Consider the following 572,893-nt stretch of genomic DNA (forward strand, 5'->3'; position numbering starts at 1 on the left):
CGATCAACTCGTCATGATCGCGACAGTGCTCCTCGAGAATATCGGCCGACTTTCCTCAAACTCGTTCGTTTCCCCGATTTCCTTCGATTCTAAATTGCTCTCCTCGATGCAATTTCGACCGATCGAAAAGAATCGAACAGAATCTTTACTATTTCGGATCGAAGGGAAACGTTCAGGACAGATTTCGATCCTGAGATCCACGATCGAGAGAATATATCGCGCGCGCGAAAGTTGGCCAATGCGCTTTACGTTAGACGCAATGATGCTCTTTGACCGAGCGTGATGAAGCGCGCAAGCATATTTAACCGGCCGCCACGAACATCTCCATTTCAAACGAACGGCCGTCCTCTTCTCCTCTCGCTGCCATCGTTCGGTTATCCACGAATTAATGTCGAAGGCGAGGGGAAAGAATGGCATAGAATCGGCCATAATTCGAGATCCGATCCGACGTGGTCGTCGCGTCTCAATCACGGACCAGCGTGTCTCGGCCCACGGGCCTTTTACTGATTAATGACTTTCACGTATTAATTAACGGTGCGTATACGATGCGTGGGCGGGGTGTTCGATTCCTCCCTTCTCCTCGTCCCTTTCCAATTTTTTCCCTCCGGGTCGAGCCGCAACTCGACGAGAATGCGCGTCGAGGGTACTTTTTTCTTCCTTTCCTTCCTTCCTCGAACGCGCGTTTTTCCAGCGCGCGGTGGAAGAGCTACGCGAGTCAGAGCGAGATTGTTATCCGGGAGAAGAAAGAAGGAGGAGGCAGGTGGTTGCATCGCGTCCTCGCGGATATTAAGCGGTCCGTTTAGAGGAACATTTAGATTAAAATCGGATCTCTGCGGATCGATTATTAATCTTGGATGAATCACCGTCCCGACAACCGGCATTTATTGCGGCATCATCAATAATTGGTGGCGCATTAACCGCTGTTACTGCGTCGGGCGTCGATTAATTTTCTTTTCGGACGATGTAATTAATTACCGCGAACCGGGTTCCCCGTGTAATACCTTTATCGCCGTGTACACGGACCGAGCCGAATTATTGTTCTCCGATGCGCGATCGATCGATCAACCTGCGCGCGCCTCTCGTGCGGTGCTCTCGTTTCGATCGGGTAGCAGCTGCTTCATCATCGTCGTCGCCGGAGAATAAAGTTGAAAGGAAACGAGGGACGAGGGAAGAAACGAGACGAGAAAGAGAGAGAGAGACGAATCGGTTTTATCAATTTTATAATTAGCCTTTTTGCTTGCAAATTATACACCGATAATGCGATTCGTATAATTTTGTCTTTTGCTCTCTCTCTCTCTCGCTTCCCTCCTCTTCCTTCTTTTCCCTTCCTCGTTCTTTTCAGCGACACGCGCATACATTCGGATCGAGAGAATTTTTCAAAGCAGTAGACGCCGCGATACACGTGTTTCGTAATGCGCATCGACACGGACGGCCGTCAATTAAGCGGAGAAAAGCAGCGAGAAAGGAAGCGTTCCGGTGGAAGCGTGGCGTACGATAATCGTCGCAGCTGTTGCCGAGGACGAGGAGAGTCATCGGCGAGATCATAACGATAAGGATCGAGCCGAGCGAGTACGTGCGTGAATTCGATATATTTATTACGCGGACGACGTATCACACAGGTGTAAACGGCGGTAAAGAGTCGCGTGCACGCCGATCCAGCGCGCAGAGAGAGAGAGAGAGAGCGCATTTTGTCTCCTCGCTCGATAAAATCTTTCGATGGAATCGACGAGAAGAGTTCCTCTCGATGATGCCGTTCTTGACGAAGTCAAGCATAAACCAATCGTTGAATCCACCATGGTGGATTCTTCGCGATACATTTTTAACGAAATCGTTACGAGATAGAGAGGTAAGGCGGAGGTAAAGTTGGCCGAATATTGTTCGCGGTGGCGAAGAGAATATCGAAAGCGCAACAACGATGGTATATCCTTGGGCGATGGTGGCCCTTTAAAGTAGCGCGCAGTTGGAAGGTGGAATTTTGGCCGAATACGTTGGCGAGGAAAGAGAGAAGAGAGGGAAGAAGGTTTCGTTTCGTGGCTCGCGTGCGCATGATTGCACCCTCGAGCCCGGCCGAGTCAGGTGGCTGTCTACTCGGCCCTCGAGGAGTCAGAATTCAAAGACCTAAGATGAAGCGTTACCTCCGAGTCCACGACATGGCAGTAGGTTGCCTCCCAGCCATCTTCCTCCGCCTTCCTCTCGTGTTTCGTTCGTTCGTTCCGCAAAACTGCCCGTAGGATTCGGTAGGTGATTCTCCCCTTCCCCCTCGAGGTGGACGGCCGCGATTCTTCCACCATTATTCCCCGTGTAAAACCCCTGGTAATTTCGTTGTTAAACCACGCTCCGACTTTCTTCCATCCATCCATCCCTCCCTCCCTCCAGCGATCCCTTTCAGAAGACTTTGCTTCGTCTTTGCTTCCTCGCAAAACGATTCCATCCACTCGTTAAATAACGAAACGAAACGAAACGACGTACGTGAAGAAAAATTATTTCGTCGAATCGATGATAATCGAGGCAGCAATAAGAATTCTCCCCCCCCCCCAAAAAAAAAAGAAAAAAGAAGGAACGAAGTATTTCTCGCGGCATCTTATTAACTCTCTCACTCGCGATGAAAGTTCCGTCCTGTCTAGGACGGAAGGACGGAAGAAGGGTCGCGCGATGATGGATGCGCGTTAGCGCGGGAGTGCGCCGAGACAAAGATCCTACGGATTCCCTCCCGGCGCGCGCAACGTGCATTAGTTCGTGTCGCTCCTGCTGCGCGCAAATTAGACCTTGGGGAGCGACGCGCCGTGCAGCTCGCGTCCGAGAGGAGGACAAAGGCGCGGCGAGAGAGAGAGAGAGAGAGGAGGCGAAGCCGCGATGAACGACCGCAATCAACGCAACACCGCCCCGCGAAAATTGCCTGGAATACACCCGGAATATATTATCCACACGGGTGTTCCTGCGGGCGGCGTCCAGCTCTCTGGGTCGAGAGGTCGCAGCCCCGGGGAAGAGAAGCGTGCCCGCGAAGGAAGCCGCGGTTTTCGCCGGGACCACCCCGAATTGTGCGCACATAAAACGAAGGGAAAAAATCGATCCTCCTCCGCTTGAACCGCTTTCACGACACCCGATTATTTATTAATCGCCGGCTCGTAGGTGAACGGCCGCGTGGATTGGTTCCGCGTAGCGAAAACGTCCGTTTTCTCGTATCGAATCACGGAATTAACCTCGCTCGTAAAGTGGAAAGGATGTTAAAGTTGGTAGAATTCTGACGGCCGGTCAAAAGGCGTGGCGTATAATTTCCCAATACGGGGCGAGGACGGATTTTTCTGCTGCTCGTCCTCGTGCTTTTTCCACGATTTTTCCAACTGGCTCGAAGCCAGTTGTATCGCATCGTCTTCGCTCACGTCGTCGTGGCTCGCCTCCGAGTAGCTCGACAATATCCCAAAGGTTTTGCTCATTTTCATCCGTTCGATTCGCGCGTCGACTCTTCCTCCTATTTGGATAACTTTATTTAGCGATTAAATGGCCATTACGCGTAAATGCATATCACGCTTTCTTTTTCACGCGGCTGAATTATAAATAGAGATGCTGCTCCTAATAGAAATCGCGGCATCGAGTGAGAGTAACTTGGATCTTTGAATTGTTGAGAAACAGTGGTGGAGAAATTGCAGAAAAGAATTCGTTTACGCGTATATAAGATCGAAAGATAAAGATGCGTAATAATTTCCCGGAAATTCGAGCAAGGATCGGTATTTTCGTGCGAATTAATGACGGCGACGACGAGGTCAGGGCTAACGCGTAGCATGGAAGAGAAAGGGAAGAGAAAGAAATTGGAAACAAAGAGGAGAAAGAGAGGAGAACATGGGCGGAACTAATGGTGATTTTTGCGTTGAAACTCACGAATTCACGGTCCACGGGGGGGCGTCTGCCCTTCGCACCTGCGCCTCAACTTTACCGATTTATTAGGTTCGCCGACCGACTCGTTTAACCCACCCGCGCGTTCTACGAAAGCTCGATGCCCTTTTATGGGCAAATAATTACATATAAATTCGATGGACGTTATAATATCCTTCTAACTCGACCACCACGTATCTCATCGATTTTCCACTTGGATCGAATCCTTTGTTATATACACCATTTCGAAATCAATTTCACCGTGAGAAACTTTCAACCAGCTATCATCCTATGCTATGAGAGAAACAGATCAGCTGTGCGCGATCGACGCGTGGGCGATCTCTTTGGAAATAGGACGCATCACAGGTGCGTCCCATTTCGTTCAAAGGAACGAACAGAAACGGGAACGGAAGTTGTCGAGTTACTTGTATACTCTTCTTCAAACGCAGCAAGTATCCTTTCCTGCGAGGGGATTCTATCCGAATTCCATCGACGTTGCGCAAAATGTGTTCGCGCCAAGTGCATTATTCCGATCGATAAGTCGGCTCGAGGAACTAGCGGAGAGGTCAGCCTCTGTCAACTGATGATCGACGCGCGCTCAAGGAATTCGCAAAACGTTGGCGATATGATTAATCGATCGACACGCTGCTGAGAATCTCGCGATCGTTTCACGCGTGCTGGATCGAACGAGGGGAGGGGAAGAAATTAATTTTCTCGGATCAATCGCGTGCAATGAATTAATTTGTTGCCTCGACGAACGATTTATCCTCTTCCCCGCGCCTCCTCGAGTAAGCACGACTCGGAAGGCTCGTAACGAGCCCGTCCATCCACAAGTGTAAAGTCGTGGATCGGTATCGCATCCATTTTTATTATCCTCGTCTCTCTCTTTCGCATCGATTTCTTTCTTCTTCTATCCGCGCGCACTCCCATAAAATCTCTTCGAATCGAATAACCCACTAACGGATCGTTTCGCGGCTCGAGAAAGAGAGAGAGAGAGGGAAATTTATCCCGGTAATATTTTTCCACTCTATCGTTCGCCGCTTTAATATCCGGCTCGCTTAATGTCCCCCAACGTCCGTGGATACACCGTCATACGTTATTCCCGAGTATACGTATTCACTGCTCTTCTAATATCTGTCCAACCTGCCCGCTTGTATCGCTCGATGTATTTACGAGTATCAGATAAACTACCAAACGATCTCTTATTCCGTGCACACGATACCCGTCCGACCGCGATGTCCTCCCCGATTAAAATTAAAGAGATTCTTCCCTCCCGTACACCGCGAGGAATATACAATTGTGCCGACTCGAGCAGACAGATTCTTCCCTCCCGTGGAATATCCCCGCTTTCGATCCAAGAGCAGATTCGCGGCAATATCGCCAACAAACGTATATACACGTTTTCTTTCCCCGTCCCCGAAGGAGATGTTATGTCAGGCAGAAATTTCAAATTAACAGTTTTCACGCGGAGAACAATATTCCTCGATTCTCCACGAGTTCTCTTACTTCGCTTCACCACGTTTCTCAGGCGATAAAACTTAAAGGTGCAACGAAGGCCAATCGAACTCGAGGAATATATATATATATATACGTATACACAGCAATATTTATAGCGCGGCCGACGCTCTATGACGCGTTAATTAAGCTCGCGTGAAACGGCACGCGTATAAAATTCGAGCGGGCAAACGGTTGGCTGTCGACCATTTTTTTTTCGAAAGAGGAGGAAACTCGTCCACGCTCGCTTTATCGCCACACTTGTACGTATACGGTACGTAAACGGTGCTTTCCTCCTGTTAATTCGCCGGTGTGCAAAGCCGGGTCACGCGACGATCGGCCGGTTGAAACGTCCGAGTTCGCCACGGTGAAATATCGGGCGGGCCTGTTCTTTTTTTCTTGAAATAAAAATGGGAAGCGGAAGAGAGGAGGACGGGAAAATGGGGGGAATCGAGGAGACGAGAGATTCGAAAAGCGAGAGCGCGTTTCCCATTTCCGCGAAACGAGCGAGGGGGAGCGAATTCCGCGTTTAATTATAATACAGGCCCTGTTTACGCGGCTGCGCGAAATGTATATAAGCGTATAATCATTCATCGTTACGGCTCGATTAATTGAGGCGTCCGAATGTTGTTGAGCGACTTGGACCGCTCGTTAACCAACCAACCAACCAAACCAACCTACCTCCTCCCTCCTTCCCATCGGCGAACGATGCAATTTTTTTTCGTTTAATGCACCGTTACACGCGTACGCCCCGTGTGCCGCTCGTGTGCCGCCGCTGCAACAAGTGAAACAGCTCGATTAATTCGCGGCCGTGTACAGGATTCCCCTCACCCCCTCCTCCTCCTCCCCCCTCACCCCTCCTCCTCCTCCTCCCTCTCCCTCCGCCCCGGATAACGTCGTCGTTAAACGCGGTAGAGAGTAAACGAGATCGCCGCTTCGATCACGCTCTACATTATAATATCGAAGCGTGGAGGAACGTTGACGTCGTAACAAAGTGGTAAGAGTGGGCGAGAGATAGACAGAGAGAGAGAGAGAGAGAGAGGAAGGAGCGGTTGGCAGATGTTCCCGAAACGGGAGCAGGTGAATCCTGCTACCGTTGTTGTTTCGCGAACGGGGACGGGGGGGAGGAGGGGGAGGGGAGAGGGATCGGCGACAGTCGCCTAATCGGCATCGTCGCGCCCCTAATGACGCGCAACCCCTTCGCCGAAAGAGATAGCTCCGGCCGAGAAATACCGCTTAATTGGCCGCGCGATTCGTTATTTATCGCGTGGCCCTACCTACGTGTCGATACAACTAACCGACCCTCCCCGAGGATCTTCCTTATCGACCCAAATCCGTCCTCCTCTCTTCCTCCCCCTCCTCCCTCGATCTTTACCCGATTCGAGGCCGAAAGTTGAAAGTTTCGTCACGATATCATTCCGATCCGGCCAATTAAACGGTCTCGATCTATCCGAACGATTAAGAAACGCCACCTCCTCTTGAGAAAAGTTCCATGTTCGCGGAGGTTCTCCTCGCGCTTCGTAAGGTAGATGGCCGCGCGAGATACGGGTTACAGATATCGTGGCCGGGGCCCCGTGATAAATAGGAACGCGATCGAACCAAAGTATAAATTCACGGGACGGACGGACGGACGGACGGACGAGAATCCGGACGGTTGCTTCGTGTCCATTTATTTATATATATATATATACACGTGTACATACGTGTACATGGATATATGTTTGATGGTCGGTTCTGGCTGTGAAGCGCTACAGAAACGCGGCTCGGAATCTGGTTATCAGGGATCGCGAGCGAGCGGGAGGCTGATACAGCCTCGCCTTTTCATCGAGAATCGCCGAGATTCAGGGACAAGGCGCCACGACGGAAAGCTGGGAGGGGAGGGGAGGGAGAGGGATAGAGAGAGAGAGAGACGGCGGGCAAGAGTCGGTTTAAGGTACATCAAAGGGTGCCGGCAATAATTATAGAAATATGCGCGTTGATGCGTGCCGCTTTGTCGGGTAATCCCCGAAAGGGGTTGCTGCGATCCTTCTCTCCTGCTACCTTGGGTGTTATCTGTCCTCCTCGATCGGTAATACAGTTATTTATTCGCCACCCGGTATCGTGGCGTGATCTATAAACAAGCTTCTCTCTCTCTCTCTCTCTCTCTCTCTCTTTTATTCCTTTCTCTTCTTCTTCTCCCTCTCCCCTCTCCAGTTGCAACAAGGAGCGGAAACATCGCTACGCTACCGCTGCGCGTGTACAAGCATCGCCCCGAGCCGGCCTCTTCTTTCTCGTCTCGATAAATTCGAACGATCTCTCGGTATTTATCCTCTCGGGAGGGGAGGGGATCTCTAGAAACCGAGTAATCTCGAATCTCTTTTGCTCTCTTACTTTAGCTATTAAAAAAACATCGAAGAGAATTGTTTTATCCGCGTCGATTCCATCGATCGATGAAGGAGGGACGAGGGAGAGGCTGGGTAGAGGAGAAGCGAAAGAATTTTCCCCGAAAGGGACAGCTCGACGTCTCGTCGCGTACCAACGGCTCGATAAAAGGGTAAAAGTGCTTCATTGTTTCGGATCACGCTATCTCGAATCTTCTTTTTCTTCTTCTCCTCCTCCTCCTCCTTCTCCTCCTTCCTCTCTCGGTTCAGCCGGGCGGACAATGAGCGGCGTGCATTCGTAGGGCACAGGTGCGTATTTGGAGCGGAGGGGCGTTAAGGCCCCCGTTTCCTCCTAATTGGCAACATTTTTCTTGTTTCTCAGGCGGCGGCACACTTCGCGTCGGACAATTGCATCAGCCAGCACCAGCAACAACAGCATCGAAAAGAATTCGTATCCAATTGCCATTCCAGGCTGCTGCTGCTGTCGTCGTCATTGAAAAAAAGAACGCATAGATCGTTCTACGATTATTTCGCGCGGCGATCGAGCAAGCGGCGCAGCCGTCGCATATTTCTCCGGCTGTCCACCGGCCAACGAAACGCCTTAAATCTTATCCTCCATTGAGCGTGGCCGGGGTGGTTCGACGAGTTCGCCGCTCTTGCGCTCCTCTCTCTCTCTCTTTCTCTTTCTCTCAGCTTCTGGATTATTAACTTATCCCCGGAATACGTTACGCGACAATACCGGTCCCCCAATCATAGTAATGGCACCCACGACTCGAACAGGTTGAACGTTATTCGACACGACGAAGACAACCTAAACCGGATTCTGTCGATTTCGTCTTGCGGAAAATTCGTAGCGTGGAGGAAATCCGTATCGATCGATCTCTCGGGTATGTTCGATAATAAACGGTGGCGGATTAAATTATCTCGACAATGGTCTTTCGTAACATTTTTAAACGAATTAGAATTATCGTTCGCACGATATCGCGTGAAATAATATATCTTGATCCGGTCTTGTCTTGTTATATTAACACGCGTCGCCGTAAAATATTTTATTCGATTTTTCCCCAAATGAACGTTATATCACGCTCGTCGAATACCAGGAAGCGGGATGGATTCTCGTTCGGTGGTGAAATGTTGATTAAGAAACGTTATCTACCGATGAGACATTCATCGAGGGGAGACCGATTAATAAAATTGTTCGTTCGATCGACGAAACTGGCGGGTTCATTAAGCGATTTCTTTTTCTCCTTATCCTTTCCTTTATCTTTTTTTCCTTCGGAGTTTCGAGCCGATCACCACGACAATTTGCAATGATATCCGGTCGAAATTATCGGTTGCGTTACATTTGGATAATTTCGAATGGTAAATTTAATCGGAAACGAAGGAGAGCGTTTGACGAAACGGCGGTAATCTTTGCGATTGCTTCATTAGCATTAGTGCCGACCAATTTCCGAAACGATTATCTCCTCGTGAAATATGGTTTATCGCGTATAAAAAAAGAAGATTGAAATGCTTTTACCGTGAAATTCTGCATCTTTATCGCAAAAAAAAAAAAAAAAGATCAATTACATTCCCCTTCAAACGAACCGATACCGATAAAAAGAAAAGAAAAACGAATACTCGAAGGGATCCGAATAATATTTTAGAAACAATTACGAATAATATTCTCGAATCGTCTCGTATCGTCGAACGATCTCACGAACGAAACTCTGATCGCGATGGAGGAAACGAAGGCCTCGGGCCGTGGCCCCGACTATCGCTCGATTCCACGCGTTAATCCCGCCAACGTATGTCCGGTAATTACCGGTTAGACCATTCGTTAGAGCTGTCGCGCCTTCGGGACGATTCTTAATGCGCGGCGGAAACCACGGCTCTCGTCGCCGAACTCTTCTCCTCCTCGCGTTTAACCTCGATCCACGAATCCGCGACTCGGGATGGACCCCCTTCTTTATTACAGGATACATATGTTTCTGGGCTGGATGCTGGTAGCGTGTAATCACGCCGCGCGATTCGAAAGGGAAATTGCCGATTAGTTTGCTCTCGCGCAAAGTTTCTTAATCGTCGCCGACATTACGTAGAACGATTTCACGCCGTTTCGAGTACCAAAGTGCTTGCCTGTTTTTCTCTCTCTCTCTCTCTCTCTTTTTTCTTTCTTCCTTCCTCCTCGTCGAATCGTACAAACGGAAGTTATCCCGACGAATTCACGGGGGAATCGTATTAATACGTAATTTTTCGTTGAGCGAAAAGTTTTCGAGCGGAGTCATTTCGTACGGTCGTTGAAAAATAGCGGACGATTTGCCAACGAAATTACCATCCCATCCTCTCGTTTCGCCATTAACGAGTTTCGAAACGAGCGCTCCCAGTATTTTCGCTGCGTGCAACGAATTACGTGCTCTCGAAACGAAAATCTCCGTCGTGGGTGCTGCTGCGCGTGTCCCGTAAGAGGATCACCTTTTGGACGAAACGAATTCGTAATTGAACGTTCGTGAAAAGGGAGAAGTAGAATTCCAGTCCAGATTCCTGGAAATAGATGAAGAGGGGATAAGAGGAAGATCGAGACGAGACATCTCGCTTTCGATTCGAAGGAGGAGCTACGACGTCATAAAGTCGGGTCGTAAATTATAAATCGACGACCGAATGATTCATCGTTCGTATTCAAGCCGATTGTCACCTCGTTGATTCATATTGTCCTCCTATAATAAAATCTATCGAAATCTACCGATACGCGCTCCTTTCCTTCCTTTTTCCCCTCTCCCCCTTAACAACCGAGAAAATTATCAAACGACCGAGTTTTCCACGGAAAAGAATCGTGAATCGAACCAACGATGATTTCAAATCGAACGGAGGAGTTTGAGATCAGCACGCGTCATTCCTGTTGCTGCGTATTCGTTTCCACGAAATCCTACCATTTCGTTTCGCCCGAACGAGACCGACCCATTTCGCCGATACTAAAATTTCTAAAATTTGTAATTGAAATTTTTTGGGATTATCTCTGATACGTCGATCGAGAGAGGCGTCCCGAAGGAAACGTTACTTCCGCGATATTATTATTTGTCCCCGCGGTGGTATCGGCGCGCGACAGGAGAAACGGTCCGTGCGCGCCAACAAAGTCTCTCCCTGACGAGTGTACAAATCGATTGCCGCGGCGAGACGCGGCTCCCCTCCGCGCGCTCGTCGAGGTCGTCAAACCTGCGGAGGTTACGTAAAACCTCGTAGCATGCATCCTGGTACCTACGCACGCCAGATATACGGCCTGCGCGCCGATAATACGCGTGGCAATCGATCACCGGCCCTTTAAAATGTGGAACGTTCCACCGTTTTCCCGCCCGTTCTATCTGCCTGCCAATCGTGTCCAACGTCTTCCACCGACCGACTATATATATATATACACGTAATCGGTATCGTCGTAATTTCCCCGAAATTCGCTGCGCATCGATTATCGGAATTCGAGTGGTCTTAAAAACTAAGTGGTGACTCGTCTATATATATCGCGCGATATCCACACGTCGACACACGCGCGGTTCATTATCCCCCTTTTATTCGCGAAGAAGAGAGCGAACAATGGGGAAGGCGAGTAGGCGTTTGTCATCGACGCGTAGGGATTTTACAATTCAAACGTCTCTTCCGCGTTCGGCTGTCGGCGAAAGGAAAACACGTACCGTGTCGAACGCGGTTTCCTCAAGCGGATAATTCCGCTTATTACACGACAAAGCTCCAACGCCGCGACTCGTGGGGGCATACTTTGCTCTTACACACACACACGCGCGCGCGCACACACGTGTATATATACATAAGCATCGCGTATATTACACGCTTATTGGTAAACGGTATCACGAACGAGAGAGAGAGAGAAGAAGATGAAATCGACGCGAATCAGGTGGTCGGTTCGATCCATTCGTACATTCATACCGTATCCCGTGAGCGCGATAAATCTCGACGGAGAGTCAGGTGGACGATGGTGATCAGCTAGTCTCCGCGTGTAAGAGGGACTACTCCGCGTACGGTACCGGGCTTAAGCCTGTTCTCATGAGGCCTAGCGACGACCCCCGACCCTGCCCGCCACAACTCACCGTGTCGTACACCCGCGATCCCCCACGCTGCTGCATTCCTGACCCGGACCGGGCCAGGAATACGCGATACGAGCAACGTGGCGCATCCACGCCTCTGCTCGGTCGCATGAAAAACATTTTTATCCCTGTATTTGAGCATAACCGAGGCGCGAAACGAACGGAATTTATAATATTCGTACGATCGAAGGCGATCATCGGTGACGATACGTGAACACCAGTCTGACTCGTGGTGAAGATTTCGGCCCAAACTTGAATAGCACGAGTGGGGCTCGTAGGTACGCCACGAGAAAATTGTTGTAATCTACGTTGCGAAATGGCTTGATTTCGTCGAGCTAATTTACGCACGGGAAGGGAATAGTGTGCATCTAGGAAGAGCTAAAGGCAGACGCGAATAACGGTCGGCAGCAAATTGCCAAAGTTGGAGAGGAAAGGAGGACGAAAAAGGAAGGCGTGTTATTTCTCTCGATCAAAAAGACAAATATACCCCCGTAAGAAGCCGCAAGTAGCCAAGATAAACATTCCTCGATTTAATAGAATCGCGGGTGATGGATGACGGTGAATCTCATTTGCGTCGAGGAGGGCAGATTCCATGGTTTCGCCGTGAAAAACCCTGGACAAAAGTCGCGAATTAAGGAAATCATCCTTCACGCTGCTGATTCTCTCCAGTCCCACGATCGGCTCGACTCGACCTCGCCGTGATCATAATTATTATCCGCCGGTTTCGTTGAACTTGAACTTGAATACTCGACCGCGTACATTTCTCGGATTATTAACGGATCGGATTGTTTCGCGAGGACGATACGCGTGGACGATAAGCGTGGACGAGATCTCTACGCGGATCGCAACGGGGCACGTACTCACCATCGATCACTCTCCGCCTGTTTCGAAACTTTTCCCCCGGTTCTTCAAAAGAACCGCTGCGAAAGAAATCCTTCAGATTCGCGAAATAGATAAAAGATCCACGTTCGATGCAAGATAATTCAAATCCGTTTAAGTTAAATCCGCTCGAGAAAGCAGATATCGTTTGTCGATTAATCGCGGCCTTAATGAACAGGCCCACTGGCGGGTCGTGGAACGAAACAACCGATGCGTTTCCCTCTTGTTGTGTATTTCGAACAGCTGTTACCGTTATACAGTGTTGTATAACACGATCGTTTCTCTGACCGTGTTATAAAACGGAGATTTTCTTATCCTCTTATAAGAAGGATCGATTCCTCGCAGAGCTCTCTGTAAGATCGTGTGGTTGGCGGTAATGGGGGAGAGGGATCGTTGTGAAAATATCCCGTCATTAGTCGCGGCGAGGAGAGAAGAAACAACGCGGTTATCGCGCTCCCTCGTTACCCTCTTCTTCCTTCCTTCCTTTTTTTCCCGCGGCTTTTACGATGCTTTAACGCAGATGAGCAGCCGTTTCCTCCGCGACGGTCAATTTTCCAAAAAAGAAAAAGAACACCATCACCGGCACCGTGACCGTCGCTTTTTGCGCGACCAACATTTCCGCGAAAACTGTGGCGCAGCTGATAGGAGGAGGACGGTGGTGGCGCGCGTGTACCCGGGGGATCATTTAGATGTCGTTAGAGGCGCCAACGTTGGAGAACGAAGATTTCTCGAACGATGAACGATTTTCTTGGAAAAACTGTTGATTATACCTTCGTTTCGATAAATAATTTATTTTTCGAATATAGTTTGAAACAAGAATCGCGGAATCTCGTTAATCGATTCATCGTGTGAAATCGTGGTTGGTCTAGATGCGATTTGCTAATAGATTGTCGTACTCCGTTATATTCAATCTTCGTTCGAAAACGATTCAATAATAATCCAGTTTTGTCGTCTCGAACATCCATTTCCAACATATATTAGTTATATATATATATATATTCTACGTACAATTTCATATCCCGTTTCTTCGCTCGTAAACGTATCCGGTAATTAAAGTCCAGTTTACGTCTCAATCTGTCAGAGGCGGACGGATAACTTTTCGATTCCCTAGCGTGAAAGATTCCAAAGTTCTCTGGATGGGAAAAAGGGAGGAGAGAGAGAGCGGGATAATTCGTCTCGATCGTGGCCCGTTCCGTTCCTTTCTCGGAATCGGCTTCACAGGTGGGTCGTTCATATTTATAGTCGGGGACTAACGTACAAACATTATGTTAATATTTGTTCAATATTTGTACGGCCTTACGTGGGCGTTTAGTGTCGCCTACGCGCGCGCGCGCCTTAAAGCGTGTGTGCTTGGTCGAAAAGAGAGGCCGCGTAGAACCGATTACGCTCAACTGTGCTGTGCCCCGCAGCTACGGGGAAAACGAAAATATTGTTCCGTGGACACGTGTAACACTCGAGCGAAAAATCACCGATTCGATGAACGAGTGATCGATCGAGATATCTCGGAGGAAATTATCGAATCGTGTCTATCGGTGAAAGTTGCCATTAAGCGAACGAGGGACCGATAATGCCCCATTGTCGCCGGTTTTTATTGTTTCAATGGCGAGTTTCGTCGCGGTTTCGCGTGCGAAACACGTGGGTGTTTCGTGATTTAAACGGTCTCGTCACACGCGGTTCCTGGATCGCCCCCCCCCCTCCCTCCTTCTTCCCGTGCTGCGGATCCCTCGACACGATTCCTCCCCTCTCGACACTTATCAATCAACTTATCAAACTTGTCGATCGGTTAACGATTTGCGTGCGAGAAGAACGAACGAGAGACGCGCGTCGATCCCGCGAATATGAGATTCTTTATTCCAAATCCAATGTACAATTACGATTTACAGCATTGCCGTTTCAAACGTCGAACGTTTCGACTTTAATTAACGCCAATTATACGCGCATAAGTAATGGTTCGTTGGCTGGCATTCAACACGAAATTGCCAACGACAGGTGTACCCCGTTCGTTCGCCTCCATACCGTCTCCGCGCCGTCATCCGAACGTGGAAAGTCGAAGCTCCTCTCCCTGCTACAATTTCCACGATGCCAACGCGACTATTATCTGTCCGATACGGGCTGATTGTTCGCAAACATAGACGGATCTTTGTTCTGATCCGAGATTTCGATCGTTGGTTCGATTAAAAGTAGCTTAAGCCAAGGCTCTACCATCAGATATCGCTACTATGTAAAAATCGCGTTCGACGAGTTAAACTCCGCGCCCCTAATATAAATACTATCCTATTGTTGCGTGCACCCTGACCCGTGATTTGTGGCAATTAACGCGTGACTCGCTTGCTCCTCGATCGACGTTTCGAGGCCAGTCGTCAACAACCGACGTTTACGTTACGCAACATTGCGCTCGATTCTTCTTTTTTTTTTCTTTTTTTTTCATCCTTTCTTGTTCGATCGAGTCGAAACCATCGATTATCCTCCCGTGGATAATGAAACGAAAGCGCGACCTCTCCTCGATCGCGTGTTTACGCCGAAGGACGTTTACGGTCGCGCGCGAACAGAGGAATCTTGTCAGTCGTCGACAACGTCCGCCACCGTTCGCATCTACGGCGCGCCTATATATCCCTGGAAGGTAAACAGGAAAACGTAATTACGCGTATTACGCGATATCGCGTATCGTTTGATCGCGATCAAAAGTGGAAGTTCACTTCGTATCGACGAGTAAAATAAATTGGTGGGATGGGAAGACACGAAGGGATTTCGAGTGGGTCGCATGACGATCGATGATTATTCAAATCGCGTCCAGGGGATCGATATCCTTGGATTTCGAGGGCAAACACCGGGCTGCCCGCGGCCAATTTCGTACGAGATAAAATATACGCATCCGATCCAATTAATCACCGTTAATTACGGGCGCGGGGGCAGCGGCGTGGCGAACGAGGACGATTAATGAGTAATTGATTTCGATCACGCCACTCGCCGACCAAACGAGCCGATCGTAAATTTTCCTCTTCCGGATAATTGCGGATATCGCGCAACGACCAAATTGTTCCGCCTCGAATCCGGTCATTTTCTCTCCTCTTTCCCTAAATCGATGCTCGAACTGGGATTTAAGCACACCGATTCGATACGATGGGCACACAGTTCGAAAGAAGCGTGTGAGAGAGAGGAGAGAGAGAGAGGAGGAGGAGGAGGAGGATGTTCGTAAAAGTGGCCGACGACTCGACGATTCCCGCTTGCTCATCGCGCGAATCTATGACGAAGAACGGTAAATTGCCCATTTGTGGAACGACAGATTCGATTCGACGGCTTTCGAAGACTATTTGACGACGGGAAAAATGTGGCCGAATGGCCGATAGAAGCAATTATATTCTCGGATGTCATCCAATAGGAAACGATACGTACATAACTCGTAATTTCGACTCGTTCCGCGACTCGTAAACACAAGCCCATAAATTACTACATTACCAGGCTCTGTCGTCGCCAACAAAACAAAGAATCTCTGGTTTTGTTCCCCCTTCTTCCGTCACGTTCGAATCCCGTTTCGCGATAACGATCGGTAGTATTATTGGCCATTAACGATCGTTGTCGCGGCATCATCGCTACCAGATGGACTAATCTCGGGTCAACCAACTCCCCGGAGGCTCGATTAACGGCCACCTCACTCGCGATAATTCAAATTCGAAAGAGGTCGAAGCCCTGTGCGCGCGCGCGTGCGTATTTCCATTTCGCGCTTCCTTCCTTCCTTCCTTCCTTCCTTCTTCTTTCCACTCGTGGAAAAAAAGATCGGAAAATTATTGATTTCGCGCCGTTCCACTTCGAACGAATTCGAGGTAAGGGCGATCGTGTCGACGTTGGAAACCTCCACCGGTTCCCACGACCCGATCGGCGGATTTCACAAAAGCGGTTAATTAATTAACGCGGGGAATTGACGGCCTGTGAATCTAAACCGTCGATCAATCCGATCGATGAATCGGAGAGAGAGCGTCGCGGAAAGCGCTGAGTCGCGATCGCATTGTTTGGATTGTGAATAGAGCCGTCCGTACCGATCCAATCGACGTTACCTTACCTTCTCTTCCTCCCCCTCCCCCGTGTATTCTTCGCCCGCCTCTCGTTACGTTTCCACCGTTGTTGGTTAACGCTTTATACAAATACAAGGCTGGCAACGGTTCCGTGCGGATGATTGCCGGTTACCGGAAGGCGAAGCCGCCCGATGTTTTCCATTTTTAAAATCGCGTTGAGTTATCGACGCGTATCGCGGCTCTTGCTAAGCAGCTCCCTTTATATCGCGCGAATCGGAGAAAGAGGAGCACGCTTCGATCGAATAACAAACTCGTCGCTGTTGCCTTTTTCTTTGCTTTCTCCCCCTCTCTTTCCATCATACCCTCGCTATAACGTATCTAATTAAACGTCTAATTAACCGGCTCGCGGCTGGTTATCGCCACGGTGATCGCGCGGATATTCTATCGAGCGCGTGACTGAATTAATTCGAAGCGAGACCGTGAAAAAACCCGCCTTAACAGTACACAATCTCGAGATTGGAACAACGTCGTCGAGTACGCCCGTTTCTTCTTCGCGTCTCCAAGAATATTTGCGTACACTTACTATCGCTCGCGATAGTGGAATCGATAGAAAAAGAAAGGAAAAAGAAATCGGTCAGCCATCGGTTCGTATCGTTCTTCAAATACGATTGGCGCGAGAAAGGAGGGAGGGAAGGGGGGAAGAGCGAGAGGACGCCCACACTTGGAAATACCGCTCGTTACATTAGCTGCAGGTGTAGCCGTCCTCCTTCCCTTCGATTCTTTCTGCCGATCGCGCGGCGGTAATTTTATCTCGGGGACTCCGGGTTGGAACGGAGTTAATTAGGCCTCCAGATAAATAATTATCGATAGGGCTTCCGGTGAGCGCACGACATCTGGGGGTGGTGCCAGCTGCCGACACGTATCTCTCTTTCTCTCTCTCTCGCTGTCGTTCGCCCCGTGGAATCCATATCGCGCGGCCAATTTCGATACGACGAGGAAAATGCGAGCGCGAAAAATGTGGACGACGAGGCGAGCGTGGAAATTTGTTTGGAGCGTGGCAGCGACAGGTAGTCGAAGAGAGTCTTATCGCCACCGATCTGAAGCGCGCGCGCGTTTCGACCGCTTTTTCAACAGGGCCCGGTATCGATGGTGGCAATAATAAGGGCATTTTACGCGTCCTCCCTCGTTTGCATTTTGATAGAGAACATTGGGTCGATCGTATCCGAACGATTTACTAATTCGTCATAAATCGTGCGCCGCGATATCATCCGATGGCCGCGCGAATGCGGGCGAGGCAAGTTCCTCGATAGAAAGTTATTCGATTCGAAAAATCGATTATCGGCTATGGATAATCTTCTCGATCGAAATTAACTCGCGCGAACACATTTAAAAGCGAATAATCGATCGAAAGTGAATAAAATTTTCGCTCGAAAAATGATTAATACCGCGAATATTGGATTTAAAAAGGAGCTCGGCCGAGGCTGTGCACAAAGGTGAAGGATGATCGATCGCTCCTCTCCTTCCTCCCAGCCAAAGCGAATCTGAGGGAATCCCGATTATCGGGTGGAAACGACTTTCGAGATAAAGAAAATTCGCTGGATGGAAACGTGACGGGCCCCTGTTTACAAATCTCGTCTCTTTGTAATGGCCTCTCCCGCGAGCAAGATAAAGCTCGAGCGAGGCTCGATAATCGTAAGAAGCTCGCACTCTCCCTGGACCATTATCGGTAAACACGCTATTAACGCCGCTGTCGTAGCCTCTGCCCAATCTCTGGTAATAACGAACGCGCTATCCATCAGCCGGGACAAAACAGTTAAGCGGTTGCTGCGATCTCTCCTCGGGCTGTAACGAACGTCGGATCGGCGAAAAAGGCGGCGCGGAACACCAAAGCGTTGAATCTTCTCCACCTCTCGTGGATGGAATCTGAGGAGCGATCGTTCTCGCTCCTCTCTCAGGAGGATTGGAAGTTTAGACGCGTGGGCGATCGTTGTTTCGGGTTTTCAGATACGCTCGAGGAGGACGTGAAGAGGTTGGATCGGTATTCGAGGAATCCGTTACGAGACGTAAGGAAAGGAAAGGCGAGCAGGGCCAAAGAAATCGTAATCGTTGGACGCATCTGCGCCGCAATTAAGCGCGGTCACCTTTCGAGGTGGCGCGTCGTGTGCGAGATTCTTCTCTTAAATAAATACCGCGAGAGAGAGAGAGAGAGAGAGAGGAGCGGTTGGATATCATGGAGCGAGGAGATAGCCACCTGGTGATTTCGTGTCGTCCGGTCTAATTCTAGCTGGGCAGCGCAGTTCAACGGGTTATCATAAGCGTTGGATCGCTCGAATTAAAGAATCTCGCATGTGGTCTCGGTCTGTAATAGCCGTAAAGGTGGCGGCTAATTAAATTCCGTTGGGCTCAACAACGATATACGTTTACGGGTTAATTGACCCCGGGTATACGAATCTGTCCAAGCATACGAAAAAGAGCTTTGCTTTCTCGCCGGAATCGTTGATCCTTCGACGAGTTTTTCGGTTCGGTCGAGTTGATATAAATATAAAGCGGGAAGTGTAACATAAATCGCTCGCATAACTCGAGTTTCAAATTTATCAAGAAGCGTTTAAATTTCAATTGTTAACGATTTGTCAATGATTTTTTCATACACTTTCCTTATTGTCGTATTTGATTCGAAACTGTGCTAAAATTAATCTTAACGACCACGTAGAGGCACGAGCTCGTCACAAAACTCGAGCTTTCTCGACTCTCGAGAGGGGAATATCAAGTTGAAAGAAAGAACGCGAGAAGGACGTCCTTCGTTTCGAACATCTTGCCTCGAATAGCGCTCGCCGGCAATTCGGTCGAATGCGCGTATATTCGTAGAATATAACGGGCGAGGGATGCGCGTCCGTTTACGCGCGACATAAATCCAGCTTAATGATATCGCGCGTAATGTCAGAGTGGCTCGGTGATCTCGGCAAGTGGGTACACGTGAGAAGGTAAGAACAAGGCTGACACCTCGATCCACCGTTTCGCGCGGCGAAAGATCGTATCGCCGAGATTTTCTGCCTGCGACCCTACCCTGCAACATTCGTTTCGTCGTTTAGAAGAGAGAGAGAGAGAGAGCTCGCGATGACCCGAGACCACGAAATCTCCGACCTTTTTCACTCGGATCCAGCGATTCGCCTTCAGATAGCTCGGAGACTCGTCACCCGCGCTTCGTCCAACCGTTTTCTTTTTTTCACACCGATCTTTCTTCTTGCCTCGAGGATAGCATCTCTCGCTTTCGCCACGCCTTTCGCGATTTATTCCTCTCTCTCTCTCTCTCTCTTGGCGATTCTATTCCCCTTTGAAATTTAATCGAATGTATTTGTAGGATCGTTCGAAAGTCATCGGTTCGGACAGAGGAGGCAATTGGTTGGGTGCGAAAATGCCGGCAGGTGTTGGAAGGAAGGCGAAAAAGAAAAAAAAAAAAAAAAGGAAAAAGCGAAACTTTTGGAGGCTGGCCATGCCGCTTCCCGGAGACGGTGTTCCCGCCAACTAATTGCTTGATGGAGGCGGCGAGGAAGGGAGGCGGCCGGGATACGGGACGATAACGGGGCTTTCAGCGTGGAACTCGTAAATTTGTCGGTGACGAGTTGGATTTTTAGGCCGCCTTCCTCCTGCAAATTATCCCTTTTCCCCTCCCCTCAATTTGTCCCCCCGGTCTTATCGGCGAACGGAGGCGAAACACTTCGTTAAACAGCGTAAAGAAATAAGGCGTAACGAAAACCCTCTCCTCTTCTCTCCTCTCCTCGCTTTTATCTTATCGGTGTAACCTGGTGGCTCGACCTCTGACCAGAAGATCGGAGTTCGTTCCGCTGAGGGTGGCGTCGAGATCCCAATCGATCGTCACTTTTCCAACATTACGTTAAGAATCGTTCGAAAAAGATGATCGTCTCGCGGCTGGAAATTGACGAAGAGAATGAAAGTTTTCAACTAGATCGACCTCTCTCGTCGTACCTCTTACGAAATAACAAGCCGTTCCGCTTACAATGGGCTCTGAAACTAACGGGGCCGAATTAAACCGATCTCGTTCGTGATAGGAGCGAGTAGGACAAGGGATAAACCAGCTCACCGCTGTCCTTTTCCTCGATTAATTTTCAAAAACAAGTTCGAATGGAATCGCGGATCGAGACGATCATCCGTTTAAGCATCCGTGGAATAGCTTATCGATGTATCGGGATAAGTTTAGAAAAGTTTAACGAAATACGGTTCGTAGGGAACGAGGTGGAAAAGATTGGAAGGTTATTAATACGGAGAATGGGGAGCAGTTAGATGACGGTATTGTGACGCGTACGCGGATCCCTGCGGGACGTCGGGAATCGGCAGGCTCTCTCTCTCTCTCTCTCTCAGTGGGGATCGGTAAATACCACTAATCGATGCTTTCTAACCCGCCTCGACTCGACTCCAAGAGTTATCGCCGTTGCCTTCATTCAGACCGCCTAGGTCAAGGCTTCTTCTTCTTCTTCTTCTTCTTCTTCTTCCATCCGTTCGTGCGTTCGCGAATGATTTGAGAAAATTTGGATATAAAATAGAAAACTGGACATTACCCAATTTATTATATATCTCAATTATTACATGATCGTTGAAAATCACATTCATCACTCGATAAACCACTCGATAAAAATGATACGAATTTTATTTTCGACGGAACAGAGAGGGGGCTATACGATTTAAAAGAGAAGAGAGTGAAAGGAAAGGAAAGAGAAAAAGGAAAGAAAGAAAGAAAGAAAGGAAAGAAAGAAAGAAAGGAAAAGAAGAAACAAAAGCGACGAACGACAGATGATGATATACTCCGAGACGCGAACGGTTTCACTGGGCACCGATCGTTCCACGGGGAGGGGAGGAGGTGTGCAACGGTCTGTGCAACGCGTTGACAACGCGCCGGGGAGGGACGGTAGCCGGCTCGATACGATGCAACACGGTTGCTCGATCGATTAATCCTCCTCGATCGTGGCGCGTCGATTATTGGCCCCGTCCTCCCGATCGCTGTTGGCCGACGATCGGCTCCGGCTCATGCTTCGATCGCGGCTCTTGCTGTGCCTCGACCGCGTCTCCATGTTGCTCTCCTTCTCGCACGTGCACATCCCGTTCTCCTCCTGTGTCAGTTGCTCCACCGGATTACTATTCAGCCCGACTATGTCCCCCCTGGTCCTCTTGTTGCACCTGCATCTCGTGCACGCCATCCGCCTCCCTCTCATCGTGCCCCTCCTCCTCCTCCTCGTCGAACGCCGACGACGACGGCTGCTCCTGCGTCTTCTGCGCCCTCTCCTTCTGCTTCTCCTTCTGCGCCCCCTTCGACGACCTCTTCTCCGCCGACCTCTGCTCCGTCTTCTCCGCCCCCTCCTTCTCGCCTGCTCGGTCGGCATCATGCTCGACGTCAGCTGGGAATCCGGGTCCGTGTTGAGAAAATAGTGCCCGTTGGCCTTCTTCAGGATACCGTAGTCCAAACCGCGTTTCAACGCTGCGTGCATCTGGGGGAGGGAGGGGGGATAGGGGTAAAAGTAGGAGTATACATATAATATATATATATATCTTTGTCCTTGATCCAACCGTTCGAAAGAATCGGATCGATGGAAAAAATTTTTTTTCGTTTTCAATTCTTTCCGGATTCGGATCGGATGTTTTTAAAATTTGTTTTTTTTTTTTTTTTTTCTCCACAAAGAAAAGAGAAGAGAAGAGGCAAAGAAGCTACACTGTTACCTGTCTGTTCACGGTCGACTCGTGAAAATTGCACTGCGACATGATATAATTCATAATCTCCTTCGACGTGGACCCGTGAGCCTCTCTCAGATTTCTGATGGCGTTAACCACCCTGGACGACATTTTCGGTGTTTGCTTCCCCATTTTTTCAATCGCGTCTCCCGCTTTTTTTTCGTTTTTTTCCAAAAAAAGTTTCGTCACGATCCCTTGGAATCGGTGAACCGAGAAAGCTTTCAGCTTCCAACTTGTTAATGATAATGTGCATTTGAGCTTTACGTGTAATTTAGACGTACGCCTAATTTAAACGATACGCTTGGATTAGAATTATCACGAGAAAATTTGAAGAAATTATGCCAAAATCATCGTGATCGATTTGCGTCTCGGGAACGATCCGGGTGCCAATTAAACGATTTTGTTTACCGTGGTTTCCGCGTTTCGATTTTTTTTTCTTTTTCTTCAACGCCAACCCCTCCGCTCGAAAATTCTACTCTACGCTACGAAATTGACCCATTCCCCCTCCCGGGAAACGGACATCGTCGAAGGCGTCCCGATATCGACGTCGACTTTTTCCTTTTTCTTTCTCTCTCTCTCTCTCCCCCCTCTCTCTCTCTCTCTCTCCGAGGAAGAGGAAAGAAAGAGAAACAGGACTCGTCGTTCCTCGGTTCCACAGTAGTTTACAGCTGAACGGGTACAGCCGCGGAGGATTATCTTGCCGCGAACGACGGGTTTATCCGTTTAATAGGAAAAATCGAGTCCGTGGAAGCGTGACGATATCAAGATTTTCAAAGTACATCGCCGTTATACCGAATTACACGGGTGAAATAATAAGGAAGGAGAAATGGAAACAGTAAAGATAGCGAAGGAACGACGAGCGTGTTGATGTTACCGATCCTGCTTTCACTCGATTTTATATATATATTCTTTCGTCATTCCTTGACTTTTCTCCCCAATACATATCTAAAAAAAAAAAAAAAAAAAAAAGAAAAAGAAAAAATGTCGATTCGATTCGTGCATTACCACGAAACGACGAGCATTCGAAACAATCTCAAGTTTATCTATCTTCTCGATATTAGATCTCGATCAGGCGAATTATTCAGGATTTCTCGTAGAAATTTCTCAACACGAATTGATGAACCGTGGAGAAAAGGTGCGCGTATACATACAAGGTGTATATATATATATATATATATATAATGAAAAAATGAAGCGGATCGTCGTAACCCGTCGGCAATATCGACTAGGTTGTTGCAAATATTATATAATTGGAAACTCGGAACGTTTCACGGGATACTGACAAACGACCGGTTTTAAACGGGATTATCGAATCGGCCAATTTTCATCGATCGATCGAACCTTGTCACTCGCCTCGGTCTCTCCTCGATCAATGGCAGCCGAGAGGAGGAGCGGTGGCCGCGACGCGAAGCGGAACGACGGTTAAACGATACTTGTTAAATTTGGCGATGTTGGCAACGAAGGGTGTTTGCAGCCGGTGCCACGCCAAATTTACCGATTAATTTTTTTCCCCCCGGTGTGCTCGTTAGCCGCCCTTAATGGTGTCGGCGGCGTTAAAAAAAGCCGCGATTCCGCGTGTATCCCGCTCGGTCAGACATCTTGCCACCTCGTCCTGCGTGTAATTGGATGCCGCGGTTTACAAGAATAACGCGGCAATTTAGCCGACCATTTAGCCTTATACCTTAGACCAGAACCCGATTCCCCGATTCGTTAATCAGCACCAGGTGTCGCCGTTCCCCCCGAACCTTGCACACCTGCGCGCCATGTAGATGCTCGCTCGCGTCTACGCGCCAATGATTATTTATCAACGTCGCGGTTAGAGGAACGCCGCTCCTTCCTCTTCGTCCTCCGTTTCGCGGAATATTTTACGCCATTTCCACGCCGATAGCGTGGAACGTTTGAATCGATCGTTTTTTCGTCGTTTCATCCAGGATACGAAGAAGATTCGTGCGTTATATTACGAGGCGCGCTTCGAGCCGTCCGCGGATAATTTTCCCGCGGAATTCGTTGGCGAGTTCCTTCTCGAACTCCTTCTCGATTTATCGGTTTATCCTTCAAGTATCGTCGAAGCCCCGATGACGATATTATCGGGTGGCTGAGCGAAAAGGAAGGAACGCGCGGTCGGCGACCAATCAACGCCACTGCACCGCCGTGGCGCGGCGATCGTTGCAATTGGCCGATTAACAGGCTTCCGAATGGGAAAACGGTAGGCGCGCGACAGTGGATTGTATGCGTTTTGCATACTCGATTGCATTAGCCGTGGCCGCGCCTGTGTCGCCTGTCCGTCCATTAACCGCCGCGTTTTTGCCTCGCCCCGCCATTTTGCTTATATTATCGCGGCAAATTATCGATCGCTCGCCTCTTGTAAATATTCGTGGCGCAATTAATATTCCGCGAATCAGCCGAGATAAATCGGCCCGTGTTTGTATTCGTTGGAAATTATCGTCGAATCGATCGCCTTTTTCTCGCTTCGCCTCGGAAAACGGAATAATTTGTCGCGCAACGATTCGAATCTCGGATGGTTCGGAGAGAAGTGTTCCAGAGAAACCTGTTCTCCACGAATCCCTTTTGTCCTTTGATCATTGGTTGTCGCACACCGGGCGCCGCGACAAGCAAGAGCAAGAAGGGAGCGAGAGGATTTTCGGTGGATCGCCGCAAAGGGTGAATTAATGCCGATGAGAGCGGGCGCAGTTAATAAACCGGACTTATTAAACGATTACATTAACGCATCCGTCGCCCGAGATTAATGCACTCGGGTCTGGAACGTCTCACTCGTTGGCGGGCGGCGTATAACGCGTATTATATATATATACATATATACGAAGAAAGGCAGAAGCCGACAAGAAATATGATCTACACAGTGTGGTGGGCGCCGTATCGCGGTAGCCTTCGAGATAATTACGGCCACGGTCGGCGATAACTTTTGCGTATCGAAGGGCCCGATAAAAAACCGTCGTGTTAACGCGCTTCCTCCTCCTCTCTTTTTCTTCTCCGATGTTCTTCTCGAGGTGTAATCGCGAGTATGGCCGGAATCGAAATCGTGGACATACTTTTTTTTCACGATTTTGCAACAGTGCGCGCGACGAGGATATCCAGGAATATAACGACCACGTGTATCGCACGCAGGCAGGGAAAGGCGACAGGGTAGCGGCAATAAGTAACGAAAGGACAATCTCGTCTATCCTGCAGCTAAGCGTCGGTCACGCGTCGAGGTGGCATTTCAACTTTCATGACTCTATCTTCTACTTCCCGTCTTTTACGACAATCTTGTAATTACGTCTTGGAGCACGTTCCTCGTAATGACACGTCGTTGCGTAATTTGCGAAAACTATCGTACGGCATTAGCTTCCTTAAACGTTTTAACTCATCGTCGTGAAACAAGAATAGCGCACGGAATCCTTCCCAACAACGGCTTCGATACAATTTACGCGTCCTTCGTATTTTTTTACGAGAGTTACGAGAAGTTGCTTCTTGTTAAAAAAAAAAAAAAAAAAAAAAAAATCAATCGAAGGAAGGAATTCAACTTTACAACTTTCCTTGGCCGAGACTTGGAACGTAATTTGGTTTCGAGCGAAGGAAGAGTCGGGGAAAATATAATTGCGCGGAAAGGGAGATTAATAAGAGGAGAGAAAATACGGAATAAGAGGCCGGGATTTGAGCAGGTGGACGCGAGAGAAGAGGCGAGAACACGAAACTCTGTCGGCCCACCCGCGCCAAACCACTCGTCCCGATGTCACGTGTTTATAAATAGTGCATCAACGTAATGCCCGCCGGCTGTAACCGTGGCGAAAGATTTACGCGCATCGCGGCCGCCATACGCGGCTCGCCAACGCGGAAAGGAATTCCGCGATGTATAATAACGAGGGTGTCCCATCACGTGCCTGCCAGTTACCCGATCATACCCCTCTTTCCTAAAATCCATCATTTCCCGCCGTATTTCCGTTCCAACTTGTGGATTTCGTTTCCCATTCCCATTTTAGATTTCTTTTCTCCAAACGTTTAAACGTTTCTTCCTTCCAAAGCGTGTAAGTTTCATCCCTAAAAATCCTGAAAATCTTAAAATCCACTCTCTTCCATCAAGTATAGGCTTCCAAGTGTACTTTGTAACGAAATTTATGACGCGGACGTAGGTGATATTGAAACACCGCCTTTCCTCAAACCGCAGTCTCTCGCAACATAATTTAAGACAGGCATCACGCGGGCGGACAAGCGAAATGCGTCTCGGAAATCGTGGCTTACCGAGTCGAGACGTTAACGCGCATGCGACGATGAATAATCCTGTCGCGTGTCACGATTACCCAACGTCTGCCCGCGTCGCCGAAAACAATCCATTTTTCACGTTAATCCACCGTTTAATAATTCTCCACCACGTGGAATTCTCCATATCGAAATTTTATATATATATATATTCTTTCCATCGATTTGTTTCGTCGCCACGTTTCGACGAACGAATTCTTCTAATTAAATCGAAGAGGGAAAAGCTAGGATTCTCGTAACACGGAAAACGCGTTAACAAATGACGCGGTGGAAATTTTCCGAGTTTCGTGCCGGCACACTTTATCAACGTAGCGGCATATTTCACGGGCCGTGGCTCTCGCTCGTGGCGGCGCTATTTCTGCGAGAGATGTCAGGTCGTTCTCCCGCGCTAATGTCACGCTACTTCGTGTAACGAGAGGACGTGTAACGTTGGGGGAAATTGTTATCGCGTCCCTCGTCCTTCCCCCCCCCCGTCGAATTTATCGTCGAGCGTGTTGCCTGGCAATCGAATGAACGAACCTGCCGTAGTACCACCCACCCACCGGTCAAATTAGTCAACGTAATTAAACATCAAGAGGTGGCTGGGTGACGGGAATGCAGATCGAGACGATCAAAGGAGCGAACGGAGGACTGGTTGATGAATAGCGGATGGAAAAATGTTTCTCTAAATGTTCTCGCTCGTGAATTTGTGATACGTTCGGGGGGTTTCGTTGAAAGGAGTACAAAGCGTGGAAACGAGGGAATAAAATAACGCTCGATATTTATTACCCGAATGTTGGCGAATTTCTAATTCTGTATTATCGTGGATAGAATCGATAAAATCGGTAAGATCGTTGATATGAGATATTTAATAATTGTATTTCTGCCGATTTTTCCATTCGATTTTTGTTACGTATACGAGATTACGTATACGTAAATTCTGGACTGGAGATTTTACGCGACAATGGGAGACGCGTGAAACGGTTGGCTCGGTGATTTCATTGAACCGTTACGGGTACGCGAAAGTTTGACTCGTCGAGTGTTGTGAAAGCGGTGTCGTTGCACGCATGACGAGTTTATCCGTCGCGACATTTTAATACTCGTACTCGATCAAATTATTAAGATAAGTTCCGTCCGTCCGTCCGTCCGCCTCTTGCCTCCTCGACCATAATATTTTCGTTTCTCGTGCCTCTTCGAATGTGTGATACCATCGGTTAAATTATTCCAAACGTGTATCTCTCTCTCTCTCTCTCTCTCTCTCTCTCTCTCTCTCTTTATCCCTCTCTAAAAGATGTTCCAAACATATCTTTCATTCTCTCTCACGTGTAATCAAAAGGGGAAAAAGACAAAGTTTCGAGGAAGTGATAGCTAGACGTACGAATATAATAGGAATAGACCTCTTTTCTCTTTCATTATTTCGTTTCCATTATTTTAATTTTTCCCTTTCGCCCTTTTTGCTGGCTGTTGCACCCAATCTTGTTGGCCGATACGAGAGAAGAGAGAAGCGTTTGAACTTGATGTACGGCAGACGCAACAATCGGCCTGTTAGACGAAACAATCGAGGAGGATCCTTCTGTGAGAAATGCCCTCGAGGAATGGACACCGACGCTCCGAGGATTCCGTATGAGATTATGTACGTTTGTCAGCTTAATGGAATCCACCGGGTGTGCTACAAGGACGGAAATAATGGAGCTGGTTGAAACGTTGAACGAAAGGGACGACGACCGTTTCGAGAGCAACAGAAGGACCTCCTGCTCGTAAATTAAACGACGTTCAGAAACAAACGTTCAAAAACACCACTCGAATCGCGGAAAACGAAAATCGTCGGAAAATGAAAATTTTATTTTTACATCGAACGATCGATGCGACGTTAACGATCAAATTGCCGTTGCTTCACTTTTCTTCCACGACCTGTAAATCGGCCGATTCCAGGCAGAGGAGCGTGTTTATAAATGTATCTCCCACGCCCTCCACTGTCTGGGCCGGATTCCTCTCTTTGCTTCTCCGCTGCTTTGCCTTCTGCGTCGTCGTTATATTATTACGTGCGAACGTTTGAGGTAAATCAGAGTTTGCCACTTTCTTCTCGTTCTCCTCTCTTTGCCGCTCGATTTAGAAGAACGCGGGGAAAAAATGCGTTTTCGAGACCCTTGCACTGCCCCTTTTAATGCCTAGTAGGAGAGGAACGATGGAGTCGAAAATAGGGAACGAATATTTACTTACGTAAAATTCGCATAATTCTTCGTTTTTCGAAGACCTAACACCTTTAAAATTAAAACATTCAGGATGAAAGGTGGCGCGAGTTTGTCAATGAAACGGTAATTAAAATGTTAGAAGAGATACAATTAAAGGTACTCCCTCTCTCTCTCTCTCTCTACAATTAATTATCACGTTTATTAAATAATTACGGAATACGTTTGTCAAACTTCAGGCTCGCGATTACCGGTTGATGAATGATCTTCGCACGCGCATACATTGTGCGGTAAACGTGTCGTGTAATTTCTCGAGAAATTTAGCCTAGGCTTGAAAAATTTGAAATTTCTCTAGCCTTTTGATGAATTTCGAGTAGCACTATTTTATAAAGTTATAATAAATTTCACCATTGGACAAGCTGCATCGAATATTGTATCGAGAAGAATGCATCGAAATCCGTCCGAAAAATCCTTCTTGGTTGATTTTAATTGCCGCGGGAAGCTGGCCACAAAGAGGGGCTACGAGGCGGTGTTTCGGCGACGCTCGCGTGAAAATAGACGGTGAACGGATGGATGGTCGCGCAACTCGCCACGCTTCGCTGTTATGACCAGCTATAATAACAGTGGCCGAGTAGCCGCGACGAGGGGCCTCTCATTAATGGAACACCCGCGTGACTATGAATCGCCATGGCGAGCCGTTAGTGAACGAGCCACCGACACTGCTCTCTTAAACGCGGATGAATGTAGCGGAGAGCTGACTTCTCGTCTCGCTCCTCTTGCAAACCCGGATGACAATAATAGACGGGACCGGTGGTCTACGACCGCGTCCAACCGACCACCGGTTTGGATCGGTTCTGGAGACGCGCTCGAAAATCGGGTCTAATTGGCCCGCGACTTTCATTTTCCAATCCCCCCTGTTTTTCATCTCTTCGCAGTGTTTGAAAGTTTCGACCGACCGTCAGATTCTTGGATCGTATGGATAGTCGATAATTAAGGATACGTTTTTTTCTTTTTTTTTTTTCTTGTTCTTGAGTTGTAAAATGGTTGTTTGAAACGATTTGGTAAAACGCGTGTATATAGGATCTTCCGGATTAATTAGAGGGTAGATCGCGATATTGGTTAAAAGGTTCGTGGTGGATGAACAACGCGTTTGAGAAGAGGTTTATTTAAATGTATACAGTACGTGGCAAAAAGCGTCGACGAAATTTATAGCTCTGTTAATGGTCGTAAACGTCAGAAGGCGGTTCAGCGGGCCTACGTTCTGGAAGGCTGAGCCTAAAAAATAGCACCAATTTAGACGTAATCTTCGTACAAACGGGACAAACTCGGATTCCTCACGATATTCCCCGTATACCTATATATTATTTACCAACTACTCTTTTCCCTCTTCTTTCCTCCTCCAACTCGTTTTCTCAAATAGCGAAACTCGCTGATTAAATTTAAATTTCGAAGTAAAGTAAGAAAATCGAACTGGAAAATATTTCTTTCGTTTGATCGTAATTGGAGAGTTTGGGAAAATGCGGTACACTCGTAATAGCGGTGCGCGTTTAGAAAGAGGAAAATTGAAATCGATGCCTCGTTAGCGGTGCGATTTCGCGAGATGATTTACGCCTGCTACGATTCCCCGCCCTTCCCCAGCTAAGGACAGAAGGGGAACCAGTCGCGCACCGTGTCTCGTCGCTTTTCCTTTTCCCCATTCCTTCCTTCCCTTCCTCCCCACACCTTCCCACGCCTATCGATATATGAAATTTTCGACGCAGAAGCGACGCACAAGTCGAGAACGGTTTGATTTACGACCAAACGTTATATCGGCTTTCACAGTGGCGACCCAACCAATTAACTTCGCATCAGCACCGATAAAAACTCACATCGCTCCTCCCTTCGGGGAAAGAGCGGGCGCTGTTTCGAAGAACGAGAGAGACGATTTTTTCCCAAAATCGAGAATAATTTTCAAAAAAAAAAAAAAAATTATACTCGTTCCTCTCTCTCGGGTTGGTTTTCCTGTTGGTTTGTTTCGGTTGGGAAAAGTTGGGACAGTCGTGGATGTCGTGCGGAGAAACTCGATCGACAAACGAGACCACCGAAAGTTATTTCACGCGACTCTTTCTGCCAACGCTTGTACTGCCACGACGATTCGAGCGAGGGCGTGCTGACGTGAGACGCCATGACGCTGAGTGCGTTCCAAAAATACGACCGCACTTTGGCACGGCGCACCGCGCCCGGTGAGTTTAGCGCTTGTTTACATCGATGAAGAAGCTGTTGCGAGTGCCATTAATGCCCCCTTTCCACCCTTCTTCCTTCCCTCCACCCTTTTTCACCGGTTGTTGCTCACGATCGATCTTTCTCGAGATTCTCTTGCGCTCCCTATTCTCTCTCCCCCTCCCTTATTTTTTTTTTCTTTCCTTCTCCGTTCTCGAAACGAGTTATTCCAAGTTATTCCGAGTTAATTTCTTTTCTCCGTCGGGGACGCGCTTATTTAATTGATTTCCATTCCCGTTCGACTATTATTATTATTATTATTATTATCACATCGTGTGATTCTAAAGAGAGAGAGAGAGAGAGAGAGAGAGAATTTCATTTCGGGAATTTTATTCGTTTAGAATTTATAGAAAATTTAAATTTATCGGTAGCCGTGAAAATAGCTAGGAACGGCGCGCACTCGCTTCGTTCCGCTTTCTCGAACGAAACGGTGGCTAATCGACGCGTTTGCCGCGGCGGTTATACATCGTGGTAAGCGAAATATACGGTTGGCCGTTTCCATTCATTAGGGGCGACCAGCCGGGAAAATTAGATGACGCGGATAACGTAATAACAATAACATAATTCAAACGAACGGGCCACGGAGCGCATATTTCTTTGCGGCCACCGATGCTCGGTGCGGGTGTTTTCGCCTCCCGAAACGAGGTGTTAATTCGCCCGCGCGAAAACTTGTTACGAGCCGCGCCGCTAAATTATTATCAATGCCCGCCCGTCCTCGCTCTGTAACACGTACATCTCCCCTTTTCCATCGAGCCGATTCTCAAGTAATAAAATCCGGCGCGTGAAACGAAAAGGAAAACGGGATCCTCGAAAAAGAGAAAGAGAAATTGGGATCGGTAATTACCAGCGGTCGTTACATCGTCGAGACGAGAGAGGACGGAAAGCGGAGAACCGTGAAATCTGTTTATCGATTAAAACGTTGCTCGCGATATCGCTCGTACGCGTGGAAGCGTGTGGACGTCGGCGTTGGGAATTAACGCTGTGTCATTATAATCCCATTATACGTGGCGTTGATCCCTCGCCACGACTTAATTACGGTATGTCGAATCGTCTCAACCGATCCGACGCTTTCCACCGATCGGCCGTTCTCCTCCCCTCTTCCTCTCTCTCTCTCTCTCTCTCTCTCCCCTCCCCTATTGGCTATTGGGAATCGTTCACGGAACTCGCGGTCATAATCGGGGACGGGGGACAAAGCGCGCGCCATTTTGGCACAGTTTTATTAGCGTCTTAGGAGCTGGCGCGCTCGACCGGCCAATTTGCGGCGGCCGGACGGTAATCGAGTTGAAGCGGCGTTTAAAACCGGGCGGCCGTTCTCTAGTTTTTTGTATCACCGCCGCTCGGCTAAATCTTCTTTTAAGCGTTATCCATAACTCATAGAAGAGCGCCGAGATTACGAGAGATCGCGCCGTTTATTTCGACGTACGTTTTTTCTTTTTTTTTCTTTTTTTTTTTTTTCTCCTTCTTATTCAATAACGCGGAGAGAACCCGTGTTTACGAACGAGATTAAATATCGATACCGGACGCGTATATATAATATCGCGTTTTCATAGGCGAAGTGTTTTCTCCACTCGCTCGTTGACTCGAATTGTCCACCGATTGAAATATTCTCTCTGAATAAGTTGGAGAAAAATCGTACCGCAATTCGAGCGCATCTCTGCTGCGGTATGCGTGGGCGTTGTTGGCCCACGGTAAATCTCGGCGCGTCGCACGCCTGTGTCACGCGTTGCACACGTTCACAATGGGAGTGACAGCGCGGCGGCAGGCGTGGATACAAGAGCGTGGCAAGACGGAGGTTAATGCGGCCAACGACAGGCTAAAATCGAGAAACGCGACGGCACCCGCGGCGGGATATCAAGCGTTGACAATGTACGAACCGCGGAATACCTCCTCGATGATGTGGAAAAGAATCTCGGACAAATGTTACCCGATGTCTTCGCCTACCCAACCTTCAAACGAGACGTCGCGCCTCTTTGTACTCTCTCTTTCGCGTCTTGACACTCCTGTCCCCCTTTGCTCCTAACTCACGCTCTCCTTTTCTCGCGGGTAAAGTGTTTCAACCCTCGTATCGAGAATATTAATTCGAGATAGATAGATAGATAGATAATCGATTCGCGAATATTTTTATTCACGGGGGGGGGGGGGATGGATTCTTGCGAGGAGTTATAGTAACGCGTCTCAACGTTTCCGCGACACATAAGATTTTAGGAGAATAATTTAATAACGATTGATTTCGATAACGATTGCATCAACGAAGGATGGAAAAGTAGCGTTGCTATTACGCTTTACACCTGTGTCGTCGCGCGTGTAAATCCCCCTTTCGCGAATGCGAATATTAATGCGGGGCTCGTCTCCCCTCGAATAAGGAGGGAGAAGCCAGGCCTATAAAGTCCCTCGTAACGAGCATTAAAAATACGGAACACGCTTCTTTTTCTCCTTCCTTCTTCCCCTTCACCTTCTCCCTCTTCCTACGCCAAATTCCCCGTCCAAATTCCGAATGGGAGGGAGGGGACCTCGTAGAATTCTCCTCCCGCCCTCCTCCTCCTCCCCCCCCCCTCGGGCGAAACTCAGACTAAACACTTTATCCCGTGGCAAAAACGGAGCGCGTGTGTCACCCGCGTTTTCGCGATGCGTGCGAACAATATCACGAGCACGAAAAAGGAGGAGGGAAGGAAGGAACGGAAGGCGAGAGGACGGGGAGGAGTCTGTCTGGATTCTCCACCGTGGGTTAAACGTGGTCCTACGAGACAACAGATGTTCCACCCCTCCCCTCCTCTTTTTTTTCCCTCACCGCTGTTTCTGCGCACGCCACGCGAAAAAATTCTTCCTCTCACGACGCTGTCAAAATCGAACCGGGGGGGGAAGGGATCTTATTTATCGAGGAGGAGGGATCTCTTCTTTTTCCATCGCCGCCCCTCTCCCTCCCCCAGAGGGGGAGATATCGACGAGATATCCATCCTCAAATAAAATTCCTCCTTGATGAACTCTCGTCCCGTGGATTTATATTTAGCGCGTGCGCGGTCATCGGGCTCGACATTTGTTTTCGTTGCAAAGGTCCGTGTCAAAAGAGAGAGAGAGAGAGAGAGAGGATCTCGGACGGACGTTCGAAGCGACGTTTCGTTGGATACAAAGGACGGATACGAGCGGTGTTGTAGTTTGTTGTAGGTATTTGGAATATCGAGTGACGCGTTGTTGGCTGGCGCGCAAACGTTATATAATCCGACGCCATCTCGACGTCTGACGTCTTCTTACGGAGAGAATACCGTTCTTCCTTTATCGAGGGAGACAAAATTGACGCGAAAGTGCACTTGCGCCGCGTACTCGAGACAGAATGCCTGAAAAGTGAATCGAAGTGAAGTTATGAAGCATTTGATTGTCGCTTACTTTATTTAACTTTTTGCGAACGTAGGGCGATCTCTTCGAGAAAAGAGAGAGAGAGAGAGAGAGAGAGAGAGAGAGAGAGAGAACGTTGGATGAACACGGGATTAACGAAGCGTTGGAGATCGGGACGATTTGGTGGCGAAGTTCATCCGTTACTTTCGCATTCTTTCGTTGTTAGATCGGGAGGGAGTTTGGCTCGGGACGCGCGGTCTAAGTTTGCCACAAAGCCGGACAACTCTGATATATTAGTTTCATGCGTGGTTACATAACCGCGAAGAGTTGTTCGCCATCGCATACCCCACGTCAGCCCCGTCGTCGCGGATGAAAAGTCGTTGTTGTCGTGTTCGTCGTGCGCGAGACCCGGCCCCGTGTCGGCGTCGCCGCGTCTCGCTCGACGCGAAACCTTCTCCTCCTCCTCCTCCTCTTTCCATCTTCCTCTCTTTTCATCTCGATCGCTTTTTTCCGAATTTTCCTCCACATTTCCGACGCGAGATTTTCGCGAAGAAGAGGAGAAAAGATAGAGCGGTGGGGAGGAGTAGGGCGGGTTACAGTTTCCATGTAAATTAGCGGATGGTGGAGGAGAAGAAGAAGGAGAAGAGGAGGAGAGGACGTTAGCCCGCGGCGATGTTTTACGCCGTGAAACGACGACGTATCGGCGTATGGTCGCTCGTAAAATTGTCAATGATGATGATTACCGTCCAATTACCAGTTGGCGTTGCGAGGGAAATAAAGGAGGCGGAGGAAGAAAAAGGAAGGTGAAAGAAAAAAGTTTTCTCCCTCCGCGGCCTTAAACGATAATCGTCCCCCAATTTGGGGGACTCGATCGAAAAATAAAAAATTCCCTACCCCGTTTAAAAACCCGATCGAACGAAGCCGCTATCGATGCAGCGAGACGATATGATGCCCTCTCCCGGCGTCGGATATCGGAATCGCGAACCCGTTCGATCCGGCTCGATGATTGGCTCGGCCGGGAGAACGATGGAATGGAACGAGAGAACTCTCGGACCGCACGTCGCGTTTTCTATCGGCCATCGATTATATCCGCAACACGGATCTTATCTCCTCCGCCAGTTTTTCACCACGGTTACGGTTACACAGCGGTGGTAACACCGGTGTGTACCGCTTTCGAAAACGCTTTCGAGATACGTACGGTGTGTAGTACGAGTATGCTCGAAACGAGTTCATTATACCCGTGAAAAAGCGCGATCCATCATCGTGCTCGTCAGATTAGATCAAACGCGGGAGAAAGAAAGAACGCGAGGCGACGCGCATGCGTGCGTGCATGCGCGCGCGTGTGCGCGTGAGGCGAGCCAGCGTGGGGAAGAAGGAGGCAGCACAGTCGTGGTGAACGCAGGCCAAACTCCGTTGTTCCGCTAGAAACGACATGACAGTTTGGCATGATTGGTACACGTGTACCATTGTTCGTTCGTCCCGGGGCCACCCACCCGTGGCCCACCGTACAAAGGAACACCACCAGTGGTCTACACCGTGTGTACAGACAGATGTAGATCATTTCGCCGGATACGCGATAAATAAAACCGAGAGAGAGAGAGAGAGAGAGAGAGAGAGAGAGAAGAGCGTTTCTACCGACGAACGTCCTATTAGCCTCGCTTTGCTCGCGAACGGATAGCACCGCTCTCTTATCTCAGATAGACCACCACCACCACCACCACCACCACCATCATCATCATCATCACGATCCGTGTCGTCTCGCGAGCGATCCATTTCAACCAACGACGAGGAGATGGTGTACAGAGAAGAAGTTTAATGTTCTCCGAGTCGTGGAGAAATTGGAGAAAAACTGGGTTCGAGTTTCGAAGAAATGCTACGTTTTTTTTTTTTTTTCTTTTTTTTTTTCCCCCCTCCACGTTTTAAATTTCGATTCGCGCGGAGGATTTTTTTTCTTCCTGGCGCGAGGAAAGATTTGGAAATCGCGAGATCGAATTTTCGGGATAAATTTCTCTCGAGGTGTTAAAATTATTACATCGTATCGCTGTACTCGTCTCGATTCCCGAGAGGAGGGGGGGTTTGGAGAGAGCGTGGCAGGCTCTCTCTTATTAATAATCGTAGAACGTCAGGGGAAGGCGAGGCGAGTTTCCATCTTCGAGCTGGTAGAAAAAGATGACACGGGAAGCGAGAGCAAAGGGGTTTCCAAAAGGAAGGCGAGTTTCGAAACCTGTCCGTCGCAGTGTCCGTCAAGGCGCGCGGGGGAGGAGGGTGGCGAAGGCGTAATAATAGCGACGATAATACACGGGGCCGACGGGCGCTGAATCTCGCGCGCAAACGAACGCCGCCCCGGCTCGCTTGTCTCCCTTCATTTCGTACCGTGCCTCGCCGACCTATCTACTTCATCTTCTCTCTCCTCCTCCCTCGCTGCGCGTGTAACCGCGTCGCCTCTGAGGTGGGTGGCCACGGATTCGACGAACAATAGTACACGTGTACCCGTCGTGCCAAACTGTTTCGGACGAAACGGACGTCGCCTTCGCCTCTCCGATCTTGCGCCCCACCTCTGACTCCTTCCACATTTTCCTCGTCTCGTTTCTTATCATCGTCGTTATTGGACGAGATTCGATTCAAAAATAATATTCGACGATTCACGGTTATAAGAAGAAGAAGAAGAAGAAGAAGAAGAGAGATTTCTTCGATCCCTTCTTGGAAGAAGATGCCGTCTAAAATTTTCATTTTTTCCCAACTCCCAACAGGCTGTCGTTTCATCGTCCTCTTCTTCTTGTCAGCCTTTTCCCGTCCTTCTCTTCGGCTGAAGAATCGTCAGCGCTCGCTTTAGTCTTGCATTCCTCTGGCAAGAGACGTTAAGCGTAATTCCGCGAGCCGGTGCTCCGTAACGCCTGCTACGAGCTAAGGCGGCGTCGATGACGGCGTTATTGCCACCCTGCTGCACGCCGCCGCTTAACGCGATCGCTGACTGAGACCGGCCGTTATCTGAGAATAGGCGGAGAGGTTGCGGTAAAATTGGTTGGAAAATTATGTGTACGCGTGCACCTTCGTTTTTCGTTTCAAGGAACGTTCTTCCCCCCGTTTCGCTCGTCTCCTCGGATCGAAACATTTTTATTACACGTATACACAAAGCGACATTTATTTTCTCATCAACAGACAGGAAGTACTCGCAGAGAAGAATTCGAAACTTACCAAACGATTTCCCGAGAATCGCGTTCCTCCTCCTCTCTCGAGATAAGCAATCGAATAAATAAAATTTCGTAGCGTGGACGAAAATAATCGTTGTAATCGCCGCCGAGTAACGACTATTATTACATACGTATACAAGTAGAAGACCATTAGAGAACCACTCGTTACACGCGCGAGTTAATCCACTTTCCTTCCTCCCGTTCGATGCCTGAACGATGGCCTAGATCGTGCCTCTTTTCTCGCGGAGAATCTCGCTGGATATTTCGCGGCTTGTAGAAGGAAAGTTTACCACGGATGGAAGAAGGAAGGAAGGAAGGAAGGAAGGAAGGAAGGAAGGGGTCTCGCGTCGGAAAGCCAGACGTCGCCGGCAATAACTTGTTGCACCCAACCACTTGTTGCACGCCTCTCAAAATTCTTCACGCCTCGCCGAGCAATTTTACCGTAAATTGCCTGTTCGGGAAAAAATCTTCGCTTGGCGTATCTCATTGGCGCGAGGCCGGGTACCGGTCGCGGGAGAGAGAGAGAGAGAGAGAGTCGCTCGTAAGATTGCGACCAAAGGAAAGACCAAAAAAAAAAAAAAAGGAAGCCGATAGACGGACGCGGCAACAAATTGAGAGATTTTACTACGATGCCGGTTCCCCAGAGACGCGACGCGTCCGCCTATTATCCGCTCGCCAACGCCGCCTCGCCGTTATTAATTGCGCCGTTACATCCGCGAATTATTTATTTATTATCGGGATCGTTAAGCGTTTAATTTAGGGGAATATCCCGAAATAGACGCGTATTTCCTTTTTCTTTCCTTCTATCTTTCCTCCATCGGATACCGTTACGTAATTTCGATTGAGTTGATTTACCGATCTGGTCCTATTTGGAAAATCGATAAATATCTCTCGCCTCGTTTTTGTTTTTATTTTTTTTATTTATTTTTTTTTTTTTTTATTTACTTAATCGCGTCACGAGAAATAAGTTTAGTCGAGTCGGTGTCGTGTTTCTGGAAAAGATTCTGTCAGGGATTGGAATTTGTTGCAGCTAATTTTATCCGGTGGTTACAAATTGCTTATACTTGTTTCTCGTTGGACATTATGTAATTTTGATGTGAATCGATTTACGCGAGTTCCAGTAATACATTTTTATTATTCCCTGATTTCGTTTCGTGTTCCGGTGTGTCTATTAATTACGTGACGCGTTACCCCGAGAGGGAAACTCGCGCTCATTTATCTATTTTTAAATTACGAAAGAAAGAATGTTGCGAAAGGGAATTGGAATTTTTATTAAATACGAATCTTGAGAGAGAGAGAGAGAGAGAGAGAGAGAGAGGGAAAAAAGGAAACAGAAAAAAAAGGAAAAACTCGGTGACTGTGGAAATTGTACCGTCGTGCACGAGACATTACGTAATTTTAACATCGATCCGTGCCGAGCAGTTCCCCCAATGATTTATATTATCTCGCGTGTATAATAAATAAGAAAAGCGCGTGCCTGGAAATTAAACGAAATGGGATATTCAATGATAATATTTTCACATTGGAAGCTGTGTGTAAATAATATGTCGTTCGAGAACAAGTTCCATCGGCCGAGTTTGATCGAGCTTTAACGCGAGATAAATCGGAATTGATATTTGGAGTTTAGGGATAACTATCATCTAGGGATAACTGGTGAAAACCGAGGAACTGGAACGTCCTCGTTGCACGTTCCAGGCGCGAGAGCATTAAATTCTGGTAGTTTAGCTTCGTTCGTTTCGCGAGAGGAGGAGGAGGAGGAGGAGGGGGGGAGGAGGGAAAAAAAGGAAAAAAAAACGTTTCCATTAAAATCCACCGGCCAAGTGATCTACGAGCCGAGAATATTAATTTCAGTTGCTCGCAGAGGTCGTCTTGATAAATTAGCTTTGCAAATGACCATGAATATGCCAGCGTTATCCAAGGGAGAAGAGAAGAAGGCGAAACGATTAGATTGTCATAAGGAAGTGGGAAGTTTTTTTTCTTTCTTCTTTCTTGTAAACGCGATGCGAGCCTTCTTTCCTTCATAAATATAAATAATAACCGTATTCGAGCGGTATTCCTATTTCGATTATCGCGATTAACCGCGAAATTAATATCGCCATCATCGTCGTTCGAACGAGATTTCGAGAGAGAGATTTTCGAGAGAGAACGACATTTTCAACGACCGTGTACTTTCAAAATCACCCCCTTTTCCCCCCGATCAAATTTTTCTGATGATTCGCGGGCCGGCGTATCAGAAAATGGCAATTAAAAGTAATAGATACGAGTTACGGTATTATTAATTTCGAATCGGAATTATCGTACAATGAAAAAGAGGAGGGGGGGGGGAATTTATATCTCCCATAACGACGTGCATTTATCTATATAATAATAGGCATTATCGAGCTACGTTACACGGGAAACACGCAATAAATCGGTGATATACAGCGATAAATATATAATTAATGATAAGATTACCCGTGTTCCCTAACAACTACTAGTTTCACTAGAATATTTCACATTTTTTTTTTTTTTTTTTTTCCGACAACGCGTTTCGCTTCGTACATTTTATTGGAACAATGTTTCTATTATTCGTTCGAAGCTTGCCGTAAATTCGTTCCACGAGTATATTCATGGACGAACGAAAAAGATTAACAACCGGAATAGAATCTCGATCTTCACAGGGTTCACTTTCGAACAATCGATCGGCCTCTCGTTGGACTCCTCTCGTTTTTCGACAACCCGGCCTTTTGAAAGATGAGCGGCCACGTATGGACCGATGAGCGCATCAAAGGGAATATTATTAGGACGAGCTCGCGAAAATAGCAACACTCCCGCACAGTGGCGCGATCGAGGCGAAATCACGGATTCATCGATCCGAGACTATCGTTTCCGTATTTATTATTAATATTTTCAACACACTCGTCAAACTCGAAAGAGATGAATAGTCGCAATTGCCGGTCGACGTTCCCTATATATACATGCACGCACGTAATTTACACGTCTCGTTTCCAATTACATCACGGCGCGATCATGCAAAACGCGATGTCAACGTGTGAGTCGCGAATCCACCGATAACGATCTCGGTTCACGCTCGGCCGACGACGTTCACCGGATCGATCCATCCTCCTCGATCCGCTTTCCATCACCGGAGATATCTTATTCGACAAACTCGCTCGAGGCGACCTCCTCCTCCTCTCTCTCTCTCTCTCTAATACGCGATACGAAAAATCGTCTTCACGCATGGAAATCAGCGACTCGGCGTTGATCAGCATCAACGTCGTCGCCTCGATGGCTCGAGCAGCACGCTTGTACGCGCGCTTACACGCGCGCCGCTAATCACCAACGATCGCGCACGATTTTTCCGACCCGTGGACGTCCGCGGTGGCGCGATCTCTCCCGATAATCGTCGATCGATTATTATTCGATCTACGAGAGAGAGGAAGAGAGAGAGGCAATTAATCGAGAGGACGTTGAACGTTGAGTCAATTGGTCGAATTCGTCGAGGCGAAACGAACCCGCTAGCTTTTTTTCTCCAGCTAGCTTCGATACAGCTTGGAGTCAGTTTGTGCGCTCGATCGATCGACGCGACACTCGCGATTAGCATCGACGAATCGGAGAAATATCATTGGATTAAGTCTCTTTTCAAACCGCGAGGTTCACCCGTCATCACCGATCGATATGCCGAAAATCGGTGTCGAAATCGGTTCGATTTTCGCGGCTACGATGATAAATAATATTTCGTAAAAAGTTTCTCTGGAAAGGCGAGGCGAAATCGCGCGCAGCTGTGAAAAACCGCTGCTTCCATAGTAGAATCGGCGCCGTCACTTCCGTTCCTCTTCCCGGCCTCGCCATCGTTGATCGGTCGACTCGTGACGCGGCACTCGCTCGCCTCTCCACTCGACTCGACTCGCCTCGCCTCGCCTCGCCTCGCCTCGGACGGGCGCGAGAAAAAGGGGAGAAAAAAAAAAGTGCGGCGAGGAGGAAAAGTATTCGCAGATATATCAATCGGATGAATCCCGCCGACAGGTTTAAGCCCTCGGACTGGGCTCTGGACAGGTGCGATTCCTGTGAAAGTGTTGTTGCGCGCGTTAGTTGGACGCGTCGTCGTCGGGATCGTCGATTTTTTTTTTTTTTTTGTCTTCGCCACCATCGACAACCGGATGGATGGTAACGAAACGAGTAAATGGAAGAGGAGGAAGAATCGGATTGGATTCGTTCCGATGATTCGAGAGATTCGAGTTAGAACAAAATTTTTCTTCCCGAGCGACTTTGGTGATTCTGAAATTTGTATTCCTCGCCGATCGATCGATCGATCTTTGCAAGGAGTCGTGAAATAAAAGAAAAGGAGTCGGGGAGAATAAGATAAATTTACTCCGAATTGCTCGATTGTGAGGGTATGGCGTAAAGTGTGTAACAATTTTTTATTAGTTGAACGGCGCGCATACAATGATCGAGATATCAAGATTAATGGGATCGTTTGACGCGTAATAAATCGATATACGGTATGCGCAGGTATACGTACACAGTTTTTATCGGTAAGATTTTATTCCTTCCAGTTCACGCCGAGGTTTTAATTACACGAATCTGACAGAATGGATGTCGGCCGATGACGGAGTGAAAGCCTTTCCGTCAATGCGGACGCCAATTAGCACGTGTTAACCAGTTTGAAAAGGTGAAAAAAGTTTGCGCCGGTTGAAGCGCGATCTCTTTCACGTCAATCATCACGCGCAAGAACAGAAATTCGAAACGCACAAATTACCAACCACCGAGCCGCGATTACACGTTTGCTAATTGGAGCGAAGAGAATACGTTATGTCAAATTGCATGGATTAACGTCTCCGCGATTCCCTTCTTCTCATCGAGAGAAAAATTCTCTCTCTCTTTCGAGATTTCAATTTCCTTGGAAATAGGAAATTTTCAATTCGGCAACACGAAGAAAATGGCCGCGGGAGGAGACGTTAGGGGAAAAAAGGGGGCAGAGCTCGCCCCGTCTTCCTCGCGCCGCGATGACGTACGATAAAAAATCTCATTTTCGTTGCACCTTGCGCGCGGCGAGCCACGCCCGCTAAATTACGTTTTTCCCAAATTGCCCCCAGTCACGCCCACCCGTGCGCTCTCGACATCGAGAAGGGTTGACGGTCGTTAAACCAACGTTCGACTTTTAATCCCCCTCGAGAACCGCTCGTTTCGTATTATACATTTGGTAGCAGCATCTCGCCCGGCCAAATCGTTGCTCGCGCGATCGCGTTTAAACGGTGGACGGAGATGCGCGCCTCCATCAAGGTTGATCGTGTTTGCCGTTTGATATCTCGCGTCACGGCAGGAAAAGGGTGGCGAGAAAGGTGTGTCGATTACGCGTAATCGAGCTGGAACGAGATACTTTTTCTTTTACTCGGGGATAATTATCGCACGGACGAGATCGCGAAATTTCGCAGGAAGAAAGTGGATCGCGTGTTGCGCGCGTATCATCTGCGGATACGTATCGCGCGTAAAGTAATTTATAGGACGGTGTAAACGTAATGACAGCGCGAGACCGCCGATTACCGAAATACCGGTAGCCCGGTGGAAAATTACGACTTAATGTTACAGTTTTCGAAACTGTGCGGGGAGCGATGGTCGAGTCGTGGCCTCGTTCGTTCGATATATATTTGATTCGGGGCGGGAAATAATGGAATTTGGAAAGGGCGCGAATATTCCATCGAGGTGGAGCGAAGCGAAACTGACAATTTGTTGGGGATAACGGGAACGCTATGCCAACGTCTATTCTTAACGTCCATTATACTCCGGGACCGACGATAAATCTATTATCGCGGCTAAAAGCCTGCTCGTCTCGTCGTGTCGCCAAGTGAATTATAACGAGAATATGGATTCGCCCGCTCGTGTTTTTATCCCGCCTATTCAGCCTAAACCCTTCGAAATGGCGGGCCAAATGGGTTCGACGAGGCGATCGGTCGAGCGAGACCTCGTTTCGTCGATGCGATGCGATATGCCCGCGACGTTTCGTTTCGTTGAGCGCGGTTAAGGGAAAGCGTGCGCCATATGGACACGCGCTCTCTTAGAAACGGATTTATGAACGAGCGTGCCGATCGGGGAGAAGAGTTCATCGCGGGTTAATCCTGAAATACGACGATCGCGTCGCGGCGGAGAAAACGGTTAAGCCGTGTTAAATAAACGCGGGTCGTCGTTATTTATCCTCGAATCTTTACGAAGATATCGAGCATTTTTGTTTCCACGCGCGGCAACATTTGTCCGTGTTGTTTCACGGACGGAGAGAAAACGTCGAACGCCTCTCCTCTCTACTTCGTTCGTCGTAAACAAACATGTTCCAGCGTATACGCATAAGTGCGGTGTCTGGCCAGGGGTCTAGATGAATGGAAATCGCGTGAATGACCGAGGGAACGCCCTGGGTGATCGGGCGACGTGCGTGATCGAGGATGATCGACCGACCGTCCGGGGGGATCGTTGGATCCCTCGCGCGCGCGCGCGCGCTTCGAGAAATCGTCGCTCGTCGGCAATAATGGTCCTGGAGGCATGCGCGTGATCCAGCACACGTGTGCGAAAACGAAGCAGAGGAGAGGGCGCGGAGAGAGAGAGAGAGAGAGAGAGAGAGAGAGAGAGAGAGAGAGAGAGAGAAGTGGAAAGTGGCAGGCCACCGTTATTGGCCGGGCCGAAAACGCGCCGCCTCGAGGCGCAATATGCAAACGACGACTTTAAAACGGGATATTTGCGCTCTCTCCTCTCTCGAAGAGCCACGCATACGCGTACGAGAGGGGCAACGATCCGGCTGTTGCGGGTAACCGCGCTCTTACCGTTCTTACTCTTCGCGTCCGGGGCCCACGCATCTCCTCCCCCGACGAAACAAGAAGAAAAATCAGCCCCGTCTGTAATCAGCATCAGAAATCGGCACGCGATGATTACGATTTAATCGAGATCGCGCCGCCTTCGAAGGGGAGTCGCTTCCAGCCAGCTTCTTCAGCCCTCAAAATCGATTAATCGATTTGTAATGTAATAGTTTTGCCTCGCGTGCATTGCTTCGTGGAAACGCATTTCTTCGATGTAAAAAAATACGATGGGAAGAAGAAGCGCGGTTCCGTTATCGAGTCGGGTTAACGCGGTTCGGCGTTTCTCGAAACGTTGGCGGTTCCTCGAGGGAGAAGAGAAGAGAAGAAGAGAGTAACGCGACGCCGTGGAGGGGGGGGGGGACGGAGATGGTGGTTGCTCCACATATAAAAGAGCCGTAGCCCGAGGCGCGACTCGGCTACCGACGCGTCCCTCCGCTGCAACAACGGCAGCAGAAACGGCAGCGGGCGAGGACCCGAGACGAGGAGGAAAGAGGCAAAAAGGGGGAGGGGGAAGAACGTCCATCTCATCCATTCTCCTACCGTCCCCTCATTCTTGCTTCTCCTAATGATAGCGTGCACGCTCGATGCACACCGCGTCCACTGCATCAGCTACAACGGCTACAGCGGCAGCAGCAACAACAACAACGCTCTCCATCGCTTTCGACCAAATATATATATATATATATATATATATATATATATATATATATATATATATAGGGAGAGAGGACGGCGAAGGCGAAGGCGAAGCTAACTACGCCAGAGCACGCCTCCGCCTCCGTGCGCTAAAACATTACCACGCCGCCAGCGTCGGCTGCCGTTCCTGCTACCTTGTAGGGTATCATCCGAGCCACGTATATAGGGGACCTAAGTGCTATTCCCGAACCAGAGCCACCCCTCCCTCTATCGTGGCCGAGAGGGAGAGACGGGTAATCGAGCGAGACCCGTGATTACCCGTTGAGGGTGGAATTCATTATAGCGAAATCCACCTCGATACGCTCTTCTCCATCCTCGTCCTTCGCTCCCTCTCCTCTCCTCGTCGTTTTCCCCGCTTCCGATTTCTTTCTTTTTTTTTTTTCCTTTTCTCTTCAGCTTCGCTTCTCCTCTCCTCCTTTTTCTTTTTCGACCCTCTTTACGCGTCGATTCACCTCGTGCTTCTTTTTCGCGCTTTTTCGTCCTCCTTCCAACCGATGGACCAATTAATTTCACCGTGGCCGTGATTTAAGACCGTTGTAACTCGTTGGCGCGATTCGAGCTTCTTCGATCCGTGCCGCGCTACCACCTTCTTCTTCTTCTTCTTCTTTCGTTTTATCGTCTCGTCATACTTTATTTATCTCATCTTTTCGCTCGTCGCGAACTTTTTTTTCGATCGGGAAGAAAGAACGATCGATTCGAACGAGAAAGGTGGAAGCGAATTCTCCTCCCATCAACGATCCCTTGACAATCGGTTTCGAGGCAGCTGACCTATGCACGCGATCGCGCGGCCTATCGAACGAACCAATTGGTCTCCGTGGACGACGTTACGTCGGAATCCCTGTTTAACGGGACAGCGATAATCCCCCCCCCCCCCCCCTCGCCACTTCCTTTCCTTCTCCTTTCTCTCCGCGAGCCATGACGGATCTCCGGATGGAATCTTTCCATTGCGTTCGTTAATTCGCAATTTCACGGGAAACTCGTGGAAGAAAACGAGAAAGAAATAAAAAAGAAATAAAAAAAAAAAAAAAGGGAAAGGAAAGAGAAGAGAAAGAAAAGGAGACTGCGGCGAGGAGAGGGGGGGGGAGGGAGAGAGGTGGATCGGTCGTTCCGTGTTTCCGTCCGCGAAACGTGTATCGAATGCGTCCGATAGAGAGAACAGGATTAAACACACATCGGATTCGAAACGCGAGGAGACGCGAGTCGAATCGGTAACCCGCGCCGGAAACACCAGGAATCTAATATTCGAAAGCGGACGGTGGAGCGGCCGTGCAAACGCGCAATCCCGCGGGTAAAATTAGTCGAGTCGAATGCTCGAATCAAACCGAGGAAGCGGCTGTAAATCGACCGAGAAAAGAAGGGGGAGAGACGGAGAAGAAGAAGGAGAGAGGATGGAAACGAAATGTTCTCGAATCCAATTTAATTCCCCCCGATTCGACGAAATCTACGACGAATCTAGGAGAATTGAACCCGAACCATTTCTTTTCCATCGCGAGAAGGAAGGAATTGGAGCGGAGACGGGCTCGCGTTGGAGAATCGCGTGGTTTCCATCGGTGGCTCTCGTCTCTCGTTCGTTTCCTCGGGTCGCGGCCGGTCCCTTCCTTCCTTCTCGCTTTTTGCGCGTCGCCACTCTCTGCCCGGCTGGGTTTTTGCGGCGGGCCAAGCTCGTTTCTCTACGGCCAAGCTCGCCGTAGAGAAACGACTCCGGGAGAGGGAGCGAGTACGTGACAACGATAATCAGCGGGCTTAAGTGGGGTTTAATTTCCTTTGGCGCGGGCGGTGGAGAAAGGCGAAGGTGGCGGTGGAGCGGGGTGTGTCGTCGGGCAGCGTGGAGCCGGTTGGGATGGGGCGAGGAAAGGGAAATGCGTGTATACACCTGCCGAGAAACATGCGGCCTCGTACACGGCATAGGCGGACCTTGCCAGGCCTCGAGGAGAGGAGAGGAGAGGAGCGCGATCGAGCGAGCGACGAAGAGAGAGAGAGAGAGAGAGAGAGAGAGAGGAGGAGGAGAGCCTTGGACAGGGACACGAGAACGTCCCGAGCACGCCCGCGCCACCTGTAATTGGGTCCAATCATCGTGGTTCTCATGCCGCCCGATTATTTCGATCGCGATCCGCTGTTGGATAAAGATCGAATTCGATTTAGGCCGCGATCGAATCAAATTCCCCCACTTTTTTCCATATATATATATATATATATAGATAGATAGATAGATAGATAGATGTAGCGAGTTCTCGAGTTTTCGGGAGAGTAGGTGGAATAAGTGGAGAGATTCTCGTCAAAATTGACGAGAGATGTTTCGAGTGAAATTTTCCGTTCCGTTGGAATTCGATCGAGCGCAGGGACGAGATGAGAAGTGTTTCTCGTAAGAAATTTTTATCCGAGTTCGGAGGACGCGTCGAATGAGAGTTGCTGGTTCGACCGCGCGTACAGGAGCCACGTCGCATCTCCGGAGGCAGCTGCCTTCGAGTCCTTTGCCTTGCCTATACGAACTGCATCTATCCTGGACGCAGCGATGGATCGGAACGATCTTCGTGCAAAATTCAAATACTACGACTCTCTCTCTCAATGATTCTTCGGTTCACAATCGCCGAGACGCCGAGTTTCGAGAACGAAAATGTAAAAATTGATGGTAAAGTCGCGGCATCGTGGATAATTTTTAACATTCAACGTAAGACAAGGTCGTGATAATTCGTTTACGAACAATAAGCTATCGTGCGTAACAGGATCGATGATGTAACGTCATCGCAACGAACGAATACATAAATTATGCGTTCGAAATATATTCGATCGAAACGAAATTAGCAGAAAGGGGAGAACTCCTCCCCTTTGTTCGCGCGAAGAAATCGGCGCATAACGTGGAGGAGGAAGCGGGCGATCGGAAAAATCCACATACCGGCGATCCTTCTCCCGCTCGATAAAGATTATCTCAATTATGAACGCGTATAAAAGAAGCAGACTCATGCCGGCGGTGCTCGGTCATCGTCGTCCTCGTCGTCATCCTCGTCGTCGTCGTCGTCGTCGTCGTCGTCGTCGTGGTCGTCGTGAGAGCGCAATCGCATCGCCTCCCTATATCCGTGCGGTTCGCAAACCGCTTCTCCGCTTTTTCCATTCCTCTCCCCTCCCCTCCCGCCCTTTTTTCTTCCCGCGCGAACACGTACATATATACGCCTCCACCTGCTGCCACTCGGCGATGAACCGCCGCCTATAAAACCCCGGCGAGGGGAACGACTTCCAGCGACTTCGTATCTTCTTCGTTCTTCCTTTTCCGCGGGAGGGAAGCTTCACCTCGGTAAAAATCGGGGAGCCAACATCACACCTGGATCGTCGGATCGCGTCTTTTCTACGATTGTTGTCGATCGATCCGCTTCTCGTACAATCATCGACTCGAATCAAAGAAAAAAAACGTTTATTCGTAACTTTCGTAACTTTTGCTTGCTGAACATCGAGCCGATAAGAGAGAGAGAGAGAGAGAGAGAAAAGAAGGTGGCGAGGGCACGATTATTTTTCTCGCGAATACTTTCGATCGGCGAAGGAACCGCTTTTCGGTGCCCGCGCTACCGGCTCGCGATATCAGCGGGCATAATCGGTCGGCATTCTCGACGATGGCACACCGGCCAAAGAAACGAGCGAACGGCGCGCAACTTATGGCGGCGCCGTGCAATGACATCAGTAAGCTGGAACGGGTCCGTACGTCATCGTCGCGTACGCGAAATTCCATAGATGAACGCTCGATACGCGCTTATTAATGCAACGCCTGGGATCGCCGAGACGGCGAACAGAAAGAAAGAAGGGGAGAGAAGGAAAAAAAGAAAGGTGAGATGAGAGAGAGAGAGAGAGAGAGAGAATGGAGGGGAAGGAGCGGGTCGAGTTGGATGACTTCTTTCCGGCGGTGGCGAGGCGTCGATAAAGTTTCACCTCGCGGTGCAATCGGTGGGCAGGATCGCCGGTTGTCGCGATAGGTTACTTCTTATTCGGGCGCGCGGGGGCGAGCTTATCTCTGACACCCTTCCCCCTCTCCTTCTTCCCTTCTTTCCGCTTTTTATCCCCTTCCGGCGTATCTTCCATCTCGCCAGAAGCTTGCCCGCTTTCTCGGAAACGATTAATTCGCCGAGCTTCTCGATCACGACGATTAGCTAGCGGCCGTGGATATATACGGACGTGGAGACTCGTTTTCGCTCCCGAAAATTCCCATCTTTCTTTTGTTTCGTTTCGCGTAAAAAGTATCCGCCTGGAACCAGCATTTCCCCTCTTACCAAACGATTTTCCAGTTATTAACGTATAAAACTTTTTTATATTTTAATATCTCGTGTATCTTCACGCCGAAAACGCCGAAAACTTGGTTCGATCACGATCCAATCTCCTGAAAGTCCAACCATATTCGACGATATGTATTATTCCACAAGATTACACGCAAAGCGAAACGATGTTTAAAAAAAAACGAAACGTAAGTAAATATATGGTCGCCTCTCTCGTCTGAGGTGATCGAGAATCACCTTGCGTTGGAGCGCAAAGGGTTAAAACGCGTCCTCTCTCCACTCGCGCATTCCCCGATAGTTTTTCACCCGCGTTAAAAAATAATAGCTCGGAGGTGGAAAGCATACGGCGCCGCCACCCGCGTATATAATAATAATAATTAAAGCCGCTTAATTATCCGGCACGTTGGATCGGGGGATGGGGGAGGCGATAATTCAGCTCGGAAGAATCCGGCAGGGTTGACGCGAGCGGGGCGCGGTTGTCGATGTCGGGGAGGAAAGGGGATAGGGCGCAGGAGCGGCAAGCAGTTAATATTGTCCTCGGAGGGCATATTTTACCGGAGATACGATCTTCGGGATGCCTCGCTAAAAGCTACACGTGTTTATCAGCGTAACTCCCCTCTTCCCGTCCCTCCCCCCCCTCTCGCCCGCTTCTCCGCCTCCTCGGTCCAGTCGCCTGTTTTTCGGCTAACGTACTTCCCTCCCCTCCTCCTTCCCTTTATCCAATCTTCATCTCGAAAATTGTCCCTTGAACCCGCGACATCGAATTTGCACCCGTACGCGGGGACGGTTACACGTCCGCCTCACCCTCCGTCACTTTGAAGATAATAAGCGAAAGATACGCTCTCGTACGTGGGATAATACACGCAGCGTATTTCGATATTCGAAGCGATCGGTTTCTCCGTCTCTCGAGAAATAAATTCTGTCGGGGCACTCGGCGCGGGATGGGATCTTACTTCGATAGAATTTTCGTGGCGAGTCTCTGATCGATTTTATGTGTTTTCCACGATAAAGCTTCTCTCGTTGGGAGGAGGGGAGGAGGGGGGGGGGTTTGGATGGTCGTCGATAACGAGTCGTTTCGATTATTATCGCGCGATGCCGCTCGTTTTAACCGCGTGACGGATCTCTGTCATCGACGATCTTTACCCTTTCGCTCGATTCTTCGCCTCGATTATATTACGGGTAATGACAAAGGCGTCTTGTTATTAAATCTGGTAGGCGAAGATGTGCCGATATTAAATTTCCTTTCCGATATATCGAATTTTTTGGATTAAGAAAAGGGAAGGCAGGGGAGGACAGATTGGACGGTGTTCGAGTTGGTTTCGCGCGTGCGAGAAGGGAAGAAATCGTTTAATCGAAACTGGTGGAAAACCGGGGGATTAACCGACAAAGCGAGGCTCGCCCAGTTCGAGCGCAGAGCGAACGAACGAACGTGAAATTACACGGGGGAATCACTGTGATTAAGCAATGTAATTCATTATACGTTCGATCCCCCGAAATAATTTTATTCAAATAACGCGCACGGGGAGGGAGGGAGGGAGGGGGGGGGATCGTAAGTACACGCGTGCAGGGTTGGTAATGATACGTCGTGCGAAATACGATGCGCATCTATCATTGGTCGCCGGGGTGGTGGTAGCCAAGCCCCCTCGACGACCACCGGCTCTGCTGAAAATCGAACGACCGGTAGCCAAATTTTACGTGCTTTTATCCCTGCGCGTTCGTGCGCGTAGAAATCGAGCTAATTGTTTATAATCTGCTTACCTTAATTTCAACGGTGAAGATTGCACGGTGGCAGGCACGGTCGACGTGCGCTTTTTAATGCGGACGAAAATTATCCGAGAAACCTGAAATTTCGATGCGCGCGCATCTGGGGTGTTGCGTTCGTTCTCTTCCCGCAGTCTCGCCTGCACTTTTGTTTCCCCTGAGAAACTCGCGTCCCTTGATGATACGGTTGCGGAAACCCCCCTCTTATATATCGACGTCTCTTTCGAAGAAACTGCCGATATCTCCTCTGTGATCTTTTTCCATCTTTCTTTTTTCTCTTCCTTTCCTCTCCTTCCGTTCGAAAGATATTTTCGGGGGGAGAAGGAATTTTCCTCGGCCATCTTTAATTTTTCAAACGAGATTTATCCTCCCCTCCACTCCAGTTTACTAATGCGTCGCGCGACAAATAAGTAGCGGTCGTTGGCAGCAATTTGCTTGCCAGGATTTTTGCGAAAGGAGGGACGTACCGCGACGTAAATTGGAAGAAAGCGTGGCGTAAACAACTCCTCGACGAACAATTTTCACAATCATGGGCACAATTATCCGACATAAACCAACTGTATATAAAATATAACTCTCTCGGCTCAATCGATTTCGCGAGGGAAACCGCTTAATAACACCCGATCGAACCTCGTCTCGATCTCGTTGAGCAACCGATCTCGATCGTTTCGTGAATGAATTATCGCCGCAAACGAGGGCCGTTAGAACGCGCGAAAGACATCCGCGGAGAGAGAGGGGGAAAAAAAAGAAAGAAAGAAAGAAAGAAAGGAAAAAAACGATCGTTGGCGCGTGGAGAGAAAAAAAGGACACGGTTTAACGGTCGGTTCATTAAGGTCGCCGCTAGCGGACCTCGTTGAGCGGCGTGTACGAACGATAAAATGGAAAAATGGTAATGCGAGCGACGAGAGAAAATGGCGCGAGAGAGATAAGATACGAGCCGTGTACGAACCGATCACGAAGGAGTGGAAGGAGGCGGCGAAATAAAATCAAAGATCGCGGTTGCTCGACGGGTGAACGAGGAGGATCGTCGTCGGTTCGCCTCTTCATTTGCATATTCACCGCTCGCCGCGTTACAACAATAAAATGCCGGTAAACACGTGTTTCGCGGTACATTACGGCCCGACTTTCGACAGTCGAGCCTCGGTCGGTCGCTCTCTCTCCCTTCTTCCATCGTTCTCGCCAACTCTTGCCGCCGCGACCGCAAATTATTCCACGATTTCTTCTCTCCCACGCTCTTCCATATTTCTCCCTATCTCTGCTCTTTATTCTCCCTCAAAGATTCTAGATCAACAGAGATTTAAATGCGTTTCCACATAATTTTTTACTATTGTTATTATTGATACTATTATCGTTTCTTCCATTTTTTCAAAATCGGACGAGCAAAACGAAGGACCACCACGTGCCAGCCACGTGGATGTGGCTCGAGATTTAAAAGTTTAGAATCGATGTGAAAGAGACACGTGATTTCCCGACTGTTTGGAACGCAACAAACAACTCGGCGAATAGGAAAATCGTAAGCCCGCGTATAAATCCTGGCTCTCGTAAGAACTAGATCCCAAGCAGTAGCCCCCTAGTCACGATATTCGAACCTGCTTCCTAGAAACCGTCCGCTAAATCAACATTACACCCTCGTAAGTCGCGCGGAGCGACGTGATCCCGGATAAACGTCCAATTATCAAAATCGTGGCCGGCGCGCCACCGGCAGGATAAATATGCCGGTGACACGAACCGATGTGCGCGCCTCGCCTCGCTTATAGGCGTGTTTTGCCTCGCGTGGGCGAGCAGCAGCCGATTGTCTGCCCTCTCAGCCGTCTCCCTTTTTTGCGCCTAGATAGCTCGCGGCAAAAATGGGAGAGAATAGGCTCGGTTCTCCGCTACCGCCGCAGCAGTACTCTCTCTCTCTCTTTCTCTCTCGTACGCGAAAGGATAGGTGATCCGCCTGAATTCCTGCGAGGAACACTCGCTCGAAACCAATTTTTCATTTTCCCTTCGGCGACGATGAAAATGGCCCGCCGAATCGGACGCAAGAAACCGCACCGTTTTTCGTCGTAAACTCCTTGGTCGAGCGCGTAATTTTAGAGCGCGTATTGTTCGAGATTTCGTACGCGTACGACGAAACCGGTGCTCGAGATCCCGGAGCACTCCTACGCGAATTTCGCTCCGAATCCATCTCTTCGCGCGGCACGCGCGACCACGAAGATACGACGTCGAGTACGCGTCTCCTCTCGAAAGATACGAGGGCCCGATAACTCGGGCACGAGGAGGGGAGGGAGGGGGGGAGGAGAGGGGCAATTTCTGGCCGTTTTTGCGGTGTTTGGGAAAGCCGGAGGGAGGGAAGGGGGGTGTTGTTAAAGTACACACACCGAGAGTATCGTGTTATTAGGGTGGCGCGCGGACGATAATAATTACAGAGCATAAAGTACGTTCCCTCGCGCCGATGGAAAAAGTATGTTCCGCCCGAATCTTTCCTCGATCCCGATTTCCTGCGCCTGAATTCTGAAATTTTTCCGAATTATTTTTTTAAAGAGATCCATTTCTCGAATAACATGAACTCGAATAAAAATGGAACGAAACGAGGAGAATTTTTTTACAGACGAGCCGATGATCTATCCAAGGATAAAAACACTCCTCCTCCTCTCTCTCTTCTTCTTCTTCTTCTTCTTCTTCCTCTTCTTCCCTCTCGCTCGCACGGACGCATTACCACCTTGCCACGGCCGCCGTCGTTTTAATTCCCATCAAGCTTTTCGGTTCTGATACTAATCTGGCAGTCGGTCGATTGCCATACGATCGCGATCGCTCTTCTTCTTCTTCTTCTTCTTCTTCCTCTCCTCTATCTTTGTATACTTTATACCTCGTTTTATACACTTTATGCCACTTCTTTCTACGCCGCACGTTTCCCTCCTTCGAAATCGAAACGTGTTAATCCGACGTACAAATGAACGCCAGGGTGGTTTCTTCGCTTTTTTGGCCCCGCCTACGTATTTCACGTCTCCTCGAATCGGACCACCCTTTACGCTCACCCTCGAATCTCGTTTCGTTCGTTAAACGTGGATCGAGAACGATCCCCGGCTTAGACGCGCGATTCGGAAAGATGATACGCGACAACTTTTTGGCATTTTTCGTGTGCACTCGTCGCTTCGAATTTGTAAGCGATCGCGACAAGATTTTTCTTCGCGCGGTATCAAGATTAAGCGTATCGAGATTTATATTATTCGACGAGTTCGTCTTTTTTTTGGTCTTTGTTTGCAATCGACCCTTTCCTTTACTTCATTACTTTATTACTCTATTCAATTTTACTTTTCTTTTTTTTTTCCACGCGTTTATTATCGATTTCGTCGGATCGGAACGAACTTTTCCTTTCGAAACCGAAATTTGGAAACCGAGGAGAATATTTTTAAACAGAACTTGATGTTTCGTGGAAGGAAAAAAATGTCAAGTTCTGCCAGGCTTGGAAATAACGATTAATAATGGATCCGCGCGATTTTCAGGTTCCCACATCTCGCGCGCTCGAAACGGTATCGCGGATTGATACGCGTGGGAAGGTAAAGGTTGAAGATAAGCCGGGAGTTTGAATCGAGGCCCAGTAGGTGACGGTATACAGGGTCTATTGTGCCCGTTTCGATAATCGACGGGTGAATGAAAGAGTCGATAGACGGGTTAATCCACGTGCAAGCAGAGAGGTGCAAATAAGGGGGATTTTTTTCCGTCGGCGGCACCGAGTCGCTTCCCTCCACGCCTTCCTTCCCTTCCAAACTGCGAATACGCGCCCTGGCTCGATATATCAGAACGATATTGTTGTGTTCCCGGATATTGTATCTGTGTTTGTTCAGCAATGCCGATAAATTGCCGGTTAAAAATTCCTGGGAATATATTTTCTTCTTTCTTCTTCTTCTTCTTCTTTTTTTTTTTTTTAGTCTCTTTAGCTGCTGTGAGAGATTCTTTTCCAACATTTTTCGCTTCTTTCCCCCCCCCCAAAACTCCATTCCAATACGCGCAGGTGTATCGTTCGAGTGAAATAGGCAAAGTAACGCGACTCTGCCAACATTTTCGCGTGAATTGATGGATGGACGGACGGACGGACGGAGGATCCATCCTCGAAAGGATCGCTGTCCATCGCTGTTTCACAGGCATACTCTCGCCGCGATTAGCGGGAACACACGATGCGTGATAACGACGAGAGGATAATGGATACGACTGACTGTTTAAGGAAATGGGAAGAAAGAGGAAGCCGAGAAAGCGAGAAATTTCCAAATGGAGAGAAACGCCAGTTACCACGGAGGAGGATAATCTTTCTTTCTTTCTTTCTTTCTTGTTCGGTCATCTCGATGACCCCTCGATAGAAAAGCGGTGAATCGGAAAATGGTTAAAATTTCTCTTTTCGAGAGAAGGATTTCGCGTAAATTGAAAATCGAAATTGAAATCGAAAAGAAAAAAAAGAAAGAAAGAGAGAAAGAGCACGCACGCGTAATGAAGTTTATAATAGTATTATTTGCCATGGATTTCGCGAGAGAGAACCTTCGAACCAAGGGACGCGGCGGTCGAACGCGGTGAAAATTGAAAACGCGTTGAAAAACAACGCGTTTCCGTCGTTAAATTCTTTAACAATCGGCAACAAATCAACTAACTCGTACAATTATATCTACCAATAGGAAAGACGGAGTAAGAGTGGCCAACTGGACGACCCCTCGCCAACTCTCGTTCGTCCGACTCTATCCGTGAAATTAGTTTCCTGTCTTCTTGTAACAATCTTATTTATTACACCGAAAACACGTAGACGCGGTAGAAAACGCTCGTTTCCCCCCCTCGTCACGAACCATCACCCAACGAAACGAAACGTCGCCTCGGTTGGCCGGCGACACGCTGCTGTTGCACGTCGTCGTCGTGCCAGAGAAACCAGGGTAGGGAGGAGGAAAGGATCGCGGGGTGTCGATCGCCTCCAGGATCTTTCCTCCCGGCCGCGCCGTTTTTCCAAAACGCGCTTTTACGAGCGCGCAATTTCGCGAGAGGGGAATTGGAGGTTGCAAACGTTGTATCTTTCTCTCCCTCGCGTACACGCGCGAGAAAGGTGACCAAAACTTTTCACCTCCGCCTCGAACGGGATAATTAACCATCTCCTCGGTTAACGGTAAAAACGGTAATATTTCAGCCGGCAAAGGGTACCGTACGCGAGGATTTCCTTCGAAATCACGCCCCCTCCGCGCCTTGTAATTTCGCCCAATTAAAATATTGCCGCCCTAGAGAGGCAGAGAGGGGAGAGGTCCTAGAGCAGGACAACCGTTCTTATTAGAGCTCTATATATATATATATATATATACATATGATTGGCCGCGAGCAGAGAAGAAGAATGGACATCGCGTACACCTGTAATCACGCGTCGTTTAACCTTAATGCCGCGCCTCGAGCCGTGGATTAACCGTGGCAAGGGGTCGCGTACCACTTCTCTGGTGGCGTATCGATTACGTTTCTTTCGATTCGAGCGAATTTTTAATCATTCGACAGGGATAGAGAGCAAATATGTGTGTTGCACGTGGTCGCGACGGGTTAAAGGAGGCAGTGGCTTTACGTGTACGACACGCGACGGGAAAAATGTATCGTACCCGATCATCTTCGACTATCAAAGATACGCGCTCTCCTTTCGTTCGAGAGGAAACGATAAATTACCATGTGTAATAACGATGATCCGAGCGCAGAACAGTCCTGCCAACCTTCTAATATCGAACGATACAGAGAGAAAGAGCAGAGCTGGGTTATTACCGCGAATGTGGCGTCGTAATACGCCGCGAAGAAGCCGGCCGTTTCGAATTGATTTATCTTCGAAGAAAGTCGATCGAGCGCCGATCGTTCGAATCACGAAGGAATTCCTCGGTCGCTGTTGCAATAAAATTCAGTAGTCGAAGCAGCTGTAGTCAATTACGTCAGCCCCGGGACATAATTGCGACAGTAGGAGCGATTCTCCGTGGTGAGCGATTGGCGCGGCCGATGAGCACGGAGTTGGGGCGAAAATTATCGTGCCTCCACGCCGCCTATGTACTCGCGGCGGTGCACCTGCGCCGCCCGTTCATTATGCTATCTCGAAAACGCGGCCGATAAGAATATACGTCCAATTTATACGATCGTTTCATAATTCCGGTATCGATGCATCGGTAACCGGAGAATTTAATTTCCACTTAACTCCGGGCCGGGGTTAAAGTTGCGTGTTTGCCGACCGATCCTCCTCGTTTCAACGAGGTTGGTCCAACCTAGTGGTACAGTCGTGATACGTACGCTCGATCGATAAGAATAATGGAGAAGGAGGAGGACGAGGAGGATCCCGTTCGCGCTCCTCCAATACGGAAGAATTGTAACACGTGTGTGGCCTCACTATTATTCTCCTTTCGTATCCTCCGTTTCGTCGACAAGGACGCGAGGATCGGGTTTTTACACCCGACTGTACGCTCGAGGAAAATGTTCGATCCAACGCTTTGACGATTACGAGTCGTAGAGATAACTTTGTTGTTGTTGGGTGGATAGTCGTAGCGAACGGGCGTAATGTAAAGGGAGGCCGATCCAGATGAGATAGCCTTGGAAAGCGATTTTGAAGATAAGCGGCCGATCTCGATCATTGACGAGAGTCGAATGGTGTTTCGAGTAAACGCAGTAATCGCGTGTTCCTCGAACGCGTTCGAAACGAAGGCGGCGAGGAGAGAGACAGAGTTGGAGCGCGGCAGTGTACGGTGAGCGCACGTAGCGCTCATTAATAACGCGATTATTAGGCGCGGCGCCAGCTCCGTTACGCTATTCGGATCCTAACCTAATTGGCATGGACAATCGGCCACGCCATGAGCCGTTTCGTGCACCGATGAATTTATCTTCTTCCCCGCGGGCCGCGATGCGACCCATAATTCTTCGCCGCTCCCGACCAATAAATTTTTCCCCGTCTGGATAGGCGCCGCTCACCTCACGCCCACGCCCACCGACCTTACCTTATCAAACCGACCTCCCCTTCCGAAATATTGTCGCGAGTTTTACTCCTTTCCTTTTTTTTTTTTTCGCCATTCCAAAATTTATTTATTTATTCGTCGCGAGACGATCCGTTGAGGCGAATTATCGAATTGTTGCAAGACGTGAATCGAGAGTCGGCGGCGGAAACGGAAGGAATGTCGACGGGTGCGAGAACAAGGGAGAGCGCGACGCGTTTTTCCGCCGCGATTATCTCCGGCCGGCGGCCTGTTGCCCATTAATTCCACCGGTTTAATCGGTATCGTTATCATCGGAAATGTATACGGTTCTAACAAGACAGCTCCGTGATAACCGGCTCCCGATGCTTACCGCGCATACCCATGCAATACCACGAGAAAACCGTACCAGTTTGTAATTACAAGGAACGAGCCGAGAATCGACCGGAAGCTCGTTACCGAGGCTAGATCGAATCTCGCCGCGAGAAGATAGAATTCTCTCTTAACCACCCTTTCTCCGTCCCGGAAACCTCCGTCCACCTTTCTCCTCCTTTGCTATCGATCGTCGACGATGAAAGAAGAAGAAGAAGGAGGAGGAGGAGGAGGGAAAAATTGCGAGATATCCGGCCGCTATGTATAGAGAGAAAATATCGGCGAGAGGGTGTGCAGCGCGGACAGGATAGAGCCGAGATTTCTGGCCGCCATTCAATTTTTCACGAGGGGAGGGAGGGGGGAAAGTTTGGAGGAAGCGAACCACGCCGATTGGCCGCGATCCAATTACGTTCAATGAAATCTCTCTCGAGGGATTTATGCCCTCTCCCGTCCATCTCCGCAAAAACAATGATCCATGGATCCCTTTTCCGGCATGCGAGAAACCCCGACGATTTTTCCCCACCACCGACGAGAAAACGAGGAGGAACGCCGACGTACGTCTCTCTTCCCCGCGAGATCTCGAGTATCATCTGTTTGATCGATTCGACGAAATCCTTATTGTACGACAAATCCTTGACCTCGACCAACCTCGAGGAGGGATGGAAAGAAAATCTGCTCGATTTTCCGCGGACATCGGTCGTCCAATAATCGGGGGATCGCGAATCGGGGGCGGCGATTTGCATACAATCGGGCGTCGTTCGACGACGTATCGTTTCGCGCGTTTCCAACGCTTCTTTTCTCTGCCGACGCACGCCGACCACCTCACGTCCCACGAACCTCCGGATATAATACGCGTTGGGCTGGCTGGCAGCCGGTTATTTTTTATCGGCCTGGTGAAAAGCTCTCGACGCCTTCGACGCGAGCTCGCGTTTATTATTTACGGTTTATTTATTCGATCGAGTGGTAAATCAATCACGCGCGATTTTGCTTTCGCCTTTTTCGCTTTTTCTTTCGTCACTTCATCGGATTATTGTATATATATACGGGGTGATATGGGGCGATGGGATACCTGTTGCACAAGGGAACGATCCGCACGTGTGAATTTTCCTTCAAAGTATTTCGAGTACTTTCGAAGACTCGTTGCTTTTATTAATCGAAATGAAACCGTTCTGCATCTACACGTACATTCTCACCTTCCTCTTTTTTTCCACGATCGTAACTTTTCGCCGAATTCGAAACAAGCGTTTTTCCGTTCTTAAGAAGAGTTTCCAATCCTATGCGATCATTTCGAGCGATATTACTGCTTACTTTTTGCGTTCCAGCTTATTAGGAAATCGAAGCTGCTGAACCTACTTAAGCAAATAAAATCTCGAATTTGAAGGGAAGGAATAAAAGGGAGAAAGAACTTATTTGCACGCCCAATATAAATCACATTCATATCCGTCTTGTTGTTCAGGATGCGAGCGATCGATCATTCGATACTATCGTACGCGTCGATCGTATTTTTCGTTATTCGAAAAAATCAAAATCTTATGACTTCTGGATGCTTTAAAAAAAAAAAAAAAAAAAAAAGAAAGAAAGAAAGAAAAAGAAATTATTCCGTTTGGATCGTTATCGAGCGTATTGGCCCCAGGGCTGTTTGTACACGATGCATCCGTATCGATCTTGATCCCGCGTATCGATCGTTTATCGGGGCGAGATAACGAGGGCGTTTAACACGATGCCGTTCGGCGCGGTTTCCGTCGTCATCCTCGCTGCTGGAAGCGCGGATTCGTGTCGATGTCTATCTGAATGGCACCCGGCTGGCTGTCTTCGAGTGCTCCAATTTGTTCTCTGCCGCGCACCTCCCGCCTGCCGCGTTCGCTACTTAAGTCGCGTTCAAAACTCTTAAATCGCGATACATCGACAACCCTCTCTGCTCCCTCGATATTCAAATGGCTCCCTGTCGAGTCGACACGCTTCTCAACGCAATATGGATCGCTTCGATCTTCGACTCTTTTCCAGCGGAAAACGTTCAAATTCCCGTCCACTCAAAAAGTAACCTACGAAAATCTAAAGCAAAGATTCGGGGCTTTTCGCTAATTAAAAATTACTCGAAAATACAAAGGTAGAGATTCCTAATTATCTCGTGCCTCGATAACACGATAAAGATAAACGACAGATCAGAACGTGGATCGAACCGAAACGAGAATCCACTCGTTTATCTCCGATGGGAACAAGATATTATGCATTAGAAAATAGCGAGCGTTATGAATACACCTTTACACGGGGGGACCCTGCCAACTCCGCGGGATGCCCTGCCCCGAGTCGAGCATTCCTGACACCCTGAAGTGGCTGTCGGAACCAGAAATGGAAAAAGAGAGAGAAAGAGAGACGGGGACTCGTCACGCGAAACACTTTCTCCTTTCCGTGTCTGAAACTTCGTCCGAGATCTGTAAAATCTGTAAATTCGCGGGGTGGGAAAATGGTATAAAAGAAGAACGGCAAGTTCTTCTCGTTACCCGGTTAGTTTTGGAGAAGAAAGGGGAGTAAAGTAACGCGATTGAAAGATAGCGTGTTTGGTTATACGCGGCGTGCCACTTTACGAATCGTTGTTGCTCGCGCACCACCCCGACGCGGATCGAGCGAGGAGAAGACGACGAAGGTGGAGGGGAGGACGAATCTCATGGGAACGCAATGCGGAAATTTCAGCCTCCTTGGACCTCCTCTCTCCAACTCATACTCGGCTTAGCGTGCACCGGCCAAATTGCTATCGATGATACTTTTCTCCGCCACTTTCTTCATCGCTAGATTTCTTCCTTCCAAGATCGAACGATGAGACGAGCGAAAGATTGGAGGAAGAAGGGGGAGAAGAAAGAGGATCTCCGTCTATTAATAACGTGAAAAAAAAAAAAAAAAGAAAAAGAAAAGAAAAGAAAAAAAAAGAGAAAAAACGGAGAGATCGGCGGAGGGTGGAGGAGAAATAATAGGCAGACGACAGACGGAGTCTTGTTGCGCGATATTTTAAGAGATATCGAGTTATTAATATCGAGCGTTAGGTGTCCCGCGCCTAAATATACGTTTTTTGGCGCGGGCCCAACGGATCGCTGGCCGCTTTTATCGGAGTAGGGAGGGGGGGGAGGGGGGGAGGGGGAGGATAATGTTTTACCCGATAATTAGAAACCGTAGATCTCGGTAGGCGGGGTCCCCCCCCCCCCCACCCCGACTCGATAACTTTTAATTGGGACCGGGGCGAGTGTACATAATACGTCTCTCCTTGACTGTGCGTGGCCGCGTACTTTCAGCATTCCTCACGGAACGGCCGCGAGCAAGCGGATATCTTAACAAATCGGCCCCCCCCCCCTCTCCCCGTCCCCCTCCTTTCGTTCCACTCTTTTTCTCTTCTCCCTTTCGTTCCCGGGATCCGAAAGACCGGGAACCGAGTCGATCTGTTCGCCTCTCTAGACCGGGAACTCATTAGTGCCGCTGTGCACTCCCTCTTCCGCTCGGATCTCGTCCGAGATCCTGCATCCTCCATTAGAGACAATGTTTATTAGCGAGCGTTTGCATAAAGATATTTATTGGCCTTCCCGAACGATTCAACCAATTCTCGTCCGATTCTTCTACGCGATGCGAAGAATCTATTATCTCATCTTATTTCAACGAGCGTGTCCACGAGTAGTTTTTTTTTTTTTTTTTCGCGTTGTTATTATTACTTAGCGTCCTCGGTTGGAATAAATAAAATCGAGGATAAAAGAATGCGAAAGAAGAGAGGGAAGGGGGGTCGAGGTCCTTGGAAAAAAGAGGTTCCGCGTGCGAATCGTTCCCCCCCTTTCCTCTTTATCTCGGCCATCCCTTCTTCGAGCTCGGCCCGTTACCGGACCCACGATCTCGACGACTCATTAGTGCTGTCAAGCTGTTGAGCAGAAATCGAAGCTAACTAGGGTGCTCGATCACTCAGCCTTGCGTATTAACGTGTATTTGCATAAAGGAACGCTCTTTTATCGGTATTAGAAATTCCTTTCCATCGGAGAGGGAAGGAAGAAAGGAAGGAAGGAAGGAAGGAAGGAAGGGGTCGCGCGTCTAATTTCGAATGTCGTCCGATTAACTCGGTTTCTTTCATCCGCGTACGAGTCCCGATTACGTCGAGGTCGAGGAGGAGGAAAAGGGAGGGAAAAGGGAGAAGAGGCTGGGAGGAGGAAGGCGCACCACGTAGTAGGCCCTTTCGAGTAGACGAAGGTTAATGGTCTAGCGAAAGATGCTCGAGGAAGAAGAGGTTGCTGTGACAGGTCCGATAGAAAGAACACGGAGAAAGGAAGAGAGAGAGAGAGAGAGAGATGGTAGTCGGTAACCGAAGAAGCGTCTGTTAACGCCCGGTATTCACATGTAAATCAACGCACCAGCCGGAGAAATGTATTTTAAAGCGAATGAAAAAAAAGAAGGAAAAAGAAGAAAATAAAAGAAAAGCGAAGGAAGAAGGAAGAAAGGAAACGATGTTAAGTGTCCGTTGTGATGGACGCATAGGTGCGTCTCGAGCCGCCGAATCGATACGCGCCACGACTTTTCTCAGGCCTGTGGCTCAAGAAAAGGAACAGTGACAGCCATCGAGAGCACGCCTCGCTTTGAAATCTGATGAACGAGTTCGAAGAGCGAAGTGCTCGCAAGAGATCGCAAAAGGGTCGGGAATTGGCGCCCCCCCCCCCCCCTCCTCTTCTCCCCTCCTTCCGATCTCTGATCAGCCTCGATTCGAAATGCATTTTTGCGCGGGCAGACGGGTCATTTCGACGAACGTTGCTTTCGATTGGACCGCGATCGAACGCAAGGGTTGACGAGTGATTTTCGAGTTCGATCTTCTGCATTCGAGGCATGATACAAAGAATATATAAATCGTGGAAATGGAAGAAGATACATACTCGCGAATGATTTTTATCGTAATTTAGATTTAGGTTACGCAAACGTGCGCGGAGAGGCTGGGAACAGAGCCAATTTCATATTTTCTCTTATTAACTCGATGTCGTTATCGGTAGGCGCCGCAAAAACGGGCATTAAAAGGCGAGAGGCGTGTATAATTTCAGATGCACGCGCCTCGTTACCAACGATTTATTTGTTGATCGCGCGGAAGCTTGATTTCGAACTTTTACTTTCGATTCGATTCGGACGCCTGTATTTAAAAGATTTCCCAACCAAGTGCGAATACCTCTTCTTTCATCGGGAACGTATAATTACACAAAATACTGCCAACTCTTTTGCGACATTGTCGCAAAGAGACGTATTACGCCGAACGATTGGAACGAAAGAAAAATTAAACACGAAGAAATGTATAAAACGGGAAGAGAAGATTTCGATCGACGTAATAACACATCTCTCTTGGAATCCTAGGAAAGAAAGAATATCCAAGAGAAAAACACTATTTACTTGTTACTAAAATAAAAAAAAGACGAAATTATTTTCTTCGTTTCATCGCCGTTTCGCCATCCTTCGGCATCGACGCAACGCAGCTCGTGAATCGCCTCTCTTCGCGGACGGTTTATCCACACTGGAACCTATCAATATCGTCGGCTTAAAGCACGATCGACAATTTCAATTATCGATCGATATTCCAAACATCGGTCACGAGCTTTTTGCTCGGCCGGTGTAACCCGATAACGAGCACGCGTGATCAACGGCGTGTCGAAATGGAAGGGTATAATAAGGGGAGGGTTGTTGAGCGGGCGTAAGAGGGAAACGCCGCTGATGCAGGGTGGCGCGAGAGAGAGAGAGAGAGAGTGTGTGTGTGTGTGTGTGTGTGTGCACGCGCCGTTACGTGCATTACGTGCACCGCTTTCGTGCCGCGCCGCGTCGAGATAAGTGGTGTATGATTTGGCGATGATTGATGGGGTCGTGGGTCAAAGTGATCAGCGGCGCTCCGGGCGCCTCGGCTCACCTGACCGGCCTCGAATACCGGAGGCCTCTCTCTCTCTCTCTCTCTCTCTTCGACCTTCCCCTCGCTGTTCTTCATTCTTTATTCTTGCCCAGGCGCGCGCCTCTTTCCGGAAACTCCATCATTTTTTTTTTTTTTTGTTTTCCATCGAATTTTGATGAGGATTTAACACGGTTGATCGTCGATATTTTTTTTTTTTTTTTTTTTTTTTTTTTTAAAGAGAGGATGATCGAATTTATGACGTTCGAAATTTTGAACGGAGCGCTATCGAGATGCGTGTTTATTTTCGAGAAAAGATGTTTTTCGCGGTGTGTCAGAAAGGTGACTTAGGAACAAGTTGAGGTTTAAGAAGTAAGAAATATCGTTTCGGATAGATATTTAGACGGAATCTAATCCGGTTAGGATCACGAGAGGATTAACTCGCTCGAAAATATAATAACCAGAAGCAGTTTGCTTGGATCGGCCTATTTCTAATTTCGGTCTCGAGATTTCTCCTCGGCCATCGCGATCTCGAACAATTAACGTTAGAATTACGAGGCGAAGCCTTCGCGTACAGTGGGTGTGTACCCACTAATTCAACGTGAATCATCGCCGAGATCTTGCGGATCTTTCCGACGTGTCCAACCAGTTTCCAAGAAGCTTCGCCTCTGTCCACGACAAATTGCTTGTATCCACCCGCCTCCCCCTCCCCAACCCCTTTCTCCCTCCCTTCTTGCCTGCCCACCCCCTCCTCTCTGTCTCTCTCTCTCTCTGCTCTCTGCACCCTGACGCGGCTCGATGAATATAAACCGCGCCATTAGTCAAGCTTCTGACTAATTCGGGCAATTAAGATCGGAACGAGGAGCGAAGTCACGAGCCAGAATCCGGCCGAGATCTGGAGAAAGCGTTGTGGGCTAAGGTTGATGAGCGGGATGAATTTTCACCGACCGCAGCGATAATTAGCCGTGATACGGGAGATACAAACAGGAAGTTGTTGGTATTAATCTTCTCGCCGCCTTCTTCCATCCATGACTTTGGCCCGCGAGGAGGAGCACGAGGCGGAAATTGGACGGAAATGCCTGTTTCGTCGAAGTTATCGAGTATCATTCTTCGGAGACGTCGATATTTTGTTTCTCAATTTTTTGTTGGCTGGTTACGCAGTGGTGAATAAGAAATATACGGATTTGGCTGAATGGATTGATATTTTGGTTATACGTGAGCGCACGTGCTTGGCTACGGAACAACGACTGAAGATCGCGTATCGAGGATACCAATTGTGGTAACACTGCTAACAACGTTCAATAATAAAATTATACATAAAATTTCAGTGAACATTTCTATAACATTTTTCTTTTCAATTGCGAGGCTCCCGATCTTTCTCGAGCACCGTGTACGTCGCTCGAGAAAATTTCTTCCCTCGTTAAAAAAAAATTGCGAATCGTTTCGATTCGTTATGGAGATATAACGAATGCATCAAATTTTCCGCGAACGAATCTAAACGCGTAGGACGATAATTGCCCGTGAACTCGATAAATCTTTCGAGCCGAGCCGTATCGAACCTCTCGAATATCCCGTCGTTGAATCCCGCGAGTCTAGATTTCGAGTATCGGCCGCAATCCATCACTCGGAATGATTTTTCTCGGCGCGTGGGCGAGTCGGGTGGCCACCGATCCCGATAGGTGGAGCAGAGAACACGCGCGTTCTCGTCGTCGTAGACTCGCTCAGCCATAACTAATTAACCCGTTGCGCGTTTTGTCTTGGCGCACGTCGGTATATCGGCGATAACGCGCGCGAATTTACGCCCGTAACGATAATTGCGCCGATCGACAATCGCTCTTTTCTTCGCTCTCCATTTTCATCCCCGTGGAATGAAACGAGCAACGACAATCCAGAAACATCGAGATCATCGTGGAGAGTCGTCGAGATTACGGCAACAATAATACACCTTTCGCTCTCTCTCTCTCTCTCTCCCCCCCCCCCCCGTCTATTTTACTGCGGGTTCAATAAAATACACGCCCACTATCTTTTTCGTTCTTTATTGTTTATCGAGTCCGCGGCTTGTCACGAAGCGGTCGATCCCCGTTTTAATGGTCGATCGTTGTAAGCTGTCGCTTTTGAAGTATGTCCCGTTCCACGCGTTTGTCGATATTACTCGAACGTTCGATATTGCTTGCTTCTAGATAAATCGTTGTTCTTTTTCTTTTTTTTCTTTTTTCTTTTTTTTTTTTTTTTCCTTTTTTGTTCTTGCAAATGAGCGATCAGTCATAGCACTAGGCGATAGTTTATCGGGTTAACGATGGTCGATATAAATTTACCACTCCTACGCGCGATACAAATTTAATATCTCGAGCCATGTTTTATCTTCGCCGTCTCTTTTTCCTTTTTTCTTTTCGAATGTCGGAATATCGAAACAAATTTGACGACGCTTAACCGACATCGTCGATAATCAATTTTTTCGTCGTACGTACCCGATACTTATACACGATCGTAGTACTCGATGGAGCGTAAATGATTTCAGGGTAAAAAAAGAAGAAAAAAAAAATAAAAAGAAAAAAGGATGACCCATCATCCCCGAGCGTTTCTCTTCTTGGGCCGAGACCCGAGTGGTGGTAATCCGGGCTAATCAATTTGGGCCTAATTGGAGATTACAGCGATCCTCGCCTCGGCCTCTCCCCTTATCGGCCCCTCTCTCCCCTCCGTGCCCCGCGTGTGCGTGGACGGGCGCGGCGCTAATAGATTAATTTATTACGCGAAAGCCTTCAAAGACACCGGCCGACATCGCGGCTCGGGGACATATTAGTATCGTGTCACGTTAAATAGAGAGTGGAGACCGGGGCTGCTCTTCTCCTCTCTGTGGCGGCGGAATGTTAATTCCATCGAGAGATTGGCGCGAGCGATCGCGGATGGAATGTTAACGGAGGCGGCGTGGGTGAAACCTTTACCGAACCTTTTTCTCGCGGCTTTCTTTCTCTCCCCCTCCTTCTAAACATTCCTCTCCGCGACCGAATCTTTTTTCTCGAGACAGAATTTGTACGAGATCGCTTAAGGTATGTAGATAGACGTCCCCTTGGATTTGTCGAACGAGGGAGTGAAAGTGAAGAGCAAAGAAGAAGAAAAAAGGGTGGAAATATTGTACCGGTCGAGGTATCGACAAGACGGTTGTTGTTCGGCAGGTCTCTCGTTGAGTCTCGCGTATGTTGAAGAAAAAGAAGAAGAAGAAGAAGAAGAGGGAAGCAAGAAAGAAGAAGGATAGATCGCGTATATATCTCGTTGAAGAAGAAGAAGAAGAAGAAGGGGGAAGCAAGAAAGAAGAAGGATAGATCGGAGCGTTCGTTGGTCCGTCTGAAAGTCTAGGAATCGATCAATGACCGTCTTTCCGTGGAATTGATCGCGATCCCTCTCTCCTTCCCTTTTCCATTCCCGTTTCCGATCCCAAGGTTTCTCCGCTTTCCGTGGAACACGCTACCCCCACCCCCCGCAGAGTTTTTTTGCGAGCCGAGCAGTTGAGCCAGAATCTGGCAATCTGGTCGGCTAATCGCTTCATTTTGCGCGACATCGGGGATAATGGGCGCACATGACGGTAACGAGAACCAGCCATCGACAGTCCTTTCTTGGTATTCCACCGTTTTTCGAACCTTGGAATCTTGCTTACTTTGATTGGCCATCTGTTCTCGATCGCGATCGAGAAAAACCGTGGTGTCGAAAATGCGGATCGATGCGTATCGATTTATCTTTATTTTCGATTCCACGAGACGCCCAATTCTCTCTCTACCTCGAAACGTATTTAATTTCGCATTGAATAATTCAACCGAACTTGCGTTACGCTTGGAAATAGTTATTTCGCTCGTACCGGTGAATAAAATCGAACGAAAGACGATTAAAATCGATTTTCCTTTTTTCGAATATATTTTATTGTCGTATATGCGGTCTTTTTTTTTTTTTTTTTTTTTTTTTTTTTGAAAAAAAAGGACAAACAAGAGATTGAAAGCACTGGCCGATTTTCCACGTAATACGCGGGCTGGCCTAAAAAAAAGGTTGGAAGAGAAAATGGTGGCTCGGCCGCGAAAAGAGAAAATACGCGCGGAAGATGCAAAGAGGGCCGCTCCTTTATCTCTGGCAACGGTGTCTTTCACTTTTCCCGCAGCCTTAGATCCACTCCGTCCCTCCTTCCTCCGCGCACCTTTCATCCTCTCCCGTTTATAAAACGGAACTCCAGTTCCCGCAGAGATAAGAGGGCAAGATGTTTACAAGCGCGGCAACGAGCATCGCCGATAGCGAGCTTCCAATCCAAACCGTCCCCTTTCTCCGGCAAAATTTCGTGGATTATTTTTCAAAGAAACGCGCAAAGAAGGCCGCGTTTCGCTCTCGATCGATACTCTAACGCGAAAAGGCGAAAACGAGGGTGTAAAATTGGAATAGAAAAGAAAATGCAAATGATCATCTGTTGGACGTAGTAAAACGGGAAAGGATAAAATTTGGGGCAACGCATTTTTCTCGAATCTCGCGGCGAAATCTGTTCCTCGATTTACGGGTGTGTCTCGGCCGGGTGTGAGTGGAGAGGCGAGAAATTCGCGCGGCCTTTAAATTCTCGACACCATAAATCGAGGGCTCGCGGCACGTCATTAGCACGGAATAACGAGGTCGATGCGTTATGGCCTTCTCCCATAGGAGTCCCCCGAAATAACGACACCCGCGGGGTGCGGGTCACATTCTCGGAGATCCGAAAATAAGCAACTCGCCTTCTCTCGTACGCGGCCGAACGAATTCCTTGGAAAATCGGATCGAAACGGCGTCGAATTCGAAGGAAATATTGCTTCTCCGCGAAAGCAGCAGCTCGGGCAACAGCGATGCTCGTTGGTCTGCAGCGCGCCAGGGGCGTTCGGTCGCGGCAATCACGCGGTGGAATTTTTAAGCGGGACAATTGCGCTCGAGTCGTCGTAGGATACCTAATCTTCTCGCTCCGTTATTACGGAGGTAATCGGGGCCCGTGCTCCATATTTTCGCCCTCCCCCGCCGTTAAGCAGAGCCCTCCTCGGTGTACACACCGAAATCGGTGGTGCAATTACCCGGTCATAAACGAGCGACGCGAAAGGAAGTTATGCGGCCGGCCAATAAAACCGGCGTCAATGACACACGCACGGCCGCGAGCAAAAAGCGTTAATGGCCGGCGCGGCGTACCGTACCGCCACGAGCACAATGTGTATACCCCGTGTATACAGCCCGTGTCATTTTCAACGGGCCACGCTCCGGCATGGTCGATGGATGGGACTCGATCAATGTACTTATTATCGCGCCTATCTTTTCCTTTCCCCCCCCCCCCCCCTTCTTCTCCCTACTCTTTTCACTCTTCGTACACTTGCTTTCTTCGTTCACGCTACGAATCGACGAATTTTTGAATTTTAAGAGGATTTTGGGAGGAGGAGAGAGATTTGCGCGTGAAAAATTTCCGCGGAATAAATGGATGGACATGGTCGATTGGAAGAAGGAAGGAGAGAGAGAGAGAGAGAGAAAGATGTGTCGAATTCGAAACGTACTCTACGACGCGAACCGCCCTATACAACCGAGCGGTTGAACCTTATCCAAAGACGATACTTCGTGTGCTGCCCATAAAAGCTTTTCAACCGGACTACTCGGATAATACCTTACATTAATAATTTATAACTCGGCCGTTAACAGTTTTTTCTCTCTCTCTCTCCATCTCATTGCGCCTCGCGTTTTGTTTGTAGCCTCTTCGAAGCCGATAGAAAGAACTTGGCTTCTTGGGATCTTTGCGCGATAAAAGATCCCCGTCAACGAGGGGATCATCCGCGCAGATATTTATTCGTGGCTAATCGACCGTAACGATCGATCAATTATTGTTAGCAGCAAATCACGCTCTTCCTTCCTTTCCTTCTTTCTTCTTTTCTTTCTTTTTTTTTTTAATTCGCTTCGAAGAAAAAAGAGTTTTATCCTATCTCGTTGTAATCTGAAAATTAAATATACGCGTAACTCGCGTAGGAACGATGAAAACAATTGCGAATGGAATAGCAAAACGTTACATGACGCGCATCGATCGTGTTTCCACGGAATTCTAAGTCTGAGGGATACGTCGAACGTTTTTGACGATTTTTGAAAGATACGATGAGGTATCGGTGATCGATCATTCTTGAAGAAGCTTGGTTCGGGTCGCGGATATGATCGAGGAGAAAGTAAAAAAAGAGGAGGGTATACATCGTCCGCTCGTTTTATTCTCAGATAAATCAGAACGGAATACCCGATACGAAGGGTAATAAATTTATTTTACGTTCGGGTGATCCGTGCCCCTTTTTCTTCCTTTCTCTCCCCTCGTATACTGTTAAATGTTTTCGGGGAAAAGGATCGATATAACGATGAAGATTTCTCGCGACTCGATTTCGTAGTAATATCTTGTTTTTATCGAGACCGATGGGGGGGGGAAGGAGGAGGAGGAGGAGGAGGAGGAGGAGGGACATTTACATTTGTGATTAAGGCGACCGATATCGGGGGAAAGGATTTAATGCCCTTCCCCTGATCGAAGCGACGGTATATAAAACACGCGATGGGAAACTTAACTTTTAAATTCTTTTTATACCTATGATCGTATCATCGATGCGCATTTTTATTGAACTTTTATTATACCTCATCGTCTCCGATTTATATTTCCTTGTATATCTCGGTGTATATATATATATATATACTCGAATTGAATGAACATCTCTCGTGAGAAAGATGGATCCAAATTAATTGGCGTTTCTTACTTTTTTCCAATTTCTCCAATCAGCTTGCCGCCGACGTATCTTATTAAACTTGCGAAACAATTACAGCACGTATTCGGTGTGAAGGGAACTTTAAGATACGAGGCAACGCGCTAGCAGGTCAACAAAGGCATATTTCGCATTTGCTTGGGCATAAGGAGCATTAACTCCAAGAATAGCGCGCGTGGGCAGATCTCCCACATGCTACGCGTCACACGCTTCGAGCCGCAGGTAGGAAACAGCAGTCCCCCCTTTTTTCTCGAAATCGCGCTAACGATTTTCCCTAGTTTCGTGAATAGGCATACACGAATACGTGCAGATATTTTTACGTTATAATTTAATTTTCCGCTACTCGTTCGCAATTGGACGTTGCCGATCGATCGCGCGACAGGTCGAGGCACGTTGGCGGATCGATTCGCAGCGACCGGTTGATTGTTTCTCGCGTGCGTTCCTCACGGCAGAGAATTGACCACGCGTCGCGCAATTGGTCCATCGAAGGCGGCCGACGACCGAGTTTGCCTACGTTGGCCGCGACGTTGTGGGTGTCGTGTGCATTTTTCGCGATGACGAAGTCGGCGGCACGAAGCCGCCACGTGAATTCCGTGATACATTGGCGAGTGCCTCTATATACAATGAAATTCCAACCGATTGTTCGGATAACGCAACAATCGGTTGTAAACTTCGATTCTTTATTTATCCGCGAATAAGAATATATCATCATTGTATCACATTCGCAAACGGGGATATAACCACCGTTTTTATGGGCCAATGACGATGAAATTAGTTCGTTAGTCTCTGTTATAAACGTTATCGTCCACCTAACAACACTCTGTTATCGAAATAAAATCGTTAATAAATATCGTGTATTTATAATTACGTAACATAAACGTTGTTAGCCGGGATAAGAACGAAATTAGGAGGATTAGTAAAATATCGATTTTTTTGAGTTGAGCGCGATGTGTAATAAGGGATACGCATCCTCTTGGGTTTGGAGGAATAAACGAGAAAGGAGTAGGTGAAGAAGAGGAAGCGAGGAAGGAAGGTTTCCTGCGAATCTCTTTCCAGCTCATCTGCCGCGGTGAACAGCGGTCGACCTCGATCAGAGCGACGGAATAAATTTGTGCAGAGTGTGGGAGCGAGGCGGTTGGGGTCCGCGTCTCCAATTGACCCCACTTTGCCGCGAAACTCGGACGACTCCGCGGGCAGATTTGTTCCACGGCCGTGGCTAGATTTTCGCAGATTACGCTCAGGTGAACGAACCACCTGGTGGCGCGCACGAGAGACGCGTCCACCAACTGTTCGCACCTCGAATTTTCTCTCGTTGGCTCGTTTCCCGCTCTCCTGGTTATTTCGCGTCGTAAAATATGGCCTAATCAGGATAATAAATTCCACCGTTTGCGGCGCTCAAAAGAAAACGCCTCACGTATCCGTCCAATTCCATTCCACGATATTACTCTCCGTTTGATCCGAAATGGGATGAGAATATTCGCGCGCGTAATTACCCAATTCGGAACGACTTGGAGCGGAAATTTTGGGATAATTAGGAAAGAGGGGGGGGGGGGGGGTTCGAGCGGACGGTTGTTCGAGAAGAAGAGAAGAGGAGGAAAGAGTGCGAGACGGCCGTGGCAGGTTGATTTACGTACAACCATCCCCGATCTGGAATCGCGGCTACGGGCGAGCATTATTACGGGCGCAGCGGCGGTATGAATCAAGATCGGTATCGTCGCTGGCTCTTATAAGATAACAAGCGCGACTCTTGTTACGAACAAACACGGCGTGTCGAGAGGCGTAGTGGGTGGTGGTTCCGTGTGGACGAGTCTTTAAGCGTTAATTGAGACGAGAGCCGCGCGTTGGTGGTCTAAATTCTTCGCTATTCCGGGAAGGCTATTTTCAGTTGTATCTACGACAATTCACGCCAAGCCCAAAGAAATGGAGGGTGGATGATGACGTTCGCGGATATATAAATTCTCTTCTTTCACCGCCCCGACACACTTTCTCTCTCTCTCTCTCTCTCTCTCTCTCTTCTGCTTTTCGACTGCCATCGAGGCAGTTGATCAAACAACTTCGACTGGACGAAACGAAACGAGGTCGTTCTTCTTCGATCTCCCGTCTGGGATGGAACGAAGAAAGAGGAGGGGGGGAGGGGGAGGGGGAGGAAAATTCTCGATCGAATCGAAACTTTGTTTCTCTCGAAGTTGTAACAAAATAAATAAATTTGAGAACGACGCCTCGAGTATTGCTCGAGTAGGTACACACAGCGTGGAAGTGGCGACGAGTTATATATTTCATCGTGTGATAAATAAAGATGGTGAATCGTGTCGTGTAATTACGATCCCTCTTCCCGGTTGTAATTCCTCGATAAGCGAGCACGTGGGACAAGTAACGCTTCTCTCTCTCTCTCTCTCTTTATTTTCGATCGAACCGCGTGGGAGGTTGGGTGGTGGGGTGGTGTAACGACACAATGTCGGATACGAAGGAACGCACCCGATCGAGCGGTGAATCAAGCACCGGTTGCTTAGTATTTCACGGTTTACGGGCACAAGGATTATTGTTACTATTATCGTCGGGACCACCTGCGTGGCCGCTTTCACGCGCGTAAGGCCGCAATAAGGAAGGGATTTTATTTTCGTTCGTTGAAAAGCCGCGTTTCATCACCTGCCACCACGGGGGTGAGGTGTGTATGAGGTCGAAGGAAACGATTAATTATCGGGATAACGAGTGTTAACGCGTACGTTGGTATGGGATAATGATAAAAAAAAAAATTTATATAATTTGTTATTATATTTTGTGTAGATAGATATGGAGTGGAAACGGATCGTGGAGTTGAATCAACGGTCGATTGGAACGACCTCCACGACGACAACGTATAGGCAAATTTGTGCAGGGTGGATCGGCGTGGTTCGATGTCGTTCTTGATCCAATATCGTTTAGATTAACTGGAAATTGTCGTGGCGAGCGAGGCGGCGTACGCCCACACGCGAAACGCCGTCGCATCCTTAAGTGGTCCCAATGAAAAAACGCCAGCCAGTCGTGGCCCAAGCCGGTTGCATTATAATTACTACAAATTGAATCGTTTAGCCGCTTTTAAGGTCGTGAGATAGTGTCCGGGAATGCGACGCTCGAATAAATCAATTCACGTCTCCTCCCTCTCTCTCTCTCTCTCTCTAAAAACGCGGCTACTACGAGATACGTTCTGCAAGTAATTCAAAAATGGTTCAACGACGATCGAAATACGCTCGAACGACACCTGCACAAATTGAATCGATTCTAATTCTATAAAAGAGAATTCTTCCCTCGATCGGTCACGCGCCTTTTGTTTCGACGATTCTCGTTTTCGATCTCTCTCTCTCTCTCTCTCTCTCTCTCTTCGAGACGAGCGGATATTTCGCGGGCAGGGTCATCGCCTATAAACGTCGCGATGGCCAGGAGATGGTTAATTTACGGCCGGTGCCGTGGAAAACGAGGGGCCGCCGATTATCGGTCTAATTGTAATTAACGTCTCCGAGCAACCGAGGCCAGCGGCCCGATCGTTTATCGCCCCGCGCATATTTATGAGTGTTGGCGAATCACTTGTCGCTCCGATACGCTTCGGCCAGATACATCTGTTTACGGCCACGCACGCACGCATGCAGGCAGGCAGGCAGGCAGGCACGTTGGATTCGCGGCGGAGGGAAGCGGCGCGGCGTTTATTATCGACGAGAGCGAAGGGTGGGCTGGCGAGTGTGGGCGGTTTCGGGAGGATGGGATCGGGATTGGCGAACGAAAGTGATTGAAAGCGATCGCCTTCGGAGATATTCGGCCGAGGGTGAACCGGGAGGAGTGTAATTACGGTCGTATTAAGGCTTCTTGGAGCTGTTTCGAAAGGCTCCACCGATGTACACGGTGTCCCGAAAAAAAAAAGAAAATTCCGAGAAAACGAGTATTATTCGGATTCGTTGTTACGCGGGATATTTAATATATTTTATATTTCGGGGAAAATTCATTTCGGCAGAGTTGATTGTTTAAAATTGTTGTCGGTCGGGAAGAATGATGGGAATTCGCGATATATATATATATATGTGATAAACGGCGATAGATAGATATCTGTTCTAAATACCATGGTATTACGAACCGTCGCTCGAAATCCTTTTGATTATACGTGACGTATCGTTGCGCGCGTATCACGATACGTTGCTTCAATTAACATTCCATTCAATTCTTATATCGTAGATATGATCGAAACGCGGCAGTTAGCAATTGCTCAGGGGTGTGGATACTGGGCGGGGAAAAATTTGCGATTTAATTGTATCTAAATTGATTTTCCAGATTCGTGCTCCGATGAATCCGTCCGTTATCCCGATATTAAAATTGGTATCTGGTGTCCCACTTGTAACTTTATCACTTGGAATATCTCTGGTTTGTTATTGGAAATATCAAAATCTGATATTAAAATAAATTGTTGGAAAAATGGCAGTTTTTATAGCAAAAGGTAAGTGCATTAACCTAGAAATTAAGAAAACTGTTGAAAAAACGATAAAAAATATAAAAAAAAAGTAGTAGCTGCAAAAGGTAAAGTATTTCACAGGTAAGTATTTCACAGGTGAGTACATTAACCTAGAATTAAGAAAACTGTCGAAAAAACGATAAAAAATATAAAAAAAAGTAGTAGCTGCAAAAGGTAAGTATTTCACAGGTAAGTACATTAACCTAGAATTAAGAAAACTGTTGAAAAAACGATAAAAAATAAAAAAAAAGTAGTAGCTGCAAAAGGTAAGTATTTCACAGGTAAGTATTTCCACCTCCTCACTTATTATATTCTCCCAATATAAAATCGAAATTTTGAGAAAAATTTTATTCGTTCGAAAATTTTGATAATTCCAGGAATTTGACGTCATTTCCAAGAATTTCGAAAATTCCGGGAATTTGACGTCATTTCCAAGAATTTCGAAAATTCCGGGAATTTGACGTCATTTCCAAGAACTGTCGAAATTCTCGGAAAAATTTCTCGATCGACCTCCTGTCAACTTATGTTCTCCTGATACAAAATCGCAAAATTGGCCAAAAATTTTATTCGTTCGAAAATTTTGGTAATTCCAGGAATTTGACGTCATTTCCAAGAATTTCGAAAATTCCGGGAATTTGACGTCATTTCCAAGAACTGTCGAAATTCTCGGAAAAATTTCTCGATCGACCTTCTGTCAACTTATGTTCTCCTGATACAAAATCGCAAAATTGGCCAAAAATTTTATTCGTTCGAAAATTTTGGTGATTCCAGGAATTTGACGTCATTTCCAAGAATTTCGAAAATTCCAAGAATTTGACGTCATTTCCAAGAATTGCCGAAATTCTTGGAAGAAGCGACCTCCTCGCTCCTTATGTTCTCCTAATACGAAGTCGAAATTTTGGCAAAAATTTTCTAATCGAATTTTTGATTTTATAACAGGAGAATATAATCGTAAAGGAAGTGGCATCTGAAATTTTTATAAAATTCAACGTATTCGAATACTTACCTTTCATACTTACCTTTTATACTTACCTTTCATTTACTTACCTTTTTGACCATATTATCAGGAACTAAACATTTTTTCATCATTTTACTTATTTCTAATTATAAATTTTTTTATTTTTTATTATTATGCTTACCTGTTTTATACTCACCTGATAATACTTCTTGAACTACCACATTGCCAGTGTACAGAGTAATGTTTCATGTAATATTAATTTCCTTTTTATCTTATTATTCTCAAAATTGGCAAATTCAATTTTCCTTCTTCAAATGAAATCATATTTCTTAATGAACGAATCGATGCATCTTGGTATTCTCTACAAAAAGAAAAAAAAAAATGTTGGATCATACGGCTCAAAAAATTATTATTTCGAAAGGTAGATTTGAACTAACCTTCAACTTTTGTCGGAAATATTTTTCAACTCGTTCCAACATGTTTCACGCGAGACACCCGGTATAATCATATTTTAATAGAAATACGTATAATGTATTCGAGGGAAAAATTTGAATCGCATTTAAATTTAAAATAAGTATAAAATTTAAGACGTAAGAACGTATCGCGCGTGTTGGTAAAGCGATTGTGACCAGTGGGTATATTAAGCGTGCTTTCTTTTTCTTTATTTAAGACCAATGTACATTGAACTTGATCCCATCGCTAGTAATCACTTTCCTTCGGGCCTTTCTCGCCGCTTCGTCCCCGATGAATATTCATGTCGGTAATGACGCGAATAATTGCGCGATCCTTTAAAGAATCTCGGGGGACCGACGAGGATCGGGCCCTTCGGCAAATACACGTAACACGGTGGATCGTTCGGTTTCATAACTGAAAAGCGCGCAGGATTGCGTCGTGCAACACCCATATAATATAACGAGACGATGATTAATCTGCGAACAAAATTTATTACGTGGAGTATAACTGGACAAATAACGTAATACAAGGAGATGCACGTTGTTATACCCCCGCTCGATCGTATCGAATCGAAACATTCTCAAACAATCACCATTTTTTTGAAATCTTCCGCATTAAGACATCTGTTCGCAGCGTTCGCCAAACGCGGAGCAAAGTGAAACGTTCGCGCGGCACCCACGCGGCCACCGGTCTAGATGAGCCGTGTTTGTTGCTGCGTTTCAGTGAATTATTGCCGGTCCTGGCCCCTCGCTACGAGGCCGCCGTATATTAGCAGCTGAAAGCCAGCAAATGAGATCCGGGAAACATTACAATTACCATCGCAAACAATATTCCCTCGTACGCGAAGCGAGGCTGTGAAAACGTATTATTTACAACCCATTATATTCGCGATACGAAGGGTGAGCCAAGTCCCTCGCTTCATAGATCCCCGGTGGGACGATCCTTAAACTCGAGTTAATTTCGATTATCGAGACGATTTTCTCGAAAAATACCGTAGAATTTTTTCAAACCGAGGGATAATTTACGAGTGTCGTGGGTGTTGTTTATTCTACGCCACAAACTCTCACCGTCCCAAACCCGTATCGCAATACTCCCTGTCGATAACTCGTGAATAATCGTGATCAATCGATAAATAAGTACATTTTCAAAAGAATATCATATAGATATCTCTCGGAATTTCGCGTTGCAGAAATTCGCCCCGGAAGATACATCGATGTATCCAAAGCAAAACGAGAGAGAGAGAGAGAGAGAGAGGGTGGGACTGGCGCGAGGAAAAGTCAACGTCCGGCATTAGACGCATTCAAAGCATTCCCTAATGTTTCGCGCGACGATTTATAACATATTTAGCGAGCGGTTGCGCGATACATCGTCCGATAACGTACGCACAGCGCGCGCACACACAGCGCCCGTTGTTCGGAGATTTATGCACGGCGTACATGGAACGCGCCGTTGTCGCCATTGTGCCAGCATTAGGTAACCCGGCTGCCACTCCATCATCGCTGTGTACGTATAATAAGGCTGCGGGAAAAAGGGGGTGCGCTTTGGAATACCTACTCCCCTCGTTCTTCTAGCGATCTTGTCGCGATCTGTACGTGAGATATACGACGTCGAATTTTGAATGGAGATACGAAGAAGTCGAGCGTTTCAATTACGGTGTTTCCCCTCGTTTGGAAAATTGGAAAAGATTCTTCGTTCGTTTTTTCTAAAGAACGTGTCGCATAAAATATTAATGAGAGAGAATGGGAAGAAACGAGAGGAAAAACGTATATATTTCTTATCCAATGGGCATTTATCGATCGCTCATTGACCAATCGAGAACGTTAATCCGTAACAGAGTCAACGTTCCGTAAACAGAAGGCGAGCACCGGTTCGATCAAGATTTGAAACCAGATCAAAAGTACGAGTCCTTGCTCGAGAAACGTGAGGCACGCGCGTGGCGAACAATGAAAAGGCGTACAATGGTCGATCGATGACGTTAAAACGAGAGACACGAAAGAGGAGTGGGATCCGGCCCGTGAGGCAATGTCACGAAAACGCGTGAAAAGCGGTCCAGCGACGACAGAGGCGCTGAACAATCGCTTTCTAATAAACGCTTCTCGGGGTAGCTGGTCGGCCTTGCTAGGACTATCGCTGGTCGAATTGAAACGGGACTACTCGACAACCTGTTGCTCCCGACTTAAACCTATCGCCGCGTGTACGTGGCGGATACAAAAGGAAATATTATTAATTCTTTTGCGAAATGTTGGAGAGACGCGCGTTATCTTATAGCAATTCGTTTCTGAATGAACGTTATTTTACGCAAATTTCTTGAATATCGTAACAGCGAAGAGACACGTTCCGAAAGTTTCGTGTCGGAAGGAATCGGCTGTTAAACGCGATTTTGATAGATCGCATAATTTGATAGATTCATGGAGGTTTGATTAATTATTATTCAAACTTTGTACACCGAAAACTTTGTCCGGGGAATAGCTTCATTCGCGCTTTATGATCGCGAATGCAAATGCGAAACAGCTGGAAGATGACTGGTGATCCGAGATCGGGTTCCACTGGTTTCGAGGGCCGCTTAATTGAATTTAAGAGGTCTGCCCGCGTGACTCTGCGTAAACAGAGCAACAACTCGACCAAACATTGTGCGTGTAGCAGATTAGACGTTACATCTCCGTGTAAAATTATTTTCAAACGAAGAATTGTTTCTTCGTTTAAACCGTTGCACCTTCTTCCTTCTCAATTATTCTCGATTAATTTTAAAAATCAATTCGTAATCTCCAAGCGTTAACGTCTAGAATCGATCTAGGATCAAGAATCTTAGCTAAAACTTCTTTTTCCCCGGTGTGTCTGAGGGGGATAAAAGAACAACTTGCTCCGCATTCTGGTCGTCGAACAAAACAAGCTGCTCAGAGAAACCAGAATCCGACACTTGTAACAAGTGGCACGAGTTAGTTGAAAAGTATGACTACTTTGTTGCAATTCTCTCGTTACGAAATTCCTTCAACTCCAAGAATGATGGATCAGGATGTATCTGATGAATTTGGTACATCCTTTTTACGTTGCGTCGCTTCTTTTGTCTGCCACGGTTTCGTTTTTTACGCCTTCGAACGGCGTGCCCACGTTTAATCCGTGTAAATGTCCATGGAAGACTCGCATGCGATCGATACACGATTGTAAATAATCACGGAGTGAATATGTCGACAAGCTGGTTTTCAAAATGCCGATGGAAATAAGGATATTCGTAATAGGCACCCTATACTGGAGACAGGATGCTTTATAACGTGCTACCTCTGTAACTCTTTATTGCTCCTTTCCAACCAGCGTTTCTCAAATTTCTCTTCTTCTGTTCTTCCTCTTTTTCTTCTTCTTCTTCTTTCTTTTTTACGTTTAAATTTAGTAGAAGCAAAAAAAAAAAAAAAAATAAGAAGAGGAAGATGAAAATAAAATTTCCGTATAATCAATCGATTGATGTTTGAAACAAGTACTTTAAACATACTTTAATCGATAGCCGATTTTAAGAAGAAGTTGTATTAGATTTAATCGACGATAAGATGCCTTCTACGCATCGCATCACACGATATTGATAAACTTTTAATTTCGATCGATATTTTTCTAAAATCATAGATAGATACTCGTAACATATATTAGAGTTAATACTGGCAATAATCGACTCGAGAAACGGTTCGTTAGATTTAATCGATGATGCGCCTTGTGATGGCGCCTTCCGAGGATCGCGTCGATAAATATTCGATAATGTTTCATACGAAAATTAAAAACCGATACGATTAATCGGTTTGATTTCTCATTTTTTTTTTTAAATGGTCCGTAATATATTTTCAATCTGATCTTAAAAATTAATAGAATCGATAGAATGCCGATTTGAGAGACGCTGTACTACAGAGTACGAGAGTAATCGACGAGAGAAGGCGTGGCCTTTTTCCACTGGCATATTCAGAAAATGAAAGGGGAAAAAAGATTTCCGCGATAATTTGATATTTCGCCCAACGAGAGACGTCTTGGATTGCTCGGCATGGGCTGTTTTTTTCTCCCCTCTCCCCCTTTTCCCGGTAACACACCGAGTTTTTTTCACAATCTCCAACATCCAGAACGAAATCTAAATCTCGTTCCTTGACGACCAGTTTTTCGATCCTCGTTAATAACGCGAGTCATCCTTTTCATAAATTATCCACTCATTTTTCTCCCATCCTCGAGATTGACACAATTGATAGATTTAACACCGGGTTAAATTGTTTTTTTTCCTCTCTCTCTCTCTCTCTCGAACGTTGAAAAAAAAATGCCCCGAGGTCGTCGAAGCTTTTTAGACACCTTAGTATCACATTTGAATTTTAATTATCGACAATGAGTTAAGGGAATAGAAGGTGGAACTGGGACCCTTCTTAAGATTCTTTATGGGGGATCGATTAATTGCACGGCTGACCACACAAGCCGCTGGACGAAAATAATCCCGCAATTATGCTAAAACATTGGTCGATGGCAATGAGTCGAGACTACCTATCATCGTATTTTGCCGTTCGGCACCCATACCCATCGTCGCGGCTCTGAATTTTCTGCCATCTCACGTTACAAATTTCACTTTGTCATGCTCCCCGTGCTTCTCTCTTTCGTTTCTTTTTTTTTTTTTTTTCGCGTCAGCGAATTTTTTTCCCCTCCTCTGGCGACGTGTTTTGTCAATTAAAAAAAGCATTCTCGTAAAAACGCGTTACGATAGCACAACAATAATATATATATATATATTTATATCAGAGATCGAAATTATTGAAATTGAAATTAGCATTGATTAGAATCTTCCTTTAGGGAAGATAAATATTCTTTGCTTATTTTTTTTTTCTTTTTTTCAAAATTCCCGTTTATTTCTATTCCTCTCCTCCTCGGTTCGATCTCTCCTTGGATTATACGACACCTGTTGCGCTCGTTTTCGAGCCGCTGCCGCTACGCGGTACCACCGATCAACAACAACCATTCGAAACAGCGCGCATAGGAGCGTGGCGGGACACGGGAGTTTTACACGTTTCGAAATAAATGTGAATGGAATAAATAAAGATTCTTTCCTGGATAACGAATTATCATAAATATTGATGGAAACGAGGAAAGAATCTCATCCGTGATTCGACGTTTCCAACCATTTAGAAACAAATTACTCCCTATCGGTTCTATTATCTTGTATCTTTTAAGAGAAGAGGAATCTTTTTTTTTTATTTACCAAATAAAGAATCGGATCCTTAATCGTCTGATCTCGGTTAATTAATCTCTGGCTCGTCGAGTTTACGTTTTACGTTATCGGCCGATTAAACTGTATAAAAAAAAACAAGAAAGAAATTCGAAAACATCGAAATGTCAATACGGAACGCGTTATCACAACTCCGTGTAAATATCGTTTTACAATTTATCCCTTGAATATATATATAACGCTACTGAAAATAATCGAGAGTATCGGATAAAATATCCGCGACATATGTAAACGAGGGATGCAACATCTTTGCGATTCCGCAATGGCGAATAATATTGTCTCCCTGTTCGGTAGCTTTGCATTTGCATGACTCATCCGCGTCGCGTGTTAAACGATGAAAGCCAGATGCCAATCATTCCTGAATACAAATGAAGAAGAAGAAGAAGAAGAAAAAAAGACGAAACATGTCTTGGGTCAGGCTCTTTCACCTAATTACGCGCCATCCCGATTTTATACCCGTTTATATCCGTATGGCTTGATATATATATATATCTCCATGTGATGGCGAAAAGAAGAGGCGCTCGTCGTAAAATGGCGCGCCGTTTCCCCTCCTGCTCGTGTCTCCGTTCACCGGTGGAATTTATAGGTTTATTAGACGAGGCGATAACGCGAGTTTCCTCGCCACCTCTCGGTCGCGGCTAGAATTAGAATTTATTGGGAACAAAACGGCCCGTTTCCCGCTCGCGCACAGCTGCGACACCGCCGTTTCGTGAAGCTCGAGAGGGAGGAGAGAGGAGGGTTGGGAGGAAAAAAAGGAAGCGAGGCGCTTCGGTTAAAGCGCGCCTGGCACCTGTCATTAATTACCGACCGAGCGAGCGACCGGTCCACGCGCCCGTCGCTTTCTTCAACTTTTCCCCTCGTTCCTCCCCACCCCCCCTCCCCAATTTATTCCATCCAACGATTTGTTTCTCGATTATTCAATTTTTTAACACGCGCGACGACTCCAGTTTACGGATAGTCGAGATTAATAGATTAGCGAGTATTTATATATATATATATAGAGTTAACAGGTTGTTGCAACGATATCGCCGATTATTACCAGCAGCGACGAAAAGATTTTGTGAATCGATCGTAGAAACGATTCTTATCTCGAACTTCTTCTCGTGTCCACCATCGATATTCTTGTCGATAAAAAAAAAGAAAGAAAAAAAAAGGAAGGAAAAAGAGAGAATTTTCCTCGAATATTTATATAAAAGTGATACGTACTTTGCGTTATATCGTATCTAATTTCGCATCGACTCGATTACAACCCGATAAATAAGTCTTGCCCGACATTTACCGTATATCAACGTTCTTCATTGCCCCTAAAAACGTCCAACGCGTTTAGCGGATACCACGTTGTGTAAGCGAGCGAACCGACCCTTCTCTCTCACCCACAATCCGAGAGAGAGAAAAAAAAAGAAATAAGTTTTTATCCATCTCGCATCGATGCTCACCAGCTTTTAACCATTCGAGCCGATCCCTCCGCCACGAGTAACGAAATGGATCCGAGACGCGACGTGTTCACGACGGGTTTAATTGACAGTAGCCGCGTCCAAGGGGGGTATATACGTTCACCGACCACTACCTAGTCCTTATTATCGTTAATTTTAATTAGAGGTTACTACACCGGTCCACGCCGAGAGATACTCGAAGAGAGAGAGAGAGAGAGAGAAGAGCAGCGGGGGGTTGAGGAGGTTCCCAAGCCGCGGGAAGAGACGCGAAAAAGGACACGCCGACCGATCCTGATTATAAACGAGTAAGGTCCCCATCGTGGTGCCCCGCCGCGAGGGAACAGATTCCGACCCCCCCTGCGTCGTATCTGATCCTGGGATCGAGGGGAATAGCTCCCGGATTTCTACAAACCGAGTCTAATTTTCCTAAGGTATCGAGCCTCGCCTCAATTTTTCTTCTTTCTCGAAAAAATTCGAGAATAGACATCGTTGTTGTCCCTCGCGTAGAACCGCGTCGCCGATAATTAAATCTTTTCTAATCGTTGCCCGGCGATTAATTGGAGCGAATTAGCGATCCCGTCCGATCTCCTTTGATTTGATCGTTTTCGGTCGTCCAAATAACAACTGAGAGATGAAGCAACGGGGACGGGTGGAAAGGAAATGGAGAGAGAAATAGGGGAGCGTGTAAAAAAAGAAGGGATTCGAGAACGGAGGGCGAACACTTAGCCGAGGAATACGTGATTATTGGCCGTGATAATGATCGAGTCGCTTCGAGTTGTCTATGGCGTGATTGTAGGTCGCGGCGGTGATCCTTAGGCCATCTGCGAGGGTGGTTATTAACATCGACCGGTTCCAACACCAATGACCCGTCTCTCCGGCTTAGAGACGGGGCCTATACCCTCTTGCATACCAGTTTAACCGTAGCTAGATCGTGTAGCCGAATAGTTACACGCTTCGCTTTTATTATCTTTCCGATCGTACACACTTTGTATCGTGTTGTATTTTTCGAATAAATTTCTTCTCTCGTTCCTCTTCTCTCTCTCTCTCTCTCTCTCTCTCGTAGCTAAGCGAATCCTTGGATAATACGAATTTCGGATTCGATCGAATTAATTATTATTACCGAAATAGAGTCGGTACGAAGCGGAGCATAAATTTCATTAATAACATCGCAACGGGTTTGACAAGGGCAGGTAGTAACGACTCGCTAATCCCCGACAGAGAGGAGGCGGCGCGACTCTCGCAGCCGGTGTTTACACGCTGATGATTTCCGAGGGCACGAATTCTTTCCCTTCCTCCCCCTGACGGGGGAGTATTTAGTCCAACGGGCGTATTTACCCTCGAGAGACAAGGTAATGGGCCGGCAATTAGACGGGGAACGATTAAAACCGACCCTTAATTGGCCACGATAGACCGCGCAGGATTCACACTCGCGCCCACTTCTTCATCCCTCGATGCCCGCTTCTCTCCTCCTTCCCTCTTCAGCCGGTCGATCCTTTTCTCGCCGCCTCCGCCTCGCTAACCCCCCGCGGCGATAAATCACGCGAGCACTGCTTGCAAGTAGTAACTATAGTAACCGATTCGTTCGCGTTTTCTACGACTCCTGTGAGATATTAGCTATTGCCAAGACTTATGGCGCGGTCCCACCCTCGCCCCGCGGCCCCCACGGGAATCACCATGATCGACCTTGATTAATCGCGACGCAAAGATTGCGAGTTTGCAAGCGACGAGTCTTTTAGAAACGAGTCTTTCGAACGAATCGGGAGAAGCTGTACAAAAGCTTGTACTTTATACGAGTACAAGTAAATAAATAAAATAAATTTCCCTCCTCGACAACTCGTCTAAAACGAGTTTATCTTTATCCGATTATATTACTCGCTCGTTACGCTCTTTAATTATTTATTTTAACAATATATGCTTTTTCTTAATTGAATAATAATTTTTAGTTATCGCTTCGTATTTTTTTTTTCCACGTGGTATAATTAATTCTTACACGTTCGTAACGTCAGTCGTTTACAGCTGTTACTGTTTTAACTCTTTTTTTTTTTTGTCGATCCTCTCATTCGTGACGATGATGCGAGGAGCGAAGGTTAAATTAACAACCGAGATGGCCATTCGTCGTAAATTCATGCAAATACTTTTGGAAAAATACCTATAATAATCTCGACCCATAATCACCCCTCCTCTTTCTTATCCATTAAATCTGCGCGTCTCGTCTTTCGGCCGCTCGCCTTTCTTTTCATCGTTCTTTGTCACGCGATGTTTTTACTCTCGCGCTCTTAATCACCGTGTTTAAAGACAAAGAAATTCCGTGTTTCGCGGAAACGTTGGCGCGTGGTGATTCGAATAGGTGCGACCAACGAGCCATCACGCGAAATTATACGTGTTTCCCCGTATTTTAATCCCGATAATTACATTCTTTCACCGGTGATTTCGCCTTTCCCCCCCCCCCTTTTTTTTTCGGCCCTCCGTTAACAACGTTAATAATTCGTTTAAAAAGAAAGTTGAATTTCTAATACGCCTGAGAAGCGTAAAAAAAATATATACCCCTCTTAAATCGCAAGATTACTTTAAATCATGACAATCTACGTCTCATTTGTCACTTTTTTCGACAACCAACCGATTCAATTAAACGTGCCCCGCTTTTGTCATCTCTTTGTCACGATATATTTATCAAAAATATCGATCATCATTTATTATCCAACAATACCTTCGTTATCGATGTAGGCTTTTCGTTATTCATGCAAAACGAAATCGAAAAAAGCAGGCGAAAAAAAAAAAAGAAATCGCTGTTGCGCTCATTGAAATCTCTCCGTCCGTTCGTCTATGTCGGACGCGTTTCATTCTCGCCAGATGACTCCAGTTGTCTCTGGACAATTGCCTCTGGCCTCGACCCCCGATCATTACGAATTTCTGGTTTCGTCGTTTAGGCGGCCGTTTACCGACAGAGAGAGAAAGAGAGAGGGAAAGGAGGACGAGATGGAACGATGACGGAATCATCTTAAGCGGCAAATTACACGTATGCTAAGTGGGCACGATTCAAATTATTATTATCGTCATGATGCCCTGGCCCCAAAGGACTCGGCTCTTCCGAGAATGATCACACACGCTTCTTTTCGTTTCTTTCCCTCGGTTTTCTTTTTTTTTTTTTTCTCCTTTTTTTTTTCGAGATCCCCTTCTCGTTTTCCTTTCCTCCCTTTCCTCATTTGAATGCGATCTTCAGAGGTGCGCACACCTCTCCCTTCCGTTCCTCGTCGAGGAAAGAAGATATCGATCGGAACGATCGTGCCCGATTATCGAACCTCCTCTCTCCTCTTTGACGGCCCTCGTCAAATTCTTTTCGATCGATAATTTAAAAAAGGATAAACGAAATTGAAAATGGGCGGGAAATGAAGAGAAATTCATTGCCTGGACGAAAACGAATCTAGCTCCTCGAGCTCTTATAATATATTATACGTTGTTAAAAAAGCGAGATGGAGAACCACTGATGAAGAAATGATAGAGTATACACACAAAGCAATCCCTGCAGTCGAGCCATTCCCCGTGATACGTTATTAATTTGAATACCCGATGAATTATTTAACGGTGCGATTAGCCTAATGCATCGCGACTCCTCTTCCATTAAAACACGGTGAAACGATACGCTCGAAGAATCATCCGTGATTTCGACTTCCCCCCCTTCTCCTCCCTCCCTCCTTTGATTCTTTTAATTGCGCAGTTTCTTCTATTAGCGGAACCGAAACGCGCGACCAATCTTCTTCCCGGATCGTTCGATGATTATTATTATTATTACGAATATCGAACGCGTTTCCCTCGAAAATTCCCTGCGCGCCGGCACGTGCCAATTACTCTAATCCCCCTCTAATTATTCTCTCTCTTACAATTTCGATCCTTTCTTCCTGTCGCCCCTTTAATGAAAGATAATTTACGGGCGACGATTCTTAAATTCTTAAATTTGCGCGCTTCCCTTCCCTAGGCATATTAGGAGGCCAGCGCTAGTTGTTATATATATATATATATATACACACACCTTTTCACTCTTTCTCTGTCATCTTTACATCTTATTTCGCACTACGTGATTAGTCGAAAGTGAGTTGTCGTGAAGGCTAGGTCTGCAAAAAAAAAAAAAAAAAAGAAAAAAAATTATAGAGACAAAATCCTGGTAAAATAGAAGATAGAAGAGGAGTTTGAAAAACTTGGTTTCGGATTTTTATTTTTTTTTTTTTTGGCTTCCTCGATGGTAGATCGTGTTCGAATCGCACAGCCCGGGGTAGCAGTGTCTCCTCCCGTCTAAAAAAAAACGTAACATTACCAGGGAACGATGCCAGCTCGGGGGGCATTCCTCGAGTCTGTGCAACGTGGCGGATACGTCCAGCCAGAGGATAGGGAATCGTAGGTGGTGCTGGAACAACAGAAGGGAAACGCGTATATCCATTGGCGCCCCATCAATTAGGGTGCCTGGCCCGCGGTCACGGATATTTCCAAGGATATTTTTGCGAACCGACAGAGAGACCGGGTTTCGACGAATCCCCCGAGAGATTTCGCCTCGTCTCTCTGCAGCGAGAAACGTTTTCCAACGCTCGACTCGTATTATCTTTGTAACGCTTGTCACTCGGACGAAAGAAATCTTGTTAAAAGAATTCCTTTCCAATTTTCTCCAAGGGTATACGGAAAGGACGTGAAACGAAACCTCCTCCGTCCATTTGAAATTTCGTAAACTGGAGCGGCACCGGTTTCCGTGGAATTCCGTGGCATAATTACGGCAAACTCATTGTGGGCCTGGCCCGCAACAATGCGTAAAGCGCGCGGGTGGAAGATTACATGATTGCCCGGTTATTATGGGAAATTTTCGAAAAATCGACGATCCAGGTATCCGACCAGAGGAAGGTAATCGGTTAATTCTCTATCGTCTTATATATATATATATTAAAAATCATGGATCTTATTAACTTCCTCCTCGCTTCGATCGCGTCGATCGAAGAATTAATTCACCACCGATGTATTTTAAACGGTGCGCGTTTTTTTTTTTTTTCAAGTTTTTTCGAGATCCATAACGATTTTCGGTGATAAAAATAACATCGTTTAATAACGTAAATTTTATTGTTTATTAAATTAGACGTGACAATATTATGTCGTATCTACAGGAAAAGTACAAAGTTATAAGTTATGCTATATGTATATCATATGTATATATATTTATATTATAATACGGTAATTATCGTACGAGATAGCGAAGAGATTTTTTTCCTTTACTTCAGCGTTTTTACGAGAACTCGACGGGGTGAAGGATAATATATTTAGAATCGTCGAATTGTCTCGATTCTTAATATCTGAAACCGGTAAGGGTAGAGAGAGAGAGAGAGAGAGAGGATTGATGGAAACGGATGAGGAAGAGGAGGAGGAGGAGGAGGAGGAGGATGCGAAAAATATAAAAATAAGTGTGAATCGCCGAAAGCAGTCACGACAGAAGGCACGACAAATTGCTACACGAAAGCAGATGCTCGCGGACATTTTCGTTTTCGTTTTCTTTATCCGACCATCATCTCGATCACGATCGATCGCGAAGAATAATACGTTCTTACACATTTCGTTCGGATGAAACGAAAATTTCGATTCGATCTTAAGGCAACATCGTGCACGAAATCACTTCTGCCATCGCTCAAATCATTCGATTTCACTTTCTTCCCTTCGACCGTTCACGCAATCGGATCGATCAAACGTTTTGCGTCTCCGTGTTATATTCTTTTTATCGCTGCTTCTCCCTTCCACATCTCTCTTCGTATATCGGGCGTATATGCGTGCATAGAAAGAGGCTTTTAAGGTGCTAGATTCGATGGATGAGCGGTAGAAGGACGAGCGATACTCGTCGTCGTCGTCGTCGTCGTTTCGAATGGAGAGAACAAAAGATGGAGAGACACGATTAACGCTCGCTCCGATCATGCGAATAGCTCGAAGAAACGTGCGTTTGTGTATGTACAAGGAAAAAAATGCGATTCGTTCGCTCGCGTATCAGCGCGACACTTTCTCCCCCTTTCCCCTTATTTTCCAGGGATTTTTCAAACGGCTTTGGCGATTGCGGCAAGCGACAACGTAAAAACCTTTGTATAAACCTTTCCTCGTGGTGTGTGAACGCTTGTCGCGTTGGTTTCGCGACGTTTTCGCGATACGTCAACGAACATCCCTTCCCTTCCCTTATCTTTCTTCGACGCTCGCTCAGAGAGAATCTCGTCTTATCCTCTTGGTAAAAAATAGCGATTAATAATATGAGCGTACGTATATGTTGTTCCTCTTAATATGAGATAGATATTTATATTATATTATAATATGCGTAATATGCGAATATTTGGCGTAACTTCGGGGGATCGATAAGACAGGGACGACGATTTGGTGGGAAGAAACGCTTCGAAACGATTTAAATTAAGGGGGGGGGGGGGGCACAAAAAAAGAGAAAAACAGAAAAAGATACTTAAATAAGAAAAAAAAGAAGAACGATAATCGTTACGACTAATACGTAAAGATGAAATAGAAAAAAAAAAAAACATACACTCACACACTCGCGGATGGAATCACCAATCAAAATGGTTAAGTAAAATTTACAAGTATTTCTTTTACGAATAATTCTAAAAAAAAAAAAAAAAAAAAAAAAAATATTTGCAACGTAAAGTAAATAAAGTATCGAGTAAAAGGAAGAGAGCGTTCAGAATCTAAAAATTACAAACGGTGATTACGTTATTATAGGGAATATTTTTTTTTTCCTTTTTTTTTTTTTTTTTGGCTTCCCGTGATTATCGTGTTTTAACTCTATGCTAAATGTACAGCGAGTAAGAAAAAGTTATTCGCGACGATTATTACAATTAAAACGTTATACAATTATATTTATCGATATCGATATTTGTAAAAAAAAATACTTCTTATATATATATATATTTTCCAAGATAATGCAAAATAAATTGAATAATCTGTATCTGTGCGATCTGTGTTACGTTCAATTTATCGATAATTTTGATTGATTGAAATATAACGAATAAAAGAAAACAACAAATATCGATTTGGAAGAAATATTTATATGTTTCGTTTAAATACTTTAAAAAGAATATAATTGTATAAACTGTTTTAATTATAATATAAGTCAAATGCGTGAATTACTTTTCATACTTACTGAAGGTACACCGGGACAAAACACGCGACCGGGAGAAAGAAATTCTATACAAAAAACAAGAGAAGAGGACAAATGCTACGCGGTAAATCATCGCGATAAAGAATTACGCCTCGCGATGACAGTTTGCTCTCGAAATAAAATAACAGCTAGGATGTCTCTCGTTTCTCGTATACACGCACGTCTCATCATCGCGACGTCGTATAAATACTTGCAACGACGAAGTTCCCTTGTCGGTTGTTCCGCAGTCTTATGATTCCTACTAGAAAACGATGACTGGTCGTCGATAAATGGTTAACGCCTAGAACGCTCGATGCTACATCGTCTCTACGCGAAAATGCACTTTCACTCCTTCTCATCCGAGGCTCTCGAAGCGTGTAACGTTTACTTAATAACACCGTTAACAATGTTCCTTTGCGCGGTTTTTAATCCTTTTCTCACACGCGCAGCATTCTGATTCAACGTGTTTCAGGAAATGTTTAATTGGTCATGGTTGAATTATTAGCGTGAAAAAGAAAAACTTTTCTTCCTGATTTTTAATACGCTTCGCTCGATACGATTCACGATCGTTCGTTCCCCCCCTCTCCCCTCCGATTTTCCATATTTTCTCGCCCGGATTTCTCTCTCTCGAATTAAAAATGAAAGGCAAGAAAAGAAAGAAAAAAAGAAAGAAAGAATGAAAAGAAAGATTCGCAAATCGCTTCGTTCCATTTGTCAAAATTATAATATGTATTAATATTACGATATATTAGGATCGATTGTTACGAGGGAGAAAGAGGAGACGAACGATCGTGATCGAACGGTGTACAAGTGCGATTGTTGCTGAAAAAAGTGTTACGAATGAGAAACAAACGCGTGCCATCGACGTTTGTCCGTCTAAACAGGTGGCAGAGCCCACAGAGTTGCTGTCTTGTCAGCGGAAGTACTGAGGAACGAGAATTCCGTCGGGTGCCATCGACCGGATATCACTTTGTCCTGATGTTGCGCGACCACCACGCTCGGCAAGGGCATCGTTAAATCACCTACGAAATAAATTCAAAACGAATTAATCAAGTTCACTCCCTTTCCTTATTATAAAAAAAATAGATTATTCGTTAACGTTGAAAAATCATGGAGAGAACATAAGTAACGTGAAATTTACCTTGCAAATCGGTTAGAACGAGCTTGTTATCGTAACCGCCTGTGAGCAAGTAGTAAGCCGAGGGGGAGAAACGTATGCTTCGGATATCAGCGGCGTGTGGCTTGAAGCATTGCACGGTTCTACCGCCTCGAATGTCGAAGAGGACGCAGCTGCTGTCCTCGTGGCCGGACACCAGAAGACGCCCCGATGGATCGACGCAGAGCGCCGCTACCGGGCTTCCGACCTGCAACGGGATCAAATGCTGATCAGACACGCGATACTGATTCCGTTCCTTCCTTCTTTTCGAGTACGTCCGATAAAAGTTCGATCCTTGGATGAAAAAGTAGAGCGATGCGAACTAGAAAGAGGGAAAGAAAGAGACGTGACGTTCGTGTGAGGGAGGTCAAACGATGATCGGTGCGATTCGAAAAACGTGGGTCGAAAATTTTATCGGACGTAGAACTGAAAAACGAAACTTAAACAACGTAAAAAGTCGATGCATGTCGTCGTCGATGCATGCTGGATAGATACTGGATACTATTGTGAATTTGAACAGAAACCCTTTCCTTCGCATCGATTTATTTTATTTATCGATCTTATTTATATATATATGTATATTTTTTTTTTATTTTTAATCGTGTATACATTGGATTGGAAAGAATTCCTTCGATCAGGGCCGATGACAGGAAGAAACGCTACTCGAGAATCTGAAGAAACGCTAGGTCGATGGATCTGAAGTCGAGCGGAATAGCGATCGATAAATCTTTATTGGGATATAATTATCGCGATAGAGATCGAAAGCTTTTTCAATTGCTACGTTTCCTCTGACATTTCAGATCCTTCATTTTGCATTCTAGAAGAAAGGCACGACCATCTTTAAAAAGGAACTGAACTAACCCTGCTGCCAGGTACCGTCGCCGGCGTGACCATGTTCACGCACCCCCTCGTTCTAAGATCCCAAAATCTGACCGTTTTATCCTGCGATCCGCTCACGAACATCGCCCCTCCCCAATTGTAAAGGGTGAGCACGTGTCCGCTGTGACCGCTCAACGCCTGGAAGGGCGTGCCGGTGGCGCAATCGGTTACGTAGATCTTGCAATCACCGGCACCGCCGCTGATCAACAAACTCGACTTGTTCGAGGTATCCTCCAGGAAGCACAGGTCGCGAACCGTGCCGTCGTGCATCGTAAGCTCCACTTCTTGACCTGAAACGGAATGATGTATTAAAAAGGAAGAAGATTTTTTCTTTCTTTTTTTTTTTTTCGAAGAGTTACGTCACGCAAGAATTATACAGGTAAAGAGACGGAGTGACAAGTAGTAGTAATAGTAGTAGGAAGTTGAAAGTATAAATGACGGTCATTTCGAGAGCAGATATATGGCAGATCGACACGATGAAATTATACTCGTCGTTGTTAGTGGGTGAAAAATGTTGGAAGAGAAAGAAGGAAATGTGAAATCTTTTAAATCTCTCTCTCTCTCTCTCTGGATGGATAGATTTACCTTCGAGATTTGATGTGTCGGCGTTGAAGCGCATCAATTTGACAGTTTTGTCGTTGCTTCCGGTCGCCATCAACTGGCCATCCGGGGTCCACGCGAGGCAATATATCGAGCCCTTGTGATGCTTCGTTCTCTTGAAGAGAACTGTGGGCTGATACGTCTGGTGATCCTCCCTGGAAACGAAATCATCGAGTTTAACGTGTTTCACCACCACCCATTTTTCCACGTTTCTTTTGCATTCGTTTGTGTCTCGATCGAGCAATCGTAACGAACGCTTGTCCGTTCCATTTCACCGCTCAAGTATCACCGGCAAAACAAGTAAATAAATCACGCGGATTGCGAATCGTTTCACTCTTGTTCGTCCATCCAGCTTTCCATTTCGAAGCAAGAAAATTCGAGGCGTCGATCATCGAGATATCGATCGTTAAATTGAGATTCGATAAAAAAATTTTCTTTCAAAGAAACGTTGTAGAAAACGTACACGTGCATTTAAATTATTTTGTCGCCAATTTCTAGGAGAAAATGTTCTATTCCGCCCATCGTATCGTTTATTCACCTCGAGCCGCAAAATGAAAGAAGAAACTCGATCGACAACGATCCAGGAACTCGCGAGGAAACAGTTCTCGCCCTCCCTAGTTCTCATGCGTCACTTTCCTTCAACCTCGTTTCCTTTCTTCGTTCCCACACGATTGCGCGTCGTCCTTAATTGAACGAGCCACATCAACGTTTTGGCCGTGGAAACGAGGGAGAGGACGACATCGTCGATACGATTGTCGAAACAGGTAGCTTTCACACCGCCCTCTCCCCCTCCTTTTCTCCTCTCTTTTCGCGATTTTAATTAACTCGTTGGAGGTTTTCTCTCGACCGATATCGCGTATTTTTCTTCTTTTTTTCGAGGTTGTTGGCCCGTTCGAAAATCTATCTCGAACTGCTCGCGTCTCGTTTCTCCCCTCGCTTTTCTTCACTTTCTTCTTCCGTGGATAAGAGCACGCGAGGAAGAAGATCGCGTGTTCGAAATGATCGGCGGGCCAACAACCAATCTCGGCTTCGAAGCGATGGATGGACGGACAGGGGGGAGAGGGATTTTCAATTGGTCCATTAGAATCGTAACGCGTGTTACTTTCTCTCCAAAGATTGGAGCCACGTCGAAGGAAACTGTCGGCTCGGTCGAAGGCGTTCACGGTGAATCCGATGGAACAACAACATGCAAAATTGCGGCCTATCTCCGGTGAAACTGCAATTATGATAAACTGGAATTGCCGGGGATGGATGTTTTGCGACTTGTTTTTTCGAGGAGCGTAACGCGACGGATGATTTTTTTCAACTCTCTTTTCTGAAAGTGTTTCCAGAATATTTTTAAGCCTCCTAATCCGAACGAGAGGAAAGGATGATCCACTTTTCACAACAATTTTAACAAAAGCAAAAACTTACGAAAGGGAAAAGATGACAACAAATTGCGAAGAGTAAAATTTCTAATGAAAGTTAATTACAGTTTCAATTTCTTCTTTATTAAATAAGAGAAAATAACGGATAATAATCTCTTTTTAAAATGTTAAATTTTTAAACTATATTTCTTCTACACGCATAAGTGAAATTTAGATGGAAAAATTTCAATTTAAATTCATCTGATTCTGAAAAAAAAAAAAAAAATAAAAAAAAGGCTTATTATTTTTTCTAGAACCAGAGGTAGCTCTTCTTGCTCTTTTTCTATATCTTCAAAAAAAAAAAAAAAAAAATGAGATCGATGGGATAACAGCAGCGGGAAACTACATCAAATTGGCTGTTTTTGATTGATGAAAAACGCTTCACGACAAACGAAGAGGTATACCTTTATCGGTCAATCGAGTCTCGAGTTTATCACGTTCCAATTTACACTAAGGGAGGACAGTGTGTGAAACGATTGTCGTTGCGGACAAGTGTCGAGTGAACGGCGCGGAAAAACGATAGATTTTCCCACTGACACTTTTTCTCTCTCTCTCTTTCTCTCTCTCGCTCATTATAATTTGCACGGATGGATGGAAAAATTTTCTAGTGGACACTCTGTGATTATAGAGATGGAAGAAAGCGGCTGAGTAATCGAGGAATTTGTGTTTCGAGGGAAGTTCCGGGCTAGATCGAAATGATTCGACGAGGAAAACAGTAGTTGAGAAAGCCTCGGACGCTTTGTCGAGTATTTAAGACTGGACTGGTTTGTTTAACGGATAATAAGGAAGAAATTTTATAATTTAAAATGTCGCGAAATTTACAAGGAGTTCAAAAGAAGACTGTATTTTCTATCTTATTACCATGGGAGAAATCATTTTGATTAAAAATTAAGAACACGTATCGATCGTTATACAATTAAAATTCGAAAAAAATTGATCGATAATCTAAATGATTCCTCTGATGATAGACGATAATCGAGCGATCAGAGACGACTTTCTAACGACCAATTTTTCCTCGTCTTCGATGTAACCTAGCATTACCAGTTGTAAAAAAGATTTTCTTCGCAATTCAAATCACGAGTTTAAAATTAAACTGTCGCGAACAACTATCCGCTGTGGATTCATCGAGAATCACAGGGAAGAATGATTTTTAAACGAGACTCCCATTTGTGTTTTTCTCTTTCAAAAGTTGGAAGAGAAGTTTATTAGTAGAATTCACGTACGTAAAAGAGGCATTCTCCCGACGAAAATTTTCTTAATTTACAATTCGTTCATCCAACCTCCCTTTGTCTACCGTAACTCAACGCTTTGTACTTTCACCTCGTTGTAAATATTAATTTTAACGCATAACGTAACACGTAGACTCATCGTGGAGAATCATCGTCGTTTCGTTCTTTTGCCGGGCGTAAACTTTGTGAGAATTACCCTAACGACTATCGTCTCTCCAAAGACAAGATCTAAAGAGTCGCTATTCTTTACGACGTTGTTGAAATATACTCTAGACACGGTATTTCACTTTGCTTTCAACACCACGATCCTTGATTTGACGATATTTTTATGCAGCAATATATGAAATTAACACCGTAGACCAATATATAAATATGTATAAAAATTTGTAAGTTCAATGCCGGATACAATTATGTCAATTAAAGATTATCCATTTATGGAACAAAAGTGTGTTTCGTGTTTTGGTATAAAAAAAAAGTAGAAATAGAACGAAGAAGATTAAAAAAAAAAACAGAACTAATTCTAAACTTTCATTTCAACTCGAATAGAAAATTTGATGAGATAAGTAAAACTAATACAGCGAGCAACGCTTTTATCTCTAATCCGATCTGCTGTTATTATACGAATAAAATAAATAGAACGTCTTTTTTTTTTTTTTTAACGATTCGTACGAGAAAACTAATTTATTTCGTCATTTCCATTACTCTTGGTCTCTATATTAAGAGAATCAAGATAACGCGATATTTTCTAATTTTTTGTCAAATTGCGAAATATCAGTATCACGATCGGTGATAGAATATTGAAATGAAAAAAAAAAAACAAGTGTTGAGAATTCTGTTTCTGGAACTTTTTCATAAAAGAAAAAAATAACAATTTCAATTAAATATAATTGTCAATCAATTACAGAATTAAAAATCCGAGAGATGGTTATTATTTACAATGTATGTAACGCGATGATTTCACGGTTCTGGTTAAGAATTTTAAATGAAATTCGTTCAGAGCGAAGAGAACGGAAAGGATGGAAGCACGGGGTAGGGGGGGAAGAATAAGAGAAAGAGAGATCGAGATCGAATCGGGATCGCGGACAATAAGAGAATCGCGCGAAGGAATGGAGGAATGCTCCGTTTGGTATGAAGGCCTTCGTCGTTCGTTAAGCCAGCACGCTTGCGTAAAATTAGTCCGCTCGGCGCGAATTTAAACGCGGCTCGAAGATGACGACGATTCGCGTACGATCGAAATAGCGGTTGTAAATAGCGCGCGAATGATACCACGTCGATTTCTATTTTCCTCTTTTGCAACGGAATCTCCCGCCTATCTCTTCTCCCGTACTTGAAATGCACACATACACACATATATATATATATATATACACTGCAAGTATTGTATTCAGTCATGCAAGGAAATATAATTCAAATTATTACTGGTAAAATAATAAAATGGAATGAATGTACGTCGTAAATGCCTGCTACTCGGTAATAAACGGCAAATAAATTTATATACGATATAAAAATAAATCATCTATAACACAAATTTTAATCTTGTAAATCATCGATGTGAATTTCGAAAGTTTTCTCCTCTCGCCTCGTTTATGCGAATCCAATTTGATTGATCGTTCAGAAAACGATATGAAAATGAAAAAAGAAGAAAAAAAAAACAGCTTGATTCTACGCGTTTACAATTTTTTCAAAATTGCTTTCCGGATTTTAAATCGGAGATAATGTAAATATACGAGACCAAAGAAAGTGGATCGTTGATTCGTCGAACGTATATAAAATCGCGAATGAATGATGACAGAAAGAGAATCGAAGAGAAAGGTAACGCGTACAATTTAAAGAGAGATTAAGTTCAACGGCGAGAAAAGTGAAAATCGCGCGAAGAGAAGATGATGAATCGATCGCAATTAGATCGAAGAAAGAAACAAAATTCTCGAACGAGAAGTAAAATTCTTCTTCTTCTTCTTCTTCTTCTTACCTGACATCGTGAAGCTTTGGATACGAGCATATTCTCAGCGTCTTCGAGTTCGAGCCCACAGCGTACAATTTTCCATGGGGGTGGAATTCCGCGCATCGCACCGCTTGGACGTCCTCGAGCGCCGTCACAGGGACGAATCTCGGTCTTCCGCCGTTGCTGCTTCCGTTGCTGGCGTCGAGCTCCGGCCTCGGTTCTTGCTGCGAACGAGATCGAAATCGAATTCGTTGTGAATCGTGCTTCTCTCCCTTTTTACGACGCAAGCAAAAATGATTTTATCGATACAAATAAATAAAAAACAAACAATAATGGTAATGATGATGATGATGATGATGATGATGATGATAAAGAGCGTTTAAGATTCAAGAAATTAATAATTATTAAGAATACAGATATCTAGATTCAAGATCTTGAACACGGTGTTACTTCATATGACTCGAAAATTTCAACCGGTTCACGTGAAATTATTTATTCGATCCGCAAACATACTTTAAATAACACTTGCTCTACTCGTACTTCGAAACTACATATTTTCGAGATTTTTCACCTATGACTTCTGGACTATCTTACTTACATTGGTTCCGTTAAAAAGAATTTTATCGGACCGATAAAATATATTCCTATTACTTCGTTCAACAACTTTCAAAGCTTACCGAAACGTCGTATATGATAAAAATGAAGAATTTCATCTCACAGTTCGTTGCAGTCGGTATTCGTAGAAAAACCAATTGAAACCACTTCTCGTTAAAGTGTTGAAAAGTGGACTATTTTGATTACTACTTCGCGTCAGAAAAGCGACTTGTTCGGGAATTACTTTTCCGTTTTGAACCAGTTCGTTCCCTGAAAGAAAGAACGAACGAACGAGTACCTTGGGATCGGGGAAGCGAGCGACGAAAACTCGAGGAGAATTAGAAAGTCAGACCTTGAAAGGATTTCTAACGCCTCTCTTTTCTGCACACAATCACTCTTGTGTTTACTTGTATGCTAATTCGAGGTTCCCTGCTCGAGGCGGTTTATCATGAGCAAATTCTCTCGTCGATAATTATTATCATTATTATTATTATTCGAAGATTGATAATAGAAGAATCGAAGCAGGTAGAAGTTGACATTTCCGAAGACAGATCGTTAGGTTTATTTGAACGGCTCGATGAATTAACGACGAGAATAATATGATAAAAAAACGATTCGATATCCGCATAACCGTGAACAATCTTCCAAGTATCGTGTCGTAACCCAGTTTTGCAGTTATCTGTTCCAGGGCGGCTCGTTAAATCCTTGTGTTCCTTCTCTCAACAGATCGTTCCTTCGATCTCCTATAACGTCATACGAGAGCCGATTAGCCGTAGTTGACGTAGGCAACGATTGCGAAAAACTTGGCAAGAACGAACGTTCGATGGGGAGATAAAAAATCCGTGATAAATTTTCAATTTTTCCTCGCACGTTTTTTTTTTTTTTTCATTGAACGAAACCCGAGCCAATCCGGATGGTTTTGCGACTCTTTCTTGCACAATCATTTGCATGCCTCGTCTTATCCTTTTACTTTCGACCACGAGTTCTTCTCGTTCCGCGATTATCTCCGGATAAGGAGGTAATTAAAACGAATCGAGGAGCTGACTCTCTTATCTTCTCTGTTCGTCGGTCTCTTTTTAACGAATCTTTTACGAAAAAATAGAAGAAGAAAAACGAGATCGAATCGAAAACATTTATTCTTTATTTTACCTTTATTTTACCGGTCTGGAAACTGCTCAAGAAGAATACTTTCCAACACGAAGATAATATTCTTAACAGAAAACAAATATTCGCTCGAACATTTCGTACAATTAATCGCGATAAGAAGGAAAAAATAACGAATACGTTAATTTTCTTGCCCTCTCCTGGAAATATCACGAATGGATTAAAATCGATATTGAAACGAGTTAGCCTTCGAAGACAAAAAAGGAAAAAGATTTATCGTTCGTTGAACACTTCGCTGTGAAAGCAAACAATGGCGAAGGAAAGGGAAATTTTGATTCGCGCCGAGGTTGTTCAAGAATCACCGGATCGGGACGACACGATATGATTGATGCAACGACGATTATTTTCTCGAGCGTTGTATCCATTAACTTTACACGCAGCCAATAATTTTCGTTGCACAACGAGATGTACGTTTGATTTCCTCCGCGATAACCCCGCAATTCGAACGTTCCGTTCGATTTACGCCATTCGAAACCTTTCTAAAGATTCTCCCCTTGTTTCGAGCGATTTCTAAAAATTCGCTTTAATTTCATTCTCAAAATATTTTTCCCTTCTATCTCTCCTTTTTTTTCTTTTTTTTTTTTTTTTTGCGTGTCTTCTACGCTGTTTATCTCGACGAGAAAATCGAGGCGGGATAATCAGTCGGTTCGAGCAAGTAGCAAGTTTCGATGTTTGCAAAGTGGAGGGCCTGCTCTGGAGGTGAAAAAAAATTGGAAAGATCTAGGACGAGACAGGTGGAGAACGGGAACGTTTCGAGGAACATCGCGAATCAGTAACGCTTGCTGCTTAGTCACGAACACCGTTTCTCCATCAGTGTTCACCATATTGTGTTGCTCGTCCAGGGAATAGTAATATAAGCGAGCCGCTAATACGGTACGTAACAGCGCGTTAAGCGAAAAATAATTAATACGAAAAATAATATGAACGCACAATTATGATCTAATCTTTGAGTCCCCTTTTACGACCTATTGTCGAACGCTTATATTATCGTCAATAAACTCTTACACCAAGCAATTTCCGTTTTGCGATATTGATTTATTCCGTTCTATCCTTTTCGAGCAGAATAATCGATGAAATTTTCCTAAAATAATACGAGACAGAGAGAGGACCTCTCGTTCCTCCGCGCGCGAAAAATTTCATCGATGATTCCGGCTTTCTTTCGGACAAAGTTTAATGTTCCGGAAACGCGAGTAAATCATCCGAGAACCAATTTCAACGGATTTGAAATCAGAAGCCTAGTTTCGCCGGTGGATCACGAAAATCAAGGGATTGTGCGCCAAATTAATTCAATATTGTACAATCTTTAGCATCGTTGAGTAAGCAAAACTGCTCGTTACAAGATGCCAAAATAATATCGAATTTCCATCTCGATCATCCGTTGCATCTGACGCAATCAGAAATCGAAGAGTAATCGTTCGAGAAAAATTTTCACGAATAATTCAATACTCGTGCAAAGTTGTCAAGCAACGAACGAAGCTTTTTTTTCCACCAGTTTCCAACTTTCGATAATAAAACGAATTGATTCCGTTCCATCACTTCGAACGATACTATTAAAAACTACTAAATGCTACGAGATTTATAATCGATACCGTGAAAACGGATTGCGAAATATTTGCTACAAAGGATGCAACCACGAGTGAGAGAGAGAGAGAGAAACACGTTAATTCACGAAGGAAACAGCGAAGGCCTTCGATCAAGCATCCATCCTCGAGGACTATCCGTGTCTCGATGAGAATCGTTTTCAAGAATTACAAGAATGTTGGCGCGATCGTTAGAAAGCATCGAACAATCATTGGAAAGACACTTTGGAAAAATTAATTCCTTCCTTTACCCGAAATTTTATTAACGCGAGTGAAAAATCGAGATGACGTGTACGAGGCTGTTTGCCTATTTTTTTCCATAAAAGATTCGAAAAAGGAGGATTTTCGGGATGGATAAACAAAGTTGGGAACAAAGTGGTGGAAGAAAATGTTTTCACTCTTGACGAGGAACCGGTCGGGCCGGAAGTCGTGTCCTTTCTCCGGGGCCTGGCAGATGGGTCATCGAGGATAATCGTTGATCTTTGTCAGAATGCAGGGGATATGCGGCGAATTCCGGTGAAACCAGTCCCAAGCGTCGCGGATCTGGGTTGCGACATACTTTTTCAACGCGAGGCTGTTTCAGGATATCGAAGATACGAGACGAGGCTTATAATAGTATCGTGGACAGTCTCGCGGGGTTTCTTTAGCAGGAATGGACTTTCGAAACACGTGTAACCGAATTTCACCGCTCGAAATTGCACTATCATTCGCTACGCCGATTTTGCGAGGAAGCTTAACAAGGAGGCGGCGAAAAATCGTGCGGAATCGAGTGATGAAAATTTTAAAAAACGTGCAAACTTTTTGAAAGAAGCCACGCGAGGATCCACGAGTGATCGATAATAATGTTCTTATTTATGTATGTATATGTGTGAAATATTCCAACGATTGGATTGGATACGAGGATTGCGTACAAAACTGTCGCGTATATATTCAAAGAGGGAAACAGGTATTTCATAATTCACAAATTGGCCGGAAAAACAATTATTGGATAACGTGTGATTAATACGTGCGAAGGATTTGAGGAACTAGTTTGCCCGCAAATCGTAGGGGGAAAAAAAAAAGAAAGAAACGAAACTGGAACGCAGAAAGAACGCCAATTTAATAAGTCACTTGCATCCAACGAGTTGTTATCGAACTCGCCGTGCACAACCGGTATCGGAGCGAGTACTTTTTCCAAACCAGAGGCCTTTCCACCGATAGATCGCGTAATAGTTCAAACGATGCTCCCCCTCGGGCGTTAACAAGTTTACTATGTAACTCGCGCGGATTGGTCACGGTTTAACCATTCTCCTCTTCCTGCTCGTGGACAAATCTGAAAGTCCAGCGGCCCGAGATGCGTTAAATTTTTAATATTTATAATATTTATTTGCATCGTGCAAAAACACTGATGCAGAATTAATAACGATATCTAACGATCATTTTCTCGCTAAAATTTCATTTAAAGGGTTTACGAGTTTGAAATAGAATGCATTATGTAAGCAACAGAAAAACTCGAGAAGTTTGTGAAACAATAATCCGTAAAATATTGGTGATTAAAAACGTAAAGTATGGAATCATATAAGCAAGTAAATTGGCTCAATCAAAAATTGGCAAACGTTGCAAAATTTTACTTAGATAAAATTATTACTAACATAACTAACAATACGTGACAATCTATTGCTCGAATTGAAATCATTTCGATCCATCCAGTATGATAGATGGGAACGACACTTTGCAAGAAAGAAAAAAGAAAAGCAAGGATAATAATTAGCAATCGTGGCCTTTTGCAATCGAGCAACGCACGAACGCAACGATAATTATAAACTCGAAACTCGACTACTTTTCCATAAGCTACTTTTCCACTTTCGATGTATAATCCCATAGGTCGTAAACAAAAATATGGAAAGACCGTGTTCTAAACGGAAGCCGCGTCTCGTCCTCATTCGCGCCTTCTGGGATTGCACAACTGGCGGATTCACTTTCACCAGAAAAATGCTTTTTCGAAAGTGTCCGTGTTTTAATTGTCCTCGAGTAATCTTGTTGAATGACCGATGAAAACGGATTCAAAATCATCGAATCCATCCAGGTTACAATTTGTCCAATCTCTCTCCGATTCGTCCGATTTCCGACTATTATCGTGTTATTTCAAGCGCAGATGAATTCCTCGAATTCGGACGGTCTATTAATCACCCAACAATTTTAAAAAACTATTACCGATTTACGACCACTTTGTCCCTCGAGTTGATTAAATTTCTAAATATTTAAAAGGAAGATCGGTCAGCCAGCGATGCCTGAAACGAGAGATTCAAGCGGACGAATTTCGATTCCCGATCCATCGAACGTGAAACGATCGAAGATGGAACGGAAGCGATCTATGAACATTGTTCTCGATGGAATCGATTTCTTTCTCTCTCTCTCTCTCTCTCTCTTTCTCTTCTCTTTAATGAACGAGTAACGGTGCATTAACTCGAGGTCACCAATCGGGAACACTTTCTATCCACGGTCAAGTAAAATTACGACGCTTCGTTATTGTTATTTTAATAAGGATCGATCGGTGTAAAGAAGTCGAAACGATTAAAAAAAAAAAATTTCCTTCGAAAAATTTAGCAACGATACGATTTTGCTGAAGGGAAGAGGATCCGATCGAAGACCAAGAATAAGTTTTCCATGGTCCGTTTGCGTATTACGTTGCATCGTAACTGCCTTCCAATTCGATAATCGAAGTAATTGTAACGTAATACCCGATTACGTTGCAAAGTACGTTGCAAGCGAGATCGAAGATAAATCGATAGAATTATTCTCTCCTTTTTTTTTTTTTTTCGATCGATAGGAGCAAGTGTCGGTACAAAGTGATATCATTCCGCTACGATTTCGTTCGCCGAGCGTAATTTATTCGCGAGCGTATTCGTGGACTTCCGGAACCGGGCGTTGAAACCATTAGAAACTGGAGCGATAACTGGACTCGTGAAACACTTTCCATTAAAACGTTAAACATCCGTTTATCCGCGTACAAGAACGCGATAAAGGTGTGTAACCGATTCGTGAAGCGGAGTAAATCGAAGCCAAGTTTCCAGTAAAAGTAGTTTTGCTGGGACCGTTTGCACTAGAGCGAAACTACCTTAAAATAGACGAAATCGCGAAGGGGTCGATCGAAAATTACGTTCAACAAAAGTGTAAACGAGATCCCGCGCGAAGAACCGACCTGACAACGAGTGCAACTTTTTATACACCCGATATAATCAACTCACGCTCCATAAAATCTATCCAACCAACAAACCATGTAACTGCCGCGTCTTCTTCCCGGCCTCTCGTTCCTCCCCTCGTCCGGTCTCCTGCAACCACGTCCCGCGACCCTCGAGTCGAACGTGTTCAACTCGCCGTTCGCCGTTTCCACGTCCAGAAGATTCTCCATCGACCGCCTCCCCTGCCTGCACATAGCCGCCCCGCCGCCCTTCGGGCTCTTCCTCTGCAGATGATTCCCGTTCTCGTCCTGGCAATCCTCCCACTCGCTCGCCTCGCTCCTCACGTCCTCCAACGACCTCGTCCTTCCCATCGAGCAGGTGCAGGCGGCCGCCGCGTTGCTCCTCGTTCTACCCCTCGCGTCCATCATCATCATCCTGGCCGAGACGGCGACGGACGGAAGCTGGAGCGGCGACATGGGCTGGGGGGGTGGGATCGCGTTCCTGTACAACGGCGCCAAGTAGTAGTAATCGCGGCCCTTGCTCGAGTTGGCCGCGCTCATCCTCGCCGGCACGTAATTGTAGTCGGCCACGTGGGGCGGGATCCATTGGGGGCCCATCGCGTCGAGGGGCACGGGACGGTAGCAGAACGAGGGCCCCGGGTGGCTGCGGTACATCGGGGGCCAGGGTCGAGATTGTTTCGCGTCGAAACGGGGATCCATCCTCGGATCCAGCACTCGGATGTCGCCCATGTCGCGACCGAGTTTCTCCTTCCAGAGTGTGCGCGTATCGAGGTTGAAAGTGGCGTCAATGAACCACGCTTGCCCGGGCCTTCATCTTGTTGGTGTGGCTACCTGCCACTAACTGTCCTCCATGATCTTCGCTCGTGGTGGAACGCGTTTCAAAGATCTATCCTCGAAGAAAAGCGGGAGGAGGACCACTTTCCACGCGGCACGTTTATGCCGATGTCTCCTCTCGTTCACTTTTCCTTCCCTTCTGCTGCCCACACTTTTTTCACTTCGTCCTCCTCTTCGTTCTTTTCTTCTTCTTCGGGCAAAAGGGAAACGACGACCGTCGTTTCTCTTCGCTCGTGAAATTCGCCCTCCCCGAAACGAACCCTGTGGCTGATTCCGTAGGAATTCTCTTCTCTTCTTTTTTTCACGAAGAATGGGGGGAGGAGAGGGAGAGAGAGAGGTTCGTGGATCGTGGATCGCGGATCGGAGACGACTGTGCTCAACTGAGTACAGCGAACGAGTGCGTACTCGACGCGTTCTCGTCGAGCGACTTCGCCTCTCGTTGAGAAACGACCCACTTCTACTCGCGGGATTGAAACTTCATCTCCCTACCACTCGCCTCTTCTACGACTCGTCCCTACGTATATACGTCCGCGAGAACCGGCGCTCATCGACGACATCGCGACGTACGTAATTATCCTAATGCGATCGTGTTTACGCGATAATCGATAATTTACGGAGCGAATTTTCTCTACGAGATTATTTAACAACAACCGAGGCAATTTCCGAGAAAATTCTCTGGAAAAGTCTTCTCTGCAAACATTTGTTCTCTCGATTTACACGAGATTTCAACTGTTTTCAAATTCTTCTCCTCTCCATTCAACTTGGTAGTTCTCTATTTCAAGATCACGATGAAACGTAGAAACTTTTAAACTTTAACAATCGATAATTTTCTGTACGATTATTTAACAACTTCTCTGCAATCGGTAAAAATTTGTTCTCTCGATTTCCACGAGATTCGAACTGTTTCGAATCTTCTTGTCCTCTCCAATTAAAATTATCGATCACACGGTTTCGGTGTGTTAAGACGTACAAAAAGTTCACAGGAGAAATTAATTTAAATCTCATTATCGTGATGATAGGAGAGGATGATAATTTCGATGAAACGATCTGGTATAGAAAATCGTACCCCTCGAGGGTACGTGCGAGAGAGTCTTGGATAACGACCAGCAACAGGAGGATTAAAAGGGTACCAACCAAATTCCTTTTCTACGGGTCTCCCTCCCGCTTTCACTACGACCACCATCCTTTCAAGCTCGTTTTAATTCACTCAGGGAAATCATCGCCCATTACACGCAGGAAGTAAGAAGCAAGTGGGTGTAAAGAACCGATTCAACACGAGCGATGTTGAAAAGAATGCGAAATAACTTTCCACGCGGTCATGATTTTCCATTTTTTTTTTCAAACATTCACGCTACTTTTATCGATCGACAACGATTCTCGAATTCTCTCCGTCGATCTATAAATTCACCGAGTAATTAAACTTGTTCGCGCGTCGAATCGATCTTTAATTCTCGCGATCCTCTTTTTGTCGCGAGCGACGAATCATCCATGGACAGAGTTTTTCTCCACTCGAGAAAAGGGAATCCTAAACGGGCTCAATTTTCCATCCCAGCTTTCTCCGCGATACGCTCCGTTAACAATTCGCGGCAATCCTCTCCTCTTTCTTTTATTAGCGGGAAACTATCGCGTGTCGTGGCCCACGCAACATTTCCTTTCGCTCGAAACGGAGCTTGCACGGCCGTCCAACGATCGTGGACGATTCGATGTGCGGGGAGAAAACCGCACACCGATAATTCGAACGAAATTGCTCGGTAAACTAGCCGCGGATTTATAATGGTCAACGCGATCAATGATCGGCGATAATTGAACAGGTTGCAACGATTGCTCGGATGACTCCCGTTATCCCGATCGAGTCACTTTCCCGAGTTAAACGGTCTCTCTGTTCTAGTCTTAGTTGTACGCTCTGACGCGTAATCGATCGATCGATCGTCGGAGGAATCCGATCGATTCGTTCGAGTAAAAGTTGATTTCGATCAACTCACGGTTCGGAACATTCCCCCCCCCCCTCCCCCCCCGAAAAAATGGATGTCAAAATCGGGAGAGAAAACGAGGGAACGAATGCAGAGATCGGCGAGAAGGGTATTATCTCTATGCGGATTTCAGAGAAAGTTCCCAAGCGCGACACGAAAAGTAAATCGACGTGATCCGGTCGTCCGCTTTTATGCCGATCATATCTGATTGGCACCGTGCCAAAACGAGGAAAACGTTTTTTTCCTCGCGTTATCCGCTCGACTATGAGTCCATTCGTTTCGACGACACGCGAGTGATAAACGTCTTCCTCCCTCCCTTTTTTGCCTCTATACAGAGGTTGTTAATTGGTTCGGACGAAACGATGACAAAAAAAAAGTTTCAATTTTAATTTTACGTCCGCTCGCTTACTTCGTCCATTCGACGATAAAACATTTTTTACTCTCGTATTCTTTCTCGTATGTCGATGTATCGCCGTCTCTCGTATATCTTGGAAACTATGCGTGGGCATTCTTAAGACATTTTAAGCGTGCACGGGTGAAAGTAGAGGATATGATTTTTTTTTCTTTTTTAGTCACGAACGATAGAAGGAAGTGGAAATACAGAAGAATCCCTAGGGACAAGGAAATTATTAGCGTGGATGTATCGTGAAAGGCTCGAAAATTGAATCGATGAATTATGACGGTATTGCGTTGCGTGTATGAATATAAATTTTTCTGCTTCGATAATTTTGCTAATTTTCCGGAGATTGTAAAGTATGATAATAAAAGATAAAACGAGGTACTTCCTAAAAATAAAGCGATGAACCGTGTCTCTCTCGACAATTTGTGTTGACTTTCTAATGTTAATAATTACGCCATTGTTCCAAGTTTCACCGACGTTGAAACGACGAAATGTCACGAAATAAAATGAAAACTCGTACTTGACTTCTTTTTTTTTTTTCCTTTCATTCCTCTTCCTTATTTACATTCGACGCAATTTTATTCCGTTTTCCACGTTGCAAGAGCAAGAAGCAATAATACCAATGTTTTCCAATCTGTTTATAATTGCCCAATAACCTTAAAAACCTTCCTATTTTTCCATTCAAAAATTCACCGCTACGGTTGATCGTAAAACACAGCAATGAAACTGTGTTTAAATCCGATCGCGGTTAAAAATAAAACGTCACGGCGATTCTCTATTTCCTGTTTTTACCTGTGTTTACGAATAACTTACTTAATACGAATTATATTTACGATCGAGAGAAGAAGAAGGAGGAGGATTCAGGAATCCTCTCTACTAAAATTAAACTTTCCGTGTCGATTTATCGCTTCTTAACCGTAATCTTGCTTTCCTTGTCGCTTTCTATCAATTTAAATTCGCTTTAAATCGAAATATTTACATCCGAGATGGAAGGAATCTCACGTTCGCGTGAGAGATCGCGTGCCCGCTATCGTGGCCGTAATATTTTCGCTGCGAATATTTAATAGATCCTCGATGTATGGTATAGGAACGCGCGTGTGTTCGAGAACGCTCGCCACGATTCTCTGCATCCATCTTGGCGATTGGCTGGCGTGACGCATTGAAAATTAAATTGAACAATGATATCGAGAAGTCTTACTCACCGAATCGAATCGAAGGTCGAGCTCGAAATTAAAGCAAAATCCATTCCAATTTTTCCCTCGTATGCCTCGAGATATCGATCTTTTCGCTTCGGGAGGCAAGAAACCGCGACGAGAGCAACGGTTCCGATTAAACGGTCGGCCGTATTCGATCGTGATGTCGTAATTCAACCACTCGCGACAAAATTGAGATCTCCCAATCGGACGAGGAGCGTGTATTGCGCAACGACATCCTACATGCCGTTTTTTCCTTCTTTTTCCCCTCTCTCTTTCATCCGGTGAAAAATGCAGGGATCGGGTATCGAGCTCGAAGAAAAATCTTAATAACGAGATAACACGAGCCGAGTATTTCGCTTTACCTGCACGCCACTATCGCAATTATCTTTCGTCCGGTCGCGGATACGCGGACCATGACTCTGGCCGAAAAACTCTGTATGTGGAAATTCGAAGGTGCGGGGCTTCGCACGCTCCCGCATCGCAATTATCTCGGTTGGAAATTCTCGATAAGAAGTCTCTCAGCCCAAGGATGAACGAAATACAGGCGCGGGTTGCGCAATTGCAACCTTCCGCCTCGATCCTCGCCCGCCTCTTGGTCAATGAGTCATCGTTTCGAACGCGTGAACCTGCGCGTTCTCGTTTTCACCGTGATCGTTCTGCAATCGAAAGATATCGCTCGTTTCGTCGGATGGTGTTACTGCATGTACACCTAAGCGTAGTATATACTAGGAGACGTTCGGTGGAACGGATGAGTCGAATTTTCTGGATCGTTTGGTTCTAGAGGATGTAGAACGTTGATAACGTTGAGATGTCGTTACTTTACGAAGTTGGTCAGTAATGGTAATATATGCGTACGGAGCGGAATGGAACGCAATATTCGGAACGACGTAAACTCGATTATACGGGAGCCTCGAATCGCAGCATGGATACGCGCTGATCTGTAACATATTTACGAGCTGACGGTTGTTGTAGAAATACGAGACGTTAGCGGAATGATCGGGAGAAAAGAGTGTGCTCGTGAAAATCACAAAGAATTTATAAGAAAGTTGATGACTATTAGATCCGCCTGGTCGGATTCGTATCCGTTCGTGCAACGAACTTGTCCTACATTTCCTTCAATATTCGTTAATACTTGGGATAATATTGTTTTATTCCGATATATGAATTTATTTTCGACGGATAATGGAGAATAAGAATGGTATCGCGAGGGAAAGCGCGATCTTGTTTCCTAACGAAATCGAAAGTCGCGGTATGCTTAGCGGGTAACGTAGAGTAGATTTTAAACGATTTTGCTCATGGTTGGTAAAACATGGTAAAACAGTAGTCTCGAATGACTCGTAGAAACTGAAATACCGACATTTACGAATAGCAAATTTTTCGCCCTTCGAAATTCAAAAACGCAAAAACATATTTTCATAATTATTTCATGCAACAATTATAGAAATAATCGTTAATAAATTTAGAAAACATTTATAACGTTTCTATCTCTAATTACGGATTTCGCATTTGAACTTTAAATAAAATATCGCTCTATTTCATTACGTTAATTACCACTATAAATCATTTTATACCTTATCTTAATAAGATTTGGTATAATTATTAGCGCAAGTCTTAGATACTTGAATTTCTTTCAATCTCTCTCTAATTCTTTCAAATTAATTTATATCTTATAATTAAAGAAACTCTTTTTAAAAACTTTTTAGATTTAAAAAAAAAAAAAAAAGAAAAAAACTTAATACCTTTACATTCTTTCTTTCTACGGCACAACATATTCGCGGCATTAAATCCTTGTATAAATTCTATACGCTAGTTAATCGTTCCGATTCATTAGAGATTCGACCACAATTCGACGTCAACGAAGCTTATCATCGATAAAAAGACTAGAATTAATAGCAAATCGGTGAAATGAATCGTACAATAAAGAAAAGATATGATTTCACTGAATTATAAACATTTAATCCTTGCGTTCAAGCGCAAGACTTTCACCTAATTAACAAGCCATGAGGATAGGCCCAATTTCCATTTCTCTTAATTCGAGCATTAAACTGATCTCTTAAAATAAATCGATACCGATATATATACTTGGTAATCGTCGGACACGTTTCACTCAACTTAATGAATCTATCATGTTCATGATGCTTCGATTATATTAAATGGTATCCGTTTTATCGATATTCTACGATGGTACTTACTTATTCCGCGGTAACGAGCCATTCGATATAATTCACGACGCGATGCTTAAAATTCTAAACAGAACGAGCGTTCAATGTGGACGCATCGAAATTCAATAAATATAAAGTAATTACAAGCGATGTCGCGTGAATTGCTATCAGACGGAGATGTAGAGAGAGAGAGAGAGAGAGAAAAAAAAGAAATGCGATCGAAAGGAAATCGATCGATCTAGAAAAATTTTCTTCCCAAGTTTTAGTGCATTCCGTAATGCGCGATAACGCGATTTAATCAGCTCGTTAATAGTTAAAGAAGTAGAAGTAGAATTGTTCGGCGAGAAATGTCAAGGTTCACTAGCCCTCGTTTCCTAGATATACGCCGCGTGAATCACCAATTCCCTTGCCAATCTTCGAACTTGACCTTATTTTCCCTATTTACGCTCCCCATCTTTCCATTTTTATTTCTCACGATTTATTGTTTCCACCCACCCCCCCTCCTCCCCCTCGTCGAGTTGCATGCGGCTTATCGAAGCGAAGGAGGAAAACGGTTCATCAAAGTTTCCAAAGTTTCGATAGATCGGCCAACGATTCTCTCTTTTTTCTTCTTTTTCTTCAGAAGAGAATATTAACCTCGAGGTAACAATAGAAGATCACTGGAATATAATAAGCGGAGTTGATACGTTCGTTTTTTATTTCCTACACCTATATAGAACGATCATATTAAACGAATTCTCATCATATAATACACGCTTTTCCCGTTTGTGACCGGGCAAATGGTTGAAACTCGCGCAAAATGTAAAAGCGGAGGCGGGGAGGAGCGGGGTTTAGCGCGTCAATTTTCGTGGTAACGGTACCGATCTGTTTCGGTCAATCATCTTGGATTGTCGTGGCGCGCGAGGCAAAACGGTGATTCGAAACGACACGAACGCGAAATCGGTGCGCGCATCGCGTGCGCGCACGTATCCCGGAAGTTAAGCGAGCGTCACGTGCCGTTTCAAAACGTAAATCGCGATTTCAGGAATTAGGCCCGATTTGCGGATCGTCCGGCGGAAAATGACTCGTCGTGCAACTTGTCGATTCATCCATCAGCCGTGTTCGCGTTTCGCGAAATCGCGCTACCGTGTTCCTTCGGTCGACGCCGCCGGGTCGATGGCCGAGATTGAAAGGAATCGACGTTCATTTCTCTTTTCCTTCGATTCGTATACTGTTACCATGTAAATATATCCATCCATGGAGGAATTTTTAACGAGCATCTAATTAGGGGATCTAATTAGAGATTACGGGAATGATTAACGCGAACGAACGCCTTGCTAGTTCTTTTTTTTTTTTTTAGTTTTCGTGGTAATTACTACACTGATTGTAATACTAATTACTGATTACAATATGAAATATGGCAAAATGTAAAATGTTAAATAATTTAGGGTAGATAAGGTAGTCAAGGTTGAGTAAAGAAATTCCGATAAATGGATTGGAATTAGCCGTTTCAGGAAATAATGTGTATAAACAATGATCTGTTAGGATAAGTATGTTATTATACGAGATATCTTGGAGGAAATGTTAATTGACACACGAATCAAGCGTGCGTGGAAATGGAAAGAAAAGGAGAAATGCGAGCACGAAGTAAATTTTTTTTAAGAATCAATTAATTTTCGCGTTTCGTTTTTTTTTTTTTTTTTTTTTTTGCTTCTTTGTCCTCCATGAACGAACAAAAACATAGGAGATTTCGTGTCGTTAAAACGTGTCAGGAAGCGCTTTGGAGTTGTGCAATTTGTTCCATCACCACGGTTCGATAGTGACTTTAATTGGATACGAATTCGGTGTTAATTAAACCCGCATTTTACATTCGATCAATCTCTATTTTTTTCGCAATATGTTTACTAAAATCTAGTTCTCGACTATATATATATATATATATATCCTTTCAATTTTTGATGAGCCACGTTACGTAAAAAAAAAACTTTCCTTTTGATCATAAATCAAATCAATCGCTCGAGTTATATAAAACAAACTTCTTCCTTCAAATGCAGAATAAACGTTACGTCAAAATTAACACGTCAAACGCTATTTCTATTTCAATTCCTCCTTTCGCATATTCACCTCAACAACTGTCTCTCTTATCCTTAACAACAAGTACAAATTTTTTTATCAAATTTCGATTAATTACAATACATTATGAACGATACCCATAATTCAGGTTTTCCGCTTTTACAGGCTTTCTTAAAAATCCTTATTTTCACCGATACGATACTTTCAAACTCTCATATATCAGAAAGACAGAAATCACCGCGTCGACCATGAAACGATCGTTCGAATTCATAAGCGTATTTCGTAACGCGAGTCTTCAGATTTTGCAAAAATCTCCGTCGTAAATCTCCATAAAAGACCAAGGATCGCGACATTACGCGCAAAACGCCGATGGATCGATCGGCTCTCCGCCTAATGACGCGGACGCTACTTTTAAATCGTTCCGCCGGTGTGGCCATATCGAGGGCCCGCGGCGTAGGTCGTCACCGTTTACATAAAGGATACACGCGGACGAACGGCAGAGAGAGAGAGAGAGAGGGAGGGGGGAGAGAAAAAGCGAGAGCGATACATGAAAAAAAACAAGCGGTGCGCAGATGAGTGGGCAGCTCATGGCCAAACCACGCGTAGGCCTCACCTGCCTGACAATCTCGTTTGAGGAAATGCGCCGTATCGCGTTGCACCATCAAGTGCAAATCCACGGAAATTCGATGAAAATCGCGAAATCATTTAGATCGTACAACGATCGATGGACGATCGCGTTCGGAACATCGAAATTAAGAATAATTTAAGAAACGATTCAACGACACTTGTATATAACATTTGCGAATTCCTCGCGCGGAGAACGAAGATGAAAAGACGAATGGTTTCTTAAACGGTTCGAATTAAAGGTAAGTTGTATCTGAAATTCCAGCTCACAATAGCTTTAGAAATTAAACGATTTGTTTCATTTAATGGACGATGTGGAAGAATAACGATTATCGTCCGTGTATATTACGCGATGCGAGGAACGCTTGTATGTACGAGAGACGCGCGGTGAATAACAATAACTTCTCTCTTAGAGATTCTTAAATAAGCGTTACACAGTGCTAACGTTCGTGTGTGTTATATATATATATATACTCGACGTTTAGAACAAACGTCTCGGCGTACGAATGACGATTTTACCCGTGCGAACAAAAAAAATTACACAGGCGAATGAATTTAACCGGTATTGAACAGGTGAAATGCATTCGAGAGTCGTCTGTTACGAGGCAGGAATACAAATATTTGTTAATCGACGCCGTTCGCTTGTAAATAATCGTGGTGACGTCTTTCCTCGGAAACGCATCGCTTTCGATCGAAATTTATCGCTTCGAAAGCGACAATAGAAGAATGCGAATATCTTTATACACGTAATCTTAATTCTTCGATCGCTCGAATTACGATCGAAATGCACGAGAAACGAACGAGACTTTAAGGAGAGAAGATCGAGCCGCGTGATCGAGCCGATGAGGTGTGGACGCTTTCATAATATCATGGTCGATGACTAACAGCGTGTCCATACCGTGCGAGGCATGCCGATGACGTAAGTACAAACACTTAGCATGCGACGGCGCCACATGAAAAATACCTTGATGCTTGTGCACGGTTGCACGGTAAATCAACGCTTTCGCGAAATTTCGCGTTTCTAACGACAGATGAAAGTTTCGTAAAGTGTGACGAGGGGACACGAGGATGATGGACGTTTCGTCGCGCGATTTCGAGGAAAGGAGAAAATCGCATCCGATCGGAATAATTCGTTCGACAACGGAAAACGGACGCCTGGCAGGTTGGCGCGAATGGCAATTTCCCACGGCCGGCCGAGCGCAATCCAACGAGGAACGATAAATTCTATCCGCGCGTGCAACCACGATCAAGCCGCGCATTTTCTTACGTTTCACCATGTATGCGCATCTCTTGGAGAGATGATTTCTCTTGTCCCCTGGCGGGAAAGAGAGACAATGAGAGAGGACGTTGTCGCTCGACTTTCTTCAACCGTTGTTAATATCACGGAGAGAATTTTTGAGCGAAACAAATCGTTCGTCCGATTCTTTGCTGTAAAGGCAAACACGGCCTTCGAATCGTACGCGTTTCCTTCCACGATTCCAATATTTTACCTGGTCGGCGTCGAACGTTCCCTCCTCCCAAATAGGATCGTCCCATCCTCCGGACGATCCGGAAGAGCCCCTGCGACCCGGATCCCACGAGTTTCTCTTCGTATTATCCAACGAATCCGTGGAGAGCCTTCTCCTGTCGTAGGAACCTCTTCGGTTAGAAAGCGGCGCTATCGATTTCCCATCCTTTTTCGCACTCCCGTTCGAAAGATCGGCGCTCAGCGTAACGTTCAAGTTGTTTCTTAAATTCCCGCTGGACCCGGCCAGACAACTCTTCAAGTTGGCCGGGCTTCTCGCCTTCGGATCGTTGTTCGGGCAACCGGCGAACAGGCTGGACAAATTATTACCGTCCCGCCGCGGTATCGGCCTCTGGCCGAGGCTCGTCATCGATTTCGCCACGTAATCCCGCCTAAGCGGAGAATTGTAGCTCGACGCGGTGTCCTTCTTCAGACACCCCATCGACCGACCAATGGCATCCCGTCGTAGCGGCGAACCCGCGGCCGGGTAAAAGTCTTTCCTCGTGTGATTGATCGCGCCCATGGACGAGCCGAGCGGATTCTTCCTCAATGTGTTGGGGAAACACGAAGGGTGAAGCTCTTTCTTCGGCGGTGACGTCGGCAGCCCGAGGGAGCCCCTTCTGCCCGGAGATGATCCCGGATAACCAGGACGCCCGAGAGTCTCTCCCCTCCCGTATTGATACGCGGTCCCGATGGATCCCCTGCGATTCCAACAATTCTCCTTCGCGTGTTTCCCGTGAATGTCGCAACAACTCGAGTCTATCTCCACCTTGACCATGTCCGGGTGATGCTGCTCCAACTTCACGTCCCTGAACAACGCCTCCAAACGACGTATCGCCGCTTGTTGATGCGCGGACGTCGACATGTTCCCAGGTTTAATTCAATTATACTTCGTTTCGTTGCAAAGATTCGACAACGGCTAGTCCTGTTCGCCGCGGCACGTACACTGAACCTCGACCACGCTCAGCCGCATAGCTCAGCTTTCCATCCGAACCGATCTTCCCGTCACCTGTTTCCGTCGCTCGGCCAGGACTCGAGGATTTTCACAACGCGTGCACAACGTTCACCGCGAAGGAGGGATTCATCGAGAAATTTTTGTTTTGTTAAATTTCGATCGAAACGCGCGATGCGAAAAGCGGACAATTATTATCGAATATACGATTGTCTTTCTTTAATTCTCGATACGATAATAACCGTGTAATCGAGATCGAAACGCCGTCACGAAATTCACTCTGGCCAGGCTGCGTTTAAGTCGTCGTTCCACTCGGAAATGCAGTGGTTAGGTTACATGGAAACGCGTGTGCGGCGTAACACACGTCCGATGAGGTACTGGGGAACTCCGTGAGGAGAGAGACCCGAAGGCCTGACAGGAGCTCTCCATACGGATCCCCACCAGCCCGATAGCATTCGTAAACTCCGACTCTCCATATTAGGTCAAACCTTATGGGTTTGTCGCGCAAAACTGAGGGAGAACACCGAACGAGACCGCGGCCACGACCCTGGCTTAGTGGTAATCGGGTCGAGCGTCAATTCAACTTTCCCGTTCCGAGCTTTACTTTCCTCGGCCTATCCTCTTCCACCTCCTCCTGTCCCGCGATTTACTCTGTCTACACTCGTGCTCGCGTCCAAACGCCGATTGATCGCCGATTTCTCGAAGAAACGTTACGATAAAGCTGACTCGCAATCTCATTTCGATTATCTCTGTTTATCTCCAAGCTATGTCTTTCGGTTTTTTTTTTTTTTTTTTTTCTTATGAAGTTCATCCGACGTCCTTGACGATCGATTATCGATTTTATCTTTTACTTTTTTATTCTTTTTTTTTAACTCGTCGAAACGAAATAAAAGAACGACTTAAAACTCGGATTAAATATTAGCTAGATATTCTCTATCTAGTAATGCATAAGAATCAAGTCGTATAGATTTTCTTTTCGAGGAAAGTTCTATTTTTAGCGGATAGAATTAAGAAAGGAAAAATAATGTTTACTGGTCATTCGTTACCGGGAACGAAAAAATTGGTGATTTAATGTTTGATATGAATGAATATAACTTTATGTAATTATATTTTAATGATTCTTTTTTTTTTTTTTTTTTTTTTTAAGAAAATGTTATTTACGCAATAAATAGTTGGTATCAGAACACGTTGACGATACGATAACGAAATCGTTTCGTATACAATGCTTTATATTGATATCGAGTGTATAATTATATAGTTACTCGAATGCTCGGAGATAAACGCGAGATTATTTAATCGTGCACAACAATTATTATCTGCACAACAAAAATAGAAAATCGTAAAAAAAGAAATCAAAGTTTTCGTTAATGGAAAACGGACGTGCTAGGCACGTCGATAAACTCGTTCAGTGCAGTGATATTTTCAATTAATTCCTGCATCACCAACAAAGAGGGAATAATAGAGTACTGACACTCGCGGAAACAGATTTTCACGTATGCAACGAGATGGAGCTGCAATTCTATTCCAGATTCCACGTACTCTCTCCGCACATATGTATCTATGATATAATACGACGAATAATATCAAACAATCGATAAACGAATCGAATTACACAAACACCAATAATTCAATCCAAAACTATACTTTATATTCATTTTTTTTTTTTTTTATCTTTTCGTTTTGCGCGTTAATTTTAATCATAGGTATAAAAAAAGCAATTCCGTCAAGGCGTATCCAATCGCAAATGTTACATTATTAAAAACGACGAACAAATTACTTCCTGTTTTCTCCGACAAATTGTCGCAACAGCGATATCGAGGGTCGAAATGTTTAAAAATTCTATCCTTAAGTTGAACTTAACTCGTAAACAAACGTTGCACATTAATACCAACGAGCACGTGCCATTATTGAGTTACTAGACTTCTCCACACCCACATGACTGTCGATTCCAGCTCACCTTGACGGTCGAAGCTACGTATCACGCTTTTAATTCGAGTAGGAAAAGGTGTACCCTTTCGGAAAAGTGACACGCTGGCAAGTGTCCAGTTTCACGGAGCGAGACATGTGTTTATCAACCGACCACCGTCGCCTTTTATTTTCCCTCGAAACGAAACGTTCTCACACGTTCTCGAGCCGGGCCACAGCCGCCACAAATTTCCCAACAATTCCATTTTATCACGGTTAAACGGGCCATAAACGTCACGCCGCATAAACATTGAATCACGGCTACGATACGTTTGATTAATCGCCACTTCCTCTCGTTACATTCCCCCCTCCCCCCTTACGGTTACGTCACGCGTTCCATCTCGCGCATCGAAATTGGAGATTCTCGTCGCATAGTCATCGCCGAGGTTGCGAAAATCTCGGAAAAACCGCGGCCGCCCACGCGGAACAACCATTTTCGATCGTCTTCCAATGTGAGGATGCGTCGACTGCGCCCAGATTCGCGTCCTCTAATCCTCTGCGTCATTCAACGAGCATTAGAATTTCGAGTGTAGGCGCGTGCTTGGACCTTGTCGGGTATCGCGTAACTTTGCGGATTGAATTTTACTTCACTTCGAATTTACTACGCAGAAAGAAGAAATATTCTTTGCTTTGCTTATCGTGTCTTTTTTCCTTTTTCCAACGAGAAACAAAGTAGTGGAATTTAGTTTAACGGTAGTAGCGTTGCTTTCGGCTCCCACACGACGCGATTTATTTTCCGTTAAAACGCGCGCCTCTACACAGATGTCGTAAGATTTCTATAAAGCGTTATCTCCAATGCCGCGGATCGATGAACCGGTTTCGTCCGCGATACTGGAGAGAGAGAAAGAAAAAAAAAAAAACAAAACACAGGCCGTGACCCTATTTTACAGCGCGGCCAAACAGAGACACCCGCTGCCAACAGCTGTTGGCGATCGAGGCGATCACGTATTCGCAGCATAAAGTCGAATCATAGACTCGCGTTCTCGGAATCGCACCTGGTTACAGCACCTGGAATCGACATCGTTCGCGATATACAAATCGCGGTGCACAATCTCGAGTTGTAATTTTAAGCGAGATCGTGATTAATCACAGCGACGCGTTGAGAAAATAGAAAACTTAAAAAAATTTGAAGAGACGGTGAACGAACGGATCATCTTCGATTATTTCGTCCACATTCTATAAAAGATACCAACCAAGGTTAACGTACCGAGCGACGTAACGTAAGCTCACGCCGAATATTAATATAAATTTTACGATTTAATTCGTCGCGGAAGCAATGCCTTCCTGTTGTTACGATGACGTAACAGGTGAACAGATGCTCGAATAATTATTACGAATTATTATTATTACGAGTGGAATGGTTTAACGAGTATCCCTCCTCCATTGTTCCCGTTTTCAATACTATTTTCGAGGAGCAGCAACACATTGAAATGTAAACACGCGTTATCCGTATGGATCTTTTAACAACGGAAACGGGCTATATAATGGTGGAAATTATTCCACGCGCTCGGCAATAACTCGTCGGTCGTTACATCACTGGCGAACTTTCCGGAAAAGGATTCGACATAGTTAAACGCAGATGACGGGGGAAGGGGAAGTTATGCGATCGAACGGCTAATTGCGCCGATTAAAACCTCTAATTGGCAATTCCTCGATTGATCAATCGATTACGAGAATCGAGTAGTCCTCGATTTCGAGCTGGAAATGTCTCGAGAGGTTTAGCGCCCAACTTTAATTCCTCGAACTTTGTTTCCCAACACTTTCACCGGTTTAATTCAATTAACTGGATTTAATTATCCGGAGCGAGACTGGAATTACATAGGTGTAAATGGGTCGATAAAACGAAGCGACGAAATGTTCAAACCGCGAGGACTGAATTTTATCCGTCGAAATGTGTATTTATAGAACGTATTTTTTAACGTTACTTGTTTTTTTTTTTTTTTTTTTTTTTAATTAGAGGGAAACTAAGTTAATAAGAGTGGTTTACGATTTACGTGGAAATTGCCAGTTAATCCAGTTTCTCCGGCGGATTACGAGTAGAACTCGTCTAAACGGGTCACGGGTTTATACGAGCATTTATGGCAATAAGAAAAGATAAAAATGGAAAAGTTGGACGTTAATTCGATTCTTTTCCCGATTGTTATCGGGACGGGGTAATTTTATGCCGCGATAAACGTAGAAAGAAACACCTGTTTCGTAAAATCGTGAATATGTGTATATTTTCTATTTTATGATATCGCGTTTCCTTAAGAATTCTGCCGATCGATTAAAAGTAGCTATTGGAAATTTTAAACTGGCGTAAAAATATCGCTAGTGTTTCGAACGGCGGTGGATACATTCGTTCGCGATTTTACGAGGTTATAACAAATTTTATTGATCTCGCATTCTTATCAACAATTCGCGTTTCTTCCAATCCAATACTGATAAGCGCGGAACGCATTCGATATAAAGAATGATTAAACGAGAAACACGATGAGGCAACAAAAGGTTAAATTCTCACAGGAACAAAGGAACACATTTAAACACGGCTCGTTAATTCCCTATTAAATTACATCCGAGCATCGTTGTACAAGAATTTTATCTCGATATTAAGCGAGATAAATTAATCGTATCATTACGAGATTCGAAACGGCGACATACGACCACCGTATTTTCCTATTTCTCATAAATTTTCTCCCAAACGATCGTGATATCGCGTTCGCTTACCTTTATCGGCTTCACCACGTCGTAATGACTCTCTTGTACTCTGGGATCGTAAGTGTTACCTAGCGCCGAGTTCTGTCTTCTGCGAACATTTTCAACAAATTATAAATTAAATACGCTAACGTTGATAAATTCACCCTCGTGAGAAATCGTCAATTAACAACACCCTTTCCTATTTATACTTGTCGAATTTATCGCGTCGTTCAATTAGAAAAATTGGCGAGAACACTTACACCACAGGCTCGGATCCATTGATCGTAGGCTTCGGTGACTGGATACCGGATCGAGCGGGCGTACTCGTGTGTACGGGTGAAGGTCCTTTGCTTCCCAAAGGCTGTTTTATACTGTAAATCGCACAAGAAAACGGACGCGGTTAGATTCCTTCGGGAAAAAAGCATTTCCAAAATCTCTTCGTTGATAAATTAATCGCGCGATTATTTGGCACCGTTGTTGGCAAACGTTTAAAGGATCATCCGCAATCGAGGATTAGATCGTTTTCGCTGAGAAACCACTTTTGAACCACGTTAAAACTATATAGTTGACGAGAAAACGAAAATCGTTGACAATTCTCGATTTCTTCGATACAAAAATTCTAAAAATTCTGTTAGATTCGTGAAGGAAAAGAAAAGAATAGAATATACCGATTGATACAAGGCGGAGTGGAAGCGGCGCTTCTGAAGCTGCACGTGCTATTCTGGCTGTTCTGTTTCGAATAAATCGGTCGATTGCTCGGGGAAGCGAGGCTGACACGCTCGGCAATCCGGAATCGCGGTATCGTCGGTTTGTGGTAGATCATTTTCGTTCCGAATCGTTCACAAACTCGACCTCCTCCCTCGACTCGAAACTCTGGAGAACTCTCTCAGACCTGCATCGAGAACGTTGTCCAGAACCGATCTCTTTCCGTCGCACACACCGACACGCAACACCACGAATCGAAACGATCGATCCGCAACTTGATTTGACCGCGTCGGAAGTCACGGAATCCCTCGCGTCTTATTTAGGGAGCGTGATTAAGGAGCGAATGGAACGTCGTAACAGTGGTAGTACGTGCACAACGATGCTGCTGCGAAGGAAGCCCGACGTGGAATATCGAGGGAGCCAAGCGGTGGCTACGATTTCGCCCGCCACAGCCATTAGACTCGACTGCCCGTCCACGGGCCGCGCTCGCTAATAACAAACCGTATCGCGACCTATCGGAGAGCCTTACTTTGTTTCTGCTCTCCACACTTTGTACACACGATCGTACGTACGCGACATCCAAACACGCCTTCCAGCATTCCAAGAATCGTAATTCGTCGTTTGTATATAAGTGTATAAGTGTAAAGAAAATGCGATGATCGATTCGACGCTGTTGGAGAAATATTTAATATCCTTTTTATCCGCTGAAATTTACAATGTTGGACAAGATAAGATTCGAGGTAAAAGTTGCAGGTATCCGTATCGGTGTAAAGATTACTAATGATATCGATTACTCGATTCGAAAGAAGGAGAAGTAAGGAAAGATGAGGCAAAGCAATGGGGATAAGATAGTTTCGTCGTGTTTCCACCTGACGCGAGACACGTAGCAACGTTTCACAATTATTTTCCGCCGTAGCAGACACCAACGTGCGAATCTTTCTAAATACTTTTCTATACGCTAATTTCTTGCGAGAGGAAATTTAATATTCGATGTTAAACGATATCAAAAAAGCGAGATCCAAGACGATGAGACGAGCGTTATGAACCAATATTGAATTCCATTGTCCACGGCGTCATGGCGCGGTAAACAATTTCGTAACGAGACGTAATTGGAAACAAACTATTGCGAAAGAATGGGACACCCATCCTCGATTGCGATCGGTTCACCTTGAACTAACCTACTCCCAATGTACTTTTCCACGTTTACAACACCTGCTATTCTTCCATGCTAACGAGCCGATTATTCGATTCGAGATGGACGCTTGTTTCGCTATCCTCTCCCCTGTTTCAATCCAGTCCCCGAACAAAGCCGCGTTTGTGAGAAGCCGATCTCGGCCAGTCACGCGTGCCAATTACGTCTCGAAGGAAAGCTCTCTCTCTCTCTCTTTCTCTCTCTCTGGCGAATATCGGGAATAAACGGCGATGTATCGAGCCAAGAAAAATGTTCGAAACGACCGGCGGAGAGAGCAGGTTGACAATCCTTTGGTCATCAGTGAATCGCGCGAGATATTCGAGAATTTCGTCTTTCCGCTAAATCCGTCTTTCCGACGCGTTTCACTCGATGCCGCGCGCCATTCATTCGCCGACTCTGCCCGCCACACTTATTTAACCCGGCTATTTCAACTTGTCGCGCATAATTTGTAGAATTCGGGGGAGATTAATGTAAACTGTATCACGATTCGTATCCGTCGTGTAAAACAATAACACGTGTCGTACACGTACGTAACGGATCATACACTCGTAAGCAAAGGAAATTTTCTTCAATATCTCTTTTGAAAATTTCTCTATCGTCTTCTCTCATCGGGCAAAAATGAATTGGATCTGATATTCCTGTATCTAGAAACACATTAACCCTTAATTTGATAAAGTAACTGATTGAGAAACGTCGAAAAAGTTACTTTGAGTTTATGTTTTCAACGATAAATTATTAAGGTAATTTATGGATACAATTTTACTCGTAACTTCGACTTTTCCCCGTCGCTGCTTACATATCTAAATTTTAATCAAGGGATAGGATAGTGAGACAATTTCGGGGAACGTGAGTAAGCTGGAATTTCTTCTAACTTTAAATTGTGATAGCGCGTGGCCATTTAAAGGGATTTTAGTGGAAGAAGTGAAGCGCGGTGAATCATTATGAATGGCCTCGTTTGTCGAATCGGTTGAAGGATCAAGGACTCTCGCCTCTTGTTTCAACGACCGAGAAATTTCTCTCTCTTAAAATAAACTCGTATTTCGCGGTTAACAAAGTATCAAATAATCCATACTTTTTCTTTGGCCCGTACCAATTCCTAGATTTATATTACAAAAGTGATCGCCACCACGAATGTATATAAAAAAAATTACATACATCTGTATACACGGGCTTTATTTGTTTCTCGTTTGAAATAATCCTCTTAATTGCGAGATGATTATTTTTTTTTTTTTTACAAGTAATCGATCATCTCAACGATTGAGTCATTCGAAGAGTTCGCGAAAAAAAAAAAATAACGTATATCGTTCAATCCTTTTCAATCGAACAATTACGCGATACTCCAAGATAAGAAGAGCTTTGTCAGCATTACGATAAGTCTCTTCATCAAGAGCAGACGTAGGAAAGAACAATGTAAATAATTGTATTTAACAAACGTATCTTATTATCTTTTTTTAATTTAAAAAAAAAAAAAAATAGTTATCTTTAAAATTTCCAAGTCTTTCGCATTGTTTTTTTTCTTTTTTTTTTTTTTTCATAATGATCCGAGATACTATTATTAAATTGATCGATCGAAATGGATATTCACGATATGCATCCTTCGTTGTTTATATAACTCGAATGTCCATGCCGACGTAATCCAACACCCGTTTGCACACGTACGCGAGAAGTTGAGATTGATTACCTCGAGTTCGCGATGTTGCAATGTCATCACTTTTGAAATAAGTTAAACTTTTCTCTCCACCTTCACGTGATCATTGAGATTTTTCGTAACGAGGATCCATCCTCGGATTAATTTCGACTTAGAAACGAATTCTCGAATTCGAGAGGCGAAACGAGTTTCATTTAGAAGCGAACCTTCGAATTGAAGAAAAGAAAAGAAGAAAAAAAGAGAAAAACGATGCGTCTAGACGATGCGCCGCATACCAGAAATTTGCACATTCATATTCCCCGTTTTATGAGAACCATTACGGTACATAAGAACGAGACAATGAAACTATAAATATGCAGGACGGGCCCAGCCAATGACGAAGGATTACGATTTCCCTGTGACAACGCGCACGCACTCTATTCTCATACATCCGGTATCCGAACTCGGAACAATGTCAACGATCGATGCCAACGAACCACCGGCTTTCAATTCCACTTTCGTTTCTTTCACGCACCTTCTTCCCGCATCGATCTCTTTCTCGTCGTTCACGATTATTTAGGTTGCGAGACGACCAAGTAAATATTTGGAGAGAGAGAGAGAGAGAGAGAGGGGCGAAGATAAGAAAGGAGCACGCGTTGTTTCAACATAGGTAAAAACAGGTGTGTCGATAAGGAACAACCGTTTAAACGCAGCATTTTAGTTATCACCGGATGCGACCGATACGCCCTCGGAGAAAAGATACATTGCACTTGACATCTCGGAACGATGGTAATTTTAGCTGGTTACAAGACATTTATTACGAGGATACAGCCGGGACCGTTTATTCGTTCGAGGAAAGGAATGCGTGCATGACACTCACGAGGGATGACTTCCCGCCGTTACTGATTTGTCTACCGTCTATGCGAGAATCGCTACGGTCGGTAACTTTTAAAAAGAAATCGTCCTCTGCCCCGAATTCCGCTCTAATGGAAGCACAAGTATTAATCGATTGTAGAAAAAAGAAAAAAAAGAAAGTAAAACAAACATTCTTTAAAACATTTTTCTCGACGATACGACGCATTTTAAATGGAATTAACGTGCGTAATTCACGAAATTCTAACCTTCGCTTTCTCTTCATTCGATAAAAGAAATTCGATCGGCAAAGAGAGCAAAGAGGGAGCAGGACGGGTCATTGTCAAGGCGTCAAAATAATCCCTCTTTCTTTCGACAACGTTTCTGTTGTCGAGAATTGCTATTTCGATCGGCGCCACACGTTAGTGTCTAGACCGTACGAGTTATTCTCGGCTCACGCTTTGGTACCGTAATAAGCGCGACAAAGACATTCCTTTGCTGCCATCTGTTAGAGAATGCAGCCAACTACTCCGTTTGATTGACCGTGCTCCGCGAGACCATCGCACGGGAAACAACAGTATTTGTCCGGATTACGTCGCGCGAATAACTCGTTGGGAAACGAGCCAACATTTAATTCGAACCATCCTACGAACCCCTCTTTTCCGTGATTGCTCGCTACTGATAATCGTCGCCATTCCACCCGTTGAATACCAACTCACCGAAACGCGACCAACAATACGCTTTTGTCTCACCGTTTCCTGATCGTTTACCGATATGCTTCTCCGCGACAAGAAAAAAGAAAAAAAGTATCGAGTTACATCGAAAATTACACTGAAAATTTGCTCGAGTCGCTTCGACGGATAGTAAAAGAGAAAGAAAAAAAAAAAAAAAAAAAGGAAAACTGTTCACTCACCCATCTCCCTGAAGTCTGTTATCGACCACTTGAGGAGGTAACGGAGCTGACAATTGCCTGAGCAAATCATCCCATTCCCTCTCCTTCTGTTGAACTTTTTCCTGCAACCTTTGCTTTTGCTTTTGATATTCTTTGAACAGATCACCGTTGTAACTCTGCTCCAGATGATCCCCGCCCAGGGAAGCTCGGACAGGGATCGCGTTCGTTGGCTCCGTGATCTTTGCAGCGACTCCGGTCGGTTTCTCCGCCAAAGAATCTCTTCTCGAGCTTCTGGCGGTTGACGGAGCCGGTGATTCTCTGCCGGCAACTCTACGCTCCGGCGTGGACGCCGCAGAGGGATCGGCTTTGATAGCTGAAACGAAAAGAGGGAAAGACGAATCGTTGGAGACAAACATCAACCCTTTCGCTACCATAGTCCCTCTGCGTATGTGATATCGTATGTGATATGACGAGCGATCGATATTTCGTCGAATCAACTCGTAGTAGAAGCAACTCGACGAATTGTGTTCGATCTTTCTCGAAAGGGTTAAAAAACGATTGACTCACCCTCTGGACTCTTGGAGTGGCCTCTCGTTCTTGGCGGAGCTTTCGGCTGATTGTTGGTCGTGGTCTCCTGTATGGAAGGCAGTTGTTGGAACTCGGCGTAGCTCGAGCTAAGGAAAACGTCGCCCTCGTTCTCGAACAGTCTGTCCACGCTCGTGTTCATCAATTTGTTGTTCTTGAAACCGGTTAGATGAAAGCTGGCGAAGGAGGATCTCGACATCGGGTTTATATCGCCGGTGGACAGAGCCATTAGCGCCGCGGATGGTATCGTGGTATTTTTAGGGCCGGGACTCCTTGGTCCGAGGCCAGCTTCCAAAGCCGGGACTAAACTGCGAGACATCATGTCGGCGGCGGATCGTGGCCTTGTGAACGGCATCGCGCTGTGCGGGAAAGTCTTGGGCTTTATGGGGGTGATCAGCATGTGCTCGGTCCAGGAGGTCTCCAACGAGGGCCTCTCCAATCGTTCCACGTCCACGTTCAACGTGCGCTGCGCGAAAGGCACGGCGAACGTCTCCGGTGGTATACTTTGCAACCAAGAGAGCAGGCTCAAGTCGGAATCGCTGAAACCGACCGAGCCGTCCAACAGTCTGGAGAAATTCATCTCCACCTGTGGAAAAGTAAAAAAAAAAAGAAAAAAAAAAAAAAAGGATTGGCAAAGATCGACTCGACTGCGTTTGTTTTAAAGTAAACATACACGATACCTGCTCGCTCTCCTTGGATCCGGTAGCTTTGGCCTGGCAGTAATTCACGCACGACTCGTACAAAATTCCCTTGATTATCAACTGTATAAGCCGATCGTTTTTCGCCGAGGTGACCGGATGAGCCGGATCGGTGCTCTTCCTGTCCCCGGGCAGAAACTTCTCCACCAACGGGTGCACCTCTCGAAAGCACTGCACTCTCGCATTGCTGGGGTTCCAATCCTTGTACTGGAGGTGGTCGGTGAGCCGCGGGAGCGTCAACAGAAGGCACAAGCTGCTGTACTCCTCTTTCGACGGCGCCACCTTCTCGAGATCGCTCAAAACCTTGACCACCTCCTCGACCGCGTTGTCCACGCTACCGTTCGTCCCGGCAGCGATGAAGTTCGCCTCGGACTTGATGCAGAGCAGCTCCACGTACTTGTGCCTGAGAATCGAGTAGGTGAACTTTCTCATATCGAAATCCGGGAGCGCCTCCAACGGCTGGATGAACTCCAGCACGTCGTCCCATTGCCCGTCGAGGATCAGCTGGCGAAGGAACAGGACATCGTCGCTGTACTGCCCGTTTATCACCCCGGTTTCTCGCTCCAACGAGAGCTGCGAGATGTGAAGGTCTCGGCTGTGGAGGAACTCCAAGGTTAATCGTACCACATCCTCCTCGCGCAGCGTCAGGTGCGCCGCTGGCATCACGTATCGAATACGCAACCTGGACAATTCACGGAATAACAGAGGAAAAAATTAGAGCTTGTCCGTGTGCGAATGAGAAATCGGGATCATACGTGAATATTGCTACGAACATGCGTGTTTAAAATTCCGCCAATATCGTATCATTTTTTGCTCATCACACATCATTGCTGTACACCATGTTTCATCCATTGTCGTTCGACTTTCATTTTTTTCCTTTTTTTTCTCTTTAAATTATGAAAAATTATATCTCGAACATATGTACATATGTACTACACACATGTATATAGATGCGGTATAGAATGGTAAGAGCGTTAGTAGGTCGATGTCGAAACTGCTCGATTCGTAATTTAATACCGGTCGATAAATAATAAGTAACAATCGTAAGGTTCAACGCATCACGATCTGATTCACCGGAATTGCTGTTCGAACGATGCGTGGTATTGCAAAACTGAATAATGGGGCGCTCGCAAGGAATGTGCGAAATCCTTCCTTTTACAAGTTCGTTGCACTTCGAGGCCACCGGCCCTGCTGACATGCCCTGATTGCCTCGTACGAACTGGGTGGATAGATTCGGACGTTGATCACCTATCGCTGTTAAACCGTTCCTCCGTTTCCTCCGTGAATATTTCAATTATAAATCTCCCGAGTTTCCAATCGTTTCGAGAGTCGAGAATGAAATTCTCGAAAACGAAGAACAAACAAAATTGGAACAACGATTGGAATATAGATTTATGCGAACGATATGTTCTCGGTCCAAAATCGTGGAAAGAAGAAACTTGATATTTTTCCCCGAAAAATTCGCGGAAAAATCCGCTACTTTATACTCCCGTTCGGAAAATCTGTTCCTCTCCAACGAACAGGGTGCGAACGTTGTTGGGGGATGGGGAGGGGGGGGTTGGAGGAAGATTATCGATCATATCCCGCTCCATGTGGCGTGAAAAGTTCTTCTTCGGATATCACGATCAGAGAGCGCGAATCACGAATCCTTCCGCGTTTCGCAACAAATTCGCGTGGTTAAAAATATTTTCTTTTTTTTTTTGCCGGATGGACGAAGTTACGAGGGTTTCATAAACGAGTGACCCGTAAAAACGTTTCCACGAATTTGACGAATTCGTGCAAGTAAACGCAACGTTGACTTGGCAAAAGTGCGTGGCACGCGAATATACGTATCATGGCATCAGCAACTTGGTGCATTAATTTACGCGTTCCGTAGCCGAGCGCAGTGCAGTTTCGATCAAACCTTTAAACGATCAACACCGAGAAGAAGAATAATAATAATAACAATGGCACAATTGGCGACGGTAAAAATTTCGTCAACGATTCCTCTCAATTTATAATTTCATTTATATTTTAAACGCTTCGCAAACTCTCGTACCAGAAATTATAATTGTATTATTTTATTATTCCAGTTCGCGATGGCTGTTTTCTTAATCAGCCATGTTGCAGCCGACATCATAGTGCAGCCTGGATACGAGCAACAACACGTAGCCACGCAACCCCCCGAAACCCTTCGGCATTCGGTTCAACAGGATAATCAACGAGATGAGCAACAAGATCGTCAACAACGAGAGGAATACGTTGATCCTGGTTATCATTTGGAGCTTCATCCGGTGTATGGAAATTCGTATCATATTCCCAGCTACGCGGTGCTGCCGATGTATCGACAGCCAGGAACGATACCATCGATGTCGAAGGCTGCTTACAAACGATTGCTCTCCTCGATGGGCGAAGGTGCCGAAGTACCTTCGATCGTCCCGCCTCAATACTACCAATACCTTCCTCAGGTGAGCACAAGTGATCACAATTTCCCTCTTTTCTCGAATCGACCGGATATTTTTCTCAGGCAGTACACAGTAGACGCAAAAGGTCCAACGGCGAGAAGCTCGATGGTGCAGGACAGGGGAGTGAACATGATGAAAATGATGTGGCCGCGAAGCCGTCCCTAAACGACGACGCGATGTCGGTGGTCGATTTGCAAAATCAAGACGGTAAGATACCGATTTTATAAGAAACGCGTTAGAAAAACGCGTTACACAGATACGATTGTTGCGTGAACAGAGAAGCGCGTGAAAGCTCGTCACAGCGTGACTCTGCTGGGATTGAAGCCGTCCAACATGCGCCCCGTGCACCAGCAGTACCGCACCTACGATCCCCAGCAAATGACGGCGAGTCAACAAACGTTGTCCCAAGTGAATCCTCAAGAAACGGCGCAGCAGCAACAACAAGCCATCCCCTCGCAAACCGCGAATCCTGATACCGAGAACGTTCAACGCTCGATATTTTTGCAAGATCACGTCTCCTCCCAGCAACCGCAACAATTTAGGCTCGAGCAGAGAAAGTTGCCCGATCTGAGGCCGCTCTCTGCCGTCGGTCAATCGTCCCCAATCGTGGCGAAATCGGACGCGGCCCGAACCTCCATGGTGAGAATATCTTACATTTACTTATCTCTTCTTCTTTACGAGGAAAAAGATTTTATTCAACCCGTGAAGAGTACTCGCGAACTGGAGCTTTTCGTTTTCAGATACCGAAACACGCGGCGGGTAAGAACGAGGAGATAGTGGGCACGAAATTGGGGGATATCTACAAGATAAAAGTGGTGCAGAACCTGCATCAACACGGGCGTGGAAGAACGACGGAGAGTGCGGCGAAGGAAGATGCGAACGTGAATTTCATTAATCCGGGAAACCATAAGGGAGTTAATGGTAATTTAGCAACGGTGGAAAGTGGTGTGGAGCAACCCGTGCAAACTGGCGCGGAGCAACTCGTGCAAGTTTATCAACTTCCGGACGAGGTCGGGACAAACTATTTACAAAATCCTCAATACATCGTTCTGCCTCAAACTTATCCCCTTAACTACGTGGCTAATTACGTGGACAATTACGCGTCGACCGTGTATCCGTACACGCCTCTCTATTCGCCGTACAAAATTTGTTTCGAAAGTCCCGATAACCTGCAGCCTATCGCGTATCAGTTAGTTTAAGTCAGCCGTGTCTCGATTTTGCAAATCGAATCATCGTTGATAGTTCAATCGATTGTATTTACTAATGCGGACAAAGAGTTCGTAAAATTTGTTTTTTCTTCTTTGACAATTGTCTCGTCGTTGAAACACACGTTACGAACTTTTCGTCGTAACGGTAGTATTCTATAAGATAGTATTTTATATTTTTCTACAAATATCGTATCTGTAATAAGAATAGATATTATTTAATAAAACCTCGTGTGTTTATTACTACATAAAATTCCATATAAATTGTTTCTATCTTCTTTCAAGCAAGTAGACGCACAATCGTTTTTAATCAGGCAATTTTAATCAAATTTCAGCATGGCTCGATCGAAAACGAAAAAACTTTTCATCGAGAATTTATTTTTCGCAATCGTTTGTGGCGGTCGAGTTTTTTTTACGAATTTTCACAAACACCTCCGACTTTTCATTTTCACCTCTGTCTCTCGGTAAAGATTTCCCTCCGCATCAAGTCGACCTCCTTAATTAGTATATTAACGCCAAAGGCGACAAAGTTTCGCGGAGAAAGCGAGCTGCGGCCAAGCGACTGAACGAAAATTCAATTTCGGACAATTTGCCGGGAGCGTTAATTGACCCGAGCGGAGAGAGTGCGCGAGGAGAATCGCAACCGGAAAAGGAGGGCAAACACTGTCGATCGAGCAATTTCTGATCCCTCTTTCTCGTATCGTCCGTCCCCTTCCAAATCGAATGCAATTTCTTCGAAATTTCGAAAGCGAAATTTGAAGGGGGAGCGGGCCTCGTTATCCGTTCCTCGAAAGCGCAAACAACGAGGATAAGGAAATTAGGCCCAAGTTGGATACATTTTTGGATAGCATTTCGAAATTTAATTGGATCCAACAAAGAAAATTGGAGAAATTTGTTAATCCGAGAATAACATCCCAGAGATGGCACACGTGCGATTACGCGATCCGTATATGGGGTGAGAGAGACGAGAACGGGGGGATAAAGTCTGCATTCACGGAACGCGCGTTGCGTTTAAGGGAGGGGAGAAATTTTCGGTGAGAGAACATTCCACCCTGGAGATTAATTCTCGCGGAGAGGGATACGCGTCTACTCACTTTTTTCCTAACCGGCCGAATTTAATTTCCTTTCAAACTGTGCAAGATTGGATATAAAATGGAGGGATACGGAGAGCGATGTATTCGCCTCGTCCGAGAGATGAAGCCGGCCGATTTGAAGGGAATCGAAATGTTTTACGTTTGTCCATGCGATTCAGAGTGATTTAATAGTCGATTCGATGTTTCACAGAGGAGACGGATTTTCGTGGATCATCATCGTATCGATGTTCACGATAATTTTCGATTTCGAGCTTCGAAAGAATCTTCGAAGAGGTTCAATGAGAACGTCGATAGAAGAAGATCGAAAATATTTTGGACAAGTAGCCTTATATAACTTCGAATAAATCTTATATTTATTAAGTAGCACAGTGTGAGTAAAAGTAATAGTTGGGTGAATTGTTTCAACTGTTAATTATTCTTTCCGTTTGAATCGTAGTTTTCTTTTTAATTTCCTTTTTAAATCGGGTATAATAAGCCGTTTTATCGTTCGTTACAAAGCGTAATAAAAAGATAATAAGAGAGGATAAAAGGTGTTAATGATGGCTCGGAAGGAAGATATTAGTTAGAGATAAGCGATAAAATTACTTAATTAATAAGATCGAATAATAATCGACTCTTATATTTACTTTTTACGAGAGTCGTAAACTCGTGTCGGCAATGTGGTAGCGATAAAGAAAAAAAAAAAAAAGAAAAGACGTTTAAAATACGTTGTAAAACGAACCGTAAAAGATAATGTTATAAGCCAGTAGCGAGTAATTATCGACACTTCTTGCTGTATAATCGAAACTAAATTTCATAGCAAACGAAACGGAACGAAACCAACGTTTTCCGTTTTGTGTCCGCCACCGCGACGCGTTTACTCGACTTTCATTGCCCGCCAAACAATTGCCCGCGTTTTAATTTCACCGCCGATCCTTGTATTTCGATCTGAAACGGCACGTTTGCCAATTCTGCCCTCCACGATTCGATAGCGTTTCGTTTGCTTTTCAAACGATGCGGTTTTTTTCAGAAGCCAGAAAAAACTGAAACGTCGATGTTCCTTCTTTTTTTCTTTTTGCGGTAATTGTTACTTTTTTCGATGGTTTACACAAAAGCTTGAATTTTTATTTACCGAGTTTGTTCACAGACCGAACTTTCTATTCTACATCGTGTATAAACGTCGAATAGAAGTTTTTTTTGAAATTGGAATTACGACGTCTCTTTTTTCTTTCTTTCTTTTTAATTGCACAACGAGAGAAAATATAATTGAAGAGAATCGTCGGAAAGAAAAAAAAAAAAAAAAAAAATGCGTAGTCAAACGAACAAAACGGTGAATGTATCGAAATATAACGTTGTGGACTGGACTGAATGGTCAGACGCCATTATCAATAATGGGTAAATGGAACGAAAGTTTCACCGATGAAAGTTTTTTTTTTTTTTTTTATAGCTTCGACTTTTTCAACGCGCGTAACGTTTCGCCATACAAATTAAACAGTTATTCGCACGAAGCGTTGCTCGACTACTTATTAAAAAAAAAAAAAAAAAAATGGCTAATTGATACGAAATCGAAGCGGGGGAAGCGGCTTTTATCGAGCGGAAATTGCGAATCATCCGCAAATTGTTCCACCACATTTACCATCCTACAACGGCCGATACAGGCTCACCGTTATTCTCGTAACAAGTGGCTCCGAACGACTATAATTAGATGCTAGTTAAGGAGGGGGTAGATATTTGCCAAACAAACTATCGATCGATATTTTGTTATCACTTGCGAGTTATTGCGTATGAAAGAATAATGAGAACGATAAATTTCTATCCTGTTCAATTATTATTGTTATTATTATTATTATTATTATTATTACGCACGAAACGATGCATCATTTCCAACCATTTTTCTTCGAACGATTGCTTTGAAAAAAAAAAAAAAATGTCACGAGTTCGTTCCCTTTGCGAATCCAATTTTTCCAATGTTTTTCATGAAAGCGTAACAACGCAAGAAAGAAGATTCGAACGATGTTCAACCTAACTTGTGTTTTCGAAGTTAAAAACGCAAGTTGGAAAAAAAAAAAAAAGAAAAAGAAGAGCTCGATTCTCGACGAAACATCGCGTTGGTCCAACCTCCTCGCGAGGAGCAAAGGAGCGCAAAGAGCGAAGTTGGAAAAATCTCCAATTGGTCGGCTGCTTTCAAAAGCAGTTTCTCCATCTTTTCGACGCTGGCTGCTGGCTTTTAATGCCAGACGCCAGATCCTTTACCATCGCTGTTTCTCTTTCGCTTCTCGCCGTGTTCGCAATTCTTTCAAACGTCTACCATCGCGACAGTGCGCGCGATTCAAATGGCCGGTCAATTTATTCGATGGTCCCCCCATACGGAATCAATATCCCCATTTATTCTCTATTAATAACAAGTCGGAATGAGAGAGACGTTTGCTTTTTCCTCTACTTATACGTCGGCGACGATCGCGAGAAGTTGTCCTCGTTCAAGCGAACGAAAATAGACGTTACGAGTTTCACCTTGTAACGTAATCCGAACGTAAACGCGTATTCGATAATCGTAGTAAGAGCATTTTGTCGTCGTTTCATCGGTTTCATCCGTACAACGCTTTTCGCGCAACTCGAAACTTTAACCGTAACGGAAGAATCGGCTCACGCATGAATCTGCAAATACCTTTGCGAATATATACTCGCCGGAGAGCGAGAGAGAGAGATTATCGTTAAACTCGATGGTTGACTCGGTTCTTTTTTAAATTTCCACGATACTTTGATCCGTATCGTCGTAATAAAACATTTCTTACACGTCCCCCAAAAATGTTCGTCATTGTTGGTCGATAACAAAGTTGAGGAGATATCGCCTGCACGTATATATATGCATATGTATGCGCGTAGCCGAGGCTTATCTGCAGCCACGATTTACACCCGGAAGTCTGGAAGAGTCCAAGCTTTCCCGTATCCAACACCGAAACCAGATACTCGTAAAACTCCTCGTTGAAATAATTAGCCTTCTCCTCGCTCACATGTCACGGAATACGTTAGGCGGTTTGCCTCGAGTCACGGAATATTTTGCAACGATGCGGGCCATCGTCCTCCACGGGTGGCGATTCGCTACGTTTACTCGGTCGCGATTCATAAAAGGGTATCCCGTCCGCTCTCGTCGCCGTTCAAAACCGCGGCGGTGGTTTTTCTTGCGAGCGATGCTCCTCGCCACGAGTAAAGGAGCCATTACCCGGCCTGTAATGGAGGTATTCAACCGGCTCACCTTTGACCCGAAAGCTCGTGGTACCGGTACGCGTTTACTCAACGAGATAGCCACCGGTCGTCGCCACTTTTTCCTTCTTTTTCAAGCGACACGAATTCCTTCCTCCGCATGCACGCGTCGCCTCCGCGAAACTCTCGTTTCAGCCAACCATTCAGCAACCGTGTCCAGTGCGCGTCCAACTTCGATATCTTTGGTTTTAGTAGTTAAAAGTAATTACAAAAAAGCTTGGATAGGATAATGCTCGAAACGAATGAAGAAACGGCACGGTTTTAAACGTATTAAATTTTTAATAGGATGTTTATCACGGGGATGAACCGTGTTGTTCGCGAGGCGCTTCGTTTTCTTGGAAATCGCGACTCGTTCGCGATAACGGTTGCTTGAATAAACGCGTGGCAACTAGAAATTGTACGCGATGCGTACAACTTGTGGTATGATTAATTCCTTATTCTATCAATTTCCCGCGTCTGTCGGGGAATTTAATTTTCTTCTTTTCTTCAACGGGAGAAAATTGGAAAATTTTTGAAGAAAATCGACCCGCGTCGAGCTTCGAGATTCTCTTAGAACGGTCTTAGAGCTGGATGAAAAATAGGTTAATCACTTTGGAGAGAGACTGAGAACGAGCCAAATCGATATGTTTTCTGGAAAGTCGTGATTCGATGATGATATTTTCGATGATATCCTCGAACGAGTTCTAATTTGGCAAGTATTCAAAGTGGAATGATCGTGAACGAAGAGATTTAGAGTTTTCGAGAATACAATTCTTCGAAAGTCGTGAATGAAAATCGTGGCGATATTGTGGTTAGGTTGGTAGAATCGTCGAAGCTGTGATCAAGCGATTCGAAGGAGGCTAACAGTTGCAGAGGAGGCAGGGTCGAACGTGTGGGAAGCGTTCGATCGTGGGAAGCAGAAAAATGGCAAGCACATTGTCGAGTTGTTTCCTAATCGTTCAGACGGAAAACCAATAGGAGCAAAAAACTCTGCAAAAATACTCGTCGTTTTTTACAATTTCACAAAGTGGTTATATATATAAAATCTGTACTGATGTTGTTCCATTAAAGGTCAAAAGAAGAAAGTAATAAAAAATTCCGTCCATAAATCTTATAATTACTCTATCATACGATTCCAATATGATTATCCTCGTTCGATAAAAATGATCAAAGAGTAATTTTAGTTATCTCAGTTTTAAATCTTTAAAAGTCGAATTATATCTCGCAACCAACCTTCGAAATCAAGCCAAGAATCAACTATCATCGTTCTTCCATAGAAAGAAGAATGACAATATAATTCGTCAGCACGATGGCATGTACATGAAGTATCCATTCTAGTGCAATCGACGATGCTCTTTTGTGTGCAGGGGAGATCCTCGAAATTTTTCATTGCAAGCGAGAACCGAACCTGAATTATCCGAAAAGAGTTTGTCCACGGGTTAATCCATCGGATTAACTCCACTCGTAATGTAGTCTCAATTTTTACGCAAGTACACAAAATTTTCAACAAACTTTTTTCTTAAACTTTTTCTATCCGAGTTAATTATCTATCCAAGTTAACGATTAAGAATTATTATCCCATTCAGCTTTCCACATTGCCGTCTCTACCTCGTAGTCATCGGCGGCGACTTAGTTTTCTTCGATGGAAACTGAAAAGGGGGGTTTTAAACGTGGCCTTGCTCTTGGGGTAGATCGAGGCCCACTCGAATACGGCCGTGCAGCGCCCCTACTTTCTAACGAGTCCTCGTCGCCCTCATCCATTGTCTCGCTTACGCGAATCAGCCCCGCCGACGTGGTCGATAAAGCGCGAAAGTAGCTCGCCGCGATTTATCAAACCGTCGCCAGTCCCTATATACCAGCCAGACGAAGGAATCGAACGAGGCTGGGATCAAGTTGAACTCGAAGGAAGGAGATCCTTGGATAAATCTTGGTAAATTAATCGCAGTGTTGAAAAAGCAAACACCTTAACGTTCCAACGTCCTATCAAAAAAAAAAAAAAAAAAAAGAAAAGAACTGTAACTGTAAATACATTTTGAAATTATTACAAACACTCTTACACGATGACGTTGAGCGTGATATTTTCACTAACCTCGTAACCACTGGTCGATACGAGCTAATTTAATTCTACGAAGTTATGACATTGACACCGGATCTCTGGGGCGGGAAAAATCGTGGTGGAATATCGCGCAGAAAAATGTATCGGGCGAATTTACACATGTTGAAACATTATTGTACGCTGGGGAGGGGCGACGCGTTGGGGGACGCATGTATCACCCGCAGAAACCGCGACGCTTGCAAATCTGTCTATCCGCGTCCCCCGTGCAATCTTTCCATCGTTTCACGGCTGAATCGTCCCCTAATATCGTGCGATAATAGGCAACGTCGAAAACAGTTGATCGTGCGTGCAAAACGCGTGACTTGTACAAGCGGATTGAGAATTATGCGGGGATGGAGAACGGATTTCATCGTGTAAAACGTTCGTTTATTCGAACGGATGAGAAAAAAGAATCGTTACGGGAAATTCGCCTCGACGGAGGAAAAAGGGGAGACGAATTAACGTATAATACTTGTTATGTGGAGTAGAACGATTCACGCGGTGTCTCGCAAGCAAGCCAGGTCTTCATTAAAACAAATTAACCTTGCATCGTCTTGTCTAAACGGGGAATGGAAGGTCTCGTGATACTTCGTAGTTTCGTAGTACGGAAGTCGTATATACAACGACTCCTGACTGAACCGAAATAGAAACGTATTGGGCTTGTGATACCGTATGACTACCGTTCCTGTTATTTGCAACCATGATTACGATCGGAGATATATCCGAGTGATTAATCCTCGTTTATTCCTAGTCGATTAATATTTAAATAGATATACGTATATTATAAATGTTTCTCTATAGAAATTGACGAGTCACCTCTTCCTAATTTAAATTTTAACGATATTGCGAGAGATTAACGTATTATATATTTCGTGTATTCCAATCGATACTATAAATTCTACGTAAAATTGAATTTGAATCGAGCAACTACGGAAACGATCGGTTAAAGAAAATACGTATTTACTTCCTCTTGATCGTCTGCTTGCACGCCGTGGACATTCACGTAACACGTAAAGAGGTCGAACGACTCACTGGAACAGACATCACATACACACACGCGCGCACACAAAGTGGATCTTGGGGCAAACGGAAAGCACGGTACCGGAAGCACGTGGCCGAACTGTACGAGCGACGTCGCACGATACACTGACTGGACGCCTAGAGTCCAATCTCTTCTGCGACGGCGCCCGTCTCCACGCAGCCGTCGCACGCGTCCAAATGCCAGCCGAAGATGAATGCTATCTCGAAACTGCTGAATCGCTTACCAACGCTTTGTGTACTGTTCGAACGTCTCGACACAATGTTTCCAACGAACTTCAAGCGTCCTACCGGCGACGAGCGTATTTACTTTACACGTTCGAAAACGATACGAAGCGAATTTCTAAAAATATTTTATAAGTTCATCTAGTCGATCATTTTGAAAGAGCGTGAAATAAAAATTTCAATAATTTTTATCTCTCATTTTCATTTTAATTCTATCGTTCATTTGTACGTGTTAATATTATAATATGTCGATTGATTTGGCGAGTATTTTTTTCTACCGTAAAATCACGATTCCCCGATTAAATCAAGGAATAAACGATCGACATTTTTGCGTTAAATTTTAAATAAAAATAGAGCCCACGTAACGTGGTACAAGTATAGGTGTGTACATACATACGCTGCGTGGAAAATGGTAGAACGGAAGAGAATCGATCTCCAGAGAGTCTGGCTATCGGTGTAGGTGAAGGATAAAAAATATCTCGATTACGTCACTGGAGAATTCTTGAAATACGAATCCACAGTGGACGTGGATTGTAAAAAAATGTGTAATTAATGCTGGAGAGTAATTTGATGAAAGATGAATTTATATATCGAATATAGTTTAGTAAATGATTAAAAAATTATTCTTGTCTGACATAAATTAAAATTTAATTAAAAATATTTCAAAATATATATCTGAAATGAATAACTCATAATAAATAAGCTGTAATGATTATATATATATAGCTTTTATACACCATATTATTAACAATTAAAAAAGAAATAATCTCAACGTTTCGTACTTTTCAGACACGTATATTCTTCCATCTCTATTTTAATTAATGTTAATTTATCTTGTAAATTAAATTTCTACAACTTTGAGTGATATATAAAAAAATATACATTTGTACATTTTGATTAATCCGATCAAAATCGTATAATAAACTCGTAATCATTTATTATCTTGCAATTCTTCCGAAAAGGAAAAATTAATTTAACAGAGTATTTCTTATATTAAATTCTAGCTCCAATTAATACTACTAAAGAAAATATAAATGTTACTATCATCATCGTAAAATTTATCGAAACCTTGAGAAATATCTTCGAAAGAAACCGTCCTTTCTCCTTTCATTGTGTTGTCTCGCAATAACTCGTGCCTCTATTGATTCTATTGTCCGAGCAACGAGAAGAATTATCGAAGTTTACCCGTTTACCCTCAAAGGAAAGAGATTCGATTAAATGCCTACCCCTTTTGAGCGCTACTCCATCTAATCAACTACTCGTCGGCCGGAAGTGCTCGACACGCACAGTTCTTTAACACTTCGATTAGCATACAGTTATTGAAATAAGCGATATTACATCCTTCCGTTTCTTTCAGCGATCACTGAAACAATCGTTTCATCCAACAATGTTTTTTTTTTTTTTCTTTTGCCGTTTTCACGATTCACCCATCATAAATAGAAAGTCTAAATGTGGAATAAAATGTAAGATAACTATCTGGTGAAAGGAAAAAGACAAAAAAAAAATTAATCGACAAGTAAGAAAATCAATCAACTTACGTATATATTCGTTTCGAGCGAAACAATCGATTTTGATCGAACATTAATCGTAAACGCGTTAAACTGGAATATATCCACAGGGAGTTATGAATCAATTTCTTTCAACTTTTTACTGTGAACAATAGAGTCACGCGGTGTGACGTATGACGAGATATCGTCGTATGCTAATTCGAGTACATATTCAAGACGTAGCCCTGCAAGTTTTCGCTCTAAAAGAGGATTAAAATGGTGATCATCTTGCCGTCCCGTACGTACGATCTCACATTCTTGCGATACGCGAACGCGACTCACTGTGAAGGAATTGCAGCCTCATTCGATACGAACGTCGGCTCTCTCTCTCTCTCTCTCTCTCTCTCTCTGAGGGGAATATCGAAATTCCACGAGTGCAAAATTACACTGTCAAAAGAAAATTATGAACAGAAATAAGGAATAACGTTGATCCAAACGCATTACAACTCGTACACAATTCACGATCGATGACACCATTCGCGTTTTCATTCATCGTGCGATGGTGAAATATGAAATAACAAATTTTAATAACGAATCGTCATCGATTTGCCTGCCTGTTATTTTAATCCTATATGATAAAACGGGGAAGAAAGTCCGGCGTTACAATCAATGGCTTTCCAAGGTCTTTCTAAAGAAGAAAAAGCGGGAAGAAGCCGGATAATCTCGCATAAACGAAGACATGAAGCGGTAGGCGCACGCTCGTGTTGCCAAGAAGTTCCACATCTGGTTTAGAAAATCAGATTACTTCGTGTATAAAATACGTGCCCCGAAAAACCTATCGACTTCCTCTCGCTCCCCACTCCTTTGTTTCCAAGTGACGAGCATGTTTTATTCATGTCCGCCATTTATGGTGGTGGTGGAACGTCGAGAGAGAGAGAGAGAGAGAGAGAAATTACTATCGCAGACGTTCATTTTGACACGGATTTTAATTTTTCGCGCGTCGCTCGTTCTTCGCGAGAAAAACGGAAGCGGAAACAGATATCATTAATAGATTACGTAAGAGCAGAAATTTCATCGGGTGAAAACGAAATCGAAATCTGAAATGCCATGTCCAAAAAGATGGTAAAAGTAACTTTCTTATTTACTCGATATAACGGTATCATCAACTTAAATAATTCACGAACAGAGATCACGACGAGACTTTTTCTTGACGAAATCTAGGACAAAAAGTAGAAAAAAAATTCTTCGCGTATCTTAACACGTAATAAATTGAAAACACGATTTATTACTTATTTCACTTCCTTTAAAAATTGTCTCCACGATCAAGTAATATTCTTCGTCGTGAGAGGCTATTATTCTATCCACTCGAATAATTTAGGATATTATACGGTATTTGTTGCTCGAAAGTGTTGTTGTTTGAACCTTAATTGTCTTCCATAAATAGGTAGGATTCGGAAAAAGCAAAGTTACCAAAACTCGACAAATTTGCCGTTGCAATTTCCTCTCTCTCTCAAATCCCTCGGCGTTTCACACTGCGAAAGATCAAACAGATTCGAACAAATTTGCCAAAACTATTAACTATCTACATAATTCGCGTATAATTTTCATCGTGTTATTAATCGTGTTGCAAAATTAAGGAATAAACGCAATCTAACATTCAACCAACCTCGTGAAATTATGCATTGTAGTTCTTCACGTGGCCATCTCTTACAGTTAATTAATGTAACTTATGGTCTGTGGTTTTCCTATAATTCTTTAGAGAACCGGCACGATGAAGCATGGGACATTTCTCATGTTGTGTACCGGTCCACGTAACCTTTCCTTGACCTTGACTTACACGTTACAAAACACTCGAAACGAAGTTGCACACGTAAGAAACATATTGACTTGCAGGCCGAAATATTTTTACCTCAACGAAACGATTCTTCAAACATTTATAAAGTAAAATAAACGAGTAAACACGAATTACAAGTATCACTTACGATCTCTTTGTAATCCAAGTCTTTAAACGACATTCGTTTATGGATGCACGATAATACGAGGAATTATTTACGGGCAGCTATCGATGACAGGTTTACGATGTGAAAGTAAGACGCGGTAAAAAACAAATTAATAAAAGAAGTTCGAGCAAACGACAAATTTCGATAATTTAAAACGAGGAAGAAAGACGTGTGCAAGATTTAACAATGATTACATGAAATTACGGGGAGAAAATCTGGACAAAAAAAATCACTGGTTCCGAAATATTTGCACCGTACAATGGGGAAACTCGATTGGAAATATTAATTAACGAGAAGAGAGAATTCATTTACAATCGAATCTGTGGAAAAATTGAGCGATATTAACAATGAAAACAGAGAAATAAGATGGAAGTTTCGGCGTTGATTTAAAATGGAACAAAACCCAGGAACGAGAAGTTAAAAGAAGTTAATTATCGGGATTGAAACAACGCTTTTTAAAACTCTTATCGAATAATTATGCGTAGATAATTTTATGCTCGAACTTTGAAACATTTCGCCTCTAATTTCAGCTAATTTTCCATTATTATTTGATAGATTAAACGAGATTAAAACGAAAGACTGTGTACATATATATATATATGCACGATTTTACGCGATATATCCACGAACAACGATGCTTCGTAGAGCAACGTCCGTTCCGGACTGCGTGTTTCCTTTAATTGACCGTGTGCTTTTCCTGTCTCCCTTCAACCATCACGCTCACTCTTTCCCCCATCTTCGATGTTTTCCTCTTTCCTCAACGTCGAAGCAAGCAGCGCAAGCGGTAAGCGGTGCTTTTTGATTACAAATCCATCTTCTTCTTTAATATGATTAATAGCGATCGACGATGAAATTTAACGGATGTCGCGAGCTTAAAGATATAAAATTCTGAACAAACATCAGATTCATCATCAACCTACACGTCGTGTTTATAAATCGACGTTTCGAAAGCCGATACATCAAGTGTTATACGGTGAAATTTAATTTTCTCCAAATTTGGGTAAACGTAAAAATGTTTGTGCTCTCGCCATCGTTGTTTATATTAACTCGAAAAGAGAAGAAGGAAAGAGAAGAGAAAATGAATACCTCGAAGGATTCTTCGCGATTTAGAAAAGTTTCGTCCGCGTAGGAAGTTGGCCAAGCTACTACCGCAACTTCTCGCATCTTCAAAGCTTATTAGAACTTCGCCAAACTTCTCCGACAAAGCCTCATAACAATGAACGAAGCGTCTGAAAGTTCTTCTCGACCTTCCTTCCCGAGATAGAAGTCATGGTGAATCAACAGTTAACATCCAGTTGGCGCGCTTCTCAACTGAGACTAATAAATAAGAAGGCGAATCAAAGTCAAGCTCTCTATTCATACGAATAAATGACTTTTCATCAACTGGAATTTCCTACTTTCGCGATTGATGTTATTTAAATCGTCCGTGCTAAAAGCAGAGCGAAGGAAATTATGATGTAAAACGTTGACGGCAACCGAGAAATTATCGAGCACAATTGTGCCATTAACCGGACTCCTGGCGTGCGTAATCGTCAAATAAGTCCGCGTTTTATCAATGATTCATGGTCTCGGAGTTTCGTCACATCCGTCGTATCGAACGAATATCTTAACATCTCTCTCCATCTCTCTCTCTATCTCTCTTTCTCTCGCCGTTAGCAACCGACACTTCGCTACAACCCGTCGAGATAAGCAATACTGAGAAATTCCCGCGTTCCGAATAGCTTCCCATCAACAAATGACGCATTTAATGCAATAAACTCTCGCCGAGAGTAATCGAGCTCGACAAAGAAATACCTCGATGGTTTATTCTTTCGTATCCACCGTTACTCGACTTCGCGAAATGATTAAACGAGCGTCGCATTTCGAGAGTTGAATCGTTCGCTATCGATACCGAAAGCTTCTTCGACGAACGGACAGAGACAAAGGTTAAACACCGGTTAAAACGAAAGGAGAGAAGGAAACAAAGAAACGATTTCGAACGAGGCCAAGTTCGTGAGATTTCAGAAGACGAGATCGTGACTACGAATCGCGATCGAACATATTGTATTTTCGATCGTTGTACGACACGCGGTGGTTTATCCACTAACGGAGAAACGGCTCGATGAATTTCACCGACCTAAAAAAGATCCATATGTGTGTGTGTCTGTGTAGCTTCCTTTTTCGTCGTCGTTTTTTTTTTCTTTTTTTTGAATTTCGCGACGATAAAAACGCGATTTCGCGCGAAACGAAATTCCATCGTGAACTTCTTCGTTTTTACCTTCGATAAGTTTAAACTGGTTACAGAGCGAAGCTCCGTTCGAAAGAAATTGTTGTGCAGCGACACGGTAACAATACCGTGAAATAATGTCGTTTCTTGTGGCGCATCTCTGGATAATCCAGCATCCCCGTGCAACGTTAAGCGCGGCTTTTTATGCGTCCATTCCGATCATCGTGCCCGTTAGATTCGGTGCGCCTCGAGTGTAAGAGACGTTAGTGTAATTTCGCATAACTCGAGCGAGACTTTAACCCTTAACTGAAAACATTCGTGCGTTACGGTTCTATGGTAACGATTATGTTGGCTACGCTGATGTTCATAACAGTATCGAGTATTTTTCTTGCAATTTTTCAAAGATTGAGCAAAAAAAAAAGAAAAAAAAGAATCATATCTTCGAGTACACTCCGTATTGATAATATTAATTTAAACCGTGTCGTACCTTCCCAAGGTGTCTTTTGAAAAATCCTCAATCACGGTAATCGCCGATGAAGCCACGACGACCATGGTAAAGCTCCACTCCCATATCTTGCCACGGTCGAATCGAATGTTTCTATTTCGAAAATTTCTTGCTCCTCTCGATTGATAAACACTGATAAAACGGTATACACGTTCACTATCACTCGAGAAAGACTCTACCTCGTAGACTAATGAGAAACATCTCAAAAAGAAAAAAGAAGAAACGTTCGAACATTCAAAGTATCTGTCCACTTTTCAATTCGCTGTAAATTATAACGCGATTTATAACACTGAATATATCAAAGCGTTCGAAAGCGTTATCAATCATTCTCAAGGCACGTTTACACGGAAGTTTAAGTACTCGTTCAATGTTCAAAGGCAAAGGGTTAACTTAGGCATTAATTAACAGCGAGCGAAAGGCACTAGTCAAGTGGCGATACACGCGAGTGAAGAGCCGACATTCGTGATCGTTCCGACGAATCGATTCGAATCGCTCGATACACATCGAGTGATTCCTTCGGATCAGTTCCCAAATATTTCCCCACGAAACGACTCGAGACAATCGTTCCACGCGAGAAACAACTTAGCCGACGTTACCTTAGGCCCGCTCGTATCGAGTTGGACGAGGTCGAACTATGAAGTCATTCCATCGACATGAAAATTCGCGCGTTACCGTCTCGCATACACATCGCATTTTGCGGGCATTTTTCGAGTCGCGCGCAAGCACTTCGCCTCTACAAAAAAGCCTCCACTCTTCTAAATATAAAACGGTCGAAGCTGAATCACGCCGTTCACGGATCGCTTCGCCACGTGTCGTCCCTTTTTCATCGTACCTTCGACTAGATCGGGTCGACTAAATAGGAGCGTTCGATCAAAAAAGGGTTGTCCGTGAAGCGGCCAACGTCCGCTGAGAGAATGAGGCACGCGAGTGCGGCGATGCACCGTCTACAGTGTTGATGGGAAGAGGAAGAAGATACGACTGAAGGTGCTCCGCGATGTTGAAGGCGCATTCACCTTGCTTCCACGCACCTGTGTACACGCGTGAGCGAATCTGCGCTCTCTCTCTCTCTCTCTCCCTCCCTCCCTCTCTCTCTCTCTCTCTCTGCCTACGACGCGTAGACGCTTGCAACCATTCCATTGGATTCGTGTCCATGCAAATTCTACGCTTATCCCGAGAATGACCACCCGAGTTTCACCGCGAGCGGAATCCACGGCCTTGATCTTCGCGGGTCACGATCGCGACTCGAGCGATGTCGTTTGTTCCTCGCAACCGGTTCCAAGTGGTAGAAAACGTAAAAATGCACCGACATTCGTCGGTGCCCTCGCTGGTATTCGAAACTCGGGAATTTTTAACATTCGAAGGACCGTGAATGATCGGTCCCCTTCCCATTCCTGCGCTTTGGACAATTTTTAAAGACATTTTTCTAAAGACTAGGGTATATCTAAATATTACTAATATTAAGAGTGATTTACAAGGGGATAAAATGAGATAAGACATTTTCTTGAAATGTAGGTATTTTTTGAAATGTTAGTTATTCGATATCACCTTGATAACGATAATTACAAAAACACGATCTAAAAATAATATGATGAAATGTATTTATTAGAATCGGCGCCATTTGTTATCTTGCGTATTTACGATCCTACGATATATATATATATATATATTTTTTTTTCTAAGAATTCAACTCAATTTAATCTAAATTTTTAACGCAAACACAATAAAATATTTTATTTACGAGGGTTTATTGATATTATTGATATTCTAAACATCACTTTAAAAAACGGGATTTTTATTGGTGCTTATTTAGATAATTTTGAGTTAAATAAATCATCGTTACAAATGGCAGATAACATCGAATCTTGCTTCGAGTTCGAAAAGTGGTACTGAGAAATGGTTGAGAAATAGTTTTGTTATACTCGTTTTAAATTGCTGGAAATCACGCATGCTTATGATTAAAATTTCAACGATTTCCCGCAACTACACATCGCGAACATCTCGGAACATAGAAATCTTGCACGCACGTCATTTGAATAGGAGAAAAGGAGAGAGCGTGTGCAGAAAAGGACAATTAAGCTCATCGGGAGAGAAGACTAAACGCAACGACGGACGCAACTTTAAATAACTCCAAACGCAATTAAAACGCCGTTAATCTCTGTAATGAGAGCGCACGCGTTGACGGAGCTTTAATGCAATTACAATATACCGTGGGCTGTTACAGTCTGAATACCATGAAACTTGAGATTTAAATACACATCTCGACTGGATATGTCTTCGATTCGTGTCCAATGTAAGTACAAAGTTTGAATTTCTCTTTGATGAAGCGAAAATGGGATTAAGTCGACATCGAAAGTCATTTCACCGAACTCGTTTCTCATTAAAATTCAATCTTCGTTTCTTTTGTTCCAAATTTTTCCTCTTTTTTTTTTTTTTCTACACTAGAATAAAAATATTCTCATTTACGAAAGTACTAGACGTCGCGACAAAATCATTTATCTCGAGTCATTTATCGCCGTGGGCGACATACGTCCAATTAATGCGCTCAAAGTGGTCACCGATGCGTTAATGATGCCTTTTCAACTTTTTAACATGATGCAATAAAGGATAAGTTACATATTTTTGAAAATTTCGAGAAAAAAATCGACGATTTTCGAATACGTGTCCTCTATCGATGAATTTTCATAGTCGTTAATCAGCATCATAATTAGATCGAAGCAGATAATTGGAGCTTTGAAATAATCCAACAAATAAAGATTATTCAATCGCGAGAATACATGAATTTACTTATATGCGAATATTTTTCTTGAAACATATTTTGAGGCAAGAAACAAATTTATTTCGAAGAAACAAACAATAAAAAAACTACACGATATTTATAATCATAAATATAATAGTCATAAATTGTAATCGTTACCGAAAAAAAAAAAAACGTAAATTTTAGATTATTTAATGCAGCAATTTTGCTGCTACCAGAAAATTAATCCTAAACTGATTGATATTAATAATATACTCGTGTTTGTAAATATTGTAACGAGTAGTTTATAATGAGAAAATATTTCAGAAAAAATTGTGTTGATAAAAGTGTAATTTAGCTTTTAATTTTAGAAAAATAAAATTTTTAATCAAGAATAGGTTATTCAAAACTTATAAGCGAATTTTCGATTAGCGTAGTTGATGTACCTAACCTCTACGTTATTCAACTGACAACTGCGTATGTGTGCATGACATGGTTAAATATACAGGGTTAAACAGGCTCATAGATCTAAATTGTTAAAGATTTGAAAAAGTATAGGAAGTGTTTAACTAAGTTGTACTTTAATCTTGAAGGTGGTAACGATATATGTGAAACGTTATATGCGAAGAGAATATTCTCGTAGAAGCAGACTAATTTTAGAATCTAGGATTCAATTTAAGAAAACAACATGATATATAGTTATATGTGAGTTTGCTGATATAAATTATACGAATAATTAAGAATTCTTGTTCTTTTTTTTTAAATATTATATAAGAAGCATTTAAATATTTTTAAATCAAAAAAATTTTAAAAATACAAAATTTTATTGCAAATAAAATTACGAGAATGAAAATATTCAATGAATATTAATTAATATTCGTTTACATTTCATATCATCATATACCTCAAAGAAACCTATATACATGATGTTTAATAACATATTTGAATTTAATATCGATCGTAATTGGTTTCAATCGAAAACGAAGAAAGTTTCATATAAGTCTTTAACGCATCGTGAAAGTATCATCCGCGACATATAGCACTGGTGCAATGCATACGATTCCATAAAAATAACGGGACAAGATGATCTCTCACAGAAACTGGTTTTCCGGGATACCGGTAATGTTAACATCAACGATGGGGTTCCAAACTGTGCAGTAATCATAGAAATTACTGTCACATTGTTACAAACATTACACTTCTATTCGAATTTCACCAAATACAGGTTATCGGATTAATTGAGCATAAATAAACGCAATATTTCTGAATAATGTTTTCATTCCTATAATAAAAATTCCTAATTATCCATAAGAAATAATTGAGTTATACAAAAGTTATGCTAAAGAAAAAATTAGAGGAATATATACATTAAATGAGATAAAATAATCTGGCAAGGTTATTTCTCGCTCGTGATATTATTTCTCGCATATGATTCGCTCAACAGTACGAATAATACCATATCCAGAGAAAACGGAAGCAGACAAGAGCGAATCATTCATTGTTGTCGACAAAATCGGATGATAATGTGCGTAAAACGACTCACTGTGAACGACAAGCGCGTGCTCGATGGTCGAATGCGTGAGATGCGTGAAATGCATTAGACCGCGTGGTACGCACGTGTTTAAAACCAGTTTCACGTGAATCTAATGGCTCCCGCGAAGCATAATTCCCATTGGAATGTCACGATCGCAACTAGTCTCAGTCAATCGTTACGATGTCCTGCTAATTTGTTACGAATATATTAGATCGTATAAATAAACATGAGCGCATTGAAATTGCGAAAAGTAATATGTCGAATTTTTCAAATACTTTTATCGATAGTTGGGTTGCATGCGAAATAAAACGTGATCTGCGACTTTCTCGTTACTCACCTCACGAAACAACAATTTAATACAAGAATAATCAGTTGCGCATAGCATCGATTTTCAACATGATTCACGAAACACAGTTGTTAATATTAAAATTTTATGCACACCGATTGATTCTATAAGTTTCTTGATATCGTTATGGAACAAACTGGAATATTTTTTTGGATAATTTAAATAAATATTCGTTAAATACAAATTTCCGGGTAAAGTTCTATTGTTTTTATTGCTGGACAATGAAATGGAAAAACATTGTATTCTATAGACGAGATCGACTATACGAATTCAAGGACCACTTAGCCTCGAAAGCGTCTGTAACTTGACAGTACTTCGAGTTAAGTGAACAAAGTGAGGTTAAGTATCGATACAGCAGACGACAACTTGGCAAGAATTCTATACCTTGACGACCTAACTTTGAAGAAATATTCGGGGAACATGAGTCAAAGAAGAAATCTACACGCATAAGAACATAGTTCATATGTCTATTGCTTTTTATAATGCTTTCCATTGGTAAAGAATCGATCGGTACACGTAAATTGTAAATCTTGACTGGAAGATTCTCCTTTAATGGAAGAAATTGTCTAATTTTGTTCAATTAAGCTATTTCCCGGCTTGTAATTGGCTTCAATTTGTGGTAAAAATAAACAGAGCGAGTTGACAGCAGTGTTAGCAGGGTGGCACGAACGTGCGTAGGAGATCATCTCCAACCAAGCGGTTACACGATCGTTTCCTTCTAGAAAAGCCATATTTCCCGCCAAAGGCCACTCAACGAACGAATATACATAACTCACGCGGCTCTGGAATTATATAACTATTGTTGCACGAGTCGTAAATAAAGGCTACTTACCGCTGATCAAGGCGAAAAACGTCAGGACCGCGCGCACACACACACGTTACACTTCGCACTGCTTAAGACAAACTGCCGTGTCGTGGCGCTGATGCAGATCGCCATCTTGGATCGATCAGTCGGCAGTAGCAGTCGAAAAGTGCGCTGATTTTGATTCTCGAATTCTTGCCACATTCGAATGACAGATGCAATGTCCGTTATAAAATTAGAGGTAAATAACAGAATAACATTTTCCATTGCGATCATTATTTTTCATTTAATCTGCACTAGATAAATTGAAACACAAATAATAACAATCGACTTCGCTCGATTCGCAGTTATCGTACATTCATACATTGCATTCGTTTATGAATATACACAATGATTCTATCATTTCACAAGCAACGCGCATAATACAATACATTATGCTGATAAATAAATAACGTTAAAAGTGTAATAGTACTCTCTATTCCTTTGGAAAAGTATAAAAACATAAGAGGTTGATAAGATAATAAATGCAAAGTTTATGAGTTTATGCCGAGCAACAATACTAATAATAATTCATTCCGTATATTATCAATCACGTAATTTTTCATACACAATTTTTATTTTTAAATTTATATTCACCACAATTTAATTCATATTTTTTTAAATAACACACTTCTTTCACATACATAATCTTCCTACATATATAATTTATTAAGATCATTGCCAATAATAATTAAATATTTCTTATAGTATTAAATATTTCTTATATCATGTTATATATATATATATATATGCATATATACGTATATATACACACACACACACACACACACACATATATATATATAGATAGATATATATATTTTTTTAAACATTAAATACTAATTTATATCTAAGATATTTTATCAAAGAATCACTACAATATATATGATTTATGCATGTGCAAGCTTCTTTTTTTTTGCTTTGTATGGAAGTTTAATATATGCACAAGATTCTTTCGTCTTTTCTATGCGTTTCAGTAATTTCTAAAATTACCAATAAAAACGACTTATGTAATACTTAACAAATATTATAGTTTCACGCATCATCAAATTCTCACTTATAATTGCAGCTATTCAGTTGTGTCTATATGTTTCCTTTTGTAAGTATATTGCATCAATTCCACTTTTGCGATCACTATAGGAATTCTTAAAAATCGATATACACATAGCACTTAGAGACACGTATTTTTTAAATTATGAGAATACTTATATCGAACTATATTCGTTTATATACTGCATTCGTAAGTAATCTAATAGTTTTAAGAGCAACTTTTATCGTGTCAAATATAAATTATGAAAGAGTTTCGTCCCATAGTCAAGTTGTTTTAGAATCTTAAAAAGTATGCGCATTACGGCAAATGCCACAACCAAGCGCAAATTCTTCGCCAGTTGGTGGATGTTTAACATGTAAAGGACATTCGTCCCCTTCGAGTTGTTTTGCTTTAGGTCCTATTTAAACAAAATCACAGTTATGTATAAATATAGAACTGTAATATATATATAGATATAGAATCATGTAATATATATCATAATAAAATTTATAAAAAAGACAAGAAAAGAATACCTGCAGGACACGAAGGTAATTCACCCTTTGGAATGGTGGTGACTCGTTGGAAGTCGTCGTGGCAGGGGTTACAGAAATGTGTAGTTCCAAAGCAAAAGAAGACTGCCACCGAGCAACAATAACGACACTTATACTCTAGGAAGTCTGCTCCATGCTTCGGACACATCTGAGCCCTTGCCACGTCGCTACAACCTCCACAAACTAATTCTGTAGGATCGAACGTTTCTCCACCTACTTGTGCGTCGCATCGTGCTTCACCACCATAATAGGCTTTCTGACATTTGTAGCAAACATAATACGCATAGCGTTCCATTGCGTATGCAGCAGGATCTTCATGATATCTTCCTCCTGGTCCAAATGTTGATTCCGCTCTGTAAAAGTTAGTAATCGTGTAAAAAAATGTAATCTTAATTATGTTTCTTAATATCTTGTGTATAAACTTTTGTTTACTTGTGCAATCCTTCATATTCTAACCGCATTAAGGCCTTTCTTCTCACATCTTCGTAAAGCTCCTTTATATTAGCTAATAGATCCGTCAAAGTAGGATGTTCCATTGGAACTTTACAAATTGGACAAAGAGAAAATCCAAAAGTTATTCTAGGTCCTACCCATCTTTTCATTAAAACGTGCCTACAGCAATGCAAGTGGAAAACGTGTCCACATTGTAATTGAATCGCAGGTGCAGCAGATAGAGCTTCCGTAAAGCAAATCATGCACATATCATCAGCATCTTGCTTCAAATCACTTCCCGGTAAACATCTATGTAGACAAGGTAGACAATTCTTCTCGTTTCGTACTCCTCCACAAATATGTCCACATACGTGTACTTTGCTGCACGCGTTTTTACTATGCTCTTGACAATCCTGATCTGCGCAAATATTTCCTACAGCTAGCAAACCTGTATTTCCAGTAGTGCCGCAAAATCTGCAAATTCCAGATGTAGCACCAACGGGTTTTCTTGGCGAACCATCACGAAATTCCACCAATGCTTTTAACGTTCTACTATCGGCAAGCGCCAAAATCCAAAACAATTTTGTTCGGCCACATCCCTCATGAAGATCTACCCGTATCGCTTCTTCCTCCTCCTTGCAAACTTGTCTTATATGCATACGTGTTCTTCTATGTAAATGCAAAATTCTATCGCATTCCGAGCATAAATTTCCACAAACGTTACATTGTATAATTGCCGTTGTCTCGCCATCGTCATGATTACTACACGTTGGCTAAATATACAAAATGTAGAAAATATATTGAATGTATATAAAAATGCGTATATAATAATAAAAATTGTTATATTTTCAAATGATTAATTCTCACTCTAGGCGGCGGCGGTTGTCCCTCGGTACCGCTCCATTGACCCGAAGACAACCTCTCGACATGATCGGAATCTAATACACACAAGGAAGAAAGGGCAAGCCATAAAGTTGGGGTTTTAAGACACTCAGTTGGATCACGGCTTCTTTCGTCCAATCTGGTAAGATTTAAAATATTTTCCGCAATAGCTGCTTTAGTCACCGATGCCCATGCTTCTGATAATTTTCCCTAATAATAAATATAAAAGATATAAACAATACACGATCGATTAAATATTTCAATTTCAAATTATTCATTTAATCATACATACCGATGCCATATCTTTCAAAAGTTGTATTATCACTTCGGCTAATTTTCGAGTCATACATCCTCTTAACCACCATCTTGTTCCAACTTGACTTTTTGGATGAATACTAGTAGCTAATGATACACTTTGCAAGGCTTTTCCATTGTTTTCTTTTCCTTTTACCTTAACTTGAACCGTGAGCGCCTTAGCAATACAACTTAAGAAAACGTCAAGAATTCCCGCGGAATGCTCATCAAATTCGCTACTATGAGAAAGACCATTATTTGCGGATATAATACTAAAATCTGTCGGTGGTAATCGTTTGACACTAATGACATTAGCTAACACTTCTGGTTTAATTTCTGGTAAAATTCTTTTCAACAAAGATGTTACCTAATAAATAATTGAAAATGTTATATGAAAATTCGCGATTTAAATTTACGAATATAAAATTTTAGTGAAATGCATACTTGACGTTGCACTCTTGCCGATCCAGTATGTAACAAACTCAACAAATCTTTCAATAATCCATATTGATGCGACAGGTAATACTGTCCTACTGAACTACCACTTAAGGCTAGTACCATGGATAACATTTCAAAGCAATATGCATCTGCTGCTTTAGGCAAATCGCTATTATCACTTAACAGACTATTAGCAGGAGTCGGAGAACATAATAGAGCCTCCCATTCTTCTCTTAGACGAATGGTTTCTTTTTGAATAGCTTGAACAATGTGGGTACAAACTTGTTTTTGTAAATGGGTTAAATTGTTTCTACTGAATAAAATTCCAACCATGTGCTCGCGGAGATCATTACTATCCTCCAAGTCTTCGTTAGTTCCTTCCGTAGTATCCATTTGTTGTTGTTGTTGTTCACCTTGTATAAGTTTTCCAAATACCTGTCAAATAGAAATACTTGTTATATTTGTTTTATAAATACATAAATTATAATCGAGGGATGTAACATGTAATTAACGTGCTTGAGAAGTAATTAAACGGAACACTTTTAGCGTTTCCGTTTCACAATTTCTTTGTTGAATCGTTTGGGCGTTCAACTGTTTTCCAATTTTCAAAGATTCCCCTTCAATTTCACCTAAAATTCGTATCTGTCGTACTCGCAAAGAATTATCTGGACCTTTCAATTTTAGACCGACGATAACATGACGTGGATCTACAAGAAATATAACAATAATAGTTCGTAATAGTTTCATATTGTAATCAAAAAATATATTATATGCGATTTTACCAGTGACTGGACAGTTAATCCATCCGGCGGAACGGCTTTCGACTTCTACAGTTCTCAATTTGATCATTTCATCCACGTTATTACCCGATTGAAACGTAACACTAGATACTTTGTGCTGTAACATAAGTATAAAATGAGTATAAAGACATGGTAAATGAATTAAGATTCGTTATAAAACATACCGTCAGATCACGACAGTTATCGATATGAATGTACACCATTCGAGGAAGAGAATGAGCACCACAAATGATAGTTATCGTCTTTGTTTTGTTCCGATCTTCGTCACCGGATTCCCAAAAAGTTTCCGTTGAATTATCGGTCAAGCTACCTATCATAGCTTGCCTGCTCGATGCTTTAATTTCCACTCCGCATGTTAAATCCTTCAAAACTTCCACGCAACTATTAATTTGTTGAGAATGAATTGATTGATGACTTTCATGCATGCTCATCGTAATATCTTCCTCTTCTTCCGATCTTGAGAGTATTTTACTAATATTACTAAAAACATGACTTCTGTGGAGGAACATATGATCCGCAGGTGTGAATTTAATGCCCCAACATCGAATGGCAGCTTGTTGCAAAGGAGAACCTAATAAAAATTAAAGTTTGCCATTTTTGTCTGTTTTGTAAAAATAATATTGTGAATAATGCGAAAAACATACCAGGAGGTGGCAAAAGCATCAAGTCTGCTATAGTTTGTAATAAAGTATGAAAAACCGTTGGTAATGGATTAACAGATTCACCTGCTATGACAAGATCGCTTAGAGGATGTTCGCATACGCCAATCATTTCCTAAAAAATATAATATTTTATTGACAATATACTGAAAAATGAATGGAATGATAAGAAAATTCATTTCATGATTCGTGAAACGAATCAAAGAAGAAAGATTTTAAGAAGACACGAAATATACTTACGTGATCATCCTTTTTATCAGTTTTATTGTCTTCGTCATTTGTGTCTGGAATATCAGGTGGTACAGTAGGTGTTAGGGATGCGATGAACCACCACAATAAATCATGAAGACAAATAGGTTGCGTCACACTTCTTAGCAACCAGTTTAACGCTTGCATCGCGTAAACTCTACAAGCAGCGCGTCTCAATGCTTGCTTCATCGCAAGTTGTAGATGTTGCAGATTATGTTGTTGTAGGACGAAAAGCATCACGGGCCTCATGAGAATTTCTATTCTATCGTTAGTGGTGACTTCTTCTTCTTGATTCGTCGAGACAATCGCCGATTGATTCATCGATGGTACTAATTTTTGTAGGGCTGCAGACGGGTAACACAGAAGGGAAGATCCGGCATCTACGATGAGAAAGAACGACGAAATATTTCTTCTTTTATTCCTAAGTTTAAAAACGTTATCGCGTAATTAATATTCAATATTCAATTACGAACCAGTGTTCATTTCGCTGCTACTGTTGTTCCGTTTTCTCATCATGACAACTCTACCATCGTTCGAATTCCTAGTCCATGGGGCACCGGTGGACATCGATACCGATCGATGAAATATCCCACGACCTTTACCACCTTCCCCGTCGCTATCGCTCATAGGGCATTCCGACAAAGGCTGGACGAAGGAAAAACTTACTCGGTGATGAATGAATCCGAGGAGCATAAAATTTCTTCTTACCCTTCCGTTCGTAGTGTTGGCCATCACGTTGCCTTCGTACGCATTTTGATGCCCGTTTTGACGTCTCAACGTCTCCTCGTAATATCTCTCGTCGTGACTTTGCGAGTGATGAACCCCTAAAGCTTGCAAACACTGAAACGGCCCAGTCGGTGGGAACGGTCCAGCTGCCTCCGGTGGGCTGTAATTTTCCGCGACGGACGACAGTGTTTGGGAAGGGCGCCTCTGCTGCTTCGGAATATTCAATCCGGACGCGCTAGCCAAGTCTAAGAGAAACATAGCATTGTTCTTCATAATTATGTGCGTTTCGTTTCCGCTAGGGCTACTAACTGGTGACACAACTTTGGCACAGGCATTCTTCTTCTTCGTCATTCCTGTCAAGAATTTTTTCGCGAGCTTCAACTTTCGGGCTCGCAAATACTTGTCGCGACACGTGTCGCAGATCAGGTACCACGAACTTCCGCCGATACCACCATCGCCGCAATTCCCCGCCCAACCTATGCAATAGTTGCCCCCGCTGTTATACCCTTTCCCCCCCGCATGCCATCCGCAACCAGGATGCATCATTTTCATATGATATGTCACTGGATGCGGGAACATCATACCGCACAACTCGCAAACCGTTTCACGCTCAATCCCTCCCAACACCTCGCTCCCGTTTCCCCTACCGACCGGTTTCCACTCCTTCTTCTTCCTGCTGTTCTTCTTCTCCCGTTCCTTCGCCTTGTCTTCCCGCGGCCGTTTCTCCGGCCGCTTCCCCAATTTCATCGTCTGTATCTGCGAGATCGGGCTCGGCAACACCGATCGTTGCTCTATCGTTTGAAGGCAATTCGTGCTCAGTTCCTCCCACAAGAACACCAGACTCTTGAGGGCAGGTGGCAATACAGCGACCGTTTGAAATTCCGGCAACGAGTCCAATTTCGCGTTTTCTTGAACCTCCTCCTTTATCACCGTTTTCTGCTTCTTCCGATTCCTGTTCGCGTTCGCGTTCGCCGCGGAACGGGTCAACGCCTCGACCGTGCTCGGTTGTATGTACAGGTAATTGCCAGCGTTGATCACCTCGACCGAGTGCCTTTGCCGCGCTTTCTGCTCCTGCTTTTGCTTGTCCGCCGATTGTATCACCGCCTGCCTGGTCACAACGAGGGCGCCCTGCTTCGGCAAACTGGGATGAAACTTGAGGAAGCTGGCGCAAGCCATCGCATCGTGCACGATCCCCTCGTGCCAGAGGAACGCGGCGAACACGGCTCTCAAACACTCGGCCACCGACGGACTGATGGCCTCCTTCACCTTGTCCTTGTTCAGGTTCAACGTACGATTCGTGTTCGCGTTTTGCTGGGCATTGGTCGGAGACATGGTGCGTTTCGTTCTCGTCTTCGCTATCTTCGCGTGATCCCTTCTCGCCAACTTGGCCCCGTCTTTCGGCCCGGTCGAGCCGATGTTGAAGTGTCCTTTCATCGCCGTGGTCGCGCTGTCCGGACTCGTCTGCGTTTGCGCCTGCGACACTCTTTTCGGACTTTCTTGCGAATCCTTCACTCCCCGAAATCAAACCAATCATTCGTTACTTCGATAGATAAGGCGAAGAGGGAACGGACGTTTCACTTACCCCGACTTCTTGCCTCGGTGTATCGGGCGGACTAGCTATGCTACCCTCGGATCTCATGTGTAAAGAGCTACAACTTGGACTTGGAGAGAGGTCGCGGGTATTGGCAGTTGTGCTGACAGCACTTGGAGATTGCGAAGGATCCCTAGTTAGACTACTGACCAAGGCACTTGTATCGCTTTGCGTCGATCCCCGTCGCTGCGACCTCTCGCTGTCTATCATTCCGCCAGACACTTGAAAGAGAAAGATCTCTTAAGATGAGCTATTTAAGAATTTTCGACATTGAATCGTTCGATCGATTTTCTCTAGCGTAACGACAATCTCTCAATTTTATTTCACCATATTGCTTTTCCACGAACATTGTGGATATATATATATATATATATATAAAGAAAGAAACGTAGATGTATAAACGTACGTAACATTCGCATAACGTAACTTCGTGCAACGTAACTTCGTGCGAGTTTGTCGTGAACGAGTGAAAAATTGGCTCGAGTTGCAAAAGTGGATTCGAGTCGAACAACGTACGAATTCGAAAAGATTAATCGTTCCGATTCGGCAACAGTTTTCTTTGTCAGTGTAAAAATTAACGAGTATTTTATTACGTGTGTTGTTATCCTTACCTAATGGGGAGAGGCCGACACTTCGGGGGGAGCCACAGAGCACTGGGCTGCTGCTGATACTATCTCCCCCTCCTATCAAACTTCTCCCACCTGATAATTTTTGGATCAATTGTAGAATTTATATGTAATCGTGTTACGATTTATATAACTAAACTAGGCTCACTCTGCATATACTCATGTGCACTATATATACGACTTTCTATCTTTCTATCGGATGGAGGTGGATAAACGTTGCAATTGTACGTGCAAATCACAACTCTGATTATTATTCATTGTCATTGTGTTTATAAAATAATATATAGTGTCATCATCCGCATGCATTCGAATCTTTGAATGGTAGTCACACATCAACAAGGGGGATAAGGTGCTATTGTACGTTTCTTCAAAAACATCGTAATAAAGATCAAGTGTCGTAGTCGAAGTGAATGGCGAACAACATTAAACACTATATATATATATGTATATACACACACACTAGATATATATATATATACACGTATCGTTAACGGTACAGAATGAGGGTTATGTCGAGTAGGAAAGGAACGAGTACCTGGTGCATGAGCAGCAGGAGGGAAGAGGCAATTACCAGAACCAACTGGCTGCCGACTGGACCCAGCTAAGAGCAACATTACTATTCTGTTATAACTAATCCGACAATCAAAAAAAAATCTTATATTTAAGATATCCTAAGGTTCGTTCGTCGACTAATTAATAATAATAATATAATAATAATAATAATAATAATAATAATAATAATAATAATAATAAATTGGAAAGTGTGTGACTTATTCAAACTTAATGGTTCGTTCTAATAAGACATATATATATATATATATATATATGTATGTAATCCGTTTCGCGAAGTGAAGAATAAAAATATCTGTTGGACGCTATATATATATAATCTTACGAGTAATCGTTATCGGGTCTCTCAGCTTCTGAAACGATTCCCTCCTCGGACCAGTGTTACGATGCCAAAAGTGTGAAGTAAGACACACGCATGAATGAATGAGATTAAGAATGAGATCACACGAGTTGAAGAAAAAAAAAAAAAAGAAAGAAAGAAAGAAAGAAAAGAAAAAAATAAACGATAATAGACGATAAAGATCTGTCCGTAGAGTACGTAACAACGATTTGAGAATATACGTGGTATACGTACCGGGTATCGGAACCGGGCTAGAGGACGGGCTGTGAAATCTTGGTGACCCACCTTGGGGATTCTTGGGCGACGAACTTCTCGACAATCTTCTCGGTGTCTCGGGTGGCGTGGGCCCGTTACCGTTCGCTCGACTCTCCCCTATCGCCTTCACCAATTCCTTCACCGACACACCGACGAATTCCGAGAAATCTCTACAAATGGCAAAACTATATAACGAAACTAATCTCGCTGCGCGATCGTTTCCCCCGCTCCCCAACTCACTTGCCAGGGGAACTTCTTTTCTCTCCGTGACACTTGTCGTCGCCCCTCAACCACTTTTGCAGAACGCTCAATTTCCCACCGCCCCCTTCTCTCTCCCTCTCCTTCGCCACCCTCTCCTTCGAATGGGCCTTGGAGAACTTGGACGAGACGTCCGCCTTCTCCGGCGTGAATCTCTCGCTTCCTGAAGGGTGAGCGATCAAAGATAAATAATATACATGTAGATAGAGATGTAGGTAAAGGGAAATCTGCATCATGCTTTTACGCAATGATACCTGGTGAATCGTGTTGGTTGTACGAACCAAAAACGAATGGATTTGTATTACTACCCTCTCCACAGTCTGCTGTACCTGGTGTTAAATTTTGAGCGGTGAAATTGAAGCCCTCGTGACTCACGGAAGGCACGGAAAAATCGAAACCTTTGTGATTAGGCGAGTCGGACGGGTCGGACGCCGCGGCCGCTCTCTTTTCCATCGGATCGTTCTCGAACTCTTGCTCGATCTTCATGTAAGTAACGCCGTGCTTGCTCACCGCCAGGGACCAAGCTTCGCCCTCTGCCACCCGACCCTTCCGGAAACAGTATTTCGCCATCGATTCGTCGTCCATGCGTACCCAAGTACCCTCGCCGTTCACGAACTGTCGCCGATATAATAACCGCGAATGTAATACTCGATTGAAAATCAATTGTTCGTCGACTTTGTCGAATGGAACACTCACGTATTCTTGAATGGTCACCATGTTCCCAAGAGCTAATTTCCCAACCGGTGCCGCGTTCAATCCCGGCCTACTTCTGATATTGTGACCGGAAGCGCCGCACTTCACGACCACCATGTTTCTACCACCGTCGAACGTAACCGTCTTCCTTTTGCTAAAACGATACACGCAATACAGAAGTCGTTACGAAGTCGTTGCGAAACGTTCGATCAACAAAGTTTTCCATTTCCCATACTCGTCAACTATTTCCGGCCTTTTCCGCAATATCGTCTCCTTGATCACTTGGTCCAAGATCGATTTAGGCTCCTCGACGGGAAGAAGCAACGTCTTCCCCAAATGTTGATTGTATTGCAAACACCAAGCTTCCAGATGGCTGCTGCTGCAATACTCCTTGATCGTTTCCGCGTTCAATCGTAGCCAAACACCGTCGTCGTTGTGAATCTAGAAAGAGAAGCAGGAAAGGAGAATAAGGGGAATAATCCTTCTCGAGAAAGATAGATGCACGAAGAGAACGAATCGTTGCGCTGATACCTCGTCTATGAAGGCTATGGTATCGTTCACCGAAACGATGCCAATTTGCTCGCTTTGAAGGGACGGATGCGCCCTTATCCTCAGCCCAGCGCTGTTCTTCGCCACGAATTTTCTAAGCCTGCTCGGTTGATGTTGCGGTTTCTTCACGACGTTTTGCGTGGGCGGTTGCATACCTTGCGGCGATTCCTTCACCTCGACCTTGTATTTCTGCGAAAAATCGAGATTCTCGATCAACGATTTACATCGAGAGGAGAAGAGGTAAGAGATCGAAGGACAAATATTTACATCTTCCATGTCGTATCCGTCTATGGTGATCATAAGGGAGTACCATCCGACGGATGACGGTGTCCAGGCCGCGCTGTAGCTTCCATCGTCGTTCGGTCTAACCAGCATGCTTTCGCTCGTTCTTTTTATAGCCGGCGACATAAACCTCAACTCCTCGAACGAATAGTTTTGATAAGCCTTCATGATCGTAATCGCGTAGAAGCACGTCTTGTTGTTGATGGTCACCTCGTACGGCACGTCCAAGGGTGGCTGAGGATGACCGCCGAACGTCAACGGATCGGGTTGAGAAACTCGTTCCGAATCTCCCAAGTCTTTTTTCTCTATAGGAACTGCCTTCACCTCCACCTGAAACGTTGCGCAGCGTTGTTCAATTAGACATGTATCATCCGATTAATTATATCGCGCGTGTCTGTGTCTGTACACATACCTTTAAATTAGGTACATGAACGATATCCCCGTACTGATCTCTGGTGTGTATAGTGACGATGGCGGGGCATCCGCACTTCATGTCGTCCTTCGAGTAAAGCGCCTCGCATTTCGAGGGATCTACGAAACTGTCCGGCTGTAACCATCTCGCCAAACGACCTCCGCTGCTGCCAGCCGTGCAAGATACGAAGTCTCGGAGAAACAGCCGTTCGTTCGAGTGGCCACTGCGAACAAGAAACAAGGAAAAAAGAAAATTTTCACTCGAAAATTTTATTTCGTCGAATCGTCCGATTATTCGAAGATCCAAACATTTCTGTAGATAGGAAAAGAAAGAAACGATAAATACGTTGGATCGGATCGTTATTAGAACGAAATTGCGATGGCCCTAATTGGCCATCTTTTCACGGATCTCGGCTGGATACGCGACGAGGCAGAGGACGATGCTCCTCCGCCAGCCAGACAATCGCCGTTTTCCCCCGACCAGTCATCGCCGGACTCATCCCTAATAAGGCGCAATCACGTCGCAATTCCGTCCACCGTGACCCGCCTCTCGCAAACGTGTCCGCTTTATCCATCTATTATATATATATATCGTTACTTCACCGATTTCGTTCCCAGCGAGCGAGAAGAGAACCACTTCTTCGAAAGCCTCGGTTTATACGCTCGGTTACTTTCAAAGAAGCCAATGTAACCAAACCGGTATCGGGCAACGCGCTCGCCGCGGATTTGATCGAAACTCGCCTCGGCAAAGAAATTGTATTCGCTTCTCCGCCTCGTTCACCAGACAACTTTCTTTGATTATTATCGAACAACAATCTTGGATGCTTTACGAACAAATAACTCGTCGTTGGATAATCACAACGTCATCGATTCCAACTTCCTAAATACTTCATCGTCCCTAAAAATCGGAGTTTTCTTAGAATTACAGTGGCCGTTGATGAAATTGGGAAAATTCTAGATTTGTAAATCCTTCATCGTCATGGTGGAAGAAGTAACTCGCCGTTGGATAATCGCAACGTCATCGATTCCAACTTCCTAAATACTTCATCGTCTCTAAAAATCGGAGTATTTCTAGAATTACGCTGTCCATCGTGATCGATAGAATTGGGAAAATTCTCAAACAAGCCACCTTGAATGCCGTACGAACAAGTAACTTGTCATTAAGTAATCATAACGTTATCGATTCCAAAATCCTTCATCGTCCCTAAAAATCGGAGTTTTCGTAGAATTACACCGTCCATCGATAGAATTGGGAAAATTCTCTAATAAGCTATCATGGATGTTGTGCGAAGAAGTAATTTGTCGTTGGAGTAATTAGAACGTCATCGATTCCAAATAAATTCCTAAATCCTTCATCGACATGGTGGAAGAGGTAACTCGTCGTTGGATAATCGCAACGTCATCGATTCCAACTTCCTAAATCCTTCATCGTCCCTAAAAATCGAAGTTTTCGTAAAATTGCAGTGGGATCGATGGAATTAAATGGGAAATAGTAAGTGAGATCGCGGAGGATTGATTCGTCATAGTTGTCGATACGACACTCGGATCGTGAAATATCCTTGACGTAGGTCTCGTTTTACCAGAGATCCACGTCGGGTAATACGAGACACGAGGAAGGAGATCGATGGAAGGAACGTGAAACGAAATCGAAGAGGGAGAGAGAGAGGTTCGGTCGGCTTTAAGGTCGGTGTGACGTATGGCGAGCGCATGGTCATTTCGGAAATGGCCACTTCGGATGGCGTCAGATGGTTCGAGAAGAGAGCATTATGAATGAATGGACGTTTCGCGTCGCGCGTGACGTGGACACGACGGGACGGCAACGAGGGCAAAGTTGCGCGGACACGTGCAATTTCTCATGGGAAATTAAATGGCCGGCCCTTCGGCTCATAAAGCGAGCGCAGCCACGATGCCGTGCCATTTTAGGGAAACGCTGTCCATCGTGAAAAGCGACTGTGAAAAGTGGCCGGCCTCTCTCGTTTTTACGCTAGCGGCCTGCCTCTGCGTCTCTCGCGTTAGATTTCCCTGCAAACAACTCGTAAAATACGCGCGTTTCGCTCTTTCACGGCTTTCTACCGCGTGCGCGTAATTTTTCTATCTTTCTTTTTTTTTTTTTTTCCTCCTCTCGGATTTTTTTTTTTGCGAGGATGTTATAAAATTTGCCAAGTTTAAATTAGAGGACTGGTGGAGCGAATGTCTCGAAAATTTCATACGAAGGAGAGTCGCTCGAAACTTTCGAACTTTTCGAAGCTCAAAATTTAATACGAGTTTGAGTTATTAGGCGCGAATCGTATACCGAATAGAAAATAACGTAGTATCGTATTTCGACCTTGGAACGATATAATAATTCTTTCCGCGTCGCGCAATAGTGATCATCAATTATTAACGATGCTTTTTCTCCTTTTATCGCAGGGATAAACGAAATATCATTTTTCGAATAAATTCTAATTTCTTATCGATTCGTAGACGACGAAGGTAGCGATCGCGATGCAATAAACAACGATCGATTCGTCCTTCCGAGTCAAATCGATCACAATAACGCGGGAAGAAACCACAGACAGAGGAGACGAATAAAGAATAACGCGATGGATATCGATGCTTGGTGAACAGGTACGATCGCTCTCTCTCTCTCTCTCTCTTTCCCACGTAAGCGTAACCCTGGCTGGAAAAACCGCACACAACACGAACGCGTGGTTACGTAAACGGCGAGGAGGATCCGCGCAAAACTTGGTCAAGGTCGGCCCTTGGAAGGCAGCAGCGACCCTACGACCTGCACGAAAACCGGTGCCGAGGATTTTGTCTCGGTTGGGTGTGCGCGGAGGACAGAACGCGATGGCGTGGTCGTCCCGTTCGTTCGTTCGTTCGCCCCTCACGACGCGCTTTTATCTTTTAAAAGGTCGAAGAGGGAGAATAAACGCGAGAGCGAGGCAAAGTGTAAGGAAGACGGTTGTTGGTGGGGAGGAGACAGTGATCGTGCATGCCACCGAGCACAGTTCGAAAGCAACCTTCGTCATGATCGCGTCAGCTTGCCTCTAGCTGCCCCACCTCTTCGCGCGCGTGTTTCGACTATATAGCCTCGCGGTGGACACATCCGTTCCACCACTTTTCCGTCCCACGTTTTCTCCTCTCCGAGCATGCTGCTCGCCCGCTCGGCGACGGAGTCCACTCGTTGAGGAAAAATCCCTTCTCGCGAGAAGAAGAAGAAGAAGAAGAAGAAGGATTTGGAGGAAAGTCGCGGAAAGTGTGGAAAGGATTATTCGTGAGTGGTTCCCTTTGTTCGAGTCGAGTACGAATCACGATTCGATTCGTTGGCGATACGAATTTCCAAGATCCAAATGTGAGCGAAGAAGGAGGAAGATCGAGAGAGATCCGGATGAAAGTGGGGCACGACGAGTATAACGGTGAACGATGTGAGGAAAGATCGAAGCCGGGTGGAAAAATCGAAGGCGATCGATCGATCTGGGTGGAAGAAGGCGGCCTTTTGTGAAGATGGCCGTGGCCGGGTCGTGGAGGATCGGCGATAACGGAAGGAGGAGAGTGTCGTGGAGCGGGCTCGAGCGTGATCGCGCGATGGTATGGTCGGTGTCTCTGTGCTGTTTGGTATTTCTGGTTGGTAAGGTGGAGAGTGCACCGCCCGGGATATGCGCGATGGACGGGTGCAACTGCACCGTCAAGGCACACCGTTGGATTAACGTCAAATGCGTCTTCTCCAACGACCAGGTGAATCCAACTCGACCCAACTCCACACGCACGCTTCGTTCCCTCGCGCGATTTTATATAGGCGGTGTTTCGATTCACGACCGCCATGATAACTGGATGCTGGAAACGTGCGACGCAAATGCGCGCCCGATGACTAACACGCTCTCTCTCTCTCTCTCTCTCTCTCTCTCCCTCTCTCGAGTTTCCAGCCTCTTCGCGTTTCTTCTCTTCGCGTTATAACTTAGCATCTCCCGTTACGATCTAAAAATGGAGGCTCTTAGCGGTGCCATCGCGCTGCTCTAGTCGAATAGCACGCCGTATAGTCGCCCCCTCTCACAGGAGGGAACAAAGCTTTTTCCCCGAAGATTAGCAACGATCGTTAAAATTCCGCGCACGGAATTTTCTCCTCCTCCAAGTTTCAAACTTCAACATATTTACGCTAGATCTTGTCGTTAAGAAAATTATCTTCTTCTATCCTTGGGCCGGTGAACGTTCGCGATGGTGAAAGTTTTCGTAAATCGTTTCGATCCGTGAACAATAATAACAATAATAATATCGTTCACGAACGCACTTATTATTTCCACTCGTCGTTCCCGTCTCGGTTGGACGCGATCCACCGACCACGCCATTCGATCGTATTAACCGTACCCAACCGGTTCCCTCTCGCCTTCGAACGAGAAACTTCCGCGAGAAACTTGGGAATCGAGTTGGGACTCGATGCACCGGCTGCTAACCGGATAACGAATCGCTATTGTTGTTGGCCCGCGTTCCGATACGCGATCTCCCCCATCCATTTTCCACCGGTGATCAAAACGAATTCGAAAATCGAATTAACGGGCTCGTGGAATTCGATTACGTGGAGCGCAAGGTGTCCACGTAATAACGCATACGATCCGATCCTAAGAATCTTCGAGAAGGAGGATTTTATTTTATCGCAACGACGAAGAATCGTGGATCGCTGGTAAGCCGGTAATAACCCGTCCCGGAATTAACGACGGTCTAGATTTCTAAGGTCGATAGGTCGGGTTAAGTATCGATGCACGTTACGCTTCTCGACTTCGAACTGGGCCCCTGTTCATTCCCTATCTTCCCGTCGATCTGAGCGAGCCGCGTGGAAAACGCAAGGATAACCAGTTTTACGTAACGTTTAGCTCGGCAAAAATATAATTTCCACGAGTCGTTAACAATTTCTAGAATATCCTTGTTTCCTGTTAAACGACGCGAAAAATTTCTCGTCCATTTTTCGAAATTCTTTCGTTTATTATTATTATTATTATTATTATTATTATTAAATTTAATTTGATATATCGTCGTCTTCCCCTCCCCCCCCCCCCCTTTTTTTCGCTATCGTTCAAGTAACGGGCTCTGTGAACCGGCTATCAAGCCGACTACGTTTCGTATCATTGAAAGTAATTTCTGTCGATCCGACAAACGCCTGACGCGACACGCGTAGGCGTGACACGCATCGCAATGTATACCGGGTGTTGTTCTTTAATCGTGAACGAATGAAGAAAACGAATCGTCGATCGATCCTTTCCCCTTTGTTATTCGTCGCGTTCGAGCAGAGGTCGATGTATATACGATATTCCCATCCCCGGTTCAACGACACCGGTCCGTCCACGAAATATACTTCCTAATCGAATCAGATCCAGCAGCCACCAGCGTCACTTATCGTTCCAACTGTCGTTAATTCTATTTAGAGGGCGGGCGCTCGTGTGATTATTCGCGTTAAACGCTCGTTAAGAGTTTCTTTAATCGTGACGTTTCGACTCGGTAGAAGAGATGTGAGCATGGATTCGAGCATGGATGAATGAAATTCCAATCCCAAACGGACGGGTTACGTCATCCCGATCGCGTTCGCCTCTTGCGGCAACAGTTGCATCGAATTACCATCGATTCGCTTCATCTCGAATTCTCCGCTTCTTTCTTTCCTTCCTCTTCTTCCTCTTCTTCTTAGATCCGATCTTGGATTTCAACAAGCTTGGAATACGTCGAATACGAATTCTCGATTCCGGAAACGATAACGGACAAAAAACTAGGGGGAATATTTTCTCGAAACGTTCGGACACGTTCGGTTGAACGCGTTAGAGGAAACGTTCGTGGCACGAATACCGTTTATACGAGGCGAAGCCCCCTTCGTAGATGGCCGCGATACGAAGGTATCCCACCACGAAATCGTTGGCGGCGAGCTCGCCTAAACCTAGTCGGCTTCCGGCGTGCGCGACTTCCGGCCGAAGGGTTGACCGAGCTCCAAGTCGATCGGGTGGAGGGGGAGACGGCGCGTGCATTTCCTCTCCGCGCGCGTTCCTCATTCTTCTCTCATCAGCCTTTATAAACGCCTGCCGGAGGATTTGAAAAATCCGCGATTAACCTTATCGCGGTGTACACACACTGGTCGTTGACCGCAAATTGCCGCGGCGCAACCGTTCCAGTTATATTCCAGCCGCCTCCTCCCTTCTCCTTCGCGATAAATCGCGTCCAATGTTTCGAATTCAATTAATAAGAACGCCGATTCATTTGCAAACTTTTATTCGAAACTGAAAATGGATTCGTGCGACAACAAGAGGAATAATAATTGACGGTGAACACCTCTGCGGGGCCTTTTCTATATGCCGCGGTCGTCGGTTGGATTAATAAATTGACCGCGGGTGTCGGGGCCGCGGTGGGAATTTCATCCGTACAAAACGCGAGAGAAAACCACCACACGCGTCCAACTCTCGAGCTCTGACCGCTCGACCCAATCCTTGCTCCGCCTCAATTTATTCACAATAGGCTCTTTCAACGAATTACACTTCGGTCCACGACGAATCTCTGGGTGTTGCCGACCGACCGGTCGACGCGGTAATCATGCGGGCGCGTTGTGTCGTTCTGCCACCACGAGGGGAAAAAATTATGGGTGTCGTTTATCCTCATCCTCACCCCCGTCCACCCTTTTCCACCGTTTCATCTTTCGCCGTACCGATGTTTTAGTCCCCCTCCTTTTTTTCGAATTCATCGTCGAAAGGAGAGGAAACGAACGATCTTCCGCGACGATCCTCGACGGTGGATGATAACGCGACTTCGATAACCTAATAAACGGCGCGGATAGAGATTGCGGCACGCAGCGTGTTACGAGGCGGTGTATCCCCGCAGGGCAGATATATTATTTTAGGGCAGGGCTCGGCGCACAATACGCGCATCTGCCCCGATTGCGGTTTGCCCGCTTTGTCTCGAGAATTCGCTCGGGGGCGTAGATATAGGCGACATCCTGCTTCGTTCATTCCCGACGATAATTCTCTGTAACACCCCGCGAGCACACTCGAGTTATCGCGATTGGCCACACGTGCGAAGTGGCCCATCCACTCTCTCTCTCTCTCTCTCTCTCTCGTCCAATTTACCGTACGCGCTTGCGAAATCGTACGGATTAGTCACCGGTTCTTTGCCACGGCGAGAAAGAACGGCCTTGCGAAGAAAGGCCAAATTTCTGTCTTTTTATCGAGTTTTAACGGAAATATTCGTCTCGCGATAATGTAAACGGAATTATAACGGAATTGGATTATAAAGTCGGTGTGTATTATCGTATTAACCGTGTTTCGAACAGCGAGGACAAAGGAATATGCGATTTTAATGCACCAGTTGATTCAATTGTTTTCACAGCTATTGTTGTGACGCGTGTCGATAGGAATTTTAATTTAATTAATAGTTGGCAGACTTTGTTCCTCGCTATCTCGGCATTTACGTTCGGGATTTTATGTTTCTTTCGCGTATATTTTCGTAAATCATCGAAATCACAATTGCAGGAATTTATTCGTTCGTTCTTAGAAACGCTTCATTCTAAAAGTGAGAGGAAGTGCATCGCAATCGAAACCGTGTATGCGCCTATACGCCGTGCCATATATAAATGTATGTATGTGCCAATCCTAAATCCAACTCTCGTGACTGAATCACTCGAAATTCTCCACGCGCGTAACCATCGCGTCGAATCGCAACAGTTTATGCAAGATTTCGTAAATTCGCTTCTCCGATATCACGCACCCTCGCGTCAATAATACGTTTCTCAACTATGAGCTCGAAATACCTTTTGCATCACCTATGATGCAAATGTATCACCACCTTTGTACTCGCGAAACTTTCTCGAAAGTAATTTAAGTAAGAAGTGGTGGCAGCAGGTGTCGCGCAAAATAATGTCACGATGACAATAACCTTCTCTCTCTTGCGTTGTTCGCGGCGAGTCCGCGTGTTACTAGTTCACGTTTTAAACGTATCTCGCGTCTTAAACACGAGACACCTTCTCGACGCCACCGATACGGATGATTGTGGAAGAGATATAACTCGCAAACTTGAGCAACGCCGTTACGTCCCTCCGTTTCATCGATACTATCTGCTATTTCGTATTTCTCGGAGGAAGAAACTAATAACGGGCTCGTTGTTTCTTGAATTCTCGAGATCGCGATGACCTTGGCTCGCGATCACCCTTGGCAGATCCCAGTCTTCTTTCCAACCGCTATTTCCGTCTCAGCGGCGACTCGTCAACGTGGATCGAAATTCGTTTCGGCCAAGAATTCCACCGAGAATTCGTACCGCGATTCTAACGATCTCGTCGTTTAAAAGTAATTACGTAATAGAAATTTTCGCATAAATCTCGCGCGTAGTTAACGGTTCGATTTTATCGTCGAGTACGACTCGACTTGTCGTTGATTTAGAAAGCTGCTGCCACTCGCTATTAACCAAGCAGATTTAACTTCGAAATAACGATGCTCGACGTTCCGCGCTGTTCGATACAACAGGTGTCGAGTTTACGCGAAATATCCACGATACGTTTGTCATGCCTCGTCGATTCCTTCCCGTTTAGAAAAACACCATCTTCTCGAAGGCGAACGACGAGCGTTGAAGAGGATGAGCGTGGAAAAGTGTATATTCAGAGGCGATCGATCGAATTATATCGCGGCGTAAGTAACGAAGATCCACACCCTTTCTGCCAGCCGGCCGAACTCCACAGGGAAGGAGGAAAAGTAACTCGAGAGTTCAGAAGGAAGGAGTGGCGCATGCACCGGTCATTCCACGAATTAACTTCCGGCATTCCCGTGTGACGAGCGGCCGGCTTCGAAATTCGCTCTCACGCTTCTGTCACGCGTTTCTGCAAGCGTAATGCGGTGGTTTTGCGGTCTGCTCGCCGGTGGCGATACCATCACGCGGCCAATTTAAAATTTTCTCGAATCAATTCTGCTGCAACCGTGTTTATTTATCTTCTTTCGGACGCGGCGCCTCGTTGGATCGAATTTCCAACCGTAAGATAAATCTAACTTTGTTGTTGCTTTAAGGGTAAACAAGGGGGCAGGGGGGGGGGGGAGAAATAACTGGTAGTAATAATTTATGAAATGGAGGAAAAATTTGCATTTCACGGAATTTCACGGATGACGCGACGTCGATCGTTGCTCGCAAGATGATCCACCGATCGGACATCGAATCTTCGATCGGCTACTCTGGCGTCTCTCGTTTCGTGCGAAAGTATCGATTCGCGATATGATTCGAGCATAAACAATAGCTGGAAATTGGAAGCATTCTCGAAAACATCGTCTCGTATTTCCACGTAATTCAGATCTTACGCAATGTTATGGCGGTTTGGCTCGGTGAGACAGGAAGTTGCTCAACGCTTTGCGGTACGATCTTTTTTTTTCACCTGTCGTTTCTTCCCGCTACTTTATCTCTACTCGCCTCTTTCGATTCTTTCGATTTCGTCTCGGTATCGACTTTGCTCCATTTAATTAAATTCATCGTCCCTTTTTCCCTTTTCGTTCCATTTTCTTGAAAGTTTGCCGCACATGCGTAATACGCATGGATCAAGCAATAAAATCTTTTTTCATCTGTAGTATTATTTCCGCTGCATTATCCACTTTTCCACCTCTCGCGTTCTTTTTTCCCCCTTCTTTTTTTTCCCTTTTTAATTTCGTTTCGCTGCAACGCTACTACATTACTTTTTGATTAAATTTTTTTCCATTTAATTTTATTGGAAGTAAACTAAAAAAAAAAAAAAAAAAAAAGAAAGATGTACATCGAAGAAACGATAAAATCTTCTTCACCTACACAGCTCGCTTTGTTTGCATCGTCTTATCAATCTCTTTATCCCCCAACTTTCTTTTTATTTCCCGTCTTCCTGTCGACGATGCACAAGCGTCGTTCAATTTAAATTAAATTTATCGTTGAATCTTTTTTCTTCTCTCTCCTTTCCTCTTTTCGTTTTTTAATTTCGTCGCGCAACGCAAAAACTAAAATTTTCTAAAATCAAAATTGTAAATGGCCGGGGTGAAAAATCGCATTTCGACCTTTACAAAGGTGTATTTTACGCGCGTGAAACAATGCGCACCAACGAATATTATTCGTAATCGAGGTTAAAGAGGCTAATGAATCGGAAAATCATCGGCTGTAACAATATACTATACCAATTCGATCGCATCGAGACGTGAAAATTGTTCCATTCTCGCTTCAACGATCTTTAACCTTTTTCTTTTTCTTCCTTCTCTCTGTGTTTACGCAATATTTTTCTTCCTCCCATTCGTCCCAATCTTCATTGAAACGTTTCAAAACGCTGCATGCATTCATCATCGTACCGTTTCGTTTACGAATTCGATCAAGGACGAATAAGCGATTGAAAATGTTGAAGAATCTGGTTTCGAAAAAAGGGGAGCGTGGGATAACTTTGGTTGTTTCGTTCTTCAAACACGCTCGATTGGTCGCGATGACTCCCTCCATACTTTTTTCGCGCCAGCTGGAATTTTAAATTCGACGTAGCTTCCGGGAACGGTAACCAGACCCCTTTTGCGGTTTCGTTCGCAACTGTGTCAAGTAACGACGCGATCCTCGAACGCGAGCACTCGACAAAGAGAAACTTTCGACATCTCGCCTCGAAGGATTTAGTTCGAACCCTGACTTCTTCGCCGTGCGATTCCCGCAACATCCACCTCTTTCTCTCCCATTTATTTCCGCTCTGCCTCCCAACCTCCTCTGCGTCTAGTAACTCCAATTCCATCGCTTTCGAACCGCCATTCTTTCTCCTTTCTTTACTTTATTCCTCCCGCAGCAAACAGACACCTAATTCTCTTTGAAGACGCTTGTTTCCAACGATATTCTATCCCGCTTTCGATACATCCCGCTTTAACGTTTGCGATTTCGAAAAAAAAAAAAAAAAAAGAGAGAGAGATCTACGAGACGAATTAGAAATTTTGTCCATCCAGTTTTTCTTCCTCCTTTTGTAGACTGTAAAAACTATATAGATAGAAAAAAGGATAACGTAAAATTGATAACGAAACAAAGAAAAAACGAGAACGTTGCTCACCTTTTCTTCACTCACATGAATCACGCACAGATGATATCGTTATCTTTAACATTGAACGCTTCGTAATGTGTACATAAGTGACATGTATTTATTCAGACTTTGATTCTTTCGAGGAAACAAAAGTGTTTCGTTTCTCTCGTTCGATTACGAATCACCGAGGAAAATGTAAAATGTAAAGGATCGGGACGTGTTTAATTATCGGGAATTAAACGTCGCGTACAATATGGATAACCACGTTGCGTCAATTTTCCAACGAAGAACGAACGACAAGAGGCGTGGAGAGAAGTTAACCGAATCACGAATAACTCGATTACAGTTGCCTGAATTATAACTACAAACACTGACTATATCCTTCGAGGGAGGAGAAGATCTGTTACTAGGTTTGTCCCTAGGTCTCTTCAATTAGCCTCTGTACTCGCGGCCAACTTCGTCACCGACGAAGCGAACTTTCGAAAGTTTCATTGTTCTTAAAGCGACTCGACTTCTCCGACCTATCGCGAAAATCGATCCTTTTAATTTCCATCTAGTAGAAGCTTAAAAGAATACGATGTATCTTGTTATTCCAAAAAAAAAAAAAAGAAAGAAACGTTATTATCGCTTATCGCCGTTTGATATAGTTTTCGATAAAACTCGATGTCACGTCTGATTCAACCATATTTCGAGAGGAAACGCGTGTTCCTCTTCGCTTCAATTCGATATCACCTTATCACTTTCGAACACGATCGAGCATATTTTCTTACGAATAATCGATCGATCTCTTGGAAATAGTTCGAGGAAGAATCGAACGCGCTTTCCACGCACGTACGGGTCGAGAGGGAAGGGCAAAAACTTTTTGTTTCCGCGAACGAGAAAAAATTGATTCGTGGCGTCGGTTAGCGGGCGCTACATAAAATCAAGGGCCCTCTGGCTTCTCTCTGGTTGGTTGCGCGCGCGTTATAATCCACAATGGGAACGGCATTGTCGGTCGTTCGTCAATTTCGATTCAGGTGGCGGATCGCCGATAGTTCGTGACCGGACGCCTTAAAATGCTGTAAAAGCCGGTGGCGGCACCGCTCTCGGCCATTCGCGACACGCGCCCCGATACTCCTTAATTATTTATCTTCTCGATCCAGTATTTCTTCGACCGTATAATTTCGGGGATCGACCGCCTTCTTCGCTTCCGCGCATCATCCACTCGTGCCAACTAATGCAAATTCTTCTCTCTTGGAGAGAGAGAGAGAGAGAGAGAGCTCCGCTTTTTCAAGCGGAGAGCAAAGAATCGTGGTTACTTTCCTCTCTCTTCGTAGCCAAAAGCCATCAAAAAAGCCTGGTTCGGCCAAAGCAGTCCTCCAACGATGCAGCTCTAATTCACTTCCGCTTTAATTTATCCCCGCAATTTACGGGGGAGGGCTCTATTTTAACGCCGTCTACGTTACGCTCCTCATCATCGTGTTTCTCTCGTCCGCGACTTATTTTTCCACGATAAATTAGAAGGCCGGTTCAGGAGATTAATCGCAGATTTAATTCGTTCGTTTCGCGGCCGATCTCGATTTTCGTTCCTCGCTGCTTCCCCCACCGTATTGAATCGTTTATTTACCCTCCGGGCACCGAGCCACCCTTTTCCAGGAGGGACCCTTGTCCCGCGTCCCGTTTGTTTTCCTTCTCCTTGCGCGAGGAGATCGCTTCTCGCGCGCAACGACATTCCCGACACTCGAACGAGAAAGAAACCTTGGAAACGCGAGAACCCTTCGGGTTAAGGGTAAGGTCTCTCTCGTTTACGACCCGACCTCTAAACTCGATTATTACCCTAAGATTTTCCTCGCCACTGCTCCCTCCGTCTTATTTCTCCCTCGAAACGCGTATACCGCGTTCATCCTTTTAACAATTTCCTCTCTCGCCCCGTACGAGGAAAAATGCTTTAAAATATTTTTCCATTCCGTTCCTTTGAATACACGATCAATCGAACGAGGTGGAAACGAGGTGCGTTTGAGCCCAGCGTTCATAATTCGGCTGCTCCCCCTTTGTCCCCGGCAACTAGATGCAGAAATAGCCGACGTTATCCCCGTTCCTTTGAGTCAGCGCGCGAAACGGCGCGAATTTTAAGACCTTAAGGTCTTAGTCATCATCGATCGAGCACAGGGAAACGGTGTGGACGATGTCCTCTCGACCGTGTCCGTCCACTCCTCTCCACAAGGAGAGGAGAGTTTTCCTCTCTTGGCGGCGGCCTCCCCCCCTTCCCCCCCCTCGACTTCTCCTCTTTATTTCGAACAACGTGCCAGCTGTTGGCCGCGCGATGCGTCTGACGTCACCGATGCACCCGTGAAAACGTTCCAAGTTACCCGAGTCGTCACGCGTTACGGGGAATCGTGTTTATAAACTTTCTTTCTCCTCTCTCCCTCTTCCCAACTTCTTTCTACCCGATGAAATTTTTACGACCTCTTCCGACCATTTTTGAAATAAATGGCGTGCAATTGTTCGCGCGCAAAAAGCAACAACATTTTTTCGATTCTTAGCGTCGAAAGGATTTTCGATTCGTGTTGCGATAAGTTTGCGAAGTAATCGGGAACGAAAAGAGGAGAAAGCGAATCGCGACGAAATGGTTTACACCGATTATAATGGAAAAATTGCAAATGGTAATAAACAGAACGTAACTGGACGGTTCCGTTTCGAGTTCATTCGTTAATGGTGCGAGTGAGGAGCGAGGAGTGGTTAGCAGGAAGTAATTGCAATCGTATCGCCGCACCCTGTCCTCGATCGCTCCTCGTCACGCGACCACATCTTTCGCGCAAAATGTAATTTCAACGCCAACTTCGTTCCCTCGTTTTCGCATTCCGCTTCGATCCTTACTTCGAGGAGGAGAAAAAAAAAGAGTGAGATTCCTCGACGAACAGAGAGAAGAAGCTTTCCTCGTAAAACTACGTTTCGCGAAGAAATTTTTTCCTCGAACAAGAATCGTACGAATTTTTCTTTTCGTCAGTCCAAATTTCTCCAAATTTTCGGAAGATAATTACGGGAGGGAAGGAAGTAGGAGAATTGTCACGAGCGATATTGGCGGGAAGATTGATTTTCAACTTGCAAAATCCATCTTGCAAACGCGACTCGCTCCTTCCAAACATTTTCTCCTCGAAAACGCAGCAGTGGCAGCACGCGTTTTCCGACGTGGCGGAACGCCACTCGTTCGCGGTAACACGCGCGCTACTACTCTCCTAATCAGGCAACACAATCGAGAAACAAGTCTCGCGTAGTAATTTCAACCGACTTCCAACCGCGCTGGCCCCATTGTTCTCGCGACAGATTCTCCGGCGTCGTTTCCATTCCTTCCATTCCTCGTCCCTCGCTCCAATTAACGCTCTGCGTGGGCGTTAATCCGCGCGTGTCAAAGTCGTCGCCATCCTTTTCCACCTGAGCTCTCTCGCCCGGAGAATTCAAGCATTGGATCTTGATTCCTCGAGGAGGGAAAAGAAACGCTGTAAATATCCTCTTCTAATTTTCAATTATGCTCGGCAGGGAATTGGAAAGTTGTTAAATCGAAGACGGGAAGTTCGCTTCGTTACACTCTGTCGAGATTAAAAGTTGGGCAGCTCTGTGTTAATGGAAATGCATATACCGTGCACGGAAATACGAGCATAAACATGTAAATGGAAATGATTTTACGACGAGGACGTATGCTTTTAACGAATTATTATTCGATATTATATCAACGAAAGGATTATTATTATTATATATATATAGGTATTGTTTACAATTATTTTTAAAACAGACGAGGAATGGATATATCGTTAGATTCGATTTCCTTTCGAAATAATTCGAAGGGAAATAAAAGAGACTGGGGAAGAATTTTAAATGCAGCCGCGTGACGGCACAATTTACGAGAATGGAACGACGATCGTTTAATTATCCTGGTCGCACACTTTCCACGAAAAGAGTATCGTGTTTCTTTCCGGTGAGCCACGGAACGCATTACGATGAACCGAGTCGCCCCTTTAAGGAGGAATCGCTCGTCTTTCGTTCCCTTTCGAATCGATATCTCGCGAACCGAAATATCTCCCAGATAACGAATTTAGCCGCGCCAAGGTAAAAGGGAGAGGAGGGGAGGGCCAGGCTTTCGTTCGAAACTCGTTCGGAAACGAAACGCGCGGATACCGAGAATAGCGCGACCAGAAAGATAAACAAATCGTCCCGAAAATTCCGCTCCCGAGAGGAGGAAGCCTCCACCGTCACTCGGTCGGTTCCTTCGAAAAGAAATCAATCCTGATATCGATTCAATAATTTCACCTTCTTATTTATAAGAAGTGCCTGCCTGTTGTGGGAAAGTGAATTTGTGTCGCTTGCGAAAATATATATCGAAATATTTGCACGTTGACGCGGGTAGGTGTCGCCATTTTTCTCGAAGAGATCGGACGATCGTTACAATCTTCCCCCCGTATAACACGCGGCATGGAAAGAGCTCGGGGATACGAAGGGTATTAAGGGATTACAGCATCGTCTGGCGGAGGCTTAGCCCGAGAACCGACGCGACACCTCGATTTTCTCGTTCGAGACTTAACTAAATACCGAGTCGAACCACTCCTCGAAAACAAAGTTCTCGCTTTCCCTCGATGGACGCGAGAGGGTACGCCGTGTGGTTCGCGGAACGAGAGACAAAGTCTTCTTACGAAAAAATAGGATTTCGTCCCTCTTATATATTTATATATATTCAGCGTCGCCGTTCCATTCGATAGACGCGATGTCGTTTCCGTTGCAACGAGTCGTGGACAGTTTGCCGTCTTTCCAAGCGTTTTTTCCCCCAAACTATATCGCCGGACAGCTTCTCTTCTCTCGTCACTCTCTCTCTCTCTCTCTCTCTCTGTTAAACTCGTCCTTTTTTGCAAAGATAAACTCCGCAACGGTATGAATATAAACGAGCGACGTTGTCGATGCGCGTTCGGGGAATCGAAGGAAAAATGAGACAGTGCCGATCCGAGCGACAGGCGTACTCCGTTTTTATATCCGGCGATTCGAAAATTTTAGGGAGGGGAAAAACGAAAAAAAAAAAACCTATTTTTCCGCCTATTTCTCGATCCACGCGCGTTGAATTTTTCTCCAGCGATTACGAATCGAATCGACGAGTTCTCTCCGATTTTTCCACGTTCGCATTTCCGTGGAAAATTGATTTCCCCCCTCCCGGTAATTGCTCGTACACGCGACTCGTTTGCAACGCGAGTCGTGCTTTAAAGGAAGGCCGAGAAACAGCGGAATTATTGCTTGGCATGGCGTTCGAACATTTCATTAAACTGGCGCGCTGACAAACGTGCGGGATAGCGGGGAACAGGCAGGAAGCCGACGTCAGCGGAAGTACTTTTAAAGGTAACTCGTCGTGGGCCAACAATTTCGCTCCCTCTCTTTATCTCTCTCTTTCTCTTTCACCGGGACCGTGATTAGTATGTCACGGAAAACGCGTGAGAATGTCTCTGTGTGTGCTAATGACGGACGGGTTAATTCAATCGCCATTCCCCTTCCCACCTCTCCGCCCTTCCATTCCGTTTTCGTTTATATTTTCCAACGATTCGAGCCACACGCGTCTATTTTCCATAGAAACGAGCGATTAGGGAACGAGAGAGAGAGAGAGAGAGAGAGAGAGTCGAAAGAATCGGTTGGTTTCGGTCGTTGAACGAGACGACGAGAAGCGATTCGATTCCTTACGCGTGCGTTTCGTTTCATCGTTCTCGGCTCAAAGGGAATGCGACGTCGTTTCCCGATCCATTTCATCCGAATCGCATCCGAGACGCGAGAACGATATCGATCGTTCCGTTGTTACGTAATAAAAATGTGCGAGTAGGACGCATACAAAGAGACGCATAACCTTGGACGAGCAGTCAACGATGATATCTCATTCCGTGTGTGTTTCAATCCCGTGATTCATTTTTCACGTGGATTCGTGCGGGAAAGTATTTCCGTCTCATTATCGATATCCGGTGAACCGAAAAAAAAAAAAAAAAAAAATAATATACACGCCGTGTATTTTGATATGGCTAGCATTTCGAGGAGAAATTATCGTTTGCTTAAAAAGAACGCGATATCGGTTTGAACAAGAGGAATCAAAGACGAGTGGATCATAGTTTGAATTGAATTTTCGAGGATTATTATTAATAAAGGAAAACTCCTCGTTCGTACCAAGGTATTCTTGATCGTATCTCTTTTTTCTTTTTTTTTTTTCTTTTCCCCCCCATCCAGTTGTCGTTCTCCAGTCGCCTCTCCGCGATTCGACCTAATAGAAATTCACTTGTTGATTTTCAAACGCGACACAGGGCAAAGGACTTCCGTTTCATTATGGAGATTTTTAACTATCTAATTATTATTCATCGCCGCCCGAGTCGTAACACGCAAATTATTCCGAGAAATTATTCTAGGGACTCTATTAAAATCCCTCTCTCTCCCATTCTTTCCTCTCTTTTCATCGTTGCGGAATTACGGGCGAGAGGTGCGGTATTATCCCATCGAGAGGGATGATATTTGCAATTACATAAATTTTACGACGGTTGAAATTGAACTCTCCCCTCTCCCGCCGCCGTGGGAAACCATCGTCATCTGTAGCGGCAATAAAAATGGAAATATTCTCAACTCTCCTCCGTTTGACGCGCCCCCAATTACAGGTCATCCCGATTTTACTCTTTTTCCCCTTTTTTACTCGGTTCTTGGCAAATATGTACGAACCGTCGCGTCGTCCGATCGATAAACTCTACATTTTTCCTTGCATTTTAATCGCTTCCGAAACACTATGTCTAGTCACATCGCGTTTGTATATATTTATCATCTCTCGATTCCGTTTCCCATAATATAATTTATATCCAGGATCGAACCTATCCTGTCTTTCACTCGACCATCATCGATCACACTTCACCTTCGAAACATCCTATACAAAATCTATAGGATCTAGAATAGGACGACCCCCTAATTGACCCCAACATTTTTTCCCAAAATCCTAAAACGCAAAGAAAGAACGAAGAAATATTTCTCACCGATGGAACGCACTATTCGTTTCATTTTCTTTTTTTCTCTTTTTTTTCTGATCGTCAGGACGTGGAATTACTGGAGGGGACGATCCCATCGGAGGCGATGGAAGTCGAGGTCTCTCATTGCAGGGAGTTGAGGATCCAATCGGGCGCTTTCGCGGATGGAGCACCTTTGAAACGGGTTCACGTGTCCGGGATCTACAGCCTGGTCGCGAAGAGGCAGGCGTTTCAGAACTTGAGCGCCCCTAACACGCATCTCGAGGTGTCCGAGTGCAACAGCGTGATCCTCGAAAGTCACGCGTTCAGGAACTCGCGGGGGACGCTGAGCGTTTCGATATCCAGATGCAGGAACGTAGGGATCAAACCGAACGCGTTCTCCAGGCTGCTCTGGATCACCGTGAGGGAGGTGCCTACCCTCGACCTGTCTAGCAACGCGTTCAAACTCGAAGCTTCTCAACACGGAAGGCATGGACCAGCGACCAAGGTCATCCATCAATCGTTCCAACCTTAATTCAGAGATTTTTCTTCATTCTAAAATCTTTTAAAATCTACATCTAGACTGTTCCGTTTCGTCTTCTTCTCTGTTTACGTTTAGAAAAAAAGATTTATTTCTATCCCTGTCCTTGGACAACGGCAAACGAAAACGACGCGTTTGCTTGGGAAAATTTGGCGATTCGCCAACAGAGTAGGCCCCCTTTCCCTCCCCCAGAATCTCGAATCTCGATAATCTCGATTTCTCGAATTCCCTTTGCGCAGATTATGTTCCAAAGCGTGAGAATTACGGAGTTGCCGACAGCGGTGTTCCCATCGGCGGTTGCCGAGGTCCGCATGGACGATATCTGGACAAAGGTGATACGCAAGAACGCTTTCTGCGCCATGACGATCTTCAGCGTGACCATAAGCAACGCGTCGATTCTGGAGATCGAGACTGGAGCGTTTAGCGACAGAGCGTTAATCCACAGCCTCGAGTTCGTCGACGTCAGGTTGAAGAGTATAGAGAGAGGAGCCTTCCGGGCCGGCCACGACAACCTCACCATACAATATTCAAGGTAGAGCTCGCTCCCCTCGTTTCCCTTTGTCTCGCTCGCTGTTTGATCAGAGATCTCCCATGTTTGCGTTCCTCTCCTTCCGATTGTCGCTCCCTGCGTTCCAACCAACCAACGTTCCAAGAGAACAACGCGAAGAAAATCGCGGCCCGAAATTCTTCCCTTCGATCGCAATTTTTTCGAGAAGAATTAATCGGCGTTCGATAATTAATGCGTCGCCTCTTTTAATAAAACTCGAGCGAGACTTTCCAACTCACTCAACAAAATTCAAAGCAAACGGAACGTTCCTCTCGCGTTTTCCAGACTGTCCGAGGTGGATACAGGCGCCATCGACATATCCGCCGCTACCGTCAGCTTCAACAACAACGAATTCCTGAACCTGCACCAAGGCGCGATCGTCCTCCACCAGTGGAACCACATAGCCATCGATTACAATCTGTTCGTCGAGTTGGAGACGGACGCGATCACGGCCGAGGTGGACGCGACCTCGGCCCCCAACTTCGAGTTCTCGTTCACGGGGAACCACGTGGAGAAGGCGAGGCCTGGCTCCTTGAAATTCGCCGCGATCTCGCAACGGGTGAACACGGCCAGGGTCGGTAACAATTACTTCAAGGAGCAGTGCAGATGCGGCCTGGACAATTGGATACGCGAGGTGACGGGGAAGAACAGCTCCGTCTCGTGGATGATGGACTCGAGTTTCTGCGTGGTCGATCAACTTCTGGACAAGTGCTTCAATCTGCCCCAGGGCTACATGTCCATGAGAAACTTCACCAGGATCATTTGCGCGCCCGGGGATCACATCGTTTGCGAGAAACCGTCCGCGAAACCGGAGCCGACCGTCAGCCCGCCGAGCGTCGGCCCCCACGTCTACCCGAGGCACAAGGGTTACTTCGACGTGGAGATGAGCGATTCCGACCAATTGCAACGCGAGAAGAGGATCATCGTGGTGATCTGCGTGCTGGCCGTCTTCGTCGTCTTGGTCGTAATCCTCACCTCCGGAATATTGTACATGCGTCGAAGCGGCGTCTGCCCCAAGCTAACCTCCGGCCACCTCGCGAATCTCACCGGCTGGTTGTCGGCCAGCGGTGGAATGACGGCAGCCACTTCCGCCAGGTCGATATCCAGGTTAAGCGTGCACGAGTACGCGGGCCTTCAACCGGAGACGCGGATCCTCGACGTGGAAACGTCCCAGGCGGAGGAGGGGACGGAGGAGGAGGAGGAGGAGGATGAGGAGGAGGGGGAGGGGGAGGAGGGGGCTGCCGAGGGATTGTACCAGCCTTACACCGAGAACAAGGCCACGCAAACGTTGCCCGAGGAGTTGACCGAGGAGTACCTGAGGGATCTGAGGGAGAGGCTGAACGATCCTGACAATTATAATCAGGCGAGGGACATGATAGAGCACCTGTACGATCTGATCAAGGTGGAGGAGAGTTGCAACAACAACAACAACAACAACAACAACAACAACAACGAAAACGACAACGATCGGCAACGAGCATCGGGGAACAGAGGGGAGGAGAACGCGTACGACGTGATCGAGCCTAGGCAGAGGAGATTGAGGGGAGCGGGCAGCAGCAAGCCGTCCGTGAGCGTGGGTACGAAAGCGCCCTCGTTGGAAAAGCTGTTGCCGAGCGGAATACAGGCTAGGCCGCCTCTCACCGAGTACACCGAGCCACGCGATCGAAGGGCCAACGAGCAGAATCACCTGTACGCCGAGCTACCCGGCGACGAAACCGTGCCCAGCACCAGCCGACTCTCCCAGCCGATCCTCGCGACCTTGGCCGGAAGAGCGCCTCAACCGTTGCCACCGGACGTGGTCAACGATCATCTTCTCGTCGAGCATCGTCGCTCGGCCGAGAATCGAGATCCGAGGCCACCGCCTTTGGATTCGAAGCTCGAACCCCCTTCGAGGAATCAGGGCAGACCTATGAGCTTCTTGAAGGCTCTGGGCGAGACTATCCTCGGCGGGTCCAAGTCGACAAGCGGCGGCGGCGGCAACAACAACAACAATAACAACAACAATAACAAAAGGCCCAACTCGTTGCTGTGCGAATACGCCGAGCCGTCAGACGCGACTGCCCACTTGTACTCCGAGCTACCCGAGCCGCAAACCTCCGCTCCAACGAGCAAGATGGCGAACAGGCCATTACCCACCAAACCCGACCAAGATTCCGTGAACGTGGCGAGGGCATAACGAACGCCCTTCGTCGATTGTCTGTGATAATAAGTAGAGCGCGAGAGTTGCGAGAGACTATTTTGTTCGCTATTGTTCGCGTAAATCGTGTCTCTCTCTCTCTCTCGTTTCTTTTCCTAATAATTTTCGTTCGTCGAGCAACGATGAATTCGCGCGAGAATCCGAGCGCGTTTCGAGTCGAGTCTCGTCGGGAAGAAACGTCGAACAGTGCCAATAAGGATCGATTAATTTTTTAACGGTATTAGTTTAATATGCTTTTGTAAGAAAAAAAAAAAAAAAAAAAAAAGAAAAAAACAAGCGGAAGAAGAAAAGAATAGGGAAATTTTTCAGCAAGGATGAATCTTCGTTTCGTCGTATGTTATTTTTTTCTTTTTCTTTTTTCGATTTTCGTTTTCGGAACAACGAAAAACGAGTTTTATTTCAACGACTGGCCCGAGATGTATCATAGATTTATATATATATATATATATATTTGCTTCGTCAGATATCAAATTAAAGGAGTAATTCATATTTTTCTCGTCTATTTTTTATTCCCTATCTATTCGTTCGTTCCGTGACTCGAGGGAATTGTATTATTATCCACGTCTATACATATATCCCAATATATCCCGAGTTCTAATTTCCTTTGTATATTGGCGGCGCTTCTTTTCCTCTCCTCGAATCTCGGTCGTAAAGTTGTCGAAGAAAACGTTGCGGCAACAGTTGTTATTATTATTATAATATTCGAGAAAAAGTAAGAAAATTCATTTCGCCACGGTGAAACCACGAAACCTGGTCGCATTCGCAATTTTATCTTTCCCACGAGGGAAGCTCGTACAGTTGTCTTACATCCACCGAGTTTACAAATCGCAATTACGAACCTCGCAAATATCTTACATCCGTAAAGTTTCTCTCCCCGCATTTTCCCTTTGGACTAATTCTACCACCACTTCAGTTCAGTTTCGCACTGCTTTTTCCTTCGCCAGTTTTGTCGCGAATATCGCGCAACCACGATAACCAGATTCTTCAACGACTCTCGTAATCGCTTCGCACGTTCGCATGACCTAGAAATCCACTTTTCCCTTCTTCTTTCCACACGTGGCACGGAGAACATTCACGAATCTCACGTACTATATTTACTTTTCGCTTCGTTTCGCCTTCACTCACTCTCTCTCTCTCTCTCTCTCCTTTTTCTTTCTCCACTTTTTCGAACCTTTAGCCTTTCGATCCAGTTTTCCAAAATCTCGAAGAGTTTTATACTTTCTCGCCCGTTCGAGATTCTCGCGCGTTCCTTTCGGTCGAGAACGCGAGGTTCGGGTTCAGGGGTCGACACGGATATTTTCTCTCTCTCTCTCTCTCTCTCTCTCGTTCTGATGGTCGACGCAGTGGTGCTCGATTCGCTCCGCGTTTCGGTTAACGTTTCGAGGAAAGGAAGGAAGGGACGGAGGAAGAGAACAGTTTCGTTTGAACGGCTACCCCGAAAAAGATATTCTTAATCTCTTTCGTTCTCTCTGGGCGTAGTCCGCGGTGTATATCCGCGGCGAGACCAAACTATTCCACGAAGAATGCAAGAGGAGCAAATAGAGGAGGCGGGTAGCTGGGGCGGGCTGCGATGCAGCTGTTGATGTTCAAACGGCTGTTGCCTCTCTCCTTGTCTCTTTCATCCTGCGTTTCCTCCCACTCTCTCTCTCTCCTTCTTTCTTTCCGTTCCGATCGCCGGTGAAAAGCAGAAAAGTTTGAACGAAAAGGAAGAGGACGGCTAACATCGAAGGAAAATTCTCTTTCGCGGGGATAATTCGAGAGAAATATCGACCAACGATGAAACCTCGGGCTACCTGGTGGAAATTAATTTTATTTTCGTTCGCCCGAATTTCTCTAGAAATCTCTTCTCTAGAAATTGTTACGCGTACGGTGCAAAAATGTTTTAAACTTCTTCTTCTTCTTTCTCGGCCGAGTTATTCGAATCAAAATGTCGTTACGCTTTTCGAAGTTTCGAACGATAACTGGCGATACGAGCGAAATTGGACGAACGAAATTCGCGCGGAAATCACGGAAAGTCGGCCACCCTCGAAATTGAGCCAACTCCTCCCCCCCCCTCTTCTTCTCCCCGCTATTAGAGACAATGTAGCGTGAAAACGAACGTTTCATCGAACGATCACCACGAGCTCGACGATCTCGAAGCGTTCGAAAGGAAATCGCGACTTTTATCACTCGCCACTTTGCCACGACATAGCGATACCGAGTCAATTTATACACCGCCCTATCTCGATTCATCCCGATTCTTTACGAGCCCCCATTTCTCAGATAACGCGCCGATTTTTCTCCTCGAATCCCGGAAAAATCGCTGGATTATAGGATCGCTTCCCTTCCTTCCCATCCGTCCTCACTCGGCGGAACGGTTTAAATTTCGCGGTACTTTTAATTAGACGCAAGGCCAACGCAAAGTCGTATCCAACGAAGGGAAAGAAGAAGCAGCCACGAGGAAACAAAAAGAAACTCGATCCTCCGCACCTGCGCACTCCCTTTCCACTCCCTGCTTCCGCCATTCGGCCCGTATCTCGTGTCAACAAAATCTACCACCTTTCGCTAACTCAAAAAAAAAAAAAAAAAAAAAGGAAAGAAAGGGAGAAAAAATTCGATGTTTGGATCTGTGGACAAGAGGAGAGTGGAGGAGGATTGCAGTTTAGCCGGAAGCGATAGCATGATCGGGATCACGATCCATCGCGTTACATCGGCGGAATAATCCGCAACGGAGGCAGTGGTGGGTTCTCTATCAGGTTTCATTAGCGGGCCAATCATCTCATCACTGGGATACGCTCGTGTAGCAGCTTGTGTACTTACCACACGGCCTAACCCGTTTCTCTGGTCCATGACCTAATCTCCGCGAGTCGGAGATCGGGGGAGAGAGAGGGAGAGAGAGAGAGAGGAAATCGATCGAGGATCACTTGGCCGGCCAACGCTGCTATCGTAACATCGAAATCACTGGCGGAGAGCCGGTCAACGGCTTATATTAAGCCCCGGCTTAGAACGTAAACGCGTTTTCCATTTCGTGCGGGAGGGGAGAGAGAGAGAGAGATAGAGAGAGTAGAGGTAGTCTGCGAAAACAGCTTACGCAGGGATAGAGAAGGTATCGAGGCATTGTAATTGGGCCGGATCTAATATATTCCGCGACGCGTCAGCTAGTAATATCGCGCGATATTGTTTCTCCACCACCTGGATCCCTTCCGATGGCGACCACCGGCTCCGAGATTAGTTTCGTAGCGGTGATGGGGCAGCCAACTCCTGCGGCTACGAGTTCGTTAAACGCGTCGTTTGCGGACAACGCAGATGATCGTGTGGAACAAAATATGCGCGAAATATGTACCAAGTTGTGCGCTCTGGATTTTTCTTTCCGTGTAAATTTTATTATTATGGGAATTCGCTGATGGCATTATTTTTTTTTTTTGAACGTTTTTAATTGTTATTGCTCGAGAATAAGGGTAATTAGAAATAATATTATGGCATAGAAAGCCACTACTAATTTCCTTACTAAAATTAATTGGTTAATTCACTAATGAATTAAAGGTATGAACATTCGTTAACTCTAATTTTGTTGAAACTTTTGTTTCAGAGCTCTACTTTTTCTTCTTCTTCCTCTCCTTCTTCTTCCTCGTGGAAAATATCGTTTTACCACGATCGATCTCGTAAATTTTACCAGATTTTACGTAGTGATTTATGCAGTCGTTTAAAATTTTACGGGAAAATGCGTGGGAAATGCAGGCGATCGGATGACACACCGGCCCCCGATCGACGGCCAAACTTTCCGTTCGTGTTCCCATTTCGTCACGGCCCTATATCGAATACCTCGTTCTTAATATCCACCAAGTGTTCCATACGAGGAACAGTGGCCAGTGTCACGTGTTGCCAGGATATTAGACCGCCGTCTCCTAATGGCCGTTTAAGCCGAACGTCTTTATACTTATAGGATTACGATTCTAGTTTTCGATAAGAAAACTTTCCCTTTCCGGACGGAAAGAATCGATCTTAATCGATCGAAACTCGCAATTTCTTTCATTCTTAGAAGGAGATACTCTTCCGTATCTTTCCTTTAAAACGTGTCCATGTTCGAAGAAACGAAGACTCGACTCGGAGAGAAAGAGTTGGCGGTAAAGATTCACGGAAGAAGATACGTGCGAAGTGACGAAACGTTTGTCGCGCAATGCGAAAGGGGAGAGGTTCGAGAAACAGGATGTCGCGAAAACTTTGCTTGCGATAATTATAAATATGAACGAGAAAAAGATGTTCGTGTTAGGCACGGGTTCGGAAATCTAAAAATAATGCGGCCCGATCCTCGACCCGTTCCATTCGTCGAGGTTCATCGACAGAAACGACGATTACGTATCTTACATCGTGCTCGATAACAAGTTTTCTACCACCAGTTATAAATTGCACGTTATAATTGTACAATTTCTTATTTTCATTCGTTCGATCATCGTCACTTTTCCGATATATTTTCCATTGTATTCCCATTATCGCGTAGCCGCGATAACTCACAATCGAAGTGACGTACGAAAAGAAACGAAGAACGAATGGATAAATATATATATATATATATACGAGATTTCGAGGCTCTTTGTTTGTTTGTTTCCTTTCTTTAAAAGAAAAAAAAAAAAGAAAAGTAGAATCTCGTATCGTATCGACAAAGAAGCGAATTCCTTTATTGCGATTCATTGGCGGGGTCTCGTGCACTTTACAGACGGCGTATCGGCCGTAAGCAACTCGCTCTCTCTTCCCCAATGAAATCTAAATATACCCTATGATATTAATAGCGTATGGTGTATGGCGGTGGCAGAAGGGCCGTTTCATACGCCCGCGTTGCGCGTCGCCTTTCGGGCCAATGCAGAAAACCGCATTCTCTCTCACCCTCCTGTTTCCAACAGACGCTTAACCAACATCCACCAACATTCTATACCGAGTTTTCTTTCTTCTCTCTCTCTCATACGCGTAACACAGCCTGTTGAAAAAGAAAAGAAAAAAGAAAGAAAATCATCAAATATCGAAATATCGCATCGATGGTCGTTTCGAAATCGTACAGTTTCGAACGAACGATCGAGACAGCTAATTACTTTACCATAATCCGAACGAATATTTCAATCGATCGTGATGACCTGATTCAAATTTTTCCATTAAAACGAAGTTTACCGGAGGGATGGAATTTCGTGTATATTGAAATTCCTTAAATATCGACTTGCTCGCTCGCTGTTTAATAAGCTGATCGAATTGGAACGAAATTCAGGATCCGTGGAAAGAAAGCTCGTTACGTCGTTTAACCGTCCGATAAAACCGAAACCCGCGAACGGAAATCTTATTGTTGGCGGTAGCCCCTATAATTCGTTTAACCCCTTAATAATGAGAATAGAATTTCGCTTTTCATCTCGATCCGACTCAATCTGCTCCTCTATTATCTATTTCCATTTCATCCTATAATTAATTCTCTTAAAACTTGGGAAAGACAAAGGGCGGCCTCGCCGCGACGACCATCATTAACGTCCAATATTTCTCTTAATTTTCATTAACCCTCGAAACACGTTTAAATCGTAACGAGTTTAATCCGTTCTATAATTCAAACCCCGTAATGTTGCGAGGATTATCGTAAACCGGAAGATTAGGAGGGAGGGATCACGTCAGGTGTCCTCGAAGGCGGCAAGACTTCCGGAAAATCTGAACCATTCATTCGTGGGATCAAAGGAAGGCGCCGAGGGACCGCAGGCGTTTAAAAAACCGTGTCGAACCGTTTCTCATCGGCCGTGTGAAAGAAACCGCGTCAACCGTTCCAAGTATCCGATGGATTCGATGCGGGTTCCTGTTCATCCATCGCCCCCCCGTCTTTCACATTTCCTTCTTCCGGATCCGGATTTTTCCACGAAAAAAACGAAGAAATCGATCCATCGTTTCTATTTCGAATACCAACAATTAAATTTCTGTTTCCTCTTATTATCGATCGTATTAATTATAATTCCAGGATAAAGGATGATGAATACAGATTTGATTTAGATTTCCAAGCTCTATCATCTTTCGAAGCAACTTTTGTTCAAACCCATTTTTCTCCCGGGTAATATCGATGTAAATCAAGACGGTAATTTCGCCTATACTTCATCCTCTGCGTATATATATATCAAAAAAATGCAATCTTGCACTGGTTTCACGTCGTCATACTTATTAAATCTTGCACTGGCTCTCTCTTTCGTTTTGGATATTCGATTTAGGAAGAAAAGGAAGCGGATCGGGAGAGGACGATCGATTATTTCCACGATGGAAGAGGAGAGAAGAAGAAGAAGAAGAAGAAGAAGAAGAGGATAACGCGATAATGAGCTCCAATTACGTTTGGGTTTGTTTTCGGCCGAGAAATTCTTCGTTGTCGAGGGAGCTCGCGTGAAAATGCAATTTTCAGGCTCGCGTGGCATCGTTCTTTCAACGCGATTATATTACTTCGTTAAAACGAAACCAACCACGAGGTCGACGAGGGCAAAGAAAGGGACAACGATCATCCTCTTGGAAGCGTTGGCGGTGGAAACTGGTGGAAACAGAGATTTCGTTGTTGTAAACAAGCGTGAAGAAACTGGGGGAGGGATTTGCCTTTTAGCCACTAGCAGCGTTTCTTCGTAAAGAAATTTTTCTTTTTTTTACCAAACTGGTTGTACAATTTTTTTTTACCGTAAAGAATTCCAAAAAATGTTTACTTCTCGATTTTTACTTCTCTCTTTCTTTTTCCATTTTCACGTAATTTAAGTAATGAGAACAGGAAAAAGGAAAATGAAATGTAAGCGGTTGTCTACAAATTCCGAATACGTGATCAACTCGTTAAAATCTGGAATTAAGAATTAACGCGAAGAAAGAAGCTATTTAAATCTTTCTTCGAATTCGTTTCCCGATAGACTTCGTGGGAATTGAAAGAGTTACGCGAGGAATCTAAAACGAGGATAGAAAAGAATGCGAAAAGAGAGAGAGAGAGAGAGAGAAAAGCATTTTCAACTCGTTAAGAGATGAAAGATAGGAACGATGTTTCGGAAATTAACGAAATACAACGAATAGGAATGAAAATTGGTAGAAATATTTCTTGAAAATAATTCATTGGTTAAAACTTTTTACTTTTTCTCGCTCTCATTAGATACAATCTCGTTTAAATCTCGCCAACAGTTTTTACCGAACTGTTAAAATTCCGTATCATATTTTTCCTCTTTTATTCGCGGGGGTCACACATTTGATGATATTAAAATCAGACCAATTTGTCATAATACGCGAGGAACGAGCGTAATCATAAATGTTCGTAGAAGAATCTCGGATAGAAAAAAAAAAAAAAAAAAAGAAGGAACGAAAGTGAAGCGAAATAATCCTGTAATAAAATTGATTCTTCGCAAAGTCTGTTTCATTTTTCTCGTCTCCGAAAGAACGAAGAATCTCACACGAAAATAAACGAATAAGACGACCAAAAATATGGATGTGATTTTTTGATGAGAGACGAGGCGCGCACGAGCGTTGCAACATCCGTCGAGCGATAACGATGGAGAGCGATTGATCGCATCGATTGATCGTCGCAAAAGACTTATCGGCCGCTCGAAAGAGTTATCGAGCCACTCGATTTTCACCAGAAACGATCTTAACAGCGTTCCCAAGCGCCGACCCATTCCTCCTCCTAATGCCGCCGATTACACCGATAAAATCGACTTTAATGAAACGCCTTCGAGGCGTTGAAAAAAAGATCGCGGCCGATTTTGACCACGCTCGAGTCGATCCACTTTGCTTCACAAATTTCAAGAGGGAGGGGGAGGGGAAAGAGCCACCAATCTCGGCAAACAAGACGCGCTCTTTAAATAAAGAATTGTCGACGTTGAAAAATTTAACACGCGTAAGAATCAGAATCATTTTACGCGCAAGATGTAGCCGTTCGAAATTGTCTTAAATGGCGTGAAATACGATATTAATTGTACGACAAGACTCGTTAAACGATTCACAAATGCCACTGCGAGTTTACTATTGACGCGGCAATTAGAACCGATGAACAGAACAAGTTTTGAACAAAGAGAACGTCCACGTGGAATTTTGTAATATAAAAATCAAATTACAGATTCTTGGGATCGACACGACCGATCCCTATGCTCTCTCTAGAATTTGGACGAATCAACGATCACCAGAGAACGAACGAACGAACGAACGAACGAACGAACGAACGACGATGTCAGAATTGGAATTGGGCGTGAACGTATAAGGCGAAGGACAAGTCGGTGGAGAGGAACGGTGTGCGAAGACCACGATGCGACGACTATTGTGTCTTTAATAGACTTTCCAAGGCGGAAAGAGGAGTAATTCCCCCTAATAGCAGCATGCGCACCGATCAAATTGTAGGAGGAGGGATGAGATCATCGTAGCGGAAGCGATCTCTGAATCGAGTTGAGCTGAGAACTTAATTCGTCCCGTTCCCGTGACGATTGGTCGCGCTTCTTATTCTTTCGTCGCCTCGAAACCATCGATTTCCATTCCCACTTTATTTTATTCGATCAAAAAAAAAAAAAAAAAAAAAAAGAAAAGAAAGTGACTTTCATTCGATTATTTCCTCCCCCCCGCCAATATTTCTGCGAATAAATTGTGCGAGATGTAACAACGCGAAAAGTAAAAAGAGATCGAAAAGAGAAGGAGTAGGGTTATAAAGTGGAGTCTCGAGAAATATCGTTTATTGGACGACATACGTTTGAACAACGCGTTCAGAAAGCGCGAGGGTCGATCACCGAAATTGTCGCTCTCGACGAGAACGAGGCACGCAAAAACGAGTCAAGGTCAGTCCCGATTGCATCAATAAGGCGTTCGATAAAGCTTCGTCCCGAATTGTTAACCGGGGCGCAATCACGGGGCCGTGTTTTGACGAACAAAGAGAGCGGCCACCCGGAGAAACGATCGTTTTATTATCGTATATCGCCTCCATCGAACGTAATTCGGAGGATCGAAATGAATTGCAATCGTCGTGGTGGGTGTCGAAGTTATCGCTACCAACCTGCTCGAAACTAGTTTTATGCTTTTCAAGAATCTCGCGAAAAAACTCAGCTACTAGAAAAAAAGAAAAAAAAAATCTTCCGAGAATTTTCTTTCTCAACGTCGCGACACTTCTTAAACTCGCATCTTAATCTCTCGCGCTTCTTCTCTTTAAAAAGTTGCAGAGAAAAATCTTTATAAAATTCTTAAACAGAGAAACAAGTATCTATTATCTAAGTTTATAAAAGATGTAGTAGCTGCGAAAAGTATTTGCCCATCATTTATTGCAATTATTTGATTCGATCGAAATAAACATTTGAAAAACATTTTCGTGATATGATCGAGCAACTGGTCGGCGGTTTACGTACTTTGTCTCGTAGCACGGTTTACGAAGTATCGATGGAGCGGGGGAATAAAGAAAAGTTGGGAGTGACGGAGAGTTTAATGCCGGCTGGCTAGATGGCAACACGATGCAGCCGGTAGCACCGACCGATTCTTAGAATCAGAATCGTTTCGAAAGGAAATCGCGGGTCAAAGGGCGATAAATATCAGAGACGTTTGTCTTTAAAAAATGCGATTGATCGGTTATTATGGATGAATTAAAGAATAAATAATCGTGTAAACCGTGGACGATATGGGATCGAAATGACACGATGAAAAACGGAATGGACGAGCGAGACGCGACGTCGCGAATACGTTTCGAATTAATATCCTGATTAGATAGAGATTATCAATATCGCGTTTCGCGGAAAGATTTTTTGCGATTTTATGAATATTCAAACGCTTCGATGCATCGGATGTTTCTTAAAATAATGTTCGTGAAAATGGAATAATTTTCCAATGATTATAATTATATTAGAAAAAAATTATTCTTTCGAGCATACCAGAAAATAAATAATCACGTGCGATTGGGAATAGTAATTCCAACGTTTCCAACCTAGTTCTATGAATCGAGATCTCAACGATCATCCACTAATTAAACTCGTAACTAAATTCCCGGCAAATTTTTCCCATCATGCTCGGTTAATTCCATTATTAATAAAACAATTTCAAATGTGCATTTGTCATGAAAGAAAAAAAAAAAATAATAATCGAAAAATCGATAAAACAAATTTAATGGGTCAATTCACATTTTTCATCATATTTTTTATATTACGTAATACATTTAAAAAAAATATATATATATATCTTTTATCTAACGATAATTAAAGCGTGTATCGAGGTGAAAGAAAAAAAAAAAAAAAAAAGAAAAAAAGCAGAAGCGAAAAAAGACGGAGACCGAAACGTCAAATATTAATACTTTTTGTCACGGATGCATAATGGAGGCAGCAGCGGGCGAAAAATTGCGGCTGCTGGTCGCCAATTTTTCTTTTTTTTTTTTTCACGGGGATATTTCGACCGATTTCCATCCCGATTCGACGAATTCCCTGGCCGCGCATATTGATGCGCCCCCCCCCCCCTCCCGTGTCTTCCCTCGTTTTCGCGGCTCGCAAAATAGGCCGCACCGTGGCCAACGATTATATTCGTTTACCGCGTCCCCGTTTACCTCCCAAAACTCTGTTTTCATGAACTTTTGAACAGTCGGCAAACGAGCCGAAGATAAATACGCGACCGTTTGCCAGACTACTCGCGTATCGCGAGTTTTTTCTTTCTCTTCTTTTCTTTTCTTTTTTTTTTTTTTTTAACAAAATATGGACACGCGACATGATTTCTTCAATTTTTTTTTGCTATATAAATATATATATATATATATATAGATAGGATTTTGATCAATCGCTCCGATCTTAAAAAGCTTAAAGAGCTTAAAAAGTTTCTCGATCATCGTCGCTTCGATCGCTTAAAAAAATTTCCTCGTTATTCCTTTTATCCCTTTCGACAGTTTATAAGAGAATAAATCAGAATAAGCGCGTCTTTCTTTTATTTTCGAAAAAATTAGTATTACTATTAAAAATCAAGTGGCAGGCTATATCGAAATCAACGAAATCGAAAATCCTCTCGATCTTCTTGGTAAAAAAAGTAATCGTTCCATTATCCACGTTGAGAGCTCAAGATTATTACTCTTAGAGATTATTCTGCGATCAAAATTGAGATCGAATTTTTTTTTTTTTTCTTTTTCTGCAACAACTTGTCTATAAGATAAGAAGAAATCTTGCATAAATTTATAAATCGTTTTTTGAAGAAAACAAACTCGAAAAAGTTTCTCGATATCCCCGTTTGTTGTTCAACTCTGAAAGCGATACCGATTCAATTTGAAATACGACTATGTATTATAAATATTAATACGATCTTTATTGAATTCTTGATAAACTGATTGTATGTATTTCCTGCTGGAAGCTGCGGATTACTTCTGAATCCGGAGAGACACAAAAATACTCAGGACATCGACCGGCCACCGCACGCGTGAAAAATGAAAATCTAATATACATACACGAGCTGTCACGAGCTTGTCGTTCCGGAAATGTTTCTATTGATACCGAACGAGAGAACGCGTTTCCATGGAATTTCAATTATTTGAATTTTAATTAAAAAAAAAAAAAAAAAAAAAAAAAAGTGACAATAGGCGAATCGATGGTTTCGAAAGAGGCATCTTTGCCCCGCTTTATTTTATATTGAAAAATTCATATAAAATACAATATATAAAAAAAAAATATATATATATATATACGCTATTCTTTTTTCTGTTTTCTCTTTACAAAACGATATTGAACCGGAGTCGCGTGCCGATTTATCCACGTGGAAACAACCTTTGGCATCGGGTCGCGCAAGATACTTCTTCGACGTCGCTGACATTTAACCGTAACGCGACAAAATACGTTTCGCGTATTCTAATTTTGCACGTTTATCGATCCCGTTTTATTTCTCGCACGTTGCGCCATCTTCTAAAATAAAATCTCTCGTTTTTGTGTTGCGACACAAAGAATAATTCGAGAATCACGAAATTCTACGAACAACTCGGCTCGGATTAATTTCAAGAATTGAAAAATAATATAATTCTTTTTTTTCAACGAAGAGAGAAAAGGTGAAACAATCCGATAAATGATACATTCCCTTGTCCTCGAGCGATAATAGCCACGCAAACGCAACATGTAAATGGACTTTGCGTCGGTTATAATTATGCGCATTTTACGCAATAAATTTGCAAAACTCGTCATCTCGTTACGCGGAACGTAACGTAAATTGATTTTGATCGAACGAGTAGATCGATTTACGAGAAAAAGAAGAAGAAGAAGAAGAAAAAAAAGAGAAAAACAACTTCATCCATTGCCCCGATCGCAAATAATAAATTTCCTTTCCGCCTGAAACGATACATACGCGATATCCAGACTATACATCAAACTAACCAGATAGATCTTCATATTTTGCATAATTTGTGGGGAAAATGATCAAAGGGACGGTTTATAGAGTGGAAATAGCTGGCCGTTCGCTCGTTTATTTATTTATTTACCAACGAGGCCGACTCGTGCAAATGTTCGTTTGCACGAGATTTTTTATCGGCGCGGAGGAGAGGGGGACAAATAGAATGAATGGCGGGGACGGCTCGTAAGAGGGAATAATGCATGGAGCACGGTCGTCCGATTCATTATTTAATCCCGACGATTATGACGAGCTATGAGGGACGATGAATAATGAACGGCCGGCCAACTACCTGTTTTCCCTACAATGGAAAATGAATGTATAATGCCGGTATCGATTCTCGAAATTACGTTTGCTAATCGTAGAACGCGATTGCGTCGGTTGCGGGCGGAAACAAGTTTGGCTATTATTTAAAAATTTCGTACCGTTCGTTTCGAAACGAACGAAATTTCTGTCCCCTCCCCTCCCCTCCACAAAGGAAATTGAAACATTTACGCGGCCGTATTTCACCAACGAAATCGGCCCGATCGTTTATTAATCCCCCGCGACACGGGGGGAAACGAGGGCGTTTATTGTATTTCGATCGGAGAAATATTCGTATCGCGTTCTCTCGCGTGAAACGAAAAATTATTTCTAGACGCCGCGGCGTTCGAATCGCGCAACTTTGAAAAGGAACGGTTTTACCCTTGTTATTAAAAATAACACGGGTGTATATCAGAGAGCCACCAGGGTCTTGTGTCCTCGCGCGCGGCATGTATTTTTAAAGTATTAAAGCGTGGAAAAATTCAAAGTCGGATTAATAATCCGGAACAAAGAAAACCGGAACTTTCAAAAAGGTGATTTGTGACAAAAAGGGACGCTTAATCGGTTAATAATAATTTGTAAGTTTCGATCGAAAATTTATATATTCCAAGCTATCGCGAGAAAAAGAAAAAGCGAAGAAAATTCTGTAGTGACGCATTTCGTTATGTAATATCGACGAAACAACAAGAAAGAAAAAGATAAAAAAGGAGAAGTTTTAGTTTTTCGCGATAGTATTCGCAACGCGAAACCGGGACAGAAGGTAACAAGGCGTTGCACTTTCATTAGAAGGCCGTGGATTCTCGTGGATAGATCGAAATCAAATCTTGGAAAGCAGCAGCGTTTGCCGGGGATCCATTTGGAGAGAGAGCCGGGGTTCAATTAACGTAATCGCGCGGCGTGCACGCTACAAAAAAGATCAATTCAATTCCACCGCCCTTTTAAACCAGCTGCGATTGCCCTTCCCTGCCCCCTCATCTCGTCTCGACCAATAGCCACTGTTCGAATCTGTAGAATTCGTCTCGCGCGAACATTCTACGTTGCTCTTGTCCCACAACGTTCGATGAAAAAGAAAAATTATTTGGTCGCGCAAGAGAGAGAGAGAGAGAGAGAGAGAGAGGGAGGCACTCTTTCCGTTTTCGCGAGAAAGAAGCAACGAGTTAACCCGGAAGTATAATAAACGGGCGACTTCTCTCGTTCGTTCGAGCAAGAGAATCGCGAGTTTCATTATTCACGACTTTAGCCCCGTTTCCCCCGGTGTTCCTAATGAAAGATAAACATAATCAATCCCACCGTGGCCGAAAGAGGGAATATTATATCGGGTGGCCGAGTGTAATTTCGCAACCTTCCCCCCCCCTCCACTCGTGTTTTCGTTTCATTATATCGCGCCCGACATCACCGGTCATCATCCCGCTAATTATCCGTTCAAAAGGGAAACGCCTCCTCCCCCAATGCGCGCCAATTTTTCGCGGGACCAAAACAATCGTACAACAGCAGCAGTGGTAACCCCTGCGTCGTTTGATAGGGGATGATGGGACCGCAGCCCCTGGGGCCAACCGATAAATTACAAGGGGGAAAATTAGCGCTATTGTTCGTACGATTCGTACGTGCTACGATCGAGGTAACGATTCCAGAGGCGGGGAATTTCGACGATTTCAACGTTTGAAATCGTAAAACGTAGTTACTTTCAAGGCCGTACTCGCGATGCAATTACGGGGGGATAATCGGGGGATAAAAAGTAATTAGCCGTTAAAAAGCAAGGGGGGGAGGGAGGTGGCGAGCGGTTTCCAGAGAGAGAGAGAGAGAGAGAGATGGTCGTGGAGGGGAAGAAAGGATCGCGAGAACGTTGACAATTTGGGTAGAATTTGATAGAATTCGGGACGTTAATATCGAATCGGTCGATCCTTTGTTCTCGTTGGATTTCCGAAAAACGATGGGGCCGGACGGAATTACCGAATCCGCGTGACATCCCGCGTCACGAGCACATCGAACTCTGGCCGGCCGATAAATCGACCGAGCCACGCCGCGCCGCTACATTTGTTCAACGTCCTCTAATTAACAGGCGTGACCGGTCGAATAGAAAATTACGCGATCGAGGAACCATCTGCGAGTGACGGTTTCAACCGGGGCTAATCAACCGGCGGCCCGGCGTTGGTTAAATTAACGACACGGCGAGAGGCGTGGGAAACGAAACGGGGCCCCGCGATTTTTAAGAATTCGCGTTTTCCAACGCGGATGATATATTTCGACGGGGATGATATTTCGACCCGTTAACGAACGTAACGAACTCGCGTCTCGTTACATCGCGTTTATTTATCCACGCCGTTCTATCATATTTTGCATTTGGAATTATCGGTGGTATCGTCGTTGAACGCGATCCAAATATTTATTAAGGATAATCGAGTTAAAGCGCCACCGCGTCGTTAAAATTAATCCTTGGCCGGATATTCTTGTTCGTCGATCCGTCGCGTGAATCGCATCGTACGAAGATCATCGATCGATCGTTGAATCGATTCGCGCTCGAGAAATGGATTAACAACGCGACAAATTTTTCGAAAGCTGGTTCGAAACCAAGTTGTGGGATAAAAGGAAGAGGAGATGAAAAGGGACGAAACTAACGATTAACAAAATCCAGAGGGGGCGAATCTCGTCTAATTTACGAATCCCTTAATTTACCCTTCCGCGTTCTCGTGCCATGGATTCGCGGCAATTTATTTATCAGAACAGTGGCCGCTGGCGGTAACACGAACGCAACGTAAATCATCGGCATAAAGGCACAAAGCGCAGTCCGCGTAACGAGGAAAAAAAAAAGGGAGAAAACCGACGACAACAAGAAACCGATAAATACAATTTGTGAGGGGGGATTTTCAAGTTTCGATCACTCTTTTTTATCACCATCGAATCACCCTTGACGAAAATATCGGCGATACTTCAACGACGACAAGTTTCGACGAACGATTCGTTTGAGGCGAGGATCGAACCGGTTCGTCGCCGGAGGGTGAATGCAATCGCGTCGAAGGCAAAAATGCCGACTGCTCGGGGACAGATTTGCGAGTCATCCTCTTTTAGCGGCGAATTTTTGCCCCGCGGTAGATCTCGTGGAACGAGAGTCCATCCTAGCTCCATATCCTATCAGCGTTCCTCATCGATGCTCGCCCCGCGCGATCGAGATCGCGCGAAAACAACAGGTGACAGGAGGGGAGGAAAAGATAGAATCGGCTTTTTGCGGCCCCGGGATAGCTACCGGCGCTTTTCATGGCACGGCTCCATTTAGCCCGGCTTTTTCCCCCTCCTGAAGGGGAGGAAAGCGCGGTGGATGGACAGGGGATTAGATCCTTGCCGCTCGAGCAAGATTATTCGAATGCCTTATCTTGCCCATTCTCGCTGGATCTCGCTTCGATATCCCGTTCGTTTTTCCATAGAATAATCGCGGTTCCTTCGCTTTCGTCGTTTCTCACAGTTGAAATATGCGAAAAATGGGATTCGAAGACCGAGGATCGTTGGAACGTTCGTAAAGGAAGATTCGTGACACCGAGGGTAGGCTGGAAAACTGGGTCGACAAACTTTTTTCTTCTTTTTTTTTTTTTTTATCACGCGTTGAATCCATCTCTTCGAAGCGTTTATCTTGCGCGCAAAATTACGGTTTTTAACATTTTTTAGCGTTTCGAGTAGCGGGCGAAAATCGTACAACCGGCGATCCATCGGACTAACTGTTCGAAACGCGAAATTCATCCACGAAGAAAAAGCGTTCCTTCCGCTATCCGCCATATTCCGTTATATCTTCGAGCTCTAATTAAAGAAAGCCGGATAAGGAACAAAGATATCCATTCAATTCGAGATTAAACGCCGTCACATATTTCGTTTCTAAAGGCCCGAATTGAAAATACGCTTCAAAAAAATTCACCGCCGAACACCAATTCCGGCAATTCAACCTTTCTATCCCGGCTAAACATTAACAAATACAATTATGCCGAGCGTAAGGATGCATCCCTCCTCGTTTAACCCTCGTTCAACCCCACTCGCGGCATTGTGCACTTTCCCTTTACCCCCTTTTTTTTTATCGAGCCACCCGCGCTTTTCCTCCCCTCTTTCCTCCTCTGCTTTCTCATTCCCTTTCCCCTCTCACTTCCACGTACGTACGGCTGAAAGCCGTATTAACCAGCGCCTTAATTATTGGCGGCGAAGTCACCACCGCCGTATTTTACCACGCTTTTCACCGCCAACGCGCGTTCAAAATATTCGAATAATTTTCCATATTATCCCCCCTCCTCGTAAATCACCGCTCGTCGATTAATTTTCTAATTAGTCGGCCGAGAAATCACGGCTCGATTCTTAGTCGAGAATTCGCGCCGATTTCCTCAGTTTTCCTTTTTCCGAATTACCCGAATAATTAGAACACGTCGTTGACCGGTTAATCGGATCGTTCGTCGATGCCATGATTTGTCGCCAAATTTATATTTATCACGATCGAATGTTATTTATCGTTATTTTAATAATGATATATTATCTGATATATAATAATCGGCTCGATGATTTATCGCCGAGAAAATTTATCGGTATATTTGTCCGAGAAAAGGCGAGACGAAAAATCTGAATGAGGACGGGCTCGTTGAATCGAGTAACGGGAACGTGGGACAGAAACGCATAGGAAATGTCGGCCGATTACAAAGGCGCGTGCTCGTCAACGATTGTCGGCATTCCGAAAGATGCAAATTCTTGTTGTTGTTGCGTACATACTACATATTTATGATCCCACGAGGGAGGGGAAAGGTAGGATCGTTGGTTACGGTATGGATCGGTGAATCTTTTTCGATACACGAACGCCTGCGACGCCGGACGTGTCACGTTATCGCGTACGAAAATCAACGGTTTGAAACGTCTGTTTCGCCGTTCTAATATCGTGCCGACAATCTATCTATCTTTACGAGAAATTGGAAATTCGATAATACCGTGTATATAATTTTTTATCTAATCTATACTAAGCAATATCGTTTGAAAATCGTAATTGAACGATTCGATCGTCGATAAAAATGATTATCGTTCTCCATTTTCTCGTACGAAACAATGTACTGCAATGTGGATTAAATTAAAAAAGCGGCACGGGCGAAAGGACGAATGAAAAACTGGTCGTCGAATCGAAAATCAACGTAATTTTTAATATCGTTATATCGAAAAATGATTATTCAAATGATTTATATCAAATTTACGTTTGATTTTGCGAATGATCATATTCTTTCTCGTTCCTCTGTATCTCGACTCGACCGACGAATCAATCGTCGTCGAGGTTCGCTTTTAAATACTTTCCAACTTTTATCGATCCGCTCCAATTTTTATCCAATCGTTACGCGATTACGAAATATCGTTCCACGACGTGTTCGTAGAATGGAAGAAAAATTCGAAACGTTTCCGATCTATCGAGCGAGCCATCCATCGCAAATCATTCGTCGACGATTAATAAAATTATTGATAATAAATTAACGACACGTTTCGAAATATTTCCATTTCCCTCCCCGAATTTATTATTCCGCTTTTTATTCCACTCCAATTTTTATCGCTCGTAGAATGGAAGGAAAATTCGAAATCTTGGATTCCCATCCATGATTCCCATCGCAAATCATTCGTGAACATTCGTTGCAAGATCGATCGCTCGAATGGCGGGATTAGTTCGAAATTGTTCCAACCATAGTAATCGTCTGGTTCATCATTGAAATTAACGAACGTTTGTTCGCGCGCGTTTCGAAATGTATTCTCCTCTCTCCTTCCCGTTTCTCTTCTTCGCTCCTTTTCGCTTCGAGGATTTATCGAGCGAGAAAAAAAAAGAAAAAAACAGGCGAGACGAGCTTTAATCGTCGATGAAATTCCGTTGTTCCAACGGGCTAATTTCGTTTCGCTTAACAAAGTTGACTCGATCGCGGCTTTTCTTCCCTTCACCGCTCGCATCCAATTTCTAGGAACCACCACCGCGTGGAGCATCGCGCTCGATCGATCGCGACGCGGCAAATTAGATACACCATCTTCTTTCTTCTTTCGATCGCTTCTCGCTCAGCGATAATCGAGGCGATCGAGGATTGGTCGAGCACCATTTGCCGGTAATTGCGCTCCTCTTCTTTTCGCGAAGGCCGGCATGTAAACAGGGGACGATCGAAAAAGTTTTTCCAAAGGGATCGGCGGAAGTATAAGGGATGGGATGGAGAGGAGCGATGAAGTCTTCACGCGAAATTACAGGCCGCTCGGAAATCGGAGTAATTGCAGGTGGCCGTGGAGGCATTCCCCTGACAATAAATTCATTATAAAGCCGGTTCTAATTGCCGGGTGTATCGCGAGGCCGGAATGAATTTTCCGGGATCCGCCTACGAGCGAACCGCGCCCAGTTAGCAAATTGCAATCTTCGTTTCGCGGGGCAAACAGCCGGAGGGGGCTACGCTTCTTAGTCGCTCCCCTCCTTGATCGTACGATTTATTTATGCGGCCTAATTAACGGGAGTAACGCGTAATTTCGCCATCGTTTCCCCAACCACTTTCCACCCTTTTCGTTTCCTCCTTATTCCTCCCCCCACCCCCTTTTCGATTAGAAATTACCTTAACTCGAGATTTAAACTCGACGAGCGTGTTCGAGCGTTTCGATTCGAGTTATAATCGCGAACCACTCGTGGAAAAATTATTATCACGCTTTTTTCCTTTTTACTTGGTCGTTCGATTCACGAACCCGATAGACAGTTTTCTATCTGAAACGACGCGTAATCGTTTTATACGCGTTTTCGATCGAGATATATAATCAGAAGGGGAAGAGGAGATCGATGGAGGTGCGATTTCAACGAGATCGTTATAAATAGCTCGTTGCTTTTTAACAATTAATAATTGGCGGCGCCGTTTGTTCGCGAGGATAAAATATTTTAAAGGAAATTAGAGAAATTGCGGGCGACAGGAATTGGAGAATCGTATGGTGACGTGTAGTAATCACCTACAGGAGCGGTATCGCGTCACCGTTTGAATAATTCACGTTTGATTGCGTTTCGTTTTCCAACTACGCTCGAAAAGTTCATTTTCTCGTTCATCGTTTTCTATCCCCAAGGATGGCCCTCGTCGTATCAATTTATATCCTCGCAAAAATAGAAATTCTCCTTTCGCTGAAAAACCGGATTTCCCTTTCTTCCCCCCTCCCTCGATTCGCGTGTAATTCGCGGAAAAATGACGAATCAAGAAGAGAGAGAGGGAGAGAGAGAGAGAGACAGGGAAAAAAAGAAACAATTTTTCTTCCCCTTCCGCTCGGTATCTATACTACGACGTTCGAAGTTGAGTCGATAAATCGTTCACACGCGTGTAAAGGGGAAAACTAAATATCATGTGATCGTTTGTTAATAAAATTCATACATTCGAACGATAATACGGGGTAAACAAAAGTATATAAGTCGGTAGGATTTCGTTCGATCGAAATTAATCGAGTTATTACCGGATCTCATTGACCCGGTTCGTTCCACGCGGACGAAACCAATTTACAAGGATCGCTTTCGTTCGCATCGATCGTATTTGGAACGCGGTTCGATCGGCGAAAATGGACGAGCGTTGGATCACGGCGTTGGCGGATTATCCAGTCTCGCAAACACTGGACGACACCGGAGAGGACAAAGAGGCGTGCAACGCACTTGACGCGATTGCTGGTCAAAGAGCTTCCGCGTTGCGAAACAACCCCTTAATGGATCCGAGATGCCTTCGCAACGCTGCTCTCTCGATTGCTCTCGCAAGGTCGAGCCCATGCGATATCGATTCTTTTTATATATCCGCTTTCTATCCAACCCCTTCCTCTCCCCTCGTTATTCCACGTCGACGACGAATCCCGCCTCGAAAGAACAAATTCAGATTGTTCGAAAGGGATTGGAATCATCTTTTTCTTTCTTTTTTTTTTTTTTTTTTTGAAACGAATGGAACGCGCGTTTGAAATATTTGCGCAATGATCCGAGATGGCGAGAGGAGAAAGTTCGATCGAATCGAACGGAGAACATTTACATACGTTTAAAATATTAAAATTTACGCGCCGCTCCGACAAAAGAATTTTCCATCGAACAATGCGCAATTTTTTTTTTTTGCCTTTTTTCTTTTTGCAAAAAAAAAAAAAAGGTTGCAGGTTTTTGAAACGTAAAATATCATGTATAAATATGAAAATGCGGATGGGAAATATTAAATCGTGTCGATTCGGTATGAAATAGATATTATATAAAAAAAGAATAATAATAATTCGAGCAAATATTATTTTCTCCGCTATTGTTCCGTTACGGATTTTGGATTAAATGAAATAGCTATTGCGTGGCTATAATCAAATTTTTTTTTCCCTTTTTTTTAATATATATAAAAATATCCATTTTTAAGTTTTATCCGGATTTTACGATATTAATATTTGTGTAAATTCGCTTCCACGAATTTGTCGCGTTTATTCCATATTTGATCGCTCGGCCTTACTAATATTTACGCTCGAACTCTCGTTTCAAATCGTCGATGTGAGTAATTATTTTGTCAAAGTTGTGCAACGATCGAAACGTAACGATCGTCTCAAAGCGAAACGAAGCAAAAGCGAAACGAGAGACTTCGAATAGAAAACGAGTGAATTTCTGTGAAAGTAGGGAAACGTCGTGTACGCGCGCGCGCCCATAAATCGTGTCGAGTCGCGGCGAGGCATTGATTTGCACGCGAAATACTGAATAATTTATCCGGCCAGTTAACCGAATAATTGCACGTTACTCGACTGCTACGAAACACTCTCCCGATGAGTCGGGTAATCGTTCTGTTTATGTTTCACTATTTAGAGAATAATTATAGGATCAACCGATGCGGTCCAGCGATAGTGAATTATTAATCGAACGCGGCAAACATTTGTCCTGCTCGAATCTGCATATATTAATCATTTACCTCCCCATAAGAATACAACTTTTTTCCACGTGGAGAGGGAAAAAGCCAACTCGTCTCTCTCTCTCTCTCTCTCATACTCCTTCGACAAAACTGGCGATTCTCTTTTCTTCCTTCTTATCTTCGTTTCCTACGAGTTCACCGGATCGGTTCGAGTTTTCGATCTCTATCGAACACGTGGACACGCTCGAGGTCGAGACGATTCGATTCTAATTCCGTTTAGGCAAGTAGAGAAAGTTTGACGGCACGCACGCCTATCGCGGTGTAACTCGGAGCCAAAGTGCTTACTTTCCGCCCATGGGGCCTTATCTGCTCCGCTAACTCGAAAAGTTAACAGCTGACGATGTCCCACCGCAGGATACGTACAAATGCTACTTTGCATCCTGAACATTGCTTCCGGGAAAGGGGGGGGGAGAGAGAGAGAGAGAGAGAGAGAGAGAACGATAATGACGATGTGCCAGCCAACTCTCGCACCATCGCCATCCTTCTTCTCCGTTCTCTTTTCTTCGTTTCTCCTGTCGTAATTCGATTTTGATCGAAATTATCTCGTAAATGAAAAAAAGAGAGAAAAAAAGAGAGAGAGACAGAGAGAAAGAGAATCGTTTCGTGTCGAAAACAACAATCGGGATTCGACTCGTTTAAATATTTACAGTAATTAAAACATGGCCGGTTTATTTTTCAACCAAAATCGTTCGGGCCATTTGTTGTTGGTGGATTGTTGTCGCTGGATCGAATACGATAAATGTTCGAACGATCAGATATTTCTTTTCCCTCGAATATTTGTTTTTGCAATTTACGCTCGGAATAAATATTATTTATACACGTTACGTTAGGAATAAATAAAGCGTGAAAATAAGAAAATTTGCGCACCGTCGAATATTTAAAAAAAAAAAAAAAAGAAAGAAAAAAAGGGCGAATCAATGATAGAAAAGGGAGACGCGATCGATCGGCGAAATAAAAACTTAATTTCACTGGGACAAACGATCTCCGGTATCCGGTCAAAGGGATCTCGGAAAACGAAGTACGACGAGAAGAAAAGAATCATAGATAGCGGGATGGCTGGAATTAATTTACAGGCTAACGCCAAGACCGACTCGTGGAAATTCCATTAAATACGGAGCTGAGTGTCCGGGATACGAGAGAGAGAGAGAGAGAGAGAGAGGAGGCGCGCCCCTTTAAAGCGGACAGACGCTTGTCCATTAAGATCGATGATGAAATATTTACGTGGCGTCGCTACGGGCACAGGCTAAAGTACACGAAAAGAAATTGCGAATCCCTGGTACGATTGATTATAGAAAAATCGGGTTCGAGGAAGCGACCGAAGGCAAACAAGAAGCTTCGTTTGCGTTCCTTCGTCGTCGTGGAGAAATTGGAATTTTCAAGAATTTTTGTTGAAAAATGTTGCGCGATCACGTTTCGGGTTAAAATAATATCGGGCGTAAGTAGATTTAACGACGGAAAACACGCAACCGTAAACATTTATGAATCGAGTTGAATTAATTTCAATTTCGAGTCTGTTCCAGTCACGTTCCAGCTTCGAATAGCGCGTATTTCTCCAAATTATATCGCGATATTTCCTTATTATATGCACAATATATCGTATTTCCCGTATTATTCGAAAATGGGTTCAAAGTTTCTCGTCAAACTGCTTACGAAATTCGTTCAAAGCACACACCATTTGCGAACTCGCGCGTTCGATCGAGTCGCACGACCACCTCCTCCGTATTTTCAAACCGCGTTTATAACCGCTTCGAAACGTTGCGAAGGACGCACGTTTCCACGGCAGGGAGATAATTTTTATTGGAAATCGGCCGGTATTCCATTGTCATTCCTCTGAACCGGGAACCGGCGACGGCAAGTTTCGCAAGTTTCATTCTTCGTTGTCTCGCAAGTTTCGATCGGAGAAGGCGTCGAGCTCGTCGCCTCGTGTAGGCGGATGCAAAAACCTCGGTTGTTGAAGTTGACGGCGAGCGCGGTTAACTTGCCAATCAGGATTAACCGCGCCGGCCTCGTCCCCGCTATTTTCTTAATTACCTTCCAACAACTCGCCAACAACGATAGAATTCCTATTCAAGCTCATCTTCGCCGCATTGCTCGCGTACGACGAATTCCATTCCGAAAAGTGGGCGAATCGATGGCGTTCTACCGATTAGACGATGGAGTTTTTATCCCGTTCACGATCGAGATAGAGTTTTATCTCGGGAAAAGTGAGATTCCTAGGTGGAAGCGAGGTTTTTCGCGATTATGCGATGGTTGGAGATGGAGCAACCACTCGGTTTCCTCTTCTCGTTTATTTTTTTTCCCCGCGAATGAAAATCTCCACGGAGGGAGATTTTTTTATCCGGGTAATATTACCGGTCGAAAAAACGATCGGTATTTTTTCTCTTTGTCGTTCAACGAAATCTCCTCCCTCTCCCCCCTTTTTTAACGTCGCTCGTTTCAAATTATTTATCACGGTCGCACTTTCTATTCCCCCCCGACGGATTTTTATTAACTTTCCCCCGGATCCTTGGCTCCTCCGCCACTGCACCAACGTTCCGTCCAAAGCTGTATGCATCGTTCTTTATGAAAGCCTCTTTCTTTTCGTGTTATTCGGGCTAATGAAAGCACCGCGCCATGGGGGAATAGTTCCCTTTGGTTTCCGTGTTATGCAACCGTGTAATGGACCAAGATGTTGATGCTACCCCTCCTCCCCCCTTGTGCGCGCGCTGCATCGTAAATAAGAAGCTTCTTTCAACGAGTCTCTCTCTCTCTCTCTCTCTCTTTTTTTTTTCTTCGAGATCATTAACCACTATACTTGTTACTCCGTTACGAATAAGCTTAAAATCCCACCGTTACCCGCCGAGTCGACGAATTTTCCACGTCACGTCGTCCCATCGTTTCAAACTTTTCCCTTCGTATTTCGAAATCTCCCCTGTTTCTCGAATCTCGCGTACAATTCTTGAATCGTTCGTAATATTTTTTAACGCTCGATCTATCCTTTATTATGCGTGTATATTACGCGAGAATGGAGAGGAATAATCGTTCCTGTTGGTTGGTTATGCGGTGGCGAACAATAAATAAGAAATATACCGATTTTTGCTGGATGGATGTATTTTGGTTATACGTTCTGTAGCACGTGTCGGGCTACAACAGAACAACAACTGACAAACAAAAGAATGCCAACTACGGAATAGTGACACTGCTAGCAATAGTTCAATAATAAAATTATATATAATAAAATTTCAGTGAACTTTTATACAACAGTTCCAATTGTTTTTTGCGAGATGAGGAATATCGGTTCTAAAATCTCTTCTCAAATCCAACGTTATTTCTCAACGAACGACAAAGTTCGCATCGAATCGAGCACGCGCATCCCTGTTTATTCGATCCTTTTCGAGAAGATGGGCAATCGTTTTCGTATTTAACTGCCCACCCACCTCTCTCCACCTCCTCTTTATCCGAAAATCCGTTGCAGGAAATATCGAATCTCCGGTGGATTTCGGCGTCTAACCGGCATCTTTATCGAATCTCGCCGATGGTAAACCGAGATTCGCCGTTCCCGGCCAACTTTCTTTTCAATTTTAACCCGTTTTCAAAGATCGCGCCTCTCCCCGGGGAAACGCCGCTCCTCCTCATCATGGAGCTGCGTTCCCTTCCTCCAGGGGAGGAAAGTAGGCTGCTTGTGCTGAATCGAGTTTCGATCCCCAAGCCACGAGAACAAACAATCCTTTACTCCACCTGACCCTTAATCCTTTTAAATTTCCGCGCGATCCCTTCCTCCGCCACTTCCAACGAATCGTCGTTATCGGAAAAGGCCCAAGATCGCTCGATTCTTCGAGCACTTTTCTCTCTTTCCGTGCTCCAGTTTCAGGCGAAACGATACCGCCAAGGTTAAGTTCGTCAACCCGTAGTTGGATTTTGGTCGAGTTATTCGCGGATCGAATTCGAGCGATAAGTGATCGGATAACGATTTGTCTTTCAGCAAAGAATTGTGAACAACGATAATTACGCGTTGCTACCGCGAATACGAGTTTATTAATTCGATTAATACGATTCGCTCGTGCAAAACGAATTGGTCAACGCGTCGATAAAGAAACGATCACCGAAAGAAATCGTTTCGTTTGTTCGGTTTGATCGAGCGTGATAATTTCGAGTGTAAATTGGATGGAAACGCAGCTTTTATATTCGACAATGAACAAAATGTGTTATCGGCATTGTTAAGAATGTTGGAATTTAAAAAAGAGTCGAGCCCTTTTTTCCGACGAATCGCTAACGAAAGACGAAAATTGTATAGCCAAGAGGGAGGTATTTATTACGAGGTTAACGAGGCGGGGTTAATTCGAAGTTGATTAAAACGATAAATCCCACCGAGTGTATTGTTAAATACCGACGACTGCTATTATATTAACCCGTGCAAACATTCTCGCCATCCATTCTCCAACCAACAATTTTTCACTCACCGGAACGAAATTCGATCCGACGCGATCGAAACCAGGCCGCGTTTCCCTTCGCCAACGACGAAATCTGAAAACTTCGCTTCGTCCAAGGCCTTCCAACCTATCCTTTAAATTTTACCCTTATCTCTCTCTCTCGGCCCCTTTTACTTTTTCACGAGATACGAGCTCGAATAAGAGGGGAGTTGGTACAAGCAACCCTCCGCGAACAATCCAAACAAGTAGAATCCCCAATTTCTCGAGATGAATTAACTAGGCGCTTTAAGCGTCCCGTGAATACGATAGCGGGCAATGATACAGCCGTGGAATCGTAAATGTGACAGAAGCAAGGAGCGCAGGACGTCTCTCGACGTTAACCGCCGCGATATGGGTCGTGAAGGAGAAGTAATTCTTCTTCTTATTCCTTTCCTCCGCTCCTCGCAACCGTCGTCCCGGTTTTTCCTTCCGTTTCCTCGAGGTTGAAGCGTGGCTGCCGAATTCGACAAACTCGAACGCTTGAAATGAATTCGGGCCAGACATCGACCCCGCTTTTACAGGAATACGAGAGAGAGAGAGAGAGAGAGATTGCGTGACGAACAAACGAAACGGCAAGATTCTCTCTAAGAGATCGAAGAAGAGGAACGATCGAATCGAGGAAGACACGCGTACGAGCAAAATCTTTTTGCATTCCACTCTTGACTCGTCTCTTGAATCTGCTACGGAATCGGGAAGCGACTTACATCCGCCGTGGCTCAGAAGCTGAATACATGAGAGGACATTTTGGGGGAAAAAAGAGAAAAGAGAGAATATCGATCAAAAATTGAAAATATAATTCTTTTTTGAATAATACGTATCGACAATTAATTATTAACCAACAATCGTTGATCTACAGTTTTATTCAATAAACGAAACAAAGTGTGAAATTTCGGAACTCGAATACTTGAGAAGAAGTTTTGGGAGAAATTATCAAGAAAACGAGATAATTAGCAACGATTGTTTTATTCGAGAAAGGGAACAGAGGCGGTGTGAAATTTGTGGAACTCGAATACCTGAGAAGAAGTTTTGGAGAAAAATATCAAAAAAGAACGAGATCGGTAATAATTAGCGATGGTTGTTTTATTCGATAAAGGAAACAGAGGCGGTGTGAAATTTGTGGAACTCGAATATCTGAGAAGAAGTTTTGAAAGAAATTATCAAAAAAGAACGAGATCGGTAATAATTAGCGACGATTGTTTTATTGGATAGAGAAAACGGAGGCAGTGTGAAATATTTGAGAATTCGGGAGGTTCGATCGGAAGTTATCTAGAAATCGGGCGAGAAACCCGAATTAAAATTAGTTCAGACTCTAGAGATATGCTATCCTGGATTTGAGGATCCAACGGGTGAAAGCCCGTGGGAGGTCAGGTTTGGATTAGATTTGGACTCTGACCGGGTTCCCCGAATTTAGGTCGGTTCCAGCCGAGATCCCTCGAGACTCGATTGACTCCAACCGCGTTTCCTGAGTCTAGGATCCTGACGCTAACCTCGTGACACGTTTCCATCTTGCTTCCATTCCGATTCTTCAACCATTCCCGTTAATATTTTTCGATTCCTGCCATTCCTACCGTTAAAATCGAATTGAAACGACTTGTGTAACATTCTATGTAAAAAAAATTAATCGTTTGAATAAGAAAATAGAGAGTTAAATTATTAAATATTATTTCAATAAAGTTATTAGCGATAAATGAAATGAAAGTACAAAAATGAAACTAACACACGAGTGTATTTACGATATACAAGATTCCCAAGTCTAATTAAAGAGTAATATATTATTATTCCGTGTAAATTTGAAAATTAATATTTTTAAAGCAGAATGTACGGTTAACGAGATATGTTTAACGAGCACAACCTAAGTACTCGTTAGTAATGATAATAATGAATTATAACAATGAGTGAAAAACTATACGTGTGTACACGCATACGGATAATGTGAATTAAAGTTAAGGAAAATATTTGAAAATGAATACGTATCTCTTTCAAGCATCGTATTTAAACGAATGGAGGAAACGCGAAACACCTGCAATTAAGAGATAAAATAAAACAAATGCGCGATCTCGTAATCTTTTATCGGAAAGATAAGATCGGAAGAAAAATCATTTCTCGCAACACGATATTTCGATTCGAATAGATTTCTTCGTTTCACGCGTTAAGGAAAAATATCGTTATTTAGAGAATACGTTTCGGATTGATCGAGCAATTTTCTACTCATTTATCAGTGGATAGTGGATACTCGTGCACTTTTAATATTTTGCATTTATATATATATATTTTGCTACGAATCGTTGGTGTAAATCCCGATTGCAACGCGACGCACGTTTTCAACGAGCGTTTCCTCTCGACTCCAATTTACTAAAAATCAATGAGAACAATTAATTTTATTAAAAATCACTCTCGGGCCCCCGTTTCTATTTAATTCAACCGGCGATCATTTAATCTTCTTTATCGCTCGTGCGCGTCCGTAATAAAATAAAAATAAAAATCGCCGATAATTCATCCATTCCAGGGTAAACGTTAATAGCGCGCCATGAAAATGAAATCAACGATGAAACCTATTACGAAACTAATCTTATCCTACTCGATTCTCTCGAATTTTCCATTTTCCAGTGGACTCTTCAATCCGCAATTTCGTCCCTCGACTTGATACGAAAACGATTAGCTCGAGAAATTATTTAATATTTGAAATTTTACATAACGAACCATTTCCGCCCCCGAAGAAGGCGAATCCCGGTGGTGCAAAATGGCCGGCTGATCGCAAAGACGCGATTATTCCTTTCGCGAATCTTTCTACTCGAAAAGTTTCATTCCTCCGTCCTTAATGATGAATATCTTCGATGCTGGATAGAACAGGGAGGAAAAATCACCGGAATCCATCCATCAGGGTTGATTCCACGTTGAGACTCCTTCCGACCGAAGAGTTTCGTTCCATTCGTTACCACGAAGAGGTTGCAGTTGGGCGAGGATGGGTTATCCTCGAGGATACAGGAAACTCGGCTCCTACTCGCCGAGCAAAAAGGAAACGATGAAGGTGGCTTCCACGGAAATGCTTCGTTCCGATCTTGATCGTAATTCCGTCGGTTAAGCTCCACCTTGCGTTCAACGCAACAGAGGATTCCGACTCGACGTCGAGAAAGCAACGATTTTGCGATCATAATAGCGCGTATCCATCTCGCCTGTGATTCGTATCAAGAATACTTTTCGTTCCATCTCTTACATTGGTGACAAATTAACGTGCCAGATCGAAATGGACGACTGATTCCGTCGAAGATTCCTAATTTTTGAAATTATTATGTAAAACATGGTTTTATTTAAAGTTAACGCGATACAGATCGAAGATCGCGTCTATTTATGTTCATTTTATATCCTCTCGAGAACGAGGTTCTTGAAAAAAAGATAATTAATTTTTTCCCAGCAAAATTACGAGTCACGTATGTGACTTGTGGGCTTGAGATTAATTATTTCATACCACACGCTAAATTAATGTTTTTCCACGCCAACTTAAACGTACGTAAACGCGTTAATTTGTTAATCTCTACGATCGTTTTAATATCTCGACGGATTAACTTATAATAATCATTTACACACATACATCATGTACACGCATTTATGCACGCATTAGTCGTATTAAAGAATACATCAAAGCCCCGTATCTCGTTTCGATTAAAACTTTAAAAATTGCAAATTACAGGAATAACTGAAGCGTTCGAAGCGGCGTGATATCGCATCATCGACTTCGAACTTTCCAATTCGACCAACCGATTCGATTCTACGAATTCTAATTTACGAATAGCAATTTTTCCAAACGCCAGTTTGGTTACTTCGTGGTCGTAGGTGGTGAATGGATATTTCAGAGGATTTAACACTCGAGGATCCCCCCCCCAAATTTTAACAGAAGCCACCGGTCCCTCGAATCGAATTCCACGCGGCTTATCGATTAATCGAGCGCGGCAAGGACCGACGCTAAAACGATTACCCCCGATTCGAGCGGTGCTCATCATCAATTTCCCATAAAAAGCGGAACAGGAGTCGCGAGAAGAGGCGAACGAAACGAGCCGGTAATCGAAATTCCGCCCGTTAATCCTTGGACCAAAAAATATCGATTAAAAGCGAGGGGGATCGGGCCGATCGGGCGGAAAACAATATTTTTCATACGCGACTTCGACAAATTTAATCGCGTGGCGGTGCAGGAAATGCCTCGATAAAATTCCATCCTACAAACCCGGTGAACGTGCGTGAACGAATCTATCGTTCTTGCTTTCGATCGTCCCGTTACGAGAGAATACAAAAAGGTATTCATAATTCGACACGAATTGGGACCGGTAATTGCAATATTAAAATAAAACAATTACACCGAAGTAAAATTTTCAATACAATTTTCGACGTTGTCGAATATTAGATCGATGATAAAACGCGTTCGTGCAATTTCATTTTTCATCGAATATTTAAAACTCGTTGTTATACACAACGCACGGTGATCGAAATAAGCAGCGATTCCGTTTCCATCCCTGGTGAGGGTAAAAAGAGGTAGTAAAAATATTCGGTTTATAAAAAAGAAAAGAAAAAAAAAAAATAACAGGTGTTGTATCGATAGAGAAATTTTTGTATTTTCGCGATCTGTCTGAGTTACCTCGCGTCCCCGTTGTTGGGTCGGGATATCTCGTTTCCCCCTCCCTCCCCATTCTTCTCCATTCGAATCTCTTTCGAATCTATGGGAGCGAAACAACAACAACGTATCCAACGTATATCCAGTGGCCGCGCTACCACGGCTCGCGATCGATGCCATCTAAGTGAAATATAGGAGCTGGGCAGGTTGAACGTAAATCCTGTATCGGGATGCTCGTTACAAAATTCATCGATACGATTGAGCCGGGGCAACAACGTCGCTTATCGCTGCCCTTAACCATGCCTCGTTATCCTTTGATTCCATTACACGGGCGGAACCCGTGAGCACGTATATCGAGGGAGCGCCGCGTTCTTCTCTAGCGAGATCGATCGATCGATTCGTTCGAGAACCGGACCCATGAATCTTGCGCCCGTCCGCCTTTTCCGTCGCCGCGTCCCGTCTCGTCTCGGAGATCGATGGACGCGCGAGTCCAATCGGTCGACCGATTAGCGGCCACCCACGCTTGTCAGCGTTTATCTTCCCCTCCCCACGTTCCTCCCATTAAAAACGCCTTTCTCGACCGACCGCCAAGTTACGAAAACGATACCGATCTTCCGATTTATTATCGGGGATGTCTCCATTTCCTTCCAACTTTGACCAGATTAACATCTCGTCCAACGATTCCTCGAAATTTTTTCCTCTCAACGTCCTACGAGTCTAAGAGTTTCGCATAGATTGTTAGATGTAGTTTTCTTTTCTTCTTTTTTTCAATAAATACAGAGAAAGCAATCGTCCAGAATTTTGTTGGAGGAATTTTGTGCAAATTTGGATGCACGAGGGAGAAGCGCAATGGTGGAGAAAAAGGAAGGAAGGAAGGAAGGAAGGAAGGAAGGAAGGTTTGGAAAGGTGTTTTCACTCGAGAACTCCATTCTTTACGCGATTAAAAGCAATTGGGATCGCATCGAGCGTTACATCGCGAGCCCAAGATAACTTGGCAAGGAGGAGATTACTTTGTCGACTCGACCATACCGCGCAAGAGATTTTTCCTCCGACGAGAACGTGACCCGATCTCTCCTTCCCTCTTCTTCCCAGAATTTTTCCCTCCCCCTCGACGAGGAGTCTTAACGCAGGAAGGAAAGTCCCCTCCCCCCCGACCCACCCAGTTACGCGAGAATACTCCCGAGACTTTAATGAATTCCGATGGGGGAATGGAGAGAGGAGGGGGTAGGAGGGGAAGGATAAAAATGGTAATTACGATATAAAGGAGACTCCCGGATAAGAATACTGGCGCGAGTACCGCGCAGAAAGCGAGATCGTGGAGGCGGAAGGGGTGAGAGGAGAATGGCCGACTTATGAACCATTCCCAGACATTGGTGGAAAAAAAAAAAAGAAAAAAAAAAGAAACGCGGTTCTTCGAGAAAGAAGCAACGAGGGGGATGGAAAAAATGGAGAAGGTGGTTTCGAGTTTGAAACTCGATGATGATAGTCCTTCCCCCTCTACCGGTTTATTAAAGGTCGCTTATCGTTCCTCTCTAAATATTATGTATTCTTAGGACGCGCCTTTCCTATGAATTTGTACAATATATAAAGTAACTCGAATTTTTTTACGAATCCTCTTAAAAGGATAAGTCTTAAATTACTTTGGCCGCTATTAAAAATTGAGTTTCGAATGTCGATTTAATCGACCATCGCGCTCTGAAATATTACTACTTTTCTCTTAAAGAAAAAGGATCGAATATGTCGTGAATAGAGAAGAGGATAAATAAAATCACGAGAAGCTTCCTAAATTTGTATCCGTATTCAACGATTTTTTAATTTCGCGCAAATTTGGATATTTGACGCATTTTTACGAATCAAAATCACTTTGCACGAATCGCGACAGATCGACGTATCACTACTACTCGAATATTCTCCCCGCGTAATAATAATAATAATAATAATAATAATAAAAGATTTCTTTCGTGCTCGAGCGTAATTCGTCCCACGCTTCCAATTAATTAGCCGGGATCATTTCTGGTTACCGAAATACACAGTGCGGAGGAGGGTAAAGAAACTGGGAGGGTAAACTGGTTTCGAGCTTAACTCGAAGCTGCGCTCAATTTCTGACGACGGAAGAGAAGGCAAAAGGGAGGAGGGATGGTAGAAATTATTTACGATAACCGCGTTGAAGGCAACAAAACCATCGACGCGGCATAAGCCGTAACCGACTTTCTAAAACCGAAAACCTGTTCTTCGAGGAACGGCCCCTAAACGAATTTACTATTTTGTCGCGAAACGAAAGCGTAATTTTCCAATTCGAGTCGATTCGAGTGTGTATCGCCTCGAAAATCGAAAATTATCTCGAATCGAAAAAAGTTGCGTCGATTTCGTTTCAACGAAACGAAGTCTATCGAAAAGTCTATCGATCGACGACTCGATTTACTTTTCTCGTCGGACGATATTTCAGGATCTGAAAAAAAGAAAGGAGGGAATCGTCAGGCATAATCACATTCGACGATCCCAATTCGATCAATCCCTCCCTCGCATAACTGTGTGATCTTTGTTTAACAAGCGTTCGTTCCCGGCAGAAGCAAGTACGAGTCCCTTCATCATTCAAACAGGCCGGATTAATTATCTTTGGGGTTTGAAAGGCTTGGATGAAAAATCGTGCCCGAGGCAAGGAAGGAGTCGGACTTCAAAGTGGGCGACGAAATCGAATCCGACCGCGCGATACGGGTTGGTGCGCTCGCTCGGGGACAGAAACGACGCCGCGCCCTTTAAGCCAATTACCGGCAGAGATCATCCCTCTCGACACGTCAAACACGCAGGGGGATAAACAACACGTTGCTCGAAAAGTTAATCTAATCCGTGGTAATAATAAGGAGGGACGAAAGAACAGTGATAGAGAGAGAGAGAGAGAGAGAGAGAGAGAGACTGGAAAGAAGAGGAGGATTAAGGAGGATGCACCGGATCCTGTAATGATACAGGGGGAAGGGAGGAGGCAGACCACTTAATTACCGTTTAATGAAAACGGTGCGCGAAATGAAATCCTTATCGGATGGAGCGAGTCCCTGGCGGGGAGTGGCGATGGGTCGTCGAGTGCCCCCGAGCTTTCTCAAACTTGTATGGCCAACCGGATTGGGAATTGTCGCTCGCAGGGGCGTTTTCCAAACTTCTCCCCCACGGATTCCAAGTGTTTTCCAACGTAGAGATTCTCCTACAGGATTTGAGGCTCTAACTTGTAAAACTTTCCCCTTTGCGAACGCGTTACTGGCCTCCAAGATCGTGGAAACGAGGTCGTTTGGACTAACGTTTACAATGCCGAAATACCTCCTTATTGCTTCGCTTCCTTGGTAGCAAGCCCGAGATATCGATCGATCCGTTAGGTACGTTAGCTTGATCGTTTCCCTTCGTAAACGGGAGGGAGGTAAATTTATATGGTATATACAATCTCTGTGATAAACGATAGAAATCGCAACCATCGACGCTTTTTCGTTTCGTGAATGGAAGATTCGAAGACAATGTGAAATACAGCGGTTTCGAAAATATCGATACAAATATCTGAATCGAATCCATCTCGTGTTTTTTTCTTTTCTAACTTTCGCACAACGAATAAATCGGAATATTTTAATAATCTCCTCGCCGACGATTATAAATTAACTCGACGAAACGGTAAATTCTAGTGTTATTTTTATCCCGAGATAAATTACAGCGCGATAACTTTCGACTCGAATATCGCATTACGAGTTAAGGTAAACTAACGGGTTTCCCATGAATTTCCATCGGATCCTTTTATACCAGTATTTCCAGCAATTTGCGTACAACTTCTTCCCATACCGAACGTCGCATATTTTCCAGCGAATAATACGATCGATTTATCAAGCGGAAATACGCGGAGAATCCGAATGGAAAAGGGCGTAAAAAGCGGCCTCGATGCACGCCTCGAACGTAGGCTTACAGTATCGGACGTGTTTATCGCGGGATTAGCAATTTTATTGCAGCCATTTTTATGCGTACGGCCGTCGCCGTTCTTATTTCGATTTCGTCCGATCCAAAGTAGATCCCGTGCTTTTTCTTCCCGTACTTTCAGCAATCTATTCCTCCGCATCCGTCCGCCTTTTTATTCTTATTTCCACTAGAAACGTTGAATGTCGGGGAAAAGGACGACGACGACGACGACGACGACGATGATGATGATGCTGCTGCTGCTGCTGCAGCTTTCCTTCGGGAACGGGAATTTCTTCCATCCTTTTTTCCCTCCTTTCATTCTTTTTTTTTTTCCCCTCCCCTCTCTCCTTCCCTTCGGCCAAGAAGAAAGTCGATGCGACACGATCGGCGGCGCTCCCTCGAATGCAACATCCTCGAATGAAAAATGCTGTTACACGTTGATGAGAACGCGCATCGAGTTATTTAGGGGTGAAGGAGGTAAGAAAAGCTGTCGGTCCTGCCTGAACCACGATGTATGGCTCTTGGAAAGCTGGCAAGATTGCCCTAGATTCCTCGTCCAGGCGATGGACGATCGCTGCTGCAATTTTCCAACGGGGAGCCCAACTCCGACCGAGGGGATGTTGAATTTTTAAACACGGAGAGATACACCGTGGTTGCTAGCTACGATTTGGCTTGCAAATTTTCTTCGAATAGCGCGAATCGATTTCTTTTTTCCTCCCCTCTTTTCTCTTCTTCTTAAACCGGATGACCTACATTTTTCGGGGGGGAAAATATATTTTTCACGTTAAAATTGAAAATTTTTATTTCTCGTATCCTCTTTCTTCCCCCTAAAAAAAAAAAAAAAAAAAAAAAATAAAAATTCCTCTCTTCTCGCTTTTTATCCGTTCGATCGACAAATTAACCTCTCTTAAAATAATATTCAATCTTGCAAATTTGCCAATTTTCGAATATCGTTGCTCCAACTTAGTCGGCTCGACTAACCGGCTTTAAACCGAATCGACGGTAATAATTACCTTCATATTACGACCTCACGATCTCATTAAATCCTAGTCACCTCGAGAATTGCAGTAACGATATCGATTCAAAGGACATTAGCCGGCCGGCCTCGGATGGAACAGATGGATGTTCAACGAAAACCAGGCTCCGAGCTTCCGCACGAAGATACGAAAGTGGAGGAGGAGAAACTCTCGAGCCGCTTTAGCAACCTACCCTCGAGCCTGCTAATTGCGTAACAATGCGGACCAGAGAGTAAAACGCGAACGGATGGAAACTTGCCTCGCTGTATCTGACAAAGGTCACGGTCGTTTCTCTCGCTAACGAAACGGTAGATCGGTAGAAGAGATCAGAGATTGGATCACGAATCTATAAAATCGTATGCAAAAATATATTTCGCGACGTCCAAAAATCTATCGTCCTTGTTATTCGTTTATTATCAACGAAAGGGACACTCTAGTTCTACGACTGTAGAAATTTCGAGTAATTCGATCTCCAAAACCGACAGATTTCATTTGTTCGCGCGTCGATCAAACACTCGATCTTGTCGTTCGAAAATCAAATCTGGCATTAGTTTAAATCAATCGAACGAAGATCGTTCGTCGGTTGAAAATTGAATAATTCGTTGCTTGGCAAAGTGCGAAAAGCCGAACCTATTTCGGGGGAGGAAAAAAAAAAAAAAAATCTACGTTGCTAGAACGAAATATTAATAAACGATATTGAAAGGAAGGAGGGACGATCGAATAAAACTGTTAGTTTCGAAAACTCTTATCGGGGAAACGAGACGCAATTAATCGAAACGATTTTCACGAGTTTTCACGAGGCGACCACTTGATCGTTGCCAGCAAAGCGTAATTGCAAAATGGAACGGGTGTCACAAGGATGTCTCTGAAACTCTCGTCTCGGTAGAAAGATTCGCGCGCTGATTAAACGCGCCATTTAAAGCGATTAACTCGTTCCAATATATATATATATATACACACGCACACACACACACATATATATATATATATATAATATATACACCATACTTGTTCCCAATACGATCTTGTACTGCTCGTTTTAAACCAAATCTGAGTTGGAAATTGAAACTTGCACGCGTGCATGCCATTCGCCATTAATTCGAATCGGCTCGAAACCGGGCGACAGTGGAAATACATCGGCCTTAATTAAGTAGACACTTGTTGATTGGCGTGCTAGCGAAATTCAATCGCTGCTGCGTCTGCCGTTTTGCTGTTTAACGGGATCTCTTTCAGCGGGATCGAATTTACTCGATGTAACGGCTCAAACTGACCGAAATACGTTCTCCTTTCTTTTTTTTATCATATTTTTTCCACTCATTCTCGCGCGATCCCTTCTCGCGATCGAATCGGAATCGATAAAGATATCGGAGCAAGAATTTTCGATAGAGATACATTTTATTTTTCGCAAAATAGATCGGTGTGCTCGATGATGGATCGGTGAAAAATATACGCGTGATCGAGCACGGAAGAGCGTGTAGGAGGAAAATGTTTGGAAAAGTGGCGAAGTAATTTTCCGTGAAAAGATATCGGCTCTCTGCCTCGAGAGACAATCGCGTAATTTTTAATTGCAAAAATATCTAGGATAAGGAAATAGCGGGGACGATAATAATAACGATTCGTTGGAATTACGGGAGTTTCGAATATTAGTTAACGACCCGTTCTGTATGCACATTTTGCGAGAATAGCGTGTCTGACGAGGAGTTGACCTAATCTACTGCACACACAACGGACATGCGTTATACATGCGGACATGGGTAATGACTCATGGTTAGCCAGAAACGAGGAAAATAACTGTAAAGTGAGTGCGATTTATGCGGCTGCGCTTTGGAAAATCCCTTCGATTTGCACGTGAAATATCGCGATGCTGTTCAAAATTTAACGAAATTTAACAATCGATCGAAAATAGTAGCGCGTCCATGCACGGTTAATTCGAATTTAGTGGAAAGGGTGGTAATTTGGTTAGTTAAAAATTTGGAATAAAGTTGCTTTTGCGTTACGTTTATTCGTTCGCTATTATATATCTCGAACGATAAATTATCGAGATTACAACATTATTCGTGAACTTGGAAATTGTTAAATTTTGCTGGTGAAACGTAACGGTGAAACGTCGGGATTAAATATGGCGGTGGTTGCGTAAACAGTCGAAATATCCAAAGGAGGATGGTTAATCGCGATCGATTTACCAGGATACCCAATACCCGGCCACCGAGAAGCGAACGATGGATGAATAACGCGACTGATGGTCCTACTTGTGGAACTTTAGGCATTCCAATCGAGAAATTCTCAATGCACTTTGGGAAAGGAATGCACTGATATATCGATCGTGGTGTGTGTTCCGCTATCGGAGCCAATATCCACGAATATGCACGTGATTCGCCGATCGAAAGAAACCGGAAAAGTATCCGGCTCAACAACAAATCCCAAGCTTTCCCAACCAAGGAACACCGTTTTCAAAGTCAAAAATTGAGTAAAAAATTAACGAGGTCCAAAAAGGGTGTAAATTTCGAAGTTAATCGTTCACTTGTATAAATAAAAATACGATATATTCGGCGATGAAAAATTTGATGACCAAGCGCAACATTTTCGCACTGTACACGATTCGCAGCCTTGATAATAAATCCCCTCTTTAGTCCTCCCCTACTAAAATTTCAAAATTCCCACGATCCGCAAACAAACTCGCGACGCGCAGAGCAAACAACGAGAACGGTGAGCAAAAAAAAAAGATGCTCGAGCGAAAAGATAGCGGGCATACCAACAACACGGGGAGGGAAGAGTTGGAATCGTCCTCGAGATCCATCGCGCTGAAACAAGCTCGAAGCGGGAAATGTAGGAGCTTCCCTCCGGAACGACGTCTCTCGAAACAACAACAACGAAGAATTTCAACGGATCGGCAACGAGAAACGCGAGGATCGAAAGCGGTGTGCAAACATCGGACGAGCAAACACTACGCGACCCGGAGAAAATCCCGTTCAATTTGCAGCTTCGTTAGCGCGGCAAGGTGTCGCGTTTCACGAATCGCCACACGTCCCTCCGCCAAATTGGCGAATCTCGACGTTTCGACGTTTATCGGCGAACGCGTCCACTTGGCCGAATATTAATCAGACCGATTAACCGACCGGTTAAATAGCGAGGGTGAACAGCAGCAACAGCGATATTTAAAAGCTGGCCGCGGCGATTTATCGCGTGGATTTATCATTAGGCGGCCGCGGATTCGAGCCAAGCCGTGGAAATGGTGGCAACCAGGAAAAAAGGGAGTTCGCCCGGGTTCGCAAACGACTACGGCTATGATAAAACGAGAATTTTTCCTTCTTTTTTTTTCCTTTCACGATCGAGAGCGATAGAGCCGAGGATCTATGGAATTTCGTGTTCGCACAAATCGAGAATCGATTTCGTTGACGTCTTGAGGAAAAAAGAAAAAAGAAACGATCGGTATTTTTTCGATTGGGATTTAATATGAAAATTAATCGAAGAAATAACGAACTTGTTGCATTCCGTTAAAAACGATACGATTAATTATATATTTCTACGAGCAATTAGGAGGGAGAAGAATCGTCGCATTGAAGCATATTTTTCGAAGAAAAGTGTAACGTTTTGTAATTAATATCGAACGCGATTCTATTAACCATCCATCGTGATACGAGCATTCGATTCCACGCTTTCTCCCGAACGAGTGTCCCGCAGTATAATTAAATTCCGACGAAGCGAGGCGTGTGTTTAAGTTGGAAGGGAACGGGGAGGGACTTCAATCCGGGAAACTATCGGCGCCACTCGTGGAAACGAGTCACCGGGGACACGATAAAAAGAGATTACGAGAATGGGGGAAGAGGGACAGGAAATGGGATAAAAAAATGAGAACAGTTTCGTTCTTGGATTGATATGGAGTTTCGACGAAAAAAAAAAAAAAAAAGGGCGAGCGAAAATGAAGATGCAAAATCTGCTCGAATATCCTATATCCAACAAGAATCTTAGATCTTCTTAGTCGTTGAACGCTTTTAACGCGGAGAATCGATTCTGTCCCATTCGATTTTTTTTTTTTTTTCTTTTTTTTTAATCGAAACGAAAGAGGAAGCGATCGATCGATGGAAATGGATTAGACGACCACTTTCGAAACGGATCCGTGTTTCACCGATTCTACGTGAGCGCTAGCCAGCTGTTTCGAACCCCGTCATTTCCGCCAGCTAAACTACGATAACGACGCGTAATCACGACTGTCGGCCAACAAACGCTCGATTATAAACCGGCCGATGCTCCTGGGACGTATAAATAACGCGGATACAACATATCGCGACACGCCCCTTTGCCCTGCCACACTTCCTTCTCGCCCACCCCTCGCCATCTTGCCAAGATACGATACCCGATAACGAGATCGCAGCTCGCCAAAGGATAAGCGAGCGGGACGAGAATCGTGGTGGTCCGTCCGCTATCTAAAAGAACGCGTGTCAATGGTACCCCGATACCGTGAAATTTATCTAACCTTCGAGCGGAACGATACGATCGTTTGGATGGATTTCGCTTCGTTCCATCTGTTAAAAGAGAATAATTTTCTCAAAGATTTCGACATCTTGGAACTGATCGAATTTATATATATATATTGAAAATGAGATGATTCGCAATTTTTCTCTTATATGTCTCTATGCTTATATGAACGAGACGAGAAGAGAAAAAAACATTGAAAAGAAAAAGAAGTATTTCGTGTATCTGAAAAGAACGAGGAATTTATCTTAGACGTTTCGAGGAGCGATACGATCGTTCGCTCGAATGAATTTTCGTTGGTTCTAATTTTTCGAGGTAACCTTCGATTGAAAATTCGGAAATTTGGAAATTTTCTTCACTCGTAAGTTTCTACTTGAAGAGGGGAAAAAAAAAAAAAAAAACAAGAAAAGAGGGAATTGTTTGGAACAATATAGAGGATGAAACAATTTCCGTCAAAGGCGGTAGCCGCAGGCTTGGAAACGGATTAAGCGAAAAGAAGGGAGCATCAAAACGTTTAATTTAATAAACGGATGTCGCGTACGTAGTTTTGCAACGAAAATAGGGAGAGGGGATGATATATTCGGATGGTAATGGAGCATTATTCAAATCCCTTTATACGCAGCGTCGTTCGACATTTCAAAGTCACTTTTATCAGCTTTTCAAATGGAAATCGTCTCCTCTCCGTGACAAAGAATACAGACGATATTGAAACGGCGATATACGTTCAACCGTGTATAAATAACGCGAGTTTCTACGTGGCGTACACGTGCCGTGTCGCGGCTTCGACGCGCTCAAAGGAGTACGGAGCGTGCTAATTTCATGTAAACAGGGTCCTTTGAGCGCGGAGCAACCAGTCCCGGAATTTTCGTTCGAATTAAATTTAAATCGGTGGCGAAACACCTTTCGAAATTTAATCTACGGGACAACCGCGCCGCGCAGCTTCTTAATTGAGAACGTCCAATCGTAATCCCAAACATTGTCGCGAGTTTCCGAACATTTCCCACGAAACACTTGCCGTCGACGACTCACTTCTCCACCGTATATCCTTTCCCCATCGTTCCTCTTCCATTTTTCTCCTCCACTCCCTTCGAACGAATCTCTCTCGCGTCCGATTCCCAAAAAAAATCTATTCTTCTTTATCTCGTCTTCTTCGTAGATTTCACTTCACGTGGTAGAAATGGAAAGGCGCACGCTAAAGATCATCGTCGCCGTAACAAATAAAATAACGAGATTCCTTCGGTCGTACAAAGATCGTTTCTCTTTCCTCGTTTCTTCTCGAAACGAGCGTGAGACGAGAAGCAATTTGCCGGGGATCGTTACCGGGAGTTGAGATCGGCTTTATAGATCATTCGATGGATCACGGGTTAAACGTTGAACAATTTATGGGGCAACAGTTGTTAGGCCGGAACGCAAACGACAGACACAAAGGGCTGGATCGGATCCTTGAAAATCAAATGCGCGTTAATTTTCAAATATCTTCAATCCCCGAACGCGCACAACGTTCCAGATCGATGCATCGAATTATTCCGGGGCGTAATTAAATTCACGGATAAGAGAATTTTTCGGAGAGAGAGAGAGAGAGAGAGAGAGAGAGAGAGAGAAAACGAAGGGAACGAGATAGGAGATAATTTATCGAGCAATTCTTGCTTCTCTTTCGAACAATTTCACCTTCCTTGTTATTTATTAAAACGAACCATTTGTACGTAAATCACAAAATGGAGTAAAACTGTTGCGTAAACATCCAACATTTCTTTCTTTCTTTCTTTCTTTTTTTCTTTTTTTCTCTCTCTCGTGATCTACGTTCGTCGTACGTTCGAATCGTAATCCGCACTTTACCGTGGTAATCGCGATCGATCGGCGATACATTTTTTTCTTTTTTTCTTTTTTTCTTTTTTTTTTTTTTTTTTTACGAGCGAAAGTAATAAGAAATTCGATAGGGAGGTTTTTACGAGCTCGATCATCCAAATTGAACGCTGCATCCCTCCCTCCCTCCCTTCCTTCATTCGAGAACGCAAAAACGTAAAAACGAGAAACGGTCATTAAACCGACGTATCGATGAGATTTGCGCCCGCGGTGCAAACGCGATGAAAACGGCCCGTTTAGGAGCACGGTTTACGACCGTTAACGCGAACAACGTGAAAAACGATAGAAATTGTCAGAACCAGCCAATTTATTTATCGCGTGTCCAGCTTCAAAATTTGTTCGCGCCCTATTATTTCCGAGTTTTATTTCCTTTTCCCCGAATTACGCGACAACCGCGACATGTCGCTTGAAATTTTCTTTTTTTCCCTTTTCATCAAAGTCAGAACGAAGCGTCGACCCGATCGATAAAACCGACAAAGACGGAATGATCGCTCTGCGCAAAGATTTAGCTCCATCTTGAAAATCGTTCGAACATATATATATATATATATGAACATATGAATGAATAGATCGTACAGATCGTATCGGAGAGATTACGTTTATCGATGGATTATTGGCGAGCAACGGGAAAGCGCGAAACCGGGTGTACCGCGACGAAGTATTATCAGTATATTCTCGTAGCAACGAGAAAATACTTCGTCGCTGATGAAACGAGGAATAAGAATAAGGACGATGATAAAGAAAAAGAAGAAGAAGAAGAAGAAGAAAAAAAAAAGAGAATAAGAGAGGAAGAAGAAAAAATGAGGGGAGGGAGGGAGGGGGGGGAAGTATCGGAGACGAAAGAAGAGGCGAGGGCTCCGGCAAAGCGACGAACGTCTATGTCGACGGAAGAAAGGAAGCGTTTGTGCGGAAGCGGAAGTAATTGCGGAAATTGCTCGACTACTTTTCCTTTTGTGCACACAGCCGCGCTCACCGACGTCGATATACAAATATAAATACGTGTATATATATGTATACGCGTAAAGCCTTTCTTAGAGAAATAATACGAGGGAATGGGGCGGAGGAATGGGTTGGATTTTCGGAAGTATTTCGTCGTAATGACGACGCGAAATAAGCGGAGAATCGTGGCAGAAGGCAGAGACGGAGCTCGAGGAAAAAGAGCTCCTTGGGAATATTTCGCGATGCGAGGAAATACGGGGGTGGAGGATGACTCGCCCTTGATGAAGCCATCGAGGACGCGAGAGAAAAATATTCCCTCCTGTTCGCTCCACCAATTTCTGATTAAAACATCGCGGACGACGTGTTTCGTCGCCAACGATAAAACGGCACCAGCGACTCGGCAGAGACGAGAGACGAAACGAGATTAAATAAAGAGATTGGCGATCTTTCCCATCCATTATGTCCCCCATCCCTCCGCGTTTCTTTCAGATTTGCCGGGCGACGAATTTCAACGCGAAGCCTCGCTCTCTGGATGGAAAAAAAAAGAAAGAAGAAAAAGATGAACGGGAAAGATATTGAAAGAAAATTTCATCATCGATACGCGTCACCGTCTCGTCTTAACAGAGACGTGAGAATCGAGAGAGGTCTTCTCGAAGAAGAAGAAGAAAGGCCTCTCGAAAACAGATTTCAATTAATTTTCCCAACGATTAATTAATGACGGGTTCGTACGTCCCGCTTTCCACCTTCATTTTTCTTCCTCTCCTCGCCGCTTCTTACACTCTCTCCACTCCATGGTCGAACGATCGCGATCGACTATTTGCCGGGCGAACGAACGAAAAAAATTAGAAACAATCCCCGCGCTACTGCAACTCGTCTTCCATCCGCCAACCTTCCTCTCGTTCGTTCGATCGATCGATAATCGCAAGATGATTTTTATCCCCGCGCGGGAATAAAATAAACTTTCCAACGTTTCTCTGTAATTTCGTTTATAAATTTCTCTCCGCCCGCTAGTAATCGCATCGCGTCGTTCCAACTTGGCGAATACGTCTCTTACCTGAAACAGAGAAAAAGAAAGAGGGGGGGATCATTTAGGATCGGAAGTCTCGGTTCGCTTAAAGAGTATCGCAGTCATCCCTTTCGACCACCACCACCACCACCACCGCCACTGAGTCGGGGGATGGGCGATCGTGGCCGAAAAGTTGGAGGGCCCGGAGTTTAATCGTTTCGCTAAATTATTCTCCTCTTCTTTTTTCCCCTCCCCATCCCGGCGCGGAATTGCCGGAACTCCGGCCGGAAACTTGCCTCTTAATCGTCGCGAAAACTCGTTGCGACGGCTGCGAAAGGGTTTAAAACCGTTCCAAATAGCATCGTTGCAATTTCTTCTTTCTCCCCGGGTGGTGGGGCGATAACCGTTGGCGAGAACCGTGTTTAAGAGTTGGGCGGGGAACCAGCGCTTGGGTGGCTTCTTTCCAAACTTATCACCGTGCAACAACGATTAAAACGAGCGCGATTTATTTCCATCGTTTGCCACCGATACGATTATGAAAGATCATGATCGGTGTCGAAACCGTTAATCGTTGAAACCAAAGTTTTATTTTCGACTAAGAATTTTCCCTCCAACTGGTTATCAACTTTTCGATCAACTTTTCTATTATTCGAACGTTCGTCTATCGGATGGATCTATCGTTTTTTCCAGTTCGAGGATACGCGCGACAATGCGACGTCTCCCCGTTGTATCGCGCACAATACGCATATTGTCCAAGTGATGGACGAGCGAGCGATTCACGAAACGATCCCATCGCCGTCTGGGACAATGAGCGGCGTCTGGAGATATCGGATCGAACAGGTAAGCGCGGAAAATTAAAAGGCTATTGTGACCGCGTTAACGAGCGTATCCAAGGCATGGCCGGAGATTATTCGGAAAAATACGTCCCTCCGTGGTTGCGTGGTGCGTGCATATGGAAACGACACGTTATACCACGACACGTTGTGTGTTGCGATCGCAACACTGAACCGATATTCGATAAACACGAATATTCAAAAAGGCAATCTATTTCGTGGATATCCCATCCTATTCGTCCGAAATCGTGTCGTCTTATTTGCAATGCTGCGAAACGTCGACGGATCCGTGTATTTTTAATTCAACGAAAACGAAACGTTCTCGCAAAATCCATCCCCTCGCGCGTTTAAAAAGAAATCTAAATACGCTTTAACGCGTCGTCGATATCTATATATGTTTTCTTCTCGCGGGAATTGCAAAAGAACGAAAACAGATATCATTGCCTGCTCTTCCGAACGAAGCAATAAGCGTGGAAAGATCGGTCGAAGGGAAGAGGGAATGGACGAGGAAAGAAACATGTTCTTTCCCGTGTTTGCTTTTCCTCCTCCTCTCTCTCTCTCTCTCTCTCCATTCCGTTTTTTCATTTCTCCGTTTCGTTAATGAAAGCATTAAACACGTCGTCTAAACAACGGATCTCGTTTCTCGGCCGATCTCATTTTCATCTCGAGCCCTGGAGAACTCTCCCCCGTCTCCCCCTCGGACTCGTCGCTCTCGCTTTTTCGCGGAACTAAAAGGTACGGTGGCGGTGGAACGGGTTTATCGTTGGAAACAGCGTTGCCGATTTAAGTCGGCAAAATTGTATTATCCGAGTCAGCTGCGCGAAAATTGCTGTAAATTCGGATGGACAAAGAAAAACAATTAAGGGCAGAATGGAGGCCACGGAAAGAAGTGTCCGCCGCGCTATCCCGTTTTAAATCTAATCGCGTTCCCTCGGAAAAATACTACTCTTAGCGGCGAAATAATTGGATCATTTAACGCGAAATACCAACCGTTCTTTTGGTAAGAAATCTTCTCCACTCTGCTCTTCCTTTTCCTCGTCCACGAGATATTCCTTCAGTTAAAAAAGCTTTTCCCTTCCCAGTCGAACGTGACAATTTCGAAACGGAAGAAAGAAACGGCGACTTATATCACTATTATACAAATCTTCGTTTCGAAAGCTTCGATTCGATCGACGAGGAAGGAATTAAGGAATCGTTGGACTCGGGATTTCGGGATGGTGGCGTGCGAACGCGGCATAAGCTGTTTCTCGTGTCGCCGCGCGAAAAAAGAAGAAAAGAGGGGAAAAAGCGAAGGGAGGCGAAGTGGCGACCGCTTTTGTGGCCCCTGCCAGGTCCCCGCGCCGAGAGGAAAATGGCAGAGGAAAATATTTTCCGGCTCGGTTTCGAACCGTGGAGGAAGCCGTGACCTCGGTTCTCGAGTCGAGCGTTCGAACAACGACTCACCGATACGCTATCGGAATAGTTAGACGACTTGATTGTTTGAATATCTCGAGAATCGAGGGAACCTACATACGCGTACGTGGCCGTTTCCCTCGCTATCGTATAAATTTGAATCGTATCTTTTCCATGAATAAAAGAATATCGTGGAATTTAACGGGGAAGAGGAAGAGAAAAAGAGGGGAAATTGTAAATTCCCGCGCGCCATTTTTCTCGATTCGGGAATCGAAGAAATGAACTTCCCTTCGGCCGCCGATTCCGATCCATTTCCATCGACGCGCAACATGGTTAGCGATCACGTGGTTCCTCGCACCTATCGATTATAACTGGCAAACGGCCGAGCGTTGATCGCGCCAGGTGAACATACGCGATGATATCTGAGCCGATGCTGCTCACGTATCCGCATGCGAATCATCGAATCGCGCGCGTTGGAATTTCTTTTCAGAGACCCACAAGATTCGGAACGATTATATAACGAAGAACCAAGTTCGCGGAACGAACGTCGAGCGTACGTGGAAACCGGTGCCGATTAAATGGCACCGATCCAACTTCGTAGCCGGCGCTACACCAAGTATTAATTTCAACTTTCTTGCGAATATAGGAATATATCTCTCCTTCAAATTCTCCCTTTTCGCGTGGACAATTGATAACGATAACTCGTTCCAATGCATCTTCAAAATGACATTCCTGTTTCCAAGCAAATTTTCAAGATCGCAGTTTTTCTAAAGAAAAAAAAAAAAAAAAAAAGGAAGATCGCGTTCGAAACGAAACGCGCAAACAAACGAACACACACGGCAGGCGAGCAATCGATAAACTTGACGCCATTTTGATGAAGCGTTAAGCCAAACACGCAGCTACAAACGCAGCCACGACACGGATAGCGGATCCCCCCCTCCCTCCCCCAGATATATCTGACCGGCTGCTAATCAACGCTTTATTGGCTATAGCCAATTAACGGCTGCAATTGGCACGCGAACAAAGCGAGGCACCAGTTCCAATAGGTCGGGCGAGGCTTTCCGTTACCGCGTGCCTCCTCGTGAACCCTTCCATTGCGAGTCGGCCACCACCGAGCATTACCCGCGCCAAACAATTCGATTATTCCGACAATCGTGTTCCCGGATTATTCCTCCGTGTCGCCTGCCTCCGACCCGTCATTACCTCTTTTATGCGCCTAACCAAAGCCACCCCCTCGCTTATGCGCAGGCAGAGAGAGTGAGAGAGAGAGAGAGCGCTTTTAACCCTTGCGCAAAGTACACCAGCGGTGTTTGGTCACCGCTTTCACGAGATCTCACCGTTTCTCACGAGATACTACGACTATTTATAAGATGACAGAACCGATACAGTTACTCGAACGATGAAAAATTCGAAGGGAAATTTCTTTTTTTATCGCGCGAAAAGAGAGAGATCGAACGTTTTTCCCGATTTTCGCGGACAATCGTCTACGAGATTGGAGGGTAAATGGCAAGAGGCGTAAAGATCAGTGGTGTATTTTTCTTGCGCCGCGGAAAAGGATGAAATTGAGACAAAATAACGAGATACTCTCGCGATATAAAGTGGACGTATGAAATTCTGCAGTGGCAGCAGCAGCCCAGGGCTATCGTCGTCGTCGTCGAGAAAGAGAAACACGGAGACCGATATTTTCCTTTTAAGCCTGACGGAATTACGAGATCCTTTGGTCGTGGCACGTGCATAGAAAAACATTAAATAAAATTGTCTCTCCGTAAAAAACTGTTGAATATTTGAAGAATAAGCAGATTGATCCCTCCCCCTGTTTCGGCCTCGGTTAAATATTCACGAATGAATATATGTATATATAATCCGCTAAAGAAAACAAGAATATTCGTCGTCGCGCGATAGGCTTTTAATACGCGCGAGAAACGATCCTCTTCCCTTTTAATAAACATCCTCGCGACGTATCAATCAATTTACCCACTATGAAAGTCGTTTACAGGACTTTCTTCCCCTCATACCTGCTTTCCTCGTGGACAACGAGTCGAGGAAGAAGGAGAAAAAGCAGGTTTCGAAGGACGAGGTGAAAAGTACGAAACGGGGTCGAGGTTCGAGCGTGCAGAGAAATGGAAGCGGTCAGGCTAACCTCTTCTTGGGAAAACTGCAACCCTCCCTCCAACCCTCTCCGCTGTGCCGTAAACAATGAAAGCTCAAGTGTCCGGCTAGCCTAGAGGGGCTTCTCGAGAAGCAGCAGCGCCGGGACTTCCGGTTGCCCGCTGGAAAATAAATTTACAGCTAAGCTCTGTGCACGTCCACGGGCCTGTGCGCTCGATCTCGCCACTCCCTCGGCCGAAATAAGAGGCGGGAAAAGATACGATCGTCGTTTGTCACCCGGGAGGACGGAACACGCTCGGTCCGGAAAGATTAAGAAAGAAATTCAGCCCGAGTAAATTACGAGAGGGTTGAAACGTTGAATTATTTACCCTCACCGGAAAAAAAAAAAAAAAAGAAGCAGGAATCGAGGCAAATCCCAACCACGAATCCGCCTTTGACGAGCGGATAATTGTTCGACCAGTACAAACTATAGGAATAGAGAGCGAGAGTAACGATCGGTTGGGACCAAGTAGGAAGCGTCTTCTTCTTTCTCTAACGACCGACCCCCCCTAACGTCCTCCTAAACTGGGATATTCACCTTCGTGTATCTCTCTCTCTTCGTGGTCCGCCCTTTCGCTATATACATATATATATATTCGCTGTTAGAGGCTTGACGAGGAAAGCCAAGAGGAATCTTCTTCTGCGTTTCTTTTCGCGCATACTCTCCAACCTCCATTCCCTCCTTTCTTTGAAACGCCGCCATTAGCCGAGAGCGACGAGCCAACAAGTAGCGAATCGAGGCGACTACGAGTGCCCGAATCATTCGTACGCTTTGTTACTTTGGACAGAGACACAGAGATATGTAGAGAGAGAGAGAGAGAGAGAACGACTCGGATCGTCTCGTATGAAACGGGATTTTATCCTCGCCTCGGAACAAAAGGAAAATACAGCGACCACTTTAGCCGCTAATGGACTGCCGATTAATTAAACACGGTCTGGTGAGCCTCCAAGCGTTCATCCTTGTTTACCGTGCCAACCGATCCCCCCGGCAAATCCCCCGTTTTGCGCCCCTCCCCCCCCTCTATTATGCCGCGTGTATCGCGAACCGCGTGCGCCGCCAACGATAAATCCGGAACACGTTTCAACGCGCTTCCATCATACGCGCCGTAATGAAAAAACTTTCCTCCTCCTACGATCGCGCGCGTCATCCCCTACGATTTACTTCTCGCCGATGTAATCGCTTCTCTCTCTCGCTACGTCTTTGCTCCAGATCGCTCCTTCCTTCCTTCCTTCCTTCCTTCCTTCCTTCTATCGAGTTTAGTTATCGACTTTCGAGCGAGCATCGAGTATTCGAAATTGCGAAATCATCGATCGGGAGAAAGACACGACTCGACGAGTCCGTACGTAAATATTCGCCTGTAACAACGCGTATCCACCGTGTACACCTTTATTTATTAATTATAGCATTTTTTAGCACGCAATAAAAGTGTAATATTTTATAAAAAACATTGGAATTTGTCTGGGCGGAATAATCGAAATAATCGGTCAACTTTTCCGGATGGCGTATCGAAACTAATCTATGCCTGGTGAAACGTGTGGTGGAACGAAGAGGAGACGGAAGGAAAAGGAGGGTGTGCTCCCCCCTAAATCGGAGGGGATCCGCGGCGGCGATCGAGACGGTCACACGGAATAATTATTCGGCGAATTTGCATGCACGATTTTGAGGTCGCGGCTCCGGCCTACACCGCCGCCCTTCCGCGTTTCCACGGACAAACGAGCCGTATTATTGATGAGGATGTTCCCTACGCGCGTAAACCTGGATCGCGGTCACGGCCCGGGGAAGAAGTTTCGATTCGATTCGAATTTCCATCGAATCTATACGTACAAGGTATTCACGCTCGGGAAGGGACGATTTTCTACGCTCGAACGGGGCGATACGATCGGCGATAAATCGGCAACGTTTCAGGGGAAATTTGTCCGAAAAGCGGGACGTTAAATTTTGCAATTTTGGAAGGGAAAGAAAAATTAAAATTACGCGAAACAAGATTGATAAGTCGAGTCGTTGCGATGATTGGCCGTTTGCGTCGTCCCGACACCTATTTAAAACGAGCCCTGAAACGCGCAGCCCTGAAACGAGATCGCGCTGGTTTCAGATCGCTGGTGCCGAGTTGCGTTAAATCTGGCAATCGTTGCCTCGCTTATTTCCGGTCGCGGTGTCATTTCAACGAACGACGATCCGATGGGCCAATCAACGAATGGAAATGATCGAGCGGCTCGAAAGGTTGGAAACCGTGCGGCGGTCGCTTTCCACAACGCCTCGTGCGTCAAGGCGTTTTTCGATAATCGATCGAAAATCAAACCGGGGAAAATCGGAACAACAAGCACCCGTGGCCGATCATCGCCCGCTGTATTTTCGATTTTCGAGCACAGCCAATTCCAATTCCAGACGATCGATTTCGACCGCGGCGCGAACCGCAACGATCGATCGATCGATCGATCGATCGCCGCGGTGATTTGGTCGCGGGAAATACGATTACAGGATAGAATCGATGATGATTTCAAGTCTGCATTCGAGCCGGCTTATCTCTCCGATTATTCCCTCCCTCCGCCATTTGTTCCAACAGCGAGCGAAACGGAAATTCGATCGAAAGAGCTCATTAAAATTGACAAAAAATTCGAATCGCTATCTCGAACGTCCAGACAAGCGATAGGACTCGATTCCCGGCAAAGTGCGCGTTTCCAGGAATGAAATGTAGGTCACTCGGCCGTTTCATAATCTCTACGAAACTACGAGGGGTATCGGGATGGCATAGTTTTCTCGAATGGATTTTTTAATTTTTTATCGCGAAATCGAGATCTCACGCGTGACTCTGATCGAACGCAATTTATTCATATCCAAATTGCGATGTCCAAGTACGCGTATTTTACCCGTATTTTACCGGGATCGAATATTTTGAATCCCGAAATCGAACAACGAAAGAACGAGAAGATTGAGTTATATAACTTTGTTCCTATCTTCGCATCGATTGCGACTAGCGTAATATTAAAAAACTTCCGAGTGACTAGACGTTTATACGTTACGCGGCCGTACATCATATCTGTAAACATCAAGAGGAAATTATTATTTACCGCAATCCCCCCCGTCGAACCTTCCAAATCCGTGCCCCACTTGGAACGACGCATTTAACAAGTTATTCATGGTTAGTCAAACTAGGTAATCCCATGTTTCGCCCGCGTAAAACGAATGCAAAAATTCACGTATAAAGATTGTAACGCAAATGGGTCGTAACGGGATTAAAAGAAATGTCAAGCATTTTGAACGAATCAAGTTTCAAGAGAAAAAAAAGGCGATACAGAGCGAGTCGAAGCCGCGGTTATATAAACGGGTTCCCTCGACTAAAGTTTCCCTCCTTTTCCAACCCATTTTTTCCCCACCATTCCCAAGTGGATCGTTGTCGTGACGTAAAGTTGATCTTGGCGGGAAGGAAAGGAGTTGGCGAGACATTAAATATACTCGTCCATAGGAGGAGCGGGCGACGATTTATCATTCGTCGGACGGAAAAACGTATTCTCTCCCTTCCGTTTCCCACCAACCTTTTCTTTCACCAACGCGTATCGCGTCCCGAGAAACGGGCCACGAGGATCGATCCATCCGTCGCGCGGGACGAATTACCTGCCAACGCGCCACCCAAACAGATATTCACTTCTTGAAAAAGAAACATTTCACCTGTCCCGTTGTCGACGTTTCTTAAACGTTTCCCCGAAACGTGCCCACCTGCCGCCCATCCTACCAACTTTCCATTCGAATCTCACCTCACGAGCAGGAACCTAACCGATTCGATCCAACCATCGACTTTTTTCTAGACTAATTATCGAGCGTTTGCACGATTTTGAAGTATGAAACGAAAAAAAAAAAAAAATAAATAAATAACGTCAAGTTGGAAAAGGAGATTCGAACTCGAATAGAAATTTTAGAAAGCGAAAGATCGTAAGGTACGTGGTTATCCATCCGGCCGTGAAATTTCTCCTCCGTCAGATATCGACTCGTCCGTCGGATCGTCCAATTTATGCGAATTTATTCGGTGGAAGAGGCGAAACCGCGACGATAATATCGCGAATATGGACTTTACGACAGCGTCTCTCGCGGAAAGAGGCTTAATTTATCACCGTCCAATCATTTATCATCGAAAACGCCAAACTTCCTTTCCTCCTCCTCCTCGCCAACTTCACGTCTCCGGGAAAACTTTCGGACGGGTGGTTGCCTCGCCCGTGTGTTTCTCTTCTACGGAAGGAGAACGGGGGGAAGGGGGGGGGGGATTCTCTCGATTCAGGGACGGCGCAGGGTGGGCACGTGACGAGAAACAATGAGGCGAACAATGAGTCGGGTCTCGACAATGCTGTCCTCGAAATCTCTCCGCGCCGCTTGCCAAAATCCTTCCGGCCTTTCTTGCGTCGCGCTCCCTATATTCGTCCTCGTAATTTCTCTCCCCTCTCCCTGTACACTGTACACATTCGACGTTATATTTGACGTAGGTTGATGCATTGCTCGCGTGCATTACCTCACGAGAGCACCGTTGTCTACGGGGATTTTTCCATTTTTTGCTTTTTTTCCCTCCCTCTTTTTTCTCCGCGCGAAAACAACAACCCCTTTGAACAACCGCTTCGATTAATCACCGTCCATTATTATAACGTTATTCCGCTCGTACGTTTATGCAGGATAAATTGTTCCTCCACAGTGATGTAGGAAATGGACCACACCATCGAGGAAACGCGCTCGGTTCTTGATTTTTTTTCTTTTTTAAATTTTTATCCTATTTTCTCGAATCGAAAACTGATTCTTATTTAAAAAAATATATATATATATATATATCGCGCGAAACAGTCGATATATATATATATTTTTTCACCGGTTTCACGGTGAAATTTCTTCGCGAATAAAGAAGGGAAAATTAGACGGAGAGAAAACGTTACTGCGTTACTCTCCACGGTCTCGTAAAGAATATCCCCGAGGCGTAGCATTTCAGATAGCATAGAATATTACCGCGTTATTTTTCGACATTTTTCTTGAAATACGCGCCCCCGATAAGGACCCTATTCGCTGCTAATGTACGCGAAACCGTTTCTCGTTTCTCTTTCCAAACGATACGTTTCCCTTCCTTTAAACCCTTTATTAGTCGAATATCTGAAAACAACTAAATGATATCGCTTGGATTACGATTTTCCTTCATCGACAATCGACAATTACGAAAAACGTGCAAGTCCACCAAGTTGCAATCATAAGAGGATGGATGCGAAATTAGACGGCAGGGCTGTATTCACAACTGATTCATAGAAACTACGCGCGTGCGCCTTTTCTCAAACAATTTTCGCTCGAGTCGAAAACTCGAGTTTGTAAAACTCACGTCGCATTTTTCTTCGTCGCGAAAATTTCTCTCGATCACGTGAATTGTCCATTTTCCATCGGTTAGGAAAGGGAAAGAGGATGCATAAAAGAAAAAGATTAAAAAACGAAAGAGAGGATTACAAAGTTTACGCACGAAAATTGTAAGGATGGGTGTTGGCACAAAGGAAGAGAGAGAGAGAGAGAGAGAGGCGCCGTTTGGGTGGCCGCCGTAAGGCAGCGGAGCAAGAAGCTTTTGCTCAAACGTAGGCAAACAAGCAAGAGAAACACGACTATCCCTCCGGTTAATGGAGGCGCACTGTTTACCGGACTCACCGGCAGTAAGTCCTCTTGCGAATCCCGTTGTCATAATCACCGCTATTTGCTTGATTAGCAACGGTAATTACGCTCCGTGTGTGCACACGGGCTTACATACTCGACAATCCGCACCGTAAATTTGTACCGTCAACAACGCTGAAAATTTGCGTACCTCTGCCCTAAAAAGGCCAATTAAAATTATAATCAGATTCGCAAACTCGTTGTTACCCGTTGTTTCGCCTGTCTACGTCTTCCAGGAAGAGACATCGATCGTTTCTTCAATCGCAAAATGAAATCGAAAATCTGTTCCCATCGACACGAGCGAGAAATCGTATCGCTTTTCGATAATGCTCGTCCTGTAATCGTCGTGTACATCGTTTCCCTCCCCTCAAACTTGTCCCCGCTATTCTAAGAGTTTGCTCGACGAGTGGCCACGAGTGAATCACGTAATGAAAATTCGATCGTTTCCCTTCGAAGAAGCATCCAACGATTCTCTCTCACTCTCTCTCCTCCAGGCAGTGGCGATGGCGGTGGTGGTGGTGGTGGTGGTCGACTGGAATTGATCCACCGCAGGATTATACAGGGAAGCTGGGCGGCGGGTCGTTAACACGAGCCCTTTACCAACATCTCCTCCCACGATCCTGACACAATGCAGGCTACCTTGGCGGCGCGATCGTTTTATTAGAAACGCCACGTCAGCTTCCGTGGTAACGGAGACACCTCGGCAATAACGGCGACAGCTCGTTACAACGTTGATAAAGCGCCGCGTGCGGCTAAGCCTGTGCGACGACGACGCCACCACCACAGCGACAACCACCCACGATCGCGAGCAACAACGGGTGAAAAATATGCCGCGCCACGATCGCTCGCGTCGCGAAATCCTGAAATTCTATCATTTCCGTCCACGATTTTCGCCTTCGATTCTTCGAAAATGATACGCGCGCATCAATCCAAGTTTCCGAGAGTTAAAATTCTGACCAAACCAGGTTTGCGCCAGGATCATCTCTGCCGGGACACCAAATATTTGACATTCGGACGCTCGTACAATCTGTACTCACCCGTAGTCATTAATAAACATTTAGGGTGAATTTAATCCAACTTATCCAACATTAACGGTCGATCCATCGCTCTCTCTCGCGTTGGAGATAAAGACGGAGGTAAAGACGAACGCACAGCTACGATATTCCCTCGTATCGAAAAATTACTGCAAAAGAAAAGAAAGGAAAAGAAAGAAAAGAAAAAAAAAATAGAGATCGCGAAACGACGTAGCGTAATAATTTAAAGCGAACATTCCCCTGGCGGGGAGAAAAAGGGGAAAAAAGGGAGAGAAGGGAAAAAAGATTATTGGCCGAGGGAAAGTCGCGTGTTCTCCAACCACGAGTATTACGTTAAAGTCGCTTCTTACGTCTAAAGCCTTTTTCATGGCCGATGCATGACCCCTGGAAGAGAAGAAGTCTCTATAAGGGAACGGTGGCACGCGATCCATCTTTCATGAAACGCATACCGCGGCGTGCAAACCGTCGCGCCGCACCAATAACGACGGCTTACAGGCATAAAGCCGCCCCCCCTCTCTCTTTCTCTCTCTCTCTTTTTCACCGTTGAGGAACGGCCAGCAACGGGGTCGAAGGGGAGGCCTTACTTCGGTTCCCGAATTCCCGCGAGATTGATTCCCCAAGGTCGACTGCTGTACCGACCAACGTGCCGCTAATATTGCCAAGGAACCGCATCTATCCGAGAATAACTTCCCCCTATATTTTCTCTTCGAGTTACCCGCTCGACCGGAAGGAGGACGTCGATTGCACACGCTCGATCGTTCGAGATCTGCGAAAACCGCGTCGCGATGAATTAATCGAGAAGGAAAGGATCTCCTCTACTCTTGATCACCGAATCGGGTAATCATTCGGGAGGGGGGAGGGAAGGTAAATTTGAAGGTAATTTTGAATTTTCGAAACGAACGGGTGATTCGACGAAACCAAAGTGCGTCCGATTTTCGACAACACTGCCTAAAACGTGCCTATACGTTCGATCCAAATATGTTCCCCGATCGAAATATCGGATATTATTTTCTGGGATATATCGAAATACGGTGTAACATCGATGTAAACGCCATCGTTGTTTAAACGGGATTTTAACCGCGATGTATAAATGAAGAAATCAATCGTATTAATGTAAACCGGATGTCCGTACGCCATTCAATTTACACGGCAGAACCGATTAAACGTAAATGAAGCCACTTTAATACAGATACGCGGCATCGTATCCAACATTCATTACGAACCAATTGGAATCCGCGCGGCGACCCGATGGAATTTCGAAATTTCGTTGAAAAGTCAACCGCGTTTAGAATCCCCGATCGCGCGATATTGCCAACTCTCGACTCGCTTCCAACTTCTAATTTCCACGGTGGACCGTGCGGGAATCAACGTTTCGTTGCACGATCAAGCGGCGAACGTGTAAACGTACGTTCCTTTAAACGCGAATAAAAAAGGTCGGAACAAAAGAAAAAAAAAAAAAAAGAAGAAAAACGAGCAAAGCGATAGATTACTGGATTTTGCGAATCCGTATCTTTCGCCGTCACGATCCGCGCGCGACGATTTGTCTCTCGCGACGTCAATCGTCGATCCGCGTTCATTCGCGCCATTCTACGGAACATTTCCATAAAAATGCGCATAAAAAAAGGGGGGGGGGAGGAAGAGAAAAATGGGAAATCTGATTAATCCAACCGATGAAACGCGACGTACTTTTTTTTCTTTTTTTTTTTTTTGTGGAAAAAATCGAAATTAGATTTTCGCAGCCACGCGAAATCTAATTAACGAGTCAACGTGAAACGATAATCGCCGTTTTCGACGAAAATTTCATTCGACTATGCCGATATGATACAAAAAAAAAAAAAAAAAGGAAAAAGAAAAAAAAGAAAATACCTGGCTAGATACACGTATACGCTCGTATCATTGGTTGAAAGAAAGAATTGATGGATACGACCGATGGAAAAATAATCGCGAAATGAGAATCCCCGGGGCGGAAGTGGCGTTATCGATGAACCAGTTTCGAGGCCGGAAACGAGGACAATCGGTGCTCGGGAATTAAGATTTGTCGCTCCCTCGGGAGCGTCGCGTCGTTATTCTCCATCAAACCTGGCCGCCCGCGTTCCGCCTCCGTTTCACCATCGTCCCGCAAACGACAGGGTTACCTACGCGTTAACCTCGTTCGCTTCATTCACCCCTCCCTCGAACCTCGAATCTCGCCGATCTCAACCTCTTTTCAACCGAAATAAAATCCTAAATATTGCCCGCTCTCTCGATATACACCGCGTTATATACACCGTTCGTGGAAAACTAGCGTTCGATAAAAGAGAAATGGTTATAAATTGTCCGCGTCGTCGGCTGCACATCGACTCGGTCCCCGAATTTCGAAGAATTTCGGTGAATTGCGCGAGGGAGAAGAGGAGAGGGGTTGGAAACGGAAGGGGGGATGGCGCGATCACCGGGGAATCTGGATGAAAACAAAAATCGGGTTTGGCCGATCGCGCAGAAGGTAGAAACTCGATTTAAAGCGTGACACGCACCGGCGATAACCACCGTGGTTAACGACATTTCCCCGTTGTCGCGTCGAGCAGCGAGTAATTTGATTGCATTGGGACAGGATGTGGCGGAAGGGCAGGGTGAAAACGGAAGGGGGGCGACAAGGAAATGGGAATAACATAACATTCGCGGCTTTGATAATACGCGCGGAGAATGGGATCAAATTTTCCACCGTTTCGCCACCGTAAATGCACCGGATCAGAAGAAAACAGTTTGTTTCTCGTTCGTTCCGAAACGAGGATTCCAATAGCTTTCGAACGAACTTTTTTTGCTTTTCTTCCGTTTTCACGGCTCTCGTTTCTATCCAAAATGTTATCTTTCGCGCGATTCATCCACCAGGATTTTTATCCCGTTTCGATACGACGCGATTATTCGGTGAGTACGAGAGAGAAAATTGGAGGGATATAACTTTTCGATATAGGTAATTAACGTACTCGCCGTAATCCAAAGCAATTCCATCCAAATAAATCCCAAATCCAAATTCTACTCCTGCTCTTTTTCTCCGTCCCCGATTTCACTCTCCTCGATCTTGATTCCACTCTCCTGCTTACGGATAGCTACGAATCGAATTCTGCCAAGGGATTCAGGAGCAAGATGGAGGAAGAGCGACGCCATTCGAGCCGATGATCTCGCGCTTCGACGCGCAAAAACAAGGAGCGACTCTGATTAATCGACGCTCGGCGGCCGATAACACGCTCGAAATCCGCGCGTCCTCGCCACAAGCGTCGCGCCGACGCGTACTATCTTCAATTAAGGGAAATCAAAGTAATTGGATTCGCGTTTCGAATCGAGCGCGAACAGAGATGCCATCTGCCAAGTATACAAACTCGTATCTCTCGCTCGAACGCGCTCTATCGCGGTTCCATTCCCTCTGTGTAGCAGTAGTTCATGGTGGTTCTTTGCACAATTGCGTTGGCATCCTGCGTCGCATCATCCGTTCTTGCGCTATTTTTAAATTCGAATCTTGCGAATCTCTCTTGCGTCCTATTCAACGATACGATATATACGTACGTCGTAATTCGTGTCGTTCGTGTATTCGCGGCATTGTACGTAAATAAGTTGTAAAAGCGAACCCGTATCGCTCGCGTAATAAATCCTATTTATCGTTGACAATGAACAAAAAACGAGAGGGATCTCGTTACTCGAATAATAATAATAATAATAATAATAGTAATAATAATAATGGTAACGACGATAATAAAGGTAATCGGAATAATCGGAATGGCGAAGTTAAAACTAGCGATGACGCGAGTTCATTGATGACGACGAGAGCAGGGAATCCGTTGGAAAAGAAAAATTCCCGATGAAAAAGAATAATACGTGGCGGCGAGCCGCATCTTTGCGAACAATGCCTCGTTTCACGTTCGACTTGGCCGCAAGATGAGACACGTCGAATAACAAGGACGTTCATCGACCAAAACGCGCTTATTATTATCGGACGGATAAATAACTCGGGTATAAATACGCCAACCATTTTTACGTCTCGGGTGCCAACGGGAGGCTGTACAATCGTTCGATTAATTACGAAGAGAAAGATGCTCTCTTCGAATGGCTCGAACGCTTTCGGTATTCGAACTTGAATAAAAATAAATAAACGCGACGAGACGAGAGAGTATTTTTCTTTTTTTTTTTTTTTTTTTTTTGCCCAATTAAATCGAGTATATATACATATATATATATACATACTCTATATTCCAATATCGAAATTATAATTTCGATCCAACTTCAAAGCAAATCGGATTCTCGAATTCTGCCGATATTTCATGGTTTACGAGCAATGGTCGGTCGTAAAAGAGGATGGCGATGCGTATTCGTCTCCCACGGACGCTCTTTATCCTCTCAATTTCTTCTCTCAAATGCTCCTTCGCCCTCTCCCCAACCTATCCTCCATTTTTCTCTTTCTCGGGGTATACGTCCAGAAGCCACTCGCTCGGCTGGAACAACCGACAACGAGATTAAGACGAGTTCTCGATAGCCGATCGGTTATCCGGATTTTCATCCTCGAAAATTTCATCCTCGGTTCGCCGTCCGGGCTAATTCTCGATAAGGGTCGCTACGATCGTATCGACCAGTCGTCGAAACGTATCTCCTCTCTATTCGCATCCCTCGGCCAAGAATTCTTTCCGCTCCTCCTTCGGAAAGGAAACGAGAGAAGAGGGATGTTTCTTCGCTTCGCGATATTTATGAAAATGTGTTATATCGAGAGAGTAATTAATCAATTAATTACGATCGACCAGAAGAATCGATCGATAACTCGACGATGAATCCTCGCCTATTTTTACGTCACGTTCGAATTCAGAAATATTCAGAAAGTTAAAGTTTCACACTGGTTTTATCGTTGTTCCGAGGATCGGTTTGACAAATTACAGGGAGAGAGTTTGAGCAAAGACGGGGAAGATGGACGATTCGTGTAGAAAAATGCGGTTACTTTGTTTCGCGGTTGAACCCATTCTACGTTCCTGCCTCTCGTTCCTTCCCGATGAACTGGCCGGAAACCAGGTCGCGATTAAAATTCTAAAGCGAGCTGGCAGAGACAAGTACAATTTAGTCTAATTGTCGGAGACAAGTATGATAAGTGACACAGTGTTATACAACAAGTCGGATTCTAGAACGATCCTCAACCCGCGTTCCGACCACAAGAGAAATAATATTTTACGAACCTTCGATCGTATCCCTATTTTCTTTCCTTTCTCTTTCTTTTTATTAGAAATACCGATTATTTCGTTCGCACGAATCTAATCTTATTCGCGTACCAGGATGCGAACAGGTTGTTCTTTGAATAATAAAACGTATCACCGTAAACCGACGTCTTTTTAAACCGACGTTGCGCGATCTGTCATTGTTCGGCGAGCGAATTCTACACCTCTACGCGCCAAGATTACCCGTCCTTTCCCCTCGCGTTTCCGCTCCGGATGAATTTCATCCTCGCGAAATCCGGTAACGCGTGGCTCCGCCACCTTAAGAAAACGCCTCGAGAATCAGCTTTCTCCCGCGTACCGCGTAATACACGGTGGTTTCGGTTTCATACCGCGCTCCTTCTCAAACTCTTCTCGACGGGTCGACGGCCGGTGTGTGCGCGGGGTCGTCCACCCATGTCGCTTCAATTCCCAATCGCCCTTTCTTTCCTCTCTCCTTTCCTTTTCAATCTCCGAATCTTCACCATCTATTTTCGATCCACGGACCTTGAAAGTCTAATAAGAATCCATTCTCCAATCCCCCTTTCTCCAACCCTTTTTCCTTACCCTTTTCTTTTTACATCGAACGTCGTTCAACGGGTCGAAACATTCGTTGAATTCGAGGCAACCAAGTGGATAGTTTCGAGGAGGGGCGGAAAGTAGCGGTCCGCGGAAAATTGATATGTATCTCTGTATGTCGCATTATACAGCTTTTGTTATCGCGACGCATCGTTGGATAATTCGCGTCGTAATTCAGCCAGCCGGGCCGAGTGGTGCTCTCCTCTCATCTTCGTAAATCTCCCCGCTTCGGAAAGATGTTATCGCCGAGTAATTTAATTTATCCCGGGAAACGAGCGCGCCTTCGCGATGTATGCGCGCTTCTCGAGCTCGAAAACCTTTTCACGAAACGTAGAAACATGCGATGTTTATGTTTTCAATTAGAACAATAGGAGAGAGAGAGAATAGGTTCCAGAGATTAAAAATCAGGCTCAGGTTAATCAAAAGGGCTAAGATCATTCGGCGTATTTTAAGCGGTTAACTTGCGAGCGTAATCTATTACGCGTAAAACCTCTCTCAGCTCTTGGAGAAAATTTCTTATCTAAACGGTCCAGCTACTTTCCTCCGATCTATTAAAGTCCAAACCGCGCAAAAATTTTATCTCTATTCAAACTTTTCGAATATCCGTTATTCCGGAGTTAAAAAGTATTATTATTATTATTTAATATCATCATTTAAACGTATCCAAGAGAAGAACGGATTTCTCGTGGATTTCCTGCAAATTAATAAAAATATTCTCTCCTTCTTCTCAATTTTCTCTGGAGAGAGAGAGAGAGAGAGAGAGAGAGAGAGAGAGAGAGAGAGAGAGAGAGAGAGAGAGAGAGAGAGAGAGAGAGAGAGAGAGAAAGGAAAGCACAGAGGAGACACGTTCTCGAGATGAGAGATACCAGAGACACTTTCGAGCGAATCGAGCGGCGAGTACGGTCGATCGCTCACTCGCGGGATGAGCTCGCGATTGTGAGCAAGCCTTAAGGCCCGTTCCTCGCCGCGAAACCATGGCGGGGATGGCCCTCGTCCGGTTCTCCAACCTACGAGAGACCAGGTTTGCCAGTGGCGGCGATGCGTTTGCGGCGTCTGCTTCTGCGCATCGTCCCGATCGTTCCCTTCTCCCGGCCCCCGCCCGTCCGAATCGGTAAATTTCCAGTGTTTTTCCAAGTTTCTTTTTATCGGGGACGAAAGGAAAGAGAGTGAAACGCTGTTGCGTGTACGGTTTGGCTGGCGCGCGAATCTGTCGATGGCCAAAGTTGAAGTCGAACGAACGCGAGGTGTGCCATTCTGTTTCGCAGAGAACAGGGAGGATCCGATGGGTGGAATCGGAGCATCAATCGGAACGGTGAGTGGTCGTTTCTTTCCGATCCGTGGTGGTCTTAACGACGCCGGATCGAAACTCGATTTTACCACGATCTCGAAAGAGAATCCTTTCTTTCGCGGAAAGAATAGCGTCGCGTCCCCATCCTTGCTTTTCGAGGAGATTATTATGAAGTCGCGTTTATTTTACGGTGACGCGAGGGCAACGCTATTTCGGTGAAACGACGCTTCTCCGGTTATTAGAACGAATCGTAGGATTTTCCAGAGAAACCGTTTTTCTTAGCAGAGTTGCGGGATTTACGAGAGAGTTTTCAGAAGCGACGAGTCAAGAGTTAAGAGTTTCGCGGTATTCTCGTATCCCGTGAACGCGATTACTTTCGAACGTTCGTTTCGAATTATATTACATCTTTTTTCCCCGTTTTTTCACGATTCTCTTTTTTTTTTTCTCATAATTCTCGCGCAAATTGTCGAAAAGCTACTTATTATTCGACAAGTCGAATCGCATATCGATATCGTTCGAATCGTTGCAAGTGAAATAACGAAAAATTTTCGAGCGTTCTAAAAAAAAAAAGAAAAAAAAAGAAAAACACCATTAAACTTTTCGATTCGCGATAGCGTAAAAAAAAAAAAAAAAAAAAAAAATTGAAGATGAAAGAATTTTTTGTTTTTTTCGAACTAAAATTAACTGTTTCCAAAGTTAGTGGAAATGGAAATTCGTCAAAAAAATTTTTACGCAATGACAGCTTTCGCGCGTTTAAATTGAATATCGCATTTTATTACGTATAAATTTCATGAAAAAACGAATACTTTCGTTTATTTATGTTGTTTATTCGCCTATATTTTATTTAAAACTTTGTTTGCATTTATTACATTACATTTTATTTATTTATTTCTATATTTTTTTGTAAAAAAAAATTCCATATTCAATCGAACGTCGAAGAAACATCCTCTTTGCGAAATATCGTATACGACGGTATGCTATTTCGTTATTTCGGCGACACGTGTTTCGCTCCATAATTCGCCACGCCAATTACTCGTACGTAATATCCAACAACGAGAAACAACCGACATTACGATATCACAATTCTAAACGACAAAAGCGGGGAAAAAAAGAACGATCGAATCGTTTCTAAAAAAGAGAAAAAAAAAAAAAAGAAGAAAAAACGAAAGACAAACGTCTTGGTTCTTCGTTATCGACCATTTTGCTGGGAACACGATTTCTATAGATCGGCAGTCGATTTTCCCCGTATCAACTCGTGCGTGGGCCCCGCCAGTTCTCCAACGAGCTGTGTCGCCCGCTCTTTTATCGCGTTGCTGATTTATCGGGGTGCGCCCCGTCACGCGTGCACACGTGCGTCTATTAATAGAAACCTGGGACCACCGTGATCTTTTCGAGGCGGTTGGACAACTCGCGTCACCCTTAACGAACCGACCCATCCGCCGATAAAACCGAAAACGTATCGTTTCCTCCATCGTCCCAGCCACGAATCCCAAACCGCAAATTCGCATATGTCCTTCGATCCAACGCGTTTCCATCGAATTTTTTACGATTTCACTTCGACGATTTACTTCGATATCGAACTGAAACGCGTTTTTTGGAACGTGTCTCGAATTTCCCAACGTGAGTGAAATGCAGACATTGACGATGCACGATCTTTCGGTAAATTGTTATTACGAAGCAACGCGATATCGAACAGTAACGGAGATCGCGTATTTTTGCTAATCTAATCATTCATATCGTAGGGGAACATCCTGCAAAGCGTCCTAATAATTCATCTTTTTTATCAAATTCGCGTCATCCACTCCTCGTCATCCATTACAATCTTCGTTCGCAAGAAACTTCCTAAGTCGGATAACCATCGTTATCATCCTCTTTCCTCTTCCCTCTTCTTCATTTTCTCTTTCGCCATTTTAATTCTCGGTTAATTTTTCCCCTTCGAAATCTTAATTTAAAACGATGCAAATATAACGACCGTTACCTCCGCACACTCGATAAAAATCTATGATCGACGCTGCGATCGATCTCCTCCTAGTCCAAGTTAACCAAGTAACTCGTACCAATAGCTACTACTTTTTTCCATCCTTTCCATCCGTTTTCCTTCTTCTTCTTCTTCCTTTTTCTCTCTCGCGTTCTTCCCTCCTCTATCCGTTTTAATCGAGATTGGAACGATTTTAATCCGCGAGAATATATCGGGGCCGCCGCGTGTGGATGAACCGAACCGATTTTCAAAAACTCGCATCGATCGAGGATGGAGGACATTTGACGGATGAAGATCGCCAAGTCGCGAAATATGGCACCTCGCTACTCTCCTCCCCTCTCCGCAAATTCTTTCGCTGGACTTTGGATTTCACGAGAGAGAACGCGTTTCGTACGCGCGAACAACCGCTCCCATTCACTCGCTAATCGCCGATCCAGGCTAAATTGAATCCACCGCGCATAATCCCCTCCTCCCCATCTTCGTTGAAAATTAGAGAAGGGAATTGGATCGGAATTTTTCCGCGGTGTCGCAATGCGCGCAAAAATTAACCGATCAATGTTATTAAAGCTGTACATGTGAAATTTCCCTATATATATATAGAAATAAATAAATTTTCTTTCTCTCGAGAAAGAATTCGCGATTGCAACGCTCGTAGTTATTATTAAAATGGGGGGGGAGGAGGAGGAGGAGGGAATGAAAAGAAACTGCGCGCTATCCAAGAGTTGAAGTGGAAAGTAGAAGAAGTCCTTTGATCGCCGAACGACCAAGTTAACTTATCTTTCGTGGCAACTCTTTGAAATTTAACGATAACGTTAAAACGAAACTTCTCTCTTTAAAAAACTCGCTACGAGTATTTTCTAACTAACTCGTAACTTATATATATATATAAAAATGAAATTACGAAAAAAGCAAGAAAGAAGACAATGGTCGAAGCGATACAAAGAGGATCGAAGAAAGTGGATCGAGATCGAGACCAAGACGAAAGAGAAGAGGCGATCGTGACTCGTATTTAAAGTGGAATCGACGCGGCTGCCAGTCCCGATGTCGGCTCCAGGCCGGCCGGAATAAACGTCGCTGCGACGTAACCGCCGATATTTCCCGTCCGAGCCTATCGGCTCGCCGGGAGACGACTTAATAGAACGATGCCGGGCCACCCTCTTAATGGAATATCGCATAAAACCGCGGGTGGCATTAAACCCCTCGTGGCCAGGCTTGAACGAGCAAAAAGCCAGCTTCCTCCCTTCGATGTATAGTTATCGACCACCGAGAATAATCGGAGGGGCCGTTGCCCCTGCAAAACAAAACCGTCCCGCCCGCGAAAAATTCCCGCCCAAATATCCCAACAGTAGCGCTGTGTTCGAATTATCCATTGGATAGGAGAGGGAAAATGCTCGTCGTCAAACGGTTGGGCAGGTTAATGAGTCGGTGAAATAATAAAAGGTGAGTATATACGAAATAATCAGTCGTATCCTCGACCGGCGACGGGTCGATATGCATCCATCTCGCAAGCTTAACGATCCGCCAACACATCCCCTCGATCAAATATCCTCGGTTCAATTGAACGATAATTAATCAGAGTTGGAGAGGCTCGAGGGGATGCTCGCCTCGGTCGATGCACTCGATTTCGTTCGATCAGCAAGGATCCTTTTCTTAGGCTTGGCTTGCATGGATTCTTTCGTCACCGTCTCTCATATCGCAAAAGCAAGCAAAGGATCGTGTCGTTTCCTCTCCAATTTCCACAATTGTCGAGATGACTTACGACAAGTCGATCCGATTATGTTAATGAAAATGAGGCGAGGGGTGGCGATCGTGAGTTTGGCAGCTCTCGAAATTCCTGCGCGTTCAACTCTCCTCCGCGGGTCGAGTTTCGAAGCGAGCAGCTTCGAACGAACACGAGAAGCGTGTGGAGGAGGTCGCGTGCCGATGGATCTAATTAGCAATCGGGCCGATGGGTTAGAACAGGGTTGAGAGGGGAGGGGGAACGTGGCGTAAAACGTGTCTGCGCGGCCCCCATTGTCCCCGACCCGTTCCAATTATACGTTGAAATTGCGGTTCGATTCGAATGCGATGGCGGTGTTCGCGATCGTGGAGGAGCTCGTTCGACTCGTGGATCGGAGATCGACACCTTTGTTTCACGCTCCGACAAAGTTCGATCGTCGTCGCTGTAGTCGAGTCTTCCAAACAGGCTTAGGAGACCGTGCAAATTCTCCCCGCTTTTTATTCTCTCTCTCTCTCTCTCTCTCTCTCTCTCTCTCTCTTCCCTCTCACTCGCTCGCCAGAGAGCGGTTGATCGTCGTTAATTAATCTCGGTCGTGGAATCTCTCGGACCGAGAGAGAGACCGAGTCACGGCAGCATTGTTCTTCGAGCTTATTAACGATCGACGATCGATCGACGAACGTCGTCGGATGTGGAAAAACGTGGCGAAACGGATTCATGAATCGGTGAATTGCGATTTGTACCACTCAGTGACGGGAAGTTGGAGAGGAAAAAAAAGTTAAATCGAGCAAATTACTTAAACTTATTATAAATTCGAGCGTTCGAAACAAGAGACGGAGGAGCGAACGTCGGTCTTAATTTAAAAAAACAGACAACTCGCGAACAAAACAACGTAGATAAAATCAACAGTCGTTGCATGCGGCTCTCGAGAATGAAGAGTCACCTACAAACTCGCGTGACCGGAATTATTCAATGCACCTCGAGATATATATATATATGTATATACATATATAAGGCTCGAGACGCTTCACGCGAATTAACATTTTTTTCTTCGATGCATATGGACAGTGTTGTTGTTGTTGTTTTTTTTTTTTTCCTTCTCTTTTGCTTAATCGAGTGGAAACGTAGCGGAAATGAATACTCGGAACGTGGAACAATTGGCGAATTCGCGAACGCTTGGTGGCGATCGATATCGTTCGACGAGATAAGAAAGCGGCAATTCGATTATACGATCGATCAGAGGATGGAGAAACTCGAACGGTTAATCGTCGGTTCGCCCATTCTAGCCTTCCTGCCGCCACGTTTCTTCTCTCTCTCTCTCTCTCTCTCTCTCTCCAGTTTTTCTCATTCGACGAGGCGAGCGAAGACGGATTAAGGGATCTCGCACGGGCGAATTCGTTTATTTCCGATAACCGAGCACCAGGGAAGAATTTATGACCGCTAAGGACGAGTCGTTTCCAAGTTTATCCACGTCGTCCGGCGAACCAGCCGCCACCCTTCGCGCTGAAAACGTGCCTGAAATTTCCCCCTAGCTCGCGAACCTCCTCTTTTTCATTTCTACCGTCGCGATCGCCAACTGAAAACCTGACAATCCAAAGATATAGCGGAGAAAAATGTGGATTGAAATTCTTCTTTTCCCTTTTCTTTTCTCTCTCTCTCTCTCTCTCTTTTTCCCTCTACCTAGAATAAAATATCATCGTATCGAGTGCTCGATCGAACTCGGTATCGAAATACACGATCTCTGAAATAGTTTTACGCGACATCTCGTGTATTTTGTTCGAATTCCGATATCGCCATTTGCCATTTCCGGAGGGGAAATCAGGTGTGGCGAGAATTGGGAGGAAACCGGTACGAGATTAATTCGGACGAATTAATAGGAATCGCGGTTTACGCGATGCTGTTACGCTCGATACACGCGATAGCGATCGTAAAGGGAAATCGAAGTGAAGATGTAAACGGAGACGACAAATGGAGACACGTTTCTTCTTACTTTTCACGACCGATTTTTATCGCTCTCACGGCCGCCGTAAAATCGCCGACGGCCGAGCATTCCATCCCCGATGGAAGTCGATATGGACGGGGTTATCCGCAGCGTCGTCCACGGATAGGAAGGATAAAAATTAACCGAGCCATTCCCCTCTTCTCGATCGAACATCCGGTCACCGCCAAACGTTCCAACCAGATTTGTAAAATAACGAACGTTTTACATATATATATTTTACATGTATAAAATAACGTGACGACAATTCGAGATAAGATCCCTTATCTGCTTCGTTCGGCAGGATCGAACACGCAATTCTCGCGAAAACTAATCGTCGAAACGATCGTTCGCCACCATCCGGAGCTTTCCTCCGAGATTTTATCGACGTCGTTCCGTTTCCTTCCAATTGCTCGCCGATTCGATCGCGTCGCAACGGGAGAGATTGAAAGTTATAAAAAAAAAAAAAAAGAAGGGAAACACAGAGAGACACGGGAGAGGAAATACACGTACACAATGTCTCGCTAGCTTGGCAAATAAGTTAAGAATAATAGATTTGCCCGATCGAGCAAGCACTCGGCCCCGCTTTTATTGACCGTACACTCCGATTATCTCGTAATATCGCTTCGTTAATATCGTTCGTTCGTTACCAACCGATCCACGCATCACCGATATTTCCTATTCCGCCGCGCTAAAATTAAAACGAATAAATCGCGAATAGAGAGTACGATCGCTCTACGCGTTATCATCCTGAAATTCCTCGCAATTTTGTTCGCGACCGTCCAAATAAATTCGACGAAATAACGAATAAAGCGTAGATCGAAAGCGAAAAGCGTAAATCGGAGGGAGGGGGAAGAAAATTCAAGGTGACGCGTTATTTCGTCCGACTTATATACACGGGAAATGTGAAAAAAGAAAAGTGGGTGGATATCGTTGGAAATTTATCGTCAAACAGGGCCGCATTATCCTAGGATGTAGCCAGCCCCCGGGGACGTCCGTTTAATATCGCTGCATCTGTTTGACGATAAAATATTGAAAGTCGGTGGGTGGGGATCGACGTTACACACGTATATAATATATATATATATATATGTATCTTCAATCGTTTCTTCAGGAGCAACAGTCCGTTTTCAGGAGCGACTTTTCCTCGAGAAGAAAGAGAGAGAAGGTTCGATTTCGTGGATATGATCCCACGTCCGCCACAACGAGAAATACGCTCGTTAATCCTCGAGTATTCCAGACCTTTTTCTCGAACTAGGACAAGTGGGACCGAGACTCCGTTTGATTCTCGTCGAATTCGCGAATTGTCGTTCACTATTCGAGAAGAAATATTCTTCTTTCTTTTTTCTCTTCGTGGAAGAAAAATAAACAGGGAGGGGTGAGTGGTTGACAGTTTCTAGTAGACGATTCCAGACCGATCGATCGATCGAAGCTTTGTTTCGTTGAGTCTCGATTAAAATTAATTAGAATAATAGTTGTCCATGTTCGTTCGTTCGATATCCATTCAATAATCTACGCGTGTCCAAAATATTCCCCCTCTCGTATAAATTAGTAGTGTCCAGTCGTCGAATAATTTCTCGCGACAAATTTTCATTTTTTCCCGTTCTTCCTTTTTCATTTCGACTCTCTTTCAACTCCGCGTGGAACGAGAATGAACGGCCACAACGATACGATTCCGTTGGACAAAGCTTCACGCGTCTCTTTCCGAGATGCTGCCACGTACGAAAAAGTAGGAGAAAAGAGGGATAATTAAAGAGGGCGGGGCGGGAAAACTGGACGGTGGCCATCGGCGGTCTGAGGAGGCTCGCGCCGAAAAATTCGGGAAGGCGCGCGACGGGCGGAATACGAAAAAGCGGCGCGATCGCACGTGCTCGTCCAACCCTGCCAACCGAATTTGCATTTCCGGATCCGGAAAAATCGAGACCCGACGAAACTTGGGGGTCTTGGAACTCGGTTCCAAGCCGAGGAACAACAAGGGGGAAAGGAGAGGAGAAAGGAGGCTCGCTCCTTGGGACGGACACGATCTTTGCCCCGACCAGTCTAACGAGGGGACAGCTTTGAAATCGGCGAGTCCATCCACGACGGATTCTCTGCAACGACTCGACGTCGAGGAACGTGTTCTTCCTCTTCCTCCAGGCTCGCACCTGGCTGAGTAATAGATTGAGGGATAGATAAAAAGGGTAGCAGCCTCGTTTCTTCGCTAGCTGGAGAAAAAAAGATACGAAACATTGGGTGAATGATGCGTAGCCGAGGGAATGGGCGATTTAAATCTCATAAATGCATCGGCCGTTTGTCCCCGGAGGACATGGGATCGTTTTGTCAGATTCTACGCGTCGCGATACGCGAGAGAAATCACCTCCCCTATTTTTCTCTTCGTGACGGCGAGAAGAAGAAAACTCGCTCGAAGGGAACTCGAGAAAAATGAACCGTTTCGTGGCGCGGCGGCAATTTTCCAAACTTTTCACCCCGAAACTCGAGCGAAAGAATTAATCGGCGAGTTGTGTAACTCGCGAGGCGACAACGCGCGAGCGCGACTCGGCGGTAATTTTTTTCTTTTTTCGCGAACGAATTTTAATTCGCCGGCTGCGATTCGATATCGAGGGAGAAGAAAAGGTGGCTCGCGCGACACGACAAAAGTTGAGATCGAGCGGGCGATCTCGTGACAGATAAACACCGCAATTTAATACAATTCCGTTTCATTACATGCTGTTATAACCCTAGTTACATCTAACTTTTACCTTACGTTCGCCGAGTACGAAACGTCCCGCCTTCGTTTCTCTCTTTTTCTCTCGTCCTTTCAATTTCTGCCCGTTGGAGAAAAAAATCAGACGGCGAAAAGTTGGGATCGGTAACGCGATTGAGAAGGGAAGAAAGAACGAACTCGTTGAATCTCTCGTTGGGAAGAGCGGGACGGTTCGTTCCAAACAGAAAGAAAGCACTTTTTGCTCGAAACAAGCATCGATCTCTGTCGCGAATAATAATAGTATGAAAAAAGAATACGATAAAAAAAGGACGAATCTTTCGTTTTACCCGGTAATATCGGATATATCGAGGCGCGTGGCTGAGGCAATCCTTTCCGATCAGAAAAGATTCGTCGTTATCAACGCGAGAAAGATAATCAGCGGCCGTTTACGCCTCACGATTCTTACTGAAAAAAAAAAAAAAAATTGACGATAAAAACACGAAATATCGACGCCACGTTTCCAGAGAAAGATACTCCAAAGATCGCTCCAAATATCTTGTGCCTACATCGACTACATGGTCGGCCGTAACAGCGAAAGGGTTAATTACTGCGAACGTGTCCACGAAGCGAACGCTCCGATGCGAACGCTCCAAGTTTTTCTTTTCCCTTTCTTTGCCTCGCGCTCCTTTTGTTCCTGTTCGCCTCGCTTTTCGAACGAGATTCTCCTCGAGATGCGAAGGATCGTGATAACTTTGACCAACGGGGAAAAGATCTGGTTGGCGGTGATGGGTGGATGGGAAGGAAATTTTCGATCGAGTGTGAAAAGTGTGGGAGAGAATGGCGAAAGGGGATGAAAGAAAAGGCAAGTTTGGACGAGAGAGAAAGAGAGAGAGAGAAGTAAAAGGGCGTTGTACTTTCGTTCTGATTAAATGCTGGGAAGAACTTTGAATAATTAAGCTCTCCCGAACGGCGACGATGAGCGAGGCGAACTTCCGCCTCGTGGTTGCGTTAAACTTCCGATACGATAATTGTTGCGAAATTACATTGGCTGAATAGTCGTTAACGCTCGAATTTAACGGAAAACAATCGGGGAGACGTGGTGGATTCGCGTACGAATACGATATTTTAATCTAAAAAAAAAAAAAAAAAAAAAAAAGAAAGAAAGAAACGATCGAACAATACTCTCTCGAGAAATATCTTCAATTCTCAAATTTATTATTACCTTTCAGAACGTTTCGAATCGACACGTAAGTTCTCTTTCCACGTTTCCTCGCTCGCGCAAAAGCAAAAGAGCGTAAAAGAGCGGAGAAAAATGTTTAACAGAAGGTATCGAATAACATCGGTGTCTCGTTTTCTCGGTAGATTGTCAGTTCGCGCGCGCGAAAACTATTGGCGAGCTGGTCTCGGGTCGCGCGCGACAACGAGGTCGACGTCGTAGCTCGCGTGGAAACGAGTTTGCCTCGCGGAGTGAGAGAGAGAGAGAGAGAGAGAAGATCGTTTGACCCGAAAGAGAAGCGGGTCGACGATGCGCCCGAGCCGCTGGCTGGAGAATGGAAATGAACCATTCATTCGGTAGTAGTCGTTTCGAAGAGGGGAAAAAAAAAAAAAAAAAAAAAAGAAAAAGGGAAGAGAAACGGAAAGGAGGGTAACAAAAAACAAAGAAAAAAGAAGAAAAAAAGAGGAAATTCGAGACATGGGACGAAGTTGTCGGGTTTGTCAATTTCGCGCGACCAAATCCCATTTTTCTCTCTTTTTTTTTTTTTTTTTTTTTTTTCCGTTACTACGCGAGCCACGCGTTGATGAAACGCGATGCGACGAACGCGCGCATTGTGCCGACAGATCTCCCGCTCGAGTTAAAAGTTGCGCGCGAAGCAAGCGGAAAAAAGCTAGAAAAATTGTTCCGAAGAAGAAGAAGAAGAAATTAACCGTGGAATAATGATAAAGAAAAAAAAAAAAAAAGGAAAAGAGGAAGAGAGATCTCCGGTGACGGAGACAGAGTGAAGGCGATAAAACGCGGGGGAGGGGAAAAAGAAGGGAATTGGTATCGGCGGTGAAGGGAATAAGAGAATAGGGAGAATCTGTTCCCACCGTGTTTCGCGCCACGCGACGGGGGCCTCGTATAAATGGTTTAATTTCCTTATTCAGACGGCAAACCACTCGGTACGCCGCGACCAGCATACCGATGAAACAACGACGAGGGACGACGATCAAGAGGGGTCGAGAGACGTTTACGGGCGAACAGCCCTCGTCGAAAGAGCGCTCCAAACTTCCGCCGGGTCACCCTTTTCCCCTCGTCCTCCTTGTTAGCGGGACCCCGAAGAAAGAACTCGCGCCAATTGTCCGTCGTTACGTCCTTCCTCCAAATTATCTATCTCTCCCATCGATCTCCATCTTCGAAAAATCGAAATCGAGATCATTCGTGGTATCGTCGATTCGAGATAAACGACGAAACGATAGCGATTAATCGGCGGGAAACGAGAAAATTCAACGCGAACAGCGCGCAACAAACGCGGTAACAAGGTGGACAAACGGGAGAGGAGAGAGAGAGAGAGGCTTGTCCCCCGATACGAAATTCCGCAGCATCTACGAATACAAACTAAGCAGAACGCGGGAGTTACTTGACAGAGAGGGGTTGTCCGCTATCTCGGTTCGTTAACGTTAATTAAGGGTAGACGTCGATAAAGGGAAGTCGTTACGTACACGTGTGTGTGTGTACGTATACATATATATATATATCGATCGTGGCCGGTAACCACGTCGACGTCGATGGTTTATCATTGATTAACGGATAAACAAAACGTGTGTCGCATACGCCGCGTCAGTGTTCGCGTACGTCTAATGACGTATTAACTCCGACGTTGAAGGGAGATGGAACACGAGGAGGGGCTTTGATTTTCTGGCTTCGAGGATGGGAAAGAGCATGGAGAGGATTTTGTTGCGGGATTCGGTGCATTTCGAAGAGCACGCGTATTGCTCGATTCAAGGCTGGAAATCGAATCCGTTTGGCAACGCGCGTGAAACGAAACGGGTGGTTAAACGATGTTCGAGCGGCGAACAAACCGCGTCGAATAATCGTTAGTTTCGAGAAACTGAGGTGGCGGGTCGTCGTCGTCGTCGTCGTCCACGATCAAAGATTTCGTCGAGCGGAGGAAGGAGAAATCGGCTATTCTCTTTTAATCGATGCACGGCACGGGACGGTGTTTACCCGGGGCGCTAATCGTATGAACGATCAAATATTTGCGAACCGGTTGCCGGGTACGTTGCTGCGTGGTCGAGAGTTGGCTAGTCGAAGGAAATTAAAAGTAAATTGAAATCGGTCGGTATCGATTAAGCGAGCGAAAAAGAGCGAGAGAGGTTGGATTAAATTTCGGCGAGCCGCGAGCTATTCGCCGATCCCACGTTAGAATTTCATAAATCGCGCGATTGCGTTAGAGTTCAAAGGCTGTCGTCGAGCGGCGATCTGTCATCGTTTAACGTCCTATCGTCGATTCCATCTGATCGTTTTATATATATATATATATGTATATACATATCGGATGAATTATAAATTTTTACCGACGAATCGAACAATTCTCTTTTATCGCTTCTCGAGTAACCGATATCAATTTTCATTCGTTTTTAAATATAGTCTCGGTCGCGGAACGAAAATGACGGATCGAAACGAAAAGTATATCGTAATGGTCCAACAGCACGGGAGGGGAGGGAGGGGAGGGGGAATAAAACGCGATAACTCGCGTGTTTTATACGAGGGGAACCATTTTAAAATCCAATACATCTATCGCCAACCAATCGACTCGGGAGATTACGAGTACCAGAGAGATACTTTTCATTTAGTTTCCAAGGATCGAACCGTATCACTTTTTTCGATTAAAAAAAAAAAAAAAAAAAAATATCGATCGTCGGCCCGATCCGTTTTACATCAAAAACCTGCCGCTCGATTTATCGCGTATCCTCGGGAATGATTCGGTCGGATATCTGTGAAACGCGTTCCAAACACGCGTTTAATCTCTAATTAAAATAACCTTTCCTCTCATAGCCGGGGAACGAGCGCGTTTGATCGAGGGCGTGAAAATTCGCGCGAAAATCGCCAAGTTTTCGAATTCGATTCGAAGATGAACGGCCGATCTGTTCCCTTCCCTTGGTGCGAAACGGTCGATCGATTCCCCGATCAAATTAGTTTAATTGCGTTCCCGTGGAGGCGAGGCCGTTCCACCACCTTTCGCTAAAAACATGATTACATTCCCTGTAATGCACGCGTCGCGTTTAACGTTGAAACGCTTATGCGAGGAAATTGCGCCCACGCCCGCCTTCTCCCTTCCCATCCCTTCTCGCGGAAGAACATCGTGCCCGAAATGTAATTGCGCCCCAATACCTCCATTCCACCTCGCTTGGACCGCGAGAATAAATACGCGGTGTGGAAAATGCGGAAATTCGTTTCGCCCATTAAATCCCCGTTTTTTTCCCCGCGTTCATCGATTGTTCTTCAACGTTCGTTGAGAAAATTCTCTCTCTCTCCTCAATATTTTTCTTTCGCGCTTCTTTCCTACCGAAAATCAACCTGCCAACCGTCTCCGTTCTCCGGCCAAAAATGTCAATGCCGCGTTACTGGAAAAAAGAAAAAAAAAATAAATAAAATAAAATACGCGTGAAAATTAAAAAAGTAATTTCCATTCATGGTAAATTTGCCCATCTCGTTTAAATAATAATATCGTTTATTTGTTGTATTGGTATTTTTTGCAAAAATCTAAACGTTACGCGATCCATACGTAAAAATAAAATGACGAAATATATTTTTGTCGAATGTGCATCCGCGGATAGAAAGAAAAATCATATCGACAAAGGTAGAGGCCCGGCGGATGCATCTCAAATAACCGGCTCCGGTAAAGGACTCTCCCCTCCCGCCGCCGATAGATTCGTGCATCGAAAAAACAAAGATATAAAAATAGCCGAGTGACGAATGTTCGGCAAACCCCGTGTCGTTTCCCATTTTCGCGTATATATCGAAAAGCGGGAGGAAAATAGATCTCCATATTTTTCTGTGGTACAACGCGCATGGATAGATCGACAGATTGATAGACATTTCATCCAGCTTTTACCAGCCGATTGTCATCTGGTTCCGATTTTTTTTTCCCTTTTTTTTTTTTCCTTTCTTTCTTTCTTTCTTTTTTCCCCCCTTCTTTCCGCCCTCCCCTCGTTTCCGATCTCGCAAACCGGACACTGCTCCATTTTTTTACAGGTTTCTTTTTTTTCTTCTTCCTTCGCGCGACAGAAGTCTAGACAGACGATCGAGATAAAGACTATCGTCGATAATCGTCGAATCTATCGACTCTATCGAAAGCGCAACACCAGCGACACGGGATTATTATTTATCATCCTCTCGTTTATTACTGTTTTATTATTACTTTTTATAGCGAGAACGAAAACAAATTTTATTTATTCTCTCTCTCTCTCTCTCTCTCTCTCTCTTGTCCCCTACCTGTCAGTCTCAGGAAGATAGAAATGCGAAACGCACATATCCGTACGAACGTGGCCAATGATTGATTCATGCGCACTGCGTACGACCAGTTGTGTTACGCTGCTCGCGTAATCGTGGGAAATCGTACGAGCAATTTTATCCCGTCGAAATAATAATAATAGAATTAATTACAAATGACAAACATTTGAAAAAGGGAAAGATCGCGTTTCTTTATTACGCGAAAGGGAGGGGGGGGGGGGAGAAAGAGGAAAAACGATTACAGGTATCAACAATCGGTTATCGTACAAGCGAAACCGATATCGCGCGAAATTCGAGAGACTCCGTTTCTCTCGCCGTCTCTCGTACGTATCGTTGTCCAAGTGGAGAGAGGAAGAGAGAGAGAGAGAGAGAGAGAGTATCGCGTGAAACGAACGATTCATTTCTGGCGCGGAAAAAAAAAAACAACGGCGAACCAGAGCAAATAATACAACCGATCCAACTCGACGACGCTCGATCGATAGAATTCGATTCGACGATTCCTCGACTTGTGATTCATACCACGAGTATCGGCGACGTAATCGGCGAGGCTGAGTAACAATAATAGTTACTTTCGAATATTAGATTCAAGGATGGGGAAAAGATAAGGGATCTGTCGACCCGGATACCTCGACCGAACACAATGCCAGTTTCGAGTTACGTGTCCATCCATCGATCCGAGTAATACGTACCTATGCTATGCGTGCGTATCCCCGGTGCATTTCCCACGTACGAGTCGTAAAACCATTGTTGTCGGTAACAAACCAAAATTAATAAGGATAAACTTGCAGCAGCAACGCATAGCCTGGGGCAATGCGACACTCCATCGAGTAATATCGTTCGAAATTCAAGCTTCGTTTCGCCAAACAACGCGTTCAAGTAGCCAGAACGAAGCGTTAACTCAGCGAGGCAGTCACGGAGAGAATCGATCCCGAGCCCCGCAAAATATCTCGCTCCGTTCACGCTCCTTCTTTCCGCTCCCCCACGGAAACACAATCCGTTGTTGTTGTGCGCGCAGTTGTGCTCGCCTCGTCCTGCTCTCCTCTCCTCTGTTTTTCTTCTTCGAGTTTTCGAACGCGCGACACTGGCGCCATCCCTTCCGTGTCGACCGTGACTTTTACGGAAGAACCGGTGCAACGCGAAAAAGAGGAGAAACTGGTACGGTGAGAAGAGGAGCGGCGAAACGAGAATTCTCCATCTATGAATAGGTCGATTGTCGTTCGCATCCAACGAGGTTGTGCGGATTTTTCCAAACAGATTGTTCCATCGACGAGATCCTAATAAAACGTAATGGAACGTAATCCACGCTTCGTTGGGACAACGTATCTCGTACGTGAGATCGAACGGTACGCGCCAAAGATCGTAACGAGGCGTAACGATAACGATAAAGTTAGGGATGGAAAGAATGGGAGGGGGAGGGGGAAGATTCTCCATCTTTCGGGGAGAGAGCGCGGAGAAGATGGAAAAGGACGGGACATGGCGCGAGAATTTTCTGTTTGCGACGGACAAATATTTCAACCGGTATTCCCAGTCCAGGTAATCCAGAAAAGTCCCCTTTAATCTCGCGTCGCTCCTTCGACTCGACCCGGCCGCGTGCCTCTGTTCTTTTGCCCGCGTAAACCTACGTCCACTTCTCCCTTTTAAACAATCGAGCGAACTAGATCAAATATTAGCCACCCGTTTCCCTCCGATTGTTCGCTCCACTGGCCACGGATATACGTTTCCCGGCCTTCGTCGATCGACCGAACCCCGCCAGGGGATATAAAGCGAAAAGTACCGAGTTGCCAAGAACCGGCTCGAACTTGACCAAGCAAAACTCGGTGTCGACTCGGTGTGTCTCGATGCGACTAAAACTATCGCCTCGGCAAACACACTTTTCGACCCGATTCTTTCCATCGTCCACCACGTTTTTCCCCAACGAATCTGTTTATCTCTCTGCGGGATCGCTCGGATGAAAAAGATAATTCGATGCTTTCCACGGAGTTTCTTTCCTTCGGAATTTTGAATATTTCTGCAACGTTATCTCGCGAATATTTTATTATTTTCGTGGCAAGATTTGGTAAAAGGGAAAATACGGCACGTGATACGAAAAATATATGATTTCGAAAAATCTGTATCCGCGTATCGCGGAAAGATAATCTTCGCAGCGAATGTCTCGCTCTGAATCACGTTTGAAAATAAACCGGGTGACGATGTCCGCGCGGTAATGCGAAATTAACGACGTTAATCGCTCGTTAAAAACGAAGATGATACAACAAGTTTTATGCGATAAACGCTCTCTCTCTCTCTCTCTCTCTCTCTCTCTCTCTGCAAAACTTGATTGAAAACTTTGATCGTTTCTTTTTTAATTTTTGAACGTAGGAGAATACGATTAATCTCGCCATTCTGACGTTTCTTCTCGCGACGAAGTATTAAACGAAGACGGACTGAAAAGGGGAAGAGAGTTGACAAATCGAGCCGGCAAATCGATTTCACTCCCCCTCAATTTTCCATTTCGAAACGAACAACGTAACACCGGCGCCACGGTCATTCGTCTCCCCAGTTATAAATTATAATTGCGCTATACCTTTTTCAGTAGCCGGCCCGGCAACGAAAGACGAGATCGAACAATTCTCCCCGATCGAGATATCGCGCACGACGAATCGCGTTACTTACTCGATTGCCGCTCTCGAGAACAGATCGAACGCCACGATTTACGGCCACCGTTTATTCACCCCTTTTCGCCTGGAAAATTTTGTCCAGGGGATGGATGGAGAAATTGATGGCTTGTTAACGATCCCGTGTTTTCGCGCGCCTTTCGCTCATTTTAAATCTATCGTCGAATCCAATCCGATGATTCCACATTTGTTCCGCATTTGTAGATGAAGAATGACGCTCGAAACGAAGTTTGAAAATTATTATTCTTTTCCGCGCGACAAAGGTTACGCGACAATTTTCCCACGCGTAGGAAAAACCTTTTAGAGATCGGATGGATGGAAAAAAAGAGAACGATTTTATTTGTTATTCTTCCTTTTCTTCCATTTTTTTTTTTTTTTTTTTTTGGAAGAGAGGAAGAAACATCGATTCGCGCGGCGAAACAAAATTGGTTGAAACTGTTTCTTATTATTTGTTTACGGAAGAGGATGTCGCGCGCCATTCTTTCAGCCGAGTTTCTTTCGCAGCCGGGCGAGAAAACAATCGCTGCGGTCTCTTGAAACTCGCACTTTGACTCGGCAATAAAAACAAGAGGAGAGGACGGAAGAGAAGCGGGAAGGTGGAGGGAGAGGGAGACAGAGTTGCAGGTAAACCGAGTAAATATACGTCGTAGCCAGCCGCGTCTCGGTTTTCGGAACACGCGACAAGCGTTGCGCAATTAAATTATCATCGTCCCCGAGTTATCGCGCGCCTGGCTATCAACCGCTCTCCCTTTTGCTTCTTTTATTCGTCGCAGACAACCTGGCAATTAAACGTATTTATTAGCCAATTAAACGGATCGTTTCTTACTTAACTAAACCGACCACCCAACCAAGGAATGAATCCTTTGCTTTTCGAGGTAACGACTTGACGCGTTTAAAACTAAACCCACCGACATTTCATGCATACCTATTCCTACCACGAGCGGTCGAATGCAAAAAAAAAAAGAAAAAAACATTTGTATCTTAATATAGAAAGAGATTTTAGCCAATTGGATTCGTAAAGTAAACAATACAGAAAGTTGTGAATATCGAAAAAATGGGTTGTATCTGCATCATAGAAAAAGTCAATAAGTCGTATGGGGATACTAGTAACTTTGTGTACAAGAAATTCTAAAGGAAATTTCAAAAACGATCGTTTGACCGCGCCGTGGTAGGTTTATCGTGTTAAACCGATTCGACCACCATCGATCGAGGAAATAGAAATATCCTCCAAAGTGATCACCGATAACCGTTAATTAGCAAAATTTGCAAGGCGTCGCTAACGATACTTCTCGAGAATATCGAACGAAACCAACGTCTCTCTCTTTCCTCCTCTCGTTTCTTCAAATACCACGATTCCTTCCCGATCGTTAACCGAGAACGTTTTGCACGAATCGAGGACCCCAGACCACTCGATTCCCCCCCAACATCTCTTATCGATTCGCGCTAAGACGGTCGTTATATCGGTTCGTCCACGACACCTTGGTTCATCGGCAGCGACGATAAAGCGCGAGGCTGGTTGTAATTCTAACCTCCCTGATATCGGGGAGAAGGTGAAACGAGAAGTCGAGGATCGAGAAAAGAGATGGGAGAGAAAGGGGAAGAAAGAGAAATTCAAAGTTGAGCCAAGACACTCCTCGAAACGTCGCCGAGGGACTAGACGCGAGAAGAGGTGACGCTGTTGGAAGTAACGGAGTCGAAATACGTAGCATACTGTTCGCCATGATATGGAAAGAAGTCTCTGGTTGGTTGGTTAATTCGAAAGGAAACGCGCTTTTCTTTCTATTGAAACGATGATCTAAACCTCGATGCATTAGAAAATATAACGTATCGATGCGATATAAAAATTTTCGTTATTTCTCGTAATACACATAGATTTGACCAGTTACGATTTGCAATAGTTAAAATAATAATTGCACGTACATCGAATGATGATTACATTTCGAATGATTATCCTAACGTAACTTGGTAAATGAAAATAATTTTTACCATTTACGATTCTTCTACTACTGTGTGGTGTCAAGATGGTCGACAAAGCGATTCCAGCGAAGGATTCCTCCGAGACTTCTTTCCACCAGTGAACGGTATAGTGTACACGTGTATACACGATGGAAAGATCGATCGATACGAGCCGAGTGAGCATCGAGGAAATGTCGATTGAAAATAAATATTAAACAGATATGAGCAACGACGGGAAGAGAGATACGAGTGGAGAATTAGAGAGAAATATTCGCGAGTAGCTGTTGCAACGAGCGCGTTTCCACGGCAAATAAGAAGAAACCGCGAAAAATCGGGAGTGGAAAAGGTGAATGGAACGCGTCGTCGCTTTGTTTACGCGCATCGAGCGAAGAGGCGTTGCGGTCGGTGGAGAGCCGGCCGCGCTCGAGAAGGCGGTCGAATCGCGAGAATTTCCGAAGAAACGGACGGAGAAAACCGCCGGGCAGACAAACAGGCGTTTTTGATATTCCGCGAGCAAAGGAGTCAAACCGAATCAAAGAAACTGGAGCGCGATCCCCTCCCTTCCCTAAACAGCGAGGATCGATCCTTTTCTTGAAAAAAAAAAAAAAAAAAAAAAAAAAGAAACTCGATCAAACATCACAGAAAAACTCGTCGTTTTCAATCTTCCATCTTCGATCTCTTTCTCTTCGAGAACGATCGTTCGATTTAACGGGAAGGGGAAAGAAATCTGTGAGAGGAAAGAAAAAAAAAAGAGGGAGGGGGATAAGACAATCGGGAGAGGGAAAGGTCAGGTATTACGGGTTGACAAGTTGATGCATCCCAGTCCGCCTTTCCGTATCGGATTTCTCTAAAACGTTACACGGTTCGTGGAAGTTGGTCGAGGAGTGGAGCAGCAGCAGCGAGGCAACAACGATAGCGGATCGACGTGCTCGCTTTTGAAATTCTACTCCCCGAGTCGATTTTACAGTGCACGCGCGTACAACGGTAGGAGGAGGTGGGGTGCGGAAGGAAACAAGGGATCTCGATTGGTCAAGTATAGGAGAGATTCTTCCACGGGAGATCCTTTGGAGAGAATAGACGGGGAGGAGTGGCAGCAGTAAGTTGGCAGTAGCCGCGATTCCCTCCTCTCCAACCATGGAAATTGAGCGTCCGGGGAGACGATTAAAATCTTGTCCAAAAGGGTGGTCTTCCCGATCTTCCCGCCACCCTTGAATCGCGCCCAACATAAATCGCCTCCATTTACGAAAATAACAATAGAAACGTTTTTTCGGGAAAAAGAAAACTTGTTCGACTCGCGACTTCTCTTGGCCGCGAGTTCTCCATTTCCGTATTTTCCAACGGTTCGCCAACAATCAACGAGAGAGAGAGAGAGAGAGAGAGAGAGAAGAAGCGAAAAAGGGAGAAAACGAAGGAAGGCGTTCCTTATTGCGAATTCGACTCGGTCGTGGGAAGAAAATCGGTCAATTCGTAAAATCACGAGCATTACTCTTCTCTCGAGAACCGAGTCGAGATTTAGCGGAGTGTGCCGTGGAAAGAAAACTGGCAACCGTGGAGTAACCGTGGCCGAGAGTCGAATTCTCTCGTAAACGCGAGAAAAGGAACTGGGGAAACTGGGAGGGGGAGAAGGGAGGAGAAGGGAAATAAAAGGCGGGGGGAAAATCGATGAATCTCAATTTACCGCGCATACTTTACCGCAAATCGAGAAACTCGCTCCAAGATTCCATGTTTGTAAAATGACGTATACGATATTCCGGTATCGGGGAAAGAGAATACCCCCGACGCAGTTACGAAGATCGTCGTTGAATCGAGGCCGAGATTGTTCGTTCGTGTAACGAAATTTACAAGTTTCATCGATAAATTTCGAATATAAAGTATATACCGATTGATACCGCGTTCCATACGATTCCAATGCATTTCCGAAACAATTTAACAATTTTATATACGTAATTTCCATACACGCTCGTTCCAAGAATTACGGTGTACGAACAAATGATGAGCGAAAACGATAGGAAAAACTTTGCTTCGGCGAACGACTGTTGGGAACAACTTAACAACAACTCGGTGTTGGGGATGGTCGAGTAAGATTTATTGGAACGCGATGAAACGAGCAGAGGCGAGACGTGCTCGAGAAAGCGCGAAAGAAAAGATCGTCGCGAAACTCGAATCAATTTTATCGGATAAATCGCGTATCGGTGCGCGATCCCCGTTCGATTCCTCGGATTCCTCGGCCAACGGAAATTACATTCTCCGATGAAACGTGTCGCGCGAAAAGGAAAAGGCGGAGAGAGACCGTTCTCCGTTTTCACGATCGAATCTGGCAACGATTGATTATCTCGAACGATGTTCCGAGTACGCGGAATAAACTTCGGACGTTTCGTTGTTTTATTTCGAACTTGCTTTTCGACCTACCAGCAAATGGAGAAGCGAATGGAGAAGCAGGTGGGAGAAGAGGTAGTTTTTCGGCATCGACGACAAACTGTTTCGCTCCCAACGCCGCGCTCAAGGAATTTTTAAACAGGCAAATAACCGTGGAGAGGATATCGAACGACACGTTCGAGCGAACGCGGTGGTCTAATTGAAAACCGGCCGTCTGGAAATTTTTATCCTGGCGTGACGGTGACTTGGTGGCCAAACATCTGCGTCACAAGTGCGCTTTAATCCCGTGTAAACTGTTTATTCGGATGCCACGGTATCAAGCGCGACGTAGGTTGAAAAAAAAAAAAAAGAAAGAAAGAAAGAACGAAAGGGAGGGGAGAAAAAAAACAGGAAAAAAGAAAAATCACGGTGGAATAAAAATCACATCCGAAAAGTAACGTACTCTCCGCCTTTTTTTCAAACAGTCCCTCTGTCGCATCAACCCTCTCCACCACCCCTCTCTCCCCTTTCGTCCGGCCGTGCGCGCGTACATTAAAAAATGAATCGCAAGCGGAAATAAAATGGACGCGCGTTGCTCGCTCTCTGAATGCGTGTATCCGTGAATGCGAGGCCGGCCGTATATTTTATCGTTAAAATCGTAAGCAACGCGCGAGGAAAGGCGCGCAACATTTTTAAGTTACTTCCTCGGGCCAACGAGTTATATCGTACGGGAGAGTCTCGTAATATTTTTCCGGGGGATAACAATGGCGCGCGTTGCGACGACCACGCGACGATCCTCTCGAACGCGTATCGGCAATCTTTTCCAAAAACAGGCGTAATCGTTTACTTATAACCTGGATTAATAAATTTATATTCTCTCGCGACGATTTATTCGCGTGTATACGCGTGTATATATAGGGAGAGATCTTTTCCATCTACGGCAGAAACCGCGGTAAAATGCGGTCTCCGCAAAACCAGGTCTCCTCCGCTGGTAGAAATTTGAAATTCGCCGGTGAATAGAACACGAAGTGGCGGGGACAAAGCGAGAATAAACGGGCAAAGAGTGGAAGGATTCTTTTTGTATCTTCGCGGCCGCGATTCATCGGGGCGAGGAGGAAGGAGGGAGGGATGGTTTTGTAGCCCAGACTCGCGGTTTTCCTCTGTCCACGTTCTATAATATTCGGAAAATCCGCGGAACACGCCGCGGTACACGGATCTAATGAGGATCCCGCGCTGTTGGATGGCCAACCAAAATTTTACCATTCACGGTCGAGGAGGAAACGAGGGAGAACCTTTCGCGCCGGAATTATACTTCGAATAAAAGTATCTTTCGATAGCCTCGCGAGGGGGAGAAGAATTCGAATTTCAACTTTTACAATCGTCGAAAGACGATTCAAATTTTTCTTAATATAATTATACGACGGTAGAATGTACATCGAGCGTATATTTATATTCGAAGCGACGTAGTTAGAAACGAAACATTGGATAAATAATTGGAGGAAGGTAAAAAGTAACGCGTGTAATCGGAGTCTCGTTTTTACAGTCGTTCTTCGAAACTTAATCGATTTCGATCGAAAAAATACAACGAACCGCCGCGATTATAATTTATACTACGCTTAACGCTATAACGAATCGTTACGGATTACTTAATTTTACTTACGTTACTCTCGAAGCGCGGCGTGTCCTCGGAACGACAGAGACGATGTTAACTCGACGGTAAGCAAAACGATACTGGAGCCCGGGCAAAACAAAAGTTCGTCTTGATTCTCGAGCGGTCGAGGTCGGGACGAAATACAGGACAACGAATATCGAAATTGTAAATACGAATACGAACCGCGCCCTGTTAAAATTCCGCGTACGTTCGGTCGGACGAATTCTTCGAACGCGATACCAACACCTTTATCGAAATTCATTTATCTCGTTTCCACGAATTTCCATATCTCCTCTCTATCGCGAAATTAACAGCCTGATTCGACGAAAATTTTTCAACGAGCGAGAAAAACCTTACTAAAAATATTACGCGATCGTTAAATTCGACGCGTAATTAAAGAAAAAAACTGTTCCATCCGAGAAATACAGGACAACGGGACGTCGTTCGAGACAAGCCGATTTGTATCGCTCGTAACAAAATTTTTGATAAACTCGATATATTCACTCGACTCGAAACATATATATATATTTATCGGATAAACTCGAAAATGAAATTGGAAACGGACAATCGTTCCGGGATAACGATCGGTAGAGTGGTGGTCACGGCGCGAGGAGATTGGAGGGAATTTGCATGGGGGAGGGGGATATCGTATCCCGAGAAGATGCTTAAATCCTTACAGCTAATTTGGAGCGCGTCGTAACCGACAGCGGCAGAAATTACAGTGGCAGAGGTACCGCCCAATTCTACCAGCGCACAAGTTCGTTATGAGTCGTCGTAAATCGACCGCTTCCGACCTACACCTCGATCCTGCACATCTCGAGAACACGACTCCATTTCCCTCCTCCTTTTTTCCTACGTTCCAGCTTTGTATTCTCTTCCGTACTCTCGTAGATTCGAGAATTCATCCTTCGTTTCGTGCGTGCAACTTTCTCCCGAGAAAATGTAAACCCGTTTCGAGTTTTTTCTTTCCCTTCTCTCGGCATTCATCGAAGTTCGTTGCCGATTTCGTTATTCCGTTCCACGCGAAAGGAATAGAGGTAGGGATCGCTGGTCATTTTCAGGGGATCTCTCCAAGTCTGGAGAAATACCCGTCGACCGATCTTCTTTGAGGGTGGCGCGAATTTTTCCATTTCCTATGGTTGAAGCGTATCCGTCTTCCCCTTCCCCCCCCCCCATTTTTCTACCTTTCTCTTACACTTTTTTATTAATATCGAGGCATTCAGAGGCATTTAAACCGAAACGAAATGTTATTCCGTCTGGGTTCATTCAGTTGTTTCTGTCTGAAAAATTTTAACGTCCACCTCGCAATGGAGGAAGAGAAGTGAAGAGAACAGGGTGGAAAAATCTATTCCAAGACTAAGGGGAGGGGGGAAACCAATTATACGAGCGTGGCGCTACACGAGTCCCTAACGAAGCGAGAACATCGCTGTCGATGCTCGAGTAAACGCCGGCTACGCTGGATCGGATAGACAGAGACGCTCGACGACGCGTCTTTCAAAGGAAAAACGAGTTAACTTACTTGTTGTTGACTTCGACGAGCATAGAACGTTTAGAGGGGGAGAAACGAATTGTTGGAAATTTTTCAGATCAGTTATAACTGTCGAACGTTTCCGCTGTCTCGGAATATACCTTTTCCTCTTTTGTTCCAAACGCATTGATGAACGTTTTTTTCTTTTTTCTTTTTTTTTTTTTTTTTGTACGTCTTGCTCGAAGCGTTGCTAGTTTCGCCACGACTCGTCGCGTTATCAATTCGTGTCGAAATTTTACGAAATATTTCGATATTCCGGGGGAAAAAAGATGGAACGATATTTTTTTTTTTTTTTTTTACGACACGAAGACGCAAATAAAGGGACAAACTTTTTTCTTTTTTTCTTTTTTTTTATACTCGTGCGATCAAAAAAAAAAAAAAAAAAAAGGTACTCGAAGATTGATTTTCGTCGGTTTCGATCGAAAATAAAAAAAAAGGAGAGAGCCGACCGATGATAAATTCGGCGAGTGGCCGACGACTCATTGTACCCGATTCCCGATGAATTTCCGTATCACGGCCCCGTGACAAAACGAATAATTTATCGCGGCCTGCCAACGGCACACGCCTCTCTCTCCTCCCCCCCTCCCGCCTCCCCATCCCTCCTCCACCCTTTACAACTTCTCCAAGAATAATTCAATCTTCGCGAGGCGATCGAAAGTCGGTGGAAAAGCGGGCTCTTGGAGAGATTTCCAGCCACGGCTATTGGGCGGGACTCTGTCTTCCTCGCCCCCTTCCATATCATACCAATTTTACGCCCGAACAGATGCGCCCGCCGCTTTTCCAACCTCGCCAACTCGCAATCATTCGTACAGCCGCTCTCTCGAACCCTTATCGCCCCGCCATCGGCTTTGCCGGCCGCACCTTATCGTCCTAACTCCACTTTCTCTCGCCATATTCAACAAATTTCATATTCCACCATGCTTTCTTCCATCCAAAACATCCATCCAAAAGTGGATACGAATTCGTGAATGATTTTCGCTAATTCCTTTACGGATCGTTTAATTCGAATCTATCGAGTTTCAACCGTTTATCTATACTCTCTCTTTCTCTCTCAGTTTCTCCAATTTTTCCGACATTTAATCGGCGAGCGTTCGAAAATCCATCGCGCGTGGTTCGATTTTTCGGTGGTAAAACGTTTTCTTTCTTTTTTCTTTTCTTTTTTTTTCCTCCCCCCGCAAACAAGTTTTAGGAAGAAAACGTTGGACTCGGAACGATGAGACGACGTACGAGACGCAACGTTGTGGTTGAACGCGAAGGTTGGTAGAGGAGGAAAAAAAAGAAAGAACGGCCTTTTCTGAGATCCCTCGAAGGACGTTTGATTAAAGAAGCGTGGAAAGAGCGCGGGGGCGCGGTCCGGTGTTTCTTTCGGGTTAGAGCCGGTTTAATGCGGCGTAACGTAACGCGGCGTAAATATTAAAGCGCGACACAGCGTGAGACGCGTGGTTCCGCGAGTAGTCAAAGCAAAGGATCGCCTTACGAAACCGGTTGTTGCCACGGGGTTGAATGTAGCCGCGCCAACTTTTACGAGGCAGAGGGAATGGAGTCGTATCGCGGCTCAAAGGGAGGGAACGAACGGGACAAACGACACCGCGCCTCCTTCTTCCCCGCTCTATTTTTCCAAACAACCGGGGATTTTAACCGTCGCCTCGAAGAAAACTAAGCGTTCCTTCATGCGCGATGATTTTCTCTTTTTCCGATCCTCTACCTCCCCGCATATATACATATATATATATATACACACACGCGCAAGGATTAGGTTTTTCGCGTTTTTTTCGCGAATTAGGAGCTCCCTTTGAACCGAGGAGGAGTCCCTTTGGATCGAGTTTTCAATGTTTCACAACCGCAATGTTCAACCGTTATACACGGTGAAAATTTGAATTCTCTTTTTCGAGAAGTATCGTGGCAAAGAGTACCGCGGCAACTTTTTTCCCTTTCTTTTTCCTCTCTTTTCATCAAACCCGACCAAACCCCGGGAGGGAACGTCGAGAAGGTTTACGTTCCACCAACGCCATTAATCCGCCGGATGTTCTTAAAGCACGCGAGCCACGGTTTAAATGTATATATATATATACATTCTATTTACTCGAAAGATTAAAAATATTCCATCGTCTTCGATTTTTCCTTCTCTCGAATTCTCAGCATACGTTTTAACGACGCGACGATTAATAATAAGGCTAATAATCGGGCTAATCAATCGTCGAAACGTTGTAAAGTTTGTACAGTGTTTAAAAGTAGAAAGGGAAGATGGTTAAAAGGAAACAATCGGAAGGGTGTGAAATTCCATTTCCTTTACGTTTGGACGCCTTCCTGCTCGATATTTCTACGAGATGCGCCCTAATAGGACGTCAAAGCTCGTTACGATGCTCGCCGTGGAAAACTCAATTTTGGTTCAAGGCGGGCGCCACAACTTTCGCATTCTTCCTTTATCCCTCTTTCTCCTCTTCCCTTGTTTACACGGTCTTCCTTTCGCGGTAAGCGAGACCAGGTATTAAAGATATTACCAGCTCTTTCGCCAATACTACGCAGGATTAAAACAGGTGTAACAGCTTAATACCGGAAGCGTTGCCTCGAAAATACTTTTAACGATCTAATCTCTTTGATCCTTTCTAAAAAAAGAAAAAAGAAAAAAAAAAGGAAAAAAGAAAAATAAACGATTCTTTTATTTTTAAATATTTAATCTTCTTTCGATATATCCGAATATTCGGGGAAATGACGGGGATTTTGGAGGGTAAATGCCGCGTCACGAATCGTTAATCATAATCGCGAAACATTCATATATCGTGCAAAAGCCCATACGTTATATAAATCATTAAGACGTCTCGCGTTCAAAAGTTTCAACGCGATGAATAGATAGATACATCTGTTATCGTATATTCGGCCGACACGTTTATTTTTGGAAATTCGCGGCCACAAATCGCGGCTAATTGAAACGCGTACATACCGTGTTACGCATATATATATATTTTAATCATCTACGACTGGATAGAAAAGACGAGTTTACGCGACGAGCCGCGTAATTCGCGTCATTGAACCGCGCGCCCTAATTAAATACGACTCGCTTATTTACATGCGTAATTTCATTTGTCGCGAAACTTTGTCCCGCGATTCTACTAGTCCGGAGGGGTGAAAAGAGGATTTCTCGATGTTTTTAATTTTCACCGATGAGATCAAGAATATTCCCTAAACGACGGGATCCCTCTCCACTTGCTCCTTCGTCGAATTAAATCCGGATACCGCGCGTTTACAAGCGCACGATCCCCGCGTCGTATAAACCCCCGCTGCAACTTCAACCTCTCCTTCCCTCCCCGTGTTCGTAAACTTGGCAAACAGAGTTGCTTTATTGGGCGCGAATCTTCGCTCACCCGTTGCAACGACCCGCTGACTCGTCGAAAAATCGGGTTCCCGAAAATACTCTCCTCCTCGAGGAGATGACGAACGAATAGCGCGATGGGAAATAAGTTTCTTTGGTTTTCTCCTCTCTTTTTCCCTTTTGTTTCGAGATAGAAGACAAGTATCGATAAATAAATTGTTCGACTTATTATCCCGCGAGGAGTTGATAACCGAACTCGAGACGTTTGCGAGAGAGATTTTTCTCGACTCGAAGAAGTAAATCCGTACGGTTGAATTTTCGTTTTACGTAGATAAGCTCCTGGTGAAGCTCCAAAGAAGAAGTGCCAAACACGTATCAGGTAGGAGTAGAGGGAAGGGAGGAGTAGAGGTTGAAGTTGCCAAGAGGTTAAAGGAAGTAGCAGCAGCCCGCATCGGGGCAAGTTGGCGCAGCTAAACAATATCCATTCGAGGATAATTCCCTATGGCGAATAGTTTGGAAATTAGTCCAGCCACGTTATCGCGTGATCGATCGAGTCTAACCTTTCCGCCCACCGTTATCCACCGACTCTCTACCGATTCAGACTACGCGGATATCGGTCGGTGTAGTTGCGTAAAGGCGAGGTCGAAACGAAGGTGAAAAAATTAGGTGGATCGGGGACGCGACCCGGTTTCGCGAGAGTAATCGCGGGAGAACATCGAGCGACAATGGCGAACGTTCGCGCCATTTTTCTTCTTTCTCGTCTCGAGAAGAATCGTAATAAAAGTGGGGTGGAATCGCTAAATCTTCTCTCGGAGCGTAGAGGGTTTCTCGGTCCGTGCGAGAGTTTTAAAACTATTTGAAAAGTAAAACGGCTGGATACCATCGTCTCAAAGGAGAAAGGGAAGAGGAGGAGGAGGAGGAGGAAGAGAGAGAAGAAGAAGAAGAAGAAGAAGAAGAAGAAGAAGAAGAAGAAGGAACGGGACAGGATCCATTTAACTTTTATGACACCGTGGCGCGGCCTTTTTACCGTTTTTCGATGGACCGTATCTTTCTTTCTCTCGTTCCCTCTCGTTGGATGGGAAAATCGTGCCGAAAACTCCACCCTCGCAGCGACGTGCCGTGATTTCCACCGATCTCCAGCTCCAGACTTCGATACCGATTTCTTCCCTCCTCGGAGGAACGGAACCCACGAGAAAAAAAAAGAAGAGAAGAGAAGAGAAGAGAAGAGAAGGAAGAACACACGGTGAAAAGGAGCAATTCGAAAGGAATTTGGAATCGGTATTAAGGATATCGGTGATCGGAAATTCAATCGCCCACCCCTTCTTCCCCCCTCCCAGCGTTGGGAAACGTTTTAACTTTTCGAATCCCTTGAATTTTTCCCCACTTGTCGAACACCGCGTCTCCTCCCCGAGAGGAGAGGGCGAAAAGATTTTTACCGTGGCGGAAAAACCGGTCGCCGACCATTCCGGTGATCACCGATGGGCAAGAAGAGGCGAGACGGGAAGAGGGAGGACGCGGGCCGCCAAGATTGATGGATGAATCGGTGGCGAGTGGTTGTTCTTCTCGCTGTGACGGTCGTTGGCAAGAAACGTCTCCAGAGATTAAATCCAAAATACAATTACGATGGGAAGATGATCGAGCAAAAATAGAGAAGCAAGAACGACGACGCTTTAAACAACGAGTGAACGGCGGGGAGAGGGGAGAGAGAGGGGGGGGAAGGGGAGGAGAAGAAGAAGAAAAAAAAGACGAAGGAGGAAAATGGATGGAACGGAGGTGGAAAGTGGGGAGGAGACTTTTGGAAAATTGGTTTTTGGTGGGAAATTAGCGGGAGGGAGGGAGGGAGGGAGGAAACTTGCGACAGTTTGAATCGCGATCGAAACGTTTCTATCTATATACGAAACGTGAATCTCTGAAAGAAAGTAACGAAATCGAAACTTTCGATCGATTCGAATCGAATTGAAAGAATAACGGAGTTTGCCATCGAAGACGAACGAAATTGAACGCGTTCTCGAATCGAACATCTATCTTTACATGAACGTGAACGCGAACGGGATGAAAAGTTGCGGGTAAAATTTAAAAACGATCGGTGGAAAAAGGACGCGCGAAAAAGCACGTAGGAAAGATTTGATTTAGAGGAAGGGGGAAGCAGTAGCAGGTGTTTCTAAATGGACTTTGCTCGGTTCCGGAATCAGTTCTAACGACCACGTTTCGGTATTTATGCGCGTGCACAACCCTCTTTCGCACCGAAACCACGGTTTCGACCGACCCATCGATCCGACCCAGCTGCCTCCACGTTTCTTCGTTTCGTTCGACTTGCGAACGAACGTTCGAAGGGGCGAAGAGGTAAAGTTGAATAAGCACGAAGGACCGTCGCGTTGAAATATGAAGCTTCCCAAACTTGGATAGAAACAATTCGAGGAAGAGGGGAAGAGAGAGCACGTATCAAAATTCCGTTCTCGATCGAATAAAATATTTCGAAGAACGTCGGAGCTGGCCGAACGAATGGAACGTGAGACGCACAGGTCTCATATACAGTCGCGGCGAACAGGATTCGTGAGAGATAGTTGAGTAGAGAGAGACGGATGGAGTTCGAAAAATGTTGGAAACAAAAAAAAAAAATCGAAGAAAGTTTCGGCGATTCGGTGGAACGAACCGAAGAGAAAGATTCGTAAATTGTAATCGAAATTTCTTCGAATCGATCGAAACACGGACGATCGATATTTCGCGATATTTATTAGTTCTCGATTCGGAAATTCGAGAGAATTTTAACCGGGTGTATATCGAAGGTGGAGGAGCGGAAGGAAAAGGAGAGAGAGAAAGAGAGAGAGAAAGAGAGAGGAAGGAGGACAAATTGGAATCGTAGTCGCGAAAACGTGATCTTCGAAGCGAGAAAACTAGCGCGGTGAATATCCGAAACGGGTGTTCGTAACGCGAAAGTAAAACACGGAATATTAATTGGAGGATTTAAACTAATTATCGCGGTGCTCTGATCCAATTAGCGAGGTTGCGTCGAAGCAAGGCGCTCTCCAGAGACTTGGCCGTAGTTAACCGAATTACAAATTCTTTGCGCCCGGAGCGCATACCGTTCGTATCGAGAATCCTCCCCGCCCGGCTCGGGAAACGCGGCCCCCTTTTTTTCCCGACCCTATCCCATTATCCTATTCCATCCTCGCTGAAATCGTATCTCGCGGAACGAAACGAACGAATTGTTCTTCAAACAAATTCTTTAAAATAATCCGCGTGAAAGTTGTCGTTCGTCGGTACGAAAGTGACGCGGATTAAAGAAAAAAAAAAAACTCAAACTTGGAAGAAAGGGGGGAAAACGAAGGGAGAAATGGCGGAGAGGAGGAGGAGAAGGAGGAGGAGGAGGAAGTGGTGGTGGTGGTTTTTCAATCAAAATCCCAAACGTTCTTGCGCGACATTCTTGTAAATCGAACACGCCTAGACCGGTCAAAGCGTTCTAATTACTCGGGGCTGCCTCCTAGTCATTAGTATGAATAAGTAAGCGTCCCCTTGCGACCGTGAGGAATTAAAGTCTTTTAATTAAAGAGCCTTTTTACGGTGAATTTAAATTGCCTGATTTCCCAGAGTTACCTACCTACCTACCTACCTACCTACCTACCCCCTTTCCCCTCTTTTCCACACAGAACCCTTTAGCGACCGCGCTCCCTCCCCTTCTTCCACAATTATGTATACAGAGGGAAAACTTGTCCGCTCGAAAAACTCGGACAATTAGTTTAAATAATCCCAGGTGGTAATCCTCGCGCGACCAGTCGATTCTTTCCAGTCTTTTTATCCCCTCGCGCCGCCCGGAATAACCACCGACGATCGCGACGGCGGCGGTGGTGGCGGCGACGGTGGTTCTACGATTAAAACATTTTCATCCTTCTCTCTCTCTCTCTCTCCCTTCCATCCTCCTTCTTCTTCGTATCCTTCGGATCTTTCGTTACTTCCGCTCAACGAGCCGCCGCATCAAAAATGTGAAAAATCGTAGTTTGAACGGTGTTTATCGGAAAAAGATTGACGACGAAAACAAAATATCGAAAACACTATATTTCCAGAGAAAGATAATTCGATGTACGATAATTCGAATCGTTGTAGCGAAAGGGTTAAGCGAGGAACCGCTCTCTCACGAGATCCCTCTGCTACGTGGATTCTATTTGTAAGCCGGCGCGATACATAAAAGCGGACGACTTTCGAAATCGGGAAACCTCGGTCGGCAAAATCTTTCTTCCGACTCGATCGAATCGAGTTCTATCGTTCTGGAAAACGATTATTTCACACACACACACACACACACACGGATCGATCGTCGAGTTTCGCCCGAAACGAGCCTCGCCCTTCTCACCCCGCCTCTCGAACCGTGATCAAAGATCGACCCAATTTCCCGCCGTGTTTCCGGGAGCGGTTGCTGGTGGTTCCGGGTCACCGATAGAACGCGTGCTTCTTGTTATCGCCGTTATTGTGTACACGAACAATCGCGAAATTAAACGCGCATTGAACCGGCCACCACGCCGCTGCAACCATATCGACTCGCATCTGCTCGTGTTGTTTCCTCGATTCTAACGGCCAATGGTATCGCGCGTGTTCGAACGAACGAACGGATAACACGCGAGAAGATCGAGAAGATTAAACGAGACGCCAACAAATTCGGTTTTCTTCGCATCGAGGGAAAAGTAGACTCGGTGAACGTAAGCAAGCAAGAAGCGTAACAAGTTCTAAAATTTTTGACGCGAATTAGTTAAAACAGCAGATCGAGCAGAGTGAAATAATTTAACCGCGACGACGCTCTTCGCTCGTCGAACTGGGGACGACGCGTTGAACGAGATTGTGCGCGGGATCGAAGGAAAAGGTCGGATAGCAGACGTCGGGTAAGCAACGTAAATACGTGTTTCGAGGTGTTTGCCGGCAAACCGAGCCGATAGCGCGCTCGATGGCAAGGAAAATATGGAACAGTTTTCCGACGCGTTTCGCGGCTCGTATGAATCGTAGCAACATCGAATCCGGCGGTGTTCCGCCACGAAATTTAATATCGTCTCTTCCCACACGAAACTCCGCGTCCTATCCTATCCTGTATTTGCGTTTACGAGTTGTTTACGAAAACAAGGAGAAAAAAGAAACTCTACGAATCACAATCCTCCCGTTAACCGAGAAGATAATCTTCGAACCGTTCCTCCTCTCTCCCCCGGATTATCGGGAAATTTCATCCCCCCGGCGAAAGACAAAGAGACGAAAGATGCGCAGGGAGTGGAGGAACGTTTTTCCGCGCCAAGAACATCGTTCCAATCACATGTTGTTACAGGACGATGGGATGTTTACGTTCACGCTTAAGACTCGTTAATTTTGCGGAGGCGGCGGCGGATATACGCCTCGAATATTCGGAATATCGACGGACTTCGGATGCCTTGATATCGCATTCCATGGTTTCCCGGCACTCCACTCCCCGCTCCGAAACGGAAGCCGCGACTCGAGCGTCTAGCTAAGCGCAACGAGTTGCCTGCACCGCCCCAAGAGAGTCTCGGATGTTCCGCTGGCTGGATGAAACGGATCATCCTGCGTGCGCCAATTTCGCGCATCCTGACGAAGATGGAGGCGGACGTTGTTTAAAGGGAACTGAAGATGGAATGGAATAGTCGGGGAGAAAGGAGGATACAACGCGTTGATTACAAAAATGTGGCGAGATCTCGTTGTATTCCGGTTACGAGGATTGTCGAATATTTCATCGCTTTAATCCCTTTGAGCGCGGGTTCCGTTAATCGTCGCGTCGTGGGGCGAAGGTAAAAAGGAAAATAAAGGAAAGGAATGGAATTCGAACAGATCGGTAGACGCATCCGTGTCGGAAAACGGAAACTTTGGAAGATCGGTATTGTTGTTGTAAGTTTGGAGAATGATGGATACGTGTTACGAGAAGAAAAATCAATCTTGCGTCACGATAGTCGAAAAGAGGGAAGGAAGTCGACGAGATTAAATTTCCGTTGAAAAACGGAATAGTTCTGTTTTTCGTAAATTCGATAACAGGGTTGAATTAAACTTGGGCGGCCAATACGAGGGTAGCTCGATCGTGACTTCGATCGGTCCAATCGTTCCCGACGTAATTAATGCCAGCGGGCTTGCTCGCCGAGCTATCCCTCTCTCTCTCTCTCTCTCTCTCTCTCTCTCTCCCCCTCTCGATCGGTTCAACGGGAGACCGATGAAATATCTCGTAATTCAGGGAAACTTTCTCGCCCACGTAAGTGTAAAGAGAATGGGAACCGGCTGAACCGGAGGATGATTTATGGGGGAATAAAATAAGAAGGAAAGAGAAGCGGAAGGAGAAGCAGCGTGCGGTCGAAATGAATCGAATTATGAATTTTAAACGCGTGTTAAACGTCCTCGCGATGGAGGAGAGAGAGAAAACAACACCGTTATTCACCGTCGAATTTATTTAACCGACGCGGTTAAGAAGCGACAGACTAGAATTTTCGAATTCCAACCAAGTTCCACCGTTCGACGTTGCATCGACGTTGCAAGCGTGCTTCGAATAGGGCGCGAACCTTTGATTAAAAGTATCTTCGAGTATAAATGAAACCCGAAACGAGCCAGCTTGGAAACGAAACGAAGTTGAAATTTCGACGCAAAGCGTGCACGGATATCGCGTCTACGAAGCTCATCTATCACGGACGGGCGACAGCCGTATCGGGGGTCCGCGTATTAACATCGTTTACAATTAACCGGCCGGTATCGGTCGCGGTACTCGTTCCACGCGTAAATCCCGACATTTCATCGAAATGTCATCGAATACGACTGACGTTGACATCCGACATCGTAACCTCGTAACGAGGGGACCAAGCGCGGTTCTACGTCGCATCCAGTATCGAATATCGTCCAATGATTTCTCTTAACCGTATACCTTTTCGATGCGCGTTCTTCTTCTTACGATCTCTCAGGAAGATTTAAAAACCGAGACGCGAAAAGAAGCGCGGCGGCAAATTGGATTTACGAATCCTTTTACTTGGGTAAAACCAAGCTCGGACGTCGTCGTTTTATCGTCACGGATAGAGACGTTCGCCATTACCATCCTCTCCTCTCGTCCATTTCCCGGTGCGTGCAACGGGAGCGGGTGTAAATATAAATTCCATAAGAGAGAAAGGGAAAAAAGGAAAGGAGGATCACTCCGAGACGATGCCGAGACAGAGAGAGAGAGAGAGAGAGAGAGTGGTGGCCGAAAACCCACCCTTCCCAGGCGGAGAATTTTTATATCCGATCCCAGAGGAGACGGTCGTCGCGATCCCCACGAAATTACAAGGGACCCGAAACATCCTCGAGGCGAGGTTCGTGCCGCTGATACACGCCCCGATAAGCCTATCCTCCGAATTTTTCGAAACCCCGCGCCAGCCAACGGCGACAATGATCTCGAGAAATTTCCCCGAGGAGCGTAGATTAGAAGAGAATACCTCCCTCCCTCCCTCCGCGTCCAATCTTTTCGAATCTTCGATCGGCGCGGCGGAAAATGAAACGAATACCATCGCGTGTTTATCCCCCTCCCCCCTTCTTTCTTCCCTTCTTTTTATCCGTTAAAAAAAAACCGTTTCCTTTCGTTCTCGCGAACTCGAAACAATATCGGGAACAATATCTCGTCGAAAAACCGTTTACGAAGGGTTACGTATATAAGAGATCTTTGCCCCTTATATTCGTGAAAGAGGAAAGGCTGCTATCGACGGACAACGTTGTTGCGCGAATTTTTACCTCTCGCGTTTCCTCCCCCGTCCTCTCTCGATTCTGAATAACAATAACCTCGGTGAATTTGACTGCGAATCCAGCTGGGGGGAGGGGTACCGTCGAAAGAGGAAAGGAAGCAAAACGGGGCGCTAGACTATGGGCGACGTAATAGGTAGTAACAGGTAGAGTATGCCCGCCAGGGAAAGAGCTCAGGGCCGTAATATATATCGCGCGGTAATGGTCCCCAGGGTGACAGCCCTCTCCCCCTCTAAAATACGAGCATCCCATTTTCCGGAACGCGCCAAATGATAATTCCCACGCGAATTAAACCGCGAGACACCGTCGCAATCTGGACATCTTCCAGAATCTTGTCGCGTAGCGATCGGCAACGACGATCCAACACGGATATCCGCATCGTTCGTTCAGCTTTCGCCACGCGACGTCGATTATGGATCGCGCGATGGATATTTTGTTTCGCAGCAATTTTAATCCGTGTTTTCGAGGCGGAAAGAAACGGAGAGGAAGGCAAAGCAGCCTGCCTATACTATCTAACCTACGAGTCGTGCAACTGCGATACTCGTTGTTAAACATTTCGTAAACCGCTAACGGTTCACCGTTAGCCCATCCACAAATATTCCAACCAACGAAGAGAAAATTTGAACGGGGAATCGGAGGTTCTCCGAACGAATATATACGCGCGATGGAAAAAGAAGGAGAAAAGGGTACGCCGTAGCGGGGTATAAATCAAAGATAAACTAAGCGAGCGTTCTCTCCGATACGATCTGGGAGAGAGAGAGAGAGAGAGAGAAAGAGAGAGAGGGAGGGATAGAAAAATGGAAGAAAAATATCGAGGCACGAATGTGTTTGTTGGAATCCAGCGTGCTCCGATGGGTCATAAAGCGTTACCCAACCGTGCCACGATTTTCCCATCGCGCGATAAGTGTAAAGCGTAAAAGCGACGATGAGAGTCGGTCGGAAGTCGATTTCGTGCGCCTTCTCCCGCGGTTGGGAGTCGTCGGAGGTGAATATACGTGGAATACGGCTCGAGTGGCACAGCTTCCACGAACCGGATCCACATATGGCGCGATTCCATCTCTCTCCCTCTTCCGCTGCTATTTATCGACGATTCTTGCGGCGAGCATTCCGCGCGGGAGCAAAATGCGAATTATACGCGAGCAAGAAGTAGCGTTTCGCCATCTGCGCGCGAATGCGGCGAGGGGATAAAACGGGTGGCGCGATTCGGGGAGCACGTTGAAACGAGAGAAGGGAAACGCGCGCGATTGGAACCCAAATCACGGCCGAGCGCGAAGTATCATCGCGTGGAACCAGAGTCGATAATTACTCGCAAGTTTTCGAACCCGGCCAAGATAAATAAGCGAGACTTCGATTCGAAGGGATATCTTTTGCGTTGTCTGGTTAAAAAGAAAAGAAGAGGAAGAAGAAGAAGAAGAAGAAGACACCTCTCTACGCAAACCTCGTCTCGGTGGAAAGAGACAAGCGGCCGAGTGTCAAGTTAAGCGACAAAGATCAAGAATTGCAAGAAGAAAAGTTCGAAGATAAAGTTCGAAGGATGACCTGGATCTGGATAATACGCACGGTGCCAACGCATCTAGTGGATCGTCGAGATTCGAGGAGGGATTCTTGGCTCGTTCCTCCTTCAAAGGGACGCGCGCGGTCGATGCGTGCAACGATTATTACGCGCGCACTGAATTCCCCTCCCACGACGGGATCGAAGCATCGTCGAGGAATCTCGACGGGGAGTAGAGGGGGATTGGTCCTCGTACGCAAACGCACAAGTGCGACTTATGCCATATTCTCCTCTCCCCTTTTCCCAACGTTCTCTCCTCGCCCTCTTCGCACTCCTCTTCCTCCCTCTCCACTCACCCTCCCCTCTTTCCCCTCCTCCCGTCGCGCCGCTCTGTTTTCTCAATGAAAACGGCGTCGGACCAGCTGTGTCGCGATCTTCTATTTTCGGAACGCGTCCGTGGTTCGTGGCGGGTTCTTCGGAAACGGGTCGTAAAACGGTCGGGTTGTGTCGGTTCATCGACGACGCGTACCGATTACTCGCTCTCCCGAGCCGGAACCATCGAAACGAGATCGGGATCGATTTTTGCCAGAGAGGAAATACCGTTGGAAAAAATGAAAATAACCGTTGCGCGATCGTTGGAACGGAGCCAAGGTTGTAACTCGAACGGATTATTCGTTAACGCCTTCAATTTCAAGGTCCCTCGAAGAAAGCGAAACACGGAGGAAGATCGATGAGAGGGAGAGAGAGAGAGGAAATTCGATGAAAAAGCGAGCCAGAGGCAAAAATAAATACTCGATACGTCATCTCGGTAAAGCGTGCGCTCGCGGACACTTGTACAAACAGCACGGGCGCGCGATTCTATTTTTTTTTTTTTATCTTTTATAATAGTTAAATCCACCTTACGTCATCGACCGATGAAACGAAAAACAGGGAAAGCGATAAACCGATCGCTCGATAGACAACGCCTACCGGACAACGTCACTTTACCACACGTTTTTTCTTTTCTTTTTTTTCCTTTTTTCCTTCCTTTTCTCACCGACTCGAGTATAAGCGAGTATATTGCTCATCTTCGATGACTTTTTATCGAGCGGAACAAATCTCGGACGATCGACCGACTTTTCAGAGGCGGTGTTCCACGGATATGGGAAAAAGAACGACGCCGTAAAACTGATAAACCATGATAACCATCACGCTTTCTCTCTCTCTCTCTCTCTCTCTCTCTCTCTCTCTCTCTTCCCTCCCTCCCTCTCTCCCTCCCTTTCCGAATTATTTCGATGCGTATCGAGATGCAGATATGACTGGTCGAGCGAGAAAACGAACCACCTTTTATTCGCGACGCAAACAGCTTCCTAGAGGCAAGATGGCGAACGACCGTTTGGGACAAACCGTGGTGGAAGAATCGTGGAGAGCTCGTTAATCTCGCTCGATAACCGCGGATATCGATATCGCGCGGAAATCATCCGAAACCAGGAGGTTCGCGAACGATTTTCGCTCAAACCTCCACGCCGAAAACAGGATAACGACGTTTCGCGCGTCGACTCCTCCTCCTCCTTCTCCTCTTCTTCTCGAGCCCGATATCCGCCACGTCCGTGGTGGCGGGACGCGAGATTTTCGCGTCGTAAATTATAATCGCGAAAATATGGGTTTTCGGAACATTAACCGGGTGGGATCTCGGTTCGAATAAAGCGAGACGCTTTTCCGAGGAAAAGGGGGGGGGGAGAGTAGAAGGGGTTAATGCGGCGCGAAGAGGTTACGTAGGGAAGCGACCAACCGCGGAGCCAGCCTATAATTTCTGATCACCATAAATCTCCTCTCTCTCTCTCTCTCTCTCTCGTCCGTGTCGCATCCCTCCACAGCTTCCTTCCACCACGGTTCGCGGTCAAAGTTAAACCAGCACACCCCTTTCGCCTTTCGCCCCGATGAACATCCATCCCCGCGGGACTTGGAAACGGGGGGAGAGGGGTGGCACGGTCCCACCCGTGGGACGCCACTTCGAGGCGGAGGAGAGGATCAAAAGCGGCTTCGAGGTAGCACGAATTGCAAATTGCAAACGCCTAATATCGCGTCCAAGGGGTCGCGATCGAGGCCGCGGTGCATAATATATCCCCGGCTGGGATCCTCGTAATGGACGCGCGGAACGACCCTCGTTGAAATTCGTGAACGAGATTAGAGGGACGTCGAAAAATTTGGCGAGGCCGTCCATCCCGATTTTCATTCTTTCCTCCGTGTTACTCCTCCGTTCTCCGCCATCTCACGACGACGAGTAACGCGTGGCAACGAAATTGTCACACGCGCGTACATCTCCTACCTACATCGAGATATGTATTCGATTTCGAGAGATGGAAGGATCGATCGAGATCTATCTCGGAGCGATTTCGAAAGTTTTCGGGGAAGAAGAAAAATGGTAAACGAGGTGTTGCTCGGTCAGAAAGATTCCCGAAGCGATAACGTAACGTAACGTTGAAACTTGGTAAAGGAAAATTGTAGTAAACCGTGACCAAGTACGCGCAATATGTATGTATAAACACGTGTATACGTGTGTAAAACGATATCCTGAAATTTATCGAATTAAGACAGACCCGTAGTAAAGTCGGAACAAGCGAGTGCGAGCCAGATGAGAAAAATACGGTAATAACCTATAACTGGTAATCCGAGGAAAATTAAGTAGCGAGCATGCCACTCGATATCGACTTTTTCACAGGCGTAATTCCTGAGAGGCGGAGAAACCGGTTGGCGAGAAACCGAGGCGTTTCAAACAAACTCTGGAATGGAACTTGAGGAGGACGACGAGGAAAGAGGGAAAGGAAGGAATCGGCCCTTTTCCCAATTTAGAAGCGCGCGAGAGGGGGGAGAACGCGTGGGAGAGAACGCGCGGAGAAAGAGCGAAAGGATTTTTCTTTCTTTCTTTCCTTTTTTTTCCTTCCTCGGGTGGTCGAGTCTGGGGGAGGGGGCGGATGTGGGCACCATTATTTAGTCGGTGTGCGTCGGTCGGTGGTAGCGCCTGCGGGCGTGCCGCGATTCCGGCCGGGTCCGCGCGCGTATCAAACGGAGCGTATCGAACGAAACACGGCGATCCGGCGGTCAAAGAGATTCCCCAGACGGCTGGGGTACGAGTCGAAAACAAGTATATAGGGTATGGACGGACGGTCATCCCTGTCCCCCGCCCGATTCCATCCGCGTTTCCATCCATCGCGGCAAATCCCTTGTTTGCCCGACCTCCTTTGCCTCCAGAGATTGGAAAGCTTTTTCGCTTTGAAAACCGCGACTCTCCCTCTCTCTCTCTCTCTCTTCTCGTCTCCTCTTTCGTCTTCTCTTCGCCACAAAGAAGAGGAAATAAATTAGATTCCTGCCGACCGAGGGAGGGATGCGTTGCCCTCGCGTGTCGTTAAATCACCCACGTCGAAGCGATCCCGCGAAACGGACATCGATCTCGAAGATCGCAGAAAGCAGAGATCCGATGGAAAGGAGGTTAGAGGGGGAGGGAAGGGATTAAACGAGGGATTAAACGCGCCGCATTCGAGCGAGCGCTAATAAATTATTCGATGAATTGCGCCGTTAAGCAAAGTTCGATAAGTGCGAGAAGTGGTCTGCCGAACAGTTGGCAGATTCGTTATATCCGTTTCGCGTCAAATCGAATTTCTGCGAATTACTCGATTCGCTTCGTTGCCCCCCCCCCCCCCCCTTCCGATAATTGTACGCCAAAGCACGCAAAGAAGAGGCGCGAGTCGCCCCGAACAGGATCGCGTCCAGAAATTTGACGCGTCATTGGGGGGGGGTGATGGATCTCGTAACGGATGTATAATTAGAACGTAAAGATAAACGAATGGAGGAGAATCGAAGGAGCGACGTTTATCGAACGTTTATCCGTTCCAATGAACCCAACCTGTGTGTGTGATAATTCGAAAATCGGCACAAGCTTCCCTTGTAGCGGGCGTGTAAGTTAATCGGAGGTAGGAGAGGAGTGGCGGCGGCGTTATCACCGGCCGAGTAGCGACTGCGTTAATGAAATCCGATGAAAAGGCAAGATTAATGCGCATAAATATCTCAGTCTGACTGGTATAAACGCAAGCTGTTGGAGTACAGCTGGGGGAGTTTCGAGGAGTGTACTTTACGCGGGTAATTATGTAAGAAATATGCACATAGATAGCGTAGTCATTAGATTTCCACGGCGGGCGAGCCGTACTCTCCGCCCATTTTCCTTGCTTTCCCGTCGCGTTGCGGAACCCCCGCGCCGACAAAGGGGCTTCGAGGGAGGAGGCGAATTCCGTGCAATTAAGCAAAAGGTGGAGAGGGGGGCGCGGGTTTAAAGGGAGAAGAGTAAAAGTAAACTGCGCTGACGGCTCGCCGTCGTTCCGGAACCAGTCGCGATAATGCACGCTCCGGATAACAAAATTCACCGGCGATATTAATCGACTAATGGCCCGCTCGCGTGATACTCGAATTCCTATCCACCTCTTCCAGATAGAATTAGATCGCCAGTCAAAGCGCAATTAACCGGTCGGAAAGGATTATGACGTTAACTCCGATCGGACGGCCTTCTCCTTTCTCTCGCTTTCGCCGCATCTACGAACCCCTTCCACCAAAATGGAAGGTAAAATCCATTTTGAAAGAACGATCTCTCTCTCTCTCTCTCTCTCTCTTCGATGGAAAAAAATCGCAAAGACGTATATCTAAGATATATATTTTTTTCGAAAGCCTTTCTTTCGATCGTCGAGGCTACGTCGACCCTAAGGAATTTTCCTAAGGGAGCCGACGACGTTTCGTTTGTTCGAGGAGCCGCATCGAAAACGAGATACGGTGGGACGAAAAGCTGAGCGACAGCCGATAATTAACTTACGATTTCCGGGTTCGGCCAAGTCAAACATCGGGGGTCTGGCCGTGTTCGCATCGGCAAACAATTAGGCAAACGAATCCCTGACGAATCGTCGATTCCGTGTCAACACCAAGTTTCGACAAGTTCGCGGCCTCGCGATTATACGCGGGAGAAAGCTCGATCGACCACGTTTTTCTCTCTCTCTCTTTCTCTCCCTCTTATATATATCCCGTTTTCGAGGATCTCGCCTCGATAACGAATTGATTCCAACTTCTTTGGCCAAACTTGGACGTTTATAATTAATAGGCGATACGCCTTCCTTTCCTGTCCTGCTAATTAAGCAGAGGAGGAGATCGTATATCCGTAACTCTTGATTCTTGACTTGTCGCGGATACCGGCCGGATCGAAAGATTTGCAATTTATTTCTTCGCTCGACTGCCATTTCGTTCCAACGATTCATTTTATTTACATGAAAACTCGCGAGAAGTAAGCCGGAACGAAAGAAACGAGAGTTATCTCGTGCGGCTCAATTACAATCGCTGTATCGCGACAATGGGATATCCTTCTCCTTCCCTCCCTCCTTGAGAGGGAGAGCGAGGTTTCGCAAAGCTCGAGGAAACTCTCGATTTCGAGAGCGGCGTCGCTTAAGCGTCGAGCGAGCGCTTAAACTTGCGGAAATACGGAGGGGGATGTATCCGTTAATACACCGATAGCGCGTTACCGTCTTACTCGTCTCGTCCCGTAATTGGGAACGTTGGTGTCGTCTCTCGTTACAAGATAATTCGGAAAGTTGCGGAGGCGGAGAGGAAGACGGGCCGTGCGTTTAGGACGGGTTAAGCGCGAGGTGGAGGAGGGGGAGGTCAGGTGAACGGTGTTTCGGGGATGGGGTGAAATTTGCATCTACACGACGCAGCTTGTATAATGGAATTAAAACGAGGTGGTGGCGCAATTAGCTTCCCAACTAATTCTACGGGCGCGTCGAGCGCGCGCCAACGCGAGCGAAAAGAAGAGGAGGAGAGGGGGAAAAATAAAAAGAGAAGAGACACGGAGCCCGGCTTTCCCGAATCGCGGGAGCAAGGTTTTGAAAATCTGTATCTGGGTTTTATCTTCGAACGAGAAACCAGGGATGAAATTCTGTATACGCCCAACTTTCTTTTTCCTTTTTTTTTTCTCCTAGAATAGACACGTCGCTTCGAAAGCGTACGTATGTACGCACGTGGAAAAATCGTATTATCCGTAATATCGAGTTCCGAATTTCGAAGAATTTCCCGCCCCCCCCCCCATCTCTACTAATTTTATCTCATCGTTACGTTTAAAAAGAGCATTTAATTATTATAATGAAATTTGTCCGCGGGCCGGGTAAAGTTTGAACGTAAAAAAAAAAAAAAAAAAAAAAAAAAGAAAAAAAACTATCGGATAGCCGTAACACCGCTAACAATAATTTTCTCTTTAATGTTATAATATCCGAGCGGAGGAAGGGAAGGGAGGCACGATGAGCGACGATGAAACGAATCGAACGCAACGCAATTTATCATTTTTTTCAATTCGAGGCCTCCCTCGCCGCGCGACACTAGAATCGCGTTTCGATCGCATCGCGTCGTTTCGAAGGAAAGAGGGAAACGTTTTCGAAACGCTTTGAAGTTGACGTTGCATCGCGAGAAGGATCGGAATTTTATTGACTCGCTTTAACGAACAAAGTTTACGAACGAGTTTACGAAAGAGTTGGTACTCGCGCGAAGAGGCGGTTTTTCGCCTTCCATCCCTCTCCGCTTTCCTCCGTTTCCGATACTCGAGAAATATTTTTCCAACCCTGAGCCGAATAAACGGAGGCCCCTCCTGCTCGCGAATCAAACCTCGCCCCCCTGCAAACGAACCAGTTACGTCGGCAAACGACGAGACAAGAGGACGGACGGATGAGTCGGCGGCGGTTTCAACAAGGTTACGGGACGGAAGTAGCGTTAAAAGGGGATGAAACGAGGGAGGAAACGAGCGTGGACGAGTTGCGGTAGATAAGAAAGTCGCTTCGATCTCTGCCGATAATTTATCGCGTCTCTCCAACCCGAGATTCCGTTTCGACCACGAATTCCATCGCTTTTCCCCGATCGTTTCCATTTTAATTTTCCCGAATCTATGCCGTAAATTTTATCGATGCGCGTATGACAGCAAGCGCGTTATTTAAATCGACGCTATGGCATCGAGCAGCAACGATTTCATTAATTACCGCCCGAGATTTCTTTTCGCCCTATTACGTTGCCAGCCACTTGAAAAAGACCGCTTGTTATCGCATTTTTCTGTATTAGTAAACTCTTTCGAAACGGTTTTCCTTTGCTCCGATTTATAACGAGAAAAAGCTCGACCTTTGAAGGATTAAAAAGGCAAAAAAAAAGTATCCTTTTTCCTATTACCGGTTATACACAATTCGACGTAACGAATAGTCTCGTCACCGAGGTCCCGCAGAACTATCGATCGTCGATCAACGATTTTGCACCGTTCCCAGCCTGTGCGAACAGCGGCGCGTCGACGACTATAGGCGGCCGTTGAAAGGATTCAGCGAAGGGAGGACGCGTAACGAGGATCGAACGGGGCAAGGACAAAGCTGTCCCCTTATAATTACTACACGCGTGTTCACTCGAGAACTCGACGAGCTACCAGCCGAATCGTGCCCTCGTCCTGTCCTATCTTCTACCTTCCTGTCGAGTATGATATCTCTCGACCGATTTTTACGAGCGAAAAAAATAATTTCTCGAATCTTGTCGAATCTTAAAAAGAAAAAAAAAAAAAGGAAGATATCCCTCTCGGGATAAGATCGATTCCGTTCGATATCGGGTAGGAGGAAAATGGAGAGCGGGCGGTTAGGAGAGAATCGTGAGGGAGCGGCAGAGTCCTGTTAGCGTGAACGGGGCAGCGAGTGATCCATTATCGAGGCTCGCGTGTAATCAAGCGAGCTGCACGGGCGAAAACACGCGGTGGATGGGAGAGATGATCACCGATTAATCTCGTGCCGCGTAAGGAGGGATTTCTACCCGTAATTTCCACCAACGAAATTTCGTTCACGAACGAAACGCGACCGACTCCCGTTGCGTTTACTACCAAAACTTTCGATACGTTATCGACCCGCCACCCGAAATTTCCCTCCCGAAATCTTGACACGAGAAAAAGGAGCGGGAGAAGGAAACGGACGAATTTGCGACAAGAGGGGAGAGAAAGAGTTTGGTTGCGAAAAGGAGCGCTTTCCTTTCCGTTTTCGTTTGCGACGAGCATCGTTTGAATAATAGAGGCGAGAAGGGAGACGAGTGGCGACTCGTCGTCTCGCGGGACGACGTTAACTCAAAGTCGTGTGTCTACGCTTTGATGCGTGGACGCGGAGAATGCGATGTATATCCCGTGCATTCGCACAATTCGCTCGCTCGCCTTTTTCCACGCGACTCGATCGATGTCCGCCGTCCATCTTTCCTTTTCGAGCCCAGCCATACCTGCCGCGATTGCAAACCAGTCTATGCTGAGAAGAGAAGATTCGATATGAATTTTGCAATAAACCGTTTTTTTATAAACCGTCGCTCATTATCGTATTTATTATCGTATCGTGGGAACGACTTTTCGAAAGAAAAAGAAAATTTCGTTGTTCGAAATCGCGAACCAGATTTTATTTTAGCGCAGGAAGAATCAAAGATCAACGAGGCCATCGGCCGAGCGACGAAAGATGGAGGAGGTGGCCGGAACGATGGCATCGATAAATCCTTTCTTTCCACCGCGAGAATAATAGACGTTCCGCTAATATTTATCGTCTCGCGAGCGGCGGCGGGTGGAAACGGTTACAAGGATTTTTCCAGCGATAAAAAGACGGGGCCGAGCGGAATGGAGAGCGTCAGCGTTAGTCTCGTAATAGCAAGAAAAAAAGAGAGAGAGAGAGAGAGAGAAAAGTAGCGGCTCGCTTTTAGCAGTCGCGAATGAAACCGAGCTCGTTTGACGAGCTACGTATTTAAAAATCTCCATTCGCGAAAATTAAGTAAAGAGAGGATCGAGGCGGAAGAATTTCCCGAGTTTTTAAACCCTCGCGATACGTTCGCAATCGATATTCGCACTCACGTAACCGTCGAACGAACCACCACGCCTATCTCGGCCGAGAAACGTTCTAATCGAAACGTTTAGAAAGTATTCCACCTTTGGAATCACGCGTACGTTTGATCATTCATCAACCGTGATATAAATTTTCCCCCATTTTTCGGAAGCAAGTTGAGTCGGAAGAACGAGCTCGTCGAGTTTCGAATATCAGTCCCCGATCTTCGATTCATCGTCCACGGAACGTGGATCACGCACGGCTGTAAAGCACACCTCGAATCGTTACCTCGAAACCCTCTATCGCGGTCAGGAAGGAGAGGGAACCGCTCTAACTCCTTCGCAACGATCGCGAAATGATAGCCCTTGTCAAAATTATTGCCATCCAAGGTACGATATATGGTAAGGGGGGTAACCGACCTGCTCGCACTTCGATAAAGTATAGGCCGCGAAATTGGCGTTGATCGTAAAACGGAAGTCGCGTCCGACCCATTCCGCTTCGAAACGACTAGATCCAACGAAATATCGCGGTTGTCGACTTTTCGTTTAAATATTAGATAATTGGATAGAAATAGATTCGCGAGAAAACGTTTAGCGCCGTGGATTTCGCGGGCGGTAAATACGAAAGTCTGGAAAAAAGTGAAAAGCGTGGATAGACGAGAAGAGATACGACGAAGAGATACATTATCGCGCGACGCAGACACGTTCGTTACGCGAATAAATTCCGTTTAGCGAACGGTGGACAGATATAATTCTTCGTTTCCACAGTCTTAGGATAGGAATTTAAACGACACCCGGTCTCCGGTTTTCCGGATAGAGCAAACAACGCTCGTAAAATAATTATTCGCGTTCGCCGCGCGTTGGATATCAGGGAAGAGAAACAGGAGGGGGGGGGGGGGGGGAAGGGGGAGAGGAGCAAAGTCTCGGCGTGGTTGGAAATACGATACGGCCGCCGGTTGTACGATGTAACGGCGGAATAATCGGTGTCTCGAATTTATTATCATATAACCCGTCGTTTTCGATCGACGCACTCGTTGCATCGATTAACTTTTTATCGAATCGAATCGAAATCCAAAGTGGTAAATTGGACGCTATTCTGAAACTCGTGCGCGCGCAGAACGGAAGGCGAGGAAAAGGAGCGGAAGCGAGATTCGTCGACAATTTTAAAGCCGATTAAAACGTTGTCCCGTAACGCGCGAACGGGCGCGAACGGCATTTAATTATCGCGGCCGTGTTTTGTTTGCGGCCGAATCGCCTCGCCACGTTATTTAAACGTATTTACACGGATAAATCCGTGAATGTGTTTCCCAGAAAAAAAAAAAAAAGAAAAAAGAGAGAGAAATGGGCCGATACAATGGGAAAACCGCGCGAAACGATGTTTTCTCTTTTCTCGCCGTGGAGATAAGGCGGGAGGATGACGGGAAGGGAGGGGGAAGAGAGAAGGAGGAGAAGGAAAATGGTGGATCGTTTTTTTTCTTTTTTCCCGCCGAGGGCGAGAAGTAGCGTATTCGAAAGGACGACGATAAAACTTGGAGATCGTGGCAGAGATCGTCGTCCCTTCCACCGTTATTCGTTACAGAAGAATTTCTATATTCTCTCGACCGACATCCTCCTCCCTCTCCCCGATGTCGTTATCGTCGACGACGCTATTATAATTTGTCCCGACTCGGATTCGACGTTCGGGAAACGAATCGCATGCGCGCGTTCCAAGGACAAAAAAGGGGTGTGTGCATGAAAAAGGTAAAAAAAAAATCTGGGAATCGAACGGGATGGTCGAAGGGATGGCGGAAGGATGACGGAAGGGAACGGAAGGGACCATTAACGCCGATCCGAAAGATGGCTGAGCGACGCGATATTGGAAATCCTCTCCTTTTTACGCGAGTTCCCGGGGGAGTGCGCCGAGCCACTCGATTTTTACACCCCCGCATTCTCGACCCCCTGCCATTCCGTAGGGGAGTAAGTCGAGGCCGACTATATTTCCGCCAGATGTAGTTCGTCGCGAATCCGTTTCGAGAACGCGACCCCGCGCTTTCATCGGTGGAAAACGCTTCGATTGATCAGCAAGAGAATCAGCAGAGAAAAACGCGTCGACCGCGAAAAATTAAGTATCCAGAAAAAGGAGAGGGATTGGAATTCAAATGACGAGTTTTTTGATCGAAGAACAACTTATTTCTATTTACTTATTTTTCGTAATCGGCGTAATCGATATCTCTTTATCCCGTTTCTCGAACGTCAACAACTTGGGAAGATTCGACGTGGAATCGCGACTCGGGGTTTGCGACTTCATCGACGATCCGACGCCAGTTTGTCGTCGGATAGTTTTCGAGTAGGAGAAGGGGAGGGGGGCGTTGGAAATGTCGCGCGGGCGTGAGCGCGGATATCGAGCTTCAAAGAGCTTCGTATCCATCCTTTCAGCGCTCGACACCGTGCTGTGTTCGGTTTTTTTAAAAGCCCCGACACTCGCTCTCGCACTCACTCCTCTCATCCCCAACTTTCTCCTTTCCGCCTCCCCCCTCCCCCCAACCTCTCCCTTTTCCGCTTCGTGTCGCCCATTTTTTTCCCCTCTTTTTCGGTTTTTATTTTTTTCCTTTCTTCTTCTTCTTCCTTCCCCCCCCCTTTTTTTATTCTATCCCCCCTCCCTCCCAGGACCGGCATAAATCGAAAGCATCGCTCGCTTTCGGACATCGCGTGGAAACATCGCAAAACGTTGGTCCGGTACAAAGATTTTTCCCAGCAGGAAAAATCGAAGCGAAAAAGATGCGAACAAGTGTGGTGGACAAACAACTTTGACGCGAAAGTTTCGAGAATAGAAGGGGAGTAGAATAGATTATTGGAGAGAGAGAGAGAGAGAGAGAGAGAGAGGGGAGGAGGAAAGGAAGCGTTGGCGGTGAATCCCGGTCGAAAGGAGGCGAGTTTCAGCGACTTTCGGAGTTTTAATTACTCCGCGCGAGAGCCGCCTCCCCTCGTCCCAGCCTCGGGGTTGGTTAGCCGGGACTATTGCATCCGCTTTCGTATCCCCCCGTCCCGTGTTTCAATCCCGCGAAAGAGAATCCGGCGCAACGTAAAAGGGGAAAGGCTCCCGACATCCTTCTATCATCCGTTTCTTCCGCCCGCTTTTACCAACCGTCGCAGTTTTCACGCGGTTTCACCTCGATCGCGGCCGATAATTTCGATGGAGAGAGAGAGAGAGAGAGAGAGAGAGAGCGATTTTTAGCGAAACGATTGGACGCGAATTCCCACTTTCTCCTTCCTTCGCGTTTCACGTCGCGGAACACGCCACACGTTTTCATCGTTTGTCACGAGTGGAATCGAGCCCACGTTTTATCCGTGCGTGTGTGCAACTCGACGTGCGCGCGCCTCGTTAAACAACTAATACCGCGGCACGCATTTTTTTTTTTTACGGATCACGTTCTCTCCCTCTGCCCTCCGTTATTTCCCTGCTAACACGGCCCATTAGAAAAAGAAAAGAGGGGGAGAAAAAAATGGTCGAGCACGCCAGCGTATCCTCTCGCCAGTGAACGTGTCGTGCTCGCGTAACATCGCGGGATCGTGGCGATAAATTCGAAGGGGGGGGAAAAAATAACGCTTTCGGGGCGCGAGTTAAAAGATCCGAATCGGCGACGTTGTAACGCGCAACGAACGCACAGCTTCGTATATTCCGGTATCGATGAAAAACGTTTATATCCGAGAATATGTTCCTTTATTTTTTCCTTTATACTCTCTCTCTCTCTCTCTCTCTTCCTTTTTCGCTTTCAAGCGAATTTTTAACGGTCGATTAATACGGCAACGTTGAAATTGATCCACGCTTTCAAAAGCGTTGCGCCGCGATTCAACGAAACGTTTGACACGTTTCGCCCTCTCCCCGTGCTTGGGGAACATCAAAGTTGAAAATAACGATCGAACTGAGAGAGCCGATGGTTACGTTTAAATACGAATTATAGAAATATAATTGGAACGTGATTTAATCAGCGTGGAGAAAAGTTGGGAAAACGTAGGAGAGAGGAGATATAGAATTGTCCGGGAAATAGATGCCGGTTATCGTTCGAACGCCGAAACGATCGATCGACGACTCGATGAATGGGATCGCAAACGGTCGATCGAAAGATACGCGTACGTATTCCCGATGAATTCGAGCAAATATATATATAAAGAACGAAACAAGACATTGATCCGAGCCGAGTAGACTCCCAGACGTACGACGATAATCCCAACAGCGAAGCGAAAGTCTCGGTTCGGCCTCGTAACACGTGGTACCGAGTGATCAGGAGCGAGAGGGGCGAATATTTCGGGTATTTACGAGAGTAAATACGTATCGTAAGGAGGCGACATCGGGCAGCTTCGAACACACCGAAACTTCGTATCTTCGTAGATTCCAAAGTGGCGAAACTCGCGCAAGAATCGCGAAATATGATGGCAGGTAAGAGCGCCCAAAACCAGGCCACCACACTCGAGGGTCGTGGAATTTCGTACAGCACAGCAGCTTTTGCACGCAAATTTCGCGAACAGCGAAATGTTTCACCAACGCAAGCGTCCCTTTTTTTCCGAGTAAAACCGAACAAAATTTCGAAAACTCGACTCGACTCGATCTTCCCCGATTCGATCACGATCGGGAGAGACGTTTACGAATTCGTCCGGATTTTAATTCGATCGCTTGGTTTAAATGACGGATGGCAGTCGCCGGTAGAAATCGTGCTCGGCCAAAAGCAATTAGCATGCAGATGTTCGGATCCCGTGCGTTCTTTCATCGTCGTGGTTTGTGTCGAGGATTGTGTAACGAAACGGAAGAGTAGATAGGGGATGGATGGCGCGAAACTAGGAAAAACGTGACGGTTATCGAAGGGGGGGTGGGAAACAAGGTGTCGGCGGGGGAAAGAGAAATGGCGAGACTCAACGTTGCTTCTCCCGAGGGGATGGCGGAGAAACTCGCAAACAATTATAACTTCCGGTGAGAGAAACAGCGTATAATATAATCGAGCCGCATCGTTTCGAAACGTTACTACGTTTATGGCCCCTATTGTCGACCCTTGAATTTCTGTTTTCGGAATTTCGCCGTTGCGGTTGTCCGCTGCCGATCCACCTTTCGCTCCACCCTCCTCCTCCTCCTCCTCCTTTCACCCGTCTTCCGTTTCTACCACGGAATCTTTATCTCCCGCAATTTCCTCTAATTTATCTTTGTCCGGGCGGATCCACCGTTTATTCGTTCGTAGGCACCCTCGTTCCGATTAAATCGTGTCCTCTCCAATCGTGTTCGCGGGACAAAAAAAAGAATTCGACGAAATTTGTCAGGACGACGACGACGACGACGAGAAATGGTCGGCGCGATAACGGCGGTGTTGTGTCGCGGAGCGAAAGAAGGGATCGACTCGTGACGAATTCGTAACTAGGATGAAGCGGCACTAAAGCTCTCTACACTTTGCCAGATGTATGGATGCAGGATGCATGGGTGGAGGATAGGATAGTTTGTACGCGATCTTAGTTGCCTTTGATATTCCATTCCACACGTATCGAAAACGCGTAAACGAGCAACGCGATTCTTCGGATCATTTCGAGGGATAATTCCAAAACCGAGTTCCTCTTCGGATGTTTTTCGTTTCGACCGAGTGATTTCGGTCGTAACGTAAGGTTGGATCGATCGAGGTGGCCGGTGTTGTTACGCGGTGCTTTCCTATTTAGCCGGGTAAATTTATGCCGGGCGTGGAGGGAACAAGCCGCGAAATACGTCCCCGGGCAGTGGTATTCACGTTCACGAATACGGCGTTCAACGGAGAAAAGGATCTGGCCGGGCTATTCCCTTTCCCGTGCCGCGCCGGTATATCTTTCGAGATCCACCGCGAACAGTTTACCGTTCATCGAACCCATCGTATTTTTTTCCACCTTCCCTCTGCTCTCGCTCCCGCTTCTCTCCACCCGCCGGAAAGAAAGGGAAGCGGTACAATTTCTCCCCCTTCTTTCCTCTTCCCGCTTTGAAGTCGCGAATCATTAAAAATCGCGGCGAACAAGTGGGTCGTGATTAAAAGCGCGATTAAAAATCCGATCCGACGTTGTAATGATTTTCTCGCGGTGATAAGAAATACGCGGTTAAACGAAACGAAACACGCGTTTCAAATATTATCGGGCGAAATAATATTGGAAAGACACGAACGAGGAGGAAAATGGGATGGAGTGGAAGAAGCGAAAGAAATCGATGGGGGGGGGGGGGAAGGAAAGAAAGCTATCGACGATATCTTGGCGATATCTCGGGCAACATCTGCCGATCGGGGTTATCGCACTCGGACGGAGCAGTGGTGGCAAGTGGCCGAGACGCCGCCGGTCGGCTGGCGCCCTTTCGGATCAACCAAACTCGGCGTTAAAAAGAAAAAAGGAGGATAAAATTCCACGTTCTCGTTCCTATATATATATATATATATATGTATATATCGGTTGAGAAAAATCGTTGAAACTCGTCGAATGTAGAGCGCGGCTTTTTTTCCCCGCCGAGAAGTAACACTTGTTGATCGCGGACTATGATTTAACGAGGGAACGTGACGCGGGATTAATCACTCTCGGGCCGAGTTATCCGGGTGGAAAACGCGTTTCGTTCTCGAAGAGGCGGGCCGGACGGAACTAGGCCGCTTCGATCGGAGGAAACGACGACGCGGAGGTTGCGTAACGTACGCTTTGCAACGAGGATCGGATAATTCACCGTTGAGATAGAGAGAGATAACGCCATAATTGTAAATGTTGAATGACGAACAACAAATGAAACGTTCGAATCATTTCCGATGGAAATGGAACGAGCGATCGTTTCGATCTCGCTGGCTACTTTACCCGCCAACGTCTAATTAATCGCCGTGATTAACAATTTCGCGTGGACGGTGGCCGAGTCGGGGGAAGGATTCGATGGAAATAATCACCGATGAAATCGGCTCGATTTCTCACGGCCGTGGATCGATCGTTGGACTGGGAAATCGGAACCGTAGCCATGGACGCGCGATTAATTTTCGCTCCCCCTTCCGAATCCTATCGGAAACGAACGTGGTGGACGAAACGGAGGAGGATCGCGTCTCGACGAATCGATCATCGAAAGGCAGCGATCTTATCACCCGCCTTGGTCGTGAAAAATTACGTGAGATTTGAACCGTGATCGTGGTACGCCACGCGTTTTCGAGAAGAACAATGACGGTGTGGAAAAGAGACCGCGATAAAAAGAGGAGGGAGAAGAGATCGAAAGAGATAAATATATATATATGATTGGAAAATCGGTCGGGAATCGATGTTAAATTTGCATTTTTCGTGATTCCCTTCATTCGCACAAGAAAAGGGATCGTAACGTTTACAAATCGTCGCATAAATGATTCCAAGGCGAAGAAGAATACGATTGGTTGGTCGCGCGCCGCTGGATTCCGGCGGAGTTGCGTAAAGGCCGCGCATCATCCCTGACAGTCGGATGATAAAAGGCGCGAGTTTATACGCGTTAGAGGGGAGAGGAGGCACGGCGGCAGATCAAACGGACGGAAAGCTCGGGACGGGAAATACCGTGGAAATTGTTCGCTGCGAGATTTTTCAAGAAAGAGTGACGCGCGACGTGCACGAGGCCGATTCGCAATGGAAATTTCCTCTCCCCGTTCGAGGAGACGATGACGAAAGTTGAATCGGACAGCTGCGTGCCACCGAAATGCGGTTTAATTAGAATCGAATTCTCGGATGATCCTCGCCGAGGATGCAAAAACATCTACCTTTTTCCCTCCATATTCCACGAGAGGGAGAGAGAAGAGAGAGAGAGAGAGAGAGAGAGAGAGAGAGAGAGAGAGAGAGAGAGAGAGAGAGAGAGATTAATCGTAGTTTCGTCAATGAAAATAAAGATGCGTAACACGCTGAGTATAATAATGGGACGATAAATCACGGCGAGAAGTCGGAAACGGGCAACGTGGCGCGGGGAAAGGGAGAGGAAAAAATGATCGCTCGAATTGAAAACGGTTGAAAAACGGGAAGGATGAACGATCATCTTGGCTTGGATTTCACGCTAGTGGAGAAGTTTTTTTATCCTGGCCCCACTCGTCGCGATTAATCACTTAACGGCCAATTAACGAGGGAAAAGATCAAAATCTGTCGACAAATCGAACGAAACGAAATTCGAAAAAAAAATCGGATTCTCTTCAGGGAATATCGTTAGAGGTTTAAATTTAAAACGAACGAACGATCGGAAGCAATGATTTTGAAACGACAAACATTAGCGATCGTACTTGACGGAAAAGCGGATTCGTATTCGAACAGGATGATTTTTCAACGTTTTGCCGGAGATTTCTCTCCGAATAAAATTACAACGCGTGGAGGAAGGAAAACGTAACGTTCCTCTTTAAGAGGAAGATTATACGGTTCGATTCTATACGCGTAGAAGGAACTGCGAATAATCGTAGACCGAGTGTCAATTCAATTAGCCTCGATCGTTCCGACTATTTAGATCTCTCGTGATGAAGATTCTCTAATTCAATCGCTTCGTTTCTTACTAATTAAACGAAACAACGTGTCTCTGTCTCTTCCAACTCGCAAGAAACTCGCTCGAAACGCAATGCATATTTATAAAACGTATAAGCGATTGTACGACTCTTGAGAGATATTTCTCCAATTCGTTCTCCAATGCTACGTAATTTCTTACCGATTTAAAACTTATATAAAACGTTCCGTATACGAATGTATCGAAAACGTAAATTCCGATACATTCACGTTTTTTTATTCACGAGGATTACACGTCATCGATTACACCGCGAACAACCTTTCATCCGATGAGTTTTTCCACCAATTTGTCCGCGAGCGGATACGCTCGATATTCTTGAATGGAAACTTTCTTTGATGGAGGGAAATGAAAAAACGAGAGACGAGATTGAAATAATCGGTGGAAAATAACACTCGTGAACGATTCGCTCGGGTCTTGTCCGTGGTGGCGTCTTATCGTGGCGCGATAAGGAATTCGGTGTGCGACACGGAAAAAGGGGCGACACGGAGAAAGGAAGTAAACGGCGAAGATTCGATCGATACGGGGATAAGATAACGGGGAGCGAGCAGGCCGTTTGAATAAAATACCGATTCGTTTCGCACGCGAATTCGACTCGACCGTTCGACGACGAGGGTCCGGCTCGTAAATTCGATCGATTCGAACGAAACGCGGCACGATCGAAACGAGTCGAAACGTAACGCAACGTAACGTAACGCGGGACGGTGTGTGTGCGTTCTCGCGTGTACCGTTTTTCAATCACGAATCTCTTCCATACGTTTCGCGCGACGTATATCCGTCGATGTATATCCGCGGTCGATATGGCTCCGTGACCTACGTTCACGTGCAAATATTTCGCGCGAACACGCGGAGGAAAAGAAGAGGAAGGTGGAAGGAAGTGGAAGGAGCCCCGAGTGCTGCGTTCGAGTGCCGGTTGGCGATAACTTAAAGGTTCGCAAGGGCGAATCGATTCGATACACGGGAAAAATGAAGCCGAGGGGGGAGGGAGAAGAAAGAACGGAGCAAGAACGGGTTACGTACGGATAACGGTGTACCGGACAAATATAAGTTTGTTGCTCGACCAAACTTTTTTTATCCTCTCTCTTTTTCTCTTTCCTTTCCGTACTCCCGAAGGGGAAACACCGAGAGCGAAGAGACGAGAACGAGTAACAACGCACACCTCGAGGTGGCAAAAGACCGACTGAAAAGCACGCGAGGGAGGGCAGCTTACCCGTTTTGGTGGGGATACGGCATTTCCCATGCGGCACCGCAACACGAGCCTGAGAGAAGCGTGCACTGCGAGAGGAAGGGAGAAGGGGGAGGGAGGAGAAGGAGGGTGTGGGGAAGCGGGGGTGGGGGGGGTTGAAGCACGAGCGGTGGTGGGGAGATGCGAGAGAAGAGGGGGTACTCGTGTCGCGCGATAACCGTCGTCGAGGTGCAAACCAGCCGCGAATTCGAAAGGCGGCCAGTTGCTGTTCGCGCGTCGTATGCGTCGCGTCACGGGTGTCGCGCGTAACCGAGATACCGAGGTAAAGTAAACGCGTACGCGTAGTATCATCTTTATTACGTAGCACATCGCAACGTAGTCTCTCGTAGTTTCTCCCTACTCCCCTCCCCCGTCATTCCCTCTCCAATCATTCTACGCGATTAATCGCGAGGGAACAAAGTGTACGCTCCTTTCTTCTTGCGTTCTTTCGAATCGTGGATCGAAGGATAAAAGGAAGGCGGGAAGAAACGCGGGATAGGATAAAAAAAATAAAGGAGAGGAAGGAAAAAAAATCTGTTTCGTTCGAGAAAGTGCGAGAATACACTCGCTCGGTGTAGGAGCGAAAAGTTCACACTAGAAGCGAAGATCGCGCTATGTAAAAGGTTACGGAGGCGTGGATCGCGCGCAACTTGGTTCGTTCCTCCTTCCTTCTCTCGATCTTCGAGAGTGGAACGAGACGCACGACCTTCTCCATCGACGACGATCCGTGCGAAACATCCTCGAAAGACGATTGCATAACTATGCCCCCCGTGACTGACAACGACGTGCCGTGCAAACAACGACGATGACGTTAAAGACGATCGCGTCGCGAAATCCCGCGATGGATTTTTCCGCGGCTGATGCGAACAGTGGGTGTGACTGCGTCCGATATCGCGTTAGAAGCGAATCGCCCCGCGTTATCACGACCGGAAACCGGAGAGATCGGGCGAAAATATGTCCGATCGCGGATGGAACGGTAACGCATCGTTTCCCACGTGGCACGTATACTTGCGTGTGGGCGCGCGCGTGTCAGTGTTGTACGCGTGTCGATTCGATTCAATTTCGTTCGCGATTTTCCTCGTCTTCGATCGTCGTTTCAATAAATTTACGCTCGTTCGCTACTTCGTGGAACGAACGACTTGGTACGTACGAGGAACGACTCGATGGCATTGGCAGCCCCAAATAGAGAGTAGCTCGATAATTACGACGTATCGTAATTGTTTCACACCAGACGCGTCGAGCGGCGCGCAGCTGTCGATTCATGGAGATATTCTTTTTTCTCCTCGCAGCTGCAGCTGTACACATACGCGCGCAATACACGTTTCGCGTTATCGAAACGATGACTTTACACACGCGTAATGTCGTCGATTCTCGACGAGATATTTGCCGAAAAAGAAAATTCTCTCTCTCTCTCTCTCTCTCTCTCTCTCTCTCTCTCTCTCTTCGCTTTTTCTTTTCCCATTCTTTTCCCGAAAAATTGGTGACGCGCTGTCGAATCTCATCGAGCGGAGCGTATTCGCGCGGTAAATCGGACTTAGCCCGATGCAACGCGCTTTATCGCGCGTAACGATTCGCGTAAGCGCATAATTTCTCTTCGAAGGTTCGGTCGCAACGCGTGGATAAAAATAACGATCGTTCCCCATCCCCCTCTATCCACTTTTATTCTTCTTCCTCGTCTTTATCTCTCTTGGTAAATTATAGTTCGTGCCTTTTTTAAACGGGAAAATCCGCGAGAGACGCGTTCGCGTATAACAATCGAAAATAAAACGAGATCAAAAGGAGGAGAGTGGACAGTGGTAGGAGAGGAGCGATAACAATCGCGCTACTTATCGAGAGAATTAACGTATCGGATATATATATATATATATATAGTGGAGCATCAACGTTTCACGAATCACGGACGATATCATCTGGCTCGATGATATCGGGATAACGGGAATACGAATCAATCGGTCGTCGACAATTTCCTCGTCGGATAGAAAGGAGGGAGAAGAGGGAATCGCAACCCCGCGATATCAAGCCCGAATAAGGGTAACGCGAGCATCCATCCCCGGCCCGAACGATTAATCGAACCTGTTCGATCGTATATCTGGAAGGAAAGGAGAGAAGCTCGGCCGTGATTGCGGGATTACCCGTTGTCTCGGTCGGGTAACGGGCACTCGCTCGACCTTCGAGATATCCGATCTTAATCCCTTTAAGGAAGGACCTCCAACCCTCCTCCTCTCCGTCTCTTTCTCTTCCTCCTCTGTGGCTATCGGAATTGGCCGCGACTCCACCGATCCGTGGAACCGCGACGGAGGGTGGTCGCGTGAGCGGTCGTCGCGAGTCGAATAGCCGCTGCTCGACGATTCAACGGCGTTCCAACGAGTTCCTAGGATACGCCACGAGTTTGAAAACGAGAATATGGAAGTAAATCGGCCGTCTCCTCTCCTCTCCTTTCTTCCGCACGCCAATTTTCTCTCTGGACCACAAGCATCGATTCGTCCCTTCGCCTCCGCTTTTCTCATTACCTACGTCTCCTCGCTACCTTTTCCACCCGTGTCTCGCGTTCGTACACTCGCGGCCGTCGTTATTCCGACTGTGTGTGCGCGCGCGCGCGCGTGTGGACAATTAATCGCTCACGCTCGATCGCGTTCGCCGACTAGAAGGGAAAAATCGGAATTCCGTGCGGAAATACGATGCACAAAGAAGCGTATCGATTCGAAGGGAAAACCGGTTGCGCGGCCGCTCGTTACCGGTCGTTGTACGCGATCGTTCCGCGTTTTTACCCGAGTGGCAAACCGTCCAAGTATCCCCGATCGGGTGTGTAAGAAGCGTGGATTATCTCCAACCCTTCGTGCGAAAGAATCCGCGACAATTACTTCCTTATCCTTATCGTATCCGCTCCTCGAAACAACCAAAATTGGAACGACCATTCGAAAACGACCATCGTTTTCCATCCAACAGGCAAAGCGTCTCGCGCTTTTAAACGCTTACTCCTCCCCTCCCTGCGCGCGAACGTAATTACGTTTATTGGCAGCGAGGACGAGGACGAGATTAACGAAGATCGCGCGTCCGAGCGCGTAATGACGCGTTAAAAAACCCTTTTAATTCGGAGAAGCGAGCCCCGTGCTCGTTAAATTAATCAACAAGTCGAGCGGTCGTTTTTTTCTTTTTTTCTTTCTTTTTTTTTTTTTTTTTGTTTGATATCGGCGTGGCCGATATGGTAGAGGAGGGGAGGAAGGGGGAAAGGAGCGGAAGAAATTAAGAGCGGAGGAAAAATTCTTCTCCGGCCTTTTCGAATCGGACCCACCTCGCCTTTCATTCGCGCCACCACTCTTTTCACGGCCATTCACGCGCTCTTTCCTCTCGTACTCTCCCCGCCTTTGTACTCCGACCTCGCCCTGATGGAAACTTAATTCGTTAAAAAAAAATTCGTCTCCGCGTAGAACCAACCTTCTTCCCCGGTTTCGCGCCAAATTAACGCTTCTCCCTCCCTCTCCCCTCCTCTCCCAGCAAACGATTTCTCTTTTCGTTTCGGTTGAAACGGTGGAAAGGCAGGTGGACACGCGGTGCTCGTGGAAAAGACACGTGGCGCGAAATTATACATACGGTTCACTACGTCCCATCGGTGGAGAGAGGAAACATCGGCGTTTCACCATCGTAAAATCGCGTTTAAATAATCGCTCCGATTCCTCCTCCTCCTCCTCCTCCTCTCCCTCCCCTTCGTTTCGAGGGATCGAAAGATTGGTTTGACGATTGAATCGGTGATGAAATTGTTGTATACACAAGTGCTCTACAATTCGAGAATTTTTAAATCGACTTTTTGATTCGCGTTAAAACGAATACCCGATCATCATCGGCGAGAATACGTTTCGCGCGAGGGTATCCAATTCCCTCCAATATCCCCTCCGTAAAATTACTAGGAGTTATCTTGAAAACTTTCGTTTCGGATAACGTAACGTAATTTCTTCGAACGAAACTAAAAAACCGCGATGTATCACGATCTCCCCTCCCCCCCTCACTCTCTCTCTCTCTCTCTCTGTTTCTCGGTCGGGTAAATGGAATTCAGGTTACATCGAGTGAAAAAAAGTTTCATTCCGCGATAACGAGTGAGAATACTTAAACGACCCCCCTCCCTCCACCTCCCCCCCCCCTCCCCTTCTCGAAAGTGGATTCCGCGTGATACGCAGGCTGATAAACAAGCCGATATTCCTAGATACCGGCTAGATGTCTCGGTGTCACGACTCGATCCACGCGATTACGCAACGTTGGAACGATAGCAATTACGCGCGCGTTTATATCGTATTATTATTTTACGCGAACGCTCGAGGAAATATTTCGGTTGGGGAGCGTGCGGTTCGTCGAGGTCTCTCCGCATCCAAGGTGGTGGAAGGTAGAAGTTACGAGGCAACTCTGTGCGTAATCGCGTTCCCGAGGGGCAAAGCGTTTAACTCGGCGTGCGTGCGTGCGTGTGTGTCGGCTCGGTGCACGCGTGTCGCGTGCTTTTGCAACAAGAAAACCCGCCAGCGGCCAACTTGCGCCGCAGCTGCGCGCAAGAGGAAGAATAGCGTACCTCGCGTTTTCATATGTAAATCACCGCGGCTGAATTTGATAATACTTCCTTTTCAACGGGTACGGATTTAAATTTCGAAAAGGTCGCTAAATTCTCTCGCACGTTCTCTTCCCTCCTTTCTCCTCTTCCTCCTTTCTTCTTTCCTCACCATCGAAGATCCCTTCCTTTTTTTTTTTTTATTTCCTTTTAGAAAATTTCGCGTATCTTCCGTTTCGAACGATTCGACGATTCGTGGCTGGCGCGACAGAGTGTCCGATAACGCTGTTCGTAATTAATCACGCGAGAGTACACAGTGAGAAAGAAAGAAAGAAAGAAAGAAAAGCTGAGAGAGAGAGAGAGCAGGTTTTATCGCGCGGTACGCCTCTATCTGTGATTCACCGTCGTTGTTCTATCGTTACGTTCTCGGCCGAGAGAAGGTCGAGCAAAGAGCAAAACGAAAAAAAACTCTCTCTCTCTCTCTCTCTCTCTTTCTACTCGTACGATCCAATTTGTCGCTGCGAAGGAAACAAATTCGGTGGAAACGAAGGAAAAAGACGCGAAAGGGAGAGGAGAGAGTTTGACCGATTTTTGTATTATCGTTGTTTTACAGCAGCAGGAAGTTCGAAACAACTCGTCGAGCGGGAAATCCGAGTGGAAACGAAACACATCGGTCGTGATGGTCAACGATGTCGCACCGTGTCACGGATGTAATTGGACGTTTCCGGTCGAACGAAGGAAAATAACGACGGCGACGAGGGGGATGACTTGGTAGTCGAATCGGTGGAATCGTCATCTCGCGACGACTCGAATGACGAGCGGTGAAACGGCTTGGGAGGAAGAAAAGTGGTTGATCCCGGTGGCAATATGACCGACAGAATTACATAGTGGCGCGTGGCGTGCCACGGGACTCTTGAGCGCGTACTCTTCTTCGATCGCGTGGATTTCGCAACGCCTGGATCGAAAATATATCGTCGAGGACGCGGATATGTCGAGACGCGGGCATTCGGGTCGTCGACTCGACGTGAAATCAGCTGATATCGACTCCACAGTGTGAAGAAGAAGAAGAAGAAGAAGAAGACGACGAGACGAGAAGAGAGGGAGAGAGGGGGGGGAGGGGGATAGATCGAGAAAAATGGAAGCAAGGAGACTGGTGTTGGGAAGCGCTATCCTCGGACTTTTTTGGAGCGGATTGTTCAAGGGCGCCCTGACCAATTCGACCAACAGATGCGACTATCCTCCCTGCTCCTGCGATTCTCACGGCAGGCTGACCTGCGACTGTAAAGAGGAAGGAGAGGTATGTTCGTACGTAGACGTAGCCGAGAAACGTCCCGCGTTTTCTTAGCGAACGGAGAATAAATAAAAAGGAATGGGACGATTCTCGTATCACAGTTCCCGAGAAACTTTTCCTTCTGCCCATCATCCCGTTTCGACTCTCCGATACCTTCTTCGTTTCGCCTCCATTTCGCGGCCCAGAAGACCCGTCCTCTCCCTCCTGCTTCCTTCTCTTTCGAATCTCTTACCTCGCTCCCCTTTTCTTTCCAACGGAATCGAGGGGAGTGGATGGCGGCCATTATCATATCCATCCGAGGAAAAATTGCCACGGCTCCAAATATCTTGGAGTTTTCTCTTATCTCGCGCTTGCTTTTTAACCAACGATAACGCGTTATCCGATCGTCGAGACAAAAACGAAGAGAGGGAAGAGAGAAGTTGATCTCGAAGTAAATCGCGTGGAGAAAATCTCGATAAATTAGAGCGCGAATCCTTCGTTTCCATCCCTTTCTTAATCTTTCCTTTAATATTTATCGCCCAAGACCAGGCAACACGGGTACAACAACTCAGGCCCCGCCCGAGGAAAAATGCTACGCGAGGAGAAAAATGGCAGCCACTTTTGACGAATCTTATTAACAGCTCCCTTTCAAACTTGCCTTCCTTCCTTCTTTCTTCGCCCAATCCTTCGTCGGAATCATCCGGGGAAAATGGGGGGAAAAATTGGAACGAGAGAGGAAAGGAGAACGAATTGGGATGGAAAGTAAGTTTTATCGGAGTTGTCTCAAGGTCCCACCTCGAATCACCCATTATTACACCTACGAATTCCGGTTGACGAGCAAGTTTCGTTTATCGCGAGCGAGTTGGAGGCATCTCGGTGTCGTTACGGGGGCCGAGATAAAGCCGAGTTCTTTGTCCCGGAGGACAGGTCGCCGCCTGTTTTTCCGAGCAGTTACGTCGTAAAACGAGGCGCTCGTTGTTGCGAAATTCGAATTTCGATCCAAGTTGGGACGATTATTTAAAGCGATTTCGAAAGGTGGAAAATCCTTCGTTGACCGCGACTCGCGTAGGCGCCTCGTGTCGCGTGCGCGGATAAAGGAAGTGGTCGATCGTGGGTCGGATAAATTACGGATCGAATATCATCGGCGTGATCGAAGATCCCGCGGTCTGCACGAAGCAGAAGGAGGAGGAGGAGGAGGAGGATAGCTACCGGATCGCGATCCATTTTCCATCGTCTCGTCGCATAATATATACGTACATCATATACATATACGTACGATGAATCGTACGCAACGCGTTGTTACCAGAGACCAATTACCACGGCCGAATTCCAACAGAACACGAATCGAATAGCGAGGGAAGGTGGCTGCCACTTTTTCGCGCGCCGTCTGTCAAACGGGTGAAAAGATATTCGCGGAACGATACGACGCGTATTTTTCCCTGGGAAGAGAACTCGTTTTCGAGGGAAAACCTTAGCTAACAACGAGGACAAAGAAGAAGAGGGAGGAGGAGGAGGAGGAGGAGGAGGTGGCGTAGCAAAGGAGGTGAAGAAGGAAAGGAAAAAAAGAAAAAAAAAAACAGAGAGCGAGAAAAAGAGGCTGAAAGTTCTATAACGTATACAGCGAGTTCTGCCGTGGATTTCGCATAATACAGCCGGCATTTCACGAACACGCTCAGCCAATTTGTCGCGCCGTCAACTCGTGACTACGAATATATCGAGAGAGACTGGACGTCTTTCTCTCCTTCTCCGATCCCCGACAAAGTTCGAACCCTACGCTCTCCGCCTCCCTCCTCCTCTTTATCCCTCTTTTCCATTCTCAACGAGGATTTCATCCAAGTTTCTTATTCCGATCTATTATCCGCTTCGTGGCAACGAGACGACGTAATACGTAAAATCGTTATTACGTCGGCGCGCTTATTTACGCGAGAAAAATAAAAAAGAGAAAGAAAGAAACGAAATTTCAATCTTCTTTTTCATCCCTCTTAATCCCGATACGCGCGTATTTATTTATTTATTTCTCTTTCGAAACGCAGCATCGATGCGTTTCACCATCCCATTCTCCGAGCAAACGTTTCGAACGCCGAACAGTCAACGCGAGAGCAAAGTTGTCAAGCGCGCCGGCATCCCTTGAATAATTGACGTTACTCTTGAATAATTGAGCGAACCTTTTAGCGGATACAGCCTTAAACCCGGCTCAGTTTCCCATAACGCGGAAGGAAGGCAAAAAAGATAAAAAAAAAAAAAAAGAAAATAAAGAACGCGGCTGGACTGTTTGCGGCCAAAGTCCAACGGTTATAAAATATCGCCATTTACGAACGGTGGAAATTAATGGTTCGAAGCATACGATAAATACGTTTTTCGCCGAAAAACGACTCGTTCGCATCTTGTTCGTTCATTATCGTTCATTACTACGCTTTTCGATGGGAAAATGCGAATACGCGTGGACGATTACGAGTGTCTTTTCTATCGACGTGCATTAAAAAAGAAAGGAACGCGTATAAAAAGTAAAATTCTTCCCCTTCGCCTTCCTTTTTCTCACCGTCTCAAGTTTCGATTCACGAAAGTTTTAAATAATCGTTCCCTTCGAATACTCGTTTCATTAACGTCTCGTAATCGATGCGCATCCTAATTAAAATCACGCTTTATCGAAATACCCCCAAAGGGTATAACGCGTCGTATCAACGAATCCATCCTCGATTTTTTCCCTCGCTACGAATCAATTGGAAGAAAATTCGCGTTTCACCGCCTCGCGTTCACCGTGGAAGAGATCGTCGTCGATCGAGTCCCAAGTGGGGCGCGCTCGCCTCCCTTTTTCTCATACTCGAAAACGACGAGAATGGCGAAAAGTATCGATGGATTAGTCGCGTTTCGACCGATCGGTCTTTCCTATCCCGAGGGAGGATAAATAACTTATTCGAAGGAATAAAATTCGGATTCCTTTGCTCGATCGAGACAGCGAAGAATATTCGGCGATCCGAACGCGATGACGAACGAAAACGAGGGAGGGAAAAAAAAGGAGACGGAGAGATGAAGAGAGAGAGAGAGAGAGAGCATCGAGGAAACGAAAACGAAAAGGTTGGATGCACAATCGTCGGTGGAGGTGAAAAACGGTGGAGGTGTGTAGACGCGAAGACAAGTATTTCGGGTGTGGTAATCTTTTCTATGGGCGGGAAGAGAGAGAGAGAGAGAGAGATCGTGTGTCGGGAATCGAGCAAGAACAATGAGACCAAAGGGAACAAAGGTCGGGACAGACAGGAAGGGACGCGAGGAGAGAAATCGTGTTTTGGGGGCGAGAGAAACGCGCGAGCTGGTACCCGAGAAGAAAAAAGGGGCACAAAGGTGGTTTCGCTTTTATCGGCCCTTCTTTATTCACCACGCACGCACCCCTTCCTTCCATCCTTCCTTCCTTCCTTCGCGGCCAATCTCCAAACTCCTTCGCTCGTTTCAAACGCGTACCGTATTCAATAACGCTCACGATTCTCGTCGCAATGCTCCTCTATTCTCCGAAATAAAAAAATTTTTTACTCATCGAAATTATTTTAACGCGTTGGTTCGTCGCATTTATTTACTCCACGTTTAGATCGAGTATCGAAGAATAACATGCGCGGAGCAAGAGCGACGCATTTTCCACGTATCGCTCTCGTTATCGGGTGTTCGTTAACGAGAAAGAGAGAGAGAGAGAAAACGCGATAACCTCGTGAAACGTATTTGCGCGGACGATATCTCGATCGTGTCTATCGTTGGTAGGAGGCAGGTATGCGGTTGGCATTTCGCCATCGATTGTTTAACAAACGACAAAAGGAGCCGCCGAGCGATAGGTGGCATCCCTCTCATCCTTCTTCGCCACAGTTGATTAATACGAAAAAAAAAAGAAAAAACGAGTAACGAACTTCTCTCTTCTTTCTTTCGACTCGAATTCGTCGTTAACGAGTCGTGCCGTGGCAAACTTGGAAAAACGCCTCGAAAAGGGTCGAGGAAAGACCTTTTTTCGCATCTCGTCTCGTGCCTCGTTTCGAAGGATCGAAATTTCTTTACCTTTACCTTTCGTCGGATCTAACGACGAACTGATCGAGAGGAGGAAGAAGAAGAAGAAGAAGAAGAAGAAGAAAGAAAAGTCGCGATATCGGGCTGGTTAACAGCCGGTAAGAGGAGGACGCGAGAGGTGTTCTTCGACGCGAATAAGGCGATTAGATCGTGCAATTACGGTTATTCGACCTTTCGTTAAGCGAGCCGCGTCGAATCGGTGCGCCTTCCCTCTCTATCCCCCCTCCCCTTACCACCTTACAACGCGTCTCATCTCAACTCGGTCTGATTTCAGGAGCTGGTGTTAACCACGGACGGGGACAAAAGGTTGAGCCCGCACACGAGCAGGATAGCGGTGAGCAATTGCTCGTCCGTGATCCTGGCCAACTCGAGCCTTGCCTCGATGGTCGGTCTGCGCGCCATCGACCTGATCAACGTGGCGAATCTGACCCTGGTCAGGCAGAGTTTCGAGCTCTCCCCTCAAAGCACGCGCACGTGGATCTCGGTGAGGAACTGCAGCATCGACACGATGCCAAGCTTCGTGTTTCGGGGCGACGTGGAGGCGATCATCCTGGAGAACGTGAGGATCGGCCAGTTGAGCGCGTTCTCGTTCGCAAATCTGGTGCACACGGAGAAGCTGAGGCTGGAGAATTGCCGCATCGAGAGCATAGAAGCGCAAGCGTTCAAGAAATTCGACGTGGGCCACTTGCGCGTGATCGGTACAAGGTTCGGGGATCAGGTGCCGAGCAGGACGATGAACGACATCGAGGTTTATCACACGTTCATGTTGGACGGTGTGAGAATGGGGACGGTGAGAAGCGAGGCGTTCATCGTGAGAAGCCCGCGGACAGTTGCGATACAAAATTGCGTGGTTGAGAGTTTAGAGAGCGAGGCGTTCGACGTGACCGCGAGGGGGCCGGTGATCGTGAAGAACAACACTTTCGGTAGCCTGTCGATGGGCGCTTTCCTCGGTGTACGAGCGGACGCCGAAGCGAGGACACCGCCCGCCGCCTCGCTCCACGACCTTATCTTCAAGAACAACAGCGTGGTCAACTTCGAGGAGGGTTCGATCATGTTCGACCGGAATAGTTTTCGCCTCGAGCTCGACAACCTGTTGGTCGGTCGATCGTGCGACTGTCGCATGTTGCCCGTGTGGAAGAACAATATTCTCAATTACACCAACCTATACTCCAGGTTTTCGGTCAAACAAAATACCGCCGCCTCCTCCCTCGCGTCGGCTAGCCAAGACGCCCTCCCGATCAACGAAACCCCGGAGACGTTCCTCTGCTACGACGGCGAAACGTCGAACGGGGTGGCGATCAGTTTCGTCGAGTACGAGGCGCGACACTGCTCCCTAGGCGGATCCATACTGGTGTTCGTCCTGCTCATCGCCGCCCTCCTCCTCCTATCGATACTGATCGCCTGCCTGATCGTGTGGTGCTGCAGGAGACGGCGTAGAAACAGCAGGAAAAAGTGGATCAGCGTGCCGATGAACGCGCCCGACGTCGTGTCGAAGAAGAACGGGGTGATCGGTAGGGAGGCGGCCACCTCGGCCACGCCGGTCGACAGCCGGATAACCATGGTCGTCCCGGACGGAAGGCTCTACAGGGAGACCGAGTTTCACGTGATCGTGGAGAAGGCCGAACCGTTGACCACGGAATTGTAACGAGAGGCTTGGAACGGCTCGACCAGGAGGGAACCGATGCCTCGAATCGAGGAACAATTCGACCGGTCCTCGAGCCGTTTTCGCGTCTACAAGTTGTGAATTGCGACACGAACCGATCATACACGATTGTTGCTACATGTGCGCGTAGATTCCATCCAGATTGGATCGGACCAATTCGCGGTACGCTCGGTTTAAACTTCGATGCGCCTATCCATCTACGAGCGACGACTACTCTTTTCCAGAGTAGAAAGAAACTTTGCCTCGACAAAATTTTTCACCCTCGCTTCCGCGCTGACGAAGAGACGCTGATAAGAACGGAGGGAGAGATCACGATTCTCTCTCTCTCTCTCTCTCTCTCTCTTGTTTTCAATTTAATTCCTTCTAGTACAAGACAGTTCGTAAGCTTCCATTTACATATCAAGAACGAGCATCGATTATCCATCCAACCCCTTCCCCCCGCCCCGTCGTTTTTCCTTTCTTCTCTTCTTTTCATCTTTTTTTTTCGACCGCGGTCACCGTCGATTATTAAACACCTCTCGGTAATCGAAGAGAGTTTTCCTTTCCTCTCGTTTTTTTTCACGAGGTCGCGTTGATGGATGATCGATGCGCGTTGTTAGTTAAGTTTAAGCGCGTTAGTTAAGTAGCTTCCAAAAAAAAAAATGTAAAAAAAAAAGGAAAGGAAAAGAAAAGAGGGCCAGTGTCGTTTCGCTTTCCAAGATGGAAGCGACGCGACGGAGGAAGACGGGGAACGACGGAGATGACGACGACGACGACGACGACGATGAAAGAAGAGGCGAGAGCCGAGGAGTACAAAGGGGAGTGAGTGAGCGATCGAAACTGATAACGGACTCGGTCGACGTCGCGTTCGAGATTTTCTTATCGCCGCCGACTCTTCTATCGATCGAACGAGTGGGAAAAATGCGACGATCGCACGTTCGATCGACCAATGATTCCAGGTGGTACATTCGCGTGTTCGAAAAGCGAAGCGAGAAGAAGCGAAAGAGGGCGAATTATTCGTAAGAAGAAAATTATTTCGAAACGAAAATTGTTCACTCCCTACCGCCCACTTTCATCGAGAATCCCTGTATTATATTCCTCCTATTCCAATTCTAACCGCGTTTCTAATCGTGCTTGTAACACAATAAAAACAGATATTACCTGACATCCCTTGACAATACGAGATAAGAAGAGTATCGATGCGAATATATCTGAAATTATTATTATTATATACGCCGGGCTGGCGTGGAGAAGGACGAGAACGATAACCAATGAAATCAACGTTACACGCAAATTTGTATTCCGAACCGAGCGTGACAACTCACCGATTGTTCTTCTCGGAGTGTTCAAACTCTTTCTCCTTAATTTATTGTATTATTTCACTACGATTTCATGTTTATTTATGAGCTCTGGACTTTGGCCAATAAATTGTTGTTACTGTTATCATTCCGATCGGTATCTAATTTTGACAAATGCGCTTCGAGGGATTTTCCCCTCGACGAGCGTAATCGATTCGCCACGAGGGAAACCGCGTTCGCGTTTACGAATTCGGCCGGTAATCTCGAAAACGGGGAGGTCCTCTCTCTCTCTCTCCATCTCTCTTTCGGAGTAATACGCGCGCATACGGTTTAGCGTAAAACCGCAACCGACTGCCGCCACTCGAGTATCGTTCCGCCGTTTCGAGCTGCTTACGGTGATTAATAGACCCGATATAATTCGTCCTCCTCTCCGTTTCATCAAGGTAAGCCATCGAGATATTTTACCCGTCCAACGAATCGAGTGAAAGGAAACCTGAAAGGAATTCGAGAAACGAGGAAACGTTGCCGGAGAAACGTTGAGCAACAACGACGAGGACGACAACAGATTCGAAGCCGTTTTTTTTTAAAGCGGCAATGAGACCGTGCCGTGACCGACCGTTTCGTGTTAACCGTGCATTATTGATACATTTCGATCGTGCGGCATCGTTTCGTTTTATCCCCGAAGAGCGAAGAGCAGAGATCGATGTTTCTCCCGAGATCGTTCAACGAGACCCTTCCCTCGAAACTTGAAACCTCGAATTTTATCGAGGCACGCCCAATTAGAGATCGCGCGTGAAAAAGTGGGTGGCATCTTTCGTCTAACGGCATCTCGCGTCTATAAATCCGTGTGACAAACACGCGCGCGTCTACGATTATCGTGCTTGTGCGTCGGGAAATTAAGCTTTTCTAAGGACGTTTTAGTTGTAATTATCGTCAGACTGTGATATAACGACAGCCGATTGTATAATTTATTTTACATTGAAAGATGATACCAGCGAGATAAAAAAAAAAAAAAAGATAATAAAGAAGCAAGTTGATGCATAGTACACGACGACCACTAGATACCCGATCGATATTCCCAAAATACCACCTTTCATACCTTTCACCTTCTTCAATAAACCGCCTCTTTTTTCCTCTCTTACTTAATGAATATGAATACACGCGTCGTATTCACGTAAAAAAAAAAAAAAAAAAAATTTGCGATATATCGTCGTACGATCGATCAACGGTTATTCGCAGTCGCTCGCGTAGAAACGTGGAAACGTGAAAGCTACCGGTTCTATTAATTCTTGCGGAGCATAATGTACCGATTCATGAACGGTTTCAATAACGCGATTATAACCGGGTATGATTCATTTTTAATGAATCTGTTTTCAACGATTTCCCGTTTTATCGGATCTAATCGAACGTTTCGATGGAACTGAAACGTTAAAAAGGAAATGGCACGATGAACAAAAATATTTATCCGTCATCGTATTAACGAATACTTCGCTTATCCGAAGTTTTATTTAATCACGGTACGCGGACAATCGATAAAGATTCCACTCCTTTTTCAACTTCAGTTCTCAACCGACGATCGAGCTCTATGTCTGTGTGTGTGTGTGTGTGTGTATGTGTGTATAAAAAAAGAAAGCGTTGCTCGATTCGTTACTCACCTGAACGGAAGAACGCCATCGAGGGCCTGGGAAACTGTAGGAGGTGAAGCTAGAGCGAATCCTCGTCCAAGTAAGGTTGAATGTACGGAAAAAATCCTCTTTGCAGTTTCTTGCATCAGTTCCAAATCCTCTTCCACTTCTTCGTCTGAAATGATATTCAGTCAAATTGAACGAAACACGATTCGATTCTTCTTCACTTCCAACTATCCATGTATAAAATATCGTGAATTGACGTCGAAATCAAAGAAATAATTATGAATTAAGGAAATAAGAAATTTACTACTAAAATATACGATAAAAGATACGTACTAGATACAGGTGGTAGCGCAAGATTTCTCTTCATAAGACTTGCAGCACAGGCACCTCCGAGAAATGATAATTCAATTTCTAAGTTTTTTAAACCGTTTCCAGATGTTATCCAATCGTATCCAATAACTAGACATTTAAATCCATATGTAATTGCTCTATCGTTTCTCATATAATCGGAAGCAGTTTCCAACGAAAACATAACTTCGTTTCCTATAAATCGTTCGATATGTTTAAATAACGAAAAAGTTGATAGGAATTATTCTATATAAAACAAGGTAATATCTACCTGGTAATACGATCGCATTTTGAGGCCATTGATTCGGTATATTGCTCAATTTATGCAACACGGGCCAATGTAACGGTATATCTTCTGTTATTGCGCTATAAAAGATAATATCAAAGAGATAATATTACGTAAAACTTTTTTTAAAACTTTTGACCATAAATTAAATTAATTATATTTACCCGGCAAGAGAAATTATATTTGGTATGTACAATTGTAAATAATCTTCTGGTTGAGCTGTGCCACATTCTGGCGTAAATTCGATGGTTAACCATTTTACTGTTTCTGGAAACGTGACTCTATAATGAGACACTGTAGCAGGTTTGTAAGGATGATCACTCTCCAACCAAGTATAGTGATGACTGGTAGTTACTGGCGTAGGAATGTGGGGCTGAACCTCGTTGTCTTGAGATATTTCAGATGATCCCATTGTGGATAATAAATTAAGCGCCGCAACATGAGGTAACATTTCTTGTATTAAAGTAAGAATTTGAACACCGCTCTGAAAAATAACGGATAATTTATATAAATAGCTATATATAATTATAAAAAAATATGGATGGAAAAATGATGATTTTTTACTCTCGGATCCGATGTAGCCAAAGGGCTAATGTGTGCCATAACCAATGGTAAAAGTGTTGTCACGAATGTCGCGTTGCCAAGAACTTCCGTCGCTACTACTTCTTCTGCCCTTTCCCTCGCTAATGCAAAAATTTCGTTCGATCTTTGAATAATCGTAGCTGTCATGGCAAGGGCACATTTTCTTGCCTGTACTTCAGCCATTGCTTTGCTCGTTTGTTGACCGTCCGAATCTTGAGGATTCGAATAATAAAGGATATGCGGTATTTGACCTCTGGTCTGCGTTGTACCTAATAAAAAAATCATACGTATTATCATTCTCGGTTAAATAAAATGATATATTATTTACGATGAATAATACCGTTGAAACTTAAGGAGCAAGCTGTAAAAGTAAACGTAGTTCCATCGGGTCCTTTAACGACACTCAAACCAACATCGCCGTTACTTGTACGTCCTCCACGATTTCTCAGTCTAATAGCGTACTTCATATTTTCCTTGATAGGCACAGGTTTATCAAATTTTAATTCTACTATATCGTTAACGCAATCATCTGGCCCGAAAGTGCCGCGTGTAAAATCCAAACTGCTCCAACGTTGAGTATGGGATGGATCGTTACCCGTGTTATTTTGCTACAAAAAAAAAATATATAATATCATAGTAATATCAAAAAGTAACGTTAAAAACAACGTTATTTTTGTATCAATGTTTGTAATAATGCTCACATCGTCGAGTAATTCCAACTCATAATCGTACATTCCAACACCTCCGTAAATACCCACTCCCGCGATGGCGATACCAGGTCTATCGACCGAAAAACAAATCGCATCTGGAGAGCCATTACCGGTATTCCACGACCTTGTTTGATTTACACGGGTAAATCTCGAAGGTGTAGTGTACATAATTCTACCGCATGCGGCTTGAAGTTCATCCTCGTTCCCACTAGATTGTGCCGCTAATTCAGCGATCACTCGCGCTAATAAATAACAACAATGAAGTACCAACTCTGGCAGTGATTGAGTCTTTTTTCTACAAAGACTTTTCTTTACAGGGACTAGAATCAAATCTAACAGTCTATCGAGGACATCGCGAAATGACCAGTTTAAAGTATCTTTGCCGGAACTTTCTATTTGAGATTTATAACTAATTTGCTCGACTAAGATTGGATATTGATGACTTTCGGTTGAATTTATCATTAACAAGCCAGTATTGTCGGATGGACTGAGTTGCCGTTTTATACTATCGCTACTATCCATCACATTATTTAAAATTGGAAATATACATCGAAGACGAATAATAGGATTGCATAGTGCAGCTAAAATAGCAGATAACAATCGATCCTTCGTAGATCGTCCTTGTTCCTGTAAAAATGTATCCGTTTATTTTATATGAATCGTTTAATTTTATTTAGATTTTAGAAAATTTTAACTTATGCATACTCTGTCAATTTCCGATAGCAACTCGCATAAACACACCCATTTTAAATACGCTGTTGGATAAAATACATGATAACAAGCTACAAATGTTCTGTGGCATTCCTCTAATATGCTATTTGTCATTTTGTTATTGTTTATGGCACTAGGAGCTAAAATGGAATACAATATTATTCATATTTTCATGATAAAAGTAAAAAGTATATATATATATATATATATAAAATAAAAAATTGTAAAATTATAAAAACTTACTTTTGTTTAATCGCGTTTTTCCTTTGCTTTTAGCATTTAACGGTACGGTATCGGACAAAATTTGATGTAACAATGCACGTACTTCACCTATGCACTCTGCTAATCGAACCGATTCAGCTGGAGTTTTCTTCCCCACTGCAAATCATCATATATTAAATTAAAATAGAACCAAATATACCTTAGAAAATTTATTATGCACCTTGATTTGGATAAATTTCATTGGTGTAGATTCTAAGTAATCGTAAACTAGCTTTACTAATGTAAACTAAACGCTCCACTTCAAGCGTGTGAGAAGAAGTGCTATGAACCACGATATCACTTAACGCTGCTTTTAATGTATTCCAACTCCATTGAAGGAGAGATATTAATGATTGAAAACATTCCTAAAAAAAAAAAAAAAAAAAAAATTATTCGTATTATTTATTCGTATTTTTATTCATCTTATTTTTTTTTTTTTCTTTTATGTAATATCTTAACTATACGTACTTTAGTAACCGTTCTGCTGAAATCTCTTTTTAATACATAAACTGGTTCGATGCGATCCCTTTGCCTATTAGGAGTTTGATTTTCGGGTGTTACGATACGATATAATAATTGCGGAATTTGTCCAGCGTTTACATCGGTTCCATTATTGGATCTTTTCGAAGATTTAAAATAAAACATAACTCTGGTAAAACAAGCAAATTATGAAAATTATAACGCATCGTAAGAAAAGAATTTACATTACTTCACATGGAAAAGTTGCATTTTACTAACTGATCTTCTGCTGTGACCATTCCTTGACCACCAGATCCACAATCACTAGATGGACCGCTAACTTTAGCCCATGCAACGTACCATCTGTTTGCTTGCAAAGGAATTGGTTCGTAAAATAAAATTGAATATTTTTGTCGCGGTCCACATTCGTATGGTATTTCTTCAGATTCTGCTAAAAGCTCGCCATCATTTTCTTGATCCCCTCCATCCATTCCAATATCAAAGAGCTGGAATAATATTTAATAATAAATCTTATCATAATTTTGCATAACATATTAAAAATTAAATATATAACGATTATTATTCACTTTTATTTTTGCCGTATATTCTCCTCGACCTCCAAACAATCCATATCCACCCAGCAAAATATCAGTATCAGGCATAAATCTAATAGCCTCGATTGAATGTGCAGAATATCCCCAACCACCACCATGGCCTATAAATATAAATTAATTTTTCTTTCAAACTTCTAAAGAAAAAAACATAAGAAACAATTTTACTTTCTCTGATTTTTTTTTTATACGCACTTTCAAATCTATTGACCGTGACAAAATCTTCACGACTATAAACTTTTCCGTGTGTTGATTGGTTACATTCATTTTCTTCTACTATAGAGAAATTTTCATCTTGTGCTTGTGTAAGGGTATCTAAACAACCCAATAAATGCATTGCAGCCTGAGAACGTGTTACGAAACAATTCGATACTACGGGTAAAGTTAAACCTGGACTCAAAATAGAAACTTCTAATCCAGGAATTGTTCTAACTTCCGTTGATATAATATTATATAAACTTATTTCACTATTTATAGGATTGAAAGTCCAAATCACGTTATATAAAGGATCTAAACACGTAGCGCAATTATTGAAATCAACTTGATCAGTTCCACTATAACTATTGCATGTACCATCTCTTTTGCTTATAACTAAACATTTGAAAGAATTTGCATGATCAGTTTGATGTGGAATTAAAACTGAAACAAGTTTTATTTTCATAATTAGATGCATTTGATAATATATAATGATGGAACTATGATTCAAAAAAGAAGACATACTTATGCAATTTTTATTTGCCATAACAGTACTCCGTGTTAAACTAATAGAATTTATTTCATCAATTTTGACATAAGTTTGATCTCCACTTGCACCAACCCACGTCGCTCGTCTGCCCCATTGTGGACCAATATTTGGAACTACAGTTGGAAAACAATGGCGTGGCTGCGTCCTATCAGAACGACGACTAATTTGAGGGGAAGAATTTGAAAGTTCATTTTGTCCGTTCCACCAATTTATGCCCAATTGCCCTTTCTACGAGGGTGATGAAATATAAAAATATTAATTATTTATTTTATTTAATTAATCATCATCAAATAATGGATTTTTTTTAACACTAGTACAAACTTGATAAGCTCCAAATGTAAACACTTCTCCCTTTGATGTAAGTACAACCGTATGATTGCTTCCAGCAGCAACTTGAGTTGCAATTCCTGGTAATTTAACATGTACTGGTCCAACATGTGCTATCAAATCTCCTACACCTAACTGACCATATATGTTGCTTCCAAATGTATAAACTTCTCCATTTTGTAAGAGTACCACTAAATATAAAATGATTTAACAATTTTCATTGTTAAAAAAATATAAAATAAATAAATTATAAAATAAATTTGTATTAATTACCTGTATGATGTAAACCACACGATACTTGAACCACAGGACTTTCATTAGGTATAGGAACTCTAGCTGGTGGTATACTAGCAATTCTTGCAGCATCGCCTCGTTCAATATCACTTCCACCAATACCTTCTTCGTTCATTAAATTAGTACCTAATCCTAATGCCATTTTTCCAGCAATTTTTTGGATCACACTTGGACCAGCTATTTTTGTAAAAAATTTATCGTTATATTAATTATTATAATTTAATTTAATTTTATAATATATCCAATATATCTATTTTATGTAAAATAATTACCCAATCTTTGATTATTTGGACCTTTCAACTTCATTCCATATTTTGCAGTACTCGGACCTGCCTTCGTTCTCTGCTTTTGTTTTATTTCTCCCAAGCATCTTTGTAAATATTCTCGAAAATTTGAACTTGATCTACCTAAAATACAATATAACAAAATACAGAAATGTTCAATTAATATCATTTTAACTTCAGAATGAATTTTTACCATTAGTACAACTTTTTCTTGCACAAGTACGACAACATCCACATTCCGCGCATCCACTATCACCTTCACCACATCCACATTCCCTGAAAGTACGTCTTTTAATTTGTTATTTATTATTTATATATAAATATAAAATTAATATACGTACTGGCCTGGATTTCGATCTGGGCGTATACTGCTTAAACATGATATGCTATATCCAGTACATTCTCGGCATACTGTACAAACCATACAAACACGATGCCTCCATTGATGTAATCCAGGCGGACACATACCTTTTGTTTCTTCCCAATCTTCGGTAGATTCCATACCATCTAAGTATATATGAAAATATATACTTTTTTCTTTTATAATATGAAAAAATATTAAAAATATGTATATACGGATATACAATTACCTTCTTCAGTTACTAAAAGTTCATCTTCTGCTGTACCCATTTCTACAGCGACAGAGGAAGTATCTTTATTTATAGCGCTATGAACTGTAGTAAAATCTCTTCCACATTGTCCTTTATTATTAATTCCAAATGTGTACAAATGTCCTTTATTAGTTAATGCTGCAGCATGAGCTTTACCTAATGAAACATGAACAACGCAAACATCTCTAAGATCGTTAATTATCCCCGAAACCGGATCGCTGTGCAATGTATCTTTGCCAAACATCAGCAAAGAACCTTCTTTTGTAACTAATGCTGTTGATCCGTTATTACAAGCAGCATCCACAATATATTGTCCTTCTATTTTTGCTATTTTTTTTGGTTTGACTGGTTTAGGTTGTCGCCTAACTTTATCTAAAAATAAAAAAAATAGATGAAAATATCAAAACATGTTATGAATTTATGAATTTCATGTCATAGAAGTTATTAATACGCTTACTATTATCACCATCTTCTCCACGTCTAGCAGTACCAGCAAATAAAACCGAACCATCATCCATTACCATTACAACATGTTGACCATCATGACCAGCTGCAAAATTTACAGGTCTTGGACCTTTTCCAAGCGTTAATTCCATCCATCTGTTAGGCCTTGTGTTATTTTTCATACCGAGAGAAGTTCCTTTTCCGCTATATAGAACCTTTAAAAAAACGATACAATCATATATTTCATTCCTACTTGCAAATGTTAATATATTAAAAAATTATACTGCTTACTTTTCCCGATACGGTTTTTAACAATGCAAATTCTTTTCCTGCAATAACTGTAGCAATTTCATCATCACAGCCTGGATTTAATGTATGAGTGCTTTGTTCTTCATCAAAAGTAGCATATCCAAAAACATCTACACATTTTCTTGCTAATTTTAATGGTAATTCTGATGCAACTGTTACTGGATTACTTAATGTATTTATTGTTCTGACTACAAAACCATCCTGTTGAAATTAATGAAATTTATATATATTTTTTTCAACCAACATTTTATCGATACAGATTCAAAAACAAAAAAAAAAAAGAAACTAACATCTTTTCCTGCAGTTATCATTCCTAAACATTCACCATCAGAAAACATAACGGAGGATGACCAATCACGACCTTCTAAAACAGCAATTTCCGTAACTGTAAGAGTTTCCGCATCTATAATTAATAACTCGCTCTGTTTTCTAGGTGTATACTTAAAATACAGCGTGTTCTGTAAAAAAAAAAAAAAAAAAAAAAAAAAATGTTAGAAAAATCTTTTTATGTAAAAATATAGAAATATAATTACATAGAAAATATTTAATTATACTAACATTTGCATAACCAAGCCAACCCGTTTCTGTTGGATAAAAATCCGCCTTCTGAATATACATATGACCCCAAATAGTTCCACCATGACCACTGCCAATTTTCAATAATCCTCTACTTGTATGTAGATACAGGTACTTTCCATCACTTACAAAGCTTCGCCCATTTAATATTATATTATTTATCTCATTTGGTAACTTAAGCGTATAAATCTTAGCACATTTAGGAACTCCATATGTAATCCAGTCTGGTCGTGCAAGTTTTCCAAGTAAAACAGCTTGTACACTTCTTTGCAAAGATGTCAATACACATGGCATCTATAAAAAATGAATACATATATACATATAATTTACAACTTTTAGAAATACATATTATGCTATCATGAAATTTTGATAAAAAAATTTACCTGAATATTTTGAATTGCTAATACTCTTGGACACATAAGTAAAGCTGCTATCGCTGCTAACAAACGACCAGTATCACCTCTAACAACCACAAGACTCAATAAACATGCACAAGCAACTGCAGTTAAATGACTTCCATCATTGGCAGCTGCTGATTCTGGCCCATGTGAAGTTGCAAGATCCAATAATAGGTCAAAAAGTGGATCTATAAAAAAAAAAAAAGGAAGAAAAATTAAAAATATCTGTTATAAAGCAATAAATTTATATATATATTAATTTGTGTATATTACCAATAACATCATCTGGTTCAGATTTCAGGCCTTCAGGAAGTTGTCCTTGTAATACATCCAATAAAGCTGATAATGCTTTTGTACACAAAGCAGGTTCAATTGTTCTACTTTCTCTCATCAATGTAAAAACACTTCGTAAACCAATACCTACAATCTAAAAATATTTAAATTAATATATAATTCTTTTAATATATATATAATATTTATAATTCGTTTAATTACCTTTGGTAAGCTCTGTATAGTTGATATTCTATCTTCATCATCACTTTCAGTATCGATAGTTTCACTATGTTCGGGTGATGGTGGAGAATTACAATTTGATACTCTATAAACTTCATTTGATGTTCTAGTATGCCTCTCCAAAATAGCACTCCTAACACTAGCAAATACAGCAAATGCAGAAGCATTGCAAGATAATTCTATCTCTGGTGGATTATTATAATTTAAATCTCCACTTAAATCAATCTATAAATTATAAATATAATTGTAATTTACAAAGTAATTACAAGCATAAAAAAAAATTATATAAAACATAAGTAAAAGTTAATAATACCTTTCTCTTATCCCTCTTACGAATAGATTTATTTTTCTTACATTTTCTCCATTCTTCTTTGTTTCTAAAATATAAAATATATGACGTAGCAAATATATTTTAATTTTAATATTTATATTAATAATTTTCTGTAATAATCTATATATTTGCAATTATAAAAGAAAATGTTGTAAAAATAAATGTTTAAGAAAAAATATTAAATCTTTATTATTTTTGATAAATACCTATAATCATATGTTTTCACAGAGATTTTCATTAGATTAGATTAGATAAATAATTGACATTAAATAAATTATTTAAAATATAAATCATAAATTAATTCATAAATCAATATATTTTATATATTTCGTATGAGAATTGTCAAAATGACAATACAGTATACACCAACTTTAATAAACAAATAATTTTAGGTTACTTTAAACATCTAAAAAAATTATAGTATAATTTAGAAAATCGATGATATTAAATGATATATTCAACAAAAATAATGATAAGATTATCGAAATTTGTATCGCAATTATTAAGTTTAATAAACGACAGATGAAGTCACCGCCAAAAGCGTCAAGTAAACAAAGCTGGAAGGAGGTTATACACATTTCGCACCTCTGTGCTTCTGCGATACTTTTGAAAAGGTCATAAAAACATTTCACATAATTTTCCGGTTCCGGCAGCAATCTTTCGTGATCTCCAGACACCATGTTGTGCACAAAATTTTCAACGTACGAATCACCAATTCATTTTCGTAATACTATTGATCGTTGACATTCTTTCGCCATCCCCATGTGATTGCATAGCACGGTTTATTAAAAAATATTATTCGACGATTTCTATTAAAGTATTTATTTATTCAATTAGTGATTCTAAATTCATATATATCAAATAATAACGTTTTTTTTTTTTTTTTATAATATTTGAAAACGATCAAAAATTCGTTTTTGATGTTAGTTAAGAAATTCGTCTTGAAAGTACCAGACGTACCGCGACTACTTTGCGATTTCGATTCTTCGATATATATTATCGTTTTAACGCAGATTATCATTCGATATGGCGGCTGTTTTTTAAATAAATTTTCTTTTATTTTTATATCTCTTTTAATTAGATTTATCTTTCGAGTATTATACATAAAAATAAAATAAAACTAAACTTTTATAATTTTATTATGTACAAAAAAAAAATAAAGTAATATTTGAGATAAATTTTATTCGTAAAAATTTTAAAATGTATCTTTTTATATTCATGATTATTATTGATATTGATATGAAATAATAAAAAACAATAATAGTAAAATAGTAGTAAAAAAAAACTTCTTTCTTACTTTAATATTTCATGAAATAATATAATTTTTAATTTCGCATATATATATATTAATTTCTCAATTTGTTATTCTAATAAAATAAGATTTCTTATATGCGTATAAAATTGTATATAAACTATTCTTACTGGCATATTATTAAATATTATGTATTTATATATTATATATATATATATACATACATGCATATATTGTTCAATTGAAGAGTTAATTACAAGTTATACAATTAAAATTCGTATATAAAATTATATGAAAAATCTGTCAAAATATTTTCAACGCCATTATCTAAGTGATATATTGATAAATATTTTATTATCATTTAAAAAATATTAATTAAATAAAACGTTAAAAAGACATATTGACGTAGAAGGCTTATCTCATATATGATTTAGAATTGATCACCTCACGTAAAATATAGTATAGTTCGTGTATTCTCTTATGTTAAGATTACTGTTTTGAAGATTATCAAGAACATAACCTAAGGAATATGATTTAAAGTATAATATAAGTTTAAATTTTTATTTTATTGTAAAAAATAAAAGATGGATATGATTTTCGAAATTATTATGTGAAATAGATAATCAAGAAAAGTTGCTCAGAAATTGAGTAATTTCTTTCTAATTTGATAAAAACATAACCAAATGACAGCTTTCAAACACGTATGTAATATTTAGACATATATTATAATATATTATAAATTATTTAAATGATTATTATTAAACTTATTTCATTTACAGATAGGCTATCTTGACTTATATAAAATTATAATTGTAAGCTGATTTTTATTCGGTAAATATTTCGATCAAAATTGTATTTATCTATATATTTAAAAAAAAGAATCAAGAATATGAATAAAAATTTTAGTTAATTATAACGGAATATGATTCTTATGATTTTATATTTTTAGTATGTATTGTAACAAAATTTTGTAATTATAAGAAAGTTTAATCTTCAAGGTTTAATCTTCTATTTATATGTGTAAATTTATATTTAATAAATATTATTATTTTAAAAAAACACATTGTTTTCAGTTACATTGGATACATTTTCAATTAATGATACACATGTTATATGATTGTGTAAATATTACTTAATGAATATATGTGATAAAATATCTTTAAAAGTATCTTTATAAACGTGTGGGAATGGGCAATTGCTTGTGCAAAGATATCCCAGAAGAACTCGAAGTACATCATGGACATAATCATGCAAACACTGAAAATACTATATTACCAGAATCAAATGTAGGCACAGTTGCCTCTAATGATATGAACATTACAACTTTTAAATTTCCAACTTCAGCTAACATTGACAAATTAGTACTTGAAACTCTTGGAGTAATTGGTTCTCTTGTTGATAAGTGAGTTTTATAATAATTATAAATTATTTTATATATAATAATTATATAATTATTATTATTATGTTTATATAAATATAAATTAAAATAAATTATATATCATTTATCATATAAAATATATTAATTGATTATATTGATATTATATTCAGTGAGCAAGAACCACCACCTGCATTGTTAAAATTACATGCTATTGCTGATAAAGAAGATGGATGGATACAAGTTGTTAGTTCAATGGTTAATATTATTCCTATGCATAATCCACTAGGTCCTTCAGTTATTACTCTTTTATTAGATGATTGTCCATTGCCATCAAAGGTATAATTATATTTCTTATATTACATGATTTGATATTTGAAATTTTTGCCACAGATATTTCAACCTTTCAGGAATTAGTTTTACGATTGTCACACATGTTTCAATTATCTCAAAAACTTGGAAATATACAGACTAGTGCAACTCAGCAACGTAATATCTGCGTTGTATTGGGTTGTATAGCAGAAAAATTAACTGGCCCTAGTAGTATTGCTATATTATCTGATGAGACTTTGGACTATCTTATTTCAAATCTTGTAAGTGAATAAATATTATTTATAAAGAATAAAATCTATTAAGAAAATTTCATTTATAATTCATATGTTATTTTAGAAGGAAAATATTGATCCTTATGTGGTATTATATTCATTAATAGCCTTGGAAAAATTTGCACAGACAAGTAAGTATAGTATATATAAAAATATATATACTAAATACAAATTAATATAAAATATTAAATAAAATAAATATTAATATTATTATATCGTGCAATATTTTATAATACAAATAATGATAATTTTAATAATTTACATTTTAAAAAAATAAATAAATTGTATTTATTTTAGGTGAGAATAAAATAACTATAAAAAAACGTTTAATGGCAGAGAAACCAAATCCATTATTAGAATTAGAAAAGTGGGCAACAGAAACTCATTATGTACGTCGTCAAGTAGGTTTTTGTGCGCGATGGTGTTTAGACAATTTGCGTAAGTAATAGATATTTGTTTTGTATGATATATAAACGTATGTTGTAATGGAGAATTATTAAATTTATAAATATTATTTTTATTATTATAGTTATAATGGAAGGTAGAAAATATTCTCATGATTCAGTTGATATGTCTGGTATTAATGTAATGTTAAACACAAAGGATGTAAGCGAGTACCTGAAAATATCACCTAATGGCTTAGAAGTAAGTTTTATAAGATATATATTATATTATAGAATATTTCTATTATTCATATTTTCGTCACACTTTTAGGCTCGGTGTGATGCATATTCATTTGAAAGTGTAAGATGTACATTTCAAGTAGACTCGGGAATTTGGTATTATGAAACACTTGTTATAACTACAGGAGTAATGCAAATTGGATGGGCTACTAAAAATAGCACATTTTTAAATCATGTAAGCATTTGTGTCCTTAATGTAATGCAAATGGTTATATTATATAAATTTCACATATTTTATTTTATCATTATAGGAAGGATATGGCATAGGGGATGATGAATATTCTTTGGCCTATGATGGTTGTCGTCGATTAATTTGGTATAATGCAAAGAGTGAAAGAAATCATGATAGACCTTGTTGGAAAGCTGGTGATATTTTGGGTTGTTTATTAGATTTGAACAAATTGGAAATAATATTTTCCATAAATGGTGTACCATTGAAACCATGTGTTCAAGTTTTCAAAACAGTACGGTATGTATTTGTGTAATTGTATAATTAAAAAAAAAGAAAAAATTGCACAGTATTCCAAGTGTATAATGAATGCTTTTTAAATATTTTAGGTCTGGATTTTTTGCAGCAGCTAGTTTTATGTCATTCCAGCAATGTCTTTTTAATTTTGGAAATGTACCATTTAAGTATCCTCCTACCGATCGCGAATATAAAAAATTTAACGATTATGCTAGTTTGAAGCCTGAAGATAAAGTTGTACTTCCTAGACACATATATCTAGATCAATTGAGGAAACTTAGCGTTAGAGAGGATTCATGTACATTATGTTTTGACCAAAGAGCTTCAGTAAGATTGCTACCATGCAACCATAGGTATTATATATACATTATTTTTTTTTTTTTTTACACATTATATCAATTATCTTATTAAAATAAAAATAAATTTTATTTCAGAGGATTTTGCCAAACGTGTTCGAATCAATTGATAGAGTGTCCAATGTGTAGAGCTACAATCGAAGAAGTAGCGACCGATAACACATGACACCACATAAGCGTGTCAACATTTAATACTCTTCCATTACCTTTCTCATGTTATATAATTCTCAGGAATTGTCGCGAGGTAATCACAATTGCAACACGTCGCGTGTACCACATATTAAATATAGTTATAATATTTTATACATTTCTTTTCTTACAATACAGTATTTTAAATCAAGAGAAGGACTACAAATCACAGAAAGCAAAGTTGCATTTAAATATCACATCTCTGAGATATATCATTTTGAATGTTGCATTCATATACATAAATATAATTATATATAAATTATCACATTGCAAATTCAAATTACAGAAGAATATCACCTTCTACCATTTATCGGCTGTGCAAATTATTTTCCCTAGGTTTTACCTAAGTATGCCTTACATCTAATTAAATATTTAAAGTAAAATAGTAAGATAAAATTTAAATATTTTTTTTACGCTATACAGATTAGAAACAAAGAATTTGCAATTTACATCTGAATTGCTACGAATATACATTTCCAATTTAGTATTTGTGACTGGTTCACAAATACATATGTAGTGGACACTATTTTGTCTATGAACGTGAAATTCTTTTCTGTTAAATTATGAAAATCTGTATCACATGTACTTGTCAATATCGACAAACAAGTAACTGAATTTGTGCTGTAATGTAAGATTGATTTTAGAAAACTGTAAAATATTGATATCTTGTAGTATATGAAAAAAAAAATACATATATATATACATATATATATATATTTTATATATATATAGCATACATGTATGTGTGTATATATGTGTTATATATATATATATATATATATATATATATATATAATCATATTATATTCTTATGAAGATATAAAATGTTATCATATGTATAACTTTGCAAAATTTTTCTATAAATTCTGCTGATTTTCATTCATATTCACCTTTCCTATTATTTACGTTATTAGATTATTGTTAATTATATGTTAGAGTTTATACAAATTGTTCCATCTTCTATATATATTTTTTAATTTATTTATATATTAAACAGGTATCACTTTACAATAATTTAATTATTAATCATATATGATCCATTTATAATATAAAATTTGATTTCTATATTTTCAATAAACGTAATAAAAATTAAAAATAAAAATGTATATATTGTACATATAACTTGCATAACTCTGTATTTTATTTAACACTTATAACTAACTCATAATAAGCATAAAATTAACTTACTTGACAATTCTGCTGAAAATCTTTTGAGTTTCAATTCTTGATCTGATTTTTTTAATTAAACTAATATCTCTGATTAAATTTTTTTCATCATATTGAAAATTAGAAACAACGAACGAGTATTACAATTACTTTCGAATTAAAAAAAAATAAGAACCGTTGAAACGAGAATTAAAATTGGCAATATCGATATATCTGCAAATAATGAGAAACGATCTCTCGATTTGAAAAGTTAATCGCGTGACCACGAGAGTGCGTTGCAGTTTGTTACAACATGGCGGGTGAGTGAGTGCCTGTGGATCGAACGAAGCTGCCCAAAAACACGAGGGATTTTCAGCTAACCCGTGGTGTTTGTGGGTTTCAGATATATCCTACATCCAGAAAGAAGAACTGGACGATTCTGACGAAGGTGAGTACTGACACGGAAATACATTTTTCATGATTGTAAACGTGCGTGAAAGAAGGGGTTGAGTATTCGGCACGGTGGCCCCACCATCGAAGCATGCCAGTGTCTAGCGTGCATGGCGGTGGCGTGGTCGTAAACTCATGCTTGTTTAAATACATTCTATCTCGTATAATTTTCATGTTGGACGGGCTTAGTAATTTTATTATCATCCATTACAATGCAATTGAGACACTTTTGAACGGGTGTCACATTGCAGTTTGGCTATAAACCGTATGTCACGCCGTGATTCTCACATGCGCGACCAGGACACGAGAGTGTCTCGATGGCGTTTTATCGGTTAGGGGGCGCCACAAAACGTGCCGCGCTGTGTTTACCTCGACCGCAGGCTGAAAAAAGAAGAAAACAGAAAAAAGGGCACGCGGTCGCTTTGCATCCTCATGTATTGTTCCTATCTCTTTCCACCGTTTTCGCATACGAAACACGATATATTTTTCGATATATATTTCGATCATTATTCTTGATTTATAATTGACAATATGATGCGATATTTAATAGATATACACGATGTCTTCCCCGGTAAAATTTTTATTTTATCACGTTTCTTCTTTTATTTATATTGTAAGAATAAATGAAATAATTTAATTACTTATATCACTAATTTAATATAAAAATGTTTATTTACATATCATATAGATATTATAATTAAAATAATGTTTTTTATAAAATCAGTTTTATACTTGTAATATCAATGCACGTAATTCCTTAAAACGGATTAAATCAAACAAAAAGAGTATCCTGAAGGATTAAAGTAAACAGATTAGTTAATGCGCGGTTATTCGCCTATCGGGGTTACTGATCTTTCGACTTTCATGTATTTACTAGTGCCATCTGTCGCATATAAAACTAAACTATATTATTAATTTTCAATATGTTTTTTTATATATGATTTTAAAGTTTCTTGGCACATAATCGAAACATATAACGAGATATCAAAATTTATAATTCTTCGTATACTCGATCGGTATTTGATAATTTATCGTATGTTTATGCAGAGCGATAAAAAAAAATATTTTTAATTATTAGAACAGGATAATTTATTTTTATTAAATAAAAAAAGAAATTCTATCAAACATCAATCATGGTAAATAAATATTTTCAAATAATTTTTTGTTTCCGTTAAATCGAATGATTTCCTCGCTTAAAGAGCTATCTACTGCAGGTAAGATTATCAAGCGTGTATGGAAATGAAAGAAGGATATGTAGAAAACTTCTGTGACCAGGAAAAAAAGAAACGATAAGATAATCTATTGTTTTTATTAATTCCCGTTAATTCTGTAAACAAGAAAATCATTTGCTTTAAAATATTAAATAGGAGAATGTTCTTAACTTTGAAAATATTAATTTTTCGATTCATGTTTATCAAAACTTTTTTTCCTCGTTTAACGATTACAATTTGATACGAACACTTTTTCTCGTTATTTCATTCATACGTGAATTTTAAATTTATTTTGCGAAGCGTAAAATAAATAAATTCTAAATTGATATCCGGATCTTCGATAAAGATTCGTTTTTACCTATATAAGATAATTATCTTTCTTTATTTCTTTTTCTTTCTCTTCTTATATATACGTTCTTATATATATACTAGCAATCTCACCAACTGTTGCTTTTAACTAACCCATAGTTGGTTCTAATCGACTTTATCAAACATTCCAGAGGTCGTTTATCAGCTTGGCTTACTTATATTTCCAAACGCGACTAGATAGAAAAATATTTAAGTCTGTGCCCTTCGATCCTCGAGGCAATAACCCGATCTAGATCGCATCGATCACGACATCAATCACACGAATTCCTATCGATGATAATTGAAACGATTCATAAAATTCCTTTCGTGTTTTTATCAATAATCTTACTAATATTTCGAATAATATACGATTTATAATGATTCGTAATCAAGAATCATGTAACGATTCATCTAAATTCTTAGAAATCGTTAAATCGAATTACACTCATACAGTTTTTTTTTTTCTTTTCTTTTTCTTACGCGAATAATCATTTGCGATTCATGACTCGTGTATTCTGTTTGGTGACGTGCAACAGTAGCACATGACGCACTGCTTCCTGATTCATACTTCCGACTCTACCATTCCCTCGATCATCGACTAGGCGCACATGAAATTTTTTTACGACTTTCGTGCGTGGCCAATTTCGTTTCGGATCTCGTCAAAGTCACGTTTCCTCGAAAATCGTTTTCCTCGAACAACGAGTTAGTAACTCAACGGATTAGCTTTGACTTGTATTTCCAAGCATCGATAACAATGGTCCTCGTCGTTCCACGTCCATCCATGTTACAACACGATCGAACACGTTCGCTGAATTTTTCGAACTCTGACATATGGCGTTGACTACACGGGGGCCACGACGAGCGATAGTAATCAGTCGCGATTATGCAAATGATTCGGTGACTGGCTGTGACAGCTAGCGGGTCCGACGTTTCTTGGGTATCAATGAATCCTTTTTTTCATTCGTGCCACTATACATTGTCATCGTTTACGTGTTGCTTCGTGATTTTTACCTAGTTACAAAATATTTTCAAATTCGTGAATACATTGATTGACTAAGACAGAAGCTAAGATTTTTAATACTTTTCTTTTCTTTATCTATCTTTTTCCTTTTTCTCTTTTTCATCGAGTATTTGAAATTCGATAAAATTTTATTGCAACTATACGCGAGAATCGTTATCCTTCTTGTTTTAGTTTAGATGCGTAATTGAAATCGAAGCGATACATACGTAACAAACTCGAAATTTATCTGGTACGCGATAAATTGGTGTCAAATTTGTTCTCGATTCATAGATCCGATATACATGTTAGAAGATATACGTACGCGTAGATGTAAAGGGATGATGGACCGATTTTAAACGTGGACGCGACGAGATCGATCGAACTCCAACAGGTAACAGGAAAGTTGAAACGAATCCTTGCGAAACATTTGCCGCGAAGAAAAAAGAGCAGTCTATTTAACTGGTGCGTACGTTGCTCCCTATTCTGTGTTTGCGTTTATCGACAAAGTGATCTCTTTCTCTCTTTCCTTTTCTTTTTTTTCTTTTCTTTCTGTCCTTTACGATGTCGACAACGAGCGAAGAGGATAAGAAACGAATAAAAAAAAAAAAAAATGGGAGAGGAAGAGCCATAGGACGAATATAGAGAAACTTTAATTTCTTGGCATTGTGAGGAGTTCCTTGCCCTTTCAGCCTTTTCAGTTCGGTGGTCTGTTTTTGATAGGAGGCCACGTCGTCTAGACACACCGGGGGTTGCCCGGCTTTTATAATCGCAACGAAATGCACCCCTCCGTGCTCGACGCAAAAATACCGGTTTTTTTTCTCCCGTTACGTTTCTCTCTCTCTCTCGCTCTACTTCTTCTCTCCCTATTTCGCCAACGTTGAATTTCTCTTTACCCCCTTGGCCTCGTCACCCCTTCGTTTCGTAGCGACGTGCCGCCGCGTTACATTAAAATGATTTATTCTCTTTATTAAATTCGCATTCGAGGCTACGAGAGCGCATTCTCGACTCGCGTGAATCGAATCTCGAGACCGGATACAGGCCAACGATACGGTGTCTCTTTCGGTGGCGGCGACCTGTCTGTGCTCGAACGGAACTGGCTTCCCTCCTCTCGACCGAGAAGGGTAGTCAAAGGTCACGGATGAGTATACATTTTTTCGTCTTTTTTACTCCAACATACTTTACTTACTCAACGATCGTGACCGTGTTTATTCTCGTTGCAACCACTGCGAACCGGTTGCCGTTATTATGCCGAAGAAAACTTTCGGCAATCGTTTTAAAAATTGAAACGACGAAATACAGAAATATCGAGGAATAAGGATAAAAAATTGTTGTCGATCACGTCGAAGTACAAAATTTTCGAACAATAACGATTCAACGAGGGAAAAATTGATCGTCGTATCGATCGTAAGGGTTGCGCAAATTCAATCCCTAGTTGAGGAGGAAACGCGGAGGAACGGAAGCGAGCCGAGCCGAGCCGAGCTGAGCCGAGCGGTGGCGCCGCCTCTCGTTGGAACGGACGCTCGAATGGCGGCCCGATTATTACATGACATTCCTCGAATACCATCCAGACCTCCCTCGTCTCCTTCGGCAAGCGTAAGCTCCTTCTCCTCCGTCCCCCCTCCTCCCCCCCGAATTTCTTTCTCCGTCTTTCGCATCCTCGTACGAGCCTACGCCGATCCTTCCCCTCTCTTTCTCGCCTTCCACGGAACGGATCTCTCCAAGAGAGGCGAAAGGCTCCAAAATAGGCCCGCGATACGAATGATAAAAGCATCCCCTTCTGCCTTCCTCCACAGGCCATTGCCTCCACCCACGCCGCTTCTTCCCCTCGATCCTCCTCCTCCTCCTCCCCCCTCCCTCTCTCTCTCTCTCCGAGTCGTCTTCGCTTCCTTTGCATCCTGCCATCGCGGAGGAAGCACGATCGAGAATCAGCCGCGCCCTGTCGAGAGAGAGAAACGCACGAGAGCCTGCGATATCCGTCCCACATTTTCGCCACCACGATTACGCGAAAAATCGAGTACGAGATCGAGTTCGCTTCTCGCCAATTTTTCCATCATCGTCGTTTCTTACTTTCCACTTCTCTCTTTTATTTATCACGCGCATTTCACTCTCGCGTGAATAAATTTCTTTTTTTTTTTTTTTTTTTTTCTTTTTTCGAAACGTGAAAAAACTTTCCACTCGTCGGGAATCCAATTTTCAAAAGAATTTATCTCGAAGAAAACGAAAAAAAAGAGAGAGAGAGAGAGAGAGCGAAATAGTTCCTTGTTAAAATGGGAAAAATTCATAGGAATGGTCGCGACTCGTATAGATACTCGTAGAAAACGAAAGGCACGTTGGCGCAAATAGACAAGAGGACGACGTCGGACGTGGCGGTGGTTGCGAGCTATGCGATCGATTCGTGGCCGCCTTCTATTGTCGCTGCCTCTATGTGTAAGGGTTTGCAGTAACCCTCCCTGAGAAGGACGGTGGCTGACAACCCCCTAGGAGAAAGGGAAAAGACAGCGGGAGAGAGGGAGAGGAAGAGGGAGAGAGAGCGAGAAAGCAGCGGTAGTAGAGATAGTACGATTTCTCGTAAGCCACGAGCGAACCCATTCATAAAGACGGGGCCGTGACTAACGAGTAAGGAGAAACGAGCGCGAGTTTGCCCCCCCCCCTCTCTCTCTCTCCCTTTCTCCCCTCTTCTTTACTTTCATCTTCCCCTCCTCTCCTCCCTCTCTCTCTCCCTCTCTCTCCCCGTATCGATTTCCTTTCTCCATCGGGTTCTTTCCTCCTGGTGTTATCGTACTCGGGTAACGAGTCGAATTTTTCCTTTCTTTTTTCCTCCTCGCTCTCGCGCGGTGAAACGAGATAGGAATGGAAGGGGAGGGGGAGAGAGAGAGAGAGAGAGAGAGAGAGAGAGAGTACTTGACCCCTCTCGCGGCTCCGCGTGATTTCACGCCGATGGTTAATTAAAAACGCTTTCCCGCGACGAAATTGATAAACGAGCCACGTATACGAGGGAATCGATCGCGAGAAGCCGTGGCTCGAGTAAAAAAAAAAGGATCTCTCATCCCTCTCGTTCGATTTATCGATCGGAATAGATTTACCACGCGACGCGGTTCCAATTCGATTTCCTCCTTTCGGTTCCGTTCAACCGCGCTTTTTTCGACAAGATTCCGCAAGAAATCCGTGAAACTCGTAGAGCCACGCAACACGAACGACTCGAAGATGTTTCCACGAATCCGCTTCCGCGTTCCATCGCGTTCCATCGACCCCCGGGAAGGACGCGACGTTTCATCGTCGATCACGATCGCGATGCTGCTGCTCTCTTTTTCGACTCTTCTGGTTCTCGTCGTCGATGCCATTGTTCCCCAGCTGTATCGGTAACGGATCGGAAACGTTCTCTTCTTCGAAAGCCGAACCGAATCTCGATACACGGATGGGAAACGCCGCGAGTATCTTTCCCCTCCTCCTCCTCCTCCTCCGATCGGATCGTCTCTTCTTCCTCTCCGTTTACACGTCCGATTTCGTTACACGATTTCGATCGCGATTCGATCGAGAGATTCGTTTCCTCGAAAGGATTTTCTCGACAATTTACGTTCGTTTTCGAATTATAACCGATCGCGGGCGAACGCGTGTCGGGAGCGGGAAATATCGAGATAACCCTTGGAGAGGAACTTTATTACGACACCGGGGGAAAGTTTTGATTGGGTTGAGAAAACTCGTTCGCGAAGGGATCGATGGATACCTCGGAAGCGGAAAAGCTCGATGTAAACTCACCTCCCCCTCTCCAGTGTTCGGCCTTGGCCCAACGTTCGATCAAAACGAACGGCCCTTCGCTTTCGGCCATTGCGCGGCGGAGGGGTGGGGGGAATGGTTGAGGAGAGGGAAGGAAAGGGAAAAACAGAGGGCGAGAGAGGAAAAAAACGATCTAGCTAATTTTTTCTACCGCGTACAAGGGCAGTGGGACAACCAGACTGCGAGACTAAAGCGCCACCCCCCCCCCCCCACCTTTCGTCCATTCACTCGCCTTTTAAAGGGATCAAAGGTATATATATATATATACACGTTCAACCATTATCTCGGTGAAATCGTTCGCCAAACTTACCTGATTCGTTGCTCTAACTCGTTCTTTCTACTCTCCTCTTATCTCTCCTCGAACGTTTTAAGGAGTTTCTTCCCTACCAACGATTCCAATCGTTTCCTTCTCTTCTTCGCGTCATCCGTTTCGTTCGATTATTCGTTCGGGGCGAAATATCTCGTTAATCTCCCTAAATACGAAAGTACGAACCCTCTCCTTCTCCCTTCCCTCTCCAACGAGAAGGTTGGCAACATTATATTATATACGTTCGGTTTGGCCGCATCCTCCGCATTCCACTTTTATCCATCTTGGTTACGTTTTTACGTCGGTGGTATATCTAGTTACCGATACGTGATCGCGTAATTATTACCGTATACGTGACTTTCGGGGACTGGGAGTGAACGTTGCGCTCACGTAGCTCACGCTCGTACATCCGATTTCGCTATCGAACGAGCGTGCCGTTCAACAAATAAAATCGTTTCAAGGGACGAACTCGAGAGCTCGAGTAGCGACGATAAACGCGTATATCGATAATACGTCGTACGAGTCTGTTTCGAAGAAAGAGATGTCCCGTTAATTAAATCCTAAAGGAATAAGAACGATCGGGTGACTGGAATATAAGGTAAGAGAAGAAACGGTGTGTAGAAACGTATGTGTAACTGGTTGGGTGCGTTATCAGGTACGTTGACAGGAAGAGAGAGAGAGAGAGAGAGAGAGAGAGAGAGAGAGAGAGAGAGAGAGGGAAGGGAAGGTGGAGGGGAGAGCAGATAACGAGCAAGGATGTCGTAACATCTTTCTCCTCCTCCTCCTCTCGTCACCCTCGATTCCTCCTCTCTCTCTCTCTCTCTCTCTCTCTCTCTGTTTCTCGAATACGAAAATAGGCAGCAAATGTGTTCAGCCTCGTCTCCCTCTCGTATACAGAGACAAACACACACGCGCCTTTTGTCTTCGTTCTCTTTTTCTTGTTTCGGAGTGGAGCCGGTCGGGCCGCCGATTAGGCAGCGCGTGTAAACGTGGAAACTAGCTTCTCAATGGACGAGCCTGGCATTCTTCGCCTCTTTTTCAGCCACGTGTCGTCGTTAGTGTGTCGCGCGTATATGCATTCCACGTGTGCGGGATGCGCGTAAATAAAATTCCAGACGGGGGACGGAGGATGACGATCGAACGAAGCCTCTTCCAACCACCTCTCCCGCCCCTTTCGGGGAAAATTCGTCGCTCCGTGCTTTTCCATCCGCTGTCGAGGTGACACGCGTCCGAGTATAACGCGTAACGGGAACGGGAATTAATAGGGTGGCGAACAATGCGGTGCACTTTGTCCGTTGGGACAAAGTTATTCGAAAACGAGGTGAGGCGTGGATCGATCCGCGAAATAAAGTAGGATGGTTCGATGGTCGATTTCGTCATCGGCAAGTAATAATTACGTCATCGCGCTGGTCGACGTCGGTCGATGGTCGGTCGGAGGGGGCGAGCGAGAGAAAGAGAGAGAAAATCGATCGGCGGCGAACGTCATTTCGCTGTATTTTTAAAGCTTTGCCCCTCCCGGTACGATCGAAACGGCGGGTGGCTGTGTGACGAAAGAGAGGCCGGAGGACCATGGGATCGAGGTCAAAGCTCGAAGCGGTACGAGAAATTTCGTCCCTGGAATGTGGTGCGGTTCCCGCGCAATTGTTGCGACAATTTAACGCCGTTGTCTCCATCTCCTCCTTCGTTATCTCGCCAACAAGTTAATCTTTATAAATAGCTCGAGCCACGGTTATATTTAATCCTGACCCTCGTGGTCGTCGTTTCTACGTTGATACGCGTCTCTTTACCGCGTCTCTCCGAGATATTCCCGAGAGATTCCCCGATTCTAAGCAAAATCTAAATCGAATAAGACGTTCGATGGGGATAATTGGGCGCCGGAAAATGGATCAAAATTTCTCGTCGACCGGCCGGGATAAAGACGACGATTTCTCCGTGACCTTTCCACTCGATCTCTGACCCGATTTACTTCTCCCCCGAAATATCATCCATTCGCGGGAACTGGAACGCCTTTCTGAATAATAGAAAAGGTTCGCGCGAATATCCATCCATCCGACGTTTCGCTCGAGAGCTGTTTTTATCGTCGTTACCCCCCTCTCTCTCTCTCTCTCTCTCTTCGCCTTTTCTCCTCCGACGTTGTTTCTCGCGGTTCTTCGGTTAACCTAAATTCAGACGACGACTGCCGATCGATCGGTGTTTCTCTCCCTCTTTTTTCTTCTCCTCCTCCTCTCTTTCTTCCTTTTTCCTTTCTTTCTCGCGTTTCGCGCATTTAGTCACGCGAGTTTCCTCTCCGTCCTCTCCGTCGAGAGGAAATTTCGTTCGTCGATCGGTCTCGTTTTAATTTTCGATCTTTCGATTTTTCGAACGCGATCCGTCCGCGCGAACGAATTTTTTCTTTCGTCGAATCGGACCCGGCACGTTCGTTCGTTTCCCGTGACGAGCGCGCTAGAAAAGTCCGTACGAATTAATCTTGGAGCTCGACCGACAATAAAACCGGACTGTCCTTACATTCCTGGGCAGTGTGTCGCCCGCTATTTTAAGCCCGGAGTTTAATAAACTTACGTCTCTTAATTAGACCTACTTCTCTCCTCCTCTATCATCCCCCCCCCCTCTCTCTCTCCCTCTCTCTCCTTTTCTCGTTCTTCGCGTCTTCACATCCGACCGTTGAGAACGGTTGACCACAGCCTCGATCGTCTCTCTCTCTCTCTCTCTCTCTCTCTCTCTCTCTCTCTCTCTCTCTCTCTCTCTCTCTCGTTCGAAGATCTTCGACTCGATCGAATCGTATCTCGATTTTTTCACACGATTTTTCATACGCTCTTACGATTTATCTTTATCCTTCCGCGTAAGAGATCGGCGATTTTTATATTTCAAAGATAGGCCGCTAGATAGACGCGCGAGATTAGATTAGGGATTTACTTTATTGCAGAAAAATACGAGAAAAATTGATCGATATCGTTGTATATAATACGATACGAAACGTCCTTCGGATTGTTCTACTTCCTATACCTCGTTTTCGTCGTCGAAATTTTCCTTTCCGAATATAAATATACACGTAATATATATATATAAAGAGAGAGAGAGAGAGAGAGAGAGCATCGGATTCATAACGGAATCCAAAGTGGAACGAACGCGTAATGATAATTTCTCGTTTTTATCTTGAAACTTGAAATAATCATGGATACGGTGGTTCGAGCGTTGTGAAAAATCATTCCCGATCGTATTTACTCGGCGGATATTTACTCGCGAGCTACGTACATGGTTCTCTCCTCGCTTTTTTTTTTCTTCCTCTCTTTTCATCTATCTTCCGTCTCTTTCACCGTTCCGCTCACAACGCAACGCGAGTTTACGTGTACGTCGTATTACGGCACTGCGCAGCGTACGCTCACTATTCTATGATACAATCAATGAATGACTGACTGCGTGCCGTGACGTGACGTGGCTGCGCTGGTGACCGTGATGACTTATCTCGTCGAGCTCTTTCCCTTTTGCTTCTCCGCGCGCTTCTATGCTACGCGTGACCGACCTAACGTTTTTTTTTCAACACGAGAAATAATACGTCGTTTCATCGATGCGGTGAAATTTATCCCGATCGAACGAATGGTAGCAAGAGTATGAAGAGTAGTCTTGGGCGATTTATTTATTTATTTGTTCGAAAAAGGGGCCAATTTGTGTGCGGGGAAACGTTCGGGTTCTCGTGCCACGAATTCTTTGCGTGAACCGTTTAACCGAGTCTGGTTGGAGTCAGACCGCGAGCGAACAGAGAGAGAGAGAGAGAGAGAGAAAGCACGGTTTCTTCTTCTTCTTCGTCTCGCTTCTATATTCGTCCGTTTCTTCTCTCCTTCTCGTTTCATCCGGTGCACATTAGCGACGCGAAACGTACGTTCGCCACGGTAGACCGCACGCCACGATGCAATCAATGAATGACGGTGTGGCGCGGCGCGCGCACTGACCGTGATGACTTTTCTTATCTATCGCTCTCTCCCTCCCTCCTTTCCCAATCGTTCCCCGTTTAACTCGCTTCCCCTCCTTCTTACTCCGATTCCCTTTTTTCGCTCTCGTCCACTCTCTTCCTGACCCCTTCATCCGGTTCGCATTACGCGCCATGCGTACGAGAAGAAGGAAGCGCCTCCACCCTTATCGCGGCAACGCGTCTAAAAAGTGTTTCTAATCACTGGTGTTGGTCCCTCGGAATTTTTCGCCCCTGAATCGGGGCCGGAACGCGGTCGATTGATCGGGGGATTGAAAAAAAAAAAAAAAAAAAAAAAAAAAAGGCGTGGTCGTCGAGCGATGATCAAATATGGATCAAAATAATTATTCGTTTATATTTATAGCAAAGGATACTGTCTTCTTCTCATTCTCCTCCTTATTCTTCTGCTCCTTCTTCTTCTTCTTCTTCGAGTCAACCACGGTTTCGTAAATGGTCTAAGAAGAGGTAGTATATCGGTATATCGATTTCCGACATCGAGGAAATGTATTTCGATCGTGACAAGCGGACGATTCATAAAACGTACTCCTTACATCGGCGAATAAATCGGCCGAATGGAAAACGAATCGATGTAACGGGAGAGATAGACGCGTGTCTTGTTTTCGAACTGTGATACGTAACGAGAAACTCGATAATGACGTGTGACGAGCAATCAGATCGAAGGATCCTCGAGAACGGAGTGTACGCGAAAGTACGCGCGTAGTACGTGGTGTACGACTAACAGGAATGGAATAATGGTAAAGTGGTGGTTGACGACGGTGGCGTGATGATCGTCGTGGTCGTGATCATCGTCGTCGTTGTCGTGGTCGTCGTCGTGGTCGTCGTCGTGGTCGTCGTCGTCGTCGTCGTCGTCGTCGTGGTGGACGGTAGGTGACTATCGATCGGTGGCGGGCGTCGGCGTCGGTGCCGCTCGATGGCGCTCCCATCGTCGGAGAAGGACGGCGACGGCGCTCTGCTTCGGTTGTCCGCCCCTGGGGGGCGATGGAGGGGGCGGTGGGGGCACCGACACGCAGACCAATCATGCCTTTGGTGGAGCCGGCAAGAGCCCGGCGTGTACGTGAACCCGCTACGCTAAATGCGGATTTATCAGTCGTCGAGTCGCGTTCTTCCCGTAAAACTTTTCGTCGTCGTCGTCGTCGTCGTCGTCGTCGTCGTCTCGTTCCTCCCCCCACCCCCGCCCGTTTTTTCCGCGATCGCGATCGACCGGGTGTCGCGCCCCCTCCCCCTCCGCGCCCCCCGATTCCGGAGAGACGATCCACCGAAGGTGGAACGATTCGTGGACGGAAGGTGCATTTTCGGTGCGGCGCCCCTTTTTCTTTTTCCACCGTGGGGGGGGGGGGGGGGCGTTGGAGAACGCGTACGAGAGAAGGTGGAATGGAAGGATGCTGCATCCTTGGAATCGACGGGTGTTTTCCGCTCGATGTTTGGTGGACGATGGCCGTACTCGTGGATATAGTATTCGTCGAGCGTTCCCCTCGAACAGATGGCAGGAACGGAATACCGATGTGCTGCTTCGAACGGGATGGATAAGTGAAAAAGTGGTATCGCGGTGCGATCGACCGTGACAGACTCGCGTGGATTTTCCCAAGGAAACGTTGGCATCGTGCGCGAGCGAACGTTGGTCGGAAAGGGACGAAGTTCGGTCCACGATCGTGATAGGAATCGCCGAATCTTGGTAGTTTTCTTCTCTAGTGGGAAAAAAAAAAATTGGAAGAGAAGAGAAAAAATGTTGGGAAGAACGGTGACGGGAGTATTACGCAATTTGGATAATCCTATGCGTAATCCGATGAAAAATGACGGGCGTCGAGAAGAGGAGGAGGCGGAGGCGGAGGAGGAGAAGGAGGAGGAGAAGGAGGAGAAAAAGTATCGTTCGTTTTATCCTTTCTTCTTCGACGTGGTGGAAAATGGGATTGTAATGCAGCCTTAAACGCGGAAAAGGTGGCGAGGATCTCGCCGGCCACGCATGGCCGTTTCGCCCCAAGGATGTCGTAAAATGCCGGCGTTAAGGATCCATCTCGCCGGCCAGTAACCATTTTCCATCGGTCGTGGACGCGATAGAACATCGGGAGAGAAAAAGTTGGAAAACGACCGTGATAAAACAAAATTTCCTCGAAAGAGAAATCGCGCATTGGTGTGACAACGACAACGTCAACGTTAACGGCATCGGTGTCGTTGTTCAATTCATTCCTGTGATAATTCGGTTGTGTTACGATTTACCGAGGAACGGACGTGTGATCGACGCGAGTGCGTGATATCTTTTTCTTTCTTTCTTTCTTTCTTTCTTTCTTTCTTTCTTTCTTTCTTTCTTTCTTTCTTTCTTTCTTTCTTTCTATATTTCTTTCCTTCTTCTTTCTTTTTCTTTTTTTATCTTCTCTCTCTCTCTCTCTCTCTCTCTCTCTCTCTCTCTCTCTCTCTCTCTCTCTTCAAACTGACGTTGAATGATGTTTGTAGTGACAACGGCTGGAACGACACGTGGATACGCGAAGAAATCTTGGGGTTACTTTGTACGATTAAAAAGGTGAGCATATCAAACGAGTAAAACTTCCCCACCTCGATGTTAACGAACGTGCAACGTCACGACGATGACGTTATACGACGAAACGATTGTCCGTGAGATTATATAACAGCGTAGAGAGAATCGGAACGTACGCGTCGAAAATGCATCATCTTTCCCTCCTCGAATTTTTTATCGTAATAATTCGCTTTCGTGCGCGAAAGATTCTTCCTCCATTATACGTGCGAATTTTACAATCGTGGGATAAGAGTGGAGATTATTTAAGAAGAAAAAAAATAAAAATTCGTCCATCTTTTTCACGATCGATCGATCGATCGATCGCTCGCTCGAACGATCGAATTACCGAAATTCGTTGTATGTTTTTCCCGTCCAGTTGGATACGTTTGAGAAGGAAGGCGGAGGAAAGGAAGAATAAAAAGCGAGACAAGCTGCTGCGAAACATGGACAAAAGCAAATGTTCTCGTGGCGGCTAATGAAACGCCCCGGGGGAGAGGGGGAGGGGGAGGGGGGGAGGAGGGTGGTGGTGGGGGAGGGGGTGGGATGGTGGAAAAGGGGGCGAGAGAAGAGAGCGAAAAAAGGGTCGGGAGGGCGAAACGGAGAAAAATCGATGTAAAACGTAACGGAAAGGGGGTTAAACAATCGGTCACCGGCCGTACGAAATGGGTTATTTCGCGATGACCGATGTTTTAGGTGTGGCGAAAAGGGAAAAACCTGTCGATTCTTTTTGTTCCCCGTTTTTCGAACCGGATAGACGCCCCGCCGAGAAGATATTCTCTTCTCCTTTGATTCATCGATCTGTTCGCTTCCTCTTCCTTCCTTCCTTCCTTCCTTCCTTCCTTCGTGGCGAGACAACGGTAATTGGCAAAAGATCGATTCAACTTGGCTGCACTTTGAAGAAACATAATAAAATAAAATGTGATGAGTGTGATAATGCTTCGCTTATTGATTTCTCGTTTTCGCGACGAGATCTCGATCTCGATCTCGATGGAGAAAAAAAGAGGGGATAAATGCACTGCCCCCTCTTTAATCTAAAAGGACGCCGAGTTTTTTTTTTTTTTTTTTTTCTTTTTTTTTTTTTGCCGATTTCCAGTTTCGGGAAATCGATTTGGAAAGAAGAATTTGGAAAGAAAGCGTAGTAGGAGCCGCTGTGAAATCTTTGGTGGTCACAAAAGGCTCGATGGAAAAAAAACTTAAATTGCTTTGCCAACCGAAAGTCCGAGCTAATCGGCAATTTCGTGGAATAAATGGTGACGTAAAACGCGTTGTTGGCGTATATAGCACGTTATAGTTAGTTGGTCGAAACGTGCACCCTTCGAACGGCTTTCCTTCCGCATTCGCATAAGAATACGATCGTTGTTCGTTGAAGTAATTAAGAAATTTCGCGGAGAATACCGCGTATATACGCATCGCGTAACGCGTAACAGTTCTCCTATTGTCATTCGATGTATTTTCGTTCCAATAAATCTTTTCGTTCTTCGAGAACGGCGTTGATCCGAGCTTATTGTTCCACCACACCACGTGACCGTTAATGGTCACGTTATTTTAACGAGTGTCGGAAAATGAGCGTTATACAATTGCTGCATCGATGTGACGCTGTATCGTTATCGCATCTGTGACCGACTTATTTTAAATCCGTTCTCCGTCTCACGCTCCAAAACCGATCGTATAAATATTCATCGAAAGGTGTGCCCATCCACGTAAAAATTCCTGCGCGTCTTTTCCACCACTCGTGAAACCCGACCGACCGCGCGTCCTCTCCAACCTACGGAAATTCGATTTTCCACGTTCGATCGAGGAGAATATATCCGTGGTTGATCGCGCGCTCGGGATTACCGACACCGAGAGACTTGACGTCATCCGCCCAACGATATCGCGCAAACGATGCCGTTTCGACGCCGAGCGTGGCGACGGATCGATTCGTCTCGATTAATAGGAATCTTCTTATTTGCCTTCTTTTTTCCACCGGCCTCTCTCTCTCTCTCTCTCCCCTCCCTCCCGACACCACGAATACCCATCATAATTTTATAATTCCAAGTTGGAGAGCGAGGAGAGCGAGATGTTCGATCGAGATGCATCTGGCGTCGCGCTGCCAATATCGATAATTCTTATCCGTCCGACCTACTTACGCTAGTCTTCCATCCCTAAGCGCGTAATAACGGCACGCGGTTCTCGTTAACGGGTGCCGACCAAGTTCGCTTCCTACGATGGATAAATTATAAATCAGAAGCGGGAAAAGTTGGCCATTACCGCGTCGGTTTCTTGGACGAGAATCGATCTGGTGGGTGAACAGGTAGATAGATAGATAGATAGGTAGGTAGGTAGGTAGGTAAGTGATAACAGTCGTACGTCGATGATCCGACAAAGAAAAGTTAAAGGCGGAAAATTTCAAAGGATGGGAAAACTTTCGCTTTTCGATCGATCCGTTGTACGCGATCTATCATTACGTCAATCGCGGTGCCACCTGTTATTACGATATATCGCGGCGACCGCTCTTCCATCGCGTTTCGCGCGCTGCTTATAACCGAACACTCGCCGATTACGCCTTCTCGTGGCTGGCGCGCAGGAATTACGCCGCTAATTACGTAAAATGCCTTCTCTTCTCGACGCGCACGCCACGGCTTTCCATCCTCGTAATCTCGCCTCTACCCCGAATACCCCTGGTGTGCGTGTTAATTTCCGATCCGCTCGAAACGATCGGTTCTCGCGCCGCCGATACGAGTATTAAGGAAAAAGAGGAAAAGAAGAGGCGCCATTTTTTCCCCACGCATCGCGGCCGGGATACAAAGTATCGTGCAAGGATCTGGCACGATTGGGGCGGCCCCGTGAAAGAACGTTTTAATCCCGCTCTAGAGCGAGGGGAGGGAGGACGTCGACCGGTACGCGAAACGTTATTTCAAGAGAGATCCGATCGTTCGGCCGTGTTAAGCGCGCGGAACAAAAGAGCGGTAATAATTACTTTTCGCAGGACTGTCACGTTCGTGGAGGTTCGATTCCGGTGCATCGCTCGGTTATTAATATCTTGGGATGCTGCTTTCGCTCCCGATTAATCGACCGGACAACGATTATCCCTTTCGATTCCGCTCGGTGTCCGTAAACGAGACGATCCCAGCCGAAGGACGTCCATCGTTGCACGATTTCGCCATCTCTCATCCCCGCCCGAAATCCTCCTGCACGCGTGGGCCGCCGGTCCAGGAGGTTTATAAATTAATACGAACGAATCTGTCGTATATAGTCGAAGTATATATACGCCGTTTTAAAATTTATTTCCACGGCATATATTGGCCTCGAATGTTTGATTCTTCGTAAATCGAGACGGTAACGAGTCCTCCCGTTTACTTCCAACTTTGGTGGCAGCGCGATAAACGATACGCGATAGTAGATGCTCGTCGCTCGATAAAAACGCGAATCGTGTATTCGAACGGTGTCGTTGTTAATTATACAGATGTTATATAGATCGTTCTCGCATCGAATTGTGTACGGTTACTCGGGTGGAGGGGGGTATTTTCGCTGCCGAAAATGTCGTTGATCCCTGTCACAATGGTGTAGAATCGTCGACCGTTTCCCGTTGTCTATCGGGGTGAGAGAATAGAACGATCTCTCCTTCTCGAATTCTTCGACTTCGATCCTTCGAGAGGCTGGAGGAGCAGGTTCTCTCCCTTTGTGAGGGACGAAAGGAAGGAAGGACGGAAGGAAGGAAGGAAGGAAGGAAGGAAGGAAGGAACCGACACAGAAGCGAAAGGGGTGCACGCATGACCCTGAACCTAACCGACGCGCCACCCGGTACAGGGGTGCGAAACTCCGACAACGAGAGCAAGAGAAGGAAAGAGAGATAGAACGAGCGCGGAGGAACACGATGGAGAAGAGGACAGGAAAGGGGAGGACGCGCGTATATATGTCGAAGAGAGAGAAGAGGGAGGGAGAGGGAGATGTGGAGAGAGAAAGAGAGAAACAGTCAGAGTACAGTCCCCGGGATCAATACTCCCGCGTCTTGCGATCATTCATCTTGCCACGCCCCTCTGCTCTCTCCACACACTCTCTCTCTCTCTCTCTCTCTCCGTTCTTTACTTTTCTCTTCCTCTTTCCCTTTCCCCTTTCTCTCTCTCTCTCTCTCTCTCTCTATCTTTCCTCTCCCGTTCCTTTCCATTTCTAACCCTCCTCTCCTTTTGTCCCATCTTCTTCGTCCCCATGCTACCGACGCCTTAATTCCGTTAAGAAAAAGAACCACCAAAGGGTACGAAAAAGTAGAGAGAAAACGAGAGAGAGAGAGAGAAGGAAGAGATGGACGTGAAACGGCGTTGAGACACGGCGACACGATTACGGAACGTCGAAATCGATGAAGGGATGAAGGGGGAGAAGGAGGAAGGAGGGGAGAAAAAGTGGGAAAAAAAGGAGATGGTTGGTAACTGAGGTAGTAGCGCGCGTATATATACGTAAACGCGTAGTACGGTTACACTTGACTCGTCGCGTTGCACGTGATTCAAATGAGTTTCTGGAGCCCAGCCCCTACCTCCACCCACACGGTGATGCCAGAAGACCGATAGAGGGGGCTGTACCGTAGGCCAGACGATGAGAAAGGGTGGTCTCGAGAAGCGAGAGAGAGAGAGAGAGAGAGAGAGGGTTGTGCGCGGTTGTTTCGGATAGAAGGGCTCGTGAACGGACCGGTCGATCCGATCGAGCGTCACGATAAAAGGGAGGAGGAAGAGGAGGAGGAGGAGGAGGTTAGAATCGGACAAACGGAAGTCGATCTCTTTCCACGCTTTCTCCTCCGTCGTCTCTCTGCTTTTCTTACGTATCCTTTCGCCTTTCCCGCATCTTCTCGCGCTTTCGTGGCTCGCGCGCGCCACCACCAACGAGAATCTTCTTCCTTCTTCTTCTTTCCGCTTCTTCTATTTCTTCTCCTCGCCTCCCCCTCCCTCTCCTCTCGCTTCTCTCTCTCCTTTTTTTCTCTCCATCCTTTACTCTTGGGGTTCCCCCCCCCCCAATGCAGGCAAAGAATGCCGAGAGAAAAATATCCGGAGGGGGAGATCACGACGGATCCCCCCGCGAATCTCCTATAAATTATCGTTTTGCCGTCGAAACGGAGGTAATTTTCATGCCACTGCCCAACGAAAACGTAAAAATCGGGACAAAATGAATATTTTTCCTTCGTCGAGACGAAATTAAATCGAATCCGGCGGAGGATTAAAACCCCATTCTTTACGACTTTGAGGAAGCATCGGACCGCGACGAGAGAAAAATATCGAACAACCTACGATTTCGTTGAGATTGCGTACGTGTGCGTGCAACTATTGGAAATTTTACTCGTTTTTTTCTATCGTTCGTAAAAAAAAAAAAAAAAAAAGAATCTTCTTTTTCTCGTTCCACGATTTTCCGCGCGATTTTCTCCAAAAAAAATTTGCCACGGTTGAAACGAAAGAAACACGAAGAAAGAAGGAAGGAATGGAGGAAGGGAAACTCGAAATCGGGACACTCTTCTCACGCTCTTGTCACCAAATCGTTACGCTAGTCACACTCGTTCAACCTTTCTCTCCCGCGCACGATGGGAGAGAAAACGAATATTTGCGTAATCGATGCGATGCGTCTCCTCCACCCATTTGTCTCGGTGTCGTTTAACGGTTCGCGATTACGGGATTACGCGATACAAAAACACACGTTTCTCGATCTCTGTGTTAAGAATCGCTCCAAGATATCTTTTCTTCGTTCTTTTTCCCCTCGACGAGTCAAGATTTCGTATTTTACCCCTTCCCATATTTAAATACAATGACGTTTTCGTTTGCTCAGCAATGGAGATTGATGAAGTCGACGACGATGATGTTGATTATAATCTGAGTCCTGACGCTTCCGGAAACGATATTTGCAATATTGGAGGAAGCGGCGACGAAGGCGGAAAGGACGAACTGCTTCTGAAATTGCAACAATACGTAACGTCGGACGCAAACTTCACACGGTGAGTCTACTCATCCCTTTGTTCATCTTCTTTATTTCTTTTTTCTTTCTTTTTTTTTTTTTTTTTTATTAGCGCGATAACGGTACGGCGTTGTAGTCGTAAACGCCGCTCGTGCCAAAATTTTCCTCGATACGTCTCGAAATCTCGAAAAATCTTCCAACACGACCATCCGCTTATCTGTATTTATATCCGTGTTCTTTACGTACAATACGGACAAGTTGAAGAGTGTGACCGTATGACAAGAGCGAAATACGAGCGAAATACGAAACAGCTTGCTCCCCTTGTCTCGTTTGCATGGAAGAGCGGAAAAAACGAAGGATATAAAATTGATCGGCACGGTGAACGAGCACGTTTGTTAACGTTGTTAACCCTCCCCCCCGAATCGCATTAACGCGTATAAATATATATGCTATATGCTGCTCCCCTTTATCGTCGTGCAGATAAAAATGTACTTACTCGCTTTTCGAACGTTTCTTTGAAATTTCTTTAACCTCGCTATACACCCACCGCCGAATATAACGCGAAATCCAAATGCGAGACGAAACGTATTTCCATTGACGCGCCGAATCGTTCGAAGAACACTCGACGTTTAAAGGAAGGAGAGAGGAAAATTGTCGAAACGTTATATATATATATATATATAAGTATGTGGAACATCGGCGTACACGATACAAGGGGAAAATGTGATGTACCACGTAAGCAGACATTGAATAAGACCATGATGAAAGAAACGCTTGCTCGTTTTCATGCGGAGAGAGAAAGAGAGAGAGAAAGAAAATCTCTTTCGAAGCATCGGTGACTACTACGCTATACAACGTAACGCCCGAGTCCTCTCGTGTAGGTTTCGCTTTTTCCGAGCATTGGGCCGGATGCGCCGTACCCAATACGAAAGAGAGAGAGAAGGGTGCGTCCATAAATTGTCGAAGCGCCGGTAGTCGACGGTCGCTGTTTCTTCTTCGTACGACGAATCTCTCGCGTTGCTTCCCAACCTTCTCCTCCTCCTTCTCCTCCACTTCCTCTCAACTTTCGACTCGAAAACGGCCCCTCGTCGTTTTTCCACCCCTTTCCTTCCCCCCGTTTTGCATCCACTTCGCTTCACTCGCGGTAGCCCAAGACCTTGGAGACCTCTCTGGGTCTTCTTTAGGGACAACGGAGGAAAGAAAAAGCGGATTGAATTCGTCTCTGAACGTTTGCTAAACGTTGCTTAACCATCGTACTACGTAAATGAATTCGTATCCCTTCCTCCCATTCGGAAGTGGAAGAATACCTTAAAGCCTGTTGCTAGTATCAACGAATCGTAAGATGTCGTTTCACGATTACGTATCTAATTTCACGGGTAATTGGGGGCCAATCGCGGGAATTTGATATTCGGTAGGAAGTTATATATATATATTGGGAAAGAGAGTGGTACTGCTATCGATACTACTATTAGCCGGTGGCTAAAAACGAAGGTTTAAAATGGGGAACGTAACGACGACCTAGAGGATACGGAGGCAGAGCAGAGTCACTCGAGATTACCTAGCGTGGAAAGAACTACTACGATCGGACGTGACGGACCCTAGCCAAATATACACGGTGCGTCAGCGTCGCGGCGCGCGGCGTCGCGTCCTCCCTTCCTGCACCGACCAACTGCCGGGCGCCTCGTTTGAGGTCAACGTCATGCGTTTCTCCTCTCTCTCTCTCTCTCTCTCTTTCCCCCCGCTAACGTTTCGGATGAGTGAACTTTGGAACGTGCGCTCGGTTCACCTATGAGTGAAATAGATCGTACGGTAAAATCTGACGTCGACCTCGCGGGGAATCGCTCGTGTTTCTTTTTCTTTTTTTTCTTTTTTTTTTTTGTCTTCCATTATATAATAATTCTTCAATCTCGAGAACGAAAAAGAAAAATCGAAATCTTCGATCTCTAATTATCCATCTTCGTTGAAAGAGGAGAATCGTTCGAGTATATATACACACATTGTATAATGTCGCGATTTTGCCGCGATTTCGAGTCTGCTTAATTGACACGAGTGATTTATGGACACGTTGTGGCGCGTGCGAGCGCGATACGAGCCGGAACGGAACAAAGGAGCGGAGAGAGTATCGGTATTTCTCGTTCGATTCAACCCGATCTTGATCTCGCGGCGCGGAAAAACATGGTTCGAGATCCGTTCGCCGAGTGGAAAAGATGGGAGGATGGTGAGGATGGCGGTGCAGATTTCCCGTGGTGGTGGACCGTTTTCGGGTGCCAAGCGCATGCCGAGATGTAACGGTCAAAAACGCGTTTCGTAACCGCTCTTCCATATGCTCTCCGATTACAACGTGGGATTTCACGTGCAATTAGAAAGTTTTTTTCTTCTTCTTGGTTTCTTCAGCGGAAAGATGGTATCTTCCGATGCGCTTTGCGAGTTTATCGAGTCGATCGGACAGGAAATTTGCGCAATTCTATAGAAACACACGCGAATGCGATACGCGCGTGGCCAATGTTGCATCGTATCGTGTCGAAACAAGGATCGAGTCGAGTGGGAGATCGATCGGATCGATATCCAGCCCCCACTTTCGATCGAAAAGTAGCACGAATTTTCTAGACAATCATTTCTGTACACAATAGCAGCGTATTATCTCATATTATTATTTTATACGAATATTATTCGAATCGAACGAATCGAGGAGTTTGCAACTGGTAAGCATAATTTAATCACGTCGTTAAGTTTATCCTATAATAAGATCGGTGCGAAAAGATAGCTCGGCCGACGTTGAAACGTTAACACCCCGCCGCGATATTACCACGCGAACTTGGACAACTTTGAACAAACTTGCAAAATCTTTTTCCTTTTCTTTTCTCTCTCTCTCTTGCCTGGTTGTTTCGCCTGGTTTTCGAAACGCGACGAAGGTGGTATAATAAGGAAGGAGGAAAAACAGGGGAGGAGATGTTTCTGGCGCCGTGATGCGATTTCCTGGCGCGCGCTGTGCACGTGCGAAATATTCAGAAATACAGACGCGCGGGCAATGGGTTCATCGACTATGGCGTGTGGTGCCGCGGTCGAAACAAAATACCGCTAAAATTAATCCGGATCTTGGGTCACGTCTGCAACGAGTCTAGACGATCGGCTGGTTCGCGACACGCCTCGAAACCGGTCGAAAACATCGTACGTGTCTCCTTTCTCCTCTTCCGATCTCTTCGATTGTCAACGATGAGTCGACGTCTCGGGGGGAGAGAGAAAGGTTAGAAAAAAGCCATGGCCATTTCCTCGGGGATTTATCCGATCGGTTGAAATTGGGCCGGGCCGATCGAAGCGGTAATAATCGAACGATCGATTCGTGGCGAGCATTTGCCACGTCATGGCCACGTTCCTTCTCCGGAGATAATGCGGACATTGTTCGGTGTGAACGCAGCCTTCGACCAGATGGCACAATTTTCCGATTGTCGTTCTCCTCCGCTTTTTCATCGTCGTCGCTGTTTCCATACGCGAAACCTGCATACAAACGCACGTATACATGGAACGGGACGGAAGCACACACAAATATAGAAGAATGGAGAGAGAGAGAGAGAGAGAGAGAGTGGGCAATATAGCGGGATTAGGGTGTTACCACGAGTATTTGCGATTTCGATTTACGTTCGGGTAATTTGGTGTTTCGGTTTCGACCGTTTGAAAAATGGCCGTATCGGTCAGTGGGACACCACCACCACCACCACCACGCCCACCATCCCCGAAAATCATTGCTCCCGTAAGTAAATGAATCTACTCTTGGAGGAATCGGCCAACGATCCTCGGATGGACAGCACGAAATTCCACACGAAAGATTCAAAAAAATTATAGAATTCGATGGAGGATCGATTCTATTAGAGGAAAATAACTCGTTTCGAATCTCGAACTCGTCGACAATAATTTTCGATCCGAGCCACTCGCGTTTACTCGATTCGATCGAAGTTTGGAAAATTCGGAGAATTTCGTTTCTCTCCGTTCGAGGAGGAAGAATTTTACTCGCAATACGTTTAATCCCATCGCTGGAAGCGGTTGCGTCATCTTGCGCGACGTTACGTCCATCTGGATATGCACTTTGATCTAGTTTTTTTTTTTTCTTCCTACTCGATCGTTTAAAATCTTCGAATCGCGGAGCGATTGGATAATCGGACGATCGGGAAAATAAAAAACGCGGTCGATTGCCAAAAGATGAAACGTCGAACTTGACTCGAAGATTAATTTGTTTTCACGAAACGTACGATAGATAGAGAGCGATGCATGGTAAACGAATCTATTGTCTTAGGTCACGACTCGTAGTCGTGCACGAACGGCGCTTGCCTATGGAATAATCGTTATATTGTTGTTCGATGATAAACCCCTATATCGCCGCGTACGCGTCCTCGTCCTCGATAGTGTGTTTTTCCAAAACTCGAGACGCTCGTTTAAAGAGAACGATCGCGCATTTAAGAGATTGAACGCGATTCGTATCCTTTCTCGTCCGATTATCGACGAATCACGAAAAATACTGCTCGAACATCGGAGCGTAAGACCAAAATCGTTATTCGATACAAATTAACGCTTCCCCGACACGAGCCAATCGGATCGAAAGCAGAAACGAAAAGAAAAGAGACGATCGCGTTGGATGCTTCTTGAGAACGGTGAAATATATGGACGAATAATGGATGGAATCGAAGAAGAAGAAGAAGAAGAAGGAAATTGGGAATCGCGCGACGATGCGTACGTTGGTCTCGCGTACGTAGGGTCAGATCGATACCGGTGTATCGTGATAAACGACGTTGGCGAGGACGGAGAGGGAGAGACAGAGAGAGAGAGAATAGAGGCGTACGCGCGTGCGAGACGCTTTATCGGCTACGAGGATCTCTAATTATCTCGGTCGGAGAGAGAGAGAGAGAGAGAGAGAGAGAGAGAGAGAGAGAGAGAGAGAGAGAGAAATCCTTCGGGTAGAAGCCGGTGTCCAGGACACGCGCCCTTCGCCCTTCGTCGCCATCTGCCCACCGTCTTGCGCGCGCTTTTCCGATATTTTTCGTAGCGGCGAGGCATTTCGTGAACGGCGATCGGATCGATTCACGCCGCTGCATCTGGCGCGGAAAATGGTCGTTAAAGTGGTCCCTCGCCTCGTTAGCAACCGGTCTCGCGATAACGGCCGTCCCTAATTCGTCGAAAATTCGAGAGAGCCGCCATCTCCTCGCTTTCCAGCGTGGAAACTTGTAACGAAAATCCTCCGCGTTTCGTTGCATCGCTGTCCAAAGCTTTCCGCGCGAGGAGAGAAAACATGGCGTGCGAACCTTGCCCGCTTTCCCTTCTCCCCAACGATTTGGGAGAATGTTTCGGGGAACGTTTCTAACGGCAAGTTGTCAAAAGGGAGTGGTGTAAAGTTTCGTCGTCTTGTTCCTATGACGCGTCGTCGAGCGAAAAAAGAACGGGAAGGAAGGAAAGTCGAGGGGGAATTCTTCGATCCGACGAGAATTTAAAAATTTTCCGTTTCATTCGGATGGTTGACGACCGAACGCGGATACGAGTTCATCTACGTCGATAAAGATCAATAAAGAGAAGAAAGGAGAAAAGGGGGCATGGAAAGTGCAACGAGAAAGAATCGATCGTAAAAAGATTTACGGTTATTCGGTGATCTCGAGTCGAAGCGTTAATGCGGCGTATACGTAAATAAGTAAGTAAGTAAGGGCTGAGCCCTTTTCTTGGCGCAAAGTTTATTCACCGGTGAAAGGAAGGAGCCGGAGTCTGGTCCGGAGGAGGCTTCCACTGTCCACCGTCGTCCTAGGAAATAATGCGATCGGGATCGCAACGGGCTGCTAACTACGCCTCTCTCTCTCTCTCTCTCTCTCTCTTCCTCGTCCACTTTCCGTTTCTATCCTTTGTGGCACGGCCATCGCCGGGAGTAATCCGTGTGTGCATTTACGACCCTCGCTGCGCGCACAGTCGCGTAGCGACGTGTGCGCGCGTGTGTCGGTGAGGGGCAGGTGTGTACATTCGGGGGGGGAGAACGAGACCTATCTGCGCGGAGTGGAAGAGAGAGAGAGAGAGAGGGATAGGGCAGCGCGTGCCGCCGTCGACCATCCGGAGGCCAGGTGTAGCCTTTATCCATTTTACTCGCGTTTGTTACCCTCGGACCTCTACGATTCCGATGCACCCTCTGGGTCCCGCTTCAGGGGTGCCCATCTACCGACTGCGGCAAAAAATATACGGCGTAGCAGCGATCGACCACCGATGCCCATCCGCCGCTAACGACTAACGTCTTTCTTCTTCCCTTTCTTCGTTTCTTTATCTCTTCCATCGTCGTTTCTATCCATCGAAATAAATTCGTTTTTTTCGAAAGCCGATAACCGAATTTGCGCGAATTGGCGGCATCGAAAGATGGACGGTGGACGGCGTCTCAACAATGCGCGGAGAAACAGATCGATGAAATTCCACCGGAAGACGGTAGGAAATAGGCAGCAGCTGGAATTTGAAAAATCTACCCCAGCTGTCGAGTCTGGCAATCGACGACGAGTCTAATCCCGAAATAGCAGAAGGGGGACCGCCGCGTCGTTCGCCCCTCTCTCCCCCTTCCATCCCCGGAGGCATACGCCCACGCGGAAATGACGTCCGCCCTTAGATAATCGGCAGGGCCCGGTAACGACCATTTCGCGGCGACGCTTCCGATTTTCTCCGCTCACCTCCGGCGCAGGGAGGTGAAAACCTCGTCTCGAATTATCCTCGCTTTCGTCGCCGTTTCTTCGCAACGCTCTTCGCTGAAAATCGACCGATTTTTTTTTCCTCTCTCTCTCTCTCTTTTCTTTTTCATCCCATCCATCTCCGAACGAGTGACGATCGTTTTTCGGAATGAAAATCGTTCGAAACGACGAAAATGGGAGGGAGAAAAGGAAGGAGGGGAAAGCGATTTTAAAAAGAGAGAAAGAAAGAAACGTGCTCGCGTTCTTAATAAAGCCCTTCTTTGTTAGCGGTTTAATATAAGAGAGCGAGTATCCACGCCATTTCCATCCGCCTCCACGAACGTTCAAAGCGCGAATCACGACGTAAATATAACCGAGCAATGCGCATAAAGTTGCACGAAACTACGTATTCCCGGAATTGGAGTAATCCAGCAAGTAAAATAGTCAAGGCGGAAATATCCGGACAAAATTCCGGCTACTAGACGGATCCGTCCGAAATGGTGGCCGACCTTATTTCGACCGAGATATCTTCCCGTACGCGGAAATGCCGCGGGGAAATAAATTTCAACGGATATTCTTTTCTCTTCTTCTTCTTCTTCTTCTTCGATGGAACGTTCAAAGATCCTTTCGATCCCGCCACCACATCTACCCACCTACCTGCGTACGAAGAAGACGAAGAAGAAGAAGAAAGAAAGACGCTCGTGGAAGAGCGTGCTCGGCTGTGGACGTTTTTCATCGGTTATCTCGTGCAGGGCATCTCTCGAGCGGCAGAGACAACGTTAAATAGCGACCGAGGAAGAGAGCCCGATCGCGACAACGACAGCCCTTTGACGCGCATTAAACGCGTCACCACCGACTAAGCGTTTCTTCGTCCTCCACCGCCTCTTCCTGCCACCTCCTCTCCCCCTCTTTCTCCTCCACTCTTTGACCGACCGGAGAAAATGACATCGGCCGGCAATAACCCCCCGGCTACTTGTTCCACGCGGCTTTCCACGAGAGAAAGAGGAGTTGGTGTGGAGGCCCGGTATGGAACGAGTCCTCTCCTCCCGATTCTCACAGGGAACAAATTGCGGCACTCGAGATCACCGCAAATAGAGAGAGAGAGGGAGGGAGGGAGGGAGAGAGAACACGAGTTATCGAGTTTAAAGCGTTAAAAATTCACAATTCAGTATCGAGAATTCTTTCTTTCGTCGAATTATTGGAATGAACGCGCGAGGGGTTATAACATTGGATGCCGTGATTCGTCGTCGCGTGCGTCCCCTCGAAGCGAAGTCGCTCGACTCGCCTCGTACAAAAAGGACTCGCCGTCGTCCTCTCCTCCGCCTCCGACCATGAATATTCGATAGTCGAAAATTTGATCGTACGAAAGGGTGATTGGGCTGTTGGGGGGAGGGGGGCGAACGAAAAACCGGCCGCGTTATCGTGTTACGACGCGCGTCTCGTGTTAAACCCGGTAACTGAATACATATATCTCTCTTGGCCAATAGCCGTCAAACGGCCGACAACGATCGAATTTGTCCATCCACCCGTACTAGTACCCTTCCTCCTCTCGCGTGGCCATCTCTTTTCTTCACTGCCCCGCCTCGCCCAAAAATATTAATCGCTCCAATCCTCTAACCATCCTTTCCCCTATCCATCCGTTTCTTTATTTCTCCCCGCGTTAACTGACGCGCCTTACGCGTCGCTCTCTCTGCGGTGGAGAAACGTTGGAGAAAGATCGAGCGATCTCCGGGGGGGAGGGGGGGGGAAATCCATATTCCTCGATCACCACCCAACCGAACCCGGTTGGGTTCGGTTGTAAATTTCACGGTTGCCGGAGCCGCGTGTCTTCTTCCTCTCCAGGTGCGAAGCATGCCCCCGTGGGCCTCCCTCCCCTCCACCCTCTTCCACCACCCGAAACCGTGGTGGTGATGGTGACGGCGGCTGCTCGCTCTCTCCACCCTGAGAGAGACGGCGCCGCTCCTCCTCCTTGAGAGGCCTTGGCTCCGAGGCTCGATTTAAGGAAGCCGAGCTTACTTACTTACTCGCTCGGGTTTTCGCGTGGAAGCAACGACAAGGGTGGCCGCCGAGGTATAGGGGTTTGGGAGAGGGGTTGAGGGGGGGAGGGAAGGGAGAGGCAATTTGCGGCGATGGTGCAGGGCAGCTGCAACCTCACGAGATATACGCGGCTTGGATCGTCGTCGTGGCACGAGCCTTCCTGGCATGTGTTTCCTTTTATGCCCTCCCTCCCTTCCACGCCCTTCTCGCTCCAATCTCTCCTGCTCCGACCTTCTTCTCCTCCTCTCCTTCTTCTTTCTTCGTCTTCGTCTTCGATACGCACATGTAGATATATGTGCGCGTGTGTGTATAATTCGAGCGGAACAGACGTCGCGGTTCCAAATTCTTTCTCCAACAGCGAGGGGGATATTATTCGGTACGGACGACGATATACGAGAGGCGAGAAGGGGTCGGCTTTGTTCAACCTGCGGATCGGCTTTCCTCCACGGAATCGTCGTTACACCGATCGTTTCGTTGTAAATATGGAATTATCCCCGTCGTCTAAAGTGAACGCACGAAGGATACGCGATTCCTCGTCGCGTAATTCCTTCCAATCGCGTTTAACGTTCGCAAAGTACGCGCACACATCGGATCCGACATTCCTTGTCCAACGAGAATAAAATGATAATCGTCGTCGAACGTTTCCTGCGCGGAATGGCAGCTCGCGCTTAAAACGGAAGGGGTGGCATCGAGTTGCGAATCACGCGTCGCGGACGACGATTTCGGGCATCGATGGCGTTCTTATCACCCGATCCGACCGAATCGCATTTCCTATTTCAACGAGACGATTGCCCCGCGTACGGTCACGATCCATCGATCTTTTTTTTTAAAATGCGTCCGAAAACGGCGTCTCGACCATTCGTTACGACGGGCGACGTAAGGGCGACACGTCCTACGACTCGTCTCATCGCGAGGTAGATCGAAAGTATCGACGAAAAGTGGCACGCGTGAATCGTGTTTCTCTCCGCCGGTGGGCATCTGTTGCCTCTATCGGCGCGCGGCCAAATTAATGCGTTTCTTTTTCTCTCTTTCTCTGTCCCTCGCGTTTCCAGCCGCGCAAGCGTTCACGCAAAAAGAGAGAAAGGGAAAAAAAAGAGATACGACCGCTCCCTTTCTCCTGGCGCGCGCATCTGCTGCCGAGGTTTTCGATTTCGTCGTACGCGCGCAAATTTTCTTTGGAGCACGATCGGTGGTGGAAAAATTGGGACGAAGATCGAGCGGCGGGGAAGCGGGCGGAATGTCTTTGCTTCCGAGCGTTAAGTCGGTTTCGCGGTTTCCCTTCTCTGTCTTGCGATTGGTCGCGGCACCGGTGTCTCGGCCCGTCGATAAAATCGGCGAAGGAGAGGTTCCTTTGGAAGCGAAACTCTGCCGGTCGTATCGCAGCTGACACGCACGTGGCACGTGGCCATGCACCGGTCACACGGATGCACACGGACAACCGCTCGCGGAGTATATTTACCGAGAAGCCACGAAAAGGTGAGTTGGCTTCTCCCGGACTGCTTTCCACCTACTGGACGCGGTAGACACCCTACTCCCCCTCTCTCTCTCTCTCTCTCTCTCTCTCTCTCTCTCTGCCCAAGGAGTAAAACGGGACAGATGCGTTGCGAGAAGAAAGAAATTCCCGACTGCTCGATTCTGTTCGCCAATTTTGCTCGATCGAAAAAGTAAAGACGTCGACTCGCATCCATCTCGTCGCAATATCCCTCTCTAATCTCGAAACGGTATATTCTTTCGCCGGTGGCTAGACGCGAGGTAAGCGCAAAAAGATACAGAGATCGCTCTCCATGTCGTCTAAGCGTTCCACGAATTTCCCGTTCTGTCACGATGTGAATCCACGCTATGGAACGCTATTTGCCGTATCCCGTTTCCGCTAATTATCCATCTTTCGAAAGATCGCGTGATTCTGCGTCCACTTACTTATTCCCCTTATTCTTGCCATCCCCTAGATAATTCGTCCGTTTCGCATTTTTGAATGTTATTCCTCCGGTGAATCGTGCACGACTCGCACAGAGGCGAGAATCCCTAAAGGCCGAGGGATCTCCGAAGCGGAGCATTCGAAGACGGCAGGCGACTAGGGTCGATGGTTATCTCACTTCCTGTCCGCTCGCTCGTTCCTTCTTCGTGCCTCAGCGATCGAACCCGAGCGAGAAAACAGGATGGAGGAGGAGGAGGAGGAGGAGGAGGATAAGAAGAGACGATAAAAGTCGGGTGAAATAAGCGAGCGAGAGATAATCGTGGTAGAATCGTAAACGAAAAAGCGATGCTACACCGTCCGTGTTGCACCTTTCTCTCCTTTCCATCCGACATCTGTCGTCTTCGCCGACTCTCCCCGAAGGAGAGAGAGAGAGAGAGAGGGCGGAGGGGGGGATCATTTCTCGTCAAAACGAGCGTTCTCGGTCGAACGATGATCCAAGTCGATCGTACATTCGTTATTATCGAATCGTTGTTGCGACTTTTGGAAAATTGTTGGAAGAACGAAAAGTACAATCGTGGTACACACGCACACGGGTTGAAGAAAGGACGAAGAGTGGAAGATCGTATCCGCGCGATGAAGGATACGCGAAAGAGAGTTGTTGTGGAAGAGCGAACGAGTGGGGGCGAGGGGTTGAGGCCGTGGCACGTGACCGGAAGGCGGGGGGCAAAACGGCGCACGCGCCGTCGTCCTCCACCTGGTGCATCACCTGCTGCCCCCTGCTTAAGCCTCCCTGCCTTCGCCTCTCTTTTTCTCTTTTATCCCGTCTTATCCTATCCTCCTTTTCCCTTTATCTTTCTCCTCCACCCCCTCCACCCCTCGTCCTTTTGCACTCGCTCGCTCGCTCGCTTGCTTCACCACCTTCAACCACGTAGAACCATTCGACGTTAAACCGCTCGTTCGTTTGCGATCCTCTTCCTTCCTTCCTTCCTTCCTTCCTTCTTTCATTCTTTCTTTCTTCCTTCTTCTTTTCCTTTCCCTTTAAAAAAAATTAATCCCCGCCGGTTTCCCGCCAAATCCTTCTTTCCTTCTCTCCGTCATCGTAGATTTTTTTTTTTTTTTCGTCAACGATTTCGTCAAGATTCGATTTTTCAAACGGATAAACGATTGCATCCGCCACCTGCCACCTGTCGAAACACGCGGCATCTTCATCCTTCGAGAAAACGTTGCACGTCGTTTACGATCGGTGTTTTGGATCGGTGTTCGATCGAAAGGTCCTCCGGATCGAAAGGAAAGGAACGAAAAGGATTTCTCGAAAGCAAAAAGCGGAGAAGATCGCGAAGACGATGGGCGAACGATTATCGGGCGAAACACGCGGCGCTGCACAAGGTGGCAGATGCGGGATCCTTCGGGCGGGGCACGCGAAAGAAACGAGAAAAGAAGACGTAGAAGCGAGAGAGAGAGAGAGAGGCGAGATGAATTCAAGGTCCAGGTGGTGCGCGCCACGTTTCGTGACGCTTTTGTAGAATCGACGGAAAGATGTTGGAACGTTAGATTCGGAGATCGTTGTCCCGATCTGGCGCGTCTCCTTCCAAAGTGTGTGCCAACCCATGCCCTTTGCCAAATCGACCGATAATCCACGATTCGTTAATAAAACTTTTTCCTCCACGCCGTGAACATTGATTCTCGCGTCCCTAAATTCTTATCTCGAAGAAGAAGAAGAAGAAGAAGAGGAAAGAGATAGATAGGAAACGCAAGCTTCCAGTGACGTATATATTTATACGTGATCCGATCGTTATCGAGATCGCGTATCGTTCATCGACCGATTTAAGAATCCGATGCGGGTCGTAGATGGTAAAACATCTGGTTTCCGTTGCGTTCGGATTACGATTCGTCGATCGTAATCGAAAGAGTTAGAGCAAAGAGAGAGAGAGAGAGAGAGAGAGCAAAGTTGCGAGAATTTGCGCGGATCTGGTACAAACGTGACTCTCTCCTATCTCCAACGTTTGTTCGATTCTCGGTTGGCGTTATCGCCGTGTCGATCGCCGGCTCGAGCCAAGTATCGATCCTGTCTCTTTCTTTCCTTCGCGTATTTTTCATCGCCGAACGGTAAATCACTTTATCCGTTCTGTTGCAGGTAAGTTTGTCCAAGGAACGAGGATCGTGCGTACATCGAAGCGATGCGTGTGTGACGTGAGTAATCATTCACACGTGCTATTGCTATAGCAACGTATCCTTCGTATTCTTGGAATACTTTATTGTAGTTTGAATCACGCGTTTCTCTCTACAACTTTATATTACCCCCCTTCTCCATATTTTTCTCATCTATCTCGGCCCTTTCCCTTCTCGACCAACCAACTCGTTCCACTGGTGGCACGCTTTTTTCAAGGACTAAAGATTTCAAGACGAGGACGAATCGTTCGGATCGATCCATATTCTCGTCGAATATGATCGTCGTCGCGCGTGGGCGTTTGCGTCATTTCATTTCGCGTAGATCGATGTCATCCCGTCTTACTTCTTTCCTTCCTTTGCGCCAAATACTTGTCTTTTCACATACGTGGACCTACTCTTTCGTATACCTGCCTATACACACATTTCGATCTCTCTCCGTTTCTCGTTTCTTTGTAAGTTTTCGGTCAGCGATCGATCAACGTTCGAACGATTCGAACTTTGCACGAAAAAAAAAAAAAAGAGAGAGAGAGACGTTATAGTTGGTCAACGAAGACCGCGTATCGCGCGTTTCGAACGCAGAGGGGAGGAGGAGTGCGTTTGACGCGACAAAGGAGATTCCCGCCGCGACGCGGCAAACTTTCGGAAAAACGAGCGACGCGCGTTAATTCGCGAAGAAAGAATCCAGATGGAAAATGTCCCACGTTTGCTCGATCGTCTGGAAAAATTGCAATAACGCGGCCCGAGATCTTGCGATCGAAACGAACGCGAAACGAATTTCAATTCCATCTTTCTTCCCATTTCGCGTCCCTACGTCTATTCAATCCTTTGACCGCGAGTCGTTCCTTCCAAAATTTCTTTTCTATCCTATATTCGCAAATTCGTGAATCTTTGATGACAAAAATCGATCGTTTTCGTTAAAAATCGAAAAACTGTTACCGATAATTGAAATTGTATCATTTTTCCCACGAATCTCTAATTGTTTTGATAAATTTTATTTTTATCGAAAACGAAAAATTCGAAATCCATCCATTTCGTTAATTGGGTCGAAGAAAGAGAGATAAAAAAATATCCACAAATGGCACAATAGAAAATAAGGACGTATTAAAAAACGTTCGTTCTCTGGCTGGCGTGTAGCGTAGTTTTCGATCGAATTTCAGAGCGTATGCCGGATTCGTTAACCGGATGAATCGTCGTTGTGAATGAATTCGTTATCTGAGGAAATGGTCCGACTCGCCATGCTGCGTGAGTCGTATCGTATCGCGTAAAGTAAGGTCAGCCTTACTGAGGAGCGCACGAATCGAGCCAAAAATCGCACGAAATTGATAACGGTGATCGATGATACGCCTACGCCTTTTACAATATCGATTTTCGTGCAGCTGTGCAACGAAACGAAAAGTGATTCCTCTCTAGGTAAGAGAAAAACGAGGGTTAATATTACAGTTGATATATCGTACGTACGCGAAATTCGCTACATATTTCGCGATTTCACGAGATGTTTTCGCGAACAGCACGCATGTGCGTGCGGAGCGTGCGCGCAGGCCACCGCTGGTTTACTTTAGAGACTGGTGCTCCCTCCCTCTCTCCCTCTCTCTCTCTCTCTCCGGCGCGCGGGACCGCGGTTCAATGTCGTCAGAAGCAGTCAACAACAATGTGTAACCGCTAAAAATACTCCTCTCTCTTTCCTCTTTTTTCTCTCTCTCTTTCTCTCTCTCTCTCTGCCTCTCCGACTCCCGGGTGTCCGTCCTCCCGTCCTACTCTGCCCGTTCATGAGTTTTCTTCGCCCGCCTTGTCTCTTCTCTTCGTGTCACCGAGAACTCCGAGAGTCCATTGCCACCATCGCTACGCCACTTTGAATAACCGCCGCCCCGCGCTAATAGTCTCCTCCCGAGTCTTAGCGGCAAGATCGAGACCTCTCTCTCTCTCTCTCTCTCACTCACTCGCTCGCTCGCTCACTCACTCACTCTCTCACTCTCCCATGCGCGCGGTTCGTCGGAAACGTTTTATTTATTCGGCTTACGTTTTCTTCGTATTATCGTTTTCATCGAAAACTACCGCGTTCCTACCCGCTTACTCTCGCGACACGGTCAACAAGCTCTCGATTATGCCGTTCCCCGAACCGAACTTACGTAGATGCTCACTTACTTACCGCGACGATGTTTGCGCGACAATAGGAAAGAGTTATACACGAGATAAGAGACGAACGTGAGCGACGCTATCTCAGTCGTTCGTACCGTTTTCTCGCCGATACGTTTCGCCAAAGTTGGCGGATGAAAATTCCTAGCCGCCTACTTATTACGAAGCGACACGTAAGTAGCGCTCCGAACGCCTCGTATCGTCATCGCTGCAACAAAGGAATCGGTTCGAACGAAGTCGTGCTTCGCGAAAGAAACTTCGCCCACTATTCGATCGAGTCGAATCATCAATCGTATCATCGCCGTCATAACCACGGGATTCGCGGATGTAGATCGTGATCGTCACAGTTTCCATTTTCCGAATCAAGATTCCGCGGAATCCGTGATTATTGTTATTATTAGGAACGTGTCGGCCGAGTGGAATGCCGAGAAAATTCGTGAGTCAGCTGAACTACCTAGCTACGGAGAAACCGGTTTCTTCGCGCTATGAGAAATTATGACTCGAATACTCGTGCGACGAATACCGCGACGAGCGTCTTTGAGGCTGACCGCCTCTCGATCCGTCTCTCGAATGGGAATCCGATCGATCGCGAAGGAGAGTGAGCAAGGGCTCGTTGACAAAAACGAAGTAAATTTTTCCTTCCAGCCACGACCAGCTGCTCACTCTATACTATACCATACTCTTTATACTTTATCGTTCGATATTGTAATTACATTGTAAATATATTTCGATGCAAAGTCTACGCTTTCGTCATCGCTCGTTCACGTTATTTCGATATCTCTCGGTTGAGTACTCGGTTGTTGCTAGATTACAAACATTTTTTCTTTTTCTTTTTTTTTTTTTTTTTTCTCTTCTTCAAACCGAGAGAGCAACGGTTATTCTACAATGTTTATGCACGATTTTTATCACTCTTTTCATTCGGACGATCCGGGAACGAAACAATAACCGCATCATCGCGATGAACCCCGTTGAACGGGCCACGCGATCGGACTCGAACGTCTATTAAATTGTGTGTCAAAGGTCGCGCAAGATTGCGCCTCTCCTCTCTTTTCCCTTCCGTTCTCTCGCTCCATTTCGCGCCGATCATCTTACGTTTCCGTTTCGTGTTTCGAATATACCGCGTTATCGATCGATTCCGCGGCAACGAGAAGGAAAGAGAGAGAGACGATTTTCTCACCGATTATTCACGCGACGAGTTGATTAAACGAATCTCGATGAGGGTGTGAAATTCCTGTCGATTGAGAAATGCTGTCCGATCGATTCGTGCCGACAAAGACGACTCCTCGAAACTCTTCCCCTTCCCTCCCTTTCGCTTTCTCTTTACGAGAATCGTCGTTCTAATGTCTAACTCGTGGAAAGTTGGTTGCCTTAATTGCTAATTAATTCTAATTGATAATTCCCTCGACAGTGTTAGAGAGGGAAGTAGTAATCTCCGAGTGTGTTTACGCGAAACTTTGGACGAGCAATCGTCGGATCTTCGTCCGACGTCTCCTCGTCAACCTCGTCGATCCGCGCCGCCTCTCGCCTCTCCTTCGAGCCGCGAATCGATCCGCGCCAATCGATCCCGCCGGGAAATCGACACGGTTCCTCTTCTTTTTTTTTTTTTTTTTTTCTTCTTTCCTTCTTTCTCTCTTTCATCGATCTCGATGTTACGCGTCGATAAATTAAAAGTACCCGTATGAAGAGAACCGATCGTTTTCGATAACAATCATCGTACGGTCGTCATCATCCGACGCGATCGTCCTCCGCTCGATCCCGATTTAACGAGGCGAAAATTTTCGTCGAGATGACTGGAAAATAGGTAAACCGGAGGAAAAGAAGCAACGTAATAATACCTTATGCAATACGATATAAGAGCGATGTAACGAGGGTACAAGTGTGTGCGGCGAAAAAGCAAATATTTGCGCAGCGGAGAACGAGATGGAAGATGGAAGAAGGTAGAGCGTGATTGCTCGTAAAAATCGGTCGTATTCCGCGCTCGAAACGCCACAGCGCGATAACGCGGTGGAATTGATTAATACGATGCTCGATTATTGATCGAACGTCGATTATTGTTCCCCATTGTCGCCGTGGTGGAGCACGTTGCGCGTGTTGGACGAATCTCGGTTTTTCCTTCTCTCGGTTTCTTGTCCTACTTGTGCCCACGATCCCTCTCTGCGTTGGAAAGATAGGCACGCGCGTGACGTTTGGCGATCTAGGCGGAAACAAGAAGCAGAAGCGACGAGGACGCGAAGGAACGAATGAAAAGAATAAACGAGGAGGAAAGCAGGAGAGCAGGAAAAGCACAGGCGCGTATTTTCGTTTGTGAACGAAACGTGAGTGGCGCGTTATCGGCACACGTCATCGGTAGCCGATGATCGGTTGGAGGAACGGGCGTGTACGGGCGGCCAGATAAATCGATACGTCGGTGAAAAATTATTTCACGATACGCGAACGTAGTCGGTCGATTCAAAGGTTTCGTCGAGGCGGAATATATCGTCGACGTTTCGCTAATGAAATCGATCGTCGTGAATGAAATGCTGCATCGTCGCGACGTCAAGCGCCACGTGACTCTTAAATGTGTGCCCGTGCACGGTTCTTCGCGCGCGAAACCTCGTACGTACGTGCACGCACGCATACGCACACACACACACACGTGCTACGTATGCACGGATGGATGCCGGCCCGTTCGAGGTCGTTCCTCGACAGCGTCGAATGATAACGCAACAAAACGTTCCCCGAGTTTTCGTTTTTCTACGTCAGTCACTCGGTAATACTCGGAGTACGCGTCATTAGTATTCCGCGAAACTCGCTCGTCTCGAACGCGAAGGCGCCTCGTTTCTTCCACGAGCCGTGATTCCGATTACGAGGGGGCGGGGGGAGGGGGAGGGGGGGGGGAGAAAAAAAAAACGCGGCGGATTCGTGACATCGAGATTCGAGAAATAGGAGAGATACGAAGAATAAAAAGTGATTGCTAGTCGAAGGATAATCGCGTTTCGCGTAAGAATGCACGAGCATTGATCGTGAAATTATCGATATCGTTCTTCCTCTCCGTATCTATTGACAATTTGGTGTCAACGAGGAGACAAAGAGACCAGCCGAAAATGATACGATCGATGGATAGGATGCGGGAACGGGTAAGGCACGAGCTCTTTCTTTGTCGTTCGTACGAGAAGGAAGAAGAAAACTTTCAACGAGTCGCGCGTTCTCACAACTGCTGCCAGTCCAGAGGCTACGAACAAATCTAATTGGCTGGCGCGAGCGTGTTAGTGCGGCACATTCTGGAAAACGGAATATACCACGATGCGATGCGTGTGACGATGTACAACAACACAGCGAAAAATAGTAGTGACGCGGAACCGAATATCGTGTGCTAGTCGTCGTCGTCGTCGTCGTCGTCGTCGTCGTTGTCGCGTCGTATTCGTAGTTCGTAGTTCGTAGTCGTAGTCGTAGTCGCTGCGCAACGTTGTTTCACACAATCTCTCCTCCCTGCGTGTCCCCGCTTTCAGACGGTGGATTATAAGGAATGTCGAGGAACGGTGCTATTTCTGCCGCGTCTCTATTCCGTAACAATCAGGGACGTACCGAGCGAAGGCGTTTCTCTGTCTCGCAATGATCCTCGCTTCACCATGCACATCTCTCGCGCTTAATCCCAATTTAATCGGGAGCATATCGTTTGACGCTCGATAGCTTCGCAAGCTACTTTTAGAACGATTGTTGCGCTATTCTTTGCTACCGATTATTGTCTCTGATCGAGGCTTACTTTCTACGCGTAAAACTATCTCGTGTATATTGGAAAGAAAATTATTTTTATTTCTTCGCATTTCGTATCGTATATTTAACAAATTTAATCTCAATTGTGTATCGATTTCGTATATGGAGCTCGTTTCAAAGTTGATCGTGTTGATGACAACGTGGATACGGCGACCGAGTTAAGTATGCCGAGAATTCGTAGCGAGAAACGAGAGATACACGCGTAACAACGTAACAGTACCGGCGGCAGCATAGAAAATATGATTTTCCGCATAGCTTGGAATTCGTTGCACTCCGTGTTCGTTCCGTGGCACGCGCGCGGCGCTCGTTTACCGTTTCGACCGATTCACCACCGCGAACGCGCGACAATCGAAATCCTATATACTTTCGCGATACACCGAAGCGCGTAAAGTCCGGCAACGCGATAGCACGGCAAAAGCGAATACGGCTATGAATTTTTCAACAGGCCAAACCAGCCAGCCATATGCTCGTCTCACGTGACAGCCCATATCTGTAGAATCCCAGCGACCTGTGCCACATAATTTTCCGCGTACACACGATGCACGGACGGAATGTTGTGTCACGCTTACGCCGCTCTCGCTTCCACCCTGTACGCGTTCGTATTCACGAACGTGCACGCATACACAAGCGCGCGCGCGCGCGCACACACGCACGCACATATGCGCGGGTACGTCGGGCTTTTATCGCGCACGCATACACGTAAACGTATCGCAGTACAGCGCCACCCCGAATACCGGATGTGACGACACTCGCGCACTTGGCCCGACGCACTCTTGAGATGCCCCCTCCCTCCCTCCCTCTTCTCCTGCTCTATTTCTCTCTTCCTCTATATATTTCTTTCCCTCGGTTTCTTCCTCCCTTACCCATCGTCCCTCCCGCCTCCCTCCTTCCCATTCCCCTTTCTCCCCCCCCCACCTTCTCCTTTCCCCCTTCCCCGCCCTTCCTTTCCCTCCCCTGCCCGACCGCCCGCCCGCCGCGGCGTACACTGCTCGGTACGCGAGTGTAGTCTCTGTCTCTCTCTCTCTCTCTCTTTCTCTCCCTCTCTCTCCCCTAGTACCCCTACCCCTCTCTATCGTTGCTCTCCCCTCCTTAACAGGGCGCTATTTACCCTCGCAGTTTCGGCGACGACCGAGCGTGGCGCTGCGCTCTTGCGTCGCATCTTGTTCGGTGTGTGTTGTGTGTCGACGTGCACGGCGGCGTCAGACTCACGTTAGCGCGGCACAGTCCCACGCGGAACTTCGCGCGTGTCCCGCTCCTCAAAGTGTCATCGCGAATCGCTTGGTTTCGCGTTCGCGGCCATGTCTCCCATCCGTGGACGTGGACGAAACACGGTTTCTGTGTCGCGCGTCGAACGAAATCGCGTTCTCGATTTCACGGCCGGGCCACGCCGTGATCTCCTCTTCCTTCCCCCCCCCCCCCCCCTCCCGACCACGATGTCGTCGCGTGTGTGCCAACGAAACGGACGAGCCACGTTAATAACGGGAAAGGGGAGAAAAGACGACGGGAGAGAAGAGGATGGACGAGAGAGAAGAGAGAGAGAGAGAGAGAGAGAGAGAAAACAACACATTCGCGGCCATTTTAACTGCGTCGTACGCTAACCCGGGCCACCCAGTGTGTAGTACGAGAGTCGGAGAACCTCCGTAACGTCGCCGCTCTCTCTCTCCTTAGGCTTAAACTGCGTCTCTCGCGTGTGCGCTTTGCTTCTGCGCACGCGAGTCGGTACGTGTTTTCTCACGCATACATCGGACCGTTCATGACGCTCGTGCGTTACGCACACTTTCACGTTTTCGACAGAGTTGTTTGTCGCGTTCTCGGGACCGTGTGTTTCGTCACGATTCAAAGCCGTCGGAGTCGGAGAAAATTGACAGTGAGGAGGGGGAGGGGGGAGGGGGAGCGTACATGGGAACCGTCGATACAGTGACAAAACGGGGAGAAGCGACACGCGAACGAAGCAACGAACGACGAACGGTCAACGGAACGTGTTCGCTCGACCGGTATGTTTGCTCGTTTCGTGACGCGAAACGCGCCAATCGGCAAACTGGCGAGAACAAGGAATAACCGCTGCATCTTGTATAACGGGCAAATTGTACGCAGAAGAAGTGCGAAAAAGTCGTTCCCCCTTCGTGAAATTCGACGAATAACGACGATGACGATAACGAAGGAAGGAAGAAAGGAAGGAAGGAAGAAAAGAAAAAAAGAAAGAAAGAAAGAAAGAAGGAACGAACGAACGAACGAACGATCAATCGAAATAGAAGAGCGAGGAAATTTGTTCAGCCGGTAACAACGAACTTGACAGCGACCGGGGTTATCCTATGATAAACCGTGCGGAAGAAGAAATTGGAAATGGACGATGGGATAATTAAAAGTGCGCGAAGAGTATCGAGAAACGAAATACGAGGTATATATGTGTAGTAGGTGTGTATATATATATATATATATATATATATATATATATATATATATATATATACCGTGTCGACGAGACGAAGAATCGTCGTAAATAAATCCTGTTGTGAGACGAGGAACGAAGGAAAAGACAAGGATGAGAGGATTTACGGCATCAAACGTTTCGACGACGAGGAGGAAAAGGAGGAGAAGGAGAAGGAGAAGGAGGAGGAGGAGGCATGGTGGACGATAGAGGATAGAGGAGGAAAAGAACCGAAAACGTAAGTCATACGTAGTATGAAAAGAGGTTAAAGACGCGCAAAGTGGGGATGAGGAAAGTTCGACGTCCGAGGGGCAACAGCGGGACGCATAGAGAAAGAAAAGTTATCGTGTGCGGCTACGTACGTAGGTACGAATGAAGAACCGCGTGACTTGGAATCTGCGCAGTAAATCGCGTTCACGTGAACGCGGCCCGAAGGCGCCGCGAAATTTCGTGGCGCCCAACAACCAGCCATTCGTCACGAGGAGTTGGAAAGCTTTGAAACACGATCGTGTATCACGAATATAACCGGCTGTTTTGTTCCTTCGTTTTTTGTTTATCCCGTTTGTTCCGTTCTCGTTGCTCTCGTTTCCCTCTCGCTTCCCGCTCTCGGTATTCCGCGCTCGTCTTTTATACTTTCGCCCGTCGACCGCGCACGAAGCCCCTTTTGCTGCGAAAGACGTGGGCGACATGGTGTGTGGCTTACGTAATGGGCCGAGCGATAAGACGGATAACGCAGCGGCGGCTTCGAGCGTGCCATCTAACCGGCGCCTCTATTTTCGAACGCCGCTGCCAGTCCACTGGTTGCTCCTTCTTCTCAACCGCGCGTCCCAAAATCTTTCCATTTTTATACTTTCAGATCGAAGCGGGGTTCGGATCGAAAAAGACGAAAGATTCGAAACGGTGTGCCGACCTTGTTTACAACGCAACGGCGCTCGATCGTAAACACGTCGCGGTTATATTTACGAATCTGCGTTTCGTTTTTTCTCCGGGAATAAAACTCGGATTAAGCTGATCGTTGGCTGATCGTTACATATAGTATAGTAGTGGACGTCATCGTTCCACGTCGTTTCGAATAGGAATTTTACCACGAGGCTCGTGATGAATGGACGCTCGTGTTCCATCGTGCGACGTTCGAAATTCTTTTCACGCGTTCACGAGAAGGCACCGCCTACCGAGGACCGTCCATCCGATCGATCGTCGATGGACGGTTCACCAAGGTAAAACTCGCGGCGAGTGACAATTCTTCCAACCAGTTTCAGATATACGATACCAAGGATGCGACGTATTCGGCGACGTATTCGTCAAGGTCGTGTTAAGAACGATCAAATTGGCAACGGCCACGAATCACGAGACGACGATGCCGAAAGCTTCGTAACGCGATAACGAATAGAGAGGAGAAGCGGCATGACTCATCTCATGACGATCCACGCTCGTGCGAAACTGAATCACCCTTGAAACGCGCCATATTAAAATCGTGCAATCGTATTTCGCTTCTCGCCTCGATTCACCCAAAATCTCCATTCTCCTCGTCGAGAAGCTTCGTCGCTCTCCATCTGCATTCTCGAACGTATCATTTTTTTTTTTATCCGAATTGGAGATTCGCGCCACTCTCCTCCTCTCGATGCTCTTCGTGCGCGTGTCCGTCTTCGACGTCCAAGAATCGAAGAAGACTGGAGAAGAATCGAAGAGAGAGAGGAATACGTTGTTACGCGATATTATTACGTATTACGATTCGTTGGGACGGGGAGGATTGATCGATATCGGTTGTTGAAAATTGTTTTTCGCGGGAACGTGGCGACAAGCAGAAGTAAGTGGAGTTAGGAGACGGGAATTGGCGTATCAAAAACTTTGCTTTACGAAGATTGGAAGAGGGGCGACGATCGGTGGTGGGGAGATCTGACTTCGCATGGTGGACGAGCAAGATGGCGGCCCGGGTTAGGGACACGTGAGAATCGCGTTGTCGCGTTGTCATCGATGCCCGAAAAAAAAAATCCTCATAAATGATATCACGTGTGTATCGATATTGATATGGATAATTTCCTTTCGACCGACAGCCAATCTATCGACCTCGACGTCTCGCATTCCCCGCGATCGATCACCAACCTGAGAATACAGCCCGACCGTTTTCAACCGAAGATGCACCGTCCGCGTTTTCTCCAATCGTTGTTTCCTCACACCGACACTCTCGCACCGTCCAATGATGCGTCTGCCGTGCGTTGTTCAGGATTTGGAACGAACCCGTCCTACTTTCGTCTTACGAGGTAAGCCAATCGATCGAAGAATTTCTTTCCCGCCTGATCCGTGAAACGATCGTGAAACCTATGCGTATGACCCGTTTCGTTCGATGCTTTTACCATCGCTCGATCGATCGCTCGTTTAATCGCCTCTCGGACGGATCGTCTTACCGATTTCGCATCCTTTTCGCTTCCCTTTTCCTTCTTTTCCTTCTTTTTCTTATTTATCGAATTCATTCGATTCGCCGATTTAGCGAGAAATCATTTTCCCTCTCGAAAATCGGACGCTTTGAAACGCTCTCAACTTTAACGCTCTTATCTTTCCGAACCTTTTAATTTCGCGGTATCCGCGGACCCGAACGAATTCTAACGAACTTTGAAATTTTCTCTTTTCCTTTCTCCCTCGAATGAGAAAATTCGAAGAGAAACGTTTATACGCGTAAAACTGGAAACACAGGATCTTGATCCTGTGTCAAATTTCAATTTCGTGTGTACGCACGAGGCGAATCTTCTAACCTGAAATGGATTACTTGTAAAGAAAAAAAGGGAAGGTCGTTCACTCGACGACGAGAAAGTTTTTCAATTTTTGCTACTGAATTTTCTACAACGACGTGTTTGTCGGGGGGGGGAGCAAAAAGGAACATGGCGATATCGGTTTGCGAAGCAATAACGCGAGTTCCATATGCAAGATACCACGTCCAAGAAACTGTTACCAACGCTAATTACCATTTTACGGTTCCGTTCCAAGTATTTGCATTTTCCGGTAATTAGAATTTCTCATTCCCATATCGTATTATTTCTCATCGGTTGGAAGAGAAATGTCGGTTTCCTTCGTGTGAGAGATGTTTCCCGATCTATAATAACGATACGCGTTTTATTTTTCGTCCATCCTTCGATCGTTCTATAAATTCTTTTATTCGTTTACTTATCTCTCTCTCTCTCTCTCCCTTTTCACATCGCGAACGATCCGAAACGAAATTACGAACGTTGGTTGCGAGACAACGTCTGGTCTGGTATTCACGTTTCGACCTGTCGCGACCAGTCGAGGGTTTCGAGTAAACTGGTACAACTACTTTATCGACCGAGGAAGATCGGCGCAACTGCTTGCACTGATTTTCATTTCAATGCGAGACGTTGAAGAGAGCGCGTCGACGGAAAGTTAAAAGATACATAGGAAGCCGGTCGTGCACGAACCGATCGAGTCTGCCAACTTTCCAACGAGGGGAGAGGAGGGTCATCGTACCCTCTTTCGTTTCGTTCTCCCCCCCCCCCCCCCTCCCTCTCTCTCTCTCAATTTTTTTTCTCAAAGATTTCGATAATTTCTCGGGAAGGAAAGATGCGCGCATCGCGCGTATCGACGTTCGGATGGAAAAATAGGTATAACGATATTTTAAGGGCGGTTTAAGGGCGAAAAGGGGCGTGCCCGAAAGCGATCGCTGTCGGAAGCTGTAATGGAGATTGATAGCTGTTGCCGTGGAAAAGTCGATCTTGCGAATGTAAATTAGTAAGCGGAGAAATTAGATCGAGCCTGAAATATTCGAGATCGAACGGTAGGACGGTAGGTTTATTATTATTCTTTTCTGTGCCGATCTCCAATTCGATCGGATAGATTCGTACGAGATAACGATCGAGAGAAGGACGACCGATCGAAAATGTGTTCAACGCTCGTGATCGGATTGTTCATACGGATGGCGAATGTTCGCATAAAAGGAAAAAGGTATATTTAACGACGCGACAGAGATGAAAAAAATTGCACGAAAATTAGGGGTTACGATCGCCGTTTTGATCGAATTTTCTTAAAATTGGAACAAAGTTCGATAGAAAATCGAATAAGATGTCTCGATCTTTGTTCGAGCGCATTCGTCAAAGATATTAAAATAGATGGGGAATAAACGTCGGCAATAACGTCACGTTTAATAGCTATCGACGGTGATAAAGAAGAAAGATGGAAAGCGACAAAGAGGCGAAAAGCGAGAACGAGGTGTGGAACGCAGTCAGGTGGGCGAATCGCGTTTGGCTGCTACCATAATTGTACTTTGACATTGTCCCATTGTTTTGTACATCCGCGTGGGCACCTTCCTTCTCCTATTATCGCTAAGGATCGAATTTTTTTTTTTCTTTTTCGACGAATTATCGTCGATTCGCGTCGCAAAAGCGGAATCTCGCGGCAAATTGGAGAAGAAACAGAGGTGAGAAAGAGAGATAGGTACGGAAGGGAGGGAAGGGAAAGGAAATTTTGGAAAATTGGAGAGATTATTTCTCGCGTCGGGGATGGTAAAAATCGGGGTTCGAAGATGCGTTGACCGGCAGAACGCCTACATCGCGTAGGTAAAACGGAACGTACTCGTTTATGGGCTCACGTGTCTCGATCTTAACGAGGCTGGTTTGCGTTTCTCCGCGGTGGAACACGCGTGTAACGCGTCCCACTCGTGCGATTTATATAATTTGTCGGAAATAGCGATACGATCGTTGGATCGTCGAACCGTTTAAGGAATTCGTTATAATAAAGCGAACGATCTCGATAACGATCATCGCAGTCGTTTCTTTCTTTCTCTCTTTGTTCTCTTGTTTCGTGGGAAGGACGGATAATAAATATCGCGATCGGGGGTGGTTGGTTCGTGATCGATGTCGGGAGAGAAAGGCGGCGAGGAGGGTGCAGGTGGCTCGTACGTCGAGAAGATGAAGTCTCTCTCTCTCTCTCTCTCTCGTCTTGGAACAATGGGGTATGACGTGCGCGTCAGGAAGCGTACACGTCTTACTTCCGGTGACTCGCCGTCTAATTGATTCTCAACCCTCTTGTTCGGTTAACGTCGTCTATCGGGTCTCGAGCCGCGTTTGTCGCCGTCTAGGCGAGAGCCGTCGTCGTCGTCTCATTGACGCGCGTCTCGTCGTTTTCGTTCGACGTCGACGAAACGATCTACGAAGAGTCGTAAAATACAAACAGGTACGGGCAAATTTTGATGCAGAAGCGGTGGGGGTTCTTCTGCTGCTTTCACGACCGATTTAAGATACGCCGACGTGTTCCGTAGCGCCGGTGACGACGTTTTCTTTGAACTTGCCCCGCCGTGAAATATTCACCTTCCGTGTAATATTGAACGGCGTGTCGTAAATTTCGCGTGCACCGCGCCACGCCGCGTCGCGAAACCACCGCCTTTACACAGCTGCGTTGCCTTCTAAAACGAGAAAGAAGAAGAAGAAGAAGAAGAAGAAGAAGAAGAAATACCGATCTCCTCTTTGCCTCCGAAACAGTCGGCGTCGTTTCGTTCTCGATCGAGGTTGAATCGAATTTTCCAACGGCGGGGGGAAAAATCGGTGGAATCGATATGTGCAAGTTGGGCGAAGAAGGGCCAAAACCTCGGTCGTAAGACGGCAGAGGGAGGGGGGTTTGTTTTGGTGCGTGACTGCGAGAAAGAGGTGCGTGGCCCGGTGCCGCACACCGTGCCAGGCACGCAACTGCACGCGCGCATACAGCACGATGCGAAATGCGGTGCGTGCACGCAGCTCGCCTTTATAAGCTGCGCGAAAGATAGAGTATTAGATAGCGACGATTCGCCGTGACAGTGATTTAGGGGTCGCTATGGCGCCGCGATTCAGAAACAAGGGTTCGTTGAACTCGTTCGTAATCCTTTCTCCTCCTCGCAAAAATGTTGCGGCCGAATCTGGAGGGAAGTCTGGGCGAGGTGTAGACGCGACAGAGACTTGGAGATTCCGAGTCGACGTTTTTTTTTTTTTTTTCTTTCTTTCTTTACGGAGTAAATAAGTCGATGAAAAAGTGAGAAGGTTGCGCGGATGATAAAAACGCGGCAGCTATTCATCGATCCCTCGATTCGTATCGAATACGAGGCGATGCGTTTTCCCGGGTTCTCTGTCTACCACGAGACTCCTTTTACCTGCCAAGTTATTTTAAGAGAGCAGAATTTTGCACGCTCACGTGACCGTTCACCAGCCGCGTCCACGGATAAAGACAAACAAGGGAAAGGAAAACACACGTTTAGGGCAACGCGTTTAGAGGAGATTAAGGCAAGCGATGTACGCGCGATCAATCTTGGATCGATTCTCACGGAGAAGGAAAAGTCGGTTCCGTTTTTCGGCCGATCTTTCCTTTACGCGAAACGAGAGTGGTGAATCGATAGTCTCGCTCGAGAGTAACCATGGCGTGGACGAACGATGGCGTTGTAAATTCGCCGAGAAACTGGATGTTTCTTCGAAGTCCGGTTCAAAATATCTCAAACGATACCGCGAAATCTCGCGCCTTCGCTCTTCCTATCCGAGTACATGGCAAGCCTCGTTTTCTTCTCCATCTCCTTTTTTAACGATTTTTTTTTAACGATCGCGTTATCGTTATGGAACGAACGTTATCTACGCGTGGAAATTTTGCTTCGAAATATCTAGATCATGTATATTAGATTTTCAAATGAAATTCAAAAAATTGGATCTCTTAACCGCGTTACTTATCACGATTTTCACGCACAATTCGCGCGTAAATGAATGTTTGAATTCATCGAATTAGTCGATAGATTTTGGAAGATGGATCCAAAGTATCGAGATCGAAGCGGCAAAATGGCGGCGAGAAACGACGTCTCGTATTCCACTCGAATAAATCCAACGCAAATCGATCGTCCTTGGCACGGTTATCTACCGATTCGCGCTCCGTTTCCGCTTCTTCGTTCCACGCTCGAAACAACGTCGTATTTACGAAAGAAACTCGGCAAAGAGGCCTCGTAAACTCTGTTGGAGGTTTCGAGGCTGCGGCGCGTAAGGTCTCCTCTCCGTATCAATGGCGGCTCTGATTTTACCGTTTACCTTGCCCACTGTTTCTCCTTCCTCTCCTCCTCCTGCTCGCGCTTCAACGATTCTTTCGACCTCGGCTAGCAAGCAATCAGCTTTTCTCTTCCCCGACCGAAATCGAACGTTGGAACGAATAAATACGGGGAAAAAAAAAAAACGATTCTTCCGGACGAACACGGGATCGGATCGAGAAATTAGGGAAATTAGGATCGATCGGAAGGAAGGAGAAACGCGGCGATATAAATACGCGCGTGTGTACACGTCCTTGCCTCGATTCGTAATCGGATGTCCTCCTCCTCCTCCTCCTCCTCCTCCTCCTCCTCCTCCTCCTCCCCCCCCCTCTCCTTAATCGATCGCGTTTTCAAGGGAGGAGGACGCTTTCAGCGCATAATGAGAAAGCTGCCGGTCGTGGATGCGCCATTGATTTTCAACCGGAAACTAACTTGCACGGTAGAAGCAACAAGTAATTACTTTAAAGAAATTGAATTACACGGACTATGGTAGCGCGCGTCTGCTCGCTTAAGTACGTTCACGCTCGCTGTCGTAATCGAATCATGCGACATTTTCGCGTAATCAAGATTGTTTGGGGCCGAAACCCATGTATCTATATATATATATATGTCCTTCTCCGTGGAAATTTTTTTCTTTCTACCCCTTCTTACCTTATCTTTTTTTTTTTTTTTTTTTTTTTTTTTTTTTTTTTATCCCCAACTTTCGTTTCCGTGGTCGTTGGCTCGCGATCGGCGCGACGGTTATCGACCCTTTCGCTCTTTCTCTCTCTCGCCCGAACGGAACGGAAGGAGAGAAACGGAGAAAAGGCGGTCTCCCGCGCTACTCCCATCCCCGAATCGACGAAACGAGAGCGAAACACGGTTTTTCCACGGCCGAGACACGATCGGCCGCGCGTAACCTTGTTCCCCGAACGCACGCGGAACACACCCCATCTTTTCTACCCTTTGAACTTTTAAGAGACCACTCGACGCTTGGAAAGATGACTCTAAACGAGGCCAATGAGGCCAATACCACGAGGGTGCGGCTCTTAACGAGGTTACTCTCTCTCTCTCTCTCTCTCTCTCTCTCTCTTTCCTTCCTTCCTTCGATCTCTCCGTCCGCCATTCCCTCTAACTCCACTCGCTTTCGCACCATGCTTCTCGGATCGCGGCGGTGCTATTCGAGCGCGCGATACTACGCTCTTTCGCTCCGTCTCGGCGAGGGGTGGTCGATTTGGGCGCGAAATTGCCCGACAAAATCAAATTTCATTTCGCCGAGGGCGTGTCTGGACAATCGAGCAGTCAAGTGGCCAGCGGCCAATCTGACTATCTCGTCAACCAATTTTCTCGCTGATTACTTTACTCCTCGTCGTTGCCCTTAACCGGCCGGCGACGAACCGACCAACGAACGGGGCGGGAGGGAAGGGGACGTCGCGCGTTCACCGAGACGCGTCTTCTTCCTTCGCGGCTCCCGCCAACTTTCCTTCCTTTAATTTAAAATCCTTCCACGCAAAATTCGTTTTCCCCGCTATATTTCCCCTCCCCCCTCGAGCCCATCGTTCGTAACGCGATAGATTGCCGCGCCGAGACAAGAAAAGAGACGTTTCTTCCCTTCCTTCTTAGGTGTCCCTGTTGTCGTTGCCGCGCTACGTAATTTAACCCTTTCGCTACGGGCGCTGCACCGAAAATGCGCACGGTGCTCGAGAAGGACGATCAGCGAGTTGCTCCGACGATGTTTGTCGAGAAAAAAAAAATTGACGATAAGAACGAAAAATATGGACGTTATGGACGTTCCCAGATAACTTCGATACGCGGCGTCTTGCTACGGATTCCTCCAATGGAAAAGCCGCGCGAGGAAGAAGCGTGCGAAGCGTGGCGAGCGAAATTTTCTCCGCTCGTTTGCCACGCGAATGCGCCCCGCGGCTATAGCTTCCCACGCGGCCGAGGCCAAACTTGGGCTTATCGTGGAAAAAAAATCTAACCGTCTGCGAAAAAGACAACGGCGAAGAGTTGTAGGGAAGCGCGAGCACGCGTCGTTGGTCGCGATTCGTTCGAACGGCTCTCCAAGTTTACGAAGGCGAGGGCGAAAGGGCGGCGACCTCTCTTTCCCTCCTTTCTTTCCTCGGAATCTCGTCGAACTTCTCTCCGCTCAGGCGGTGTCGAAACTCTTTCGAAGTAGACGAATACTGGTGGGTGGTGAATCGAGAATTGTGCCGGCCGAAATTGTCGAGCCTTCGAAATCGGGGATTTCGCGAAATAATCGAGATGCACGAAGGGTGAGGGGAGGGGGGAGGGGAGAAAGAGAGTACTCTCCGCGGAATTTTCATTTGCCAGTCTCAAATTTTCACGCATATTCGACGGATACCTGCTACTTTCGCGCCCGTCTCCTCCCCTCGTGCCGTTCTTCCGTACCCGCTCTCGCTCTCCTCTCCTCCTCCTTTTCCACTCTATCCGTGGAAACACCACTCTTCGAAATGTGCTCCCCGTTAAATCGTGCCAAATAATGGATACTCTCCACTCTCCCTTTTCCTCCGATTTCTTATTCGTCTCGCGCGTTCGATCGATGCGCCATCGATTTCGACGCTAGTTTTTTTTTTTTTTTTTTTTTATATTAACGATTGGTTGGTGGACGAAACGACGTTGCTCGACGTCGATCGGATAACGTTACGTATATCGTTTCCTTTACGTTATATATCTCGTTGAAACGATCGAGCGAGCAAGTCCAAGCGAGCAAGTTCAACCCGTATATCGTATCGACGATATCGAACGTTGATATCAACGAGTACGATGCCTACCAGGTGTATTTAAAGGTGTATACTTCCCTGTAAATTTCAACGCGCGTTGAAGGGCAAACAACGGGAAATTATGGGTATTCGTGTCAACGAAAGGGGTATTTCGCGTATCTCTAAAATCGTTCATCGTCCTATAATCTGTATAACCATTTATTTTACAAAGATGATTCCGAAATTAAAAATTACACCCGCGTACCATATATATATATATTTATATATACGCGAGATAATCCGTTCTTCTTCTTGATTTCAGGTAAGTCGAATCGAGCACTATCCACTGTGTTGCGAGCGATCGTTTCCGGTAAGTGTGTTTCCCTTACCGATGATCATTTCGTCCCGTTCGAACGCATTTTTCTCGGCGAACGAACAAAGACCATGAAAACGACGAGAGAGAGAGAGAGAGAGAGAGAGAGAGAGAGAGAGAGAGAGGAAGGAGCAAAAAGAAGGCAGGGACGAGACATCGGTCGATTGGTTCGCGTACGAGGTGGAGATTTGGGGACGGTTGCGGTTCTCGTCGTCGCGGTGCGGTCGCGCGCGTTCGGCCCGGACAAGGAAGCGAAGGAGAGAAGCCTACGACGCAGTTGCGCGTATATACCTACCGCGGGAGCAACTGCGTCGTTCGAATAAGGATTGTAGGAAGAAAGAGGGGCGGGGAGGGTTGATGGAGCGAGACGGAAGGTGCGTTGCGCGGAGAGAAAGATAGCGGAGCGGTGCGTGGAAGAAGGGAGAAGGAGAAGAAAGGAGAGAGAGAGAGAGGTAGAGAGGATGGTACGCTGTGCGAAGTTACGGGCCGGTCACGTGGTTCGTCTCGCGACCATACCTCCTTAGCGCGGTCCCGCTTCGAACGCTTTCGCGCGTGTTCGGCCGCGTACGTAAACCGTGCGCGTCGATGTGTTCGAGTTGGAGGGGGTGGGAGAGGTGTGGAGGAGGGGTGGTATGCGGGAAACGTTTTCCTCGGTTCCCACGGCGCGACGCCTCTCCCCTGGCCCCCCCGTCTCTCTCTCACTCCTGTTGCCCTCTGTCGGGCGTACGGCCACTCGTGCGCGCGGCCGCGTCCTACACCTAATACAACGCGCACGTACGTAACGATCTCGATGAGGCGGTCGTGTATGTGTATTATTGCGCGCGCGCGTGTATAAGTAGCGAACGAGCGAGCAAGTAAGTAAGAGGTGTCCCACCACCGAAAAACCGTAGCTCTCGCGGGACGGTGGGGAGGGCAGCGACGCCACTGGACCGACCGTGATGCTGCGATCTCTTGCCCGCCCGTACCCGCCAAGGAGGGGGCGGTGGTATGCGTCGCGTCGCGTTTACGACGTTTAATACGTACGATACGTACGTACATCCACGCGTCGCGACCACCGATCTTTCCTTTTCTTCTTCTTCTTCTTCTTTCGTTCCCCCCGTTTTTACCTGGTAAAGAAATGTTCGTGAATTCGTGAAGGAATCGGGGAAGAAGGGATGGATCCGCTTCTAAAACTCTCCCGACATAGATCACTCCGACACCTGTGCGTGCGTCTGTCGATCCAATTCTCTCTTCTCGGACTGCGATACGAGGAAACGTTGATACGGCCATTCGCCACGAGATGGTGTCCCTTTCCCCTCTCGTAACGGGGTTCCATTTCAAAGGAATGCGCTCGTCGACGAAAATGCGCTTCGTTTCGAGATAAGGAAATCGCTTCTGTACGACGACGACGACGACGACGACGACACGAGGATGACGAGGATGACGAAGACGCTCCTTTTTCGCGTACCGGTGCGGAATGCAAATGAGACCGCTCCGTTCGATGGCCCGTCGTGATCCGTTTGTTGGCCGGAGACGACGACGACGACGACGACGACGACGACGACGACGACGACAACGACGACGACAACGACGAAGACGAGGACGAGGACGAGGACGAGTCGTTCCGGATAACTTGGCGACCGACCCTTGGATGGCCACGTGGTTCGAATACCGGGGTTGTTGCCAGTCCCCGTGATTGCTCCCCGGCCGGCCGTTGGTCGGTATTCGAGATTCGTACTCGAGCGCGTACAATGTGGCCACGATGATTCCAAGCCAAGGCATTTCCCTCCCTGCGTTCGTTGGTTCGTTCCACCTCTTCCTCGCTCGGCCCTTGGCCTCCGCGCTCCTTCCCCCTCCGCCCGCCCTCCCTCCCCCTCCCCCCACCGAAACCACGCTGCCACATCGCATTGACGACATTCTCTCACGTGCCGGCCACTCGTGTCGCGTCCGTCGTTCCTGGTAACGAGACACGGAGGAGGAAGATCAGGGAGGAAGGCGGGAAAATTCCACGGCGCGCTCTTTCTACCAGTTTCCTCCAGCTAGAGTGGAACGAAAATCTCTCCTTCTCCTCGCTCGTCTAAACGTAACCGTAACCGTAACCGGCGAAACTGGAATGACAGGTTTCGAAAATTTCGAGCGAACCGCCACTAGTACGATCCTCGGAGGGCGAAACGACGTTTCGAAACGTTGAAAACGCGGTTAACTCGATCGATCGAATCGCGCACGGTGTTTCCTCCACCGTGGTTGTTCCAGGAACCGAAACCACCTTTCCGGACGTTCCACGCGGAACTCCGGGATGGAATTTCGAGGAACATCGAGGAACGAGGAGAAGGATGGAAGTAGGCAGTAGTAGCGGTGATGATCGTCGTCGTCGTCGTCGTCGTCGTCGTCGTTCGGTTCCTGGTGTTCTTACTGCATAGCCTCGTGGGTGCTCGAGAGAACCTACCTACCTACCTACCTACCTACCTACCTACTACCTACCTACCTACCTACCTACCTACCTACCTACCTATCTACCTACGCTCACTCCCTCGTACCGAAAGGGCAGCACACCTTGGCTGGCCATTGGCTCCCCTCCGTCCTCTTCTCTCCTTCGCTCGAACAACGTCTCCGTCTTTCCCATGCCCGAGGTTCTCCGGTGTTCCACATAAATACACAAATACCCCGGCATGGGTCGACTGGCGCGTATATACCGGGACCACGGCCGCATTCCACGACCCCCGCCCTTTCCCTCTCACCTCTGCTGCCTCCGCCCTCCCTCCACCCTTGGCCGTCACCACTACCAGCGAACCTCGCTATCGCGCCACCAGGGCCCATCTTTGGGGCCCTTTATCTCTCTCTCACGCGCGCGCGCACACACGCGCATACCTCGCCCAACTCCTCCTCACCCTCTTCGCAGCTAGCTTCCTCGCTCGCTCGCACGGTCGCGCGCGCGGCGCCACCGAATACCTTCGTAGTTGCTTCTCTTCTCACCCGACTCCTCGCCCTTATCCAAGGCCCTCGTTTCTCTCTACACCTTTCCTCCTCCTCCTCTTCTTACGCTTCCTCGCCCCACCCTGTTCCCTTCCCTCGTTCCCTCCTTCTTTTTTCCTCTCTTGCGCCTGCACAAGCACGCACCAACCCAGACCCTTGCCACACACACACGCGCGCGCGCGCACGCAATTTTGCGCCTCGTACACACCGACTCGGCGGCAATATTTTGTTTACCTCGCTCCTAATCCTTTCGAATTCTGCGCCTCACGCGTTCCTCTTCTCTCTTCCATCTCCTCCTCCTCTTCGTTTCGCACCGCGTCCCTCTCTCCCCGCGAGAAGATTCTTCCCCTCTTCTTCGTTTCCCTCGAATCGAAGGATCGAAAACTCGCGATTCCGTTCCCGACGTTCCTGTTCTTCCCCGGGAAAGCGAAAAGGAAAGAGATCGATTTTATTTTTTCGATCGTTTCGAATTCGCGTCGAGTTTTTTTGGGGGGGAGGTGGGGGGGGGGAAGCGATCAACGGTACGTTTTATCTCGGTTCTCACGGTCAGATTTTTCTGAGAGGAGTATAAAAAAAGGAGAAAAGGAGAAAAGGCGGGCGCGAGTATCGAAGGAAAAAACGAGAGGGGGATGATGGTGGTGGTGGTGGTCCACACACCACGCGTTTTATATATATATATATATATATATATATATATGTGTGTGTGTGTATACGTAGTAGATCGGCGGTGCACGACGGTGGCAAACGCGGTGGTGGAGTCCGTTTTCGTAAAAGCATGCACTCTTATTCCCAACATCTCGAGAAGGATTTCTCCGTTGGTCGAGAAAGAGCGGTTCGACGACGAAAAGGAAGGGAAAGGGAGAAGGAGAAAGAGAGGATCCCGAATGAGATATATAGCACCGAGCAACAAATGAGGTCCTTCCGAGAATCGGGCCACCGACACAGTGCCCGAAACGCACGAGGGGGTGAGAACCACCCCGGTTGGTCCTCCGTTACGCGATGCCTACGAACCATCTTTGCTCCTTTATCCCTCCCTCCCTCCCTCCCTCTCTCTCTCTCTCTTTTCTTCCCTCCTTTGTCTACTCTCTCTTCGACCAACATTTTTTTTCTCGCTTCCGTTGTTTCTCCCCCCTTCCCTTTCGCCGCATTTCTCGTTACGCGATTTTTTCTCTTTCGTCTTTTTCTTTTCTTTTCTTTTCTTTTCTTTTCTTCTTTTCTTCCCTCCCCCCCCCTCTCTCTCTCTCTCCTTTATCTACAATTTCTCCAACGAGAAATGCCCGCCGAAAATTCCTCTCGTCCGAATCGCTTTTTTCGTTTTTCCACGAACCGATAACGTGGAAAATGATATTAAAATTATTATCGTCATCGTCGTTTTCTCGTCGAGACGGTTCGTCGACATCATATGGGGAAACTCGCATCCCTCCGCCTATAGTAGAGGCGGAATGGCAGAGGCGGTTCACCGCTTGGCGCCATAGCGAGCTCTCGTACCCCTGGTCTTCTTTACTCTCTCTCTCTCTCTCTCTCTCTCTCTCTCTCTCTCTCTCTCTCTCTCTCTCTCTCTCTCTCTCACTCTATCTCTCTCGTGCGCCTGTGGACGAGTCACGTGACCGTCTGCATTCTACGTTTTCTGTGAATGACTGGGCCCACGGACCAATCGCAGCCTGCCCGATAGAGGCGAGTCTTAGGCGCGGAGGCGCGACAACGAGAAGCACAACGAGAAAGAGGGAAGAAGGAGGAGGAGGAGAGAGAGAGGGAGAGCGTTGCTCGAAACGTGGGGGCGTTGGTGCGCTCTTTCTTCGCCTTTGCGGGCCCAAAAACCGGGCTTTCAATTTCTTCCGTAAGATACGCACCAACCAATTCTCTTCCCCTCTCTTTCGCTCTTTCGTCTTTCTTGCTCCGATTCGCTCGGGGACTACTCGAGCTACTATATATATATAATATATATATCGATATTCGTTTCCTTCCTACTTTCGTTCGAAGATATCGTGGAGAGAGATAAATGGAACGAGAAACGGAACGGTCGAATAGTTTTTGCCTTGGTGATTTGGGAAAAGGGTGATAGGGATAGGCGAGAACTCGGTTTTGGTTAACCACTTGAATCAGAGGTTTTTGGGGATCGGAGGATTTTTTTTTTTTTTTTTTTTTCGGAAATCGGTGGAGAGATACATGGGAGGCGCGCATGGAATAGGAGCGGCGCGTGACCTGTGCCGATTCTCGGAAAGGCGGATGCTCCTTTCGAAAATGTAAATGCAGGCGCCGACCATGTTTGTCTCCGTGTGCATTTGTATAAGTATGTGCTCGACGACGACGACGACGACGACGACGACGATGATGGACGAGAAGAAAAAGATCTCTTCTTTATTTGTCTCCGAGAGGAGGATCAAGTTTAACGAGACAACGGATTCGAAATCGAGTTGAGTTTATAGTAGAACCGTGGCTCGAATTTACGCCGTAATTTGCGCCTCGACCGAAGCGATGAACCGCTGCGTCCCAACGAAATTTTTCTCGGTCGGCGGTTCTCTCGCGCGATGCCATTAATTCCCAACCATAAATTCCCCTCCCCGTTTCTCTCCTGCGAGAGAGAGAAAAAGGGAAGGGGGGGAGGAGGGCCGTTGAGAAACTCGGAGACGGCTTTACCTTCCTGTCTAGGATTATCTTAAATATTACGACTACCCTCTTATCCTGCCACGGCACACAACCGGAACGACGCGTGGGAAAATTTAATCGGGTACCCACGAACTCGACGACTTTTTTCTTTTTTTCTTTCTTTCTTTCCCTTCAAAATGGATCTCCGCCTTGTCTCGCGACGTCAAACGAATCGAAACGAATCGAAATGGCCGCATCGTACAAGTGTTTCTCCCGCGAAGAAAAATATTTATAATCGCGTGATAATTCGTGATGTTTGATTTTTCGAAGAAAAATAGTTTTTTTCGAATTCGTCGAATTCGGACGGTGAACGCGTTACGTACCAAGCTCGTTTTTTTTTTCTTCTTTTTTCTTTTTCTTTTTCCAAGAAAGTAGAAACACGGTGCTCGATCGGGTGGATATTTTTTTCCTTTCTTTTTTTCTCTCTCTTTTTTTTTTTCTCCTCTCCCCATCCACTTCAACTTTTCCACGATACGTGGAAAAAAGATACGGTCGGACGTCTGGTGTTTCTTTTCCGCCCGATGGAAGGGGAGAGGGCGAGAGATAGAAGAGAGAGAGAGAAGGGGGAAGGGAGAGGGGATACTCGTGGGGCCCATCGATTCCAGGAAGCTTGGGGTAGGTCCTTTGGGGGGAGAAAAAAATGCGTGTATAAAGGAGGCGGCGGCGGGCGAGTCCTGGGAAAGAGGAAAAGAAAACGTGGTGGTGGGACATTTTTCCAACGATGCGCGCAACTTTGTGTCCCGCGATAACCGACCGACCCGACCCGACCGAGAGGAGAAGGAATGAATGGGCGAGAGGCGAAAGAAGGACGGCGTAAGAAGGGAACGGAGAAAGTCGTCGAAATGGAACGGGTCTCTCGGAAATTTATGTCAAAGTGTCTCGTTTCTCGGAAACTCATTGTCGATTCCTCATATGTATGCGGACGATTCGTTTGGTTGGCCATGGCGGCCGGTTTTCGAGCGTAGCGTATAACGGCCGCCATGCTTCTCCTCCGCCGCTACGTGAGAAAAACTCGAATACCAACAATTTATTCACCCACGTGAGAGTAGTGGACGTTCGTCGTGAGATGCAACGATTTCTCACGAAATACCGAGCCGTGCCGCGAGCTCGTCCGTGTTCTCGCATTATCGCGTTCTATCGCGATCCACGATACGAATCGCGATACACGCGGATATAAACGAATATATACGGGAAAACGGCACCGTATCGGGAAATCATCCCATCGAACGAACGAATAGAGAATTTTCTTTTCTTTTCTTTTCTTTTCTTTTCGTTTCATCCTCGAACGATCGACATTTTTTTTTTTATTCGAAATCGGTGGAAAATCGGACGGGAAGAACGAATCTGGTGGAAAGAATCTGGTTTGGAGGAGATCCGTTATCGCGGTGACGGTAAGAGCGCGACCACCTACACGTATAGTTGTCACTGGACCACCTCGTTAACGATATACGCGAAGGTCGGTCATAAAAAAGTGAGAAAGCTGGGAGGGGAGGGAGTGCGGAGCGGTAGTCGAGGCTCGTTGGTTCGATCGGCTCGAGGGACTCCCACGATGGAGCTCGTCGTCGCTCTCGTCGATTCTCGGAAGGTCCGCCACGAAATTCGAAGGTGGCGCGTTACGACCTCGGGCAAATGGAGATTTCGTGCGTCTTGACCTTCGTCAAGGGAGGAGCCGCGGCGGCAGTTCTACGGCAGCTAGCAGAGGCCGAGGAGAAGAGGATCGAAGGAAGGGGAGGGAGGGAGAGAGAGAGAGAGAGCGAGAGCGAGAAGAAGAAGAAGAAGAAGAAGAAAAGGCATCGGTCGTCGCGGCGCTCGTACGCCGGCCGGCGTCTAACCTTCGGCGAACGCGCAATCTCCTTCGAAGAAAACAGTATCGATTAAGAGGCCCCTCTCTGTCGACTCGTACCGTCGACATCGAAGGATGGAGGACGAGAGAAAGAACTTTCTCGCTTTCACCGCGCGTAGGCCGCCGCGAACCTTTGAAATTCCAACCAGGGACGTGCAACTTGAAATATATTTCCTCGCCTCGTTTCTTCGTTCCAATTTCGTTTCGAACGACGATCGAACGAAGAAGCGAAACGATCGACATCTCCCGCGCGTGCAATTTGGCAGCGAGTGCGTCGAACGAAGCGGCAACGTACGCGAACAAGGGTTACCATTTCGACGGCTAAACGAGCGTTGTTGGTCCGAGGCTCGAGACGAGGAGAGAGCGAGAGAGCGAGAGAGAAACGACGAGGCCGATTGGAAGGCGAAGATAAAGGGGTACGAGGCGGCGGCACGACTAAAGAGTAGAAGCCGTAAGAGGTTCTCCGCTGCTTCTTCGACGAAGAGAAGAGGAGAGAGAGAGAGAGAGAACGAAAGAGAGAAAAAGGAGAGAGGCGCGCACCGTGCGCACGGAAAAATAAAATGAAAAAGGAAGAAGAAGGGAATATGAAGGGAAGAAGGAGGAGGAGGAGGAGATCTGGATGCAGGCAGAGACGCGAAGGAGAGAGAGAGAGAGAGAGGGATTGAACTAAGCGGTCTGGCCCTGTTGTTGGTATCTCGGTCGGAATCGGCGAGCTTCGGGGCCTTATTGTGTTGTATCGCCTCGGGAGCCCCGAAGGTGAAACACGAGGCTTCGTTCCGTCGAATCTACCCCTAGTTATACACCGTGTTATGATACGCTTCTAACGACCGTGAGATGCCGATCGCGAGAGGCGGTTTTACGCTCTCTCTCTTTTTCCCTCCCTCCCTTCCTTCCTCCCTTTGAAGCAACGACGGCGAGATGGCCCCGATCATCCTGTCACGACATCGACGATTTTCATCCTCCTCCTTCCATTCCTATAGCGTCGCATTCCTGTCTATCTATCTCTCTCTTTCTCTCTCTCTCTCTCTCTATATATATATATATATATATATATATATAAAATCGCGAAAATTTTTCATATCCATCGTCTTCGCGACTCCATTCGCTCTCTCTCTCTCTCTCTCTTTGTTTTCGCCAAATTGCGTCGTAGATTCGACCCGAGTACATGGACAAGGTAAACGAGTTCTGCTTTTCCCTCGACCGATACCTACCGTCCGTGACGGTAATCGACGATTTCACGTCGTCGTAATAATAAACGTACGAAGGAAGAGAGAGAGAGAGAGAGAGAGAGAGAGAGAAGACAGGCGACACCTAGTCTGCCTCGAGTCTAACCTCGACTCGAACGCGAATATTAACATAATTTCGAGCAGCCCGACCGATATTCTCGATGGAGAGGAGGCGCGCGCGCGCAAGAAAAAGAAAAAAGAGATACGGAAATACGGTAATTTGGCGAAACGAGGAACGCGTTTGCGCAAGTTGTTCGCGTAGGCCGCGGGGTCGGTGGACATTCCACGGAGCCCAGGTAGCATCGAAGGAATGCAGATAGGATGAATGAGGTGGTCCGTGCCACCGCTGTAGCCGGCCGATGCACACTCCTCCCCTCTCCTTCGACCTCTTTTCTCCTCCCTCCTCCTCTCCTTCGCGTTCGTCGGGGGGGTCCAGAACGAGGATGCCACGAGATAGTGAAGAAAAGGAGGGGACGGGGAGGAGGGTATCGAACGGATCACCGAGTGGAATGGTGAGGAGAAGAGGCGAAAGGGAGAGGGAAGGGAAGAAGGGAAGGGCTGGTGGGGAGAAGGGGGGGGGAGTCGAGGCGCATTCCACGTTACCGCGATAATTAACGGCTATATTCCAACCCTATCCCACGAGACGATCCTCGTGACGAGAGAGAGAAGGAGAGAGAGAGAGAGAGGGAGGGGGGAGAATTTGAATAAAAGGCGCGAGTATACGAGTTTCCTTCCTTTAATCAAGCAGATTCTTCCGCGGTAGCCTCCTCGTTCTCGAGGCTCGCCGAGAAGAAGAAGAAGAAGAAGAATGCATCGGGACGAGTTTTTTCGCCCCCCTTTTCCACGGGTATGGCTCGAAACGCGCGTGGCACACTACGCGTCCAAATTCCACGGATCTGGTTAACCCGTTCTTCTTCCTCGTCTTCGTCCCTTTTGCTGTTATCGTTCCGTTTCGTTCCGGGGGGTCAACAACAGAGCGAGCAGCTCGTCGACAAATGTTTATACACACACGCGAGAGAAGATCGAACGACGTAAAGCCGTAACGCGAGATTACGCCGTTACGAGATACGAGGACGACGACGACGACGACGACGACGACGACGACGACGACGAAACGAAAAATCGTACGTAGATAGGAGGGAGAAGAGACGAGGAGAGGAGAAGGTAGTATCGGTGACACTGGGTCACCGACTGATAATCGCACGGTCGTTAACTCGCGGTAAAAGAGGGAGAAATAATACGGAGGAATTATGGGTATCGGGCTGTGGATTCGGTCGTAGGTCCGCGTTACGGGTGTTAAAGAGAGAGAGAGAGAGAGAGAGAGAGAGAGAGAGAGAGAGAGAGAGAGAGAGAGCAAAGGAAAAAGGCGAGGGGAGAAAGGGATGATGAAACGCGTGTTACGTAACACGGCGATCGATCGGTCCGTGATGTAACGACGCGTCGCGGGAAGGCAGAGTTCGCTCGGTATCGTCAGGGTGAATAATCTGTGACACGTGTGTCGACCATGGTTTCGTGTCTTCTTCGAGCTCCTCTCGTCTTCGCGCACGTTTTTCCGTGTCCACGCCTATGCGTGTAATATCGACACGCCGAGCCTTTCCGATAACCGATGACATATAACCGAGCTATATATATATATATATACACGTACATACGGAGATTCGAGTTCTTCTCTCTCTCTTTCTCTTTTTCGCATAGAACGAGCGAGCTATGCGCTTTCTTTGCTCGATCTCTCTCTTTCTCTCTTCGCTCGTTCCTTCTATCTACGCGAGCTCCTTTTCCTCCGGCGATAAGCGCGCGAGAAAGAGAGAGAGAGAGAGTGAGAGGGAACGAGAGAGGAAGGGAGGGAAACGAGAAGAAGCGACGCGCATTCTGCCGCTGCTTTCTCGCTCGACGCTCGTTTCGAAATATACTCGGCTTTCATTCATGAGCACGCCACGACGGAAACGAGCCATTCTTCGTCCCTGTCCCCCTTTCCTCCCCCCCCCCCTCCCCCACCCACTTCTCTCTCTCTCTCTCTCTCTCTCTCTCTCGTTGAAACCGACACACAACGATTCTCGCCTCTCCTCGATTCAAGCCGAGAATGATCAATGGTCGTTATCGCGGCAGATAATTTTCCAGGGCCGATAAAGAGACGCCAACGTTTTTCACGATCGAGAGAAGACGAAGTCGAACGCATCGAGTCGCACGCGTTCCGCTCGTGTTAACGTTAACGTTAACCACCCTTCTTCTCGACCTCTTCGCGGCCTCCTTTTCTTTCGTCTTTTTTTTTCTTTTTTTTCTTTTTTTTTCTCACGAGTAAAGCGGCGAGACGACGAATTTCCGAATTCGTGGCGCGTTTCGGGCGCGACGATACGTTTCTCGAATCGATCGCTTCCACGTCTATGAATTCCAGACCCCCTCCGACACGACCTAGAAAACGGTTGGACGCCGCCTCAGGCCCCCTCGTGGAAAATTTTTCATTAACAGCCTTTCTCTCCTTTACCTGGCGCCTGCGCCTAATCCGAATACCTTTGCCTCTTCCCCTACCCTTTCCCACCTCCTTCTACCTACCCATTTGTCTCGCTACCTTCCCCTCCCCTCTCTCTCTCTCACCGTTCCACACCGTCGTCCTTTTCTCTTTCTCGTTCTTCTCGTTCCTACGTCTATGAATGGGATTCTTTCGAGCCCCGTTTCACCGACTCGCGCGCGCACACACGTACACACGGATCGCACGCATCGCGACGCGGAACAAGCGCGTATCGCGCGCGTGCGCTCTCTCGTCGCTTCACGACCGAGTAACGCCGTCTTCCGTTGCCCCTTTGCTCTACGTACGTACGTACGTACGTACGTACGCGATGACGACCGACCAGAGAGAGAGAGAGAGAGAGAGTACGTTCGCGCGCATTCCAACCTGCTCCCGTGACGAAATTCGACACGAATCGTCGTCGTCGTCGTCATCCTAGCCTCCCTCGATAGTTCCGTTTCTCGGCCTTCGTGTGCGTCGCGTACCGAGAGCAAACTTAGCATGGTCGGAGGAGGAGAAGAAGAAGAAGAAGAAGAAGAAGAACTCGTTTTCGAAGTTTCGGCGATTGTGCGACTCGAGAAACTCGTCGTCCCATTTAAGACGCACCGCGATATCTACGTAGACACAGACGAGGAGGAGGGAAACTGGAATTTCGAAACATTCTTTCCTCGATCCCGAGACGGGATTTCTTTTCCACTCTTTGCCTCTCTCCTTCCGTACCGAAAACTCCAGATTTTACATCGCGGTTGGGCGAGGACTTCCTCGATCGATCTCGTCGTCCCTTCTTAAATAGAGCGACGTGCGGTTAACGATGTCAAGCGTGAGAAAGAAACGTTGCGGCGCGAGCGATAAGCCCCACCACGTATTATCGATAAAGAAACCGGCGCGATTTCTCGGAGGGGGATTGGGAATCCATCCCTGGCTGCGCGAAGCAGTGGAAATCGAGAAGAGAAGCGGAAATTTATGGATGGTGATGGGTGGGATTTGCGTAGAGGGTAAATACCGCGAAATTACGTTGTTCCACCCACGCGACACCATCCGTAAAACGTGTGATTTTCTTTCTTCGTAGTTACGTGACGCGGTCGTTACGTGATATTACGATTAACGCCCTACCGAACGAGACTTCGCTTCCACCTTTCTCTCCTTCCTTCCTTCCTTCTCTGTTCCTTTTTCGTTACGTTTTCGATCGCTAGCGCGTAACTAGCGCACTTTGTTGTCTCGATCGGGCGGGAAATTCGGATGAATTCGTGCAAGTTGGAGAGGAAGGGGCGAGAAAAGAGCAACGGAATGAGCGAAGGGGGAGTGGGAGGGAGGATAGGATTGGCGGGTGTTGGGACGGAGGGCGAAGGGGGAGGGTTCTATAGGAATTATAGGATGGGGGAAGGGAAGCAATTATTGGGATGATGGATGGCCTCGGGGCGCCGCTGTAGCGCTTCTCTCTAACCAAAGATCTTTCCGTCCCTCCCAACTTTGCGTCTTTTTTCCTCTCTCTCTCTCTCTCTCTCTCTCTCTCTCTCTCTCTCTCTCTCTCTCTCCTCTTATCGCCACTTATCTTCGTTTCTCCCGTTACGCGATTTCGCGCCACGATTCGACGATTCGACGCGAAACGAAAAAGGACCAACCTCCCCTTCTTTCCTCCTTCTCGATTTCGAGAGAAGAAGGAAACGTTTCCGAAACGGTTTATCGTTTAAAAAGGATCGGTTTCCATCCTTGAAACACCATCGAACATCCACCTTGGAATTATCGCGCATCACTCGTACGTGTACGTCACAAGGTCGCATGGTCGACCTTCCATCGTTCGATTTCGTGGTCGTTGCCAATGGCTCGAGTCTGGCCCGCTTAATTCGATTTACCGAGCGAAGAGGGGGAGCGGCGAAACGAAATTGCGCGGTAAAGGGCGTCTCGACGTAAGAAGGTCGGCAAGGTCGGCCAGCCGCGATCTTGGAACGCAACCCTCCCAAACGCACGCCCCCTTCTCTCACCGATTACGCATGCGTAACGCGCGAGCACGGCCCTTAAATGGTGGTCGCCGCCGTCGAGGGATGGGTCGAATGGATGGATGGATGGGACGAAACGTGCTCTCCGAATCCCGCGATTATCTCGACCAACTTCTCGTACCACGCGATTTTCGACTCGACTCGAATCGATACGACGCTTCGTTCTGGTTCTAGTTTTTTTTTTTTTTTTTTTTTTTTTTAAAAACCAGCGATCGTATTCGTCAACAGGTGGTTCGCGAAACGTGGTTCTCGTCAAGTCTTGCTCGATATCGATGGACGTCGAACAAATCTCAAAGAATTTTTCTCTCGAACGAAGATACGTTTCCCGTTTCTTCGATACGGTTCGCGAAGCGTTCGTGCGCACCGCTGTCGAAGGTGAGAAAGCGAAAGAATCCGAAAAGGAGGGAGAGAGAGAGAGAGAAAAAAAAGGAGCGCGAGGCTGCTGAAGGTGGAGAAAGAGGCGTAGACTGGCAAATGCCCGCGAACGTATGAAAACAAATTACGAGGCGGCTCCTCTGTTTGTTGTGCTCCGAGAACGCGTCGAAAACAGAAAGAGAGAGAGAGAGAGAGCGTAGTCGTTTCGGTGAGACGAGGAGAGCGAGGCGCATTCTCCACCTTCGATCCCGCTTCGCTTCTCCGATCCTTGTCCGCACCGGTGCATACGTAAGAGTAGGTAGAAAGACCGTAGACGGATTCTCGAACGCGCATTCCATTCCCCCACTTTCTTTCTTCTTCTTCTTCTTCTTATTCTTGTTCTGCATCTCCTAACCTCGCGGGATTCGTAAACTCGATCGTACTTTCGTTGCATCCCGAAATCGTTCGCTCTTCCAAATTTCTTCTTCTTTTTTTTTTCCCCTCCGATCGAAACGATCGTAAATCATTCCTCTTTTTCGTATCGTGATCCATGAAATTACGATATTGGGGGAGGGGGAGTGGGGGGGAATAACGATCAAAGATTCGTTCGAGCATCTCGAGATATGGAAAAGTGGACGATATAATGGAATATAATGAAAAATCGCAGGCTGAAGCTCGAACCGATTTTAAACGACGACGACGACGATCGTGATGGATGCGAAGAGGGGACGGGGCGGGAGTGGAGGCGAGAGAGCACTGGTACAGGTAGAGAGAGGAATGATGTCGAGACGATATGATAAAGCGGTGGCGCTAACCTCTCGAGCAAACACGCCGCTATCGGTTCTACCAGGGTTCGTGTCGTCCGACGTTACTTTCCACGCTCTTCGTTATTCTCCACCACGCGGTCGATTCACCGATAAACGAATTACGCGTGGACAAAAAAAAAAGAAAAAAAGGTATTTACATCTCGAGAAGATGGTAGATAGACAATGGTTTGTTTAAAGCAGCGATAAGAATAATTATTTTTCGGAGGGGATTTGTTGCCGGAAACGTTCTCTCGTTGCTTGGGAGGGGGAAAGGGGGGACCTCTCATCGTCTCGATCTTGCGACGAGAAGAAAAAAAAAAAGAAAAAATACTCGAAACTCGTGCATTTTTCTATCTCCATTTCTACGGAATTCTATCCGACGTATCCGCGTTGCGAGGCAAAGACGCTCGTTCGACCGTTTGATAGATGGAAGGAACGGATCTTAATAGATTGGGTGCACGACGGATTCGAAATTCTGTGTCGATGCGCGAGTCGCGTTGATACGAAGGGGGGATTGTACGGCGATGAGTATTTCGAGCGTATTCGAAATCAACGTGGTGAAACCTGTGCTGGTGATTCACAGTCGAGAGATTAGTCGCGCGCACTTTTCGATCCTTTTACCCTCCTATTACGCGGAATAGAAGAAAATACCGATCGTCTATTTTAATCAGCTTAATTGTGATCGATGCGTTCACGACGACGAGGGCGAGAGGGAAGGAGGGGCGTTTAAACGGGGATACGAAATTGGACGAAATCGATGATTAAGTTTTCGAAAATAGCCGGTCGGGAGGAGGAGGGAGGAGAGAGGGTATCGTTGGACCGACCAAGAATAGACAAGGGAGGACGTAACGGATAGAAATAGGAGGATAGAAACGGAGCGCGATTATCGATGGTTCGAGCGAGCATTTTTCATCGAGCGATCTTAGTAGCATGGACGCGAGTTTCGATAAATATTGGAACGGATCCACCACCGATTCTTCCCATAGCGGGCGAGAAATGCGAGAAATGGTGGAACGGAAGCACGGCTCGATCGAGTAGAATCGATCGTGCGAGACGTCGTTGTTTTCTCTCGAATCCGATCCGAGTAAGAAGAAATATCCGCGTGGAGAGATAGGTGGTTATGGTGGGACGATGATCGGCTGGGGAGGAAGTCGGCTGTGTCGCGAATGGGAATTGATTCCCCCGCGGGGAATAGGAGAAGGCACGGATAGCGGAGAAGAGAGTGAGAGAGAGAGAGGAGGAGGAGAAGGAAAGTGCGGAAAAATAAAGGGCGGGCACGCGGGATACTGGCACGGGAAACACGTACGCGTTACGTGTGTGTCAAATATAGATATAGATACGCGTAGGAGAAATACGTAGATGGTGGTAGTGGTGGTGGTGGTGGTGATGGTAATGGAGGATGACCGTGGCCACCGCGTCCACGGTCGAAGCGCGTAACGAAACGAGAGCAAACGGGGGGGAGAGGGCCAAAAAGAGAAGAGGGAGAAGAGGAGCGGCAGCGAAAGGAGAAGGGTAAAAGGCAGGGCCTTTGATGTTTTCACGTACGCACAAAGTCGATACGTTCTCCTCGAGGTGGTCCCCTCGAGTGGGAGGCCACAATGGCCACAATGAAATCCTACAAGGTGCTATCGTTCTCCGTACTCGATTATCATATTGGGTCTGGGACCAGTTCCGTCCGCCAACTCCTTCCTCCGTTTCGTTCATCCACGCTCCCTCCCTCCCTCCCTCCCTCCTTCCCTCCCTTCTCCGTTCAATTTTCTACGCTGCGTTCCTTCATCGTCTAGAACATCCCTTCTTCCTGTGTCTTCTCCTCCTCCCCTCTTCCCCGCTCTCCTTTTCCTCCCTTCCTTCTTCCCCCGCCCTCTTCGAAACCTCATACACGCCATGTATTTATCCTCTCTCGCTCCGTTCGCCGCCGCCTCTTTCATAGGCTGCCTTCTGGCATAATGCATCTTAAACGGCGGCGCCTCAAAGATCGACGCCTCCGCGTACCTTGTTCGGAATTCTTCGATATAAATTAGACCCTTGAATGGGGATTCCAAGGATTCGAGGACCGAGGATGAGACGAGCTGGACACGGATCTGGACGAGCCAACGGCCAACGATCGAAAAATATTTACGCTTATCCGTGTCATCGTCATTACGAGTACCGAACAACTCTTTCTCGTTTTTATCGTTTCCATCTTTTTTTCCACCCTCTCCCTCTCCCTTCTCCAATGGAATTTTCTCAGAAAGATTTCGATCAGAATCGCTTCGGTCATCGAGTTTTCCCTTCCGTTCGATCACGCGATGGAACGCGTTCGAACGATCGATTAACCGGTCGTTGCGCCCTAGCGAATTCTCGAGTACATTTCCACGACTTCGATCGCCGTTTTCTTCCTGGAAGAAAAGCTTGGCGTCGCCTACGCGATCGATTCGTCGTCTGTACGCCGATATACACCCGTATACACGTATCTACATACGTACGTACGAACGATTTCTCGTTTGGCCCGATCCCGCTCCTCTCCTCGACCCCCACCGTCATTGACGGTGCGCCGCCGCGTACTCGGCCAAGTGTAGTAGGAACGGCGCCCGCACGCGAACAACCCGAGTAACGTTTTCCTGTCACGAGACCCAGAGAGAGAGAGAGAGAGAGAGAGAGAGAGAGAGAGAGAGAGAATAACGACGCTCGTAGAGAAGCCCACACGAGTCTGGCCGGATACTCGTACTTCCGGTCCCTTACACATGGCGAAGCGTACGCCGCCTGGCCTTCTCTCCTCGCTCTATCGCATATATCCTCCTCGATCCTCCTTCTTCTTGTTTTCTTTTTCTCTTCTTCTTCTTCTTTCTCTCCTTTCTTCGCGACACCGACGCGTCTGGATACTCAAACGATACGACACCTAAACGTCTTCCCCTTTCCTCTCTCCGCGCTCTCTCTCTCTCTCTCTCTCTCTCTCTCTCTCTCTGCACAAAAGCAGAGATCGTTACGCGCGACTTATCCCTACGCACACGTGTATCGTCGAGCGTGCGTACCTCTCCTCTGCCGTGACGTCACTGATAGGCTTACGCATTGTACGCACGCGCCCACTCATTCACCGAGGATCTTTCCATTCGATTTCGATTTATCCAATCAACGAACGAGAGTTTACGTTGCGTCGTCGTTGTTACGTCGTTCGAAAAAATTGGATAGTCGCGAGAAGAAGAAGAAGAAAATGGAGGAAAGAGAGGAGGTCTGAGACAAATTAAGGGCGGAGGGAGGAAGGTTTCCGTTCGTCGTCGGACGCATTTCGATGAGACAGATTTAGACGGGAGGAAAAAGTGGGTGTAGGGGGATTACGTGGCCTGTTTACAGAGAGCCGAAGAGGCGAAGTAGGAACGGCTCGCGTCACGCGGAAAAGAGGGGCTGGGGAACGGGGAGAGAGAGAGAGGAAGAGAAGGAAAGAGGGAGCGGGAGCGCGGAAGGAAAGAGGATGGAAGGAGAGCAGAAGGGGGACGCGAGGGGCGAGAGAGAGAGAGAGCAAACGGCCACCAATTTGAGAATCGGCGACGACCCTGGCCACCGACGGCTTCCGGTCGTTCCGTTGACCCCGTACGAGTCGCTCGCTACCAACGCGCTCGAACAAACGAACGACTATTCACGCGCGCCCAACCTTCTTCGTCTCTCTCTCTCTCTCTCTCTCTCGTTCATCGAGGAAACGAACGCTTTTCGCTTTTCCTACAAACGGATCGGATGTTCGGATCGAACATAGGCGTACGATGCACGCGACGAGAGAAACGTGTATACGCTTCTCCTTTTCCTCCTCCTCCTCCTCCTCCGCCCTTCCCTTATTCCGTGTTTCGCGGCTGGAAGCGAAAGAGGGAAAAAAGAGAGAAAAAGAAGAAAAAAAGAAGCATGGCTACGCAAGGCGAAAATGAAAAGCGAGTAAGAATGGAGGAGGGGGTAGAGGAGAGAAGGATTGAATGAATCGTGGATGCGAGGCGCAACGGAGAGAGACAGAGAGAGAGAGAGAGGCGGCTCTGTTAGTTAGCGGATGTAAAAAGTGTGTACAGGATACGATGCGTATTAGTCGCGGGAAGGGTGGCAAGCGAAGAGGAAGAAAAGAGGAAGGAGTGGCAACGAAGAAGGCGACGAGCTGCGCACGCGCACGCTACGTGTCCGCCACTTTATGAATGCACGGCCGCAAACGCCGACCGCACACCACCGTCGTCCCACGTACGTACGTACGTACGTACGAGCGTACATTCATACGAGCCGGCGTAGTCGTCGCGGAGCGCGTAGTAAGCGCTCGACCAAACGTCTCTTGACTTCGCGCGCGCCTCCTCCCCCCCGGAGGGAGATTTACTCGTGGAGCGTCGTTGTGACGCGCGAATCGTTAAAACGACGCCGGCCGCTCGCCAACAATCGTGCCGTTTCCTTCGACGTTTATCGACGTTTCCCTAGCTAGGATTAAGACAAACGTGTTCTTTCTATCTTTCTAGATTCTCTCCTTTCCTCCTTCTCCTCCTCCTCTCTTCCCTTCCCATTTCGAGGGAATAGCCACGCGTGATTCCGTTCTAATTATTCTAATCTCGAAAACGTATCTGTACGTATATACGATATCCCAATTCCGAAATCATCGACCGTATCCATATATATATATCCGTCCGCGAATATCGACGTAACAATAACCGCGCGCGGTTTACACACAGATACGACGTGAATTTTCAACCAGCCTCGTGTAACGATTCGCCCTCTCCCTTCTTCTACCTCCCTTCGCCGTACGAACGTACGTGTACATACGTTGTTTACATGCGCGAAAATTTGATTATTTTTTTTTTTTTTTTTTTTCGATTCGTTTTTCACTCGATTTCCAAAAGTTTTCCATTTTTCCATCTATTTACGAGATCATTTTACGTATCGCGAATCGAATCAAAAAAACTGCAAAAGAAAAAAAAAAGAGGGTCGTACACGCGGAATCTTAACAATCAGGTTGGATCGTTTTCCACCTGGTTCGGCCGATCGCTCGTGCTACGAACGATAATCGCGCTCGATTCATCGACTCGCTCTCCTCTCCTCCAACCTCGGCCACACCGAGCCCCCGTGTCCATTCATCGAATCCCCGCCCGCGTCCATCAACACGGTGCGTGGCGATGTTACGCGTGGCGAAGGATACACAACGGATGGGAAAAACGAGGAAGATGGGAGGAAGGACGTTTCGCATAAATATGCGTAGAAGCTGGAATGTCGGAAGAGGAGCGGCGAGAGAGGAGGAATTTCCTGTTGCGAACGAGCGGTTGGGATGCATCTGCCGCTGCGCTCTTCGCTTCTTAAGTCTGTGAGCCACGCGCGCGAGTACCAATTAAGGCGCCACGAGTCGTCGTGATTGGCCCCCGTCGCCGTTTCTAACCATCCCTGTCTTCCTCCTCCCCAACACGGATCGTGACGCCATCCGTCCCAAATCTCTTCTCATCCCATCGCCCCATCCATCTTACCGTATCGGATCAACTATTCTATTCCCAAAAGTGCGAATGAATATTTATATAAATAGGGGCGGGCAATGTTATATTATTACGATAGGTAAAAATAATAACAATAATAAAATTGTATAACGAACGTTTGTCTACAATCGAATTATGATTGTCTGACATTCGGTATTCTATTCGCGTTGAGGCTCGCCTATAGTCCATTCCTTTTGCGAACAAAAATTAGAATTTCGAACGAGTCGTTGTTCGATAACGTTGTTTCGAAACGTAGGTAGCGGCGGCAATCTTCTCTCGGACCAGGTTTCGACGCGTGTGTCGAAACTCGATGTCCTCGATGTCGAGTGCAATTTGGATCCACTCGCGGTCCGCCTACGAAGTTAAATACTTTGTCCTTTTTCCGTAAATAAAGACGTCCGTGCATCGAGCCAAAAACGGACGTGTCACCTGTACGTATGTAGCGGCGACCGAGCCAAGCGAACGAACGCTCGAGAAATAGGTATCGCGTAGCTATTATTTCGTTCGTTACGAAATTCGAGATAGCGGGCATTCGTGTCTTCCCTCTTCTTGATCGTTACCTCTTAATGCCTCCGTGCGTCCATTCTGGCATTTCCTCGAAAGGGAAAAGAAAAAAGAAAAAGGACCTAGCGAATCTGTCGTCTCGCGGATAAATCTCTTCTCCCGTAAATTTCTACTTTCTCTCCTTCGTTTTTGACCAAAGGAGACAAATAGAGACAGAAATTCTTTCTCTCTTTTCGTAATAATCCTTAGATTATCGATAATTTCACGATTTCCGTGGAGGATCGAAACAGATCGAAACTAAAATGTTCGTCTTATTATAAACGAAATTCGTGTTTCTGATACCGATAAGATAACTTGTGTGTGTCAAATATAAGTTCTCGAGAAATTCTCGAATTCTCGTGTTCTTGATCTCGTCTAATTTCTCGTCTAAAATCGATTAAAAATAGAACGATGGGAAGTGGTAAAGGAGGTATATATCCAGGTGATGATGGAACGGTGTTGCGGAGTGACGCAGGAGTTCGTTTCGCGCGCATTCCATCACGTTTCCGTGTCTCTTTATAGGTTAGGTGCGCCTCCGCGATCTCCTCGCCATTGGCGTCGCAACTCGAACGATCGCCAGCCGGATTGCGCGGTCGCCTTTACGACTCAACCATTGTTCACCAACATGCATATTATCACGCGATATTAAATTCTCGGGATAAACGATTTATTATCGATTTATTATTGTCCGAACGACAAATTTGTGTGTTTTAGTTTATCGTGAAAACGAACGAGAGAAAATGGCGAGAAAAATAAGTCGAAACGTTACAATCGCGATCGCGATCGATTGGAGAATAATCGACGAGACGAGGCCTCGTCGTAGAAACGAATTAATCGTCGCGATTAAGGATCGAAATCGTTCTTCTTCGATCGTTATTTTACGCTAATTTTACGCCAGGCTTCTATTACTTCCGCTATTAGACAATGCGAACGTTGTCTACGAACAAAGAATTTATTTGTAATCATTATTATAAATCGATCGATTCGAATCGGATTGATGCGTTCAATCGATAGAATGCGTGATCGATCGATTGCGCGAAACACGATTTTAACGAAATATTTAATCAGATCCAATGTCGTTGTACGAAATACAAAGGATGTATCTCCGGGTTACATCGTGATCAGTCGCTACACCACTGACCTTAATAACTTTCCTCGTACGTTCCTTGCGTACTTGGATGATGACGATAGACAACCGTCTAGCAGATGAATCGAGCCCATCAAATGTATACACACACACATATATATATATATATATATATATATATTCGGTTTTTCTTCTTCTTCTTCTTCTTTCCTCTATCTTCCATATAATCCTTCTCTCTATCTCTTGTGTCTCATTCCTCTTCACATACTCGACATCTATCTCCGGGATCTCTGCCCTCCTCTCTCCTCCCATCCCCCCCTCCTCCGTGTCTCTGTGTGTACAAGTACACCTTACGGTCGTTCACACGAGCGCGACCGATGGAATGCACATCGGTATACACACACGCGTGCCCGCCTCCGTGCCGAGGAACCGTTAATGAATCTTGCAGTTCTTAGACCGCCCGTGCGCGTCTTACCGTGAGAGAGAGAGAGAGAGAGAACCAACAGAAAAAAAAAACATCAGTATCAGACGTGTACCGAGAGAATCGTATTTCTCTCTTTTTTTTTTTTTTTTTTTTCCCTCCCTCCCTCCCTCGATTCGGACATTCGGACATGAAAGAAATTCGACGACGATTGGAACGTTTCCTCCGTCTATATCCGAGATATCGTGTTTTCATTGGAAACTCTCTTTTCGAAATTTATAATTTCAAAACGAGAGATTTATTTTTACGCGCGTGAAATCGAATGAGAATATTGGGTTGTAACGAGAGTCGAAACGTCGTCGTAATCGTAGATCGTACGAATCGACTTTCTCATTTCGCTGGTGCCCGCATACGCTATACGTGGCGTATACCTACCACCCACGACGTTGCCCCCGTTCCGTGAAAGAAAGGAAATGTTGATCCCCGACCGGGCCTTCGACCACGGTCGCCACTTGTCGCTTTTACTTCGGTAAGAAAAACTAGACGAAAGCCGAGGTCGCGTTTCGGCGAAACATCCCTGCCCGTCCGTGCGATCCTTACTTTCCCACACTTTTCTCCATTTTCTCTGTAATCTTGTTTCTCTTTTCCCCTTCCTTCTTTCTTTTTTTTTTTTTTTTTCCTTTTTTTGTAAACACTCGATAACCGGTTTTTTTCTCTCAATTTCGCCGACATCGAAATATTTACGGATCTCTCCGTCGTACGTTCCATCGAGCTTCTATGAAAAACACATGACATCGGTACGTATTCGTCACTCGAGTAAACACTTGTATCTAATCAATGGCCGATCGGTCTGTCGACCAACTTGCGACAGAATGCGCGCACCCATTCGTTTATCGCTCTACGCATGAATATATCGAACGCATGTTTCCCGTTCATAGAAAACGACGAAATAGAAGAAATGGAAATAGAAAGAACGAAAAATATAGGGGAAATTAGGAACATCGATTTCGAAAATGACCAACGAAATTCCATCCGTGTTACTCGCGGGACACGTAAAACCTAGAAGAATAGTAGTAGGTAGTAATAGTAGGTAGTAGTAGTAGTAGTAATAGTAGTAGTAATAGTAGTAGTAGTAGTAGTAGTAGTAGTAGCAGTAGTAGTAGTAGCAGTAGTAGTAGTAGTAGTAGTAGTAGTAGTAGTAGTAGTAGTAGTAGTAGTAGTAGTAGTAGTAGTAGTAGTAGTAGTAGTAGTAGTAGTAGTACTCCATCCAAAGCAAGCACCAAGAGTTGGTGGTGGCAGGCGAGAGAGAACCACCACGGTCGGTACAGGTCTGTTTGGCGGCGAGCGGTGGCGGTCCACTTCTGAGAACTAACGGGTCTGTTTCGTCCCCTCCCTTCATATTTCTTCTCTCCTTTTTCCTCTCTCCGTTCTTGGTCACATGCGGCCCTTTACCATCCGCGGCAACGCATCGCGTATACGTAGAGAGTAGTTATATAGAGAATCGACCTCGTGTGGGTGCGTGCAATGCGCGTGCGTGAGTGCGTGTTGGCGAGTGTGATCGCGGCTTGTTGCCGCCGCGTCGTGCGCAACCGCTTTTGCGCAGCTCGCGTCTGCGCATCACCGTGAGCGTGACGCGCCACCGATCACTCTCAGTTTAGTACGAACCGTGCCATAGTACGGTCGTTCTTGTTCGATTGTGTTGGTCTCGCCGATCCACTTTCTCGTCTATCTTTCTTTCGCACCACGACCATGATGGAACGCTATGTACGCGTGTGCGCGAGTGTCTGCTGCGCGGACTACGCGGTTATAAACATCCCGTGCGGTTGGTGTCAAGGGCGGACTCGACGACCAGTAAATTCGGGCCACATGTATATAATGTACGATTCGTGTTGTTTGTATACAAGAAAAAGCTTGGCCCGTGACTATAAGAGCGAGGAGAAGGATATACGGTATTATCAGTGCGTTAATAGTGTTTCTCGATCGAACGCTAACGTTAAGAAGAGACGCGTGCGTCACCACGTGGCTGGAACGAAGAAACGAAAGTTTCTTCGAATAGAGTGAGATCGGGCAAAGTTATCGAGCGATTTCGAGTATCGAAAAAATGAAATACGGACAATGGCGCGGAATCTTTGACCGGAAATTGCTCTACCCGATTCCTTTTTCGCGAACTCGTCGCTTTCGCTTAAAAAAAAATTACGAAAGGGAACGAACAATTTTCATTTATGACGTAAAACGGTTAACAACTGGTGTTTCACGTTTATGGAATATCGTCGTAAAATACATTGAAACAAGAATGGGAATATCGATGCATCCGTATTTTTGAAACAACGCGACAACAATATATCGAACGAAATATGTAATAAACGAAATATATAACGAGTAATTTGATAAATTAAAAAAAAAAAAAAAAAAAAAAAAAAAAAGACCGATGAAGAATAAACGCGATCCAATGAGGAGAGGGAAGGAGGAGGCGCAAAGAAAAAAAAAGAGAAAAAAGAAGAGAATCGGAAAGAAAGTGGAGGAGGAGGAGGAGGTGTGTGTACGCCTTCGAAAAACGCATTAAAGGAGTAACGACGAGCAACGTGGCTTTAACCGGTAATTGGACCATTCTTTTTGCCATTGAAGTAGTAATGGCCCTTGTAGCGTGGTCACGCTACACTACGGTGCGCCATAGTACTATAGAGACTTCCGGTCCGCCGCAGGAAGTGAGACACACGTGTTCAGGCGTGTGTGTTCCCATAATACGGGCCCCGACTCCTCCTCTACAGTGCGTTCCAAGTTCGATGGCCCATACGGGAAGCAAGCAGCACGCCACGGATATACTACCGTTCGTTCGAGGAAACGTGAACCATCGAGGGAAAGAAAAAAAAGTGAACGAAAAAACGTCACGACGACGTCGAAACGATATTACGTATCACGATACTTTCGATATCGAAAAAGTAACCACGAAATGTACGTATTCACACGCATATATTTTATATATATATATATATATATATATTTATACGTATAAATAAATATTTACCTTATCCTTATCACGATAACGATGTAAACGCGAACAAATTAACGTTTATATCTATTTTTCATATATATTTCAGCTCCGTTTCCTCTTTTTATCTCTTTGCCATACTCTCATTTATTCGTCTATTTTACTTGCTCGATCTTCTCGAAATGATATGAAATATTGCAATCTATAAATTCTCGAACAAAGAGCCCAACGCGTCTTATATTTGCGCGTTATACTCTCGAATCGTGCGTGTAACCGACGACCCTTCTTCTAACCGATACCTTCTAGTTTCACGATTTAGGAATCGTGTTATCGAACGTGTTATTTATCGAAAGATCTTATTAACCTTTCCCCCTCCCTTTAGCCCCTCTCCGTGGCCAGCTAACGACCGGATCCGTAATCCGAAATTCAAACAACACGCCCCCGGTGTGTTCGAGTAGCCAGATCTTATTATGAATGAATTTTCGGCGTTACATTCATATTTCCTGTGCCAGCGTACGCCCGCATAGGCGGCGACGGAGGCGGCGGCACGCGTAGAGGTTCTCATTTCGTCGATATATATGGCGCCTCGCCACTTTTCTATCCTTCCATTTTTTTTCTTTTCTTTTTCTCTCTTTTTTTTTTCTTTTTTTTTCTTTTTTTTTTTTTTTTGTCCTTACCGCGTTTACCGACAAAGAAGAATATACTGTTACCGGGATCGATCGCGTTAAGTTATAATCGAACGAGAAACGAGAAACCGTCATTCCAACGCGACAAATATAACTGCTTGCGTAACATATGAATAATCGCGTCTCGGACGGTTGCTTTCAATGGTAACTGCGCGCAAGCGCGCGCACATCCGAGTGCAGTCCCTGCATCATCGTGTTTATCGCATTCCTGAATACCTGATACCTGCTCTTTCTTATTTCATCATCGTATACTCGTGTTTGTTTCGTGTATTTACCGTAAAAGTATACACAATAAAAGTACTTTATACGTCCCCTCTAAATTGTTAAATTATGAAACGAAATCGAGAGAGAGAGAGAGAGAGAGAGAGAGAGAGAGAGAGGAAAAAAAGAGGAAAAGAACGGAAAATGGATCGAAATATGTTTTCCGTTTTTCCCATCCGATCTCGATCTCCGTGTTTGGCAAGCATCGTGCACTCACGAAGCTCGTACGAGCTCGTTGTATCATTGGTTAGGTGGGTCGATCGCCACGAATGCGAAATGTAGTAGGAGGTTGAGTTAAGGACAGGTACCGGTGGAATGTCGCCTTCGAAATTGACCGTTTCAGTCTCGACCTCTCCGTGTCGTTCCACGCTCTCTCGAAACGAGAGCGATGAAAGCACTTTTGTGGCTTGGCGTTTCACACGAGTGATAAAATCGGGTAAAATGAACTTTTCGGTTTCTTTCTTTTTTTTTTTTTTTTTTATCCCCCCCCTCCCTTCCTCCTCCCCCTCCCCCTCCTCTCCCCCATTTGATCTAATGGGAACAACACGATGACATCGAAAACAACAGAGTGGAATCGTGTGTCTTGGAAAGGCAGCGGGGAGACGAAGCAAAGGCAAGACCTTCTTGTTCTCAAGTTCATCGCTCCCGCGCATGTGCAAACACCAAGCATTCATGTGCCCTTTCTCCGCATTATTGTCGGCGGTCGCGCGTTAGTAGGACCCTTCTCGCCCTTCTGCCGTCTCCCCTTACGAGACGACGTTCCCGCCCTCCTGTGGGAAGATATACGATAGTACCCACGTTACCGAGCGAGAATATCCATTCGGCTTCCCTGCTCCTTCTCTTTCCTTTCCATTTCTTCTCGCTACAAAACGAGAACATTTTTTTCTTTTTTCCCTTTCTTCGCGTCTTTTCTATTCGTTTCGATATATATTCGAAACATTTTGCTCGTTTTTCCTCCAATTTTTAACCCCCTTTTTTGTATTCTATTATTTATCAAGAGGAAAACGAAGAGGAAAGAATATAATAATTAATAATGTACGAATGAGAGACGATTGTTATATATATATATGCGTTATGCGTAGTAATATGGTATATATTTATCATAAACATCGATTAGGATATTTTTTTCAAATTCTTGGATATAAAATATCGCGTCGTAAATTTGGCGACAAAATTATGACGCGTTAATCGCATAAGAAAGATACTAAATACTCTTGAAGAGAATGTAATAATCGTATTCGTTACTTTTGTTACGCTTACGAATTACGATTTAAAACTTTTATGAATATATCGTTAAATTATCGACGAATCTTCATTTTCGCGCGGTTAAAATATTTAGAAACGCGTCAGTAAGATCGATAATTCTAATATATATATATATATCGAACGTAAGAATCTTTCCGTGGAAAAAAGAAAAAACTTGTTCATCTTTTCGATAAAAAGTAAAAGATCCGTTTGAAAAACTTTTCTTATTCTTTATACGAAACAATTTTAACGAGACATTGGCCGCGAAGATTTTCTCGTGGCACCGTTTCCAAGAAAAACGTCGCTCAAAAATGATTCCGCGCAGTTATTTCGGTTTAACAAAGCCCGGGCTGATTAAATACGCGATCGTGGTTAGCGTGTCGGCAATAAAAGCGTCTCGCCACGTCGTGTTTACGGCTGCTACCCGTCCCGGACAAATCCAACTCTCGCTCCTCGCGTAATGGTTTCGCGGCTGCGTTTGATCGCTAAATTATTTCGCGCTTCTCCTCCCCCCTTTCTTACCGCTCTAATTTCTCTCTTTGTCCTTCATACCCTTGATCCTCGACGCTCTTCCAAAATCGTTTGATCGCAATTTTACATTTTATGCTATAACAAGGTGTGACAATTATCAATTAATATTATTAATCATTGTCGGAACGATGCCTCCCCCCTCTCCTTTCGTTCGATTCTCGAGGCTGGAGCACGGACTTTAACGGAACAATCACGTTCCACGCATCTGTCGTCATACGCGAAAGATACGACGAGCTTCTTCTTCGTGGTGTCTTTAACGCGATGCCGATGCGTTCATTCGCATCGTATATAATGATATTCGATACTATTTTTAGCGTATTATTTATAACGTATTATGAGTAAACGTATGTGATCAAAATTGAAACGTGTGTTGAAATATTCGTATAAATATGTATAAAATTTAATTTACGAATTTTCTTTTCGTAAATGGCAAAGTTATATTAAACTCGTACATAAATTCGTACATATATATTTGTATGTATACGCGACAACAAACGACGACAAAGTTATATATAGAGATATAACTTTGCAAAAAAAATTAACGTACGGTTTCAAATTTTCAAATTTGAATTGTGCGTCAATATATTATTTGTATTTCGATTTCTCGGTGACCCGGTAAGTATGATTACAACGACTTACAACGACGAATTCCTCGCCTCGTCTTCCTATATCTTGTAACGCGAATGTTGTGTGCGGTGTATCGGTCGAAGCGTAGCCCTGGCTTGTTTACGTCGCAACGCAAAAGGGCTTGAGAGAGAGAGAGAGAAAGAGCGAGAAGAGAAGAGGGCCCGAAGCATGGCGAGAGAACGCGCGCGCCTTCGCTGTGGAGCATTTAACGCAGTGGGCGCTCCCCTCTGTCTTTCCCTACCCCACCCCCATGCCTACCGCCTTTTGCCATCTCTTCCTCTGCACCCCTTCTTCCTCCAGTCTCTTTCCTCTAGCCGGGTGTAACGAAGACGAACTGCACGTTGCCCCCGGAGTGAATGCACAACGAGGACAGACGAAGCGTGTCTGAGTCGCTGGCCGCCATGACAGAGCGGAATGCATGAGAACGCAGAGCTACTGACCCTCTTGTCCTCCTCGCTCGCCCCTCCCTCCTCTCCCTCCTCTGGTTCGTGTGTGTTGGTTCTTTCCTTCTCTCCCTTCTCTCACGATGTCTCCGTTCCTCTTTCGAAACGGTTCTCCCGCTCGCGCTCACGTCCCATTCTATCTCGCTCGTTCGTTCTCCGACCCGATCTCTCGCTCACAGACTCTCCACTCCTCCCTTTAATCTCCATATCAATCCCACTCGCCGAAACTGGCGTGTCTTTAAGCGCGCCGATTTGGAATTTTTTCGCCGATGTGATCGAGCGACGATCACGGCGATCGAGCCGTTCAACCGATGTGGAAAACGCGCGTCGAATTCTTCCTCTCCCTCGATGTCAATTCGCCGAGGATCGAAGAGAAATCGAAAATCGATCAACTCGTGTCGATTTTCAAGTTTAGAAATCGGATTGAAACGATAGACCGAGATCGGAATGAGTTGGAGAGGAACTAACCTCGAATATTAATTTTGAAATGGCATTCGCGTAACGAGCGCGCGAGACATTGGCCACTTTTTAAACGAATTCGGGCAGCATGGGAAAGCAGGAGAACCACGTAGACAGGTGGTGTGGCTGGCAGTCGTGTGCCAATCCGGTCACATAACGGTCGCACGGTCGTAATACGACCGTCACCGTCTCCGTGACGTCAAAAGATTGACGACCACACCGCGGACAACGACAATCATTCATACCTACCGTTCGAAGGAAGCGTAGGTTTACTCGCGCATGCGCGTCTCTGATCGAAAACGTCGTCAAGGAAGTTTTCCACGTACTCGATCGAGCGTATACCGTATATTCCAAGTACAGAGTCGTATAGAATCGAATAATAAAAAGGAAATTCTTTACCCGTGATAATCGGTCGAAATTATTCGAACCGATTATTTGATTGAATTCTGTAAAATTATTTCGATTCGACGTTAGAATACGCGTCGTGTATTTCGCACGATTTCCATTTTCAATCGTGGAATCGATCGATTTATTACACGCGTGTTCGTACAACACGATGCCGACGTATATCCAAGATATTGTTCCTCGAATGAAAAATTAATGATGAAATAGTAGTATCTTCGTTGAATTCATTTCGTAAGAGAAATCAGTTTTCGTTAGCTACGCGCAAAGTCTGTGCACGGTCGCGATAGTTTCCTTTCTAACTGACGTAACTCTACGGCCTTGTTACATCGGTGGAAATCTATGGTGTGATTCATAGCAATTCCAACGCTTCGATTTTTATTCGATCACAATCTCTCTTCGTCACTTATCTCTATAATATATATAGTCTCGAAATAAACGCAACTTTTGTTTTGACGACAAAACAAAGTTCCTTTTCTTTAGATACGTGGAAAGAATCGATTTACCCATGAGGAATCTCTTCTTCGTGGACGTCGTTCGCGTTTATCAGGTTCTCTACCACCTGTACAAGCCGTTCAGGTTGGAATTCCGCAAGGCAAACGGCCTTGATCCCGTATCAATTCGCAATAGCGGAGGTTTGCGCGGATTCGAGACATGCGAGGAGGAGGAGGAGGGTGAGAGGAGTGGTGGGGGAGGGAGGGGGGGGGAAAGAAGAGGAGAAGGTAGAGGGTTTCGAGCGCGCCTTAACGCCAGAGAGACGGCATCTCTCGTTGGGTCGTTGACTCCCCGTTTCTTCTTTCTTCGAATCCTGGGCCCGGTCCCCGTCCTCGTACCAGGTTCCCCTCTTCTCTTCGTCCATCTTCCTCTGCCTTTCACATTCTCTCTCTCTCTCTCTCTCTCTCTCTCTCTCTCTCTCTCTCTCTCTCTCTCTCTCTCTCTGTCTGCCTATTTTCCTTGCTCTCGCACTACTCTCCCTCTTCTCTCTTCTCTTTCACCATTTCTTTCATCCTCTTTCATCCTCTTTCTTCCTCTTTACGATTCCACTCGTCTCCTCGTTTTTCGTCGGTGCACGCGGATGCTTCTACTCCGATCCTGCCAGACAGTAAACAACGCCACGCCGTACCCACTCTCCTCTCATTCATATCTCACACGAGCGTATCCCGAATTATTTGGATGCCGACGTATTTCGCCCAACAGGAGCGAGTCGGGCGTTCAACAAGGGGACCGATCGTCCATCCGTCCTCTCGTCCGCTCGGTTGCCTCGCGTTGCTTACGAGTCGTTCGTTTTTTTTTTTTATTTTGGATTTTTTTTTCCTTCTTCTTCTTCTTCTTCTTCTTCTTCTTCTTCCTCGATCCAACTATAGAAATATCTCGCTTCTTGCGTTGCTATCCCTATTTTCAAAAAAAATTTGGATTTTTTCCTTTTCGTTACGTTTTATTTTTAATTTTAATAACTCGAAATGTCCAAAGAGAGAATCAAAGAAATTGATGGAATAATTGTTTCAGGGTGTATCGAAATTCAAAGCTAGCCATATTTAATAATTAACGAATCGAATTTCTCTTTTTTCGAAGAATTTCTCCTCTCTGCGAGTACATGCAAATTGGATCGATTAATCCGTGGTAATGGAATTTTAAACACATCGTGAATTTACTTTCGAACCAACTTCGACTGAAAAGCGCACGAAGATACGAGATATCGCATGGAATGGAAACTATTTTGTCGCAACGATGGATATCGTAAAATGTTTCCACGCGACAACCATGTTGATTGGCCGATAACTCGAGATTTATCGTTGATCATCATCGATCGAATACATCCGTTTCGTTCCTCGATCCGACAACGAATAGGACACGATTAGAATCCGCACACTCGACGAAGAGATATTCACGATGTCTTGGAAGAGATAGAGAGGGAGGGGAGGAAGAGTGTCGGGTTCGTTCAACAGGTGCTCGTCGTCGGTCGTGTGTGAGAGTCGAGTGAAAAGGAAGCCGAGGAGGAGGAGGAGGAGGAGGAGGAGGAGAAGGCAGGCAGGCGCGAGGAGAAGGCGAAAGAAGTCGAAGGAGAAAAAGAAGATGCTAATTGGAGCGGCTTGTAGCGTCCAGCAGCGCGTGTTAACACGACTTCCAGGTACTGGGTTTCTCGCCTTCTTCTTCTCTCTCGAACGAATACTCTTCAATAGCGCTTCCGGCTAGATTCTGGGCGGTCCGCTTCAAAGAGTCTTTCGGAGTTGGAAATGCAAGGTCGATGGATCTCGCGTCTCGAGCAAAGGGAACTCGAAGGGAAGGGAAGGAAACGAGAGGGGCGTATAACGCGACAGAGGAGGGGAGGAAAATATCGATACGACGTGTTGTAATATTCGATTTTCGAAAAACGAATTACGAACCTACGATGCGCCCTCTCTCTTCCCTTTCTCCCTTCTTCTATTCTTACTCCTATACCCCTATACTTTTCTCTCTCGTTTCAACCGTACGTATGTCTTTCTTTCCTTCCCTTTCCTCCTCCTTCATTTCCTTCATATACACCCGTTAGTCGAACGCGATGAACAAATATTTGCTCGAATTCGGGACGACCGCTCGTAAATTAGAGAAAGAGCGCGAGAGAGAGATTCTGAAATTCTTTAGGGCCGCTAGCTTTGCTTCCATTCCCTCCCTCCCTTTGAACCACATTCTCTCTCTCTCTCTCTCTCTCTCTCTCTCTCTCTCTCTCTCTCTCTCTCTCGTTCCTACACCATACCTACCGTGTGCTTTTGCTTCTCTCCTCTCTTCTCGACGCGTTTCTCTTTTCCCTCGTGGGGCAAACTCCGGTCAGAGAGCGTTTCGTGTTGTTCCGGGGTCTTTGGCTTCTCGCCACGGCAGGAAATTAAAACGGGGTCCATCTCTGTGAGCTGGTGGCCTCTCCGTCGCGGCCACTTTCCTGAAAATCCGCGTCGAGACACGTCGTCGCTCGGTTCCAAGATCCTTTAATCTCGTTCGCGATTATCAGGAGGAACGCGTTCTCGAGATCCTCCCCCTCCTCGAGATTCCTTTCGTTTTCCTCCGTTCTCCAAACTCTCAACCGTGAAGATATCGCGTACAATTACAATTACCATTAATATGCGATTGTTCCATTACGCTTGGTGGAATTATGAACGAAAAGCGAAATTCTTTCTTCTCGACTCGGAATCTCTATCCCGCTCCCTACATATATAATTCCCGCGTTTTCTAACGGTTTCGCCTTCGATCTCCTCCCGTCCGGATTATTTATAGCTGGTGAATCATATGATTCGCGCGGTTCTCGTCACCAACGGATTTAGAGTCGAACCGTGGCGAGGCTTTCGTATTTTCGACGCGCGAGCGAGAAAGCGTGGAGGAGGGAGAGAGATGCGAGGAGAGGGAAAAAGTCTGGCACCTCGAGGATCGGCCGCGAAAGGCCAGCCGGAGTAGCATAACCCCCTCCCTCCCAGTGGCGGTTGTTACTCGGAGGAAAACTCGTGACCAAATGGAGAGAGAGTTGGTCGACTATCATCATCGTATCGTGCTACAGGGTGGGAAACGGCACAGAGAATAAGAGAGAGAGAGAGAGAGAGGCGTTCGTGGGATGCTGCGCGATTCCTCCTGTTGGTGATTTCGCGATCTCGGTGGAAGCAAGACGTAGGATAAAAGAGAGAGGAGGGAGCAGAGCATGGAAGGAGAGGGAGGGAGAAGGAGAAGAGGGAAGAAGGAAAGAAAGAAGGAAGGACGATTGCCATCCGGGAGAGAGGATGGGAAGAAAAAGGGGTGGGGGTGGGGGCAGTGGCGATGTCCTAGCGAAGGTCACGGCCGGGAATGCGGTTTGCGTCCGTCGGTCCAAAGTGGTGTGCCGCGTTGCAGAGCTCGTTTCTTTCTCCTTTCCTTCGCTCTCTCTCTCTCTCTCTCTCTCTCGAACGGCTTGCTGCCTCTCCTCCTGCTCTTCTCACCGTCGGGGCGCAGCGGCGCAGACTGCAGGAATGCACCAAATGCATCGCACTGACCGGTGTCCGTCCCGTTCCACCGGCTTCCACTTGTTTACTTCGGACCCGGTCGCGCGCGCACGCGTGTTTCTCTCGTCTCTCCCTGGCGTTCTTCTTCTCCACCCCCTTCCACCTTGCCGCGCCGCGCGCTTCTTCCTCCACGGTTCACTCGAGAACTCGAGAAACAGTGCCTCGCTACTACTTCTCCTGCATCCTTTATCCCCTCCCCTCCCGGTCTTCGTTTCCATCTGCGTTCCCATCGTCGCCGTCGTTGACCTTCCTCCCCACCCGTTTCTTTCATTACTCCACCCCCGTGCGACCGTTCACCCCTTCGCTCTCTCTCTCTCTCTCGCTCTCGCTCTCTCTCCGCGTCTCGACCGACCGTGTTCTTGCGCTCTCGACAACCCTCGTATCTCTTCTCTCTTCGCCGTAATGTGATCGGAATTTCGCCCCACTCTTTACCGCTCTTTATCCTATTTTCTTCTCCGTATGACCGGCCTCCTCCTTTTCTTCTTCTTCTTCTTCTTCTTCTTCTTCCTAATTCGATGATAATTATTTTTTTTTCTTATCGTCGGTTTATTTATTATCGAATCGATAATACGAGATGGAAAAAAATTCGATCCGCGTCGCGAGATTTCGTCGTAATCGGATAATATTCTCTTTTCTCGTCGCGAAATTTTTCAAGAACGGGGCACGTTTTTTTTCGATCCACGGGCCACCACCCTCGAAAATCTCTCTCTCTCTCTCTCTCCGGAGACGCGACGAACTTTCGATCTCGTCCTCGACCCTCGACCTACCCCGAATCCAGCCACGATTCTCCGCGCCTCTCTGGCCCTGACCCACCCAAAGGATGCAGTCCAAGCCCCCTCCCCCCGGGAAGAGGGGGTGTTTGGGTGGGGGGGAGCGAAGCGAGCGATGGGGTCGGCGCGGTGCGCGAGCAACGGGGCGAAGGGGGGGAACGGTGAAAAGGGGGTATAGCACGGGGTTAAGCCGTAATTGTATACGGCCGTCTGGCCGCGTGTATGCGAAATTAGTGCGTGTGTATCTCAGTCCATGGTGGAGCGGAGTAGTAGCGTACGCGGTCGGGCCGAAGCCGCGTTGCAGAGGTATGGTAAAAGAGAGAGAGGGGTTGAAAGAGGAAGGGAAGGGGGTGCGGTGCGTTCGCTCCACAAATCAATACCCATTGGTTGCCGCGTGTATACCTGCCGTGCACAACGAGCGAAACGTGTCACCCACCGACCCAAACCCGAAGGATGATATAGCAGCTGCACGCACGCATGCACGGTAACCGGCATATGTCGGCCGATGCGCCCGACACCCCCCAACTCGTCGTATCGCTCTTCTTCTTCTTCTTCTTCTTCTTCTTCTTCGTGGATCTTCCAGCGTCATACGTCATCGCCCGCGTTTCACGATTTCGAATATCGCCGACGAACGGCCGAAAATATTTCTTTTCTTCTATTTTCTTCGACGATTGTTGTCTCCGCTGTTTTTTTTTTTCTTTTTTTTTTTTTTAATCCGCTTCAGACCTGCAATTATACTCTCGGTAGAGGCTACAGTAACGAATCAAATAACAATCCTACTACGATCATCTCCGCCGAGCAAATTTCTAATTTCCTCTCGTAGCGCGACAAAGGAGGAGAAAAGTGATGGTGGTGGTGGTGGTACGTCGTAATAATACGGGCACTGAGCATCGTCGACGATTCTGACCAGCGAGGGCCATTCGCCTCTGCGCGTCGCGGATGCGGGCCAATAGGAATTCGATCCCCCAGGATCGAGATTAGAAATCGTTCGAACGTATATGGATTATACGAGGATTTTCACCCTTCGAACAATTTATCTTTTTTTTTTTTTTAAATTATATATATATATATCGTCGATTTATTATATCATTCGTCTTCCGATCCTGCATCGATCGTGGCGAGATATCCGATTTAAAAAAAAAAAAAAAAAAAAAAAGAAAACGGCGCGATATGGATGTGAAAAGGTAATACAACGAGTATTGCTCGGTCGTTATCAAACGAGGGCATCCCGAGGCCAGGCGCCAGTCGAATTTGACGAAAGTCGAACGTCGCGGGAACGTTGCATCGTGTAACATTGGCGGTGACGTGGTGTATGATCGCGTACCATGTGTGCGTAGCCGCGAAGCGATGGTAGTGGGGGTCTTCATTCACTGCGCCTCTCGGGAACTTGGGCGCGCATGCGCAGCCGGCCGCGCGTACACACGTTACTCACGCCGTGCCTTCCTTTCTACTCCACCGTTCCCTCGCACTTACGCGTCACGCACGCGCACACCATTGCAACCACGTATATGGACTTTGTACTCGAAGCGATCTCTTTCGCGCGGCTCGCCCAACGACGAACGCACCACGAGGCTCGCCGTCTTCCACCGTGTGCGATCACGCACACCGATTCGCCGACGATCTCGATCCGACGATGTTCGCCGGAGAAAGAAAACGTGTGTGTGTGTGTGTGTGTGTGTGTGTGTATCTACACTAGGGGAATCGACTATAGGGAGGGGAATGGAACACGCAAGTACTTACGGTGGGACCCAGAAAGGGGGAGGAGAGTATGGTGCGAACTGCCGTGAGTGACTGAACTTCACGAACGATCGACCACACGCCGCCAAGCTCACGCTGGAATACGCGCGATTTTTTTTTTTTTTTTTTTTTTAGATTCTCCGCGTTAATTTCCCTTTCCGTCCGGATTTTTTCCATGGTCGTTGAACGCGATAACGATCGATCGATACAAAAGAGACCATCTAACGAAGATCATCTAACGATGGGCGATCTCCTTTCTTTTGCTCTTTTCCCGCTGTTGTGTAATTTTGCGAAATTCGCGCAGGCGTTCTTACGTGGGACGCGGATAAAAACGCCTTCTCTCGAGGCCGTTGTTATTATCCGTCACTCCCGTGAATATTTTTCCTTTTCGAGCAACCAATCGAAATTTCTCTCTCTCTCTCTCTCTCTCAAATCGTTGCGATTTCTTCGATTTCCGCGAACGAAACGACAAATGTACCGTTTGAAAACTACTCCCGCTTGCGTTCCCAGTTCTTGCGCTTCGGATCGTTTCCGCCGCGTGACTCGCGTGTCATTTCCTATACTAAGGGGGAAACGTGTTGGATGTTGGAGAAAAAGAGTCGGTGAAGAAGAAGAAGAAGAAGAAGAGGAGCGCGTAATTCAACGGTGCGCAAAAATCGTTCGGTTTCCGGGGCGTAAAACGTATGTGTGCGTGGGTGTCACGTTAGATCGATACGGTTACCGGTTGTTTACAGCCGTGGCTTGGCCCGACAAAAGCACGGAACGGTGTAGAGGCCCGAGTTTTCTTTATCGTTTACACGCCACGCTACCAGGACCCGCATTTAACCATGTGTGTACACTCCTTATTCTCACCCGTTCCTTTCCACCTCCGCGATGACCTTCCCTTCTTCCTCCACCTCCGAGTTTTTATACCGTGCCCCGTTTAGTAAGAGAACTCGATTCGAGTCGACTCGTAACACGCGCCGCCTCGGTATGCATCGTCCCGTGATGCATTGCTTCCGAGAAGCGATACCACCGGCTCCAACTTTACGCTGTACTTCTGCCGTGCCGCGACGCGCTCGCTTTCAACCTTCTGCCCCCGTCACTCCGTGGGAAAGCGAATTCGCTTATAGGAGACGAGATCCATCGAATCCAATTACGCGCTCTCGTACTACTTTCTTTTTTTCCACTTTTATCCCTTCCTCCCTCCCTCTCTCTCCCGCTTTCCTTTTCTTCGGAAATATTATTTGATGCGAAAACTGAACGCTCGAAATATTGCACGATCTCTCTGATCGATCTATCGTTTCATTTCTCTGCTTTGCATGGTATGTTGCCAGCCAAATACAGAAAGAAAAGAAAAAAAATATTTGCTTAATTCCAAATAAATTGCGAACAATAACACTCTTTCTCTCTTTTTCTGTTGGTAAAAATCCTCATCAGCCGCGCAAAGTTAGCCAAGATACGCAGCAAAGGGAAATTCGTGGAAAAGGCAACGGCAGAAAAAGACATAGTCGCGTATAGTAACTGTGACCAGGGACGACGCTGTAGTCTTAAAGTGCGGTAGAATGCGCTCTGACGTAGTAGACACATTCTGTGTTGGTTGGCGCGGCGCGTTGCATTCCCCTGCGGTGCATTGACTTTGCCGCCCCTCCTCTACCAAACTCCCCTCACTCCCTCTCTCGCTCCTTCCCTCTCCCTCCCTCCCTCTCTCTCTCTCTCTCTCTGTCTTCCTCGTGTTCCCCGTTTCTCTCTTCCTCGCGCTTCTACCGCTTGATCCAAGCCGCCGGCCGCACCGTTGCACTTCACCGCTTCCCTCGTGCAACCGTCTCCCGGCACAACAACAACATTCCTTCTCTCTAGAGTCCCTTCATGCCATGGAGATCCTGCTACCAGACTCTTCTTCTTCTTCTTCTTCTTCTTCTACTTCTTCGTCTTTCTCTTCTCCTCTTTTTTTCCTCTCGTCTCTGTTCCCTCAAAACGTCGACCGTGGTGTAGAACAAAGATGGTAGAACGTGTGGTATGTGTATATCACGATATTTTTTTCTTTCTTTTTTTTTTTTTTTCCCCTCTTCCGTTTCGTGTAACTACGTTTCCCAGGTGAAAACTGTGGTCGCCCGCAAATCGCGTGCGCCTCGTGACCAATGAGAATGAGAAAAACGCGTCGTGTTCGCGAGTATAAAGTTTTCGGTGTATCCAGAACACGACGCGTATACGACCAACGTATCCGTCCAAGTGTTCGCATCGATTTATCGACTGCTCGTCGGAAAGAGAAGAGACGGGGATAAAGAGTGAGAGCCATTGGATCTTTTTTCTCGAACGTTGTCGCGACGGATCTCGGCGTTTTATTCGGGTATAATAATTTCCCGGGATAGGGAAAAAGTTTACCTTCCTTTTTCGATTATTAATTCGTGAAAATCGAGTAAAGGCGAAATTTCCATTTCCATTACTTAAGGGGATGTGAATCGTAAAAACGATCGATTTTTTTTCTAAATTATCGATCGAGCCGCGCGAGATTCGGCGGGAGGAGGAGATCGCAAAGAGGATGAGGCGAGAATTATATCCATTTTCAGTTTTAACCCCTGTACGAGACACATACATTGCATCGATCTACCGCTGCCAGAATTGAACGTTCGTTCATCGAGTTTATTACGCGCGGGATCGACGCGTGTTACGCGTATTTCCATCATGGGTACGTTACGTGAATGGCGTTTACCTGATTAATTTTGAATTTGCGGATGACGCGTTATAAGAGCTGACTCTCAACTGGGCGAGAAACTGGTTTTCGAGATTTTTCGAATGGAAAAAATATCGTGATCGATCGACGGGAGCGGGGTATAACCGATTAAAACCAGATACCAGGTGTCGCGAATAGAGAAGTTGTCCCATTATCGAATACGCGCGCGCGCGCGCGCGTTTTCCCCCAAGTTTTTGCTCGAGAGAAACGAGCAGCGGAGTCACCGCCCTACGAGTTATTCGCTCGTCGTTATCGACGAATAATTATATACGAAGGTGTATTTTGCCTCGTTTCTCTCGAGATATCGATACCAGCTCGATCGATGATTGGCTAATCGCGTCGATTACGCTTCATCGTGCACGCGAAGCGTAAGACGTCTAACCACGACGTTTCGACGACGACGACGATCTTTGCCGAAAGATTCAACAATACCGTGTTTCCGTTTAAGACGAGAGAGTACAGGGGTATTATATGGCCAGGTAAAAATTTAAACGTAAATACACCTGTTAAGAAAATAGAGAAATTCGTTGGATAAACATGGGGACGTGAGATTGTACGAGTTTGCGGGATAGTGGAAAAAAATATTGGTTGGTATAATACGATTTTGAGTTATTGGCGGAACTTTGAACCGGAGGCGGTTTCAATACCTCTCGCCGACGACGCGCGAATACAATACGCTTTTCCAAACAAAAGCGTTCACGACTTAACACGGCCCGTCTAAGATAGGAAAGAGAGAATTAGACGTTCAACGTTTAAACCTGTGCAAACGTTTCTCGGCTCGGTTTGCGGCGGGGACAGATGCGGAGGAATTCGGAAGGGGAAAAGCTAGGGAAAGGAATGGAGAAGGCATCGAGAAACGCGACTTTGGCAATGAAGGTAGCGAAGAGGAGAGTTTCTCTTTTTCTTCTTTTTTTACTTACTTTCTTGTCGTGCTCGTCAACCAAAGATTTATCCTTCGTTCTTTCCTTCTCTCGCGTCCCAACGCGTGAACGCGCCTCCTACGATTTCAACGTTTATTTATCGTCACCGAGAACAGCGTGAAACCGTAAACCAATTGGACGAACGAACGAACGAACGAACGAACGAACGCCTCGTTAATCCTCTCCAATGCTGGAAATCACCCTCTCCCTGTCTCCCTCTTTTCCCTCCATTCAGCCCTCCCTGTTTTTTCCTCTCGCTGAATTTCACAGCCTATAGCTGATCGCGATCGTTCGATTTCTTTCTTCCTCGCCCTTAATCGGATTTCATAAAAGCTTCCCCCCCTCTCGGAAAGCGTACACAAACTTTCTCGAATGTCATCACTCCCTCTTCGCCTTGATTTACGTATTACGTCGGGAATCCATCGAGCGGAAATCGCGGTGTTCTCTCTCTCTCTTTTTTTTTTCCTTATAAATCGCTACTCGATCTCTCATCTTTGATCTTTATTTTTCCGGATAATAGATCGATCGACGAAATCGTATCGAAATCGTTTATCGATAAATTATATCGTATCGCAAATTGGACGAGACGTTATTGTACGACAGATGCAAACATTTCGCTCTTATTTCCTCCATCCTCCATTTTTCTCCGTCTATTCTTTGGATTTGCGCATTGGACGAGGTACGCGCACCACCTGGTTGTTCCCCTAAATTATAACGGCCGAGGACCCAGATTTTCGCATCCCCCGTCCCAATGTGCGCATCTGGAAAAATTATCGCAATTTTCGCTTCGACGTTATCTCTATAAATTTTGAAGTATTTTTATCTATAAATATACAAAAAAAAAAAAAAAAAAAAGAAAGAAAGAAAAAAACATCGTACAAACATTTTATATTCTTTATTCTCGCAGAGACTTTTCTCTCTATGTAATAATACCTATTTTCGTTACAAATTCGCGGTTCACCTTCGACTACCTAAGTAAACGGTTCGAGGAATTAAAAGGTTGGATGGCTTCCGCCTGTTGCCGATCTACTTTTGCGGCTTCCAGGGGAGAACTTTTCCCGAAAGAAAGCGAGTGTGAGCGCGTCCTTCTTCGATGCTTATTTTCGCGTAACGAGAAACACGTTGTCTACGAGAAATTTTCATTCGACTCGTTCGTTCTCTCTTTTGAAACGATTCACCGTCTCGAAGAAGAGGGAAAAATTGGCACGTAACGATCGAAAGTTGACGAAGGATCGACGGAACAGAGAGAGAGAGAGAGGGATAAATCCGGGAGGAACGAGAGAAGAACCGTGTGAAGACGAATACATGAAAAGTCCCGTACATGGAATCCGGTATATCGAGTCGTAGACACGCGAGTTTTCAAGTGGTGGCGCGGCGAACCCTAACCTTCTTTTTTTCGACCCTCGCTACGATGATCCCTTCGCTACGAATGGACCCTGATCAAGGATCATAGGGAGGGAGCATCGAAGGGTAGGCCTTCGGGCCCATGGGAATTTATCTTGTCTCGCTCGATTCTCCTACCCTTTGGACGGCCTTGAGAAAAAACTGTAAACGTATAAATTCGACTCAACAATTGCAATGGAATGCAAAAAAAAAAAAAAAAAAAAGGATCGAAGTATTTCTTACTTCTATATCCCAAAATATAATTTGATCGATGTTAAAAATTCGTCGGTGTAAAATAATAATTTCAGGATTACGTTCGATTACGAAAGCGACGCAACAGTCTTCCGTTCGTTTCTTCTTTCTCGTTTCTCGTTTCATTTATTCAAATCGTCGAATAAACTGCATCGAGTAAAATTGCGTGAAAAATCGATTATTTCAATTTACACAAATATAAGAATATAACGATGAAACGAAATTAAAACGAATTTACACCGTATTATATTTAAATTTAAAATATGGAGAAATTTATATATATAAGCGTGATTAGGTATCGGTTTTTTTTATAAATGAAAATATGTATAAACTCTTGAATATTTCACAAGTTAAGGAGAGAGAGAGAGAGAGAGAGAGAGAGAGAGAGAGAGAGAGAGAGAGAGAGAGAGAAAGACTTTTATCAATTTTGTATAAATAGTCTATTCATCGAAATATCGATATCGTTTGTTTTCATTTTCAAGAACAAAGACGAGTTTCGATTTTTCAATTTACGAATTAGAGATTGTTCGAAATGTTGCGTTTATCAATATATATCACATATGTCATATACGCGAATCGCGTCGCACGTATTTCGATGCACACGTATTACAATGAAACGATGCGATAGCCAAATGTGGGTCGCCTCGCGTCAAAGACGAGACGACGACGACGACGACGACGAGTTTTTGTCGTTCGGTGCCGGCTTACTTCTTGAGATAACAGCTGACTTCCGGTGGCTAGAAAGCGCAGTCAACTTGTCCCATAGTTAGTTGGTCGAGCGGCGTGTCTCGCGGATGCGTTTGTTTAACGAACCGAACAACATTGTCTTTGTCTCGAATCATCTATTGTCGCGAATTAACATCGAGATTTCGGTTTTTCTATCATTCCGATTTAAATGCTCTTTGTCGTTCGAAACGTATGCACAAACTGTTATATCGTAAGAATCGTATTATGAATATTTGATTATTTTTCCACTGATTTCCGATGATTGAAACAATCTTAAAAAAAAAATCGAGAAGAAATAAAATTACATTAAACGACTATTTTAAAAACTTATTTTATTCGTAAAATCAACGTTTCGTGATAAATCGATTATTATCGATAAATTTCTATTTTTAACATCATTTAAAATAAATTTTCGTAACGATATATAACCATTCATTTACCAAATGAAATTATGTTTCGAGTTAATCGTAAATTTAATTAGTAATATGAATAGAAATAGAAATATTTTGAAAACGATAAGTTCTCGAGGCTTATCAATGAACAATATCGTACGTACCGACTTGGTTACCGATACCCAAGTTTATCTTTATCATTTCTACATTTTCTTGACACGGCATTATATCTATTTCCTCTGCGTTCGAAACGACAAGGCAAATTCGTTTGCCTTCTTTCACACACGCGATCCGAGCAAGAAGAATTCGACATGCTACGCGATGTCGAAGATGCCGCCGTATATATTTTCCAAGTCTCGGAATCTCTCGTCCTCTCTCGTTCTTTCTTATCGTTCCAAAAGAATCGCTAATAACTCGTATAGAATCGTGCTCTCGATAGCGTAGATAGAGCGTCTTACGTTTAATAACGGTTATGTTAATGGCCAGATAGCTATGTGATTTTAATATCGATAATGAGAACCAGCTCGTACATCGAGAAATTTTCACGCTCAGTTAATCATCAACTCTTCGTTTAATTAATACAACTCTTTAAATGAAAGCGTAAATGAACGATGGTTTTAGCGATAATCGTTTTTTCAGCGAATGTATCTTATGTTTCAAATTCTATCGTTTCGTGTAACGATGATTGGAAAAAATATCGAAGATCCGTAGAATTTGATTGAAAATCCTTACCTAAAGAGATATAACCTTAGATAGATGTTAATAATTATGGAACAACATGTTCAAAAAATATGCGGCTCTTTCTGTCTACGATAAACTATTTTTTTCCAATTTGATCATTGCGATTTTTCGTAAACTTTTTTCCATTCTTGTAATTATAATTTCAATATTCGATTCTATCGATGATCAACGATTGATTGAACCTCTATTATTCGCAATAAATACGACCGATATTAATCAGAAAGACACGAACGATAATTATCTTTATATAATTTAATTTGTACTAAGAAATAAATAAATTTTAAACTGATTATTTTCTTCTTCGTCGAAGTTGTAATAAAGTAGAAAATTAAGAATTTAAAACCCTTATATTTTACTATAATTATAATTTAAACGATCGCCATTTACTCCAAGTAGACGAGTAAATATACCTGTGATTGCCCTGTAATTACAATAAATGTATCAATCGATAAGTCGTCGAATCGTCTAGGAAATCATACGTGTTAGAGCGAAGCGTAAAACGTATGGAACGTGTTGTATTTGTTGGGAACAATAGCCGTGGTAAATCGACTTTACCCTAAAATCGAAACCACCCCTGAAGCCGGTCGGTCACGAAACCACACCGTCTTCCCTATCGATCTTACGAACCATCCTGAAACACGAACATGCGCACCAACCAAGTTACTCGGTTATAATTTTAATTTTGGGCCAGGGATTGGAACTGGGTCCGCGAATTATCGTCAGGATCCTTCGTAATCCTTCGATTGAAACTGTCACGTTGAAATGTTACGAATAAAACGGGTACGAATGTAAAGAAAATCGTTTCGTTTTTCGCCTCTCGATCTGCCACGTGTTCTCGCGTATTTTACGTGTGCTCGCGACGTTGACCGACGAGAAGAAAACGAAAAAGAAAACGAAAAAGAGAGAGGAGAAGAAAAAGAAAAAGAAGAAGAAGTTCAGGGGTACATGAGCGGAGTTAGTTAGTAGTCGTCGCATCCTCGTGGTCGGTGTCGTCGTCGTCGTCGTCGACGACGACGCTGGTGGCGGCCATGTTTGCGCCGGCACGGTAGGCGTTCACGGGCGGTACCATCCCTCTACCCGTTCTCCAACGACTTTGGAGAACGGCCACCCCCACCTCCGCTCGTCTGATAAATTTCTGGTGGGGCACCGCAAACGATCTTTCGTTGGTGCCGGTTCTACCCCCCACCGTATCGCTGCCTCTCCTCCCCCTCCTCCTCCGCTCCGTCAACCTACCACGCTCGGTCTTTATCGCTCTAAAAGTCTCGTGCCAGTGTCACCTTTCCTCGTCTCGCGGCTGTCAGCGCCGCGCTCTCTTCCAACTCCCTCCCCCTTCCCCTCCCCCACCACCACCACCACATCTCCCCCGCATCCATCGGTTCATACGTTGCGCGAAGGAGAGGGGATAGAATTCCTCTCCATCGCGACAAGCATGACGCACAGTGGGGGGAAGTCTTGCGAGGACGCCAAACCGAAGGATCGAATTTGCCGTATCTTCTCGCCTTCTTTCTTCCCATCTTATCATCTCTCTCTCTCTCTCTCTCTCTCTCTCTCTCTCTCTCTCTCGTCACTTTTCTTCCCTTCTCTCCGCGAAAACAACGTCGATACATCTTGAGTCTCGTCTTCTACTTCTACCTTTTTTCTTTCGTCACGTAGCTAGCTAGCTAGCCAGCCAGCCAGCCAGCCAGTTACGTTCAATTTTTCGTTCAAAAGGAGGACGTTGCCTCCTATTTCCGATGCCGTCACGATGGCCGACTAACGATCACCGACCATTTGTCCGTTCCCTTTCGATCTTGTGTCCATTCAGATATCCATACCCGCGATCGTTAAAATTCGACAAAGTATACGCCTCGTTTCTGAAACTTCTTTCAAGTTTGAACGAAATTGGGGTTGGGGAAGCAAGCTTGGAACGGAAAGTTGGCCGATCTCGGGAATTTCAGAGACGCGGCAACGATTCGAGTCTCGTCACCTCGTGGCCGCATCGCCTATACGTTCCCTTGTTAAAACTTTTTTTTTCTTTTTCTCTCTCTCTCTCTCTCTCTCTCTCTCTCTCTCTCTCTCTCTTCCTCCCCCGCAACTTCTTTTCTCTGCTCCCCGTTAATTATCGTCCCCATCGCTGATATTTGCATTCATCCGCAATTCCGTGAAGAAAATGTAATTTTCCTTGGGTAAACCTTCCTTCTCACCCTCGACTTTTTTTCCTTCGCTCTTTTCCTCTCGCTCCCTTTTCAATCTCACCCCTAATAACCGAATCAAAATTTTCAATTCGGCGCGAGATAATCATATCGTTTTTTTTTTTTTTTTTTTTTTCTTTTACGTATATCTTGCGATCTATTTGATCGCATCTATTTGCTGGTAAATTTACAATTGACAGAAATGCGAATCTAATTAATTAAATTTAAAAAATGTTACGTTTTTGAATGAAGAATGGGTGTCGATGAGCAAACTTCCCTTGCCATTTCGATTGACAATTATATCAATAACTTGCAAATAGATGCAAATAATTATATTTCTTATGCATCATCTTTCGAATCTTAATTATATTATTGTGATTGTATTCTTGTGAAATTCAAGATTTTAACATCCTTTATATTAATAGTTATTTTATACAATCGAATAGATATTTTATAACGGATTTTTAAAACGCATTCTAATTCGATAAAAAATTTGTGTTCGTTATTTATATTTTTTTTATTATAACAAGTAATAATATTAAGAAACGTATGGAGAAATAAAACGTGGATAAAAATATTTAAATTTAAGATAAGAGAAGAATTAAATTTTAAACACAAGAAGAATTAATTCGAAGAAATATTATTAATTATATTATTACCGTTATATTTTTAAATTCTGTTAATTTTTGTGACGAGAAACTATCTTTGCAGGTAAAACTGAAACAAATTTTAATTCAAATGTTCGATTAATTGAAACGACGATTATTATAGTTTTAAATTTTATATTGTATCGATAAAAAGTAGAAAAATGGAAGAAAAAAGAAACTTAATTTGTTAAATCCATTCTTTATATAAAAATTATACAATTACTTATTTTATAATTATTTTATAATATTAAAAATGAATGTACTTAAATATTCAAACTCGAAGACTTATATAAATTCTTACATTTACAACGTAATTCTCGTATTCTTCATTTATCTCTCATCGATCATTCATGTTATTCGAATGAAAATTTCTTTCTTTCTTTTTTTTTTTTTTGATCAAAATTACCAATACTAACCTGGGTTTTGTTCTTCTTTTTTACAGACAGAGAATCGGAAGGATGTTGGTCGAGGTGTTTCGCACTGCTGCAAACAATGGAACGAAACTTAACGTGAACGAAGTGATGCAATCGGTGCAACAGATTGTCGAAGATCCTGGTAAGTTTAAAATCTATTTTTTTCCACCCTTTTTAATCACCTGTATAAAATGAGAAAACTGAACGAAACAACGTTTCGCCGCTTTAACGTTTTATTCTTTATTAAAAAAATTTCAAAGAAAAACGTAGACAATCGTTCAAACTTTTAATCTTTCTTTGATAATTAATGTACATAATGTTTTCAATCGATAAAATTTTATAATTTACGAAATTAAATTTAAAAATATCGAAGATAAAGGCGATTTATCGAATGTTCGTTGCATTTTTATTGCATCATATTAGATATTTCGCAAATTGCATCTTACGAGATAAAAGGATTGGAAATAATTCTGAGCCAAATCCTTGATTGCTTCCACACGACGAAATTTGTCGATGTGTCAATTGCATTCTTGCCGAGATGCTGTATTTTTTTTTTTTTTTTAATTTTTGGCTTTTAATTTTTGTTTGTACAATCTTTTCGCTTTGCTTTATAATAATTTTATATATATATCCATTTTAAATGTGTACATATCACGTTTATTCCATACTTCATAATTGCACGATTCTTGAAAAAATGAAATGAATCTTTGCAAATCTCACTACGCAAAAGATTTTATATCGAATAAAAAATTTTCACCGCTAAAACTACTAACTATTCAGGCAACGAGAGAAGACAGACGATGTGCACGTTGCCATGACGCTTAAGAAACAATTTATCGTCGCATTTATTGCACTTCATTTTCATCAACTTTTTTTGGAACGTTTGTACAAAAATCATTCGAATTAGTTCTAATAATTCGGATCGCGTAAAGAAAAAATCAAAATTATATTCTCGCGATCGAATCCAACTTGAAATACTTATCTGTCTATACGCGAGTAAATATTTTTAACGGTATCTTCCATCTCGTCCCGAGTCGCGACACGCCTCTTACAGAAATACCGATCGTAAACGTTTTAAGAACGTTTTCGTGGTGGAAGAAAAATTGAAATACGTGTACAAGGATAGGCGCGCTAACGTTCTACCCTCCAGAAAATTCCTTTTTAGGCGGTTCGCCATTTGTTTTTCCGGTTGCTTGGCTCCGTTTCCTCGAACGAAAAACATGGAACGAAAATCGTGGGTGGGATATTGGGAGAAGTTTAAAAATAGAAGGGCCGGGACGCGTTTTTGAGAGAAGACAGAAACGTGTTCCGCGTTTCCAGTGGGGTAAATGACGGAGAAGCCAGTTGGGGGTAGCAGACGACGAGGCTGTTGCTCCGTATTAGGTGACGACAAGATTGTCTCCGCTTCCGGTGTAGCACGCGCCTTGCCGGAAGTTTCTCGTTTCTTTGATTTCCCTATGCGACTTATTTATACGAGCTATAGTTTCCTTTTTCTTTTGCTACGATTCATTTTCCTTGAAACGAAACAGGCGGATCGATACAGGGGATTCTTCTTCTTTTAAATTATCGTAAACATTCCGCCGTGAAAATATAAAAGTATTCACATTCACATTGTTTTTTAATACATTCCATTACAACCATTATATTTTTTTCTCATTTCATTACAAATGCATCAAATTTTTTTTTAACTATTCTTCGACGCGATTTTTTTCTTTATTTCGCGTTATACATTTTATTTCGTCAAGTATCGGATACACTTGATTTCCAAAAAAATAAAACACAAAGCGATTTTATCTTCGATCTTACACTTACATCTATATCGTTAAAATTATTTTAACGAAAGGAATAAATGACACTTGGTTGGTCAGGTAGTTGGAGAAACAATGCGATGCAACGCGTCAATAGCCCCTTCTATTCCGTTTCTTCGAAGATCGAAAACGATCGGAAATATTTTTGGCCGAGGCCGAGGTTTCGTAGAATCGAAGAAGAAGCAGCATGTTCAAAGGTCATCCGTGACATTCCGTCGATGAGTATCTACTTGTGAAACGTCACCCTAACGAAACCCGAAATACAGAAAGAAGAAGAAGATGAGGAAGAAGAAGAGAGAAGAGAGAGAGAGAAAGGAGGCACTTTTGAAAAAGCAACAGCTACCCACTAGTACGGGTCGACAACGATCCTTCTGCGAAAAGCGTTTTCTTTTTACCTGGACCGGTTCGGGGAAACGTGGAAAATAACGCGCCACTGCGTTTTCATCCCAGTGATGGCTCCTTTCTTTTCTCCAACCTTCGAAAACACTTTAAGACCGCCGCGTCGATCTTTGCGGGACTCCACCGTCACGTGAAACAAACGCGCGCCTCTCCACTTTTATATCTTATGTCGTGTGACAGCGGCGCTCTCTTACAAACACGCACCGACAAAGTAGAACAATTGCAAATCCGTCGATCCTATTTAGATGTTTACGGTTAAACGGTTAAAACGAATGGAACGGAACACGATTCGAATAACGGATATTCGACGATAATATGTGTTTGGCAAAAATTGCCCCTGTATCCAATTTAATCCATATGGATCGATCGTATCGACCTCTTATATTTCGAAGAGTTACGACAAAATAATAGTTTTATAGCGAATAGAAATATAATTATTTATATTTTTCAACCAATTTATCTACAAAGGGAAAGTTGAGGATAAAAATCGAGTGTTAACGTTTCTGTTAAACAAAAAATATAGTCGAAATATTTTGAGAGTGATCATGAAGTTCTGTGAAAGGTCGTTTCAGTATCAAGAAAGGCGCGAAAAATTTAAGATGTACAAGTTTCGAAATATGAGTAAGAATAGTAATAACTATTTTTAACTAAGTATATCAGTATTAATAATTCTTACATTTGTATTTTAATTTTTTATCTCTAATTATGAAACCAAATCGTACGTATTTACTATATATATATATATAGGTAGAGAGTAACAAAAATGTTCCTTTCAACACATATTTATTTTTAAAATCATTAAAGATTAATCATTCGAATTAGGAAAAGTCGAATGCTAATTTTGTAAGAACGGAGAATTTTTCAGAGAAAGAATGGTCGAGTCGATCGATTTAACTTATCTATATTTTCTCATCGAATCCAAGATTTCCGATACTTGGAAATATCGGAATCCATTCTTTCCATGTGACATTCGTCTTACTCGATTATCGATGTAATTCGAAAGTATGGATAGAAGAAATGTTCGTTTTACCAAGATTGGATCGAATATGGTGCCGCGCGGCATTCGTCTTACGTGCCATCGAACACGTTTCCCGAAGAGAGATGCAACCGTGGAAAAAAAGATGCATTGTGACGCATGATCCGTGGAGTGTTACATACCGAGCGGACTATTTTTAGGGAGCGGAGGAACATGTTGGCCGTAACACGTGCCGGTGTTTTTCCGTGAACCGATCGAAGCGTGGAAAGAGGGAGGCGACGACGCGCGGCAAAAGAGGAAAAGTAGACGAGGGTTGGGTTGGCTCGAGGAAGAAGCAAGATTTCGGGATTCAGGGGCACGCGACACACGCGTTCACGTATTTTTGGACGAGTCGCTTCCTAGAGCGGCACGGAAGTATCGAAGGGGGATCGCGAACACACGCGTCCCTTTTTTCTTTCGATCAGATCCTGAGCCAGAATGCATCTCCCAATTCTTCGCCATATATAGAATGGAAATATGTAGAGAAGCTTCACGAATATTTCTTTTCTCTCTCTCTCTGTTCATTTTTCTTCCTACGATTCGCTCTCCTACTCCTCCTCTCTTTTGTTGTAACACGAATCATCGATGATTCGAGGATAAATTTTATAATTTATATATTTCGAGGAATAATATGTTTCGTCATTTAAAAAAAAAAAAACGCTTCGATAACAACGACATTTCCTTCAAATTAGATAAAGCTCTTTTCTTTCTCTCTTCCTCAAAAATGAAAAGAATTCGATTGATGTGTTTATCAATCCGATATATATCATCGATCGATCGCAATCATCGTATAACTACGTTAATTTTCACGGAAGAGAAGACTAAGTATATAGAGTGCGATTTTCTTTTTTCGTCGAGCATCGTAAATTTCATTTCATCGTCCTTATAATTGTTCGAATCACGTTCGAATTAATTCTTCTCCTTCTTTCCGAATTCCTATTCGATTTGGTGAGAGGGGGGGAAAAAAAAAAAAGAAAAAAAAATATACAGGTATATTAGGAACGACGAAAGAGGAGAGGGCGAGGAGGATCGAAGGAAAAGACGACGACGGTTCGAGATGGCGGAGGGTAAATAATCGGTGGACGCCTAATCCTGTAGGAACGCGGCGGGATATTTTTGGCGGGATCTCGTGTCCCGGACAGAAGGCGCAAGGATGGAGTAGGCGGGGAACGGTGAAGATAAGACCCAGCGCGTGATTAATGGACTAGGGTTGGTTGCTTAGCGTGCGGAAAGGGGAGGGGAATGGAGGGTGTTGTTCGCGTTTCGTCGGCCAACATGAACGATCGTAGAAATCGGTGGGAAACGGGGAGAGGGGAGAGCGGAAAAAACGAGCACGTGCTCGGGCCGTGGGCCTCACGAAAACGACCGAAAACGAACGAATCCCCCTACCCTCCCTCTTTCTCGCTTCCTAGTTGGGCCTTGCCGCCAACTGGTGGGGCGGCAACAGCTACCCTTCACATCCCCCCCCACTCCTAGGTGGAAAAGTTGGACAAATCGGGAAGGTGCGTTTCCCGCGACGAACGACCCTCAGTTGCACCCACGCTCGTCGCTTTGTAACGTCCTTTCTTCCGAGTCGTTCGTATTCTTATTTTATCGGGGAACAATTTTTCCCGCGTTTTTCGGGTATCTCCATTAAGTTGTGCTATATAGTTTTACTATAACTGAGAGTAGAAAGTGAAAGTTGAATTTGTTAATTTTCCGTTTCCTTTTTTTTCGCGGTGTTTATAGAATTTTTTTTACAAGAATTCGTCAATTTAATTTTGTTTGATTATCAAGTATTGTTCCGTTCGCGTTATCCATCAAATCGAAGGAAACGTTATTATTCGTATTGGAATACGAATAATATGCCTAAAAGTTTTTTTCCAAATGTTCGATGATGAAGATTGATATTTAGGAAAAAAGTACGATGGTATGTGAATTTTCTCTTTTATACTCGTATCTTGTTATATTAAATTTAATCTTATCGGTTGATCGTTTTTTTTTTTTTTCACGTGTTAAAATATTATAATATATATGCATATAAATTTTTCTCCCGAAATTCCATTCCATTGTAATTAAACGCGATCTCGATCTCCAAGAATTCTCTAGTAAATTAACGAGCGATATAATTCCCACCACCATTATTACACCTGTCCAGTGTGCTAAGCGGAAGGAGAACTCGCGTGGTCATTCCCCTAATGACCAGCCCGGAGATTCTCGATTTTCTTTACGTGGTTGCAAAGGTGCAACTGATCAACGGGGGTGTGGTGCCCTCTCGCGGCGTCGCCTTTCTTCCTCCTTCAGATATTTCCACGAAAACGCTTGGTCGGGGAAATAAAAATGTCCAAGGTCGAGAAAATGGTTCCGAACAATGGTCCCTTGCCTTTCCCTACTGTTTTTTTCGCTTTCGACGCACGAATGATGGCCGGTTAACGGCCGATCGTGAGTCGCAAAGAAACGATCGGATTCCTTCTTAAAATGTCCCAACTTCTCTTTCCTCTCTTGCCTCGGAAACAATCGATCAAACTGGCCCTTCTTTTATTTCTTCTCCTCCTTTTTCTTCTTCTTTTTTTTCTTCTCTTTTTTTTTTCTCTCTTTTGTTTTTTCTTTTCTTTTGTCTTTTGCAATTTTTATCAATTAGGAATTAGGATCAAACGTTAGATCGACGCGGGAAGAAATTCTCGATCCGTGAATATTCCACGATTAATTAATTTATTCGAGGGAAATTTTTGGCCTGATATCTCGCCTATTCGATCGTATCGGTGCCGATTAAAATAAATTTACATTCACGGTAGCTTGGGTACCGTAAGTCGTGAATTCTTGAATTTTTTTTCCTCGTTAGGATGATGAAAGAAGAAAAAGGATCAAAAAGTTCGGTGTTTCGCGAGCAAATTAACGATCTTTAATCATCTATAACTGTTTATTTGATAATAAGGAGGAAGGGATCTTTGTCGGAACGATGTGAACGAAAAAAAAAAAAAAACGAAAGAAAGAAGAAGAAGAAGAAAAAAAGATGAGAAATTTTTTTTTTTTAAAAGGAATTCGAACGATTCAAAAAAAAACCATTCTTTTTAATTTCAGACACGCAAGTTCGGTTGGACCTGGTGGAGCATATTCCTCATGTGGCGACGATCTGCCAAGAATCTCCTCATCTATTCGACAATGTCGTTCACGATCATTTGCTCGGTATCATTATCAAATATCTACAGGATCAAGATAACCAGGTGAATATTTCCATGGTCCATGTCTCTGTTGTATCCGCTTATTATCGAACCGCATTGCATTTATCGATAACTATTTTTTCTCTCTTAAAATCTCCTTCGACAGCCCGGATATTCATTCCCCCTCTCTTTCGAGAATCGTGTTTTTTTTTTTTCTCTCTCCTTTTCTGCTCCTTTTTCCACCAAGTTACCGTACCAAACGAACGCGGCAACGAGTTATAAAATCCATTGAAGAATTCCTTTTTTTTTTCTCTTTCTGGTTGTTGGCCCAGGTACGAATGACAGCCCAGACAGCGGTGTTAACGTTAACGAAGAAGGGAGTTCTCGACAACACCACGATCGAGGTCAAACTGTGTCCCGTAATAGAAACCCTCTGTAGGTCCGTCGATTTCCTTAGCTCTGGCATCTCCGTAAGTTTCCATATTTTTTTTTTTTTTTTTTTTTTTTTTTCTCTCTCCATTTTGCTTTTTTCTTTCATTTTTCCGACTTTTTCTTTTTTTACCATACCATAAATTTACCTTATTCCTCCATCCCCGTTATCGTTATGTTCTTTGCCCATAACAATCCGCTATATAGAGTTTAATTCATCGTTTCTGGATCAAACAAAAAGAAGAAGAAGAAGAAGAAGGAAAAAAAGAAGAAGATGATGAAGAAGAAGAAGAGAAAGAAGAGAAAGAGAGAAAAAGGAAGGAATCGCGACGTCGAACGAATTCCTAACGTTCATCATCGTCCAAATTTTATTCCCGTTTTGTTCGCGGATTTTTGCGAGATTTGTCGCTTATCGTTATATATATATATTTTTTTTTTCCTTTTCTTTTTTTTAGGAAAAATAGGCATGCGTTGGTCGAACGAAACTTAACTTTACGGAATCGATCCTTTTCTCTTTTCTTCTCGCCTCTCCGCTTTTTCTACTATTTAAAATTCCACCTAGGGACAGCGTAGTTTAACGAGTTTTCTCATTTTAAACGCGTTCAAACGAAGCGTAACCCGATCGTCGACGTTGTTTAATCAAAGAATACGTATGTAAAGAATTACTCACGTTTAAACGTGTATATGTATGTATTGAAAGTAGGAGGAGGAGGAGGAGGAGCGTGGGGAGAAAACAAGGCGAGACGCGTCCCCCTCGCGCCTAGCATTCCCTCGCGATCCATTCGGACTCGACACTTGGGACTACTACTGCAAAGAAATGTAACGCAACGATCGCGGAGTAGTAGGTGTTCCATCTCCGATCGAGAGGTGGCTCGGTGTTTATGGTGGTTGAATCTTCGGACGCGTCCTCCTTCGGGCGGATTCCGTCTGAAAGACATGGGTAGTGAGATGTTCTCACGCTATCGCGTCTCACTATCTTGTCTTTCATCCGGCGTTCGTTCTGCCGCAACGTTCATCGATATGGAAACAGAAGAAAATACTTCACGTATATACGTACGCACGGGGAACGAGACATTAGAGAGAGAGGAGCGTGCATCTTGATGCAATCTTGGCTAAATTCGTTCGATCGAATTTATTATTGTTATTATTGTTGAATCGAAAAAATATCGAAAAAGTAGAAGTAAAATTTCGTCGTAAGAAAAAGAGGAAAAAAGGAAAATTTATAAATAAATATATATTTATATATATATATTTAAATATATATATATATATATACATATATATAGAAAAAAAGAGAGAGAGAGAGAGAGAAGAGGACGAAGAACAAGGAAGGGGGAGGGGCGGGGAGGGCAAAATATCCCCGGATAAGGACATGCTTTTACCATCAAAGTTGGTTTGTCATAGAGATCGACTATCACAGCCAGCTTTGATGAGCAAAATTGTGTCCGTCTACGACACACGCGAGAGAAAACGAAAAGAGAGACGCGTATAATAATAATTAGCAGAGAGAAGGATGAGAGCACACGTATCTTTGGAAGAATGGAAAATGTGTGCGATCCGCAACGGAGGAACCAAGCGAAAAGGGAGAGATTGGACGGATTGGGGAGAAAGAGAGAGAGAGATAGAGAGAGACGAACGTATCTTGTATCGAATATACAGCACCGAAATGAAAATACCTTTTGCGGTCCGATACATCAAATTGGTTGTGGAATGTTTCGAGTCATATCACAGCCATTTTGATGAGCTTGGCCCGCAGAATCGATCGTCAAGGACCGTGTGTGTTGGTGTATCGCTTCGCTCGAATATGCTTAATGCCCGCTTGATTAATAATCAACCGTTGTATGACGCTCGATGAACACCGGACAACGCGTAATCTTCGCTTCTGTTCTTAATCGCCCGCTTCTTACTTTTTTTTTATTTTTCTTCGTTCAAGCGTGTCGTCTTTTCGCACGATCATCGGAAGAGGTGGTGGTGGTGGTAGAGGTGGAGGCGGAAGATGGAGGGCACGATCGAGGAGAACGAGAGCGCAACGCGATCCAATCGTCAAATTGGTTGTGGCGTGTTGCTTTTCTAGATTTCATATCACAGCCATTTTTGACGATTTGGATCGCCGTTTTTTCGCAACGAATCCGTGTCTCCTCTATCTCTATGGAGACGCCAATCGATCCGTCGATTCCGTTATCGGGATATCGAAAATTGGGACTGAAATCCCAATTTTTGCGAGGAAACTTGTGTTCGAAAAATGGAAAGATGGCGCGTGTGCACCGCTCACAAAGTGGTTGTGATATGCTGATACAAGCGTTCATATCACAGCCAGCTTTGATGAGCGTGGCGTCGCGTTGAATCAACGATTATCATCGATTCTCATCGAATTCTCATCCTTTCGTTCCGTTAAGTGAAGTTAAGTTAGGCTCGGTTTTCTGTAAAACCGATTGTAACGTTGCCCCCTTCCCACCCCCCCTCCCTTCCTCCTTTACGCTCCTAGATCCATTCTCGATCGTTTTTCGCTCGTTTTTCTATTCTAGGCGGCGTGCGATCGTTTTCCCGCGAAATACATCGTTCCATCGCGAGTCATTTTAAAGAAAAACATTTCCGATCGAGTCCCGTCCCGATACGGGAGAAGCGAGTCTTCGCGCACAGTTTCCAATTTCGGGAAAGACTCTTTCATAGTCGACTTCCTCTCATGGATTCGCAGGATCCGTGAAGGACGTGATCGCGTTTATTGAACACCGATCTCAACGTCACTTCCTTACGCGTTCGTTCCTATAAGATTATATCTTATCTCATTTTTTTTTCTTTTTCTTTTTTTTCTGTTTCTTCAAACGTTCGTCAAACGATATAACTTGCGCTCGAGATACATGTAGGATATCGCGACGATTATTTTAAAACGTTCGTTCCAAAGATTTTTAAACGGGAGTTAATATTATTCGATCGTTCCAATTTATGAATAGTAGACGGACACGGGGAAGAATAAAGTACGGGATGAAACGGCATGTTGTCGAATAACGATAGAATGATTCACCTCTGAGTCCAATTCGTATGGTCGTCGAACAATGACCTTCTGATTCGTACGGATGCGGGTATATGAAGGAAATATTCGTCGAGAATCGTCGCGAAACGATCGATCTTTCGCAATTGTGTGCCGAACTCGTTCGATTCAAGCCAACTTTTATCTGTTATTAGCCGTTTCTTCTTTTCCAGGTTCTATTTCTTTTTTTTTTTTTTTTTTTTTTATTATATCCACCGAAAATTCGACTGTTCCTCCCATCAGAGTGGTTGTGATGTGGTAACTTGGACTCGTATCACAGCCAGCTTTGATGAGCGGAACGGTGCGATTTATATCTTCGTCAAGAGATTGAAACGGCAACGGTAGACGTGTTTTCTCTCTTCGAAATTAAAAATTACAAAGGATGGAGAGAAAAAACGACTTTATTAGAAAAGTCGCGCGAGTGTATGAATTTATCCATATCGTATAATATCTCCACTTTGTGTTTTTCCCTCCTTTCAATTTTATCCATTTTACCAATTTTTCTTTTCTTTGTTAAATCACGTTTCCTTATATATGTACGTATATAAAACATCCGTTTACACGATTTCCTAAAAGATACACGATTATGTCGATTCACAGCTCATGTGCAAGATGGCGCCGCTCATTGGCAAAGAGATGACGGAAAAGATTTTTCTGGATAGATATATCGCTCTCTGCAAAGACAAAGAATTTTATACGAGAAAAATCTGCGCGTCGCACTTTGGCAAACTTTGCTCCGCTGTCGGGAGGAAGACCCTTTTCCGAAAATTGGTAGGTACTTCTCCCTTTTTCTTTTTTTTCAAAATTGATATCTCAAATTGATATATTCTTTTCAAACAGATTCTTAATACTTTTTTTTTTTTTTTACTCTCTCACAGTTCCCGGTATTTGTCGATCTGTGTTGCGATACAGTGTGGGGTGTCCGAAAAGCGTGCGTGGACGTTATGATGCCAGTTTCGTGCTGTATGACTCTTCAACACCGTCGATTATTATTGGCAGATCTTCTTGCCACGCATCTTAACGACGATTCGAAATGGGTGCGAATGTCTGCCTTTCAAATTTTAGGACCATTTATATCCACGTTCGCGAAACAATTTACCGAAGTAACTTATAATCAACACGGTGAATTGGTATTTACCAGTCAACAAGATACTCGTTTCAGGTATAAAAAGATGCAACTTCTTTTTATCCATTATTTCATCTATTCTATCGTTCTATTCCGCTTTATTTCTTTTTCCAATCTTATCCTCCGATTCATTTTTCATCCCATCTATTTATTTTATGATCCCCTGATTGTCTTCTTCTTTCTTTTTTTTTTTTTTTTGAAAAAAGAAAAAAATATATCGATTCTGATTTTATTACAGTATAAGGTATTTGTACGAAGGGATATTTCCCACTAAATGCGCGATACGGAGTCATACGCTCGACGCGGAGGATCATAATTCTAAGGATAACTTCAATTTATCTGTGATAATACAAAAACCAATTTTCGAAGAAGACGATGACGAGGACGAGTCTCAGGAAGATCATATTTCAAGAATGAGAGCTTATAAATCGAAGGTACGACGTGTCCGTAAGTAACGAACCGACGCGATGGTTCACGAGTTTAATTCGTCCCCCTCCCCCTTCCCATTTCCCTCTCGAGAATAGTCATTTCTCTCAATGGCGAATCAAGAAGCGAAAGATCGATTCTTTCGTTTGCTCGTTTAATTCATCAAATTTATTTCAGACGAGACTCGACAATTATTTGGTAAATAATTTATTTATTTCAGATACAGAGAAAGCATCTAAAAAATGACAAAGATGATCAAAATACATTGGACGACACGGAAAATTTCAACCCATTCCTGTACTATTACATAGCACCGGATCTTCCATTGGACGACGAACTTGTCGAAGCTGCGAAAAAATCCGCGGCGCAAAATAATGTAAATCGGAAACAGCCGTTGATCGGTGTTACAGCCTCTAGCAAAGCATCGTTGTTAGATAACATGTTAAAAGAGGACAAATATTCGACGGACAAATTCGATGTTATCAATTTCAACGATCAAGAGATCGTTCCTCAGCATTTGATCGATTCGTTCTTGTCGATGGCTGAGCCAGAACAATGTTCGGACATGGGCACGGATATTCCTCATCATTGCGCTTTTAGCTTTCCCGCGGTTGTGCTCACGTTAGGGAAAGAAAATTGGCCATATTTGAAGCAAGCTTACCAATCGTTGGCAAGTGCCAATCAATGGAAAGTGAGACGCACGCTAGCCTCCAGTATCCATGAAATCGCTATTATTCTTGGAGAGGAACTTACCGTCACTGATCTTGTTCCGATCTACGATGGATTTATCAAAGATCTAGACGAGGTGAGAATAGGTGTGCTCAAGCATCTAGCGACATTTTTGAAAATACTCAAACCGACCGATCGCCGCCAATATTTGCCAAGACTGAAGGAATTCCTTTCCACCGATACCGAGTGGAATTGGAGATTTCGAGAAGAGTTGGCTACTCAATTGTTAGAAGTTGTGAATCTGTTTAATCCCGCGGACGTAGAACGGCACATAGTATCATTGTCTCTCGAGTTATTGCGCGACAAAGTTGCTGCTGTGAGATACGTTGCGCTTTCTTTGGTACGCTTTCATATTTTTTTCCCTCTCTTAAATTTTTCCTCTCACGAAACAACTTGACACTTTGGATTCGTTGTGTAATAACGCGTTATGCGATATACCGATGTATTTACTTTTTTGTACAGGTTACGCAAATAGTAGCTCATCTGTCTGACAACGAACGTCACGTAACGGCCCTATTTCAAGAGCTTAGATTTTCCCTTGTATATGCAAAAAAATGGATCAGAAGGCAAACGTTCGCTTTTGTATGCGCCAAATTAATATCCAGCAACGCTATCAGTGGGGATAGATTTTCCCAGGAAATGTTACCTAATTTGTTAAAATTATCCACCGACAAAGTACCAAACGTGAGATTAGTTGTAGCGAGAACTTTATCGAAGAACGTTATTCCTATGGGATGTAAGTATTTATTTATTTATTTTTTTTTTTTCTTTTTTTTTTTTTATAATAATTATATATCACGATGCAATATAATAAATCACACGCTTTTTTTAAACGGTAATTGACCGTAAAATTGTACGTACTTTGACATTTAGCAGAATGGTTGGGAGTCGAACAGGCGGAGGAAGTAGAGAAAAGACTCAGAGAGATGAGATCGGATCCGGATAGAGACGTTCGAATGCTAGCCGGTGGCGAGGAGAATTCTGTATTAGATATATTGTCGCAAACGAAAACCGAACAATCGAACAAGAACATAATGTTTTAAACGAACTCGAACGAGGATCAAGTTCTAATTATTTCCTGCCACGTGAAACAATTTTATATCGAACTCTGCCAAGTGAAAGAATGATGAAGAAGAAAGGATGAAAGTGTTCTTCCACGTGTCAATTATTCTTTGTAAATGTAAGAGGAAAATTAATTGGATGGAAGAAATAACAATTTTGTTTTGTATCGAGAAAACGAATGAGAAAGTTTCTTCGAGGAATAAGCTGGTGTATTTGTGATGTAAAGAGAGAAAAGAAAAAAAAAAGAAAAAAAAAGGAAAAAAAAAAAGAAAAGAAAAGAAAGGAAAAAAAACGAGCTCAAGTTTTACAGAAGCGAACAAACAAAATGTAATACCAATTTAGTGCAGTTAAGATAGAAAAAGTGCAACTTAGCGTTGTTGTTGCAACCAAGGGACCGATGCCCTTTTAGATTATAAGACAGATTATAAATATCAATGGTTAAAAGACATTGCACAGTTATATAAGAGTGTGTGTGCGTGTTTAAAAAGAAGTGAACATACACTGCCACTCAAAAGTATTAGGACATTCAATTGTAATAAATACTTGTAAAAAGTTATGAAATCATCGAATACTGAAATTTCACTAAATTTTATGTACTCTATTTTGTACCGTATTAGAGAGAATATATTTTACCGATAATTCCTTAAATATTTCTCGCCAATAATAATAAATAATTATATTATCGTCTCATATATCGGTATATCAACTGCGTATTCTTATAATTGCGTCCACAAATCTAGTAATAATCGTAATATGGATTTTTTTTTTTTTTCTCTCTCTCCCCCCCTCATAATCTTCTCGGGATTAATTTTATTTCTAGAAATTCACGAAATTTTCTTCAATTTGGAATATTTTTTTTTTTTAACTTAATTTGTTCATCTCGATAGACTCATAATTTTTTATACTGTTTCAAATTAAGAGAAAACGAATAAGATTGCTAAGATCTTCATATTTTTAATATCGAAACTTTTTTGTAATAAGTGTAAATAATGTCTAATGTCACCGTATTCAGGATCTTTCTCTCCCTTTTTTTTTTTCTTCTTTCCTTTCTCGCTTCCTGCCTTCCTTCGATATCTTAATATGTTTGCGTTTTATTCTTATCACAATATCCCCGGTAAGCGGGTATTTTTGTCCTTGATCAAGTCCATTTGTCGAACGATCCTTTTCCGTTTTAAACTTAGATTCATCGATACATAATATTTTTTCCAGTTTTGTCAATATTCAGTGTGAGTAACGTAACACGCTTGTTCTTCGTCACAGCGTTGAAGATATCATCTTGAAAAAAAAAAAAAAACGAGGATCTCGTAAATTTAGAAATGATCACAAGATGTTTAAGTATCATAATTGAATACTTATACTTGTCGAGATTACATATATAATCCGATTTCGACATTGATTGTAATACACAAAGCAACTGACGATTTTGTTCCATTTTATCAATCCGATCGATATCCTCAAAGAGAATATCATCAAAATCGGAAAAGAGCGGATTCGATTTTATTAACTCTCTTATTTTATCTTTTCAATGATAATTTTTCAACTGTCAACGATGTCGATTGATCGATTCCGAAGTCATATTATACTCTTGTTCTTATTATTGAAATTGTTTCATTCACTTGGTTTCATTTATTTCTGTATCGGAGGAGTAATTCGTCTCATTTATTTCCCTTATATCTTGTCAATATATCATCTCTTGCGTTAAAAAACCAGCCAACGTCTAATCTCATTTTCTAGCTTATTTTCTAACTTATCTTTCTGGGATATTCAAATTTATCTTTAATTTTTATAAATGAAAAAAAAAATTTAAATTATTCCGAATCTTTTTATGCAGTTATCAAACACATTTTTTTTTTAATCACATTATTTCTTCTTTATATTATATTAAAATATATCTTTATTAATATAATATTAACTAATTGGAAATGATATTTTGATATTCGATTCTTTTCTTATCTAACTATCATACTTCAAAAAAAATTGATTACGATAGGGGAACAAATTGATTCGAAACTTTTGTCTGAAATTTTCTTTTTTTTTTTCAATATTTATATTTATGTATAATTTTGAACACATTCATTATTACAAATTGAAAACAGATTCAAAAATTATTCGTATGCAACATAATTCAACGTATTAGAATATATCTTATAAATTTGAAATTATTCAATTCAATTTGATTCAATTTTTTCTCTCTCTCTCTCTCTCTTTTTTTTTTTTTTTTTTGAAGCGTACATTTCATATTTCACTTTAAATTTATTTTAAAAATAGCAAACGTCCTAATACTCTTGATCGGCAATATATATCGGTTGTTTAATATTCACGAATACGTATGCTGTTTACTATTGTGATCAATTTGTATTTGTAAATGGTCCCATAGATAAGTCGGATATTCACTACTAATTAGAGATATTACATCACCGAGATCTTGGGTTCTTTATCACGTGATTATAACATATTTTCTATACGTGTCATAATATGTTATCTTTTTTTCTCTTTAACGCATTAATTTGAATCTTTCTTATCGTATTTAAAATTATTTTAAAACGAAACTTGCGTAATCAAAAGAATTCATTTTACTTATTAATTTTGTTCTGCGTGTTTATTGACTCACGTTTTTTTTTTTTTCTTTTTTTTTTCGTGCTATGATTTATAAACTTTGTTGATAAATACGTTATTGATGATATATTTAAGAAAGGTAACGCGTGAATCTTATCGTTGACGAAATTACATCGATATTTGGATTTGGGAACCAACGTGCAATTATCGTAATAGTCAATATCGTTGTTGGATAATATGAAGATTATAAAGATTTGAGATTCGTATCGAGATCGAAATATATAAACGTATATAAACTATCCAACGATCTAAAGAGAAATATTATCATTTTTTTTTTAATCATTCCTCAATATTTAGATTCGTAATAAAAAATCAATATATAATCCTTAAGAATTGAAATATCGGAGAATTACAGCAACGAACGTATCGAATTATCCCTTAATCATTAGATGGCGCATATGTTTCTGAGACAACAACATTGAAAACAAACATTACGTTCCCTCCTTAGAGGAAAAAATTCTAAATTTCCCCTAGTTCTTTATCCCTAGATATCTGTTTGTTGAAATATTCGTCAATTATTATTAATAATTTATCATAGTTCCCGGATGTATATATTTTTTTTTAATCAGACGAATTTTTTAATCATTTTTCATCGCATATGAAGTATGAAGTATTTTATCCATTATATTAAAAATTACAAAATTTTATTATACGATATATGAAAATAGATCTTACATCATTACTTTACAATCTAAGTTCCTCGTTCATTGCGAAAGCAATATGGAATAATGCTAATAATGGAATGTTTCAAAAATTTTCCCACATTAGTAAATGATATGTAAAAATTTACAAAACAATCTAAGTGATTATTATAAATTGTAAAAATCTTATTTATTTCTTGATTTAATTTCCCTTTAATTCACAGTTCTATTAAATATACTTTCATTTCATCAATGGCGGTGAATTTCTTTAGAATTCGTAAATTTCGACAGTTTAGAATTTCGCTCAAAAAAATTATTTTGATTATCTCAATTCTAATTGATTCGAAATTTTAATCATCATTAAATTTCTCTTTAGAAATTTGGATAGGGAATATTTATTAGGAATATTACTTCCCGTTAAAATAATTTTTTGATTTGACTCTTTATCTCCTTTCCCTTTTCTGAACTTGATCGTTTTAATTAAAAATTATACAAATTACACGCTTGAGAAAAAGGAGCAATTTCAATAGCAATTTCTTAAAATAAAAAATTAAAAGAATGGATTTAGCGTTTATTTTTTTTTTTCTACTTTTGCATTTGTTTAACTTTACGCTGATCTTTTAGAAGTTTACAAGTTTTAATTTTTAAGTTAAAAAGTTATATTTTTTATTGCATATTATTATTATTATTATTATTATATATTGCTATGAAAAAATGTTTTCGAAGCGCTATCTATATATTTATTTAATTTTTACATAATTTGATTCCTTCGATATATGAACGCTCAAAGCGTTATGCTAATGAAGAAATCATAAATAATTCGTCTTTGTATCCGTCGGCTAATGTTAATGTGCCTCGTTATATTTTGAGAATCGCTTATTTAAAAAAATTAGATTTGGATAATATTTCGAAAACGTTTTGACACTAGCAATAATAATAAAATATAATATAGTAATAAGTAATAAGTTTTAATTTAAAAATCAAAAATCGATCTTTTGCTCAAAGATCAAATAAATGGCAGCACAATTTGATTTCCTTTAAAATATTTTTCATATATCTCGTATTTTTCGAGATATTTGCCCAAAAAAATTAAAATTTTTATTCGCCTCGTGGAAGGTGATCTTTGAATTTTCTCAATGTTCAAGCGAAATCGAAGATTAAGACCATTTACAAATTATTATTTATGATAAGATCACCGATCGGAATATTCACAAGTTCGTGGTTACAATTAAGAATAGCTTAAAGATATGATTGTACGAGATTGTTATGAACAATAATTAAAACGAGTTTTAATATGCAAAAATATAATATAATAGCGTCTTTTGACGCTCTAACGGCACTAGATTAAACGTGAGGAGAAATTGTGCTTACTAATCGTCTCGTATTGTTGCATCGATTCCATCAATTCTGGTTTTCTCTCTTCATAATTCGATGCAGCTGGGACGTGACAATTATACTGTGATCTTTGTCTACACGTGATTTTATGCGAACGATTCTATACTATTTCATCGTAGATATATAAATTTTAATACGATGTAAGCACGGTTTATCTTGACCCTTTCTTCTCCGTTTTAAATTACAAGCAATTACAATTTACACGAGGTCGTTTCGAAAGCTTTATATGTTTGGAAATTTTTCAAAGATTTGTATATTATTAAATGGCACGAAAAGAAGATCACACATTTGTACAATTTATACGATAAAACTAGTTTTAGTTAAGCAACAAAATATAAATGAGGGAAATACAAGTTGTTAAGTAAACGATAAGAGATCTAATGTAAAAAAAAAAAAAAGAAAAAAAACATGGACCGTTAAAAAATAAATAAAATTACATTACATTATTTGTGAAAGAACAAAAATCCTCAAATGATATCACAAAATATTTGTTAATTACCTCAATTCTTTACAATCGCTAATATTTTGGGATATTTTAAATTAAATTAAGAGGAGAAGAGGGTAGGGGAAGGGGAAGAAAAACAAAATAAAACTATCGCGTTGTAATGATTAGGCTATATAGTAGCAATAAAGTTTTGTAAGCAACGAAATTTCATTACATGTGAATACGAACGAAGAAAAAAAGTTGTGTTTAAAATATTCTATATATTGTGTATTTGCTAATAAAATAAAATAAAAAAATATATATATATATATATATATATATATATATATACATCATGCGATTTGTTACAAAACAGTGTTGAAGTTATTCGTTTAAATATAATAATTTCTTAACTGCAAATTTCTAACTGTTAAAATAATAACTCAGAAGTAAAATCAACAAGATTTTAATTTGTTTACTTCTGATTCTTTCTTTATTAACGATATCCCTCTTCTCATTTTTCTTTTTCTTTTTTTACAACATACATTTTATATCTACTTATCTTTCTAAAACATATCATATAAATCTTACATTGTACACGGACAATTAGGATTAACGTGGACGATCCAGAAGCCATTTTGCTTCATTACTTTTGAAGGAAAATATTATCGTTAACAATTATAATCAATTATCAAAATATACCAAGAAATTTTCCTGGTGGACAAGCAGGCAATTGGCAAGCTTTTTCCTCCATCTCGGTCTCTGCTGTGCTACAATCGCGTAAACAGTACCGCCATCTTATTTGACGGCCTTTACCACAAGTAACGCTACAACTACTCCAATCTGTCCATTTGCCCCATTTATTATTTGATTTTGATTCATTTTCATTTTCACGGCTTATCCTTGGAATATTTGAAGACGTATTTTTAACGACACGTCTACTCACCGATCTTTTTTTTTCCATAATATTTTTATTCGGAATTTTAACGAGTTTATTATGCTCATTGGTAATTTGAGTTGGATTCACTTTTCTTTCGAGAATTTTCGACGTTTTTGTAGATCCAAGTTCATGATTTATCGACATACATTTTTGAACAATTTTAGGCGATTCTTTAAAAGCGTCACAAGCAGTGCTTACATTCGAACATAGATCGTCTATCGCGCGTGTTTCAATTTTTCTTTTTTCTTTCTCACTTTTCGTGTCTTCTTCGAGGTTTAAATAATTTTGAAGCTCGCTTACCTAAAAAGAAACTTATTTTTATTGAAAGAATAATTAAACGAGAAAGGAAACATATATATATAAAGGATATATATTTATATCTACTTTCGTTACTAATTTCTTCGCGAGCTCTTTAACTTCTTCAATCGATCGTACCGCTCGATTACTATTTTCATTCGTATTCATTTCATTAACGATTGAAAGTTGATTTTTGTCTCTATTAGAACATCGATTTATTTCAGAGCCAGGCTCCCGAATGTTCTCGTAATATTTTAATTCCTCTTCTTTATTTAAAAAACCATGATTCGATTCGGCATTTTTATCCCTTTTTATACGTAATTTTGTATCTTGCGGCGGCAAAATAATCGAATTTTCTTTACTTTCCACGAAACTTTTCCGCTTCTCGTTTCGCTTTTGAATCAACGCATTCGTATTTTCGTCTATTCCGGTATTTGAATGTTCATCACTGTTTCTCGTTTCCTCTATTTGGCTTTCTCGCTCAATTGACGAAACATCATATTTCAACACATCGTCATTCATTTTATCCTTATCAGATGTCTTCAATTTTTCGTGTACCGGTAGCGATTCAATATTTTTAAAGAAACGATCGTTTTCGATATCTTTCCTATCGATCGAATTTTTCGATTTTATCAATCTATGATGAAAATTATTTTCATTATTTTTCTTATCTATCGCATTAATCGTATTTTCTTTTTTCAATTTATCCTTGCTTTTCGCTTTATTCGTTTTTTTTTTGCGAGACATTTTCGTCCGGTTTATATCTTTCGAATGAACGTCTTTTACCGATCGTAGAAAATTGTTCGATCCATCATGTTTCTTTCCCATATGCTTTTTCTTTTTCCGTTTCAACTTTGCTTTCGTTCCGTCATAATTGTCTCTCTCTTTTCTTTTGATCCGTAGCAGATTTGCATTTATATCCGATTCAATTGAATCCGATGGATTTAAATTCTTATCAATTCTTATATTCGATCCGAGTATCGATCGTTTTTTTTCGTTAGATTTAGATTTTTCTTTTTCATCGATCGTATTTTGAGAATCAAACGAGAGAGAATTTTCCTCTTTTAAATACCCTTTGTCGTCTTTATCCCTTATCTTTGCGTAATCGTTTCGTTTTTTCCTAACTAATTCAACCGCTAACATAGGATCTGATAAACCTTCAATTTCTGAATTTTCGTCCGACTGCCGATTCGTATTGAGCATATTGATCAACGGTAATTTTTGCAACGTTTTAATCTCTTTATCTGGTGTCTCATCTATCAATTCTTCAATATTTTCCTTTTCTAACGTGTTCACTTTACTTACATCGGATGATGACGAGCCGATAAAATTATTACTCTTGGATTTATCTTCTTCGTCATTTTCATACGCAGAAATCGCAGCGTTAAGATGCGATTTCGATCGATCTTCATTCTCCTTTCGATGTTCGTTAATATAATTAATTTCTCGTCTTGTGTCGAGCAACGTTACCGTTGAGTCATCGTTGTAAGAATTTTTTCCAATTGATTCACGAATATCTTGAGGAAAAGAGTTAGCCAAATCTTTCAAATAATCTTGTCGATACATAATTGGTTCCGACTCTGATTTCCTTCTTTTTACTCGTACGTGTGCTTTTAAAGAATCGGAATCATCGTTATCATTCGTGAAAATACGTGGCTCATCGTAATCTAATAACGTCTTCCTTCTCCCCCTTCCTTCTTTATTTTCCAATTTTTCCGTAGAATATCTTTCCCTATTAAAAATTGCGCATAATGTTCTTCGTTTCCATCTGTAACCAACCTGATACTTCGGATACTTGTTGTTATTCCCTTTCGTGGACTTTGACAATGCGTTATTGAACGATAATAATGTGTAATCATTTGTGTAATAATAATGATTAATCGTATCTTTCAAAGCACTTGGCATTAATAACCTCTTAGAATAAATTGGAATATTTTTTAATTTATTTTTCAATAATTTTTGCAATTTTTTTATATCATTAATTGTATTTTTTGAATTGTTACCATCAAATCGGTTCGTAATTAATAATGGATCATACATATATGTACCATTTAATAAAACGTTTATAAAGTCTTGCACAACATGCGTGAAACTTAGAAAAAAGTAATTAGAATTTTTTAATGATCCGCAATTTTGGGAATAATAATAATTATGGTAATTGTGACATGTGGAAAATTCAGTATTAACAATGTTATATTTCTTGGTTTTGATGACAGGAGACAGAATTAAAAGATGGATGGTAAGAATCCAAATCCCTGTGTAAGTTGAAAATTTCAGCATTACATATGTTATTTCAAACTATTTATGTTATACTGTCCATTAAGAATCCATTTCTACTATTTTACTATTTTATAAGTTATTGTTCATAAGGACTTGTTAAAATAGTTGTTACTCCAAGTTTTTGGTTACTTCAAATTTTCTTACATTTGCGATTTAACATCGATTGTATTTCGATGGATCGAGATCTAAATATTAAACGATATGATATTATTGAATGTTATATTTATATTTTGGAAATTTGTCTCGTTATAAATATGAAATTAAATTCTTTTTTTTTTTTTTTTTCTTTTCAAATTTATATTATTTACAGGTTTGTTACATATTATATGGATATTTTAAACATATTTTAAATTCTATTAAAATTCAAAAACAATATCTTCATTAGTTTGATAGTTCAATATTCAACAAAAATTCCAAGAAAAGAGATTTTTAAATATTTCCTACCAAGGAGAAAATATAGAATAGACATTTTAAGGGATTTCGTGTCTTGTATTCTGAAATACCAACCTCGAAAAAGATCGCATCGTTTCTTACGCCATCTAACAAGTATTTACGCAAAATCGAAATCGAAATCGTGTTTATACAATTTTATAATTTTAGAAGCTAAAATGAAAATGTTAATCTTAAAAAAAAATTCTATCTACGAAAAAATATAATTAAATAATAATCGTAAATAATAATAAATAATAATTGTTTAAATTAATATAAAATTATAAAATAAATTAATAGAGAAAGTAGTTTAGTAGTTAGAATTATATTTTATATTCTATATTTTTTACATTTATTAATCTTTTTAAATGAAATTATATAGTTTTTAATGCACGAGTTAATATATTTCGATATTATATTTTCTCAATAGAAAAATATAATTTATATATCAAAATATAATTTAAAAGATTACTAAATATAAATAAATATGTTCTAAATTAATATTCTAAATTTGTGATTATAAATATTTTATTTAAAATATTATAATATATATATATATATATATATTGAAAATAATATGCTGCATCTAATTATGTATTAAAAAATATATGATTCTATGTAGAAAAGTTAAATTGTTCTCATGTGCTTTAATCTCTATAAAAAACGTGCTAATCTATAAAAAAATAATTATAACGCATTAAACTTTCTTCAAAACTATTCAATTTTTGTCATTTTTTTAATATTTCCAAAAACAAGCGAAATATTCCAACGAAATAAACTGTTACTTGATGATGATATTCGATATAAAACAATAATGGATGATAAAAATTACAATGAAAATGATAAGTTATTATTACACACAAAATATTTATATTCCCTATAATATATAAGATTATAAATATATGATATAAAATACGTATATTAATATATAACATATAAAAATTGGATCGAATAGATTTTTGTTAAGATTTTTAATAGATAGATAAGGTTAGGTAAAAAAGATAATAAAAATATACATAATCGGTGTTTCTTGAATTTCTTGAACATATTTTCATCATTTCTTTGTTCAAAATTCTTTTTTAAATCTATAAGATATTCTGTAAAATATTTATTTCATTTTTTATCTATAATTTCATATTGAAATTTATTTTTAATTCAAACTATTATTAAAATTGCAATCTTATTTTGAGCGAATAGGTAATATTGAGAATGATACCAAAATCGTAAAAGCATAAAAGTGTACTTCTGAATGAATAGTACAAAAAATTCTACGGAATGTTAAATCTATTTTATATCTCGTCTATGCTTCTAGTGTGTCCTGTATATGATGTATAGAATTTATAATTGTTAATGTTAAATATTCTCTTTTTAGAATTACATATGATTCATTTTATATATTTCATATATAAAAAATAATATAATGAAGTTCTTAGAATTAACACGTATATTTTCACTTATTTTAATAATGGTAATAAATAAAAATATCATTACTTAACCTATTAAATACAAATTATTATAAATTGAAAAATAACATAATATTTTCTTTAGATAAATATTGTATCAACGGAATTTTCAGCTGATGATTGTAAAAGTTTAGGCTTCAACAAAGCTAATTTACTTTGTTCAACTTGTGAGGAATTTAATAAACATAATTTAACAGAAATACTGTAAGTATATATAAATATACTTATTATATTAATTTTGTATTTTATATCAAAAGAATAAAAATGATACATAAAAATTGTAGAAATAATTGCAAAGAATGTTGTTTAAAAGATGATGATTACGATGCGTCTGGGTTAAAACGATATCCACGTGCTGTTCTCGAAGTATGTACATGCAAATTTGGTGCATATCCTCAAATTCAAGGTAAATTTATTTTATATTATATTTAAAAATAAAGACTTATATACTTATTAGTATATAATTTCAACACATTTATTCTGTTTTTTTTTTTTATAGCATTCATAAAAAGTAATAGACCTAATAAATATAAAAATTTACAAATAAAATATGTTAGAGGTTTAGATCCAATAATTAAATTATTTGATGCAGACAATAAAGTTGAAGATATTCTGGATATACATAAATGGGATACTGATTCTGTTGATGAGTTCTTAGCAACTCATCTTTCTATGGATTAACATGTATAACATGTATTTAATGATATAATTAAATATTATTTTATTAAAATTATATTTTAAATAAAATATAATAATCACGTTTTTCTATAATTATATATAATTTATATATAATTTTAAAGATAAACTTTTTGTTTACATTAATTACTTATTAATTCTTTCTTATTTTAAGAATATTTTAATTCTACAATATATAACATATTATTTAAATAATGTAAAATAAAACAATTTTTTTTTTTTTAGACTATTTTATATTTATTATTTATTTATTTTATTTTATTTTATACTTTTTATACACTCAATAAAGTTCAATGTTAGAATGAAAAATTATTTAAATAATATAAAAGTAGTGTTACTTTTTATTATTTAGGTGCTTTAATAGACAATTATTATTTTGCACAATTCCTACTTAATAATACGAATAATTAATATAAAGAAATTATAAACGTTACATATCATTTGTTATTGATACATTACATATATGGCTGATAAAAGCTAACACTTTTCATGGACGTAAATTTTATTACGAATTAAATTAATTTATAGCGATTATGATGTTTGTTATAATAATGGAATTGAAATTTTCAATATTTTATAATTTATATTATACGTCACAAAAGATATAGATCTGTAATAAAATTCTTATTTATTATATAATTGTAAAGCAAATAAAATTATTGGTTTTCCATATCGATTATTATAAATCTTAATTGGCAAATATTTTATTACATTTAGGCATAAACTAAATAAAATTTATATTATCTTAATTTTATTCCAAGATATTTTGAGATTTGCCAGCATATTATTAGGAATGAATCTTAAATCTCCATAATATTTGATTGTTACTTAAAAAATGATAAAGATGTGTTTTAACCACTTGCGCTGGGATAACGTGCTTCGCACATTTATAATTATATATATTCTAAAAGAGCAAAAATTGTATATCACTATTTCTGTTGAATCTACTATTCTATATAATGAACGATACGTTACATCTTTGTGTATATATATATATATATATATATATACACATATGCGTATATTGCATTTATCACAAAAATTATTTTAATAATTTTTTTAATATAATTAATTATAATCAAAATAGTAAAAATAATAAGATAGTTTTATTAATTTTTAAATAAAGAATATTTGCATCTATTATTTGTTTCAAAATAGAAAATAGTGAAAAAAATAACGAATTTTTTTGCCATTTCGAAAAAAAATATAAATCTGGCATGGATGATTAATAAAGATAATGAAAACAATATTATAACTTATTATACAAATTTATAAAATTTATATAGAAATAACATCTTCTGCAAAACTTTTTCAAATAAATATAGATTATGGAGATTACAATTGATGTGTTTTTGGACAAATAAATCCAAAATATTTGTAGGATAAATTCGTAATATTAAAAAAAAAAAAAACGCATGTATCCATTCTTGTAAGAATCTATTTATTTGATTATTCTGACGAATTCATTAATGTGTCAGAAAATATGTTTACTGTAATCACACAGTTTAGGACTTAATGGAAATATAACAGATTATTTAGACATGCTTATTGATGAATTAAATTCCAGCGCAAGAAATTAATTACTAAAAATATTTTACTAATAATATTTTTCCATACAGAATAGTTACAAGATAACCAATGTCAGTCAGTACATAAAAGCATATCTTTTTATCTCTTTTCCTTAGTTCTGAAATCTATCATATTCTTTAACAATCTGTATGTACTAAAGTTCAATGTGATAATGTATAATTAAGAAACTTCGAACAAGCTTGGGTAAATTAGTTATATATTTTTTTAATGTTATAGCGTTAAATGTTTATAGCATTAAATGATATATGAATAATGCTACTATATCCGATTTGTACATATAAAAAGTTAGCCATAATCATTCAATTATAGCAAATTTTCTTTCATTTTTTTTTTTTTTTTTCAGAAAATTTAAATCATGCAAACATTGACCGCTTAAAATACTAAATAAACTAATGAAATCTAAGAGTAGATGTAGGACTAAGAAATATAATAATTATAGAATATACCCAAGCTTATTTAATTTTAAAATAGAGATCATTTTATCGTCGAGCTCTTCGTGCTCGTGGAGTACCACGTCCACGTGCAAAACCTCGACCACGTGTTGACTTTATTTGTGGGCTTTGATCTCTATCTAATTTTTGAACGGATTTTTCATGGTCAACATGTTCTTTTTCATCTCCGTCATCAATCAAATTACCTATTTCCGCTTCGTTATCATTATCGATATCAGCCCACATTTTGTCAACCGGCGTTTTCTTTTCTTGAGTATTAATAACGTTTTCTGAAGACTGTTCGTTGTTTTCAACTTCATGAACTTCTTCTTCTTCAGATTCTGCATCAGCTTCGAGTGGATCATATTTTTCATCTCCATCAGTCTTTTTTTGAGGATTTGCATTCTCAGTATTATTTTCTTGCACTTCTTTCATTTCGATATTATTCTCATCTTCAGGGCTAGCTATTTTACGACGTTTCCAGTTTCCATCGTATTCTTTATCATTTTCTTGAGCATTTTCAATAGTCTGCAAAAAAAAAAGAAAAAAAAAAAAAAAAAAAAAAGAAAAGAAAAATATTGCCTTTTACATTTTAATATAAATTATAAATTTATATTTATAAATTTTTTAATTTATTTAATTATACCTCAGATTTCTCTGTTGATTTCTGTTCTGTAGTTTCCATATTCGAAGTTAAGGTTTTTATTTCTTGTACGAAATTTCGATAATGAGTAATACTACGTAAATGAGCATTCATATCTTCAGCTAAAAGCATAAATCTCCTACACTTTTCACAATAAAATCCTTGAACTTCTTTCACCATAGATTTTCCTAAGAAAAAATAAATGTTGTAAATTAAAATTTAATAAAAAATAAAGTAAAACAATTTAAATGTTTTTAATTACCAATTAAAATTTGATTTTGTCGACAATATTTATAAGATGGAATTTTCAATTTCTTTTCGGTCAAATTCTCAACAATATCTGTAATATATTCTTGTTCTCCTGTAATATCTTCTTCTTTTTCATTTTTATTATCAGGACCAATATCTTTTTCTTCATCTTCGGCAGTACGTATTTCAGATTCTCCTTTTGCAAGTTTTTCTATACGAATGAAAACAATTAAGAAATAAGGATAAGATAATTTTTTTCTGAAAATATACTTTTAAATATTTTTTTATATACCTTTCTTTTTATTTTTCCGCTGTTCTTCACATTGTACGGCTTTCTTCATGTGTCCAGGAGTTAAACAATGCTCATCATATTCAATACGCGATGGAAATTCTTTTAAACATGGAAAACATCTTGGATGTAAAAATGTTTTCAATTGTTGATGTTTTTCACTCTTTCTATGAGTAGATAATGTTCCATAGAAATTTAAATCACACATTGTACAATATTCACGTACATTAAGATCCACAGAAACCTAAACAAAGAAATAAAAATAAGCAATAATATCAATTTATTATATTTGTATGTATATTTACCTTTTTCCCACGACGTTTTGAATTAGTCAAGCTCAATTCACGTTGTTCTTCTGCTACTCTTAATTCATGTCGCATCAAATCAACTTTTAATTTATATGATTCATCTAACTTTTCCATCATCAATTGATGTGCTCGTCCTCGTAAATGATTTTCGAAAGACTAAAAAAATAAAAGAATATTAATAAAGTCAAGCTTAAACTGATAACATATAATAAATACTAAATACATACATATCCATCCCACATGTGTTTATTACATATGTGACAGAACATGTGACTCATTGGAACTTCCGCATAACGACTTTCAGCATGTCTAGCTTCTGACTTCTTCCCTGTCATTTTTGAATCCTTATCAATTGTATTAGTTTCCCTTGCTGCTATTTCTTCTGTTGCAGGTTTATCTGATTTTTGTTGTCCATCATCCTGAGATTTTTCTCTTGCTTCTTCACTTTCAACAATTTGAACATCTTCAGTTTCCTTTTTTATATCTTTCCAATCAATCTTCTTGTCTTCTGATTCTTCGTTCTCTTCACTAATATACAAACAAACAAAATTTTTATTATAATAATAAATGATAATTAAATTTACTATATTTCTTTTAATATGATATTAATTTCATATTTCTTTAATATGTGCTTTATTAAAAACACGCATATACAAAATTATCAATATCAATAACTAGAAAGAAATTGGGCATGATATTAAGTTAAAAGAAGATAACTCACACTTCTAACAACTGTAAAAACATTTAATCAACCTATTATTATGAACAAATATTTGGATAAAGTGTATTGAAAGAAGAATACATGGGGAATATTTTACATGATTATGAAATTCTAATGTCATGAAACTATTATAGATAATCTAAATTTAAAGTTGAAATGTGAGTTGAGTTTAATCAACAATGAGGAGTGAACATATAATATGTAGACATATGTATATATATATATATATATATATGTATGTATGTATGTATATATACGTATGTATATATTTCTTTAAAAGACAAGAGAAAGGACACAATGCTAATTCTTTAGCAATTATACCATATGTACGTAACAAATATCGTACATACAGAGATAGGTGACAGAATGAGACTTACTGAAGTTTGAAGAAACTATTCACAATCACCAGGAGCTTACCTTGTTACAGCAGGTGCTTCTGTTTTTTCATTATCAGAGGTCTTAATGTCCTGCTGTTCCTTTTTGGCAGTCTGATTTTGTTTAGAGGCAGGAATTGGTTTAGAAGATTTATCGTTGTGATGTTGAGTTTGGTTTCCATTCATACGCTGATTGCCAGACTGGGGTGCACGAGATTGTTGTGCAGATGGACCACGTCGCCCACCAGGGCCATCACGGGGGCGATTGCCCATCTAGTCATGTAGGTCAAATGACCAAACCGTCATGAGAAGTATCTGATATAATTGCGATTCTTCTCAAATTGAATTTGGTTTTAGCAACCATTGGGATATTTGAGGGAGAAAAATATACTACTCAATTCGGAAGCAGGACGTATTTAGTGTTCCAATGAACATCAAAGGTCAGTATTTCCACAATCTAGTGGAAGGGAAAAGGAAAATAGTAGCAGATAGTTGAAGATGCATACAATCGTCGCATCCTTTGTACAGGCAATGATCTTATTGATCATAAGATATGATATTTATAAAACACATATTTTTATCCTTTGAATGTAGCTCAATAAAGCTCAATGAAAAATAATCAACAAGAAGAAGAAGTTAAGTCAGTGAACAATGTAGCTTGTAATCAATATTTTCGAATATTGTTCTTCCATCAATTTTAGCTACAATGACGAATAGAAGACTTGAGTGGATTATAAATGAACCAAGTTAGAGGAGAAATATATCTATACTGAAATTTGTTACCCAAAATCACGGTTACTTCCACTAAAAATGAGAAATTCTATATTGAAATCACACATCTTGTTATCGTGTTTTTTTAGTGAATAACATTAAGATGGTAATTTTCTCCTATGAAAATTAGTTTTGACATAACTAGTCCAGTAGTAAGAATTGCTTATACTTATTAACTGCACAGGGTAGCCACGTAGCATGTCATCCACTAACTGAAAGCCTCATTAATGAATCGATCAATGAATATAAAAAGGAGAATTTCAAACTTTCAAACTAAGGATTGGTGTTGTTGACGTATAAAAAAAAAAAAAAGTAGTGTGGACTAAAAGTTGCCCTTACATTTTTCTTTTCAATCAAAATGAACAGTATATCAAATAAAAATTATATATTCATACCTTATTATATGGTTGTGGTCGTTGATTCTTCATAGGATGTCTAACAGGACGATCATTAAAACGCCCTGAAGAAAAATTCTGTTGATTTGGAAAGTTAGGTCCTGGTCCAGAAAAGTTATTTCCAAGGCTAAGAAGTGATGGTACCTGCTATAAATTTTTATAATATAAATATGTATATATTATATTACATATAATATAGCATAACAAAAATCATAAAAATGAATAAAATTATCTTACCTGAGGCTGTACTTCTTGTTGACTTCGAAGCAAATTTGTGAGAAGATTGCTGGCTATTGCTAATTGTGCTTGCGGTGATGCTAAAGACAAATTATTATTAGGTGTTGGTAAAATTCCTCTGCCAGGCATCATTCCTCCTTCCCAAGGATTCATTCCACCACTTCCACCACCACCTCCACCGCCTCCTCCTCCACCACCACCACCCATTCCACCTCCCATATTACCACCCATACCTCCTCCACCACCACCACCTCCCATGTTACCAACCCGTCCTCCACCACCACCACCTCCTCCTCGGTTATTAAAATTTCGATTCCCAAAGGAATCACGTTTTATTCCTCGGTTGAAAGACATTATATCTAAAATCAAATAATATATTATGTATACAAGAATATATCTTATATATACTATATATAGTAATACATTTTTTATATCCATATTATATATAATTTATATATTATTTATTTATTTATTCATAATAGAAATTATAACAATTTTTAAATATAAAAATAGAATATTTAAGAAATATTTTATTATATAATTTTGTTTTTGAATCTTATTTTTAAATAAAAAATCAGAAGTATCTCTGAAAAGATATCTGTTTCAGATATGAGAAGTTAAATAATTTGTAATGAATTAAGTATTTGATTTTTCATATAAAAAATAAAAATTTATAATTACATATAATGTTTTAACTAAATACAAAAATAAATATTTGCATATAAGATAAAAATTAATTATTTAAAATTTATTTAATTGATATTTTACATATCAAAAGACGCATTCCCACAATGTGACTATTTGTTAATTTTTAATTTAAAAAAATATTTATTATCGTACAAATTTTTGCTAATTTTAGACTTGAATAATTTAAATTGTATTTACAATTTTCAATATATAATTTCTATTACGAATTGATTTGAAAAATAAACATTTACATACCATTTATCACAAAAGTAACAACTTCGATCACAGCACAAGAAAAGGAGGCAAAATGGAAAGCTCAAGGAAATGGAGTCATGAAGCGTCTAGCAGGACTAGAGCATTAAAAGCGGCGTTTAAAATGGTCGATGTCAAAAGTAAGTACTATTTCTGATTGGTTGATGTCATAATTTAATAAATTGTATAAAAAATTTTTATTTTTTTTTCATTTACGTAATATGATATATAAAATAAAAAAGAAATTATAATCTCATAATAAAAAAAATATATATTATTTTGACATTAAATTAATAAATTATAGAAATATATACATATAAGAACTAATAACTTTAAGTATTTTAAGCATTTTTCTTTCTTTTAAATTCAAATATAATTAAACAATTTAAATAAATTTTATATATTTAAATCTAAATTATATCTATTTTTTTTACAAAATTTTTATTATTTAAACCGATATAAGTTTATTTGCATTTAATAAAAATACCTATTTCTGATATTTTTTGCTAGTACTTATATTACATATAACAGTGTTACACGTGCAATTGGTGTGTAGACGATTTTTAATTTTCCGATTATGTATAGTAATTAAATATATATAAATTAAAATTTTTAATTATTATTAATCAATTATTCTTTCATTCAATTATTTATATTTTAGTATAATAACACATAATTTATAAATTATTATATGTCATGTAGTATTTTTCTTTGTTGAACAATACCGGTAATACCCGGTGTTTGTAAAACAACATTATAAATTTTATTAAAAATTATATTTGTAATATATTTTTAGGATTCATTTTTTACATTTAATGATAAAGCATAATGTCAAGTCAAAGACCAGTTTCTTGTGGTCTTGACTTTTGTGCAGCTCCAGATTTAAGTAATTGCCTTTTCACAGCAAATTCATCCAAGTAAATAATAAATTATGATTTATTATTATTATTTATTTATTATTTATTATTATATTCTTCAATTTACTATTAATATTATTATTATTAATTTTCAGATATGAATTTATATGTGTTCCACTTGTTCATCCATTATTTAAGAGAGAATTTGTTTCTGGAAATGCAAAAAATCGTAATGGTCCATTTACCAGACCAGACATAGTCTTATGTAGTTCTGGTAAGCATGTCAAAAAATAAAGAAAATTTTAATAAAATTAATATTCTTATTTATTTTATAGATTGGAATACTTTAATCATTGGTAAATTATCACCTTATATTAAAGTTGATTCAAAAAATCCTAGCTTAAAAAAAAACAGTGAAGAAACTTTAAAGCAAGAATTAACTTTGGCAAGTCATTTAGGTCTTGTAGGAGTTACTTTTAAATTAACAAAAGGAATAAAAGAAAATGCAAATCTTAGTAGAATTATCTGTGATAAACTTTCAAGCACATGTAGTTTACAGGTATATTTATAATTTAATAATTTATATTTATCATATGCTTGTAATATCTATTCATTTTATTACAGGTTTGGGTACAAATACCTATGGAAAATCCAATTAAACAAGCTTATTCTTACAGAGAAAAAGAATGTAATATGGTAGAAAGTCCATGGGAATGGTGGAATGCCTTTAGAGTAGTTTGTGATTATAATAGAAAATTAGGTGTTGCATTAATTGTAAGTCATGATCTTCCTGATCAAGAAGAAGTATGTAAAAAATTATTTTTTTGTATATATATTATTAATAATTAAAATATAAATGTAACAAAGTTGATATAATTGCAAGATTGATAGGTGGTTAGGTGAACCAGTTAAGTGTTTAATTTTTCCAACAACATTATTTATTACAAATAAGAAAGGATATCCTGTATTAAGTAAGGCACATCAGGCATTAGTCAAAAAATTTTCTTTGTTGGAAGTACAATTTATACTCACAGGACAGAATCGATATCAAAGTATTACTTATTATCATAATTATTTAGAATATTTATGGAAGGTAAAATTTTTTACATTTTTGATTTTAATTTTCTGATAATACAAATATATCTATTTAAATTTAATAATTTTTAATAGGATTGTGAGTCAAATGGACTAATTGAAAGATATACTCGGGGCTATGAAGATTATTTGCAATGTCCTTTGCAACCACTTATGGACAATCTTGAATCTCAAACATATGAAGTATTTGAAAAAGATCCTGTTAAATATACAAAATATCAAACTGCTATTTTTCAAGCAATTTCTGCTATTGTAGACAAAACAGAAGACAAACATAGAGAAATGTATTAAGTATATTATTATAACTAATTATAGTTATAATATATAACTATATTTCTATAATTATAATTAATTACAAAAATGAATTACTATAATTTAAAAACATAAAATTCTATTTTAATATTTAGAATAATAATGGTAGTTGGAGCTGGAAGAGGACCTCTTGTTCGCGCATCTTTAAATGCAGGAGAAAGAGCAAAACAACCGGTTAAAATATATGCTGTGGAAAAAAATCCTAATGCAATATTGACGTAAGATTTAATAATTATATATTTTTCTACATTATGCAGAAAAATGTAATTTGAAATTTATTATATATATAGTTTACAAGCATTAGAAAAAGATCTTTGGGAAAATAAAGTAACAGTTGTATCTTGTGATATGAGAGAATGGAACCCTCCTGAAAATGCTGATATTATGGTATCAGAATTACTTGGTTCTTTTGGTGATAATGAACTTTCTCCAGAATGTTTAGATGGAATTCAACGGTTTTTGAAAGGTATATTATTATTATTATTATTAAATAATTGTTATTAATAATTTTTATTATTTTTCATTTTTCATTTTTATATTTATTCTTACATTAGTTGATGGGATATGTATACCAACTTCATACACATCATATATTGCACCAGTACAATCATCTAAATTATATAATGAAGTAAGACAATGCAGAGACAAAGACAAACATTCTTTGGCTCATTTCGAGACTTCATATGTAGTTCATCTTCAAAATAAATATGATATAGCAAAACCACAACCATTATTTACATTTAACCATCCAAATAATGGTTAGTAAATCAATATTATTTTTATTAATTAATCATAATTAAAAAATCAAATATTTTTCAAATATTTTTATATTTTCAGCAAGTGTTATCGATAATTCAAGATATGATACAAAAATATTTAAAGTACAGCAAAATTCTGTATTACATGGCTTTTCTGGATATTTTGATACCGTTTTATTCAATAATATCACTCTGAGTATAGAACCTAGCACACATAGTCCTGGAATGTTTAGTTGGTTTCCTATTTTTTTTCCAATTAGGGTAAGATAAATTTATATTAATATATCATTAAAAAAAGAAATATAAAATATAATTTATTGTTATAGGAACCAATACAATTAAAAGCTGGGGACCAAATAGTTGTTCATTTCTGGCGTTTATGTAATTCTAAAAATGTTTGGTATGAATGGTGTATTACCGAACCTATTCCAGGACCTATACATAATCCTGGTGGCCGTTCTTATACTATAGGTTTATAATTTAATTATAATTTATGCAATTCACGTATTTAAAAGAAGTCTAATATCTTTCTAATAATTCATGATAGAATTGTAATACAAATATTCTTTATTATACTTTTTTTTAATAAAAGAGATTCAAATAATAAATTTTTAAATAAATATTGTTTTTGCTAAATAGATAATGTATTTTTTTTTTAATTTAAATACTTATATTAAATCCTATTTAAAATTAATATTTTATTGGAGAATTTGCTTCTTTAGAAATCAAATATATACAATAATATTATAACACGAAATTTATTAAAAAAATATAATTTAGAACGCATAAAAATTTAATGTCAAATATTAAAAATTTGATATTAAAGATATAGAAGAAAATTACAATAAATGTTTTTAAAACAATATTTAACATTTTTATTGTGAAAAAGTTATATTAAAACAATTCTTGTTATAATTGTAATTTTATTTTTTGTTACATTAATAACATAGAAAATAATATTAAAATGGTAAAAAAAAATCTGAAAAGAAATTTATAAGAAAATATAATGAAACTATGAATCTAAAAGGCAATATATAATTTCGTGTTCCATTATATTCCGTAATATTAGAATTTAAAACGAAAAGGGAAAATTTTATCTATATTTAAATGCAAAAGTTTTAGTTAGTAACTTTAGCTACTTTATTTAGTTAAGTATAATTCTGCATTTAAAATTTGAAAAAATATTAATATGTTCACACTTGTGCTATGATCTATTTTATATCTTATTTGTGATTTTATTCATTTTATAATTGAACTCGTTTGTACTTGTATTGTCTAGGTATAAGTATCATGGAAGTCACTGTTATTGCACAAACTTGATAACATAAATTATAAGTTATCTGTTGAATGTGTTTCTACTGATCTTTTAACCTCACGTGATCATACTTATAACTTCAACATTTTTTATGTATATTTTTTTCGTATGAATAAAAATACTTTATTTTTATTATCAAAATTAATAAATCGGAATTTTTCTATTTAAATAAAATTTACATTTATATTAATTAATTGTTTTCATATATATTATGTAATTTTTTTTTAAAATAATTTACACTAATTAATCTCTTTTTATATAGATAATACAATTATTTAAAATACAAAATTTATTCTTATATATATTATTTATTATACATTGATATATTATTAAATTGATTATCAAATTAAAATCAACAATTATAAAATATACTTATAAAATATATCTATATATTTTTATATCACTATATTCAATTCGTAACAGTTTGAATTGTATGATGATGAAATATATGCTCTACGATAAGAGTTATTGATAAATTAATTATTGATATATGCTATTTCATAAAAATATTTTAATTCATTTAAATCACGCGTTTCATTTATATGAAACTCTACCAGGAAACTTTTCGTATTTACTTATATTAGTCAAGATTGATACGTTCAAGTGCACGATAAAAATTTATTAAGGTTAAGCTCTTCGATTGTTTTAAAATTGAAAAATATAACTCAATATGGCAAAAGTAATAGCACAAATGACAAAATGTACTGCGAGAACATTTCCATGTACTTCGAGAAAAAGCTTATTTAATATTTCTGCTATAAAAATATCGTTACATGTTTCACGTTCCATCACTAATACCCGTTGTTTAAATATCGGTAAGTTTCTTTTATCAAACATTTGATAAAAAGTATTTTATAATATTTATTATTATATTATATTTTTAATATATACAAACAAAATATAATAATATATATTTAATAGTAATATATTTATTAATATTATATATAATTAAATTTAAATTTAAAATCATTAAAATTGAAATATTTTTAATTTGTAATAAAATATTATTAATATTTTGTATAAACAAAATTTGTAGAAAGATTATACACGGAAAAACACGAGTGGATAACAATTAATGGTAATGTAGGTATAATTGGAATATCCAATTATGCACAAGAAGCATTGGGAGATGTTGTTTATGCTCAGCTTCCAGATATTGGATCTGAAATAAAAAAAGAAGGTCAGAAAATTCTAAAAAAAAGTTTAATTTTTTAAAATAAAAATTAAACTCGAATGTCTAATAAAAATTAATTTATTTACAGCTGAATGTGGAGCTTTAGAATCAGTGAAAGCTGCTTCTGAATTATTTAGTCCTGTAAGTGGAAAGGTAGTAGAAAAGAATGAAGCAGTTGAAAAAACACCTAGTTTAATTAATACTTCTTGTTATGAAAAAGGATGGTTATTTAAAGTAGAATTAAGTAAACCTGACGAACTAAAAAGCCTGATGAATGAGGAAGCATATAATCTATATTTAAAATCTGATCCATCATAAATATAATATATTTTCTATACATATATGAAAATAATTAGTAATGACTTAATTTTTATCATTTTCAATTGTTTATCATTAATAAAAAAAGTGTGAACATTCTTATTTATTTTAAATCTTATAATAATCATGCATGATTATATGTTTTAGTAGTTTAACATTATATTAGTCAAATGTGAAATAAGTACAATTTACAGTTGTTTAACTAAGTAAAAAAAAAAAAATAGTGCCTTTATGAAAATAAATTTATAAATTATATTATTATAACAATTCAATATATTGTATTTCTGATTTTGTATCTTCAAATATAAAAAAAATAATTTGTTTTAAATTTTATTTTATATTGTAATAAGGCACAATTTTATATATAAGATTAGGCAATATGATTAATAAATTTAATATAAAAATGTAAACATTATGAATTAAAAATATGAAGATGTGTGCAGTAGTTAGCTGATGTCTTTATTAACCACTGTGCATTTTCTTATGTTGTTATCATATTTGTACAAAGCAAACAAATGTTTTAATATACATGTTATTCGGTATACGAATGACACCATTGTTACAAATTATAATAAACTTTGTGTTGTACATAAACGCATTTAAATTATAATAACTTGTATGTATAAAGAAATAATTGAATGTTTTGAAATACTATTTGTAAATTTCTGAAAATTGTCTGCTTAATAATTTATAGTACCATCCTTTACCCTCCTTTTAAAAACTATTGTACATCTTGTGGTCATTGCACATATTTTTATACAATAATACCAAAAACAGGAGTGCGATAAGGGAAATATTTTCATTTAATAGGAGTTCAATTAGTATAATATATAAAAATAGCGCTGTCAATCCTAAAAAGGAACAGTTATCAGTTAATAATAAAGATATATTTACAATTAATCATTTCTTTTCTACATAATTTACAATTGCCAACTCCTAATGGCAGTGTTACAACAACGCATAATAGTTTATCGTTTAATGTTAATTCCAATTATTTGTTGGATCAAAAAATCACATCGATATTAAATTAGATCGTTCGCCAATTATAATTGGTAACTGTACATATTTAACACAATTCTTATAACACCATTGTTATTATTATGTATATTTCCTAATTACAATTATTAATAAACACTTTATAACAGAATCGAGCGGACGATTAAATAGGATGGATACATACAAAGATTATCGTTTAAAGACATATATTTAGAAGAGACAATTTTCATTTTTGAGATATTTTGTTTACGATTTCTGTAAGTTGTTCCAAAATTATCAGACCGACACGTTCTACAAGAAGTCTTGAATAAAGATTTGAATAAAAATATAATAAATAAAATATTAATTGATTTTACCCAAACAACAACACAATATAAATAGGAATTTTAAAGACTTCATTGATAATTATTAAATTTTGATCGCATATATCGTATAGAAATATAATCTAATTTGGAATAAACACAATAATAATTAAAATAATTAACATGGAAATATAATGGGTACAATACTTGAATAGAACCTTTATATTATGTCCATACGCATATTATAGAAATTGTAGAGTTTAAGTCTACATAGGTAACATTCATATATTTTATTTAATTTGCTATCTGGGTGTCTATTCTGAGGTATGTGGTTTACTAAAAATGTAAAGGTGTAAGACTTAATACAGTTACAAAGAGGTAGACATTTATATGCGAGTTAAATAAAGTTAATCCATTAAAAAGTTAATAACAATGTAAAGTATCTTTTCAATTGATCAATCAATTAAAAGAACCAGACGATTTGAAAATTTGGGAACATGTCAATATATGATTTGCATTTATATCGAAGATTTTAAAAATTTTACCATGGACATAAATCTTTACTCACACGATAAGTACATGCAAGCTTTCGAAAATATATATATATATATATATATATATATATATATATATATATATATATATATATATAATATATATATATATATATATATATATAATATATATATATATATATATATATATATATATATATATATATATCTTTCACGGTAGTAATACTCGCAGCTACTCCTCCTGATTTGATTCAACACTCGATTCTTAATCTAATGTGGCATCGAGTTTTTTTTTTTTTACATACATCAACAAATTATTTAAATCTATACTTAATATCTTATATCGAAGTCGGTGGAAAAGTGAAAGTAGTAAAATAGCATTTTTCCCAGGTACTTCTTTGATAGAGGATATAAACAGTAGGAGTTGCAAAGGGTGGTACTACCAGCCTACCAGTACGAGCAAAGATTTCTGTTCCTGTTGTCACACTTGAGCCTCGAATCTAGCACGTGTAATTACCGATGGCTTAGATACCACAGGCGTCGAAAAGACAACCTTCACAGCACTGAAAAGTTTCTGACTATTGACTAAACAATAATAATCTATTAGTGAAAAATTACTACGTTCGATCACTATCTTAACATTCAGTAAATATTTATCTATTTAACAACTGCGATAAGACAATATTGATCTTATATACTTAATATTAATCGCTAGATAATATAGGACCACATAAACCTTGCTCCAATGATTCTTTTATTTCTTAAACAGAATCTTTATTACGATACAATATACAATAATAAAATATCGCAATCTGTGGTTATTTTTTTCCGCCACCTATTTGAAAAATAATAAAAAGAAATACATGAATAAAAATCTAAATTAGTGAAGACATTAAGTAGCTAATGATTTTTTTCTCAGTAAGCAACAGAAATATATTTATTTCATTAAACTATACACAAAAATATTATAATTACATATTTAACATGATTCACTTTACAACATAATTGGAATGTGTTAACTAGTATTTACAATATAGTAGCCCTGCCGTGTGCAAGTGTGACAAAATGCAGATTTTTTTTATAGGAAGTTCTAAGGATGCCCAGGTGGCCGTGCGACATATATGTATGTATATATGTTTTATATATAAGTATATCACATGAAATTTTACTGTCGTTCAAGTATGCCCATTGAATCCCTTGCAGAAGCACGATTGACTGAAGAGTCGATAATTTCTTTCGTTCATTACCATTAGGATTATCTTTTTGTTAAAATGAGAGCAAGGCTTCAGTGGTATGTGCTTAAAAATAATCGCATCTAGTATTAGAAAAATAGCTTTACTTATTTCGACAAAAATTGCCTGCCCTTTAACCAATATTTTGTTAACCACCCTTTGTACTGTTTTCAAGGCATCTTGCTTACTGTTTCCCTGCGCTTGTACCCACCAACAGGGGTAATAATTCTTCATGGATACATCTCTAAAACTTCAACATCAAATATAGAAAATATATGTCATTATGTTTATATATTTAGATACATTTTATAATACATATATTATGTATATATGTAAATTATGTACGTCTATACTTGATTCGTTTGCATAGGTATTTTTTGAACCAGAGCTCCTTAACTTGGTCCAACACCTAAGCAGTATATTAGCTCTTAATAGGTACTTGAGGTCCACATTGACAATAAGGAGCTCTATCTTGATTTTTGAGATATAGCAATAGATTAATTCATGGCAAAAGTGCCAAGTGAATTTATCGTTTCATTTTCTTTTAGCATGAAGCATTTCCATGAGAAGAGTTTGAGTTGGTGCTCCACCGCTACAATGTTTTTGATAAAGATGATCTTCTCCCCTGCTCGCTACCACGTGGATTCCTGGTAATACTGCTAGCAGCTTGTTAAATTTATCCTATTATAAAAAATTTAATTTATATGTGTTAATAAAATATACAAACTTTTACGAAAAATTAAAAAAAAAAAAAGAATACTAATGTATATATGAGATCAACATACCGGTATAGAAGGATAACACGTCAATGTATAATCCAAAAGAGCTTGTTGAACTTGTTCGTGACCTTCTTGTACATGTTTCTTGTTAACTAATCCACGAACTTCTGTATATTTAAAAAATAATGAATCAATCACTTTATATATCAATGATAATAAAATTTGATACATAAATATATCGATATATAGAGATTTGAATGTAAGGAAAATTGAAAAAAAAAAAAAAAGCATACCGTGATTGAGCAGCATCAAGAATTTCATGCATATATAGTCCGAAAGATCGAATTTGAGTTCTTGAAGTTTGGACGATAAATCATTGAAAAGATCTGCCAAGGAAGGAACCCCGAGTAGGCCGAGACAAAGGAGATCAAACTTTTGACCATTATGAAGCGTAGTCTCATCAGGTAGATTATTGTGTAACCTTTGATGAAGATGATCGAGCACCAACATATCCGACCAGGAGTGCTGTAGCAACTTCATTTGGTCATCAACCTGTCCAAAAAAATATTATAAATTATAAAAACATATAGAATATATATATTAAATTAAAATGGAAGAATTTTACTTATTTTTCGAATATATCCAATTATTATCAAATAGATTTTCATTTATAGTATGGAAAGATTTTGAAAATAATAATTAATAAATTAAAAAAAAAAAATTTACAAATTTGAATATTAAAAAATAACGAAAAAAGCATAATTACTTATAAAAGAAAAATGATTTTAATTTGTATAAGATACAATTTATTAAAAAATAAAATATTGATATATTGCTTCATATTGTTTGCAAACTATAAAAGCAAGGTATCGATGAAATTATGATAATACTTTTTATATAAAATTTATAAGTACAAATATAATAAAAAGTATATAATCAGTTAAATAAATGATTTATGATTAACATGGGCCTGCTTTAGGATAACCGCCATAACCCAGAAACGTATCTTGCTATGACCTAGATATGAGGCGATGCTTGAAATCATTCAGTGATTGTGCAATGCTGTTGGTTACCTCACATCCCCGTTCATACCACCAACAAGCCAGCACGGAGTTATTTATCGGTAAGAACTAACTTCTCTTGAAAAATATTTTCACCGATGGTTAAAATCAATAAAATTTTGATTATATTATATAATATACGCGTTTAATATACATTTATGTATGATACCAAAATCAGTTGATCTAATTTACACAAAAAAATAATCGATACTTAATTCGATAACCAAATTTAATTGACAAATACCATAAAATTTAATTTTAAAATAATCAAAAAATAAATCACATGTATGCAGATCGAAAAATTGCATCGCTAATCCTGCCATAAGTTTTGTTATAATAAATAATAAAATTATATCAATATATAATAAATATAAAAAAAAAAAATTAGGAAACATTATAATCTATGATTAATCTATAATTTATTAATATGTAATGTATTAGTAATATATATATATATATATATATATACGATAAATGTAATATATTTAAAAAAATATTGACACAAACCTTGAGATCCTTGAAGAATACAGAATTCCTTGCCCAGTCCACCTGAGAGAACAAATTCTGATCGAGCACTTTGCACATTAATTCGAACAAGTCCACTTCACACTGATTGTACGTTTGATTTTGTAACAATCCAAAAAGCGATGCCTGCCACTCGCGATCGTCGACTGTTTGCACAAAGTCTCTTATCATCGGACTAGTTTTCAACGTGGCGGTAGAGGGTGCGGAACCAGTGGCTCCATGAGATTGTGTGGACTGTTCGCCGAAGTTGAAGGTCTTCGGACTCGGGGTAGTGGAATTGGCAGCCCAAAGCTTACTATCCAGGCCAGGGTTGAGATTGTGCAGGTGATTACCAGCAGAAATGTTTGGCTGGGAAGACGGTGCGATCAGTTGATGCTGACCAGCTCCGCTACCAGCTTGTGTCGTGACCAAACCAGCGGCCACAGCTGCGGGGGATGGACTCGAATCTGGAGAAGAGGTTAGACTCGAGACCTGAGGTATTTGTATTTCCTGTTTAATATGCAGGAAAGGCGTTACGGCGGAGGGATAGTTCGATGGGTCACCGAGACTGCCGCGTATCGTTTGCAGTGCCAGCTGCCGTTGTCTCATCATTTGTAGCTTCCGCGCTCGGTCTCTCTTGTACATAGGTCCAAATTTATTCCTACCGCCTCTCATCCGGTCCGCTCGTACGGCTATAACAAAAGCAAACGTACAAAAACGTGAAATTGAAACAACACGGTCATCCTTCGTCTCGAGTCGCAAGACGAATCTGAAAGACGAATCTTTGAATTATTCGAATTTTTTAGCTAACTAATCAAACAGAATGAGGCTCGTTCATTTTCCACTCTTATTCATTATTCATATTTCTTTAACTCTTAATTTTCATTTATTTTCTTTTTTCTTTTTTCATCGCTTCAATAATTAATTTGAATATTTTAATTAATATTACGTTTATATGTTATATTTATATAACAGAAAGATGCTTAATTATCCGAGAATGATAATTGTAAAACTTGATATAATTTGGTGATAAAACGAAGTCACTGCCAGAATTCAAATTTCAAAGGTAATGCCATTCAAGCAAAATGGAAATGAGATCTAATCTTAGCCAAATGGGACAAAGCGTGAACGACTTGTAACTGTCATTGCATTACGTCTTTCAAACAAGTCTACTTACTGTTTCATGCAAATGAGTCTTTACTTGCAAAACATGGATCTCCACCTACGAAACTCGCAGGTGTTATTTGGCATATTGAACGTACATCATTATTGAAAACGAACTTGTTACGACTTGTCAATATAAATTATTTTTTGATCTTAATTATTTTTAATAGATAATCTGTTAATATTCTTCTTTCAGTTATTATTTTACCGATACATTGATTTAATAAAATGATTTCAAAATTATATATATATATATATTCCTTGATACAATATCAAAATTTTGAAACGTTTTAGTACAAAGTTGATTCTTTCAATATAGATTAATACAGTTAGGATAATTTTGAAACTAAGTATATATTATTAGTATAGCATTTTCGAATTAAGATCCATATTGCAAACAATAGATTTTCCAGATATAAGATTCCGGAGCCCGAAAATTGTCCAATAATTCTCAAACAATTCTCGATATGGATCTCCCTTACCGGACGAGGAATTAAAATGTGCAGAGACATAGCATAATCGGTTTGAACCAATAAACGAATTTAATGAAATGGGCGAATAGGCGAGATAAAAAAAAAAAAAAAAAAAGAAGAAGAAAAGTTGAAAACGAAAAAATAATATTAACATAATTAAAAGAAATAAAATACTATTTCAAAGTTGATATAGATAAAATTCGATTCTTTTTCTTTGAACTTTTATAGAGCAAATTAAAAAGAAAAAATAAGAATTTAAAACAGGAAACATAAAAGATTAAAGAAATAAAGGGAAAAAACGGAGAACAATGAGAATAATATTAAAGAAGTAAAATCTCGCGCCATAAAAGGAGAGCCCGCGCTCGTTCATCCATGTGCATCGCAATGGAGAGTTAGTCGTGTCGCGGTGTGGCAACGCGGTTTCTTCGAGAAGAGGTCGTGTGCCCGATGACGAATATCCATGATCCTCAGGGTCACGGGTGCAATCGAGGAAAGATTTCGAACAGCTTTAACGATTTATAGGGCGGACACACGGATAAATCGGCAGCGTTGCCTATTTTCGTACGAAATGTTTGCTATCCCATCGTCGCATGAAACACCGGCGTTCACGACAAGCGAGCGAGCGAGTAACAAGCGCGGTGCGCGCTCGTTGAAAGTGAAAGGAGGTTGAATCGCTTGCCCGTCCACTTCTACTTCTGAGCCAGCCTGCTCAGGGAGGAGGGCTGCCCCTCTGTCCCCTTTCGACACACATACACATAGACGCGACTTATGTCGAATACCGTCGTCCAACATCCCGCCACCTCCTAACTTATACTTATTCCCTTCCCTCCAACCTGCCTCCTTGCTCTCCTCCTAACACTGCGCCATCCGTCGATCCACATTACCGCCTCCGCCACTCTGTGTGTACGCTTACGCCTCTTCTCTTTTTCTTCTCTTTCTTTCTTTCGTTTTTTCTTCTCGTACTCACCGATTCTTTTTGTCAACTACTTTTCGTTACTGCGTTTCTTTTTGCATCTCTTTTCGCCTTTTTATACCTTTCTTTCTCGATTTCTGCCTATCTTTTTCGAATATATATTCCCGTTCCTGATCTTTCTTCCATCACGCTTTTGTGAACTCCGCATAATGCGACTATCTAAATGCATCATCTACGACCACAATGCAATGATGTTGTACAATAAAAACTTTGTTTCATATTTTTTATGATTTATTTATTTCTTCGTTTGATTGCTTTAATTGCATGCGTTTATTCCGTTTTGAACAATTATTCTCGATAACTGTTTATCGGAAAAATGAAGCGAATGAGTCTATGAGCCTGAAATTCAGTCATGCACGATGAATCGCTTCACACTCGAATCGAGTCGTCGCTTTCCGAACTTTTATGCTGTTAATTTTAACGAATATTATCTGTATTATTATGCAAAGCGATCGCCACAAAGAATTATGCGACATGTTCGCGCGCACGACTCTTCATTTTTTTCTTATCCGGTGACACTTTCTTTTCTCTCTTTTTTTAATTTACATGATGATCGATTCGACGAGAATTCAGACAATAGCCGAGAGAGTAAGCCAATATCGAAAGTTGCTAAACTTGACTTTCAGGTTATTGCTTTCGGCCACTTGTTCTCGATTGCTCGCTTAATGCTACGCAATGTCGCCATCGAATATCTGGCAGATTTATTTGACACGTGTTAAGCTACTTCGACATATCTTTTTTTGATTCTTCATATTAGTTTCAGCTTATTCCTTTAATTATCTTTTCTTTTTCTATTTTTTATTTTTACTTTATATGGAAAATCATTCGTATCATTTTAGATCGAATTATGATCTCGCGCGATCGCGTTTTCGATTTTCAATCGTGTTCTTTGCACTCTTTTCCATCATTCGTAGCACAGATTTAAGAAGAAACGTTCAAAGATAGACGTAGATTAGGGCAAAACTTGATTTTCCGTTCAGCGAGATTTTTTTTTTTTTCCTTATCGACATTTTACTACTTACTTTGTAATCATTCCATCGTAATTGTTCTTTTCATAATATTACTAAACATAATAAATGTTTCGCGTTATCACGTGTATATCTTTTCATTTAATTTATCGTCTTTAAGATGCACCAAGAGTTTACAAATCATCATATCGCATACATATATATATATATATATACATAATATGATATATATTAATACATAATATGATATAAATATCTTTAATGAAACGATATCTGTATCTCAATTAATAATTGGTGGATTCATCTTAAAAAAAAGTCCTTTTTTTTAATATCTTATGATCATGTTGTACAATGTGACAATGAAAAGCGTCATGGAATTTCATATAGATACTATATGAATAGCGAATATTAATTTCTATATTAAAATGAAATAACAAACATATAAATTATTTTCAATTGGAAACGTATCATTCTCTAAACGATTTGAATCATATATTATGAATTTTCCACTTAATCGTTAAATTTCCGTTAATTTTCCGTTAATTTTTGTTAAATCGAAGCATAAACGTATATAAAAATCAAACTACAATCGAACGGGTGACAATATCTCGTGTTCGGGACATTAGCCTATCAATATATATATATACATATATATATATTTAATTTTATTATTGGAAATTGGATTTACACAGGATCAGAATTTTATTGAATGGGAGTAATGACAAGATGATGATGGAAATTTTTCAAAATTTATGGTTTTTCGAAATTTTATCTGATTCCTATCTGATTCTTCAAAATTTCAAAAGAAAAGATGATCACGATTTGTGACACGAATAAAAGTTGATTCGATTTACGAGAGAAAATTTCTATAAAATTCTTCTCTCTTCGATTGCGCAGAGATTTGGCAAGACGAGCGTTACACTCTTAAAAAACAAACTGACATATAAATGCGTTAAATATACCGCAGGACAATTTTCCATCGAATAATTCCAATAGTTACAAAAAACTGTACGCGCCATAATTCTCGTGAATTCATAGATTATGCAATCATCGAACGCATCGTTTACCGGAAAAGTTTTGTTTTTGTGCGATTATTAATCACCTGATCTCGTCTTTCCTTCTGGCTAAAGTAGAAAAAACAAAACATTCTTAAACATTCTCTTTATTTATTCAATTTTTGAAAATTGAAAAACTTTCATTTTTAAAAATGAAAAAATTAAAAAACAAAAGAATTAAGAGGAATTAAATCGTTTTACAAATTCTATTTCAATTCGTATAATTCTATCGATTCCAAGCGAATTCTTAAAATTGACGATGAAAAAGCATATCGAAAGGTTCACTAAATGAACTCTTTTTTAATGCAGTTAAAATAATAAAATTATAAGAAAAGTTAAGAATAAGAAAACTTGGACAGATAAAATTTCCGATTTTCTATTTTACATATTTACTGTATTTTATATTATAACTAATATATGAAATAAATGTTATAATTTCTCAATTATTTTTTTTAATAAATTTTTACATATTTAAATGAATTATTAATAAGTAATTTATATTTATAACTATTTATTATAATAGAATTTATAGGAAGGTAAACTTTTCAAATTTGTTTATAAATCTTTCAATCGTAATTTTATTATATTCTGTTCGATATCTTGCATCAGTCTCAAGCGTTATTGATATTACATAGGTTAAAATCTAAATATATAAGAAAAATTTTCATTATTGGCTATTTTAAAAAATATTTATTATTAATCAATAATTTTTAAATATATATCTAAAAAATCTAAAAAATAATGATAATAGAATCGTTTGAAATTTCAATTCTTCATGATAGTTAGTTATTCAAAAAATTTTTCGTAATAATTTTTTATTAAAATTATCATATATAATTATATAATAAATAAAATAAAATAATTTGAAACAGTTATAGGTTTTCAAAGCTCTGCTTTTAGAGAAACGAATCGATAAAGAAAAAAAAAATGTTAAACTTGATAACATGACATAGTAACTTTTTTTTTTTTTTTTTTTTTTTGTTAAATCATTAACTACTTATCGACGTATTTTACATGTGTCAAATATCATGACATGTCTATTGATAACTAGAAGAATCGAAATTCGAGTCATGACACGTAAAAAATGCACAATTTGGAATTTGGATTTTATTCTGAATATTCAAAATGGAAAATCGTACTTCGTATATAACAATAAAACAAAACAGGAAGGTTTTGGTTTTATTAGATCGTCAATCATTTCAAATAAACTAAAATGTATTTATTGTCAACGTTAAGCAAGATAAATATAATTACATGTTTTTCCGCTTACTAATATGATATCAGTAGGTGACACGTATCTATGATAAAAAGTTTCAACTATGCTTAACGGGTTGACCTTTTCTCTTGCGCGGAACAATTGCGAACAATTATAGTAGTACGGTACAAGTGGCACTACTAGTTTATAACGAAGATCTGTAATAAAAACACACACTCATAATTGAAATTGATATTTCAATTATTATTTAACCGTTTCCATCAGTTGTTCCTGTATCTCCTGCTTGTTACAAACTAGCCATATTAAACGGTCTATGCGTACAATTGAGATCTACGTGTAATAAGACGCGTACAAATCATCGAAAGAATGTAACCCATATCCGGTTTGTGAAGTCCGCTTTGATAATAACAGTACACGTATTATATTATATAAAAAAGAAAAGAAAATTCACCAAGTGGATTTGGTCCACGGGTCCAATGACGTCAGACCCCCCTCCTTTCCTATAGAAATTAATGCGCGATCACGTGATCACCGTCGCCCAATCGCACAAGACAAGTTTCCCCCGTGACGCAGCAGACGAGACCATTAGGGAAGTCATTCGCGCATTGCGAAATAACGCAAAATAAAAAAATTAAGAAAATGAATAAAATCATTTAGCTAAACAATTTTTATACAATATTAAAGCTCTAATTGAATAAAGAATATGATCTTCCAACTAGTCGAAAAAAGGAAAAATAAATAATAAATGATTAAATGATTATCTATGATATATACATATATAATTGATATATAGCTATATATGATATATATATATATAGCGTTCTATTTTATCAAATGATGATATTGATTCAATTTTACATTAAATTTCAAAAATATCTTGCACCATGATAATTACAAATAATATTTGAAACAATATTATTTCATAGAGATTTTGAAAAATTAGATTTTAATATTAGATTATCTATAATATTTAATTGAATCTTTTCTATAGAAATAGATTAATATTCATACAGTTCAATAATTACTTCTATTGTCAATAATTGAACCTGTTTTATAACTTAAACTTTTCAGGAATTCGAATATCGTTAATATAATCGCGGCAATGATGACATAGATCATACGCTGTAATCGATAAATATATGTATATAAGTGTGTATTACGCGCGCGCGGATGTGTGTGTTTGTGTGTGCGCGCGCGCGCGCGTGTGTACACGTAAGAAGTACAAGATATGAATTCGGACGCGTGCTGGAGAAAGAAAAAAGAAAAATAACATGAGAAAGAAGTAGAAGGTTCGGGGAAAAGATGAGGCTCCACTCAACCAAAGATTACACAATCCCCGCCTCAACCTAACCTTTCTTCCCCACCTCTGTTATGCGCGCGCGTGAACAACGAAGGTAGGAGTCGAATACGCGAGCAAGGCAAGTTAAGGCAGGTAAAGCAAACAGGCAAGGCAGACAGGCAGGCAAGCAGGCAAGCAGGCAGGCAGGCAGGCAAGCAGGCGACCAGGTATACCTTCTTGCAACATAATATAATAATTATGAAATTCGTGAGTTTCTAAACAGAGGCGCATGCCACGATTTCCGTTGTCCCGCTTGATTTTCCAAATCCTCCATACAATGTATATTTTCTTTCACCAAGATCTTTAAAATGTCAAGAGAGATCGTGCCATTCCATCAATACTTTTCGCAATATTTTTGACAATCAACAATGACTGCTCTCACTTTTACAGCACAACCTGTCCAAAAATTGACAGGACCTATTCGAAAGTTTAAAATACCCTATTGGCCCATTAAACACGAACCCGATCCACGTGGCAGACAGATGCAAAAGATAACCGGCGGCGCCGGTTTCTGAATAGTCGTAAAAGGACTCGTATTCTCGTTACTTTCAATTACTATCTATGCCTTCAATATATAAAATTCCCGATATATTATTATAATTGTTTTTATTGTAAAATATTTCTACATTTTTTTATCCATTTTTCACTTCTTCCGATTAATAAATTGCTTTTTCTTATATTCCAAATACGCAACGATCATTTATTCCGTTGTATGGATAAAAAGTGATTAATATCTTTTATATAGTAACTTATAAAATAAGTTTCATAAATGAAATTATATTTATTCCATCGGAAAATTGTTTTTTTAAGAAATCGTATCGTATAGAAAGATGATAATTGAGACGAATTCAAAATATTATAGATTTTATTTAAATGAAATAGAGTTTTGTCAAAATAGAAAAGCATCGCTCCAGCTCATGCGAATAATTATCGCCTATCTCGATTGCAAAGTGTAAGAGAAACATGAGTGAATCTTACAGGATTTAATCATTGATAATGAATATTAAGTGAATATTAAAATGATAACAAACCGAATCTTTTTTCCGAACAATCGAATAGTTAAGAAATTTATGTTACATAAATTAACTGGAAATTTGATATTAAATTCAACAATAATGAAACTTGGTTCCAAGAGGCATTGAATCAGCAATTTTTTTTTTTTTTTTTTTTCATATTAAGTAACATCTATATTAAGTAATATTTAATAAGTGGCACGAATGGCGAGTCTTTTTTCATGGCTAATGAATATATATATATATATATATACACACAGATACAGACCTCGTGTGTCATAACAGTTGAAATCGTTGGAACTTTCAACGTTGAAAGCAACTATGAATTTTTTTCGACTCTAATTTCACTGTCTTAGCCAGTGAAAATATATTTCGACCATCTAATAGAAATTTGTCCTAGACGTTGAAAGGCTTTCACTTGATTATATCGCGTGGACGCGAAACGTCCTATCTCAAAATTCTAGATACCACTTGCGAAATAACACTGATTTGATTTTGGTCATAGACGAATGTACGCGTGCACATTGCCACTCTTCCATATGATAAATCTACCTTTGTTCAAAAAGAAAATTTACCGGCATCAGCGGTATATATTTTTTATCCAGAATGACGTTAGTAACGAAAAAGAAAGGTGGGTAAAAAGATTAATGTTTTAAAAGATATATTGAGGACAAATTTTTTTATATCAGTTATCCCAAGTTACCTAAAATTAGCGTATAAGATATATAAAAGATCCTAACATTTGCTTAACACGGCCATTCAAAGAACATAATTACGTTTGACTCTTATATAAAAGAATAATCTAGAAAAAAATTTTTTATTTGTTAAATTTATATATATAAATAACAATATAATAATATATATAAATTTATATATATAAATAAAAAAATTGATAACTAATATTGTTGTAAAATTATTACAGATTTAAAAAATTCAAAAGAAATAATTGAAAAAAATTATAATTATTATATCGTACGTGGAAATAGTTAATTACAAATTTAAAATTGGATCGAAAATGAAATAAGAAATAAAATATTTATTATATTTCGTGGAATATGAGCTCTGAAAAAAAAAAAGCACTATTATTCTCTTTAGTGCTCATTAAAAACATGTTTAATAAAAAAAGAGGGAAAATCAGTTGCATAAGTTATTAGGTTTTTTTCATTACAGTTATATTTCGTTAAACGGTATCAGTCATTTGACTGATTATTCAGTCGTGTAATCGTGAAACTGCATTTTCGAAGAATCGTAAATTTTCAATAACTCTTCTTATAAATTCTTATGTCGGACTACAAAATACGTTTAGAAATTAAAATTTTCTTCTATTTTTTATTTTTTTATTATCCATATTTAATGTTATTAAAATTGAATAGACAAAGAACGAGTGAATTTTCGTTTTTTTTTTTTTTTTTTTTTTCGATGAAATCAGAAATGCGAAAGTTTTAGATAATTCGAGTAAAAATGGATAACCGAAGATTAAAGAACCGAACGAAGTAGTCAAATTATTCGCAGCTGTGAAATTCTAACTGTAGTGTCAATATTTGATTGTGTCTGAACACATATGGCGATACGTTGGAAAGTGAAATTAAAAATTCAACAAACGTTTTAGCGATTGTCGATAGCCTGTTTAAAAATAGTATGTGGTGACTACAATTTTGTTTCGAAAGATAATATAAATTTAATCATTATTAAAAACTAGAATAATAAGAATCAGATATCGAAAAACTTTTTATTTATCCGAAAGTTGATAAATCTTTCTTCTTGTTGTAATATTTGTTAATTTTCTTAATCACCACGTTAAAAAAATTCCAAGAGTTTAAAATTATAAGTTCAAACATAAATTTGCAATTTTTATTACGACAAAACCATCATCAAAGATTTATCATATGATGGATGCACTTTTTGACTTCATGATTTCACAAGAAAGGAACGGTGTTCAATTCAACTTTTTAAAACCGGATAATATTTGAATCACATTACGTTTGAATGAACTTTGTTCTCGTATTCATGGACTAATACAAACGGCAAGTTTGTTGCAGAATTGTGACAAGTTTTATCATATGATTATCACAAACATATTAACCGGTACTTTTATCAAATATCGATGCGCTAGTTTTTCACGTACGTTTTTAACGTATTTCTTTTTTTCTTTTTTTTTTTTTTATCGAAAGTGTGAAACGAAAAATATATGTCCAAACATAAATTCACGAATTATATATATTTCATTTACTAAAGAGAAATATAAAGTGTAACTAAATATTATAACAGTGATAGTAACAGTGTTTACAATCGAGAAATTTTTGTTATCGAATATATGCATATAACAATTGTTACAAATCGACAAAAAAAATTGTCAAGTACATATACTGTTGACTGTTAATGATTAATAATAAATTAATCATTAATACGTATTTTGATACTAAATAAAAAAATATAACGTGCAAATTACTTATATATATATATATATATATATTTTTTTTTAACAAATCTGAAGACTGACTCAAACAGCGAAAAAAATCAAACGATCTGTTCCATCTAATTGATATAATATTTACATTCTGAACGGGCATTTTTACATTTCTGAATAGCGTGCAAGTAAGAAAGTGTTTCCTTTCGTAAACACTCGCAAGCACTCTGGAAACTTTCCGCGTTAAGCAATCCGCATTACCGTTGTAGGAACGTCGTGGAAAACAACGTGCAAAGGCGGCAATTGCAACAGCCTGTTTCGAGATTCGCTTAATTGCTGGGCCTTGAGGGCCTAGACCCAGTTATTCGTATTACATTAGACGCTTCATTTGAATCATCTTACCATTTAACCATTATCAAACTGTGAAAAAGATTTTATAAGATTAAAAATTTCAAAAACGGCAATTATAGTTATATTTTTCTAACTATACATATAAAATTTATATACGATATATTCATGATTCACGTATGGATAATGGATCAAAAGCTAATCATAAGGAGACGATTTACTAGTTTAAAAAACTGGCGGTAACTATATTTTACTGAAATTATTATATTTTTGTAGAAATTTTTTTATTGTGCATATATGATTATTAGTACGATTTTACTTAATCGGCTGTTCAATATGAATTTGATCATATGATATTAGTATAATTAAAATTTAACAATGAAACGAGCAACGAATGAGTAATATTTACGTAAAAATGAAAAAATAAAAGAGGTGCCCGCCAAAATTAAAATCTTGAAGCGACAAAAGAATTTGCAAAGAAAGACAACAATATTGTTTGAATATTTTACATATGTATGACATGGTTTAAGTTCATGGTTTAAGAATATATACACGAAAGTGCACGAACATAAACGGATTTTACCGAGGTTTGCCGAAAGAAAGCGTACGATAATGCACGTCCTCGCGCTTTCGCGCCTAAATTATTTTTGATGTTTTGCAAAATTTACAAAAGAATATTGAATAAGAGATAATATATAGATTGATAACAATTCACGGTAATATTCACGCATCGATAATACTGTGAATGAAAGAATATACATCAAGAATATTTTTAATGAAGCAATAAAAGCAATTACATTAATGTAAAATATTATGAAAATAATAATTCAGATTTATAATAATAAATATATTTAAAAATTAAAAATATTTCTAAAAAATTACTATGTAACATTTAGCATTGAAAATATCAAAAAGATAAATAATATTATAATTCTTTTATTAAGATTTTAATTTGCCATTCATGTATTAACGCAAATATATATATATTTTTGATTCCAAAACTTATTACATGTGCAAACGCAATAATACACGTCCCACGATTACGTTGCATAATTGAACATCGAAATCTATTTGGTCGCATATACATTTTCAATCTTTTACTTTCTGCATAAAAATCGCGACGATACCCGCATGCAACGCTTTCACATCCAAAAAAAATGAGCACTCATATTATCGGTTAAATAAAACTGATTTGCGTAACAATATGAAATTTTTTCTATATATTATTTGTTTTACGAATCATTCCACGTTATTTAATTTGCAATTTTTATAAAATTTGTTTTTAAAGTAGAAAAAAGAAAAAAGAAAAAGAAGAAGAAAGAGAAAGATTTTGTCGATCCGTTGCCAGGTATCGAGAAATCACATGTGCGCATACGTTCTTTTGCAAAGCATAACGGAAAGGCGTAAGAAAAGATAGATAGCCGCGCTAGAATGACGTCACAATTGAACAAAAACTCACCCTCAAGCTTCATGCCGACTTCGAGGCACTTCTGAAAACGGCAGTAGGGACACCGCTTTCTTTGCGTTTTGTCAATGTGACAGGACCTCTCGGCGACGCACGTGTAGACCTTTTTGTTTTGGACGGTGCGTTTGAAGAAACCTTTGCAGGATTCACAAGTGAGTAGCCCGTAATGGTATCCGGAAACTTTGTCGCCGCAGACCGGACAGAGTTCTTCTATGATGATGTCCTTGGTATCGGGGAATTCGGACGGACACGGTATCGAGCCGGTCACGACACCAACCCCGACCTGACCCAATCCGGGATGACAGAGGGTACCAGTTGGTAATGAATAGGTGGTAGTTGGTATCGCGACATTGCCGCTTACCGTAGCGGATCCGCCGCCACTTGCACCGCTGGCCGCACCACTACCGCTACCGCCACCACCAGCAGAGGCGTTCCCTGCGGTGGGCCCACTACCGCCAGCGGCACCCGCACCACCGCCGCCACCCGTTCCTCCTCCACCACCGGTACCGGCACCACCGCCACCGGTATAAGTGCTGCCGCTACTCTCGAGGGCTGTCGATGTGCCGCAACCACCACCTCCAGCACCGTTTGCCGCGCCATTGCTGCCTCCACTGCCGCCAGTGCCGCTTCCGGCTCCTGTTGGCGAGAACAGACACGTGTACACCTTCTTGTTGCCGCAAGATCCGATCTCGAGTGCCGATGATGCGCCGCCGCCACAGCTACCGGTTCCACCGTTGTTACCGTTGTTACCATTTCCACCACCGCCACCTCCGCCACCACCACCGCCGCTGCCCCCACCTCCCCCACCTCCCGTTGGCGAGAATAGGCACGTGTATACTTTTTTACTGCTACACGGTGAATTATTCCGTTTGAAAAAACCTTTACAGGATTCGCACGTAAGCAGACCATACTGATAACCAGACATTTTGTCCCCGCACATGGGACACCGTTCTTCAAGGGCGGTGGAGTCGAAAAACGCGGCGTCGAAATTCGAAATACCCTGCGAATTATGTACCGGCAACTGTTGCTGTTGTTGCGGTTGCTGTTGTGACTGTGATTGGTGACATATCGTTGTAGGTGGACTTTGAGCGCAATTCCCATACGGTGAAGAACCGTATTGTGGTTGTTGTTGTTGTTGTTGTTGTTGTTGCGCTTGTTGCTGTTGCTGGCCAGCACTGGCCGCACCTTGGGGACTACCCTGAGGGCTTAAATGGAACGGCGACATATTCAGGGATATCAGACCCGAATGCTGCTCCATCTCCAATAACATATCACCCTTGCGCAAATACTGCACGGAGGAACGTGCTTGTGGCGTATCGGCTCATATATATATATATATATATATATGTATGAATTGATTGTAAATTCTTCTAATTTTAACCACTGTGGTAAATGATCAATGCTTTCCGTTTCTTTTCTTTTTTATATTGGCGTGTGATGTGACAGAACAACGATGGTTAATAGATTATTCTTTTTAATTTTGAAGCAGTAATGGTGTACAACGTGCAATGTCGTGATACTTGCGTATGCTATAGTACCACAGGCTGCGCACGTTGTCGATATGGATGAGAATATGACGACAACCACAACGACGACGATGACGACAATGATGACAACGACGACGACGACGGCGACGACGACGACGACGACGACGACGACGACGACGACGACGACGACGACGACGACGGCGACGACGACGACGACGACGACGACGACGACGACGACGACGACGACGACGACGACGACGACGACGACGACGACGGCGACGACGACGACGGCGACGACGACGACGACGACGACGGCGACGACGACGACGACGACGACGGCGACGACGACGACGACGGCGACGGCGGCGGCGGCGGCGGCGGCGGCGACGACGACGACGAAAACGAAAACGATGTAATCAAAAGCATAAGCGTAAAAAGAATATACACTGTATTCCCTTGGCACATACAATATCGATCACTAGTCACGTTTTTCTACGACACGCGTTTATGAAGAAAACCATCGCGCACCACCGCAAAATAAATCCTGTTTCAACCGTGTTACTACGTCCGAACCATCGTAATATGATAAATGGTGGATTTCGTATGTTGCGTAAAAAAAGAAAATTGTCAACTGTCACTTAGGCATTTGTATTATTTTCGAAACAAAAAACTACACTACAACGTTTCTCTTTATTATCTTTTTCTGGTTGTGATCACTGATAAATCCAGCTTAATGTGAGACGAAACAACGATAAACACACACGAGGTTCGAACTGGTTATTGAAGTCACGAGGCGTAGAATCGTTTTGACTAGGATCACAGTGCGGAGAAAACAATAGGATCGTTGTTCTATCGAGCACGCGAATCACCGGTAGCGTTATCGAATGATCACACATGCGCGGACGCGAATCAAAGTTTGATCACGGCGTTCGACACAAAATAACTGACGCTGCGAATCGTTGAATAATATGAGTGAACACGCACACACTGCAATCCAAGAGCAATATTCGTAATGTATCCGTTAAAAAAAACGAGGATGCGTCAAGTCTAGTAAAAAAGCACAGAGAGTGAGAATAGAAAAGAGAAAGAATCTTCCATTTCCCGGACCATACGACTTGACAACTCGGCTATCTGCGTACGACTAGTTGTCTTCTCGTCTCGTTGCTTTTCTGAAGGGCTCACCCCCTCTTCTCTACCGCCCTACTGTCGACACATGGAAGTAGGTAGAATCGGGAGACTGTCTTGTGAGAGACGGCATACGTCACATATACCACACCAGCAAAAACGGCGACTACGGGTACTATATTCGAAAAACATGTATAGAACTTCCTTTTTTATTCCTAACTGGTCTCCCCTCCCGCCTAATAAATAGAATATACGCTATTATATTGTTGATGTTTTTTTGGCGATAAAAATAACACACACGTTATCGCGAACACAGCATGCGCTTTGCGCGAGGCGGTAGTACTGGATGCACACACAATCGAAACGACTACGGCACGATACGATACGATACACGGTGACGCTCGGTGCGGCTCGGTGCGGCACGGCGCGGGTTCGCCCCAATATAGAGAGATACGCGCTTCACCGTGACACCGCCGGGAATAAAATAAAATTGGCAGAACTGGGAGAACGGCGAGAGGTACGCACACTACTGCCGTCAGGCTCCCTTGGTGTTTCGGTGGCTACAGAGGAGAGGAGAGAAAGAGCGCGCGCGTGTCCCTTTACCGACGGCCACGGGTCGAATGTGAGAACACGAGAGTGAGAGAGATGTACAGCGTATGTATAACCAACACAGTACACAGCATAAGTGAAAGTGATTCAGCAGCGCATGCCACCGCGCGCGGCCAGGTGCCCGACGGAGAGTAGTGGAGGTGCCTCCGAGTGTTCGATTGCTGGTGGGGGATAGGCAATACGCGGTGCTCGGGAGAAGAGGGACGAACGAGAGAGGAACAGGAGGATGGGGGAGGTAGGGAGGTATTGCCGTGGCCGAAGGGATTGACGGGGGAGGGGAGAAGGAGGTTGTGAAGCCTATGGCGGGGATGACCTACTTACGGAACCAGGTCTATGTCGGCAGGAGAAGTATTGTCCCTGTACGCTCCCGCGCCGGTCTGCCGCCTGTTATTGCCGCCGCGTTTTGTCGACCGTATTTATCGTTAAGGCTACCGGCAAATGCGCACGTGTTACCACAAGCCCGCACGAGTTTCTATCACGAATATTACTAACGATATGTTACGAACGATTTTGTTCGTAGACAAAAACAAAATAAGTTGCGATATATTTCGAAAACAATGATCGAAAAATTTGTTTCAACAATCAAGCAACAAAATGATTAAATGCGCATGATTGTCAACAAATTATTGGGAAACAATTTGTTATATATCAATAAGAAAATAAGAATATCGCAGAAAATGTTTATTTCATAATATTTTCATATATCATATGTATATATATATATATATATATATATATATATATATAAGATACTGAAGATCGAACGGATGCCACGAGCCCGCGAACAACTCTTGCTTTCAAAAAGCACCAAAGAACCAACACAGAGCTATGGTAAGCGGGCACAGGGCAAGCGCACAGGCCACGTACAGGCCGTGGCTGGGTCAACAGTAACGCCGTTGGCACTCCCCGACAGTGCCAGTGCTTTTCTGTGTGTACGTCGCAATAGATGTACGACGCGAAGCAGTGGGGAGACCCACTGACCCAGTTCGCTGAGAACATGACGCAGCCGCGACTCACTCCCTCTTATTATATCTATCTCTGTCTGTCTGTCTGTCTGTCTGTCTCTCTTCTCTCTCTCTCTCTCTCTCTCTTTTGCCTTCTCGCACCCTGAACCGACTAACTTGCTTCGCATATCCCACCCTATCTTCTATCTCTCTTATAGACCCTGTCCTTACGTCTTTATATGTCCGTCACCCTAAACGTGTGCGTGTTCCTTTTCTTTCTTCTTTTCTTCCTTCCTTCTTAAGATTTCTTATTCTTTCTCTAATTCTATCTTACTCCTTTCCATTTTTACCCTCGTTTTTTTGACCATGCTTAATAAATATCGTCTTTGCTCTATCCAACAAATGTTAACCATACGCATTTCATTCTCTAACGTTACTTCCATCCGAATTTCTACTCCGATATTCTCTGTTTATATACACATTTTAAACGTAATTATCGTGCTCTTTTTCGTCCAAGTAATCGTGCGCGCCTACCGTAATAACGCATACATTTAAGTGTTTTACGAGTGTCGGTGGTATCTATATGCAATCGTGTAACACACGCATGTATATGCGCACGCGCGTAGTTACACGATAATATCATCGATGGATGCACACAGCGCAACTATTGCAAGCGTATTGTCGTCATCGTTGTTGTCGTTATATCCAATGCACCGAATTTAGAGGTTAGATGCGATTGTGTATGAGGCGTTTCGATGTTTTCTCATATTCGGCCTGATTGTTTTGAATTAAAAATTCATGGCCGTACAATTTATTGTGATCAAATCATAATTGAAATTTTTTTACGAATTTATTATACAATAATTTTCAATTTTATATTATATATATATGTATATAATATATATATATATATACACACATATATATACATATATATATATTTAGATAGAAACAGAAATATGGTGGATTTTCGATTCGAACACAATGTTAAGTATATCATTGAATTTACGTAACAGCTTAAAAATAAATCATATTCACATTCGTATACTTAATTACATGATACACTAAAAGCAAATAAGAAGCATGTATATTCAAATTGCGGTCAAATTAACGAGTTATATACATATTGCACGTAGAGAAATGGTAGTATAAGAAAGATGAAAGTAAAAATATAGCAAAAGATAGCAAGAAATGATGTTTGAAGCTAAATGTTAATTACAAAGCTTTGCAGGAAAATTTGTTCTGTTAATCACTCAATGGAAAAGTGATGGCACGAAAATTAACGAAAGTGATGCCTGTTGAATTTCTCTTCCATTCTTTGATTCTTAATTTTTTATGCAACTAAGTAAGTCAAATTTATTAACGATAGTTGTTTGAGTAAAAATATTATATTTATATATTTATATATATATATAATATTTTGATATATACCAAAGTAATAAGAATAACAAATTAGAGAAAAAAGATAAAAAACCTATTTGATGGAATTTTTTTTATAAAAAAAATAATATTATATATCAAACGTTGCGCGGCATCGAAACGCAGATGAGCACTGATTTTTTCGCTTTGTTCTTTCGAATGCAAATCGCAAATAATTGTAGATTTGACGTGTCGTATCGTACAACACATGCGATTTTTTTTCTATCCGCGCATTGAGAAAGAATAAAGAGGTCTCGTGTCTCTCTGTGTTTCGTTATGTGTCATGTTAAATCATGATCATCATTGTGTGATGATAAAAACCAAACAGAAAGGGGGAGGGGGGAGAAAAAGAGAAAAAAGACAAATAGAGAAAAAGAGAAAGTGAGAGAAAAGATCGAACGAAAGAGAAAAGGGCCGCGGTCGCGCTTCGAACGGTCTAAAGGGCGGAAGAACCGACGAAAGAAAGTGAAAGCTATGACCCAGAAACTCGAGAAACGTAAATGGCGCGCACCTATACGTTCCAGAATTATAAATCATTATATAAAGGTTCTATTTAATTTCGACATGCGATAACTCATCAATTATTCTCTTTTATTTTATTAATTATACAGCATAATTCCGTCAATGAATCATAACATCGAAGTAAGCATGACAGCAATGCTTATTTTATTGACAAATACATAAAATATTAACATATTATTTGTAATATATATGTATCTTATTACTCCAAAATTATTTTATAAATTATAAATTTTTATAATAATTAATAATTAAATAAATAAATAAATATATATATATATATAGTATAATTTAATTTCATTAAATTATAATGTGTTTACTAGATGTTTACTAGTGATAGAATTAATCTTTTTATAAAAGATCAAATAGCGCTAAATTATCAGAAATATTAATAAGAATATTCATTTATTTCCCTGTCAAGAAGAGAAAAGAAAAAGTATGTATATTAATGTACTTCTATATATACGATTACTATTTTAGTATTAGTTACGCAGGTTATGGTATCTATAATTCGTAATATTTGTCACAAAGAATAGTTTAATGTGATCTCTCTTTCTCTTATTCATTCACTCACTCACTTATTCGCTTGCCACTCACTCTTTCTTTTTGCTCTCTCTTATTCTGAGCAACGTGTCTCGGTGTGTGAAGTGTGCCAAGGACCGTCCCACTCCGCAATCCCATTTTCGAAACTAAAAGTAAAATCTAACTCATTGTACTATGTTACACATATATATGTATGTGTGTATGTGTGCGTGTATGTATATATATATATATATGTATATATGAAAGAAAGAGAGAGGTTATTATCGTAATATACTATATATATATATTTTTTTTTGATACTATGATCAAATATGAATACGAACATTATAATAAGGATATCAAAGTGATTTTAAATCATTTTATTAGGTAGCGATATTTTCGATATTTTTCGTTCAGAGCTCCGTTATATTTATTTTTTTATTTCGCAAAAATACATGATCGAAACATTATCTTTTTTTATCGACGATTTTCTTTTGGGCAACAAAGATTTACAAATTGTAATTCTTTCTTTATCCTGTTGTTTCATGAGAAAACAAAAAAAGAATCGGAAGAACGAAAGGGAATAAGAAAAGACTAAAAAAAATGAAGAGAGAGAGAGAGAGAGAGAGAGAGAGAGAGAGAGAGAGAGAGAGAGAGAGAGAGAGAGAGACATTGCTTCATCTACGAAACACGAACTGGTGTTTTGCAGGCCAGTTCGCACGTCCTTGACACACTTACCCACATGGAATATCACGAGGCCACGTGTGACTGTGTGTGTGCATTAATGTGCATGCGCGCGTACCTACATATGACACAAGTGCATGTATTAGATTCTGTGTATCTTTCTTATATGAGCATATTGTACATATATTGTGTCGCGTTATACGGTTACATACAAATATATTTATTCGAGTGTATGTACATCACGGCAACGAAAATGCGAAATTGTGAGTGCAAGCGTTGAACGTGAAGATCCATCATGTTTTACAACAAAGTGAATATATACCTACGTGTAAATCAGTTTTTGTGTGCAAGTAATACATAAGGATGTATCTTCTTACATGGTACATGCAAGCACTTATGTACAATCATGTATAATAAATATATAATTTAGACGATCCTCTCGATGTTTGTCGTCTCCCATTTTTATTATCTTACATCTATGGAATATATGATGGAATTCGAAATGGATATCGAGCTGTGAATTATCGACGAACAATCCGAATCAGGGAGAAAAAAAAACAAAGAAATTCGGCATGGTTTTAATGGCATGGAAAATATTACATCATTCGAGCATCGAAGAACATCGAAACGAGTCTTCCGCCAGATCATCGTATTTTTTGTCTTTTTTTGTTTCGATATTTTCTTTCGAAAAATAAATGGCGAAAGAAAGAAAAAAGAAAAAAAATCGAAAAATATTAGAAAAGTTTAAAGATATTTAAGAGATATTTAATTCTTTTTTTCTATTTTCTTTTTTTTTAATTCACCGTGTTAGGCTTATTTTGAAATTCTAACGAAAAAGAAGATAGCACAATTGCGCCTTTAGAGACAGAAAATTTTGACAACTTGGTCCTAAATCTTTTCTCAAACTAGTTTGTATCCCTTGTTGTATCCCTTGAAGAGTTGTACTCTTGACGCTTTCTCGTCAGATCATAAATTAAAACAGAATGTAAATATTTAGAAATATTGGTGAGAATTATTGCGTGCAATTCACAACAGGAGTTCCCAGTGACCCAGTGCCCCGATGACAATCGGACCGGCGCAAGAGATGTTTGCAGTTTCTCTTTTACTGGCAAAAACGCCGGAATTGTCACGTAGGTATATACTTTTGATGGCGCCTGTAAAAGTTTGCCCTTTGAATCTGTGTCGTAAGAAAAATGGGCAGTGGACAGCGTTAAAATCTTTATTTTCTGGCGTTCCCAAAAATTGAATCGAGCTTCATGAAAAACGCTTATCATAAAAAAAAAAAAAAAAAAGACTTCCGCTTGTTCCTGAAATTCGTACGTTTGATCTGTTATTAACTTAAATAATAAGATGAGAGGTCAAAGAACTAGCAGAAAATTTCAAAAAATAAATACCAATGTTCATGTTTTGGAGGAAATATTTAAAAATTTAAATCGAAATAGAAATTATAATAATAAAATAATTTACACGATTTATTTCATTGCATTGTATATATATTTTCGACAACGCATTTCAATTTTATTTCTTCTTTTATATAGTGTATTATAATATTTTATAATATAATTTCAAATTGTACGCGGTGATAAATAAATATCTGTTCGATTGTTACTTTTAAAATGGTTCCGTCGAGTTATCGCGAAAACGGTTTGCGAATGACGACAATAGATTAAAATTATTATTACTTTGTTATTATCGTTACGCTAAATATACTAACAATAAATAATTATTCTCTAATTATTCGAATAAAACAAATTTCCATACGCTCGTTTCATAGTTTTTCATCAGTCTAACTAATAATTATCCTACATTTTTTATCACTCTAATAACTATCCTACATTTTCATCCCTATTAACGAAGAATTTAAATTTAAATTAAATACGAGATTTCTTGTACTCCGTTTCATGAATAGTTTGTCTTACGATCTTATCAAATTATGAACACTATCGTAATATCATATCTTGAGCCACACTGATCATTTCGAACGATTTAAACGCTTGAAAATTTTGCATTTTATCATCGCATTAACAGTAGAAGTCTTTGTTCGCGTGTAAATTTGCACATGTACAACTTTACAAAGACACGATTGTTCGAACAATGTCTCGACGAAATGTGAAAGTTCGCGTTCTTTGCGATCGATAAAGGTATTGATTGCCGTTTATTATGCTTTGTTAACAAGCAAATCATATTTATGTATTTAGTCCATTGCGAGTTTGGTCCGTGAGTTACTATGCACGCAAATTATGTATCTATCCCCCATATCGGGCATTGATTGCGCACCTTGAGCTGCAACCCGGCGGTTTTTTTTTTTTATCACCGAGATCACGATTAAGAAAAGCCAAGGATATCAGCGACCTTGACCGAAAAATAGTTCGATGTGATTAAAAATTCATGATTCATGCGGAACAAACATACCATTACGGCGAAAGCAATCTTTCGTCTTATTCAAAAATTGATGATTGTACGCGTGAGTAAATCTTATATTCCTGTAGGAATATTGATTGGAATGGGATAACGCTCAAGGTTAAAAATCGAATCGAATATGTGCATAAGATCGGTTTTACGAGAGATAAAATCAATAATAATGATTGGAGACTGTAATGATTGACAATTTCTTCAGGAAAATAATTCAAACTAAATGGGGTTAAAACTAGATGTATAAGAACTTGTACAAATATACACAGATATGTATATATATTTATACATAATTTATCATTTTATATATCCATGATTTTTATATATATAAAATATCATTTACATATAATAAATTCACACGATTAAAGATATATTAAATATCTCGAATTAATTGTGCGAATGAAATCCAATGATTTTTAAATTTTTAAAATTTGATGTTATATTATTACAATCTTCGATAGGTTTATACTTTTAACAGGATCTTGTAATCGTTTTAAATTAAGATATTAAGATAATCTTATTTTAATTTAAATTTTAATTTTTAAAATTAAATTAAATTATTAAATTATTAAGATATATATAATTAAATTATTAAGATATATGTATATACATATCGATATAATCTAAAATCTTAAATATATTTAAATATCTAATTTGAAAAAAAAATAATTTGTAAAATTTGTATAATCTAAAATCTTAAATATATTTAAATATCTAATTTGAAAAAAAAATAATTTGTAAAATTTATCAAATAAATAAAATACGTTATCACCGGAAATATTCATACCGACAGAACAGCATGCAGAGACATTTAATCATAATGGCGAGTGTGAGATGCGCGTGCGTCGTGAACATGCATATCCCTACGAGCCAATTCCGCCAATGGGCATCTTGACTAAATAAACACTGAAGTTCGCATTTAACCGTCCTATTTATATCATGTACAGAAAACGAGATTAAGCTTTGATAATAATTTGTCGGTTCAAGAACCGCAGAGAAGTATGAACGCTAAATATTCTTTTTTTTTTTTCTTTTTCTCCATAATTGGATAAATAGTATTAGTATATACGCTTTATCTTTGATTAATTTTAACAGTAGCCAACAACCAACATTAGTCATGGATCTTCAGTGAAAAGTGGCTCCGCTTTTACTTTCTACGATAACTTTCGTTGGCAATGGTACTAGTTACGGCTGTTACGTTAAACGATTACGAGAGTGAAAGAGACGGGAAGTCGTTTCACATTCGGTTAATTCGCGGTTATTTGTCGAAGTACGCCAACTTTCTATTCATCTCTCTCCGATACGTTTTTCCTTGTTCTTTACTTCTACTACAGTCCTCTCTCTCTCTCTCTCTCTCTCTCTCTCTCTCTCTTTCGTCGCTCTCACTTTCATTGACATGCTTGCCTACATGATGCTAAGTTTGTGTCTATATATCCCTCTTCCGATTAGAAAATATTGTTACGTTCTTTCGATTTCCCTGATGAATTTTATTTTCGTTAAAATTCATAAATTTTTTTCTACGATCCCTCTTTTATCAGGTAATCGCGACAAAACCTGATGGAAGAACCATCTTGCGCGATACTTATACAACTTAATATGCGTAACGTAAATATACTTTTTTGACATATATAACTTCGAAACAGGGTAATTAAGATTTACAAATGTTGAACATATACTTTGTTCCTTCGATGCACCGAATTAATTAATGAATATATATGAATGAATGCATATATAAGCAAGTATATATATCAGAATTCATAATGTAAGATGAATTTATCAATTCCGTTTTAAATATATTACGATTTATTATTGACTATGGTGATTGATGGTATTGAAAGAAGAGAGAAGGAATGGAAAAGATTAATACAAATAACAAAATCTATTATATTATTTTTTTCCTAAATATCAATTGATATATGAACATGACTTTCAGTATATGTTTATTAAAATCAATTTTCAAAAAAGTTGAAAAAAAAAACGAAAAAAAAAAAAAAAAAAAGAATTCAAATTATTTTCGAATGGAATTATTTTATTTGAAAAAATAAAGTCAAATTTTGTCAAACGATAGATCGAGATTTAAGATTGAAAAGAAAACTGCGATAAATCAACGGTAGCAATGATTTTTTCTATTCAGGTCAAGTTGAAGAGTTCGAACGATCGAGGAAGGACGGTGGCCAGCGCGAGGTCATCCGAGTCGTTGTTGCTCGTTATTTTTAGCATGTTGGGGAGGCGTTTTTACCCACGTTATTATTACCGACGTGATCATTAGACTAGCAGCAGAAGGATACAGAAATTGATGTAATGATAAATCGAAATTATTTTAATGATTCTACTTGAATTGTGATCAATTTTCGAAAAGTAATTCCTAAAACATGACTTTTAAATGGAAAAAAAAGATGAAGAAGAACGATGTATATATAGACAGAAATGAAAAAAGGGAAAAACAAAAAGAAGAAGAAAGAGCAATAAATACCTTGAATCTTTTCTCGGCATTATACATTTAATAAACGTTTTATCAAAAGCGATAGTACAACCGATAACGGTATGTAGGTCAGTATGATATGAGTGACCTGATTCCTTGTTGGCACCACGTTACTACTAACGTTCATAGATCCGCATGCGTGTTACCAGCGTAATACAGTTTTATATATGTACTTACAGAACATAATTCTAAACTTCCATCGTACCCACGTGCATAGTACTCGTTTGCTTGCCTCTAATTTGGCACATACACACGCACGTATTATGTTAAAAAACATTTGATTAAAAAGATATCGAATTTGTGTGTATATACTTTATATATATATATATAAACACGAGAATAGTTACTTTTAATCGAATGTTTTTATCGGGCATTTTCACATTTCGATCGAATAATGTTATCGACCGATTATATTATTGAGCTTTTGCTTTTCTTATCTTTGAGATTCGACTTTTTTATGGATCATCGACAAAATTTCATTAAACGATAAAACATTTCTCGTAGTTAATGTTAAACTTTGACATCGATTTGATCAATTTGATTCAAGATACACGGTTTCGCATTGCAGTGTACAAACAAATTAGTCGATACGAAATGCCCACCAATTGTTGGCTCATTTAACAACATCGATATGGAAATGGAAATTCATATGTATAATATTAAACATTTTGAACAAAATTTAAATATTATTTCACATCTTATGCATCTTATGTATTATGATCGATTAGAAATTTTATATATATATATATTGCAAATTTATTACAGCATCTCACAGGATCACAGAAGCAGGATCCACGATATTATGATAATTAATTGTTACGAAACTAATTTCAGAATTCATATACGCGTGGTAGTATAAATATTGCTACACAAGCACCATGTTTATCATCAATAATAAGAGAATGTGATATATTCTGATTTTTTCTTGTTCTTTCCGAAAATTCTTATTTTATGTTATGAAAAAAAAAAAAAAAAAAAAAAGAAAATATTCCTTAAATAATATAAATATATATTTTAAAAGATAATATTTTAAACATTCTTAATATTTAACATTTTTAATTTAAAAAAAAAAAAGAAAAGGAGATGTATTCTTATATGTAAATATTTTAAACAGAGCATTTTCATATTATTCATGAATATGAATAATCTCGGCGTTTTTTCCAAATCCTTCTAAGCACGGAACGTAAACGATACTTTCGTTATGTACCGAAACACAAAGTGCAGCTCGTCAACAAGAATTAATTCGCTTGACCCATTTACCCGATGCACTTGGACCACCTTCTACCGGTATCGATATATGTTAAAAGCGTATCCACGAGTAGGGTGACGCGTGCGCATACATTTTCTCGTTTATCTTTATGATCCAACCAAATACTTTAAATGTTAATGTTATATATAACGTTAAAAGTATAAATTATCACATTTATTGTGAAATTTATACATAAATTAATTTTATTAGCACAAATTTATTAGTAAATATATATAATCGCTAATTTTATGCTTTTATCATAATAACAAAAATCATAAAATAATAACAAAAATCATCCTATAATTTAACTGCAATCAAAATCTGCATCGCGAACAATATGCTGTACGCGTTATGTAATGCAATCTCGAGTGCATCGTGTACGTATAGTAAGTGTTCTCTTCCCCGAGTGTATAAGCGTAAAGATATAAAAAGCAGCGACGCGTCTAGAACATTTTTCAACGTATACCCTTGTTTCCTTAAAGAAAATAATTGATCGATAACGATAGAATTTATAGAATGAAATTTATAGAATCGTTTGCGAATATCAAATTCGTCGTCTGCAATCAACAATATAGGACGCAAAAAGAAAGGAAACATGTAGATAAAATTGATAAACGAAACTCTTTAACTGCATGTTTGTCATTCCATCGTAGACAATTTAACTAAGTTTACATACACGGAAAAAATTAAACGAATCAACAATAACAGGCTATTTAATGAACAATAACACGGATAGAGACAAAACAAAGAAATGTGTCGATCGAACGAACAGCGCAATCCGTTGCATCATGGAATGTCGAATATCGGTGAGAGTGAATAGATATATACAAAGAAGAAGAAAGAAAGAGGAGGTTAGAAAAGATAGATAGAAAGAGAAAAAGAGAGAGAGAGAGAGAGAGCTTTCGCAGTGGCGTGCTTGTGCTTGTGCTCCTGTAATAAGTAACGTCGTTCTCTCGGTTCTCTCATTGACCTAGTTACCCAGTACACTTGACCGCACTCTTCGCGTCCCTCCTGCACCTCACACTACATCCCAACTTCCACACCGCCGCCCTTCCCCTACTCCCTACCCTTCGCAGTGGCGCACCGCCTCTGCTCGCAGTGGAGCAACCGAACCTCTCTCCATCCCACTCTGCCCGGTTACCGTCACACCGTCACTGACGCCGTCACCACTGTGCGCGTCGTCGTTGTCGTCGTTGTGTCGTGTCGTCGTCATGCCACCACTGTTCACCCTTATCCCCACTCAACGTATCGGTGTACCGATGCCAGTTCATTTCGCTGCCACAAGTGTGCTTCTTCTGATTCACTCGTTACCTCCCTTTTTTCTTTCTTCACTTTCCTTCCCTCGCTTTATTTCTTATACATATATTTTTTCCATTGTACCGTTTTTATAAATTCTAACAATACGTACTAAAATGTATTAAGCGTCATAACATATATAAAATTTTTTTTGAGGGATAAAGAAATCCTTCTACATAAATGACGAATTCATTTAATTTCTTCATTAGCGAGGATCCGACTACTTGGAATGAAACGTCAATTATTAAGCATTCTGAAAAAATTTCTCCAGGTTGCTAAAATAATCGCTAAAACGCGACGAGTCAAACCTTGATTTTAGGATGAAAAATATGATATATAAAATATAAAGTTCCAGTGGAATAACAAATTAATTCGACGAATTTTATTCTTGAATGGAACAACCTAAGCATCGATCTGTTTCGAAGGGGACAAAAATTTTTTTTCTGAATAAGTTTCAAAATAAAAAAAAAAAAAAAAGAGAAATATATATATATTAACACCTTCTACGGACTCAAATTTTGAATTCTCGTTGAAAAGTTGATCGTGTATTATACTCTGGGAAAATGTTTTAAAGCTCACACCGGACAACTGTACGTATGGTTACTAGACTGGAATTCCGCTTGCGCGGGGAACATGGTTCGGTCTTACCATCTAATTAATGCATATTGAATGGTAAGAAGTGCGTTTCAATGTATTTGCATTGCTATGAAAGCATATATGAATTCGATAGTAAAGAAAAAAAAAAAAAAAAAAAGAAAAAAAAATCTTCTGTTTTCTCGGAATATTGAAAAGTTCTCGATTTTTGATTCATAATCGTTTGAATTTACATGATTTGAATAAAATTTAACTTAAAAATACAGATAAGACAATAAGACAATATAAATTAAAAATATATCGATTTTTTGCATAACGTTTATATTTACATAACGTTTTAGTATCAACTTTATGGCGAAAAATGAATACAAATGATGATTCATATGTCCAATTATATTATAGTAAATAAACAAGATTCGAAATCGAAAATAATAAAACACAAATTTTATTACATTTTGATAAGATAAATAATAATCCGAAATATTTTTACCGCTTTATTATATTTTATATTATATTATTTATTATTTATAGCGCAATATTCAAGTTTAAAATTGTTAATCAAATTTCTGATTCTACAGATAACACGCAAAAGTGATTTCATTATATCGACTTAGTTGGATATAGATTTATCCTTACCATATAGATTTTTATCATATATCTAATTCATATATTACAAATAGGAATAAAATAATAAGAAGAATTATTTTATTAAGAAATCGATGTATAACAAAGAAACAAATAATCTTCAATTTATTGATCAACCAAATCTTCATTTCTTAATCAAAAAATTCTAAAATTCTAAAATTCTTAAATGAAATGATAAAGCGAACAAAGACAAAATATAATTTACATAATTTAATAAAGTATATAATTTAAGTATAGCGATAATAAGAATATTATCGAATATAAATACGATACAATATGAAAATAATGTTAACACTTAATTGGCAAATAAATCGTTGATCTAATTAAAATTTGGGTTAACAATCAAGATCACTAGTGATGTTCTACGTGAAATAATCACATTGCAATACGAAAACACTGAAAAAAACCTGTATTACTTTTTTATTTAAAAAAGCGTTTAACATTATAGACAGTTAATGTTTATATCAATATCTTAATTAATTTAAATATAGATAAATGCATTCAAAATTAAATAATGCAAAATATATCATCGAGATACATCATGATTCTGTAAAAAAACGCTAGAATATAACGATTATCCACATAGTACATGTATGTGATAAATATAAAAATGAATTAAAATACAAAAGCAGTGTACATAAATTATGAAATCGAAAATATTAATAATTTTTTTATATATCCGGTTATTTTGATTCGAATTTTGATTTAGACATAGATTAGAATATCTCGGAAATTTAGTTTCATTGACAAAAATATTTTAGACAAAAATTGTAAAATTTAAAGGAACGCATTTAATATCGATCTTATCCCGATATCAAATCAAGGTCATATAACTACACATCAATTGTAAATTTCTTTAAATGGAAAATCCTCATCTTTTATACCAATCTTTTCGATTTTCTGGCAAAAATACAGGAATATATTGTAAAATTGTTCAAACAAAATAATTTTTAAAATGTTTCGAATGTATTATTAATATAGTTAGAGAAAATGCGAAAGTTTTTCCGGTAATAAGTTAAATATTTAAATAAAACAGCCCTTAGACAAATTAAATTAACCATGATTATTCAGAAATTCAGAAATTAATAATTATCGAAAATTAAGGAATTATTCAAACGCGTTTAGGGTAGGCGTCGATAATTCACGAAGGATTATATCAATCAATTGTCAAATATTCTTATGAGAATAATGATCGATCGATTAGATCAGTTCTAAGCATAATTTTATAATTTTAAAAGAATAATGGCATTATTATCTAGAAAAATTATAAATTAAATGGAAAATGGAATTATCGCAGAATATTTATAAAAGTGATGAGAATAAATATGAAAAATTCTTTGGCTAAACGAACAATCAAAAAACAAATTAAAGATTATTTCGCTGAATTTCTTCATACAATTATTGTATAAATTTGTAAAATATTGCTTTATAATTATTTATAATTATTTTTCAAATAAAACTTTTTTTAAACTAACTTTTGTATTTTATTTTTAAAACTTTTCATTTTAGAGAGAAAAAAAAATCAACTTTAGTAATTTAAAATATTTTAATTCTGTAATTTAAAATTTAAAATTTAAAATGACAAATTTGAAATAAAAATTTTGAGCGTCAAAAATAACATACTTTTTTTTTTTTATATTTATCGTTACATCGATGCTATCCCTTATCTCATCGACATTTCATTACATTTCAATTAACCATCGATCATCAGTAGAATTAATCATTCGACTGATATCATATATATATATATACGTTTTTCTAATCTATCTTTCTCGATTAATAATGAATTAACATGTTAATAAGTTGAGAAAGCGACTTAAATCTTTGCCAGATCCCAGAGTGATTCGACGCGAAACGACGCGAAACGATGCGAAACGACTCGAAAAGATTTCGAAGAGATGCATCTTTCTTCACCGTGGCGAATACTCGTCGTTTTATCCATCACCACCTCTCCACGTCAAGTTTTACCTATCCCTCTATTAGATCCGATTGATCGATCACCGATCGAGAGAGCAGGTAGCAAGCTGTAAACCGGTAGTGAGCAATAGTACTTAGAATATACCGCGAGTAGTTAACTGCTCGACGTTACACTGGTGCAGCCTTGAGCCTATTCCACGCACGAAAGCCCCCACCGCACGCCTGGCTGCACGTTGCACTTCACGTTTAAACCTCAGACTGACTAAACTGAAGAGAAAAAAACCGCATCTACCTACCACGTTTGTCGGTAAATTTGTTTTTGGTTCATCCCTTCTGGTTCATTACTGCAAATCCTGACGCGATTCATATATTTTTATTTGCAACGACCAGTGACCAATTTTATTTATTTCATTCATACCAAGTTACGGAATATGGATTATACTTTTTTTATTCTTTATTCTCTCTCTCTCTCTCTCTCTCTCTCTCTCTCTCTCTCTCTCTCTCTCTCTCTCTCTCTCTCTATGTGAAAAAATTTATTTTATAGAATATTTCTAAAAATATACGATAGTCTTTTTAAAAATATTCACTTTGTTGAAATAAAATTAGATTATAGAAAATTTGGACAAATTAAACGAGAGATTAATATATTACCAATCATCTTGATCGTTAATATCACAATTTCATGATACAAAACAATAACATTTTCTAGGGAAACGAGTTTATATTTATTATTCGTGTTCGCGCGAAAAGTGCATTTTTTATTTCGAACGATTGTTTTTTGGGCAAAGAAACGTGGAATGGGGGAGTATAGCCATTATTATTGGTGGATGGTCGATAAAGTTAGAGTGAGAGATGGGCAATGTAAACTTGCTCCCGATTTAGAGCCGAGCCCTTTTTACACGAAGCCAAGTAGGCCATGCGCGAAGGATGATGACGGCGTGGAAAAATATAACATTTTACGAACATGCAAACATCGTTGAATATATATACATCGCTTGCATATCGGTTTTTGCGTATACATCCATCCGGTGCGAATCAATATTAGAAAATCACGATATACTTATAAAAAGAGTTTACAATTATTTCTACATTTAAAGATGTAAAATCTAAAGATATTCATTCGATTCGAAAATAATTTCGAAAATTATTTAATTTAATGCGATCCAATTTGGAAATATAATTTTTTTCGTCGATAAATATTTATCATTTATTCAATAATCTTCGTCAAACTTCAAACCAAAGAGATTGATGAATCGATCAATAATACATATAAATATCAATACAGTTTCACATATATTCAGCTTAACGACGCAAAATTTTACCGATGCATTTCGAAATTCGAAAGATGAACGATCCTTGAATAATGGATAACGATTCGGTAATATGCGAGATGTTATCTTCCAACTTTAAATCTCACGAATACCTAGTAAGCTAGTATCACCTAATGCTTATCCCTTATCATACGTACTTAGACTAATTATCTACTTTCTACATTATCAATCGATTTCGTCCGATTGTAAATCACTATTTTCACTGAATCCAATACCGAGCGAGATCGGGAGAAGCTTATTCCCGAGTTTGGCTCGATCTCCGTAATACCAGAACCTATCTCTGGTGAAATATAGCTCAATAGCTCAAATCCGTGGATGCTATCCACTATCCAAAGAACTGACGTACGTAGGATGACTAAAAAACTGCACGATTCTCTGAAAGATGCTTAAAGAATGCATAAACGCGTTATAAAGAAGTGATGATAGCAATATCTCTATGAACTGGTAGGATAATAAAATTTCGCAAAAATTAATCGCAACTATAAATTTATCACGTTCCTATCGTGAGAATCGCGGTATTCTTCGGGGCGCGTACCTGTGGCTTGCGATGTAAAAGCGGAATCTAGGCCGATATAAATAGGCTGACACACCACGGAATAACAGGTAGCCTTAAACGCCGCATTACTACCACGGATGCACTCGAGAAAGAGCAACTTCTCTCTATACAAGAGAGAAAAATTTCATTCTTCCTCTCTTTGGTCATTCTTCCGGATTATGAAATATCTTTGGAATATGGATGAAAATTATCTTTAATCCGATTCTTGTTCCGTACTAACGTAATTTTTTTAACAGTTCGATTTGAATTTTTATAATTATGTTACACTTCGTTTTATTTCATTTTACGAAAGAAAAAGATCACAGCTTTTGAATAACATCGATAAAATGCAATTTACAGATTACAAAATGATAAAAAGCAAATGTATAAATTTTAAAAACTGCAAAAATAAAATAAAATACCTAAAAAATTAAATCTAATAGATGAAATAAAATTTAAAATTTAATTTAAACCGATGTAAATTTAACCACATAAAAATTAAAGATTAAAACAAAAGAGTAAAAAACGGAATGTATTTAGTAAACGATAATAATATCGCATAAAAACGCAAGTTGCATGATTTATACGAAAATTATAAGAATACGATACAAACTTCGATTCTTTTCCTTCTTTTTTTTCCTCTTTCTGTTCTATATGCACGCACAACGAGCACACATACAAAGAGTTTGCCGGAGCAATATGTTTCGCTTCGTTGCGCACATCCATCCGTAGCATATACGCGTTGCAAGAAGAAGAGAAAAAAGAAGCCTGTCGGCATAAAATTCCCGCTGGTTATGGTCCGCGCTGTCCTAATTTTACCGTGCTCAAAGAGTTTCCCTTTTGAACAGGAATGAAAAGAAAGGAAGAGAAAATTATGGTATGCGCGTAAATAGTATTCGATCATGGTCACGCGTTGTGTATAATTATACTTATATATATATATATATATATGGTTCAGATATAAAGACGTTTTTCCAAAGAGGTATGCAAGAGATTTTTGATTTTACAATTATTACAAGAAAAAAATCTTTGTAAATAGTGATAAAAATGGGAAAAAAAAAAACAAAAAAAAATGATTTTGAATCGAAGGAAAAAAAAGAAGGAGAGGAGGGAGGGAGGGGAGAGAGAGAGAGAGAGAGAGAGAGAAAGAGAGAGAGAGAGAGAGAGAGAGAGAGAGAGAGAGAGAGAGAGAGAGAGAGAGAGAGTTTGTCACGATGATAGGCGAAGTATCGCACGTGCACAACACGATACACAACGCGGCTGTGAGACAACGCGTTTTGCTTCGGTGCACTTAGCTACCTTTGTCGTTTTTCTCTTCCTCTATTCCCCCCTATCAGGCCAGGGAGAGACAAAAAGGCAGACAGCATAAAACCTCTGGTAACACTGCAAGTCAGCCTACCATCGATATAGTATGTACGTTAGCTCTGTCCCAATTCCAACCAAGTATTGTGTCACTCGATTTTACTTTGTCATACGACGATTATTACGATACTATCGTCGCTATTATTCCGATACTTTTGCGCATTTTATGCGAAACGTTAATACACAGGATTATGCGCGAATATGTATATATTGTTACGCGATATACGAATGTATATTGTATAAATATAGGTATAATAGGCATATTCTAATTTCAAGCATAAGCTAACTTCTTAGTCTACTTGATTGCCTTTTGCTCACCTATCTCAATTGCCTTATAACCGTTTAATTCTTACGTTAATGCGTTATACGATTGTGTAATTACGCGTTACGCCGTTATTATATTATATTCTTGCTCTTTTAATAATCATTGTATTTAAAAAGATATAGACTTTGATACAAATTTATGTACATCGTTAAAGATAGAAAAAATATAAAGAAAATTCTGTGAATTCTCAGTATTAAAGAACGATAAATATAAATTGTTTGAAAAATAAAATATATAAATATTTGCAATATGAAATAATGCATTAATGCAATGTTAGTCCTTAATGGATTAATCGAATCCTTATATATTATTATTAATATCTAAATAATTATACAATTTGTTTGTATTCCGATAAATTTGGATAAATTGAGCATATAATTGACTATAATACTGACTGTCTGATGAATGACAAATAGATATTTAATTAATGATAAATGTATATATATATATATATATATATATATATATATAGTTTATTTATCGTTCAATCATACCACGACGAATTATCCGAAAAGTTGAACGAGCTTGTGACTGATTGTGGATCGGCAAAAGCTGTGTACAGATGGAGAACAGCGACAAGCTACTCTCTCTCCTCGTGGTTGTATATAATCTTTGCGGTGTATCTCGAGTTTCTCGCGAGGTGTACCGCGGCCGTACGTCACGTCGTTCCGTGTGTAAGCTTCATAAAGGCGTCACGCTCCGTAAGCAGAGCCCTCCTTGATCCAAATTCCAACCCGGGGTTGGAGGTTGAGCGATTCGATCTGACTTTAACGCGTTCACATTGGACAATGCTGTTGCTGTCCAATTGTTGTTGCTATTCGATTAAACGCGTTGAACTGTGAATCGCTTTCTTCTTCTCGATCTTTCGTTTATTTTTCTATTTTTTTTTTTTTCATAAATCGATTAACAAAAAGAATTTTTTTACAAATACGATTACCTGTTGCTGAGAAAGATGCGGAGGAGGGAGAAGAGTGAATAAGAATAGAGAGATGAGAGAAGAAGCGAAGGAAAGAAAGTAAGGAGAGGTTATGTTGCAAACACGCTCACGAATCATTCTGTAAAATATTTCATGTATTCACTCAAAGTTACGCGTTTTCGAAGAAAATATTATACCGCCACTTTGGATCGAATCAAGTTTCGATACGAAACTTGCAATAGTATTCTCATATCTCGTATCTCTTCGTACTCCTTTAAACTATTAAATAATTATATATAATAGATATGATTTCTCGTCTATCACATCATATTCTTAAAATAATCGAAATGATTCTTACGATACTTTTCATTTTTCCATAAATATTAATTATATTTTTTTCAATAGTTATTTCGATGCGATCCATGATAGTAAAAAAAGGAGAGAGAAAGAGAGAGAGAGAGAGAGAGAGAGAGAGAGAGAGAGAAAGGGAGCGAGCTAAAGAAAGAATCGAAGAAAAAGAAAGTGATGAGAAAGAAAGGAAGAAAGAAGAAAGATTGATAGAAAAGAATATAATGCGTAAAATGATTTGGATGTAAAATTCAGTCACAAAAGACGAAGCGCAGAAGGTAGGTAGGTACGATCAGGTAAAACTCGTCGACTCTCTCGTTTCGTTTCGGCTCGACACGGACCGGTGCTCTGCTAGTTCTCTGCCCTTGACATAGTTCTCCCCGCGAGAGGAGCGTTCTTACCGCGTTACGACTCACGACTCTCTCGACTTTGCTTTATGCGATGGACCAAGGGCACCTCTGTCTCTCGGTATTCGACGCATATATATAACATTCCGACAAAATCGTGTCATCTTTTTAATCAACAGATTGACTGAAAATATATTTTAATAATGAGAAAACTTTCAAAACCATCATATCATTTTTAGATGTCAGTGAAAAGACGCGTTCTTTTAAACACAATATGATATTATATTAATGATATAATACTGATTTTTTATAAATGAGAAAAAAGAAAGGAAGGAAATAAAATAGATGATTCTTTCGCTTCAAAAATGTTAATCTTTAATTTGATCAATATAGATCAATATCAAACTTGTGAAATTTGATAAATGTATTAAAATGACGCATCCTTTGTATTAAATAAATTTATTTATATTTCACAACAACAACAATCCAATTAAATCTCGATATTCGTATGATACAATTATGATAAAATGAATATCCAAAATAAATACAGAAAATAAATATAAAAATATCGATATAAAATGCGATGCATAAAAGATCAGAATCGCATAAACGCGTGGTATTAAACTTGAGAAATGATTATTCGTAGTCTCTTACGAAAGAAACAAATGTATGTAAAATAACAGTAGCAAAAGAGTGTATGATACGTATATATACGTTTACGCGGCAACACCTGAGAGAAAAAAAAGAATGGATGCGCGAATATATACATATGCTAATACAAACGCGAGCGATTATACATACAATTATATATATCGATTCAATCATTTTATTATTTTATTCTTAACTCAACGATATTCAAATAAATAGAACAGGATCATCATGGAAAAACTCTTATATTTAAATCATATTATATATCATACTATAGATATTATAGATTATCCCTTTTTTCAAAGATAAAAAATTTTTTTAATTTTTCGACAAAATTTTTAAAATTCAGCTAGATCAATTTCATATACTCACTACTGATTCATATTTCGAGTTTAAAATTTTCTTATTGGATTTCACGTGGGTGGTCGCTTTACGCGATACAATTCAGGCGATAAAAATCTATGAAATCAACGGTGGAAGTATGTATGAAACAACGAGTCGCGAAATTATTCAAGACAGATAGAGTAACGTGTAACGTGGCTACGCCGTGACCAGTATTTCCCATCGGTAGATAATCGGTACATTCAAGGTCAGCCGCGGTGCAACACACGCGTTTCAATATTACACGCTTTCCCTGCGCACGGTCGTTTTTTATTGACCGTTTAAGTCAATAATCGATCAACACGCGATACATACGCGAAGAAATATCGTAACACGAGGAACACGCGATATTTTTCATACGAAATCAAGAATCGAGGCAACGAAGTTTGTTAAATACATGATGGGGAATGCAAGATGCTATGTTGTTGCGATTTATACGATTTGATAATTTTTAAATTTGCTGTAGATTGAAATAAGATTACGGAGTGAGAGGAACTATATATTAAAATTAATGATTAATCGATTACTTGTGTACAGATACACGAGATTATTTCTTTATCTTAAAATAAGATAATATCTTCACATTTCATCACATCTCAGATTTTTTACGATGAAATTACAAATTTAAAATTTGCAAATTTAAAAAATATTCGTCTCAAATTTTATTAATTTACGAAATATCGAATATTTTTATCTTTTTACTTTTATTTTCATCATTTTATTTTTAATCAATCTATTTAAACAGTTTGGAGTGAAATTAAATGATATTTATCGAATCATACACGTCGCCTTTCAATTAAACTACAAAACATAAGATCAAAAATAATGAACTCTCTAAAAAATAGAATATTATAATAGTGTTTGTACTGTCGATATAAGTTTTATTTTTATATATATATATATATATTCGATACTTTGATATATTTTTATAATTTAAAAATTTTTTATATGAAAAAAATCTTGTATAATTGTTCAAGAGTCAAATTTATTAGATATTATTAATATGATCTGATATTAATGATAATGATTTCTATTCGAATCTTATAATAATAAAAAATGATTGTATGTTAATCTATGCAAGCTTTAATTGGTCAAATTATTACAATAGTTACATTAAGGTACATTTTGACAATGTGAAAATGAACATAATATATTTCCAGATCCGATTTTATCCTATTTTATAAAAGTATATAAATATCTTTATTTTTATATATAACAGAATGGTTAATGTACACACGTATTCATTGTATCATTAAAAATATAAATTCGTAAAATAATTAATGAAATTAGGTATTAAATATTGGTGAAATACATCGTGTGATTCATTAAGAGTATAGGAGCAAAATTATAAAATCGATCCAACGAACATTTCAATTACCAAATGTTTGAAACATGAAAAATATCATCGTCGTTTATCGATCGAGACGATATCGATCGAACTTGATCGAAACTACCTATACGTAATGATATAAATTTTTTTTTTACAAACATCAACAACAGCATCGATAATCTATCGTTATTTAATAATAAATCGACCAAAGTTACGAAAAATGAAATTATTACGATATACAATGTATAGATGATTATGAAAAATCATGGATCGCATTTTGTCTTGAATCTCATTAGAAAAAAAAGATCAAGTTGATGTTTTACGATGTTCATAACATTGTCGACTCTCGTCCACGTATAAAATACACGATTTGACTTTATCAATGACTTTATCATATTTTTCATTATTTACGCGAGCTAACGCGCAATCGAATCCATTTATTCGTAACATTTTAATTCTTTTGTTCGTCATCTCTGGCCAATGATAACGAAAGATATTTTGCGAAAGAAAGTTACGATTGAATTTATCTTGAAAAGAATTTTACTTTTATAATAACGAATACCTATAATATATTCACATATATTATACTACGTATAGTAAACGTATATATATATATATATATATATATATATATATATATATATATATATATATATATATATGATATATAATATATGTATATTATACATAATTATATAATTTTATTTTATATAGTATTTTAGAAAATTTTTGTCACCCGATGAAGAGTTTAATGATATAAATATATATGCTTATATACTAATCAAGTACAAAGATAGAAATACATAGTGAATAGAAAACAATCTATTTTTTTGAGAGCTTATTTAGCATTGATATAAAAACGAATTATAGGCCACAATTAAGTGACAATACGAATCTATCTCGCAAAACGTGATTGCATGTATAAAAAATTCATCGTACCAAATCTTTCCACATAAGTACATAAAATCAATTTTACATTTTGTATTTTATTTATTTATTATACACATATTATTTTGTTTGTTTACGAATATAGTTACAGTTACAATTATTATATATATACATGTATAAGACCAATTGTATGAAAATTCATTGAAATCGAAGAGTAACAATTGTAAAATAACCCTTATTAGAATCGGAGATTCATCAAGTCAAAGAAAAAAAGCAAGGAAAAAACGATAGAATGAGGTCGTGTTAAAAGTGGGCCAGGTTTACTCGGTAACTATGTCACCGTTATTGATCTATCATCCATCCACAACCTTCCACTTATCATCATAGTGGCGTAGTCTCGCAAAGCAAACTGTTGCGATAATTTATTTTCATTTTCTGTCTATATTTCCTGTAACATCTATTCATATCGATCCATTTCGTCATTATCACGTACATGTATGATCTATTCCTTTTGTTACAAATTTGGCAATTTTATTAATTATTAATTTTATTACATCTTTATTATATATCATTTTTTTCACACATGATTCACGTATTCTTGTTTCTTAAAAATGAGAAAAAAAGTCAAGGAACCGATATCTTCTTTCTTCTTAATTATACACATTGTAAAATTTCTCTTGAGGTGTTAATAAAAATCTATTTTTTCTATTTATTCTATTATTAAAAAGAGATAGAGCAAAGATATAAAGTGGATAACGATCAAATCAATAATAATTTGCTATTCGTAAAATAAATAAAATTTTATATTTGAAAATTGAGAGAATTCTACTTTTATGTAATTCAAATAATCGAAAATTTGAAAGATCGATTAAGGGGAAATCGATTATTGGGAAATGATTATAAATTCATAATAAAAGGACGAGAAAATATGAGATCGATAATAAAACATCATGAAGTAATTTTTACGAATCTATCGATCTATATAACATATCATTCATTTATTGGTTAACATATCATTCATATTTTCATAACGATATTGGAACTCGATTTCGAATTGGGAATCAATTTGAAATAGCTTTTTAAAATAAGATAATACATGCACTGTGAAACATTATTAAACTATTAAAATACTTTCTCCGCTATTCAACTATTATACCAACTGTAATTCTTATTTAGTTTCTTAATTGTATAAGCCTCGAGCTTTTTTCGGTTGTTACTTCAAAGTTCTTTCAAATTTTTCACTTTTCGAAAATGGATTGACGCGACTGAAAATCATCCATCGAATATATCATCATCAATCGATTTATACGATACTTGTATATATGCTTACGATTATACAATGATTATTATCTATACAATGAAAGATTTTATACAGATTATAACAGAGATATTCATTAGAGTTACGCTCGGCGTTATTTCTCTCCAAGACATTTCAACATATAACGCGAACGTTTTTCCAACGATCAGAGTCCTCGAAGAAACGTTAACACGACTAAAAATAACGGAAACAAAGAATAAAATTTTTCACTTTATAATATTATACTATAATCTTATGCCATTTGTCTAGAAAAACTAGATCGATCGAAAATATCCCGTTTTCTTATTTTTTTCGACTTAGCAGTATAACATATTAGATGTGATTTTTTGTGACGTACGCCAGGCGCGCAGGGATACCGTTTTTCATGTGTTCCAGTTTACAATATCGCGTCATCAAACGAACTCGAGATTCGCCTTGCCGCGTGGCAAGCATTTGAGGCAGGTCGGTAATGTTAGCAAGCACTCGAAGAAAACAGTTCGCTGCATTACCTTCGATTTCGATGCGAACACACGATACACGGCGTCGAGAATCGAGAGATCAATTGATGACGAATCGATGGCTTGGTAATAGGAAAAGATTAGCATCGTCGAAAAAAAATTGAAACTTGTCTATTCTGTATTCAAAGCGGAGAAAAAAAAAAAAAAAAAAAGAAAAAATAGCACGAGATTTGATAAAAAAGATACTGGCACATTATTTCGTTATTATTGCAATTTTTCAAAATTATCATTGAATTTATATTACCAAATTATTTTCTCTAATAAAATGTATTATATTATACAATCATTTTTTTTCGTTTTCGTTATCATTGAATTATCGATGTTTACAACGATTTCTATTTGATTAATTTATCGAATAAAGTTATTTCATTTTACTTTACATTTTTTAAAAATACAATTAAAAATAAATAATTTATATAACGACAATGCTATTCAGAGATTAAATGATTTCTTGTATATATTTTTTTTGATCGTATTATCATTTTAAAATCAATAGCAAACTCATTATTGGCCCACTATCGATTGACTTAATTTTCACTGACTGAATTTTTTCTTGTTCTTCTTTCAAAAAAGAAGATATTCGTTAAAAGAATATAATTCTCGAATAATTGAAAAAACATTTCAGAACAATTATCATATTAATAGAATAATATTTTTCAAACGAATTATTACAATCACGATACTTTTCAATATTGTGTCCTATATATAGAAAAAAAAAAAAAACGAATAAAATTTCTTAATTTGATCACTGAGAAAGAGAAATCTTCGTCGCGCCGTTCAATCAAATATATTTCAACGAAATAAATTTTTCGTACCCGAATAAGAATCAACGAAATTTTGCCCTTCTAATAGCTAAAACAAGTATATACATACGGTATTTGTATATATCTACATGTCGATTGTCTCGTGAAGTGGTCTCGTTAAAACGGCATTAACTGGATTTTATTTTTAGATCAGACGTTCAAGTCGAACGTTCGGATAATTGAGCGACAACGGTGATTTCTGTGCCGCGATTTACATAGCATCGCTAGCGTGTTTCCGCGCGAAAAAGAAATTCACTCGACGAGACTTTCTGGCCTGATTCTTTCCTTTCGATTGCCATCGGAAAAAAAAAAGAGTCAGTATTCGCCTTAATGATACGTATCTTTCGGTAAAATACGGTAAAATGTGATATATAATATTATCCTTCGATATATATTATTATTTGATAATCGATAACAATCCAGAAAAGCGAACTCGATCATTCTTTCGTTTTTCGGTTCTCGGGAAAAATAGTATATAAGAAAATGATGAGAATATACTGTTCAAGTTAAGAATTTTTTCGCTTGCGTGAAACATGGCGTGAAGCGAAAGCGAGACGCTGCACGGCACGGGCTTGAACGAAACGAAAAGGGAAACGGGAGGAGGACAGAGGGGGGAGAGGAGGAAGAGGAGGAGGAGGCGAGAGAGAAAAGGCAGCACGGCGGACACTCGGCTTTCGTTTTCACCCAACCTACTTGTTAATCCGGTGAGTCAATAGTTGTATAACACTGGAACTACGTTGCGTAACCCAGCAGCGTTGGTTTCCCTGGCGACCTACTTGCCCAGTAAACTAGACACACATTCTTATCCATCGTCTCTCCGTCTAATCCGTCTTTCCCTGACCGTTTCTAGCCTTCTCCATTTTGCCTATACGCTTGTTTCCACCCATGGCAAAACCGCCTCTATCGACTCATACTACCACCACCACCACCACCACCACCACCACCATCACCACCACCACCACCATTGCCATCACTAACACGATCGATGCCTTCTCATAGATCGCATAGGACGCAACTTGTCTATCGTTACGTCTTGTCGTTTCAACCAATGCCGCAACAAGATTTCATTTCCATTGAGATCAAATTCCATTCTCAATGAGATTATAGATGATTCGAGACGAATTTCAAAAATTCAAAAAGTTCAAAAAGGCGCGATCGAAAATTAAGAAAATATTTTTTAAAAATTCCTTTTCCTTCAATCCATTCGCAATAGTTACATTAACCAATTTCGAATGCTCGTAATAATGGCATGGATTTTTAAACTTCTCGCGTTCTTACTATCGAGTTTTATTAAACATATGTACAACTTCGCGAAAGTTATTTCTAATTGTCACAAACCGATAAATCATTTAAAACAATCGATTCAATCATTATTATCATATATAAATATAGTAACATGCAAATTTCGATTACCATTAAATTTATTAATGTTTAATAATGTTCAAATTTAAATGACATATTATAATTCTACAAATAATTTGTCAAATCAATATGAAATGATTCAAAATGTTCAAAAGTAAACAGTAATACATGTCGCGATCTACATAGAATACTACATACGATATCTAATAAATAATTTCATATGTAAAATACATAATAAATGTATCTTATACACAGACAGATTCATAAATAAATATAAAAATATATAAATATAAATTATATATAATTTGAAACAAACGAACATTGATATCATTTCAAATAGCAAAAAAATAGATGAAAAATCATATGACTTACAATAAGGTGTTTACAATAATTAATCGCGAAGAATATATTTTAAAATCTGTGTTAACACGACGAATATATGAACCACATAGAAACCAAAGTTTACTTTTCGAAAAGTTAAACATTAATTATTTAATGTTAAAATCGAAAAAAAAAATCAAAAAATATTGCGGAAAATAAAGTCAAGCGGTTTAACTATTTTTGAGCGATTCACGCAAAATATAAATCCCAAATATTTTATATGACGTTGAAATTAATTCTTTCGCTATTATAAAAATATATATTTAATTTAGTCAACAATGTAAGGTTATTCATCATAATATTCGAATACTATAGTAAGTATTATATGCAGCACAATACCATAAGCGTTGTATTTATATAGAACAATGCTTGTTATTTCTGTCTGACTCAAATGATCAAAAGTTTATAATCAAGGAGATATACATTGATACAATGTTGTATTTTTTAATAATTATCGTAGAAACGATAAATGATAAAGAATGAATCGCATATACATTTCGGAATAGTATTGTAGTATATTTAAAAAAATTGGACGTACATTAGACGAAACACTAATACGTAATTACTTTTCGATAAAAAAATCCTTTTAAAAGAAACAAAATTATATAAATAATTGATACATATAATTCATATATATACATATATTAATAAATATTTTTATCCCGTTCTTAATAACGAAATATTATTATCGTCATGTTATTATCGAGCAGACAACGAATGGAAAAAATGCAAAAAAAAAAAAACAAATGCAGAAACTAATAATTAACTGTTGTAGATTACTTTCCACAAAACGCGGAAAGTAGAAACTTGATAACGTTTTCGATCCACCTACAACATAACAATTATCATGATAATCTGAATTTCGTTCAAATCATTATCCAGGATAAGAATGAAAAATTAGCAATAGCTGTTATTTTGCGTATATATCATATATATATATATATAGTTCTTAAAGACAGAATAGAAGTTTTTTTTTCGACTAGTTTAAAAAATTTGATTTTATGATGATGATTAAGAACGGAAAGAAATTTTATGATATTCTGAATCTTCAACATAATTTCGATGCTTGGAGTCGATTATATCGATCCATTTCATCTAAATGAAATATCTATCACTATGCTTCTGAACATGCTGATTGCCATCGCGAAAATAAGCATCAATGTATTATTCCATTTGTTGTTTTTGACCCGAATTTATATATATATTCGCGATACTTTTAACATGATCGTGTGTTATAGGAGAAAAGAAAGCGAAGAAAATAAAAGGAAAAAGAGAAAAAGAAAAATTATATCGACGTAAAGAATTATATATATATATATTTTTTTTTAATAAGCCATGTTCCATTGTGCAAACTTAAAGATCATAGATCTTTTATAAATACAATTGATAAAAAATACAATTGAATTGTTCGATTTTGGGGAATCAATTCACGTGTTGACGCCTGCGAGCGTTATAAGTTCATATTTAAATATAGAATTTTCGATATGTTCCAAAGTCAATCGATTTGTTTGTTCGAATTTGAAAAATCGCGGAAAAAGATTGTCGTGGACACATGATCAAATCGGTTAGATTTAAATGATAAAATGCATCAAGATGAAACATTACGGAATTTTATGAAAGCTAAATAGTCGAAATTTTGCGAAATTCGACATACTATTTTCTTTCTTCAAATGAGATTTCTAAATAGAAAATTTATTTTAAAAAATACTATCCGAATAATTGAAAATGCAATCAATCATTGTATTATAAAAAATTTAGCAAACTGTAATACAGATTGATGAAAATTAGCGAAAAAAAAAGAAAGAAAAAAAAAAACGAAAAAGACTTGCATGAGTCTATATAACAGCTAACTTATTAACACCGGTATTGAGATTAAGTTTATTCAGCAACGAGTACGCCATGACACACTAACCAAGTGGTCGAGACCCACTTAAGCTACTGGGTGACCTCCATCGAAATGGAATGGATGGGGTGATAGTGCGTGATGTATTTTAAGCGTGGTTATACGCAACACTCACGGAAAACGTCCCGACGCGAGGCCGTCCACGCGCCAATGTCCTTCGATTTTCAAACGGGAAGACCATTAATCGACTGAGTTGTACGGCGCGGAGTGGAGTGGTGTGCCTCAGATCTCAGCAATGGGCCTTCGAGGAAACGGCTCGCATGCCATCGTGGCTCTCTCGCAAATATTCCATGTATCCTTCGATACGACCAACGTATAACGTAAACCAACGTATAACGCAATCGTATCCTATATCGTATGTCTACTTTTCAAAGCATCGCGTTGGATTTCGTGAATCTTCTCTTCGAAAATTGCAGCTTCTATTCTCACGGTTCTTTGGGAATGAGGGAGCGGAGTAAAAGTTTCACTTTTGGCCGACGTGAAATCCGTTTAACCCGAAAATTGATTGGTTAGACCAGACCCAGTTACTCGGCTCGTTTTGGCTTCTTTGGAATGGAGAAAGTCTCGATAGTTTCGTTGTTTGAAGGCCCGAGGATACTACGATGAATTTAACTGCTTTACGTAATCTCGTCTGGAAAGTCACGTATTGTCAAATATACTGAAAGTTTGGTTTTACCCAGTTCCGAGTAAAACAAACAAGGATGAAAATTACATTGCTCAAGATAATATAATGTTTCAAAATGGCAATATATTCAAACGTTGAAAAAATTTTTTAGCATAGATTGTAAAAATGAGTTAAGAAAACATTTGAAATTAATGATAGACAGATATATATATATATATATATATATATATATTGCAATACATAAGTAGTTATATTGCAATATTCTCCGTTCATTTTCTTTATTAACTATCTATTTTTATTTAGTCGAATCGTTTTGATATTTGGAAAAGACCGATTCTTTCATGATCAAAATCAGAGAGAGAAAGAGAGAGAGAGAGAGAGAGAGAGAGAGAGAGAGAGAAGATGAAGAAAGAAGAAGAAGAAGAAGAAGAAGAAGAAGAAGAAAATCGAATAAAAAAAAAAGATTTAAAATTCTTAGATACCGTCGCGAGGTACATTAGCTAACCGAGTAATACGTATACATTTCTTACGTAAACTAGCGAAAGTAGGCGGGTGCGAGAAACGTTCAACAACTGTGAGGCTAGCCACACAACCAGTCAGATGGCCAGCTATACACGTAGCGCCAAGGCGAAAGATACGTGAGAGCGCGTGTATACGTTTTCGAGCCGGTCTGGTTGGGAAAAAGATTGCGAAAGCCTATTGAAACCGCCTCCTCTGCGCCGAAAGGAGAAGGAGGCCTGGGCCGAGTCACGAAACAACTCGCCGGAGACATATCTGGGCCCCCTTACTTGTTCTCAACAGGCCTTAATTAACACGTGCTCCGGCTACGTGAGTTATTTATAATGCTTGCAATCGAACAGAACCGTATAATTGCTGCGTGTTCTCGGGTCCGGGAATTTTTCATTTGTTCGATCGATCTGACATTGCTCTATTACTATTTCCTTCTTTCTTTTTCTCCGTTCATTTTTCTAGGCATACATATAATATATATATATATATATTTTAAGTCTTTTTCAATGCAAGAATAAATAAATATTCTTCTATATATATGTAGATTTATATGGTTTTTTCAGGTATTTCAAAATATTTTCCAATATATTAAGATTAATATACTACATGTGTCCCTAGAAAAATGCATTTAGAAATATGTTTTTAATAATTCATTAAAAAAAAATATAAAATACTTATCTTTTCTAATACTACAATATATAATAACGAATTCATCTCTCATTAATATTAAAAAAGATAAATAGTTTATATTATTTAAAAAGTTAACTTAACTCATCGCTGCTTTTCAATATTGTGTTAACAAAAATAAAAGTGTCTTGCATTGTACTATATGTACATACAACGTTAAAAGTTTAAAAAGTAACTCGAATATGACAATTTATAAATTTAAACGATTCAACCAATTTCTCATGACAATATTAGTTTAATAAATCTGATATTACTTGCTAATTATTTTAATGACGGTCAATGCGTTAAATTAATTGTAATACGTAGTAACTATATAGAATGAATAATGATGATGAAGGATTCTTCGATATAAATAACAAGTATTGAAGGAAACATTTGAGCCTTGAAGAAAAATTTTTGTAAATTTTTAATTATTATCAACGCGAATCGGATCGAGAAAATTAAGCGTAAATGAACGAGTCTTAATATGAGCTCGTTAAGCTTAGGATATTTTTAAGGGAAGACGCTTTTTATCTTAATCACGGGAAAAAAAAAAATCGAAAAAAAGATGAATGATATTGAAATCGGTCACAAGAAAAAAAAAACGATGTATAACACAATTTAATCGTGGACCATGACCAAGTGATAGTGACTTCGAGAATCAGCTGGCAGTCTCAATGAGAGGCTGTATTTAAATTGCTCTTCATTTTATAAGGATTGTACGGAAACTGCTTGCGACAAAACGAAGAATCATACACTCTGTTAGGAATCTTTTCACGTAGACATCGCGATTTGCTTGCATATATTAGTATCAGAAAGTTATTAAAAACACATAAAAACGAGTTCAGGCAATAACCATTTTATAACTATGTCGTTCGTTTTTTTTTTTTTTTTTTTTTAACGAACGAGAAGAAGAAAATTGCACAAATCAAAACATATATGCAATCAAGCCTGAGAGAAGAAAAATCTACAGATGTTAAAAAAAAGCTACTACATTTTTATAAGTTTCTAACTATCTCCTTATCAGATTTATCTAGTTACGTTGAATTTTTTTCTTTAAAAAAAAGATGTTCATTAAGACGTTCCTCTTTTTACCAATATAACTTTTAATCAATACATCAATTGAATGTTGCTTAATCATATTTGTAAAATTTATCTTATTTTGATTTTCTTTTTTTTCTCCCTTATTCTATTTTTATTATTTTTCTTTTTTTTTTTTAAATTAGCATCGAAATCTATTATTACTAAAGAATCTAAAAATCTTTTTTTTTTATTATCTTTTTGTCTCTTTATAGAGTATTATTATTGTTGTTGTTGTTGTTATTGTTACTACTACTACTACTATTATTACATTATTAAAAACATCTATAATAAGAGCCACTTGAGCAGTTATATTTATGACTTTATGAATAAAAATAAGAAAAAATAAAATGGAAATAAACGAAGAAAAAGAAAAAAAAAATATTGAAAAAAAGATGAATTGTATTATATATAATATTCAGACTCTTTATGAAATCAAAATTTCTATGGTGCATCCAGATCTTTATTTCCGACAGCATTCTGAACGTTTATATGGGCCACATAATAATTTCATCGATACATATAACGATAAATATATGAGAAATGAAGATAATAAGCTCGAAGATAAAAAGCTTCGCATCCTCGTCACGCTATTACGTGAGAAGACGCCTGCGCTGTACGCGCGGGAGAGGTGCTGCTGCGTCCACGTATACTTACACGCGATCGAGGGAGTAGGACGTAGAGGGTGGGAGTAGGGAAGGAGGATAGGAGGGATAGTAGCCCGGTGGGAGACAAGGATTCGTGTCATTGTCAATGGGTAATCAGGTCAGTGGGCCAGTGGGACGACCACTTTCAATTTCAGTCCTTCTAACTGTGTGCAACTCGCTGTGCCGCGTGCGTCGTATATTATCTTGCGCTTTCGTTCTCCATCTCTTTTTTTCGTATCACGACCTCGATAAGTTTGTCTCCTCTTCCCTTCCCTCATATTCGCATGCTCCTATTTTTCTAATTCTATACGTTGCCGTGCATACGTTATTTAATATCACGATATATATGCTCGTATGGTTCTTCTCGAGAGCATGAAGTGAACAAAAAAAAAAAAAAAAAAAGAAGTGGAAAGAAGGGAAATATATATCATAGCAAAATCATAAACAGCAGAACCATGAGACACGAGAAAAGAAAAGATTATACGGAAGAAGAGAAGAGAAGAGAGGAAGTCCTGACACGTGCCAATCACATTATACTTCTTTAATTGCAAATATACCAAGCATCATATGGTTTAATAGAAAGGAATGACGAGTGATAGAGAGAGTGATATGCGGGATAAGAGACGCGGGAATGAATGATGCACGCGCGATCATGCTATCTCACTCGTTCATTTCCTATTCGCTTGCTCGCACGAACGCCGGGAAAGATAGCAGAAAGTAGGACGCGTATTAAAAACCACAGACCATGTCCCGTGGCGTCACTTCTCGTGCCTCGCCACGGCGCGTCAGTATTACTCAATCGAATTCATCATAACTGACATGAGAAACATACGAACGAATATTTGACCGAACAATCAAAAACATGAAATTATAGACAAGTTGTCGAATTCAAAGGAAGATAAAAAAAAGGAAAAAATTATATAGGATATAAAAGAAAGAAAAATTATATAGGATATAAAAAAAAAACGATCAGACACGATCAACGCTATAACGTGATGATCGAATCGATAGAAATACCTAACATCTTATGATCTTACGATAAGATCTTCAATTCCGATGATTCGAGTATGAAATTCGTGTAACACAATGGCGGTAAAAATTGTTCTTTTTATTTTTTATTTTTAAATTAAAAGCAAAAAACAAAATATAGATACACATTTTTTCATTATTATATTGTATGCGCGCGCGCGCACACATACACACACACACACATATAAAAGTTCCAGAGAAATATTACTTGGATGCTAAATTTAGCAAGTAATCGAAACGAGACTAACGCCATGGCACGGCAAACGCGAGCATTATAAAACGCGCGCCTTTTCCACGATTCAATGATTCTTAATTACATTTAAAAATTAATCAAATGATCAAGTATCGCACACTAAATAAATAAAATTCAATGAATTAGACCGAGAAAGATTGTGAAAAGTCAAAAAAACGAATTGATTAGATCAAGATCAAATTTATTCGATTGATAAAAAATTTGTTAATTATTTAATCGAATAAATATGATTTGATTTTCCACTTATAAAATTAATTAATTATAATATTTATAAAATAAAAAAAAAATATTGTATTTATAAAACCATTCAATTCATGTTTTTCTTATAAAGATGTAAAAATAATTTCATTTGGAAAAAAATTATCACTATCCAAAAAAAAGCGTCCAAAAGAAGGAAGACGATCATAAATCTAAGAAACAATATCCATAATATATAAGCGAAAAATTGATAAAATTTGTTTTCATTCTTTTAAAATGATTATGTTAGTTTGTAATAATGCGCATGGCTGAATAAATCGAACGTTTTTAAACATTTTAATACCCCGACTTCTTTAAACGTTGGGCGCATGCGTCTAGTAGAATGGCTAGCAATACTTATATTCTTTAGGCAAGCTTTTAGATATCATTGAGAGGGCGCCACAAGTTAGAAGAAACAATTTGGCGATATGAGATATACTTACTCATCTATATAAGTATGATTTACTTTTCAAAGTCGATCCGCAGATGTAGATGTAGCATGAATGCACTTTTACAAACATATATCACTTTGCATTTACAGCATTATGTAATTATATAAATACGTTACGCATAATTATATTTATATTTAAATAAATCAATAATAAAAAAATATATGTTATTGATACATTAAAAATATAAAGCGAAACATTTTCAAACGGATAAATATATCTAATATTTTAAGTAATGATTTTAATATATCTAACAATTCAATAAGATATATAATAAGAGATAGGTAATTTATTATTAGCAAATAAAAATTTATATCATAAATATAATAATTTTTAAATTCGTCATATTTCAAAATCGAAGTATTACTTTCGACCCCACCACTTTCCCCTAACAATTATTGTTGTTGGCTCGACTTGGTGTTATTGAGTTATTCCAATGCGAGTTTATCAAAGTGGGTCAAGCGATTCAATAGCGACCGCCGTGAAGGAGAAACGACCCATCGTCTTAACATGGCGTGGGAGTATAAACGTATATGTATATATATATATATATATATATATATATATATGTATATATATATATATGAGAGAGAGAGAGAGAGAGAGAGAGAGAGAATAACGTACATGCGATGAAACACACATTACTGACTAAACGCTACCGAATTGGTACACATTAAAAAATAATATAAAGTTTATATAAGGATCGACTTGGATCGATGCATCTTCTCGATTAAAAAAGATCGTTAATGATTCATATCTTCATCAGATTTATTTTATATTTTATATCAGATTTATTTTATATTAGATTTATTTTATTATTTGCTTATTAGTATATAATTTTATTATTAATCTGACTATTATAAATTCCGTCATGATCATATTGCAACGTTAATCGATATCTTTTCAAACATAATTGCATGCATATATAATCATTGTCATTTTGTTAAGAAAAGAAGTAATTATATGGTTTTCTATAATCAACACATAGAAAGACGGATGGACGAGCCATAAATTTCCGTAGAAAAGCAACGAAAACGAATTTTCTTCGCTCCCGGTGAGAGTTGGGACAACAATGTCAATGGTTGTTTCAATGCGAACAATAGAAATAGAAAGAAATTGGTGTGTATCCTCGGTCTAGCAAGCAATAAATAAATCAAGAATATTAGACGTCACGGAGAAACAAGCGAGTGGAAGGTAAATGAAAAACAACCCGAACATCGTCTCATGGAATGAAGCACGAATAAGAAAGACGAAGAAAATGAAAAGAGTCGCGTGTCTCTATTGCCGAACAATTATACCATACTTCCAAACTTACAGAACTTTATTGAAAAAAGAAAGTGAATCTAAGAAAGATTGCGAAATTTTTTTCGCATAATACAAAGAAAACAAATAAAATATTATTCACGCATACAAGGATTATTTATTAACTTATAATCTGATAGCTAAATTGTTTTTTACATAATTGATTTTGACAATTGCTTAAGTCTAATTAGACGATATAAACTGATATTCATGTATATCTTGCCACTACAAAAGAGTGAAATCTTTATGTCAAGTATACTTTTCACTATCCATTTTGACTATAATCATATTTAATAATGTGTAATATATTTAATGTGTTTTAAATTAAAATCAATGATATACAATGAAAAGAACAGAGAAGAAAAAATTAAACGAGATTATTAAACTGATATATTACATATCGATTCCATATCATTTGAAATGTACGCATGAGGGTAGTTTCGCAAATAAGATAGCATCTAAAGAGTATATAAAACAGATTAAATGATGTATCGAAGACACAGCCTTGAATATTGAAAAATTTTTTTGAAATGGTATCACATTTAAATTCAAACTCAGTCTTTAGATGTCACATTCTACGTTGTATTTGCAAACATTTTGCAAGCACTTACTTACTTTGCATTTTGCTTTGAGCACGCGTCATTTTTTTTTCGAAAATCATTTTGTATACGAAATATATACGAAAAGATAACAGATCTTTATCAGGCTATAAGAAGAAATTGAGGAGATAAGAAAGTTGGCACCTCTTGGATCTCTTATGTGTGTCCTTGATCGAGCGGATAATCGTGATTTATTGTGCGTGTAAATAGACGACCCAACCCTCCGACAAACAAATAACAAGTGAATTTCGACGCGGCAGGTAGATGTTTTCGAGACCTATTGTCGAGAAGGACGTATCGAAAGAGCCGTCCATTGATCGAGGGATCGCGATTCGTACCGGCCACGCGCCGCTACGCTTACGAAAATTCGAGAAAACTGTGACAATCCATTTTCTTTGGCTGTTCAAGTCAAAACGGTATAATAAAAGTAAAAGTCGCAGCCGACTTATATACACTTTTGCTCATAGGACTAATATTTTATCTTTACCAAAGAAAGGGAAGAGAAACATGATGCAATTTCTCAGAAAAAAATACTTTTTAAAATAAAAAAACGATTATTAACAATATTTTTTTTCTCTATTTGATCTTTTATGAAAATGATAATGATCGCGTTTAATCAACGAAGAAAGAGCGAATCGCAGAATGATTGTGTAATTTTATTGTCTCCAGAGATCGTAAGATGATTTTCATTTGAAATCGAAATAAATTCAGTTCCATTTGCCCGAATTTAGAATTCTGTTCAAATAAAAGATTCGAGGAACAAGATGAATCTGTTTATAAAGAGAAAGAGAAAAGGGGAATGAGGAAAGGAGAGAGAGAGAGAGAGAGAGAGAGAGAGAGAGAGAGAGAGAGAGATTTTTAGCTTTCGCGTCTTCTAGGTTGACTTGTTCGCAAAGTATCGTGTCGTTGAAGTCCGAAAAAATGAAAGTAAAAGTAAAAGTATCGATACTGGGAGCCGTGTATATATATATATACATTCATATATGACTTGACCGCATGAAACGCGAGCATTCGAAAGAGAACGCAACTGATTCGAGACGCATCTTTTCGACCTTTAAAATCGTAGATTTCTCTCGTATAGATTAAAGCTCTGAAATTTGCAAAATGTTTTCAATTGTCACAGATATATTGCAAACTATATAATTATATATAATTAGTTTCGCTTCTTGTAATATCAGATCCATTTTTAATCATAATCCGAATATTGATATCCAATTATACAATTATCAAAATTCAAGTTTCCAAATGTAAGCTGTATACTTTTGAAAAATACAAAATAATTTAAATTCTATTAATTTGATTAAATGAATTTATTTTTCGAACTAAATTAAATATATAATACATTTTATTATAATGATTGTAATTTATAGATCATATTTTTTTTATAAAAAATTTTAATGAAAATCAACATTTTAAATTCCAATATTTTTAAAAGTTTAATAACATAATAATAATAATTAATAAGATAATTATTATAATAAAATAATTATTATATAATATAATTATATTTATATAATATAATTATTATTAATATTTTGCGTCGACGCAAAATAGTTTGCAGTGTTTTTATAAAATAAACATATGTCGCTATAATTCTAAATAAACTATAATGATTAAATTATAATGATGACCATAATAATAAAACTATAATGATTATTTTTTAATTTATCGAATCAATTTAATGCAAAAAAACAATAATATAGAGAAAGCAGAATCGAAAATATAAATTATATCAAATAATCCAAAAGTCATTGTATCATTCGATCAATCAGTATTATAATCATAATCGGAAATTTTGTACATTTATATAATTATTAGTAAATTATAATTATCGATATGTATCTATATTTTAGTAATATAGATACAAAAATATACACATATTATACACGTACCGTGATAAATTAAATCATGAAATCTTAAAAATGGCAATCAATTTTGTGGAATAGAGACAAAAAAAATGTGTGAAAATGAAAAAAAAAAAATCTTCGGAACGATACATTCCGGCTAATCATTTTTAAAGATATACGAAAATATTGGATCGGAATTTAGTTGGATTTCTAAAAGTATTATCATGTTTCGAAATTATTAGGATTCCCGAGAATTTTCTTTGATAATAATGATGGAATTATTCTTTTAATTTTGTAGAATATAGTACCTAAAAATATTTAATCTCCTTAAAATTTTAGAGAATCTCTAGAAATTTTCTAAAAAAACTATAAAGTACTTTCGAAACACGATCCGATTCCAACCAATTATGTCCCGGATTTCGGATATTTTCGAATATTTTTAAGAATTATTTTCGAGAGTAATTCTAGAAAGAGCAACTTTTTTTTCGAATAAGAGTAAATTTCGATCTGATTTTTTCTCGATCTTCATCTTGAGGTTTCGATATTTGGGACTTCTTGGATACAATCATTTCTTCAATATCTAATACACACACATTTCCGTAATAATATGGTCTCTCCTATCATTAATCGCGTTAACTTTCGAAAATCAGAGATAGGATTAAAACTGGTCTCGTTAAAATTCGATAAATTTGATAAAAGAGAATAAAATGTGTAAAATAGAATAAATTAAAACGGAAATTAAAATTTATATTCTTATATTGTAATATATAATTTATAGTTCTTTTAAGAGTACAAATTTAAACATTTCTTTGTCATTTTTTTCATATCTGTATTACGAATAAATTGTCATGCTCGAAACGATTTAATACCCGTTGCTCAAGTATTTATATACCGGCAAAGGTTCACGATTATTTAATTTAAACGTAATTATTACAAGAATACAAAAAAAATAAACAAAGAGAAACAAAAAGAAAAAAGAAGAAAAACAAACGAAATGGAACAGTTAATTATAAATAGAGAAAATCGAGTGTGAATTGCCCTTGATGCGGATGAGAAACAGTTTGTATCTTTGTAATGAGCCCGCGTAATCGCGCAATGCAGCTAATTATCGGTATTAATGCTGGCAAGAATCATGAATATTTATACTTGACATATTTATTGCAACAAACAGCGGGAAATTAGAATCGTTATATGCGGACTTCTTTTTTCATCTCGCTCATCTTTATCCTTGAATCCTTGATATTTGTGTCACGATGAAAAAAAAAAAAAAAATTAAAATTTCTATCTCCAATTTTGTTGAATTGTCTGATTCGTAATAATCCATCCATTTGAAAAAATGATAACTAATCGATCAACAAAAAAAGTAAAAAAAGAAAATGAAAAGTTTCTTTCTTCCACCTTTGAATAAAACCGACATACACTTATATAGACTTATTGTATTTTAACAAATACAATAACATTCATTTAAATTCCACGTCTCATTCAAATTAAAATAATCCAAACCTATTATTATCTCATCAATAAATATTTCGAATTCATATAAAATTTATTATTGACAAAACAATGAATGTGGATGATATAACGAAAATAAACCATAAAAAAGTATAAGAAACCCTATTTTCGAAAAGATGCCATGTACGTCACGTAAAATATGCAATTTCCAAAATTTGAATTTTTATAATAATAATTTTCTAAAAATGATATCAATATATTTCTGAGATTCTTTCCATAAAAATTAATCTAAACGAGTATCTTTATTCTGTATCTGATTTTATCCTGAATTTATCCTAGATGAATATCTCGAATTTTCATTATAATGTCATATTATATTTGGACTAATTTTCATCGAAAAAACCTTACCGATCTATTGATAGATATTTCTATTCTATTATTTTAGGAAAATGAAAATTATAGAAATTTAAATTTTCAGAATTGTAAAATATATTATATTATGTACATCATACGTGTATCGCACGACCTAATATGAATTTTAATCTTAAAAATTCTGATACATTTTGAGATACAATTCCGTTATTCGTTCATCATCATATTATGTAATATTGGTTATATATCAAAATCTATATTTTTTGCAAAAATTGAATTGAATAAGACTTACTTTCTCTAAATTTTACAACAACAAAGTTTTTCTAAATAATATAATTAAGACATAATCAATATATGATATGTGTTCTACTCTTAATATAATATCTTATGATACTAGATAAGTCCTAATATCGAATTATTTATTTTCAAAAAATTTTCATAATCGTACTCAATAACATGATAGAATAAGCTATGATAACTAGCTATGATAAATATGAGAAGATCGTAACATAAATAAAAACGAAATACTATTTCGTTCGGCCATGAAGTTACAAGTTCATAAAAAACGAATAAGAAATTTTTGAATTTGAAATTTTTTGTTGGAAATTTTTTCTAATTTTCATAAAAAAACGTACGAATTTTAACGTAACATAGTTAAATGATTCCACGTATACATATATTTTTTTTATATTAACAAATTAATTTTACAAATTTAATGATTATATGCAAATTTTTATAAATTTCTCTTTTGAGAATCAAATTTTTGAAAATCAAAAATCAAATTGGCTACATTTTCTTTCTTGCAAATCTTTTAACAATTTATCATTCATTGATTTCAAAGATTCTATTTTAACAAAAAATAAACTCACTTTGTAACTAAAATTAAAAAAAAATGCATAAAATATGGTTGAATTTTTTTCTTTTTAATTTTTACATTCATCGATTTTTTTTTATATAAAAAATTTACAAAATAAGAATTTGTTTATAATTTTCAAAATTGCAAAATTAGTTTTAAATTTAAAATAATGATAAATATTACATGTATATGGTTAAATCTCTTACATTCAAAGTAAAAAAGAAAAAAAAGAAAAAAAAATGCAATTTTATTCGATAAATAAATTTTGAAATAAAAATATTTTCGAAACATAAACATAAATTTCGATTCATTTTGAAAATAGCAAAAATTATAAATTTTTTATAAACTTTTTTATAACTTATATTGTTGAATAAGTTCAAAATTAGCAAGATGAATTAATTTTCCCATAAATTTCATATAGTTTATATTATATCGCAGTTTGAAAAAAATCAAAATTAAAAAGTAATCAATTTTGACACGGAATGATTTATTTCTTTATTTAAATTTAAAATAATAGAATACATACAGCTACTAAATATTCGGTTCATTTGCTGCGGAATTTAGCGAAACGTATTGTTGCGCGCGATAATCATAAGCGTCATTTAGAAAATCATGTGAGCTGTACAACTCCCGATTTCATGAAATTCACTTGAATTTAAATTTTATCACGCGCCAAAGAATCATGTTCTAACAACTGCTTTGATTCCGATTCGTATTGTATCGTATTGAATTTTATTGAATCAATATAAAATCATCATTTCGCATATACTTGCTGCTTTTATTTCCTTCTTTTAGAAATTTTATCCTTTTTTTTGTACTGAAACTTTTCTAAAAACTTTTCAGTCAAGTTTATCCATGAAATATTTTTTGGAAGATTTTTTTAGGCATATGACAGGTACTTTGAATTTTGCATTATGATTAAATTTCACATTATTTCGATCAATCGACATTATTCAAATATATATATATATAGATAATAATTTCCAAATAACTTATAAAAATTAACAATAAATATATAATATATAAGAATAAAAATAAATATATAAGAATACATAGTATTCTTCGTATACTTGCAAAACACAAAACAAATTCGTTTTATTGTCATAAATTTTGTTGATTTCTAATTGTCATTGTTAACAAATCACAATAAAATCGAGCAATTAATGTATTTAATTTTGTAATATAAGTGTTATTTATAATGTGAATATTTATAATATGTAAAAGAAATATTATTAAGTATTAATATAAATGAAATGTAAAAATAAGGAAATAATTTAAAAATATAATATTTTGACTATATCGCGTTGCACAATGAAAAAGAATGATATTACGTATAGTACCTGTAGTTCTTAAGAGATGGATCAAGTCGAACAAACGAACGAGTAAAGCGTGTACAAACAGTCGATTAAGAGGTTGGAGGGGAGGATGAAGGGAAGAGAAGAAAGAAAGAAAATAGGAGAGAGGATAAGAATAAGAAAGCGAATGATGAAAGAGAGCAAGAGAACCAAACAACGTGCAAACGTTTTGCGTTGAACAGAAAAGAGAAGGTAGAAAAGACAGCACGCACAAAGTGAGAGGAAGCCGATTGAAAGCGAAAGCGGAAGCAAGAAAGAGAAAAAGGTAAAGAGTAAGAGTGAAGCACGGGAGAAAAGCAGCGAGAAAAAGAGGAAAAGAGTTTGGCAAACGGTATAATGTGCGCCAACAAAGAACTCAAGAGCATAGAAATGAATGGTTGAGATTACCTGATGTATCGTTTGTTTGCAGATCGGTGACCAAATTAACCGATGATTGCGAATGTGTTTGTTGCTGCTGTTGTTGAGCCTGATGCTGTTGTACTTGATGAAGGGTTTCTTGTTCAGATTCAGCCAAAGGCAGATTAATCGTCGTGTTGTTTTCTGTCAGGATAGTTGGTACCGAGGATGAGGAGGAGGAGGAGGAAGAAGAGGAAGAAGAGGAGGAAGAGGAGGAAGAGGATGACGATGATTCCGTAAGGGCCGTCGCAGTGGTGTTCTCGAGGGCCGTATGGCCCCCACCTTCCCCTGTCCCTGTAGCCATTCGGCCCTCGTGCATACCAGCAGACAGACAGACGGGGGTCCCTCCTCCTGCACGTCGTCCTCGAGCGCACGCACTTCTTTCGAAACACTTACACTCTCTTACGTGCCCTCGCTCTCTTTCTAACCCCCGTCTATCTATCTGTCTATCTCACTTCTTTTCTCTCTATCTAGCCAACAGGAGAACGCGCACTCGCTCTTATTTCTTCTTTCTCTCTCTTTCCTTTATTCTTGCCTGATGTCTTCTCTCTCTGTCCTTCTCTCTTCCTCTTTGTGTGCGCACACTCTTACTATCCTCCTCTCTTTTTACTACTACGCTCCCCGCGCCGGCCAGCGCCGTCTGAGCGTACCGAAACTACACCGTCTCTTTCAACCAAACATCAGTATATCACACAACAGCGACATCACACACGCCCGCGGAAAAATAAGCCCCGCGCGGATTATTAACCTCCTGTCTGCCGACTCGAAAAAAATCGAACGTTAGACAAATGTAGGTCTGTAGGCCACTTCACTTACACTTTGCATCGGGACGGGCACTCCCTTAGTCAAGCGAGCGTCCGGCGCACCGTTGCGCTCTGACAGCACGAGTTCCAGGGCCGTGTATTCAATGCCGGTACCCGTTGCCGGTTCGCGTTATCCGCATTATCGTTCATTGAAATTATGTTTTTCGCTATCCACCTTGCAATTTTTGCCATTGCTATACGACATTTATCAATGTTACGTTTTTTACAATTTTTTTATTGAATTTTAATATAACATAAATGAATTCTAAATATTTGAATCAAAATAAATAATAAATTCTCAAATTATCGATATAAAATTTTATTTATATATATATATATATATATGTATATATATGTATATATGTATATACATATATACACACACACATAAAATATATACATATATACACATAAAATTAAAACTTATGAAATATAAATTTTTTGTATATTTTTTTTTGTTCTGTGCACGATCTATATATTAATTAGTATTAAACTATCTTGATTAATCTTGGATGGCATAAATTATATATCCTTATATATTTATAACGAAAATATTATATTTTTGATCTTTTTCTAATTTTATTTTATCTTTATATAATATTTTATCGAATTATTAACGATTAAATATTTAAAAAATTTATAACTATAATTTTTAACAAAATTCAAAATGCTCTTAATACTTTATAACTTTGTAAATTTATTATATTCTAGAAATGAAAAAAAAATTATTTATTTTAAAATTATATTTAAAAAATATTTCGTTCGTATTATGATATTATGATATATCATAGTTTCATAAGAATCAATTAATCATTGTACCCAATTTTATGATATATAGGCACGGCAGTGGATAACGAAAGGGAAAATATCTATTCCGATTTCGTAAATACTGTATAATATAAGAAAAGTTTGGCCAAATTTTTTGGATAAAGTTAAATATCAAATCTTAAATAATAATAAAATAATTTTGTGATCGTTTACTTTTAATTGTACCATATTGAATAATAATAAAAGGGAAAGTAATTTGAAAGAAGAAACGTATTGAACCAAGTTTTATATGGGTACCAGAAATTACTAGCCACGGCACTGTGTTCCAATAATGTATCACGGAAAGACGCAATTTCCGAAAGATTTCCTAGTTCTTTGATGTTTGCAAGCAGTTAAAATCTGCAAATTGAAAAGCTGTCAAATGCGTTTTTCGTGTTATAAATGTTGTCAATTTACCACTGTCTTATAAATACAATCATACCGTCTAAGTAGGTCAGATGTCACAATATCTGAACGTCTTATTATGGGGCGTTTTTACACCAAATGTTGCATAACTCGCCACGCACGACTTCACCAAATATAACCGTGTAAAAACTATGACCTGACGGACATAATGCAATGTAATCCCTTTTCATTGTACAATACACTTGACTAACGCTTTCGAGTAGCGTTTGCAGCGCTATCTAAAATTGACTAGCGCGAAATACGAAGCATAAAATTATTCTTTCTTTGTTCTTTGTTTTTCTACGATGAAATATATATAATAAATATATTCAAAAGTAATAATACAAAATTACCAAGCTTAATAATTTTTTTCATAGTTTTTAATAATATACAAAATATATTATAATAAACATTAAACACTATAATATCTTATAAAATATATATATTTTATACAAAAAAATTATTTCAACAAGGAAATTTACAATTTTTTCTTATAAAAGTAAAAAATTTCTTTCTATCATTATGTATATATAAAATGTGTGTATATATATATATTATGTGTATATATATATATAAAAATAATATTTCAAATATTTTTATAGAAATTTAAAAATAAAATTAAAACCTTATTGAAAAAATTATATTCTCTTTTGATTAATTAAATAACGTGAGATTATAAGTCTTTGAATTTGCGCAGTACCTTCATATATTTGATAAATCTTTGCATCTCGCATTAATTTTTCTACAGGATATTCGGTATTAAATCCAGCACCACCAAAAATCTGTAAAGAATTTCAGATATAATATATATATTAAAAAAATAAATATATTAAATAACAATTATGTACTTGGACAGCATCTGTTGCACATTTATTAGCTATATCACCACCATAACATTTTGCAATACTGGCAAGATATGTAGTTGTTGGAAGTTGATGGTCAGAAGCCCAAGCTGCTTTCATCCATGCAAGTCTAGCAGTTTCGATACCAATCGACATATCTGCAAGCATAAATGCTATGGCTTGATGTCCTGCTATTATCGTATTAAATGCTTTACGTTCGGTTGCATATTTCAGAGCTTCATCTAAAGCTCTTTGAGCTAAACCGACTGATCCAGCTGCTACCTATAAAAAAAAATGAAAAATAATCTTATTTTTCAATTTCAATTCAATCTCTTTTTAAAAGTGTTTTCACCGATGGCCTGGTGCTATCAAAAGTTTTCATAGCAATCTTAAATCCTTCTCCTTCTTTGCCCAAAACATTTTCTTCTGGGACACGAACGTCTTCGAACGTTATCATTCGAGTATCGGAAGCTCTTTGACCCATATTTATCTCCTATTTTAACATAAAAAAAATTTATAATATTTAAAAAGATAAAATAATTTAATATAAAATTCGATAATAATTTTGTAATAGGAAAATTTACTTTTCGACCAGGTGTTAAACCTTCACTTTCGCGTTCAACAATAAAAGCTGTGAAAGCTTTATTAACAGGAGCTTTTGGATCAGGATTTGTTCTTGCTAATAAAAAATACCTATGCAATACATCAATAATTTTTTATATTGTATATATTAAATTAATTAATGATAACTAAATAAATAATAAATCCAATATACCAATTGGCAACACCTCCATTTGTTATCCACATTTTTGTTCCATTAATGATCCATTCATTTCCTTTTTTTTCAGCTTTTGTTTTAATATTTGCTACATCTGATCCAGCTCCAGGTTCAGTAACACAATATGCCTAAAAATATTATATTAAAATAATAATTGTAAAAAAATTATATTATTAAAAATATATATATGAATTTCATTATATTACAGCAACAAGTGGCTCTTCAAGAAGTCTACCAAGATACTTTTTATGCTGTTCTTTATTTCCAAATGCAATTATGGGAGTTTCCTTTAAAAAAATATTTAGAAATATTTAAGTAATATTATTTCATACGAATATAAAAATTATATTATAAAAATAAACTTACAGCTAATTCTGTTGCATCTAATGCAGTCAATATTCCTGTACAACCATAAGCTAATTCCTCTACGACTAAACAACCGTCAAAACTATTAAATCCCATACCTCCTATAATAATAATAAATTTACATATTTATAATTTTTTCTTTAAATTTTAAAAATTTTTTCTTTTTTTTTTTTAACATATAAATCTATGATTATACCACAATATTTAGGAATATGCTTATGCAATAAGCCTAAACTCCATGCTTTTTTAATAATATCCCATGGATATTTTCCACTTTTATCATATTCTGCAGCAATTGGAATAATTTCTTCTTTTGTAAATTTGCGTGCTAATTCTTGTATTTCTCTTTGCATATCATTTAATTCTAAAATAAAAATATCAAATGTATGTATTTTTCATTTTTATAAATGACTTTATTTTTTTGAAACTATATTTAATACTACCGAAGTTATATCCTACAGCATAATCAGATTTTGATGTAAATTTTCTTATCTTTGAATATGATATTCTTTTCGATACCTAGAGAACATATGATATATATTTATTAATATTTTATATATTATATAATTTATATATTTCATAGTTTAATTAAATAAAATTTATTAAAATAAAATAAAATAAATACGACAAAATAATAGATTTTATTATATGATATTCTTTTATATGGTATTATTTAATTTTTATATAAAATTTCATAATTACATAGTACTTACCAACGTTGAAATTTTGAAGCGTAAAAACATTTTGATAGTTTTTTGTCTTCACAATATATATAATTTTAAAATCGTTCTTTTATAACTTCGTTTTTAATTTTTAATATATTGGAATTTATAAACTTTATATATATGAAACACTAATTTTATTTAAAATTCTTATAAAAATTTTATATTAAATATATAAAATTTATATTTATTAAAAATAAAAATTTATGAATTATTAACAAAACTAAAGTTTATTTTATTCGTTAAAGTTGTCGAGACGAAATATTTACCAATAACTATAATCAAAATGATAAAACTTAAGTATTATATCTATTTTTATATCAATTTTTTTGGACTTTAGACTGGGAATGACGAAAATAACGAGGCGCCATTCCTCTGTATTAAAATTTATTTCCCTATAGATACCACTATTATAATTTTTCAATATTCAATTTATATAACAATAACGAAATACTAAAGATTTTATTAAAACAAATTGTTTTTATAATTATAAATGTAATTCCAGTCATTTTTCATCATATCAATTTTTGTAAATAAATATGATTATTTATAATTATTTATTTCTTCTATCACAATGTATAATGTAATATATAAGATAATTACAATTCTTAATTTGATTCGATTATTAAAAACAGCTCTTTTTTAACTTTTTAATTAATTTTTTTATTTTATATGTTGTTTCCATTCCTCAAAATCTTTTTAATCTACAAAATCAATATCATTTAAGCGATATCTACCTATACGGAAATGCAAAAATTATAATTTAATTTTATTTTCATCGCGTATATTTATCTATCAATATTGAAAAAATAATAATTAATAATGAAATCTTAATAATTTTAATAAAGTATATATATATATGTAAATAAGGATGTAATTAGTTATTTCATTGACATTTAAATATCTTAAAGAAAATTTTAAATTTAATCGAATTTAAATTAATTATTTATGTTTGTGTTTGTTTTGTATGTGTTTAAAATTTAATTCTATCAATTGACAAGTGACAAATTATGCAAAATATTATAACATTATAAGTTTATAACAAAATGTAAACGTTTAATTTGTAAGAGAGAGCGAACAAAATATGTAATACATGTGTAAATCTATAGTCTTCGTTGCATAAAGTTTTCTTTGTTGATCAAGTTATTAATATTGTTGTATGAAAGATACAATATGAAGTTGATGTATATAAAAAAATAGATTCTTTTTTTTATTTTTTTAAATCATTTGACAAGAAAGTGTCACAATCTTTTTAGCATGATGATAGAGATTCATCCATTGACAAACAATCCTACAGCAGCTTGGCATGAATTATCACAACAGCAAAAAGTTATTAAAATAAATACTAAACTTCCAACAACTAAAGCGCCAAATGATAAGGTAAAACGTTTAGATTATTTGTTATCTTTTTTTTATTAAAAAAATTTATTGAATCTAACCTAAAATTGGCAATATAGAATCAATATTGGATATTTATTGTAATTTATACTTAATTTATTGAATTTATATTTTATAAAACGATAATTAAATATTTTAGCTTCGTGTTGTTTGTATGAGTGATACTCATTCATTAACACCATTTATAAAATTTGATATACCTATGGGAGATGTTTTTATACATGCTGGAGATTTTACAAAATGTGGTAGTTTACAAGAAGTTATAGAGTTTAATGATTGGATTGGTAATTTGATATGTTTTTTTTATAGATTTATATTTAGCACGTAATAACGTAAGTTATTTTGTTATAGGTAATTTACCACACAGAAATAAAATTGTTATAGCTGGTAATCATGAACTTAGCTTTGATCCTACATTTACTCATCCCTTTTCTTTACAAACCAGTGGTAATCGTCAAAAACATACAGGGACCAGTATTCTTGATAATATACCTACATTAGGGATGTCCAAAGATACTCTTGCAGAAGCAATACAGACTACTAATATTAAAGATTATTTGACAAATTGTATTTATTTAGAAGATTCAGAAATTGTAATACATGGAATAAAGATATACGGCACTCCATGGTAAATATTTTGCATTTTTGAAACACTTTATATATCATATTTCTTTAAAAATTTTTTATATTTTAGGCAACCAGAATTTTGTAAATGGGCATTTAATGTACCTCGTGGAGAAGCATGTCTTTCAAAATGGGAAATGATACCATCGGATACAGATATTCTTGTAACACATACGCCACCCGTAGGACACGGAGATTTATGTTGTAGCGGTGTAAGAGCTGGATGTGTCGAGTTACTTTCTACGGTTCAAAATCGAGTTAAACCAAAGTATCATGTTTTTGGTCATATACACGAAGGTATATTATTAAATTAATTCATTTTTCTTTCATATTAATTATACATGTATCATATTATAGGATATGGTATCTCATCCGATGGAAAAATAATATATATAAATGCATCAACATGCGATTTAAATTATTTACCAAGTAATCCACCAGTAGTCTTCGATATAACATTACCATCTGGTCATTATAAATCATAAAAAAGATTAAATATAGTATTAAATTTCATTACATACAAACATATTAATCAAGTATATATAAGAAAACATTAATTTATTTATGTATATATTTTTATGAATTTTGTTACATATTACATATTTTTTATATTTAATATTATCCATCTATTCTAGAAAATTGCAGATCATATATAAAAAAATTATAATTCTCATATATTAATATTGATATTGCCTAGTTTTTTAAAATACTTAAAAAACGCTGAAAATAATTTTTAATATTACCAGCACTTTTTTATCTTTACTTATCTTTATAAATGTAAAAATATTATAATCATTTTTTAAAATATTACTCATTAGTTTTATTCATATAAAATAACATGTAAATAGAACATTTTTGTACTTATGAAATTTTAGTTATATTATTTTAAGAAACTATTTTACAAACATGTTAAAGAAATTAAAAGTATTTCGAAGTATTTAAATATTACAGGAATCCCGCATACTGTATATTTTTTATACGAAAATTACATAATTTCATTTTTATTAAGTTATTGTACATAATATAATAAATTAAGTTATATATGTTTTTGTCATGTTAAGATGTACATAAAATTTTAGTTATTTATTTTTAGTCAATATTTGATTGCAGTGATAAAGTACATCGTGAATAATTAATTCATAATCAATTGATTGTAATTTTTAATGTAATAAACAATATTCATTAATAATAACGTGCAATATAGAATAACATTTGAGTATTAAAATTTAACATATAGAAAATAGAACAATATGTTCTAATTTTTATTAAAGAAAATTCAATACATTAAAAACTTTATGTTTAATTAATCAAATAATTTGAGACTTTAATTATATTTTATGAATGAAAATTTTAAAGAAAATAAAATATTTCTAAAAATCTTTTAATCGTTTAAATTAATGGCACGATAGTAAAATAGTATTAATAGCAAAATGTACATAATTTTTATCATAATAAAACATTTAAATTCAAGTTACATTTTTTAAAAATATTTATTATAATATCCAATTTATTATAACAAGTAGTACTTTTTTAAATTAAATTGAGAAAAATTTGCATATAAACAATGCTGTGTCTTATATTGACTTATATTTTCATATAATATTGGTCCAAAGCTTTAGTAATTGTAAAGTCATTTTCCTCTATGAAATGAGCATAATTATTTTCAATAATAGAATTCTATAAATGATGATTTTTTTTCCCTTTCTTTAAAAATTGTAATGTAGTAGTAGTAGTAAAAGATAATCGAAAAAAGTATAAATATATCTTCTTGATTTTTCTTCTTTTCTATTGTATACAATGTAGTAAATTTATTAGAATATGATATACTACATTATATCAGATAAAAAGTAAAAATTTAATTTGCTTTAACGCATTATATTATAAATTGAAAAATTGTACTTACATATTGGAAATTTTTATACGTAATAGTAAAAAATGAAATATGCCTCTATGGCGTAGTTATATCGCCATATGGTATGAATGTCTGTTTGCATTTATTACAATACTTTTTATCTCCAGTCTCATATAATTGCCACGATAATATTATTTCATACCGTAATAATTAATCAAATTAAATTATAAAAAAATAGAATAATCATATATTCTATATGGATATATTCTGCACATGAAGTGGCAATTTAGCGAAAATTTAATTATTTTTAAAAAATTTTACTCCGAAGCTTTTATTTGCTATCTATTACTTATTAATTTACTTTTCTTTTAAAATGGAGAGTATAGTATGCATCTAATGTCTCCTACACACGTCTATTAAAGAAAAAAATACATATGGTTTTCAAATTAAAAATGGGATATTAGTGCTTATCCCAAATTTACTCCTAAGACAAATAAGTTTAACTAAACTAAGAATAACAGTAAATGGATGTAAAAAGATTACATTCTTCTTACATAATTTAAACGAGTACATTATCAGGAAGATTTGTATTTAATACGGTACATTTGAAAACAGGTACGATACAGATTCACCATTGTGAGTCCGCCTTACAGCCTCAGCAAACATCATTGATACATCAATACACTAGAACAAAAAAGATATATGATATTATAGTCATAAATATATGTCTTTTAAATATCTATACATAATAATTATATGATTTTTCATATGTATTAAAAATAAAATAAAAATATAAATAAAATCAAAAATTATATTGAAAGTGAAATATCTTGATGATAATTATTTTTAAGATAATATTAGAGATAATATTATTATAAACTTGTAAAGCTTATATTTAAATTTTTTTTAAACAGAATTTCATGTTTTTTATTGCATATTCTTGTAATTAATCTTAATCAAAACATCTATATTTATATTCTACAGATTTTGTATTAAAATTTTTTACAAATACATAAACATTCGCAACTTTCTTGATCTTTATTTGATACCATTTTTTCTTTTATTGTTAAAATTATATTATACAAATTATTTCAAATTAATCGAGCCAAACTATAATTTTAAAATAAATAAAAAAAAAGTTATATCTCAAAACATATTTAAAAGATATTTAAATTTATTTCATAAAATTTAACACATAAAAGATAAGGAAAAATGCAAAATAGCTCCCTTATATTTACATTTTCTTATCTTTCGTATTGTAGGTTTTGTAAATAAATAAATAAAATATGTTTTGATCTTTTTTTTAATAAAAAATAGAAAATAAATCATAAATTAAAAAAAGATTATATATATAAAAATTATATAGTTTAATTTGGATGATCTTAAAATTTTTTTTTATATTATGGCTTGGGTTAGTTGTATAAATATATATGTTGTAACTATATGTATTATAAAATAATATGTTACAATTATTACCTGTATTTTTGGACAATCCTTCATATGACCATCTTGAGGAATGGTATTTGTTACCACCACAGCTTCAAAACAGGCATTATTAATTCTACTAATTGCTGGGCCACTGAAAATGCCATGTGTTAAAATTGCATATACTTTTGTTGCTCCAGCTTCTAAAAGTTTTTCTGCTGCATGACAAATAGTTCCACAAGTGTCGGCCATATCATCTACTAGAATAGCTACCCTGTCTTTTACATCTCCAACTAATACCATACTAGCAACCTCGTTCGCTTTCTTTCTTTCTTTATGTATAAGAGCAAATTCAACATTTAATCGATCAGCGATTGATGTTACCCTGTTAAGATAAGATAAGATCTCCATATTTTATTTTCCATATATTTATTAATGTTAATTTTTTTTGTATTAATGTTAATTTTGAATTACCTTTTAGCACCACCAGCATCTGGTGAAACAATAATGCTATTTCGCCATTCTATAATATTTTCTTTAATCCATTTCAAAACAGCTGGTTCAGCAAATAAATTGTCAACTGGAATATCAAAAAATCCCTGTATTTGACTAGCATGCAAATCCATTGTAATAATATGATCAGCTCCTGCTACTGATAGCATATTTGCTACTAATTTTGCCGAAATAGGTGCACGACTCTGAAAAAAAGAAATTGCTAATTTCAATTTTGTAAAATTATATAAGTCTCTCAAGTCCATTTGCAACTGGAAATATCCTGCAATTTAAAAAAATTGCCATTAAAATTTTGAAAACATTTTAAAAAGCTATATAAGGTCAATAAATAGAGGAGTATATTAACTTGTAAAATTTTTTTTATAAAAAATATATATCATAAAACAGAAATTTAATTCTTTAAGAAAGAAAAGGGGACAAAATATGAATACAATGGCTATATATATATTAAAATATTCGTTAATCGAAATATATTGTACTTGTGTATATACATATAAAAACAAAAACAATATGTTGCAAATGCACCCCAGTTAGACTCAACAGAAAGAAAATGTAAGTAAAGCAAAATTCAAACTAAATCATAACACACAATGCATTTTGATTTCTTGATTTTGCATAATAAATTCAATAAATTTGAAAGAATGACAAAATAAATTTCAGACCTTTAGAATTATAATCATGTATATTTTGATATCGTATAAATATCATTAATAGATATATCCTTTAAATAAAACAAATGCATTATGGTCAAAAAGATAATTATAATTAGGTTATCTTATAAATTTATAATAAATATAAATTTTAAAAACTCTAATTTAATATTAATTATTTTAAAAAATTGTTTTTTTTGTAAGCCATTCTTTGATGTAACATTCTATTGACAAAACAAAACAATCACAATTTTTTCTTGCAAAAGCACTATTTCGTTAATAAGGCATTTTTTGATTAGTATATTTAAACAACATTAGTTTTATAAATTAATAGTAATTAAATTAGTACCCATTTAACATACAAATTTATATCCCATTATATATATATGTAGATTATTAAAAATGTATGTAAAATACTATTATATTAATATTTTGCCCTCTTATTCAAGTAACAATGTGCTTTGATCACAGATAATTCCATTCATTCAATTATTTATTTATACTATATAGCAATAATTATAAGTATTGTTAGTCCTACAAAAATAATTTTAAAAGAAATTAAGAATGATATTAAAAAATTGAATTTTGTTTATCGAGTTATAAATACAAACGTTACACTCGACAAACATTACAATTTTATTGTTCTTATACTCACTGTAGAGAGGTCGAGCACAAAATCCTGAAAATACCCAACTATTCAGAATTTAATTTATCGAATAAAATATCAATCTTTTAACAAGAACTGTATTACCAATAATATAAATTTATTACACTACAATATGCTATATATAATGTTATTTAAAGTTAAATAATAATTTAACTTTAATAATCGTAATAACAATTTATTATATTTCTTATAACATTGATTAAATTTTCATGAAATCAATATTCCTTTATTGTGCTTATTCCTTTAAAATATTATGATGTAGGCAATTATTAAGATTTAAAAGAAATATTAATAAATTTTTCAAATAAATGATTTAATAGATTAAGCTGCATTCTCTCAATAGACAATGATGTAAATATTATTATATGAATGTATAAAAGGCCCCCCTCGATGAATACTGATATTAATTTTGCAATATTCATATGGGTTATCTAACTTTTGATAACCTTTTGATAATTACTAAACGTAATGCTTTGGTTATATTTGTTGTTTACAGCTTTGTTAATTATTTATTGCAAAATTATATGAACTTTCATATCATTTATATTACATGAAATATAATTTTGCAATGAGACCATATATATGTATGTGTGTATATACAAATACACACGTACATATATATTAATAAAAATTAGTAAAATGATTTCATGCAAATTATATATAAGATATAAATATTTTTATTAAATAATGTATATCATGGAATATGTATTTTATATTTTCAAATTATCCCATTAAATGTATAAAATGAATGATTAATCTTTTAAAATAATATATACCTAGATTTTTCGTATATATGCTATGTTATATTATCCCATATATATATAAAATTACAAATATAAATTACTTCTTAAATAATAAATATATATAATTTTCAGACATTATTTTTTTATATAAATTTTTGCTTTTATATTTATATATAATGAATATTTAAATATTTAGAACATTTATAGCATATATTCGAAATTTTAAATCATTTCCTTATCTCATGTATCAAAATTAGATATCAATTTATAATTAATATTGATATATTTTAGTTACGATTTTAAAGAAACTATAAAATAATAAATTCCAAAAAACAAAACAAATATATCATTTGATACAACCCAATGATGTAAGCCAAAAAATTATAAGCATATCTTGTATGATGATGAAAATTCATGTTTTGCATTTCAGATGTGATATTATTTCATTGGTCTGTTACAAAGCTATTAAACAATAAATAGAATAAAAAAAAAAGACCGCTACAAGTTACCCTGAATTTCCATTCGTTTGACTTCATGACAATTTGTTTCTTAGAATTTGTCTTGTCACCTCCATCACCGCCCTGTGAAGATATGATACAAAAAAAATTTAACTTCTTCTTTAACAAGCCATATTTTCCTTATTGAGACAATTACATTTTTTTTTACACTTTAATTGTATAGAAATATATATAAAATAAATAATTTTTATTAAAACTATAACTTATCATATAAATTATTTAAAATATAATTGTTATCAAACTTGTTTATAGAGAGAAATAAGCACATAAATATTTAATAGACATTTAATTAAAAAGATAAATATATACAAAGCTAAATTAGGAATTTAAATATTATATTATTTTATAAAAATTATAAACATAGCATTTCTTCCCTACAGGAGTATCTACTTTATTCACATATGCAAAGCAATTTAATTATGTTAATTAACAGCATATCAACAAAATGATTATTATGTACTTGGAATATTAGATTCAAAGCATAATTTTTCTAAATTATTTTTTTTATACAAGTATTTTATATCCACACTTTGTATGCTTCATTTTTGTATATGTGTGTGTGTGTGTATGCGTGCGTGTTGTGTGTATATATATATATTAATATATTAATTAATTCATTCTATTAATTTATATTAATAATACGAGTAAATAATATTTTTAAAAATAATAAACAATGAAAATATATAAATGTAACAAATAAATAATTACAAATAGAAGTAGATATCTAATTATAAAAACAAAATAAACAATAAAAATCAAAATATGATATAAATTAAATTTATATATCATATATCATATAATAAAATTTAAAAAATTGGAATATTTTGATATAAACTTTACAAATATTCTTATAAGATATGATAACTATATATATATATATATATATAAGAGATATATCATTTAATGAAATAAAATATTAGAAAACAATAGAAAAATTAGATAAAATATTTTTTTTTTATGTCTAAATAAAATAAATTGATTATATTGATTTTTTAAAAACATCATTATTTCTTTTAATTTGATAATTTCTATATACTGCTACAAGTGCTAAAAAAATAAAATAAATATTATTTTATCAATATATCCTACCTTATCCTTTTTATCTTGTCTCGCATATGGGAAACACGGAATTACAGCAGTTACTCGAGACGCAGAAGCAATTTTACAAGCATTGATCATAATTAACAGTTCCATCAAGTTGTCATTTACTTCTCCGCTTCCACTTTGTACTATGTATACATCTTCTCCACGAACAGATTCTCCTATTTCCACACTAATAAAATTATAAAAAAAAAAAAAAAAAAAAAAAAAAAAAGAAAAAAGAAAAAAGAAAAAAGAAAAATAAAAGAAAGGAAGAAAGAAAGAAATATAATTATCATAATCTTATTAATATATATTATACGTAAACATATTATTATATAAAAAATTAATGAATTTAAAAGAATACTTATAAATATGAATGCAAAGTATAGTATGAACCAACAATATGACACCACCAAATATGAACAAACAATAACATGGCAATAAAATCATATACTTATCATATATTTATACGTTATAATATTCTACAATTACTTTTATAGTAATATTTTTACAGTTACGTTATTGTCAAAATTTATTAGAATGTATATTAATAATTGTACTAGTTGACCTTCAACTTAAATATCGCGGTTCGATGATATTTGAGAGAACCGGCCTTGCGCGACAGGGTTGTTTGTACATTATCAGGGTTGATAAATTAACGAGAATGTGAAATGATTAAGATAAATGTACTAAAAATGTTCTTTTCCTTATGGAAAGATAAATCCGATAGGAAAAATTATGTGAAATTTTAGATGACACGTGGTCAGAACTTTAGTTTAACGCAATGACAATAACGTGGTTATAGCGATGAATACGATTATTACCATGTTTCGAGGTTACTAAATTTCTTCGTGACAACTTTTCCAATGTCAATACCAAGTCTGTCAACAATGCGTTGAGCTAAATCTGGATGCGATGTGCCACTAAAGACTTTAATGTTTGGCATTCTGCTTTGCAAAAGTCGCCCGCGAGAATTTTCCAAGTTTGCGCGTAACAAACTCTTGGCACGCACTGGCTGAGACACAGGCATCACTAAAACAGAAACCACAAAGAAACTATCCAATCAGAGAACGTTTTTAAAACCGGATATGATGTAAATATTATGCTCCGCCTATTCAGGTTCTAAGTCAAGTGTTAAATCCTATAACCGCGTAAATGCATTTCTTATCGTATATTTTTTTTTTATTAACAAAATAATAAATTAAAGTCAACAAATTTATATCGCGTAATAAAAATTATATATAACAGAAATGTCATTGGCAATATTTTGATTATATTATATCATTATAGGATTGTCTCGATATTTAATTCTTTATCTAAAAGAAATTTTAATCAACTAATTTTATAACATAACAACATTTCAAATTATTATATATTTTACAATTAATTTTAAGATTTATATTTTTATTTATATTTTTTTCTTATTCTTATATCATTCAAAATAAATTCAAAATATAATTTTTATCATGTTCTAAATTATAACCTTAATCAAAATATCTTGTCAATAGATGTTGTATAGATTTTAAATGCGTTTTATCGAGAATATAAAGATATATTAAATATGCTTTATCGGTAGATATAAGTAAATCATAAAATAATTAAATTATTATCATTATATTCATATTTTTTCCAACAATTTATAAATTGGCGCCATAACGGGCAATGACGTGAACGTAGACAAATTCAAAAGGGTGAACACGAGCAGGTGACAGTCAACTTTTCTCATCAATGTGGCGCCGGCAGTGATTAAATGATAAATTGGATGTATCCGTGAACGGAGATTTTAGTATAGAACACGACTTAGAACGATCGTTTTTTTAAATAGAAAGAGAGAGTAAGCTCAACCACTATTACCTTAAAGATTTGTGCACGTTGACGCATTCAGCGAACTTCGTTAAACTATTCGAATGATGATGACAGTGTACTGACTCTCACCGATTCGGAAGCTATGGCGAACATCGCGGCACTGAGAATCCAACGCGAATTTAAAGAGGTTATAAGAAGCGAAGAGGTAAGCGAATAATAATTTTGTATAATTTTAAAAAAATAAGATTTGTTTTGTATTCAAGATATAAATATTAAAATTGCTTAACAACATCGAATAGTTATGTTGTACTATTCCGAATATTTCATGTGTGGCGTGACAAAAATGCCGCAATTCATTGGTTGATAAAATCACCGCGAACAAAGCATAGGCACCTGTTGTATAGTATTCTTGACTGTCATCAGCATTTAATCTCGTTAAAATTCACCAATTAAACATTTATATTTTGTCGCAGTAAAAATATTTCTATTAAATATTTTTACTTAAGAAAAAAATAATTCTAAATAAATTCTCTGTATCTTTTCAGATATTTCAATGTACTAAAATATAATTTTAATTGTATAGAATAATACATTTATGTTTTGTATTTGATGCTAATCATCGACAAATGATTTTTTTTATTAATATTTTATTGAAATATAATACATACCATTTGCCTTTAATTTCTGTGAGCATTGACATATTCGCTCGTTCTTCTGTTCTAAAAGATCCATTCTATATGCACACAAATATATCTGTTTTCATTATTTCCACATATTTATAGAGAAGTAGAATACACCGGAATATCTCAATCTTTATATTGCAACAATATGGTAAATTATTAATATACGATATTACATCATTTCAATATCAGATGATAATGTCATTAGGTCATTGGTTATATTTTACATACACTTTTCAAAAATCATTTATATGCCATTACAATGTTATTTTCTATATGCTATTTTTATATCTGTTATTCAATAAAATCATTATATATTTTATAATTTATATCAAAAATTATATAACTCTTTATATATTAATACATAATAGGCAATTGCAATGTAATTACCTGCAATTATACTTTCATGTTATTGATTTTTGTGTTTTTGTTATTCATTTGTTTATAGATTTAAAAAAAAAATGTAAGATTAATTTTGTTTCATGCAAATTGTAGACACATTCATGTAAGTAAATATATTTTTAAAAAATTTTAATAATAATATAAATATAATGTAATGATTATAAATAAATTATATATATATATATTTTTTTGTAATTTATTTAAATTTTGTTGTAGGTTGCAAAATGTGCAATTAAAGTCGAACTAGTAAATGATAGTTTTACCGAATTAAAAGGTGAGATTGCTGGTCCACCAGATACACCATATGAGGGAGGTAATTTTGTGCTCGAGATTAAAGTTCCCGAGACATATCCCTTCAATCCTCCTAAAGTAAGCACTTTGTAAGTCAATAGGATTAAATTATGTTAATGATAAAGTATCAATTTTCTTCTATTTGAAGTTAAGAAAGATCAATATAACCTAAAGCATGACAAAGCATTTTCCAAGTTGTTTGTATTTATATTTATAAAAATTTTTTTATTTATAATATTATAATTTAAATTAATAAAGTATAAAATTGTGAAATATTGAAAATATTAGAAATATATTATATCAATTTTATATTAAAAAAAATTAGTTATGAAATGTTATAAAAATAATTAAGAATCAGTTATAGATATAACGAATATATACATATTTACATAATAATTTATTATTTATTGTCGTTTAATTATTATATTTTGTCATATACATTTTTTTTCTCCTTTTGTAGGTACGATTCATAACAAAAATATGGCATCCTAATATATCTTCAGTAACAGGTGCTATTTGTTTAGATATATTGAAAGACCAATGGTATGTAATTACAATTAATAAGAATAAAAGAATAACATTTTTATATTTTAAATCACATTTTCATATTTTAAATATCGTTTTTTAGGGCTGCTGCCATGACTTTGCGCACAGTATTGCTATCATTACAGGCTTTATTATCCGCAGCAGAACCAGATGATCCACAGGATGCAGTAGTGGCTAGGCAATATAAAGAGCACCCAGAAATGTTTCGTCAAACTGCCAAACATTGGACATACGTGTATGCAGGTGGTAAGTATATATTTTCTAATTTTAATCATAACATCATGGTTTTGCTTATACATCTTGAAATTAATTATTAATTATTGCAAAAACAAAATAATTATAGGACCAGCAAAGATGCCCGATTTAGATGATAAAATAAGACGACTAACAGATATGGGAATCGAAGAACATAACGCAAGAGTTGCTTTATCTTCATACAATTGGGATTTGGAACGTGCTACTGAACAGCTCTTCAGTTAGTGATAACTGTATAGTTAATCCATCATATAAAAACACTGCTCATTTTGTCATTACAAAACTTCTGTAACACCATGTTCAATTATCGATACCATAGGAATTTCATAATCAAATTCAGCACTTGTAACGACAATATTTCAATGGCAAAAAGATTCACAGAAAATTCATTTTAATAATCCTAAATAATACTCATTTATTTAACGTGTAAAATAGGCATGAAAAAACAGTAATTAATAAAATCTGTTAAGTCCAACTTAATAGTCAAATTTTAAAAAACTGTATGAAAAATATGTCATTTTTTATCTTACGTTTATTAAAATTTTAAAATTGTTATTTAAGCCATAAAGCATTTATCATCCTTTTTTTGTTTCAATATTAAAAAATGGCTTTATACGATAAACAATTATTAAATCTCTTTGTACAAATAACTGTATACTTCTAAATTTTTTTTTAGATGTTCCTTTCACTTTATGTAATTGTCTTTAAATGATATATATATAATATATATATATATGTATATATATATATATATATATATATATATATATATATATATATATTGTGCTCTTTATCGAAAAATTTTTTGCAAAGAATAGCATTATTTCATTTTGATGATATAACGATATCTATTTTGTATATGGTTTTTTATATTAAAATGAAAACCATGATTAGTTTATATTTTTGTCATTAGATTTTTGTAGATTTCTTTAAGCCATAAAGAGGCTTATTATCTCTATATTATCTTAATTATATCTGATTGTACATTATAGATATCAACTTGTTAATATTAAATGGAATTTGTAAAAAGAATCATAAACATAAATATTATACCGTTGATATTTAAATTCTGTACATTTTTGGTGATGGGTTATATATTTCCAATGATTCATAATATTAATCATATCGTTTATAAATATTTTTTTTTTTATGTATGCATAGTTTTTTGTACTCGAAGCTGGAGATGTACATTCCACGTTAAAAATTACATTTATCACATATTACGTATATATTAGAATAATGTTACAAAATAAATTTTTTTTCTTAATAACATTTAAAAATCAATAATACAAAAAATGGCATTGATTCAATTGACACTTCCAGCTTATGAAATTTAAAAAAATTTCAAGTAATTTATATCTAACTAAAAATATTTAATAAAATTTATTACAATTGTGTTTGTGAAAAATTGCTTAAAAAAAATTTATAAATTTGAGAAAATAATTATTCTCAAATCATTGATAAAATAATCATATTATAGAATACATTTGAAACTTGTTCAAAAGATTACTCGTGCATGTTATCTTTAAAATTTATATATTGTTTTATATTTTTCTTTATGCATTGCGTTGAAACAGAAATTTTTAATTTTCTTTTTACATCCTTTTCTATATTTTCTAATAATTTTGTATAGGCTACGTTAAAGATGTACCAGTGGATTAGAATACTATTTGTTATATTTGATTTCGAAACAAATCTTTGAAAATAAATATACATTAATTTAATTTATGATTAGAACATTATAAGATTTAGATTCTAAATGTAATTTAATATTTTAAGAATAATAATAAATAACATTTTTCAATAAAATGCAATAGGAATTACTCGTACAAAAAAATTCTTCATTTTATTATACAGATAATTTTAAATTTAATAAATTTTCTGTATCATTCGTTATATTATTTAATTATATAATATAAGCATATCTATGATCTTGCTATCTATGCTAGAAATCTATTAGAATATTTTTTAGAAACAATGTTTAAAATAACTTACAAATATTAAATTTATAGAAAAATATATTTATATAAAAAATGTTTATCGCATATATGCATAGCAATAAACAAATATATCTTTAAATGGATAATGGTAGTATCAAAATTTATTTTCTTTTATTATTTTTTTTTTTTAATAATTCATGTTATATAAATACGTAAAAAGTTTTTGTATTGTCATTAATTTGGAGAAAATTTATTTCATTTAGAATAATCTAGATCAAGTTTTATACTTTTTACTTACTTTTATCGTGAATAATTTTATGCAAACAAATATTCAAACATAAAAAAATATATATATAACATTATATATATAATAAAATATATATAACAATATATATATATATATAATGTTATCGATAATAATCTACTACATATATGATATATGGAAAAAAAATTATTTCTATTTATTTTTACTTTTTTTCTATTTACCAATAATAATTATCCATGATTATAAATTCTAACTTTTTTTGAAGAAAGCGTTGTCAAAAATAAATGGCTATTAATGTCAACCGTACACATATCTACTACAGGATCAGAAACAGGGATACTATTTACTTGTTTTCCAGTAGATATACTCCATAACGATATACAACTAGTAGATTCTTGATGCGCAGCAACTAACGTATCATTTTCAATATTTATGTAACATGGTCGGGACAATAATTGTTGAGAATTACCAGCATGAAATGTGTGTATTACATTACAAATTGTTGATTCATCATTGCCTTTTTCTATGGTACATACTATGTGTCTCGCATGAGGTTGTCTAACATTTGGTCGGGAAGATATTAAAGCATGATTATTCTTTTTATCATAACATACAGATACAAATGGACCTTCAAGAAATATTTGTTTAGGTGTATATTTTGAATCTTTTTGTTCATAAGCATAACACGTGTTCAAACGACACGCTATGAATCCACCCCTGCTAATACCGCTACCAGGATTAGAAGATACTGTCGCTAAGGAAACTACCGGTGATCTGTCACCTGGATTATCCAAAGTTTCAATAGCACCAGAAGTTTGTCTAATATCAAATTGTGTTATAGATCCATTTTGTGCACCCACAAAAAATATGTTTGAATTATCGCCTGACCAACAGCAACTCCACAGTGGTGATTCTGTTTGATAAGCATGCACGATAATATGATTCTGAATATCCATTAATTTTGCACATTTATCAAAACCAACGCTGAGCAATAATGATTGTTGAGTTGCATTAAAAGTAACATCTCTTATAGCTTGGTTATGTAAAAAAATAAATTGACGTGGTTGAAATTTATCAGAATCAATTTTTTTAATACCATAACCCGAAAATAATGTATTTGTTGACTTCTGAGATACAACTAGGAATCCAAACCATGAATTGTAATCTAATACTCGGCAACCACCTTCCTTACATATCTCTATAGATCGATCTAAATGGAACTTCTTGATCGTATGTTTAGAAATATTTTGACACGAATGAACAGTTACTTCCGATTGCTGATTTTCTAACTCGGAAATCCGATTTTTCATACTAGCAATTTGTTGTTCAAATAATTTTTCTCTTAGATTATATTTTGAAAGTTCTATTTCTATACGATTTTTCTCAGTAGTAACACTATTTAATCGTTCTTTCAATTTATCTAATTCCGTAGTATCTATCGATGTCAATTTTTTGGCATACAGCATTCTGATATCTTTTACAGCAGCTTTTCTATTACATTGTGGACAACGACGATTCGCACTAGTGCAAGAATTTTGTAACCATCTTAAAATGCAACTATGTCCAAACAAATGTCCACATCGTAAACAACACAAACGATGATCCCCAGAACTAGTCCATAAATCCATGCATATTGGGCAAGATTGGTCAGAATCAACCTCAGATTCATCCAAAATTGTTTCTTTTATCTTCTTTATTCTCGATTCAGTTTCGTCATTACCTTCTAAAATGTTATATTGATTTAAATCCGAAGAATATTTATCATAATAATAATATATAAATTGAAACTCACTTGTGTCTTCCGTTTGAATTTCACTTTCTAAATTGTTGTTAGCATTATCATTATTATCAGATTCTTCTGAATAATTTGCTACATCATCCATTTGTACCGCTTCTTCTTCTATAATATATTATCAAAATTGAGATAAATTATTGCAGTTATCATAATAATTATAAATTCATCTTACTTAATATATAAAATTTTACATATATAAATTTTTTTTTATCTTTCAATTTATGATTTAAAAAGCAATTTTTAACGTTTTTTATAATATAATATATAAAAAAATATAAAAATAATATATTCTTATTTGCAGAAAGAATATTTATACCGTTAATATTTGTGTTATTTTATTAAAAATTACTTACCGTAATCCATAACCTCCATTTTACAGACATTTAAATTATTAATTGCTATTTATGAATACATTTATAAATATACATGTTGTATTATTAAAATAACTAAAATTTTAAACAAATAAGAATTTTCGTTTTATATTTATGTTCATTAGATCCGTTCTGCGAATCAAATATAACAAATCAAATACAACAATAAATATAACGGATATTTCGTGACCTTTCATAAAGAAATATAGTATTGTTATAAAAATGATACGGATTGAATTTATTCCGAACGAATTTAATGAAACGACATATATTACTTACAGTTTTAAATAATAATTTTTTTTTTCTTTTATTTCTTGATTCAACATTATTGTTCGTTTCGTGAACGTATTTATTAATAAATATGAAAGAAGTAAATAATTTTAATTTTCACATGTTGACATATCATTGTTAATATATCGTAATTATGGTAATAAAAATAATTACTTACATACATTTTAATTATTACACATATTTTTTATTATCTTTGTTATTAAATAATTAAATGTATAATAATAAGTAAAAGAATTTGCATGCATGACGTTGACATTACACCCTTGACGTTATTCGTTAAAACATTTCAATATTATTTTAATATTAAATTTAAATTAACAATATTTTCTTTTTTATATTATTTATTAATGTTAAATAATATAGACAGGTAGAAAAATATTTTTAACTTGATTATTATGTTTTTTTTATCGCTTTTATACAAATATGAATATACCTTGGATACTGTTATATCGATAAGTTTAAATATATAACTGTATAAAATAAAAATAAAAGACGCATGCTTCATATTGATATTTGAAGAAATTGAAGGTTCTCCCGAGTAAGTGTCATAATTTAAAAAAGTTTTTTTTTTTTTTTTGATTTCTTTTTAAATTTCAAAAAATTTATAAATTGATTATCATTTTAATCCATTGTGCATTTCAGTTTCTAGACCTTGATTAAAATTACAATCCAAAAAAAAAAAAAAGATAATTTCGAAACAAAAATAGAGAAATCGTTCGACGCAATTTGATAGCGATACCGTTCCTTCAGTGAATAAACGAGAGAAGAGGATCATTGTTCTAGAATTTGCAATAGTGTCGTAAAAACCTTGTATTATTAAGTGAAGCAACGGTATTGTATCGAAGGTAAAATAATGAAGGTAAAATATTGATTAAATTTTTAATATATTTCTTTCAATTTTGAAAAATCATTTCATTATATGAAGTAGGTACTTTGTGCAAAAAATTTCTTATAAAAGTTTAATTATCTATAAATGATAAATTTTGATATTTAAAAAAAATCGATTTAATTAATTTAGAAGCGGAGGCCGTGTTCATGGAATACATTTAGTTCTCCAAGAAATTCACCAACATCTATTCATGCTCGCGAACTCGATGGTGTTCCTGTTAAAACTAAAAGTTTTCACGATTTAAAGCGTTTGAAAAGGTGTAGTCCAAAATTACAAAAAAAAAGTGCAGAATACAGAGAATCTTCATTGAAAAGAGATGCGTTTGGCTCGTTAGAATCCTTGTTTGATTTAAAAAAGCCTTTAAATTTACCAGACATATGTTCGTTAGCGATTGAATATCATCAAGAGGGACATTTGTCACCTTTTATATCAAGAAATTCGAAGAATTCCAAAAATTTTGTCGAATCAATATTTCTGCAACAAGTGGATCTCGAACCACACATTCTTGAACGGGTGTGATTTTGGTATTATATGTATTTAAATTATCCAACAGTTAATAACAATTAATAAGCGTAGTAATTTCGTAGTAAATTCAATATTATATTTAAGAATAAATAAATCTTTGTAAGCTAATTCAAAATAATTTGAATAGACTTATGAAGTGAATGATTACAAGGACAAATTAAAGGAAATTAAAGAAGAATCAAATTTTGAAACATTAAAATTACAAGAAATTGAAACGTTGAACCAAGAAAAAAAAGAATCTATTTCAAAGTATGAGATATTTAATTTTTAAATTCATTTTATTTAATAATTCAATAATAAACTAAATAATTAAATAATAAATTTATTTAATTACGAAGCATGGCCGAAGAAGGAGGCGAGGAAATAATAGATGAAGTTCCTGATGAAAATATCGAAGAAAATTTAAAAGAAGAAGAAGGAGCAGGAGGAGGAGGAGGAGAAGAAGGAGGAGAAGAAGAAGAAAAAGAAGAGGAAGATGAAGAAAGCAGAGAAAAAAAATCGAAAATGACAAGCGAAGATAAAGAATCGGAAAAGAAGGAAGAACGACCTCCGTCATATCCACTTCCTCCTGGAGTCGGTGAAGGTATAATATTATAAATTACATTAAAAAGAAATAAGATTATAAAAAAAATTTTAAAATTACTTTGTAAATGTTTATAATATATATTTTTTCAGGTGTACCAATTAAACCAGGTGGTAAACAGGAATCGGTATTAAGTTCGTCTCCTTTGACCGATAGCGCTGTAATGGTCGAAATGAAGAAAGCGGATGAACGTTGTGTTGTGCTTTCAAAAGAAATCGAACAGTTAAAACAAGAAATAGCTGCGCTTTCAAATGTAATAATTCTACAAGAAACAAACTAAATTAAAACAATTTTAATTTAAAATAAAATTTGAAAAGCATAACTTAATTATTTAAAATTAATGTTTTATGTTATAGAAAAAAGATTTAACCGATGATGATACGTTAATAATTCACGAGAAACAAGATGAAGTAATGAAGAAATTGGCAGAATTCGAGCAGATAACGCGAAAATTACAACGATTGTTGGGATTGACCGATATCTCAAGTTCTACTTTTGCAAAGATGTTCGATATGCAACCTTTTTTAAAACCTAGTGCAGTAGGTATTTCTAGCAATCATTAAAATGAATAAGGGGGAAAAGAATAGGGAATAAAAAATAAAAAAAAAATATATATATAAAAGAAAAAATAAATCGTAGATCATCACCGAAGAAGAAGAAATCGAAATAAAGGAGAAAATAGACAAAATAACAGATATGGAATTAGAAAAACTTAAACATCGTTTCGATTTACCTCAAATAGAATATCCAGAAGACAAGTACGTTATATAACATTATTTAATTTTTAAGAACATATTATATCGAACGGTTATTCAATTAGACTTCCAAGAGTAATCATCTGTGGGCATACAGAAGATGAAATACCAAAAATAGTTGTGGCAGATAGTAAAAAAAAAGGGAAAGATAGATGCCTTCAAAGTTTGACTGGAAAGTTAACAGAATCGTTAACAATGCAGGAAAAATTAGTATTAGAAAATGCACAACTTGAAGGTGGCAAGTAAGTTTTACAAAACATAACTTCATTTTACATAATTATCGATATCATATATTATATACATATCATGTTACATCATATTATACATATATATTAGAGAAAAGAAAAAAAAAAAATAGAAAATCGATCAAAAAAAAAAAAAAATGAAAACTAATTAATCTCCTTAACAACGATCATATAGATTATCTTTAACGAAAATATGTTGACATAAACCATGTGATCTTATTTTTATTACGAAAATTAATTTATCGACGTCTTAGATATAAATTAGAAGAAGCATTGCTAGAAAAGGATACCGCTGTTGAAAGTCTTCAAAGGAAGGTATGCGGGCTACAAGCTGAAATGAGAATAGTCGTGAAGGAAAATGTGGAATTGACACGTCAGTTAGCTTGCTTGAATCAACGAATCACTAGTCCTTGTTGTTACACCTGTCCAGGTGGAATTTCGTCCGAAGTATCAAGTCCATCACCTTTACGTTCAACTTCATACACTACCACATTACAGCAAGACGACGATTATTGTCGGTGCAAGTGTTGTCTTCAGTCTCAATTTATCGATACTTCACCAATTGCAACTACCATATGCGGTATATATACATATACGTACATATATACGTACATACATACATATATATATATATATATATATATATATATATATATGTATTTCGATAAAATTATCAATCTTTTCTTTCAATAATGTTAATCAAATAGATAAAAATGAAATTATAATACGTTTCAGTAAAACCAGAGAGTCAGACATATTTACCTAGTGGAGGTAAATTATATTTTCATTACAATATAATAATAAAATTTTTTTTATCGAAAATTAATTTTAATATTAATATTTTTAGATTCACGTAGACTCGCGGGAGGCGCATCAGGTCCTTGCGTTACAAGTGGTACTTCTTCGCAAACCGATATGTGCTGCCGAAGTCCTGCCACAGTTAAAACACCTTGTACAGGACCACCACCTTCAAGGGGGACATGTCCAGCGGAAATAGAGAATAAACTTGCCGCTTATGGGAATAGTACCAAACAGCTAGTACATCTTCAAATTATAGTTAAGCTTTAATTTAATTTCTGTGTTTATTTATTTATAATTTTTTTATAGGAGCAACAATTGGGCAGTATGGAATGCGAAGTACGCAACATGCAAATAGAGCTTGCCAATGTTCAACGAGAACGTCAACAATTGGAACAACAACGCAAGTTATTAAAATGTACCGGTCCTTGTGCACCTTGTGGTTGTTGTCCTCCTCCGCCTTTGAATCTTCAACCTTCAAACACAACTCCATATGTACCTCCTGTATCTGCTATACAACCTACTGTTATACAACCATCTTCTATACCTCTTCCTAAGGTATCTATTTAATATTTCGATTAAATTATATATGAAAATTGTTCTATTCATTCGTGTATATATATATATATATTGGTAAAATTCTTGAAATATCATAAACAATTTTGAATCAAATAAATATACATTTTTATATAAGTTTCAGATTTTTTATTTTTATTAAGCGTGATATACCGCATATCATATAAGATCGTTTTTCGTTCGTCGTATGCAGATGCCACCTGCTCCTGCAACCTGTACTGGTCCTTGCATAAGCGCTCCTATGGTAAGACTGAATTTCCGAAAAAGATTCAACACGAACTAAAGCAGCTATTTAAAAAAAGGGCGCTAGCACATGTCCTCAGCAACAGTTACGTGACCTACGCGAACAATATGCACGTCTACAAGATGATTACAAAAACAAATTATGCGAGGTTTCGTGTTTAAGAACAGATGCCGACAAATTGAAACAACAAACCCGTGATGCAATCGAAGAAAAAGAAAAATTAGATATCAAACTGATAGACGCTCAAGAACGTTTGAAAGCGATGGAGATCGAAAAAGAGAAATTTGAAGGTGATTATTCGGAGCGTACTTTTAATTCAAACGTTTCTTTTATAGAAGTATAATTAGAGTTATTTTTTGTTTTCAATAGGATTTAAAGAACAAATGGTTGAGCAAGAGCAAACATTGATCGTTTTTAAACAACGTTTCCGGGAAGCGCAGGATGAACTTGAAGAATTACGATCTTTGATTCAAGATCAAGCCGCTCAGTTGGAGGATTACAGAAATAAATATTTACAGGTTTTATTCGTGACATTCGTCCTTCGATTCCTATAGCGTGATAAATAAATATTAATAAAAAACATAATGTGATAAATGCGATCAATAGGCGCAACAACAAGTGGAAGAACAACGCAGACAGCTCGATCTAATGGAGATGGACAATGCACGAATGAACGAAAATGTGACCTTGGAAATAGGAAGAGTTAAAGTACGTATATAATGTATATATGATTTTTAATATGTATATTTATATTTTATTATCTCGTAAATAGAACCAATTTCAAGAGAAGCTTGCAGAACTTGCACCTTTGCCGGATATTCTGAAACAAACGCAAGTAAAATTGCAAGAAGCTCAACAAATGCGCTTAGTCGCAGAACGTAACTGCGAAGATCTTTCACGGGAAGTTATAGGTTGTAAAGATAAAATTCAAACTTTGCAAAATCAGTTGGACGTTTTACGTAGCGAGCATCAAGCAATGCAGGTTAATGTTTTTACATTTTTTTGCGCAAGAATCCTAATTTATTAAAAACCGACATGACACGATATAAACCGATGTACGACACGCAGGATGAAAGAGGGCATGGTTCTGGACGATTCGAGGAATTAGAAAGGAAAAATACAGAATTACGACACGAAAATGAACGTATGAAAAATACGCTTGCAAGATTCGAAGAACACGAGGCGCAATTGCAAAAACGAATCGATGAAAAAATGCACGAAGTTACACAATTGACGGCAATGCTCGAACAGGTATATTATATTATCGTATATGTTTTATCACGAAATACACGATAATTAAAATGGATAATTAAAGGTTCGAGAAGATTCTGCGAGACAAGTAGCAAGAACGAAAGAGAGATGCGAAACTATAAGAAGATCCATGCAAGGTCAAATCGCAGAAATGGAAAGACAGTTGGCTCAATGTAGAGCTACTGCAAGAGCCGCGCAGAAAGATAGAGACGAAGTAATTCATTATAAAAAAAAAAAATTAAGCTATTCCATTTAGATGTCAATTAAATAAGTCCAATACATTATTTTATTACTTATATAGATTAGACAAAAAATGCAAGGTCAGATAAATAATTTAAACGAGGCATTTGAACAAGCGCAAGGACGGATAAGATCATTACAAGGTCATGTAAATTACTTGAAAACATCTTATAGTAATATTTTCAAAGGACAAGGAGAGATACCACCTGGTGTTTTACCCGGAGAAGCTGGAACGGGATTCGATTCCTGCGACTGCAATTATTAATAAGAATCAATATTTTATCGATATACAACTCAAATTGCAATTTTAACGATCCGAAAAACTCTCGGTAACTTGTTTAAATTACACGTGAAATATCTGTCGTTTTAAAATGTAACAAATTTTCTAGTTTCTTCAATTTATTCATCCAACTATAGATAAATTAATTCTATTAAAAAATAGTAAAATATTTGTACGATATAAACTCATGTGTCATTATATTTTTCTATGTCGCAAAAATTGAATCGTTATAGTACGAATGATGCGTCTGATACAATGTAGCATTTTTTATTCATGTATTTCATTTTAATAAATTGATCACGTATTTTTTAATGTGTAATGAAGTAGAAGTGAGTAAATAAGAACCTTTGATGATAGTGCAAATATCGTCTTAAAGAAATTAACATAGTAATTTGTACAAGGAAAAAGCACTTATTTAGAATCGCATCAGTTTCCTTAGTTCATGTCCACAGAGTGAAGTATACCGAGCATATCTAGGATCGCGTCCGAGCGCGATCGTATTCTTTCCATTTCTATTCGAAATTCTTCGAGTTGAGATTCAATCCGGCGTGCATATGCATGACAACATCTATAAGTACAAGCAACAATGATTTCTATGTATTGCATTTTTAATTTTGATAACATAAAATACAAAAATACAAAGGGAAAAAAAAAAAACATAATTACCTGTCATTGCATTGTATAGAAGTAGAACATGTAGGCTCGGGTATAGAAGAAGGAGAAATTTTAATTTGTGGAGGACCGTTATTTACCGTATAAGGTGTTTCTTTCTGCTGGCAATTATTTTTACTTAAACTACTGTTATTACGACAATCTCCACATCCTTTTAAAAAATCCATAAGAATTCCTCGCACCCTTTTACCACCGCTTAATCTTCGTTGTCTCGCCTATGCAAAAAAAAAAAATGTACATGACATAACGTAAAGTAAATATATATATATAAAGTTCTGATAAATTTTTTTTGCAGATTTAATTTATAATCATTTATAATCATAATCATTGTCTTACTTCAAGCGTTTCATTAGTTCGTTTAAGTGGAATTAAAGGATCTTCTTCACCATCTTTTGAAGAACTATGATTACATCTATCAGAATTTCTGTGAATTTCCATGTTATTTATATTGTCCGAAAATTTATATGTACAAGAAACATCTTTAACAACGTTGCAGCATTGCGAACGTGAACTATTGTTGTCCGTTACATTTTGAAGCGAACATCGACACGTATGGTATTTGCAAATCCCTTTATCGATATTCGCAGTACAATTTTCATGCGAATGATTTTTCGAATCCGATGTAAATATATTTTTGCATAAATTTCTTCGAATTCCCTTATTGTGAAATTTATCTTTACAATGCTTAAGATTAACATCATGTTTTTGTTTCTCATGATACGAACCGCAATTGCATTCCTTATCTATAATTTCAATATGATGTACACAACAGGAATGTAATTTTTCTTGCGAAGTATCTTTACATATCGATCGTTCTTTACGACACGTCGAAGAATTGCAGTTTTTACAAGAAGAAATACTAGTATTCGGACTGAAAGTATTATTCGTATGTCTTTTGTCACCTATATCATCTACCGAAGGATGCATTTTTATTGAATTTAACGATAAAGAATGGCAACATTGAGAAATATTGGATCTATTGAATTTTAATGGAATTTTCTGCTTTTTATTGGTCGAACACATAAGCGGACTCCCATTAAATCTAGTTTGCGATGTATTCGGCCAAAAATGGCATGTTTTCTTTTCAGACGATTTCTTTTCGGATTCCTCCACATCATCCTCATTATCACTCGTATATTCATTATTTATTTCTTTACCCCATACACTAATCGTTCCATTTATCTCAGACATTCGTACTTCAAGATTACCCAACAGATACGGACCACATTCTTGAATACGATTTTTTTCATCATCCAATTCATTCTTCGTCGATTCTCCTGCTTGAATTAGAAAACTTTTGTTTTTACTATTTTCATCCTCTCTGTATATGAAACATTTTACATTATCCTCACAATCGTCCGTTCCTTCCATCTTAGTTTCCACAGAAATAGGACCATTAATATTTTTATTAACCTCTGTACTTTCCTCTTGTTCTATTTTCGGCGATACATGTTCCTTAGAATATTTATATTCCACATCATTCGTACTATTAATACTATTTTTCCCTTCCAAAGATTCCACAGTTGTGTGAGGTATTTTAAAAGGTTTAACGAAAGTAGAAGAACCAGGCATTTCCGTTGCTTTTCTTTTCTTGGAACAGGATGTATGAATCGGAGAATCGCAATGTAAATTTGACGACTTATTCAAAGATTTTTCGTTTAATTGTTTCTCGTTATTTCTTATCAAAGGACTTTCAACTTTTGTCTTACCTTGCGTTATATTCGAAAGTGTTTGTAAAATTCTAGACGAGGTAATAAATGTTCGAGATAACGGATGCATTACTTTTTTTGGAACGTTAGCATCGGTGAGTACAATACTATCATCCGAATTAAGAATGGGAGTCAAATCAGGAGGTTTAATAGATATAGCCGGACTATAATCACTTTCTATCCATTGATCGTTAGAACTTCCCGTAGATGCAACACTACTACGAGATATTTTATTATTCGTTTCTTCCGAAGTTACGGTATCTTGATTAGAAATAGATTCTTTAATCGTTTCAGTTTGTACAGATGCAATTTTCGTTTCACACGTTCTATTTTCATTTTTATATTTTGCCAAAGAATTTTTTAAAACATCTAATTCTTGTTTCATTTTTATATTTTCGGTCAATACTTTTTGATAAGCATCTCGCAAATTATGAAACTGTGCGTCTTTTTGACTAAGCCGAGCCTTCAATTCAATCACTTCGGTATTATTCTCGATACTTACTTTTTCAGTCGTATTTATTTTTGTAAAATTTAAATTTTCCGATTCATCTTGCATCGTGCAAATACTTTTAACGCTTGCAATTTTCAAAGGGCAATCAACATTACTGTTGTCTATTTCTTGGGAAGTAATCATTTCTGCTTCGTTATATACTCGAGTTTCATTCGTTTTTTCTTGTCTGTGCTCGGATAATTCTTCTCTTCGACCAGTATTAGAATCATCATGCATGTATTCCTCATAACTTAACGTACGCAAATTTATAAACGTAGGTGTTGACTGATGATTATTAACTAGAGAAGATTGATTTATGCTACCGAATTTTATATTTTTATCTAAAGTATTTTGATATTCGATATGATGTTTATTAACGTCTACAGAACCGTTTCGTTTTTCTAGTTTATCATCAGAATTTTGCATACGTTTTTCATTTTGAACATCATTGTATTCAATATCTTTTCGACTATGTTTATATTGGTTTTCAATCACTCTATTAGAAGTTTTATTATTTTCTCCATTTTCTAATAATTGCGCATTATCGTACATTAAATTATTACTTTCAATTTCTTCTTGTTGTAAATCCTGAATAGCTTTTTCTACATAATCTTTTATAGTTTTATTCGTTATTCTCGTATTTTTTAATCGTTCGGTGTCACAGTCTGGTAAGTAAAAAGTAGAAATTACAATTTTTATTAATTACTTATACACGTATAATTTTAAAATTTGATTAATCAGTCACATGGAAGAATATCTTATATAAGCATGTATGTATGCACGCGCGCGCGCGCGCGTACACACACACACACACACACACTTAATATTCAAAGAATAATATTTCTCTTCACAATTATAAATAATAACAAATAAAATAACAGACATATCTTCCAAGTGTAAAATAATAAAGTAATAATTTGAGAAAAATATTTCTTACTCTCATTCTCTTCATAATTCTTATTTATTGTAAATTCTTGTTCTTTCATACGTTTTTCCATCGATCTTCTATTCTGTTCTTTCACATTCTTTATGTATTGTTTTACTTTACTTTCCACGTGTTGATATTTAGACGGTATCATTTGCCTTTTCTGCGTAGTAGGATACAATATCGGATTTTGTTGCATACGTAAATAGTTATATCTAAAAGCATTTAAACTATGTCTCTTCTTGTTATATCGTAAATGAGCATTTTTTTTCGAAATACTTAAATCTTGCAAGGATAAACTTTTTTCTTTATGCCGTGGTTTTAATCTATTATTTAATATAAAATCATCAGATGCTCTATCAAAACATATCGGTTCATATTCCGTATCAATATCTTCGTAATCATCGTTATGTAGTCTCAAAGGATTTACTTCATCATCATCATCATCATCATCCTCATCTTCTTCCTCTTCATCCTCTAACATTGCATTTTCATGTTCATTCTCAAGCTCCATTTCATTCGTATCTACATAAATATATATCATATCATAATATATACATATATATTTATATATCATAATAGAAATTAACGTTTAATCAAATATCGTTTCATTAATAAGTAAAATATATATATATCATTTTCTTACCTTCGCTATCCACATATTCATCTTCATCTTCATCATTATACGGATGATTACTCTCTTCACCGGAAGATAATACATAGATACTACCTCCTCCTTGATCATCGCTATGATAAGGACTTTGACTATTATCTTCTTCTAATGGAATTCTGCTTTGTTGCTTAGCATTATTGATATCCGAATCTTCGCGTTTCGATGGAGTAGATACACTGATATACGTTGGCATTTCTTCGTCTTCCAACATAGGTTGTTCCGTTTCATTGTTTAACATGCACGTTTCACTTTTCGATTGTTCTTTATCGTGATTTTCCGTATTCATTTCTGCCTCAGTTTCTTCAGAAGTATGTTCGTTTTCTTCCGACATCGTGGAAGTTAATACTAAACATAAAAAATGTATTACGATTATGCGGAATTACACGAGCATAAAAAGTTCAAAATAATATAAACGCGTACTACTTTACCGCGATAATTTATCTTTTACGACATTTAATACCTACGATCGCTTTTCCGACAACCGCCATTACAGCTACTGCCGATGGCACCTGCACTTCAGTCCATTCGTATATCCTACATTTTTATCCGTTATTCCCTTTTTATTACGTATTCATTTAACAATATCTACATTTTTTCAATACTTAATTCATAATTAACAAACTTAATTTTTTTTACTTATTATCATTAATCATATAATAATACTATCTTTACATCGTAATTAAATTCATAATAGCGAGACTAATGACTCTCAAAAAAAGACAGGGCTGTATTTTATTTTAAGGAATGTTTATTTTATATCTCGTTCTTTTACGTTATATCAAAGATATAGATTTTATTTCTATATTAATATTTATTATTAGTGTTACTACCATTACTAATTTATTAATAACAAGTATTTTTTTTTATTAATCAAAATAATAATTTATTTGTGTATCTATAATTTAAGATTAATAGCGAAGCGTTTGACATATGTACTTTTTAGGAAAAATTAGAAAAAGAAAAAAAAAAAAGATCATATCACGATACATAACAAAAAAATGCTTTTGTAAATAAATCTTGACTTTAGAAATTAACGTTCCATCGTCCGGTATGCATACACCACTGATCGAATCGAATAGAAGGAACATGGAATTAAACCGTAATATCGCCACGTTGTTTCTATGTGCAGTGAACGATATCTTTCTGGGTACATTTCTAACAAAATTACTTTTCACGAAATATGACGACAAATGATATTATCAGTTGATTCATTATGATTTGTAAAAAACAAAAATATAAAAATTATTTAGCAAAAATCTAAATTTTTGTTGAACGATTAAAAATTTGTGAGGTTAACCTATATGTTTATATTCAATTACGAATAATGACATATTATCAAAAAAAAAAAAAAAAAAAAAGAAAAATTCGCATAATAACGTAATTAATTTTTAAAAATTCTAAAAAAATCTAAATATTTTGTTAAATATTATAGCGAACATTATCTATGCTATTTTTTGCTGCATGAATTTAAATTAAATTTTTAATATAAAAAGATGTTTAAAATAGATTATGAAATATTCGATTAATAATTAATAATTTTCTATAAAAATATTTTTAAATTTTCATTATATTCACGTTTCTTATAAACGATCGTATCGATTGATATTCGTTGTATTTCGTAAAACGTGGTTTTACTTAGAAATATATTTTTTTTTCTCACAATTAAACGTAACTAATAATGTTTTAATATGGTGTAATTTAAGAAAAATTAAAAAAGTATGTCTATCGAAAATAACGAAATTTCCGTGACCATTGAATTTGGGTAATATCGAATCAATCAATTAACCTAACTTTTCCTCAAATTATAATATATCGAGTTATTTGCTAAATAATTTCAGAGGTGGGGCAGAATTACTTTTCGATAAAAAAAAAAGGCACGAAGTAAACTTACCTGGAGTAAATGAATGTAAGTTTTATAAATTTTTTTTATCGATGTATATATAATTTGTCACGTGAATTTTATAGGGACCATACAAAAGCTACTTTTTTGGATAACAGATAATCTGTTAAAGGAACGACAGGAACTTTTTATACAAGGGGATACCGTGTAAGTTATTAAATCTTATCATAATTTTATATCATTGCTATAAACTTTCCGAGCGATAATTTAAAATTTTACAAAAATTATTTCCCTGGCACGTGTAGTTTCTTGTAACGACACATGTACCGCACCATAAACATACGATAACGTGACAATGTGTTAGTTCTCACTTGCCAATTTTATTGTAAAAAGTTAAGATGGCGACTTTTGAATTCTATGGCGCTTTCAAAGAGGGCAGCATAAATCGGATTAATAAGAGTACATATGCACAGATAAGGTACATGATCTTGATACGCATTCATAAACACAGTATATGTATAAACAGTATATGCATTTACATATTCGTGTAAAATATATATATATGTTTGTTTTATCTAAATATAACATCAAATCTTATAAAGAAAAAATATTTTTATAAAAGTTGACGTACAAAATTTGATATAAAAAAAAAAATATATATAATATTTAATAGTTTATGCAGTATTAATAATTTTTTTATAAAACGAAGCATATAAATCGTATCAATTTAATTTTTTTAAGCAAAATAATAATTTTTATTCACGTAATCTATGTAGCTCGTTATTTCCTATAAAAAAAAATATCAAATTATTTCGATATTTATTTATTTTAAATCTTTAAATTTGAAACTTATCCTAAAAAATAAAAAATACGCGATACATCATCGTCGTTCTTTTCCTTTCGGAAGATAAATTTTACAAATTTCAAGTTAAATATAATTTATATTATAGTAAATTTAAATTTAAAGATTTTTCGATACAAGTATAGCTTATTCTTTCTAGGAAATAATTCTTTCTAAAAAAATAACGAGCTGCTTCTATCTTCTTTTTAAAAAATTCTTTTTTTTTAAAAATTAAAATTGATCTTCATATATATTCTATGTGCCAGTGTTATAAGATTTTTTTTTTTTATTAGATCCGTGATAAATAAATAGATAATCCGTGATATAAATATAATAAAAAATACAGATGTATAACGACAATGTATTCAACGGATGATCAATACAATACTTTTTTAAAAATTATTTCTTTATATTATCGATATAAATATCTAAATACGCATAACATATATATATAAATGTTCATTCTATCCATTATTTTATATTTATAGGCGTCCAGGAATTTTGGTTCTTATAAATGACATCGATTGGGAATTATTGGTAAATATAAAAATCATTATATTTTATATATACATATTATGTATATATAATTATTATATATCATGTGTGTACGTACAGCGTATATGTATAGTATTCGCACGTGTTGGTCATTTTATTTTTGTCAGTTTGATACAAGGATTTTAATTTTTTTTTATTCTTTCAAGTTACATAAGAATGATTTTATGAAAATTTTTAGGGTGAAGGCAATTATAAAATAAAATCAGGCGATACGATATTGTTTATATCCACTTTACACGGAGGATAAGAAAAATAAAATTGCAAAAAGAGAAGATAAAAGTCGATGCAGAGAAGATCGAAGATAGTACCGCATAACATAAGTGGAATTTGAGTTCAGAAAAACATAATAATTTCGCGGAATGTTTGTACGATGGTGAGATACGTGTATACGCGCATAGTATAAAAAAATAAAAATGTTTATTCATACGATTATGCATATTCAATAATATCATGTCATTTATCGTTTTCCTCTTACTTATCATCTACGTAATTATTAGTTTTTAATACAAGTTTTTAATACATCGATCTTTTACTCGTGAATATTCTTATAATACAGTCGCAAATCGTGGATACATATATCTAAGAATCGAGAGATAATTTTACGAAATGGATTAGATATATAACATACAACATATCACGTATCGAAACTCACGAAGAATTTTCTTTGTGGATTAAAACGTGCGAATATCGGTTTAGCCGATTCAAAAGTAATAATTTTGATATCATTGACAACGAACGATCAAAGCAGGTAAAAAATATTCGAAAATAAGTTTGGAATTACAAGAAGCACTAGATCAAAAGTCATATCTTTCGGATCCGTGGAATACAAAAATAAAATATAAGACAATTTTTGAGCGAAATTATTACGATGTTATGAAATTACAACGAATATCGATATTATTCTTAATAAATAGTTATAATATATCGTAATTCCTATCATAATCGCATATATTAGATCAGATTGTACATTTTAAACATTTATCGCGGTGTACATAAAAACAATAGATAAACGATTGCATCGTGTTAACACATGCATCGTCAAGAGCGTACGCGTATAAACGAATTCAACATCGCAAAAGTTTTTTTTATCAATATCTCTAAAAATTAATAAAAATTGTAATAAAAAAAAAAAAACGAACGAAGTCGAAACTATAATTTTCCTCCGACATTTCTCCTCTCTTCCTTCCGCGGGTTCGAAAAGAAATTTGGCCAAGAGATACATTTTATCTTTAAATTATTATTTATTATTATTTATAACTTATTATTCGGTACGAGAAATATTAAATATTAATTAAAACGCATCTATAAAGATACATCTAATCGTTCTACCATTCTTTCTTTTTTAATCTTTTTTAATTTTTTAAAAAATATATCTCAACCGACGATACATTACGAGGATACAGATATCATCGATATACGAGGATAGGAATGTACGTACGAAATCTTTGTTATCTTTTCCAATAACCGAACTAACTCGTCCTCGAATTTATCACACTCATATCAAAGAAGATTTAATAAAAACGTATCGCTTTAAAAAGAAAAAAGAATTAAACATTTGATTAAACTATTACTTATAATATACTCGTATAAAATTATATAATATACATACTCGTAATATCGTTTAACGTAACATTAAATAAATAAAATTTCACCAACTATTAGTTTTAATATATGAAAAGACAAAATGAATTGAATTAAATCACAATGAAGAAATAATTTCTCGCAAATCGCGTTTCTTCCTTTACTTGGTCATATCGTCGTATCGAACGAGAATTTGATTGTTCATTTTATCAATTTATATATTTCTAATTATATTTTTACACTTGGATATCTTATTTATTTAACAATCATTTAAATTTTAAGATCGTACGTCGAGAAAACGTTTATTCGGAAAGCAGAAAGGAATACGTCCGTTTCGTTGAATGTTCGGAAACCGACTGCGTTTAATCGATACGTATACAATAACAATTGGAAGAATATTTGGTTCGTTTCGTATTCGGAAACCGACGACGTTTCGATACACGTACAATAACAACCGACGCGGCATCGTCCCGCGATTCACGTTCGTTATAATAATTCGTAAGAATATTAATATTTATTTCATTTTATTAATACATCAATCATTATCACGGTGGTTCTTTTTCTTTTTTCGTTTTTACGTTACGTCTATAGATTTTTATAGATCATTAATTTTAACATTTCCTTTTTTTTTTTTTTTCATTTTTCGAATAGTTTAATTTAATTTTCTTTCTTTTTTTTCATTATTAATCGACGAGATTGATAAAAGGATATTTTTTCTTTATCTTTTCTTTTTTAATTTAATCATTTTTTTTTTTTTGAATTATCGTTTAAATGATCAGTATCGTAACTCCATTTATTCGCGAAAATTTAGTTACGCTTCTTTTTTGGTAAAGGTATCTTTTATACATTTTGGAGAAATTTATCGTTTCTTTTTTTTATTATTCGTGGCGCTTTAATAGTTGGAACGACGAAACGAAATAATTGGAATCGGTATAATTTTTTTTATTATTATATTTTCGTTGGTATCTTTGATTTTCGTTCGATCGGTAGAATTTGGAACGATTTGTTCTTCTTGACAGAAAAATTGTTACGTATCGGAACACGGACGAAGTAAAAGAAAGAATGAAATGGAAAATAGGATAAAAATTAAATTTGTTATAAAAGAGATATCGAAAAATAGATGAAATTGGAAGAAAATAGTGAATAGGCGACGAAGAAACGACGCAAGAATAGTCCTCGAATGGATTTTACGGGTTAGTACGGAGTTTCTTCTTTTTTCTTTTTTTTAAATAAAAATGTTTTTTTTTCCGGCGATGGAACGACGAAAACGATCCGGAAAAATGAAAAAAAATTTTCATAAGAATATTCCGGAGAAACTTAAAAAGCCAAAAATTAGAAACTCTCGTTAGAGGGGCTGTGGCTAAGTCGGAACGCTGCTTCTTCCGCACGCGAAGAACTCGGGTTCGAGACTCGTTCTCGAAACTCGAGTTTTTTCGCGCGCGACGGACAACTTCTAAACTTGCCACGAGGGAATGACCCTCGGTGTCTTTCTCCCGCTCTAAGGACTTGGGAAGTCACTCTCCGGTCTAGGGGGTTTTTCACCCAGGAGACCACTCTCTCCGGTCCGGGGGGTGTCCCCCGGGCCGGACTCGAATTTTGGAGGAGGCGCTGGCGGAGGTTAGACGGGGAGGGTTATATCGGGTCTCTCTTACCTGCTTTTGCTCCCGGGTACAGGGAACGGACCGTGGCTCTACTCGCGGCTCGACATTAGCTAAATGGCGCGGAAAGGTATCGAGTGTCTTCCGGTAATAGGAGAAGAAGCTCCGTCGGCACGGAATCAAAGAAAGCGAGAGAGGAAAGAGAAAAGGAATAGGATCTTTCTTTTTTCGATATTAACAAAATATAAGTTTAAAACGGGGAAAAGAGAAGATAATATTTATGGTGTGCATAGAGATGGAATGGAAATTTGTAATTTTAATACGTCACAGAACATAAAGTCGACCGAAATTTTATCGATAATTTTAAGATCGAACACTGGCAGCAGTATCACGATTTCACGATACGTACAATTAGGTACGATTAAGAATTAAAATATATGGATTCAGTTAAATTCGCATATTTTATTTATCGTTTATCATCGCGTAACGAAAGAACATGAGAATTAAAGGAAAGAAAAGAAGATTTAAGAATTACGGTTAATAAGAAGGAGAGATAAGTTTTAAACGGAAATTAAAATTAAAGAAAATTTATTAGGAGAATATTGAAAGGAAACAGTGGAAGAAAAAGAAAAGGATTGGTAATTGGAATATTTAATGGAAGATAGGAGGAAGAATGGAATTTAGAAGATAACGATTCCGTCTAGGATATTTATTTTATTTAAAATGAAAAAAAATTGATTACCGGAAGAATGAAATATTAAAGGTAATTTTTTCTACTTTTGGAGGGTAGAACGAAAGTGGACAACTGGCGCGATCTATATTAACGGGGTTTATAAAAAAGATAGATGGCACTGATCGTATATTAATTCGTATTATACGGGAAAGAATTATTAACTAATAAAACGCAAAAGATTGGAAATGGAATAAAAGAAGGAAGGACGATTGGAAGTTTTCTTTTTTCCTACCTTTCTTTCTTTCTTTCTTTCTTTCTTTTTTTTTCGAGCTTTGATTTTGTTTATTTTATCGTTCGATCGCATCGAATTAACATTAATATTTAATTTTTCTTTGGATAGAATTTATAATTTATTCGAGTAAAAATATAGACTTTAGATACATACGCCGATATTTTATTTACGAAAGAATTATTAATAGGATAATATTTCGTTAGATCGTATAGCGATAAAATAGGAATTGGAAGAGAAAAAAAGAATACGTTCGTTCCGTTTATATCGTCAACAATATTGGCGAGAATATTAATAGTAATAGTAATTTTATTATCGATTTTTATGGATATGGATGAAAAATAGTTATTAGATGTTATTATCGTTAATGTTATTCTTATTATTAGCATTATTAATATAATTACCAATATTTTTAACGAAAAACATACTACGATTGAATTTAATTAAATTAAGATACACGTGTTTTAGAATAAATTATCAATTCCTCTTCACACGGTCATTTATCGATTTCTCCTCACACGGTCATTTATCAATTCCTCTTCACACGGTCATTTATCAATTCCTCTTCACACGCTCCTTTATCAATTCCCTTTCACACGGTCATTTATCAATTCCCTTTCACACGATCATTTATCAGTTCCTCTTCACACGATCATTTATCAATTCCTCTTCACACGGTCATTTATCAATTCCTCTTCACACGGTCATTTATCAATTCCCTTTCACACGGTTATTTATCAATTCCCCCTCACACGATCGTTTATCAATTCCCTTTCACACGATAATTTATCAATTCCCTTTCACACGGTCATTTATCAATTCCTCCTCACACGCTCCTTTATCAAATCCTCTTTCACACGGTCATTTATCAATTCCTCTTCACACGGTCATTTATCAATTCCTCTTCACACGGTCCTTTATCAATTCCCCTTCACACGATAATTTATCAGTTCCTCTTCACACGCTCATTTATCAATTCCTCTTCACACGGTCATTTATCAATTCCTCTTCACACGGTCATTTATCAGTTCCCTCTTCACACGATCGTTTATCAATTCCCTTTCACACGGTCGTTTATCAATTCCCTTTCACACGGTCATTTATCAATTCCCTTTTACACGGTCGTTTATCAATTCCCTTTCACACGATCATTTATCAGTTCCTCCTCACACGATCATTTATCAGTTCCTCTTCACACGATCATTCATCAATTCCTCTTCACACGGTTATTTATCAATTCCTCTTCACACGGTCATTTATCAATTCCTCTTCACACGGTCATTTATCAATTCCTCTTCACACGGTCATTTATCAATTCCTCTTCACACGGTAATTTATCAATTCCTCCTCACACGGTCATTTATCAATTCCTCCTCACACGATAATTTATCAATTCCTCTTCACACGGTTATTTATCAATTCCTCTTCACACGATAATTCATCAATTTCTCCTCACACGGTTATTTATCCATTCCTCCTCACACGATAATTTATCAATTCCTCTTCACACGGTTATTTATCAATTCCTCTTCACACGGTTATTTATCAATTTCTCTTCACACGGTCATTTATCAATTCCTCTTCACACGGTCATTTATCAATTCCTCTTCACACGGTCATTTATCAGTTCCTCTTCACACGCTCCTTTATCAATTTCACTTCACACCCTTCTTTATCAATTCCTCCTCACACGCTCTTTTATCAATTCCACTTCACACGCTCCTTTATCAATTCCCTTTCACACCCTTCTTTATCAATTCCTCCTCACACGCTCCTTTATCAATTCCCTTTCACACCCTTCTTTATCAATTCCTCCTCACACGCTCCTTTATCAATTCCCTTTCACACCCTTCTTTATCAATTCCTCCTCACACGCTCCTTTATCAATTCCCTTTCACACCCTTCTTTATCAATTCCTCCTCACACGCTCCTTTATCAATTCCCTTTCACACCCTTCTTTATCAATTCCTCCTCACACGCTCCTTTATCAATTCCCTTTCACACCCTTCTTTATCAATTCCTCCTCACACGCTCCTTTATCAATTCCACTTCACACGATAATTTATCAATTCTTCCTCACACGGTCGTTTATCAATTCCTTCCTTTTACATGTCAATTCATTAATTCTACTCAAACGATCATTTTTCAATAACCTGATATAATCTCCCATAATCTAACTTGACATAACCTGGCATAACTTGATATAAAGACACATAATCTAACTTCACATAACCAAAAGAACGTTACTTCACACAACTCAGAAAACATAACGTCACGTTCCTATCCTATCCTAACCCACATAACCTAAAAAACATAACTTCACCTGAACTAACCTCACATAACCTAAAAAACATATCCTAAAATATCATACTTGACGTAACCAAACCTAATCTAACCTAAAAAACAACCTCAACTGACCTAACCTATAGGAGGTTATGTAAGATTAGATTATATTTTTTAGGTTAGGTTATATTTCCTTTCTTCTTTCACAATATATTCTTTCTTTTAAGAAATAGGTTAAGTTCATTCTATTTTATTCTCTTTTTCTCTTTCATTCAAGAATTATGTTAAGTTCATCCCATCTTTTTTTCTCTTTACATGACGATATATTCTCCCTATTTTTTTCTCTTTTTTTCCTTTGTTTTAAGAATTAGGTTTTTATTCCATTTTTATTTCTTCATATACAAAGATATATTTTCTTCTTTTATTTTCTTTCTTTGTTTTAAGATTAGGTTAAGCTGAGTTATATTTCGATATTTCTTGTATAAAATACTCTTTCTATTTCCTCCTCTTTTTCTTTTATTTTCAGGAATTATGTTAAGTTCATTTCATCTATTTTTTCTATTCTTTTCTCTTTGTTTTAAGATTTAGTTTAAGTTTATCCTATCTTTGTTTCTTTTTGCATAATATATTCTCTTTATTTTAAGAATTAGGTTACGTTATATTTTGCTTCTTTTTGCATAATATACTCTTTCTATTTCTTTCTCTTTTTTTCTTTGTTTTAAGATTTAGGTTAAGTATATTTAATCCATTTTTTCTTATATAACGACATAATCTTTTTTTTTTGTTTTAAAAGTAGATTAGGTTAAGTTATATTTTGTTTCTTTTTGCATGATATACTCTTCCTATTTTCTTTTTTTTTTTCTTTCTTTCAAGTATTAGGCTATTCCATCTTTATTTCTTCTTATACGATGATATATTTTTTATTCTTCTCATTTTGTTATAAGAGTTAGGTTAAGTTAAGTTATATATTGTTTTTTTTTTTTTTGCATAATATATTTTTTGTTTTAAGGGTTAGGTTAAGATTATCCTATTTTTATTTTTTTTTACACAATGATATATATTTTTTATTCTTCTCACTTTGTTTTAAGAATTAGATTATGTTAAGTTATATTACGTTTTTTCTTGTATAATATACTCTTTCTATTTTTTTTTTTAAAGGTAAGGTTTATTTCATTTTTTCTTCTCTTTACATAACGACATAATCTTTTCTTTTTGTTTTAAGAGTTATGTTAAGTTATGTTTCCTTTCTTCTTGCAAAACATTCATTCTATTTTCTTCTCTTTTTCTCTTTCTTTCAAAAATTATGTTAAGTTCATCACATCTTTTTTTCTCCTTATACAACGATATATATTCATTATTCTTCTCACTTTGTTTTTAAAATTAGGTTAAGTTATATTTTGTTTTTTTTTTTTCTCTTTGTTTTAAGAATTAGGTTACGTTTATTCTATATTTCTTCTTATGCAACGATATATTATTCCAATTGTTTTTATTTTGTTTTAAGAGTAGGTTAAGTAATTTGATTTTTTTTTGCATATATTCTTTCTATTTTTTTTTTATTTTAAGGGTTAGTTAAGTTTATCTCATCTTTATTCCTTTTTACACAAGGATATTTATATTTCCTTCCTTTTTGTAAAATATACTTTTTTTATTTCCTTTTCTTTTTTTCTTTGTTTCAGGAATTATGTTAAGTTTATCTCATCTTTGTTTTTTTTACGGGACGATATATTTTTTCTATTCTTTTCTTTTTTTTCTTTGTTTTAAG

At 41.3% G+C, this 572,893-nt stretch overlaps 23 protein-coding genes and 1 long non-coding RNA gene across 76 annotated transcripts; 13 read left to right on the top strand and 11 right to left on the bottom strand.

Annotated features, from left to right (window-relative positions):
- Window positions 1-21,231: 21,231 nt before the first annotated feature.
- On the bottom strand, window positions 21,232-22,898 carry LOC147656880 (uncharacterized). Its single transcript, XM_086913458.1, has 2 exons — window positions 22,408-22,898; window positions 21,232-22,178 (listed from the first exon to the last, which is right to left on the bottom strand). Exons 1-2 carry the CDS (start codon window positions 22,549-22,551, stop codon window positions 21,642-21,644), a joined length of 681 nt encoding a protein of 226 aa, XP_086769584.1. The 5' UTR covers window positions 22,552-22,898; the 3' UTR covers window positions 21,232-21,641.
- A 65,838-nt stretch (window positions 22,899-88,736) lies between these two features.
- On the bottom strand, window positions 88,737-150,466 carry LOC100866598 (WD repeat-containing protein 47). Of its 5 annotated transcripts, none has more exons than XM_086913031.1 (11): window positions 150,393-150,466; window positions 127,411-128,110; window positions 126,713-127,316; window positions 126,167-126,518; window positions 121,138-121,248; window positions 120,908-120,986; window positions 98,051-98,247; window positions 93,432-93,601; window positions 92,829-93,136; window positions 91,953-92,175; window positions 88,737-91,833 (listed from the first exon to the last, which is right to left on the bottom strand). In XM_086913031.1, the coding sequence occupies exons 2-11, from the start codon at window positions 128,089-128,091 to the stop codon at window positions 91,688-91,690; spliced, it is 2,871 nt and encodes a 956-aa protein (XP_086769157.1). In that variant the 5' UTR covers window positions 128,092-128,110; window positions 150,393-150,466; the 3' UTR covers window positions 88,737-91,687. The 5 variants fall into 5 exon arrangements, with proteins under 5 accessions (XP_086769157.1, XP_012350087.3, XP_086769155.1 ...); XM_012494633.3 differs by lacking the exon at window positions 150,393-150,466 and adding an exon at window positions 144,929-145,283; XM_086913029.1 differs by lacking the exon at window positions 150,393-150,466 and adding an exon at window positions 138,450-138,722.
- Window positions 129,322-131,330, top strand: LOC105737266 (uncharacterized). The gene is made up of 5 exons (XM_012494638.3): window positions 129,322-129,392; window positions 129,501-129,875; window positions 129,935-130,079; window positions 130,150-130,511; window positions 130,613-131,330. Exons 1-5 carry the CDS (start codon window positions 129,375-129,377, stop codon window positions 131,069-131,071), a joined length of 1,359 nt encoding a protein of 452 aa, XP_012350092.2. The 5' UTR covers window positions 129,322-129,374; the 3' UTR covers window positions 131,072-131,330.
- A 155-nt stretch (window positions 150,467-150,621) lies between the features above and the next one.
- On the bottom strand, window positions 150,622-324,504 carry hiw (MYC binding protein highwire). 3 transcript variants are annotated; one of them, XM_086913027.1, is made up of 55 exons: window positions 324,118-324,504; window positions 323,739-323,938; window positions 323,515-323,578; window positions 323,184-323,426; window positions 322,962-323,115; window positions 322,674-322,876; window positions 322,273-322,584; window positions 322,005-322,172; window positions 321,697-321,915; window positions 321,419-321,620; window positions 320,941-321,333; window positions 320,692-320,857; window positions 320,544-320,626; window positions 320,339-320,473; window positions 320,046-320,243; window positions 319,767-319,963; window positions 319,421-319,673; window positions 318,896-319,339; window positions 318,677-318,804; window positions 318,369-318,595; window positions 318,099-318,279; window positions 317,812-317,995; window positions 317,613-317,747; window positions 317,364-317,509; window positions 316,650-317,285; window positions 316,289-316,556; window positions 315,931-316,217; window positions 315,531-315,850; window positions 315,352-315,446; window positions 315,066-315,275; window positions 314,757-314,901; window positions 162,039-162,261; window positions 161,612-161,956; window positions 161,327-161,533; window positions 161,031-161,236; window positions 160,799-160,949; window positions 160,357-160,717; window positions 160,085-160,265; window positions 159,824-160,029; window positions 159,215-159,280; window positions 158,665-158,754; window positions 158,045-158,274; window positions 156,445-157,968; window positions 156,210-156,381; window positions 155,728-156,116; window positions 155,473-155,602; window positions 154,993-155,399; window positions 154,811-154,925; window positions 154,545-154,735; window positions 154,035-154,463; window positions 153,589-153,957; window positions 153,282-153,506; window positions 152,415-153,187; window positions 151,965-152,335; window positions 150,622-151,849 (listed from the first exon to the last, which is right to left on the bottom strand). In XM_086913027.1, exons 2-55 carry the CDS (start codon window positions 323,768-323,770, stop codon window positions 151,734-151,736), a joined length of 13,905 nt encoding a protein of 4,634 aa, XP_086769153.1. In that variant the 5' UTR covers window positions 323,771-323,938; window positions 324,118-324,504; the 3' UTR covers window positions 150,622-151,733. The 3 variants fall into 3 exon arrangements, with proteins under 3 accessions (XP_086769153.1, XP_086769154.1, XP_086769152.1); XM_086913028.1 differs by lacking the exon at window positions 323,739-323,938 and having other exon boundaries at window positions 159,824-160,014; window positions 324,118-324,484; XM_086913026.1 differs by lacking the exon at window positions 323,739-323,938 and having other exon boundaries at window positions 324,118-324,484.
- Window positions 162,272-183,766, top strand: LOC100867835 (uncharacterized). 2 transcript variants are annotated; one of them, XM_003690745.4, is made up of 4 exons: window positions 162,272-165,754; window positions 180,081-180,500; window positions 180,773-181,065; window positions 181,366-183,766. In XM_003690745.4, exons 1-4 carry the CDS (start codon window positions 165,524-165,526, stop codon window positions 183,254-183,256), a joined length of 2,835 nt encoding a protein of 944 aa, XP_003690793.2. In that variant the 5' UTR covers window positions 162,272-165,523; the 3' UTR covers window positions 183,257-183,766. The 2 variants fall into 2 exon arrangements, with proteins under 2 accessions (XP_003690793.2, XP_086769159.1); XM_086913033.1 differs by lacking the exon at window positions 162,272-165,754 and adding an exon at window positions 175,334-178,370.
- LOC100867713 (uncharacterized) lies at window positions 244,939-314,147 on the top strand. 9 transcript variants are annotated; one of them, XM_086913055.1, is made up of 3 exons: window positions 244,939-245,225; window positions 305,461-306,144; window positions 310,436-314,147. In XM_086913055.1, the coding sequence occupies exons 2-3, from the start codon at window positions 305,983-305,985 to the stop codon at window positions 311,804-311,806; spliced, it is 1,533 nt and encodes a 510-aa protein (XP_086769181.1). In that variant the 5' UTR covers window positions 244,939-245,225; window positions 305,461-305,982; the 3' UTR covers window positions 311,807-314,147. The 9 variants fall into 9 exon arrangements, with proteins under 9 accessions (XP_086769181.1, XP_086769177.1, XP_086769184.1 ...); XM_086913051.1 differs by lacking the exon at window positions 244,939-245,225 and adding an exon at window positions 300,510-300,599; XM_086913058.1 differs by lacking the exon at window positions 244,939-245,225 and adding an exon at window positions 300,538-300,599 and having other exon boundaries at window positions 305,464-306,144.
- Window positions 324,505-325,095: 591 nt separating the features above from the next.
- On the top strand, window positions 325,096-329,560 carry LOC100871921 (RING finger and SPRY domain-containing protein 1). Of its 2 annotated transcripts, XR_015293763.1 has the most exons (13): window positions 325,096-325,485; window positions 325,564-325,615; window positions 325,858-326,186; window positions 326,333-326,498; window positions 326,570-326,752; window positions 326,829-326,895; window positions 327,062-327,202; window positions 327,294-327,409; window positions 327,479-327,622; window positions 327,699-327,916; window positions 328,006-328,266; window positions 328,348-328,513; window positions 328,597-329,560. XR_015293763.1 is itself a non-coding variant. In XM_012494413.3 (12 exons), exons 3-12 carry the CDS (start codon window positions 325,972-325,974, stop codon window positions 328,433-328,435), a joined length of 1,599 nt encoding a protein of 532 aa, XP_012349867.2. In that variant the 5' UTR covers window positions 325,096-325,485; window positions 325,564-325,615; window positions 325,858-325,971; the 3' UTR covers window positions 328,436-329,560. The 2 variants fall into 2 exon arrangements, 1 of the variants encoding a protein (XP_012349867.2); XM_012494413.3 differs by having other exon boundaries at window positions 328,348-329,560.
- A 339-nt stretch (window positions 329,561-329,899) lies between these two features.
- LOC100867392 (serine/threonine-protein phosphatase 4 regulatory subunit 1) lies at window positions 329,900-440,509 on the top strand. Of its 15 annotated transcripts, none has more exons than XM_086913036.1 (13): window positions 329,903-330,052; window positions 343,128-343,194; window positions 348,973-349,138; window positions 372,262-372,468; window positions 426,685-426,797; window positions 432,938-433,080; window positions 433,350-433,487; window positions 437,075-437,245; window positions 437,353-437,636; window positions 437,839-438,034; window positions 438,247-439,095; window positions 439,218-439,491; window positions 439,629-440,509. In XM_086913036.1, exons 3-13 carry the CDS (start codon window positions 348,975-348,977, stop codon window positions 439,796-439,798), a joined length of 2,709 nt encoding a protein of 902 aa, XP_086769162.1. In that variant the 5' UTR covers window positions 329,903-330,052; window positions 343,128-343,194; window positions 348,973-348,974; the 3' UTR covers window positions 439,799-440,509. The 15 variants fall into 15 exon arrangements, with proteins under 15 accessions (XP_086769168.1, XP_086769167.1, XP_086769162.1 ...); XM_086913040.1 differs by having other exon boundaries at window positions 439,632-440,509; XM_086913044.1 differs by having other exon boundaries at window positions 438,247-438,831.
- Window positions 440,510-445,357: 4,848 nt separating this feature from the next.
- Window positions 445,358-448,949, bottom strand: LOC147656881 (uncharacterized). The gene is made up of 2 exons (XM_086913034.1): window positions 446,218-448,949; window positions 445,358-446,133 (listed from the first exon to the last, which is right to left on the bottom strand). The coding sequence occupies exons 1-2, from the start codon at window positions 448,408-448,410 to the stop codon at window positions 445,585-445,587; spliced, it is 2,742 nt and encodes a 913-aa protein (XP_086769160.1). The 5' UTR covers window positions 448,411-448,949; the 3' UTR covers window positions 445,358-445,584.
- An 11-nt stretch (window positions 448,950-448,960) lies between these two features.
- Window positions 448,961-451,124, top strand: LOC100868978 (selenoprotein F). Its single transcript, XM_031915117.2, has 4 exons — window positions 448,961-450,307; window positions 450,388-450,506; window positions 450,587-450,708; window positions 450,802-451,124. The coding sequence occupies exons 1-4, from the start codon at window positions 450,260-450,262 to the stop codon at window positions 450,981-450,983; spliced, it is 471 nt and encodes a 156-aa protein (XP_031770977.1). The 5' UTR covers window positions 448,961-450,259; the 3' UTR covers window positions 450,984-451,124.
- A 1,298-nt stretch (window positions 451,125-452,422) lies between these two features.
- On the bottom strand, window positions 452,423-458,056 carry Pep (Protein on ecdysone puffs). The gene is made up of 10 exons (XM_012494375.2): window positions 457,949-458,056; window positions 457,007-457,365; window positions 456,770-456,916; window positions 455,647-455,876; window positions 454,736-455,036; window positions 454,506-454,664; window positions 454,204-454,444; window positions 453,925-454,122; window positions 453,666-453,850; window positions 452,423-453,547 (listed from the first exon to the last, which is right to left on the bottom strand). The coding sequence occupies exons 2-10, from the start codon at window positions 457,358-457,360 to the stop codon at window positions 453,068-453,070; spliced, it is 2,295 nt and encodes a 764-aa protein (XP_012349829.2). The 5' UTR covers window positions 457,361-457,365; window positions 457,949-458,056; the 3' UTR covers window positions 452,423-453,067.
- csul (protein arginine N-methyltransferase 5) lies at window positions 457,995-461,605 on the top strand. 2 transcript variants are annotated; one of them, XM_031920232.2, is made up of 12 exons: window positions 457,995-458,085; window positions 458,742-458,862; window positions 458,958-459,076; window positions 459,138-459,361; window positions 459,427-459,606; window positions 459,686-459,895; window positions 459,973-460,181; window positions 460,305-460,427; window positions 460,500-460,675; window positions 460,764-460,967; window positions 461,047-461,228; window positions 461,294-461,605. In XM_031920232.2, exons 2-12 carry the CDS (start codon window positions 458,774-458,776, stop codon window positions 461,444-461,446), a joined length of 1,869 nt encoding a protein of 622 aa, XP_031776092.1. In that variant the 5' UTR covers window positions 457,995-458,085; window positions 458,742-458,773; the 3' UTR covers window positions 461,447-461,605. The 2 variants fall into 2 exon arrangements, with proteins under 2 accessions (XP_031776092.1, XP_003690566.1); XM_003690518.4 differs by lacking the exon at window positions 457,995-458,085 and adding an exon at window positions 458,250-458,493.
- A 524-nt stretch (window positions 461,606-462,129) lies between these two features.
- Window positions 462,130-464,446, top strand: ppl (glycine cleavage system H protein, mitochondrial). Its single transcript, XM_003690536.4, has 3 exons — window positions 462,130-463,097; window positions 463,319-463,462; window positions 463,545-464,446. Exons 1-3 carry the CDS (start codon window positions 462,953-462,955, stop codon window positions 463,772-463,774), a joined length of 519 nt encoding a protein of 172 aa, XP_003690584.1. The 5' UTR covers window positions 462,130-462,952; the 3' UTR covers window positions 463,775-464,446.
- A 1,874-nt stretch (window positions 464,447-466,320) lies between these two features.
- Window positions 466,321-484,694, bottom strand: ftz-f1 (ftz transcription factor 1). Of its 2 annotated transcripts, XM_086913061.1 has the most exons (6): window positions 481,886-484,694; window positions 481,519-481,807; window positions 469,107-469,795; window positions 467,832-468,090; window positions 467,605-467,705; window positions 466,321-467,500 (listed from the first exon to the last, which is right to left on the bottom strand). In XM_086913061.1, exons 1-6 carry the CDS (start codon window positions 482,792-482,794, stop codon window positions 467,354-467,356), a joined length of 2,394 nt encoding a protein of 797 aa, XP_086769187.1. In that variant the 5' UTR covers window positions 482,795-484,694; the 3' UTR covers window positions 466,321-467,353. The 2 variants fall into 2 exon arrangements, with proteins under 2 accessions (XP_086769187.1, XP_086769186.1); XM_086913060.1 differs by having other exon boundaries at window positions 481,519-484,694.
- Window positions 484,695-513,876: 29,182 nt separating this feature from the next.
- On the bottom strand, window positions 513,877-529,978 carry LOC147656882 (uncharacterized). Of its 2 annotated transcripts, XM_086913071.1 has the most exons (4): window positions 529,831-529,978; window positions 529,647-529,748; window positions 527,770-528,775; window positions 513,877-514,734 (listed from the first exon to the last, which is right to left on the bottom strand). In XM_086913071.1, the coding sequence occupies exons 3-4, from the start codon at window positions 528,095-528,097 to the stop codon at window positions 514,721-514,723; spliced, it is 342 nt and encodes a 113-aa protein (XP_086769197.1). In that variant the 5' UTR covers window positions 528,098-528,775; window positions 529,647-529,748; window positions 529,831-529,978; the 3' UTR covers window positions 513,877-514,720. The 2 variants fall into 2 exon arrangements, 1 of the variants encoding a protein (XP_086769197.1); XR_015293580.1 differs by lacking the exons at window positions 513,877-514,734; window positions 527,770-528,775 and adding an exon at window positions 528,796-528,846 and having other exon boundaries at window positions 529,831-529,971.
- On the top strand, window positions 518,385-521,007 carry LOC147656883 (uncharacterized). The gene is made up of 2 exons (XR_015293581.1): window positions 518,385-518,723; window positions 520,588-521,007. It is a non-coding gene; the product is annotated as an uncharacterized LOC147656883 (long non-coding RNA).
- A 177-nt stretch (window positions 529,979-530,155) lies between the features above and the next one.
- On the bottom strand, window positions 530,156-533,410 carry Mcad (Medium-chain acyl-CoA dehydrogenase). The gene is made up of 10 exons (XM_003690741.4): window positions 532,493-533,410; window positions 532,223-532,298; window positions 531,976-532,143; window positions 531,780-531,880; window positions 531,620-531,700; window positions 531,411-531,541; window positions 531,220-531,328; window positions 530,988-531,128; window positions 530,642-530,917; window positions 530,156-530,575 (listed from the first exon to the last, which is right to left on the bottom strand). Exons 1-10 carry the CDS (start codon window positions 532,520-532,522, stop codon window positions 530,432-530,434), a joined length of 1,257 nt encoding a protein of 418 aa, XP_003690789.4. The 5' UTR covers window positions 532,523-533,410; the 3' UTR covers window positions 530,156-530,431.
- Window positions 533,075-535,997, top strand: LOC100868789 (metallophosphoesterase domain-containing protein 1). Its single transcript, XM_003690753.4, has 5 exons — window positions 533,075-533,881; window positions 534,039-534,183; window positions 534,251-534,527; window positions 534,594-534,820; window positions 534,881-535,997. Exons 1-5 carry the CDS (start codon window positions 533,759-533,761, stop codon window positions 535,006-535,008), a joined length of 900 nt encoding a protein of 299 aa, XP_003690801.3. The 5' UTR covers window positions 533,075-533,758; the 3' UTR covers window positions 535,009-535,997.
- On the bottom strand, window positions 535,995-544,900 carry Prps (phosphoribosyl pyrophosphate synthetase). 11 transcript variants are annotated; one of them, XR_015293575.1, is made up of 11 exons: window positions 544,851-544,900; window positions 544,449-544,751; window positions 542,799-543,006; window positions 541,981-542,164; window positions 540,883-540,954; window positions 539,619-539,642; window positions 538,275-538,498; window positions 537,852-538,185; window positions 536,930-537,059; window positions 536,427-536,788; window positions 535,995-536,308 (listed from the first exon to the last, which is right to left on the bottom strand). XR_015293575.1 is itself a non-coding variant. In XM_086913063.1 (10 exons), exons 2-9 carry the CDS (start codon window positions 544,510-544,512, stop codon window positions 536,967-536,969), a joined length of 1,203 nt encoding a protein of 400 aa, XP_086769189.1. In that variant the 5' UTR covers window positions 544,513-544,751; window positions 544,851-544,900; the 3' UTR covers window positions 535,995-536,788; window positions 536,930-536,966. The 11 variants fall into 11 exon arrangements, 8 of the variants coding, with proteins under 8 accessions (XP_086769189.1, XP_086769188.1, XP_086769194.1 ...); XR_015293578.1 differs by lacking the exons at window positions 539,619-539,642; window positions 540,883-540,954 and having other exon boundaries at window positions 544,449-544,591; window positions 544,692-544,751; XM_086913063.1 differs by having other exon boundaries at window positions 535,995-536,788.
- Window positions 543,651-546,604, top strand: Ubc4 (ubiquitin conjugating enzyme 4). The gene is made up of 6 exons (XM_086913070.1): window positions 543,651-543,808; window positions 543,895-543,985; window positions 545,079-545,231; window positions 545,614-545,696; window positions 545,782-545,945; window positions 546,043-546,604. The coding sequence occupies exons 2-6, from the start codon at window positions 543,923-543,925 to the stop codon at window positions 546,177-546,179; spliced, it is 600 nt and encodes a 199-aa protein (XP_086769196.1). The 5' UTR covers window positions 543,651-543,808; window positions 543,895-543,922; the 3' UTR covers window positions 546,180-546,604.
- Window positions 546,605-547,065: 461 nt separating this feature from the next.
- On the bottom strand, window positions 547,066-551,104 carry Rfwd3 (ring finger and WD repeat domain 3). Of its 4 annotated transcripts, none has more exons than XM_086913079.1 (4): window positions 550,774-551,104; window positions 550,308-550,457; window positions 549,952-550,059; window positions 547,066-549,882 (listed from the first exon to the last, which is right to left on the bottom strand). In XM_086913079.1, the coding sequence occupies exons 2-4, from the start codon at window positions 550,324-550,326 to the stop codon at window positions 548,390-548,392; spliced, it is 1,620 nt and encodes a 539-aa protein (XP_086769205.1). In that variant the 5' UTR covers window positions 550,327-550,457; window positions 550,774-551,104; the 3' UTR covers window positions 547,066-548,389. The 4 variants fall into 4 exon arrangements, with proteins under 4 accessions (XP_086769205.1, XP_086769204.1, XP_086769203.1 ...); XM_086913078.1 differs by having other exon boundaries at window positions 550,605-550,884; XM_086913077.1 differs by having other exon boundaries at window positions 550,308-550,515; window positions 550,605-550,884.
- A 15-nt stretch (window positions 551,105-551,119) lies between these two features.
- On the top strand, window positions 551,120-557,321 carry LOC100867150 (uncharacterized). Of its 5 annotated transcripts, none has more exons than XM_086913074.1 (21): window positions 551,120-551,154; window positions 551,259-551,461; window positions 551,635-552,018; window positions 552,158-552,279; window positions 552,369-552,613; window positions 552,706-552,866; window positions 552,970-553,152; window positions 553,253-553,371; window positions 553,434-553,610; window positions 553,868-554,193; window positions 554,349-554,384; window positions 554,461-554,651; window positions 554,721-554,969; window positions 555,181-555,231; window positions 555,290-555,521; window positions 555,601-555,749; window positions 555,838-555,939; window positions 556,004-556,213; window positions 556,300-556,482; window positions 556,547-556,696; window positions 556,784-557,321. In XM_086913074.1, the coding sequence occupies exons 5-21, from the start codon at window positions 552,370-552,372 to the stop codon at window positions 556,985-556,987; spliced, it is 2,967 nt and encodes a 988-aa protein (XP_086769200.1). In that variant the 5' UTR covers window positions 551,120-551,154; window positions 551,259-551,461; window positions 551,635-552,018; window positions 552,158-552,279; window position 552,369; the 3' UTR covers window positions 556,988-557,321. The 5 variants fall into 5 exon arrangements, with proteins under 5 accessions (XP_086769200.1, XP_086769202.1, XP_086769198.1 ...); XM_086913076.1 differs by having other exon boundaries at window positions 551,125-551,154; window positions 551,635-552,029; XM_086913072.1 differs by having other exon boundaries at window positions 551,132-551,154; window positions 551,259-551,475.
- Window positions 557,254-562,073, bottom strand: LOC100869330 (uncharacterized). 2 transcript variants are annotated; one of them, XM_012494721.3, is made up of 6 exons: window positions 561,936-562,073; window positions 561,445-561,816; window positions 560,811-561,323; window positions 558,011-560,538; window positions 557,669-557,889; window positions 557,254-557,570 (listed from the first exon to the last, which is right to left on the bottom strand). In XM_012494721.3, the coding sequence occupies exons 2-6, from the start codon at window positions 561,800-561,802 to the stop codon at window positions 557,438-557,440; spliced, it is 3,753 nt and encodes a 1,250-aa protein (XP_012350175.1). In that variant the 5' UTR covers window positions 561,803-561,816; window positions 561,936-562,073; the 3' UTR covers window positions 557,254-557,437. The 2 variants fall into 2 exon arrangements, with proteins under 2 accessions (XP_012350175.1, XP_003690588.1); XM_003690540.4 differs by having other exon boundaries at window positions 561,932-562,055.
- On the top strand, window positions 561,985-565,133 carry Urm1 (Ubiquitin-related modifier 1). 2 transcript variants are annotated; one of them, XM_012494729.3, is made up of 6 exons: window positions 561,985-562,618; window positions 563,175-563,233; window positions 563,310-563,377; window positions 563,437-563,518; window positions 564,641-564,689; window positions 564,886-565,133. In XM_012494729.3, exons 2-6 carry the CDS (start codon window positions 563,190-563,192, stop codon window positions 564,952-564,954), a joined length of 312 nt encoding a protein of 103 aa, XP_012350183.2. In that variant the 5' UTR covers window positions 561,985-562,618; window positions 563,175-563,189; the 3' UTR covers window positions 564,955-565,133. The 2 variants fall into 2 exon arrangements, with proteins under 2 accessions (XP_012350183.2, XP_086769207.1); XM_086913081.1 differs by lacking the exon at window positions 563,175-563,233 and having other exon boundaries at window positions 562,219-562,618.
- The last annotated feature ends 7,760 nt before the right edge of the window (window positions 565,134-572,893 follow it).

Source organism: Apis florea, unplaced genomic scaffold, assembly GCF_048593485.1.
Source record: "Apis florea isolate Af1SG1 unplaced genomic scaffold, ASM4859348v1 contig_3496_pilon, whole genome shotgun sequence".
Taxonomy (NCBI): domain Eukaryota; kingdom Metazoa; phylum Arthropoda; class Insecta; order Hymenoptera; family Apidae; genus Apis; species Apis florea.

What these genes read in the sequence shown, in the direction of transcription:
- LOC105737266 (XM_012494638.3), top strand. An exon ending in ACTACCAATACCTTCCTCAG is followed by an intron (nt 129,876 to 129,934) that starts GTGAGCACAAGT and finishes TATTTTTCTCAG; the next exon opens with GCAGTACACAGTAGACGCAA. An exon ending in ACGCGGCCCGAACCTCCATG is followed by an intron (nt 130,512 to 130,612) that starts GTGAGAATATCT and finishes TTTCGTTTTCAG; the next exon opens with ATACCGAAACACGCGGCGGG.
- LOC100868789 (XM_003690753.4), top strand. Translation starts at nt 533,759, where the DNA reads ATGATGATAGAGATTCATCCATTGACAAACAATCCTACAGCAGCTTGG. An exon ending in CTAAAGCGCCAAATGATAAG is followed by an intron (nt 533,882 to 534,038) that starts GTAAAACGTTTA and finishes TAAATATTTTAG; the next exon opens with CTTCGTGTTGTTTGTATGAG. An exon ending in AAGATATACGGCACTCCATG is followed by an intron (nt 534,528 to 534,593) that starts GTAAATATTTTG and finishes TTTATATTTTAG; the next exon opens with GCAACCAGAATTTTGTAAAT.
- ftz-f1 (XM_086913060.1), bottom strand. Translation starts at nt 482,794, where the DNA reads ATGTTATTGGAGATGGAGCAGCATTCGGGTCTGATATCCCTGAATATG. An exon ending in TATTCTTCAAGGATCTCAAG is followed by an intron (nt 468,091 to 469,106) that starts GTTTGTGTCAAT and finishes TTTTTTGGACAG; the next exon opens with GTTGATGACCAAATGAAGTT. An exon ending in CTTGATGCTGCTCAATCACG is followed by an intron (nt 467,706 to 467,831) that starts GTATGCTTTTTT and finishes TTAAATATACAG; the next exon opens with AAGTTCGTGGATTAGTTAAC.
- LOC100867392 (XM_086913036.1), top strand. Translation starts at nt 348,975, where the DNA reads ATGGAGATTGATGAAGTCGACGACGATGATGTTGATTATAATCTGAGT. An exon ending in ACAGATTGTCGAAGATCCTG is followed by an intron (nt 426,798 to 432,937) that starts GTAAGTTTAAAA and finishes TTTTAATTTCAG; the next exon opens with ACACGCAAGTTCGGTTGGAC. An exon ending in CAACAAGATACTCGTTTCAG is followed by an intron (nt 437,637 to 437,838) that starts GTATAAAAAGAT and finishes ATTTTATTACAG; the next exon opens with TATAAGGTATTTGTACGAAG.
- LOC100867150 (XM_086913072.1), top strand. An exon ending in AAATAGCTGCGCTTTCAAAT is followed by an intron (nt 552,867 to 552,969) that starts GTAATAATTCTA and finishes TTTATGTTATAG; the next exon opens with AAAAAAGATTTAACCGATGA. An exon ending in ACAGAAATAAATATTTACAG is followed by an intron (nt 555,750 to 555,837) that starts GTTTTATTCGTG and finishes TGCGATCAATAG; the next exon opens with GCGCAACAACAAGTGGAAGA.
- csul (XM_031920232.2), top strand. Translation starts at nt 458,774, where the DNA reads ATGTCAAGTCAAAGACCAGTTTCTTGTGGTCTTGACTTTTGTGCAGCT. An exon ending in CATAGTCTTATGTAGTTCTG is followed by an intron (nt 459,077 to 459,137) that starts GTAAGCATGTCA and finishes TTTATTTTATAG; the next exon opens with ATTGGAATACTTTAATCATT. An exon ending in GAAGACAAACATAGAGAAAT is followed by an intron (nt 460,182 to 460,304) that starts GTATTAAGTATA and finishes TTTAATATTTAG; the next exon opens with AATAATAATGGTAGTTGGAG.
- LOC147656881 (XM_086913034.1), bottom strand. Translation starts at nt 448,410, where the DNA reads ATGCTGAAATTTTCAACTTACACAGGGATTTGGATTCTTACCATCCAT. An exon ending in CGAAGAAATTAGTAACGAAA is followed by an intron (nt 446,134 to 446,217) that starts GTAGATATAAAT and finishes GTTTCTTTTTAG; the next exon opens with GTAAGCGAGCTTCAAAATTA.
- LOC147656882 (XM_086913071.1), bottom strand. Translation starts at nt 528,097, where the DNA reads ATGCACGAGGGCCGAATGGCTACAGGGACAGGGGAAGGTGGGGGCCAT.
- LOC100867835 (XM_003690745.4), top strand. Translation starts at nt 165,524, where the DNA reads ATGGCCGTGGCCGGGTCGTGGAGGATCGGCGATAACGGAAGGAGGAGA. An exon ending in GCGTCTTCTCCAACGACCAG is followed by an intron (nt 165,755 to 180,080) that starts GTGAATCCAACT and finishes TCTGATCGTCAG; the next exon opens with GACGTGGAATTACTGGAGGG. An exon ending in GGCATGGACCAGCGACCAAG is followed by an intron (nt 180,501 to 180,772) that starts GTCATCCATCAA and finishes CCCTTTGCGCAG; the next exon opens with ATTATGTTCCAAAGCGTGAG.
- LOC100871921 (XM_012494413.3), top strand. Translation starts at nt 325,972, where the DNA reads ATGGGCAATTGCTTGTGCAAAGATATCCCAGAAGAACTCGAAGTACAT. An exon ending in ATTGTCCATTGCCATCAAAG is followed by an intron (nt 326,499 to 326,569) that starts GTATAATTATAT and finishes TCAACCTTTCAG; the next exon opens with GAATTAGTTTTACGATTGTC. An exon ending in CAAGTTTTCAAAACAGTACG is followed by an intron (nt 327,917 to 328,005) that starts GTATGTATTTGT and finishes TAAATATTTTAG; the next exon opens with GTCTGGATTTTTTGCAGCAG.
- Rfwd3 (XM_086913079.1), bottom strand. An exon ending in AATTCAAACGGAAGACACAA is followed by an intron (nt 549,883 to 549,951) that starts GTGAGTTTCAAT and finishes ATAACATTTTAG; the next exon opens with AAGGTAATGACGAAACTGAA.
- ppl (XM_003690536.4), top strand. Translation starts at nt 462,953, where the DNA reads ATGGCAAAAGTAATAGCACAAATGACAAAATGTACTGCGAGAACATTT. An exon ending in TACCCGTTGTTTAAATATCG is followed by an intron (nt 463,098 to 463,318) that starts GTAAGTTTCTTT and finishes CAAAATTTGTAG; the next exon opens with AAAGATTATACACGGAAAAA. An exon ending in ATCTGAAATAAAAAAAGAAG is followed by an intron (nt 463,463 to 463,544) that starts GTCAGAAAATTC and finishes ATTTATTTACAG; the next exon opens with CTGAATGTGGAGCTTTAGAA.
- Mcad (XM_003690741.4), bottom strand. Translation starts at nt 532,522, where the DNA reads ATGTTTTTACGCTTCAAAATTTCAACGTTG. An exon ending in TGCTGTAGGATATAACTTCG is followed by an intron (nt 532,144 to 532,222) that starts GTAGTATTAAAT and finishes TTTTTATTTTAG; the next exon opens with AATTAAATGATATGCAAAGA. An exon ending in TTGATAGCACCAGGCCATCG is followed by an intron (nt 530,918 to 530,987) that starts GTGAAAACACTT and finishes TTTTTTTTATAG; the next exon opens with GTAGCAGCTGGATCAGTCGG.
- Ubc4 (XM_086913070.1), top strand. Translation starts at nt 543,923, where the DNA reads ATGGCGAACATCGCGGCACTGAGAATCCAACGCGAATTTAAAGAGGTT. An exon ending in ATCCCTTCAATCCTCCTAAA is followed by an intron (nt 545,232 to 545,613) that starts GTAAGCACTTTG and finishes CTCCTTTTGTAG; the next exon opens with GTACGATTCATAACAAAAAT. An exon ending in GACATACGTGTATGCAGGTG is followed by an intron (nt 545,946 to 546,042) that starts GTAAGTATATAT and finishes AAATAATTATAG; the next exon opens with GACCAGCAAAGATGCCCGAT.
- LOC100867713 (XM_086913055.1), top strand. Translation starts at nt 305,983, where the DNA reads ATGGAAGCAAGGAGACTGGTGTTGGGAAGCGCTATCCTCGGACTTTTT. An exon ending in ACTGTAAAGAGGAAGGAGAG is followed by an intron (nt 306,145 to 310,435) that starts GTATGTTCGTAC and finishes GTCTGATTTCAG; the next exon opens with GAGCTGGTGTTAACCACGGA.
- LOC100866598 (XM_012494633.3), bottom strand. Translation starts at nt 144,993, where the DNA reads ATGGTCGTCGTGGCTTCATCGGCGATTACCGTGATTGAGGATTTTTCA. An exon ending in GATCCAAGGAGAGCGAGCAG is followed by an intron (nt 127,317 to 127,410) that starts GTATCGTGTATG and finishes ACTTTTCCACAG; the next exon opens with GTGGAGATGAATTTCTCCAG. An exon ending in CGTTCTAACCGATTTGCAAG is followed by an intron (nt 91,834 to 91,952) that starts GTAAATTTCACG and finishes TTTATTTCGTAG; the next exon opens with GTGATTTAACGATGCCCTTG.
- LOC100869330 (XM_003690540.4), bottom strand. Translation starts at nt 561,959, where the DNA reads ATGGCGGTTGTCGGAAAAGCGATCGTAG. An exon ending in GAACTAATGAAACGCTTGAA is followed by an intron (nt 557,890 to 558,010) that starts GTAAGACAATGA and finishes TTTTTTGCATAG; the next exon opens with GCGAGACAACGAAGATTAAG. An exon ending in TCTATACAATGCAATGACAG is followed by an intron (nt 557,571 to 557,668) that starts GTAATTATGTTT and finishes TTGTACTTATAG; the next exon opens with ATGTTGTCATGCATATGCAC.
- Urm1 (XM_012494729.3), top strand. Translation starts at nt 563,190, where the DNA reads ATGTCTATCGAAAATAACGAAATTTCCGTGACCATTGAATTTGG. An exon ending in TTTATACAAGGGGATACCGT is followed by an intron (nt 563,519 to 564,640) that starts GTAAGTTATTAA and finishes TTATATTTATAG; the next exon opens with GCGTCCAGGAATTTTGGTTC. An exon ending in ACATCGATTGGGAATTATTG is followed by an intron (nt 564,690 to 564,885) that starts GTAAATATAAAA and finishes GAAAATTTTTAG; the next exon opens with GGTGAAGGCAATTATAAAAT.
- Prps (XM_086913063.1), bottom strand. Translation starts at nt 544,512, where the DNA reads ATGGATCTTTTAGAACAGAAGAACGAGCGAATATGTCAATGCTCACAG. An exon ending in TTTAGTAACCTCGAAACATG is followed by an intron (nt 542,165 to 542,798) that starts GTAATAATCGTA and finishes TAATTTTATTAG; the next exon opens with TGTGGAAATAGGAGAATCTG. An exon ending in AGGATTGTCCAAAAATACAG is followed by an intron (nt 537,060 to 537,851) that starts GTAATAATTGTA and finishes TTTTTGTTCTAG; the next exon opens with TGTATTGATGTATCAATGAT.
- LOC147656880 (XM_086913458.1), bottom strand. Translation starts at nt 22,551, where the DNA reads ATGGGGAAGCAAACACCGAAAATGTCGTCCAGGGTGGTTAACGCCATC. An exon ending in AGTCGACCGTGAACAGACAG is followed by an intron (nt 22,179 to 22,407) that starts GTAACAGTGTAG and finishes TCCCTCCCCCAG; the next exon opens with ATGCACGCAGCGTTGAAACG.
- LOC100868978 (XM_031915117.2), top strand. Translation starts at nt 450,260, where the DNA reads ATGAAGTTCTTAGAATTAACACGTATATTTTCACTTATTTTAATAATG. An exon ending in TTTCACTTATTTTAATAATG is followed by an intron (nt 450,308 to 450,387) that starts GTAATAAATAAA and finishes TATTTTCTTTAG; the next exon opens with ATAAATATTGTATCAACGGA. An exon ending in CATAATTTAACAGAAATACT is followed by an intron (nt 450,507 to 450,586) that starts GTAAGTATATAT and finishes TAAAAATTGTAG; the next exon opens with AAATAATTGCAAAGAATGTT.
- hiw (XM_086913026.1), bottom strand. Translation starts at nt 324,212, where the DNA reads ATGGTGTCTGGAGATCACGAAAGATTGCTGCCGGAACCGGAAAATTAT. An exon ending in CCAGATCGAAATCCAGGCCA is followed by an intron (nt 320,627 to 320,691) that starts GTACGTATATTA and finishes ACGTACTTTCAG; the next exon opens with GGAATGTGGATGTGGTGAAG. An exon ending in TTTTGAAAGATATGGCATCG is followed by an intron (nt 153,507 to 153,588) that starts GTATGTATGATT and finishes ATTTATTATTAG; the next exon opens with GGAAAATTATCAGAAGCATG.
- Pep (XM_012494375.2), bottom strand. Translation starts at nt 457,360, where the DNA reads ATGTCTTTCAACCGAGGAATAAAACGTGATTCCTTTGGGAATCGAAAT. An exon ending in GAAGCACCTGCTGTAACAAG is followed by an intron (nt 455,037 to 455,646) that starts GTAAGCTCCTGG and finishes TTTGTATATTAG; the next exon opens with TGAAGAGAACGAAGAATCAG. An exon ending in AATCAACAGAGAAATCTGAG is followed by an intron (nt 453,548 to 453,665) that starts GTATAATTAAAT and finishes TTTTTTTTGCAG; the next exon opens with ACTATTGAAAATGCTCAAGA.